The sequence below is a fragment of the Tachyglossus aculeatus genome, chromosome 1, assembly GCF_015852505.1.
Source record: "Tachyglossus aculeatus isolate mTacAcu1 chromosome 1, mTacAcu1.pri, whole genome shotgun sequence".
NCBI lineage: Eukaryota > Metazoa > Chordata > Mammalia > Monotremata > Tachyglossidae > Tachyglossus > Tachyglossus aculeatus.
The window spans coordinates 156,056,387-156,539,849 of NC_052066.1; the positions used below are offsets into that span (position 1 = coordinate 156,056,387).

General features: G+C 45.5%; 3 protein-coding genes and 4 non-coding genes across 9 annotated transcripts; 4 read left to right on the forward strand and 3 right to left on the reverse strand.

Annotated features, from left to right (window-relative positions):
- Positions 1 to 10,142: 10,142 nt before the first annotated feature.
- TRNAS-AGA lies at positions 10,143 to 10,225 on the reverse strand. Its single transcript has one exon. It is a non-coding gene; the product is annotated as a tRNA-Ser (tRNA).
- A 36,622-nt stretch (positions 10,226 to 46,847) lies between these two features.
- On the forward strand, positions 46,848 to 324,214 carry ITPK1 (inositol-tetrakisphosphate 1-kinase). Its single transcript, XM_038748822.1, has 11 exons — positions 46,848 to 46,882; positions 47,389 to 47,553; positions 112,162 to 112,186; positions 181,554 to 181,679; positions 210,501 to 210,618; positions 276,877 to 276,975; positions 278,802 to 278,842; positions 289,623 to 289,788; positions 295,442 to 295,509; positions 302,653 to 302,815; positions 317,857 to 324,214. Exons 2-11 carry the CDS (start codon positions 47,459 to 47,461, stop codon positions 318,177 to 318,179), a joined length of 1,224 nt encoding a protein of 407 aa, XP_038604750.1. The 5' UTR covers positions 46,848 to 46,882; positions 47,389 to 47,458; the 3' UTR covers positions 318,180 to 324,214.
- TRNAL-CAG lies at positions 153,540 to 153,622 on the forward strand. Its single transcript has one exon. It is a non-coding gene; the product is annotated as a tRNA-Leu (tRNA).
- LOC119938468 lies at positions 214,246 to 214,384 on the forward strand. The gene has a single exon (XR_005454440.1). It is a non-coding gene; the product is annotated as a small nucleolar RNA SNORA7 (small nucleolar RNA).
- On the forward strand, positions 268,459 to 268,596 carry LOC119934908. Its single transcript, XR_005453035.1, has one exon. It is a non-coding gene; the product is annotated as a small nucleolar RNA SNORA7 (small nucleolar RNA).
- Positions 324,215 to 325,587: 1,373 nt separating the features above from the next.
- CHGA (chromogranin A) lies at positions 325,588 to 339,876 on the reverse strand. 3 transcript variants are annotated; one of them, XM_038749848.1, is made up of 8 exons: positions 339,661 to 339,876; positions 338,100 to 338,146; positions 333,045 to 333,138; positions 332,665 to 332,733; positions 330,163 to 330,258; positions 328,356 to 328,928; positions 327,225 to 327,655; positions 325,588 to 326,077 (listed from the first exon to the last, which is right to left on the reverse strand). In XM_038749848.1, the coding sequence occupies exons 1-8, from the start codon at positions 339,731 to 339,733 to the stop codon at positions 325,994 to 325,996; spliced, it is 1,467 nt and encodes a 488-aa protein (XP_038605776.1). In that variant the 5' UTR covers positions 339,734 to 339,876; the 3' UTR covers positions 325,588 to 325,993. The 3 variants fall into 3 exon arrangements, with proteins under 3 accessions (XP_038605776.1, XP_038605775.1, XP_038605777.1); XM_038749847.1 differs by having other exon boundaries at positions 328,356 to 328,931; XM_038749849.1 differs by having other exon boundaries at positions 328,407 to 328,931; positions 339,661 to 339,875.
- Positions 339,877 to 423,351: 83,475 nt separating this feature from the next.
- On the reverse strand, positions 423,352 to 455,490 carry GOLGA5 (golgin A5). Its single transcript, XM_038748220.1, has 13 exons — positions 455,406 to 455,490; positions 448,601 to 449,176; positions 443,326 to 443,550; positions 441,041 to 441,260; positions 439,415 to 439,538; positions 437,690 to 437,893; positions 437,209 to 437,379; positions 435,366 to 435,494; positions 431,030 to 431,128; positions 429,805 to 430,030; positions 427,131 to 427,236; positions 424,716 to 424,779; positions 423,352 to 424,022 (listed from the first exon to the last, which is right to left on the reverse strand). Exons 2-13 carry the CDS (start codon positions 449,148 to 449,150, stop codon positions 423,942 to 423,944), a joined length of 2,199 nt encoding a protein of 732 aa, XP_038604148.1. The 5' UTR covers positions 449,151 to 449,176; positions 455,406 to 455,490; the 3' UTR covers positions 423,352 to 423,941.
- Between the last annotated feature and the right edge of the window lie 27,973 nt (positions 455,491 to 483,463).

Genomic DNA, 483,463 nt, shown 5'->3' on the forward strand with positions numbered 1-483,463 from the left:
ATATATTTGTATATATGTTTGTACATATTTATTACTCTATTTATTTATTTATTTATTTTACTTGTACATATCTATCCTATTTATTTTATTTTGTTAGTATGTTTGGTTTTGTTCTCTGTCTCCCCCTTTTGGACTGTGAGCCCACTGTTGGGTAGGGACTGTCTCTATTTTATTTGTACATATATTTGTATATATGTTTGTACATATTTATTACTCTATTTATTTATTTAGTTTATTTGTACATATCTATTCTATTTATTTTATTTTGTCAGTATGTTTGGTTTTGTTCTCTGTCTCACGCTTTTAGACTGTGAGCCCACGGTTGGGTAGGGACTGTCTCTATCTGTTGCCAGTTTGTACTTCCCAAGCGCTTAGTCCAGTGCTCGGCACACAGTAAGCGCTCAATAAATACGATTGATTAATTGATATCTATTCTATTTATTTTATTTTGTTAGTCCGTTTGGTTTTGTTCTCTGTCTCCCCCTTTTAGACTGTGAGCCCGCTGTTGGGCAGGGACCGTCTCTATATGTTGCCAATTTGTACTTCCCAAGCGCTTAGTACGGTGCTCTGCACACAGTAAGCACTCAATAAATACGATTGATTAATTGATATCTATTCTATTTATTTTATTTTGTTAGCGTGTTTGGTTTTGTTCTCTGTCTCCCCCTTTTAGACTGTGAGCCCGCTGTTGGGTAGGGACTGTCTCTATCTGTTGCCAATTTGTACTTCCCAAGCGCATAGTACAGTGCTCGGCACACAGTAAGCGCTCAATAAATACAATTGATTAATTGATGTCTATTCTATTTATTTTATTTTGTTAGCATGTTTGGTTTTGTTCTCTGTCTCCCCCTTCTAGACTGTGAGCCCGCTGTTGGGTAGGGACCGTCTCTAGATGTTGCCAATTTGTACTTCCCAAGCGCTTAGTCCAGTGCTCGGCACACAGTAAGCGCTCAATAAATACGATTGATTAATTGATATCTATTCTATTTATTTTATTTTGTTAGTATGTTTGGTTTTGTTCTCTGTCTCCCCCTTTTAGACTGGGAGCCCACTGTTGGGTAGGGACCGTCTCTATATGTTGCCAATTGGTACTTCCCAAGCGCTTAGTCCGGTGCTCTGCACATAGTAAGCGCTCAATAAATACGATGGATGATGATGATGATGATGGACTAAGCGCTTGGGAAGGACAAGTCGGCAACATACAGAGACGGTCCCTACCCAACAGTGGGCTCACAGTCTAAAAGGGGGTGACAGAGAGCAAAACATATTAATAAAATAAATAGAATAAATATGTGCAAGTAAAATAAATAGAGTAATAAATATGTACAAACATTCATTCATTCAATTGTATTTATTGAGCACTTACTGTGTGCGGAGCACTGGACTAAGCGCTTGGGAAGGACAAGTCGGCAAAATAGAGAGACGGTCCCTACCCAACAGCGGGCTCACCGTCTAGAAGGGGGAGACGGAGAACAAAACATATTAATAAAATAAATAGAGTAAATATGTCCAAGTAAAATAAATAGAGTAATATGTACAAACATTCATTCATTCAATTGTATTTATTGAGCGCTTACTGTGTGAGGAGCACTGGACTGAGCGCTTGGGAAGTACAAGTCGGCAACATCTGGAGACGGTCCCGACAGCGGGCTCACAGTCTAGAAGGGGGAGGCAGACAACGGAACATATAAACCAAATGAAATAGAATAAATATGTACAAGTAAAATAAATAGAGTAATAAATATGTACAAACATTCATTCCATCGTATTTATTCATTCAATCGTAGGAGGCCTTCCCAGACTGAGCCCCTTCCTTCCTCTCCCCCTCATCCCTCTCTCCATCCCCCCCCGTCTTGCCTCCTTCCCTTCCCCACAGCACCCGTATATACGTATATATGTTTGTACATATTGATTACTCTATTTATTTTACTTGTACATATCTATTCTATTTATTTTATTTTGTTAGTATATTTGGTTTTGTTGTCTGTCTCCCCCTTCTAGACTGTGAGCCCACTGTTGGGTAGGGACTGTCTCTCTATGTTGCCAACTTGTCCTTCCCAAGCACTTGGGCCAGTGCTCCACACACAGTAAGCGCTCAATAAATACGATTGATTGATTGATTGATTGATTGAGCGCTTACTGTGTGCGGAGCACTGGACTACGCGCTTGGGAAGGACAAGTCGGCAGCATCTAGAGACGGTCTCTACCCAACAGCGGGCTCACAGTCTAGAAGGGGGAGGCAGAGAACAGAACATATAAACCAAATAAAATAAATAGAATAAATATGTACAAGTAAAATAAATAAATAGGGTAATAAATCTGTACATACATATATACAGGTGCTGTGGGGAGGGGAAGGAAGGAAGGCGGGGGGGAGATGGGGAGGGGGAGAGGAAGGAGTTCGGATGGAGAGGAAAGGGTGGAGTTTAGTGATGTTTAGGTCCTTCTGACTCATTCATTCAATCGTATTTATTGAGCCCTTACTGTGTGCGGAGCACTGGACTAAGCGCTTGGGAAGTACAAGTTGGCAACATATAGAGACGGTCCCTACCCAACAGCGGGCTCACAGTCTGCACACAGTAAGCGCTCATTAAATACGATTGATTGATTAATTGATTGATTGATAGAACGGGGAGACAGACAACAAAACATATAAACCAAATAAAATAAATAGAATTAATATGTACAAAGTAATAAATATGTACAAACATTCATTCATTCATTCAATCGTATTTATTGAGTGCTTACTGTGTGCGGAGCACTGGACTAAGTGCTTGGGAAGTCCAAGTCGGCAGCATCTAGAGACGGTCCCTACCCAACAGCGGGCTCACAGTCTAGAAGGGGGAGACAGACAGCAAAACATATAAACCAAATAAAATAGAATAAATATGTACAAGTAAAATAAATAAATAAATAGAGTAATAAATCTGTACAAACATATATACAGGTGCTGTGGGGAGGGAAAGGAGGTAAGGCGGGGAGGAATGGGGAGGGGGAGGAGGGGGAGAGGAAGGGGTTCAGATGGGAAGGGTGGATTTTAGTGATGTTTAGGTCCTTCAAAGCATTCATTCAATCGTATTTATTGAGCACTTACTGTGTGCAGAGCACTGTACTAAGTCGTATTTATTGAGCGCTTACTGTGTGCAGGGCACTGGACTAAGAGCTTGAATAACAATGATGGCATTTATTAAGTGCTTACTGTGTATAAAGCACTGCTTTAAGCACTGGGGTAGATACAAGGTAATCAAGTTGTCCCACGTGGGGCTCACAGAGCACACGCTTGAATTCATTCATTCATTCAATCGTATTTAGTGAGCTCTTAGTGTGTGCAGAGCACTGTACTAAGCGCTTGGGAAGTCCAAGTTGGCAACATATAGAGACAGTCCCTGCCCAACAGCGGGCTCACAGTCTAGAAGGGGGTGATGAGAGGATGGGAACGATTTTAGGTGGATTTTAGTGATATTTAGGCCCTTCTGACATTCATTCATTCATTCAATCGTATTTATTGAGCGCTTACTGGGTGCGGAGCACTGGACTAAACGCTTGGGAAGTACAAGTTGGCAACATCTAGAGCCGGTCCCTACCCAACAGCGGGTTCACGGTCTAGAAGGGGGTGATGAGAGGATGGGAAGGAAGGGAAAAGAAGGAAAGGAAAGGATAGGAAGGAAGGAAAAGCAGGGAAGGAAAGGACAGGAAGGAAGGAAAAGCAGGGAAGGAAAGGAAGGGAAAGCAGGGAAGGAAAGGATGGGAAAGAAGGGAAGGGAAAGGAAGGAAAGAAAAGGAAGGGAAGGCTGGTAAGGAAAGGATGGGAAGGAAGGAAAAGCAGGGAAGGAAGGGAAGGAAAGGAAGAACGGGCTGGCAGGCAGGAGGGGAAGGGTCGGGGTTGTTGGTGGCGGTTGGGAGGGGGCCGAGCAAATAATAATGATGACATTTATTAAGTGCTTACTATGTGCAAAGCACTGTTGTAAGTACTGGGGTAGATACAAGGTAATCAAGTTGTCCCACGTGGGGCTCACAGAGCATGTTTGAATAATAATGATGGCATTTATTAAGTGCTTACTATGTGCAAAGCACGGTTCTAAGCACTGGGGTAGATACAAGGTAATCAAGTTGTCTCACGTGGGGCTCACAGATTGAATCCCCATTTTGCAGATGAGGTAACTGAGGCCCAGAGAAGTGAAGTGGCCTGCCCAAAGACACTCAGCTGACAAGTGGCGGAGTCGGGATTTGAACCCATGACCTCTGACTCCAAAGCCCGGGCTCTTTCCACTGAGCCAGGCTGCTCCTGTCCCCGCCGCCGCCGCCACCTGCTAGCGTTAGGCTTGGGCCTCGGCCCGACTGTGTGGCCCCGGCCCTCCCCTTCATTCATTCAATCGTATTTATTGAGCGCTTACTGTGTGCAGAGCACTGTACTAAGCGCTTGGGAAGTACAAGTTGGCAACATATAGAGACGGTCCCTACCCAACAGTGGGCTCGCAGTCTAGAAGGGCTCACAGTCTCGTCACCTACACAACCAGAGGGGCTCAGTAATAATGATAATAATAATGCTGATGACATTTACTAAGCGCTTACTATGTGCAAATCACTGTTCTAAGCGCTGGGGAGGTTACAGGGTGATCAGGTTGTCCCACGGGGGGCTCACAGTCTTAATCCCCATTTTACAGATGAGGGAATGGAGGCACAGAGAAGTTAAGTGACTTGCCCAAAGTCACACAGCTGACAATTGGTGGAGTCGGGATTTGAACCCATGACCTCTGACTCCAAAGCCCGGGCTCTTTCCACTGAGCCACGCTGCTTCTCTAGCAACAGCCCGGGCTTGCGAGTCACAGGTCATGGGTTCCAATCCCGCCTCCGCCTCGTCATCTGAATGACTTTGGGCAAGTCACTTCACTCCTCTGGGCCCCAGTGACCTCATCTGGAAAATGGGGATTAAAAGTGTGAGCCCCACGGCAGGCAACCTGATCACCCTGGATCTACCCCAGGGCATAGAACAGTGCTTGCCACATAGAAAGCGCTTAACAAATGCCGTCATTATTATTATTATTATTATTATTATTATTATTATTATTATTATTATTATTATTACTATTATTATTACTCAGATCGTCAGCCCCTTATGGGACAGACCCTATTTGGGAGTAAATCAGCACAAGGTTAGAACAGTACTTTGCACATAGTAAGCACTTAACAAATACTGTCATTATTATTATTATTATTATTATTATTATTATTATTATTATTATTATTATTACTCAGATCGTCAGCCCCTTAAGGGACAGACCCTATTTAGGTATAAATCAGCATAAGGTTAGAACAGTACATTGCACATAGTAAGCACTTAAAAAATACCGTCATTATTATTATTATTATTGTTATTATTATTACTCAGATCATCAGCCCCTGAAGGGACAGACCCTATTTGGGTATAAATGAGCTTAAGGTTAGAACAGTACTTTGCACTTAGTAAGCGCTTAACAAATACTGTCATCATTATTATAATAATAATTATTATTATTATTCCTCAGATCGTCAGCCCCTTATGGGACAGACCCTATTTGGGTGTAAATCAGCACAAGGTTGAAGGCAGCACAGCCTAGTGGATAGAGCAGCGTGGCTTAATGGAAAGAGCACAGGCTGCGGAGTCACAGGTCATGGGTTCAAATCCAGACTCCACCAATTGTCAGCTGTGTGACTTTGGGCAAGTCACTTAACTTCTCTGCACCTCAGTTACCTGATCTGTAAAATGGGGATTAAGGCTGCGAGCCCCCCGTGGGACAACCTGATCACCTTGTAACCTCCCCAGCGCTTAGAACAGTGCTTTGCACATAGCACTGTTCTCAGCACAAAGCTCACTGCGGGCAGGGAATGTGTCTGTTTATTGTTATAGCATACTCTTCCCACACAGTATAGTGCACTGAACAAAGTAAGTGCTCCATAAATACAACTGACTGACAAAACGAGTAGTAATTGTAATTGTTAAGCACTGACTGTGTGCTAGACACCATAACTAGGCGCTGGGGTAGATACAAGCTAGTCAGGTTGGACACAGTCCCCGTCCCGCATGGGACTCACAGTTTTAATCTAGATTGTAAATTCGTTATGGGCAGGGAAAGTGTCTGCTAATTCTGTTGTACTATAATACTCTTTCAAGAGCTTAGTACAGTGCTCTGCACATAGTAAGTGCTCAGTAAGTGCCACTGATTGATTGATTGATTAATCCCCATTCTACATATGAGGTAACTGAAGTTATTATCAAGTGCCGTCGAGTCGTTTCCAATTCATAGCGACTCTATGGATATATTTTCTCTCGAACGTCCTGTCCTCTGCCATAATCCACAACCTTTGTAATGGGTCTTCCATTATCATTGTTATAATAATGATGACAATGATGATATTGTTATGGTCTCCAGCCATCTAGCTGCCGTTCTGCCTCTTCCACGTTTTCCCCGGACTTTTCCTAGCACTAGTGTCTTCTCCAGGGAATTAGCCCTCCTGATGATGTGTCCAAAATAGGCTAATCTAAGTCAGTCATTTGGCCTTCCAAAGACCATTTTGGTTTAATTTGCTCCAAAATCCATTTGTTTGTTTTTCAGGCAGTCCACTGTATTCACAAAAGCCTTCTCCAACACCACATTTCAAAAGAATCCATGCTCTTTCTACCCTGTTTTTTCACTACCCAGCTTTCGGATCCTTACATCGTCACTGGAAACACCATAGAATTGACAATTTGTATTTTTGTGGCAACTGTTACACCAGCACATTTTGTGACTTTTTCCAAGCTCTTCTTAGCAGGTCTTCCTAACATTAATCTTTGGCGTATTTCTTGACTACTAATTCCTTTATCGATCCTAGGAGAGAAAAATTGTCACCTATTTCAGTCTTCTGTCCATCTACTACAAATGTGTTAAAACTTCCAGTTGTCATGATCTTTGTTTTCTTGACATTCAAATGTAGGCCCATCTACTTGCTCTGTTCCTTAACTTTTAATACTAAGCCCTTCAAGTCTCCTGCACTTTCCGCTGGTAGGGTAATATCAACGTAACGAAGGTTGTTTATATTCTTTCCTCCAATCTTTACGCCCCATTCTTCTTCATCCAGTCCGGCTTCTCTCATTAAGTGTTTGGTATAAAGGATGAAGAGATAAGGCGATAATTCACATCCTTTCTAATGGGAAACCAATCTGTTTCTCCATATTCCATTCTTATTGTAGCCTCCTGTCCGGCACACAGGTTCCGTATTAATGCAATCCCATGGGCCGCCATGGCCCTTTTCCTTAATGTGCTCCAGAGTTTCTCGTGATCCAGGCATTCAAAGGCCTTACTATAATCAATAAAGTACATGCTGACTTCCTTTAGATATTCTCATGTCCTTTCAATTTTCCAACAGGCATCAGCAATAATATCTCGCGTCCCTCGTCCTTTCCGAAATCCTGCTTGAACATCGGCAATTCGCTTTCCAGGTAGGTCTCCGTTCGATGCTTTATAACTTTTAGCAGTACAAGTTAAGTGACTTGACTGAGGTCACACAGTAGACAAGAGGCAGAGTCAGGATTAGAACCCATGTCCTTCCGACTCCCAGGCCTGTGCTCCATCCCCTAGGGCACAGTGCTTCTCAAGTGTTGGGAGAGTACAAAAACATGGTAAGCAAAAGTATTTACTGAGCACCTACTTTGTGTAAAGCACTGTACCAAGCATCTGGGAGAGTATAATAGAGTTAGAGGACACAATTCCTGCCTTCAAGGAATTCAAAGTCTGGTAGGGGAGACAGGCTCTAAGAGAAATTACAAATGGCAGAAAGTAATACACCATAAAAATATGTAGACTATATATATATATACACCTCTATATATATGTAGATATATAGAGGCATATATATGTATAGTCTACATATATATACATATAGTATATATACATATACTCTATATGTATACATATATATATATATATACACCTCTCTATATATGTAGATATATAGAGGTATATATATGCATATGTATACATATAGATGTATAGATATGTGTGTGTATAAACCCCCATTTATTATTTATTTATTATTTATTTATTTTACTTGTACATATCTATTCTATTTATTTTATTTTGTTAGTATGTTTGGTTTTGTTCTCTGTCTCCCCCTTTTAGACTGTGAGCCCACTATTGGGTAGAGACTGTCTCTATATGTTGCCAACTTGTACTTCCCAAGCGCTTAGTACAGTGCTCTGCACACAGTAAGCGCTCAATGAATACGATTGATTGTGTATATAGACTACATGTATATGTACATATATATGTGTGTATATATTTATATAGAGACTATAAAGTCCTGGAGGGTGTGAGTACCAGCATCCTTAGGTGGCATGGAAGTTCTGAAGACACAGTAGCAGGGATATAAAGTTGAAGATTAGAGGTTAATAGGGGAAGGCCTCCTGGACATGTGACTTCAGGAGGACTTGGACTGTAAGCTCGTTGAAAGCAGGGGACATGTCTACCAACTCTGTTGTCTTGTACTCCCCCAAGTGCTTAGTACAGTACTGTGTATACAGTAAGCACTCAATCATCAGTGGCATTTATTGAACACATTATGTGCAAAGCACTTACTATGTGCACAGCACTGTACTAAGCACTTGCACTGTACTAAGTGCTCAAGAAATGTCGATGGTGGTGATGGGGGAGAGCAGTAAGTGGTCTGTTGGGTTGTCAAACAGGAGGGAGTTCCAGGCAGTAGGGCAGGGGTGTGGTGGGGAGGTGGGGAGCAAGATCTCGGTTTGGGGGAGAGAGGAGTTAGTAGGTCAATTTGAGAAAGCCAAAGTCTGCAAGCTAAATGGTAGTGGGAGAAGAGGTGGAGGCCGAGGGCATAGTTCTCCACCGCTGTCACCAACGGTTCTCAAGAGAAGTAGGGGAGAGAAAGCTGATCGAAAGCCTTGAAGCCGAGGGTCAGGAGTTTCTACTTCATATATAGCGGAATAGGCAACCACTGGGGGAGTTGGAAGACATAAAAGACACAGTTCCTTACCCTCAAGAAGTTTTCAATCTAACCTGGGAGGGAGACATAAACTAAGTGGCAGAGAGGAGGAAAAAGGATGGAAAAAGGTGGATAGGTAAATAAATAAGCCCTTATATTGTTGAATACACAAATCGTTATGTACAAAATGGCTCTGGGGTCTGAGAAGTGCTAATTTAGAAACGTTTGGGGGCCGTACAATTTTCCCCAGTGATTATGAAACCAACGGTAATCCATCTCTGTAAAGTGCCCTATGGTTTCCGACTTCCCGACGGATGAATCGAATCACATAAAATGTACTTCATTTTCATGTTGATATTAATAATAATAATGATAATGATAGTAATTCTGTTTTTTTTAAATACTTACTGTGTGCCAGACACTGAACTAAGCACTGGGGTGGAAACAAGCAAATCGGTTCTGTCCCGCGTGGGGCTCACAGTCTCAATCTCCATTTTACAGATGAGGAAACTGAGGCCCAGAGAAGTGAAATGACTTGCCCATAGTCACACAGCAGACTAGTGGCGGAGCTGACCCCCGACCATCTGACACCCAGGCCCATGCTCTATCCATTACACCATGATATCTTCAATAATAACATGTTACTGATCTATATTCCATTTATGGTCAGTGATGATATCCAGGTCATTTCCTACCGTTTTTCCCTAGAACACGTTTGGGTTTGTTTTTTGTCTCTCTGTGTACACTCCCCGCTATTGCATGTCAAACTGATTTTTCAGGAACTAGGACTGTAGGCTCGTTTTGGGCAGGGAATGCATCTGCTAATTCTGTTATACTGTACCATCTGGAGGGCTTAATACAGTGCTCTGCACATAGTAAGCACTCGATAAATACCACTGATTGCTTGACTGATTGCTATGTCTAAATTATCCAGATCGCTTTGGATTTTACTCCTGTCTTCCACAATGGTAACAATCTCATTCAATTTACTGTTAATTTCAAGAGAGCACATTCTCTATTCCTTCACCCAGGTCTTCGAAAAAGACATATTCATTCAATCGTATTTATTGAGCGCTTACTGTGTACAGAGCACTGTACTAAGCGCATGGGAAGTACCAGTTGGCAACATATAGAGACGGTCCCTACCCAACAGTGGGCTCACAGTCTAGAAGAAAAAAGAGACACGTAGTCGGCAGGATACGAACCTGCGTGGGGAAACCCCAATGGATTTCTAGTCCATCGCCTTAACCACTCGGCCACGACATATCCAAAATCTGTCGGGTTCTAGATGAATCCTGAGAGTTACTTCATCCATCCATCCATCCATCCATCCATCCATCCATCCATCCATCCATCCCATCCATCCATCCATCCATCCATCCATCCATCCATCTCATCCATCCCATCCATCCATCCATCCCATCCATCCCATCCATCCACACATTCATCCATTCATTTAATCAGATGTATTGCATATCTGCTGTTCCCTGAGGATGATAATTCAGACACGTTTCTGGCCTGCTGAGGGCTCGCAGACTAAAAATCAATGGGAGGTGAGGCTGGCAGGGGTTACATAAGGAAAGGCTGAAATGATGAATACAGTAAAATAAGTAAACAAAGACAACAAGAAAAAACTATTAGAGCTGCAATGAAGTCTCCCATTGGGAACAAAGGACAAGTCTTGATCTTAAAACTTCAAGACCAAGAACCTGCATGAGGAATTGATAAGAGTAGAGATAGTGCTTTGCGCAATGCCACTCTCACACCCTTGTCAGTCAGGGGACACAAAGTGCACTGAGAAATTAGAATGGCAGGGGGACCACAAATTGCAAAGTACATGTAGATGTTCCATGTGCATGGCCAGTTTACGGCCAAAGGGCAGGATGGGACCTCCAGGGGGGCATGGAAGTGGGAGGGTAGGAGTGGCATCTCATCTAGCTACAGCGCTCTGGCGGAGAAGGAGCCATTGAGGCAGCGAGGCTGTGGCTGTGTCTGCCGTTGTTTTAAATGGAAAGATCAGCATCTTGGTGTTCAGGACAGCCCAGAGGAGCCCCATTCCTTAGAGCATAAGGGAGAATGGATTGGCTTCTCACCACGATGCTGTCTCAGATCGAAGCTCTGATTCTATTCGGTAGCACGACTGAAGAGTTTCAGAACTAAGGCTCGGTGCTTTTTTTTTTCTTTAAATGGTATTTGTTAAGCGCTTACTATATGCCAGACACTGTCTGGGTAGAGACAAGCTGATCAGGTTGGACACAGTCCCTGTCCCACAGTCTTAATCCCCAGTTTACAGATGAGGTAACTGAGTCACAGAGAAGTGAAGTCACTTGCCCGAGGTCATACAGAAGACAAGTGGCCAAGCCGGGATTAGAACCCAGGTCCTTCTGTCTCCCAGGCCCGTTCGTGCCACTAGTTCATGCCACTTCTCGGTTTGTGGTTGTGAATGTGGGTGCCTCATTGACCTTTTCAGTCACATAAACAGCCATGGGGGAATTTCACCATCTTCTATGGCTACAAACAATAACTCTACCCATGGATCAGACTCAAATCCTGCTGTCAGGACTATACACTGACAATGTAGAATGAGCTGGATATTTCAGTGCAATCCATAATAGATGTGTTGCCCATACCAGGCTACTAAGATCCCCTTGCTCTTTTTCCCTAGTATTACTATTAACTGTCATTCCCCATCCAGCGTCTGTGTGGTTTGTCTCTTCACTGAGACCCAAGAGTTGAATAAGCTTAATAGACGGTAACACTGTGTTCTCCTGAGGGGGTTGAAGGGCTCTCCGATCAGCAAGGATTGCCAGTGCTCCAGTTCAGCAGGGAGTTGACCTAGACGGGGTTCAGTGAGATTCATTTACCACCCAGCAGAGAACCATGTTTCTGGAAGTTGTACTTGTACAACTTGTACTTCCCAAGCGCTTAGTACAGTGCTCTGCACACAGTAAGCGCTCAATAAGTACGATTGATGATGATGATGATGGAAGTTGCAGGCGTCAGAAATCATGAGGTCATCTAGTGACATCAAGCCCCCCACATGGCAGCCCCAGGCCTGCGATCAACTCAGAACCATGTCCCTTCCCTAGCTCCATCAAATATCCTCTTTCAAGCTGTTCATCTCCTTGGGGGACAGAGGTAAACTGAACTTGCTTTTGTAATGAACAGTGGCCAATGATTTCAATTGTCATCAGTCAATCAATCATATTTATTGAGCACTTGCAGTGGGCAGAGCACTATACTAAGCGCTTGGACAAGTACAATATAACAGACACAAGGAGCATAGAGTCTACAGGGGAGACAGGCATTAATGTAAATAAATAAATTCTGGATAGGTACATAAGTGCTTTGGGGCTGAGGGTGGGGTGTGAGTAGGGGGTTACCCCCTTATAATCCAATACAGGATTTGGTAGAATTCTTATCTAGCTTCTGACTCGATTCTTAAGCCTAAATGTGGGGTGAATTAAAAAGGCAGGGAGTGAGGGAAGAGAAAGTAAAGGTAGAAGATGTACGTGAAGTTAGAGGCTCTCAAGTAGATAGAGACAATCTACGTTTTGGTTCCCGGTCACTGGAATCTGCTACATTTTTAAGTCGAGGTTTGAGACAAAATGTTCGTTAGCTTGCGAGCCCCTCCCTTTTCAGAGATGTATGATGATATGATTTGGGAAGATTTTCTTAGGCAGGTCAGTCTTCGACTGGCATTGTATGTGCACTTTGTTCACAGGTGTGGGAACCGTTGGATGAGGCCAGGGACGGGTTTTATTTTGGATACCGCCTCCCTCACTGCACCCTCCCCCCGCCCCCGTACGGGAGAAAACAGGGGCTAGTTGGACGTTAGTAAAATTTGCAGAAAGTAGAGATTTTCCTACGGGCCAAATCCCTTTCTTTTAAATAGCAGAAATTCAATCTGTACTACACTGATGAGGCACCTCACCAAGGAAACTGATGGGATTCGATGAATAGGCATCTAACGATGATAGGCTTTTCAATCAGAACGTGGGGTGCTTCCAATAGATGGCAGCCAGTACTCAGCACATGTTGCAGGATGCCCGCACATCCTAAAATAGGTTGAAAACCATAATCTCTTCCTGGACTCTGCACATTAGGTCAAGGATACGTTGAAAGCAATGATTTCTCTTGAAAGTGGCTAGACTTTCAAGTAGAAGACGTTTTCTCCCCGCTCAAAGTTTGGAAAGTTTCTCAAGTGTGTTCACGAAGAATAGTTTCCTGGAAATATTTATTACTGCCATTTCAGAGCATTTCAGAGTATTCGGCGTAATTCTTATTTTCAGGAATTCTGATTTTACAGTTAGAATCGAATGTCCTAACTAAATACACTATACACTACAGGTTTTTTGTATTAAATGATATATATTGATGTCCTATGATTATATGGAATGATGTGGAAGCAGCATGGCCGAGTGGAGAGAGCATGGGCCTAGGAGACAGACAACCTGGGTTCAAATCCTGACTCTGCCACTTGCCTGCTGTGTGATCTTGGGCCAGTCACATAACATCTCTAGGCCTCAGTTTCCTCAACTGTAAAATGGGGTTTTAATACTTGTACTCCGCCCTACTTAGACTGTGAGCCTTATGTAGGACAGGGACTGTGTCTGACCTGATTAACTTGTATCTACCCCAGTGCTCAAGCGCTTAGTACAGTGCTCTGCACATAGTAAGCGCTCAATAAATACGATTGATTGATTGCTCAGAACAGTGCTTGACCCATAGTAAGCACTTAACGAATGCCATTATTATTATAGGTCAATATCTATAGGGGGGCAATGTGATCTAGTAGAAATAACATTGCGCTGAGAGTCAGAAGAACTGCGTTCTGATCCTAGCTCTGTCACTGGCCTGCTGGATCACCTTGGGCCAACCGCAAACTCTCTGTGCCTCAGTTTCCTCATCTACAATATGGGGATAAGATTCTTGCGTTCCCTCCCTTAGGTTGTTGATCTCCACCAGGGAAAGGGACTGATTTCCAATCATATCATCTTGTATCTACCTCAGACCGAGAGAAGCAGCGTGACTTAGTGGAAAGAGCACGGGCTTGGGAGTTTGTGGGTTCTAATCCCGGCTCCACCGTTTGTCAGCTGTGTGACCTTGGGCAAGTCACTTCACTTCTCTGTGCCTAAGTTACCTCATCTGTAAAATGGGGATGAAGACTGTGAGCCCTTCGTGGGACAACCTGATTGCCTTGTACCTCCTTCAGTGCTTAGAACAGTGCTCGGCACATAGTAAGCGCTTAACAAATACCAACATTATTTTAGAAAAGCAGCGTGGCTCAGTGGAAAGAGCACAGGCTTGGGAGTCAGAGGTCACGGGTTCTAATCCCGGCTCCACCACTTGTCAGCTGTGTGACTTTCGGCAAGTCACTTCACTTCTCTGTGCCTCAGTTACCTCATCTGGAAAATGGGGATTAAGACTGTGAGCCCCATGTGGGACAACCTGATTACCTTGTATCTCCCCCAGCGCTTAGAACAGTGCCTGGCACATAGTAAGCGTTTAACAAATGGCAAAATTATTATAAATTATTATTATCAATAAATACTACAATAAACTAACTCAATCCACCAATGAGTATTTAATGCATGCACAGCACTATACTAAGCACTTGGGAGAGTCCAATACAGCAGAGTTGGTAGACACGCTCCCAGTCCACCGTGAACTTAAAGTCTAGAGGGGACAGGAGTTAAAATGGACAGATTGATGGAGTCATCCTAAAGTCCCCAAGGCTGATGGAGCCAGATGTCCTGAAATTAATCTGCTATGAATTTCCTTGTTTTCTCCCATCGCCTGAAATGCTGAAGGAGATGGACTTGTCTGCTGTGTGACCTTGGGCAAGTCACTTCACTTCTCTGGGCCTCAGTTGCCTCATCTGTAGAATCGGGATTGAGTCTTTGAGCCCCATGAGCTGTTGGATTTTCCAGCATGATTTGCTTGTATCCACCCCAGCGCTTGGTTCCATGCCTGGCACATAGGAATCACTTACAAATACCACAATCATTTTTATTATTTAAACTGTAAGCTTGTTGTGGACAGGGAATTTGTCTTTATTGGTATATTGTACTCTCCCAAGGGCTTAGTACAGTGCTTTGCACACAGTAAGCACTCAATAAAAACAATTGAATGAATGAACGAACACTTTAGGTGCTGTAGAGAATACTTCATCTAAGACCCTCTGGTTATACATGAACATCATTCCTTTGGGGGTGAATTTATTCATTCATTCAATCATATTTATTGATCATGAGACGCAGCATGGCTCAGTGGAAAGAGCCCGGGCTTGGGAGTCAGAGGTCATGGGTTCTAATCTCAGCTCCGCCACCTGTCTACTGTGTGACCTTGGGCAAGTCATTTCACTTCTCCGTGCCTCAGATACCTCATATGTAAAATGGGGATTAAGACTGTGAGTCCCACGTGGGGCAACCTGATTACCTTGTATCTACTCCAGCACTTAGAACAGTGCTTGGCACAGAGTAAGCGCTTAACAAATACTATTATTATTATTATTATTATTATTATTCTTGAGCACTTACTGAATGCAGAGCACTGTACTAAGCGTTTGGAAGAATACAAAGTAACAATAAGCAGACACATTCCCTGCCTACAATAAGCTTACAGTATAGAGGGGGAAAAAGACATTAATATAAATAAATAAAATAACATATATGTACATAAGTTCTGTGGGGCTGGGAGGGGAGATGAATAAAGGGAGCAAGTAAAGGTGATTCTTGTTTCTTGATCGTCTCTGCTGGACTATATATTAGCTGATTTTGTTTGCCCTTTTGGGTGGGGTGGAGGGCCCAGGGAAATTCTAGAAATCCAGGCCTAAAAGTTTCTAGTTGTTGTTGTTGTTGTTGTGGTCTTATGCTATCGAGTTAGCTACTGAAAATTCCTTACTGAGATTCAGTGAAAGGTGTTGGGAGATGTATTTATCAATTTGGTCATTCTAGGTCAATTCTACTGTAGGGATTCTTCCTTCCATTTCCTTTTTTTCAGCACTACAGCTCCCTAACCCCGGCGGTAAAGATTTGCCTGTTGCACTTGAAAGTGTCATTTAACTAGTTGCGGCACCAGTTGTTGCCACCAAACCTGACAGGGGTTATTGGGATTTTCTATGGAGGCCTAAGTTGCAAGAAAAAAACAAATCTAGTTATGGATTTATTATAGCAAAACCATGCACGGGATGGACAATGCTGTCCCTTGAGAGAGTGAACTAAAGGAAGCATTGTATTCTTATATCTTAAAATCTGCTCCCACGCCCTTCTCTTCCCCCAAACCAGCAGATTCTGGATCTGGGGATTGCGTTCCCCACCACTTGTCGCTACTGACTCAGAGTCGCTGGGCCACCATGGGATGGGTTGCCCTGTAGAGCTCTGCGAAGTCTTTTTGCCGCCGAGGCTGCTGAATCCTGCAGGGTTTTCTGGTCAAGCTAAAACCAATGCCCAACCAGGCTTGCCAGCTGCTACCATCTCCCTGGGAACTGGCAGGACTCCCCACTCACTTAATTCTCTTCTCGTCCTACATTCCTACGTCTGTTCTCATTCTACAGTGGCAAGGGGTGCGTGCTAGCTGGTTTTAATTTTTTTTAGTACCCGTTAAGTCAGTCAGCCAGTTGTATTTATTGAGTGCTTCCTGTTTGTGGAGCACTGTACTAAGCGCTTGGGAGAGAACAGTAGAGAAGCAGCCTGGGGCAATGGATAAAGCACAGGCCTGGGAATCAGGAGGTCGTGAGTTCTAATCCTGGCTCTGCCACTTGTCCTCTGTGTGACCTTGGGCAAGTCACCTCACTTCTTTGTGCCCCAGTTCCCTCATCTGTAAAATGGGGATCGAGACTATGAGCCCCATGTGGGACAGGGACTGTGTCCAACCCGATTTGCTTGTATCCACCCCAGCGCTTAGTACAGTGCCTGGCACTGTATATATATACAGTGCACCTGGCACCTGTATATATGTATATATCACTTGTATATATGTATATATGTTTGTACATATTTATTACTCTATTTATTTATTTATTTATTTATTTTACTTGTACATATCTATTCTATTTATTTTATTTTGTTAGTATGTTTGGTTTTGTCTCCCCCTTTTAGACTGTGAGCCCACTGTTGGGTAGGGACTGTCTCTATATGTTGCCAATTTGTACTTCCCAAGCGCTTAGTACAGTGCTCTGCACACAGTAAGCGCTCAATAAATACGATTGACGATGATGATGGCACACAGTAAGCGCTTAACAAATATCACTGTTATTATTATTATCATTGGAAACATTCCCTGCCCACAGTGAGCTTACAGTCTAGAGAGGGAGACAGACGTTAGTGTAAATAAATAAATTACAAATATGTCCATAAGTGCTGTGGACGACTTACTACGTCAGACATTGTACTAAGCACTAGACTAGACACATGGTAATCGCATTGCAAGTCCGTGTCCCACATGGGGCTGACAGTCTAAGTAGGAAGGAGTAGGATTTGGTCACCATTTTACAGGTTAGGTAACTGAGACAGAGAAAGTTAAGTGGCTTGCCCGAGGTCACCCAGCAGACAAGTGGCAGAGCCTGAATTAGAACTCAGGTCCTCTGACTCCGAGGCCCATGGCCTATCCACTAGGCCACACTGTTACTCTGTCCCAGGAGAGATGAAGCCAAAGACCATTCTCTTCTCCCCGTTCCCCTCATCAGTCACCCTTAGAACTTACATGTTTAGATCTACCCTTCCTCAGCACTTGTTTGTAAATCCACTGTACACTCAATTACTTATTCTGATTACCCTATTTGTAAATATCTTTTCATCTGAATACCCCCAGCTTGTTGTGGGCAGGGAACATGTATGCTATCTCTGTTGTATGGTACTCTCCCTGGCAGTGCTCTGCACATAATAAGCGATCAATAAATACCACTGATCGATAGAGTAGAAGCTCCTCATGGGCAGGGATTGGGTCTTGTGTTTCTGTTATACTTTCCCAAGTGCCCAGGAATTGGAGGTGGCAGAGGTGGCATCTACCATGAGGGCAGGAGGAAGGCCAGTGTGATGATGGTGCAAATAGCCGCTCAGAGAGAATCCTGGGGTGAAGGTGGGATGCTCCCTTCCCCCTCCCACTCACTAGGTTTCATTCATTCAGTCAATCATATTTATTGAGCACTTACTGTGTGCAGAGCACTGTACTAAATTCTTGGGAAGTACAAATCAGCAACATATAGAGACGGTCCCTACCCAACAACGGGCTCACAGTCTAGAAGGGGGAGACAGACAACAAAACAAGTAGACAGGTGTCAATACCATCATAATAAATAGAAGTATAGCTATATACTCGTCATTGATAAAATAAATTGAGTAATAAATATGTACAAATAAAATAGAGTAATTAATATGTACAAATATATACAACTGCTGTTGGGAGGGGAAGAGGGTAGGGCAGAGGGAGGGGGGTTATGTGGAGGGGAGGAGGAGAGGAAAAAGGAGGGGGTTCTCTGTCTGGGAAGGCTTTTGAAGGGAGGAAGAGAGCTAGTTCGGTGGATGTGTGGAGGAAGGGCATTCCAGGCCAGAGGTAGGACGTGGGCTGGGGGTCGATGGCAGGACAGGCGAGAACGAGGCACGGTGAGGGATTAGCGGCAGAGGAGTGGAGGGTGCGGGCTGGGCTGGAGAAGGAGAGAAGGGAGGTGAGGTAGGAGGGGGCGAGGTGATGGACAGCCTTGAAGCTGAGAGTAAGGAGTTTTTGCTTGATTCGAAGGTTGATAGGCAACCACTGGAGATCTTTGAGGAGTAAGGAGTGAATTGCAGGGGCTGGGTTATAGTAGAAAAGGTTTAAGGGACAAGTCTTTCTGTCCATCAATCAATAGATGGTATTTATTGAGCAGTCAGTCAATCGTATTTATTGAGAACTTTCGATGAGCAGAGCACTGTACTAAGCGTTTGGGAGAGTACAATACAACAATAAACAGACACATTCCCTGCCCACAGCGAGCTTACAGTAATGCACTGCTGTGTACATGACTCTTGGCTCTCATGTCTCATGTTTCATCCTATCCCTTCTGGACTACTGCATCAGCCTTCTCTCTGATCTCCCATCCTCGTGTCTCTCCCCACTTCAATCCATACTTCATGCTGCTGCCCAGATTGTCTTTATCCAGAAACGCTCTGGTCATGTTACTCCCCTCCTCAAAAATCTCCAGTGGCTACCAATCAATCTGCGCATCAGGCAGAAACACCTCACCCTCGGCTTCAAGGCTGTCCATCCCCTCGCCCCCTCCTACCTCACCTCCCTTCTCTCCTTCTACAGCCCACCCCGCACCCTCCGCTCCTCTGTCGCTAACCTCCTCACCGTGCCTCATTCTCGCCTGTCCCGCCATCGACCCCCGGCCCACATCCTCCCCCTGTCCTGGAATGCCCTCCCTCTGCCCATCCACCAAGCTAGCTCTCTTCCTCCCTTCAAGGCCCTACTGAGAGCTCACCTCCTCCAGGAGGCCTTCCCAGACTGAGCCCCTTCCTTCCTCTCTCCCTCATCCCCCTCTGCATCCCCCCATCTTACCTCCTTCCCTTCCCCACAGCACCTGTATATATGTATATATGTTTGTACATATTTGTTACTCTATTTATTTATTTATTTTACTTGTACATATCTATTCTATTTATTTTATTTTGTTAGTATGTTTGGTTTTGTTCTCTGTCTCCCCCTTTTAGACTGTGAGCCCACTGTTGGGTAGGGACTGTCTCTATATGTTGCCAACTTGTACTTCCCAAGTGCTTAGTACAGTGCTCTGCACACAGTAAGCGCTCAATAAATACGATTGATGATGATGATGATGTCAGCAGTCATCATGCAACTCACCACCTGGTCCATAGTGTCGGCAAAACATTTTGCACCGTCCATTTTACGGAATAATTTCCACTTCTGTGTAAACTCTACATTTAGAGCGGAGGAGCAAGATTCAGAGAGAGACTAGAGAACTTTCCCAAGGTCATGCTGAAATTTAAACAGAGGATAAGGGCATGTCCCCGGGTTGGGCAAAATATACACATCAAAACCTTTCCTCTGAGGGATATTTGCAAATACAACACTTGTTTGAAAACCCTCTACGTGGAAGGGCAAAACATAAATAAGGGCTAGAGGCCAGTAAGAAGGAATAAGGGCCTGTCTTAGCAAGATCAATCAAGGACAAACATTTAGTTCTAAAAATATAACACCCGCACTAGTTTCTTTCCATCCTTAATGAAAATCACTGGGCCGTGTTCGGATAGAGAATGGTAGCACTGTTGGAATGAAAGGAAAGACCGATAAGAAGAGAACCCCACAAAGTACTTTCAGGGACATCTGTGTACCCTTGAAACTGAAGAGAGCTGTGCATTTCTGAACACACTCAAGGTTTAATACATACCATAAACTAATTCAAGGTTTAAACCAAGTATGTTTGATTTTGTTCTCTGTCTCCCCCTTTTAGACTGTGAGCCCACTGTTGGGTAGGGACTGTCTCTGTATGTTGCCAACTTGTACTTCCCAAGTGCTTAGTACAGTGCTCTGCACACAGTAAGCGCTCAATAAATACGATTGACTGATTGATTGATTAAATGACATGGTTTACGGCATGGCTAGTGGAAAGAGCCCAGGCCTGGGAATCAGTGGATCTGGCTTCTAATTCTGGCTCTGTCATTTGCCTACTGTGTGTCCTTTGACAAGTCACTTTAGCTCCCTCAATTTCTTCATCTGTAAAACGGGTTTTAAATGTTGTTCTCCCTCCCTCTTAGACTGTGAGTCCCATGTGGGACAGGGACTGTGTGTGACCTGATTAACTTTCATTCTTTCTGTCAATCGCATTTATTGAGCGCTTACTCAATAAAAACTTGTAGCTCAAAACTTGTAGCTACCTCAGAGTTTAGAACAGTGCTTAGACACATAGTAAGTGCTCAGCTAAAACCATAATGAGGACTTTGAAAGACTGAGATTGAGCCTCATACTTTGAAGGCTGTGAGAGTCTGGGTAAACGGAGCAAAGATCCCATCAATTAAAACACTGTTTTTGTTATCGGTAATGGTGGTGGTGATGGGGGTGTGTGTGTGTTTGGATGTGCATTTAACATCTTTGGTATTCCACAAAGCTAAACCTACATGCCCTTCAAAACACTGAAAGTTGGGAAGTTCATTTAGTCCTAGAAGTTGAAAGCTGTGTTTGCCAGTGCCCTAATTTCACTGAGGAGAAGCAAGGTACTGGGAGACCTCTTCAAGCCTGAGAGGCAGAAGGCTGACATTCCAGTTCTTCCTCTTCCAGTGATTTTCTGTTGCCCAGAGAGAGCAGAGACTATAGTTAATGGCGACTAGTGAACAAAAAGCTTAAAATATGAACACGATGCCCTCCTTCTCACCGAGAAATGGAGGATTAACCACTAGAGGGAAGCTAGTTTTAAGGCATACTGGAGCAAGACCGATCCTCCCCTGGGGGACATCATTTAGTGTTTTGATAGCGGACCAGCTCTAGCTAAAACTGGACTTGTCTTGCTTGGGGCAAGCATCATTTTAGAGAGTTTTTTTTATGGTAGGTGTTAAGCCCATCCCGTGAATCAACCACTGTTCTAAGCGCTGGGGTAGGTGCAGGTTAATTAGGTCGGATGGTCCCTGCCCCACACGGGCCTGAGTAGGAGGGAGATCAGGTAAAGCAGTCCCATTTTGCGCAGAGAAGTTAAGTGACTTGCCCAAGATCACACAGCAGGCAAGTGGTAGAGCAGGAATTGGCACCCAGATCTTCTGGCTCCCAGGCCCATGCTCTATAATAATACTAATAATAATAATAGTATTAATTAAGCACTTACGATGTGCAAAGCACTGTTCTAAGCACTGGGGAGGATACAAGGTTATCAGGTTGTCCCAGGGGGGGCTCACAGTCTTAATCCCCATTTTACAGATGAGGGAACTGAGTCCCAGAGAAGTTAACTGACTTGCCCAAAGTCACACAGCTGACAGTTGGCAGAGCCGGGATTTGAACCCATGACCTCTGACTCCAGTGGTTACCAATCAATCTGCGCATCAGGCAGAAACTCCTCACCCTGGGCTTCAAGGCTGTCCATCCCCTCGCCCCCTCCTACCTCACCTCCCTTCTCTCCTTCTCCAGCCCAGCCCGCACCCTCCGCTCCTCTGCCGCTAACCTCCTCACCGTACCTCGTTCTCGCCTGTCCCGCCATCGACCCCCGGCCCACGTCATCCGCCGGGCCTGGAATGCCCTCCCTCTGCCCCTCCGCCAAGCTAGCTCTCTTCCTCCCTTCAAGGCCCTGCTGAGAGCTCACCTCCTCCAGGAGGCCTTCCCAGACTGAGCCCCTTCCTTCCTCTCCTCCTCGTCCCCCTCTCCATCCCCCCCATCTTACCTCCTTCCCTTCCCCACAGGACCTGTATATGTGTATATATGTTTGTACATATTTATCACTCTATTTATTTATTTATTTATTTTACTTGTACATATCTATCCTATTTATTTTATTTTGTTAGTATGTTTGGTTTTGTTCTCTGTCTCCCCCTTTTAGACTGTGAGCCCACGGTTGGGTAGGGGCTGCCTCTATATGTTGCCAATTTGTACTTCCCAAGCGCTTAGTACAGTGCTCTGCACATAGTAAGTGCTCAATAAATACGATTGATGATGATGATGATGATGATGATGATGATGATGACTCCAAAGCCCGTGCTCTTTCCACTGAGCCACGCTGCTCTATCCACTAAGCCGCACTGCTTTCCCCCGACAGTCAGTTTCCCCTCAGAATCTGAATGCAGGAAGCTTATCACTAGGGAGCCACCTAACATTAGTGGTGATTGGGCAGTGTAGACCAAGACCCCAACATTAGCAGAATAACACACCACTAGTCGAAACCTCTTAGCTCATCCCTAGATCAGTCAATCAACCAATCATATATATTGAGCATTTACCACGTGCGAGTACTGTACTAAGTGCTCGGGATAGTACAATAGAACAGAGGCAGTAGGCACATTCATTCTTTCATCATCATCATCGTCATCATCATCAATTGTATTTATTGAGCACTTACTATGTGCAGAGCACTGTACTAAGTGCTTGGGAAGTACAAATTGGCAACATATAGAGACAGTCCCTACCCAACAGTGGGCTCACAGTCTAAAAGGGGGAGACAGAGAACAAAACCAAACATACTAACAAAATAAAATAAATAGAATAGATATGTACAAATAAAATAAATAAATAAATAAATAGAGTAATAAATATGTACAAACATATATACAGTTGCTGTGGGGAAGGGAAGGAGGTAAGATGTGGGGGATGGAGGGGGGACGAGGGGGAGAGAAAGGAAGGAATTCATTCATTCAATCGTATTTATTGAGTGCTTACTGTGTGCAGAGCACTGTACTAAGCGCTTGGGAAGTACAAGTTGGCAACATATAGAGACGGTCCCTACCCAACAATGGGCTCACAGTCTAGAAGGGGGAGACAGACAACAAAACAAAACATGTAGACAGGTATCAAAGTCATCAGAACAAATATAATTAAAGCTAAATGCACATCATTAATAAAATAAATAGAATAGTAAATATGTACAAGTAAAATAAATACAGTAATGAATCTGTACAAAGATATATACAGGTGCTGTGGGGAGGGAAAGGAGGTAGGGCTGGGGAGATCGGGAGGAGGAGAGGAAAAAGGCTCAATCTGGGAAGGCCTCCTGGAGGAGGTGAGCTCTCAGTAGGGCTTTGAAGGGAGGAAGAGAGCTAGCTTGGCGGATGTGTGGAGGGAGGGAATTCCAGGCCAGGGGGAGGATGTGGGCTGGGGCAAGCTTACCGTAAAGAGGGGAAGAAAGACATTAGTATTAATAAATTATGGATATGTACTTAAGTGCGATGGGACTGAGGGAGGGGTGAATAAAGGGGGCAGATCCAAGTGCAAGGGTGAGGCAGAAGGGAGAGGGAGAAGAGGAAATAAGGGCTTAGGCAGGGAAGGCCTCTTAGAGGAGATGTGCCTTCAATAAGGCTTTGAAGGTGGGACGAGTATATGTGACCAGGGAGGGAGTTCCAGGCCAGAGGCAGGATGTGGGCAAGAGGTCAAAGCGAGACAGACGAGATCAAAGCACGGTGAGCAGGCAGGCGCTAGAGGAGCTAAGTGTGCAGGCTGGGCTGTAGTAGGAAAGCAGCGAGGTGAGGAAGGAGGGGGTGAGGCGATCGACTGCTTCAAAACCGACGGTAAGGAGTTTCTGTTTGATGTGGAGGTGAATGAGCAACCACTAACGCTTCTTGAGTAGTGGGGAAAAATGGGTTCCTGATAGCCTGATATCACCACATTGGCCTGATGGACAGAGAACCCTCTGAGTTTTGCCATTCAGAGCTCCCTCCTTCCCAACTCTGCTGAGACTCCGGATGAGCTTACATAGTTCCTGAAGTCTAGGGAGGCTGGACTTACAGCCCTCTAGACTGTAAGCTCGTTGTGGGCGGGGAATGTGTCTATTATATTGCCTAAGCATCTGCACACAGTAAGAGCTCAATAAATGTGATTGACCGACTGACTGGAAGAGGGGATTGAGGGTCTACATCATGGGTTAGTTATTTATCCTCTGAGCCAGTCAGAGGGCCTACCCCTCACATGGTATGGCTTAATTGTTCGGCCAATTATTAGGCCAATCAGAGGGCCTCACTCCGGAAAGGCATTGGTTCATGATCACAGCTCAATCAATCGATCGTATTTAGAGAAGCAGCATGGCATCGTGGATAGAGCACAGGCCAGGGAGATGGAAGGACATGGGTTCTAATCCTGAACCCGCCACTTGTCTGCTGTGTGACCTTGGGCAAGTCACGTCCCTTCTCTGGGCCTCGGTTACCTCATCTGTAAAATGGGGATGGAGACTGTGAGCCCCAGGTGGGACGGGGACTGTGTCCAACCCAATTGTCTTGTATCCACCCCAGCACTTAGTATAGTGCCTGGCACATAGTGAGCATGTAACAGATACTAGTTATTATTATTAATTGAGCACTTACTGTGTGCATACCCTCCTCCCCCTTTCCATCCCCCCACCTTACCTCCTTCCCTTCCCCGCAGCACCTGTATATATGTATATATGTTTGTGAATATTTATTACTCTATGTATTTATTTATTTTACTTGTACGTATCTATTCTATTTATTTTATTTTGTTAGCATGTTTGGTTTGGTTCTCTGTCTCCCCCTTCTAGACTGTGAGCCCACTATTGGGTAGGGACAGTCTCTATATGTTGCCAACTTGTAGTTCCCAAGCACTTAGTACAGTGCTCTGCACACAGTAAGCGCTCAATAAATACAGTTGATTGATTGATTGATTGCAGAGCACTATACTAAGCATTTGGGAGAGTACAATATAGTAGAGTCGGATGGCACAATCCCCACCCATAAGGAGCTCACAGTCGACAGATCTTAGGCGAATCAGAGGAATGATCCAGCGATCTCTCCCTGTCTCCATGAACCAGCCTAGTATTTTCCCATTTTGGAGGACTGCACTGAAACCCTTAGGACTGGTTGTCACAACTGCTTCCATAAGCTGGCTAGTGATTTGGGTCATTTTAGCTTCATCACTCATTCATTCATTCAATCGTATTTATTGAGCACTCACCGTGTGCAAAGCACTGTACGACGCGCTTGGGAGAGTACAGTACAGCAGCAAACAGACACAGTGCCTGCCCACAACGAGCTCACAGTCTAGAGACGAGCTCACAGTCTAGTTCCAACAAGTGGCGATCCATGAACCCTTCACCTGAAGACAAGCCTGCCCTGGAAATCACCAGCCATGTTCCTGCACGTCTTCGACGATAAGTCTCAGGCTATAAGGCCTGAGAAAATAGGGCCTGCCAACTGTTGAAATACCCACATAGGCCCGAGCAGTAAGCAACCACTAATGCTCAGAACAAAGCCCTATTTTAGACTCTCGTATCTATAATTGCAACAGAAGTCGTATTAACAGTAATAACGTTTCCTGAGCATCTACTGTGTGTGATGCATTATGGAAGGTACTTATTATTATCATTATTATTATTATTATTAAGTGCCGTCGAGTCGTTTCCTATTCATAGAGACTCCAAGGATATACTTTCTCCAGAACGTCCGGGCCTCTGCCATAATCCGCAACCTTTCTAATGGTTCTTCTGTTATCATTGCTATGGTCTCTATCCCTCTAGCTGCTGGTCTGCCTCTTCCATGTTTTCCCTGGACTCTTCCTAACATTAGTGTCTTCTCCAGAGAATCAGTCCTCCTGATTATGCGGCTAAAATATGCTAATCTAAGTCGAGTTATTTGGCCTTCCAAAGACCGTTTTGGTTTAACTTGCTCTAAAATCCATTCGTTTGTCTTTCAGGAAGTCCGTGGTATTCACCAAAGCCTTCTCTAACACCACATTTCAAAAGAACTGATGTTCGTTCCATCCTGTTTTGTCACTGTCCAGCTTTCGGATCCATACATGGTCTCTGGAAATACCATAGAGGTGACAATTTGTATTTGGAGGGGGACAAATCAATCAATCAATCAATTATATTTATTGAGCACTTACTGTGTGCAAAGCCCTGGACTCAGTGATTGGGAAAGTACAATATAACAGTTGCTAGACTTCGCACACAGTAAGCACTCTATAAATACAATTGATTTATCGATTAGACACGTTCCCTGCTCACCGTTAGCTTACAATCTACAGGAGGAGACAGACATCAGTATATATAAATTGTGGCAATGTACATAAGTGCTGTGGGACTGAGGGAGGGGTGAATAAAGGGTGCAAATCCAGGCACAAGGGTGGTGCAGAGGGAGTGGGCACATAGTAAGCGCTCAGTAAATACGATTGATGAAGAAATGAGGGCTTAGTCGGAAAAGGCCTCTTGGAGGAGATTTGCTTTTAATAAGGTTTTGAAGGTGGGGAAAGTGATCTTCTGTCGGGTGTGAAGAGGGAGGGTATTCCAGGACAGAGGCAGGATGTGGGCAAGAGGTCAGTGGTGAGGAGGGCAAGATCAAGGTACGGTGAGTAGGTTGGCATAGAAGAGCAGCAAAGTGTGTGGGCTGGGGTGCAGTAGGAAATCTGGGAAGTAAGGTAGGAGGGGGACACGAAGACAAATTTCCTACCCTCTGGGAGCTTTCAGTCATGTCGAACATTCTGCTGCATTGTACTCTCCAAGCGCTTAGTGCAGTGCTCTGCCCACAGTAAGCTCTCAATAAATACCACTGATTGATAATTTAATAATAATAATGGCATTTATTAAGCACTTACTATGTGCAGAGCACTGTACTAAGCGCTGGTTATTTTTTATTATAATGTGATTTCCGCCCGATAGTCACGGCCTGGCCCCAAATCTAGAGAGTAAATCTGAACCCTCAGCAGCCACAGCAGGATCATGGAAACAGAGGTCTGCCTTCAGGACAGGCTGAGGGGTTGGATCTGAAGACTCTTGGAACTAAGGACTCTGTTTGGAGCAGTGAAGAGTGGGAGGAACACCTCTCCAATTACTTCTTGCCACAGTCATTACCTTGGCTTGCTTAATGTGTAATTTACTCTTGTTTCTAACTTCACTCTCATTGTCTCTGTATCTGTGTTTTGCCACTGAGATAGTGTGGGAGACAATACCTCCCAGGCTTTGCCTCCACATACCATTACTTCTACTATTACTCATTCATTCAGTCGTATTTATCGAGCGCTTACTGTGTGCAGAGCAGTGTACTAAGCACTTGGGAAGTACAAGTTGGCATTCATTCATTCATTCATTCAATTGTATTTATTGAGCACTTACTGTGTGCAGAGCACTGTACTAAGCGCTTGGGAAGTACAAGTTGGCAACATATAGAGACGGTCCCTACCCAAGAGTGGGCTCACAGTCTAGAAACATACAGTCTAGAACATATAGAGATGGTCCCTACCCAACAGCGGGTACTATTACTACTTCTAATAGTAATAATAGTAATAGTAGTGAGAATAGTGAATAGTGAAATATATGGTGAATAGTGAGATATATAGTGAATAGTGAATAGTGAGAATAGAGAATAGTCTTTTAGACTGTGAGCCCACTGTTGGGTAGGGACTGTCTCTATATGTTGCCAATTTGTACTTCCCAAGCGCTTAGTACAGTGCTCTGCACATAGTAAGCGCTCAATAAATGCGATTGATGATGATGATGAATAGTGAGTAGTGAGTAGTGAGTAATAGTGAGAAGCAGCGTGGCTTAGTGGCAAGAGCCCAGGCTCTGGAGTCAGAGGTCATGGGTTCGAATCCCGACTCGGCCACTTGTCAGCTGTGTTACTTTGGGCAAGTCACTTAACTTCTCTGGGCCTCAGTTCCCTCATCTGTAAACTGGGGATGAAGACTGTGAGCCCCCCGTGGGACAACCTGATCACCTCGTAACCCCCCCAGCACTTAGAACAGTGCTTTGCACATAGTAAGCGTTTAATAAATGCTATTATTATTATTATTACTACTACTAGGGAAGCAGCATGGACTAGAGGCAAGAGCACAGGCTTGAGAGTCAGAGGATGCGGGTTCTAATGCCAGCTCTGCCACTTGTCTGCCGTGTGACCTTGGGTAAGTCACTTAATTTTTCTGTGCCTCAGTTACCTCATCTGTAAAATGAGGATGAAGCCTGTGAGCCCCACGTGGGACAACATGATGCCCAGGCCCGTGCTCTATCCACTAGGCCATGTTGCTTCCCAGAGCCTTCCCTCTGGGACAGGTTCCCTCATGCTGATCTGCGTGCAGGATCCGGAGGCCATTTGAGGCAGAGGCACAACAGAGGGCTATTAGAAACCCACGCAGCAGGGAGCCGCTTTCATGTCCAGGCTCACCTTCCAAAGGGAGAAACTTTGGTTGGGATCTCAAGAGATTCCACTCTCCCACTGCTGCCGACAGAAAAGACAACATTCGCAGGGAATGTGTCTATTTGTTGTTATATTGTACTCTCCCAACAGCTTAGTACAGTGCTCTGCAGACAGTAAGCGCTCAATAAATGTGACTGAATGAATGCGAGTGCAGTCGAGCTGTCTGCTGTAGCTATATGCACTTAATGGAGGAAGGACCACTTTCCTATTTGCAAATGGCCTGGTGTCCAGCCACACTTACTTTGCCTCTGAAGCTTCATTTTTTTTCTTTAAATGTTTACAATGGCCCAGGCACTGTGCTAAGAGCTGGGGTAGATAAAAGCTAATCTGGTTGGATACTGTTCATGGCCCATGTGGGGCTCACAGTCTTATTCCCCCTTTTATAGAAAAGGAAACTGAGGTGCAGAAAGTGAAGTGACTTGCCCAAGGTCACATACAGCAGACTAATGATAATAATAATAGCAATAAAAATAATAGTGGTATTTGTTATGGATAGAGATCAGAACAGTGATAACGGAAGAACCATTAGAAAGGCTACGGATTATGGCAGAAGACAGGACGTTCTGGAGAAAATGTATCCATAGAGTCTCTATGAATTGGAAATGACCCGGTGGTACTTGATAATAATAATAATAATAATAATTTGTTATGTGCTTACTATGATCCAGGCACTGTTCTAAGTGCTGAGGTAGATACTAGGTAATCAAGATGGACACAGTCCCTGCCCCCCATAGCGCTCACTGTCTTCATCCCCACTGTACAGATAAGGGAACTGAGGGGCAGAGAAGTGAAGTGACTTGCCCAAGCTCACACAGCAGACAGGCCGGGATTAGAACCCAGGAACTTCTGACTCCCACGCCCACGGCCTATCCACTAGGCCACACGGAGTTGTCTTCATGGACGTTCAACTTCAAATAAAGGAAGTGCAGGCATTTTCCTCCCCTAAATAGATTTCACTCGCCTCTCAGGAAAGCTGAAATGGCACAGAAACCATTATGTAAAGGAGCAGGGAAGGCCCTGTCCTTTCCACTCTGCTCCAGCCCTTTAAGGAAAGTGACCCGAAGCCTGTCAGCAGACCCCACCTGTGTGGCTGGAGGAGGGGAGGTCAGGAGCGGCAGACCCTCAATCTGGGGACATAGCAGGGGGCTGCGGGGACCCTACTCAATCAATCAATCAATCAATCAGTCGTATTTATTGAGCGCTTACTGTGTGCTGAGCACTGTACTAGCACTTGGGAAGTACAAGTTGGCAACATATAGAGACAGTCCCTACCCAACAGTGGGCTCACAGTCTAAAAGACTGTCATCGCTGGGTTCACAGTCATCACAGTCATCGCTGGGTTCAAATAGCCATCGAAGTCTTTGGGGAAGAGGACTTGAAAACAATCTAAGAAACAAATTGGTTGGAGCTGGAAAGAACCAGCCCCACTCTGGCTCCCGGAGGACTGTCAGGCCGGGCCCTCTGGGCCTTCCCTCAGAAAGTGTTTTACCTTGGGGCTTGAATTAGTGAGTGAAGGGAGACAATAGTGAGAATAATTTTCAAATGAATTTACGGATTCCCACATTTGCCTTATCATTCTCAACAGGGACACATTTTCTACGGTCAGACAGTGTGTTTTCCTTCCTCTCATATTGTCTTTAAACCTCACTCCTTGTGCAGTAGTTTTACGGCTCAAACCCAATTGATGAAACATAGCCTCATATAACATCAGGAAAGCCAGTGGATGTGAAGCCATTACTCTGGACCTTGAATAAAAAGGAGAAATTCTTCTTCTCTAAACCACAGCTCCTTACTGACTTTTGTTGGCATTTTGCATATTGTTTATTTTCCTTGACCCTTATGCTGGTTTAATGTTGTAGTGTTTCATCGCTCCAAATCTGTCTGTCTCATCTTGCCCCCCAGCACCCTCCGCCGATATTCATAGATTTCGAGCCCCTCAAGGGATGGGGTCTGTGTCTAATTCAATCAATCGATCAATCAATCGTATTTATTGAGCGCTTACTGTGTGCAGAGCACTGTACTAAGCGCTTGGGAAGTACAAGTTGGCAACATATAGAGACAGTCCCTACCCAACAGTGGGCTCACAGTCTAGAAGGGGGAGACAGAGAACAAAACCAAACATATTAACAAAATAAAATAAATAGAATAGATATGTACAAGTTAAATAAATAAATAGAGTAATAAATATGTACAAACATATATACATATATACAGGTGCTGTGGGGAAGGGAAGGAGGTAAGATGTTTGTGTATATAACAAAAGGTCTCCAAGACCTCAAGGGGGCTAATGCACAGGAGGTGGTTCTCCATCGAGCAAATGTCTCCTTCTCCTGCTCCTACATCTTCTCTGCAGGCCCTGAAGAGCTTAGCCAGAACATGAGCAGCACAGTTTTGCCATGAAGCTGCTGTCTCCATTTTTAACCCCATACATCCTCTTGTCAGGCCTTCAACACCTTAGGTAGAGAAACAATAGGAGGCGACTGCATCCAGAAAACGCCTTTTTCAACATAAATGGTTCTCTTGTCAGGCCTAGAAGACCTTAGGTAAAGAAAACCAGGGGGAAGATTGTTTGCATGATGCCAGTTTCTCCTTCTTTCACCTCAAATATTCTCTAGGACCAGCTCTTCAGTTCCTCAAGTGGAGTAATGAACAGGAGGTGTTTCTGCAGGAAGCAAACCCCACCTTCCTCCCCTCAAATATACTCTTTTCAGGCCCTGAAGACCTTAGGGAGGAGAAATAAAAGCAGATTTGGGGGGCATGAAACACATTATCTCCCACCTGTATACTCTTTCCCAGCACTTAGTGCAGTGCACACAGTAAGTGCTTAGTGAATATTATTATGGCTACAAGTGGCCTCTTACTGGCAATGAGCCTCATCGCTTGGGCTGCATTTTTGACCAAGAGAGGGAAGCTCTCACACTCTCTATACTGTGAGCTTGTTTTGGGCAGGGAACGTTTCTGCTAATTCTATCGTATTGTTCTCGCCAAGTAGTGCTCTGCACATAGTAAGTGCTCAATAAATCCCATTGATTGATTAATCTACACAATTTGTCTGGTAGTTTCCGTCTAGGAGAGCTGGGCTGATTTCGGAAAACAGTCCAGAATTCGCTTTCCTTGCAGCAGATGATTAGCCTGAATTCAGGATCCCAGGGGCGTGTTGAGCCGAGCAAACAACTGAGATTTTGGTTTCTGAGTTTTGTTTTGTTTCTGTTTTGAGAGTTGAGTTTTTTTTCTGCAAAAAGTTCATTACGTGAAGCAGAAAAGCGAAGAGTAGCTGCAAATATGAGAAAAGCCCAACCGATGGTGAACTGTTAAAAATGAAATGCCACCCAAAACCAAAGCCTAACAACCTCAACGATCAACATTCTCTTTTGGGAATTCCCGCAGTGAATCCCAGAGAACCTTAGGGAAATACTAATTGCATATTCCTGTAACTGTTTCTGATTGGCGAAGTATGAAAAATAATACCAAGGTGCAAAATTCTATAGGTTCTGATTTCTCTTAGATGTTCCCAACTATCAGATTCTATTAATTCTATTCTAATTCTATTAATGGAAACAAGAGCATCTTAATAGGAGGAGCCATATCTCTGGTGGAGACTTACCTAGAATTTAGTAGGAAAGAGGGAAAACGGAGAGAAAACCAGGGGAGGTAGGGCCTGAATTAAGTGTACAAAAAAGACAATAACATTCACAAATTATCTTAACTCCCACTCTTTCTCCCCAGCTTCCCTCTTGGTCTGACCTGTGAATGCCCATTCCTCTCTTATTTCTTTTAGGATAATAATAATAATAATAATAATAATAATATTTGTTAGGTGTTTACTATATGCCAAGCCCTAAGCACTGGGGTTAAGACAATATAAAGAATCAATCAGTTGTATTTATTGAGCACTTACTATGTGCAAAACACTGTACTAAGCACTTGGGAGAGTACAATACAACATATTTAGCAGACACGTTCCCTGCCCATAAAAATCTTTCAGTCTAGAGGGGGAGACAGACATTGGGAACAGTCCCTGTCCCACATGGGATAAACAACAGAAGGAGGAGAGGGAAAAGGCTATGGAATTCACATTTTATAGAGGCACAGAGAAGTTAAGGACCTTGGTTCTAATCGCAGCTCTGCCACTTGTCTGCTGTGTGCCCTTGGGCAAATCACTGCACTTCTCTGAGCCTCAGTTCCCTCATCTGCAAAATGGGGATTAAGACTATGAGCCTTATGTGGGACAGCAGCTGTGTCCAATCCAATTACCTTGTATCTATCCCAGTGCTTAGTACAGTGCCTGGCACATAGTAAGTGCTTAACAAATACCAAATTATTATTATTCGACTTGCCCAAGGTCACACAGAGGCCAAGTGGTATAGTCAGAATTAGAACTCAGGTCCTCTCATACCCAGGCCTGTGCTCTTTCCAGTAGGCCATACTGCTTCCAATGCTTTGGAAGGAAAAATTTTAAAATTGTAAGTTGGATAGTATGTTCCTCTAGGGCAGGAATTGTGTCTACTAACTCTAGTCCACTTACCCAAGAGCTTAGTACAGTGGTCTGCACACGGCTGGAGCTCAGTCAATACCACTGGTTGACTGTGTGGAAAAAAGAACCGGGCACATTGTTGTGGGCAGGGATTGCCACTGTTTATTGTTGCACTGTGCTTTCCCAAGCATTTAGTACAGAGCTCTGCACAAAGTAAATGCTTAATAAATACGACTGAATGAATGAATGAATAGGAAGGAGGAGACCACACGTCCTGCCTGAGCTGCTCTCTCGCTGCTGCTGCCACTCTCCTGTTGCGTGGCCCCTGGATGGGCAGGGTTGCATGCATTGCCCATTTGGCTCCACTCTGGATGCCCTCTCCCATGGACAGATGGTCACTTTGCCCAGCCCCGTGCTTCTGAGCTTACGGCTGTCACAGTGCTCCTACTATTCTGCTGTCCACATCTGCTCCCGTGGGCCTGTGTTTTACTGGCACCGTGGCCCGTCCTCCCGGCGGGGCTGGGGACAACCACCCGAGACCCGTCGCTCATGCGTGTGCTACGAGCCCAGGCCCAGAGTGGCATTCTACCAACTGGCATTGGCACCTCAACCCTGGCTGCCCGGTCACCGCTGGACCCTGAACACTTGGGAGGCGGCCAACTCCCAGAGCCACCGCACATTCTGGGTGGATCTCAAACAGGTGGTGACCTTCGTGAGGGGAAGTGATGGGGCATCGCGCCGGGCATCGGACCGAGAGACGGGTCCAGCCTGGGCCGGCCGGGTGCCAGGACATAAGTCAGAGAGTTACCGGCAGCTGTTCCGGGCCCTGTCACTGCCTGGGCTAAACTTGGACGTGTCCCTTCTGCCCACCTGCTTACCCGCTCGTCCACAAACAGACGTTACCCTGGACCTGGGGCAGGTGGGATGAGAACACCAGGGCATTCCGTCGGCCCTTCCGTACCAGACATCGGTTCGACCACAGTGGCAGGAAGGGTGGGGAGACACCACCCACAAATAAGTCAGCAATCGTCGGTGCGGAGAGTTTTGTGATGCCCTTTCACATAAATAAGACTGCCTTGCATTAATAAATCATCAGGGTAAGTAATTAATGGAAAAGGCAGACTTACATTCTCCTGAACATTGGTAGCACAGCAGAATGTCTGCGATGAAATATTTTCAGACACCAAGCTTTCTTTTTAAGAGCCCTGAACACTTCCCCTAATAAGCTGAGGAAGCCAACATCATATTTTGCTGTCACCATTTTTTTTTTGGGGGGGGGGGTTCATTTCCCACCTACATCTTCCTATTGCACCAGTTAATTGCAGCAGCCCTGAAATATCACCATGACCAACAGAGTGGTCCAGAGAGGGAAGAGAGAGTAAACTGATGAGTAATTCGGGGCTGGAGAACTTTCCAGGTTTCACTGCGGACCGGGGGAGCTCCGACTGCAGTCTCTTCTCTAGTGCCTTTTTGGTCAGGGAGAGAGAGAATATAAGAAAGTACTACAGTCCAAACTGGCTGTGCTGAAGGAGCCATTTACTTTCTGGAGAAAAGGCCTTTGTCTTTGGATCTGCTGAACACTGAAGGGAGGGGGAAGGGGTGCCAGTTCAGAGTCCGAAAGGTTTAGTCATTCCAGGAGAGGGGCCTCACTGACCGGGAGTCAGGCCTTTTGGATTATATCGTTGCCACTGATTTAAAAACCTTCAGCAAAGCGAGCTTCCCTTCCTGACCCTCGATTTCCATAGATGAAAACAGGTTTAGACACTATTCCAGAGTGGGGTCTGTTTCAGGGAGTGCGGTTGCAATAATGATGGTATTTGTTAAGCGCTATGTGCCAGGCACCATACTAAGCGCTGGGGTGGAGACAAGCAAATTGAGTTGGACACAGCCCCTGCCCCATATGGGGCTTACAGTCTTAATCCCCATTTTACAGATGAGGTAACTGAGGCACAGAGAAGCAAAGTGACCTGCCCAAAGTCACAGCAGACGAGTGGTGGAGCCGGGATTAAACCCTTCAAGAAGGCTTTGAAGGAGGGGAAAGGGTGGATTTGAGGAGGGAGGGCATTCCAGGACAGAGGCAGGATGTGGCGAGAGTTGGGTAGGCGAGATTGAGGCACAGTGAGAAGGTTGGCATTAGAGTGAGGAGTGAAGTGTGTGAGCTGGGTTGTAGTAGGAGAGTAGCCAGGTGAGGTAGCGTGGCTCAATGGAAAGAGCACGGGCTTTGGAGTCAGAGATCATGGGTTCAAATCCCAACCCTTCCAGTTGTCAGCTGACTTTGGGCAAGTCACTTAACTTCTCTGTGCCCCAGTTACCTCATCTGTAAAATGGGGATTAAGACTGTGAGCCCCACGTGGGACAAACTGATCACATTGTAACCTCACCAGCGCTTAGAACAGTGCATTGCACATAGTAAGCACTTAACAAATACCATTATTATTATTAGGTACAAGGGGGCAAGGTGATTGAGTGCTTTAAAGCTAATGTTGAGGAGTTTTTTTTGATGCAGAGGTGGATGGGCAACCACTGGAGTTTTTTGAGGAGTGGGGAAACATGTCCTTACTTGTACATATCTATTCTATTTATTTTATTTTGTTAATATGTTTTGTTTTGTCCTCTGTCTCCCCTTTCTAGGCTGTGAGCCCACTGTTGGGTAGGGACCGTCTCTATATGTTGCCAACTTGTACTTCCCAAGGGCTTAGTACAGTGCTCTGCACACAGTAAGTGCTCAATAAATACAATTGATTGATTGAACGGCTTTGTAGGTAAGTGATCCGGGCAACAGAGTGAAGTATGGACTAGACCTGGATTCTAGTCCCAGTCCTCCAAGTAGTGGATTGCCTCTTGGGGAAGGTAATCTCCTTGGTGAAGGTGTCCAACCCAAGAACCATCTGGGGCAGGAGGCAAGTGGCCAGGCTCTGCAGGAATTCTGAAGAAATACAATTGCTGGCCAAAGACCAAAGCAGTTATGCAACCTCAGCCCCATCTATGCCCCCACCCTGAGGCCCCACTTTTGCTGTAAATCGGTCTTGTTCAGAAAAGTCCCTGCCTGTAAGTTTGCTGTGGACAGAGACTATGCCTGCAGCGTGACTCAGTGAAGAGAGCACGGGCTTTGGAGTCAGAGGTCATGGGTTCAAATCCCGCTCCGCCAATTGTCAGCTGTGTGACTTTGGGCAAGTCACTTAACTTCTCTGTGCCTCAGTTACCTCATCTGTAAAACGGGGATTAAGACTGTGAGCCCTCCGTGGGACAACCTGATCTCCTTGTAACCTCCCCAGCACTTGAAACGGTGCTTTGCACAAAGTAAGTGCTTAATAAATGATGCCATCATTATATTGTTATGGTGGACTCTCCCAAGTGCTCAGTACGGTGCGCTGGACCCAGTAGGTGCTCAGTAAATATGATTGGCTGATTGATTGATTTGCAGCATACCCCACCCTACCCCCCTACCAGGTTGGCCAACTGCTGAGAATCCACAACGTTAGGCTTAAAAGTTATTGACTTTCTAACTTCTGCCCTGACTAATCAAAATCAGCAGACGGAAGGTGGCCCCGGGAGGGAGGTAGAGTGGGGGCAGCTGTACACATGGGAGCGGTCTTCCGGTTTGCATCTCATCACCTGCCACTTCACAGGAGGAGGCGACGACGAAGAGGCGGTGGCTGTGGCCTTGACAACCCCAGGATTGCTCCCACCATTGTCTCTGTGGGGCAGTCACATTTGGGGGTTGTACACACACGACTGATTCAAGTCCATTTTTACGGACCGCCTGTGAACTGACGGTAAGTTGGCATACCCGCCACCAACGGTCGTCACTTTCCGTGCCTCAGCGGGAGCACGACTGACAGAGATGAGGGAGGATGAACGGTGCCGTGCCAATCACTAGTGCTAGAATCCAAGAATCCATGCCTTCTCACAGTTCTTGAAGTTCACAGTTCACGAAGCCCCGGGATTGAGGATTGTCCCTGGAGACCCCATCATCATGCTAAACGCTGTCAGATTAGAGATGTTCCTACCCTTCTGGACTAACAATCAAAATGGGGGTACACAGACACAGAGTAATAGCTCACCTCCTCCAAGAGGCCTTCCCAGACTGAGCCCCCTTTTTCCTCTCCTCCTCCCCATCCCCTCCCCGCCCTACCTCCTTCCCCTTCCCACAGCACCTGTATATATGTTCGTATAGATTTATTACTCTATTTTACTTGTACATATTTACTATCCTATTTATTTTGTTAATGATGTGCATTTAGCTTTAATTCTATTTGTTCTGATGACTTGTCCCCTCCCCGCCTGACCTCCTTCCCCTCCCCACAGCACCTGTATATATGTTTGTACAGATTTATTACTCTATTTATTTTACTTGTACATATTTACTATCCTATTTATTTTGTTAATGATGTGCATTTAGCTTTATCTGTATTTGTTCTGATGACTTGACACCTGTCCGCATGTTTTGTTGTCTGTCTCCCCCTTCTAGACTGTGAGCCCATTGTTGGGTAGGGACCATTTCTATATGTCTCCAACTTGTACTTCCCAAGCACTTAGTACAGTGCTCTGCACACAGTAAGCTCTCAATAAATACGAATGAATGAATAATAGAGCAGTTTGGCCTAGCGGAAAGGGTACAGGCTGGGAGTCAGGGCTCCTGTGTTCTAAATCCAGCTTTCACTTGCCTTCTGTGCGGCCTCGGTCAAGTTGATTAACTCCTCAGTGCCACAGTTACCTCATCCATAAAATGAGGATGATGTTCTTGTTCTTCCCCTTAGACTGTGAGCCTCGTGTGGGAGAGAGGGGTGCCTGACCTGATTATCTTGTATCTACCCCAGTGCTTCGTTCAGTGCTCAGCACAAAGGAAGTGCTTAACAAATACCACAATTATCATTTAGTAGAAAACCAAATAACAGTAAAAGATAAAACCAACAATTCTAAAGAATAACACAAAACCACAATGGCTAAACATAGTTCTTGGAGGGAGGAATCCTCACACTCTTCACAGCTCCAGGGACCCCAGAGTTCTCAGCATAGAGGGGCTGAGGGCCACCTGGATCTCTTGGTAGTGCCCACCAAGCCTGGCCATCCAGTCTTACGCTGTTTTGTCCTCTGTCTAGTCTTGGCCTGGCGCTGGACATTTTTGTTAGACATTTTTCACCACTTATTCAATTTGTATAGTCAACTATCTATCTGGATTATTCTTTAAATAATAATAATAATGGCATTTATTAAGCACTTACTATGTGCAAAGCACTGTTCTAAGCGCTGGGGAGGTTACAAGGTAATCAGTTTGTCCCACGGGGGGATCACAGTCTTCATCCCCATTTTACAGATGAGGCAAACTGAGGCCCAGAGAAGTGAAGTGACTTGCCCAAAGTCACACAGCTGACAATCGGCGGAGCTGGGATTTGAACCCATGACCTCTGACTCCAAAGCCCGGGCTCTTTCCACTGAGCCACGCTGACCACGCTGCTTCTCCAATATTCTTAAATATTTTTATGATTGTCTCACCCCCTGGAATGTATGGTCCTTGGGGGCAAGCAATATGTCCCTTGCTTGATTTATACTTCCCAAGGTCTTAACAGAGTAGAAACTTGACAAGTGCTATTCCTGCCATCAATTAATCAATCAGTGGTATTGACTGAGTGCTTCCTGTGTGCAGAGCACTGAACTGAGTACTTGGAAAAGTATGGTACAATAATAACAATCATAATAATGGCATTTATTAAGTGCTTACTATGTGCAAAGCACTGTTCTAAGCACTGGGGAGGTTGCAGGGTGATCGGGTTGTCCCACGGGGGGCTCACAGTCTTCATTCCCATTTTACAGATGAGGTAATTGAGGCCCAGAGAGTGACTCGTCCAAAGTCACACAGCTGACAAGGGGCAGAGCCGGGATTCGAACCCATGACCTCTGACTCCAAAGCCCGGGTTCTTTCTACTGAGCCACGCTGCTTCTCTAATACTCCAGTACTCTAATACCAACTCCAATAGAGTTGGTAAGACAATCCCTGCCCACAAGGAGCTTACTACTACTACTACTACTACTATTACTTGTGCTACAGCTATCAACTTGGTTCCGGCTGCCAACTCCTGTTTCTTCTAACTGGCATCCGTGTTTACCGTGTTTACGGGGAACTGGGAGGAGAACGGGAAGCTGCAGGGCCTAATGGAAAAAGCGTGGGCTTGAGAGTCTGAGGACCTGGGTTCCAACTCCAGGTCTGCCGCTTGTCTGCTGTGTGACCTTGGACAAGTCACTTAACTTTTCTGTGCCTCAATTACCTCATCTGCAAAATGGAGATTAAATCCTCTTCCCTCCAATTTAGACTGTAAGCTCCATGGGGGACAGGGACTGTGTCCAATCCGATTAGCTTGTATCTACTGTAGTGCTGAGAACAGGGCTTGACACAGAGTAAGCGCTTAACAAACACATTAAATATTTTTAAAAAAGAAGAGAATGGCTCTGGTTCAAGGGAGAGACCGGGGATTTCTACAAAGGTTCTTTTAGACCAGATCTAAGTGGATTTCTTAGCCTGAACTATCTGGTTAGAAACCTAGGTAGCTCAAAGGCCTCAGCTAATCCAAAACTCCACTTAACTCTGTGTTCTGTAGACTTGGTCTTATAAGGCCAAGTAGCTTGGGAAACTTCAGAGCCAAGACCTCAAGGAAACTAGATTAAGGCAAAAAGAAATAAGGCTGCAGGAAAATTCATTTTCTTTTGAATGAAACTGCAGCTTAGAAAGTACAATAAAAAAAGGTTGGTAGACATATTCTCTGACCGCAGTGAGCTTACAGGTTAGGGAGGGGGAAAAAGACAGAAATATAAATAATCATCATCATCATCAATCGTATATATTGAGCGCTTACTGTGTGCAGATTACTGTACTAAGCGCTTGGGAAGTACAAGTTGGCAACATATAGAGACAGTCCCTCCCCAACAGTGGGCTCACAGTCTAAAATAAGAAAGTTTCAGTTATGTACATAAGTGATGTGGGACTGATCGGGCGAGGGTGTATATCAAGTGCCCAAAGGATACAGATCCAAGTGCGTAGATGACAGTTTTGGTGTTTTGGGGGGTTTTTTTTTCAGCAAAATCTGCTTGAGGGCAACTGGACATTCCAGATCTCCAAAGAGAAAACAAACCTTTACCCAGTTAAAGTGAACATAAAAACTTTTACCCAATCAGGTAAACAGACTTTTAAGGGTCAGGCAGAGATTTGCTAATCTGACGTTATGATTGTTCAATCCCTTAGCATAAAATAAGACTTCACCGTTCTTCTCTCAGGAAGGTAGACTCTCCAGTCAGGACAGTAAAGGAATGCATCTCCGAAGGCGGCACTGACCCTCTATCTGCCAACAGAGATCGGGTGTGTATGTGTTCACGAGACTTCAAAGGTTGGAAAGAATTCCCGTATCCCCGAATGCAAATTTAATCAACAATAGGAGAAATGGACGGTGACTCTGAGTGCCGCTAAATCCATCTCAAAGGCAACTGGGAACGCAATGCAGAACCGGACTCTGAAGACAAAGCCATTCTGTCCCAAATTGCACGTGAAATCCTGTTTTCATGAAAAACATCAGAGCACCTGGGTTGGGTTATGTTGAGTTATGGCAGGTGTCCCCATTTAAGAAAAACCCTCCCATCTTCAATCCAGTTAGTCGGTTAAACAGTAAGCTTTGGCTCATCGAGCTAGTGCTCACGTGTTTCAGAAGCATTCGTTCATTTCATTCATTCATTCAATTGTATTTATTAAGCTCTTACTGTGGGCGCATCACTGTACTAAGCGCTTGGAAAGTACAATTCGGCAACAGACAGAGACAATCCCTACCCAGCAATGGGCTCACAGTCTAGAAGGGGGAGGCAGGCAACGAAACAAAACAAGTAGACAGGCATCAAATCTTACACATAGTATCGGGCACTCGGTAAACACCATTGGTTGATTAATTGATGGTAGGAACAGCACTTGTCAAGTTTCTGCTCTATTATGAGCGTGGGAAGTATAAAGCAATAAAAAAATACACTCTTGCACACATCCACACAAACACACCACACAATCCCCCAACCCCCCACCTTCAGAATGCTCTCGGCTCCTCTTCTCTGGGGGTTGAGACCCTACAGCCCATGGCAGACTTTGGGATTCTTCCAAAACGGTCAGTAGCGACTTTTTATTTATGAACAGAGAGGGTGGGAAGTCACAGAGAGGTCCTGGGCTGGGAGACCGAGGTAAATGGCAACTCTTAATATAGTAAGTAAACGACCAAACAAAAGGCTTTGAGAAAGACCAAAATACATTCCTCAGCTGGGAAGTCAGGCTCTGTGACCCAAGGGCCAAAGGAAACTGATGACTTACAGGAGAACTTTCTCAGCCACTGGCAGCAGAACTTATTTCATTTTGGGAAGAGATCGCCTCCAAAGTAAACCATTTTAAGTAGGGCATTGAGACAGCAAATCACTAGATTTTCCACTCTGTCTGTGACAAGGAATCCCTGAATTGGCAGAGAAGGGGCATTATTGCAACCTGACTATCTTGTATCTATTTCCCCCTCTAGACTGTACACTCCATACGGGCAGGGAATGTTGACCAATTCAACATTGTACCAACTCAACATTATACAAGTTACAGTGTACTCTCTCAAGTGCTTAGTTCAGTGCTCTGCCCAAAGTAAATTCTCAATCAGTTTGACTGATCTACTCCAGGTCTTAGTGCAGTGCTTGGCACAGAGAAAGTACTTAGGTAACACTATTATGAGTAATATTACTATTATCTTATACATATTTACTATTCTATTTATTTTGTTAATGATGTGCATCTAGCTTTATTTCTATTTATTCTGATGACTTGACACCTGTCCACATGCTTTGTTTTGTTGTCTTTCTCCCCCTTCTAGACTGTGAGCCCGTTGTTGGGTAGGGACCGTCTCTATATGTTGCTGACTTGTACTTCCCAAACGCTTAGTACAGTGCTCTGCACACAGTAAGCGCTCAATAAATACGATTGAATGAATGAATGAATATTATCATTATTGTGTAAGGAGAGGGGCAGGCTAGCAGATGGACTCCTGGGGGTTCTTTCTCACTTTGCTACTGCCCTACTGTGCAAGGAGAGGTAAATCCATCTTCCTCTCTGGCTGTTTCCCGGACTGCAGAATGGGGGCTCTACTTCAGGTGCCCAGTGAAACAGTATGGCCTAATGTAAAGGACACGGATCAGTCAATCAATCGATTGTATTTACCGAACACTTACTGTGGGCTATGAAGCGGTAGGCGATTGAGGGCTTTAAAGCCGACTATAGGGAGTTTTTGTTTGATGCGGAGGTGGATGGGCAACCACACTCCCTCCCCCACCAAATCGGTCAGACCTTGCTCTCCCCTTCTGAGAACTCACCTCCTCCAGGAGGCCTTCCCAGACTGAGCCCCTTCCTTCCTCTCCCCCTCGCCCCCCTCTCCATCCCCCCATCTTACCTCCTTCCCTTCCCCACAGCACCTGTATATATGTATATATGTTTGTACATATTTATTACTCTATTTATTTCACTTGTACATATCTATTCCATTTATTTTATTTTGTTAGTATGTTTGGTTTTGTTCTCCGTCTCCCCCTTTTAAACCGTGAGCCCACTGTTGGGTAAGGACTGTCTCTATATGTTGCCAACTTGTACTTCCCAAGCGCTTAGTACAGTGCTCTGCACACAGTAAGCGCTCAATAAATACGATTGATTGATTGATTGATTCTGCAAGCCCTCCTAAAATCCCAACTCCTCCAACAAGCCTTCCCCGGTTAATCTCCCTCACCCCGAGTCATCTCACCTCCAAGGCCAATTCTTGCGCTTAGGTACGCGTGCAGATATTTATCAAATTGTTCATTCCATTATTTATTTCATTTCATCCTGGTATATTCGCCCTACTCCCTATTTGATCCTCATTCTTCCCACTGCTTCCTCTGTCTGTAAAGATTTTGTACACGCGCCAGTCTCTCCTTGTATATCGTGAGCTCCCGTGGGCAGGGATCGTGACCACGATACCCTCCTCGTGTCCTTCCCCTCACCTGGAAGTCCCTCCCCTTCGTAGCTGCCAGAATACAGCTATGTCAATCCTCAAATCCTATTTTAAATCTCATCTCCTCCAGGAGGTCTTCCCTAATGAATTCCTCCTCACTCCTACACTAGCACTTTGTGCCCAGAGTTTTCCGTAGCTCTTTGATACATACCCTATTACTTAAGCACTTATTCACCTTTTTATCCATTTTCTTTCTCCCTCCCATCTGTTCATTATTTTAGTTTGTCTCCCCAGCTGAATACTCAGTGCTTCGAGGGAGGGATCTTATCCACCGACTCCATTGTACGTTCCCAAATGCTCAATACAGTGCTCTGGCTACAGAAGGTGCTCAACAAATATTGCTGATTGATTGATGAAAAATGTGTTTAAAAAAATGATGCCCTCTGAGAACAGATAATACTCTTACTTATCCACTTCCTTCTCCACTACACCCCAGCTCACACTCTCTGTTACTCTCTGGCTTTCTAGCTCAGCCCTCCTAATGTGCCCGGTTCTCATCTCTGAGCCCATTGTTGGGTGGGAATTGTCTCTGTTGCTGAACTGTACTTTCCAAGCGCTTAGTGCAGTGCTCTGCACACAGTAAGTGCTCAATAAATATGATTGAATGAAAGAATGAATGGCCTAGTGGAAAGAGCGCGAGCCTGAGAGTCAGAAGGCTGTGGATTCTAATCCCAGGTCGACCACTTGTCTGCTGGGTGACCTTGGGCAAGCCACTTCACTTCTCTAGGCTCAGTTACCTCATCAGTAAAATGGGGATGAAGACTGTGAGACCCACGTGGAACAACCTGATTACCTTGTAGCTACCCCAGCGCTTAGAACAGTGCCTGGCACATAGTAAGAACTTAGCTAATGCCATTATTATCACTGTTATGAATAACAACAAGAATAATAAATACAGTTGACTGAATGAATGAATGAATGAGCTAAACTCAGCCTTAATAGGCTGGGATGAAAAACAGAGGGAAAGGAAAAGACGGTTCCGGCCGGGTCTGGGCTCGGTCCATCCCCCCCACACTCCTGAGCAGGTCCAGAGCTGGGGAGGGAGGGTGGGGGGAGTCTTTCTAATAGCTGTTATTTGTTTATCTATCTATTTATGTATTTATCTATTTACCTATCTATCTACACATCTATTTATCTATCCATACATCTGTCTATTTATTTATCTATTTACTTATCTATCCATATATCTATTTATCCATAGATCTATTTATTTATGTATTTACTTATCCATCCATAGGTTCATTCATTCCTTCAATCATATTTATTGAGCGTGTACTGTGTGTACTAAGCGCTTGGGAACTACAAGTCAGAAGTGAGCCCCCTTATTCCTATCCCCCTCACCATCCTCCCTGCCCTACCTCCTTCCCCTCCCCACAGCACCTGTATATATGTTTGTACAGATTTATTACTCTATTTTACTTGTACATATTTACTATTTTCTATTTATTTTATTTTGCTAATATGTTTTGTTTTGTTGTCTGTCTCCCCCTTCTAGACTGTGAGCCCGCTGTTGGTTAGGGACCGTCTCTATATGTTGCCAACTTGTACTTCCCAAGCGCTTAGTCCAGTGCTCTGCACACAGTAAGTGCTCAATAAATATAATTGAATGAATGAATATAGAGATGGTCCCTACCCAACAATGGGCAGATCTATTTATTTATCAATTCATAGATCTATTTATTTATCTATCTATTTATTTACCTATCCATTCCATTTATTGATTTAACTATTTATTTATTTACATTAATGTCTCTCTCCCCCTCTACACTAGGAGCTCCTTGAGGGCAGGGGATATGTTTGATGTGATATTGTCCTCGCCCAAGCGCTGACTTGGACACAGTAGATGCTCCATAAATACGATTAATACTACTACTGCTGCTGCTAGTACTACTACTACTATTTATTCATTCATTCAATCGTATTTATTGAGTGCTTACTGTGTGCAGAGCACTGCACTAAGCGCTTAGGAAGTCCAAATTGGCAACAGATAGAGACGGGCCCTGCCCAACAACGGGCTCACAGTCTAGAAGGGGGAGACAGACAACAAAACAAAACAAGTAGACAGGCATCAATACCATCAGAATAAATAGAAGTATGGCTATATACACATTCTAGCTACTACTATTACTACTACTACTACTACTACTACTACTACTACTACTAAAGGGGACTGGAATAATAATAATAATAATAGAAGACAGAAGAAGATAGAGGAAGAAAGAAGGAAGAAGAACAAGAGCAAGAAGAATGAAAAGAAGGAAGAAGAAGGAAGAACAAAAGGAAGAAGAGGAAGAGGAAGAAGAAAAAGGAAGAAGGAAGAAGAAAGGAGAAAAAGGAAGAAGAAAGAGGAAGAAAGAAGGAAGAAGAACAAGAGGAAGAAGAGGAAGGAAGAAGAAAGAAGAAAAAGGAAGAAGAAAGAAGGCAGAACAAGAGGAAGAAGAAAAAGAAGGAAGAAAGGAGGAAGAAGAAAGGGGAAGAAAGAAGAAAAAAGAAGAAAGAAGAGGAAGAAAGAAGGAAGAAGAGGAAGAGAAAGAGGAAGAAGAAGAAGGAAGAAAGAGGAAGAAAGAAGGAAGAACAAAAGGAAGAAGAAAGAGGAAGAAAGGAAGAAGAGGAAGAAGAAAGAAGAAAAAGAAGGAAGAAAGAAGGAAGAACAAAAGGAAGAAGAGGAAGAGGAGGAGGAAGAAGAAAGAAGAAAAGGAAGAAGGAAGAAGAAGGAAGAGGAAGAAAGAAGGAAGAAGAACAAGAGGAAGAAGAGGAAGAAGAAAAAGGAGGGAGAAGAGGAAGAAGAAAAAGAAGGAAGAAAGAAGGAAGAAGCAAGAAAGAGGAAGAAGGAAGAGGTAGAAGAAAGGAGAAAAAGAAGGAAGAAGAAAGAGGAAGAAGAAGGAAGAGAAAGAAGAAAGAGGAAGAAAGGAAGAAGAGGAAGAAGAAAAGAAAAAGGAAGAAAGAGGAAGAAAGAAGGAAGAACAAAAGGAGGAAGAGGAAGAAGAAGAACGAAGAAAAGGAAGAGGAAGAAAGAAGGAAGAAGAGGAAGAAGAAAAATGAGGAAGAAGAGGAAGAAGAAAAAGAAGGAAGAAAGAAGGAAGAAAGAGGAGGAAGGAAGAGATAGAAGAAGAAAAAGGAAGAAGAAAGAAGAAAGAGGAAGAGGGAAGAAGAATAAAAAGAAGGAAGAACAAGAGGAAGAAGAAAACGAAGGAAGAAAGAAGAAGGAAGAGGAAGGAAGAGGAAAGAAGAAAAAGAAAGAAGGAAGAGGAAGAAGAGAGAAGAAAAAGAAGGAAGAAAGAAGACGACGACGATGAGTCAAAGGGACGGGGTCCCTTTAAGAGTCCGTCGGCGTGCGGCCGCCCCCTGGCGGCCATCCCCGGGCCGGCTCCGTCCGTCCCCGGCCTGCGCCGCCGGTGTCAATCTGGCCGTGCCCGCCGACCCCCGCACCGCCCACACCGCCTCCTCCGCCTCCTCCTCCGCCTCCGCCTCCTCCTCCGCCTCCTCCTCCGCCTCCTCCGCCTCCCTCCGCCCCGCCCCCGAGACACGGAGGACCGGCGGCGGCAGGCGGCGGCGGGCGGCGCAGCCCCGGCCAGCGCCGCGCCTGGAGGGTGTGTCTCCTCCCCCGCCGGGGGCCGGGACGGGACGGGAAGGGAAGGGAAGGGAGAGGACCGGGAGCAGGAGGAGGAAGTGGCAGCGAGGCTCCCGGTGGGCGGGCGGGCGGGGACCCCCGGGAGAGGGGCTCCCACCTGGCTCGCCCGGGCGGCGGGGAGCGAGGCTGCCGCTGCAGCAGCAGCAGGAGGAGGAAGAGGGAGAGAGGGAAAACCGGGGGGCGGGCCCTTCCTCCCTTCGCTCGGGCCACCGTCCAAGGAGGGAAAACCTTGCTCCCGCCCGCCCTTCCCCTCCTCCCCTCCCCCAGCGTCGCCTTCTCCCCCGGGGGAGGCCCGGCCCAACCGCCCGCCCTTGCTTCCAAGTTGGGGAGCCCTCCCCGGTTCCAGCGGCCGCCCTCCGAGCCACCCGGCCCGTTTTGCCAAGCCCCCGGCGCACGTTGGAAGGGCGAAGGGGCACGGGAAACCAGCTGCCTTTTTTTCCTCCCCTTCCAAACACGCCCCTCCAGGAGCAGGTCCCTCCGAGGCCCGGGACTTGGGCCTTTGGGAAGCGCGAGATTCCCACCCGGGAGGAGGAAGATGCAGACCTTCCTGAAGGGGAAAAGGGTGGGTTACTGGCTGAGCGAGAAGAAGATCAAGAAACTGAATTTCCAGGCCTTCGCCGAGCTGTGCAGGTAAGGAACGCAGCCCGCACGTGGGATCCCTTACTTGCATCCCATTCAATCGTATTTATCGAGCGCTTACGGTGTGCGGGGCACTGTACTAAGCGCTTGGGAAGGACAAGTTGGCAACGTAGACGGTCCTTACCCGACGGTGGGCTCACGGTCTAGAGAAGCAGCGTGGCTCGGTGGAAAGAGCACGGGCTTTGGAGGCAGAGGGCACGGGTTCAGATTCCGGCTCCATCACTTGTCAGCTGTGTGACTTCAGTCTTTCAGACGTATTTATCGAGCGCTTACTGTGTGCGGGGCACTGTACTAAGCGCTTGGGAAGGACAAGTTGGCAACGTAGACGGTCCTTACCCGACGGTGGGCTCACGGTCTAGAGAAGCAGCGTGGCTCGGTGGAAAGAGCACGGGCTTTGGAGGCAGAGGGCACGGGTTCGGATTCCGGCTCCATCACTTGTCAGCTGTGTGACTTTGGCAAGTCACTTCATTCATTCAGTCGTATTTATTGAGAGCTTACTGTGTGCAGAGCACTGTACTGAGCGCTTGGGAAGTACAAGTTGGCAACTTAGAGAGGCGGTCCCTACCCAACAGTGGGCTCACAGTCTAGAAGGCCGCACGGGCCCGGGCTCAGGGTGGGGTCGCTCCCTGTTGCAGGAGCCGGGGACATGGACTCAGGGACCAACCAAGCACTGGAGAGGTCGGAGGGACAGAGGGGCTGCAGCCCCCTCCCCGCCACTCTGAGGCCTGGGGCGAGGGGTTTAGGGCAGCCCCCCATTCCAATACCTAAAGTGAGACCCTCCTCCATTCCTCTTGGCCCTTGTCTTTACCGGGGCTCCCTTCGCCCCATCCCAAGTACAGTGTGCAGAGTTAACCCCAGTCCCCCAGACCTTCAACCTTCAAAGGGAGCGGGGGGTGTTAGGGCCGGGACATCCCCTCCCTTCATTGGGCATGGGGGGCTAACCTGCCTGACATAATGGGCCCTGACGCTCAGTTCCCTCATCTGTAAAATGGGGATTAAGACTGTGAGCCCCCCATGGGACAACCTGATCACCTCGTAACCTCCCCAGTGCTTAGAACAGTGATTTGCACATACTGCTTAGTAAATGTCATCGTCATTATTATTATTTTCCCCCTGGCACCAGTGAACCTTGTCCTCCGGGTCTGCACCTGGAGATCAGTAATCAATAGCAGTAGTCTCTTGTGAACGCAGGATCTGTCCAAACATAACATCGCAAAAACAAAACAAAAAACTCCGCTGTCCTCCCTGTAATTGCTGCTGGAGAAACGGGTACTTAGGCAGTCAGGGGAGATGGGTTTGGAGGACACGGCCTCTCTAGATGGAGCGACCGGTGAACGGGAACAGCCAGAAGACTGAACCCACCAGCGAGGTTCACGTGGGCCTTTTCCGGAGATCCGGCGGGAATGCCGACCAACTGGGCAAAGACCCCGGCCAGTCGTCGGCATCTGTCGTCTGATCGACAGTCGTCGGCATCTATCGTCTGATCGACAGCCGTCGGCATCTAAAGGCTGATCGACTTGAAGTGAGGGCTTGGGTCTCTTCCCCAGCCCAGGTATACAGATTGGGGACCGAGTCAGAGAGAAAAGTTAATAACCTGGTGTGGAAAGCCCTTTGAAATAGTTATTAAACTATTAAACGTAATATTATGATTATTTTAAAGTCGGGGCCGCAGACATCCTCACTCCTGCCACGTTAGAATCTCACTCCGTCCTGCGACGGCCTCTCTTCGGTGGTCATTGTGGTCGATTTGAATTCGCCTCCCTCCTCTCGGACGAGTTCCGTCTCCTAGTCGGCAGGCCGAGGGCTTGATTTTGACGGTCCCCGCCCGGCTACTCATGCCACCAAACCCGGGCTTTAGAAGCAAAGCTGAAGTCCTTCTGTTTCTCATCTCTCGACACGGCCCTGGCAGCCAGGCCCCGATGTGATGCCGCAGACTAATGAAAGACTCACCTTGTCTAAAATATCCCCATGGCCGGTGGCTGCGGGGCGTATCTCTGCTTCACGGACCTGCCGCGTTTTTATCGGCCTCTCCTTCTTCTTCGTCTCAGTTTGTCCCGAAAGAGAAGGCTTTCCATCCTCAGAAGGAATATGCAGCTCTTCACCGAGATCCAGAAAGTGACTCAACAAGATTGCCTTTCAGAGGGCTTTGAATGGGCTTAATTTTCTTGCTGCCTTTAAAAGATAGCAAGGCGCTTGGGTATTACACCCCAGGTCCATTTTTTTAAAGCATCCTTTTCTCAGTAATTCTAATAGGAACCTCTGGGGTGTAACCAGCACCTTGAAATATTCTCAACTGAGGCTGTGTCTTTTTAGGAAGTTACAAGATCTGTGAAATCTTTCTAAATCCCGTGGACCGCTTTCATTTTTCTGCCTCTGGACAGGGAGCGTCCGCCGTCTTGCAGTTCAACTCCCCACCCTCTTTGTTTCTGGTTATTAGGTTTCCTTAGGTAATCATTCAGCAGTCGGACTCCTCTAGAGCTCAAGCTCACTGAGGGCGGCGGGGATCGTGGCTACCAACTCTGTTGTTCTGTACTCTCCCAGGCGCTTAGTACGGTGGAGGAGCAGCATGACTCAGTGGAAAGAGCCCGGGTTTGGGAGTCAGAGGTCATGGGTTTGAATGCCGATTCCGCCACATATCTGCTGTGTGACCTGGGTCTCTGGGCCTCAGTGACCTCATCTGTAAAATGGGGATGAAGACTGTGAGCCCCACGGGGGACAACCTGATCACCTTGTCTCCCCCCAGCGCTTAGAACGGTGCTTCGCCCGTAGTAAGCGCTTAACAAATGCTATGTATTATTATTATTATTACGGTGCTCTGCACACAAGCGCTCAGTAAATGCCATTGATCGATTGGAGTGAAGTGATCTTAAGTAGGTTTTTTTTTTAATGGCGTTTGCTAAGTGCTTGCCATGGCTCAGGCACCGTAAGAAGCGCTGGGGTAGATACAAGATATCAGGTTGGACGCAGTCCTTGTCCCACCTGGGGCTCGCAGTCTTAATCCCCATTTTACAGATGAGGTCACTGAGGCACAGAGAAGTCAAGTGACTTGCCCAAGGTCACAGGGTAGATCAGTGGCAGAGCCGGGAGTAGAATAGCCTTTACCTGTATGGCAGTCAGCTGCCCGTTCTGTTCGGTGCTGGACTTGTAGAGGTACAATTTTAGGTGTTTTTCCTCTTCCAGGCCAAATGTGACTCATTCTTTTCAAGTGTGAAGCCTTCTGGGCCAGTTTTGGCAAGCAAGTGATACCTAATGTTTAGGATCTTACTGTTTTAGTCAATTAGGGTTCCCGGGACACCGACTGCAATATTAGCAGTAGACAGAAAAGCACAGGGAAATGAAATGAAAAATGAACCGCTTCAGTTCTCCCACCTTCCTAACGGCCAGAATGCTTACTTCCTAAAGCATTTCCAGAAGGAAGAGAACATTTTAATTGTAGCAGCTGGAACGGACCTTTTCTTTTGGACTGCGAAGCAATCTAACGTTTTCAAAATCGTTTCCCTGGATTTCTTTACAGCTCCACGAGGGAGCGCCTTGTGGGAAATGTGTGCGTACTTTTATACCAAATGCTTACCAAATGAAATTGCACAACTATTTTGAAAATTTGGGTTTATGCAAAATTATGGTTTAGTTACAGTGCACCAAGCTGTTAGGTTTTATTTTATTTTTTTTATTTGTTTTTGATCAACACTGGCACCTCTCTCCGCACAGTTGTTGAGTAGAGTTCCATCTGTAGCTATTAAAAGTGAGTTTCATAGGGTGCTTGTGATAGGGGAGAAACCCCTAAGAGCTTTGCGCATTGACCGATTTGTGATTCTGCTAGGAATACTTGGGAGACTACTCTGTGTAAGTACAGTGCGTGCGGCACTGGGATATTAAATTTTTTAAAATTTTTATATATAAAATGTAGGCGGCTTATACAAAAAGTCACGCTCAATGCTTACGAACAATTGATACTGAAGCCCCTGGAACCCTGCTCTTTTTAACCAAGTTTTTCGTGATATCAATTTGTCCCCTATAGCGTGCAGTTTGAGCTGCTGTTCTGTGCAGTCATCAGATTTTTCTCGCAACGGCCGCACCTGAATTCGACTCCAGTTTAAAGAATATTCTACTCAGGGAGTTCAGTGATTGCTAGTGGGTTTTGAAGCCAATTTATGGGGCCTGTTACTGATATTACAGTAGAATTTTTTTCCGTTGTTTTTTTTTTCTTTTTTTGTAACTCTAGAACATCCTTTCAGTGTGTCTGTTCAGTCCAAACAATTCTATTAATTTGGTCAAAGGAGCAAAGAGCGGACTCTAGTAGATCAGCTCTTGCCCATGTATTTTAAACAGGATTTTGCCTTTGGGCTGGTGATTATTAAGTGTCTCTGCCAGACACTTAGCATTTTCAAATGTGGGATTCTCCATTGTTTGTTCTCTCTGTTTGGACGCTTGCCCTTGTATACTCTGTATTCCTGAGTTGAGGATAGTTCTTTTGTGCTAAAAAGGGAAAACAGAGCTCTTGTGAATCACATCATTCCTCTCCACTTCTGCTTCTCTCTGGCCTCGGCTGCTTAACGGGGGACACGGAAGGAGAGCCGACCGAGAGCTTCGGCCTGCAGAAGCCACGGACAGACGGACGGATCTCCACTTGCTCCCAGCATCTCCATTGGAGACTGGGACTGATTTTTTTCTTGCGGTTGAAACCGTGAGTTTTCACCACTTTTCCTCCACCGTTCGGTCTCGGGATCGCGACAGTGAAGCTGATTGTAGTGTCCTCCTGAGGGGCGACAGGTTTGCCCGTGCAAATGTGACCAATGGAGTTCCTCAGGAAAATAAATTCCTGTCACCGTTCAGTCCCATAGACGTCAGCTGCAAAATGAGCACAGTGTACAGTCACTCGAGAGTCCCATAATATGGACTTTTTAAGGTTGGTGTTTAGTTCATTAAGGTCGCTTCAGAGTTCAGTTACTTTCAAGATCAATAGGATTTATTGAGCACGTGCTGAGCACAGAGCACTGTATTGAGCGTGAGGAAGATTACATTAGAATTACTCGACATAATCCCTACCCTCAAGGAGCTTACAGTTACGCCTATGGGGAAGAAAGAGTATAAAGAATAGTGAGTGTAATCAAGTATAAAGATGTGTACAGAAATGCGATGGGGCGTGTGAGTGGGAAGTGCTGAGGTGACCCCAAAGTCCTGAAGTGGCAGTTGGAGGGGGAAATAGGGTGGGAAGATTAGATATGAGTCAGGGAAGGCTTCCTGGAGATGTGATTTCAGATGGGGGTTGAAGATGGGGAGAACAGTGGTCTGCTGGGTGTGAAGGGGGAGGGATTTCCAGGCAGGAGAGAGGTTGGTGGCAAGACAGATGAGAACGAAGAAAACAGTATGGCCTAGTGGAAAGAGCTCAGACCTCGGAGGCAGAGGATTTGCTTAACAAATTCCACAATAATAATAATAATTATTATTATCTGGGGCGAGTCACTTAACTTCCCTGAGCCTCATTCCCTCGTCTGTAAAATGGGGTTTAAATTGTACCCTCTCCTACTTAGACTTTGAGCCCCGTGTGGACAGGGACTGTATCTTGCATCTACAGCAGTGCTTAGTACAGTGGTTGGCACAAAGTAAGCGCCTAACAAGTCTCAAAAAAACAGAGGCACATTGAGTAGGTTACCTTGAGAGGAATTAAGAGTTCAAGCGCGGGTATGTTAGAAGGTGAGAGTGGATAGAGGGGGAGATTGCTGGCGAGTGAATGACTTAAAGCTAGTGGTCAGGGGTTTGTGCTTGCTTCTGGCAGAGAGGAATGGGCAAGCACTGGAGGCTTTTGAGAAGTGAGGAGATGTGTGCAGAACGACGTTTTTAAAAAGTCAACTGGGCAATCCTGTGGTGCCTTCTCCCTGTCCTTCAGTTGATCCCAGATTACAAGAAGACAAGCATTAAAAAAAAAATGAAGATTACTTGTATGCTTGGAGCGCTTAGAACAGTGCTTTGCACATAGTAAGCGTTTAATAAATGCCATAATCATCATCAAGTCGCTTTTAGGTTAAGCCAAAAATGCTGTCAAGTCTAGAATAGGGATAAGAGCAGAGAGTTCAATTTCCCAACAGTAACCGTGAGGCATACAGAGAATCCTGTGAAATCCTGGGGGGGGCACGGATGGGAATTGCTAGTGAAAAAAGTACTTTTTTTTATGGAGTAGGGATTACAGTAACTCATTCTGTATTTTTCTTCTTCCATGTTTATCCCTGAAAGCCTGGAATTCTTGATTGTTGGCAAAGCAGTGCTGCTCCCGCTGCTGGCTGGGCCTGCTGTTTTCAGGGCTGCTGTCTCCTCTCCTCCCCATCCCCCTCTTCTTTTTGGTGGTTAACAGCATATCAAACAGATTCCCCCACCCCCAAGTACTTTACAGTTAGTTTTGTTAGGCCCTTTCTGCCTCCAGGTGAAAACTAAGTAAATTTTACAAGAATGAAGGTTGCATTCTGTATGACTTGCTTTATATCAATTTTGTTTTTCAGGAGTAGCCATTTGAAAAACTGACATACTGTCTTCTAAGTCTGCGTTTTGCCTATTGGCAATTTCAGTGAAATTAGGAAAAGATACCTGCTTCCAGAAAATACGGCTTCAAACCTTTGGGATCTGTATTTGTCCTAAGGCTTGTAAAAGCACTTATTCCACCTCCCCTCCCAATGCTCTTTGCCAGTTTGGTGGTTGAATTCTATTTCATTGACCTGTTTTTTAACAGTTTTTGTGAGCCGGTATTACCCCTTCTAATCTGGCTCTCACAGACTCGTTTGTGTTCTCAACAGAGCAACTGCTCTTTTGTGCCTGGGAAACTCATCTCCACCAAAAGTGGTAGATTTTAAACTGTTAGTCAGATTATTATTGCCAGGGCCGACTATCCCGGTCAGGCCTGAATGTGGTTTCTCTGTTTTGAATTTTATCCACTACCCACTCTCTGCTCCCACCTCTCCCTCAGTGACTGCTCTTGAGGCTCACACCTGAGATCCTCTATGGAGATTTAAGAATCATTCTAATTTGAGTGCTGGATTAATCAGTTTCCTTACGCAGTGAGCCAAAAAAAAATATGGCACGGTTTCCAGGGGTTCTTATTTCTCTTGGTACCTGATCTTATTCAGCAGAAACTTCTGAGGTTATCAGTGTGTCCGGCATCAGGAGACTATATCCCGTCTACTTGGTTTCTATTAATCTAGCATTAATCTGCATGGAATTTTAGTTTTTATTTGTCTCACAAGGACCAGCAAGGTAGAAAGCATTTTTTGCTTACACATTCTCTCTCTCTCTCTCTCTCTCTCCCCACCCCGTCCCACCCCTTGGGCAGTTAATGATACTGGTCAGGAAGGATTTGGGGGAACACAAAGCAGTTTCTGGAGACCCAGTAGGTAGTGGCAAGGCAGAGCATGGGGGACTTGGATTTTTGACCTCAGCATCCCACCAGCCTGAGTTACAAAGTTGGTCTTTAAACTCTCACCTTCTGATACTTTTTCTGCCTTTTTTTTTCTCTTTCCTGATAGTGATTCCACTCTCAGAAGGCCTCGCAGCATGCCCTCATTCAGTTTGTTAAAGCCCTCGTGACAACCCCTTCTGCACAGGTTCACAGTAGTCAATCAGTGGAATTTATTGAGCATTTACTGTATGTAACTCACCTGTGCTGGGCAGCAGCAGCATGGGAGAGAGTCGAGGGCGGAGACTCACATTGACTGCAAGGAAGGAGGCAACAGTAAACCACTTCTGTATTTTGACCCAGCAAACTCTCTAGATGCCCTACCAGAATGATTTTAGATGGAGGTGGGATGTTCTGGGAGAGATGTGTCCATGATGTCGCTATGGGTCGGAGAAGACGACGGCATAAGACAAGAGCATGTACTAAGTGCCTAGGAGAGTATAGTACCACAGAGGTAGAGAAGCAGCTTGGCCTAGTGGAAGAGCACAGGCCTGGTAGACAGAAGGACCTGGGCTTGAATCCCGGCTCCCCCACTTGTCTGCTGGGTGACCTTGGGCAAGTCACTTCACTCCTCGGTGCCTTAGTTACCAATTCTGCAAAATGGGGATTAAGACTGTGAGCCCTGTGTGGGACAGGGACTGTGTCTAACCAGATCATCTTGTTTCTAACCCAGCGCTTAGCACAGCCTTTGGCACATAGTAAGCACTAAATAAATTCCATAGTTATCAATTATTATTATTAGCGGTGGTAGGCACGTTCCCTACCCACAACAAGCTTACAGTTGAGGGACTTTCCGAACATGCAGCGTTATTGAAAGAGCTGTTCTGCTTGGCAGGAGGTTTTGGGAACTTCACCCCCAACACTTGGACAGACAGGCATTTTCCACTAGCCAGGACTTGAAGTCTGTAGCCTCAAGGAAAGTTAGAGGTCACAGGAGGATTGGGGTGGCAGTTGACCCGAGGAATCGGTTCCAAAATCATTGGTCCCAACCTTTGGAAAGACTCGGACCACCTTGCAGTGGATTGGCCATCGTAATTCAAGAGTGGTTTCGGTTCCACTTAGGGAACAAACCATTTCTTCTTTGTAAGTAAATGTTTTGGTTTGGACCGTTAGGGTGCATCCAGATAAAACATTTGTTTGTTTCCTAAGTTCAGCAGCAGTTCCTTAGCATTCGTGGCCATTTACTATTCCAACAAAATCACTGTGTGCCGAAATGAAATTTATTTTGGAAAATCCTTGCTCAGAGCTATAGCCAAAAGGTTTCACTTCTCTGAGTCCCTATAAGGTTGTACAATGTCGACGATGTTTACGTTTTTGACCAAGTATCAGTGTTCAGAAAGGGGGGCGTACGTGCTCTGGGGCTTCCTGATTTCCTAGACCCTTCCTCTAGACTGTAAGCTCACTGTGGGCTAGGAACGTGTTTGCCAACTCTGTTACATTGTCCTTGCCTAAGCGCTTAATACAGTCATTCATTCATTCAATTGTATTTATTGAGCGCTTACTGTGTGCAGAGCACTGTACTAAGCACTTGGGAAGAACAAATTGGCAACATATAGAGATGGTCCCTACTGGAGACCTTTAGAACCACTCCATCATCTGAAACTCCATGCATGGTGGCTTCCCAGGTTCTGATCATCACCCTTGCCCTGAGCCTGGACCGCTAGGAGTGTGAGGATCTGTTTATATATATATATATATATATATATATATATATATATATATATATATATATATATATATATATATATATATTTGTATATGTGTATATTTGTGTGTATATATATATATATATATTTGTATATGTGTGTGGGGGGCGTATGTGTGCATGTGTGTGTGTCTGCAAGGAGATACGATTGTGCATGAGTATACTTAGGGAACTATAGGCAGATAGAGAATGAATCAATAAAATTGTGATTTGCTTGTAGAAACAGTGGTGTGCTTCTTGACTCTGTTAGGCTAGTGTAATTGATCCTGGGTAAATCTGTGCCGGCCGTAAGATCCAAATCCCAGATTGACCTCTTGAAGTACTTGTCACAAATATACTTCCAAATCTTGAAACATTATATTAAAACAAACTAAAAAGCTTATTCTTTACAAGCCAAAAATGGGTTTAGAGCTAATTAAAAGGCTAAAACATCTTCATGGCTTGGAAAATGTGTAACATTTTTAAGTTGGCAAATCTAAAATACCAGGTACATTGAAAATAATACTATGAATAACCTAAACATTAATTTACTGCTTTAAAACGTCATGGGGTGCTTATACTGACTCTGCAGCCATGAACTACTCAATAAATACAACTGATTTATCATTTGATGGGGTGTTAAAACCCAGGACCCCCTTCCCCTGGGATATTTCCAGAGAGAAGTGCTAAGCCTCCCACTTAGATCAGCCAACACATGGAAAGCACCAAGGTTCCCTTCTGAGAGTTGATTTTAGTATGTGATACCACGGGGAAGACTCAAAACTTGGACCACTTATTAATCATCATCATCATCAATCATCATCAGTCGTATTTATTGAGCACTTACTATGTGCAGAGCACTGTACTAAGCGCTTGGGAAGTACAAATTGGCAACACATAGAGACAGTCCCTACGCAACAGTGGGCTCACAGTCTAAAAGGGGGAGACAGAGAACAAAACCAAACATACTAACAAAATAAAATAAATAGAATAGATATGTACAAGTAAAATAAATAAATAAATAAATAGAGTAATAAATATGTACAAACATATATACATATGTACAGGTGCTGTGGGGAAGGGAAGGAGGTAAGATGGGGGGGATGGAGAGGGGGACGAGGGGGAGAGGAGGGAAGGGGCTCAGTCTGGGAAGGCCTCCTGGAGGAGGTCATGCCATGACTTTTAATGCCAAGACTTTTCCCAGCACTTGGTATTGGTGCCTTTTTTCTTCCCTCTCCTAAATTTTTATTTGAAGGTATGATAGCTTTGTCCTTCAGAAGCCCAGGGCCATCCCTTTCAGATTTCCCAGGGAGGACATTGCAGGAGAGCTGGTTTATTAAAACGGGAACCTTAGGAACCTGACATGACATCTCTTTCCGGAAGCCTTCCCTGTCCAATTACTCATCTCCCCACTGTCCCCTGCTATTTTGCCTCTCTAGTGCCTTGCCAGTGCACATAATCTCATCCCCTAAGCACTTAGGTTTTCCCATCCATCCCACAAACCCTTAGGAACAGGCTTTATTCTCGGTTGATTCCCTTACCTGGAATTTATGTTAAGGAGTATCTCCCCTGTTAGACTGTAAGGCCCTTGACGACAGGGATCAGGTCTTCCAGCTGTATCGTACTCACCTGAGCCCTTTTTTAGTACAACGCTCTACACAAAGTAAACACTCCCTCATTACCGTTGATTGACTGCTCCGAGGCCACTGAAAGTTGAACCACGTGCCCGTTAGCTTTCCACACTCCAGTTCAGCAGCATCATTGCTTCTCGCCTCTTATGCTATTCCTGAGCTCAGGTCAAGGGTGGCTCACTTCATATTGTCCTTTTTGGGTCGGGGGTGGGAGGTAGGGCTGATCGGCTAGCCGCAGAGAAAAAAACGTAAATTAGGTTGCAAGTTTGTGCCCTGCAATCGGGAGTTTTTGGGGGTGCCACTAGCCAGACATACCTCATACGCCTCACGAGTCAAAAATGAAAATAGAAGCAGCGTGGCCTAGTGAGAAAGCATGGGCCTGGGACCCAGAAGACCTAGGTTCTAATAATAATAATAGTAATGGCATTTGTTAAGTGCTGACTATGTGTGAAACACTGTTCTAAGCGCCGGGGGGATACAAGGTGATCAGGTTGTACCCCGTGGGGCTCACAGTCTTAATCCCCATTTTACAGATGAGATAACTGAGGCACAGAGAAGTGAAGTGACTTGCCCAAAGTCATACAGCTGACAAGTGGCGGAGTCGGTATTAGAACCCATGACCTCTGACTCCCAAGCCCGGGCTCTTTTCACCGAACCATGCTGCTTCTAGGCCTCAGTAGTGGTGGTTGTCTGCTAAGCTAGCTCTCTTTCTCCCTTCAAAGCCCTACTGAGAGCTCACCTCATTCATTCAATCATATTTATTGAGCGCTTACTGTGTGCAGAACACTGTACTAAGCGCTTGGGAAGTACAAGTTGGCAACATATAGAGACGGTCCCTACCCAACGGTGGGCTCACAGCCTAGAAGGCCTCCTCCAGGAGGCCTTCCCAAACTGAGCCCCCTTTTTCCTCTCCGCCTCCCCATCTTCCCCACCCTACCTCCTTCCCCTCCCCACAGCACCTGTATATATGTTTGTACAGTTTTATTACTCTATTTATTTTACTTGTACATATTTACTATTCTGTTTATTTTGTTAATGATGTGCATCTAGCTTTATCTCTGTTTATTCTGATGACTTGACACCTGTCCACATGTTTTATTTTGTTGTCTGTCTCCCCCTTCTAGACTGTGAGCCTGTTGTTGGGTAGGGACTGTGCCTATATGCTGCCAACTTGTACTTCCCAAGCTCTTAGTACAGTGCTCTGCACACAGTAAGCACTCAATAAATACGATTGAATGAATGAATGAATGGTTGTAGTGCCTCTCCTTCAGAAAATGGTTTAAATACCGTAAGAAGGACTGTAGAGGGAGGAGAGACATAGCTGCGGTTTGGGGCTTCCTTGCTGGAGGGAGTGGGTTCTGTCTGGCCTTTTCTTCTCCTTTGGGAGTCACCAAGTGGTGACAGTTAAGTGGGTTGCTGGATCAGCTGTTCCTTGGCCCGTCCCAGGAGGGGGGGGACTGTGGTGGTGACAGCATTTCAGCCTGAACGGAAAAGAGGCGGGGTGGGGGCGAAGAGTCATTTGAGGGTTCGCCCCAGTGGTGCGGCTTTCGTTTTTAAGGCTCGTTTTTTTGGTGTCTCACTCATGCAGTTGGTAGTGGAAATTGCAACAGCGCAACTCTGTTTCCGTTAAGTTTCCTGTCTGCTGTGCTCCGGGAAGGCAGGGGCTGGGTGGGACGGGGGGCAAGGGGTTGTCCTCCCCACACGTGATCCGGGGTGTGGGGCTTCCCCCCTCCCCCCCTTCACAAAGTAAGGATCTGTGGGTCAGAGTCATACTCAGATTAAGGACACCGTTCCTCCAGTGTCCTCGGTGTTTCGTAAATAAAGAGAGGACGGAAGCCTAGGCCGAAATTCATTTCATTCTTGTGTGATATGGCACACATTTTATGCAACCCACTGGGACCTTTGGCCCAATCTCTGACAGTGCTTTGCACATAGTAAGCGCTTAACAAATGCCATCATTATTCTCTAAAAATGGAGGTGTCCCCTCCCCGAGCACTTGCACACACAGTGTTACGCTGGGTTGCTTCCTCTTACCTGTCATGTTCTTGATGCCTCTCACCCTCATTTGATGTAAATTCCTTGAAAGCAGGGATTGTGTCTATCAACTCTCCCCGGTGTTTAAAGCAGTGCCCTGCAGAGAATAAGTGCCCAGTAGATACTGTTGATTTACATAGGGATTTGCTGAACCACACAGTCAGCTCATTTTCTTCTTGTGCTCACCTTTGCTCGGCAGTTATTGAAAAGTAGCATGACCTAGTGGAAAGAGCATGGGCTTGGGAGTCAGGGGTTCTAATCCTGGTTCTGCTGCTTGCCTGCAGCGTGACCTTGGGCAAGTCACTTCACTTCTCTTGTGCCTTAATTTCCTTATCTTTAAAATGGGGAGTCACTACCTGTTCTCATTCCTACTTAAGACTGTGAGCTCCATGTTGGTCGGGGACCGTGTCCAACCTAATTAACTTGCACCTACCCCCATGCTGATTACTGTGCTTGGTATGGGGTAAGCTCTTAATAAATACCACAATTATTATTATTTGATTGGATTGTATGAAATGAAGCTGAGCCAAGCTGAACAGTTCCTGGGTGAAGTCCGTTGTGCTTAAACTGAGAAGCAACACGGGGTGGTGGATAGAGCACAGGCCTGAGAGTCAGAAGGTCTCGAGTTCTAATCCCAGCTCCACCACTTCTCTGCTGTGTGACCTTGGGCAAGTCCTTTCACTTGTCTGTGCCTCAGGTACCTCATCTGTAAAATGGGGATTGAGACTGTGAGCCCCACGTGGGGCAGGGACTGTGTCCAACCTAATTTGCTTGTATCCACCCCAGCGCTTAGTGCAGTGCCTGGCACATAGTAAATGCTCAACAAATACCACAGTTTTTATTATTATTAATAATAATAATAATAAACTGTCCTAGTATATATACTGGTGGACATTATACAACAATTCTTGAATGGTGTTCAGATAGATATGAAGGAAGTCATTAAAATTTCTTCTATTGTTTTCAAATATGTATTTAAATTGTGCTCTTATAAAATGAGAACAATCTCTGCATTACTGTCCTTAAATATTCATCACAATGCTTTTATAAATTTGGAAACATCTGACATCCCAAAGACTTAACCCCCTCATTCCTATTGATTCAAGGAGTTCGGCTTCAGCACCATAGTGTTTATAGACCATGGTGTTTTCCTTGAGAGCAGTGTGGCCGAGGAGAAAGAGCACAGCCTTGGAAGTCAGAGGACCTGGGTTCTAATTCTGGCTCTGCCACTTTTCTCCTGTGTGGCCTTGGGCAAGCCACTACCTTCTCTGTGCCTCAGTTTCCCCATCTGCAAAATGGGGATTTAATACCTGTTCTCCCGCCTACTTAGGCTGTGAGCCCCATGTGGGACTTGATTGTCTTGTATGTACCCCAGCCGTTAGTGCAGACCTTGGCATGTAATATGTGTTTAACAAATACTGCTATTATTATTATCATCATCATCATCAATAAAAACACCACCATAGAGTTGTTTGAGATTGAAAGCTCCCCAAAGGCAGGGATTGTGCTCACTAATGCACTGTCCCAAGCCTCTTAGTACAGTTTCTGTACTATTCTGTACTATTTCTGTACTGAAATAGTGCTCAATAAATACTTTCAATGGGATTTGAATTGTAGTTTGGACAGAAACGGCATTGAAAATCTGCAGTGTTGCTAAAGTAGCTGTGAAGTCGCATGCTGTGAAGGGCTTTAGTAGCTGGCCTCCCCGCCAGCTTCCCTTATAAAAAGCCCAAAGGTTGTTGCTTCTGTATCCCTGAGCCCTCTTTACATTTCACAAGAAATTGTTGAACTTCTTGCTACCCTCCAGGTTGTCAGCCAGTTTTCTCTGCAAACATATGCATTTAGCGATGGATGTGCTTAGGGAGATCAAGTGCACGGGGTGGAAATTGGGGACGCGTCTCTGATCTCCCCCTTTTAGACTGTGAGCCCACTGTTGGGTAGGGACTGTCTCTATATGTTGCCAACTTGTACTTCCCAAGCGCTTAGTACAGTGCTCTGCACACAGTAAGCGCTCAATAAATACGATTGATGATGATGATGATGATGATGATCTGATACCCGATAGCAGCTCTGGCGCTGGGGAGGGCCACACTAGACGTTCTTTAGGTGCTGAGGCTCTACTGTACTTGTGGGGTGGCCCCTGGGGATGTTGGGCATTACGGTGTCACATGTGCAGGCGTGGTCCTCTGGCCTGAAATCTCAGAAACGGAGTGGAAGGAGGCACAGAGCGGGATCAGAGGGCTAATCAATCAATCAATCAATCGTATTTATTGAGCGCTTACTGGTCAGCTGGCGGGGAGCTGTGTCGGTTGGTTCGGGGCTTCAGGGCTCGAAAGCAGAAGGTACAGTTGTAAGTAACTGCACCTACACCCTATAGGAAGCAGCATGGCCTAGTGGATAGAGCATGGGCCGGAAGTCAGGAGGACCTGGGTTCTAATTCCGGCTCCTCCACTTCTCTATCCTGTGACCTTGGGCAAGTCACCTCACTTCTCCGGGCCTCAGTTACCAGTTCTGTAAAATGGGGATTAAGACTGTGAGTCCCATGCGGAACAGGGACTGTGTCCAACCTGATCTGGTTGTATCTACCCCAGAACTCAGTACAGTGCCTGGCACATAGAAAGCGATTAACAGGTCTCATAAAAAAGAAAAGTAACACAGAACGTTGGGAAGAAACGATCCCGGCCCCACATTTTTGACAGTGTGATGCATTAGTTTATGTTCATTGCAGCTCTTTGTTCATTAACTCATCAATCAATAAATCATGTTTATTGAGCACTTTGTGCAGAGCACTGTACTAAGCGCTTGGGCGAGTACAATAGAACAGAGTTGGTAGGATAATGATAGTAATTGTGGTGTCGGTTAAGTTCCCACTGTGTGCCAAGCACTATATTAAGCACTGGGGTAGGTATAACATAATGAAGTCGGACAAGGTCTCTGACCCTCATAGGACTCTCGGGGAAAAATGAGGGAGAGCCTATTTTTGCACTGAATCCCCCTGTAGACCGTAAATTTGTCGTGGGCGGGGAATGTGTCTGTTAATTGTTGTGTTGCAGTCTGCCAAGGGCTTAGTACAGTGCACTGCACACATTAAGCACTCAACAAATACGATCAGTTGATTGATTATGTGACTTGTCCAGAGTCCTCTAGTGGGCCAGTGACAGAACCAGGATTATTCGTTCACTCATTCAGTCGTATTTATTGAGCACTTACTGTGTGCGGAGCACTGTACTAAGCGCTTGGAAAGTACAATTCAGCAACAGAGACAATCCCAGACACCATCATATATACAAGTAGATACAAGATTCATTCATTCAGCTGTATTTATTGAGCGCTTACTGTGTGCAGAGCACTGTACTAAGCGCTTGCCTTCTCTCTGATCTCCCATCCTCGTGTCTCTCCCCACTTCAATCCATACTTCACGCTGCTGCCCGGATTGTCTTTGTCCAGAAACGCTCTGGGCATGGTACTCCCCTCCTCAAAAATCTCCAGTGGCTACCAATCAATCTGCGCATCAGGCAGAAACTCCTCACCCTCAGCTTCAAGGCTGTCCATCACCTCGCCCCCTCCTACCTCACCTCCCTTCTCTCCTTCTCCAGCCCAGCCCGCACCCTCCGCTCCTCTGCCGCTAATCTCCTCACCGTACCTCGTTCTCGCCTGTCCCGCCGTCGACCCCCGGCCCACGTCATCCCCCTGGCCTGGAATGCCCTCCCTCTGCCCATCCGCCAAGCTAGCTCTCTTCCTCCCTTCAAGGCGCTACTGAGAGCTCACCTCCTCCAGGAGGCCTTCCCAGACTGAGCCCCTTCCTTCCTCTCCCCCTCGTCCCCCTCTCCATCCCCCCGCCGTCTTACCTCCTTCCCTTCCCCATAGGACCTGTATATATGTATATATGTTTGTACATATTTATTACTTTTAGACTGTGAGCCCACTGTTGGGTAGGGACTGTCTCTGTGTGTTGCCAACTTGTACTTCCCAAGCGCTTAGTACAGTGCTCTGCACACAGTAAGTGCTCAATAAATACGATTGATTGATTGATTATTTATTTATTTATTTTGCTTGTACATATCTATTCTATTTATTTTATTTTGTTAATATGTTTGGTTTTGTTCTCTGTCTCCCCCTTCTAGACTGTGAGCCCACTGTTGGGTAGGGACTGTCTCTATATGTTGCCAACTTGGACTTCCCAAGTGCTTAGTACAGTGCTCCGCACACAGTAAGCGCTCAATAAATACGATTGATTGAAAGTACAAATCAGCAACATATAGAGACGGTCCCTACCCAACAACGGGCTCACAGTCTAAAAGATAATCAGGTTGGACAAAGTCCATGTCCCACATGGGGCTCACCCTTTTAATCCCTATTTTTACAAATGAGGTAACTGAAGCACAGAGAAGTAAAGTGACTTGCCCAAGGTCACCCAGCAGGCAAGCAGCAGAGCCAGGTTTAGAACCCAGATCCTCTGGCTCCCAGGCCCAGTGCTCTTTCCACTAGGCTATGTTGCTTCTATTGCTTGTCTGTGATTTTCATTAAGACAAGAAGAAAAGAAGGCGGCTCTTCTTTGATTTTATTCATTCATTCATTCAATCACATTGAGTGCTTACTGTGTGCAGAGCACTCTACTAAGCACTTGGAAAATACAGTTTTAAAAAGGAGGAAACTTACAGGTCTGAAGGTCTGCTGCTGCTCTTAAGTTTAGAGCTTCATTTTAGTCTCTTGATCTTACACTTTTCATGCTTTTTAGACTGTGAGCCCACTGTTGGGTAGGGACTGTCTCTATATGTTGCCAATTTGTACTTCCCAAGCGCTTAGTACAGTGCTCTGCACATAGTAAGCGCTCAATAAATACAATTGATGATGATGATGCTTGCTTGCTTGCCTGTCCATTGCTTCCGCGGTGCCTTGCCAAAGCATCAAAAGATGGTAAAGGATCTAATCCACTTCTCCAATGGCAGAGTTGAACCTACAGCTCCTGAACCTCTGCCTTCTCCCCAAAAGTCTGGGTTTTTCTGTGTTTGTACTTGGGAGGTGCCTCTCTGCCCTGGTTTTCTTTTGTTTTTTTTTTAATCATCCTTCCCTTTAGGATATGTGCAAAGCCTTCTTAGTGCCTGTGTGAATTTTGTCCAACGCAACCAACATCATTTGGAGAGGAACTCTTGGGCGTTTCACTTTTCATTTTGGTTTCCCATCATAATGGTGGGTTAGTAAACTCTATTTTGCAATACTTTTAGAATGCGTGCAGTCTCTGGTCTGTGTTCTCTTTAATAATTATTAGTAATAATAATAATTCTGGTATTAAGCGCTTACTATGTCACAGGCACTGTACTAAGCGCTGGGGTGAATACAAGCAAACTGGGTTGGACACAGTCCTTGTCCCACATAGGACTCAGTTTCAATTCCCGTTTTATAGATGAGGTAACTGAGGCACAGAGAAGCCAAGTGATTTACCCAAGGTCACACAGCAAACAAGCGGCCGAGACAGGAGAAGAACCCACTTCCAGGCCCGTGCTCTATCCACTATTCTCAAGAAGCAGTGTGGCTCAATGGAAAGAGCCTAGGCTTTGGAGTCAGAGGTCATGGGTTCAAATCCTGGCTCTGCCAATTGTCGGCTGTGTGACATTGGGCAACTCAGTTCACTTCTCCAGGCCTCAGTTCCCTCATCTGTAAAATGGGGATGAACCCTGTGAGCTCCGTGTGGGACAACCTGACTATCTTGTACCCCCCCCAGCACTTAGAACAGTGCTTTGCACATAGTAAGTGCTTAGTAAATGCCATTATTAATTAATTAATTAATTTCCCACGCTGCAGACTGCCTGGTGATTCTGGGGGCTTTCTGAAGGAGCATACAGTGAAAACTTGGTGGTGATAGCAAGGGTGTCCAGGATTTTCTGTCAAATTGGCTACTGTGACATCTTATTGACTTTGAGACTTATTGAATCCAGTACCCAAGGCAGAAATCATGGCTCCATTGTATTAGCCAGAAAACCATTTGAATATCAGTCTTGATTTCATTTTTTTTTAATCTGTAATTTGTCAGGTGTTTATTGAGACTTGCTATCCCAGTTTAGTTAGGCTCTGAGAGCTTGCATGGCTGACCCAGATCCTCCATCTGCCAGAGGAATTAACCCGATCGAAGAGGAGTGCTCAACTAATTAAATCCTCACTGTCTTTTCTTTGGCAGTTGTAGGTAGGGATGGAGAGGCAGCAGAGGGGCGGAAGAAATCTCATTCTCACGTCTCTTTCATTCAACCCACGTATTTAATTGATCACCAGATCCTGCCGGTTCTAACTTCACAACATTGCTTCAAAATCCTTCCTTTCCTCTCTGTCCAGATTTCTACTGTGTTGATCCAAGCGCCTACCCTGTCCCGCCTTGATTGCCGTATCAACCTCCTTGCTGTCCTCCCTGCCTCCTGTCTCCCCCCACTCCATTCCATACTTCACTCGGCAGCCTGGGTTATTTATCTATAGATATGTTCAGGACATGTTTCCCCACTCCTCAAGAACCTCCAGTGGTTGCCCATATACCTCCCCATTTAACAGAAGCTCCTTACCACCCGCTTTCAAGTCCTCAATCGCCTTGGCCCTTCCTAACATTCCTTGCTACTCTCCTACTACAAAGTAGCCCACACACTTCGGTCCTTTAAAGCCAGCCTCCTCACCGTGCCTCGATCTCATTTATCTCGCCGCCGCTGCCATCCTGCATGTGTCCCTTTTATTTCGGACAGACCACCACTCTTCACCACTTTCAAAACTTTGTGAAGATCACACCTCCAAGAGGCCTTCCCTAACTGAGCCCTCATTTCCCCTTTTCTTTCTCGTCTGTGTTGCTCCTTGCACTTGGATTTGTACCCTTTATTCACTCCACCCTCAGCACCGCATCACCTATGTACATATCTGTAGTTTATTTGAATTTCTGTCTCCCTTTTGAAACTGTAAGCTCCTTGTGGTCAGGGAACATGTCTGCCAAACTCTATTGTATTGTGCTCTCCCAAGTGCTTAGTGCAGTTCTGTGCACACAGTAAGTGTTCAATAATTTTGATTGATTGGTTGAATTCTCCTAGTTTTCGATGTGTATTTGAGTTGGATCCTGATAAGTGTGCCTGTGTGCTCTGTTGGGGTTTAAGATTAGGGACATTAATATTAAGGTGCAAAATTCATTTAAATTCCATTACAGCTTGCTAAGCCAAGAGAAGCAACATTGCACAGACCTAGAAGTCAGAAAGACCTAGATTCTAGTTCTGGCCCTGCCAGTTATCTGCTGTATTACCTTGGGCAAGTCACTTCACTTCTCTGTGCTTCAGTTACTTCATCTGTTAAATGGGAATTAAGACCGTGAGGCCCATGGAAGACATTAGCTGTGACCGATTAACTTGTATTTACGCCAGTGTTTAGTACAGTGCCCCGCACAGTCAGCATTTAACAAATACCATAAAAAGAAGGCCAGCATTATTCACTTCTCAAACCTGCAAAGGGATGTTTTTAGCAGCGTATAGGACAGCAGTATCCTGTAGGAGACAATTAGTAATTTTTTGTAAAGGAGAGTGTCTTAGTGGATGTTTCCCTGTAGTGACGTCTTTTTTTATTTCCATAAGGTCCTTTTCCTTCCTTTGTAGAAAAGGAAAAAAAAATCATCTGGTTGTAAATAGCTTTCACCCCGGGAGAGTTTCGGGGAATTGAATTGTTTACTCAGAATGTATGATGTTGGCGTTGACTGCCTCCACCAGCCCCCGAAAGCCCAGACACATCCCAGCAGACATACCTCCAGAAAATGATCTCTGTATCTTTTGGGAAGTTCAAGTGGCAGGCTTTGCGCAGCCCTCTGCTTAGAGTTGCAGTTCAAGGTGGAATTCTTTGTCCCTAGGCATTTGAGAGTTCCCCGTTGCAGGCTGAATCTTTGCTTCCCTGAATTGTATTTGACAAACATGTGAAGCTCGGTTCTAGTGTAATTGATGGCTGGCTTGAAATTTTGCAGCGTGGGCTTCTTGCGGCCTTGGTGTCTAGAATCATTCTCTCCAGGGTCATGTGAGGGGAGTCAGGTGGTATCGATGATTCATTGAACACTGATTTTCGAAAAATAGCTTCCTTAAGGTTTTCTTGAGTAGCGCCAACCTGAGAACTTTGATTTCTGTAGGTATGGGCTAAATTCAGTCCTTTGAATCCAGGTTTCAGTTGGGACGTTGAGATTTTGAGAACATCTTCGGTAGGAGAAAAGTGGAGTTGGAGCCCAGAAGAGAGATTGGGCAGCTTGGCCTTGGGCTCTGGTAATCTGTAAGCAAAGTCGGGCAGAGGATTTTTCCAACTCAAATCCTCCTTTGGGCAAATGAAGGCAAATGGTGATGTGCCACTCTGGTGTGTTGTGACCACAAATGTAGAAATATTTCCTCTTTCCAATTTGGCCTAATAAATATTCCCAATATCTGAGCATAGGTAGATGGCCAGGTGTGATCCCTAAAGTTAATCTTTAGATTGCTTGGTTAACTAACAATAGCACATTTTATTAATTCATTGGTAATTAATAATAGAGCAGTGCCTGGCCCACTGTTGTCTGTTTTAAGATCGTGAATTCCAGGTTGTAGGTAATATGGGCCCCTTCCCTGTACAAGGCCCAACACAATATCGTTTGTGTAAGTGTTTAATAAATGCTTTTTAATTTATTCAGTCATATTTATTGAGCACTTACTGTGTGCAGAGCACTGTACTGAGCAGCAGAGACAATCCCTACCCAACAACGGGCTCACAGATGACATGTAATAGCCCCCAGTGCTTGGGTGCTGTACTGAGCTTGTTTAGGGCATGATCCTGGTTTTTAGATTGTCCTTTTGGGGTTTTTTACTCTTTCCCTATGATTTCCTCCCTGCTACATATATTACTGTGTAGTGCACAATAGCTGATCATTTTTTAGCTTCTATTGGCTAGCTTAGCAGTTCAAATTATGTTCTCATTGCAAAAAGCGAGTGGCTCTCCCTGAATGCCCCTGGCTGACTTTTTTGTCTAGATAGTCCAGAAAAGGCTGACCGATTAGAATGAAGGGCTGGTGATGTTATAGAGAGGAAACAAGCCTCATTGCAACATTGAATGCTTTCTTTAGATGAGCTACCTAAAGCCGAGGGTGGGGGTGGGGGTGGGGGTGGGGAGGCTGTGTGTGTGTGTGTGTGTGTGTGTGTGTGTGAGAGAGAGAGAGAGAGAGAGAGAGAGAGAGAGAGAGAGAGAGAGAGAGAGAAATGGGGGAGATGGAGGAAGAGGGGGAGGGAGAGAAGGGAGAAAAGAGAGAAGGGGAGAGAGAGGAGAGGGAAAGGGAGGGAGAGAAGGGGAAGAGAGAGAGAGAGATTGAGCCTAGAAAGTGGGCAGGAAAAGCCCATTGCCTGGATCCCAAGCTCCATGCACACATCCCTCTAGTATGGTCCTGGGAACTGATTTTTCAGGGTCATTTGTCCCCTTCCCCTGCCCTTTCTTGGGGTTCCTCAGGCCCTCCACCATCCCAGATTCATTTATTCATTCATTCATTCATATTGAGCGCCTACTGTGTGCAGAGCACTGTACTAAGCACTTGGAAAGTACAATCTGGCAACAAATAGAGACAATCCCTACCCAACAATGGGCTCACAGTCTAGGTAGGGGGAGAAAGATCAATCAATCAATCAATCAATCGTATTTATTGAGCGCTTACTGTGTGCAGAGCACTGTACTAAGCGCTTGGGAAGTACAAGTTGGCAACATATAGAGACAGTCCCTACCCAACAGTGGGCTCACAGTCTAGAAGGGGGAGACAGAGAACAAAACCAAACGTATTAACAAAATAAAATAAATAGAATAGATATGTACAAGTAAAATATAGTAATACATATGTACAAACATATATACATATATACAGGTGCTGTGGGAAAGGGAAGGAGGTAAGACGGTGGGGATGGAGAAGGGACGAGGGGGAGAGGAAGGAGGGGGCTCAGTCTGGGAAGGCCTCCTGGAGGAGGTGAGCTCTCAGAAGGGCCTTGAAGGGAGGAAGAGAGCTAGCTTGGCGGATGTGGGGAGGGAGGGCATTCCAGGCCAGGGGGTGACGTGGGCCGGGGGTCGACAGCGGGACAGGCAACAACGAGGCACAGTGAGGAGATTAGCGGCAGAGGAGCGGAGGGTGTGGGCTGGGCTGGAGAAGGAGAGAAGGGAGGTAAGGTAGGAAGGGGCGAGGTGATGGAGAGCCTTGAAGCTGAGGGTGAGGAGTTTCTGCCTGATGATAACAAAACACAACAAGTAGATAGACATCAACAGCCATGCTGCTCCGTCTGGGGGACTACAGTTCGACCGGGTGGGTAGACAGGCACCCTGCTCTTCTCACAGCTTCACCTGAGGTCTTCATCTCAGGTACAGCACCAGTGAAGACCTTCTGTTCTCTTACCCGTTTGGGGGCTCATTTGGCTGGGTGACCTGGAGGGCAGGTTGAGGGGCAACAGGTGAGACCATGGTGGGTTTGGACAGGTCTCCTGGGCCAGCAGCCTTTCGAGGTCCTTCCCACTCTCCCACCCAGAGCTAATATCAAAGCGTGTTTGTTTTCCCATTCTCCCGCAAATTAAGACCTTCCTCTGGAGAGTGCTCAAAGCCATCCTGTGGAGAGTGTGAAACAGAAGGGAGTATTCACAAAGACCCCATGATGGATAGCTCAGAAAAGAGGGTACTGGATGGTAAGAGCTTATGCAGTGCTGCAGTACTGGGCATCTCTGACAGTGATGGCTGTGGCAGAACTATTTTTAGGGGCTGTGAAAAATTAACCATATTAATACATTGCTAGTTAATGGTAGTCAGTAGTCTCGATGTGACGTCTGGGCTTTATGGGAAGACAGCGTAGCTTCCCTCCCCCTCTGTGATTTTCAGTTGAAAATAGTACACTTGTCCAAACACTGAAATCCTGTGCTAAATGTCGTATAATTGCATGGATTTGTAGTATTAAATTCTGCTCCTGTTTAGTCACGAATTTATATTGGGTTGGTCTTCTGAGCACTGCAGAACCACAATCAGGGGTTCGGAGAGGGAAATGATCTTGTACCCTAGGCTTTAGCTTCTCCACCCACTGGTCACCAGATTGCTCTGAATCCTATCTCAGAGTTGGGAATCTGGCCTGGCTGAGCAGGGGCTAAAGTAGTAACAGTATTTATAAAGCGCTTCCTGGGTGCCGAGCACCGTGCTAAGCACCGGGGAAGTATACAGAGGTGGGAATTGGGCACTCTCTCTGGCTCTCAGGGGGCTCTCAGTCTAAGAAAGGAGGCAGTAGACGCTGCTTCAATGCTGAGGAATTGGGAGTCGGGTCCACACATTCCCAGAATCGTCTTCCAACTTATTTCATGGACAGCAGCTGTCGCGATCCCTGGGTTACAGTTGGAGGGCCAGACGTGTCAGGAAACGAAGAATCCTGGCAAAGGTTCTGTGGTGAACCTGAGGCAGAGATGGGCTGTCCAGCTCTCTGATCTTTCCATCGGGCCTCCTGCCTGCCTGACTCCTGGTTTCACATGAAACACCATAAATCCAGCTTATTATTCAAAAGGTTGGCTAAACTGGTTGTGCATATTTGTTCTGACTTGCCATCCTCACTGTTGTCCATTTCACTGCTGTTCATTCATTCATTCAATTGTATTTATTGAGCGCTTACTGTGTGCAGAGCACTGTACTAAGCGCTTGGGAAGTACAAGTTGGCAACATATAGAGACGGTCCCTACCCAACAGTGGGCTCACAGTCTAGAAGGGGGAGACAGAACAAAACAAAACATATTAACAAAATAAAATAAATAGAATAAGTATGTACAAATAAAATAAATGTATAGAGTAATAAATACATACAGACATATATACATATACAGGTGCTGTGGGGAGGGGAAGGAGGGGGAGAGGAAAGAGGGGGCTCAGTCTGGAAAGGCCTCCTGGAGGAGGTGAGCTCTCAGTAGGGCCTTGAAGGGAGGAAGAGAGCTAGCTTGGCGGATGGGCAGAGGGAGGGCATTCCGGGCCCGGGGGATGACGTGGGCCGGGGGTCGATGGCGGGACAGGCGAGAACGAGGTACGGTGAGGAGATTAGCGGCGGAGGAGCGGAGGGTGCGGGCTGGGCTGGAGAAGGAGAGAAGGGAGGTGAGGTAGGAGGGGGCGAGGTGATGGGCAGCCTTGAAGCCCAGGGTGAGGAGTTTCTGCCTGATGCGCAGATTGATTGGTAGCCACTGGAGATTTTTGAGGAGGGGAGTAACATGCCCAGAGCGTTTCTGCACAAAGATGATCCAGGCAGCTGCGTGAAGTATGGATTGAAGTGGAGAGAGACAGGAGGATGGGAGATCGGAGAGGAGGCTGATGCAGTAATACAGATGGGATAGGATGAGAGCTTGAACGAGCAGGGTAGCGGTTTGGATGGAGTGGAAAGGGCTGATCTTGGCAATGTTGCAGAGGTGAGACCGGTAGGTTTTGGTGACGGATTGGATGTGAGGGGTGAATGAGAGAGCGGAGTCGAGCATGACACCAAGGTTGCGGGCTTGTGAGATGGGAAGGATGGTAGTGCCGTCAACAGTGATGGGAAAGTCAGGGAGAGGGCAGGGTTTGGGAGGGAAGACAAGGAGTTCAGTCTTGGACATGTTGAGTTTTAGGTGGCGGGCAGACATCCAGAAGGAGATGTCCTGAAGGCAGGAGGAGATGCGAGCCTGGAGGGAGGGAGAGAGAGTAGGGGCAGAGATGTAGATTTGGGTGTCATCAGCGTAGAGATGATAGTTGAAACCGTGGGAGCGAATGAGGTCACCAAGGGAGTGAGTGTAGATCGAGAACAGAAGGGGACCAAGAACTGACCCTTGAGGAACCCCCTCAGTAAGGGGATGGGAGGGGGAGGAGGAGCCTGCAGAAGAGACTGAGAATGAATGGTAGTTTGTCTTCCCCCTTCCAGACTGTGGCCAGAGGCTTTAACAAGGAGGAAAATGAACTCTCCCAGGTTTCAGCTTTACTTATCCGTGGTCTCTGTGTCAGCATTCTGCTGACTGCAAGATTTAATTTACCTGGGCCACCACCAGCTTCTTCGTTTTTTCTCCTGTCCTTTTCCAAACCCAGCTGCTCAGTTCTTTCTCTTGGAATCATTTCTCCGGGCCCCACCAGTGTAAAGATGCAGGAGGGGTAAACCCTGCCCATAATCCACAACTACCGGAAGGGAGAATGTATGATCAAGTGAGAAGCAGCATGGCCTAGTGGAAAAGTACGGGTCTAGCGGTCAGAGGATCTGAGTTCTAATCTAGGCCCTTCCAACTGCTTGCTGCATGACCTTGGGCAAGTCACATAACTTCCCTGTGCCTCAGTTCTCCAGTTCTCCCTCCTACTTAGACTGTGAACCCATGTGGGACAGGGACTGTGTCCAACCTAATTAACTTGTATGTACCCCAGCCCTCAGAACAGTGTTTGACACATACTAAGTGCTTCACAAATACCAGAAAAAAAAGGAAAGTTACAGGTTTAAATCCAAACAGGACTGGGTCTCACTGAATAGCTGGCTTATTAGAGTGCTTCCGTCTTCCTCACCCTTTCGTGCTTTCACAGATCCTCCTCAGTGATGTGAGGCCTGCTAAGGCATGTCACGCTAAAACCAGCAGCAGGGTTCCTTGGAAGCCTTTCGGAGTCTCTGGATGCCATCTTCTACTTCCAGCAGTTCGTGGGTGTGCCCTTGCCAGCTTCCAGGCCTCTGGGATGCTCCTGCTGGCAATGGCTGGGCCAAGGGCCCTGTCAGCTGCTGGGTTCATTCATACATTCTCATTCTGTTGTATTTATTGAGCGCTTACTGTGTGCAGAGCACTGTACCAAGCTCTTGGGAAGTACAAGTTTGCAACATATAGAGATGGTCCCTACCCAACATTGGGCTCACAGTCTAGAAGAAAATCAATCAATGGTATTTATTGAATGCTTCCTATGTGCAGAGCACCGTACTAAGAGCTTGGGAGAGTACATTACAGCAGAATTAGCAGACTAATCCCTGACCATAATCAGCTTACAGTCTGTGGTTGTACTGTATTTTCCCAAGCGTTTAGTACAGTGCTCTGCAAACAGTAAGCGCTCAAATACGATTGACCAACTGATTAGAGGCGGGGAAAAGCCACAGGGAGGCAAAGTATTGGCTGCTTTTCAGCCCCCTCACCTTCGGGACTTCCCTCCCATGGGTTTGTTTGGAGTTTTCATCCCAGTTCTTGCTGACTGTCATTGGAGTGCTCAGAGTGTTCTGGGCTCTGTCTGGTACATTTAGCTGACCGGACCTCTCTCGCCTCTTGGAAAGCGGTGTTCTTCATAGGTGTGTTTGCATTCCCGTTGGTGGGTATTTGGCAAATGTCAGTGTAAACGCCTTTCAGGTGCACTCACCCACATGGGTAACGGCCTTTCGGCTGTCATTCTGTGGTATATATTGAGTGCTTACTGTGTGCAGAGCACTTTACTAAGCACTTGGGAGAGTACGATATAACAAGAGTTGTTAGACATGTTCCTTGCCCACAACGAGCTTACAGTCTAGAGAGGGAGACAGATGTTAATGTAAATTAATACATTACAGATATGTGCACGTAAGGACTGTGGGGCTGAGGGAGGGTAAAAAAATGGGGGCCAAATCCAGGTACAAATTGAAGCTACATCCCCTCCTGGCCTGGGCCTCTGACCCCATCCTTTCTGATCTTATAAAGACATTGGCACCCACTCTTCCCTTCCTGACCTCCCCTTTCACCCTCTCACCCTCTGATGGCTCCTTCCCTCTGCCTTCAAACATGCCCAGGTCTCCCCATCTTAAAAAAAGGCACCTCATCTGCATCCGTTTGCACCACCCCCTCTCCCTCCTATTCTTGTCCATACTCCATGGATGGTCTGTGTACATCTATTGCTTCTGCTTCCTCTCCTCCAAATGCCTTTCTTGACCTCTACCATCTGGTTTCCATACACTTCTCTCCACCGAGACCAATGACCTCCATCTTGCTAAATTAGACTAATCCTCTGTGCCCTCTCTGCCGCCTTTGACCACTTCATTCTCCTGGAAACACTGTCTAACTTGGGTGTTCCTGACACGGTCCTTGTTCTCCTCTCACCTTATTGGCTAATCCATCTTGGTCTCTTTTTCTGGCTCTTCCTTTTTTTCCTTTGCCTCCCACTCCCTAACCTTGGGTGTCCCTCAAGGCTCTGTTCTGGGTCCCCTTTTCTTCTCAGTTTACACTCGCTTCCCTTGGGAAACCCATCCACTCCCAGGGCTTTAAATACTATCACTTTATGGATTACTCCCAAATCTACACCACGAGCCCTGTCCCTTCTTCTCTGCGACCGTACAATTCCTTCTGCCTCTAGGCCGTCTCTACCTGGATGTCCTGCCAACCCCTCAAACTATACATATCCAAAACTGAGCTCCTCATCCTCCCTCCTAAACCTTTGACAACACCATCATCTTCCCGCCTCTCAAGCCTGTAACCTTGGCATCATATCTCGATCTCATCTGTCCCACTCCCGAACCCTCGCCCACATTCTCCCTGGGGCCTGGACCTCCCTCCCCCATAATTTCCTACAGTTTGCCGCTCTCCCCACCTCCAGACCTTCCTAAAATCACATCCCCTACAAGAAGCGTTCCCAGCCCTTTATTTCCCCTCTCCCCTCTGCGTCAGCTATGCACTTGGCTGTGTATCCCTTAAAGACTTTGCTACCTACCCCAGCACTTATATAGTCTTATTCTCCTCTCTTTCCCCTCTCCCTAATCTATTTTAATGTCGTCCCCCCCCCAACACCATAGACTCTAAGTTCCTTGTGGGCTGGAATCGCGGCTTCTGACTCTGTTGTATTGTACTTTCCCAAGTTCTTAGTACAGTGCTCAGCACACATTTAAGCACTCAATAAATGCCTTTTATTGATTGATTCCACCCACACAGCATTTTTAGAATCTGCCCCTTCCCATCTGTCCATCCAAATGGCCACTTTGCCGGTTCAGGAATTTGTCATATCCCCGCTTAACTATGACATCAGCCTCCTTGCTGGCCTCCCAGGTTCCAGTCTATCTTCTCCCTGTCCGTGCTTCACTCTGCTCCCGTGGATCATTTTTCTAAGGCATCTCTTCGCCCACATCACCGAAAACCTCCAATGGTTGCCCTTTCCCGTCCGCTTCAAGCAGAAGCTACTGACCCGTGGCTTTATAGGACTCAGTCAGACCCTTTCCCTCTGGTCTTCTCCCTCTGCACCCCAGCCTGCAGTCTTCATTCTTTTCAAACAAACCCTCTCGTTCTGCTTTGTTCTCATCTTTCCTACTGCTGACATTTTGCTTACGTCCTCCCTCCCTTCTGAAACACCCTCCTCTGTCCTGTCTGACAGACCTCTGCTTTCCCCATCTTCAAAGGCCTTTGTAAAAATCGCAGCTCCTCCAAGAGGCATTTCCAATTAATCGCTCATTTTCTCCCACCTCGTATCCCCTAACTGCCATTTCAGCCCTTGTGCCGCACCTAAGCAGTTTTCTTAAAGCACCAGAGCACTTAAGTACTTGGCTTTCTACTGTATTGCTTCTTCCTACTTATAATTTATTTCACTGTCTGTCTCCCCCTGCTCATTTGTAAGCTCCTTGAGGGCTGGGATAATACCTATTAATTTTATCGTTCTCTCCCAAGTGCGTAGTGCAGTGCTTTGTACACAGTAGATGCTCAAAGACAATTATGTACTCGGAATAGAAACAGTTTTATGTACCAGTGTAGAAAAGGCAATAAAAACGATCTTTAGCTGTGCTTTTACCCCTTTATGCTGCAGTCCGTTGTGTTCAGAGTTGCCCCTGATGGTGATTGCTTTCCAAAGTCCTGATGTGCCTGAAAAGACTGAGGTGAGATCACTGGTCTTTTCCGTGTCTTCCCCATTCTTTGCCCAACTTGATCATCCTTTGCGGGGCTCCTCCCCATCTAATTCAGTGTGGCGTAAGTGCACAGAGCACAGACCTGGGTTATAATCCTGGTTCCACCACTTGTTGGCTGTGTGAACTTGGGTAAGTCACTTCTGTACACCTCAGTTACCTCATCCGTAAAATGAGGATTAAGACAGTGAGCCCTATGTGGGACAGGGACTTTGTCTAACCCGATTATCTTGTATCTATCCCAGCTCTTAGTACAGTTCCTGGTACCTAGTAAGCACTTTACAAATACTATAACTGTTGTTATCATTATTATTATTAATAATTCTCCTGTAACATGGGGGTGGAGGTTGTGTTCTAGAGAAACTCCATTTGTAGGACCCCGTGTTTTCCATCATACACATATGTATTAATGGTTTCATCTGTCTCTGCGGTCCAGGCTGCTCTGTTCCTCAGAGGTCATGGGTTCTAATCCTGCCTCCGCCACTTGTCTGCTGTGTGATCTTGGGCAAGCCACTTCACTTCTCTGTGCCTCAGTTACTTCATCTGTAAAATGGGGATTGAGACTGTGAGCCCCACGTGAGATGGACTGTGTCCAACCCTATTTGCTTGTATCCACCCCAGCACTTAGTACAGTGTCAGGCACATAGTAAGCACTTAACAAATACCATAATAATAATAATTATTATTCATTCATTAAATTGTATTTATTGAGCACTTACTGTGTGCAGAGCACTGTACTAAGCACTTGGGAAGTACAAATCAGCAACATATAGAGACGATCCCTACCCAACAATGGGATCACAGTCTTATTATTATTTTTACTCAGGTTTTTGGCTGAGAGTTTCCTGATCACCTAACAACAAACAGGCATTCTGGCGTAACTGAGTATATTGTCAATTTGTGGTACTTGCTGGTGTTTTCAATTTTGTTTGCGGGCATCTTGGCCTCCTAGCCATCCTTACTCACAAGGAGCCACCAAGCTGTTCTGCCAAATGGTGTCTCCCCCAAAATCAGGCTTAGAGGCAGAGGTAGCTGGGGAACAGCTGGCCATCCTCTGGAAAAGAGAGCTAAACAGTGTTTTTCCAGGATGTAGTTAAATGTAATAATAATAATAATTTAATTATGGCGCTTAAGTGCTTACTTTGTGCCAGGCACTGTACTAAGCATTGGGGTGAATACAAGCAAATCCGTTTGGACACAGTCCATGTCCCACATGGGGCACACAATCTCAATCCCCATTTTAAGGATGAGGTAATTGAGGCACTATAAAGTTAAGTGACTTGCCCAAAGTCACACAACAGACAAGTGGCAGAGCCAGGATTAGATCCCAAGACTTTTTGACTCCCAGGACTGTGCTGTATCCACTATGCCATGCCGCTGTATTTTTTATGTGCTTACTATGTGTATCAAACACTGTTCTAATCGCTGGGATAGATACAAGTTAATCAGGGCAGACAACAGTCCCTTTCCCCCATGGGGCTCCTAGCCTAAGTCGGAAGAGAACAGGTATTGAACCTCCATTTTACAGTTGAGGAAACTGAGTCATGGAGCGATTAAGTGACTTACCCAAGGTTACAGAGCCAGCAGAGCCAGGATTAGAACACAGGTCCTCTGACTCGCAGGCCTGTGCTCTTTCCATTAGGTCACGCTGCTTTAACAGTCAGTAACTCCTTTGTAATGGAGAACTTGCAATTAAGGACAGAATGACCTCCTCCTAGTAAAGCAGATACTTTAGTGGTTACCGAAGGGGCATGGACCGTGCCACCTGATGTGTTGTTACCCACTCCCGGGGCCAACCAGCCCATCTTCTGAAGGGCAGTGGATGACCCACACTCCCAAATATTCAGTCAGGAAACTCTCAAGACGTTTTCAAGAACTAGGATAGTAAGACTGTAGATTATTGTTCCTTTTTATTTCTTCTCACTGACCCATTCTCGCCAACCGTATCTTTTATGTCTTTTATGTCTGGCAGGGAAGCCAGAGAAACTGAGGAAGGTTGAGAGCCATTGTCAGGAGCTCTAGGGGAATCCTGAAGGAAGTAGTCCTCGGTTACACCGGTGAAGAGGCATGTAGCCTATATCCGCCTTTCATTACCTTCCGAGTTGAGAAATCAGAGGCAGCTTGGTCCGGAGCCAGCAATGGCCTGGAAACCATTGATGGAAAGCAGTGGTCTGGAGTCAGGATTCCTCAATCCTTCTCCACACAGCATTGTGACCTTGGGCAAGTCATGTAACCTCCCCAAGCCTCAGTCTCCTCATCTCTAAAATGGGAATAATTCCTCTCACGGGTGTTGAGAGGATAAAATGAAGTCACTGGTATGAAAACACTTTGGAAACATGGAAGTCAATCAGTAGTGTTTATTGAACATGTACTGTATGTAGAGCACTGTACGTTTTCCGGACAAGTAAACAGTAGTGTGTGCCCAAGACTTTTTTTTGTTAATGGCACCTAAAGAATGTATGAGAGGATTTACATGTGTGTCTAACTATCCTTTGTATTTGAGGATGACACCGCAGCCATTAATAATTTTGGTATTTGTTAAGCACTTACTCTATGCCAAATATTGTACTAAGCACCAGGGTAGATATAACATAGGTTTGGACAGAGTCAAATTCTGTACTTGTGGCAAGTGGGGAAATTGGAGGGCATCTGAAAGTAATGTCAATCAGTGGTGTTTATTGAGCGCTTACTGTGCGCAGACCACTGTGTTAAATGTTTGGGAGTTAAGTGGATACGTTCCCTGCCCACAGTGAACTTCCAGTCTAGAGAAGAGAAACAGTGAAACCACTGAACCAATAGCTTGTGGTTTTCTTGCGGTTTCAGTCTATTAAGGATTCAAGTACCATCTCTATATGTAGATGATACCCAAATCCACATCTCCAGCCCTGACCTCTCTCCTTCCCTGCAGTCTCGCATTTCCCCTCCTGCCTTCAGGACATCTGTTCCTAGATGTTGAGCCGACTTCTCAGACTAATCATATCTCAAACGGAACTCTTTATTTTCCAACCCAAATCCTGCCCTCCCTGTGTCTTTCCCATCACTGTAGACAGTACCACTATCCTCCCTATCTCACAAGCCTGTAACCTTGGTGGTGTCCTCCACTTGTCTCTGTCATTCCACCCACATATTCAGTCTCCAAATCCTGTCGGTTCGATGTTCACAACATTGCTAAAATCTGCCCTTTCCTCTCATCCAAACTGCTACCCCACTGATTCATTCATTCATTTAATCATATTTATTGAGCGCTTACTGTGTGCAGAGCACTGTACTAAGCACTGATCCAAGCACTTATCCTATCCTGCCTTGACTACTGCATCTGCCTCCTTGCTGACCTCCCAGCCTCCTGTCTCTCCCCGCTCCAGTCCATTCTTCACCCTGTTGCACGGATCATTTTTTGACAAAAACGTTCAGACCATATCTCCCCACTCCTCAAGAACCTCCAATGTCTGCCCATCCATCTGTGCATCAGGAGATTCCCTACCATTGGCTTTAAAACACTCAATCAGCTCTCCCCATCCTATCTCATCTCACCGATCTCACTCAGCCCGCACACTCTGCTTCTCTAATGTCAGCTTACTCACTCTACTCCGATCTTGTCTGTCTCGCTACTGACCCCATTTGCACCTCCTCCCTCTAGCCTGGAACTCCGTCCCCATCCACATACGCCAGACCACCGCTCTGTCCACCATCAAAACATTACCAAGGCCACATCTCCTTCAAGAGGCCTTTCCTGATGAAGCCCTCTTTTCCCCGGCTCACTCTCCCTTGTGTGTTGCCTCTGCACTTGGATCTGTAACCTTGGTGCATTTGATATTCACTCCACCCCAACCCCACGGCACTTACGTACACATCTTTTAATCATATATTATAAATTATTTATATTAATGTCTGCCACCTCCGCTAGACTGTAAGCTCGTTATGGGCAGGGAATGTGTCTGTTAATTCTGCAGCATTGTACTCTCCCCAGAGCTTAGTACAGGTTTCAGCACATAGTAAGCGCTCAATAAGTACCATAGATCGACAGATTAGTGGTGCCAATCTGGAAAAGGAATTCAGCATCCAGGAAGCATGGATGAAGCTAAATAAGTTAGTCAAACCAGAAGGTGGATTTTTATGAATATTTGGAGGGCATGGAGGGAATGCTGCTAGTATTCAAGGGCTTTCTTACAAATACAGGAAAAAGATTAATCTCTGCTTTTAAATGAGGGTTTCACTGCCCTGATGTAATGCTGGTTTACCGTTTCTAATCAGAAGAGGAGGGGAAATGACCCAAAAATCTCAAAAATCTTAGCTCTTGTCTAAGACTTTTTTTTAAAGTTGTAGTTCATTAAGATACACTCAAAAAAACTGCCTGGAGTGGGGAGGAATGTGAGACTCCCACCAAGAACTGTGTTCAGCCACTTTGTTTAACAATGCTATATTGCATTGCTGTGTGTAATTTATTGTTATGTATTTCACTGTTATTGTTCTGTGTATTTGTTTACCCCCATGTAGATTATGAGGCCCCATGGGACAGAGACCAAGTCTAATCTGTTTACCTTGTAATTACTCCAGCAAAGTGCCTAATAAATACCATTAATACTAATAAATACCCTTACAGCTAACCGTGACATTGAATACCCATGAGTCACCTGTATTGAAGGGAGCACTTCCTTTGTTGATCACGTGTAGTTGAACCAGATGAAGCTGTACTTTTATAAAGATTGCCCTATGGTTTTTGTTTATAGGACTTCTTTCTTTTTAAAAAACAGCAGTTGGGCACTGAGTGCCATGATTTAAGGGCAGTGGATTCCTCAGATTTCCAGGATGTCAAGTGTTGTTTCAGGGCTTAGGGAATGGAACGGGGTCTAAGAATAGCGTGGCGCTTAGAACAGTGCTTTGCACATAGTAAGCACTTAACAAATACCATCATTATTTTTATTATGGTGATCGGTGATGATGGGTTAGTTTTTACATCGGAGGTGGCCTTTGGAACCTATGCATGAGATATTCCTGCAGCTGCTCTTTGAGCCGTGCTGTGTCTCTTCACCCAACTCCCTGGGGAAGGGGGCGAGGGGGGCAGGAAGCGGAGAGCATTTCCTTTTGTGTGGGAGTGGAAACCAACCGCCTTTCTTGGCTAAATCAAGGCACCGGCCCTGTCATTTCTTGCAACTCCAGTTTAACTGGAGGACCTGCTGTTACGAGTGGGGAGTAGTGGAATGGTGTGAACAGATGGTGCCGTTTGCTGCAAGTCTGCTGGTGCTTGATTTTTAATAGGGTGCATAGTTTTGCTGGGCTGACTGGCATCCTCGAAGACTGCCTTACCACCTGCTTTGGCTGAAGCTGGGCATGGAAATCACTGGTGTGATATCTGGGTTTGGAAGATATGTAGTAATAATATTGGTATTTGTTAAGCTCTTACTACGTGTCAAACACTGTTCTACTTGCTGGGGTAGATAAAAGTTAATCAGGGTGGACACTGTCCCAATCCCGCATGGGGCTCACAGTCTTAATCCTCATTTTACAGATGAGGGAACTGAGGCACAGAGAAGTGAAGTGACTTGTCCAAGGTCACACAGCAGACAAGTGGTGGAGCCAGAATTAGAACCCATGACCTGATTCCCAGGCCCATGCTCTATCCACAAGGCCACACTGCTTCTCACTAATAATAATAATAATTGTGATATTTGTTAAGCACTTACTATGTGCCAAGCACTGTTCTAAGTGCTGGGATAAATACCAGGTAATCATCATCATCAATCGTAATCAGGTTGGATACAGTTCCTGTCCCACATGGGGTTCACAGTCTTAATCCCCATTTTATAGATGAGGTAACTGAGGCACAGAAGAGTTAAGTGACTTGCCCAAGGGCACCTAGCAGATATGTGGCAGAGCCAGGATTAGGACCCACATCCTCAGTCTCCCAGACCGGTGTTCTTTCCACCAGGCCATGCTGCACTAATGAGCAGTGTTCCTTGGAAAGCAGTAAACTACTTAAAAATATGGTATTTAAGTGCTTACTATGTGCCAGGCACTAGACTTAATGCTAGGGTTGGTACAAGATACATAGGGCTCAGTCTTAATCCCCTTTTACAGGTGAGGTAACTGAGGCCCAGAGAAGTTAAGTGACCCGTCTGAAGTCACACAGCAGGCAATCTGGAGGAGCTGGGATTAGAACCGAAGCGACTCCGATTCTCAGGCCTGTGCCCTTTCCACCAGGCCACTTCACTACTCAAGCTGCTTTGAACCCTAACATAGGAGGCAAATAGTCTCTCAGTAGTATGAAATGCAGCATAAAATGGGGTTTGTTAGTAAGGCCTGCTTTGATAGATTGTTTAAAATAATGATCTATCTGAGGAAGAGGTAGTAAAGCCAATACAGATATTTGCTAGGTGTGATCCCCATGATGTACTAATCCTGGAGGATATCTCCGGGAATTAGAATGTTGATCCTTGTGGTGGGAGGAAGACTTATGGGTTTGTAAGAGGCCTTTATTTTAATCTAACATTCAGAAGAATTCAGATTTCTCTGGCAGATTAACATAGCCTTTAAAAAGACTTTCTCATTTTGTGCACTTTGCATGCCTTTTTGCCTTCCTATACAGTCAAAAGGTGTTGCCGACTTGTACTTCTCAAGCGCTTAGTACAGTGCTGTGCACACAGTAAGCGCTCAGTAAATACGATTGAATGAATGAATGAATGAATTTATTACGCCCCCAAATCCCAAACAGCCTTGGGCCTGTACTCTGGTAGGAAGTAAATACATCCAGTTTGGCCACACTGTGGGTTTTCCCTCTGCCATTTGCATAAAATGTGACAGCAGAGTTAGGGAGCGGTCTTTCTGTTATGGGTGTCTGTCTCGTTAGAAGGCCTTGTGGTGTTAGAAGAAACAGTTGGACACATCAGTGCCTCCTCAGGCAGCAGCCTGGCAGGCGAAGTTCTGGCTTTACTTTGTGAGGATGGGGTGAGGAGGAGGCAGGGACCTGGAGGGAGATGAGGGTTGTGAGAGGAAAGGCTTTGAAGAGTGACTAAAAAGGAAAGCCTCCGTTTTGGAAACTCTCAGGTCTTGTCAGAGACCTGGGGCAAGCAAGCGTGGTGTGGTGGAGGAGCCCCAGAAGGCTGTGGGTTCTAATTCCAGCTCTGCCACTTGTCTGCTGGGTGACCTTGGACAAATCACTTCACTTCTCTGTGCCTCAGTTAGCTCATCTGTAAAATGGGGATTGAGAGTGTGAGCCCGATGTGGGGCAGGGACTGCATCAAACCCGATTTGCTCATACAGTGCTTAATACAATGCCTGGCTCACAGTAAGTGCTGAACTTATTATTATAAGTGTGGAAGTCCAGCTGAGAAATATTGGGCGGAGAGAGGGGTTGACTCCACTCCCCCCCACCCCATTGAGTGGGCATTTACGTGGCACAAAACCTCAAACTCTCCTTTAATATGGAGTTTTCAGTCTTGTAGAGCCCTGTATTGAGGAAAAACCTGCATTGAAGAATTCACCCCATGCACAGTTCTTGCACACACTATTTCTTTCGCCACCATATCACACTGGTCCTCTAGACTGTAAGCTTGATACGGGCAGAGAACATTTCTGCTAATTCTGTTGAATTGAACTCTCCTAAGCGCTTAGTTCAGTGCTCTCTGCACATAGCAAGTACTCAGTCAATACCATTGATTAATTGATTGGTGGTTGAAAGAGGGCAAAGGAGGACAACCATTGTAAAGATGCTGGACCTGTGGAAAAAAAAGCTTGGGCCTCTGAGGTCGGTGACCTGGGCTCTAATCCTGGCTCCGCCACTGGCCAACTCTGAATTGGAAAAGTCACTTAGCTTCTTTGGGCCTTGGTTTCCTCATCTGTAAAATGGAGATAAGGTACCCGATCTCCTTTAATCCTGAAGTGGGGAGCCCTGTGTGGGACAGAGACAGTTTCCAATCTGATTATTTTCTATCCTTGTCTGCTGTGTGACCTTGGGCCAGTCGCTTCACTTCTTTGGGCCTCAATTACGTCATCTGTAAAAGGGGATTAAGATTGTGAGCCCCATGTGGGACAGGGACTTTAAAGCACTATATCACCTGGCTAGCTCCTACCTCACATTGCCACTGTCCAACTACAACCCAACCCTCACACTTTGCTCTTTTAATGCTAAACTTCTCATTGTGCCTCAGTCTTATATAGAGAAGCAGCGTGGCTCAGTGGAAAAGAGCACGGGCTTTGGAGTCTGAGGTCATGGGTTCAAACCCCGGCTCCACCAATTGTCAGCTGTGTGACTTTGGGCAAGTCACTTAACTTCTCTGGGCCTCAGTTCCCTGATCTGTAAAATGGGGATTAAGACTGTGAGCCCCCTGAAGGACAACCTGATCACCTTGTAACCTCTCCAACGCTTAGAACAGTGCTTTGCACATAGTAAGCGCTTAATAAATGCCATCATTATTCAGCGCTTAGAACAGTGCTTTGCACATAGTAAGCGCTTAATAAATGCTATCATTATTATTATTATTATTGTCATCTATCTGGCTGCCAACTCCTCGCCCACATCCTGCCTCTGGCCTGGAATGCCCTCCCTCTTCAGATCTGACAGACAATTACTCTCCCCCCTTTCAAAGCCTTATTGAGGTCACATCTCCTCCAAGAGGCCTTCCCTGACCAAGACCCCTTTTGTCTTCTCCCACTCCCTTCAGCATTGTCCTGACTTGCTCCCTTTGTTTATCTCCCCTGCCCCCAGCCCCAGAGCACTTACTACATATCTGTAATTTATTTATTTATGTCAATGTCTGTCTGTTTCCCTTTAGATTGTAAGCTCATGTGGTCAGGGAGTGTGTCTGTTTATTGTTGTATTGTACTCTCCCAAGCGCTTAGTACGGTGCTCAGTGCATAGTAAGCACTCAATAAATACAATTGAATGAATGAATGAATGAATAAAGGGACTGTGTCCAACCTGATTACATGGTATCTACTCCAGCGCTTGGAGCAGTGCCTGGCACATAGTAAGTGCTTAATCAGTCCCATCAATAACAACTACACTATGGTAACCATCACCTTCCCTCCCGCCCACGAGGGTCCATGCTTAGGTGGTGGTTCGGGGTGGTTCGGGGAGCAGAGCTGCTCTCACGGGCTCCTGGAATCCCGCATCACCGTGAGACTTATCGCCTGGGCTTATCTATTTGTTTGTGTTGCGTTGTAATGTTTCGTCGCTCCTGTCATGTCTGTCTCCAATCCCTCCTCCCCAGTTATACTTTTAGAATGGGAGCCCCACATGTGTATTTTCTCCCAGTGCTTAATACAGTGCCCTGCACACAATAAGCATGTAGTAAACACTACTTCTACTGCTACTTATACTCTACTATTTCCCCTACCTGTGATTTGTTTTAATGTCTGCATCCACTGGAGGCTGTATGCTTCTTGTGGGCAAGGATCATGTCTGCCGACTCCCAGATGCACAGTACCAGTGCTCTAGTGCAGTACTCTGCTCACAGTTAGCACTCATTAAATCCTAATCGATCGATTGGAGTGTGCTCAAAGGAGTGTACATTCTAGCATCAGGGGAAGGGACCAGTTGTGTATTTGGTTGCCTTTTTGAAGGGGCTCTTTAGCTAAAGACCCATCAGAATGATAATGGGCGCTCAAGAATTGAATTTGTGTATTCTACTGGCAGAGTTTAGGAGTTTATAGTGCAGGAATTATGTAGCAATGTTCTCCAGATGCCATTAGCAGTTCAGTCCAAATATTTATAACCATGTAAGAGAAAAGGCAGAAGGCTCTTAACATCAGTTCAGTATGGGCAATTTTAAAACTAAGACTGAGGGCTTGAGAGAAAAAAAAATTAGGAAAATAGAAGACTGATTTTAGTGCAGCTGGACATTAAAAACCCCATTCTCTGATGGTTAAATTGTTTCTCACGGAAGTGAATAAAGCAGGGACCGGAGGCCCATGTCATTTTTGCTGTGAGAGTTAAATATTCATTAGACTCATTCTCTAATCACACTACATGGAACACTTAAAAAATAATTTCCACGTTTCAAAAGCTCATTTTATGGAACATCCCCCCCCCCCCTCATAATTGCATGTAATTAACCAGATGATTTTAATCTGGATTGTTCTCCTTTCCGCCCCGCCCCCCCCCCCCCCCCCACCTTTCCTCTCCATTCTTCCCAGTCATCTGAATAGGCCATCCATTGTCTCTTGCTTCCCACTTGCCTTCTCTCTCCAAAAGCTGCATTCCTGACCTGTGTGGGAAGAAGATGGATAAAAGTAATGGGTACTTAACCCTCCCCATCAAATTCAGGGGGCTGATCTACCCAATCAATCAATGGTATTTATTGACAGCTTACTGTGTGCAGAGCACTGAGTCTTAGCTCTTGGGAGAGTACAGTTCAACAGAATTAACAGACACATTCCTTGCCCATAATGAGCTTACAGTCTAGAGGGAGAGGCAGTAATTTGAATAAATAAGTAACTTATATAATTTACAGATACGTAAGTGCTGTGGGATTAGTTCATTAGCGCAAGAGTGTGTGGGAAGGAAGCCTCTTTTTGGGGGGAGCCCTGCTTTCCAGGTCCCCAATGTACCATTAACTTATTAATGTCAGTCAGTCAATGGTACTTATTGAGTGCTTACTCTGTGCAGAGCACTGTACTAAGCGCTTGGGAGAATACAGCACGACAGAGCTGGTAGACACGTTCCCTGACCACAGTGAGCCAATTTTCTGAGCAGTTGTAATAGAAAGTCTTCCTTAGTTTATCATGGTGAAATGGAGATCCAGTAAAAACTTGCCCTTGGATGGGCAATGAGCCTAAAGTCACAGTCTGCAACCCAACCCGCACTCTTTGGCTAGCCTGCCTTTTAGCAAGCAAAGCTGCTTTTCAGTACCAAAGAGATATAGAGGTTCTTTCTTCATAGAATTAGAAGTACAATATTGCTTGGGCCTGCCTGAATGCTTTATTGGATCACATTCTCTTGGCATTGATTAGTTGTATTCAAGACTGGTTCCTAAGTTGCATTTGGCTGTGTCATGATGTATTTCATTCTTGGGAGAGATTTATCAAGACAAAGGGTCGGTGGTCATGATATTGTGAGTGCTGAGCTGAGGAGGACGAAGAGGAGGGATGATGTTGGGGAGATGCCCAGTGAGGCAGTGAGTCTGTGGTATTCCGGGGCCATGGTGGATTTATACCCTCCCATTCTAGGGAATGGAATGAGTCTCCTTTGGTCCCTTGGAACTGACCCAGTGATTTTGTACTTTTCACCCATAAATCCAAGAGGAAGGCAGACCCTTGGACAACCAAGAGTTTATGCAAGTCTGATTTGTGGAAATCTCTCAGCATGAAGTCATCTGTTTTCCTTCCAGTAGGGTTACCCAAAAGCCTGTTTTTCTTCTTCTGTATAACCCGCATGTGAGCAAAACCAGGGAAACTTGAAGCCAGATTTCCAGGCTTACTTTTCCTGGCCCTGGTGGGTACTACTAGACCAGTAGGCTTGTATTCCTGGGGCTGTTCATGGAATTTAAAAAAAAACACACACACACACACACACACAAAAAAAAAAAAACCCTTTGGGATATTCTGTACCACGGGACTTTTTAAGTTGGTACTGGATTTCTTACAGTCTTGATCTCCTTGGCCCTACCACATCTCTTTGAATTTCTTAGGGAACATTACTTGCGGGTCAGGGAGTGCTTTTCTCACGGTTAGTGGTAGATCCCTCTGACAAATCATTGGAAATTTCATCCTGAATGACTAAGAAATGCCAAGTGCAAAAATTTGAAGTTTAGTCATCAGCAAAGTCCCTGACAAACTGGATCAGCCCCTTCAGGCTAGGTTTAGAATTTGCTCTTAGATTTAAATTTAGTGTTTAGGGGCAGGAGTTTTGGTTAGGTTGAGGATTAGGGATGTAGTTGTAACGTTGCGTTGATTCTTGTCAAAGCTGTTGATTTGTGATTGTGTTTGGATTTTTTGGTCACTGATTAATGCTTGATATTTTCAAACTGTTTTCGTGATATCTCTTCTTAGAAGGAATTGGGAAGCAGAGTGGTCTTGTGGAAAGAGCACAGGCTTGGGAGTCAGAAGACCTGGGTTCTAATCCTCCACCACTTGTCCGCTGTGTGGCTTTTGGCAAGTCCCTTACCTTCTCTTTGCCTCTGTTACCTCAGCTGTAAAATGGGCTCTGACTTATCCTGTGCACCTCATGTGGGACAGAGACTGTATGCAATCTGGTTGTCTCGTATCTATCCCAGTGCTTAGTACAGTGGCTGGCACATAGTTAACAAACACTACAAAAAAATTCAGTCTTACAGATGAGTACAGGTCTATCTAGGATAAAGATAATTTAGTTGGGCCTAATAAATCATATTGAGAGAAATAAAAGGCCTTTAATTAAAAATGGGCTGGACCCTGATCGCAGACACCAACACAGCTCCTTTCTGGGTTTCTGGTGTTCACTGCTCTCAGATTAGGCTACTGATAAAAATGGGATGGACTGGAAGGTTTTTTTTGTCAGTTGCGAAATTGAAGAAAAACCTAGTGTACCCACTCAACTACATTGAAAAATCTGGTTGTTTTCAAAAAATAAGTGGAAATACATTTTGAAATTCTGAGCATGAGGGACTGTTGTGATGAGTGTGTCATTTCTGTAGTTCGTTGAATGTTTGATCAAAGTCAAAGCTGGATTTTGTTTCCATACTGAAATATCAGTTCTACCATCACAACGTCATTAAAATCTGCCCTTTCCGTTCCATCTAAACTGCTACTATGCTGATCCAAGCACTTATCCTATCCCACTTTGACTACTGCATCAGTCTCCTTGCTGACCTCCCAACCTCCTGTCTCTTCCCACCTCAGTCCATACTTCATTTTTCTGCCTGGATTCACTCTAAAACAGTGTTCAATCTAGGTTTCCCCACTCCTCAAGAACCTCCAGTGGTTGTCTATCCATCTTAGTATCAAGCAGAAACTCCTTACCGTACATATTAAAGCATTCAAATCCCCTTGCCCCATCCTATCTTACCTCACTGATTTCCTGCTGCAACCCAGCATGCTCACTTCTCTCCTCTACCGTCAGCCTACTCACTGAACCTTGATCTCACTCTCGCCACCAACCCCTTGTGCCTCTGACCTGAAATTCTTTATATCTGTCAAGCCATCACTCTCCCCACCTTCAAAGCCGTATTAAAATCACATCTCCAAGAGGCCTTCCCCAACTAAGCCCTCATATCTCCTACTCCTTCTCCCTTCTGCATCACCGTTGCACTTGGATTTGTACCCTTTGTTCACCCTACCCTCATCCCCACAGTCCTTATGTACATATCTGTCGTTTGTTGTAATGCCTATCTCTCTGTCTAGATTTCAAGTTCCTTGTGGGAAGGGAACATGCCTACCAACTCTAATACTGTATTCTTCCTAGTGCTTAATACACTGCTTTGCACACAGTAAGCGCTCAATAAATTTGGTTGGCAGAGAACTTTTTAAAGGAAAAAGGGCAACAGTTCAGTATTTAAAGAAGAATACACTCAAAACCCAGTCAAAAATCTCACTGGTATTGTATCCTCAGTTAGGCAGATTGAGTGTTGATTAGCTGAGTCACTGAAGTTCCACCTTCCCAGAACAGGAGTCTTCCTACCTTGTTCAAACTTGAGGAAATTCCGGGTGAGCTGACTCACAGGCGAAGCTCTGAAAGGGAGACGATGCCATTTTGTGAATGTGTTCGTTCGCACACTCATCCCACAATGACAATACGTCGGTAATGCAGTATAGTGTATGAAGGAGGTTATAATCTGTAAATGTAGTTAGCAGCCAAATGGTTTTCTATTTTTGGTCATTTGAAGGGGTGGGGTGAGCAACTCTGAAAGGTTTTTGAAAGAGACGTGGTAGTAGCCAGTTTACCTGGTTTCTTCCTTGTACAGTCCAAACAATTCAAATATTTGTACTAGATTTAAAAGTGACACAGCAGACAGAAACAAAACCCCCACGAAAATTCAACGTAAAATGGACCACAAGTCATCTGTAGGGAGAACTCTCATTTTCCTACAACATCCCTATGAGGGAAAGATAACGGTTGTTATTGTTTTACAGGTGAAAACATAGAGTCCCTGAGAAGTTAAGTGATTTGCCATACAGCAGGCCTGTGGGAAAGCTGGTTTTTTGAAAACAAATACAGCCACTGGCAGCCCTGACTACTCCCAGAGGTGAAGTAGGAGTCAAGGACAAAAACTTTACCTTTCCAGAGATCACTCATGCACCCATGGGTTCTCACTGACAATAGTTCCGTAATACATCTATGTTATATTTCCAGCGTGGGTAACAAAAATGACTTAGAGGGATGGGCAATGAGTTTTGTGAAGTTAAAGGAATCCGGGTCGGTTAGCTTAGAGAAAAATGATGGTTTTTATGAGGAGGACACTGGTCAATTATTCTCTACGTCCTCTGAAGCCCTAACTGAAAGAACTGGGCATAAGTGGGTTAGAATGTAAGTTTCTTGTCAGCAGGGAACATGTTTTGGATCTGTTTTACTTTCCCAAGTGCTTAGTGCCCAGTGGGACCTGACTGAATTTCATTGCAACTTCTTTGATTGAAAAAGAAGCAAAATGGTCATGATTGTTAGAGATAAAACACAGGCACAGGGTGGTTGTGGCTTCTCCATCTCTGGAGATCACTGAAGAAAGGTTGGGCAACCCTCTGTCTAGACTGGTTTAGTGTTTCACCAGCCCAGGTAAAACTGGTCATCCTCAGGTCAGGTCATTACCCCAGTCCCTGGTGGGACCACCCCAAAACCATCCCAGATAGATGAGAATTCAGCCAGAGACAGGATTCCGTAGCCTCTCTCACGACTTGTACTGCTATTGAATGCCATCCCTCAGATCAATCAATCAACTAATGGTATTTATTGAGCACTTACTATATGCAGAGCACTGTACTAAGCGCTTGCAAGAGTACAATATAATAGACTTAGCAGACACGTCCCCTGACCATAACAAGCTTACAGTCTAGAGGTGGAGATGGGCATTAATATGAACTAATAAGTAGTTTATGCTCTTTAATTTAAAGATATATACATAAGTGCTGTGGGGTTGGGGATGAGGTGCTGTGGGGTTGGGGATGAGGCAAAGACCAGATGTCCAAAGATCACAGATCGAAGTACATAGACGACACAGGAGGGAGATTTACCTTATTTCCAACAGTTTTGACCTCAGCGGAAGTAGATAACTGGTGTTAAAGGTTACCTCATCCCTCTCCTTTCAACCTCCTTTTACTAAGGGGCGTTCATCAGCAATGTTGCCAATTTGGGGTTTCACCTCGTCCACCTAGCCTTTGATAAGACATTCCTTGAGAGGGTTAACAAAGTCAAGAATAAGTCGGATAAACCATCGCTAAAAAAGAAAAAAAAAGAATCAAGAGCTGACTGTTGTTTGTAAGCTTCTTGGGGACAGGAACATGTTAGTTTCTCATGTCGTAAGCTCCCAAGGGTATAGTACAGTGCTCTGCGCTCAGTAGTGCTCAGTTATATACTAAAGAGTAACCTAAGATCGTAGTACCTTACGTGTAAACTCCTAAAAGATATGCACTGTGTAATATGAATGTTCTGCATGGGACTGAACAGACAAGAAGAAGTGAGAAGAGATTGCCTCTCTTGGACATTGGAAGGGATTGGGGAGTGAGGGGGTTCAGTAAAATTACAGCTCTATTTAAGGATTTTTTTATTTTGAGACATTTAAGGAGCCTTCATCTCCTGCCAAAAGAGTATCAGAGTGGTCTCCCCAGCATAGAATTCCAGACGGTCTTTTCTAGAGGTTTTTGTCTTCCGGCTGTCTGAGGCCTGATATAGAATGCTTTAGGCAGAACTCCCACTTGGATCCAGCGAGACTGATGTGAAAAGCTTCCGGCTTGTAAAGTGATATTCTTAGGCTAAGTGTCTTTTGGAGATAGCCAGAGAGGGGAACAGAGACCGGTGCCCCGTGAGTCTCCTATCACCTAGAGCATCTCCTTAGTTGGCTCTCGTTTCAGGCTAGGGTAACCCGCTATTAGACGCTCGAGTAAGGTTTTGTCTTCTGTCGCCAAACCACAAGATGTTGCATTGATTCTCATATGTTTTTGTTCTATGTGACAATCAGGCATCTGTTATCTATTCTGTGAATGCAGCAAGGTTGTTGGTTGGTTATCAAAAACCCTTGAACTAGTCATATCCTGCAGCAAAAGGGCTGGCACTTTCCAGGGTCTTCCAGACTCTCCTCCCTTGTGCCAGTTCCCTTTCTGTCCCTCTCCTAACCCCAACTTTGGCTGCTACTTCTCGCTCTCCCTTCTTCCCATTCCATCAGCTGCCGTTGCCCATTTCATTTGGTGGGTGGCGTTCTTTCATTTGTGTATATATAATACATAATGCATTCATGTTATATTATCATAATTAATAATTATTATAGAATATTTGTTAAGCGCTTTCTACGTGTGAGGCACTGTACTAAGCACTGGGGTAAATACAAGGTAATCGGGTTGAACATAGTCCTTGTCCCACGTGAGGCTCACAGTTTCAATCCCCATTTTACAGATGAGGTAACTGAGACAGAGAAGTAAAGTGACTTGCCCAGGGTCACATAGTAAGTAAATGGTGGAGCCGGTATTAGAACCAATGGCCTTCTGACCACTTAATACAGTGCTGTGCACACAGTAAATGCTCAGTAAATATGATCGATTGAGCATATGCAGTCTCTCTCTCTCTCTCTCTCTCTCTCTCTCTCTCTCTCTCTCTCTCTCTCTCTCTCTCTCTCTCTCTCTCTCTCTCTATCTGTCCATCTCTCTCTCTCTCTAAGCCCCAAAGCTCATTTCTCAAGAAAGGCCTTTTTAAGTGAATGGTGGTTTCTAGCAACGTCTTCAATAAGTCAGTCTTGGAGGTGAGAAGGCACTTGATATTCACTCCACGCTCAGCTCCTTAGCACTTATATACAGATCCCTACTTTATATTAATGTCTGCCTCCCCCTCTAGACTGTGAGTTCCTTGTGGGCAGGGAACATGTCTACCAACTGTGTTGTATTGTACTGTCCCTAGGTCTTAGCAACACAGTAAGCGCTCAGTAAATGGCATAGGTTGATTTTACTTCAATTTTCTCCTCTTCCTGCCCTGCATATCCACCAAAGGTCACAGGCAAATTGCCGGTTTCTACCTCAGCCCACTCAGATCCTGAGTGTAAATCTGTTCACTGCTGAGAATCCCCAGATCCAGAAGCTTGAACCCGAAGTCTCAGTTTTCAGTTTCAGGAATGTTGGTGCCTTTGTGCAGTGTTTTCTGGACTCTCCCATCACATTGCAAGAATCTGTAGGGCCACCTCTGCACAATGCCATCACCTCACGTTGCTCATGGCGTAATGTGATGACTGCATTACCTCACGTGGCATATGAGGTTATTGGATTATGCCGGGGCCCTCGTCCTCTTCCTCCTACTCCTTCCTCTCCTGGGATTTTTTTTTTTTGTAATGGTGTTTGTTAAACACTATGTGTCAGGCAGTGTTCTCAGCACTGGGGTACATGCAAGTTAATCAGGCTAGATACAGCCCCTGTCACTCTGTGTGGAAAGAGCACAGGCTTTGGAGTCAGTGGTCCTGTGTTCATATCTCGGCTCTGCCAGTTGTCAGCTGTGTGACTTTGGGCAAGTCACTTAAATTCTTTGTGCCACAGTTCCCTCATCTGTAAATCGGGGATTGACTGTGAGCCCCCCGTGGTACAACCTGATCACCTTGTAAGCTCCCCAGCGCTTAGAACAGTGCTTTGCACATAGTAAGCGCTTAATAAATGCCATCATTATTGTTATTAGGAGGGAGGAGGTATTGAATCCCCACTTTTTTTTTACAGTTGAGGAAACTGAGGCACAGAGAAGTTAAGTGATGTGCACAAGGACTTGCCAGGAAATACCTCTTGGTCTCAGCCTCCTGGCTCCTGCTCCCCTCGGCCTGGACTAGCGGGCAGTGGCCGCTTATATGCTATTGGTTGGCACTGCCCCCTTCTGTGATCTGCCTTGGGCCTGTGGGGATCCACCACTGGCACCTCATGGGCCCTAATGTCCTCTGCCTCCTGGCCTCCCTCAAGTGGGTTGCCTGGCTCTGGGCCATCAATCACTGCCCTTCCTCCACAACTTTGCTACTGCCCAGATCTTCAGCTTGATGGGATTGTACTCTCCGGGTAAGCTACTGCTGGCCTCGGAGCCCAGGGGAGGGGAGGGGATGGAGAGCCGAAGGAGGAGAATTGGTTGCCCTCTGGCTCCCTGGCTCTTAGATAAGTAAATAAAGAAAAAAACCTTTGGGCAAAAAGTCCTTTTGGCATTTTTATAATGGGGAACAGTTGGGGAAGGAATGTTTGTAGGGAAGGTGGAGTTGATCACTGGAGAACTGTAACCTCCCTAGGATGACAACCTTACGTGCCCATTATCCGATGGTGGTGGGGATCCTGATCGCCAGTCTGTGCCAGTGTTATCTCTTGCTGGCCCTAGCGTTGGGCATGTCTGGCCACCATCTTGGGAAGGTCTTGTTCAACTGCCACTTGGAAGGGTCTAGAGGTGTACTGCCACCCTTGTCTACATCGTTTGCCTCAGTTAATTGTGAAACTGGCCTGGTGGAGGGAGGTCTGTAGCTGATCCGGTCAGTCCTCTGGTCCATCAGGGGTCTGGACCCCCTCTAGACTGTAAGCTTGTCGGGGCAGGTAATGTGTCTGTTTATTGTTATCTTGTACTCTCCCAAGTACGTCGTACAGTGCTGTACACACACTCAGTGCTCAGTAAATACAATGGAATGAATGAATGAATGAAAGAAAAAATACATGAGCTCAGATCCTGCTGAAAAAATTTCCGCCTGCTGAGGGTTCTGCAGCCTGCAGTGGAAACTCTGATCCATTCCATCTTAAATAAATACACTGAAGAGCATAGAAACCAGATCAGCGTGCTCTTGTTACCATGTTTTCAGTACTGTTGTATGTTCTGCTTTGTCAGTTTAGTTTAGTAATAATAATTCTAATTGTGGTAGCAAGTACTTAATAATAATAATGATGGCATTTGTTAAATGCTTACTATGTGCAAAACACTGTTCTAAGTGCCAGGGAGGTTACAGGGTGATCAAGTTGTCCCATAGGGGCCTCACAGTTTTAATCCCCATTTTACAGATGAGGTAATGGAGGCACAAAGTGAAGTGACTTGCCCAAAGTCACACATTATGTGCCATGCATGGCCTAGTGGAAAAACCACTGGCCTGGGATTCAGGGGACCTGGGTTCTAATCCCAGTTCCACCACTACAATCAATCAGTGGTATTTATTGAGCACTTACTATGTGTAGGTAACTGTACTAAGTGCTTGGGAGAGTGCAACATAGCAAAATATAACAGACACATTCCCTGCCCACAGTGAGCAGGGGGAGACAGACAGAATAAATAATAAATTATGAGTAGGTACATAAGTGCTGTGGGGCTGGGTTGCGGGTAGCAAATAAAGGGAGCAAGTCAAGGTGACTCAGAAGGGAGTGGGAAAATAGGAAATGAGGGTTTAGTCAGGGAAGGCCTCTTGGAGGAGATGTGCCTTTAATAAGGCTTTGAGGGGAGAGTAATTGCCCGTTGGATACGAAAAGGGAAGGGGTTTCAGGCCAGAGGCAGAATGTGGGTGAGAGGTTGGTGACAAGATAGACTAGATCTAGGTACAGTGAGTAAGCTTGCATTAGAGTAGTGAAGCATGCTGGCTGGGTTGTAGTAGGAAAGTAGTGTGGTAGGAGGGGGCAAAGTGAGTGTTTTTAAGCCGTTAGTGAGGAGTTTCTGTTGGATGCAGAGATGGATGGACAACCACTGGAGGTTCTTGAGGTGTGGGGAAACATGGACTCTCTTCCTCCCTTCAAGGCCCTACTGAGAGCTCACCTCCTCCAGGAGGCCTTCCCAGACTGAGCCCCCTCCTTCCTCTCCCCCTCCTCCTCCTCTCCATCCCCCCCATCTTACCTCCTTCCCTTCCCCACAGCACCTGCATATATGTATATATGGTTGTACATATTTATTACTCTATTTATTTTACTTGTACATATCTATCCTATTTATTTTATTTTGTTAGTATGTTTGGTTTTGTTCTCTGTCTCCCCCTTTTAGACTGTGAGCCCACTGTTGGGTAGGGACTGTCTCTATATGTTGCCAATTTGTACTTCCCAAGCGCTTAGTACAGTGCTCTGCACATAGTAAGTGCTCAATAAATACGATTGATGGTGATGATGATCATTTTTGTAGAAAAATGGATCTGGGCAGCAGAGAGAAAAGTATGAATATGGGGAGAGACAGGAAGCGGGGAGGTCAGCAAGAAGGCTGATATGGAACTCAAAGCAGATTCCTTGTCTCCTGCCTCCTTTACCTTGGGCAAGTCACTTAACTTCTCTGTGCCTCAGGTACCTCACCTGTAAAATGGGGATTAGGACTATGAGCCCTGTGTGGGTCAGGGACTGTGTCCCACCTGATAAACTTTTATTCATTCACTCAATTGTATTTATTGAGCGTTTATTGTGTGCAGAGCACTGTACTGCGTGCTTGGAAAGTACAGTTCAGCAATAAACAGTTCCTGCCCACAGTGGGCTTTTACCTACTCAAGCGCTTAGTACAATGCCTGGCATATAGTAAGTGCTTAACAAATATCATAAAAAAATTCTGGGGTAGATACAAGATAATCAGGTCCCATATGGTGCTCACATTCTAAGTAGGAGGAAGAACACAAAAGCAATGAAGAGAGCCCAGGCCTGAGAATTAGAGGACCTGGGTTCTAATTCTGGCTCTGCCACTTGTTTGCTGTCTGATCTTGGGCAAGTCACTGAACTTCTCTGTACCTCAGTTTTCTCAACTGTAAAATGGGGATTAAATATCCATTCTCCCTCCTACTTAGACTGCGAGCCCCATGCGCGACAGAGACCGTGCCCACCTTGTACCTACCTCAGGACGTAGAACAGTGCGTGTCACGTAGTAAGGGCTTAACAGATACCATAAAAAAAAACAAAAATAAGTATTGAATCCCCATTTTGCAGATGAGTGAACTGAGGCACAGAGAAATTAAATGACTTGTCCAAGGTCACACAGCAGGTAGGTGGCAGAGCTGGGATTAACTGCTCAGGTCCAACCCAACCTAGGTTCCCTCCTCCTTCCTTTTCTTTTTAAACCATCTCCTATTGTGAAGCTCATTGTGGGCAGGGTACGTGTCCATCAACTCCATTCATTCATTCATTCATTCATTCATTCATTCATTCATTCATATTTATTGAGGATTTACCGTGTGCAGAGCACTGTACTAAGCTCTTGGGAAGTACAGCTCGGCAACATATAGAAATGGTCCCTACCCACCAACGGGCTCACAGTCATACTGCACTCTCCCTAGCGCCCAGTACAGTGCTTTCCTTAACTTTTTGCAAAGCCCATGGGCTTTGTAAATATTTTTTAACAGACTTAAACCAGTTTTTATAACTATTTCCTAAATCAGACCATCTCTACTGAGCCAACAGCAAAGTAAGAGATGAACGTTTATTCAAGCATTTATCCTATCCCTCCTTGATGACTGTATCAGCCTTCTTGCTGACCTCCCTGCCTCCTGTCTGTACTCACTCCAGTCCATACTCAATCCTGCTGCCTGGATCGTTTTTCTGCAAAAACATTCAGGCCATGTTTCCCCGCGCCTCAAGAAACTCCAGTGGTTGCCTACACCTCCACATCAAATAGAAACTCCTCACCAGTGGCTTTAAAGCACTCAAGCACTTGCCCTCACCCTCACCTCGCTACTCTCCTACTTCAACCCAGCCTCTTTTCTCCTCTAAAGCTAACCTTCTCACTGTACCTCGATGTCATCTATCTTGCCGCCAACCTCTCGCCCGTGCCCACCCTCTGGCCTAGAACACCCTCCCTCCTAATATCCGACAGACAATTACACTTTCCCCGGTTCAAAGCCTTATTGAAGGCACAACTCCATGAGGCCTTCCCTAAACCCTCTTTCCTCTTCCCGCTTCCTTCTGCATCACCCTGACTTGCTCCCTTTATTCTTCCTCCTTCCCAGCCCCAGGGCACTTATGTACATATCTGTAATGTATTTATATTAATGTCTGTCTCCCCCTCTAGACTATAAGCCCACTGTGGGCAGGGAATGTGTCTGTTTATTGTTACATTGTACTCTTCCAAGTGCTTAGTACAGTGCTTAGTGAAGTATTCCAGATTTACCTTTACTGCTGCAGTTTCTCCAGAGAAAGTCTCCTCATATGGTTCTCCTACTCCAGACATGAACATAATAATAATAATAATAATGATGATGGTATTAAGTGCTTACTATGTGCAAAGCACTGTTCTAAACGCTGGGGAGGTTACAAGGTAATCAGGTTGTCCCACGGGGGGCTCACAGTTTTAATCCCCATTTTACAGACGAGGTCACTGAGGCCCAGAGAAGTTAAGTGACTTGCCCAAAGTCACACAGCTGAGATTTGGCAGAGCCAGGATTTGAACCCATGACCTGTGACTCCAAAGCCCGTGCTCTTTCCACTGAGCCACGCTGCTTCTCAACATCAGGGCTCCTTTCTCAAAGTTCTTTGTAGCACTGATGCATCTTTACTTTCTTCTGCTTCCTCCTACCTTTATTGTAGTGCTTTTTCTCCCCCGTTAGATTGCAAATTCCCTGAGGACTGGGATCGTGGCTATCAACTCTGTTCTGCTCTCCTAGGTGCTTAGTACAGTGCTCTGCAGAGAATAAGTGCTCAGTAAAGACTGTTGATTGTTTGAAACATGGGCACAGGAGTTTTCCAAAAGCTGTCAGCTTGCTTCCTGTGGTTCTCTGGGCTGGTCACTCATTGAGAAGCAGCATGACCTTGTGGAAAGAGCAAGGACCTGAGGTCTAGTCCCGCTACTTGCCTGCTGTGTGGCATGGGGCAAATAACTCCGCCGTGCCTCTGTTTCCTCATCTGTAAAGTGAGGATTCTACAGAGAAGCAGCATGGCTCAGTGGAAAGAGCACGGGCTTTGGAGTCAGAGGTCATGGGTTCAAATCCTGGCTCCGCCACCTCCGCTGTGTGACCTTGGGCAAGTCACTTAACTTCTCTGAGCCTCAGTTACCTCATCTGTAAAATGGGGATTAAGACTGTGAGCCCCATGTGGGACAACCTGATCTCTTTGTATACCCCCAAGCGCTTAGAACAGTGCTTTGCACATAGTAAGCTCTTAACAAATGCCAACATTATTATTACTGTTCTCCCTCATATTTAGACTGTGGGCCTCATATGGGACACCTGATTCTCTCATATCTCTCCCACAGTTTAGGGCGACGCTTGGCACACAGGCAAGCACTTAACACATACCACAGACACCATGACTCAGTGGATATTTGAAGCCAGAAAGTACAGAATCAATCAATCAATCGTATTTATTGAGTGCTTACTATGTGCAGAGCACTGTACTAAGCGCTTGGGAAGTACAAATTGGCAACACATAGAGACAGTCCCTACCCAACAGTGGGCTCACAGTCTAAAAGGGGGAGACAGAGAACAGAACCAAACATACCAACAAAATAAAATAAATGATAAATGATACAGAATGATACAGTGTCGGGAGCAAACAAGCAGAAGATGCAAGGGAGCGACTTGTTGCCTCCTAGCTTAGAAGGCTGGCAGCTGACTGCTTGATAGGGAGCGTGTCGATCTTGGCAGAGTCCACTTACTTAGATTGTGAGCCCCATGTGGGACAGGGACTGGAGGTTGATTCATTCCTTAATTCACTCATTCCATCGTACTTACTGAGCACCTGTTGTGTGCAGAGCACTGTACTGAGTGCTTGGAGCTAGCCGGCAGCATGGCCTAGTGGCAAGAGCATGGACTTGGGAGTCAAAGGATGTGGGCTCTAATCCAGTCTCTGCCACTAGTGTGCTGTGTGACCTTGGTCAAGTCACTGCACTTCTCTGTGCCTCAGTTCCCTCATCTGTAAAATGGGGGTTAAAACTGTGAGTCCCAAGAGGGACAACCTGATTACCTTGTATGTACCCCAGTTCTTAGAACAGTGCTTGGCACATAGTAAGCGCTTAACAAATACCATAATTATTATTATTATAAAAAATTATAAATTACAGACACATTCCCTGGTCATAATGAGCTTATAGTGTAGAGGCTTAAGGTCATCAAAACTCCATCAGTCTGTTCATTTTCACTCCTGTCCCCTCTAGACTGTAGACTTGTTGTAGGCAGGGAATGTATCTGTTATACTGTTGTGTCGTACTCTTCCAGGCCCATAGTAGAGTTCTCCTGCATGCAGTAAAGCATTCAATAAGTACCATTGATTGTTTGGATAACTCGCGGTTCATATGCAACACCAGGCCATCCCGTTGTGGTCTTTTGACTTGCTTTCTGACTAGATGAACATTATGGGGAAAATCCTATTTCTTTCTTTTCCCTTTTTCATTTGATGTCAGTTTTACTTTTGATTTCTTTCTTGGCCATCAGACGGACCTGAGTTCTAATGCCGGCTCCTCCACCTGTCTGCTGTGTGACCTAGGGCAAGACGCTTCCTTTCTCTGTGCCTCAGTTACCTCATCTGTAAAATGGTGATTAAAACTGTGGGCCTTATGTGGGACAAAGACAATGTCGAACCCGATTATCTTGTATCTACCCCTGCACTTAGAACAGTGCCTCGCACATAGTAGCTGCTTAACAAATAGACTGTAATAATAATAATAATAATAATAATAATAGTGATAATAATGATGGTATTCGTTAAGCGATTACTATGTGCCAAGCACTGTTTTAAGTGCTGGGGTGATCAGGTTGTCCCACGTGGGGCTCACAGTCTTAATCCCCATTTTACAGATGAGGTTACTGAGGCACAGAGAAGTTAAGTGACTGGCCCAAAGTTACACGGCTGATACGTGGCAGAGCCGGGATTAGACCCCACGACCTCTAATTCCCAAGCCCGGGCTCTTGCCACTAAGCCACACTGCTTCTGCAAGCTCGTTGTTGGCAGGGAATGTGTCTATCACTATATTGTACTCTCCCAAACACTTAATACAGTGCTTTGCACACAGTAAGGGCTCAATTAATACGATTGCATGAATTAACAAATATCACAATTATTATTATTACTATTATTAAGGAAATTCTGCCCATCCCCTGCCTCTCAAAAATTGCATCTTTCATTCAGTCTTGGATGGGCCACCAGCTCCCTCTTGTTTTTCTCTCCCTGGTTCTCCCTCTCTACACCCCTTAACTCAGTCAATGGTATTTACTGAGTGCTTTCTGGGTGCAGAGCACTGTACTAAGCACTTTAGTACTCTAATAGTTTAGGTGCCAGCTTCCAGAGTTCTCTGGGGCCTATGGCAGTGACAGTGGGACTATTTCAGGTTTCCACTTCTAACTTCCCTATCCTGCTTCCTCCTCTCCTACCCAGAGAAGCAGTGTGGCGTAGTGGAAAAAACACAGGCATAAGAACTGGGTTCTAAGCCCAGCTCTGCCACTTGGCTTGCTGTGTGACCTTGGGCAGGTCACTTAATTTCTCTCTGCCTCAGTTTCTTCAACTGTAAAATGGGGATTCAGTACTTAGTCTGTGAACCTCATGTGCAACAGGGACTGTGTCTGATCTAATCTGATTAACCTGTATCTACCCCAGCACATAGAACAGTGCTCAACACATAGTAAGCACGTAACAAATATAAGCCTGTCTCTCTCTCCCTCTCTTTTTTACCAAAAATGAGCTCATTGGTAGTCCAGCATTGCAGCCCCAGCATATTTTTTTGCTCCTGGGTGTGAGAGGGAGTGGAAGTTCATTCCTTTCTTCCCTACCTTTTTCATTTGATTTCATTTCATTTGATTTCATTTCATTTCATTGATTTCATTTCATTTTCATTTGATTTCATTTCATCCTTCCCGTCTCACAAGCCCGCAACCTTGGTGTCATCCTCGACTCCGCTCTCTCATTCACCCCTCACATCCAAGCCGTCACCAAAACCTGCCGGTCTCAGCTCCGCAACATTGCCAAGATCCGCCCTTTCCTCTCCATCCAAACCGCTACCCTGCTCATTCAAGCTCTCATCCTATCCCGTCTGGACTACTGCACTAGCCTTCTCTCTGATCTCCCATCCTTGTGTCTCTCTCCCCTTCAATCCATACTTCATGCTGCTGCCTGGATTATCTTTGTCCAGAAACGCTCTGGACATATTACTCCCCTCCTCAAAAACCTCCAATGGCTACCGATCAATCTGCGCATCAGGCAGAAACTCCTCACCCTGGGCTTCAAGGCTGTCCATCCCCTCGCCCCCTCCTACCTCACCTCCCTTCTCTCCTTCTACAGCCCAGTCCACACCCTCCGCTCCTCCACCACTAATCTCCTCACTGTACCTCGCTCTCGCCTGTCCCGCCGTCGACCCCCGGCCCACGTCATCCCCCGGGCCTGGAATGCCCTCCCTCTGCCCATCCGCCAAGCTAGCTCTCTTCCTCCCTTCAAGGCCCTACTGAGAGCTCACCTCCTCCAGGAGGCCTTCCCAGACTGAGCCCCTTCTTTCCTCTCCCCCTCGTCCCCCTCTCCATCCCCCCGTCTTACCTCCTTCCCTTCCCCACAGCACCTGTATATATGTATATATGGTTGTACATATTTATTACTCTATTTATTTATTTATTTATTTATTTATTTTACTTGTACATTTCTATCCTACTTATTTTATTTTGTTGGTATGTTTGGTTCTGTTCTCTGTCTCCCCCCTTTTAGACTGTGAGCCCACTGTTGGGTAGGGACTGTCTCTATGTGATGCCAATTTGTACTTCCCAAGCGCTTAGTACAGTGCTCTGCACATAGTAAGCGCTCAATAAATACGATTGATTGATTGATTGATTGATAATATAATAGTCACGGTATTTAAGTGCTTATCATGGGCCAAGCACTGAACTAAGCATTGAGGTAGATGCGAGATCATCAGGTCACCCTCATGGGGCTCCCAGTTGCAATTGCCTGCTGTAACCTATAGATTGCTCTCAGTAGATGGATCTTGGATGTGAAATTTGTCAGTTACTTAAAATCGTTCAAATTATTTGGCGGCTGAGCGATTTATCACTTCCGATTGCGCATTTTATGTCATGAAGTCACTTTTTAGTCATTGGGTGCAGTTCTCTGTCCTTTGTCATTCACGTGTAGAAATGCAAGTTTCAAGTATCTGCTTTTCGGCTTGGAAATCTTTAGGTGCCGCCTCTGTTAGAGTCCGGTAACAGCTGTGTTGTGAGAAATCCGTGCATTCTCTTCCAGCTGAAAGAAGAGCGGCTCTTTCCTGTCTTAAGTAATAGTGAGCGGGCAGCTTGAAATAGTACAGTGCAGCAGCCTCATCTTTAGGCCAAGAGGTGGACCAAACTTTCCCATCCCCTACTGGTATTCAAGGCAGGAGCTGCCTCCATTTCTAAGTCCACTGTTGCCTCGGGTTTGTTGCCTGCGATGCTGTTTATTCCTAGCTGGCCTCTTGGCACGCCTGGCTCTCCTGGCATTTTTTTTTTTTTTGGCTATATCTGCATCCTTGGAAAATGACCATTAAATGGATCTGGCTCAGTGCTCGAGTGTGACTCAGATCTCTTTGAAATATCATCCTCCAATCACGCTGGGCTGGGGAAGGGGAATGCCCAGGCTCTGTGCGGGGGACAAAAGCCCCCTCGGTGAGTCAGAAATAGAGCTGAATCATTCGTCTTTGCTCTTCTGACACCCAGGAGTGTTGGAAGTGGGTTCTATTTTGGTTTTCATTCTGTTATCCAGTGACCTCATTTGTTAAAAAAAAAAAAAAGAAAAGAAAAAAGTCCATCCCAATTGCTCAGCAAGTCCCTGTGCTACTGGACAATTCAGTTTGGTTGAAGATGCTGTCAGTTGATCTGTTGTATTTATTAAGTGCTTAGTTCGTGCAGAGCACTGTACTAAGTGCTTGGGAACTATGGCATAACAATAAACAAGAGTTGTTGTTTTTAATGCCCTTTGTTAAACACTTATTATGGGCCAGGCACTGTTCTGAGCGTTGGAGTTGATACAAGGTAATCAGGTTGACACGGTTCCTTTCCCGCAGGAGGCTCACAGTTTTAATCCCCATTTTGTAGATGAGGTAACTGAGGCACTGAGAAATGAAGCGACTTGACCAAGGTCACACAGCAGATAAGTGCTTGAGCCAGGGTTAGAACCCAGCTCCTCCTGACTCCCAGGACTGTGCTCTGTCTACTAGGCCACACTGCTTCTCCAGAGTCGAGAGACACATTCCCTGCCCACAACAAGCTTACAGTCTAGAGGGATCTCAGAGAGATGGACATGACCAGTGTAGTCAGGCCCCATCTCATGGGCCAAGGCTACGGACAAGCACTTGAAGCTTTGATTCCTGACTTGTTAAGTATCGAGAGAGCCACCAGCCTCATGATCTTAATCAATCGATCAGTCGTATTTATTGAGCGCTTACTGTGTGCAGAGCACTGTGCTAAGTGCTTGGGAAGTACAAGTCGGCAACACATAGAGACAGTCCCTACCCAACAGCGGGCTCACAGTCTAGAAATCTTAAGGAATCTCTTGGGTAAATCCTCATTCACTCTTCTTAAGACTGAGAAGCAGTGTGGTTTAGTGGGAAGAGCATGGTCCTGGGAGTCAGAGGACCTGGGCTCTAATCCCCCCGCTCCCCGCCTTGTCTGTTTTGTGACCTTGGACGAGTCACTTACCTTCTCTGTGCCTCAGTTGCCTCATCTGCAAAATGGGGATTAAGACTTCGAGCCCCATGTGGGACACGGACTATGTGCAACCTGAGCACCTTGTATCTACCCCAGCGCTTAGTACGGTGCCTGGGACATGGTAAGCTCTTAACAAACATCATTTAAAAAAAAAAACAAAATAAAACACACAGGGAAGTGTGACTTCCTTTTCCAGCTCTAATCAACATCATTTAGGGTGGGGTATGCTTGCTGTGTGGGAATGTTTTTATTGGGCCCCCCAAAAGTATTGCTTACCATGAGGTACTGGTAGCTGAATGTGCCTGGATCTGAAATTGACAGAATCTGGCATTCTTAAATAGTTGTGATCCCTATAGTGGATAGAGCGTGGGCTTGGGAATCAGAAGGACCTGGATTCTAATCCCCGCTCCACCATTTGTCTGCTGTGTGGCCTTGGGTAAGTCACTTAATTTCTCTATACCTGTTACCTGATCTGTGAAATGGTTCTTAAGACTGTGAGCCCCATGTGGGACAGGCACTGTGTCCAACCTGATTATCTTGTATCTACCACAGTGCTCAGAGGAGAGCGTGGCCCAAATAAAGAGCTAAAAAAAGTACTATTAAAAAAAAATCAGTGGCATTTATTGAGAACTTCCTGTGTGCAAAGTGTTGTACTAAGTGCCTGAGAGAGTGCAGTACAATAGCTAAACAGAATCTTTGCCCTCAAGAAGCTGTCTAGTGGAGAAACAGATTGGGTTAACCTGAGCCATTCGTAAGGCAGAGCAAGTGTTGGACTAGTTTGACCTCACATTCCCCCCACCCAGGGCCCTGGTGTGTGGATCCTTTAGATTGTAGATAAACGGATGAAGCACAAATCCCTTAATAAGGAAGAGGAAATGGGCTCAAACTCAACCATCCCGACTCTGTCAATTGTCAGTTTTGTGACTTTGGGCAAGTCACTTAACTTCTCTGTGCCTCAGTTCCCTCATCTGTAAAATGGGGATTTGGACTGTGAGCCCCCAGTGGGACAACCTGATTTCCTTACAACCTCCCCAGCACTTAGAACAGTGCTTTGCACATAGTAAGCGCTTAATAAATGCCGTCATCATTATTATTATTATCTCCACCAGAGAGATACACACTCTGTAATCTTTTCTTCTAAAACCCTCAGCAGCATCACTCTCAGTAGCTTTATCCAAAACCCTCAAAGCATTAAGGCTCTCTTGGGCTCGGGATGCTGGGACAGGGCACCATACAAAGTGTCCATAATCCTCTAGGACCAAAGAGCGAAAACATTATTGGTATGTGGTGATTATGGTATTTGTCAAACACTGTTCTGACTGCTGGGAAAGAACCAAGCTAATCAGGTCTGACTCAATCTCCGTCCATCACGGAGCTCACTGTCTAAGCTATGTGCACTGCTGAATGATCCAAACCCAAGAGAATGCAGTGTAGAGGCACCTGGCTTTTAATACGGTGACGATATATTTTTCTGGAAGCCTTTCATTTCCTTACACCAGAAATAGACCTATATTTGTCTTCCATGTTAGATTTTAAGTATGGGATCCTGAGGCACTCTGTAGAAAAGACCAGGGATTAATGTATTCAGTTGCACACCCAGTCGTGAGTGTTAAACTGTTTTTTTAAGGGCTCGGAACTTTTCATTTCTACCCAGGAATTTCAAACAGAACAGGGTTGTTAACTTTGTTGGTCTTCTCCAATGTGAAGTGGTAAAACAAGCTTTAACAGGCTCTCATTTTTTACTTCAGAGTTAATGATGTGGAGAGAACTACTTATATGTTATCATGTCTCTGGATGGTACCTCCTACATTCTGTTGAAAAGGGAGATGAATGAGTAGCTTTTTTGGTGAGGGAGGGGAAGTGAACTGGGAAATTTTAAGTAGCTTGGGTTTTTACTCGTAGGCTTGTTGGAATGACAGCAAGTCACCCAACTGCATTGCTATACAGTTGTTTATATATTTGTACACTTTGTGATTTCTAAAAATCCTTATGCACTTAGTCAAACTATAGGAGAATGCTATTTTTCAAGCTGGAAGGAACTGAAAGTTCATGGGATAATTAAAAACTTAGCTAATAAAGAATGACCACGCTTGATTTCTTTGGAAGATAAAAGGTACATGCTGTGAGCTGTTACTAAGGATACTAAAATGTTAGTCTTAAAACTGCTCATAAATTTGATATCAGGTCTGAATGACTAGACTCAAGCACGTACACTGCTTCCCTTTTTTTGGATGTGATTTTTTTGGACTTCATCCCAAAACCAGGTCATCTGAGGTTTGCAGGGTACGGTTGTTGATCCAGCTCCATTTAATCAGTCGATCGATCAATCAGTGGTATTTATTGAGCTCTTGCTATCTTACTATGTGCAGAGCACTGAACTAAGCTCTTGGGAGAGTACAGTGCAACAGAATTAGGGGGCATGTTTCCTGTCCATAACGAGCTTTCAATCTAGAGAGGGAGACAGACATTAATTCAGAGAGGAAAACCAATCTTATATGGGAGATTATGGGTAATACAATTCCATGAAATATATTTTGATTGGCATCATTCCTCTGTATTTGTGGCATACATCTCTCAATTCTGTTTTAATGAGAAAATCAGGGCTAGTTGGTGCTTCGAGAAGTTTAAACCCAACAGTAGACCTGTATGTCTTCATTTCCCTTCTTCATCACCTAGGTGTTTCCAGACATTTGAGAAACACTTGTTTCCCTTTAAAAAAATAAAATATGAAAACATGAATATAGCCTCTCAAAGGATGAAATGGTTACATTCAATTTAGGTATGAATTGGAGGTTTTTTGGTGTTCTGTGGTATTGTTTATATGTCTTATGTCTCGGTATTGCTTGATGAAGTGTTAATACAGGAGATAAGGTTTCCTGCCTTTTTGGCAGAAGAAATGGTTAAAAAAATTGAATTCGTTTATGCCTAACCTGAATTTGCATGAGTGAAAAGTCCTATCAATCAATCAGTTGCATTTATTGAGAGATTACTATGTGCAGACTACTGTAGTAGACACTTGGGAGGGTACAAAATAACGGAATTGGTCTACAAGTTCCCTGCCCACAATGAGCTTAGAGTCCTGGGAACCAAAAATGGAGAAAGTAACAAACACATTGAACCCCACTTTTTATGGTTTCCTAGTCTTTCTGAGAAAACAGAAGAGTAGTGGGTAATTGCATATTTTGTGGCCCACCTCTAACTACTAGGTCATTCATCAACTAAGCAAGAATAGCTGCATTTTCGGTTATGAATGTCAAAGCAGCAGACTGTACAGTACTCTTAAGAAAAGTAGTTACCTGTCTACAAGATTTCAAAGAAGCACTTCTTCCTGAGTGTGTGGTCTGTCTAATGGCTTTTGCTTATCTGAACAAAGGTCAGGAAGTTCATTATTATTTCTTTAAAATAGTTCACTTTCTCAGTACAGAATTTACAGGTTTAAACTATAGGTAAGAAGTCCGCAGATCAATGAGGAGGCCCGGAGTCTCTAATCACTTCCACAGCACCCTATTGTCTGAACGTGTTAAATGGTTTTGTTTCGTTTTTTTACATATTAACACCCTAATGGTTTGCCAGTTCTAATCTGATTGCTGAAGAAGAAATTGACTTCATTTACTGCGTTGTTCCAGTGCTCAGAAAAACCTTGTAGTTGGATACAAAACTAACAGTCTTTGTAGTGGTGTTATTTTTTTGGAGGTGATAGAGTGAAGGTTTTGAATATTTTTTAAAGCAACACACCTCATCCCCAGGTGCAGTAAAATCAATGAGTTCTACCACAGCTGAGGTGAAGATGGGTGAAGATTGGGTTATCCGGAAACTGCATCTCCTCTTAATTCTTCAATCAATCGTATTTATTGAGCACTTACTGTGTGCAGAGCACTGTACTAAGCGCTTGGGAAGTACAAGTTGGCAACATATAGAGACAGTCCCTACCCAACAGTGGGCTCACAGTCTAGAAGGGGGAGACAGAGAACAAAATCAAACATATTAACCAAATAAAATAGAATAGATATGTACAAGTAAAATAAATAAATAAATAAATAGAGTAATAAATATGTACAAACATATATACATATATACAGGTGCTGTGGGAAAGGGAATGAGGTAGGACGGGGGGACGGAGGGGGGGCAAAGGGGAGAGGAAGGAGGGGGCTCAGTCCGGGAGGGCCTCCTGGAGGAGGTGAGCTCTCAGTAGGGCCTTGAAGGGAGGAAGAGAGCTAGCTTGGCGGATGTGCAGAGCGAGGGCATTCCAGGCCAGGGGGATGACGTGGGCTGGGGATCGATGGCGGGACAGGTGAGAACGAGGCACAGTGAGGAGGTTAGCGGCAGAGGAGCGGAGGGTGCGGGCTGGGCTGGAGAAGGAGAGAAGGGAAGTGAGGTAGGAGGGGGTGAGGTGATGGACAGCCTTGAAGCCCAGGGTGAGGAGTTTCTGCCTGATGCGTAGGTTGATTGGTAGCCACTGGAGATTTTTGAGGAGGGGAGTAACATGCCCAGAGCGTTTCTGGACAAAGACAATCTGGGCAGGGGCATGAAGTATGAATTGAAGTGGGGAGAGACAAGAGGATGGGAGATCAGAGAGGAGGCTGATGCAGTAGTCCAGACGGGATAGGATGAGAGCTTGAACGAGTAGGGTAGCGGTTTGGATGAAGTGGAAAGGGTGGATCTTGGCAATGTTGCGGAGCTGCGACCAGCAGGTTTTGGTGATGGCTTGGATGTGAGGGGTGAATGAGAGAGCGGAGTCGAGGATGACACCAAGGTTGCGGGCTTGTGAGATGGGAAGGATGGTAGGTCCGTCAACAGTGATGGGAAAGTCAGGGAGAGGGCAGGGTTTGGGAGGGAAGACAAGGAGTTCAGTCTTGGACATGTTGAGTTTTAGGAGGCAGGCAGACATCCAGAAGGAGATGTCCGGAAGGCAGGAGGAGATGCGAGCCTGGAGGGAGGGGGAGAGAGCAGGGGCAGAGATGTAGATTTGTAGATGTAGATTTCTTCAAGGCCTTTAGAGAGACCTAGCAGAGAAGTAAAAGTAAAATCTCTTTAGCCCACATGCAGCCTTACCAGTTTCCAGAGGACTGGTTATAGTGTTCGCCATCAGTTGTCCAACAAAGAACAATTGTAGTGTATGTGTAGTATTTTTGTATTTTATCAGAATTCTTCTTGCGCATTCCAAATTCTCTTAGATCGGGTCTGATTTTTTCTAAGCCACAGCTGTGGGCTACATCAAATGGCTGTCCTGAGAGGATTCAAAGGAACATGTTTCCTGAAAAGTGACCAGAAAAACTTCGGTGGGCTGGGAGGGGGGAGAGTGGTCTTGTGAAAATTTATTTTTTGGCGAAGAGATGATTATTAAATATTTTTCTTGAAATTGGGAAACCTCACCACTTCAGGATAATAGGTGGATTCTTTTGACCTCCCTGTGGTTTTCTACAAAACTGTCCAATCCAGGTCTCCTCATTCCTCAGGAACCTCCAGTCCTTGCCCATCTACCTCTTTATCAAAGAGAAACTCCTTACCTTCTGGCTTTAAAGCACCCAATCACCTTGCCCCCTTCTGTCTTACCTCATCATCATTATCAGCATTGGTATTTGAGTGCTCATTATGTGCAGAGCACCATACTAAGCATTTAGGACAGTACAGTACACCAGAGTTGGTAGACAGATTCTATGCCCACAAGGAGTTTACAGTCTAGAGGGGGAGAACCTTGCAGATTTCCCATTACCAGCGAGTATGCCCACTTTGCTCTTCTAATGCCAATCGACTCACTGTACCTCAATCTCCTCTATCTCACCACCCATCCCTCACCCAGGGCCTACTGCTGGCCTGGGACTCTGTTTTCCTTCATATCCGACAGATGATCACTGTCCCTGCCTTCAAAGTCATATTAAAAACACGTCTCCAAGAGGCCTTCCCTGACTAAATCCTCATTTCCTTCATTCCCTCACCCTTCTGTATCACCCTTGCAGATAGATTTGCATCTTTTATGTGCTCTGCACATAGGTTGTATGTGTCATTAACTGATTTTTTCACCTCATCTTCAGCCCCACAGCACTTATGCACATAATTATAATTTATTTATATAATTGTCTGTTTCCCCCCTCTAGACCATGAACTCCTTGTGGGCAGGGAATGTGTCTACCAACTCTGTTATATTTTACTCTCCCAAGAGCTCAATAAATAAGATAGATTGGTTGATTGCAAATATTTGTGATTGTTGATGCATATGGAGTGGAAGTGCTTTTTGCACATTGTAGGTGTGAAATATGTTTTTTAAAAATAGACAAACTCCAGCAAGAATACCATGATAATGCTTCTCTCTTTTTTTTTCTTAACAGGAAAAGAGGAATCGAAGTGGTTCAGGTAAGCAAAGGTCATATTAGAGCTGCTTTCCATCTGAAAAGCCTCTCTTTTCTTTCTGTCTTGGGAATTGCTCCATTTCTGTTGTGGTGGCGGGTGGATGCAACATTCCATTTGTTTCCTGCTTTTTTTACACCTACTTATTCCCATATTATGATTAAAGGTGAAGCAACAGAAAATAGCCCATTAAAACACATTTGGGAATTGGTCTCTTCATTTTTGAGTGATAACTGACCAGCTGCTGCCTCTGATGGCAAGATGTCTGTGATAGGGGAGATAGTAATAATAATAATGATGGTATTTAAGCGCTTACTATGTGCCAAGCACTGTTCTGTGCACTGGGGTAGATATAAGGTTATCAGGTTGTCCCTTGTGGGGCTCACAGTCTTCATCCCCATTTTATAGATGAGGTAACTGAGGCACAAGGAAGTTAAGTGACTTGCCCAAAGTCACACAGCTGACAAGTGGAGGAACCGGGATTAGAACCCGTGACCTCTGACTCCCAAACCCATGCTCTTTCCACTAAGCCAAGCTGAGATGACAAGTGGAATGATGTGTAGCACACTGTGTTGAAGAATTAGAAGAAGTTTGTTGTGGAAGTTGCAAGTCAGCAAGAAAGTAACTCTTGAGTAGTGTCAGCCAGATTACCTCTTATACGTTGATGTGTTCATGGAAAGTGAATTGTTTCTGTAATGAATACTGCTTTGTCACATTTTTTTATCTGTAGCGCCATGTTCCTCATCAATGCCCAGCCTGTTGCCTACTTACACTGCTGCTGGCATCCCCAAAGCAGACTCTCCGGACTGTGGGTTAGCCAGCTTCTTGCTTATGTCCTTTCATCCCCTTCTGCTTGCCTTTGGAAATTTCAGTGATCATTAGCCACCACTTTGGGAAAATACATTTTGGGGTCCGTCCATGTATTTACTGTCGTGTTAGCATCTCTTCTTCATCAGCCTGGATCATCCAGACTACCCTGGGTGGGATATTGATTTGGTCTGGCATTTTAGCCACTTTTTTGAAAATGATGCAAAAATAGGGCACAGGTGGTTTTTGCTGTATGTGGTAAGCCTGAGAGATGGCGTGGCTTAGTGGAGAGAGCACAGTCCTGGGAGTCAGAAGGACCTGGGTTCTAATTCCAGCTCTGCCAATTAATTGCTGAGTAACCTTGGGCAAGTCACTTAACTTCTGTGCCTCAATTTCCACAACTGTAAAATGGGTATACCTATTCTCCCTCCTACTCTTTGAGCCGCATCCGGGGCAGAGACTGTGTCTGACCTAATTAACTTGTTCCTACCCCAGTGCTTAGAAGAGTGTTTGACATACAGCGCTAAACAAATACCATAAAACCATTTTCTTTGACACTGATCTTTTCTGATGCTAGACTGTGAGCCCACTGTTGGGTAGGGACTGTCTCTATATGTTGCCAACTTGTACTTCCCAAGCGCTTAGTACAGTGCTCTGCACACAGTAAGCGCTCCATAAATATGATTGATTGATTGATTGCTACCTTTGTGGCATGTGAGGTTGGACATACCTTAGGCAGACAGAGTAGTTACTGTTTCAAAAAGATTGTCATTTTAAGGGAAAGGCAACAGGACTTCCTTTGGGGCCTAGTTTTGTTCGTATTGTCTTGTCTTGTCTTACGTTGCCAAGTCGTCTCTGATCTGTAGTGACGCCATGGACACTTCTCCCCGGAACACCCCACCTCCCACTATTCTGTTAGTTTATCCATAGAATTTTCTTCGTAAAAATATGGAAGTGGTTTAACATTGCCTCCTACCATGCAGTAAACTTGAGTCTCCATCCTTGACTCTCTTCTGTGCCACTGCTGCCCAGCACAGGTGAGTTTTGACTTGTAGCAGATTGCCTTCCACTCACTAGCCACTGCCCAAGCAAGGAATGGAATGAATATGCCTCTGCTTGACTCTTCCTCCCATAGCCGAGACTGGAAGAGTGATTCTCCCTCCCATAGCTGAGACTGGAAGAGTGCAGGAAACTCTACAGGTGTGACCCGGAAAGGGAATTAGTTCACATTATTGGCCAAAAAAGGATGAAAAAAGGCCTGTCCCCTAGAGGCCACATGACTAGTAAGCGCTCAATAGATACCATTGATTGATTAATCTTAGATTAAAAGCCAGGACATCAACCCAAGAGGTTATGAAGACTGAACTCCTTGTCTTCCCTCCCAAACCCTGCCCTCTCCCTGACCTTCCCATCACTGTTGACAGCACTACCATCCTTCCCGTCTCACAAGCCTGCAACCTTGGTGTCGTCCTCGACTCCGCTCTCTCATTCACCCCTCACATCCAAGCCGTCACCAAAACCTGCCGGTCTCACCTCTGCAGCATTGCCAAGATCCACCCTTTCCTCTCCATCCAAACCGCTACCCTGCTCGTTCAAGCTCTCATCCTATCCTGTCTGGACTACTGCATCAGCCTCCTCTCCGATCTCCCATCTTCCTGTCTCTCCCCACTCCAATCCATACTTCACGCTGCTGCCCGGGTTGTCTTTGTCCAGAAATGCTCTGGGCATGTTACTTCCCACCTCAAAAATCTCCAGTGGCTACCAATCAACCTATGCATCAGGCAAAAACTCCTCACCCCCGGCTTCAAGGCTGTCCATCACCTCGCCCCCTCCTACCTCACCTCCCTTCTCTCCTTCTACAGCCCAGCCCGCACCCTCCGCTCCTCTGCCGCTAATCTCACCTCACCGTGCCTCGTTCTCGCCTGTCCCGCCGTCCACCCCCAGCCCATGTCCTCCCCCTGGCCTGGAATGCCCTCCCTCTGCCCATCCACCAAGCTAGCTCTCTTCCTCCCTTCAAGGCCCTACTGAGAGCTCACCTCCTCCAGGAGGCCTTCCCAGACTGAGCCTCCTCCTTCTTCTCCCCCTCCTCCCCCTCTCCATCCCTCCCACCTTACCTCCTTCCCTTCCCCACAGCACCTGTATATATGTATATATGTTTATATGTATTTATTACTCTGTTTATTTATTTACTTTACTTGTACATTTTTATTCCACTTATTTTAGTTTGTTAATATGTTTTGTTTTGTTCTCTGTCTCCCAATTCTAGACTGTGAGCCCACTGTTGGGTAGGGACCATCACTATATGTTGCCAACTTGTACTTCCCAAGCGCTTAGTACAGTGCTCTGCACATAGTAAGCGCTCAATAAATACGATTGAATGAATGAATGAATGGTTTACATGGTTTGTTGTTTTTTTTAAGTGTTCTAAAATGGAAGAGGAGTCACATTCTGAAATGCAGTATGAAAGAAAGAGGCACCAGTATTGCTCCAAAAAATTCTGGCGGCAAGGGAGTATTCACATAGCTGCTGAAGAAAATGTTTTTCTGATCAGTGAAGAAACAGGCTAATGGCTCTCTGGGGGTTTGTGTTTCTTTGCTCCTGTTCGTTTCCTGCTAGTGTAGGTTCCTTGAGGGCAGGATACGAGTATCTTGCTTCTGTTATTCTTTGCTAAGTGCTTAGTACAGTATGCTGCTCCTAGTTGGACACTCAATCAACAGCCTTCTGTTACTGCTACTGTTTCAACAGATAAAGGGTTTGCTCACCACAGGCCTTATTAACTGCTTGCAAAATGCCTTTTTCCTCCTTGCTGAAAGCACACCCAGGCATTAAGCTCAGGCCTTCTTACAGCTGGGGGAAAAATCAGAGAACTTTCTGTTTGGGGTTAAAAAAAAATCCCCTTTCTAATATCATCATCATCAATCATATTTATTGAGCGCTTACTGTGTGCAGAGCACTGTACTAAGCACTTGGGAAGTACAAATTGGCAACATATAGAGACAGTCCCTACCCAACAGTGGGCTCACAGTCTAAAAGGGGGAGACAAAACCAAACATACTAACAAAATAAAATAAATAGAATAGATATGTACAAGTAAAATAAATAAATAAATAGAGTAATAAATATGTACAAACGTATATACATATATACAGGCGGCAAGGGAGACCATTGGTGTTTTGATATGAGGTTTTATCACTTAATTTTTTTCCTTCTACCTAAGCCCTGAAAAAGCATTGCTTCGGTTAATATGTTCTGAACATCAACCATCCTGGATCTGCCACCTGTCTGACGTGTGACCTTGGGAAAGTCACTTAACCTCTTTGTGTGCTGCGGATTCCTCCTTTGTAAAGTGGAAATTCAATACCTTATTTCCCTTCTGTTTAGACTTCGAGCCCAGGATGGGACAGGGATGTGTCTGACTTGATTATCGTATATTTACCCCAGCAATTAGTACGGTGCTTGGCACAAAGTAAGCATTTAACAAATACCACAATTAATACTTTTATTATTATGAGAAGATTAGCCCACTGGTGAGCTAAGATGACTTTGGTAAAACTGTTAGACAAAGTTTATGTTGCCAAAGTATTATTTCCTTGTAGTAAACAAGTCCCTCTTCAGGGTCTAGGAGCAGGTTCTGTTGCCAAGAATTTTAAAGGCAACCAGCTCATTTTCTCTTCAACAGACAAGCAACTTCAAAGACTCCTATATCTTTGAGAGAAAAATATTCAGACCCTTATATCCATATTCCTGTTTACACAAAATCTAAAATGGAAGCACTAACTTATGGAGGTATTTGTCATCATACCAGGAGTAGGGATTTTTAATTTTAATGGCAATTTGGAATCTGACAACCTTGAGTTGGAGTTAGAGAGATGGTGGGCTGTTGAAGAACTAAGCTGATGCATTGCTTGTTTTTTATGTTAGTTTATTTGTAAAAGTCACTTAGCAAGTGATTGTTTTTAAATTATGATATCTGCCCTGGGTTGTAGAATGTATCAAACTAAAGAAGTCATTTCCTCTTTTAATAATAATAATAATAATAATAATAATAATGGCATTTAAGTGCTTACTATGTGCCAAGCACTGTTCTAAAGTTTAATATATAACCAATTTAATTTTTGTAATTGAGAAGCAGCATGGTCTAGTGGATAGAGCACAGGCCTGGGATTCATTAGAGCCTGGAATCTAGTCCCATTTCTGCCACTTCTGTGGACTTCAGTTACCTCATCTGTAAACTGGGGATTAAGACAGTGAGCCCCATGCGAGACATGTACTGTGGCCAACTTGATTACCTCATATGTACCCCAGGACTAGTACAGTGCCTGCCACATAGTAAGTGCTTAACAAATGCCACAAAAGAAATAATTGGCTAAGGAGGACTGTAATCAGAATGTAATGATAATTGTGGTACTTAAGTTCTTATTTACTGTGTGCCAAGTCCTGAACTAAGTGCTGGGATAGATACAAGCTAATCAGGTTGGACACAGTCCCTGTCCCACATGGGGCTCTCAATTTAAGTAGGAAGGCAAAATCCCCATTTTACAGATGAGGAGACTGAGGCTCAGAGAAGTGAAGTGACTTGCCCAAGGTTGCACAGCGGGCAGGTGGTGGGTTGGGATCAGAGCCCAGGTCCTCCGACTCCCAGGCCTGTGTTTTTTCTATTCGGCCACGCGGCTTCCATTAACAGAATAAACCAAAACTGGACTCTTTCTCCCTTTGCGAGCTCAAAACGAAACCCACCAAGTTGTCTCTGTAAATGGTCTCCTGGCATCCACAAGTGTGTTTGGAGAATTTGAAATTTCAGAGCTGTGAGTGAGCCTCGTTTTCTGTATTGGAAACCAGGTGACTTGGCTGACTTGCGTAGAAGGTTGCCATTATTTTAGCGATGAAGGGCAGTCAGACGACACTGGTTTCCTGCTTCCGTGGGGAGAACCAATAATAAGGGAGAAGAATGCTGGTCCAGTTTTGGCTTTTCAGTCAGAGACGTGCTGACTGCTGAGATTATGAGCTTTCCCCCAAAGCGTCCGTCATCGTCTGATGTCTTTGCACTTTTCCCAGAAATCAATCTCCTGCTCCCAATAGTAGCATCCACTTTGGGAGACCCGATGGGGGAGGAACATTTCTGTAGAGGTTTTAAATGCAGCGTGTGAACACCACCAGGCAGTAGTATATTACTGCAGAAGATGACGTGAGGTGATTATACACACGTGATTGGAAACGGAATCGCAGTGCACTCTTGCTAGTTTTCGAATGGGCCAAACACTCTTTAGAGATCACCGATATAGTCTTCTGTTGTAAATGACAATAATTACAAGAAGCAGCATGGTCGAGTGGAAAGAGCATGCGCCTGGGAATCAGAGGATGTAAGTTCTAATCCTGGCTCTGCCACATGTCTGCTGTGTGACCTTGGGAAAGTAACTGCACTTCTCAGGGCTTCAGTTACCTCATCTGTAAAATGGGAATTAAGAGTGTGAGCCTCATGTGGGACAGGGACTGTGTCCAACCTAATTACTTTGTGTATGCCCCAGTGCTTAGAATAGTGCTTGGCACATAGTAATCACTTATCAAATGCTATTATTATTATCATTATTATTGTCATTACTACTACTACTAATAGTAACATTTGCTAAACACTTAACAAGTGCTATTATTATCATTACTACTGCTAATAATAGTAGTAATATTTGCTAAATGCTATTATTATTATCATTACTACTACTAATAATAATGGTAATACTTGCTAAACACTTAACAAATGCTATTATTATTATCATTACTACTAGTGTGGCTCAGTGGAAAGAGCCCGGGCTTTGGAGTCAGAGGTCATGGGTTCAAATCCCGGCTCCTCCAATTGCCAGCTGTGTGACTTTGGGCAAGTCACTTCACTTCTCTGGGCCTCAGTTCCCTCATCTGTAAAATGGGGATTAAGACTGTGAGCCCCCCGTGGGACAAACTGATCGCCGTGTAACCTCCCTGGCGCTTAGAACAGTGCTTTGCACATAGTAAGCGCTTAATAAATGCTATCATTATTATTACTACTACTAATAATAGTAATACTTGCTAAACACATAACAAATGCTATTGTTATTCTCATTACTACTACTAATAATAGCAATATTTGCCAAGCACTTACTAGCACACTAGACCAAGTGCTCAAGCAGATACAAGAAAATCGTGACACACACAATCCTTGCTCTGCTTTGGGGTACCCAATCTAAGGGGGAGAATGTGAAGTCTTTAATATCCATTTTAAGAGTGAGGAAATTGAGGTATAGAGAAATTAAGTGACTTGCCCAAGGTCACACAGCAGGCAAGTGGTGGAACTGAAAGTTAGGACCCAGGTCATCTTACTCCCAGTCCTATGCTCTTTCCACTAGGTCATGTTGCCTTATTGTTATTATAGTATCTGTAGAGCTCTGCACACAGTAAGCGCTCAATAAATACGATTGAATGAATGAATAAAGCACTCACTGTACGTCAAGCACTCTTCTAAGCTCTGGGGTAGATACAAGATAATGAGGTCATACACAGTCTCTGTCCCACGTGGGGCTCACAATCCGAGTAGGAGGGAGGACAGATATTGAATCCCCAATATACAGACGAGAAAACTGAGTCACACAGAGGATAGGTGACTTGTGCAAGGTCACACAACAGACAAGTGGCAAAGCTGGGAATAGAATCCCGATCCTCTGACTTTTAAGATCTTTTTTTTATGGTGTTTGTTGAGCGCTTACTATGTGCAAGGTACTATACTAAACCCTGGGGTAGATGCAGGCTAATCAGGTTGGACACAATCCGTGTTCCACGTGGGGCTTACAGCCTTTAATCCCCATTTTACAGATGAGGTAACTGAGGCACAGAGAAATGAAGTGATTTCTCCAAGGTCACATGGCAGACAAGTGGCAGAGCTGGGATGAGAACCCAGGTCCTTTTGACTCTCTGGCCCGTGCACTGTCCAGTAAGGCACACTGCTTCTCATAAGCCACATTACTTCTTAATAAAAGGAAAGCAGGGATGTAATCAGTGTCTAAATATTAATCCCTTTCTTTTTTTTTTTATGATGTTTGTTAAGCATTTCCTAGCTGCCAGGAGCTGTTCTAAGCGCTGGGTTAGATGCAAGGTAATCAGATTGGACCCAGTCCATGTCTCACATCTCATTTTCCAGATGAGGTAACTGATGCGCAGAGAAGTGAAATGACTTGCCTGAGGTCACCCAGCAGACAAGTGGCAGAGCCAGGACTAGATTCCAGGTCCTTTTGACACTCAGTCCCGTGATCTATCCATTAGACCACGATGCTTCCAACAATACCACACTTTCTAAATAATGACCATAAAAAGCATAGGAACGTAGCATAGGAAGGACCTCAAGAGGTTGTCTAGCCCCAACTCCAGGCAGGGCAACAACATCCGGAGGTCCCAGGTAGTAGTAAGACTGTAAACTCATTGTGGGCAGGGAACACATCTGCTAATTCTGTTGTATTGTACCCTTTCAAGTGCTTAGTACGGTGTTCTGCAAATAGTAAGCTCTCAGTAGATACCACAGATTGATTTATTAAGTGGTTTCCTATCAAGGTACTAGTAGAATCATCTACTATCGAGGGGCTCGCCCCTCAACTGTCTCACCCTCTAGGAGTATCGGTGGTATGTGGGCACAGGGCTGGAGACAGACACATTGGGAACAGTGACAAATGAGGACAGATATGCAAGACACAGACTAAAAACCAAAGTTAGCAGGGAACAGAGGCTAGCAGAGCAAAGCTTCTCCCCGCTGCCCCAGATACAAAGGGGAAGGAGTTCTGGGCAGGAGGGAGGGTGGGAGCAAGAGGTTTGATGGCTATGGAGGTGAGAGTGAGGCACAACACGTTCAACATGTATTTCTGCCTCCTGGAGAAATTGAGTTCTGAAAATGGGCCTCTGAAGAGGAATAATAATATTAATAACAATTAGGACATTTAAGCGCTTACTATTGTCCAGGCACTGTACTAAGCGCTGGGGTGGATACAAGCAAATTGGGTTGGACACAGTCCCTGTCATCATCATCATCATGAATTGTATTTATTGAGCGCTTACTATGTGCAGAGCACTGTACTAAGCACCTGGGAAGTACAAATTGGCAACATATAGAGCCCCACATGGGGCTCACAGTCTCAATCCCCATTTTACAGATGAGGGAACTGAGGCCCAGAGAAGTGAAGTGACTTGCCCAAGCTCACACAGCAGATAAGTGGCAGAGTCCAGGTTAGAACTTATGACCTTCTGACTCTGTCCCGTGCTCCAGCCATGCTCATAGGAGGGATGAGATGCAGGGGGGCTCAGAGCAGGGGTTGACCATTTAGCTAAACACTAAGTTGTTCTTAGTACAGTGCTTTGCACACGTTAGGCGCTCAGTAAGTACAGTCAAATGAATGAGTGAATGAATGAATTCCCAAAGCGTGCTTTCACTCTTTGTTCATGATAAAATGTTGTTGGGCTCTTAAGGAGCATCTCCCAACAATGCAGGTCTATTTGGGGAAAATGCAATTGGAAGATATGGTATGCATGCACCGTGAATACTGGAGCGCAAGTTTCCTCAAGGCAGGTTTCCCTCCGTGTTATCGGAGAACTGAGTGCATCTTAGCTAATTCTCTTTGCTCCAGCATCCTCATGGATGTGGAATCGTGAGCCTGGATTTATGGGAATGTGGGGAAGATGAATTATAGTCTAGCCTACACATCCCTGAGAAAACCCCTCTAGAAGCTCTTGATACGTACAGCATGACTCCAGATCTCACCAAAGCCCATACGGCAGTAAGAGCCGTAAGGCTAGGTTTACCAGGCATCTCTTTCCCCATTCTGGGCGAGGAATGCCAGTGAGCGGCCTTGAGACTCTGGAGTCGTGAGCACAATTGAAAGAGGGAAGGGGAAAAACTCAGTCGTGGACACCCCTCTCGCTTTTACCGTACCTGAGCTCCTGGCCAAATTTCTGCAGATCCATGACTGGACCACCTTATCAGCTTGTGATCCCAACAGTGGTTGGGATCCAAGGCCCTGAATGAAACAGCTGATTTTTGCAGCATGCCAGGTGCTAGAAAATTGTACGGAATTATATCGACACCAAGACAAGCAGTCTGCTGAGCTAATCGGAGCCCTTTGCAGCCGTACATACAAAATGCCGAGGCAAGCTGGCCTGCCCACATGTTCCCTGATCTTGGGCAGGGGGTGGGGGTTGGAGGAGGCTGGAGGAGGCCTGTGGGCAAGGTTCAGTCTCGAATGGCCAAAAGTAAAACAGCTCACCAAAGACTGAATGAGTTCTGTGGAAAATGATGTCCCTTGGACATTTTTGTTCTGGGTATCAGCTTAGCAGTGGTCTGGAATTGTAAAATGAAGAGACCCTGGGGAAGAAAGATCTCAGTGGTAAACATCCTCTCACTTCCATTGTGGTGACCTCTCTTTGATTAATATGTTGCATATTTTCAAGGGTCAGCTTGATTCGATGGAAAAAGGCAATTGAAAATGCCTGGTCTTTCCAAACAACTATAAATCTGCCATTATAAGCTTGTTGTGAACAGGGAATGTGTCTACCAACTTTGTTGTATTGTGCTCTCCTAAGCACTTAGTACAGTGCTTTGCACACAATAGCACTCAGTAAATATGATTGATTATCCCCTAATGAAAAATGGAATTAGTAAAAATACTTTTCAGTTAATAGTTACATGCCCCCAGTTCCTCTATGACTCCCATTTTTACTCTTTAGGAATTCCTGTTTGAGGATTAAGCAATGTTCTGACCTTGTGTGTTTGTCTGGATAAAACACAGTATGGTGTTGGAAGGAACAATTGTGAATATGTGCACAGTGTAACTTAAGATGTGAGCATTGTTATACCAAAAAGTCACTTCACGTCTTGGTGCCTCAGTTATCTCATCTCTCAAATGGGGGTAATACTGTGAGCCCTATGTGGCACAGAAACTGTGTCCAACCCAATCACCTTGTATCTACCCCAATTATTAGTACAGTGTCTGGCACATAGTCAGCGCTTAACAAATACCACAATTTATTATTATTATTATTATTATTATTATTTAATGCAGTGCTTGTAAATAATAATGATGGTATTTGTTAAGCTCCAAGCGCTGAGCCCATTCTTTGGTAGAGACTGTCTCTATATGTTGCTGACTTGTACTTCCCAAGCACTTAGTACAGTGCTCTGCACACAGTAAGCACTCGATAAATACGATTGAATGAATACAAGATAATCAGGTCCTACACAGGCCCTGTCCCACATGAGGCTCACAGTCAAAGTGGTGGGGAGAACAGATATTGAATCCCCCACTTTAAAGATGAAGGAATAGAGGCACAGAGAAGTCATATAACTTACCTAACATCACACAGAGGCAAGTGGTGGAGTCAGGATTGGAACTCATGTTCTCTGACTTCTGGGCTGTGCTTTTTCCAATAGGCTGTGCTGCTTTCCTGCATTGTAGAGGAATGGAGTGTGTTTTTTGCCTTTTGATAGGTATTTTATTACCTTGTGGGGTGATTTTTGGTGAGGTTTTTTGTATACGTACATGTGGTTTTTGGTTGGCGAGGAATGGAAGTCATTGCACTTGTACAAGTTTTTTGGTTGTTTTTGACTTGCAGTGGAACTTGGAATGATGAATGGTATTTTTGAATGTGGAGTTGCTGATTGTAGTAGTTTCAGTGGGTTAGCCTAGTTTTTCCTTCTTTCATATGGTCTGAAAATATACACAAGTGAAAGCCTTTCATTTTGAGGAGCATGCAGTTTCCAAGCTGTTCAGTAGGCTAGATGCAGTAAAGAAAAATTAAATTACTGTATCTTGAACATGAGTTAAAGGGCCAGTGACAGTAGTTTCCACTTGTTATTGCTGGGGAACTGTTGTTTTCTTGAGATGTTGAGGTTTATTTTTGTATGTAGTAGTAAGACTGAGCAGAATATTACACCAAAAGGACACACACAGAGAGAAAGAAGCATTTAATGTGCGGATCTGAGATCCATTTCAGAAACCAATGGGTTAAATAGTTCCAAAGCAAACAACGTTGCAGTATTTAAAATTGATCCTCCAGTACTTGAAAAATAACGTGTGTTCATTTCCCTGCCAGCGTCCTTTTGAAACACTTGTTCTCTTGACTATTAAATACAGCTTTGATTCATACAAACAATTCTGAAACCTGAATTTGACAAAACAGTTGAGCACCAGCAACCCAAAATTCCACTTTCAAGTTATTATTTACAGGGAGGGGCATTGATAGATTTACCTAATAATAATAATTGTGGTATTTATTAAAGATTTACTATGTGCCAAACATTATGCACCAAGAGCTAGGGTCAGTGCAAGGTTATTCACTCAATCATTTATTGAGCGCTTACTGTGTGCAGAGCACTGTATTAAGCGCTTGGGAAGTACAAGTCAGCAACATATAGAGACCGTCCCTACCCAACAACGGGTTGGACACGGTCCCTTTCCCACATGGAGTTCACTGTCAAGTTCTCTACGGAAGGATTATTTTCGGTGTGTTCAGAGTCTGTTTGAAAGATATATGGCTCCATCTCAGAGGATGCGGTCAGTTTTATTTTGGTTCCAAGATATGAAGTTTTAGTCTCTAAGCCATGGTACTTAGTTACGGCAGAGAAAAGCAGAGAGAGAACCAATAGAAATCATTTCCTGAATTGCAGCAACAAGGAGAGGAATCATGGTCTGGTGGATCTCGGATTGTGAATGCAGAATCAACTCTTTCCTTGGCCCTGGACCTGTTAGAACAACTCCAGCTTACCTATTCATCATAAATGAAACCCCTTTACAAAGCGCTGTGACATTTTCACATTAAACAATAGCGAAACCATGTAGATAACTTTAAAAAATATCGGCCCAGAATATATTTTTAAATCTGGTTGCCCTGTCCTGAGGCCACCTAGTTTAAACTGCCTAAAAAGGGAAATAAATAACAACAATTTTTTTTTTTACTCCAAGTATTTTAAGCTTTGCAACTGTGAAAAAAGCATATTTGGAAAACTAAATCCAAAGACGAGGTTGAACTGAAAAAACGAAAGTGCACTCGCTGAGTTTCACTTTTCTAGAGAGAGCTGTAGCAGATAGAGTCTGAAGTTATGGGTAATTAGCTTGCCCAACACGTGGTATCTAGTAACTAACCATTTCAGTGGGTAGGAATTCAACTCCCCATCTGCTTATGTTCATCAGTCTTTGCAAAGAAAATCGGTAGTTTTTTTTTTTGTTCAACCTTAGGATACAAAGTTCTATTTTCTCCTTGAATACAGGCATCAAAGGAGAAAGCCAAGGTCAAGGTTCCTCTCTGGCTTTGTTTCAGCCTCCAGAAAGAATTTTTTGCCCTTGGTTATTACATAATTTGAGATGTGCTTATGGAAGGGTAAGGTAGCAGTAGTAATAATAATTATAATTATGGTATTTGTGAAGCTCTTACTATGTGCCAAACACTGTTCTGAGCGCTCAGGCGGATACAGAGTAATCAGGTTGGACACAATCCTGTCCCACATGGAGCTCACACTCTTAATCCCTGTTTTACAGATGAGGCACAGAGAATTGAAACGACTTGCCTGATCACACAGCAGACATGATGGGAGAGAAACCCTAGTTTCAGGAACAAATAGGGCAACGTGGTCTTTCTTCTCCTGATCTAAATCTAAAAATTAAGAGGATAACACAAAGGAAACATTAAATCCTCTAGACTGTAAGCTCACTGTGAGGAGGGTTTAAAAAAGAAATCTATTTTTCAACCAAGGCAGAACAAGGGCAATTCTTTCAAATTCAACATGGGGAAGAGAAGGGATAGGCAGACCTGTTATATTGTTTTGTTATATTGTACTCTCCCAAGTGTTCCTTACAGGCTAAGACAGTGGAGGGAGTCTGATTCTTTAAATATTCCATGTGGAAGATGTATTAAGTTCACTATTGAGACAGAAGGCCACTCCCACCGCCCCCTGCATTTGACTTAGGGGTACCTGAAGGATGTGGACTGGCAAATCCTATTTTGGACTGGTAAATCCTATTTTACATGGGAGAAGCAGGGCAGATATCAAGCTGGTACAACTCTGCCTTAGTTCCCCATTCTCTCCACCTTCCACCAACTTCTACTGCAGTTCTCCCGTATGGTCAGGAGGATGAAACCCAGAAGCTGGACCTGCAATACACATTAATCAATCAATCCATCCATCAGTCAATCGTATTTATTGAGCCCTCCAAACAATAGAGTTGGTAGACACATTCCCTGCCCACAATGAGCATACAGTTTAGAGAATTAACTTGTATACAATTAATTTGTATCCCAACTCTGTCATTTTTCTGCTGTGTGGCCTTGGGGCTAGTCACTTCACTTCTCCTGGCCTCAGTTACCTCATCTGTAAAATGGGGATTGAGATTGTGAGCCCCACATGGGACAGGGACTGTGTCCAACCCGATTTGCTGTATCCACCACAGCGCTTAGTTCAGTGCCTGGCCCCTAGTAAGCACTTAACAAAAAGTATTATTATTGTTATCACATCAATCAATTGTATTAATTGACAACTTACTCTGTGCAGAGCACTGTCCTAAGCACTTGGGAGAGTGCAGTACATCAAAACAATATAACAGGTCTGCCCATCCCTTCTCTACTCCATATTCTGTGTTCTCAATGTTGAATTTGTGAATGTTGGGAAAACACTTGTTCTGCTTTGGTTGAAAAATACATTTCTTTTTTAAACCCTCCCCACAATGAGCTTACAATCTAGAGGATTTAATGATTCCTTTGTGTTATCACAGCCTCAGACCTCTTAATTTTTAAATTTAGATCAGGAGAAGAAAGACCACGTTGACCTATTTGTTCCTGAAACTAGGGTTTCTCTCCCATCGTTGGGTTGGGAACTTTGTAACGCCTTTTAAAGGCATTATGTTCAGAAAAACTAATTTTCTTCTCTAGTGTTAAGATTTGTCCAATGTGGCATTGGTCTTGGAAATTAAACAAGGATAGGATTCTTGGCATACTTATCTACTGGGGATGGTTTTCATACTTCTTGTTGCTATTTTGTTAGGTGTTGATCTTAGTTAAGAAGTCTTGCTGGCTATAGTCAAACTATAGCTCTACATGGCAACCTGCACCACGCCCTTTTGCTCTCACAACTTCTTCCTCTCCAACCTGCTCCCCAACCAGCACGGCCTCACAGATAGAGCATGGGCCTCGGCGTCAGGAGATCCTGAGTTCTAATCCTTGCTCTGCCACTTGTCTGCTTTGTGACCCTGGGCAAGTCACTTAACTTCTCTGTGCCTGAGTTACCTCATCTGTAAAATGGGGATTCAGACTGTGAGCCCCATGAGGGATAGGGACCATGTCCAACCTGATTACCTTGTATCTACCACAGCGCTTAGGACAGTGCCTGGCACCTAGTAAGCACATAACAATAAGCACATAACAAATGCCACAATTATAATAATAATAGTGATGGGATTTATTAAGCACTTACTATTTGCAAAGCACTGTTCTAAGCGCTGGGAGGTTACAGGGTGATCAGGTTGCCCCACAGGGGGCTCACAGTCTTAATCCCCATTTTACAGATGAGGTAACTGAGGCACAGAGAAGTTAAGTGACTTGCCCAAAGTCACACAGATGACAATTGGCGGAGCCGGGGTTTGAACCCATGACCTCTGACTCCAAAGCCCGGGCTCTTTCCACTGAGCCACGCTGCTTCTCGCTATCGTTATTGTTATTCTCTGCAGTTGAAAGGAGGCTGGATGGAAGGCCCAGAGTCTTAGAAAATCTCAAGGAGCTGACTCTGGGGGCTGGCCCAGTTTGGGGCAGGAGCAAATATTGATGTGAGCAAAGAGCTGTCTGCCAGGCTCTGGGGCCTGCACTGTCCTCAGCACCCCAAACAACTACCCGTTTTATCTCACTCGTAGGACCAGCCCGGAAAGAGGAGCTGGGTCACTGGTTAGCTCGTGCTTTTTCTTTCTTTAAAAATAAAGAAGTAAAATAAAACCAGCTCCTGGTTGGTTGCATGCACTAATTCGCAATTCGTAACACCTGGCAATTTGCAACAATTAGTCCCCTAGTTCCATAATTACAGATTCCAGAGTACAACTAGAGCCATCTTGAGTGAGGAACCGGCAGGAGAAGCAGTGTGGCCTAATGGTTAGATCACCTCTGTTCTAATCCCAGCTCCACCCCTTGTCTGCTATGTGACCTTGGGCAAGTCACTTCTCTGTGCCTCAGCTACCTCACCTGTAAGATGGGGACTCAGACTGTGAGCCCAGTGTGGGACATGGACCATGTCCAATCTGATTAGCTTGTCTCTATCCCAGCCCTTAATGTAGTACCTGACACATAGTAAGTGCTTAACAAATACCATTTTAAAAAAAGCCGAAAGGCTCAGCAAAGCGGATATGTTCCCACCTCATCCCCCCTGTTTCCCGCCTCGAAACACATCTACTACAGTTTAAATTTCTTGACAATTTAAGTCTTCCCATCCCTTCTCTTTCCCAAATCCTCTCCTCTCTGTTGAATTTGTGCATGTGGGGAAAAAGACTAGTGCTGCTTTGGTTGAAAAATACATTTTTTTTTCTTTAAACCTCTCACATGATTATGTCCAGTCAGGAAGCTAGTGCCTCTCTAAAATACTTGCAGTTTCCTGCTGTTTTCACTATGTTTGAACCGAGTGACTTCCTACAACTTTTTTTTCTGCTCCCTTTTCCCTTTCTCCCTCCGTCTCCTTGTTTTGTCACAATCTAAAATGATCATCTTGGTCTTAGGAAATTTTCTGACATTTAAGAGGTGAAAGGGAGACGAGGGCTATTCTCGATCTAAGCTAATTTTGGTGCCACAGACCTTTTCACAATAGATGGATTTCCAAGATGACTGTTGATCCAAGTATTTTTCTTTTTAAACTTTTATATAGTCGCTGTTAAAACCCTACCCTATAAGGATAAGCCAAACTCTTGGATGCCCAAGGTTTTCCACTCCGGCCCAGGAATTTGGCACCGGGTCTTAGGGCCAGTGTAAGTCTCACAGAAATGAGCTGAGTCTGGGATCCCCACGCAGTGCGGAAGGGCAGGGCCGCTGGCTTTAGGGTCTGATTTGAAGGATTTCCTTACATTTGCACTGGATATGCATCCTCATCGCATCTCCCCTAGAGCTCGAAGGGCTAACATGACTTAGTCGAGGCCTGGAGATGATCTTGACATCAAAGGTTGTAGCTGCCACCTCTCTTCACTGTTTGGGCTGCACGAAAATGAGATGTGTACGGTCTTTTGAGCAATCTTGGAAACCTTTGGAAGCAGCACGTTCTAGTGAACATAGCATAGCTTAGTGGGCAGAGAATGGCCCTGGGAGTCAGAGGACCTGGTTCTAATCCTGGATCTGCCACTTATCTGTTGTGCGACCTTGGGCAAGTCATGTAACTTCTCTGGACCTCAGTTATCTCGTTTGTAAAGTGAGGATTAAGAACATGAACCCTATGTGGGACATGGACCGTGTCCAAGCTGATTATCTAGTATCTAGCCCAGAGCATAGTACAGTGCCTGGCACATAGTGAGTGCTTAACAAGAACCATTAATAACATTAAAAAAAAATCTAGATGGATTTTGGTTTTCATCTCTCATTCTGGCGAGAAATTGCATGTTGTAAATGGGCGGGTTGAGACCTTTTGAGGGCTGATATACATTTTAATTCTGGTCAGTGGTGATGATTTTGGACCATCTTTGATGATGTACTTTTCCTGGGGACTCCTCCATCTTGGGATTCAGGTGATGGTGGAGCACATCTGAGGGTCTCTGTATTAACCGGAGTATGTTAGGAAGACTGGAGCCTGACCCCAGTGCCAGAGGAACTGAGTAAATTTAGGGCAAGGTTTGGGGAAGACCCCTTCTGACTTCTGGGGGCTTGGGGTCACTCTGGTCATCTGGTTTTGCCCAGGACAAGACCAGTCAGGGCATCTGATCTCCCCTCTTGCCCAGATCTGGATTTGCCATTACGTTCGGATTGAGCCCTGCAGCCAGCCTCAGGGCTGCTCCAGGATCGGACTGGATCCCCAGGGTTGCATCGTGGCAAGATTCCCGAGGGTCAGAAGCTGGCCTTACTGAGGGTTGTGCCGGGCTGGGCTGTCGCAGCTCCCGCCTTCAGAGGAGAAGTATGGCTAGAGGATAGCATGCAGGCCTGGGAGTAAGAAGGTCATGGGTTCTAATCCCCACTCCACCGCTTGTCTGCTGTGTGGCCTTGGGCAAGCGACTTCACTTCTCTGTGCCTCAGTTACCTCATCTGTAAAATGGGGATTGAGACTGTGAGCCCCAGGGGCGGGGACTGTGTCCAACTGGATTTGCTTGTATCCACCCCAGCGCTTAATACAGTGCCTGGCACATAGTAAGCACTTATCAAATACCAGAATTACTATTATTATTCACACTCCCTAGCAACAGGTGTTGCCACCCAGGAGATTCTCAGGTTTATCCTGATCATCCAAGATTGTCATGGGTGACTCAAAGTGGGCCATGCATCACTGGGTTCACCCTCCCTCCAAAGTTTCAAGTACATTTTCCCGCTTTCCCTCTAAGCACCTTGTGGGTAAGGAACATGTCCACCAACCATTTTATATTGTACACTTCCACGCACCTAGTAGTGGTACTTGTCAAGCATTTACAAAGTGTCAAGCACTATTCTAAGCACCAAGGTAAATACAGGTTACTCAGGTTGGACACAGTCCCTGTTCCATGTGGAGCTCACACTCTTAATCCCCATTTTACAGATGAGTCAAGCTGAGGCACAGAGAAGTGAAGTGACTTGCCCAAGATCACATAGCAGATATGTGGTGGATCTGGGATTGATTACTTATCCAGAAAGGTGCTTATGCCCCACTTCTTTCTGTCTAGGTCTGTCCCCATGATGCATTTGCAAATCACTGCTGAAGGACTCTGAGAGGCCCGATTCTGAGCCTTTTGTCGGCTACTGCCGGTACATACCCGTGGTTTGGGAGAAAAAGGTATTCAGGAAATGTCGAACTTAAGCTGACACGTGGAGATGAAAACAAAACTAAAGACCACGTACTCTTCATTCTTTGGGCTCCCTTTTCCTGTTTTGGGGGGGTCCTTGGAAAAGTACTGTTGAATATCCCCAGCAAACAACCCCAGCCTCCAAAGGCCGGAATATTTGGGACAAGTTTCAGTTATTCTCATCAGATGAAATGAGATCCAGTTTAAATATGCCAACTTTGCATTTTCCAAATAAACAAAAAAACCTCCTGTGCTTTCTATCAGGTAAGGTGCATTTTGGGCTTGAATTTATTCACTTTCCAAAATCCAGCCATGCAAGGAGACAGTTTCTGAGTAATGGCAGATTATCATGGAATAATGTCAGGATGTCATAAGTAATGGTGGTTTGTGTGGGGTCAGTTACATGTTGAATTTTACCCTACCTCAGGAGGCTAACCTCTGAAGCCAATCAGTGGTATATATTCAGTGCTTACTGAGTGCAGGGCACTATTCTAAGCCCTTGGGGGAAATACAGTGTAATAGAGTAGGTGTAGCCAATTCTTCCCCACAAGGAGATTTACAGAACTAGATGGGGACATTGACATTACAATACATTACAGATGGATATGTACCTATAAGTGCTTTGGGGCTAGGGGAGAGGTGAATATCAAGTCGTTAAGAGGCACAGACATAAGTGGCTAGGTGATACCAGATTGAGGGCTTAGGTAATAATCATAATTGTGGTATTTAAGTGCTTACTATGTGCAAAGCCCTGTTTTAAACCCTGGAGTAGATGCAAGGTAAGCCGGTTGGGCATAGTCCCTGTCCCACATGGGACTCTCAATCTTGATCCTCATTTTACAGATGAAGTAACTGAGGCACAGAGAAGTTAAGCAGACACGTGGCAGAGACGGAATAGCCCCGGATCCGGCAGGGAGGGGAGAAAATTCTGGCCTGTTGGAAAGAAGTGACTTGTCTACGATCATATCTCCCAGATGGCGATTAGTGGTCTTGGCTTCGGAGCCCTGACGAATGGCCCTGTGAATCCACTCCTTAAAGACCATAAAACATTAATGAGGAGGGCTTTCTCCCCTGCACAATACTAGCAGTGAGTTGAGAATGCTTGGGTGGATGGATGCTTCTTCCAAGAAGCAGAAGGTGGTTCTTTGGTCTGTCTCCCATACTGACCATCAGAGTGGTTGACCCAAGACCTTAATTAATTAATTAATTAATTCAATCAATAGTATTTATTGAGTGCTTACTGTGTGCAGAGCACTGTACTAAGTGCTTGGAAAGTGCAGTTCAGCAACGGGATGCCCACAACAGGCTCACAGTCTAGAAGGGGCGAGGCAGACATCAAAACAAGTAAACAGGCATCGATAGCATCAGTGTAAATACATAGAATTATAGAGGTATATGCATATCAAAGCAAGTAAGCAGGCATTAATATAAATAAACAGAATTATAGATATGCACATATATACACAAGGGCTGTGTGGTGGGGAGAGGTGGTAGAGCAAAGGTAGCGAGTCGGGGCGATCCTCCTCCCCTCTATATGCAAAGTTCTACTTCATGGAGCAGCTATTCCCTCCCCGAGTCCTGACATATATACATGTGTCTATAGATCTATATATAAAAATACCTGTTACAGGTTCCCCTAATGATGAAGCAATATTTCAGACTCCCTGCTGCGATCATGAGAAAGTGAGCTAAATGCGTATTGTAGGTAAAAGTTTGAAGGTTCACATCAAGTTAGTGGAAATGGCCTGAGAGTCAGGGGACCTGGGTTCTAATCCTGGCTCTGTTACTTGCCTGCTCTGTGACCTTGAGCAAGTCACTTAACTTTCTTTGCCTCAGTGGCCTCATCTTTAAAATGGGGAGTGAACACTTGTTCTCCCTCCCCGTTAGACTGTGAACCCCTCATTCATTCAATCATATTTATTGAGCGCTTACTGTGTGCAGAGCACTGTACTAAGCGCTTCATAGGATAGGGACTGTGTCTGACCTGATATCATGTATCTATCCTAGTGCTTAGTAGAGTGCTTGGTACATAATGCTTAATAAATACCACAACTGTCCTTGTTATTAATAACGGTCCTTCCACTAACAACTTAATTGTAAGAACGACATAGAGTTATTTACTTGAAAGTCAGGAGAGCTAATCTGAAGTCTCCTCTAGATATTTCCTCACTTTTTAATTAATCAGTGGTACTTACTAAGTATTCACTGTGTGCAGAGCACTGTCCTATACACTTGGGAGTGTACGAGAGAGTTTGTAGATGCGATCCCGGCCCTCAAGAGCCTTATGATCTAGTGAGGAATTTACAGTCTTCAAACTATCAGTATAAATACATAGAATTATAGATATTTATATGTATCAAAACAAGTAAGCAGGCATTAATATAAATAAATAGAATTATAGATATGTACATGTATACACAAGGGCTGTGGGGCGGGGAGGGGTGGTAGAGCAAAGCTAATTCCCAGATGGCTTATTTGTGAGCAGAAGGCTGACACCGTCAGCAGGTTAGCCGGTCAGATGCCATCCCTGTCCCTCGTGGAGCTTACTATGTAAGTGAGAGGGAGAAGAGTTTTTTTTCTTATGATATTTGTTAAGCACATACTATGTACCAAGCACTGTACTAAGTGCTAGGGTAAATGCAAGCTATTCAGGTTGGACACAGTCCATGGCCCACACTCTTAATCCCCATTTTACAGATGAGGTAACTGAAGCCCAGAGAAGTTCAGGGCCCTGCTGAGAGCTCACCTTCTCCAGGAGGCCTTCCCAGACTGAGCCCCCTCCTTCGTCTCCCCCTCCCCCCCTCCCCCCCGCCTTACCTCCTTCCCCTCCCCACAGCACCTGTATATATGTATATATGTTTGTATGTATTTATTACTCTATTTTATTTGTACATATTTATTCTATTCATTTTATTTTGTTAATATGTTTTGTTTTGTTCTCTGTCTCCCCCTTCTAGACTGTGAGCCCACTGTTTGGGTAGGGACTGTCTCTATATGTTGCCAACTTGTACTTCCCGAGCGCCTAGTACAGTGCTCTGCACACAGTAAGCGCTCAATAAATATGATTGAATGAATGAATGAATGAATGAATGAATGAAGTTAAGTGACTTGCCCATAGTGGTAAAGCTAGGATTAGAACCCAGGATCTCCGACTCCCAGACTTTCCACAAGGCCACGTTGCCTCTATACTATGAAAAACTGCTTTGGGCATCCTCTTTGATTAAAAGCCCACCAAGGAAGCAGCATTTCTCTTTTTCTGTGGTTGGAGGGGTTAGACATTAGGTCAGCATGCAGCAGGTTTAAAAAGGGCTGATTCACAGTTAAGCAGTTTTCAGTAGGTGGATTTCTGAACCTGGTCTTTTCTTGCCCTTGTGAATTCTAATTTCTTATAAATACTCCGCAAACTGATGTAGTACATCTTTATTTATTGAATTTGTCATGACTGTTTATGAATTGTGTTGAGAACTTTGTGTGTTTGTGGTGCATTGCCATGGTAATATCTGCCGGGCTGGGCTTGAGTCACTAGTGGGAGAGCAAGTCGTGATGAAATAGAAAGGTTTGAAAAAAAAAGCCAATGTGAAAACAAGAACTGTGGCTTGCTAATAAGTGATATTTTTGAGGTATATATATATATATATATATATATATATATATATATATATGTATATCTGTATATATATACATATATACATCTGCATATGTTTACTTTTTTGTGGTCTGAGAACTACGTTTCATTAGTAACACAGTCTACCTCTTCTTCAAAGGGACTCAGTAAGTGCTCAATAAATAATAATTATGGTATTTGTTATGCACTTACTATGTGCCAGGCACTGTACTAAGCGCTGGATACGATTGACTGCATGACTGACATATCACTCAAACCTGAACTGTGAAGTCACTTTCAGATCATTCAATTCATTCATTCAATCGTATTTATTGAGCGCTTACTGTGTGCAGAGCGCTGTACTAAGCGCTTGATCATGGTCTCTGGCTCTCACTGGGCACCCTGAGACAGACACAGTGTCTGATCTAATCACCTCCCATCTACCCCACTACTTAGCATAGTGCCTGGCATAGAGTAAGCATTTAATGAGAAGCAGCATGGCCTAATAAAGAAAGGATTTAGGTTCTAATCCCGGGCCCCCCACTTGTCCGCTCAGTGATCTTGGACAAGCCACTTCACTTCTCTGGGCCTCAGTTACCTCATCTGTAAAATAGGGATTAAGAATGAGTCCCATGTGGGACAAGAACTGTATCCTGCCCAATTTGCTTGTATTTACCCCAGCGCTTAGTTTAGAGCCTGGTACAAAGAAAGCACACAGCAAATGCCACTGAAAGAAAAGTAACCATTAAATGTGAGAAGGAGGGCTTGGATTTCCCATAAAAGCCTTTGTGGCTGGATCCAGTTCCAAAGACAGAGTTGAATGGGATGTTGTTGGGGCTCTCCCTGGCTTTGATCGCAGGCACAAGTTGTTCCCTGTACAGTGATTTAAGGGGCTGCCATTTAGGGAAGCAGCATGGCCTAGTGGAAAGAGCACAGGCTTAGGAGTCAGGAGGTCTGGATTCTAGTTCCAGCTTTGCCTGCTGAGTGAACTTGGGCAAGTCAATTAACTTCTCTTTGCATCAGTTTCATTATGTATAAAATGGGAATTAAACACCTGGTCTCCTTTCCCCTTATCCTGTGAACCTCATGTGGTTCAGGACCTGTGTCTGATCTAATTATCCTGCATTTTCTAAGCACTGTGAGCTATAGGACTGGACTCATTAAATGCTCAACAAATACTGTTATTATCATTATTATAATGATGATGATGATGCAGGCATAGATAGACAGATGTTGGTGCCTGACTCCATCCCTACCAGGGTAGGGAAGAAAAGAACCAGTCTGAGAATCACTATCACAGAGAATATCATCATCATCTTCATCAGTGGTATCTTTTGAAATACTGAGTGCTTACTATGGGCAGAGCACTAAGAGAGTACAATACAGCAGAGTCAATAGACATGTTTCCTGCCCATAATGAGGTTACAATCTAGAGGGGGAGGCACTCATTAATATAAATGGGTAACATAATATATCACTTAGAAAGCAGTGTGGCCTAGTGGAAGGAGCTCAGGCTTGGGATTCAGAGGGCCAGGGTTCTGATCCCTGCTTTGTCAATTGCTTGCTGGATGACCTTGGGTAAGTCACTTAGCTTCTCTGTGCCTCAGTTTCCTCAACTGTAAAATGGGGATTCAGACTGTGAGCCCCATGTGGCTCACGTGGCTTCCAACGTGATCAACCTGCCTCTACCCAGCCGCTCAGAACAGTGCTTGATACATAGTAAGCGCATAACAGACACCACAACAATAATAATAATAATAACGGTGAGAGGGGACCTGAAGGCGGATCCCATTTGCGACCTGCTAGGGGAAACAGGAATCAGATACTGAAACATTCAGTATTGAATTTCCCTGTCCCCGGAGGTCCCATGGGGAGCTATAACACTTAAGCTGGGAATTCTAGAAATGCAATTTTAATCTTGTTGATTTCTGTTTGGTGGAGAATGAACCCCTGAAAGGAACTCTATTTGAGATGCACTGTGTAACTTAAACATTTTGCTTTGAGGCAAGATCTCTTGGGTAACACCATCCCTAAGGGCTCAAGATGACATTTGGGGATAACTGATTTATCTTCCTTTCCTAAGTGCACAAATAGAAATGGGAAGAATCCAGTTGCCTCTTGGGATTGGCTCATGTGTGCCTGGATAGATTGGGACAGAAAGGAGGAAGCCGGGCTTTACGGGAACTGTTCCCATTTAGAATCAGAGCAAAGGGCCAAATCGGCAGGCAAAAATCTGGTCTGGTTTTCCCGAGAACCCTGACGTGTTCCTCTTTCCTTGTTCTTCCTGTAAAAACTGGAAGACCAGTCAGTGGGATTTATTGAGTGCATACAATGTGCAAAACACTTGGGAGAGTACAGTATACTGTGGTAGACACGTTCCCTGCCCAGATGTTAAAATAAATTACGCACAGGTGTTTAAGTGCTGTGGGACTGAGGGTAGAGTGATTAAAGGGTACAGATTCATTCATTTTTGTATTTATTGAGCACTTACTGTGTGCAGAGCACTGTACTAAGCGCTTGGGAAGTACAAGTTGGCAACATATAGAGACGGTCCCTACCCAACAATGGGCTCACAGTCTGAGTGAGGGTGATGAAGAAGGAGTAGGGGAGATGAGGACTTAGGTGGGGAAGGCCTCTTGGAGGAGATGTAATTTCAATACGGCTTTAAAAAGTGGAGAGAGGTGGTCTGTTGGATATGAAGGAGAAGGAGTTCCGGGCCAGAGTCAGGTGAGGAGTTTCTGGTGAGATAGATGAGATTAAAGTACAGTGAGTCAGTTGGCATTGGTGCCCCAAAGTGTACATGCTTTGTTGTCATGTTATCATAAGTATAGAAATATCATTTATGATCTAATCGCTGCTCCACAGAGTCTCCCAACCGAAGTGAGGGGAGGACACAGAATGATACAAATAGAGTCCAATAAAAAATAAGGCTAAAATTCAGCGAAACAAAATACCATCAGTGAAATGTGAAAGAGGTAAAACTTCCTGGGAAGGGACAGTTTTCCTGTACCTTAAATTTCTAGCCACTGAGCCCTTGGAGTTCAGTCAACACAACCCATCCAGCATGCCAAAGTTGTACAATTGGTTAATCAATTAATGGTATTGGTTGAGCACTTATTGGGTGCAGAACACTGAACTAAGTGCTTGGGAGAGTATTCATTCAGCTGTATTTATTGAGCGCTTACTGTGTGCAGAGCACTGTACTAAGCAGTACAGTGAGAAGCAGCATGGCTCAGTGGAAAGAGCACGGGCTTGGGTGTCAGAGGTCATGGGTTCTAATTCCGGCTCCACCACTTGTCAGCTGTGTGACTTTGAGCAAGTCACTTAGCTTTTCTGGGCCTCAGTTCCCTCATCTGTAAAATGGGGATTAAGACTGTGAGCCCCACGTGGGACAACCCGATCACCTTGTATCCTCCCCAGCGCTTAGAACAGTGCTCTGCATGTAGTAAGTGCTTAACAAATGCCATTATTATTATTATTATTATTGTTATTATTATTATTATTACTACTAAGTGCTTGGGATAGTACAATGTAACAATAAGCAGACATATTACCTGCCCACAACGAGCTAACAGTCTAGAGAGGGAGACAATCGTGGCATAATAGTAGATAGAGGATGGGCCCGCGAGTCAGAAGGTCAAGGGCTCTAATTCTGGCCTGCCATTTGTCTGCTGTGTGACCGTGGGCAACTCATTTTACATCTTTGTGCCTCTTACATTATCTGTAAAATGGGGATTGAGACTGTGAGCCCCACGTGGGACACTGTGTCCAACACTATTTCCTTTCTTCACCCTAGCGCTTAATACAGTTCCTGGCACATATAAAGTGCTTAACAAACACCATTGTTGTTGTTATTATTATTATTATCATTATTATTATTAATAATAATAGTAGTAGTAATAATTCATTCAACCGTATTTATTAAGCACTTACTGTGTGCAGAGCACTGTACTAAGTGCTTGGGAATTATTAATATAACAGAGTACAATGTTATTTAACAATATAACAGAGTTAGTATATAATCTCCCTGTCCACAGTGAGTATAGCTTGGCTTAGTGGAAAGAGCCTGGGCTTTGGAGTCAGTGGTCGTGGGTTCTAATCCCTTCTGCCACTTGTCAGCTATGTGACTTTGGGCAAGTCACTTAACTTCCCTGGGTCTCAGTTCCCTTATCTCTAAAATGGGGATGAAGTCTTTGAGCCCTTCTTGGGACACCCTGATGATCTTGTATCTACCCCAGCGCTTAGAACAGTGCTTTGCACATAGTAAGTGCTTAGCAAATGCCATCATTAATATTATTCTTATTATAGGGGAGTATCCCCACCCCTGCCTCTTAAAAAGGTTGGGACTTGGCCCACGGCTTGGGGCGGAAACACCAAAATATGTTCTAAAAGAGGCCCACTTCAGCCCAGTCCAGTGCCGCCTTCTGAACCATCTTTAATATGGTATAGCGAAGTTCACAGTGGTTACTATATCAATCAATCAATCAATCGTATTTATTGAGCACTTACTGTGTGCAGAGCACTGTACTAAGTGCTTGGGAAGTCCCAAGTTGGCAACATATAGAGACAGTCCCTACCCAACAGTGGGCTCACAGTCTAGAAGGGGGAGACAGAGAACAAAACCAAACATACGAACAAAATAAAATAAATAGAATAGATATGTACAAGTAAAATAGAGTAATAAATATGTACAAACATATATACACATATACAGGTGCTGTGGGGAAGGGACGGAGGTAAGGCGGCGGGGATGACGAGGGGGAGAGGAAGGTAGGGGCTCAGTCTGGGAAGGCAAGGGAATAATAATAATAATAATGGCACCTATTAAGCGCCTACTATGCGCAAAGCACTGCTCCAAGCGCTGGGGGATACAAGGTAATCAGGTTGTCCCATGGGGGGCTCACAGAGAATCAATCAATCAATCGTATCCACTGAGCGCTTACTGTGTGCAGAGCACTGCACCAAGCACTTGGGAAGTACAAGTTGTGATCCACCATTTGGGCAGTTCACAAGCATACGTTGAGTGCTCCCCAGGAGCTGAGCAAAAAGTCCTTGTCCTAATTATGTTATGTCTGTAATTAATCCATCAGTGGTATTCGTTGAGCACTTACTGTATGCCAAGCACTGTACTAAGCACTTGGGAGAGTACAAAATAACAGAGTTGGTAAACCCATTCCCTGCCCATAACGAGCTTACAGTCTAGAGACTGTAATCACGTGAGTGAATTGAGGTGGGCAGGATGGGCTCATGGGTTGTGTCAGCTGTATTTATTGAGTGCTTAATGTGCAGAGCACTGTACTAAAGAGCTTGGGAGAGTACAGTACAAAAATATACAGGTGCATTCCCTGCCCACAACGAGCTTTCAGTCTGTTGGGCTAATCAAGGAATGCTCCCTAGAGTAGGTGGCCCAGAACTGGAATCTCTGCACCAGAGGGAAGGATGGATGTGATAGCAGCAGCTCATTACATATGCTACAAGCCGTCCTTGAAGTGCGACCTGTTTATACTAATAATTTTGGTATTTGCCAGACACCATACAAAGCTCTGCGGTGGATTCAAGGAAATCAGGTTGGACGCAATAATCCGTGCCCCACTTGGGACTCACGGTCTTAATTCCCATTTTACAGATGAGGTAACTGAGGCCCAGAGAAGTTAAATGACTTGTCCAGAGTCACACAGCAGACAAGTGGCAGAGCTGGATTTAGAGCACAGATCCTTCCGACTCCCAGAGCCAGGCTATATCCAGTAGACCACGCTGCGGCTCTCAAAAAGCTTCAGATACTTCCTCGAGTACCATGCTGCTTTGTCTCCGAGGAGAAAATTGTGCCCTGATGCCCTGAGCTTTGGAGATGACGGGAGACTCATTCATTTCCATCAGAGAAATGCCATCAATGCAGCTTCATTTTGATTCTTTTTCTCCTCCGGTGCACCCTCCTGTCTCCACTTATTTTGGGAGTACTAGTCTCCCCGTTATTGCGCTTGATCTCTTTGATCTCCCTTCTTTTACTGCTCCACAGCCAGTTAATTCTGTTGCAATAAAACCTGGACACGGGATGACCCCAGACATTGCTGCCTCTTATACTAAACACAAATGACTTTTAAATGATGTTGAGAAAACATTCTGAACATCAGTTTTAAAATACATTGCTAGGGAGTAGGCCCCCTGGGGATTGTAATTATGGCTTGCACTGTTGGGGAGTTAGCCAGCTAGAAATTAAAAGCACTGGTTTTTAAACTGATCAGCCGTTTGCTGTCTGCTTTTAGAAGAATTATTGATATCTTGAGGAGTCAGAGGGATAGAACAGACTTCGGGGCTCATGAAGTCACATTGAAATCTGCACCTGTTTTGTTCAGTTTTGAAAGTTCAGGCACGGCAACCTTCATCAAAAGTGCAGTGCAAAATTGAATATTTTGGCGAGTATGGTGGTGACCACAGTAACCACGTTGAGAAATATCTCGGCAGCCCTTGACATCACCGGTCAGTCTGTGACAGTGTTTATTTTAAGAAATAAATGAGATGTTTCTTCCTTTTTCTTTTACAAATATGTCTCAACTCTAAAGGGGTTTGCTTTTGTAACTTAGTACTTTCAAGCTTGATTACTTAAGTGCTTTCAAACTTGGTTCACTGCTCAACAAAAAGATGTGAGCAAAACTTGCGAAAATAATAACAGAAAATGTGGAAATTACTGATCTTTAGATGAACTTTCTAAATGTTAATTGCAGTAGAAGCACTTAAAAAGATCCTTTTAAACAGTTGTTTGGATGTCATGGATGTGCCTTTTGGATTGATGCATTTGTGTCCTGAAAACACATTAGTTGCTAGAGCACCTTCTATTTCTGGGGGTTTTGGAAACACCATTATGACCGTAAAATTTTTTTTGCTTCTTAAGGCTTGCAGTGTCTACCAACTCTGTTTACTCTACCAAGTGCCCAGTACACTGCTTTGCACACAGTTGATGCTCAGTAAACCACATTGAGCACTTACTGTGTGTAGAGCATTATACTAAGTGCTTGGGAGAGTACATTGTAACAATATAACAGATACATTCCCTGCCCACAAACGAGCTTACAGTCTAGGTAAATATGATTGATTGATTTCTTATGCTGAAGTGGAGTTGCGTTCTTGTTCTAAAGGAAATACATTGATTGATCATGTCTAGACTGTGAGCTTATTGTGGGCAGGGACCATATCTGCCAACTCTGTGATATTGTACTCTCCCAGGTGCTTAGGACAGGGCTGTGCACACAGTAAGCACTCAGTAAATATGATTGATCCATCTTCAGGATGATCCGGACTGTGGGTGTTTTTCATGCAGCCCTTGGACTGAGTGAGGCCCAGTTGACAGAGTGAGTTCTGCCTGAGAGTTTTAGCAAAATGTAATTTTATTTAGCTAGCACACACAGTAGGGGCTTGTTGGAATTGAGATAGGCCCCCAACTGCTTGCACCCCACAGTTCTTGAGGATAATTCAGCCCATTAAATACCTGTGTTCTCACTGACTGGATCAACATCCATCAGACTTGTAACTGTCCACTTCTGCGTTAATAAAGTTAATTAGATTTTTTTAAAAAACCTTTTTTTTTTACTACTGCTTTAGAGTCCATATGTTCATATAGCTATCAGGCTATATTTCACTGGGGTTATTAGTAGAAAATTCACATGGTATCCCCACGCCTCAAGAACTTCCAGTGGTTGCCCATCCACCTCCACATCGCACAAAAACTCCTTACATTTGGCTTTAAAGCACTCAACCACCTTGCCCCTTCCTATCTCACCTCGCTACTCTCCTACTATAAGCCAGCCCGTACACTTTACTCCTCTAACGCCAACCGATCTTGTCTATCTCACCACCAATCTCTTGCCCACATACTGCATCTGGCCCTTCCTTTTCATATCTGACAGACAGTTAGTCTCACCCCCTTCAAATCCTTGTTGAAGGCACACTTCCTTCAAGAGGCCTTCCCTAAGTCCTCTTTTCCTTTCCTTCCACTCCCTTCTGCGTTCACCCTGACTTGCTCCCTTTATTCATCCTCCTCCCAGCTCCACAGCACGTACTTAACATGTCCTGAATTTATTTATATTAATGTCTGCCTCTCCCTCTAGACTCTAAGCTCATTGTGGGCAGGGAATGGGTCTGTTATATTGTTGTGTTCTACTCTCCTAAATGCATAGTACAGAGCTCTGCAAACAGTAAGTGCTCAATATATACGATTGACTGACTGATGTGGTCTGCACAGGGGACCCACTGTTGAAAACACTTGGATGCTGTCACCCGTCTGCCTTCTGCAGTTTACGCTCTCTGCCATTCTGTAATATGCACTCTCCACCCGCTCCATTTTTCTCCTCCTTTCCCCCATCCCTTTGCCCCTTTCTACCCCCATCCCCAAGGCTGGGCTTTGACCCTCTGCTCCCCTCAAAATGTCTAAGTGGCCACAGGCCAAAATACTTACACTAATTGCCCAGTCTTCATTTAGTTTAGTTTACAGGATTTCCCCCTTCTTGATGCCCAGTTTGGGAGCATATATCTTCATCTTAAAAACATACATATCGCTGTAGTAGGTGTTTGAAAATCAGTCTGAAAGAATTTAATCAAGATCCATTGAAGCAGCGCCGCCTAGCCGACAAAGCCCAGGCCTGGGAGTGAGAGGACCTGGGTTCTAATCCTGGCTCTGCTACTTGTCTGCTGTTGGGCAGATCATTTCACCTCTCTGTACCTCAGTTATCTCATTTGTAAAGTGGGGATTAAGACTGTGGAACATGGACTGTGTCCAACCTGATTAACTTGTTTGTATCCCAGTGCTCAGTGCAATGCCTGGCACGTAGTAAGTGCTCAATCAATCAATCAATCAATCGTATTTATTGAGCGCTTACTTTGTGCAGAGCACTGTACTAAGCACTTGGGAAGTACAAGTTGGCAACATATAGAGACAGTCCCTACCCAACAGTGGGCTACCATTAAATAAAATAAGTCCTACAGTGCAGAGAACTGAAGCATGCCTTGATCATTGCCCTGTGCAAGCGCACAACTGTTTCTGTGGATGCCACGTTGGGGATGGGCACACGGTTGAAATAACTTTCCCTAATTTAGCCCTTCAGGTGCTTAAAGATAGCCCTGTTAGTGGTGGTAGTCGTAACGTTATGTCCTAGGATCTAGTATTTGGAGGAGAGAATGTTCTAATTTGTTGGTCTAAATTAAAATGAAAGATGGGCAAATTACTTCCACTTCCTTTGGTGGAAGTTTTTTTTTTTTTTTTTTGTGTGTGTGTGTGTGTGTACACCCATGCATGTGTGTTAAAAATGCTTGTGTTTTTCCAAATTAATCATTTGGTGGTATTTATCGAGAGCTATTGTGTGCAGCACACTGAACTAAGTGCTTGGAAGAGTCTAGACACAGGATCCCTGCCAATCTCCCCTTTCCCTTCCCATCTGACACTGCTGTTAGTGTTAATTTAGAATCTGTGGGATTATGTTAAAACCGATTGTGTTCTGTACCTCTGGCCTCATTGTCAACTATGACTTCACTTTGTATTAAGCCAAATAAGAAACCTGATTGTGAAGGCAGTGGGTAGGCCCAACACAGATATCTGCAGTAATGATTCAAGCTACCAAAGCCAAGTGATCTAATAAATATGAGCTCGTTGTGGGGCAGGGAACTTGTCTACTGGCTCCATTTTATTGTACTCTCCCAAGTGCATAATACAGTGCTCTGCACACAGTAAGTACTCAATAAGTATCATTGATTGATGAATTGATCAAGTTTGCTCTGATATGAAAAGTTGCTCCCTTTTTTGCTTTATTCTTTGCTGGGGTCATGGCCCTTGGAAAGCTTATTTGGTTTTCTGTATATTAGACATATAAGCAAGACATGCAAATATTAACCACATGCTTTGTGGCTGTGGGTGGATGTTGCTTGGAATGCTCACAGTTGAAAAGTATTTAGGAAATTCACATGAAAGTAACTTTGCACTAATTGGAGAGTGCCATATTTTTTAACAATGCTGAATGTTTAATAGGTATCATTTAGCAGGGCTTGAGGTTGAAAAATGAAGGAAAGGAGGCATTTTTTAATGGTATTTGTTAAGCGCTTACTATGTGCCAGGCACTGTTCTAAGTGTTGGGGTAGATACATGCTAATCAAGTTGGACACAGACCCTGTCCCACATGGGAATCAGTCTTTACCCCTATTTTACAGATGAAGTAACTGAGGCACAGAGAAATTAAATGACTTACCCAAAGTCACACAGCAGACAAGTGGCAGAGCCAGGATTAGAACCCAGCTCCACTGACTCCCAAGCCTGAGTTCTATCCACTAGGCCAAGCTGCATTGAATAGGTTTTCTTATTTTTCACTTGACAAGTGAAAGGGAAAGATCAACTAGTAGTAGCAGCAGCATTTATTGAGGATCCACTTGGGGTGGTGCACTGTACTAGGTGAATCAGGGAAATGGTAGTACCCACTTTGTCCTGGGTTGAAGTGAAAAGAGTGGAGTGTGTCTTTGATGAGCTCATGACATCAAATGTGTGCTTTTCTACTTAAAATTACTTGACAAGTGCTTTAACGTGTATTTGGACCCATTTCGAAAAAAGAGCTCGGACTTGTTGGGCACACCTGCATCCTTTATTTGTAGAGAATGCTTACCTGGATGTGACAGATTAAAGCTTTCCCCGATTAATTTCCCAGTACCCTGAGCCATATCATCCCTTCAGTCAGTTCTGGCACTTATGAATTTATTTACACCCTCCTTAGTACTCACTTGTGTATATCCACTTGATTTATTTATTTTATTTATTTATGTTTTTTATGTTCATCTTCCCAATTAGATTGTAAACTCTTTATGGGCGGAGAATGTAGCACTTGGTTATTCTCTCCTTCCCAAGCACCTAGAACAATCAGTCAATCGTATTTATTGAGCACTTACTGTGTGCAGAGCACTGTACTGAGCACTTGGGAGTGTGCACTATAACAGGCACATTCCCTGCCACAGTGAGCTTACAGTCTAGTGGGGGGAGACAGACATTAATATAAATACATAAATTACAGCGATGTACATAAGTACTGTGGCACTGCGGGGGCGGGGGGGATGAATAAAGAGAGCAAGTCAGGGTGATGCATAAGGGAGTGGAAGAAAAGGAAAAGAGAGCTTAATTAGGGAAGGGCTCTTGGAGAAGATATGCCTTCAAAAAGACTTTGAAGTGGAGGGAGAGTAATTGTCTGTCAGATATGAAGAGGGAGAGTGTTCCAGGCCAGAGGCAGGACGTGGGTGAGAGGTTGGTGGTGAGATAGTCTGTGGCTCGGATCAGCGGCAGTCCCTTTCTCACGTGGGGTTCGAAGCCTAAGGGATTGGGAACACCAGTGATTTCATCTCTGTTCTAAAGATGAGGAAACTGAGGCACAGAAAAGGTAAGGTCGTTGCCCAAAGTCACACAGCAAGCAAGTGGCGGCACCCGGTTTAGAATCCCGGTTGCATGACTCCTGGTCCTCTGCTATCTCCATTAGGCCATCCCGCTTCTCATGCTGCTTGTATCCCAACTGAAATTTTCTACCATTTGGACAGAGTGACCACTAGACTGACCCACAGGTTCAAAGAAAAAAAGCTGAGATGACTCTAATAGCTCTTTCGACATGACTGTTGCCACCCTAGATGTGTATTTTGACTAGTTGATAGGAGAAATTCCCAGATGGGCAGCTACAGAGCTTGAGGCAAGAACTGGTCTCATCTGTAAATGGAGGGTTTTGCCACCTGCCTTGTACACAAAGGGATAGTGCAAAGACAATTAATGTGACATGGAAATGGCCAAGTTATTACTGATATGCAGGGGAGAATTATGATGAGGGTGCTCCTTCAGTAAATGTCTACCCCAAAAGGTATTTGCAGGATGATTTCATCAGTCAACCAATCAGTCGTATTTATTGAATACCTACTATGTGCAGAGCACTGTACCAAGTGTTTGGGAGAGTCTAATATAACAACTTAGCAGACACGGTCCCTGCACACAGTGAGCTTAGAGTCTAGACTTCATCACTTGCTGTATGCAGAACACTGTACTAAGTGATTGGGAGAGTACCATACAACAGAGGTGGAAGACAAGTTCCCTGCCCACAAGGGGATTACAGTCTAGAGGGAGAAGACTGCTGTTAAATTATGGCTGTGCACATAAGGGGCTGAGGGTAGGGTGATTAGCAAGTGCTTAAAAGGTACAGATTCAAGTGCATAGGCGGTGCAGAAGGGAGAGATACCTCCTCATTGTACCCCGTTCTTGCCTGTCCCGCCATCGACCCCCAGCCCATGTCCTCCCCCTGGCCTGGAATGCCCTCCCTCCCCACATCTGCCAAGGTAGCTCTCTTCCTCCCTTCAAAGCCCTACTGAGAGCTCACCTTCTCCAGGCAGCCTTCCCAGACTGAGCCCCCTTTTTCCTCTCCTCCTCCCCATCCCCCCGCCCTACCTCCTTCCCCTCCGCACTGCACCTTTCTATATGTTTGTACAGATTTATTACTCTATTTTATTTGTACATATTTACTATTCTATTTATTTTGTTAAGGATGTGCATCTAGCTTTACTTCTGTTTATTCTGATGATGATGGCATTTGTTAAGAGCTTACTATGTGCAAAGCACTGTTCTAAGCGCTGGGGAGGATACAATTTGATCAGGTTGTTCCATGTGGGGCTTACAATCTCAATCCTCATTTTCCAGATGAGGTAAACGAGGCCCAGAGAATCAATCAATCGTAATTATTGAGCGCTTACTGTGTGCAGAGCACTGTACTAAGTGCTTGGGAAGTACAAGTCAGCAACACATAGAGACAGTCCCTACCCAACAGTGTGCTCACAGTTTAGAAGGGGGGAGACAGAGAACAAAACCAAACATACTAACAAAATAAAATAAATAGAATAGATATGTACAAGTAAGATAAATAAATAAATAAATAGAGTAATAAATATGTACAAACATATATACATATATACAGGTGCTGTGGGGAAGGGAAGGAGGAAAGATGGGGGAGATGGAGGCGGGGCGAGGGGGAGAGGAAGGAAGGGGCTCAGTCTGGAAAGGCCTCCTGGAGGAGGTGAGCTCTCAGTAGGGCCTTGAAGGGAGAAAGAGAGCTAGCTTGGCGGATGGGCAGAGGGAGGGAATTCCAGGCCAGAGGGAGGACTTGGGCAGGGGGTCGATGGTGGGACAGGCGAGAACGAGGCACGGTGAGGAGATTAGCGGCAGAGGAGCGGAGGGTGCGGGCTGGGCTGTAGAAGGAGAGAAGGGAGGTGAGGTAGGAGGGGGCGAGGTGATGGACAGCCTTGAAGCCGAGGGTGAGGAGTTTCTGCCTGATACGCAGATTGATTGGTAGCCACTGGAGATTTTTGAGGAGGGGAGTAACATGCCCAGAGCGTTTCTGGACAAAGACAATCCGGGCAGCAGCATGAAGTATGGATTGAAGTGGGGAGAGACACGAGGATGGGAGATCAGAGAGAAGGCTGATGCAATAGTCCAGACGGGATAGGATGAGAGCTTGAACGAGCAGGGTAGCGGTTTGGATGGAGAGGAAAGGGCAGATCTTGGCAATGTTGTGGAGATGAGAATAATAATAATAATAATAATGATGGTGGCATTTGTTAAGCGCTTACTATGTGCAAAGCACTGTTCTAAGTGCTGGGGAGGCTACGAGTTGATCAGGTTGTCCCACGGGGGCTCACGGTTAATCCCCACTTTCCAGATGAGGTAACTGAGGCCCAGAGAATAATAACAATAATAATAATAATAATAATAATGATGGTATTTGTTAAGCACTTACTATGTGCAAAGCACTGTTCTAAGCTTTGGGGAGGATACAAGATGATCAGGTTGTTCCATGTGGGGCTTACAATCTTAATCCCCATTTTCCAGGTGAGGGAACTGAGGCCCAGAGAAGTGAAGTGACTTGCCCAAAGTCACACAGCTGACAATTGGCAGAGCGGGGATTTGAACCCATGACCACTGACTCCAGAGCCCAGGCTCTTTCCACTGAACCATGCCGCTTTTTCCCTGGCACTCTCCCTAGCCCTCAACTTCTTTCTGCCGCTGTTTCTGTTTCTGATGACTTGACACCTGTCTACATGTTTTGTTGTCTGTCTCCCCCTTCTAGACTGTGAGCCCGTTGTTGGGTAGGGACCACCTCTATATGTTTAAGCACTTAGTACAGTGCTCTGCACACAGTAAGCACTCAGTAAATACGATTGAATGAATATGTTGCCAACTTGTACTTCCCAAGCGCTTAGTACAGTGCTCTGCATGCAATAAGTGTTCAATAAATACGATTGAATGAATGAAAAGGAAAGTCTCTTGGAGGAGACTTGATTTGGGGAGGGTTTTAAGGGTGGGAAGAGTGGTGATGTGTTGTCTATGAAGGGGGAGGGAGTTACAGGCCAGAGAGAGGAGGTGGGCAAGGGATAGATGGTGAGATAGATGAGATGGAGATACTTTGAGTAGGTTGGTGTTAGAAGACTGAAGTGAGCGTGCTGGGTTTTAGTAGGAAATCAACAAGGCAAGTTGATTCAGTGCTTTAAAAGCTATGGTAAGGAGTTTCTGTTTGAGGCAAACATGGATGGGCAACTGTTGGAAGGTTTTGAGGAGTGGAGAGGTGTGAACTGAATGCTTTTTTAGAAAAATGATCTGAGTAGTAGAGTGAAATAAGGACTGGAATAGAGAGACAGGAGGCGGGGGTCAGTGAAGAGGCTGCCGCAGTAGTCAAGGAAAGGGGGAATTTAGCAGTGGCGTTTGGTAGAACTGACAGGATTTGGTGATGGATTTAATAAGTGGGTTGAATGAGAGAGGTGTGTCAAGGATAATGCCAAGTTTAAAAGCTTAGGAGACGGGGAGAATAGTGATAGGAAAAACAGGAGGAGGACATGGTTCGGGTGGGAAGATGAGGCATTCTCTTTTGGACATGTTAAGTTTGATTAAGTGTGAGGTGTCTGCGGGACATCTAAATACAGATGTCCTGAAGGCAGGAGGAAATGTGAGATAACAGAGAAAGAGAGCGGTCAGGGGTAGAGAGTTGGGTGTATAGATTTGGGAATCCAAAGAGGTGGTAGATCAAGTCGTGAGAGTGAATGAGTTCTCCGAGGGAGTGGGTAGGGATGGAGAATAGGATCAATCAGTCTGTCAGTCGTATTTATTGAGTCCTTACTGTGTGCGAAGTGCTGTATTTAGCACTTGGGAGAGTACTATATAATCATCATCATCAATCGTATTTATTGAGTGCTTACTGTGTGCAGAGCACTGTACTAAGCGCTTGGGAAGTACAAGTTGGCAACATATAGAGACAGTCCCTACCCAACAGTGGGCTCACAGTCTGAGACTTGGTAGACACATTCCCTGCCTACAGGGGACCTAGAACTGAGCCATGAGGGAGTCCCCCAACTGTCAGAGGGTGGGAAGCCAAGGAGGAGGCTGCAAAAGAGACTGAGAACCTGTCTACACCTGTCTACATGATTTGTTTTGTTGTCTGTCTCCCCCTTCTAGACTGTGAGCCCATTGTTGGGTAGGGACCATCTCTATATGTTGCCGACTTGTACTTCCCAAGCGCTTAGTACAGTACTCTGCACACAGTAAGCACTCAATAAATACGATTGAATGAATGAGAAGGCCCAGTCATAGAGGTAGGAGGAGACCCAGGAGAGGACATTGTCAGTGAATCCCAGGTTAAGCAACGTTTTTGGAGGAGGAGGTAACCCACACTGTTGAAGGCAACAGGGAAATCAAACACTGGAAACCAAGGAAGCAGGAAAGGCTTATGAAAAGAACATATCCCTCTATTCTGAATGTCATTTATCCCCCTACCTAATAATAATAATAATTGTGGTATTTGTTAACTGCTTACTATTTGCCACTATTCTAACTGCTGGGGTGGATACAATCAAATCACGTTGGACACAGTCCCTGCTCCCCATGGGGCTCACAGTCATCATCAATCGTATTTATTGAGCGCTTACTATGTGCAGAGCACTGTACTAAGCGCTTGGGAAGTACAAATTGGCAACATATAGAGACAGTCCCTACCCAACAGTGGGTAGTAGTCCTCAGAGTGACTCCTCCTTCTCGTAGCCCACTCATTTATTTCAGCAGCAGATCTTTCCTTTTGTCAGTAAATGTTTCCAAGAAGAAACTATTTCCTTCATTCATTATGGGAAAATACCTGTTTCTGGTGGGCCAGTCTCGATAGCTGGATGCTTCAATTAGGTGGCCACAACTCCAGGTCCAACCCATGATCTGTCCAGCTGGTCAGAGACTCTGTAGACTTCCTAGCCTAATTGATAGAAAAATTGGCAAAATCCACTGTTCTTGGGCAGAGGTCTGTATGAGCTGGGTCCCTGACTTATGAGTGCCGATCCAGTCAGTCATATTTATTGTGCGCTTAATGTGTGCAGAGCCTGTACTAAGAACTTGGGAGGCTACAATATAGTGGTCCCGATTGGACTGTTCAGGGGAAGTCATTCAGGTTAGACTGGACTTCAAGCCTTTCTGTCCTTCAGCCATGCCACACTGCGAGGGGGAGGCAGCAAGGAAGCACAGTGCATATTTAAATGTTCTTCTGTGATTTGGCCTTATCTCCTGCAGAGCCAGAACAAAGAAGAAAATTTAACTGCTGCCAGAGCAAGGCCACAGCACTGTTTGCTCAGCCAGAGCTGCCCAGCAGGCATTTAAAGAGGCCGAGGCCCCTCTGAGGGAGTCCCATAATAATGTGCATTTTTAAAAAAAACTCAGTTAGTGGAGGTCATGTGAGCCAGATTCTCAGTTTTGTTTAGCCTTTTTTTTTTTTTTGTGGTATTTGTTCCTTCCTTCCTTCATTCAATTGTATTTATTGAGCACTTACTGTGTGCAGAGCACTGTACTAGGCACTTGGGAAAGTACAGTTGTGGTATTTGTTAAGCACTTTCTATGTGTCAGGCACTGTACTAAGTATGGGGGTGGATACAAGCAAATTGGGTTGGCACAGTATATGTCCCACCTGGGGCTCACAGTCCTAATTCTCATCTTACAGATGAGGTAACTGAGGCCCAGAGAAGTTATTTGACTTGCCCGAGGTCACACAGCAGACAAGTGAGAAAGGCAGGATTAGAACCCAGGCCCTCTGACTCCCAGGCCTGTGCTCTGTCCACTAAGCAACAGTGCTTCTCTCTCTTGGTTTTATGGTATTTGTTAAGCACTTACTACGTAGTAGGCACTCTACTAAGCACTGGCATAGGTACAGGTAAATCAGATTGGACATAGTCCGTGTCTCCCTTGGGGCACACAATCCTAATCCCCAATTTACAGATGAGACCCAGAGAAGTTAAGTGACTTGTCCAAGGTCAGCACAGCAGCACACAGCAGACAGTGGCAGAGTCAGGATTAGAACCCAGGTTCTTCTGACTCCCAAGCCTTTGCTTTGTCCACTAGGCCATGCTGCTTCCCTGTTGAGCTTGGGCTGAGATTGCTGGGCATAGAAGGTAAAATTCAGCCTGGTTTGAGCTTTCTTCTCAAACCCCAAATATTTTTTATAAAATAATAATATAAATAATATATTTTTTATTTAAAAAAAGCCCAGAATTGCCTCACACCTGTCTGGGTGCATTCTGAGAGTTGATGAGACAATGGCCTATCCCTGCAGAGGACCACATCTTTCCATATCATATAGGAGGACCATATCATTCAGAGAAGCAGCGTGGCTCAGTGGAAAGAGCATGGGCTTGGGAATCAGAGGTCATGGGTTCTAATAATAATAATAATAATAATAGTAATAATAATAATAATAATGGCATTTTTAAGTGCTTACTATGTGCAAAGCACCAGTTCTGCCACTTATCATCTGTGTGACTTTGGGCAAGTCACTTCACTTCTCTGTGCCTCAGTTACCTCATCTGTAAAATGGGGATTAAGACTGTGAGTCCCACGTGGGGCAATCTGATCACCTTGTATCCCCCCAGTGCTTAGAACAGTGCTTTGCACATAGGAAGTGCTTAACAAATACCGTTATTATTATTATATCTTTTATTTTCTGCCACAGTCTCTCACAGCACCCTCTCCAAAGCTTTGAACCAAGTAGCTGCTTTGTAAATTCCTCTAATTCTGGGTCCATCACAGGCCTGGCCAGCTTCCTATCAGAAGGGAGAGTTGAGCAACAACAGTGCCCAATAATTAGTGTATAACCCCTACTTTAGAGTACATTTCCTGTGTTATTATTGGGAGGAAATCCCCTTTCTTCCTTTTCATCCCCCAACCCTCAGGCGGGAAACAGCCTTTGAGTCTCCTCTTAGCGAGTTAATTCACTATTGATTGAACTACCATCTTTAGAGAGGTAGTAAACCAATTTGTAATAAAGAAATGTCAGTAGGTACAAATGCAACAGAGGACAGAGAGAGAGAGAGCCCCTTGGTCTGGCCTTAAGAATTCCAAAGTCCTAATGGGTTGCCTGTGGGCTTGTAGAGAACTGGGGGTGGGGGGCACAGGCCTCAGCCCAGACAGTAGAGCTTTAGCAGGGGTTGACATCATGAGTCTGAAATGCGTTTTGGAAATCACTCTATTGTAAGAGGGTCCAGGTTGTTTATTGCCGGCATCTTCCGCTCAGGGTTTTAAACAGAGTTCAGGCGGAACAAAGTTCCTTTAACCAGGGCTTAAATCAAATACTCGGTTGTCTAGTTGGCTTCTGCTGTCTAGCCGGAGTTGGGCCCTGCCCCTACCGTCCCCCCAGCTTCCTGGCCTCCTTCACAATGGTGAACAGGCCCCAGCTGTACCAGCCCTGGACCTCTGCCAAGCCCCAAATCTCGGCCTTTCTTGCTGTGAAAGGACTCTAGGAGTGTATGTGTGTGTGTGTTTGTGGAGGGGATGTCAAGGGATGGGTAAAAACTCTTCGGAAGGGGTTTCTCATTTCTTTCCCCTCACTTTAGACAACACCACCATTCTTCCTGTCGCACAAGCCCATTACCTTGGCGTTATTCTTGCCTCCCCCCACTTGTATGAGTCAGGATGGCCTAGCGGTCTAAGGCGCTGCATTCAGGTCACAGTCTCCCCTGGAGGCGTGGGTTTGAATCCCACTTCTGACAGTTCCAGCGCTTAGAACAGTGCTTTGCACATAGTAAGCGCTTAATAAATGCCATCATTATTATTATTCAGCCCACATATTCAATCTGTCACTAAATCCTGTCAGTTCGACCTTTACTATGTTGCTAGAATCCATCCTTTCCTCTCCATCCAAACTGCTACCATATTAATCCGAGCATTTATCCTAATCTGCCTTGATTACTTTATCAGCCTCCTTGCTGACCTCCCTACCTCCTGTTTCTGCCCACTGCAATCCATACTTAACTCTACTGCCTGGATCATTTTTCTACAAAAACATTCAGTCCACGTTTCCCCACTCCTCAGGAACCTCCATTGGTTGTTCATCCACCTCTGCATCAAACAGAAACTCATTACCATTGGTTTTAAAGCACTCAGTCACTTTGCCTCCTCTTACCTCACCTCACTACTCTCCTACTACAACCCAGCCCGCAAACTTCGCTCTTTTATTGCCAACGTACTCACCATGCGTCAGTCTCATCGATCTTGCTGCCAACCTCTTGCCCCAGTCCTGTCTGAACAGGAATGTCCTTCCTTTTCATATCTGACAGACAGCCACTCTTTCCACCTTCAAGGCTTTACTGGAGGCACCCCTCCTCCACGAGGCCTTCCTTTACTGAGCTCTCCTATCCTCTCTCCCAGTCCCTTCTGTGTCACTCTGACTTGATCCCTTTATTCACCTTCCTCCCCAAAGGGCTTTTTTACATATCTATTATTTATATATATTAATGTCTGTATACCCCTGCAGACTACAACCTCCTTGTGAGTTGGGAATGGATCCGTTATATTATTGTGTTGTACTCTCCCAAGCGCTGAACACAATGCCCTGCACGCAGTAAGTGCCTCCATAAATGAGGTTGATTGATTGTTTTCCCATCCCCTTTTAGTCCACCTACCCACGTTCAGCGTGGGTTCGGCAAAGCCCGATTTTCATTTGCCTACTCAGCATTCTTCTCTTTGCCAGTCAACTCAGAGGTCACTTGCCTGGTTGGGATTGAGTTTGTCAGTCCGGCTTCAGGAAAAGATACCTTGTCAAAATTTGACATTTCCTAAATTTGATGCAAAAGGATTGCGAAGCATTATATATTGTCATCTCATGGCTTCTCTCAGCATTGATTTTGATTTAGTTTTCAGATCATAGGCAAGTAACGTAATTTTCCAAGATAAAGGAGTACCAAGATTGCATAGGTAATTGAAAACCACAGAAAACTTCCAGACAATCCCAAGACCTTTTAGACATTAATTTCAACTTAAACCAGCTGAGCCTTCTACCAGATCCACTTATGAAGTAGCAGAATTGATTTACATTTCTCCTCCTGACTTTGCATCTGCTCTCTTGGGTGGAAGTCTTGATGAACAGAGAAGTAGCCCCTAAAGACTACTAGCTAGCCAAATGGAAAAACTACAAAGGACCCGAGTAGCTCTGACTGGCTCCTGCTTAGAGGATGGGCCGAAGGGCTTTTTAATCACACGAAAAAACACTTATCATTGGGAGAAGGGGTGCAGGAGGAAGTGGGAAGAAGAAAGCATAAATGAAGGAAGATCTAAGAGTTGAAATAGAGTATTGCTTCCTCATGTACATGTCAAGCAGAAGACTTGATCCTAAGCCCTGGAACTTTACAGCCCAGCCATTATAGGAGGCTAGGCATTTGCAATCATTTAGGCAGTTGCATTATTCATATGCTGCCATATATAATTGATTACAGTTCACCTTTGCAATTATTTCCAACACAGAGCTGTTTTTACCACAGCTTTTTAAGAAACAGCAGATAAAAACTGGCTTGTTGGGGTTATTCCCCACAGGGACTGTGGTTTGGAATCTGTTTAACTGCAAAGGACACACTAGCATTTCAGCACATTTTGATTTATGCAACTCTTCAATCTTTTCATTTCTTTAAGTGCTGCAAGCTATATTAGAATAGTTTTCATTATCAGTAGTAGGAACAAATGGAATTTTGTCATATAAATTTGGATGAAGGTGCTCCTGTCCCTCCCTCCCCCCCCAAAACCTAAGTTCCAAGTTGTACCCTTTGAACTTAGGTTGGATCATAGCCAGATTTGGACCACAGCCACATCAGTATCAAACCACTGCTCGTATTCTCTCCACAGATGCTACTAGTGTCAATGTCTGTCCATCTTGATACTGTCTTCCCATTGGCATATCTTGGCCCAGTGGTCACCCCTCTTAATAACATAAGTTTTATGTGCTTTTCCTCCGAGTGCTTTAGTCCTTATTAAGGAAAACCCTGGTCTCCTACCTGGAGAATCTAACTGGAAGCCCTTGTTAACATAGCATTCAATCAATTACCAGTATTTATTGAGCACTTACAGTTTTCAGATCACTGTGAGAGAGAACAGTACAACCGAATTGGGAGATAGGTTCCCTCCCCCAAGAAGGGCTTACTTACCATTTAGTGGGTGATGCAGACATTAAAATAAATTATAGATATGTACGTAAGTGCTGTGGGGCCTCATGAGGATAGTGTGAATATCAAGTGCTTAAAAGGTACAGATCCAAGTCTTCACACAGTAAGTTCTCAATAAATATGACTAACTGATTGATTTTTTGATTGGTTGGAGAAATGAGGGATTAATCAGAGGAAGCCTCTTGGAGAAGTGTAAGCTCCTCGTGGACAGAGAACTGATCTGCTAACTTGATATTGTACTCTCCCAAATGCTTAGCTCACTGCTCTGTGCATAGTAAGTGCTCGATAAATACCATTGTCATGTTGTATTCTCCCAGGGGCTTAGTAAAATGCTCTGCCCCAGTAAGTGCTCAATAAATACAATTGAATTGACATTGATGTGATTTTAGTAGGGCTTTAAACTGAGGAAACTTTAGGTTTGTCTGGTATCAAAGGGAGGGAGTTCTAGGTCAGCAGCAGGTGGTGGTGCTGGGTTGTATTAGGATACATGCCCATGCCCATCACCCCCGCCAGCTCTTCCGTACATTCAACTCCCTTCTCAGGCCCCCGGTTCCTCCCCCTCCTCCTTCCCTCACCCCCAACGATCTGGCCTCCTACTTCATTAACAAAATTAAATCCATCAGGTCCGACCTCCCCAAAGTCTCTTCCCCCCTTTCTCCAACCTCCCGGCTCTCAACACTCTCTGCTACTCTCCCATCCTTCCCAGCGGTATCCTCAGAGGAACTGTCCTCCCTCCTCTCAAGTGCTACTCCGGCCACCTGTGCTTCTGACCCCATTCCCTCTCATCTTATGAAATCTCTCGCTCCATCCCTTCTCCCCTCCTTAACTTCCATCTTCAACCGCTCACTCTCCACTGGTTCCTTCCCCTCTGCCTTCAAACATGCCCATGTCTCTCCCATCCTAAAAAAACCCACCTCACCTTCTAGTTATCGTCCCATATCCCTCCTACCATTCCTTTCCAAACTCCTTGAACGAGTTGTCTACACGCGCTGCCTAGAATTCCTCAACAACAACAACTCTCTCCTCGACCCCCTCCAGTCTGGCTTCCGTCCCCTTCATTCCACGGAAACTGCGCTCTCAAAGGTCACCAATGACCTCCTGCTTGCCAAATCCAACGGCTCATACTCTGTCCTAATCCTCCTCGACCTCTCAGCTGCCTTTGACACTGTGGACCACCCCCTTCTCCTCAACACGTTATCTGACCTTGGCTTCACAGACTCCGTCCTCTCCTGGTTCTCCTCTTATCTCTCCGGTCGTTCTTTCTCAGTCTCTTTTGCAGGCTCCTCCTCCCCCTCCCATCCTCTTACTGTGGGGGTTCCCCAAGGTTCAGTGCTTGGTCCCCTTCTGTTCTCAATCTACACTCACTCCCTTGGTGACCTCATTCGCTCCCACGGCTTCAACTATCACCTCTACGCTGATGACACCCAGATCTACATCTCTGCCCCTGCTCTCTCCCCCTCCCTCCAGGCTCGCATCTCCTCCTGCCTTCAGGACATCTCCATCTGGATGTCCGCCCGCCACCTAAAGCTCAACATGTCGAAGACTGAGCTCCTTGTCTTCCCTCCCAAACCTTGTCCTCTCCCTGACTTTCCCATCTCTGTTGACGGCACTACCATCCTTCCCGTCTCACAAGCCCGCAACCTTGGTGTCATCCTCGACTCCGCTCTCTCATTCACCCCTCACATCCAAGCCGTCACCAAAACCTGCCGGTCTCAGCTCCGCAACATTGCCAAGATCCGCCCTTTCCTCTCCATCCAAACCGCTACCCTGCTAATTCAAGCTCTCATCCTATCCCGTCTGGACTACTGCACTAGCCTTCTCTCTGATCTCCCATCCTCGTGTCTCTCTCCACTTCAATCCATACTTCATGCTGCTGCCCGGATTATCTTTGTCCAGAAACGCTCTGGACATATTACTCCCCTCCTCAAAAACCTCCAATGGCTACCGATCAATCTGCGCATCAGGCAGAAACTCCTCACCCTGGGCTTCAAAGCTGTCCATCACCTCGCCCCCTCCTACCTCACCTCCCTTCTCTCCTTCTACTGCCCAGCCCGCACCCTCCGCTCCTCCACCACTAATCTCCTCACTGTACCTCGCTCTCGCCTGTCCCGCCATCGACCCCCGGCCCACGTCATCCCCCGGGCCTGGAATGCCCTCCCTCTGCCCATCCGCCAAGCTAGCTCTCTTCCTCCCTTCAAGGCCCTGCTGAGAGCTCACCTCCTCCAGGAGGCCTTCCCAGACTGAGCCCCTTCTTTCCTCTCCCCCTCGTCTCCCTCTCCATCCCCCCGTCTTACCTCCTTCCCTTCCTCACAGCACCTGTATATATGTATATATGGTTGTACATATGTATTACTCTATTTACTTATTTATTTATTTATTTTACTTGTACATTTCTATCCTACTTATTTTATTTTGTTGGTATGTTTGGTTCAGTTCTCTGTCTCCCCCTTGTAGACTGTGAGCCCACTGTTGGGTAGGGACTGTCTCTATGTGATGCCAATTTGTACTTCCCAAGCGCTTAGTACAGTGCTCTGCACATAGTAAGCGCTCAATAAATACGATTGATTGATTGATTGATATTGGTGAGATAAGGTAGGAGAGGGAGAGCTGTTTGAGTACTTTAAAGCCATTGGTATGGAGTTTGTGTTTGATACCGAAGTGGATGGGCAACCATTTGAGGTATATGGTGGTCCTTCATAATTTGAAGAAGATGCCACACTGATAGTGAAATTCACCTGAGAGTGTGTTTGGCTGAAAAAGCCAATTTGGGTTCCACAGCCCAGGCCACATTAGGCACCCAAAAGTCCTGTCCATTTTGTCTTGTGCTTGATGATGTTCGTAGCTTCTGGCCCAGTTTTCTCTTTTGCTTTCTTGTCTCTTCTTCCTTACAAAGAGCCACTCCTTTCTTGATAACAGACACCAAGCTTGTTTGCCCTCAGCAATTGACTCCCAGTTTTCAGCAGAAATGCATAATTGTCTGAGGTTTTGTTTATCATGTTCTTAAAATGTTTCCTCTAGCCTGCAGGAGACTAATACATCAAACCTAGACTCCTCAAAGTCACTTTTTCAACCCTAAAGCTTGTTCCACCAAGTGAGATAAGCCCAGTACATTTTTGTATAGTGCTTTTATTTCCAAAGTCCTCTCACATTACCTAGCTTACTTTTGCCCTTGCAGCCAAACCATGAGGTTGATAGAAAAGCAGGTATTATTATCTCCATTTTGGAGAAGAAAGAACTGAGATACAAAGAGTTAAGTGGCTTGCCTAAGGTCACCCAGCAGGCTGATGGCAGAACTTGGATCTGATCCCGGCTCCGCCATCTTCCCCTCCCCCAGGAATAATGGGACTCCTATTCGAGAGTGGAAGTCCACTTCCAACGACTAGCTTAAATGAACCAAGATTGGGGGGGTCCCAGTAGCCCAGAACAGTGTCGTGTATCTGGCATTCAGCGAGAGTTTGGCGACAGAGTATTGGCCGATCTGAATGAGGAGCTTTGAGTTCTCGTTGGCAGCATTTCCCTGAACGATGGCCCTCGGGGTTCACTGACTTTGAAGAGGGAACTGAGAGCTCGTGTTTCATCTCTGTTCGAAAAGAACAGATCGAGCCCGCAACAGTGTGGGTGGTCCCTCAGTTAATTCTGCCTCACAGGAGGCTGAGGCACTTTTGGAGGCAAACTAGGGAAGGACACATCCCTTTCTTGAACAACCCTCAAGTTTGCCGTGAGTTCCCTTGAGGCCATTCCTGGCCACACAGTTCTTGGAGTCAGGAGACTCAGGTTCTGGACACAGCAGTGCAAGCGGCCTGCTGGGTGACCTTGGGCAAGTCACTGAATCGCTCTGTGCCTCAGTTACCTTTTCTGTACAACAGGGATGAGCTACCTGCTCTCCCTCCCATTTAGATTGTGAGCCACATATGGGACAGAGACTGATTATCTTGTATCTGCCCCATCCTGAGCCCACAGTAAGCGCTTATTAAAGGCCATTTTTAAAGAATAGGTTGAAATAGGAAGAAAGATTTTTTTCTTTCATGGGTACAAGAAATAATTGTAAAGCCCTTGCTTAAGAAATGGATCTTGCAACGTACTGTTTTTGATTAAAAAACCCCAGAAGGGTTGATACTTCTCAATAGTAGAAGTAATGATATTTATTGACTGCCTGCTGTAATAATAATAATAGTAATTGTGCCAACTAAATGCTGGGGTGGGTATAAGCAAATCAGGTCGGACACAGTCCCTGTCCCACATGGAGCTCCCAATCTCAATCCTCATTATACACATGAGGTAACTGAGGCACAGAGAAGTGAAGCAACTTGAAGGCACAAAACAGACAAGTGACAGAAGAGTACTAAGCATTGGGGTGAGTAAAACATAAGTTAATTCAGACCCTAATCACCCTTATTTCTGCAGCATAAATGTCTTTGGGTGTGTACTCTTTAAGGTCTTAGATACTCACCCCAGTGAGTATCCTTGTACTCTACTATTTCCCTTATCAGTAATTTTTTTTGATATCTGTCTCCCCCTATAGACAGTAAGCCCTTTGTGAACAGAGATAATGTCTGCCAACTCTATTGTACTGTACTTTCCCAAATATTTAGTCTAGTGCTCAGCGCAGAGTCATCACTCCTTAAATGCCATTGATTGATTGTCCCAGTCTCTAGCCCACAGACAGCTCACAGTCTCCGTGGTGGTGGGCAAACATTTAGAAAAGAGAAATAAATGACAAATGAGGTACAGACAGCAGGAATATTTAGAAAGCAAGAATCTAAAGCAAGGGGAATATAAAGATAAAGGAAGAACCATAAAGTCCTTGAGGGGGCGGTGACCGTACTGATGATACCCACTCCAGGAACAACCCTTGGTTTCACACCGGTGCTATTTCCAGCATTTACCTTGGGCAGAGCAGGTCCCCCAAATTGCTGGCTTTGGCTCCTGGCCCATCTGCAAAAATCAGGAAAGAGTTCCAGAAGTCAACTAGACCAGCCCCCTGCCTCCAGGCAGAACCTCACTTAAACCATCATCATCAGTGGTATTTATTGAGCACTTACTGTGTGCAGTGTGAGCTCCAAGCCCTGTTTCATTTGCTGTTTTCTTGCATGGTCCTTCTTGCCCCAAACTGACAAACTGGTCTTTCTCTAGAAGTAGGCCATTCCTCCTGTTTATGACTTAATCACTTCTTTTTAAAAACGAACACTTGAACTCCCCTCAAGTGCAGGACCATACCAAACTAGCCAGGATTCTTTGCAGGACTCCCTTTAGAAGTTTGAAATTCAAATTATTCAGATTTTCACATGGAGAAGCAGCATGGCCTAGTGGATAGAACCTGGGAGTCAGAAGGACTGACGTTCTAATCCTGGCTCCACCACTTGTCTGCCGTGTGACCTTAGGCAAGTCACTTCACTTCTCTGTGCCTCAGTTACCTCATCTGTAAAATGAGGATTAAGAGTGTGAGCCCCACGTGAGACATGGACTGTGTCCAACCTGGTTGTCTTGTATCTATCCTAGCCCTAAATACAGTGCATGACAAATACTAAGGACTTATCAGATACCATTAAAAAAAAAAGACTCCTTGGACATTTAGCTGCCTAGTGAGGTAGTTGGCCAGCTTCATCTTCTAAGGACTTGGCGTGGTCTCGAGTACCCAGAAAATATATGACACCATTCCTCTTGCCTGGGGCACGTTTCAGAAAAGCCAGGGTTTACACCTTTGGAGTGTATGCACTTAGTTCTGCCATAACATGGGATTTGCTTTACTGACTAATCCTACTTTAAGGAAAACTTGTGTAATAGTTTCAGACCAATGGTGGAGCTCATTGCTAAACGTCCGTTCCTTAATTCCCTAGCGGTGCCCTGATAAATAGGAATAATACCCATTATTGAAGAATGGGGTTCACTCTCATTGGGGAGATGAAACAAATCTAATTACAGTTGTCGTTAATATACATCGGAATGGGCAGGGGAGAAAGGGGGTCTTAGGATAGATATTTAAGGGTAAACCTTGTGTGTCAGTGACATTCCGATTCTGGTTGCATGAGCTAATGTAGGGCCTTTTCAATCGGAGGTACTTCACATCTTACCAGGTGTGAGATCAAGTTTAGGGAAAGTGATTTCCTGAGGGAGAATGAAGGTAATCTACTTATTTCCTTTACAAGACTGTCTGGTCTCTAAATGGTTATTTATTATGTTTGCGGGTGCTCCTTTTATGTGTTGTTCAGACCTGTCCAGACTCATTCTGGAGTACCTAACTGCTGTGGGGGTTGGTGAGGCAATAAGTAGGGAGAGTGAAGTCACGGAAGGCATCCTGGAGAAGATATGATTTTAGTAAGGCTTTGAAAATGGGGGGAGAGTCATTCATTCAATCATATTTGTTGAGCTCTTACTGTGGGCAGAGCACAGTACTAAGCACTTAATAATGCTGGTATTTGTTTAAGCGCTTACTATGTGCCAAACACTGTTCTAAGCGCTGGGGTAGATACAAGGTAATCAGGTTGTCCCATGTACGGCTCACAGCCTTCATCCCCATTTTACAGATGAGGGAACTGAGGCACAGAGAAGTTAAGTGACTTGCCCAAGATCACACAGCTGACAGGAGAAGCAGCGTGGCTCAGTGGAAAGAGCCCGGGCTTTGGAGTCAGAGGTCATGGGTTCGAATCCCGGCTCCACCACAAGTCTGCTGTGACCTTGGGCAAGTCACTTAACTTCTCTGAGCCTCAGTTACCTCATCTGTAAAAATGGGGATTAAGACTGTGAGCCCCACGTGGGACAACTTGATCACACTGTATCCCCCCAGCGCTTAGAACAGTGCTTTGCACATAGTAAGCGCTTAACAAATGCCATCATTATTATTATTATAAGTGGTGAAGCCGGAATTAGAACCCACGACCTCTGACTCCCAAGCCCAGGATCTTTGAAGGGGGAATTCCAGGCCACAGACATCCTGGACTACGTGACTGTCATGTTCTATCCAGACTCCACATTTCAATAGTAATAATCAATCAAATGGCATTTATTGAGCACTTACTATGTACAGAGTACTGTTCTAAGTGCTTAGGAGAGTAGAATACAAGAGAATTAGCAGATACATTCCCTGCCTGTAAAAAAACCACACACACGTTAAATTAGAACTTTTCTGCTGCCAGTTCAGACCCGTTCAGAACTGGCAGCAGCAAAGTGCTAATTTAATGTGTGTGTGGTTTTTTTAAAACCAAGGACTTTGCCTGGTGAAACTACCCAGAAAGCAGGAAAAGTAGGAGGGTTGCTGGGGCAATTCAGGGAAAAATACAACAGGAAATGGGTCATAGGTGGAGGAGAAGTAGACTGATTGTCCTGTTTGCTAATTACTCTGATTTAGGTGTAAAAACCTTAACAAAAACTCCAGGAGGGATCCTGATTCCAAGTTAGGGTGTTTAAGGGTGTTGTTAATTAAGGGCATTGTTACTTACTCTTCCACATGCTTTTATCTCAGACTTAATCCTAGGAAATGAGCCAAGTAGGGTAATGGAGGTTAAACCTGGGGAGCATCTTGACCCCCTGAAGCTCGTGGTTCAGATAGGATCAGGCTAATTGTTTTGGCCAAACCTTAGATGAAGAGGTCCTGGAATTGGAAATCCCCTTTCTCTTGTATTAAGCGTCCATGAGTTGTGGGAACTCATGTCAAGTACCAACAAAACATTAAGTTCAGCGTCAGTCAGTGACATTTAGAGAAGCAGCATGGCCTAATGGAAAGAGCTTGTGCCTGAGTGTCAGAGGACCTGAGTTCTAATCCCAGCTCTGCTGATTGTCTGCTGTGTGAATGTGGGTAAGTAACTTAATTTCTCTGGGCCTTAGTTCCCTCATCTGCAAAATGAGGATTCAAAACCTGTTCTCCCTTCTACTTAGACTGTGAGCCCCATGGGGGACCTGATTATCTCATATCTACCTTAGTACAGTGCTTGGCACATAGTAAGCACCTAGCAAAGACCACAATTATTATTATTTATTGAGTGCTTACTATGTGCAGAGCCTTGTACTAAACACTTGAAATACGTTCTCTGCCTGCGAGGAGTTTGCAGCTTAGAGGAGGAGACAGACATTAATATAAATAAATGAATTATGGATATGTGCATAAGTGCTGTGGGGCAAGATAAAATATTTCCCCTGAAGGAAAAGTTGTAAGTACACAAGTTTGACAGGTTTTTGTCTACTAATTGTGGTATTTAAGTGCTTACTATGTTCCAGGCACTCTGCTAAGCACTGGGGTAATCAATCAATCACATTTATTGATTTGCTTGGCTACAAGCAAATTGGGTAGGATACAGTCCCTGTCCCACATGGGGCTCACAGTCTTAATCCCCATTTTACAGGTGAGGAAACTGAGGCAAAGAGAATTGAAGTGACTTGCCCAAGGTCACGCAGCAGACAAGCGTCAGAACCAGGATTAGAACGCAGGTCCTTCTGACTTTATTCCAGACCTGTGCTCTATCCACCAGACCACGCTGCTTCTCTAAGCCATGCTGCTTCTCTGTTCTGGGTTCATTGTTCTAGGCACCTGACAGTCCCCCTGAAGAAAGGAAACTTGGAAACTTGGAAAATTGAATGGCTGCCCAAGGAGAGTCAGTCAATCAATAGTATTTTTTGACTGCAGAGCTCTGTACTAAGTGGTTGGGAGAGTACAAAGAGAAACTGCTCAGGCTCATTGGATTCAGAATCTGGGAGAACAGAAAAAAGAAAATTTCACCTGAGGGGTAAGCCTGCATGGCCTCCTGGAAAGAGCATGAGCCTGTTGGTCAGGGGACCTGGGTTCTAATCCCAGCTCTGCCACTTGTCTATTCTGTGACCTTGGACAAGTCACTTAACTTCTCTATGCCTCTCTTACCACCTATGTAAAATGGGGATTAATTAATCAATCACATTTATTTAGTGCTTACTGTTTTCAAAACACTGTACTAAACACTTGGGAGAATACAGTTTAAAAGAGTTGATAGACGTAGTCCATGCCCACAACGCGCTTACAGTCTATGAACCCTATGTGGGAAAGGGACTGTACAAAATAAAAGGAGAATAGGGCTGATAAATTCATAAATGTATATGCATATGCAAGGGAAGCACCACTGCTTAGTGTAAAATACTCAGACCTATGTGTCAGAGAATCTGGGTTGTATTCCTGGCTCCACCATTTACCTGCTGTGAAACTAGGGCAAATCACTTAACTTGTCTGTGTTTGTTTCCTCATCTGTAAAATGGGGACTCAGTGCCTGTTCTCCCTCCTACGTAGACTGTTTCCATCCTGATTAACTTGTATCCACTCCAGTCCTTAGAACAGTGCTTGAACAGTGTTAAGTACTTAAAATTTAAATAATAATAATTGTAATAATAATGTATTTGTGGAGTAAGGAGGGTGGAAGATCAGAGGATTGGAATCATCTTAGTTTCATTTGTTTTGTTTTATGATATTTGTTAAGCGCTTGCTGTGTGACAAACACTGTTCTAAGCAATGGGGTAGTTTCATTCATTCAATCGTATTTATTGAGCGCTTACTGTACTAAATGCTTGGAAAGTACAATCCGGGAACAAAAACAAACCCACCCTACCCAATAACGGGCTCACGGTCTAGAAGGGGGAGACAGACAACAAAATAAAACAAGTAGACACAAGTTTCTCATGGTGGATTTAACCTGAGGAAGAAACAGCACTGAATCCACATTTTACAGTTGAGGAAACTGAGGCACAGAAAACTTAAGCTGACTTGCCCAAGGTCACACAGCAAGCACTTGGCAGAGCTGGAATTAGAACCCTGGTCCCCTGACTCTCAGGCCTGTACTGTTTTCACTAGGCCACACTGCTTCTTAGCTGGATGTACTGTTGAAAGCACAATAGGCAGACATAGTTCCTGCCCTTTACCAGGTTACAATCTGAGAGACATGTAGAGAGTAGTAGTTGATGTCACGCACACTTGATGATGTCACTGATGAAGTTCCCCTGTGGGTGCAGGTGTGGCTCACAACCCCAGCCACACGATACACACACAAAGCCCGCTCCCCTCTCCCCCCGGGTTGTGTTGTGTTGTCGATAATCCCTGGTTCTGGTTTTCCTTTTTGCCTTGTGGTCCTCTCGAAGCCTCCGCTCAAAGAGATAGACCCCTTTCACTGATTCAGTGTGTTCTGCCTGCCAGTCTGCCTGTCACAATTGAAGTTTGTGAGACAACACTCGTACAGACAAACTTAAAAGGACTGAGAGATACCGATGCCTGTATAAACACCAAAAAAAGTCCATGAGCTAAGTGCTTAGATTGAGTACAAGTAACTGGATGAGTGCATTTTGTGAGGTGTTGAGTGAAGAGAGAGTCATTGGAGATGCGTGTTTAGACAGGAGGAGCTATGGGAAGATTGCTTCTTCTTGCAGCAAGTCATGGTAGGCCTCGTGAAGATAAAGAAATGCAGCTGGTGGAGCATGAAGGGAGAGAACACATATCATCATCAGTTTTCATTGAGCACCTTCTTTGGGCCGAGTACCAAACTAGACCTTTGGGAATATAAATAGAAGTAAAATTGTAAAATTCCACTCTCCCACCACACCCTCCTCACCTGCCTTTTCTCCCGCACATCCCATCCCCCACAATACTGTCCTATTCCCCAACAGGTATGTCCAATCTGTCAGTGGACTGCTCAGCTTTCCAAAGCCATCATGCCCCATTTGGTCTCCATTCTCAACCTATCTTTTTGTGACACAAATCCTCGCCTCCAACTCTTCCCTATCTAATGAACTCAATCCTCTGCTCCCTGTCCCTCCATCGATCTTGTGCCATCCACCATCTAGGCCTGGATCCACCTCCACTACACGTTTCCTCCGCTATTGTGCTTGAGGCCCAGAGTGCTGCCGGCATTAATGGAGACATCAAGCCAACCTTGCGCATCTCAAACTCATCCTCACCTACTGTAACTCTACTTTCTCTCTCCTGCCCAGAAACAGAACTTCTCCATTCTTATTGCCCATTGCCCACATGAGCTGTTTCAGACTTTTAACTCCCTCTTCAAATCCACTGTCCCCCACCCCCCATCTCTTGCCCCTACTGACTGTGCCACCTATTCCATTGATAAAATTGAAACCATCAGGTGCGATCTCCCTATAATTTCCCCTGCTCCTTTCCAGTCCCTTTCTCCTCCCGCTCCTTCTTTACTTCTCCCATGTCACAGCAGTATTTTGAGAGGTGTCCCACTTCTTAAAATCTACTCCTTCCATTTGCACCTCCAAAACCATCCCACTGCACCCTATTAAAAACACTTGCCCCCTGCCTGACCACCATCTTCAGTGGCTCACTCTTGAATGGCCACTGCATTCAAACATGCCCATGCATCCTCTGTCCTAAAAAATCCTTCCCGTAACCTCACTACACACTCTAGTTATTACCTAGCCTCCCTTCTACCATCCTCTCCAAACTCCTTCAGTGAGTTGTACCCCTATCTCTACTTCCTTGTCTCCATTTCTATCTTTAACTCCCTTCAGTCTGGCTTTCACCCGCTCAGCTCCACAGAAACTGCTCTCTATAAGGTCATCGATGACTTTTTTTTCTTGCCTTATCAATGGCCTCTACTCCATCTCAATTAGCCTCCACTCCCTCTTAATTTTCCTCTATCTCTTCGCTACCTTTGACACAGTTGACCTAGCCCTTTTCCTGGAAACACTAGGAGCTTCCTAGGAGTGGAAACACTGACCCTGTCCTGACCTAGTTCCCGTCTTATCTGTCTGCTCCTTCTCAGTGTATTTCTCTGGCTACTGCTTCTCTACCTCTTCTCCCCATCCCCCAGTTGTGGAAGTCCCTCAGGGCTCAGTTCTGGGTCCCCTTCAATTCCCTATCTACACCCACTCCTTGAAGAACTCAATCACTTCCATGGCTTCAGCTGCTCGTTCCACAGGGATTATTCCCAAATCAACTCTAGCCCTTGTCTTTCTCCTTCTCTCAGTCTTGCATTTCCTCCTGCCTTCAGGACATCTCTCTTTAGATGTCCTGTCAACTTCTCACTCTTACCACAGTGTAATGAAACTCCTCATCTTCCCACCCAAACCCTGTCCTCTCTCTGACTTTCCCCTCAATGTAGACAGCCCCACACCTAACCTGTCTCATGAGCCGTAACTTCGTATTCTGTCACCAAGTCCCATCGATTCTACCTTAACATATCTAGAATCCACCCCTTCCTCTCCATCCAGACTGCTACCATGCTGATCCAAGCACTTATATCCCACCTTGGCTACTACATCAGCTTCTTCAATGACTTCCCTGCCTCCAGTTTCTCCGCTTTCCAGTCCATACTCCACTCTGCTGCCCGGATAATTTAAATAAAAAATAACATGCAGTTCCGTATCTCCCCTCTCCTAAAAAGCCTTCAGTGGTTTCCCAGCCATCTCTCCATCTTACGGAAGCTCCTTACCATCAGCTTTAAGATACTCAATTAGCTAGCTCTCCCTCCCTTCTACTGTACCTTGATGCTAGCCCACTCACTGTACTTCAGTCTTGTCCATCTCACCACCGACCCCTTGGCCACATCCTCCCGGAACTCCTACCCTCTTCATATCCAACAGATGGCCATTCTGCCCATCTTCGAAGCTCCACTAAAATCATATCTCCTCCAAGAGGCCTTCACTAAGCCCTCATGAGCCCTATTCACCTCCCTTCTGCATTACTGGGAAGCAGCATGGTGGAAAGAGCACGGGCTTGGGAGTCAGAGGTTGTGGGTTCGAAACCCGACTCTGCCACTTGTCAGCTGTGTGACTTTGGGCAAGTCACTTAACTTCTCTGTGCCTCAGTTAGTTCATCTGTAAAATGGGGACTAAGACTGTGAGCCCCCCATGAGACAACCTGATAACCTTGTATCTACCCCAGTGCTTAGAACAGTGCTTGGCACATAGTAAGCACTTAACAAATACCATTATTATTATTAAACACTGACACCCCACCTCCAGCCCCAAAGCACTTATGTACATATCCTTCTTATACCTTTCCATTTCCCCTATCTGTAATGTATTTGAATGGCTAACTCCCACTCTAGACTGTAAGCTCCTTTTGGGAAGGTAACATGTCTACTCACTCTGTCGTACTTTCCTAAGTGCTTAGTACAGTGCTCTGCACATAGTAAGCACATAAAGAAGCAGCGTGTCCTAGTGGGTAGAGCACAGGCCTGGGAGACAGAATGACCTGAGTTCTAATACTGACTTTGCCATTTGTCTGCTAGTGTCTCAGCACTAGTGAGGCACAGAAAGAAAGTGAGTTTGGAAGGAGCAGAAAAGATGGGCTGGGGAGCAACTGGTGCAGAGAACCGATATAGGGATATGTAAGAGAGAGACAAAATTGGTGGCGAAGCCAGTATTCAGGACTTTCTGCTTGATGCTGTCCCCAACCTTTTTCACTGAGTGATTAGTTTGGGGAACCAGGACAGAAGTGGAGGTGGGGGTTGCATGCATGGATGACATTTCTGGGTGAGGGTTGTAGTGGGAATTGGTGGCCATTTAGCCCAATGTGGAGCTTTCCAGGGCAAGGTCAGGTTAGGGAGGTCAACTTCTGTGCTGTTGAAGGGATGGTAGTCCAACGACTAGCTGTTGTTTGAGGGTTCTGCTTTTAATCACTGTCCCTAGAGACATAGGGAAATGCCACTGTGATTAATTGTTCTCCAGCCCCCCCACCCCCCCCGGCCTCCCAACGCACCCTCACGGAAACTGAATTGTAGTTGGGAATTAGGGCACTTGCTGTGTCTTCTGGAACTCTCAACTGGACTGGTGATTGTATTGCTAGAACTCCCCTCCCCTCTAACTTCCTCAGTCTTGCTTCAGGGAAGCCTATATTCTCATTTCTGCTTAAGGGAAGATTCTTTACTGGGAGATTTAAATAAGTAGTTTCCAGGTTCATCTTTAGGATTGGAGTATTTGTGACTAGGCTGAGGTCAGAGAAATACCCAAGACCTTTCAGGCCCCAGGAATTGTCTAGGGTGATGTTCTGTCCTGTACAAAGGCACCTTGCAGTGGTGGGATGCCTTTCATTGAAATGAATTTCATTAATTTCCCGTAGGCACATCTGCTGGACTTTGAGTCCCCGTAGGGTGCAGGAGCAACTGGGCATCATCATAATAATAATAGTATTTGTTAAGTGCTTACTATGTGCCAGGGACTTTACTAAGCGCCGGGGTGGATACAAGCAAATCATGTTGGAACACAGTCCCTGTCCCATATAGGGCTCAGTCTCAGTCCCCATTTTACAGATGTGGTAACTGAGGCACAGAGAAGTGAAGTGACTTGCTTAAGGCCAACCAGCAGACAATTGGTGAATCTGGCATTAGAATCCATGACCTTCCGACTCCTAGGCCCGTGCTCTATCCACTATGCCATGCTGCTTCTCGCCTAGTGGGTAGAGCACAGGCCTAGGTGTCGGAAGGACCTAGGCTCTAATCCAGGTTTACCGTTTGTTTGCTGTGAGATTTTGGGCAAGTCACTTAACTTCTGTGCCTAATTGACCTCATATCTAAAATGAGGATGAAGACCGTGAGCCCCACGTGGGACATGGACTGTGTCCAATCTGATGAGCTTGGCTCTACCCCAGTGCTTAGTACAGTGCCTGGCACATAGTGTTTAAAGATTACCATAAAAAAGTGTGAGGCAGGCTTTGGCTTTGCATTTTACGTGTAACCAATGCTGCCCTGTCTTGGAGAAATGCTAGGAGCTGGTTTGCCCAAGTGGAAAGGCAGCAGTTTCAACTGGAAGGCAGGCAGCAGCTTCAAGTTGAATCCTCTTGGGAGAGTCCCGTTAACTTGGTCTGTGGGAACTGCTTTGAGCTGATCCCTGGGAGTTGTAAGAGCATTTTTTTTCTATTTTAACAATCTTTGCATTTGGTCAGGTGACGGAATATCAGGGAGGCTGCACCGTACTTCCTCTGCTCCATTGTAAGTCCCTTCATTTCTAGGCCTCATTAAAGTCGAGTGAGACCCTCTGTGTCCTCAACCCAGAGAAAGAGTAGGCTGTTAGAACTGGGGAGCAGTGGAAATGGGAACAGTACTTCTTTCTGGAGTCTTCAGCCCCTTAAAAGATCTTTGCAGGCTTTGTAAGAATTTGGCTTGAAAGTTTTCGTAAAAGCGGGTGTACAAAAGATTGCAGTATATTTCCCCTTGAATGCTTGGCTACCAGTGGGAATGAGCTGCCAGTTAATTACTGTTCTGTGGAATGGCCTTGTTGCAAAATACATTTACTTATTAAAAAACTCCAAAAAATCGGAGGGGTGTGGTTACAGACAAATGGGATTTAATTGCATGATCTTTGGGAAGCAACATGGTTACTTGAAGGAGTACAGGCCTACGAGTCAGAGGACCTGGATTCTAATCCCAGTTTGGCCACTTGTCTGCTATGTGACTTCGGGCAAGTCACTTAACTTCCCTGGGCCTCAGTTACCTCAGCTGTAAAATGGGGATTAAGACTGTGAGCCCTGTGTTGAACAGGGATTGCGCCCAACCCGATTAGCTTGTGTCTACCCCGGTGCTTAGTACAGTGCTTGGCACACAGTTAGTGCTTAACAAATACAATTAAAAAATGAAACAGCACCTTGTATCAGTACTCTGTGTTCAGCACCCCCAGAAGAGAGAGCCCCTCTTTTCAACTTTTCACTTGACAGCAGGGGATGGTGTGGCTTGTGTACCCCCCGTATCTGCCTCTATTCGACTGGGGCCACTGCCACAAATTAATTTTCTCTTTCTGCCACTCCTGACTCATGTTCCAATAATAGTTAATAGCAGGGAACATGTCTGTCAACTCTGTTGTACTCTCCCAAACGCTTAGTAGAGTGTTCTGCATACAGGAAGTGTTCAATAAATACCACTGATAACTGAGTGATTGCATTGAATAGCATTGTTGGCTTTGCGTAGGACACTTCTGACTGTGTAAAGATAGAATTTGGCAGATTTTAGTGGACCCGTTCTCGGGGTTGAAGATGACTGAAGTGCAGTTTCCCTCAAAAGGTAAAACCCTATCTCCAATCCCCCAAAGCAGTGGTGTATTCTTGACTGTGAGCCCGTTGTTGGGTAGGGACCGTCTCTATATGTTGCCAACGTGTACTTCCCAAGCGCTTAGTCCAGTGCTCTGCACACAGTAAGTGCTAAATAAATACGATTGAATGAATGAATGACAGAGTCAGTTTAATCTAATCTAAAACTTGATTTACAGTTTTGGGGCATTTGGGGGTTTCTTGGTAAGCAACGATTCAAGGTGCAGTTCTTTCATTGGGGAAGCATGTGGCTGATAAGGAGGAGGAATTACAAGTTCTTTGAAATAAGTAATGCTTGTGATCAATCATTCAGTCGATCAGTGGTATTTATCAAGCGATTACTATGTGCAGAGCACTGTACTAATCACTTGGGCGAGTATGGTACAACAGAATTAGCAGGCACGTTCCCTGCCTGTAACAAGCTTAGATTCTAGAGGGAGAGACAGGTACTTGAATAAATAACTAATAATATATTATTTTTGAAATACATGACTACTGTGAAGTTAGAGGGTGGGGGGCAAATATCAACTGTCCAAAGGTCACAGATCCAAGTGCGTAGGTAACACAGAAGGGAGAGTGAGCCAGGGAAAAGAGGGCTTAATTGAAGAAGACTTCTTGGAAAAGATGTGACCTTAGTAATGCTTTGAAGGGCGGGGAGAGTGGTGGTCTGATGTATATGGAGGGGGATGGAATTCCAGGCTAGAGGGATGACTTGGGAAAGGGGTCGGCGGTGAGATAGAGGAGATGGGGGCACAGGGAGTAAGATGGTGATAGAGGAGTGGAGCGTGTGGGCTGGGCTGCAGTAGGAAGATCGGTGCGGTGTGGACATAGGGGCTAGCTGACTGCATGCTGTAAAGCCGATCAAATCAGAAACATGCAAGAATGGAAAGCCTGGGTCCCAGGAGGCAGAGAAGCACTTAGCAGAGAAGTGTCCATCTGTTGAGCTAAAGACTTGTCTGCTCTTCTGGCCCAGAGTGGCTTCCAGGACAGTGCAGAGATGTTCTCTCCCTCACCCCTGTCCCTGTCCCTTTCTCTCCTTTTCCCTGTCTCTCTCCCCTGACTTTTCTACTAATGACCACTGAAATAGGGTGGGGGTGGGGTTAACTTACCCAGAATCCCCGTGATGGAAGCTGGAACAGTACTACTGCTTTGTGGATTGTAAAGACATAGCCTTGCTTTGTCTGCTCTGATTAGGCCGACTTTTCACATCCGATGGCTAGGGTCAGCGGCTGAGTGCCACGGATGAGCTGCAGTCCCGTGACTTCAGATCCAAAAACCTCGAAGAAACCTGTGCCAGTGGTAGTGCCTTGCGTGTAGAGTCACTGGCCCCTTCTCGTCTCTGCCATTTGTTCCTCTGGGGCACAGAGCGTAGTGAGCAGGTAGGCAGGCAAAGGTGCAGCACCTTGGGAAATGCGTGGGAAGGTCTTCTATGTGCAGGGCTCATTGACAGCTAAATAATAATAATTGTTGAATTTGTTAAGCGATTACTATGTGCCAAGCACTGTACTAAGCGCTGCTGTAGATACAAGCTAATCAGTTTGGACACAGTCCCTGGCCCACATAAGGCTCATAGGCTTAATCCCCATTTTACAGATGAGGTAACTGAGGCCCAGAGAAGTTAAGTGACTTGCCTAAGGTCACAAAGCAGACAAGTGGCAGAGCTGGGATTAGAATCCAGGTCCTTCTAACTCCCAGGCCCATGCTTTATCCACTAGACCACGTTGCCAAAAAACAGAGAGATCGCCTAATAGACCCTCAGCCACAAACAGGGCTTCCAACAGGGAAGCCAGGAGAACACGTGATGGAGAGCTAGTGGGAGGTTGGGACAGCACCACTGGCTATGTAATCAACTTCACAACCCCACTGTGAATGGGCATTGCCAACTCCTCAGGGTTTAACTTGGAGACATAAGGTGGGGAGGTTTGGGTAAGGCAAGGTATTAAGCCCAGGTGGCTAATCGAAGCTGGCCTGTTAATATGTGTTTCCTACAGTGAGAAACAGGTCCAGGAAAAACAGGCCGCTACAAAGAACGCTACAAAATCCAATTGGCCAAGAAAGCATCCCAATCTGGTCTTTGTTGAGTACACTTCTAGTGCAGAGTGGAAGTATGGACTGATGGATTGAGCACAGGCCCGGGAGTCAGAAGAACCTGGGTTCTAATCCCGGCTCTGCCACCATAATAATAATAATAATGATCGCATTTATTAAGCACTTAATATGTGCAAAGCACTGTTCTAAGCGCTGGGGAGGTTACAAGGTGATCAGGTTTCTCATGTGGGGCTCACAATCTTAATCCCCATTTTACAGATGCGGTTACTGAGGCACAGAGAAGTGAAGTCACTTGCCCAAACTCACACAGCTGACAAGCGGCGGAGGCAGAATTTGAACCCATGACCTCTGACTCCCAAGCCCGGGCTCTTTCCACTGAGCCACGCTGCATCTGCTCTATGATCTTGAGCAAGACTGTCAACTTCTCTGCGCCTCGGTTATGTAATCTGTAAAATGGGGATTAAGACTGGGGGACCGCAGCTGTCCAACCTGTTGACCTTTTATCTACCGCAGCGCTTGGAACAGTACAATAATAATAATTATATTGATAATATCTCAGCCTCTAGATCCTCCTTAGACGTCTACTCATAGAAATCACGCTGAATCTTATCTTTGGTCTGCACAGATGAAGTGGAAGCTTGTTACCTAAGATGGGAAAGTTAGTTTTGAAGGCATTCACAACATTCTTGCCCCATAAAGTTCAGAGAGCTGAAATTGCCTGAAGGGGAGAATGGGAGATGAAGCAAGAGGGGAGAGAGGGGTACAGCTTAACATCTGGATTAGATTTTCGCATCTGAGTTAATACTGCTGTTTCTAGGTCACTGAAGTCTTAATTGCAAAAATATCTAGTCTGAGAATGCTATATAATCAATCAATCAGTGGTGTATATTTATAATGATGGCATTTTATTAAGTGCTTACTATGTGCAAAGCACTGTTCTAAGCGCTGGGGAGGTTACAGCGTGATCATGTTGTCCCACGGGGGGCTCACAGTCTTAATCCCCATTTTACAGATGAGGTAACTGAGGCACAGAGAAGTTAAGTGACTTGCCTAAAGTCACACAGCTGACAAGTGGTGGAGCCAGGATTTGAACCCCTGACCTCTGACTCCAAAGCCCGTGCTCTTTCCACTGGGCCACGCTGCTTCCCCAATATTTAGCACTTACTATGTGCAGAGCCCTGTACTGAGCACATGGGAGAGTTTAATACGGCAGAATTCGTGAACACGTGATGTTGGGCAAGTCACTACTTCCTTTGGGCCTCAGTTACCTCATTTGTGAAATGGGCATGGAGACTGTGAGCCCTACAGAGGACAAGAACTGTGTCCAACCTGATTTGCTTGTATCCCCGCCAGTGCTTAGTACAGTGCCCGGCACATAGTATAAGCTCAACGAATACCATAATTATTATTAATATTATTACCCTGTGTGCCATACTCAGGCTGAGCCTATACATTCCATTCAGGGGAAGTGTCATTCAATGCGGAGAACATTGAACTAGTACCAATCAATCCATATTTATTGAGCACTTACAGTGTGCATACACTATAATAAACAGTAAGGAGAGTACAATCTAACCGAGTTGGTAGACAAGTTCCTTGCCCACAAGGAGCTGACAGTGTAGCAGAGGAATGTAGTGTAGAGGTTGTAAACTCCAAAAACAAGTGATAAAAGTTAGGAAAATTTATTTTGGAAAATTTCAGGTATGCATATGTCATAAAATATTTCATATTTTGTAAACACCCACACACACACACACACACACCACACACACCCCCTCGATCATTTTTTGGTGAATAAATGCAGCATTAGTGTCAGTGTGATGAGAGCAGTAGAAAATCGCCATGCTCTGTATGTTATTCTGAAGGAGGAGTCCAAAATTCTCATGAGGCACCAGGCCTTCTTTCATTGTCTTGCTCCTTTTTGATTCGAAAGGTCCTTCCTTGTCCCCATGTAGGATTCCCCCTTCTTTTGGATCCTGACATTCGCAAACTAAATGTCAGGTTGGATTTAAAGCAGAACACCATTCTGGGTTTGCTGATTTGTTTAGAATTCACAGACACCGGGGACCAAAATGTTCGAACAGCAAGAAAATGAATCCATTTTCCCAAAGGAACATTTTAAAAGGAGATGAAGGTAATTTGGAAAGGGCAAAATGGGGACAGCCAAACTGGACTGCAGGTATCTCTCCCCCTTCTAGACTGTGAGCCCACTCTTAGGTAGGGACCGTCTCTATATGTTGCCAACTTGTACTTCCCAAGCGCTTAGTACAGTGCTCTGCACACAGTAAGCGCTCAATAGATGCGATTGAATGAATGAATGAATGAAAAGGAGGAAATGACTGTGGGTCACACCATAAATTGGATTTTTTTTTCCTTCAATCAATCAATCGTATTTATTGAGCGCTTACTATGTGCAGAGCACTGTACTAAGAGCTTGGGAAGTACAAATTGGCAACACATAGAGACAGTCCCTAACCAACAGTGGGCTCACAGTCTAAAAGAAAGCTTTGAGAACAAAATCCATTTTTTTATGGTATTCGTTAAGTGCTTACTACATGCTAGGCAATGCACTGAGGGCTGTAGTAGATATATAGTTGGGAACAGTCCGTGTCCCACATGGGGTCAACATTCTTAATCCCCACAGATGAGGTCACTGAGGCAAAGAGAGGTTAAGTAATTTGCCCAAGGTCACACAGCAGACAAGTGGCGGAGCCGGGATTAGAACCCAGGTCTTTCTGACTCTTAGACCCCTACTCTATCCTCTAGGCCACACCGCTTCTCTCATTGATCTGAAACAATTCCCAGATGCAGTGTATTGCATTTTTGACTCCTGAAGTATCCATTTCAACCATTCTTGTTCACAAAACAGGAATCTCTTGTTCACAACTGTCTTTATGGTCCTGGTGTTCTGTTGAGCAAGAGGGTCCAACCTTTGCCCTTTGAAGCCATGGGGACTGTTACTGTAGCATTTGGAAATCTGGGCATTTTATTCATTCACCAGACAAGGTTCAAGGTTGTTGATTGGTGTTCTCGGTTTAAAATAAGAGTCTTTAGATGGAAATTGATAATTAAGTAGCAGTGGAATTCTACAGAAATCGTATTTAATGTCTTTTTTTAATGCAGTCATTCTGACATGGCTTAGAAAGATGTCAATGTAGCGATTGATTCCATTCCCATGTCAGAGTTTGAAGGGAAGCCTTAGAGGGATGGCATTACTAAAATGATTCCCCAGCTTAGTGGAGCTGGAATTTCTAATTGGTGATACAGTATTTTCATATGACTAACGTTCATGTGGCTCCACCACTTCTCTGTTGGGTGACGTTGGGCAAGTCGCTGAACTTTTCTGTGTCTGTGACCTCATCTGTAAAATGAGGATTAAGACTGTGAGTTCCATGTGAGAAATGGACTGTGTCCAACCTGATTAGCTTGTATCTACCCTACTGCTTAGTACAGTGCCTGGCACATAATGAGCATTTAAATAGTATTTTTAAAAAATGCAAACCTGACTGTGCCGTAGTATATTTCCCTTCACCCTTTTCTAATTAACATGAGACTTAAGGCTCCACACTAGAATTCCTTAAACTAGCCATGTCCAGCACAAGGCAAAGAAGAGATGGAAGACAGGGCCCTCTTGAAGATGTTTTGCTAATTGTTCAGTGGTTCTGTCTCTTGGAGGTTCTGCTGTTACCCTCCCTTGTTTAATGGAGCATTTCCAGAGTGAGCTATGTAAATGGAGCAGAGAGACATTTTGGAGACGAGATCATAGGAGGGTGAGACTTGCAGCTGACAGCTACAATGAACTGGCTAAGCAGAGGACTCCAAAAACGTCCAACAGGGACCATGATGACCGATTAGTGTTCCAAGTTGCTATTCTCGGGAGAGGGTTTTATTGCATTTAAAATGCTTGGAAAATATACAAAGGAAGGTGGAATGCTTCCAAATCAGCAATGTTTACCTTCCACAGATCAGAAGAGAACATGAAGAACTTATTTTCCAAACAACCTGCGGTTGTCAGGTCTACGCACTGTGAGACAGCATGACAGATTTGAGTGGTGAAAACGGCCCTTGCTCTCCCCCCTTTTCTTACTTGGGGCTAAACACTAAACCCTGCTTATTTTAGCCCTGCACTGAGTGGCCAAACCAATTCAAGGGGGTGCAAAGGTGTCCCCCTCCCCCCACCACTCCCTCCTGGGCTCCACGTGGTCAGTGAAGGGCAGCAAGGTTGACCCTGGAGATGTCCTCAATAAGAATCTTTTTTTTTTTTCAATGGTATTTGTTAAGCACTTATTATGTGCCTGGCACTGTAGAGTGCTATGGTAGTTGTCAGGTAATTAGGACGGACACAGACCATGCCCCACATAGGACTCACATCTTAAGCCCCATTTTACAGATGAGGGAACTGAGGCACAGAGAACTTAAGTTACTTGCCCAAGGTCACACAGCAGACAAGTGATGGAGCCAGGATTAGAATCCCTGTCCTTCTGATTCCCAGGTCTGTGCTCTATCCACTAGGCCATGCTGCTTCTGTAATGATTCACTTCGTCCTCCAGAAACACATTTCCCAATGCCGTGCAGATGATCGGATTCCCACTTGCAGCCTCCCTCTGTCTCCTGCAGAGTATTCTTTTCTGTTGTTTGGCAATCACTTGCTATATGACCAGTGCTTGGATCAGTGTGGTGGCAGTTTGGGTGGAGAGGAAAGGGTGGATTTTAGAGATATTGTGAAGGTAGAACCAAGAGGATTTGGTGACAGATCGAATATGTGGGTTGAATGAGAGAGATGAGTTGAGGATAGTGCTAGGGTTACAGCTTTATGAGATGGAGGATGGTGGTGGTGTCTACAGGGATGCAAAGGTCAAGGGGAGGACAGGGTCTGGGTGGGAGCCTGAGGAGTTCTATTCTGGGCATGTTAAGAGGTGTCGGCAGGACATTCAAGTAGAGAAGCTGTTCCTTTTGCTGTTCCATTCCATCTTCTCCCTCCCGACTTGATGTTGGTTTGGACTCCTCAAATCTTCAATATAACCTGTAAAGATGGGCCCATCAAAAGACTAACTGATAGTGGACTAATAGTGTTGTTATTTAATGTTGATGCTGGTGGTTCCTTCTACTTGGGGATTACAGACACTTTACGTGGTACAGCGCTCTGCGCAATGTAGACACTCAGTACTGTCGACTGATATAAACAATTCAGAAGGCATTTGAATTTCAAAAGTGTAGGATCATAGATTGAGAAGCGGCATGGCCTAGTGGATAGAACACAGACCTGGGAGCCAGAAGGACCTGGGTGTTAATCTCAGCTTCATCACTTTTCTGCTGTGTGACCATTGGCAAGTCACTTAACTTCTCTGTGCCTCAGTTCCCTTATCTCTAAAATAGGGATTAAGACTGTAAGGTCCATGTGGGATATGGGCCATGTCCAACCAGATTATCTTGTATTAACCCCAGTGCTTAGTACAGTTCCTGGCACATAGTAAATGCTTAACAAATACTATTTAAAAAAGCTACTTGGCCAGACCAGTTGTTGATGGTACGAGGAGAGCCGTAGAAAGAGCTGCAACTAAGAAGGGCTCTAGATATTTTGACCCAATTTTTTAGCGTCCTGAATTGAATGGACTCTCATAAACCAGAGTCCACCTGTTCCCTAAAGGCTCAAAACCGGGGAGGAGCCTGGGATTTTGATTTCCAAGTTTAAGAGTGTTCTCTGTGCCTGGATGAAGTTACTAGAGTAAGTTTCCTGTCTTGGCTATTTTTTGGATAAGGGATGTGGGCCTGTCCATTTTCTGTATTAATACTACAAGGATGTTGCTTACTAATCAGAACTCCTACTCATATGGGAGAGTTTATCCATTTAATGTTTTTTAGCAACAGAAACCTGAGGAGATTACTGGCTGGGGGAGGCTTCGGAAAGAGAGGGAGGATTGGGTGGAGAGTGGGGAAGCGGGGATGAACTTGCTCATCATTTGATGGGGCTGGTATTAACCAAATATTAACACAGTTGTCTTCGCGTAACAGTGGTAAATGTTGGGCTGAGGCATTAGTTGCTATTTGGTGAACTGCTCAAGTGATGATATGTTACTGAGAGTCTTTGGGACCAAATCTGGTGATTCAGAGGTGGAAGAAGAGGAAAAGTTCCTGAATCAGTCACTTAAATAAAATGGCACATTTAAAATTCCCAAATTGACGAAGAGGAAAACCTGGCCACGTAAGACAGTGGTGATTGGGCTCAGAACAAAGCCTGACTCGCTGTTGATGAGAGGCCTGAGGGGGATCAAAATTCTGGAGCCCAGCCAGAACTGAGGACCCCTCCCCAGCCTGAAACTCTACTACAATCTGGTCTAACTTTGAAGACAAAGCTCCTCAGTAGACTGAAAACTTCTCGATGGCCAAGAACATGCATGGTCTACTGTTGTACTCTTCCAGGTGCCTAATACAGTGCCGTCCATGCAGCTGATGCTCAAATAATACTGTTAATTGGTCTAGCATGTATGTGGCTTGATTCTTTGAGCTGTCAAAGCTCATGTATAACAGCTAGAGTGTAAGCTCCTTGTGGGCAGAGAACCTGTCACTTTTTTGCTTTGTACTTCCCAACTGCTTTTACTACAGTGGGCCCTCCATTCATTCATTCAGTCGTATTTATTGAGCACTTACTGTGTGCAGAGCACTGTACTAAGTGCTTGGTCAGGTACTTAATTGCGGTATTTGTTATGTGCTTACTGTACCGTGCTAAGCGCTGTGGTAAGCGCTGGGATAGAAGGTAATCAGATCCCACGTGAGGCTCACAGAGTAAAGTCCGTCAGTCAGAGGGAGAACAGGTATCGAATTCCAGTCGAGGGAACTGAGGCCCAGAGAAGTTAAATGACTTTCCCAAGCTCACATAGCAGACGAGTGGTGGAGCCAGAATTAGAACACAGGCCCTCTGGCTCCCAGGCCTCTGCTCTTTCCATTAAGCCACGCTGCTATATCAATCAAAGAATGGTACTTTTTGAGCACTTACTATGTGCAGAGCACTATACTAAGTGCTTGGGAGAGTACAATACAACAGAAATAGCAGACACATTCCCTGCCCATAACAAGCTTACAGTCTAGAGATGAGCCTATATACTATTATATTTCTACAATACCAGTATATTTGCTGGGAAATGTCGGTTATCCTGGGAGCAATTACTGCCCTCAAGCCTATGAAGGCCCAGAATAGAGGTACAAGCTCTCCCCAAGACCCGTCCCCGTCATTGAATCCTTTGACCCAACACAACTTGGGCAGGGCTCAGTGGTGTCTTTGGAAGCTGCCCGTACGTGCTGATGGGGACAGAAAGATTTGTGTGTCACTCGAGTTCTAATACCTTCTTAGAATCGTATAAAAATGGTTTAGCTCATTGAAGGGTTGGGGAAAGATGTTTTGCAAACTTTAATTCACCTAATTCCCTTTCTCTCTCTCACTCTTTCTTTCTCCAGCTCAACCTTAGCAAACCAATTGAGGAGCAGGGTCCACTGGATGTGATCATACACAAACTGACAGATATCATCCTGGAAGCAGACCAAAATGACAGCCAGTCCCTGGAGCTGGTTCACAGATTCCAAGTGAGTAACTTTGCCTTGGAGACATTGAGAATGTGGTATAATGGAAAAGGGAGTTAACGAAGCCCTCAGAATACCCTTTCTATCCATTCACAACTATAAAAGCTCTAAAATGTGTATTTTTAATAACAGTGGAGCCCTGTTATACTGCCAACTGAGAAGCAGTAGGGCCTAGTGAGTAGAACACAAGCCTGGGAGTCAGAAGGACCTGAGTTCTAATCCCAGCTCTGCCACTTGGCTGCTCTGTAACCTTGGGTAAGTCACTTCACTTCTCTGTGCCTCAATTTCCTCACTTGTAAAATGGAGACCAAGCCTGTGAGCCCATGTGGGAAATTGGCTGTATCCAACTTTATTTGTGCATACTCAGCGGTTAGCTTAGTACAGTGCCTGGCACATAGTTAAGTGCTCAACAAACACCATTAAAAAGCCGCCCCAAAACTGAGCATGACCCAGTGGGAAGGGGGGAAATGTTAATTGAGCATTTGTGCTGTTGACAAAAGGGGACTCAGATGAAGGGGAGAGACAAAGGAGAGAACTGAGAGAGACCAATGAAGGCAGAAAAGAGAACAAAAGTGAAGTAGAGAAAAAGACTGAGAGCAGTGCATATGATAGATGAAGAGCAGAGAAAACCCAGCTCTTGTATTCCCTGAAAATTTTTCGAAGTGGGTTCTTGCTAGTAGAGACAGTCTGTTTTTCACTTTCTGGAAAGAAAACCAGGTGTTTACTGTGATTTTCCAGTTCTCTCCCCTCCCTTAATCTTTTCCAGTGATTTTCTGGCCTCAGCCAGGAAATAGACATTCAACCCCCTCTGCCCAAAGTAGTAATAGTAGTAATAGTAATGATATTTTATCAGGCATCTTCTGATTGCAGTGCACTGTACTAAGCTCTTGGTAAAGAAAGTCAGAAGCAGTGAAACACCTTTGTTGGCATTCTCAGGCCACACCTTCAAAGGTCATGGACCGCAAGGGCCCTCCATTCTAAGCCTTGAAAGTTGTCCTGGTTGTTATTGCAGTGAGTATGTGGGAACCGGTAGTGTTTGCTCCCCTAGCTTTGACTCTCCTGCCTCCCGGGGACTACGTACTGAGCCACTTCAGGCCCTCCAAGCCCCAGGGCATCAGATGAAGACATCTGCCAGGGAATTAAGGAGAAACTCAATACATGCCATATGCCATTCCTACTGAAATATTCTGAAATTTAGCTGAGTATATCTGCCTCTACAGTTCCTCCATAGTCTTACCACCTAACCTCCAGTGTTCACATGAATATTGAAGCGAAGGGAGATCTGGTGCCTTCGTATCTCGAAGTAAATTTGATTCATTCCTGGTCCATTCTGGGCCAGGCCTAGTGTCCTGGGACCAAACTGGATCCCTGCCCAACTCTCCCCCTCTAGACTTTAAGCTCCTTGTGGGCAGGAACTGTGTCTGTCTGTTGTTATGTTCTACTACCCCAAGTGCATAGTACAGTGCCCTGTGTACCGTAAGCATTCAATAAATACGACTGACTGACTGACTCCTATTTAGCCCTGGAGCTGTCCCTGGGGTCCCCAAGACCAAAACCTTGATCCCTCCTCCCCCGACCCTGCTTCAGACCTGTCTTTAACAGGTCTTAAAACAGGGTCAGAGGCATTGGGCCATAGTTACCTGACCAAGCCTGCCAAGCTGTAAGCTTCATATCGTCCTGCCATAAAAACCTAGGCTATGAAGTAATTTAAGTTGGGAGTATGAGTATGTCCTGTCTTAGCTGAACTCCCATGGGTTCCTCCAGAGGGGACTGACCTCAAACTGCTATGGTCATTTTCTAGCAGCGTACCCCAATTTCCTCTCTTTGGTGTCAAACTGAAGCAGAACTAAAGAGCAGATTTTTAAGTTGCTTTATGTGTCTGTCCTTGGGGTGCACCCACAGGGAATGGCAGTGCCCAGCTCTCTCATGCCCTAGATCCCTGTGTGGGTGATCAGAGATTCGGTGCTGTCCATCCACTAACAGCCCCGGTGGCTTGGTCTCAAACACTGAGCAAGACCCAGAAGGAAGCGGCTTGGCAGCTGGACATACCAGCCCATGGCATAACTGCTCACACCAAAGGGCCCTCTGTGAGTGAGTCCAGCCCTACATCTGGTTCAGCCCTCTTTCATCGACTAGGTTCCAGCCCCTGTTTGAAAGAGGGGACGGTAAGCTCTTCCCTGTAAGCTCACTGTGAGCAGGGAATGTATGGTAATAATAATGGTGGTATTTGTTCAGTATTTACTGTGTGTCAAGCATTGTTCTAAGCGCTGGGGTAGATATAAGCTAATCAGGTTTGACACAGTTCCTGTCTCATGTGGGGCTAACAGTCTTAATCCCCAGGTACATATGAGGTAACTGAGGCACAGAGAAGTGAAGTGATTTGCCCAAGGTCACACAACAGACAAGTGGCAAAGCCGGGATTGGAACCCAGAGCCTTCTGACTCCTAGGCCTGTGTTCTATCCACTTGGCCACGGTGCTTCTCTTAATGTATCTACCAACTCTGTTGCATCATAGTCTACCAAGTACTCAGTACAGTGCTGTGCATACAGTAAGCGCTCAATAAATACCATTGATTAACTGGTTGATTGGGACAGCGGCAGGTGGGGGACGTTCAGAACCTGTGCTAAACCTGCTTCTGCTCAGCTGCCCAGAATTGGTAGACCGGACCCTGCTTCAATCAGGGCTTTAAACAACCTTGGCCTGAGTTTTAGCTGGACTTACACCTTCAGTATCCACACTGACGGCATGTTCCTCGTGTCTTCTTAGATGATTTCTCTGCTCTGGGGAAAAATATAACCAAGTCCTAGTGGATAGAGCACATGCTTGGGAGTCAGAAAGACCCGGGTTCTAATCCTAGCTCTACCACTTGTCTGCTGTGACCTTGGGCAAGTCACTTCACTTCTGTGCATAAGTTCCCTTATTTGTTGAATGGCCATTAAGACCGTGAGTCCCACGTGGGACAAGGACTATGTCCAACCTGATTAGCTTGTATCAACCCCAGAACTTAGTGCAGGGCCTGGCACCTAGTAAGTGCTTGATAAATACCATAAAAATAGTCCTTTGAGAGGTGTGTGGAGAGGACACAAACAGCAGTTAGCATACCGGTGGTCTTCAGTAAACTTCAGTGTTTTGAAGGAGCCTCCCTTGAATTATCTTAATCCTCGGTCGAGAGCGTCAAGTGCAACATTGCAGTCACATAGCAAGTCTGGTTGACTTTTCTCCCCGACATGACTAATGTTCACCTTTCTGGCCTGATCAGTGATTATACATTTTTGGTAAGTTATATATTGAAATGCTCATTTCTGGTATCATTTGTACCTTTGCTCTTGCTTCCTGGCTGTATGTGTTGCAATTTGTTACTTGCCACCCCATTAGATAGTAGGCACCTGAAGGGTAAGAACCAAGTATTTTCCCACTATTGTGTGTTTTCTTTGTACATTTTTCACGAGGTAGTGGTGGCTTAGTAAATGATATCGACAATGAGGTGATTTTCTTACTAATTCTTGGGGTTATTTTTCTGCTGCATTGTTTGCATTACTTTTCTTCTACCAGTCCTTGCTTTGAACTTTATTGTGGAACAAGAAGCAACTAGGGTTTTCATCTCTGTGAAAGGAAGACCCATGAAACCACCCCGTATACCTGTCCCCTACCCTTCATTTTACTAGCCATAAGCTTTGGAGGCAGTAACCTTGTTATTCCTAGTGGCCTGGTAGATGTGAGTTCATTCTGGCTGGCCCCTCTGTAGTTTGACTGCTCTCCCAAGTCCCTGTAGGAAAAAAAAAAATAGCCTGGCTTTTATGTCTTAGCTGAAGAATTGAGTAATTCAGTTGAGTGTTTCTTTCCCTCAAGAGAAAGTATGTGTTGTTCTCGGGCTTTTGAGTAGTCGCTTTGTGCTAAGTTCTATTCGAGATACAAAACACATTAAAAGAACCAACACAAAAAATCCAATTTAAAAATAAGGCAGGCCATAACTGGAATTTCACTTTTAATGCTCATTCAGATGCTACATCAATTTTGGAGGGGAGGCCAGTGACAGAGCTTGGAATACATCAGAGAAACACAATGGCATTACTAGTGAGACCACCAATTAAGGTGCTTAAAGCGATTGGATGCTGCTTGTCCTTCTTACAGTCTTAATTTTAGTTAACCTACCTTGGACCTGAATTTATCCAAACCCTAGCAGACCTGTTAGAATTTTAGGGCTGCACACCTTCCTTGAAGTGCCAGTCTCTGGGTTTACCCTACCCTATGAAAATATTTCCTTTTCTTCAAGGGGATCAAGCTTCAGTGGCTGCTTCCCATTGTCCTGCTGTTGAGTTTGGTGACAGCAGTTCTGTTTTTCCCCCGTCCACATGCTTCACGATCCTCAAAATTTCAGTATGGTCCCCTCTCAGCCTTCAGTTTTTCAAGTTAAGAGAGTCCTAATTGTTTCTGGCTCCCATTCCAGTGCTTTTTCCCAGAAACAGCCTGAAAGAGGAGTAACTTCTGCTTCTCCTCCCTGACTTTCATTCTCTTCCTCCTTCCCCTCTCTCCTCCCCCTCTTCCTCTTTCCTCTTCTCCTCCCCCTTTTCCTCCTCCTCCTCCCCTTCTTTAAAAATAATTAATCCTCCTGCTTCATCATACCTTCCTTCCCCAGATTGTGAAATCTCACAGATTGCTCCCTATCTGTCTCCTACCTCCTGTTTTTCCAAACCTGCCTATTTTGAGTGTAGGAAATACTAAATAGAAGTGACTTCCAGCAAGAGACTTTGGAGATTAGTTTGCTGGGAAGCCAGTGTGTGACTGATTGGATTTCCTCTGTGCTCCTCTGCAGTTTATTCATAGACTGCAGAGCTGATTAGAGACCTTGAGAGATTTGCGGTCTTTCTCCCCCGGCCCCACCCTTTGACTCTAACAGGTGAAGGACTAATCCTCACAGATGAGGTGAGGTGTCTCAGTTACCTCATCTATAAAATGGGGATTAAGACTGTGAGCCCCCAGTGGGACAACCTGATCACCTTGTAACCTCCCCAGTGCTTAGAACAGTGCTTTGCACATAGTAACCGCTTAATAAATGGCATTATTATTATTATTATTAATCCTTCAGGACTTGGTGGTGACCATTCTTTCCTTAAAGATCTCCAGGGAAGGTCCCTCCATAGTCTGCTCCATTGTTTAATCATCCTGATAATCAAGAGGTTCTTTTGTGTCCAACTGCAGTCTCCCATATATTCAGTTTAAAGCTATTTCTCCTCATTGATTCCCTAGAGGGCATGGAGAAGCACAGTCAACTTCCTCTGAATTAAAACACTTCACGTACCTGAACACAGTCAAGTCACTCCTTTGTCATCTCTTCCTCTATCAATCATTCAATTGTACTTATTGAGCTCTTACTGTACACAGAGCTCCGTACTAAGCATTTTGAGAGAGAACAATATAACGGAGTGGGTAGACACACTCCTTGCTCAAAACAAGCTTTCCTCATAGAGTCTGAGTTCCATTTCTACTTCTGGTGCAGGGAGATGGTAGACACCTCGGCTCTGTTTCTAAGACAGGAATAAGATGCCGGGGAGTTATAAACAGCCACCTTCCTTGATTTGTTTACAAGTAATGTCGCCAATAGCCAAGGGAGGATGGCTAAATACCTTCTGGGTGTCTTTTCCCATTAGATGATTTTTTTTGTGAGCCTTACTTTATTGAGAATTCCAGTAGTTCACCAAATAGTCAGTGAGGCCTAGTTGGCGTCCACTGAAACAGTCTTGGTGAGAAAACGGAGACTGTGCTGTGCACAGTCCTGGGGAAGATGGAGATCTGGTCTAATGGCTCACTGCCCCTTGGGCTATATAGTAATAGAGGCAATATTTATGAAGTGATTTCTGTGTGCTAAGCACTGAGAAGCATTACATGAGTGAGAATTAGACACAGTCCTTGGGCCTCGGGCCTTACAGTCGAAGAATAAAGGGGGAAAGAGAATTGGCCATGAACACATAAGGAAAAGATGAAATAATAAGAATTCTTAATCAACATAAAAGATGGAAAGGCAGGGGTAAATACGAAATAAAAGCCTCAGGATGCTGGGGCTACCAACATATCTATCAAGTCTGTTATATTCTACTCTCCAATGTGCTTAATACAGTGCTCTGCACACAGTAAGCACTCAATTAATGTGATTGATTGATCGATAGGGACCAGGAGATCAGAGTTTCAGGTGTCTCGCAGGTTGGGATAGAGACCCTGGAATAATGCTCCTGGGGAGCAGATGAAGGAAAAAAATGTTCAGAAGATGAGAGACGAACAGCTTCAGCTGAGTTCGTGTCCTTTGGGCTACTGCAATACCTTAGGTATCTGTGGACTGATATATTCCCCTGCCTTTCCATCCTATTAGCTGCAGCAGCTGCCGCCACCACTGAAAAACAGGTCTTAGTTCAGATGTATGCCAGATATTCCTGAGGAAATCTGATACTTAACCTGATGGAAAGCCAGGCCCCTTGCTGTCCATTTCTGATTTCAAGATTTAGACTTGGGAGAATAATGAAGCTGTTTTTTGTAAAACATGTATAGTTTTGCAGAAGCAGTCAAGTCCGGGAGATTGAGAGGAGTTTCCTTAAGAGTTTCAACAAAAAACAGGACCTAGGGATTCTTGAAGAAAAAGTTTTAATGTTTTATGTTGAAGTAATTAAAATAACTAACGATTCATTATTTACCCTAAGAGAAAATATGCCTTCTCTAAAAGCATCATCTAAGATGGTGAGGTGAAAAAAAGACCACTGGAATGTTCTTGAAGCCTGTTGCTACTCCCTTATTTGAAACAGAACTCAAATTGTGCTCCAGTCCAAAATAGTCAGCCCCTTGTTTCCTAGGATTAAGAGGCACTCCTGGATTAACTGCATTCTGGTTGTACAAGTAAGGGAATATGAATTAATCCTAAAAGTGATGGGGCAGGGTAGCCCATTTTGAGGACTTGGGAGTCCATTATGGATAGAAACCTCTTGGTTGGGTCAGAGCTGAAATTGTTGTGGCTTTCAGCTCATCCCGACTCACTCGTTCTCTTGCTGCCCAAGTTATATGTTAAAGCTATAGCTGTTGCCGACAGTGACCCTGGGTTTCCAGACCCTAGACGATTTCTTTTTTCGGTCATAGGACTCATTAGTCTGTAGGTCTGCCTATTCCGAAGTTCACTGTAATACCTTGGCCTCCTTGGATGAGAAGTGCTCTAAAATGTGTCTGAGTTACTGGGACTGGGGGGATGGTAGTAATCAACATGGAAAACTCCAGAGAATTATCTTATTTAAAGATCTTAAGGTTTGGCCTCTGGAAGAATTTCTTGAAAGTGTGGTTTGTTAGACATCGAAACAGGTTTTTGTGGGAAGATCTGGAATTGCCATCAAGACTGTCTTGTAGAATTGTTTGTCTGGGAAGGTTTGGAGTTGGTCCTGCCTGAAGGTAGGACTTGAGAAGCAGCATGACCTAGTGGATAGAGCACAGACCTGGGTGTCAGAAGGACATAGGTTCTAATCTTGGCTCCGTCGCTTGCATGCTGTGTGACCTTGGACAAGTCACTTCACTTCTGTGCTTCAATTACCTCATCTGTAAAATGGGGATTAATGTGAACCCTATGTGGGGTAGGGACTGTGTCCAACCTGATTAACTTGCATCTACCCCACCGCTTAGTACAATACCTGGCACATAGTGAGCACTTAACAAATGCCATTACAAAAAAAAAATAAGGGCAGGGGGATGGATAAGTTGATCTCAACTTGTCTCCCTTGGCATATCACCCTGATTTTGACACACACACACACACACACACACACACACACACACACACACTTGTCCATCAATATCATGTAATGTCTGAGCATCTAAAGTCTTCTCGGAATGAATGTTGCAGCTCGTTCTGAAGCCGGGAAAATAGGACACAACCCTAGATGAGCCATTGACTTGAAGAGTTGTGGTCGATTAGTCGAAAAGACATTAGATGGCACGTGTATGCTCTTCAGTGGATCCTGGACAACAGTTCTCATGTTGCTGTAAAGGTCTTTCAGCTGAAATTAGATCTCCTCAAAATGTTTCCTCACAGAATCGTTAAATAAGAGCTGACACCTGGCAGCAGGCATTTGAAAGCCAAGGGCATCCTTTGTTTCCAGTAACCAGTCTGTTCACTATATTTACAAGTGGAATTCCAGGAATGCCAACAAGTTGCTGTGGGCACCTAATGTAGCCTTCTCTTAGCTTTTAAGGTGCTAAATTGGTCAGCAAGCAGATCCGATATCACTTGGTATGTAGTCACTTGTACTGTGTGTGAAAAATGCACATCCCCCACACCTTTAACTGTGGGACAGATATACAAATTAGTTTGTAAGCAGATGAAGCAGATTTATTCTGTACTCTCCCAAATGTTTAGTAATAATAATGATGGCATTTGCTAAGCGCTTACTATGTGTGAAGCACTGTTCTAAGCCCTTGGGGGGATACAAGGTGATCAGGTTGTCCCATGTGGGGCTCACAGTCTTCATCCCCATTTTACAGATGAGGTAATTGAGGCTCAGAGAAGTGAAGTGGCTTGCCCAAGGTCACACAGCGGACATGTGGCAGAGTCAGGATTAGAACCCATGACCACTTGTATATGTTTGAACAGATTTATTACTCTATTTAGTTTACTTGTACATATTTACTATTCTACTTATTTTGTTAATGATGTGCATATACCTATAATTGTGTTTGTTCTGAAGATTTTGACACCTGTCTTCATGTTTTGTTTTGTTGTCTGTCTCCCCATTCAAGACTGTGAGCCCGTTGTTGGGTAGGGACTGTCTCTATATGTTGCCAACTTGTACTTCCCAAGTGCTTAGTGCAGTGCTCTGCACACAGTAAGCACTCAATAAATACAATTGAATGAATGAATAAATGACCTCTGATTCCCAAGCCTGGGCTCTTTCCACTGAGCCACGCTGCTTCTCTTTGTACAATACTCTGCACACAGTAAGCGCTCAATAAATGTGATTGATCGATCAAACACCATTCATTTTAACCTACCCTGACATGTCCATTCTTAGTTATAAAAATGCTCCTGCTTCAGATTCTAAATTGAATATCATTGTAATCATCATCAAAAATGACTCAAGCATCTTTTGTTCATTGTCCAAAATGGAGGTTTTCAAGGAAAAATTCAATTACAGATAGTCCCTAGACTGTAAGCTCGTTGTGGGCAGGGATTGTATCTACCACTTCTTTTGAATTGTATTTTCCCAAGTGCTTAGTACAGATTCTGCACACAGTAAGTGCTCAATAAATAATAATAATAATAATGATGATGGCATTTATTAAGTGCTTGCTGTGTGCAAAGCACTCTTCTAAGCACTGGGGAGGATACAAGGTAATCAGGTTGTCCCATAGGGAGCTCACAGTCTTAACCCCCATTTTACAGATGAGGTAACTGAGGCCCAGAGAAGTGAAGTGACTTGCCCAAAGTCACACAGCTGACAGTTGGTGGAGTCGGGATTTGAACCCATGACCTCTGACTCCAAAGCCCGTGCTCTTTCCACTGAGCCACACTGTTTCTCTGATGATGATAGTCCTAGCGTGTAGGGAATTAACAATCTAGTGGGGGAAAACGAACATGGAGAAATCAAACATTAAAGATAACCTGTCAACATTTAAACCAGTGCTGATTGCTCAGGGATTCCACTCAGTAATCAATTAATGGTATTTATGAGTACTAGCTGTGTGCAGAGCACAATACTAAGTGCTTGGGGGAGTACAGTACAACAAATTTAGCAGACACGTTCCCTGCCCATAATGATTTTGTAGTCTACAATTTACAACCTATACTACTTTCTCTTTCTCTCCCTCTGCCACCCATAATGCAGTAAACAATGCACCTCACCAACAGCTCTCAATGTAGCCTCATAAAGAGGATGAAGGGCAGTGTGGTTAAACAGCAGTGAAAGGGCCTTAAATTAGCAAGAGGAAAGCAATGTGTTGGCTAATCCAGACTGGATAATCCATGCTTAATCAATTAATCAGTGGTAATTATTGAGCACTTACTGTGTGCAGAGCACTGGACCAAGTGCTTGGGAGAGTACAATACAACCTAAATAATTTGAGATGATGTTCTAAAAGTCAGCTGAAAAGAAACCGAGTCTAAGGGCAACCCAGAGATTGACCTGAGCCGAGCATAGAGATAGGGATGATGCTGAGTGACAATGGGGAATCATGGGCCCCTAATTGAGGGGCCTAAATGACCTCTCCCCACCTGTCTGACCACAGAGCCTGTCTGTAGCCATCACAGCTATGTTTCAAGTTCAGGCCCACGATCTTGTCATCTGACGAAAAAGTGTTGACCAGCATCCGCAGTCTTTGGTCCTGCCCTTGCAGATCTCCCTCGTGATTCCACACCCCACCCGTCCCGCCCCAAAAGTCTCTTGGCCCAGGGAATGGGACCGCAGTCTGTGGGATTTGATACCCAAAGTGTGAGCTTGAGTCAGCTGGTTTGGTTTTGGTTTCGAAGAGTTAAGCCTAAACTCTTTAATGGCTGGGAGCAGAAAGGGCCTTAAGTGGAGTGGACAGTTGTTCACTGTCCATCAGTGAGCGATGATCAACTCTCCTGGAGTTCCCCTTAATGTTCTTGAATTTCAGGATATACTGCACTATTATCCTCAAGTCTTCTGTATAAAGCAGACACATCTGGCCCAAGATTGTAATTGGAGTGATTCATGTCGTTTTCATTGGGGAATATAAAAAGTGTGCCGTTTCAGAGGAAAGGGGCCCTGCTTATTAATGTCCAATGTCACCCACTGCCCCTGGCATGACAACTCATAGGAGCCATGAAGAAAGCCACCAGGCCTTGTGAAAGGCTCAGTGGCAAAGGGATAAATATAGCTGAGTACAATATGCCTTCTGTTGTCAGCCTGCGGCTTGGATAATGGCAATGAATTGAGCTTTTCTTAGGGCTGAGACAAGTCATATTCCAGTACCATTAACTTATTTTGTAGGTTTGTCTGTTGGCTTGTAACGGAAGCCCAGAGTACCCAATTGTCTCTGTGGCTCACTTATGAGTTATAAAACAAAATTCTGTTTTTTTTTGTTCTGGGGTTTAGTGGAAACCAAAACAACTATTCTTTGTCCTATCAGTGTACCACTGCAACTGAACTAATGCCACGTATTTTTTGCCAGGAAGTAACCCTGCCGCAAAATACTCAACTTGCTGTCAACTTCCTTGCAAAAGCAGGCCATGGTCTTGGGAACTTGGCTGCCAGGTGACGCAGCAGAATGGACAGTGGGGAGTGGGGTGGAATTCTAGCTTAGGTCCTTGCCCAAATCTAGGTGAAATGATAATAATAATTAGTAATTGTGGTATTTGTTAAGCATGTACTATGTTCCAGGCACTGAACTAAGCGCTGGGGTGGATACAAGTAAATTGGGCTGGACATAGTCTCTGTCCCACATGAGGTTCACAGTCGTAATCCCCATTTGACAGGGGAAGTAACTGAGGCACAGAGAAGTGAAGTGACTTGCCCAGTGTCACTCATCAGACAAGTGGTGGAGCTGGGATTAGAACCCAGGTCCTTCTGACTCCCAGGACTGTGCTCTGTCCACTAGGCTGTGGTGACTGTTTGCTTGGTCCAGTTGGTTCCCTTGTTAGGGATCCCTGCTCCCTCTCATTTTCCACCAGCTATGAGGAAGCAGCTCAGAGAAATCCCTCCCTTGGGTAGGCCGCTAATAGTGTCAAAGCAGAACGTTGGCCTTCATGGACCGCAGGGGACTCAGTGTTCATCAGAGTCCCAGATAGACTCTGGGCAGGACTTCGCTTTTAACTGTGATCTGGGCTGTAGGGGCAATTGATGCCTTGTTGGTGCAGTGAGATTTCCCTCCTGTTTCTCACCTCTCAGGTGACTGGGCAGAAGCCACCGCAGGCCTATTGAAGTGCCAGTAAATGTTCTTAGAAGGAATAGTTCAAGCCCACTAAAATAGGGAATTTAAATCCACTGTGGCAGGTTTGGTGAGAACCATAACTCAAGAGGCCTAATTAAATGCCAGTAAGTGTTCTTAGAAGGAATAGTTGAAACCCACTAAAGCAGGAAATTCAAATCCATTGTGGCAGGTTTGTTGAGACACCATAACCCCAGTGCTTGATTAAATTTGGGCCTTGAGATAAAGGACTGAGTTATTCTATATATAATCTCTATGTCTCTAGGCTATAAGCTCCTTGTGAGCAGGGAATGTGCCTACCAATTCTGCTGTTTTGTACTTTCCAAAAAAATGTTCAGTAAATCCCATCGATTGATAAATTGGGCATTTCATAAATATTCCTGATAATAAATAGAGAAGGACCAGATAGATCCTGGAAGGAAACCTTGTCCCCGTGTAGTCCCCTGCTCTGCAGAGGTGAGCGGTTCATTCTGGGTAGAAGAACGTTAATGATTCCCTTCCTGGTAATCAAAGGCCTGGGTGTGGGTGAACTGCTAGACTCCATCATCACATGATAGATAGCCCTGTCATCTCTGCTCAGATGCCAAATCACTAGGGTCTTAGCAAAGAAGTCAAGAAGACAAAACAACCCTTGGCTCTGCTAACACCTAAAGCTGCCTTCCCAGATCTTGGGGAGTAGCAGCTCCTGTCTGCCTGTATTGCAGAAGCACGAGTACAGTGTCAGGTTTATTAACACCCAGGGTGAAAGATGATCTGCTCCTGTTTTTGTTGTCCCTGTGCAATTGCCCCTGGATGAACTTGTATCCATAGTAATATGGAACTGAAATTCACAGGGGGAAGTGGGAGTTTCAGCTGGCAGGAATAAATGCCAATATTTATTTTTAAGAGGAACAATTCAAGCCTATTCAATTAGGAAAGAGATTTAAACTCTCAGAAAAGCAGTGTGGCTCAGTGGAAAGAGCCCGGGCTTTGGAGTCAGAGGTCATGGGTTCAAAACCCGGCTCCACCACTTATCAGCTGTGTGACTTCGGGCAAGTCACTTAACTTCTCTGGGCCTCAGTTACCTCATCTGTAAAATGGGCATGAAGACTGTGAGCCCCCTGTGGGATAACCTGATCACCTTGTTAACCTACCCAGCGCTTAGAACAGTGCTTTGCACATAGTAAGCGCTTAGTAAATGCTATCATTATTAAACTCACTGTGGCAGGTCTGTTGAGACATTTCAATTCACTATATATTCATTCATTCATTCAATCGTATTTGTTGAGTGCTTACTGCGTGCAGAGCACTGTACTAAGTGCTTGAGAAAGACAGGTTGGCAACATATAGAGACGGTCCCTACCCAACAGCGGGCTCACAGTCTAGAAGGGGGAGACAGACAACAAAACAAAACATGTGGACAGGTGTCAGGTCATCAGAATAAATAGAAATAAAGCTAGATGCACATCATTAACTAAATAAATAGGATAGTAAATACGTACAAGTAAAATAGAGTAATAAATCTGTACAAACATATATACAGGTGCTGTGGGGAGGGGAAGGAGGTAGGGCCAGGGGGATGGGGAGGAGGAGGAGAGGAAAAAGGGGGCGCAGTCTGGGAAGGCCTCCTGGAGGAGGTAAGCTCTCAATAGGGCTTTGAAGGGAGGAAGAGAGCTGTCTTGGTGGATATGCGGAGGGAGGGCATTCCAGGCCAGGGGGAGGACGTGGGCCGGGGGTCAATGGCGGGATGGGCGAGAACAAGGTACAGTGAGGAGGTTAGTGGCAGCAGAGGAGTGGAGGGAGATGGGAGGTGAGGTAAGAGGGGGCGAGGTGATGGAGAGCCTTGAAGCCAAGAGTGAGGAGTTTTTACTTGATGCATAGGTTGACTGGTAGCCACTGGAGATTTTTGAGGAGAGGAGTAACATATCCAGAGAATTTCTGCACAGAGATGATCCAGGAAACAGCATGAAGTATGAATCAGTGGAAGGGTTCATGATGCAGCCTCCCTTCTCCCTGGCCAGCGGGCAGGAGCAGCCCTGGTCCAGGGTGTCGTGGTTCATCCCAGAGTTGTGGCTGAGCTCGTGGGCCAGGGTGACTGCTGTGCCCACCGGGTGGTCAGAATGGTCCATGACGATGCCCCTGGACTGCTCCATGGTGCACATGCTGAGGAGGGGGGCCATTCCCATGGGTTTCCAGTGGTCGATTAGATGTAGGCCTTAAGATCAGGGACTAGGTTACTCTATAAATCCAGTATATCTCCCAGGATAAAGGAGACATTCCCTAAGTATTGAGGTATAAATAAAGGGCCAATCAGAACATGGGGATAGTACAGTGAGCTGTATTTTTCTTGATGGTGGAAAACTCAAAATTTCTACGGAGATGTTTGGTGAAGTCCCACATTCCCTTGGCACTTGGTTACAGGAAAAATCCAGCATTTGGGATCTTGTTTTGCATAAATGAGGCTATAATAATATTGATGGTATTTGTTAAGCGCTTACTATGTGCCAAGCACTGTTTTAAGTACTGAAATAGATACAAAGTAGTCAGTTTGTCCCACGTGGGGCTCACAGTCTTAATCCTAAGTGTAAACACGTCATCTTCTGTCTGAACACAATGTCTAGGCACACCTTGCAGCTCTGGAAACGTTTGGTATCTTGTTGGTTCAGTAGCATTTCTCGTCTCCTACCACCAAGGTGGTAATTAAACAGAATCCCTTCAGAACTGCAGTGAGGAGTTGCACTGGGTAAACAGATCAGTCAATCAAAATTTCATCAAGCACCCACCTGCAAATGCCATCATAGGGAAGCTCATCCAAAAGAAGCTTGTCGGCCCTGATCCAGACAAAAAGAGAGGGGTGGCTCTTTAGTTTCCAATTGAAAGGAGTGAAATTATCTTAAAGTGGGGAGAGGGAGAGGAAAGTCAGTCAGTCAATTTTATTTATTGAGCACTTACTGTGTGCAAAGCACTGTACTAAGTGTTTGGAAGCATACAATATAACAGACACATTCCCTGATCTTGAGCAAACAGTCTGAAGGGGTGATGGACATTAATATAAATAAATAAATTGCAAATATGTACTTAAGTGCCGTAGGCTTGGGCAGGGATTGAATAAAGAGAGTAAGTCAGGGTGACACGAAAAGGAGTGGAAGAAAAGGAAAAACGGGCTTAGTCAGGGAAGGAGTTTTGGAGGAGATGTGTCTTCAATAAGGCTTTGAAGTGGGGCCGAATAATTGTGTATTGGCTATGAAGAGGGGGGGCATTCCAGGCCAGAGGCAGGACCTGGACGAAAGGTGTGCGGCAAGATAGAAGAGATGGAGGTACAATGAGAAGGTTAGTATTAGAGGAGCAAAGTATGTGAGCTGGGTTGTAGTAGGAAAGTAGTGAGGTGAGGTAGGAGGGGGAAAAATGATTGAGTGCTTTAAAGTCAATGATGAGGAGTGTTTTTTGGATGCAGAGGTGGATGGGCAACCACGGAGGTTCTTGAGGAGTGGGGAAACATGGACTGAGTGTTTTTTTTAGAAAAGTGATCCGGGCAACAGAGTGAAGTATGGACTGGAGTGGGGAGAGACAGGAGGCAGGGAGGTCAGCAAGGAGGCTGATACAGCAATCAAGGGGGAAAAGGACAAGTGATTGGATTAACATGACAGCAGTTTGTATGGAGAGGAAAGGGCAGATTTTAGCAATATTGTGAAGGTCGAACTGACAGGATTTATTGATGGCTTGAATGAGAGAGAGAATTCAAGGATAATGCCAAGGTTACAGGCTTATCAAACAGGAAGGATGGTGGTACTGTGTACAGTTTTGGGAGAGTCAGGGAAAGGACAGGGTTTGGGTGGAAAGATAAGGGGTTCTGTTTTAGACATGTTAAGTGTGAGGTGACGGGAGGACATCCAAGTAAAGATGTCTTGAAGACAGGAGGAAATGCGGGACTGCAGAGAGGGAGAGAGATCAGGGCTGGAGGTGTAGATTTGGGTATCAGCCACATGTGGTAGTTGAAGCAATGTGAGCACACGAGTTCTCCAAGGAGTGGGTGTAAATGGAAGGGGACCCAGAACTGAACCTTGAGGGATCCCCACAGTTAGGGGTGGGAGACCGAGGAGAAGCCTGTGAAAGACTGAGAATAAGCGGCCAGAGAGGTAAGAGGAGAACCAGGAGTTAACAGTGTCAGTGAAGCCAAAGAGGGTGTCCGACAATGTCTAAAGCTGCTGAGAGGTCAAAGGGGAGTAGGATAGAGTAGAAACCATTGGATTTGGCAAGGAGATCATTTGTTATCTTTGAGAGGGCAGTTTATGTGGAGTGAGGGGGACAGAAGCCAGATTGGGAGGGGGTCAAGGAGAGAATTGGAGGAGAGAAACTTGAGACAGCGGCTATAGAGTTTGGAGAGGAATGGTAAGTGAGAAATGGGGCAATAACCGGAGGGAGCCATGGGGTCAAGTAAGGATTTTTTTAGGATGGGGAGGCACGGACATGTTTGAAAGCAGTGGGGAAGAAGTCATTGGATAACAAACAGTTGAAGGATGGCGGTCATGGTTGGGAGAATGGAGGCAAGCGTTTTCATAAAGTGAAAGGATAAGGTTGGTTGCACAGGTGGAGGGGGTGGATTTTGAGAGAAGGCAGGAAATTTCCTTGAGAGACTGCTGGGAAGGATTGGAGAGTTGAAGAAGGGGCAGGAGAAGGGAGGGACTGGAAAGGAGCAGGGGAGATTTTAGGGAGATTCATGCATTCATTCAGTCATATTTATTGAGTGCTTACTGTGTGCCAAGCCCTGTACTAAGCGCTTGGAAAGTACAGTTCAGCAATAAAGAGAGACGATCCCTGCCCACAACAGGTTTAGAGTGTAGAAGAGATCACGCCTGGTAGTTTCAATTTTCTCAATAAAGTACTTGGCCAGGATATTAGGAGCAAGACATGGGGGAGGCCAGGGGGATGGGGGTTTGAGGAGGGAGTAAAACATCTGAAATAATTGGCGAGGGCAATGGGCATGGGTGTCAATAAGGAAAGGGGAAGTCCTTCAGTTCTTCTTTGTTCATAGTCCTGGAGGGTCAAAATTCAATGGGTCTGTAACATTTGTGAGCCTAATTTCCCTATCGTTACAGTCAAATTCAGGGTCAGGGAGCATTTACATTGGGCTGCTGGGAAATGCTGACACAGTCACCTCGATTCTCCCAGTGGAAGACCCCTTGCTCCTCGTCTACCTCCAGCCAAAGGGAAATGGGGTCTTTTGAATTCTTTCTTTGGCCCTCTAGCTTTATCTCTTGCTGGTTGTCTGTTTGAATACTTGTCTTGGCAAAAGAAGGACAGTAAGAGCCAGATGTGCGAGTCATCTACACTCATTGCCTTGAATTGCTGTCCTCCAGCTTTCTTCTGGACCCCCTCCAATCTGTCTTCCATCCCCTCCACTCCACTGAAACCACCCTCCCAAAGGTCACCAATGACCTCCTTCTTGCCAAATCCAGTGGCTCCTACTCTATCCTAATCCTCCTTGATCTCTCAGCTGCCTTTGACACTGTCTACCACCCCCTTCTCCTCAACACATTATCCAACCTTGGCTTCACTGACTCCGTCCTCTCCTGGTCCTCCTCTTATCTCTCTGTCCTTCATTCTCAGTCTCCTTAGCAGGCTTCTCCTCCCCCTCCCATCCCCTAAGTGTAGGGATTCCTCAAGGGTCAGTTCTGTTTTCCTTTTATACTCACTCGCTTGGTGAGCTTATTTGCTCCCATGGCTTTAGCTATCACCTGCATGTGGATGATATCCAAATCTCTATCTCCTCCCTTGTTCTCTCTCCCTCCCTCCAGGCTTGCATCTCTCCTGCCTTCAGGGCATCTCCACCTGGATGTGCTCCCGCCACCTAAAACTCAACATGTCCAAGACTGAGTTCCTTATCTTCTTCCCTCCCAAGCCCTGTCCTCTCCCTGACTTTCCCATCACTGTGGATGGCCCTTACCATCCTTCCCGTTTCACAAGCCCGCAATCTTGGTGTCATCCTTGATTCTGCTCTCTTATTCACCCCATATATCCAATCCATCACCAAAACCTGCCGGTCTCACCTTCACAACATCGCCAAAATCCATCCATTCCTCTCCATCCAAACTGCTACCATGTTAGTACAATCAGTCATCCTATCCTGACTGAATAACTGCATCAGCATCCTTTCTGACCTCCCCACTTCAGCCTATACTTCACTCTGCTGTCCGGATTACCTTTCTACAGCAACCTTCTAGGCATGTCACCCGCCTCCTCAAAAATCTTCAGTGGTTGCCTATCAGTCACCGTATCAAGCAAAAACTTCTCACTAGTGGCTTCAGAGCTCTCCATCACCTTGCCCCCTCTTACCTCACTTCCCTTCTCTCCTTCTCCATCCCAGCCCGCACACTCCACTCCTTTAGTGCTAAACTTCTCACTGTGCCTCTTTCTCTCGTCTATCCTGCTGTCGACCCCTAGGCTACGTCCTGGCTCTGGCCTGGAATGCCCTCACTCCTCAAATTTGCCAAGCAATCACACTTCTCCCCTCAAAGCCCTACTGAAGTCTCACCTTCTCTGGGTGGCCTTCCCAGACTAAGCCACCTTTTTTCTCAGCTCCCCTTCCCCATCCCCCCAGCTTGCTCACTTTGCTTTGTCCCCCTCCCCCCTCACAGCACTTGTGTATATATGTACATATTTATAATTCTATTTATTTATATTAATGATGTGTGTACATCTAAAATTCTAGTAGTTGATATTGATGCTACTGATGCCTGTTTACTTGTTTTGATGTCTGTCTCCCCGCTTCTGGAGTGTGAGGCCACTGTGGGCAGGGATTGTCTCTGTACTAAGTGCTTAGTACAGTGCCCTGCAAACAGTAAGCGCTCAATAAATATGAATGAATGAAAAAAGGCTTTGTTGGGGGGTCGGAGAGGGTGGGATTTGACTCTGCTCTTCTCATTCTTAATGATGAAAATGTTATGTTCATGTTTTCTTTCTCTGTCTCTCTTTCTCTCTCTCTCCTTTGTTTCTCTCAAGCACTTACACCTCATTCTTCAGGAGAGTACCACCCCCACTCTCATTCACTGAACATCCAAACCACCGTGAGGCTGAGGATTTAAGGGAAATACCGTGTGAAGTGGCGAAATGAATGATACATTCTTTTCTTTCAGACACAACAACATTTTGGTTTCCATCAAAGATACGAAACAAACTACTCTGTGGGAAAAGCACAAGAACAAGTCATTGCCTCAGCCTCTGAAACCTCTCAGAAAGATTTGATCAGTGAGCGGATTGTCCTGCTATAGGGGATTTCCATCGGAAAGATGGCTGATGGTCTCAGTGCAATGGGATGTGCAGATCACTTCAGAGCTGCTCTGGAAAGCCTTCTCTTCCTTTCTGTCTTGAAATTCCCCTTGCTTCCAGTTGAGTGAGTCGCATGACCCAGAGCCTTGAGAAATCTCAGGCCCTGAGTCTGGACAGAGAACCAGCCACTCAGGACCCCTGTTCTTTGTGAATTTAGCAGATTCGGAAATGCAAAGGAAAACAACCCTTCAAGCTGAATGGTTGCCCCAGGGTGAAAAGTTTAAAGGGGTTTGGTTTTTTTTTTGTGGGGAAGACTTACTGTCTCTCCCACATTTAGTTGGAACTCTTGGAAATAGCAGAGGAAAATAAATCTGGTGAAGTCAGAATTGAGATCCCACGAACTCAAAAGTTTAAAGAGTGGGGAAGATTTGGCACATGCCTATTCAGTGACAATGAATTTGTCATTAATGATCATACTTATCCAGTGGGTGTGTGCGTCTTGTGATGTCCCCTGCTTGCAACATCTTTTTCTTAGCAAAAGATTTCAAGTGTCCAAGTTCAAGCTAGGTAAGAGCTATAAAAATTTGGATGAAGAAACTACCTTCACCATCATCAACGGTATTATTGAGTGCTTACTATGTGCAGAGCACTGTACTAAGTACTTTAGGAGAGTACAGTACAACAAAGTTGGTGGACTTAGTCCCTGCCCACAACGAACTTTCAGACTAGAGTGGGAGACAGACATTAAGATAAGTCATTTATAGTATATAATTTATATATACGTATCTAAATGCATAGATGATGCAAAAGGGAGAGGGAGCCGGGGAAAAGAGGGCATAAGCGAGGAAGGCCTCATAGATGAGATGACCTCAAACCACTTAAAATACTATAAACTAGTATTTATTCCCTTGATCCCCTTGACTCCATAGCTCATGGGCTGGTGTTTCCCATTAGAATGTACCCAAGGGGCCCTTGTACAAGAATGAAGTGGGAAGATCCCATGTGTAAAGGCTTACAGTTTGCACATGCTTAAAGCAACTGTCCAGACCCAACTATTCTCCAACAGCTTGTTTTATGATTCTTACCACTCAGTCATCATTTCTCTTCCATGTTCCTTCCCATTCATCCTTTTGAAATGTTCCTGGCCTGCACCACAGTTAATATGGGCGACATACCAAGCCGATGGAATGTGCCAAAGACCCCCAGTTAGGACAACAGCAACTGGTGTGGGTTTTAGGTAGTCCAATACTAGAGGAATTGGGGGTAAGGGTGCCTGGACCAGCAGTCAAAGCCGATTCTATCCGCAACTCTCTCTGTGAGGTCAGAGACACATCAGATTCATCATCATCATCAATCGTATTTATTGAGCGCTTACTATGTTCAGAGCACTTGGGAAGTACAAATTGGCAATATATAGAGACAGTCCCTACCCAACAGTGGGCTCACAGTCTAAAAGGGGGAATCTAAAAGATTCAGACAGGAGCAGACATCTGGAGCTATATTAGAATCCGTCGTCTCCCTTGAAGAGGATTAATTCCACTCTGCCTGTGTCCAGGATTAGGCTCTTTCAGACCACTTCCCATTTAAGGGTATGAGTGGGAAAGAGTGAGTGGGAAGGCTGGGGAAAGAGAGCTTCCAAGAAGGTCCTTCTGGCTTTGGGTTCAAGGTGAGGTGTAGCCAGTCACCATGATGAGCCATTTTTTGGTGAGGTGTAGCCAGTCACCATGATGAGCCATTTTGGGGGTGACGTTATTTCAGAGAGGAATCCTCCTGAAGCATCTGCTGTTGCTGCTTGGGAAGCCAGTGCCTGCTTTATTGCTGTTTCTTGGCAGCCTGTTCTTGTTTGCTTTTTGTCGTTGCTTAATCTTGCAGATTGTCTGCAGGGGAGAGAGTGGGAGTACCTCTGGGAAGAGAGCACTGGGAATAGGTTAATTGATGGCTGCCTTGGAGGAATACATTTTTTCTGACTGGAACTATGGGAACAGACTTTGTTACAGTGCGGGCACTGGGCTTGAAGGTGGGGAACAGGAGACTGGGCTTTAAGATGCTTTATAACCTTCTTCTGCCCGACCTTTCTGCCAGCTGGGAATGAAAATCCTGATGATCTCCTCTGAAGACTTTGTAGTGATTTCTCAGGCGATGATGGCCTACGGCTACTTCCCGGTAGTGGATAGCTGTTGTGATTTAACAATAATAATAATAATAATGGTATTTGTTAAGTTCTTACCTTGTGTCAAGCACTGTTCTAACCCTGAAGTAGATACACAGAAATCAGGTTGTCCCACCTGGGGATCACAGTCGTAATTCCATTTTACAGATGAGGTAACTGAGGCAAAGAGAAGTTAAGTAACTTGCCCAAAGTCACACAGTTGATAAGTGGCAGAGCCGGGATTAGAACCCATGGCCTCTGACTCCCAAGCCCATGCTTTTTCCACTAAGTCTTGCTGCTTCTCTACCAATCAATTTGTCAATCAATCTTGTCTTATGCTTTTGAGTAGTCTCCGACCCGTAGCGACACCATGGACACATCTCTTCTAGAACTCCCCACCTCCATCTGTAATTGTTCTGGTAGTGTATCCACAGAGTTTTCTTGGTAAAACTACAGACGTGGTTTACCATTGCCTCCTTCCACTCAGTAAACTTGAGTCTCCAGCATCAATCAATCAGTGGTACTTAATTGAGCACTTACTGTGTGCAGAGCACTGTACTAAGCTCATGGAAAAGTAATAATGATAATTGTGGCATTTATTAACTGCTTAATACGTACCAAGCACTTTACTAAGCGCTGGGGTAGATACAAGATAATGAGGTCCTACTTCAGGCCCACAGTTTAATGGGGAGGGAGAACAGGTAGTGAATCCCTGTTTTGCAGCTGAGGGGACTGAGGCCCAGGGAAATGAAGTGATCCTGGCTCCACCACTGGTCTGCTGTGTGGCCTTGGACAAATCATTTCACTTCTCTGGGCCTCAGTTACCTCATCTGTAAAATGGGGATTGAAACTGTGGGACAGGAACTGTGTCCTAACTATTTGCTTGTATCCACCCCAGTGCTAGTATGGTACTTGGCACATAGTAAGTGCTTAACAAATATCATCATCATCATCACTTGTAGCACGGCAGGTATTAGAACCCAGATTGTCTGAATCCCAGACCTGTGCTCTTTTCACTAGAGTTGGTAGGCACATTCCCTACCCACAATGAATTTACAATGTAGAGGTTTATCCAGTTTATTGATCAGTCAATCAATGGTATATATTGAACACTGACTATGTATGGAGCACCATACCAAGTGCTTGGGAGAGTACAATACAGCGGAATTACAGTTTAGAGGGAGCTTGTCCAGCCATGATCTTCTTTCTTGTCCAGGCCTTCTCTTCTGTTGAGCCAGGTGAGCTCCCTGACCCCTCTTTGGACTTAGGGCGATTGAACCCCGACATTCCCAGAAACAGCTCCCCAGACTAATTCCTAGAATGTCCATTGCTGCTCTATAAAGCCCCTCCCTTTGCTCATAGATACTTGGGCCCTGCTTGGGACTGTCCTTGGTGGAATAGAATGAAGACACCGACCTCCCCCTGCCCCCTGGCAGTTTTGTAGAGATTGTGTACAGGTGAAAACCCTTAGGCAGAAGGAAGTTCTTTTTTAAAATGTCAGGGACCACACGGATTTAATTACAACTTTTGAATTGTTTGGATGTGAACGATGACCTTCGTGGCCTTGAGCATATTCCCTGTGGCAGTTGAGCCCTTATATAGAAGTGGGGCAAAGGCAGTGGAATAAAATCTAGTCAGTCCCGATAACCCCAGGTAAAAATCAAGAGAAACCAGGCTTTCCTTTGTCAAATCCAGAGAACAGTACTTAGAAAAGTGAAGGTAGTTCTCCATGACAATGTGTTTACAGTTTGCTATAGAGACCCTCTGGTTCTTTTCTTCTGAGTGATGATAAAATACCACCCAGCTCAATCCCCATTAAGCAATTTGTTGGTAATTCTAAGAGATGTATTTAAAAATGTATGAAACCTTTGATACAATAAATGTACTGAAAAGTGGGTGGGAAGGGGAATCCACCTGGAGAGATGGGGCCCCTGTGAAAGTTCATTTTTCCTATGTTCCTCCAGTACTCTCCTGGAATGGATTGCACAATCAAATCTAGTTGAGAAGCCTTTATTTTCTGTCAAAAGCTTGCTAGGGCCTGTCTAAGATGATGTTTCTTCTTCCTTTCCTTGCATTCTTCCCTCTACATGGGCCTGTGGAACATTCTCTCCACCCTTTCCCCTTCTGCCTCTCAAAATTTAGGGTAGAATCACCCCTTAATGATGGATTTCTGCCCCTTTTGCTCATTTACAGCTAATACCAGTCTCTACCCTAATGCTCTATCTATTGCTCTTAAATATTTTTTTGTGGTATTTATTAAATGTTTACTATGCTAGGCATTGTACTAAGCCCTCGGGTAGATACAAGGTTGTCAGGTTGGACTCAGTCCCTGTCCCGCATGTGGCTCACAGTCTTAATCCCCATTTTACAGATGAGGAAATGGAGGCAAAGGGAAGTGAAGTGACTTGCCCAAGTTGCAGAGTAGACAAGTGGCAGAGCTGGGATTAAAACCCAGGTTCAGAATTGGGCTCGCTTGAACAACTTCCCTCTCCCTTAGTTATTTTGAAAACTGGGAGGAGGGACATGACTTTTATTTGTATGTAAACCATTTGAGAAATAGAATGTAGAATAAAGACTGCTCCTCAAGTCACCTCCTGCCAGAGGAAACAAGATTTTTCCCTAGGAAATGGGAATCTGGCTTGATAGTATGGCAGAAAGGGCCACTATCTGTTAGAACAGAGGCTGCCTGTTTTTCTCCCCTGTTTTAAATTCCTCTTGTAGCTGAATGCTTTCTAAAGTTTGTTGTATTGTGTTTCCCATGAAGAGGGTGACAGGGCAACGGGACAGGATTGTGAGATGGCCCAACGTCAGAGAGCTGCCGCTAATACCACCGTTTGAGAACATTACACAGGCTACTTGGGTTTGGAATTTTGAAATTGTGTTTCCTCACAGACACCATATTCTTATTCCTGCAGTCTGTTTCCATGACTGCGGATTAACTCAAAATTCAGTAGTCAGTGGTCAGTGCAGGGCAGGGAATGTGACTGCTAACTTTGTTGCATCGTACTTTCCCAAGCACGTAATATGGTGCTCTGCACTTCTAGACTGTGAGCCCATTGTTGGGTAGGGACCGTCTCTATATGTTGCCAACTTGTACTTCCCAAGCGCTTAGTACAGTGCTCCTCACACAGTAAGCACTCAATAAATACGATTGAATGAATGAATGAATGCACATAATAAATGCTTAGTACATAATATTGATTGATGGATTGATTGACCAGAATAACCATAGTAATTAAAGCATTAAAATGTGTGCCTATGGTGGCAGAAGGGCCTTTATTTGCATGGATGTGAAAGAAGAAAGAGCTGTATGATTCATGGAGGCAAGTGGGGAGATGAGATGACCTTGTAGGCTCTAGGGTGTAAGCGTGTTGTGAGCAGGAAACATGTCTACTAACTCTGTTGTATTGTACTTTCCCAAGCACGTAGTACAGTGCTCTGCACATAGTAAGGGATCAATAAATGTAATTGATTGATTGATTGACCAGCTCAGACCAACTGCTGTGGCCTTTGTTGTGCTGGAATTCCTGGTGTGGAGCTAACAGGGGCTGACGGAGATGGGAATTTTGCCCTGCTCGTGGCTAAGGCAGCAGCTTCACTTCCACTACTGTTTCCTGCTCCCTAGTGACTGTCGGATCTTCTGCCTCCACTGGCTTTCATGCTGGACCTTTCCTCCAGCCAGTGTCAGTGACCATGGCAACAATTAATAACATTTGCTGAGAGCCTAGAGTGCAGAGCACTGTCCTAAACACATGGAAGAATACAGTATAATTAGCAAATATGGTCTCTGACCTCAAGAAGCTTTCAGTCTAGCAGGGGAGGGGAACACAAAATAGTTTATTGATAGGAGGGAAAAGACAATGGAAAGATGGATATGAAGATGTAAATTGACAATAATTGTGGTATTTGCAAGCTGTAAATTGTAGACTGTCAGCTCCTCTCTAGACTACAAGCTCTTTGTGGGCAGGGAATATGTTTATTGTTGTATTTACTCTCCCAAGCGCTTAATACAGTGCTCTGCATACAGTAAGAGCTCAATAAATGAGATTGAATGAATTTGTTAAGCATTCACTAAATGCCAAGATGTGGACACAAGAAAATCGGGTTGGACACATCCCTGGCCTACATGGGTCTCACAGTCTCAATGCCCATTTTACAGATGAAGTAACAGAGAAGTGAAGTGACTTGCTTAAAGTCACACAGCATACGAGTGGCGGAGCTGGGATTAGAACCCAGGTCCTGCTGACTCCCTGGCATGTGCTCTATTCACTAGACCATGCTGCGCTGCTGCAGTTATTTCCATCAATCCATCAGTCATATTTACTGAGCACTTAACTGTGTACAAAGCACTGTAATAAGTGCTTGGGAGAGTACAGTATAACAGAGTTGGTAGATAACATTCCTTGCTCATAATGATTCACCTATCACCTCCTGTTTCTCTGTTCCACTCTGCACTAAGGATGTCTGTTTGAATGTGTCGGTCAGTTTGCGTGAGATAGTGGTGTGTATGTTTGTGTGTGTGTGTGTCTCAGTGATGTGGGGGGCTGTGTGTCTGAATGAGGGTGTGTGTGTGTGTGGTTGCAGCAGTTCTTTGTTTTGGGGGAGGGAAGTAGAGACTGTTGACCAGTCCCATTTCCCACCAAGAAGTGGCTCACCTCGCTCTTAACAAGAGTCCAAATTGGAGTTAGGGCTAAAGTCCAAGAAAGAGAAGGGGATCACATCCCCCCTCAGAGTCATTTTCATCTCATTCCAGTCATCCAGGGCCTGAAGCAAGTTGGAGGAGACTGCACTAGGTTCTTAAGATGCAGCCCAATTTATTGTAATTTATTTATATTGATGTATGTATCCACCTGTAGACTGTAAGCTCATTGTGGGCAGGGAATGTGTCTGTTTATTGTTATACTGTATTCTCCCAAGAGCTTAGTACGGTGCTGTGCACACAGTAAGCACTCAATAAATGCAGTGGATTGACTGAGTGACTGGTAACACTTGCATTTTTAGAGAGGCATGTGAAGTTTTGAAAACCACTTGCTGTGTACTCAGGATGTCCCTCAGTACAATGGTTTGCATGCAGTAGGTGCTTAATAAATATTTTTCTCTAATAACTTTAAGTCCGAGATGACCCCCGAGGTGCTGGCGTTTGTGGAGCAGGGCCAGTCATCTAGTTGTTTTTCAGTTGTCTTGCTTCCAGCTGATGTGTCCCCTGTCCAGTTGTTATATGGGACTGGATACTTTTATTTCTGTTATTTTTGGCACCCAGTTTCCGACCACCCGAACTCCTACAGCCGAGTTTTGCTGCTCTGACTTTGCACTAAACTACACGGTGACCTGATCCAGAAACTCAAAGACTTTAAAGTGGGAGGTTCATTGGAGGGTCAGAGATCCCTCAGAGAAACCCTGTAGGATTGCACAAAATGATACCCATAATGCCATCATTCATTCATTTAGTCGTATTTTTTGAGCACTTACTATGTACAGAGCACTTGTACTAAGCGCTTGGGAGAGTACAATATAACAGACACATTCCCTGCCCACAACGAGCTTACAGCCTAGAGACATGACTATAAATAAATAAATTACAGATATGTACATAACTGCTGTGGGGCTGGGAGGGAGGGAAGAATAAAGGGAGAAAGTCAGAGCAATGAAGAAGGGAGTGGGAGAAGAGGAAAAGAGGGCTTAGTCAGGGAAGACCTCTTGGAGGAGAAGAGCCATTTCAATAAGGCTTTGAAGCTGGGGGGAGAGTGATTGCCGGATTTGAGGAAGGAGGGCATTCCAGGCCTGAGGGAGGATGTGGGCGAGGGATTGGTGGTGAGAAAGACGAGAACAAGGTACAGTGAGAAGGTTAGCATTAGAGGAGCAAAGTGTGCTGGCTAAATTGTAGCAGGAGAGTAGTGAGGTGAGGTAGGAGGAGGCAAGGGGCAAGGTGATCCATTCCTGTTGTGGGCCAGCATAATGCATGTGACATCTTGGGGCATTTACTTGTCCAATATTGGAGAGGGCCAGCAGTGGCCCCTGTAGATTTGTGTGTCCTTTGTTCGCATGGTATCTCCCTGACTCAGCAGAGCAACAGTAGTCTATGAACAGGACAGTGTGCAGGCTTGCTGGTTGTGTTCTGTGTAGCTCTTCAGAGTACCACGGCTACTGATTATTCTCTTCAGTCAAGTCTTCGGTCTTTGAATTGTATCCTTCAGACCCCCTCCACCCCTGCTGAAGCCCAGACAAGAGTTTGACTAGTACTCACTTCTCTTGAAAGATACTTCATTTTCAATCTCTGGTATCCATTGAGTACTTTCTAAGTGGTAGAGACTGTACTAAGCACTCAGGAGAGTACAACAGAAGCAAGATCCACATACTCTGCCTTTTAGGAGCTCCAGTGGCTGCCCACCCACCTCCGTGTCAAACAGAAACTCCATAGCATTATCTTTAAAGCACTCGATCTGCCTTACCCCACCTATCTCTTCCTATAGCCCAGCCCGCCCACTTCGCTCTTCTAGTGTCAACTTGGTCACTGTACCCTGATCTAGTCTACTTTGCCGCTGACCCCTTTCCCAAGCCTTCCCTCTGGTCTGGAACTCCCTCCCCTTCCATATACAGCAGACTCCCAGTCTCCCCACCTTCAAAGCCATATTAAGTTCACATCTCCTCCAAGAGGTCTTCCCCGATTAAACCTTCTTTTTCCCAACTCCCTCTCCCATCTGTGTAGCCTATGTACTTTTATCTGTAACCTTCGAGAACTTGATACTAACCCCACCCTCAGCAGGACAGCACTTATGTACATATCCATAATTAATTAATTTATATTACTGTCTGTCCCCGTCTAAACCGGATCTCATTTTGGGCAGGCAGTGTGTGTCTACCAACTCTGTTGTATCACTCTCCCAAACGCTTAGTACAGTGCTCTTCACACGGAAAGTGCTCAATATATTCCATTGATTGATTATTTCGTGGGAATCAATCAATGGTCTTTATTGGTATTTCTTTGTGTAGAGCATTATACTAAGCCCTTGGGATAGAACAGTGTAATAGAATTAGTAGATATCATGTTCACTGCCCATAACAAGCTTACAGTCTATATGGGGAGACAGACATTAAGAAAAATAAATAAATAAATAATTGATAATATGTAATTGAAAATATGTACATAAGTGTGATAGGGTTGGGGGTGGGGCGCATATCAAGTAACCAAAGGCCACAGATTCAACTGCCTAGACAACGCAAATGGGAGAGTGAGCCAGGGAAAAGAGGGCTTAATTGGGGAAGGCATCTTAAAGGAGATGTTATCTTGTGTCTTAGGAAGACACAGAATATGTATTTACAAACCATAGGAATATGAGGAAGAAGAAGGATTTAGCAGTAAGTAGTACAAATGTATTAAGATGTGGTTACTTCTTTGGACTCTAAGACTATGACTTTTTTTGTGCTGGGTTCCAGATAATAATGTTGTCCTCTGTAAAAAAAAATAATAATAATAAATCTCAACAACATGTTTAAAAAGCAACTCTTCTGTCTATTTCAGGAATATATTGATGCCCACCCCGAAACCATCATTCTGGATCCCCTTCCTGCCATCAGGACCTTACTGGATCGATCCAAATCCTATGAACTTATACGAAAAATTGAGGCCTGCATGAAAGGTATGCGGACAACTCTTATCTTCTGAACAAGGAGATTTTCCTTCGCCTCCCCTCTTTATGAATATTTTCCACATAAGATTGTCTAAGGAAATACAGCTGGCTCACACTGTTGGGGTTATCTTGTGAGAAATCTGATTTTTCTTGAGCACTAATACTTTGAAACAAGATGATAAAAATTAAATGGAAGACGTCTTTCCTCTGCAGGGAACATGTTCTCAGGAAAGGAATTAATCTCTGTGTAGTCAAACAAATTTAAGTAATGAAAGCAGTAAATGGTTTTATGTGCCCGAATTCTAAGTCTTTTGATTATAGAAAAAATGTTTTTTATTCATGTTTGGCACAGAAGTAGTGTATAAAGGAGAGGTCAGAGGAATCTAGATAGTGAACATTTATAGTAGGATAATAGGATAAATTATGTAACTGGGTGAAAGGAAAACAAAGTCAGGAGGAAATCAGGATGCTTATAATCAAGCGTATTAGGACATGTTGGTAGAGTATTTTGTTCCCAGTGATTCTGAACTGTGCCTTCATAAGGCAGCCTGCTAATTCTTCGGACCTCCCTGTTTTAATTAAAGATTTAAGGGTTGTTTAATTTTGATGGCCTTGGTCAGTGTTCAAATTTGAATTGTGTCGCAGAGCTATAAGATGGAGCCTTGTCGTAGTGGCATTTTAAGTTGGGGATAAATTTCTCATTTGTTCACTGGAGGGTCTTGGCTGAACCTCTGGGCCTTCAGAGAGCTCTGGTCTTTTTTTTTTTTAAGTGGTATTTGTTAGTACAGGCACTGGACTAAGAACTAGGGGAGATGCAAGATAATCAGGATGGACACAGTTCCTTTCCCACAGAGAGCTCGCAGTCTTAAAGGCCCTAAGACTAGAGCTTGTACTGCAGCTGGGAAAAATGCACAAACGTCCCTGCTGGGATCCAGAAGGGTGTGGGTGGGCAAGCATATGAAGAGGAGCGAGTTTTGAGCAGGCTGCCTCTTAGCTGGGCAGTGGTTTGCAGCAAAACCCAAAAGGCAGTAGGGATATGGACAGGGAAGAATGGGGATATATGCAGGGGTGCGAGGGGTCACTGGGGGCTACTCTGTCCCCTCCCCCTCTCTTGCCCCTGAATATACTCCTGGCCAGCTGGGAGGCAATGGGTTGGTTTTGTATGCTCTGTGCACAATTGGGAAGAGCCCCAGATGTGAACAAGTCTGGGCACATCCTGCTTAATGCCATCTTGGGAAGAGGACTGGCTTGTGATTTTTTAAAATTTTCTTTTAATTTTTTTTAGCCTCTAATGGTTGTTTAGCACACAGAAGCTTTGGCTACCATAGATCTCAAACCTTTTCATGCCATTTTATTGAGGGATTCCTTAAATAAGTCCCTGCCCCACATTCTGCCCAACCCTTTCCTTCCCTTCCCTCCCCCCATATCTCACTGTTAGTGTCCCTCTTGGCTTCCCAGCAGATCTCCCAGGCCCGGAGGAAGGAAGTTTGTGGGGGAGGATCCAGGAGGCGGAGGTGGCCAGCTCACCCCATTCGTAGAGATGAGTGTGCCAGCCCCTACCTGGCAACTGTCCTGGGTCTCTGGCTCCAGTGGCCTTGACTCCATGGGGTCCTAGCTTCCAGTCTATGGATTTGTTGGCCTTAACAATATGAAGAGAATATCCAGAAACCTTTTTTTGTTGGCTCAAGGGATTATTGGCCCCTGTTCAAAGAGCAGAAGGTCTTGATCTTCTTCTTCCTGACAGCTGGGTCTGGGAAGACTTGCTGATTTGTTCCGTTAACTTACCCAGGCTTGCTGTGGCAGAAAGTGGGCAACAGGTTTATTCAGAGCAGAACGTGAAGTGTGACACTTCACTAGACAGTAGGTCCCAGAATGGACCAGGAACCAATCAAACTTGCCTCCAGATATGAAGGCAGCAGGTCTCTTGGCTTAATAGTAGGTAGGTCTGGTCTAAAGGCAAGCAGCGTGGCTTAGTGGAAAGAGCCCAGGCTTGGGAGTCAGAGGCTGTGGGTTCTAATCCAGGCTCCGCCACTTATCAGCTGTGTGACTTTGGTCAAGCCACTTAACTTCTCTGTCCTCAGTTACCTCATCCGTAAAAAGGGGATTAAGTCTGTGAGCCCCACATGGGACAACCTGATTACCTTGTATCTACCCCAGAGCTTAGAACAGTGCTTGGCACACAGTAAGTGCTTAACAAATACCATTATTATTCTTCTAGACTGTGTGCCCGTTGTTGGACAGGGATTGTCTCTTTCCGTTGCCAAATTGTACTTTCCAAGTGCTTAGTACAGTGCTCTGCACACAGGAAGTGCCCAATAAATACGATTGAATGAAAGGGCAAAAGACCAGATCAGATGACATCTAGCAATGGCTTCCACACTCGAGTTGTCGGTAGTTTGCTGTTTCATTTCAGGGTGGGAGATTTTGTGACGGTATCAAATCACAACAACTGGTTAAAGCTATTTAATTTCATTGTCTCAAGCATATGTGGGAGACTAGCCTTTCACTGATTTGTTTTCATTTCTACTTTGGATCACTGGATGGATTCTGATTCCAGTGGGCTTCTGGTAAATAGTGAAAAGTAGACTGCTTGTTTTTGATAGGCCACTTGGCCCTCACCTAGATGGGTGAGATTAAAAAGCTTTCGAGATGAATTGATGCAGATAGTGGGCCAACCTTGAATGATTGATTGTCTAGTTAAGTACAATACTGTGTTCTCCCAGTGAGTGCTCATACATAATTGTTGATAAACTGAAATATAACACTGAATTGATTTTAGTCCAACAGGAAATGTTCCAAGGGTTTGCTGTGCATTCACCTAATATTCTCATTATCATGCTTGTCACTAGGCACTTAGATTTTTCTTTTTTGAGAAGAAAGGTCAGAAGTCATGAGTTCTTGGATCACTTTCCTGTTTCATGAGGGTTGTTGAAGGGATTACTCATTTAGAGTATCAAGTCGACTCTCTTATTCTCTCCCAAGCACCTAGTACAGTGCTTGGCACATGGTGAGTGTTCAGTAAATACAATTGATTGATTGATTGAGGCACTCACTTGAACTTACTCTTGAACCGTTTGTAAGAGCCAAGAAGCTTGTCCTTTATGTTGGCAGGCTGGAGGTAGGGGTAAATTCCTGGTCTGTCACAACCCATTTGGTCCATTTTCAATGCATGGGTTCTGTCTGTCTTCCATCACTACCTATTTCCGTGTGGCAGCAGTGGGAAAAGAGAGACAAGCAGGCCCTTGCCTTGGTGGCAGCAGGGGTGAAAATGTTTCAGTAAAGGAAGAATCTGTTTTCCGTGGGACTGAGGGAATGTACTTTGCAGCCAAACTCCCAGGTCTTTGGCTCAACCTTTAGTAGTAGTTGTAATAGTATTTAGTAAATGTTGACTGAAAGCAGAGCACTGCATTAAGCACTGGAAAGAATAGTATTTATTGAGCATTTACTGTGTGCAGAGTGTTGTATTAAACGCTAAGAAGAGTACAGTGTAACAGAATTGGTAAATGTGATCCCTGTCCCACAGGGAAATTACAGTCAACTAAGGGAGATAGATGTTTAAGTAGATTAAGGATAGGGGAAGTAGTAGAGAGTATAATAATATTTGCTTAAGTATTCATTCAGTGGTATTTATTGAGCCCCCTCTCAGGACCGCATCTGGAGAGTTTCCAGTACTCTTACCAGTCTCAGCTACGGGAGGGAGAGTCGAGCAGAGGCATACCCATTCCATTCCTAGCTTGGGCAGTGGCTAGCCAGTGGAAGGCAATCTTCCACAAGTCAAATTCACCTGTGTTGGGAAGCAGCTCGAGGGCAGAGATTCAAGGTTACTGCACAGAAGAAGTCAGTGGTATACCACTTCCATATTTTTATCAAGCAGAAACTCTTCAACCTCGGCTTCAAGGCTGTCCATCACCTCGCCCCCTCCTACCTCACCTCCCTTCTCTCCTTCTCCAGCCCAGCCCGCACCCTCCGCTCCTCCGCCGCTAATCTCCTCACCGTACCTCGTTCTTGCCTGTCCCGCCATCGACCCCCGGCCCACGTCATCCCCCGGGCCTGGAATGCCCTCCCTCTGCCCATCCGCCAAGCTAGCTCTCTTCCTCCCTTCAGGGCCCTACTGAGAGCTCACCTCCTCCAGGAGGCCTTCCCAGACTGAACCCCTTCCTTCCTCTCTCCCTCGTCCCCCTTTCTATCCCCCCATCTTACCTCCTTCCCTTCCCCACAGCACCTGTGTATATATATATATATATATATATATATATATATATATATATGTTTGTACGTATTTATTACTCTATTTATTTATTTTACTTGTACATATCTATTCTATTTATTTTATTTTGTTAGTATGTTTGGTTTTGTTCTCTGTATCCCCCTTCTAGACTGTGAGCCCACTGTTGGGTAGGGACTGTCTCTATATGTTGCCACCTTGTACTTCCCAAGCGCTTAGTACAGTGCTCTGCACCCAGTAAGCACTCAGTAAATACAATTGATTGATTGATTGATTGATTACCAAGAAACTCTATGGCTAAACAACAGAACAGTTGCAGATGGAGGTGGGGCGTTCTGGGAGAGGTGTGTCCATGGCTCTCGCTAAGGGTCATAGATGACTCAACAGCATAAGATAAGACATTTATTGAGCACTTACTGTGTGCAGAGCACTGAACTAAGTCCTTGGGAGAGTACATTGCAGCAGAGTTGGTAGACATGTTCCCTGACCACAATGAGTATACAGTGTAGAGTGGGAGACAGACTTTAGTATAAATTGTGGATATGTACATAAGTGCCGTGGGGATAGTATGAGTGTCAAAGTTATTAAGGGGTACATAGTCAAGTGCATAGTCAGTGTGTGGAGGGGTGGATGGGGAAATAAGGAGCTTAGTCTGTAATGGCGTCTTTTTTAATGATATTTGTTAAGTGCTGTTCTAAGTGCTGGGCAAGATACAAATTATTAGATGGAACACAGTTCATGTTCCACATGGGGTCCACAGTCTAAGAATTGAATCCTCATTTTACAGTTGAGGAAACTGAGGAACAAAGAATATGACTTGCCCAAGATCATACAAAGGGCTAGTGGCAGAGCCGGGATTAGAACCCTAGCCTTCTTGGACATGTTGTTTTAGGAGGGAGGGTTGTGAAGGTGGGGAGAGTGGTGGACTGTCATGTATGAAGCGGGAGGGAGTTCCTGGCCTGAGGGAGACTGTAGGCAACGGTTCCGCAGTGAGATAGACAAGAGGTAACAGTGATGGTAAGGAGTTTCTGTTTGATGCGGAGGCGGATGGACACCCATCGGAGATTTTTGAAGATTGGGGAAATGTGAACTGAGCAGCTTTTCAGGAAAATGATCCAAGCAGCAGAGTGAAATGTGGATTGGAGAAGGGAGAGACAAGAGGCAGGGAATTCAGCAAGTATTAGACACAGTCCCTGTCCTGGTCCCTATTGCTCGATGGGCTCACAATCTAAGAAAGTCCTTCCAAGCTTCGGTTGGGCTTTGGGAGCTCTCCCCTGGAAGTTGTGCTTTAAAGGATCCTTATTGTGTACCTTTGCAGGGAAAAAATTGGGAAACAGACCTTCTGTATCTCTCAAAGGGGGCAATGTCGGTCTCATCTGTTCTTCAATGTAGGAATCCCTTTTATGGTGCCGGAAACCCACTTTAAAAAGCTGTAATTACATATCGATGCCAGGAAAATAGTAGGAAAGCCTAGTATATTATATCAAAGGATCAGTCTGTTTCCACCTTGGGTTTGTATATATATATATCTACATATAAACACAGAGCCCAATTGTAAAACCATTTAAAGTGCTTGAGAGCCTTGCATTCTGTGTGTGAAATTACAGTACTGTCTTGGTATAGCAAACCTTCGCTCTTTCTTCCACCTCCTCTGCTATTCCTGGCGGTCTTAAATATACATTGTAAACTACTCAAATTATGCTTTAAATTCCATTATACAATTTAAAGCAACCCAAGTGACACAGTTTTTGTGGCTTTGCTGGATGGTCTTCTGGCATTGTTATTATCCTACGCAAGGCTAAGTCAGTTCCCTGTTTTTCTCTATTCCAGGACCATGAGGTGGGTGTGGGGAGTGGAAGTGAGGCGGGTCTCCTTTCATGCAAACTAAGGAAATGTCCCTGTGCAAGATTGCCTGTTTCTTAGCAGACCGGGAAGGAGAGTTCCATGGAAAAGCAGACTAATAAAGACTTTCTCTGTAGAGGATGGAGGGAAGTAACAGGATAGACTGTGAGGTCATTGTGGGCAGTAAATGTATCTACCAACTCTGTTATAGTGTGCTCTCCCAAGTGCGTAGTACAGTGCTCTGAACTCAGTAAGCGCTCAATAAATGTGATTGATCGATGAGCTCTAGAAAAGAAGACTGTGTGGACTAGTGGATAGTGGGAGTCCAAAGGACCTGGGTTCCGATCCCAGCTCTGCCACTTGTCTGCTGTGTGACTTTGGGCAAGTCACCTCACTTCTCTGTTACCTGAGTTACCGCATCTGTAAAGTGGGGATTAAGACTGCAAGCCCCATGTGGGGCAGGGACTGTGTCCAGCCCAATCACCTTGTATCTACCCCAGCTCTTAGTACGGTGCCTGGCATATAGTAAGCGCTTTAACAAATACCAGAATTATTATGCAGGCATATGATAATGAGTGCTCATCAAAGATCTGAGGAGTCAACAGGTGTTAACTGAGTGTCCAAGGGTATCTATTTAGTGCACTGTGCTGGGCACTTGGATGACAGAGTGAAGCCTACCTTCCAGGAGTGTATGATCTAATTGAGGAGACACGTGGCAGGGGTGGTTGGGGATAAATGAGAAAATTGATGTGCAGGCACATTGAAAAAATAAAAACTGCTTTACCAAACCAAGATACTATTATTAATCATCATACATCTAATTGATGGAATAGTCTCAGGGCCATGGAGTGGCTGCAGAAAGTCCAGTAGCTCCAAGTCTGGGGGAAGAGAGAGGAGGAGGAGGAGGAGGAGCAAAGTCAATTTAACATTCGGCCCCTGTCTAGAAATAGCTAATAGGGGGTACTTAATTCCCAGCAGTTACTGGGAAGTTAAGCTCTTTCTCATCCTTCCCAGTTTTTTTTTTTAATTGAGAGGCTCTAGGTTCTTTAGGACCCCACCAGATATTCCTTTGAAGAAATTTCTAAATTGCCAGAGAAAAGGTAAACCCAGCACAGTTTTTTCACCCCTTCCCTGGTCTGAGATAAGAATTCTTTACTGGTCTGAAACAAGAATTCTTTATTCTCATGTCTGTCCCGAAAATAATTCGGATGACCCACCCCAAACTCCGGCTTGTGTTCCTCCCTATGGAATGTAAGCTCCTTGTAGGCAGGGACAGTGCCTGCCAACTCTATTATATTGTACTATTCCAAGTGCTGAGTACAATGCTCTGAATACAGTAAGCACTCAGTAACAGCAATTGATTGATTGATCCTACACCTTCTCTGTTAAAGAGCTCTGACCCATGTTTGGGGTGCAGGTAAGCCCCTCAGGAGTATGGTGTCCCCAAGGCATTACTGTGTGGTTCCCAGACCCCAAAAGTATGGGCTTCTCCTTACCCACTGGCTCAGTGACTGACTGGACCTTAAGTATGAACCCAGATTTGAGTTTCTCCTTACAGTTGGTTGCAGTAAGCAACCAACTATCTGCTTGTAAAAGATCCTAAGTAGTGCCATTATTGGGTTAGATTGGCTCTCTCTGAACTAGTAATCTGTCTCTAACGTGGGACACAGTATCAATCCATCCATCAGTAGTATTTGAGTGCTTACCCTGCAGAGCACTGTAATAAGCATTTAGGAGAGTACAGTTCAACAGGAATGGTGGACACATTCCCTGCCCACAAGGGGCTTCCAGTCTCTCCCTCCACACATCTGTCAAGCTAGCTCTCTTTCTCCCTTCGAAGCCCTACTGAGAGCTCACCTCCTCCAGGAGGCCTTCCCAGACTAAGCCCCCTTTTTCCTCTCCTCCTCCCCATCCCCCCCCCCCAGCCCTACCTCATTCCCCTCCTCACAGCACTTCTGTATATATTTGTACAGAATTATTACTCTATTTATTTTACTTGTAACGTACTTACTATTATATTTATTTTGTTAATGATGTACATATAGCTTTAATTGTATTTGTTCTATTTTGACACCCATCTGTTTTGTTTTGTTGTCTGTCACCCCCCTTCTAGACTGTGAGCCCGTTGTTGGGTAGCAACCGTTTCTATATGTTGCCGACTTGTACTTCCCAAGTGCTTAGTCCAGTGCTCTGCACACAGTAAGTGCTCAATAAATATGATTGAATGAATGAATATTAAAATAAATTTTAAATAGGAGAAATGGCAGAGTATAGTGTAAATCAATCACTCGGTGGTATTCGAGTGCTTAGCACGGGCTTGGGAAAATGCCGTACAGCAGAGTTGGTAGACATATTCCCTGCTCACAAGGGCCTTACAGTCCAGAGGGGGAGACAGACATTAATACAAGTAAATACATGGCAGATATGTAAATAAATGCAGTGGGGCTGAGTGTGGGGTGAATATCAAGGACACAAAGGGTACTGATCCAAGTGTGCAGATGGTGCAAAAAAGAGAGGGAGTTGTGAAAAGGAGGGCTTAATCAGGGAGGGCATCTGACCATAATAAGGCTCTGAAGGTGGGGAGAGTGGAGGTCTGGCGTATTTGGGGGCTGAGGGTGGGTTGAGTATCAAAGTGCTTAATTGGTTCACACCCAAGAACATAGGCCGTTCTGTAGGGCAGGCAAATAGGGTGAGGATCGTTGGAAAGACTGTGTTGGCTTCATGTGATGCTTTACCCTCCTAAATAGCCCATCCTAACGGTGAGTGGCAGGCAATCTGCTACAAGTCAAAACTCACCCGTGCTGGACAGCAGTGGCATGGGAGAGAGCCAAGGGTGGAGACTCAAGTTTACTACGCTGAAGGAGGCAATGGTAAACCACTTCATATTTTTACCAGGAAAACTCTTTGGATACACTACCAGATGATTGCAGATGGAGGTGGGGCATTCTCGGAGAGATTTGTCCTTGGCATTGCTATGGTTTGGAGGTGACTCGATAGCAAAAGACAAGAACGGTTAGGACTGAACCATCTGACATCCCTGACTTTCCCTGTAGTAATCCCTCAAAGACCACTCGCCTGTGAATTTGTCCAAATCGTCTTTGAATCTACCAGTATTTTTGGCCTGCACAGTTTCCTGTGGTGTTGGATTCCATATGTTCACCACCTGCTGTATGAAGAACGGTTTCCTTTAATTAGCTACCACCTTCAAGCTTTCTGGGGTTGGAGGATTAAGTGAACAGCAATTCTGTGTTTGCTCCGGCCATATCCACCATGATTTTTAGAGACTTCAGTCATGTTCTCTCTAGGTCTTTGTCTTTCCCAACTGATAAGTCCTAAAGTTTTTCCATCTATTCTTAACCAGAAGCTTCTCCACTTTCTCGATTCCCGTGGTTGCCCTTCGTTCTGTTCTTTTCCAGCTCTGTTATGCCCTTCTTAAAGTATGGCCCTGTGACCTGTACACAGTATTACAGATTTGGGCTTACCATGGTTTTCTGGTGTGGCAGAATTATGCCTTTTGTTATGTTTTCTCTTGTCCGTTCAGGCCAAACACAGGAAAGGTCTGGAGGGGAAAAATAAGGAAGCCTCCCCTGGATTTGACTCATCAGGCAGAAAGGCAGCAGCTCAGAGAATCCTCAGGCACGCCTGAACGTATTTCGGTGCAGCAATGACAGGTGTGGCTTCGGTCTGGGAAGTCAGTGCGGAGTTTAGGCATACCTCTTTTGGGGGCATGGAGTGCTGTGGATTATCTTTCTGCCTTGTGAGCCCGTTTGGAGCCAGGTTTAAGAAAGGTCTTTTCCTAGACCAGCCCTTGGGACTTGGTGTTTATGCTGAAGAAAAATCACCCAAGTATTTTTGTCATCCTATTCCGATCTGACACATATCTGTCTCAAGAAATAGATTTTTTTTTCCCACAGCCTCCTAAAATGGTTCTATAGCCATGGCAAAGAACAAGCTTAATTAAGGTGGTGGCTTAGTGCTTAAGCTTCTGTGGAATGTGTTTATCTGTTGGATTTTCTTACCGGAAAGTAGTTTCCCCTCAATACGGTATTGATATATTTAGCTCTTCTGACCTCATGAATTTTTCTCTTGTAACAAACATTTTCTCTCTTGGTTGGAGTGAGGCCTTCCGGGAGAGTTTCCCCATGGGCGAAGGGGGAGATGGCATTAGTAGCAGGCCTGGCAAAGCTGACAAAGATGCTTCTTGCTCTGCTTGGGTTCCCAGCTGTGAATCTGGAGAGGAACCCAGGGTCATCGTGATCTTGGAGGGAAGAGAGGCAGGAAGAGCAGAAGGAAGTCAGCACTGCAGTTCAGAAGCAGTGTGGCCTAGTGAATGGAGCATGGTCCTGAGATTCAGAAGGACCTAGGTTCTAATCCCAGCTCCACCACTTGTCTGCTTTGTGACCTTGGACAAGTCACTTGACTTCCCTGTGCCTTACTTACCTCATCTGTAAAATGGATATTAAGACTGGGAGCCCTATGTGGGACAGGGACTGTGTCTGATTATATTGTATGTACCCCAGAGCATAAGACAGTGCCTGGTACATAAAAAGCACTTAACAAATACCATCTGTGTGTATGATCACACCCTGTGAGCATGTAGAAGTGTAACAATAATAATAATAATAATAGTATTTGTTGATCACTATGTGCCAAGCACTGTTCTAAGTGTTGGGGTAGATATAGGGTAATAATGATAATAATAATAATAATAATAATAATAATAATAATAATAATAATAATAGTGGCATGTATTAAGCACTTACTATGTGCAAAGCACTGTTCTAAGCACTGTGGAGTTTACAAGGTGATCGGGTTGTCCCACATGGGGTTCACAGTCTTAATCCCCATTTTACAGATGAGGGAACTGAGGCACAGAGAAGTTAAGTGACTTGCCCAAAGTCACACAGCTGACGAGGCAGAGCCGGGATTTGAACTGAAGACCTCTGACTCCAAAGCCCGTGCTCTTTCCACTGAGGCATGCTGCATCTCAGTGTACAGTTCAGGGACAACAAAACTAGGTAGAAAGAAAGAGGTGCAGGTTCTGTAGAAGCACCCAGCTGCTGACCATACTACTGAGGGAAGCCCTTAAGCCTGGAGTACAGCTATCACTTTGCCTGGCTTGCTGAAGGAAGAGTAATGAACCCAGCCCTCTCTCTGACCCAGGGAGGAGTGGATTGTTGAAGTCAGTGGTGATCATTTCTGTGGATCTAAAGAAGGTGGATGGAGAATGCACCAACTCATTCATTCATTCAGTCGTATTAATTGAGTGCTTACTGTGTGCAGATTGGATTCTTAGCTTTCCTGAGATCCTTAGCACTTCCTGATATTATCTGTAAACATGAACCCATCAAATCCCTCATGAGCCTTCTAGTTATCCCTTTCAACTTTTAATAACAATAATAATAATAATTGTGGTATTTGTTAAGTGCTTATTTCAACAGCGTAGTTCAGTGGAAAGAGCCTGGGCTTTGGAGTCAGAGGTCATGGGTTCAAATCCCCACTCTGCCACTTGTCAGCTGTGTGACTTTGGGCAAGTCAGTTCACTTCTCTGTGCCTCAGTTACCTCATCTGTAAAATGGGGGTTAAGACTGTGAGCCCCCTGTGGGACAACCTGATCGCCTTGTAACCTCTCCATCAGTTAGAACAGTGCTTTGTACATAATAAGTGCTTAATAAATGCCATTATTATTGTTATTATTATTATTATTATTATTATTACTATGTGCCGGGCACTGCACTAAGCACTGGGGTGGATAGAAGCAAACCAGGTAGGACACAGTCTTAGGCTCCAAATCTTAATCCCCATTTTCAAGATGAGGTAACTGAGTCACAGAGAAGTGAAGTGACTTGCCCAAGGCCACACAGCAGACAAGTGGCGGAGCTGGCATTTAGAACCCGTGGCCTTCCGATTCCCAGACCCAGAGTCTATCCACTACACTGTGCTTTTTCTCCCCAGTGGTAATCAAGCCCGGGCTTGAATTCCTGCCTCCAGGAGATGTGATTGTTTTCGAATGAGATCAGGATTCTAGACAGTCCAGGAGGTACTGGAGGAATGAAAAACCTTTCAAGTATATTTTGTCCTTCTAATGCCCTGATGAGTCTGTTCAGTTCAGCAAGGGGTCCCAAGACTTGAGGGGTGTGTCCCATAATAAAAGCTCACCTATCCTAATATGGCAATGAGCAATAAATGGATAAATCATAAATAACTACTGATGAATGTTGTAGATGTCAACTGAAAACAAATGGATCTTGGGTCTGTATACATCGGGATGTTGAAAATGGCAGTGAGCAATAAATGGATAAATCATGAATAACTGCTGATGAATGTTGTAGATGTCAACTGAAAACAAATGGATCCTGGGTCTGTATACATTGGAATGTTGTATTATTCATTGCTGCTTGATGACAAGTGGATGTCGGCCATGTGTGGTCGGCCATGACATATTCCACCTATTAAATCACCCTCCTCAATATAATCTGGGGACCCCAGTTCCTCCCATTCTCTCCTGCTGACTCTCTGTGAAGGAAGCATTCAGGGGGGCTACAAGGCCAGGGTCCTCTGGAAAGTGCTTTAGGTTGCTGAGTTTTAGCTGGCAAGAAATCCCCATGTAACCGATAGAGGTTCTAGAGACATTCAAGGAGCTGCGGAGATGACACTCACTAAGCAGAAGTGCCTAGCTGCCTGTTACACCTCCCTTCCTTCCCTCAGACCTTTTCCCCCATTCATACTGTGTGCAAGTACAGTACTACTGACCTCTCCCCTGCTTTCCAGAGTTCAGGCTGCCCTTTGTTTGCCCCCAATCTTTTGAAATCCCTGTGGTTTTTCTCCAGGTTCTCCCCCCTGCACCCTCATTGTTCTCTTATCATTTGAAGCTGAAGGATCTCTCTGACTAACAGCTGCTGCTGCCCATTAATTGTAGAGAAGAGTTAATATTTTCCCAGACTTCACCTCCCACCTGCCTCACCCTTCTGCAGTTTCCCTTTTCTTCTCTCTGTGCCAGTGCTGGAATGCCCTCCCTCTTCTTATCCCACAGATTCTTATCCCACTCTCCCCCACTGCAAAGCCTTATTAAGGGCACATCTCCTTCAAGAGGCCGTCCCTGTCTAAGCCCTCTTTTCCTTTTCTTCAACTCCTTTATGGGTCACCCTGACTTGCTGTCTTTATTCATCCCTCCTCCCAGCCACACAGCACTTATGTACATATCCATAATTTATTGATTATTATTATGGTCTGTCTCACCCTCTGGACTCACTGTGGGCAGGGAATGTGTCTGTTATATTGTACTCTCCCAAGCACTTAATACGGTACTCTGCACAAAGTAAGCGCTCAATAAATACAGTTGACTGAGAGAGGAAGGAGAGGAATTTAACAAATTCTAGCCACCTTTTACTGGGGCTGCTTTCCTTGGAAAAACCATTTCCTTCAAACTCTCTGTCCCACCCTGTCTCTCTAGAAACGTGAGGTGTCTACCACAAAATACTTCCTTGGGGAATGAGCATGAGACAGCATTCATTTATACATTCAGTTGTATTAATTGAGTGCTTACTGTGTGCAAAGCACTGTACTAAGCGTTTGGGAGAGCATAGTGTAACAACAAGTAGACGCGTTCCTGCCCACAATGAGCTCAGCAGTCCTTTTCTCCTGCTGAAAGAGAGGTGGTTTGTGACAGGCCATTTAAAAAAAAAATTAAATAGAAGAGCATGTCACTACAATAAGGGATTCTACCAGAAAGTTCAAGACTTTTGTTTCCTAAGAAGACGTAGACAGCAAGTTACATGTTAATTCTGGGTTGGATTGTAGTTTAGACATGGGAGGCCAATGGGAGGCCTGTAGAGATGATTACGACCCATCCAGATTGGAGACGCAGCGTGGTCTAGCAGAAATTGGAGAACCTGGGTTCTAATCCTACCCCTGCCAGTTGCTTGCTGTGTGATCTTGGACAAGTCACTCAACTTCTCTATGCCTCAGTTTCCTCAACTGTGAAATGGGAATTAGGTACCTGTTCTCCCTTCTACTTAGACTGTGAGCCCTGTGTGGGACAGGGACTGTGACCAACCTGATAAAGTTGTATCTGCCTCAGCTCTTAGAACAGGGCTGGACACATAGTAAGCACCCAACAAATACCATAGTAATAATCCAGAGAATTTGTTTCATGGGTCCCATGACTCCCCTATTCAGCAGCCCCTTGCAACCAGCGAATCTTTTCCCCACTATTTCCTGTCAAATGTGCTGCCATCTCATCCAAGAAATCTGCTGTCCTGGCTTAGGCAGAGCTTCCCTCCAATACCAAGTGGCAGTTCCAAACAGCAGATTATGAAAAGAGTGTAAGAATCTCGAAAGCTAAGATCGGCTCTTTACAGCATTTGGAAATTTTCCAAATACCTAGTACAGAACTCAATGCATAGCAGAGAATCAGTAAATTCTGTCGATAAGGACTCAAAAGGAACATACTCCATCCCAGTCCTCCTCAACCTCAGTTTTGTTCATCACTGGGGGCTGCCTCCTTCTTGAAACATTATCGTAGGCTTACTGACACTGTCCTCTCCTGGTTCTCCTCCCTTCTTTGGCCACTCCTTTTCCCTGCCTCCCACCTTCTCAAGGCTCAGTGCCGGGTCCCCTTTTATTCTCCCATTACACTTACTCCCTTGGAGAACTCATTCGCTCCCAAGACTTCAACTGTGATGTTTCCCTGGATGATTACCAAATCCCCCTTTCCAGGCCTGACCTTTCTCCTCCTCGGCAGTCTTGCGTCTCTACTTGAGCGTCCCACTAGCATCTCAAACTAAACATGTCCAGAATGGACTTCCTCATCTTGCCACCCAAACCCTGCCCCCTCCCTTCCGTCCCATCACTGTAGCATTGCCCATAACCTTAGCATTGTCTTCAACTCATGTCTCTCATTCACCCCACATATTCAATTCATTGCCAGATCACATCGGTTCAACCTTAGACAGCATTGCTGAAACCCACCCTTTCCTCTCCCCAAACTGTTATTATGGTTTTCCAGACACATATTGCATCCTGCCTTGACTTCTGCATCAGTTCCCTCACTGACCTCCCTGCCTCCTATTTCTCCCCAGTCCAGTCCATGCTTCATTCAGCTGCTTGGATCATTTTTCTGGAAAGAACATTCACTTCATAGCTCTCCACTCCTCAGAACCTTCCAGTGGTTGCCCATCCGCCTCAACATCAAACAGAAACTCTTTACCATTGACTTTAAAGCACGCAGTCAGCTTTCTTCTTTCTACCTTACCTCACTGATTTCCTCGTCTAACACCAGTCAGCTCACTGTTCCTCAAATCTTGTCTGTCTCACTGCTGACCCCTTGATCGTGTTCTTCCCTCTGACCTGGAGCTCCCTCCTCCTTCATAGTCAACAGACCATCATTCTCCCCACCTGCAAAGCCTTATTTAAATCACATCTCCTCCAAGGGGTCTGTCCCAAGTAGGCCCTCATTTCCCCTATTCCCTCTCCCTTCTTCATAATAATAATGATGGCATTTATTAAGCGCTTACTATGTGCAAAGCACTGTTCTAATCACTGGGGAGGTTACAAGGTGACCAGGTTGTCCCACGGGGGGCTCACAGTCTTCATCCCCATTTTACTGATGAGGGAACTGAGGCACAGAGAAGTTAAGTAACTTGCCCAAAGTCACACAGCTGACAATTGGTGGAGCAGGATTTGAACCCATGACCTCTGACTCCAGAGCCCATGCTCTTTTCCACTGAGCCACACTGCTGCTCTGTGCACTTATGCACCTTCTTCATCACCTGTGCACTTGGATCTTTCCCCTTTAAGCACTTCAATCAGTCAATCAATCACACTTATTGAGCACTTACTCTTTGTAGAACGCTATACTAAGCTCTTTGGAGGGTACAATATAACGAGTCAGTTGGACATGTTCCGTGCCCACAAAGAGCTTACAGTCTAGGGAGTAATCACTTGATAATCACCACACCCTCATCCCCACAGTACATAGCTTAAGTTATTTTAATGTTTCTTTTCCCCCTAGACCGTAAGCTCCGTAGGGGCAGAGAACATGTCTACCAACCCTAGTATCGTACTCTCCCAAGCGCTTAGTCGTGTGCTCTGCACATAGTAAGTGCTCTATAAATACCACCGATTGATTGCCTGATGCAGCCCTCCAGCCTCTAGAAATTGTCCCGAATTCTATAGTCTATTCCTTTCTATCAGATATAAAAGAACTTGAACCTAGAGTCTTTTGTCTAATAGCACAAAAATAAATGCCTGTTAGTAAAAACTAACGTAAAGTGTGATTTTTTTCCCATTTAAAATATCTTTACAGTGAGTCTTGCAGGATAAATAGCTCATCAGTTAATACATGAATGAAGTGGTGTACCTTCATGGCAATCAAATTCTGAATTTCACAACAAAATTGCTAGCAAGAACATGGATGTTGAGTAAACCATTTCAAGTTCCTAAAGACAGTTTAAAAATCTTTGTAACTCGCTCTCCCTTAGGGAAACACAAGGGAATATTGTTCTAATGTGAGCGCAAAGTGTTGTCTTGCTGGTTCAGTGGCTGACAGATCTTCTTGGGTGAAGTTTTGACTGGAACCAATTCCTGAAAATCTCCAGGAATTCCAACAGGAACAGTATGGGAAATCTGGAATTCAGGTATGAGCTGGGTTGGTTAAAAAATTGGAACTACTGATCTGTGATCTGAGGTTTCCGATGAAGAATTGGATAACTTCCACGGGCAGACATTCAGATCAGTATCAGCATTATTGATTGAGTGGTTTTGTGGTGTGCAGAGCACTGTACCTGGTACCTGAGAGAGTAGACAGAAATCGACAAATTTGCTGTTGTTAAAAGTGAAGAGACTAGACATTAATGAAAAATATAAGTGAATGAGTGGGTGTATAATTCAAGAGATAAGTAGAAGGAGTTTATGGGATGGCTTGACTGAGGTAATAGAAGGATTAATACAGGAATCAGTCAGTAGTATTTGAGTGCCTCCTGTGTGTAAAAGCACTGTTCTAAATGCTTGGCAGAGTCCATTCAAATAAGCAGACGCTATCGCCAGCCTCCAGGATCCAAGTTTAGCAGAATGTCTCCTGGAAGATGTGGTCCAGGATGGTTTCTCCGATTCATAAAAGAGAAGATAAGAGAAGCAGCGTGGCTCAGTGGAAAGAGCCCGGGCTTGGGAGTCAGAGGTCATGGGTTCTAATCCCTGCTCCGGCACTTGCCAGCTGTGTGACTTTGGGCAAGTCACTTAACTTCTCTATGCCTCAGTTACTTCATCTGTAAAATGGGGATTAAGACTATGAGCCCCATGTGGGACAACCTCATTACCTTGTATCCCCCCAGTGCTTAGAACAGTGCTTGGCACATAGTAAACGCTTAATAAATGCCATCATTATTTTTATTTTTATTATACATGTCCAGGAAGCCTAGCAGGCTCTTCAGAGATGGCCAGCTCCTCTCAGAAATGTGCTTTGTGTGCAATACTCCAGGCTGAGCCAGTTCAGCCTCACAGCTATCCAAGTTCCAGGCTGACTTTCTGGTTGGCTTTGTGGTCTGGGCCTGTGATTTTGCAGTGGTATATTTGCCCTCTGTTGTGGCTGGTGCAGACATGTGCTCAGTAAATGCAACTGAAGATTAGTTGTTTTCCTCCTTCCTGTGCCAGGTCTAAACCGTGCCCTCCCCATCTTTCCATCACTGTAGACTATACCACTGTCCTGTCTGTCTCACAAACCCGTAACCTTGATGTTGTCCTCCACTCATCTTTCTCATACAAATTTTATGTTCAGTCCGTCATCAAAATCCTGTCAGTTCTACCTTCACAGTATCTCTAAAGTCTGCCCTTTGCTCTCCATCCAAACTGCTACTATGTTGATTTAAGCACCTTTTTATGGTACTTGTTTAGTGCTATGTATCAAGCACAGTTCTAAGTGCTGGGGTAGATACAAGTTTAACAGATTGGACATATTCCTTGTCCCATGTGGGGCTCATAGTCTCAGTAGCGGGGAGTAGGGTTTCATCCCCATTTTACAGTTAAGGAAACTGAGGCACAGACAACAATAATAATGATGACATTTATTAAGTGCTTACTATGTGCAAAGCACTGTTCTAAGCACTGGGAAGGTTACAAGGTGATCAGGTTGTCCTGTGGGGGGTCTCACAGTCCTAATCCCCATTTTACAGATGAGGTAACTGAGGCCCAGAGAAGTTAAGTGACTTGCCCAAAGTCACACAGCTGACAGGTGGCGGAGCCGGGTTTTGAACCTCTGACTCCAAAGCCTGTGCTTTTTCCACTGAGCCACGCTGCTTCTCATCAAGTTAAGTGATTGCCCAAGGCCCATACAGCAAGCAGTTGATAGAGCTGGGATTAAAACCCAGGGCTTCTTACTTCCAGGCCCATGCTCTTTCCACTAGGCCATACTGCTTCCCTTCTCTTATCCTATTTTATGACAATAATAATAATTATTATTATTAAGCACTTACTATGTGCAAAGCACTGTTCTAAGCGCTGGGGAGGTTACAAGGTGATCAGGTTGCCCCACAGGGGGCTCACAGTCTTAATCCCCATTTTCCAGATGAGGGAACTGAGGCACAGAGAAGATAAGTGACTTGCCCAAAGTCACACAGCTGACAAGTGGCGGAGCCAGGATTTGAACCCATGACCTCTGACTCCAAAGCCCGGGCTCTTTCCACTGAGCCACGCTGCTTCTCACCTTGACTACTGCACCTGCCTCCTTTCTCTCCCCACTCCAGTCCGTACTTCACTCTTCTGCACAGATCATCTTCCTGAAAATAATTCAGTCCATGTCTCCCTACTCCTCAGAAACCTCCAGTGGCTGCCCATCCACTTCCACATCAAATAGAAACTCTTTACCATCAGCTTTAAAGCACTCAATCAGGTTGCCCCCTCTTCCTTCACCTTAATGATCTTCTGCTACACCCCAGCCTGCACACTCCACTCTTCTAGCTTTATCACTGTGCCACGGTCGCATCTGTCTCACCGCTGACCCCTTTCCTACATCCTCCCTCTAACCTGGAATTCCCGCCCCCTCCATATATACCAGACCACAATTCCCCCCCACCCCGTCTTCAAAGCCTTATTAAAGTCACATCTCCCACAAGAGGCCTTCTTCCCTGAATAAGCCCTCTTTTCCCCAGCCCCCTCTCCCTTCTGCGTCGTCTGTGGCCTTTGGAGTTTTGGTATTCTCCCCACCCTCATCCCCACAGTAATTATGTACATATCTATAAATTACACGTTAAGATGATTTATTTACATTATTGTCTCTCTCCTCCTCTAGATTTCTGCTTGTTGTGGTCAGGGAATGTGTCTACCGAGCCTGATGTAGTCTCCCAAATGCTTAGTACAGTGCTACGCATAGAGTAAGCACTTCATAAATGGGATTGATTGGCATAGGGCACAGTCTAAAACTGGCATTTTAGACTGTGAGCCCACTGTTGGGTAGGGACTGTCTCTATATGTTGCCAACTTATACTTCCCAAGCGCTTAGTACAGTGCTCTGCATACAGTAAGCACTCAATAAATACGATTGATTGATTGATTGATAGGGGGCATCACGAGAGCATTGGTGGTTCCAGGATCACTCATTCGAGAGCAGATGCTGGAAGTATCTGGCAGAAGAACCCTGGTTTCCTTCTGCTTTCTGAGGCCGACAGACAAAGCTACTGTTTTCTGGCCCCAGGGGGTGGGGGGGTGGGGCGGGAGGGCGTGTTCAGCGATGTATGGGAAACACACTGGCCTCACCGGCCCTCTGTTTTCAGAGAATAATGATGGGGGTCAGCCTCGTGTGTGAACTTTTTCTTTTTTGATGGTCGTTTCTCAACCGTGGGGGCTGGGGTTTGTTTTCGTATGGACAATGAGCATGTGAAATAACACAGGGGGAGCCCAGCCCCGCCAAGCTTGAGACGGAGCCAGAAACCAAAACACGAAGCAGAGGGGCAAACCCGTGCGTGCGTCAGCCCCTTGTGCTCCATCAAAAGCAGATCTGTTATCTTTTCGCTCCATCTCGTGTCCTGTTGTTCCCGCCTCAGCTGCTCAGAGGGCATGTGCGGTGGCCCAGGTGGTGGGAGCCCCCGGGGGCGGTTAAAGCAGCTTGGATGCGCGGGGTTCGGAGGGGGATACAGTGCCAACGCTGGGCTGGAGCAGTGTGCCCCTTGGGATCCTTTCTCTTAGAAAACCCCGGCTTCAGCCCGGGCCCACCCTGCCTCTCTGCCCCCTCCCCTACATGTTCACAGTGGGAGCAAAATGGGATTTTGTTGCTGGGGATATCCCTCGAGGAGTGCAACTTTGAGGGCCTAGGACTTGGTTTTGAAATTACCCGGTCGGCTAGCAAGCACACTAAATTCAGGTACACTCAGGGTCAAGACTTATAACTGGAGAGAATCAACATTATTGATCCGGTGGATATTGGAACAGGTGAGAGGAAGGCTGTGATCTTAAATCAAACTTGAAAACAAAGTATGGCCTTGATCGTGGCAGGGCTGGTGAGGTTGTGGAATCTCAGCGTGGCTTAGTGGAAAGAGCCCGGGCTTAGAAGTCAGAGGTCGTGGGTTCTAATCCCGACTCTGCCACTTGTCAGCTGTGTGATTTTGAGCAAGTCACTTAACTTCTTTGTGCCTCAGTTACCTCATCTGTAAAATGGGGGTGAAGACTGTGAGCCCCACATGGGACAACCTGATGACCTTGTACGTACCCCAGCGCTTAGAACAGAGCTTGGCACATAGTAAGCGCTTAAGATACCATCATCATCATCACCATCCCAAACTTTCTCTTTCTCCCTCTTGGGCTTTCATTCTCTGTCCCTCTTTTTTTCTGTCTCGGTCTCTCTCATTTCCGACTTTCCACCCCATCATCCAGACATCCATCCAGGATGGCTTGAGGCAGATGATCTTGCGATCCCTTCCATCTCTCGATGAGAAGGATCTAGAACCTTACATGGAAAACAGTCTCCCAAGAAAACCGATGTACTGAAAACTGGAAATCCAGTAATCTCTCCTTAGCGTGGCGGGGTGCCTCCTCCTCAGAAACCAGTTGGCAAAATACCATCCCTGGAGCAGGTTCTTTGTTCGGGGCTCAGAAGTGCCCAGTCAACCCCACAGACAGGTGGTGTGTGGGCCCGGGAAGCAGAGCCGAAAACCCACCAGGAGGCAGATGTACCGACAGATGGCCTGATGCAAACAGCCCTCTCGGCCCTCTCCCCCGCTGACTTATTGTCATGACTTAAGCGGTTGGAGCACCTTTTGGAAATTTGGGAAGGCCGCGGTTATTTTATATGATTTCAAATGAAGCTTTAGTCATTGCCCCCATCCTGTGGCTTAAATGATAATAATAACAGCTGCATTTGTTAAGTGTCTACTATGTGCCAAGCACTGTACTAAGCGCTGGGGTGGATACAAGCAAATTGGGTTGGACACAGCGCCTGTCCCAAAGGAGCTCACAGTCTCAATCCCCATTTTACAGATGAGGTAACTGAGGCACAGAGAAGTGAAGGGACCTGCCCAAGGTCACACAGCAGACGAGTGGCAGAGACGGAATCAGGTACCAGGAAGAAACCAGTTCCTGTTGTCCACCCTGTAGATATTTAAGAGATTTTTTGAGCCCGTGCTCTGCACAGAGTAGGTACTCAATAAGTTCTATACATATTATCGATTGATTACAGTGGACTGCACTATACTGAGCACTTTGGGGAGTACAGCAGTTAGAAAACAAGATCTGTGACCTCAAGCCCCTTACAGTCTGGTGGGGGCAATAGCAAGAAAATGTATTATAACTAGGAGGAATACTTGAGATTTCTAAAAGCATAACTGAGATTTTGGAATGGGAAAAAGGTAGACACTTCATTTTATCATCACCTACTTCAGCAGTGACAGCTATTACTATTTACCTCTTGATCCCTCGGTTGGCTTCTTCGATTAGACTGCTGCAAACTTTCCTGTAGAGCGAACAGCTTCCCTTCCAACAGTTCTTGGAAACCCAGCCTGAATGGTGGCAGAGGATTGGAACCCAGTATGTTTGGAGAAACAATATTGACTGGTAGTAAAAGCAGGGGTGTGTGGGAAGGGTGAGTTCTGGTTCTTGTGTGGCGGCAGATGGACCCTGTGAGGGCTTTGTGAAGGAGCTCTGCAAAGGCTTAGAGAGAGAGAGAGAGAGACACACACACACACACACACACCTGCACACACACCCACACACCCACCCTCATCCCTCCCTCCCTCCCCCTGTCCCCCCTAAAGTCAGAAGACAGACCAGCTGAGAACCAGACCATATGGAGCATGTCTCTTCAAAAGGGATTGGAAGTGTTACCACCCTCCAAGGGACAGGGAGGTACCTTATTCATTCTCTCTCAGTGCTTAGTACAGTGCGGTGCACACAGTAAACCCATAATAGATGCTATTACTAGTGTGGCTCAGTGGAAACAGCCTGGGCTTTGGAGTCAGAGATCATGGGTTCAAATCCCGGCTCCGCCAACTGTCAGCTGTGTGACTTTGGGCAGTACTTTGGGCAAGATGTCTAGACTGTGAGCCCGTTGTTGGGTAGGGACCGTCTCTATATGTTGCCAACTTTTACTTCCCAAGCACTTAGTACAGTGCTCTGCACGCAGTAAGCGCTCAATAAATACGACTGAATGAATGAAAGTCACTTAACTTCTCTGGGCCTTAGTTACCTCATCTGTAAAAAATGGGGATTAAACCTGTGAGCCCCACGTGGGACAACCTGATTCACCTTTTAACCTCCCCAGCACTTAGAGCAGTGCTTTGCACATAGTAAGCTCTTAACAAATACCATCATTATTATTACCACCAAACCAGAAGTGAGGTAATCCAGGGCCATGCCGTTCCCACAAGCTAACTCCCGCTGCAGCCACTGAAGCGAGGGAGTTTTTGGCCTCAGTGGCCCAGGAGGGAAAGCCTGAGCTGGGTCCCGGGTTTCCAACACGAGCAGCTCTCTTCTAGGTCTGATTCTCACTATCAAGAGGACTCGTCCAAGGCAGGGGGCTGGATAGCGTGGTCAATCCAGAGCTATTACATGTCTGTCTAGGTAACCTGAAAGACAAGGGTCTGATTCAGTCACTGTAGCTGTTCCTCATCCCAACCGACTCAGCTGAGAGTTGTTTTACTGTGCAGTCTTTTGGGAAATTTTCTTAGTTTTGAGGTGACAAATGATCTCTGTGGGAACTGTGTGTCTTCAGGGGCTGTGCCATGTTCTGCCTTTGAAGAGCTAGGTGGGTGGTGGAAGGTGCAATTTTTACTGAAAGGTAAATTCCTGAGTGAACAGGCAGGTTGAAACTGAGCTTGGCCTGAGCAAACTGTGAAGTGTTTATCTGGTTTCGAATGAGGAAGTGGAGGGGAAAGGGAAAGACTTTGATCACAAAGAGAGTAAATGAAGTGAAAGAATTGGAGTTATATGATATCAAAATTGATTTTTTTTGTAGGATTTACTTAGTGTTGAGTCAAGCATAAGGACAGAGAAGGGTAGCAACAGTCATGGTGCTCCTCAAAAATACTCAGCAGTCGACTCTGATTTTCTGTTTGGCTTTTTGTTGCGAAACCTTAAGCTTGTTTTTTCCACTAGTTAGTTATAGAATTCACTTAGTGCCTACTATGTGCCGAGCACTGAACTAAGTGCTGAGGCCACTAAAAAGCAATAACTCCAACATGATCCTTATTCCGAGGGACTCTCAATCTAGGCGAGGGAGGAGAGATACTTAGAAAATATAAATAAATTATGGCAAAACACAGATAACAGGAACATTCCATCGATTGTAGATAAACCCGAAGGGTCCTCGGGAAGGGGCAGTCCTGATCCTGCTGATCTCCCCAGTTGCAGGCACAATCCGTGGTTCTAGGCCACCGCAGCCCTGCGGACTCTGAACATATGAATTTCTTAAAAACAAAACACAAAAAAATCTGCCACATTCTTCTACACTGTAAGAAACTGAACTCAACAGCCATTCATTGAAACGCAAGAAGTGGGTGACTGGTCGATTTAGTTTGAGTACTGACTGGTCAGTTTTGTTTGTGGAATTAATTGAGTGCATGGAAATGAGTAGTGTGTGGAATGATAGCCTATCCTGACAGCCTTTGTCCCACTCTCCACCCTACTGTAGGGATGCTAGCTGTGGAAGCCAGAGTGGAAATCCCTGGTGAATCAGAATCTGTTGGATTGCATGGGCCTCAACATGAGGCCTTATTCTTGGCTGTCAGTTAAGGCTGTGTCCAGTTTTTCTAAACCACTTCCGTCCTAAACACCAGCTCCCAGCAGATTCCAAGCCTAGTCCTGGGAAAGTCAAACAAAGCAGTGTTCCCTCAAAAGGACTCAAACAAAACTGATCCTAGGGCTTCTGTAGCTTAGCCAGAGCAAAAGAATCCGATGCTTTCACTTCTGAATTTCAGTCTTCATTGCTAGCAATCCTCAACTCAGCTGCCTCTTGTAATCTCCTTCTGATGTATCTCCTGTCCTTGCTTTTCTGGTCGAGGAAATCTAGGTTTGAAATTGGATGGGGCTCTGAGTAGGGTGGTTTTAGAGCTCCTCTCTATGTCTGTTTTCTCTAGTCTAAATTAGAGACACGTTTAGAGATGAGATTGAGTTGACTACAGGCATCTATGCCCTCGCCGGTCCTCCTGACTCCAACCTCCTCCCCCTTTGGTCTGTATTCCCACTGCTTCACGTTTTATCTTGCAGCATCACTCTGAATCACAATACCTTCCCACTCCTCAGAAACCTCCAGTGGCCACACATTTCTCACCGCATCGAGCAGAAATTCCCTGACATTGGCTTGAAGGTTTTCCACTGACTCTCCATCTTACATATCAGTTTCTTCACTCAGGATTGTCCATTAGGTACTCTTTGCTCCTCCCAGGATCACCTTCTAACCATACCTGGCCCTTGATGTTTTCTGCCTCCACCGCTTGCTCACATTCCCTGGATCCTGAAACTGTCTCCCTGCACCTCCAAGTCTCCTAGATCATCACTCTCCCTACCATCAAACCTCCTAAATTCACACCTCACCTGATCAATTCGTAACACCTCAGTCAGTACCCACCCTTCACACTTGTGTATTTCGTTCCTATTCCCCAATGCTCGTGTATAGGTCTATTTTTATGTTGCTACACATTTTATTTATGTATTGATTTGAATATTATTTGTTAAACTGTTTGTTCTTCTATGTTTGTATTGCTTCCTGCTTTTTCCTTGTTTGTCCTCCTAGTTTCTCCCTCTGTAAATATTTTTTGTCTGTCTTCCCTCTTAAATTGTAAGCTTCTTAAGGGCAGGAAATGTCTTTCTTACTTTTGTTGTTGTTTCCCAAGCACTTAGTATAATACGTATCATTCAGTAGATGCTCAGTAAATTGACCATTGATTGATTCATGTAACATGGGGAGCAATTTCTCCTCCCAGTCTTCTCTCTCCTTTAAGGATCTGTATCAGTCAATCAATTGTATTTATTAAGCACTCACTGTGTGCAGAGCACTGTAATACTTGCGTGGGAGAATACAATGTAAGAGTAAGTGCACAGTTCAGTACCCACAAGAAGCTTTCAGTCTAGATGGGGAGACAGACATTACGAATATGTACATAAGCGACCAACCCAACCCCAGTGCTTAGAACTGTGCCTGGGACATAGTAAGCACTTAACAAATACCATAATTATTATTATTAAGTGCTCTGGGGCTGAAGGTGGGGTGAATAAAGGGTACAAATCCAAGTACATAGGTGATACAGAAGGGAGGGGGATTAGAGGAGATGAGGGTTTAGGTTGGGAAGGCCTCTTGGAAAGGTGATTTTAATAAGGCTTTGAAGGTGGGGAGAGTTGTGGTCTGTCATCTATGAAGTGGGAGAGCATTTCTGGCCAGAGGCAGGATGAGGGTGAGGAATCAACAGTGAGATAGATGAGAGTGAGGTATAGTGAGTAGGTCGGTGTCAGAGTGAAGTGAGTATTCTGGGTTGTAGTAGGAAATCAGGGAAGTAAGATAGGAGAGAGCAAGTGGTTGAGTGCTTTGAAGCCAATGATAAGGAGTTTCTGTTTGCAGAGGTGGGCAGGCAGCTACTGGAGGTTCTTGAGGAGTGGGGAAACTGCTGACTGCTTAGAAAAAGGATCTGAACTGGAGATGCTTCCCTGATTTTAAAACAAGCATTCTGTTTCTATTATTTTTCCTCCAATCTATCATTCTCATCAGAAGAATGAAACAGCGAAGTCATTTTGTGTGAGGCTATAACCCCATTGTGGGCAGGATACATGTGTACCAACTCTGTTGTATTGTACTCTCTCTAGCACTTAGTATGGTGCTCTGCATAAAGTAAGCCTTCAATAAATACCATTGATTGATTGAGGCTCTGTTTTTCATGAGCCCACTGTTGGGTAGGGACTGTCTCTATATGTTGCCAATTTGTACTTCCCAAGCGCTTAGTACAGTGCTCTGCACATAGTAAGCGCTCAATAAATACGATTGATGATGATGATGATGTTGCTTTCTAATAGCTTAGCCTCTCCCCCAACATGCTGGGAAATCTTCATTTCAAGTCTGACTGTGCTGTTGCATGTGAAAAGTGAGCCCAAATTTTACTCCTTAACTGTTAAGATTTGCAGACTGGAACTATGTGGCATGACTGTGAACGATTAGAGATTTCAGAACAACCTAGTGTGGTATATAGGGCATACAAGTACAGAATAATAAAGAGGAGATGGAAGACTGGATTTTGCAGCAGCCCTACCTAGAGGGTTCCTCATTATGCTTCGCTACTTAGATAGAAGCACTTTCTGCAGTTTCATTGATTTTTTTTTTTTTTTTTTTTTTTTACACACAGGCCATCCTTCTTCTGCCCTGTTAAACAGGGAGAGAGATTTTGTAAGTGGATTGTAAATTAGGAGTTCGGTGACCAACTTGAAAGCTATATAACCCCCATTAAACTTCTCCCCATTCTGCTCCTGAAGGTGTCTCCCTTCACCCTCACTCTCCATCAGATAACCTAGGGAAGTTGATGTGGACATTCAAATTTGATCAGGTCACAATCTACCGAATGAGCCTCCTGGAGGATCTCCCTCCCTCCAGTTTCTCCCTCTCCGGTCCATAATTCACTCTGCTGCCCAAGTCATTTTTTCTAAAACATCGTTCTGCACACACCTCCCTAGTCCTCAAAAACCTCCAATGGTTGCCGATCCCTTTTCGCCTAAAGCCGAAACTGCTGATCAGTGGCTTTCAGAAACTGTCAGCTCTCACTACTACGTGTCCAACCCTTTTTACCCATTACCCCTCAGCTACCATGCTACAGTTCTCCCAAGCTAACCTAATCACTGTGCCCCCGTCTCATCTCTCCTGCCTCCAATCTGTTGCTCACCACCTACTCCCTGGCATGCCCTCTCATTCCTCCTCTAGACTTTGAGCTCGTTGTGGGCAGGGAATGTGTCTGTTTTTTGTTATTATTGTACTCTGGGAAGTGGGAAGCAGCGTGGCTTAGTGGAAGGAGCCCGGGCTTGGGAGTCAGAGGTCATGGGCTCTAATCCCAGCTCCGCCACTTGTCAGCTGTGTGACTTTGGGCAAGTCGCTTAACTTCTCTAGGCCTCAGTTACCTCATCTGAAAAATGGGGATGAAGACTGTGAGCCCCACGTGGGACAACCTGACTACCTTGTATCTAGCTAGCGCTTAGAACAGTGCTTGGCACTTAGTAAGCGCTTAACAAATACCATTATTACTCTCCCAAGTGCTTAGTACAATGCTTCAATCATCAATTGTATTTATTGAGCACCTACTGTGTGTAAAGCACTGTACTAACTGCATCCTTGTCTGATAGACCACTGATGAGAGTCAGTGTGATTGTCACTAGATGTCCAAAATGTGCAGTGTTTGATTTCATGCCTTTGATAAGTGACCCTAGGAAGGGATGAGGTAACAATTCCTGCATCTTTCCAAAATGTTACTGCTAAAGGGAATGTCTTGTTCAAAAAGATGTTTGTATCTCAGTATGTTTGTATCCTTTATTCTGGAGAGAGTTTTTTCTTATGTGCAGACTTGTAGATTTGGTTCAGAAAACACTTTGGCCCTGCAGTCATTTTCATAAAGCCAGAATTTTCATCGATTCCCCACATTTCCTGTGTCACTTTAGGTCCACTTTGGCCTCTTCACTTCCTCCTTCTGCTCCTTTTATCAGTCAATCAGTGGTATTTATTGAGTACTTCCTATGCGCAGAACACTGTACTAAGGGCTTGTGAGAGTACCGTGCAACAGACTTGGTAGGTATGTTCCCTGCCCTCAAGGAATTTTAGTCTAGAGGCTATGGCTGTAAACTAGACCCTTAGCTCATTATAGGCAGGGAATGTTCTGCTAATTTTGTTGTATCATACTCTCCCAAGTGCTTAGAACAGTGCTCTGTAAATTGTAAGTGGTCAATAATATCATTGATTGATTGATTATGGCTATCACCAGGCTATGGGTTTTTACTGCAGCAAGCATCCCGGCTATCCTCCCCCAACACGAATTTCCTAACAAACCCAAACTAGAAAGAGACCCAGAGTTAGCTGCACTTCTCTCATGCCTCTGGATCTTTGTGGTCTTACCCTACCTCCATCTTCAAGGTCAGAATCAATCAATTATATTATTTGAGCACTTACTGTGTGCAGAGCACTAAAGTAAGCACTTGGGAGAGTACAGCACAACATGACAGACATATTCCCTGCCCACAACGAGCCTACAGTCTAGAGGGGGAGACAGATATTAATATAAATAAAATACAGATATGTACATAAGTGCTGTGGAGCTGGGCCAGGGGTGAGCTGGGGGAGGTGAATAAAAGTAGCCATTCAGGGTGACACAGAAAGGAGTGGGAAAGAGGAAATGAGGGATTAGATGCAGGTTTCACTGGGAGGAGATGCTTATATACCATTAAATTTTATAAACCTAAGCCTCTTGCTTTCTGTCTTCCTTCTGACCTCATGGGGGATCCTTGAATTTATGAGTTGAGAAGTTGGTTGATAGGGAGATAGCTAACATTCTACATTTTTTTTTAATGGAGCTAGTCAGTGAGTTACAAATTCCAGACTTCCCGATGTGCATAATCAATCAGTGGTATTTACTGAGTACTTACTATATGCAGAGCACTGTACTAAACACTTGGGAGAGTAAAACTGAGAAGCAGCCTGGCCTAGTGGATAGAGCATGAGCTTGGGAGTCAGAAGGACCTGGGTTCTAATCCTGGCTCCACCACTTCTCTGGGCCTCAGTTACATCATCTGTAAAATTGGGATTAAGACTGTGAGCGCCATGTGGGACATGGACTGTGTCCAACCTGATTAAGTTGTATCTACCAAAGAGCTTAGTACAGTGCCTGGCCAATAGCACGTGCCTAATGCAATTTAATAAATAAAAATGATGGGAAAGGCAATTAATTAGAAGGTCGAGTCCCTTCTTGGCTAAATATTTTCAGCAAAGTCCAAACAGGTTTTAGGTAAATGTGGGCAGAAGACTGACCAGTAGTAGTAGAAGTATTAAATACCTATTTTGTACAAAGCACTGTTCTAAGGGCTGGAAAAAATATATGGATGTCTGACTTCAAAGTCTGTGCACTGTCCTGTAGGCCACACTGCTTCCCTGGACTCCTCCCAGAAGTTTCTCTCCTACGCATGTCATTCACGGGGATGATTCCCAGCCCTAGGAGCAAGGTGGGAAGAAGCATGCTTTCCCAACGTTAAAAACTTTGGAACAGTTGTGACGGTTGGACTAGGGACAGCCCTGCTTTGTGCAGTGAGCAACCTAGAAACGGCTCCTTCTTTCCATAACCTGCTGCGTCTTCTCTTGGTGTTGTTGATGATGATTTATTGTCTTTTCTATAGTTATCCCATTGTTTCTTTCCTTGTGAATCTGTTTCCCCACCCCTTCCTTTTTTAGATTATGAGCACCAGGGGAGCCAGATTCCTGGTCCATGGATGCATCTGTGTGCTTTTTCCCCAGTCTGTAGAACAGCGCCCAGCACAAAAGTAAGGCCTTACCAAGTGCCTTAAATAACCTTAGTGTACATCTCCGTTCACGTCAGTTTTAGTGATGTTGGAGATTGGCAAGCCGGGCCTGGTACCCAAGCCTAGCAGCATGGTTTATTGCAAGCTTTGTAGCCTGGGAGATGATTCCCAAGAGTTTGAGAGGAATAGGGTTACCAAATGTTATGGCTTTAGTGATCGCTTATTTAAAGGTCTAGGGGAGTGGATTTTTAAGCCGGTAACCTTTTTAAATCTGTTCCTGCTGTTCAAACCCTAACTGGTTTGTGGCTTGTTCAGGGTCATCGTCCTTCGTAATGTTAAACTCCTATACACCCGCCTCCTTCCCACCAACAGGAAATCCCTCCAAGTGTGGAACCAAAGTGCCTGCCTAAAAAAGAGTCTCTACTTAAACTCCTGTGTTTATGCTGTGTCAGGTGCCTCCAAGCCGCCCCGTCTCACAGCTGGTGTTGGGAGAGCAGAGTCCCTGGACTTGGTTCATTGCCATTAGTTATCTCAGTATTGTGATCGCCAACAGCAACCTGAACCCTAGAATTTTTAATTTAGGCTTGCAGGTGAAATTCAGAAAGCAAAATATCTGATTCTTGCCCTTTGGTTTTGTGCTAATCCTATGGTTGGCATTCAGATTATCGGCTCCGAATTAGAGGGCACTCTTGCTAGTCTGTCAACAGTGTTATTTCTATAATTTGTTTTTTTTAAAGATCCTTCAAATCGTCTGCATATGTGAGTCCATCTCGTCTATCTCGCTGCCCAGTTCTCACCCACGACCTTGCCTCTAGCCTGGAATGCCCTCCTTTTTTATATCCGCTAGACAATTACTCTCCCCACACCTTCAAAGCCTTATTGAAGGCACATCTCCTCCAAGAGGCCTTCCCTGACAAAGCCCTCATTTCCTCTTTTCCCACTCCCTTCTGTGTCACCCCAACTTGTTCCTTTTATTCGCCACCCCAGCTCCACGGCCCTTATGGTTCATTCCTATAATTTAATTATTTATATTAATGTCTTCCTTCCCCTTGCAAGATCGTTGTGGGCAGGGAATGTGCCTGTCATTATGTTGTATTGTACTCTCCCGAGCGCTTAGCACATTGTCCTGCACACAGTAAGTGCTCAATAAATAGGACTGATTGATTGATTGATTGAAGTTTCCTCCTTTTGCTTTCGGCGTCCTGGCTTTTTCGAGTGTTTTCAGACCCGGAACAATGTGGGGTCAGGCCTTGAGAATCATGGCTGGCATGGACCCAAGAGCCTGGACTGGCAACTGGGAGCAAAGGTCACGTCCAAGGATCTCGGGACACTGGTCCCCCCAGAAATACGAGGAGTAGGGGCAAGCATGAAGTCAGGAGCAGGCTGAGCCTCAAGTCTTGGCCCCAGAGGAGGAGTTGGCCCACCCACTGGCATGTTGACATGTGGAGCCCTTCCTGAAGCGGGGAGGTAGAGCGGAGACAGGCCGGAGAAGAGGATTAGTTCTTAAGCCTTGTAACTTCACAGTTGATTTTAATTCTGTGTCTGCATTCGCAAGCAAGGTGCTGTACCAGGCCAAATGTGCTCAATTATCAGGAGAGGATGATGACTCTCCCACAGAGTCTAGAAAGAGCATTGAATGGGGTTCAGGAGGGAGAAGGAGGCATCCGGGATTTTCCTCGTGTCGGGGTCAAGTTGTCCCTGGCTTCCGGGATCATGAAAATTGAACCTGTTCTTCTTTTCTTTCTAAGTAGCATTTGTTAAGCGCTTACTATGTGCCAGGCACCATTCTAGGCGCTGGGGTGGATACAAGCAAATCGGGTTGGACGCAGTCCCCGTCTCACATGGGGCTCACAGTCTCAATCCCCATTTTATAGATGAGGTAACCGAGGCCCAGACAAGTAAAGTGACTTGCCCAAGGTCACACAGCACACAAGTGGTGGAGCCAGGATTAGAACCCACGTTCTCTGACTCCCAAGCCCGTGCTCTTGCCTCTAGGCCATGCTGATTGAATGATTGAAAGGAGCTTGGTGTGCCCATGTCAGGGTCCTCCCCCTTGAAGTAGATGCGGAGAGTGCACAGATTGAGTCAACAGAAGCCAGGAGAAAGAAGGGATCCAGGTGGTTAGTGGATGGAAAGAGAGCGAGCTGGCACTTAATAGTCCAAGACATGTTAAAGGCTTGGGTGGCCCAGGTGATGAAAGGGGATTGAAGTTGGGGTGCTGACATGGCACGGAGTTGGTAGTAGTAGCGTGGAAGCAGCGTGGCTCAGTGGAAAGAGTACGTGTGTGTGTGACCTTGGGCAAGTCACTTAACTTCTCTGAGCCTCAATTACCTCATCTGTAAAATGGGGATTAAGACTGTGAGCCCCACATGGGACAACCTGATCACCTTGTATCCCCCCCAACACTTAGAACAGTGCTTCACACATAGTAAGCACTTAACAAATGGCATTATTATTATTATTATTATTATTATTATTATTAGACATAATGCTTATTACTCCCTTTTCTATGGGAGTTGTTAAGTGCTTACTGTGGGCCCTACTGAGAGCTCACCTCCTCCAGGAGGCCTTCCCAGACTGAGCCCCCTCCTTCCTCTCCGCCTCTTCCCCCTCCCCATCCCCCCGCCTTTCCTCATTCCCCTCCCCACAGCACCTGTATATATGTATATATTTTTGCACGTATGTATTACTCTATTTTATTTGTACATATTTATTCTATTTATTTTATTTTGTTAATATGTTCTGTTTTGTTGTCTGTCTCCACCTTCTAGACTGTGAGCCCGCTGTTGGGTAGGGACCGTCTCTATATGTTGCCAACTTGTACTTCCCAAGCGCTTAGTACAGTGCTCTGCACACAAGAAGTGCTCAATAAATACGATTGAATGAATGAATGAACATGGGCCAAGCGCTCTTACTAAGCTCTGGGGTAGATACAAGCTAACCAGGTTGGACACAGTCCCTGTCCCACATGGGGCTCACAGTCTTAGTTCGCATTTCTCAGATGAGGGAACTGAGGCCCAGAGAAGTGAAGTGACTTGCCCAGGGTCACACAGAAGACAAGTGACAAGTGGTGCTTTTCTGAGAAACGAAGGAAGAGTCCGAGAGCATTGTGGGGCAGCTTTCCTCCCCAGCCTGGCACGCACGGAACATGCTGGGAGCTGTTGGTGAATGTGCAGGTTCAATCAATCAATCAATCAATCATATTTATTGAGCGCTTACTGTGTGCAGAGCACTGTACTAAGCGCTTGGGAAGTACAAGTTGGTAACATATAGAGATAGTCCCTACCCAACAGTGGGCTCACAGTCTAAAAGAGTGGGCTCACAGTCTAAAAGGTTCAGCCCAAAGGCTGCCATGATGTATCAGAGGAAGGGCATCAGGCCTTAACACATGCATGGGAGGAAGGCGTTGTAGATGGGCAAAAGGGTGGATCGAAATGTTTAAAATTGCAATGAGATGTATCAATGGAATAGTTCAGTGAGATGTCGTTTTTGTTTTCAAGTTTTTTTAATGGTATTTAAGTGCTTACTAAGATCTTGTGTTAAAGGAGTGAGGGCATAATCAATCAATTGTATTTACTGAGTGCTTTCTTTGGGCAGAGCACTGTTCTGAGTGCTTGGGAGAGTACAATAAAGCAGAATTAGCAGTTCCCTGCCTGTGAGATGTGCATGTTTCAGGGCCCTGAACAATAATCGTAGCAATCGTTTTTGTTAAGGGCTCACTGTGTTCCAAGAACTGTACTCATTCCTGGAATAAATAACAAGATAATCAGGTTGGACACAATCGCTGTCCCATGTGGGACTCATAATCTCAGGGGGTGGCAGGACAGGTATTGAAACCCCATTTTATAGTGAAGGAAACTGAGGCCCAGAGGAGGTAAGTGATTTATCCGTGGACACACAGCAGGCTTGTGGCTGAGCCAGGGTTAGAACCCCGGTCTTCTGTCTCCCAGGCCCGTGCTCTTTCCCCTAAGCCATGTTGCTTCCTTAAAATGCAGCTTGGGCTGCCGCTTCACTTGAGATGTGGACCCGAACTGAAATATGCCCTAAAGCCAGGCTGTAAGGGGAGTCATAAGCCAGACCCTTCCTGGAGTTTTGCAGGATGGGTAGTCCTATCCTCCCCAGTCTAGTTCTGGGCTTGGTGAACACAGAAGGAATTCAGGGGGGCATGACAATTACTAGAGGTCTGGCGGGTGAAAACTTCAAAGGCAAAGCCAAAAGCAGAAGGCATGATTTAGTTCAGAGAGGTCAGATGCAATGGAAACAGCCTTCAGGGGCCAGGGAGCTGTTTTCCATTCCTACCCAGAACAGCACAGAGGAATGGCGTAACAGGAAGGATAAAGGTTAGACTCAAGAGAATATTTTTTAAGGACGAGGGGATCTAAGCGAGATGGGGAACTGTCCTTCTTTTGAAGCCTTTCGAAATCAGATGGGCTAGATGCCCACTCATGGGGTGTACAGATGGAGTGTTCTGCACACAGTAAGCACTCAGTAAATGCGATCGATTGATTGATTGATTGATTGAGTGACTGACCTGGAAGCAGAGAGCTGGGCCAGATGACTTTGTAAACTCTCTTCTTCTGTGATTCTACACAGGATCAATGAATGATACTTATCGATTGTTTACCTTGTGCACAGCAATTAATCGTATTTATTGAGTGCTTACTGTGTGTACAGCACTATACTGAGTGCTTGGGGCAGTAGAAGACGATAGAGCTGTAGCTATGTTCCCTGCCCATAAGTAGCTCGTAGTGTAGAAGGGGAGACAGATGTGTATATAAGTGCTGGGAAGCAGAAGATTGTCTAGGGGTGATCTTGCCTTAAGACAGATGATCGGAGTAATTTAGAAACTGCGTAACCATTGTGGTTTCAAAAATTTCATCTGATGCACACTTGCCTCCTCTGAGTACAAACCTTCCTCTCACAAAAGAGCAGTGTGGCTTAGTGGAAAGATCATGGTCCTGGGCGTAAGAGGACCTGGGTTCTAAACGCGGCTCTGTGACTCGTCTGCCGTGGACCCTTGGGAAAGTCAATTAACTAATCTGGATCTTAGTTCCCTCATCTTCAAAATGGGGATTCAGTGCCTGTTCTCCCTCCCATTTAGACTGTGAGCACCATGTGGGACCTGATTGTCTTGCTTCTACCGCAGCACTTCGTATACTTCTTGCCGTATAGTAAGCGCTTAACAAATACCACAGTTATTGATATCATCATTATTTCCACAGACCCCTGCCCTCTCCTCTATTCCCAGCCCTTCACTCACTGAGAAATACTGAGCAGAAGCAGGGGCCGGAAAACAAAGAAGATCCTCTGTGCCTCAGAGGCTCAGGCACACTCAGTGCCTGCTCTCGGGTGGCATCAGCGCTAATGGTGGCATACCCTACCGCACTTAGAAAGCTCCCTGTGCCCCCAGCAACCTTGGCAACAAGAAGCAGCACGGGCTAGAGGATAGAGCACGGGCCCGAGAGTCAGAAAGACCTGCGTTCTAATCCCGGCTTCACACTTGCCTGCTGTGTGACCTTGGACAAGTCACTTAACTTCTCTGTGCCTTGGTCACCTCATCTTTAAAATGGGGATAATGACTGTGAGCCCCATGTGGGCCTTGGGCCATGTCCAACCTGATCAGTTTGTATCTACCCCAGCACTTAGAACTGTGCCTGGCACATAGCACTTAATAAATACCATTTAGAAAAACAAACACCCTGTAATTCATTCATTCATTCAGTCGTATTTATTGAGCGCTTACTGTGTGCAGAGCACTGTACTAAGCACTTGGGAAGTACAAGTTGGCAACATATAGAGACGGTACCTACCCAACAGCGGGCTCACAGTCTAGAAGGGGGAGACAGACAACAAAACAAAACATATTAACAAAATAAAATAAATAGAATAAATATGTACAAGTAAAATAAATGAATAGCGTAATAAATATGCACAAACATATATACATATATACAGGTGCTGTGGGGAGGGGAAGGAGGTAAGGCAGGGGGGATGGGGAGGGAGTGAAGGGGGAGAGGAAGGAGGGGGCTCAGTCTGGGAATTAACTTGTATCTACCCCAGAACGTAGAACAGTGTTTGGTACATAGTAAGGGCTTAACAAGTACAATTATTATTGTAATATTACTACTCTCCTCCATGGTAAACACGCAGAAGCCATTCTCACAGGAAGACAGGCCTAAGAATAAGAAGCCGCGGGGTCTAGTTGTAAGAACTCGAGCCCAGGATTCAGAGGACCTGGGTTCTGACCCTTTCTCTACCACTTGTCCGCCGTGTGATACTGGGCAAGTCACCTACGTTCGCTATGCCTCAGTCACCTTATCCGTAAAATGGGGATCAAACAGAAACTCCTTACCGTTGGTTTTAACGCTCTCCCTCAACTCGCCCTATCCTACCTCACCTCACTGATTTCCTACTCCAACCCAGTCTGCACGCTTCGCTCTTCTAGTGCTACCTCGCTCACTGCCTCAATCTCGTCTAGCTCGCTGCCAACCCCTTTCCCATATCCTCCCTCAGGGCTGGAATTCCTCTCCGCTCCATCTACACCAGACAGCTACTCTCCCCACCTTCCAAAGTCCGTCTCCTCGAAGAGACCTTCCCCAATTGAGCCCTCTTTTCCCCAGCTTGCTCTCCATTCTGCGACATCTCTGCACTTGGACCTGTGAAGAATGTGCGCCCAAGATCCTACCTGGAGGTGAAATAGGACCAATGTCTGCTGCAGGGGGAGGGGAAATAGGGCCAGTATTTGGTTGAGGAGGATGGAGGAGAATTGAGGGGAGGGAATAGGGTCGGTGTCTGGTGTGGTCCAGGATTATGAGCCCATTATTGTTAGTAATTATTATTATTATGGTATTTGTTAAGCGCTTCCTATGTGCAAGGCACTATACTAACTGGATTGGATACAAGCAAAGAGGGTTGGACACAGTCCCTGTCCCGCATAGGGCTCACGGTCCCAACTCCCATTTTACATATGAGGTAACTGAGGCACAGAGAAGTGAAGTGATAATAATGATGGCATTTATTAAGCACTTATTATGTGCAAAGCAGTGTTCTAAGCCCTGACCTAGGTGATTTATCAAGGTTCCTTTCAAATCAGAGAACCTGAGGTGTCCAGGCAACTACACCTGTGAAAATCGGATTGATAGAAGTCACAGGGAATACTGGAAATTGCTCCTGGGAGTTCACACCCCTCATTTTTCCTCATTTCTCTGCTGCTTTTTAAACCAGAAGTAACCCCAACTCTGGCATGCCCCACACCCGAGTCACTACTACTGACTCCACTCAGTTCTCTTGTAGAAAGAAGGAAGCATTGGGTAATTGGGCAAGAAATTTGGCCTCTTTTAAACTTTGCTAAAGAGGCAGGACAAATAAAACTTAGAAAGTCGTTTTGATGGCTAAGTTCAAACTCCCGTGAAGAGGTGTGAAGCCCATCTACAATGTTATGCTGTTCCTATCTTAATGGCCACCACATTTTTATGATGAGCTACTATAGTGTTAGGCTAGAATGAGACTTTTATAATTCGCTGTCAGGAGAAGTTTCTAACTTGGTATTTATTTGCTGACTCGATTGAATTTTTTAAAAAAGTTTATTGTGGTTTTCTTGGAAGCCCTGTTTCCATGGCTGTCAGCGATCCAGCAACGTTTGTTGAGTGCTTGCTCTGTATGGTGTCCTATTAGACTTTCAGATTTCAAAGCTTTGCCTCTAATCAGTTGAGTATTTATTGAGCACCTGCTGTATGCAGAGCACTGTCCTAAGCACTGGGGAGAGTACGATAGAGATAAAAGAAATGATCCTTGCCCATAAGAGGTGCTTCCCTGTTTTCCTCACCAGCTTCCTCATCCTCATTGTATACATCAAAAAAATCAGTTTCAACATATTCTTGGCTGTTTCTGTGGAGGAAGAACTGACACAGCAGGCAGTGTGAAATTATTATGTGACATACTTCTTGTATTTCAGTGTGTTTCAGGGAACCTGCTGTGCATCATAAAATGGGCTAAAATTTAAGGGCCCTGGTGTACTAAAGCCACTGGGGTTCAGAAAAGGAAGTAAAACATTTGCCAGAAATGAGGTTCAGCCTAACACGAAGAATCTGTTTTAAGTCAAAGACCATAAATAAGAGATTCCTGGAGCCCCATTCTGACATGATCCTAACTAAAACTTTCTTGACTTGTTTCTTTCTCCCTTATTCTTAGTCTCTCACTCCCCACCTCCCCCCACACTCCCTCTGACATGGGTCTCATCCCACCAGCTTACAAAAGCAGTCTCCATCTAAGATGTTTCAAGTTAAGACGAAGACCACTTACGTTTGGAAAGTGAGGGCCCGTTCCACTGACCTCCTTTATGGTACTAAATCTGGGGTTGGAGCCAGTGGTAGAGGGGACATATGGGAAACAGTTTTAAAGAATTGAATAAACCACAATGGGGAGTGGAAGGGGGAAAGATTAAAAAGCACAGGATAGTAGAATAGTTGAAGCCAGGGGGAAGGGGAAGAGTTGCTAGATCTCCAGGTGGAAGTCGACAGGCCGGGTTCCTTCTTAATAATTGTGGTATTTGTTAAGTACTTACTATGTGCCAACCACTGTTCTAAGCCTTGGGGTAGATACAAGGTAATCAGGCTGGACATAGTCCCTGTCCCACAATGGGGCTCACAGTCTTGATCCACATTTTACAGATGAAGTAACTGAGGCCAAGAGAAGTGAAGTGACTTGCCCAAGGTCACACAGCGGGCATGCGGCAGAGCCAGGATTAGAACCCATGTCCTCTGACTCCTAGGCCTGTGCTCTTTCCACTATATCTTGATGCTTCTCACATCATCTACGCTATAGTGGAACCCTATTCAAAAATAATAACTCAGTGACTCAGAAAACAATTCTGGGTAGTTTTGATCAAATATTGAATTCAGCTCTGGTTCAGGAACCACTCCTCTTTTTTTATAGCATTGTTTCTATGACAAAGTTGACTGCAAATTGAAAAATCTCAATTTGACACAGTTTTCAGAAACTAGCTATGCCGTGAGTCTGAGGGCTTCTTTAATTAGACGGTTCTTTGAGGCTGAGAGAAGAGCATCAGTGGATATTCATTTATAATGAGCAGCAGAGAAATGAGGAAAAATTGAAGAGAGTGACTCCCCAGGAGCAACTGCCCATATTTCCAGGATCTTTCTGCCATCCAGTTTTCATTCATCCGGTAGGGGAACAAATGTTAGTCTTGATTATTTTTCCCCCTACAAAGCTCTGGTCATTCCCATTTTGAGCATATGAGTATATAGACAAAGTACAGTAGTTCTCTTTTTTTGCCAACTATATTAATGTTCGTAGTATGATGAGGCATTCTTAGGTAAAAGGGAGCATTTTATGAAGTCTCTGATAAAACTTCTGATTGCCTATGAAGGTGATCTGATGGAAGTTTAGGGCCAGTGACTTTCCTAGAGTAAAGAATGAGAATTCTTCCCTCTTTTCTTTGTGCTTGAAAGTGAACTCTTTTGTATTGGAACAGGAAGAGGAAGATCATTCGTTCATAAATATGTTTTCCTTTTCTGTCATTGAACAACTTAGTGACAGGATGCATCCAGTTCTGCCTCGGTGCATGTTTTCCCTACCCGTTCCTTGTGGGGAGTTGGAATGAGTGAGTACGACGGTGCGAGTTTTGGAAGAATGTGACCCTTATGCTATTGAGAACTGGATGTACGAGAAACACAAAGCAGTAAATGAATCCATAAGGGTCACCTTGGATTTGTGGTAATGGTTCGGTCTGAAATAAACAGGAGGTCTGAACCTAGAGGAGGAACAGGATAATCATTCTTGGGTTCATTAGTTGAAGGAGGAAACTGTTTCCTTGACTGAATCTTAAACTAATCATGTGGCTTTCTCCGTTGGACGATTTTCCACGAAAGAATGCTTGAGGCCAATGCAAACAATGGCAGGGTGTTCTTTCGTGTGTTCGTCCCTCTTGAATATCACTTGGCTCACCGGCATGGACGTATGTTCCAGTGCTGCTGAATGCTTTGCACATGTCATACTTCCTATCGAGCATCCCAGGGAGCACCAGAAACTCAAACAGTGCCACTGACCAGGCTACTGGGCCCTTTCCAGACTTGGAAGAGTATTTACATTGATTTCCAAGGCTTAATTAAAGATGGACCAGGCCATAGAATTCCCTTGGGCAGAGAAGCATCGCGGCCTAGAGAATAGAGCACGGGCCTGGTAATCAGAAGGACCTGGGTTCTAATCCTGGCTCCATCACTTGTCTGCTTTGTGACCTTGGGCAAGCCACCTCACTTCTCTGTGCCTTAGTTATCTGTAAAATGATGATTAAGAATGGGACATGGACAGTGGCCAACCAGATTATCGTTTGTCCAACCCAGGGCTTAGTACAGTGCCCGGCACATAGTAAGCGCTTAACAAATACCATTTAAAAAAAAAAAAAACTACACACAAAAAACTCGGAAACCATCAGTTTCAGAGGAATTTGCTTTTTAATGAGCGCTTCAAAAGTATGGCGCCTAACTGCATTAACATTTCATCGAGGCAGAATAAGCAGCGTCTGCCATTTCGACTGCAGCTCCCCCGGCATGCTCTGGAGTTATTTTCTAGCCTTGGGTTTTTAAGGCAAGAAGTGATGAGCTGAGTGCAGAAAAGCTGTTCTAGGATGGGGACAGTGGCCGGAAGAGGAAGAAGAAGAACTTGGTGGTCAGGGGTGGGTTGTGAGATGGGTGGGATTACAGCTTTCTAAAGAGCATCACTTCCTCCTCAATCTCCCCATTGGTTCTTGCATAAAAGTGGGCCTGGGATTCAGAAGGACCTGGGTTCTAATCCCAGCTCTTCTACTTGCCTGTTGTGGGACCTTGGGCAAGTCACTTCACTTCTCTGGGCTTCAGTTACCTCATTTGTAAAATGGGGATTAAGACTGTGAGCTTCATGTGGGACAGGGACTGTGCCCAACCTGATTACGTTGTATCTACCATGGTGCTCAGAACAGTGCCTGATGTATAGTAAGCACTTAACAAATACCACAAAACAAAACAGAACTCCTGAGCAGCATCCAGGCTGTCCTTCAGCTGGCTCCCTCTTGGCTTCCTGCTCTTTTCTCTGGTTACACCCCATCTGGTATTTTTCGCTCCTTCCAAGCAAATCCACCAACTGTCCCAGACTCGACTCTCTCAGCTCCAGTTCTTTCTAATAATCACTTTCTCTCTGCCTCAAATGCTCTAGCCCACTTAGTTTCCCCAAACCGCAACTCAACCCTCCATCAGAGCCCCCCTAAAATGTTACCTCCTTCTGCAGCCATTTCCCAATTAATCCTGCCTTAGCTTTTTAGGCATACCATGCCCTCAATTCCCCTGTACTGTTAGTACTTACCTGTTGTTACTGGTGTTGGTCTGCAACACCCTCTCTCATACTCTTCCTGGACTAAGCCCTCCTTTCCTCTTCTCCCACTCCTTTCTACATCACCCTAACTTGCTCCCTTTATTTACCCCCCCCCCCCAGCCCCACAGTACTTACATTCATATCTGTCAATTTATATACTTATATTAATGTCTGTCTCCCCTTCCAGACTGTAAGCTCATTCTGGGCAGGGAATGTCATTCGTATTGTTGTATTATACTCTCCCAAGCAGTTAGTAGAGTGCTCTGCACATGGTAAGTGCTCAATAAATATGATTTACTGACTGACTGTTTTACCTAGGGTATAGGGGTATAGTCATCAATTTATGTCAGCTCATCTTCCCCAATAGGTGTAATTTGGGCAGAGTTTGTGTTTTCTATTTCTATGTATTTCCTAAGCCCCAAATATAGTGCCATAAGTACAGTTAGGAGCTCAGTGCATGCTGTTGATCAGTCATCGCTGATGATAGCGATACTTTGCTCCCTGCACCTGTCCACCCTCCCTCCCACCCTGCTCCCCACAGCCCCCACTCTTACACCTCTCCCCCTTTGGTAAACAATTCAGTGTCAAACAAAAAAAATCACAAATTTCTTTATTACATTAAAATATTAAAGTATTTGTCATTTCAAATGCAGTTCAGGGCTGGACTTGACTTCATCTTGTCTCTTCTGGTTGTTGATGGAGTCAGTCCTTCAGGTCTCATTTATAATCCTGTTAACCTGTTGGATGCTGGGTTTGGGTCACTCTTGAAGCAGGAGAATGAATAATACCCTAAGAGTGTAGTGAAAATGATGATTGTGGGATTCAGTGGTCTTCCATCCTGTCAGACAAGGGAGGGAGTGTGGCAGCTACCAATTCTGTTGTATCGTACTCTCCCAAGCGCTTAATACAGTGCTCTGCACACAGTAAGTGCTCAGTAAATACCATTGATTAAGTAGTTGATTGATAACGTAGAGGAAGGCAATTCCTTCTCTCTCTACTGCTGGTGTTCATATGCCTTGATTCTTCCCTTCCCTGCCCTGCTGTCCTTTCTCCAGTCGCAGAACCAAAACAGGGCTGTGGGGATGGGGAAGACGGGAAGCAGTAGGGTAGGGTCCCTGGAGATGAGGAAACACACTAAACTATGACTCCCTGAATAGGAGACGAGATCCCAAAGGAAGCAGTTTCTCTTTTCCCCTTTTTCTACCTCTCTTCTTGCTTTGTGGCTGACTAGAAACAGGGATCCAGAAAACTGGTGCCTGAGATCTGGCTGCAGTTTAGCCAGCTTCTCTTCCTTCCGAGTGTTCAGTATTCTCACCAGGAAATGAAGTTTGCCTGTTTAGAATACTGGACTCAGGTGGGAAAAATCTTGGAGATTGGAATTCCAAAGACCATTGACCCTGTTGCTGTGTGTATAGAATGCCATTTTGCGTGCCCTAGTCAAACCACCATGAGGCTAGGGGAAATTGGAAGGAATGCCTCAGCTGCCTAAGTCTTTGCTATGAAAATTCAACTTTCTCCAGAGTTCCTCTGCCCTGAGGGCAACTCTGGTGGGAGTTTCTGGTAATGTAGCTTCTAAATTTGGGAGGGAATTTAGTCTCCAAAGTTTCAGTTCACATAGGTGGCATTGTGCCTGGAAGGATGAGTTCTCCTGGCCCCAGCTTCTCTGTACCAGCAATTTCAGCCATTCCCACCTACTTGGACTGGAAGCCCAAAGTGGGACAGGGACTGGGTCCAACCTCATTAACTTGTATCTATCCCAGCACTGAGAACTGTGCTTGGCACATAGTGAGCGCTTAACCAATACCATCAATATTACGTTCCATCTCCAAAGTCATCATAGAGTTGGCAGGGATCACCCACCTGGGATTCCTCCATGGGGCTCTACCTAGAGCAGAGCCATTTCTGTAGTAGCTGCAAGTCACCAGGTAGGTCCCTTAAACTCAAAGAAGGCTTTGAGGTTAACGAGGCTAATTTCCGTGTTCTAAAATAACCAGAATGAATAATAATAATGGCATTTGTTAAGTGCTAACTTTGTGCAAAGCACTGTTATAAGTACTGAAGCTTTTGCTAGCAAAAGCATAGTGAGAAAGAAGGACCGAGGCCTTGGTGGTTCACAAGAAGGGCAGTGAGGTTCCCAAAGGCAAGGCACTGGAGGGCTCTCGTTGTCCTCACTTCTCTGTGCGTCAGTTCCCTCATCTGTAAAATGGGGATTGAGACTGTGAGCCCCACAGGGGACAGGGACTGTATCCAACCCAATTTGCTTGTATACACCCCAGCACTTAGTACAGTACCTGGCACATGATGATGATGATGATGATGATAATGGCATTTATTAAGCATTTACTATGTGCAAGGCACTGTTCTAAGCGCTGGGGGTATACAAGGTGATCAAGTTGTCCCACAGAGAGCTCACAGTCTTCATCCCCACTTTACAGATGAGGGAACTGAGGCCCAGAGAAGTTAAGTGACTTGCCCAAAGTCACACAGCTGACAAGTGGCAGAGCCACATAGTAAGTGTTTAACAAATACCATATTATAATTATTATTGTTCCCACCACGGCTGCTCCACCAGCTCATGTGCAAAATGGAGATTTAATCCCCGTTATCCCTCCTACTTAGACTGTGAGCCCCATGTGGGACCTGATGATCTTGTATCTACCCCAGCGCTTAGTACAATGCTTGGCACATAGTAAATGCTGTACAAAAGACCCCAGAATACCGCAAGTATCATTTTGTGGCAACAGCACCAGACTGCACCTACTTCTCTCCATCCCGCCGGGCTGGAGGAAGTCAAAACAAGATGGAGCCTCCTGGATGGAGCAGAGGAGAGCCGGGGCTGGGCCCTGGGAAGCTGCATGGAGATCCAGTAGAGGAGGACAACGAGGACCCTAGGAGCCATGATTCTTGGGGGTCGGGGGAGCTCGCCAGTGGCCATCTGGTGGAGAGAGGTGTCCACCACCTCTCTTCAAGCACTCAACATCAAACAGAAACTCCTTCCCATAGGCTTTAAATCACTCGATCACCTTGCCCCTTCCGACTTCACCTCACTGCTCTCTCATTACAGCCCAGCCCACGCTCTTCTCTCCTCTAATGCCAACCAACTCACCCTACCGCAATCTCGCCCATCTCTCCGCCTACCTCTCGCCCAAGTCCTGTCTCTGGCCTCGAATGCCCTCCCTCTTAATCTCTAACAGAAATTCACTCTCTCCACCAGCAAAGCCTCACTAAAATCACATCTTTTCCAAAAGGCCTTCCCCTCATTTCCTCATCTCCCACTGCCTTCTGTGTCACCCTTGTATTTGGATTTGCACCCTTTGTTCACCTGTCCCTCAGCCTCACAGCCTCTCTTAAGTACATATCCTCAAGTTATTTTTATTCAGGTGGGTTTGTTGTGGGCAGGGAAGGTGTCTACCAACTCTGTTGTATTGTACTCTCCCAGGGGCTTAGTACACAGTGCTCTGCACACAGTAATAATAATAATGATGATAATAATAATGAAGGTATTTAAGTGCTTACTATGTGCAAAGCACTGTTCTAAGCACTGGGGGGGATACAAGGTGATCAGGTTGTCCCACGTGGGGCTCACATTCTTAATCCCCATTTTACAGATGAGGTAACTGAGGCACAGAGTAGTTAAGTGACTTGCCCAAAGTCACATAGCTGACAAGTGGAGGAGCCGGGATTAGAACCCATGACCTCTGACTCCCAAACCCGGGCTCTTTCCATTGAGCCACGCTGCTTCTCTAAGCACCCAGTAAGTAGATTGCTTGCTTACCAGCTGGCTGGCTAGCATCAATTAATGGTATTTATTGAGAGTGTTTTGTGTGCAGATTGATGGATTATGTCAATATATTTACCTTGGTAATTTATTTTTGTATCTGTCTCCTGTCCCTCGAGTCACCTTTCTCCCCTCCCTTCCTTCCCCTCCCTCCTTCCTTCTCCTTCCTTACTTCCTTCTCTCTTTTTGTCTCCTCACCATTTGTCCCGTTTCCACTGCATAATTTGCTCTTTGCCTATAAATTGCTAAAATATTTCATTTTGATTCCTAGTCATAATACCAGTATTTATTCAGCAATTACTCTATGCAGAGCACTGTGCTGAACACTGGGGAAAAGTACACAGGCGAGAGACATCTGCAGCAGGTTTGGCAGCAGACTCGGTAGGAAAGTTGAGATACTATAAATACGAAACAGTGTAAGATAACGACATAAAAGTACAGAATCAGTGAATGAGTGGTATGTATTGAGCACTTACTGTGTGCAGAGTACTGGGAGTGTTTTGGAGAGTACAGTGCAGCAGAGTTGGTAGACGTGTTCCCTGCCCACAAGGAGCTTACAGTGTAGAGGACTCCAACAATTCCAGTGGTAAAGAGGAAATGTAAGGTCCTTGTCAAATTTGTAGAGGCTGCACCCTGCCACAGCTTAAATCCCTGTGGCCTGGCATATGCAGGGCATGCTGCGGACAGGATGCCACCATGGGAAGGTGGCAGGGATTCCCAGGAATGCTCAGCCATCTGGTGGAGAGACAGTTGCACGAGAAAGTTGCAGTCTCCCCTTCCCTAGTGACTGGGGCCGGCCAAGAGAAGGGTTGTGGCTTAAGTGGCTAGAACTCGGGCCTGGGAGTTAGAAGGATCTGAGTTGTGTGACCTCGGGTAACTTCTGTGGGCTTCAGTCATCTCATCTGTACAATGGGCATTCAGAGTGTAAGTCCCTTGTGGGACAGGGACTGTGTCCAACCTGATTAGCTTATATTCATTCATTCATTCAATCGTATTTATTGAGCGCTTACTATGTGCAGAGCACTTTACTAAGTGCTTGGGAAGTACAAGTCGGCAACATATAGAGACAACCCCTACCCAACAATGGGCTAACAGTCTAGAAGGGGGAGACAGACAACAAAACGAAACATGTAGACAGGTCTGAATTGTACTTTCCAAGCACTTAGTACAGTGCTCTGCAGGCAGTAAGCGCTTAATAAATATGATTGAATGAATGAATATCTACCCCAGTGCTTAGAACAGTGCTTGACACATAAGCAGTTAACAAGTACCATAATTATTAATTATTATTATTATTATTGTTTTTAAGGGTAAGAAATTCTCACCTGTGGGCTCTTTCCCAGAAGTTAGTGCAGTGCTATTTCTACTACTATTACTACTACTCAGTCAGTTTGACACAGTTGATTTGCCCGGCAACTCTCAGGCTGAGCGTGCTCAACCTCTTTCCCCTTTCCCTTGCTCATCCACTCCCTCCCCTCCCCAAATTCTGGGTGAGGTTCAGGTGCGAAGGGCATAATTGGCCCTCACTGTATTGGTTCATGGGTTTGATTAGGTGAGGTGATCAGCCTCTATGTCCTGCCAGTTCCACCTCAGTGATATTTTATGCATCTGTTCCTTCCTCCTTCCATTTACAACTGTGCCCAGGCACAAGCCCTAATCACCAGCTGGTTGGCTGGCGTCAATTAATGGTATTTATTGAGAGTGTTTTGTATGAAGAGCCCTGTACTAAGTGCTTGGGAGCATATATTCATTCAGTCGAATTTATTGAGCTCTTACTGTGTGCAGAGCACTGTACTAAGCTCTTGGGAGGGTACAATATAGCAGACACATCCCCTGCCCACAACGAGTTTACAGTCTAGAAGGGTTTGATGCAATAGAGATCAATCAATCAATCAGTCGTATTTATTGAGCGCTTACTGTGCGCAGAGCACTGTACTTAGCGCTTGGGAAGTACAAGGTGGCAACATATAGACAGTCCCTACCCAACAGTGGGCTCACAGTCTAAGAGATGATCTAAAGTTGGTGAGATCCCTGCCCACAAGGAGTTTCCACTCTAGAGGGGTTGGAATACTGTGATAGCCTCCTTTCTGCTTCAAGCTTTCCTCCTTCTGCTGGGTATAGCTTCTTTCCAAAATGCTGATTTTGAACAATCCTCCAGTGGCTGCAGATTGCTTTTCACATAAAACAAAAACTCCTGACAGTTGGTCTCTTTTTTTTTAAAAAAAAAAAGGTATTAAGCGCTTACTATGTGATGATAATGACACTTGTTAAGCACTTAATATGTGCCAAGCTTTGTACTAAGCACTGGGGTTGATACAAGCAAATCAGGTTGGACACAGTCCTTGTCCCACGTGGAGCTCACAGTCTCAATCCCCATTTTACAGATGAGGTAACTGAGGCACAGAGAAATGAAATGACTTTTCCCAAGGACAGATAGCAGATATGGGGCAGAACTGGGATGAAAATTTTCCCTTAAGCCACTCTGCTTCATTGGCTGGCTCTCTTTTACCCACTTGCCCTCTTCTGCAGCTGTTCTCCAGCTGATGATTTTCTCTCCTTCCCACAAATTTCCTCACCTCCCACTCCCCATCTCACCGTGGTCACACACCTTTCTTGCTTGCCACCTTTCCCCTTGCTCAGCATGCCTTTGCCTTTCAGTTTTGCTCAACCCTTCCCCTTGTTTTGTTCAGTGCCCTTCTAGAAAAGCCACCTCTTTAGGAAGCCTTCCCTGATCAATCCCCCACCCTTCAGGTCAGGCTACCGCTCCAGCTACCTCAGTACCCCTCAGTATTAGACTCTCAAATTTGTTCCTTTGTGTTTTGCTCCATTTTCAAGGTCTCTTACTAGTCCATTTTCATCAAATTTATGTCTGTCCAATCCTCCCCATTGGATGGTAAGCACCATGAGGAGGGTTTGCAACACTTGAGGACATATCCTTGATTTCTTTGCCCCCCTCTAGACTGTAAGCTGATTGTGGGCAGGGAACGTTTCTACCCATCTCTGTTACAGTGTTTTCCCAAGTGCTTAGTATAGTGCTCTGCATACAGTAAGCACTCGGTAAATACAAGGAGTCCGTAGGGGAGAAGCAGTGTGACCTAGTGGATAGAGCATAGGCCTGGGAGTTGGAAGGACTGGGTTCTAATCCCAGTTTTGCCATGTGTCTGCTGTGTGACCTTGGGCAAGTCACTTTGCTTCTCTGTGCCTCAGTTCCCTCATCTGTAAAATGGGGATTAAGGCTGTGAACCCCATGTGGGACAAAGGACTGTGTCCAACTATGGAATGTGTTTCCCAACTCTGTTGTATTGTAATCTCCCAAGAGTTTAGCACTGTGTTCTGCACACAGTAAGTGGTCAATTATTATGATTGATTAGCTTGTATCTGCCCCAGTGCTTAGTACAGTGCCTGGCACATAGGAAATGCTTAAACTAATACCATAAAAAATGAACTTAGAATTTAGAGGAATATCATGGTATAGTCGATAGAGCACGGACCTGGGAATCAGAAGATCATGGGTTCTCATCCTAGGTCTGCCATTTGTCTGCTTTGTGACCTTGTGCAAGTCACTTCACTTCTCTTGGCCTCAGTTATCTCATCTGTAAAATGGGGATTGAGACTGTGAGCCCATGTGGGACAAGGAGTGTGTCCAACCCAATTTACTTGTGTCCACCCCAGCACTTAGTACAGTGCCTGGCACCTAGTAAATGCTTAGCAAATGCCACTATTATCATTATTATTATTATTAGAGCTTACAGTCTTAACCAAATCACTTTCTCTGTATGGCCTTTGATTGTCAGGGAAGCCAAGTCACTTTCTCTGTGTGACATGGAGGGACTGGAGGTGGAAGAAAGAGAAAGAGCTCCAGGAAGTCCAGCTGGAGAAGGGGGGTGGGGGACAGTTTGAAGGTCCTCTCCCAGCCATTGTTAAACACAGCCTTTCCTCCAAAGGTGAGAGAGAAGAGGTCAGGGCTACTCAAGGGCCCAAGAGTAACTGGGAAAAGTAAATCAGAACAGATGGGGGTCAGGTCACCCTAGCAGCCAAAAAAATAATGAGCCAGAGTTTAGAGGTAGTTACATGCTCTTGCTTCCTCCCACTCCTTTGAGGCCCTTGCACAATACCAGTCATTTCCTGCTAGTCTGGAACGGATCTATATTTGCATTTCAGAAAAGCTTTGGAAAGGACAATAGAAGTTGCTGAAATAAATGAAAGTGGCTTTTGAAGTGGTTTTATTGATTAGTGAGCAAAGCTCCTTGTGGGCAGGAAATGAATCTGTTTATTGTTATAGCATACTCTCCCAAGCCTTAGTACAGTGGTTTGCACACAGTACGTGCTCCCCATTGAATGAACGCCTCATCCTGAGAGTTTTGGGGGAAATAAAGTCACTTGGGTGAAATCTGAAATGAAACTCAAGTTTAAAATAGTCCCTTTGGAGGATCTAGGAAGCCTTGCCTTTCTGCTATTTTTGCATCCCAGTTCGATCAATCAATCATATTTGAGTGTGTACTATGTGCAGAGCACTATACAAGCAGTTGGGAAAGTACAGTATGATAATATGAGAAACATTCCCTGTCCACAACAAGTTTACAGTCTAGACTTACAGTTCATAGAGAAGCAACGTAGCATAGTGGAAAGAGGACAGTCCTGGGAGTCCAGGGACCTGGGTTTTAATTCCAGCTCCATCTCCTGTCTGCTGCATGACCTTGGGCAAGTCACTCCACTGTTATGTCTCAGTTTCTTCACTTGCAAAATGGGGATTCACTACCATTTCTTCCTCCTACTTTGACTGTGAACCTCATTGTGTGACCTGATTATCTTGTATTTACCCCCGTGCTTATTATAGTACTTGGTACATAGTAAGTGACTAACAGATATAATTATTATTATTCTTGATAGTAATAATAGTAAAACAAATACCCCTCACGCATCGCTCTTTTGACGGGCCCTTGAAGCATTGGACGATGAGGAAACTGTCTTCCCAAGTGTTCTTTGTAATTGGTGCCTAAAATGATCTACCCAAATAGATAATTTTAATAATAATATTAATGATGATGATGATGGCATTTATTAAGTGCTTACTATGTGCAAAGCACTGTTCTAAGTGCTGGGGAAGTTACAAGGAGATCAGCTTGTCCCACGGGGGGCTCACAGTCTTAATCCCCATTTTACAGATGAGGGAACTGAGGCCCAGAGAAGTTAAAGTGACTTGCCCAAAGCCACACAGCTGACAGTTGGCAGAGCTGGGATTTGAACCCATGACCTCTGACTCCAAAGCCTGTGCTCTTTTCACTGAGCCACACTGCTTCTCTAGCCTAAAATAATCTACTTTACAGAATAAAGCAAATTTCAGCAGGATTAAAGGTCATCTCAGACAAGGCTGTTTGGGATCAACTTGGCCTAGTGGATAGAGCACAGGCCTGGGAATCAGAAGGACCTGGGTTCCAATTCCGGCTCCACCGCTTGTCTGCTATGTGACCTTGGGCAAATCACTTCACTTCCCTGTGCCTCAGTTACCTCATCTATAAAATGGGGTTTAAGATAGTGAGCCCCATCTGGGACAGAGACTGTTTCCAACCTAATTAGATTATATTTACCCCAGTGCTTAGAACCGTGCTAGACACATAGTCAGTGCTTTAACAAATACCATCATCATGATCATCATCCAAGTAAACATAGGAGGCCAGCTTTCCTCTTGGCCGGGGTAGGATCAGAGAGTCAGTTAGGCACAGTCAAATGGGCGCAGTCTGATACTCAGTCACACTTAATAAATTGTTTCTGCTGTTGATATTGTCCCCAAAGGTGCCTTGTCCACTGACAACACTGTAATAGTTTCTTAGAGGGATGTGGTGGAGGGAGAGAAAAAATAGGAAGCACAGAGGAATGAAGGGGAAGGAGGAAGTATGAAGCAACTGAATGCTCCAAACCCCATGACCAGGATTTTACCTATTGTCACACTAGTCTCAAAACTTCTAGACTGAGTCTGGCAAATCATAGCTCTCCCACATGCTAGTTAATGTTTTTGTTTGTCTCTCCTGTTAGAGAGTAAGCTCCTTGTGGACAGGGAAGATGTCACTTCCTTGTTATGTCCTGCCCAATATGTTGCTTCCCAAGCACCTTATACAGTGCACCACACTAAATGGGTGCTCAATAAATACTTCTGCTACCACTGAATTTTTGTGATCAGCTAAACTGAATATTCAGTTTAGTGTGTTCCTGGACTTTTAAAAATTCCATTCCTATTTCAAAACCCAAGAATAAGTGGCACTGGTCATACCACAGCTGACTGCCAGAAGGAGAAGAAGGATGTGGAAGACTTGAATGGGTAATGATTTTCAGAATAATAATTATGGCATTTGTTAAGTGCTTACTATGGGCCAAGCACTGTTCTAAGTGCTGGGTAGATATAAATCAGGTTGTCCCACGTGAGTTCACGCTTTTAATCCCCATTTTACAGATGAGGTAACTGAGGCACAGAGAAGTTAAATGACATGCCCCAGGTCACACAGAAGACAAGTGGCGGAGGCGGGATTAAAACCCACTTCCTCTGACTCCCAAGTCTGTGCTCTTTCCACTAAACCACGCTGCTTCACTGAAGGGTGTGACTTTCAAAAAAGCTGCTTCACTGAAGGGTGTGACTTTCAAAAAAGCAACACTGTGAGCTGGTAATCCATCAATCAATCAATGATATGTATTTATTTTTATGGTACTCGTTAAGCGCTTACAATGTGCCAGCATTGTTCTGAGCGCTGAGATAGATACAGGGTAATTGGGTTGGACACAGTCCCTGTCCCACAAGGGGCACACAGTCTTAATCCCCATTTTACAGATGAGGTAACTGAGGCACAGTTAAGTGATTTACCCATAGTCACATAGCAGACAAATGGCAGAGCCGGAACTAGAACCCAGGTCCTTCTAACTCCCAGGCCCATTGTCTATACACTAGTCCACAGTGCTTATTGAGCATTTACTGTGAGCAAAGTATAGTGCTAAACTTTTGGGAGAGTATAATAGAGCTGGCAGGCATGATCCTCAAGGAGTTTACAGTCTTGTGGAATTTAATCCCAGCGGGAAGCTGTGTGGCCTAGTGAATTAATTAGAGCTTGTACCTGGAAGTCAGAAAGATAAGAGTTCTAATTCTGACTCTGCCAATTGTCCGCTGTGTGACCTTGGGCAAGTCACTTAACTTCTCTGTGCCTCAGTTACCTCATCTGTAAAACGACTGTAAGACTGTGAGCCCCATGTGGGTTATTGGTTGTATCCAGCCTGATTAGCGTGTATCTACCCTAGTCCTTAAAACAGGGCCTGGTATGTAGTAAGTGCTTAACATATACCATTTTAAAAAATTAAAAAAAACTTAGCATAACATAAGCAATGTCATTCAAAGTGTGACCACTGATCTGGAAGCAGTGAATGTTGGTGGATGGTAAAATTACCTTGGGTAATGTAGTCTAAAGAGAGAAATCAGGATGTGTTTTCTTGGCCCACTGAAAACCTATGTGGGATTGGATTTTGTAGCTCCTCTAACTCTGCTCCAGATTCACTCATCTTCTAAAATGTCAGAGACTCACCCATAACTGTGGAGTTTTTTAATGCCAAACACTCTGTAAAGCACTGGAGTAGATACAGCATAACCAGATTGGACATAGTCCTTGTCCTAAGGGGAGCTCACAGTCTAACGGGGTGGGGGGATAGATATTTCACCCCCATTTAAAGAGGAGGAAACTGAGGCTCAGAGAAGTTAAGTGATTTGCCCAAGGTTTCACAACAGTCAAGAGGCAGAGCTAGGACTAAAACCCAGGTCTTCTGACTCTAACCCTTGCTGTTTTTTTTATCATATTTGTTAAGTGCTTACTCTGTGACAAGCACTTGGGTAGATTCCAGCTAATTGGGTTGGGCACAGTCCACAACCCACATGGGACTCAGAGACTTACTCCCCATTTTTCAGATGAGGTAACTGAGGCACAGAGTAGCAAAGTGATGTTCCCCAAGTCTAAGTTAGAAGCAGCGTGGCTCAGTGGAAAGAGCCCGGGTTTGGGAGTCAGAGGTCATGGGTTCGAATCCCGGGTCCTCCACCCGGGAGGGTGTCTGCTGTGTGACCTTGGGCAAGTCACTTAACTTCTCTGCGCCTCAGTTACCTCATCTGTAAAATGGGGATTAAGACTGTGTGCCCCACGTGGGACAACCTGATCACCTTGCATCCCCCCCAACGCTTAGAACAGTGCTTTGCACATAGTAAGTGCTTAACAAATGCCATCATTATTGTTACTATTATTATACCAAACAAATGGCAGAGCGGGTATTAGAAGCCACCTCCTTCTGAGTCCCAGGCCTGTGTTTTAGCCACTAGGCCACTTTGCTTTTGACTCTGTCTTTTTCATGGGGAAAAGGGTGGCTTATAGTTCTATACCCACAGCCCTATCAGCATTTGAAAATAGGAGGGAGGCTCCCGCTGGGAGAGGCACACTGAGTTGTACAGTGCTCTGCAGACAGTAAGTGTTCAATAAATTTGATTGATTGAATGAATTAAATAATAATGATGGCATTTAAGTGCTTACTATTCATTCATTCATTCAATCATATTTATTGAGCGCTTACTGTGTGCAGAGCACTGTACTAAGTGCTTGGAAAGTACAATTCTGCAACAGATAGAGACAATCAGTGCTGGAGCAAGGATGGGACTTGCACTGCTCAGCCATCCTGGGCATCCCACAAACTAAGGTGCTCAAATATAATGTTTAATTTTCATTTGGATTAAGCACTAACTATGTGCCAACCACTGGGCTAGATACAAGATAATCAGGTCCCACATGGGAGTCTCAATGTAAATAGGAAGGCAAAGAAGTATTGAATCCTCATTTTGCAGACGAGGAAACTGAGGTCAGAGAAGTTAAGTGACTTGCCCAAGGTCACACAGCAGACACCATTAGAACCCATGTCCTTCTGACTCCCAAATCTGTGTTCTTTCCATTAGGCCACAGTGCTTCCCCTCAGGGTTGAAGCGCTGGGGCACAGCTGCATTAAAATAGAACAAAACAGCAAATTCAGTTGGCTTCTTCCTCCTTTCCTGTGCCTGCTCTTATAGCAGAACAATATAAATACATTGACTGACTGGCTGCCTGAATAGGGACACTTCCTGCCATAACAAACCATGAAACCCCTAGAGAATAGGGTTTGTCAACCCAGGAAAGTGGAGTTGAACTATAGTTTACTGAAAAGCAACAATTAAAGTCAATGTGCAGCAGTTAAGCCACAGAAATGCCATATCCTTGGCTTCCTCTGGAAGGATTACTGCATTTTTCTCAATGGTATTTGTTAAGCACTTACTGTGTGCCAAGCACTGTTCTAAGCACTGGGGTTGATACAAGATCATTCATTCATTCAGTTGTATTTACTGGGTGCTTACTGGGTACAGAGTACTGTACTAAGCTCATGGGAAAGTGCAATACAAAAATAAATGGACACATTCCCTGCCTACAGTGAGCTTACAGTCTAGAATGGGGAGACAGACAGCAATATAAATAAATAAATTACAGGTTTGTGCATAAGTGGTGTGGGCTGGGACAGAGGAAGAGCAAAGAGAGCAAGTCAGGAAGATGCAGAAGGGAGTGGGAGAATAGGAAACGGGCCTGGGGTGTGGGGGGCCTAGTCTGGGAAGGCTTCTTGTGACTTTAATAAGGCTTTGAAGCAGGGGGGATTGTCTGTCGGATTCGAGGAGGGAGGGCATTGCAGGCCAGAGGCAGGATGTGGGGCAGGTGTCAGCGGTAAGACGGGCAAGACTGAGGCACAGTGAGGAGGTTAGCATTAGATGAGCTAAGTGTGCGGGCTGGATTGTAGAAGGAAAGTAGCGAGGCGAGGTATGGCGGGGGCAAGGTGGTGGAGTGCTTTAAAGCCAATATTCAGGAGTTTTTGTTTGGTGCAGAGGTGGATGGGCAACCACTGGAGACTTTTTAAGGAGCGCGGTGATATGTCCTGAATGTTTTTGTAGAAAAATGATCCAGGCAGCAGAGTGAAGTATGGACTGGAGTGGAGAGAGACAGGAGGCTGTGGGGAGGTCAGCAAGGAGGCTGATGCAGTAATCCAGGTGGGATAGGATGAGTGAATGTATTAACATGGTAGCAGTTTGGATGGAAAGGAAAGTGCAGATAATCAGAATCTGATAAGATAATCAGGTTCGATACATTGTCCGTCCCACACGGGGCTCACGGACTAAGTAGGAGAGAGTAGGATTTAATCCCCGGCTTATAGATGAGAAGTGACTTGACAGAAAAGTGAGGTGACTTCCCCAAGGCCACACAGCAGACAAGCGGCGGAGTCGGGATTAGAACCCGGGTCTTTCTGATTCATTCATTCAGTCGTATTTATTGAGTGCTTACTGTGTGCTGTACTAAGTGCTTGGGAAGTACAAGTCATAATGACATTTATTAAGTGCTTACTATGTGCAAAGCACTGCTCTAAGCACTGGCGAGGTTACAAGATGATCAGGTTGTCCCATGTGGAGCTCACACTCTTAATTCCCATTTTACAGATGAGGTAACTGAGGCACAGAGAAGTTAAGTGACTTGCCCAAAGTCACACAGCTGACAATTGGCAGAGCCAGAATTTGAACCCATGACCTCTGACTCCAAAGCCCGTGCTCTTTCCACTGAGCCACACTGCTTCTCTGATTCCCAGGCCTATGATCTATCCACTAGGCCACACTGGCTCACTGACCCACCATTCATTCATTCAATCGTATTTCATCATCAGTGCTATTTATTGAGCGCATACTGCGTGCAGAGCACTGTACTAAGCATTTATATATAATAATGGTATTTGTTAAGTGCTTACTATGTCCCAAGCACTGTTCTAAGAACTGGGGTAGCTACAAGGTAATCAGGTTGTCCCACGTGGGACTCACAGTCTTAATCCCCATTTTACAAATGAGGTAACTGAGGCACAGAGAAGTGAAGTGACTCTCCCAAAGTCACACAGCTGACAAGTGACGGAGCTGGGATTTGAACCCATGGCCTCTGACTCTCAAGCTCGGGCTCTTTCCACTAAGCCACGCTGCTGCACCAACAGCACCCCTAAAGCACAGACAGAAACAGAGCTGGTAATTTCTAACTCTCAGTCAAAACTGCAGTCAGTGGGCCACAGTTTCATAGGTTCACATCAAGAGCAGGGGCTTGTGTTTCATTCATTGTCGTATTTATTGAGCATTTGCTGTGTGCAGAGTACTGTACTAAGCGCTTGGGAAGTACAAGTTGGCAACATATAGAGACAGTCCCTACCCAACAATGGGCCTTCAGCTCAGTCCCCACCCACTCCGGGGTCCTGGGAGCAGCTTTGGTCATCCAAGGACGGCTGAGAGCCAGACATCCCCACTCCACTAATCCCCTCTCTGGGCCCCCAGTTCACATGGTGCCTTGCTTTTACAACCCTGGACCAGAATCAATCCATCCTATTTATTGAGCGTTTACTCTGTACAGAGTGAAAAGTTTGGGAGCCAATGGGCTAGAGTTCATTTCGTCTGACATGGGACTTCTTTTGGGCAAGTCACTTCACGCCTCTGGGCCTCAGTTACCTCATCTGCACAATGGAGATTCAGATTGAGCCCCATGTGGATGGGGATTGTGTCCAGCCCAATTTGCTTGATCCACTCCAGCACTTAGTATGGTGCCTGAACCATAGTAAGCACTTAGCTAATACCATAATTAAAAACATTGTGGTAGGAGGGACTGGAACAGGGCTTGTTCACAAAGAGTGTTTCATTATTAAACAAATAAAATGGGGCCAAGGAGAATGAAGGCAGATCCTAAAGGAAAACATCTGCCATGACTGCAGCTTTTTTCTGCGAAATAAACCGTGGGAACCCTGAGGTTCCTTTAGACCCAGGGGCAAAGCACTGCCCTGGGGGTCTGGAGAATATGAACTCACTGTGTGACTTTGACCAAGGTCTTTACCCTCTATGGGCCTCAGTTCCCTCATATGCAAGAAAGGATCGATGATCCTTGTTTCTCTTCCCCAGTCCCTCTTCTTCGGGAAAAATACGTAAGTGGTTTCCCATTGTCTTCCTCCGAGCCGTAGACTTGAATGTCCGCCTTCGACTCTCTCCCGTGCCACTGCTGCCCAGTACAGGTGAGTTTTGACTTGTAACAGATTGCCTTCCACTTCCTAGCTACTGCCCAAGCTAGTAATGAAATGGGTATGCCTCTACATGACTGGAAACTGTCCTGGTGCGATCCTGAGAAGAGCCAAGCTCCTTAAACTCTATGATACTCCCCCCATTCTCAGTCCCTCCACAGTTCCGTATGAGGCCTTATAATCTGCAGTTTCTCTCTCTCTAATTGATTTTACTGTCTGCCTCTTCCAATAGATTGTAAGCTCCCTGAGAGGAGGAATCATGTCTAACAACTCTGTTAATATTGCACTCTCCCAAGTACTTAGTCCAGTGCTCTGAACACAGTAAATGTTCAATAAATACCATTGATTAATCGATCCTTGGATTACTTCTGGCATAGGCCAGTTTACGCAACCATTTGGGGACTCCTTCGCTATTTTCAATCTGGATTTCCACTCCTTCACCAGGCAGGCCCAGCACACTCTGTCCCCCAACTCCCCAGCTCCTCCACCCTTTACTTCTAAACTGAAGCTTCCTCTTGTGCCCAGTCTTCTGGTCCTGCACCACTAAGGGATGGGCCTGGGACCCTTAGTTTACAGCCTCTCAGGGTCACACCTGGAGAATTTCCAGTAGTCTACCAGTCTCGACTGTGGGAGGGAGAGTCAAGCACAGGCATACCCATTCCATTCCTAGCTTGGCCAGTGGCTAGCAAGCGGAAGGCAATCTGCTACAAGTCAAAACTCACTTTGACTTGGGCAGCAGCGGCATGGAAGGGAGTCGAAGGCAGAGACTCAAGTTTACTGGATGGAAGGAGGCAATGGTAAACCACTTCTGTATTTTTACCAAGATAACTCTATGGATACACTACCAGAACGATTGCAGATGGAGGTGGGGAGTTCTGGGAGAGATGTGTCTGTGGTGTCACTGTGCATCGGAGACAACCCAACAGCTTAAGACAAGACTAAGCAATCCCCCCCTTCATCCTGAGAACCCATCCACCGAACAGCCGGTGTTCTTTTGTGCCTAATGGAAAGAGCACAGTCTTGGGAGTCAAAAGGGCATGGGTTCTAATCCCGGCCCTGCCACTTGTCTTGCTTGGTGACCTTGGTCACTTCACTTCTCTGTGCCTCGGTTTCCTCATCTGTAATATGGGAATTGAATCCTGCTCCCTCCTAGTCAGACTGTGAGCGCTATGTGGGACAGGGTCTGTGTCCAACGTGATTCGCTTGTACATACCTTAGTGCTTAATACAGTGCTTGGCACATAGTAAGTGCTTAATAAATGCCATTAAAAAACAGCCTACAGAACTGCAGTCTTTGTGGAGACACAAAGGGAGGAGCCATGAAATCTCTGATTGGAGGGAGCCTGGGGAATGTAAGGACTGAGATCAGAAATCTGGCTGGATGGTGGCAGAAGTGGGGATAGAAGGGCGGATGGCCCCAGGTAAGGGGAAAGAGAGGGAGCCTCCCAGAGTGGAGCTTTGGTTTGGGTGATGATGATGATAATAATAATAATGGTATATTATGGCCAAGCACCGTTCCAAGCACTGGGGTAGATACATGGTAATCAGTTTGTCCCATGAGCTGCTCTCAGTCTTAATCCCCACTTCACAGATGAGGTAACTGAGAAAAAGAGAAGTTAAGGAGTGTGCCCAAGGTCACACAGCAGACAAATGGTAGAGCCGGGATTAGAATCCACGTCCTCTGACTCCCAAGCCCGTACTTTTTCCAGTAAGCCAGAGGAGTACCCGGAGCGGTGAAGGAGAGAGAGCCTGCAAGAGTTTTGATGATGATGATGATGATGGTATTTGTTAAGCGCTTATTGTGTACTAAGCACTGTTCTAAGTGCTGGGGTAAATATACGGTAATCATGTTGGACACAGTCCCTGTACTACATGGGGCTCTGTCTGAAAATCCCCATTTTACAGATGAGGTAACTGAGGCCCAGAGAAGTGGAGTGACTTGACCAGGGTCTCACAGTAGACAAGTGGCAGAAGCAGTATTAGAACCTAGGTCCTGCTGACTCCCAGGGCCGTGCTCTATCCATTAGGCCATGCTACTTCCCCACAGTTTTGAACTTCCAGGAGCTGAAGTGCTTTCTAAGAGTTTCTTTAAGACTCCCAGCCAGAAGTAAAAACAATAAACAAGCTTCAGTGACTTCTTTCAGGCCCAAGGAAATAGGTGCCTTTCTTATGATGGCTTAGGGAAATGGATTTGGAGGAAATAAGACTGGCTGGTGAGTTTCCTAAAGTCAGTTTTCAAGACTCGTTATCAGTAAATGGTTGATGTCAGGATTGTGGGGGTTTATTTGCAGGCAGCATGATCTCAGTGGCCACGGGCAGTGTTCTCATCGATGCTACAACCCACAGCAGCTGCGATCCCAGCTGTCCAGCCTTTCTCTGGCTCCCCAGTCTCCAAGAATAAAGAGCAGATGCCTTTGTGTGGGTGGTTGTAAAATTTCCCAAACTTGGAAAAAAATGAACCCTCAGGCACCTGCAAAACTTTCCCTAGCCATCCAGTGGGTATTGTTTTGGGGGAGGCAAATTAAATTTTCTAGCAAGAACATTGAGTCTCTCTTACATCGTTTGGAGACTTCAAGCTTAATGCTCCATGCTGCATAACGTTCAGGAGCTCTGTCGGACTCTTTTACAAAATGCCATTCTTCCCTCCATGCTTGGGAGGTGAGAATCAGGCATAGCAGGGGACAGGTCTATCATCTCTGTAGTACTGTACTCTTGCAAGACAGTAAGCACTTAATAAATACCATTGATGATGATGAGAGAAGGTAAAGTCTCTGATATACCTCTCACTAAGCCTCTCCCTCCACGTGGACTGCCCTCTCCTATCCCTCCAAAAGCCTTCTAAGTAGCAGCTTATTAGAAATTATTTTATTTGCTCACTTGTGTATTTTGTCCCTTGGGTCTTTCATCTAGCGTATACTTGGCCATTTGTTTCCATCTCCTGCTCTCCTTCAGTCAATAATCAGTGGTATATATCAAGCACTTATTGTGTACAGAGTACTGTACTAAGAGCTTGAGAGAGTACAGTACAATAGAATTAGCAGTCATATTCCTTACCCGTAAGGAGCTTCCTTGCATGTCTTCTGTGTCTACTGAGTATTCCAAAGCAGTAGGGCCTGGTGGAAAGAGCATGGCCTGTGAATCAAAGGATCTGGTTCTAGTCCCAGCTCTGCCGCTTGTCTGCTCTGTAACCTTAGGCAAATCATTAAACTTTTCTGCATCTCAATTCCCTCATCTGTAAAATGGGGATGAGTGTGTCCAACCTGATTATCTGGTGTCTACCCCAGTACTTAATACAGTGCCTAGCATATAGTAAGTGTTTAACAAACACCGTAAAATACAAAAAGGCACCTAAGCCAATCTATAAATAATATTTATTGACCATTTACTATGTGCAGAGCATTGTCTTAAGCACTTGGAAGGGTCTAGTAAAATTAAAAGATTTGATCTCTGCCCTCAAGGAAAGTACAGTCTAGTTCGGGAGACAGATGCTAAAGTACATTGTAGATAATTGGGTGCAAGAATTAACATTTAAGTAAGATATGTACATGACTCCTCCGGGAGGTTGAGAATGCTTCAGTAGCATAGATTGGGAGATTAGAAATACTCAGGAAAGGCTTTCTGGAGGAGGTGTAATTTCCAAAGAGCTTTGAGGATGGGCAGAATGGCAGAATATTAGATAGGAAGGGAGGAGTGAGCAAGCAAGAGGGGATGGCAGGAAACAAGAACAAGGGAAGAAAATAGGTTACCTTGAAAGGAACAAAGAAGGCGAGTCAGGGTGCAGTGGTAGAGTGGATGAGTAGAGGGTGAAAGCTAATTTGATGCCTTAAAGCCAAGTAGAGGCTAGGCCGAAAGCTCCTTATAGGCAGGGAATATGCCTACCAGTTCTGTTATGGTGTACTTTCCCAAGCCATTAGTAAAGTGCTGTTCACACAGTAAGCACCACTGATTGACTGAAGTAGTGGAGAGCCCTGACCAGAAGGCTGTCTTAGAGATATGATCCAGGCAGCAGAAGAAAGTGTAATCTGTAGAGGAGAGAGACTGGAGGTAGGGAGATCTCTGAGGAGACTGATAAAGTCATGTAACATAAGCCTGGAATGGCGTAGTGGCCGTTTGGTTTGAAAGGAAGGGTGAATACTGGAAATGTTGTGAAGGAACAGCCGATGGGACAGTTTAAAAGAGAGGGAGGAATCAAGGAAATGCCACGGTAGCGGGCCTCAGAGGTGGGGAGGGCAGTGGTGGGGTGAAGCATGATTGGAAAATTTTAGGTGGAGGAGAGAATTTAGGAGAAAAGATGAGGAGATCAGTTTGAGACATATTGTCTTTGTGGTACCAGGGGGGAGTTTATAGAAAGATTATTCTGGAAGCATGAGGACATGAAAGATTGCAAAGGAGAGAGGTTAATTAATCGATTAACCATTTTTATTGAGCACTTACTGTGCGCAGAGCACTGTACTAAATGTTTGGGAGAGTGCAATATAAAAGAGTTGGTTAAGGCTAGGCAGGGAATGTATCTACCAACTCTGTTATATTCTTATTTTGTACTCTCCCAAGTGCTTAGTTCAGTGCCCCGCACACAGTAAGTGCTCAATAAATATGATTGATTGACTAGCAAGGTAGATTCAGGAAGCATCTGTGTAGTGATGGTAGTTAAAGCCAGGGGAGAAGACGAGCTCCCCAAGAAAGTGAGTGTAAAATGGGGAAGGGGACCCAGAAGAGTGCCTGTTGGGAGGATGATGGAGATGGGAGGCAAAGGAGAAGCCAGTGAAAAGGGTAAAGAAGGATTGGTCATAGTGGTAGGAGGAGAATCAGGAGAGGACTGTGTCAGAAAAACCAAGTTTAGATAATGTCTCCAGGAGAAAGTGTCACTGAATGTTTTTGTAGAAAGATGATCTGGGCAGCGGAGTGAAGTATGGATTGAAGTGGGGAGAGACAGGAGGTTAGGAGGTCAGGAAGGAGGCTGATGCAGTAATCTGGACGGGATGAGTGAGTGTGCCACATGGGTTTCACAGTTTTAATTCTCATTTTACAGATGGGGTAACTGAGGCCCAGAAAAGTGAAGTAATGTGTCTGTCACACAGCAGACAAGTGGCAGAGCCAATATTAGAACCCATGTCCTTCTGACTCCCAGAAGCGGAGTGAAATATGTGGGCTGGGTTGTAGTGGGAGAAAAGCAAGGATAGATAGGAGAAAGAGAGCTGATTGTGTGTCTTGAAGCCAGTAGTGAGGATTTTTTGCTTAATGAGGAGTTGGATAGACAATGATTGGAGATTTTTGAGGATTTGGGGTGGCGGCACAGAATGATCTATTAAAGAAAGTGAAGAGGAGCAGATATTTCCTTGAATGCTTCCTGCCATTCACAAGTGAAAAAATCTAAAACAAGAGGAAATCTGAAGACAGAACCCGTTCTTCATTTCCCCTTGAAGCGGCTGGCTGAAAAATGAGGTGAGGCTGAGGGAATGGAAGTTGTTTTCCCCTTGCACACTCTGGCCCCAAAGGCCCTCATATGTCAACTGGGAATGAAATCGATCACTGGATAACTCCCATGGCACTGTGACTGGGTAGGCTGGGTAGACTGGGTAGGCTGTGTAGACATGTGTGTCTACACAATACTCATATAAGAGACAAAACAGAGTGTCACTTTTCCATGCTGATCAACTGTAATAGCAAACTTGTCATCAGAAAAATCACCCTATTCATTTATTCATGTTGCTTGTGGGGGGTTTTTGTTTGGTTTTTTTAATAGCTTACTATGTGTCAAGCACTGTTCTAAGCACTGGGGTAGTTACAATGTAATCAGGCCATACAGGGCTCACAGGCTAAGTAGGAGGGAGAGCAGATGTTGAGTCCCCATTTTGAAGTTCCAGAAACTGAGGCACAGAGAAGTTAAGTGACTTACCCTAGGTCTCACAGCTAGCAGACAAGGGTTAGAACCTAGGCCCTCTGGCTCACAGGCCTGTGCTTTATCCATTAGGCCACACTGCCTACTCACCTTCTCTGGCCCTCTTTGAACCCACTAAACAGGTGGGACCGATGAAGTCTAAAAATAGCAAATAACCCTCTCCCCCCTCCCCTACCCCCCCAAAACAAAACCCAGCTCCAGTGGAATATGAGAAGCAGTGTGGCCTAGTGAATAGAGCATGGGCCTGGAAGTTAGAAGGACCTGGATTCTAATCCCAGCTCTGCCACTTGCCTGTGCAATCTTGGACAAGTCATTTCACTTCTCTGTGCCTCAGTTACCTCATCTGTAAAATGGGGATTAAGATGGTGAACCCCATGTGGGACATGGGCTGTACAACCTGATTAGCTTCTATCTACCACAGTGTTCAGTACAGTATCTGGCACATTGTAAAGGCTTAGCAAATACCATAAAAAAAGAAAATAAGTATGATGCCTTGGAAAAATGGGAATTGATGTTGCTGAGCATTTTAGAGAGAATCCTTAAAGCTGTATTACCTCAGATAGTAGAGAAACCGAGCAAACCTGGCATCTGAAGCGGTGAAGTATTTGTTTACTAGGTTTGAAGGGGGAGGCCAGCAATGGTGGCTCTGGTCCTTTAATGCTTCTATAACCAGAGAGCAGGAATGCAGGCAGTCCTTGGACTTCCATCACAGTTGTTTCCTGTGAAGCTGTGTGTTGAGTCAAAATGTTGCAAGAATGCTGATCTGAAACACACTGGGAGCCAGTTCTCCTGACTTATGTTTTCCAGCTAAGGATGAAAAATGATGGGGGATTGTGGGGCACTTTGGATTCAGGGAGAACTTGGGGTGGAGCTTTGAAGAAGTAGAGAGGAAGGGAAGGAGGCAAAAGGAAGAGGAAGTAAAAGGTCCAACAGGAGGAGCATTCATTCATCGGATCAAATTTATTGAGTGCTTACCGTGTGCAGAGCACTGTACTAAGTGCTTGGGAGAGTACAATGCAACAATGAACAGACACATTCCCTGCCCACAATGAGCTTACAGTCTAGAGTCTTACAGCTCCTTCTCCCCTGCCCCCACCTCCGGCTGTCCTTGGGTCCCAGGGTCAGGCATAAGGGGCTCCCCTCGCCCCTGCCCACATCCCCCCGCCATGATCCAGGGTGGCCTGTGGAACCGCTGAGCCTCCGTGCAGCTGCAGCCCCACAGTTCTGACTCACTCTTGCCCAGCCCCTGTGCCCACCACATGTCATAGTCTTGCCCCAGCCACAGCCACAGCAGGGACCAGGAAGATTGGGACCCCCATGGCACAGGCATCAATCCTCCCCCAGGCCCTATTTAAGCCCAGAAACCCCTGTCCCCACTTGCTCCGCAAGGACCTCAGCTCGTGCCACAGCCCCCACAGCCTCTGCCAGGAGCCCAGCCCAGCTGGCAGGGCTAGGAGGTGGCAGAGCAGGCCAGGGCCGTCTTAACTGTCCAGAAGCCATCACCTTCCAAGTGCCAACCCACTGTGGGCCGTGGGTGTATCCCATGATCCCTTCTTGCCTGAGCGCATATTAAGAATAATAATTATAATAGTAATAATAATCAATCAATCGTATTTATTGAGTGCTTACTGTCTGCAGAGCACTGTACTAAGTGCTTGGGAAGTACAAGTTGGCAACATATAGAGACAGTCCCTACCCAACAGTGGGCTCACAGTCTAGAAGATAATAGTGATAATTATGGTACTTATTAAGCGCTTACTATGTGCCAAGCACTGTTCTGAGCACTGGAGTAGATGCAAATTAATCATTTTGGCCACAGTCCAAGCCCCACTTAGGGCTCACAGTCTTAATCCCCGTTTTTACAGATGAGGGAACTGAGGCACAGAGAAGTGAAGTGACTTGCCCAAGGTCACACAGCAGACATGTGGGATTAGAACCCAGGTCCTTCTGACTGCCGGGCCCATGTTCTATCCACTACGTCACGCTGCTTCTCAGCATGGAGAATCGTCTAGTGGTTGGGACGCAGATGGTAATGCCTTGGCACTGAAGATGGGCAGGCCTGTGCCTCTTGAGAGTCAAACCAACATCTCAGTGTACGAATAGTTCCCTCTAAACCTCGTGATCTCCCATTTTGAATCCTCTACCCTCTGTGACCTTACCCAACCCCTCTTCATTCCCTCTTCCCCCACACGTCCTCTTTGAGTGTGACTGAATTCTATCCCGCTACTCGCTGAATTGAAGAAACAGTTTCGAGCTGTGATATGTAATATCCTACGGATGAAAACAAGCCTAAGTATACCTTGACTTTGCTTATTACTTGGCTCCCCTTCCTTAAAGTAAATAAACCTGGTTATTATCTTTGTTTAAAATGCTGGCTTCCCAACCAGCCAAGTTTTTAAAAGCTTTCTTGAAGCGGTGTGGGAGGAATATCGCTTTCTGTTATTTTGTTGAGTTTGTTTCTGGAGTGGTGGGCGGGTGACCCTTTACTAAGAAATAAGGTAACTAAACCCAGGGTGAGCAGTGAAATGGCATAAGGAAAATGAAATGATGTAGAGGCAGAGGAGAGGCCTCCAGTGGGGGCGTGCTTTGGAATTGGCTATGAATGGTATTCTGGAAAGAGCGGAAATCTAATTGAAAGCCCAGAAATGTTTTCATTATAATTCTTCTGACCACCTGGTGTTTTTCCCTGTGGTGGGTGTGAGGGGAGAGGTGAGGAATAGGGAAAGAAGAAAACTGAGGCCCAGATCGGCTCTCAAATGGGGCCCTGAATTTCTCAAGTTCCCACATTAGCCTTGACTTGAACTTTAACCCTGTGGTCTTGGTCTTCTGACATAGGGAGGTTGGGTGAGGGTGTGCTATGGGGGGATGAGAGAGCCCAAGGAAGCAGGAGGGAAAGAATTAAAGGCCAGGGGGGGATCTGCCCTGAAATCACAAGCACCCCCATACCTCACTTTTTGGCTCTGGCAACTGTTTCCAATGAAATTGCCGAGTGCTGTCAAGAAACTAGAGAAACAGCACAGGTAATGAAAGGAGCCAAAGGCAGTGACTGACCGGATCAGCCTTCTAAAGCCTCTTTCCTCCCGTTCACTTCCAGATGAGAGGATTTGTTCCCCGCCCTTCATGGAACTCACGAGCCTGTGCGGAGAGGACACTCTGCAGCTCCTGGAGAAGAACGGCCTGGCCTTCCCATTCAGTATGTGAACGGGCTGCTTGTTTGTCAGAATGTTCCTCCGGGAAAGACAGGGGCTGCTACGATTGTTCCGTGACCACGTCTGTGGCCGGCCTTGTGACAGCATGGTCTCATGAGTGTGGACGGAAAGGCGTGCCTGGCTGCCTCCCTTCCAGAGCTGGCCACGTGTGTGAGCCCACCTTTTAGACTGTGAGCCCACTGTTGGGTAGGGACTGTCTCTATATGTTGGCAACTTGTACTTCCCAAGCGCTTAGTACAGTGCTCTGCACACAGTAAGCGATCAATAAATATGATTGATTGATTGATTGATTGGCACACCTCCTGGGGTTGAGCAGCAACCGAGTTCTCTGAATTTTTCTGTCTCGTATTTCCTCAGGTGGCTTTGAACCAGCCATTGCCATCTGATTCATATCAGATCAATGGCCAGTGGGGCCAGGCTAAGGTTTTGGTCCCACTGAAACAGTCACCCGTCTTGTGTAGCCTGAAGAAATTTTTAGTCCTTCTGCTCAGAAAGCTTGGCTGTGTTTTGTGACAAAGTATCACTTGGGAATAAGCGGACTCAACTCTGCTCACCCAGATGCTGGTGATTTTGAGGGTCGCTACGACTTCCTCCCCATCATTTCAAGGTTCTTGCGTTTTTTGCGGAGGAGCGGATATTTTCCTTTCATTCATTCTTTCAGTCGTATTTATTGAGCGCTGAGTGCAGAGCACTGTATTAAGCACTTGGAAGAGTACAGTATAACAATAAACAGACACATTCCCTGCCCACAACGAGCTTACAGTCTAGAGGGAGAGACAGACTTTAATATACATAAATAAATTGCAGATATGTGCCTAAGTGCTGTGGGGCTGGAAGGGGGATGAATAAAGGGAGCAAGTCAGGGCAATGCAGAAGGGAGTGGGAGAAGAGGAAAGATTCCTATGGAACCCTGTTCGCCCAGTATTCTGTGTCTTCCATCCCCTACCTAGTTTATGGTACCTGTTTGAAGCCCAGGTGGAGGCTTGCACCCACCTTCAGAGAGATAAGGGAGGTGGGTGGGTGGGGAGAGGTCGAGGGCCAGAGAAGAAGTGTTGAGGGGAAGTGAACAGGACTGACTTTGGGTAGAATCAGTGCTGAAAGTTTTAAAAAAAATTTGAATAAGAGTGTCAGTGGCCTCTGCCGTTACCCCTTTGGGGTCGAGGTTAGAAGTGGCAAACTGGAACCTGGGGCAGTCGCCAGCCTCCCACTGAAGGAGCATCGGGCTCACAGCCCAGGGCCTTGGGGTGGAGTAAAGTGGGAGGGATGGAGCTGCAGCTGTTAGCAATCAACAGTGAGGATGGAGGGAGGGGGGGTGGGATGGGCAGCACCCCCTCTCCCTGGCCCGGCCCCATGTGGGCAGAGATGCTACCCCCCAGTGCCACCGCAGGACACCCGCTTTGGGACTCCGTTTCATGGTGCACTTTCACTGCTTGCTTCCAGCACTGAATCGGGGGAAACTTGGGCCCCTCTGAACTCTCCCCTACTCACTAGTGGGGTATTAGTCCCCGATCCCCAGGAACGATGAATCCCCTTATCCTGTGGAAATTCGCAGGTGTCTATGGTGTTTGGCATTCTCCTTCCAGCGTGTTCTGGGGCTTGACGTAATCCAAAATTTCACTGGGAATCTTGGCAGGCTTCCCCCTTGGGGCCCAATTGCTGTATATTTTGGGTGGACTCTAGTTCGACTTTCTGAGTTGTCTGTTAATTAAGCTGCAGTAAGCACTCAATAAATATGATTAAATGAATGAATGAATCACCTGAAAAGTCTTAACAGCATTTAATAATTCTTTTTTATTTCCCCTTCAAATAGTTTGCAAAACCCGAGTGGCTCACGGCACCAACTCTCATGAGGTGAGTGAAAAATCTAACCCTGCCTGTTATCACTTCCACACTTAGCACCTTGTCACCTTATTTAGGTCACTGTGAAATAGTGCCATATTTATTTGATGAACCGCTTCTGTTTTTCGTATAATTTTTGTAACCTACAGATTTTTGGGGGGTCCGATCTGAATTAAGCCTAGCAATAAGGGGAATTGGAGAAAAAAGAGAAGAAAAAAAGTAGGGAAAAGGAAGAAAAAGGAAAGACTTTCTAAGGAGTCTCTTAAATTCCTCTTTCCCAATGCTGTATACAGTAGACACTCAAGTGAATTAACTCCCCCTTCTCTGCCTACTCTAGTCTGTACTTCTCAGTGAAGGAATTACCTTCCCTTTCTAATCCTTGTCTTCTTCCTTTCCCCAGCTTTCCAGCTACCAATGCTTACAAACTTGTGGTGCAAAAAGTAATTTTTTATTTCCTCCTCAAAAACACGGGTGAAAAATTATGCAGTAGCGGCAATTACGTGAGTAATGTCCAGTAGTAGAGAAAGAGTGGACTGGCTACTTCCAGTTCCACGGCTATTAATGCGTTGACCCCCAAATGCCCCTTTCCTCATTAGTGTTCATTCATTTATTCATTCAGTCATATTTATTGAGGGCTTACTGTGTGCAAAGCACTGTACTAAGCGCTGGGGAGAGGATATTATAACAATAGACACATTCGCTGCCCACAATGAACTTAAAGTCTAGAGTTCTGCCACCAACCCCAAGATATTGTTAACCTCAGGTTCGTGGACACATTGGGCTCAGGGATTTGCTAACCCGCCCACTGCCTTCTCAGCCTTACCACTTCCTCAAGACCCTGAACTGAGGCTTCTGTGTTCCTTTTCCTGTTAGGGAAAGAAAAAGACATTCAGTAGGCTATTAGCAAGGCTAGCTCTTACCAGCTGTTAGGCGTCAGTTCCTCTCCCCTTGTTCACTGACCAACCGTCTGAAGATGACTCCCGAGATAAGTCAGTGCTCCCACTTTGAGGTGTTCCAGAGGCTGGCTTTCAGTTTCAACAGCTCTCACCAAGATCTTTTTGGGTAGCTTTAGAGGGAACTGGGAGACTTCCAAAAGCCTGAAACAAGGCATCTGTCCCTAAAATGGTTATCAAAAAAAATCCACTGGGTTAAAACTTTCACCGCAGCTCTCATTGAGCTCATAATTTCTGCAGAAATGGAGCTCGTGGTTCCATGATAGATTCATTTAAGAGATTGCTTGGCAGATGCAGGCCACTTCTGCTGTTCATAGGCCACCGGTTAGAGCTGGGTGGAGTCTCTTGGTTTCATGATTTCAGAGCATCCGGCTGTCCTCGTCCCTGATGCTGATTTGAAGGTTCCTTCCGCCATGCTCTGTCCCGAGATGGCCGCAAACTCTTTCTAACAGGGAGAGTCAGGGACAGGCTGGTTTTCAACAGAGAAAGTAGATGGTGAGTGCGGGGCCACCTCTTGGCCCCGGCTGGTTCTGATTGGACTCTCTCTGTTTTCCCTCCTGGGCTTGTTGTGTCCACTAGCTGCTTCAGTTGCCCAGAGTGGCTCCAACAAGTTCAGAGAGGATGATAGGGGCTCTCCGTCAGAGGACCTGGGTTCTAATCCTCGCTCTGTCACTTATCTGCCCTTTGCTTTTGGGCAAGTCACTTCATTTCTCCAGGCCTCATTACATCATCTGTAAAATGGGGATTAAGACCGTGAGCACCATGTGGGACATGGACCGTGTCCGACCTGATTATCTTGTATCTACCCCAGCGCTTAGTACAGTGCCTGGCACACAGCAAGTGCTTAAGAAATACCATTAAATAAGTAAATACAATACTCACCAGTTTGTTCCAACTGCACTCCGGGTACACGGTACTTTGCAGTGTGGGAAGACCCACCTGAAGTCCGATAGGATTCCCCAAGAAGACACTGTGCTGTTGGTCTTGTTTTGGAGCAGGGGTCTGAAGCACAAAAGAGATAGGAGAGTTTCTCAGACATGGGGCAGTCAGGCCTTATCTTCTCCCTCTTCCTCTTCAAAGCTTGGTTCCCTCCCATGAACCTCCCTGCCTCCAGGTATTGTTGGCAGGGAACATGAACAACTTTCCTCCTACATAACACTTTCCTTCTGCCTCTGCCACTGCTGCTGGCCACTTCATTGCCAGCCAGAGAGGCCCAAGGCAGGTAGAATCGTCCCCTAGCCCAGAAACCTCACCCAGTGGGATCCCCAAGCCCCGGGGACCTCAGCTCCTCAAGAATAATTCTGTCCCTGTCTAAAACCCATGGCTTGAGTGTGCTATCAATCAATCAGTCATATTTATTGAGCACTGTGTAATTTATTGAACAGTATAACAGTTCATAGACCCATTCCATGCCCACAACGAGCCTAAAGTCTAGAGGGTGAAATGGACATTGATATAAATAAATAGATAAATTACGGATATGTCCATGAGGGCTGTGGTGCTGAGGGTGGGGTGATTAAGGGTGCAAATCCAATTTCGAGGTCTAAATCCAGAGCCTGTAGCCAGAACTTCCTCTGTTTCCAACATCCTCAAGTGTCTGTGTCTTTGATGGGTTTTCTAGGAATGCCTGCTGATTGTGAGTTTTCTTGGGAACCCAATGTCATCAAAAATGTGTCTGTCCATTTAGCCAGATACCTTGGTCTGGTTTTTCCAAAAACCAGTGCTCTCACTCCAGTGTAATGAGGTAGGTGGCATGGAGGCCAGGAGTAAGTATGGTCTAAGGGATCATTTGTTGGCTTGGCACTCAGGAGAGCTGGCATTGTTTAAGCTCCCTGGCTTATCTGCCAGGAGGGATAGTAAGAAATAGAGCAGGCATGAAGGACTCACAAAAGCCTATCTACAGGGCTGCACAACAACTCTCTTAAACTGATGACCAAACCTTAGCCATATTGACTGATTTTTCTGGTAGCGTCCGCAGTCTCCTCTCCTCCACCACCCTTCTGCACAATTCCCAAGAGGACTGAGAATGTTACAGTTGTTGTTGGGGTAACATCTTAAAAGCCCTTTGAGATCCTTGCCAAAAGAGTACACTAAAAGATATAAAAGGTGTAATGGAGTAATCGTGATCATCATTAGTAGCAGGAGTCATAATAATAAATACCATGTGGCATCTAATGAGACAATTGTATGTGTAATTGCTTGCTGTGGATTATGCCCCGAGGCACAAAACAGTTACCAACACCAAAATCCTCTGTTCCAGGGTAGTAAATGGATTAGCACTGTGCTTTAAATATAAACCTGATATCATCATCATCATCATCAATCGTATTTATTGAGTGCTTACTATGTGCAGAGCACTGTACTAAGCGCTTGGGAAGTACAAATTGGCAACATATAGAGACAGTCCCTACCCAACAGTGGGCTCACAGTCTAAAAGGGGGAGACAGAGAACAAAACCAAACATACTAACAAAATAAAATAAATAGGATAGATATGTACAAGTAAAATAAATAAATAAATAGAGTAATAAATATGTACAACCATATATACATATATACAGGTGCTGTGGGGAAGGGAAGGAGGTAAGATGGGGGGGATGCAGAGGGGGACGAGGGGGAGAGGAAGGAAGGGGCTCAGTCTGGGAAGGCCTTCTGGAGGAGGTGAGCTCTCAGCAGGGCCTTGAAGGGAGGAAGAGAGCTAGCTTGGCGGATGGGCAGAGGGAGGGCATTCCAGGCCCGGGGGATGACGTGGGCCGGGGGTCGATGGCGGGACGGGCGAGAACGAGGTACGGTGAGGAGATTAGCAGCGGAGGGTGCGGGCTGGGCTATAGAAGGAGAGAAGGGAGGTGAGGTAGGAGGGGGCGAGGTGATGGACAGCCTTGAAGCCCAGGGTGAGGAGTTTCTGCCTGATGCGCAGATTGATTGGTAGCCACTGGAGGTTTTACTATCTACTGATCTATTTATTTATATCAATGTCCGTTTCACCCTCTAGACTTTAGGCTCATTGTGATATCTACTGAGAAACAGCTACTTGCAAGCTGAATTTTTTTAATGGTATTTGTTAAAAGCTTACTAGGTGCCAGGCACTGTACTAAGCCCTGGAGTAGATACAAGAGCAGGAGTGGAACTAAGCCAGAGCTGTGCTTGAAACACTAACCAATTCTGATCAACAGGCCAGGCATTCTCCTGAGGCCCCTTCCTTGGGTGGGTAATCTCCAGGGGGTGGCCACTGAAAAGGCTAGTTTTCCATCGGACCCAAAGCCACCTCTTCGCTTCTCGATTCCAGGCAAGATGTCGATGCCTAACTGGATTTGGTGTGGTGAATTTATCCATTTTCTTGTCACTCAGTCCCAGGCTAGCTGTGTATATAAAGAAAAGATGGATGGAGGGGTCCTAGCATTCTTAGAAAGTGCAAAGCGTTTTCTTTGAAAATAAAGAAACAGGTAGAACTACTCATAAAATGCAGATTTCAGTGACCTCATTCTGGCAGCATCCAAGAGAGAGTTCATTGGTGTGCCGTAAATTGGATTTCAGCCCTTCCAGATACCCTGGGTAGGGATGGTAGCAGCTTGAAGGAGCTAACCAGTTCCCCAATAATAATAGTAATAATGGTGGAATTTTTAAGCAGTTTCTGTATGTCAAGCCTGCCCAGTTCCTTCTGCATCACCCTGATTTGCCCCCTTCAGGCACCCCTCCCTCAACCCCATAGCACTTATGTCCATATCTGTAATTTATTTATTCATATTAATGTCTGTCTCCCCTTCTAGACTATGAGCTCATTGTGGGCAGGGAGTGTGTCTACCAACTCTGTTAAATTGTACCCTCCCAAGTGCTTAGTTCAGTGCTCTGCACACAGTAAGTGTTCAATAGATATGATTGATTGATTGATTGAAACACTCTACTAAGTGCAGGGGTAGATAAAAGATAATCGGGACCCACATGGGGCCCACAGCCCAAGTAGGAGGAAGAATAGGGATTGAATCCCCAGTTTGCTGATGAGGGAACTGAGGCACAGAGAAGTGAAGTGACTTGTCCAAGGTCACACGCAGATAAGTGGCAAAGTTGGGTTAAGAATCCAGGTCATCAGACTCCCAAGCCCATGCCCTTCCTACTGGACCACGCAGCTTCTCTGATACTGAAGATGTTAAACTGTGCAATCCATGGAGTGCAGAAAATGATCAACCACCCACATTTGGTAGACTCGCTTCAGCATTTCACAGCTTGTCCTGACCTTGTTCCTTACAGAGGGGAACCCTAATTATCTGGATGGCTGAGTCATCCTGATCCCTTTTGTTTCTCTTAGGACAGGCAGTTCTGAGACTTGCTGGAAAATCCCCTCGGGCTCTCAGAAGCTGCCTCAGAATGGATTTGGTGCTTGCAGCACATAGCAGGATTGATTTATCCAGCCGAGGACTTTTCTTCAGATCCTCACCTGGTCTCTTTTTCCACTGCTGAGCCAATCTGGGCTGCTTTTTGCAAGCACCCAATCCCCAGATAAACTCTCCTAACACCTCTATGGAGGAACTGTAGGTTGTTGGGTTTAACTCAGCCCCTCCAGCATTCGAACCCATTTAAGTACGTGGCTGGATAATTTGGATTATCTATTGTCCAAATTACTCCCAAACGGTTGCTATAAGCCAGGCCCTACTGTACTTTCATCTTATTAATAATAATAATGGCAGTAATTTTTGGTAGGTAACAAATGCTTATTCACCAGTAAGTTCTAGCAACAGCTCGCACTAGTCTATGTTACTAGCAGGCATTTTCACTTGATATAATGTATATTTATCTTTGTTTATGGGACATTTTAAACTTTTAGATTTTATTTTTGGTTTTACACCTCATATTATTTGTACTGGCCAGTGGCTGTTTCTTTAGAACTAGTTCCATATTGTTTTGAGTTGCTGCTGGAATTCTCGCTCTTGGTTATCTCTCTGCTTCATTTAAAGCCATTTTTAAAGGGCAGTTCACCTTTTGCTGCTTATGGGTGATCTGAGAATCAACTGAAACTGAAAATTCCAAATGCTCTCAAATTATTTTTAAGACGTCTGTCCCTGTGATTCACCTAAACTCTTTATCATTGCAGAAGCCATTAAGGTGGTTTTTATTCTTTTCCAGTAATATGCACGATTGCTTTGGTTATGTGATACTGGCGTATATGTATGTTCCTTCTAAACTGTGAGCCTGTTGTTGGGTAGGGACCATCTCTATATGTTGCCGATTTGTACTTCCCAAGCGCTTAGTACAGTGCTCTGCACACAGTATATGCATATATGTTTGTACATATTTATTACTCTATTTATTTATTTATTTTACTTTACATATCTATTCTATTTATTTTATTTTGTTAGTATGTTTGGTTTTGTTCTCTGTCTCCCCCTTTTAGACTGTGAGCCCACTGTTGGGTAGGGACTGTCTCTATATGTTGCCAATTTGTACTTCCCAAGCGCTTAGTACAGTGCTCTGCACACAGTATATGTATATATGTTTGTACATATTTATTACTCTATTTATTTATTTATTTATTTATTTTACTTGTACATATCTATTCTATTTATTTTATTTTGTTAGTATGTTTGGTTTTGTTCTCTGTCTCCCGTTTTTAGACTGTGAGCCCACTGTTGGGTAGGGACTGTCTCTATATGTTGCCAATTTGTACTTCCCAAGCGCTTAGTCCAGTGCTCTGCACATAGTAAGCGCTCAATAAATACGATTGATGATGATGATGATGATAATAAATACAATTGATATTAAGTGCTTACTATGTGCCAAGCACTTTTCTAAGCTCTGGGGGGATACAAGGTCATCAGCTTGTCCCATGGGGGGGCTCACAGTCTTCATCCCCATTTTACAGATGAGGTAACTGAGGCACAGAGAGGTTAAGTGACATGCCCAAAGTCACACAGCTGACAGTGGGCAGAGCCGGGATTAGAGCCCATGACCTCTGACTCCCAAGCCCGGGCTCTTTCCTCTGAGCCACGGTGCTTCTCTGAGAGGGAATAGTGCTTTCCTAGTGGAAGAGTGGAAAGGTAACCAAGACCCAGGCCTAGAAAATAATATAAAGTCAAATAGAGGGGAGGGAGATGGGCTGATGGCTAGGATTATGTTTTAATGCCTTTGATCTTGGGTTCTAAGTGGCTCACTTAATTGCCAGAAGTGTGAGGCAAGTGTTTGGGTGATAACATTAGCAGCAGCACATAATGTCCCCTCTCCAGCTTTAATGAGCAATTGCCAGCCAATGCCTCTGAGGCCCAATTACAGGCTGCCACTGTCCTGCTCTGTGACTTGCGGGGAAGAAGCTACTTAACCTCAACCAGAGATTCCATTTACCTTTCCTGAGACGGCAGAGCTCTGGATCCCGTGATGGGTGCAGCTGAGATGGATGGCCTCAGAGTCACTGTCAGACCTGTCGCCGGTGGCCAGAGCTGGCATTCATTCATTCATTCAGTCGTATTTATTGAGCGCTTCCTGTGTGCAGAACAGCCCCTGCCCTCCGCTGGCCCCTGTGCCTCTGCCAGTAGGAACAGTGGTGCCTTGTCTGTACCCGTTTATTGCCATATCGTACTCTCAGTGTGGCTTAGTAGATAGAGCGCAGGTTTGTGAGCCGCCAGGACCTGGGTTCTAATTCCGGCTCTGCCTCACGTCTGCTGTGTGACTTTGGGCAAGTCACTTCACTTCTCTGTGCCTCAGTTACCTCACCTGTAAAATGAGAATAAGAGTATGAGCCCCATGTGGGGCAGAGACTGAATCTGACCTGATTAACTACCCCAGGGTTCAGTAAGGTGCTTGGCACATAGTAAGCACTTTATAAGTATTATTATTACTATTATTATCCCGAGCACTTAGTACAGTACTATGCACACAGTAAGTGCTCAATAAATACAATTGAGTGAATGAATGACTGAGAAAGGCCTGCCCGGAGTGGAGTTCTCTCAAGATTCGGATTTTGTGTCACCCTGAGAGTTTCCAGACATTTTTTAGATTAATCTCTCTTGTTCTGCTGCTTGCCTTCTTTGCACGATCCCATGCCCCGATGGGTCATTTTGGACACTTTTACAGGACTTGGCCCCTGCCTTCCTGTTTCCTTTCTACCCCACGCCCTGTGATTTAAAACGCAAGCCCAGATGACTCTGAGGTTCAGGGCCACATGCTACTTAAAGTCAGGGTAGCAGGGGACTCATAAGTGCTCCAATTTTCATTTTAGTGTGGAAAAAACAGAGCGGTTTTGGTGGGATACCCAGCGTCCAGGACTGCTGACCACATGGAATACACAATGTACTAGAGATCTTTTAATGTGCAGGGAAGTGCATGTTTTCCATAACGCTTGATGGGAGAAGCAGCAAAACCTAATGGAGAGAGCCAGGAGCTGTGAGTCAGGAGACCTGAATCCTGTAGAGAAGCAGTGTTGCTCAGTGGAAAGAGCCCGGGCTTTGGAGTCAGGGGTCATGGGTTCGAATCTCGGCTCTGCCAATTGTCAGCTGTGTGACTTTGGGGAAGTCACTTCACTTCTCTGGACCTCAGTTCCCTCATCTGTAAAATGGGGGTTAAGACTGTGAGCCCCCCGTGGGACAAACTGATCTCCTTGTAGTCTCCCCAGCACTTAGTACAGTGCTTTGCACATAGTAAGCGCTTAATAAATGCCATCATTATTATTATTATTATTATTATTATTAGTTGGGAAGCAACATGGCCTAGTGGCAAGAGCATGGGCTGGGGAATCAAAGAATGTGGGTTCTAATCCCGGCTCCGCCACTTGTCTGCTCTGTGATCTTGAGGAAATCACTCAACTTCTCTGTGCTTCAGTTACCTCAACTGCAAAATGGGGATTAAAACTGTGAGCCCCATGTGGAACAGGGACTCTGTCCAACCTGATTACCTTGTATTTACCCCAGTGCTTAGAGCAGTGTGTGGCACATAGTAAGCACTTAATAAATACCATAATTATAATTGATATTGTTATTATTAGTCCTGTCTCTGCCTCAGTCGACCTTGGAGTTAATTAACAGAAGCAGCATGGCTCAGTGGAAAGAGCACGGGCTTTGGAGTCAGAGGTAATGGGTTCGAATCTCAGCTCTGCCACATGTTTGCTGTGTGACCTTGGGCAAGTCACTTAACTTCTCTGAGCCTCAGTTCCCTCATCTGTAAAATGGGCATGAAGACTGTGAGCCCCACGTGGGACAACCTGATCACCTTGTATCCCCCCACCCCCCGGCGCTTAGAACAGTGCTTTGCACATAGTAAGCGCTTAACAAATGCCATCGTTATTATTATTATGCTATTAATTACAACATTCGTCTGTGCTGCAGTTTCTTTATCTGTAAAATGGGGGTGATTTTGCCTTGCTCCCTCCTGCCACATAGAACTTTGGTTGAGAATGTAGGAAATAATGAGTGAACCGCTTGATATGGACTATCCACTACGCCATCCTGCTTCTCTAGTAGCAGCAACAGAATGACTAGGCATGATCTCTGCTATGGAAGAGCTTAAAATTTCAGTCGGGAGACAACAGGATAATAAATGACAGGAAAAGTAGTACAGTATGAAAATATGTTCAGAAGTATTACGTGGGAGGGAGGGCCAGAGAGGAGGGAAGAGTACCAAGTGCTTAGATCAGTCAATCCATGAATTGTATTTAATGAGCACTTTACTGTGGGCAGAACACTTAGTGCTTGGAAGAGTACAAAGTAACAGACTTGGTAGATACATTCTCTGTCATGAAAATGCAGGAGTGGCAATTAGGAGGAGTGTAGAGTGCGATATTAGGATTAATCAGGAAGGGCTTTCCAGAAGAGGTGTGATTTCAGAAGGGCCTTGGTCGGCCGGGTGTGAAGGGGGTGGGAGTCCCAGGCTGAAGGGTAGGCGTGGGCTAAAGGTGAGAACAAGGCACTGTGAGTGGGTCAGCATGAGAAGAACAGAATGTGCAACCTGGGGAGAAGTTAGAGAGGAGCAGGGTGAAGTAGTTGGGAGAGAGCTGATGGAGTGCCTTAGCGCCCAGAAATGCTCTGGGCATGTCACCCCCCTCCTCAAAAATCTCCAGTGGTTGCCTATCAACCTTCGCATGAAGCAAAAACTCCTCACTATTGGCTTCAAAGCTCTCCACCTACCTCACCTCCCTTCTCTCCTTCTACAGCCCAGCCCGCACACTCCAGTCCTCTGCCGCTAACCTCCTCACCGTGTCTCGTTCTCTCCTGGCCCACCATCGACTCCTGGCCAACGGCCTACTTCTGGCCTGGAATGCCCTCCCCCTCCTCACATCTGCCGAACTAGCTCTCTCCCCCCCTTCAAAGCCCTACTGAGAGCCCACCTCCTCCAGGAAGCCTTCCCAGACTGAGCCCCCTGTTCCTCTGCTCCTCCTCCTCATCGCCCCTACTCCCTTCCCCTGCTCTACCCCCTTCCCCGCCCCACAGCACTTGTGTATATTTGTACATATTTATTATTCTATTTATTTTACTAATGATGTGTATATATCTATAATTCTGTTTATTTTGATGGTATTGATGCCTGTCTACTTGTTTTGCTTTGTTGTCTGTCTCCCCCTTATAGACTGTGAGCCCATTGTTGGGTAGCTACTATATCTGTTGCCTAATTGTACTGTCCAAGCACTTAGTACAGTGCTCTGCACACAGTAAGTGCTCAATAAATGAATGAATGAATGAAACCTATTTATCAGACATTTAAGTGGGAGGAATTTAGCTGCAAGATGCTAGATGCCTACAGGTCAGTTTAAATAATTCCAGGAGAAGGGTCATCGCTGCTTACACCAACAGGCAACAGGTTATGACTACAGAGGCCTGTCGTCCACAAGGCTGATTGGGTCATTTGATTTTCTGTTGTTTCTAGATGGCCATCATTTTCAACCAGGAGGGCCTGGGTGCCATCAAGCCTCCCTGCGTGATTCAGAGCTTCATCAACCACAATGCCGTCCTGTATAAGGTGTTTGTGGTAGGAGAGTCCTACACCGTAGTGCAAAGGCCGTCATTAAAGAACTTCTCTGCGGGAACATCAGGTAACCAGATGCACCAAATCCAGACTTGTGCCTTGAAAAGCGCTTATGTGGAATGGGCTTTTAAGTGATCAGGGTAACTGAAACCACCTGTCGATGAGACACATTTTCTTCTCTGTCTTTTTTTGGGGAAGAGGAGAAGGATTTGAAGATAGAAAGCACCTGTTCTACAGTATGTTTATGCTGGGTTCCTGGAGTCCTTGTGTCTGTGAAATCTACCAAGTCTGACCAGTTGGAAGTTATCTTTTGTGTCACTGTGCATAAGGAAAGTTTCCTTAGCCAGCATTTTAAATACCTATGGTACATTTGTCATATTTCTGAGTTGGATACATTTAAAAAATAATACCCCTGGATTCTTTCATTTTGGAACTTCCTGTTGCTAACTTTACCATGCTCAGTTGCTTTTAAATGACATGCAAGTGTGTGCTCAGATGCCCCTCAGCTGTTCATCTCTTAGGTAATTCTTGCCAGAAGTGGAGTTTACCATGCATGATGTCTCTACAATGTGAAAGAACATTCCCCTTCTGCATTTAATATACCATATTTCACGTGGCTTTAGGGTTTGGAGCCTTTTAAGTCCTGCATTCTCTTTCCTTAGAGTGGTGGTTTCAGGCCTCTTTCTCAACTCCTTCGTCCTGCGTTCGCCACAAAGTGCTACCAAATTTGTTCCATAAAAGTTGCCTAGCTATCCTTTGCTTTCAAAGACAATGCTGTGGAAGTCTGCCTCACCCATTTTTTTATGGTATTTTTTAAGCACTTACTATGTGCCAGGCGCTGTACTAAACACTGGGGTAGAGGCAAGCTGATCAGGTTGGACACAGTCCGTGTCCTACATGGGACTCACAGTATTAATCCCCATTTTACAAATGAGGTAACTGAGGCATAGGGAAGTGAAGTGACTTGCCCAAAGTCACACAGCGGATAAGGGGTAGAGCCAGGATTAGAACCCAGACTCTCTGACTCCTGGGCCTGTGCTCTATCCAGTAGACCACACTGCTTCTGTATTTATTAAATAGAAGCTCATCCGAGCAGCTGGTCTCTTCTGTCCCCATAACCAGTGCTTGAACTAGAACTTTATAAATCCTGATATGGAGCCAGATAAGCACATTTCCTACCCAGAGTTTGGAGCTGCAGGTGAACCAGCAGCCAGAATCACCTGGGCCCAATTTATGACCCTGCTCAAGCTTGTCTCCCAAGATGCTGCCCCCCAGGCAGTTTTGCTTTATTTTTTGGTCTTTGTTAAGTGCTTACTCTGTGCCGGGCACTGTACTAAGCGCTAGGGTGAATACGAGATAATGGGGTTGGACACAGTTTCTGTCCCACTTAGGGCTCACAGTCTTAAGCCCCATTTTATAGGTGAGGCAACTGAGGCACAGAGAAGTGAACTGACTTGCCCAAAAACACACAGCAGACAGTTGGCAGAACAGGGATTAGAACCCAAGTCCTCTGACTCTTCAGGCCTGTGTTCTATCCACTGGGCCACGCTGCTTCTCACTTGTTGTATGAGGCTCTGAGATGGGTCTGGAGAGCGTTCTTTCATATCCCTGCCCATTTCCACCATGATCCATGTGTCTGGTTATGTGGCTGCTTAAGTGTCTACCCATAGTTATTAGTGTTAGAAAGCAGTTCCTCAGAAATTAAGTATAAGGTAAGGGTGATGTTATTAAAAGCCATTAGAACCCTAAATGCCTCATTTTCTAAATGTGCAAATGTTGGTAGCATCCAATTCCTCCTCCCTGGATTGTCCATCTCCCTCCAGTCTGCCAAGCCCCTCGCTTTCTTCAAAGCCTCCTGACATTGCTTCCAGAAGGTGTCCGATTAATCCCCCACCTGCCAGGTCATGCCATCCCATCAGCCGCTTCAGCACCCGTGCCAATTACCGGTTCTCTTGCATTTATCATTCATATCTGTTTTCTTATGCTCAGCCAAGATGTATACCTCTGTTTGTGTCCACTGTCTCCCCCATTTGACTGTAAACTACTTGAGGACAGGGATTATGACTTTTCTGACTTCTGAGTTCCCTAGGCACCTAGTAATGGGCTCTGTCCATAGCAGCTATCAGGGAATATATATATATATATATATATATGTCAGTAAATGTAGTTATATATGTCAGTAAATATCATTGATAGTGATCACTCCCAACAAATATTTGAGTGTCTATTGTGTGTTTGTTCCTGTACTAGGAGGCAGCCAAGCATGGGGGGGGGAGAGAGAGAGAGAGAGAGAGTGTGTGTGTGTGTTTGTGTGTGTGTGGAGAAGCAGCATGGCTCAGTGGAAAGAGCACGGGTTCTGGAGTCAGAGGTCATGGGTTCAAATCCCGGCTCCGCCAGTTGTCAGCTGTGTGACTTTGGGCAAGTCACTTAACTTCTCTGGGCCTCAGTTACCTCATCTGTAAAATGGGGATTAAGACTGTAAGCTCCCCCTGGAACAACCTGATCACCTTGTAACCTCCCTGGCACTTAGAACAGTGCTTTGCACATAGTAAGCACTTAATAAATGCTATTATTATTATTATTATTATTATGTATGTGCTCTCTCTCTCTCTCCCTCCCCCCCTCCCTCTCTCTCTCTCCATCTCTCCCTCCCCCCCTCCCTCTCTCTCTCCCTCTCTCTCTCTCCCTCTCTCTCTCTCCCTCTTTCTCTCTCCCTCTCCCCCCCAGCCCAAAGTGGAATCTTATGTATTCAGAAGCAGAGGTGGATATTGGGTCCGTCCCAGATAGAAGATGAGTTCTTTTAGAGAGTGATGGTGCCTCAGTTATCCTAGGTGAAGCTTTATCACCTTTATCATGTTTCCCCTGACACACGGGTTGATTCATAAAAGCAGAAATAAAGCCCATGTCCTCCACCCACCTCAGCAAGGCAACATGATGTAGGGGAGAGCATCAGAGTTCGAGTCATGAGATCTCCCTGAATTTCTGGCTCCCACCATTAGCACGTTGAGTGACCGTGAGCAAGATCCTTGACTTCTCTGTGCCTCGGTTTTCTTATTCAAAAACTTAAGGTTTGGGGTTCCCTTTTCCACACATCCTCCTGGGAGAATTGTGAGGAGCAATTCGATAATGTTGGAAAAAAGGACTTGTGGCTTTTCCGGGCCGATTCCATTCAAATGGTGGCTCTTTTATTATTGAAATGGCTATCAGCTGTTCTCAAGGAAAGCCATGGTAAAAATGGGGGTCCTAATGTTGGCTGCACTGCTACTTTTGCACTGGACAATTGGGCAAGCGGTCTGGGGTGGCACCAGTGGGTTGTGCTGATGATGTTAGAAGCTCCAGAAAAGCAAATTATCATTTTGACAGGCATCAGAAGGCTGAGTTCAAACTTTCAGGTGGCTTTGCTGATTGAAAGGACCTTTTCTCACACCATTTTTCTCCCAAGCTTCTCACCTTGGGGTATCTGTGCAGGTGATTGGGACAGAGTCTAATGTTTCAGCCCAACACCCCTCTCTTAGGACTGCAAAGCAGCCGCAGTCTGGCTCTGTGCCCTCCCCTGGGAGTTCCAGGAAATTAATTAACCAGGTCTGCCGGGCAGGGGGCTATTCAAGAGATCAGACGTTAGCAGTGCTGACTTTGGAGCACCAATTGCAGGGGAAGAGCCAGGGCTGAGATTCAAGGGCTCCAGATGCCTCAGACCATTTCCCCCAGGCCTCCTCATGGCATGGCCCTGCCCTGCTCCGAGCCATCCGGTCCGGGAAGGCTCACCTTGCACAACTCCTCGGCTTTAGCGCCAATTCTCGCCTTCTCCTCGGGTGATGAGGGAAAGATGGGAACTATTCCTCCACCTCCTTTGTGGATTTGACTGCTCCTCTGTCTAGGAAGCCTCCACCCCCAGTTGGCCCCCGGGTTCTGCGGAGTTCTGTCACTTCTCTCCCCGCACCCAAATGCCCTGCCACTTTGCCACCAAACAAACCTCTGGTTTTTTTGTTTAATAGTATTTGGTAATCGCTTACTTTGTGGCAGGCATTGTACTAAGTGCTGGGGGAGATACAGGCCAGGTTGGACACAGCGTGGCTCACTGGGAAGAGCATGGGCTTTGGAGTCAGAGCTCATGGGTTCAAATCCCGGCTCCGCCAGTTGTCAGCTGTGTGACTTTGGGCAAGTCACTTAACTTCTCTGTGCCTGTTACCTCAACTGTAAAATGGGGGTTAAGACTGTGAGCCCCACGTGGGACAACCTGATCACCTCGTAGCCTCCCCAGCACTTAGAGCAGTGCATTGCACATAGTAAGCGCTTAATAAATGCCATCATCATCATTATTATTATTATATGGAGCTTTGCAGTCAGTCAGTGACATTTATTGAGCTTTTACTCTGTTCAGAGCACTGTACCTGGTAAGTGCTTGGTAGAGTACAATATAAACAATAAACAGATATGTTCCAGACCCACAAAGAGTTTACAATTGAGAGGAGTCTTAACCCCCATTTTACAGATGAGGTAACCTGAGGTACAGAGAAGCGAAGTGCCTTTATAATAATGGCATTTATTAAGTGCTTACTATGTGCAAAGCACTGTTCTAAGCACTGGGGAGATACAAGGTGATCAGGTCACACAGCAGACAATGGCAGAGCTGCTTCTAACTCCCAGGCCTGTGCTCTATCGACTAGGCCACATTGCCTCCCTTCCACAGAGATGTGTTGCAGGCTGATGTCTCCTTCAGCCACCCAAGGAGATGGGGCATCTCCCTCCAGGGCTCCTGCCCTGGGTCACTGGCCAATGAAGCCAGATGGCGGGGGAGTGCTGAAAGATGTTTGTGTGTCTGTAGAGCTTCATTTTTCCGAATTAGCCAAAGAGGCATCTGCCCACATTAAATTTGGATTTGCACTGGGTTAGAATACTAATCCCGCAAAGGGGCCGGGACACTCTGCTAGTTGAGGAAAAGATTGGGTTCACCTGCCCAAAAAAAGTTTGGCCTGAATCCCAAATGGACCCCTAGGAATGGTTTTCCCCAGCCCAAGGGAAAAGAAGTGCTTGGTGGGATTTCTAAGCTGGCAGGAAGGAAAGCCAGAAAATCAATGCAGGCATGCTTGCATGTGTATAAGAACACAAACACCGAATGACAGTCCCATATTGTGTTTCCTAAAAGACTAAGGAATAAAAGGCCCCAAATAGGGAAACATCCTTCGAGCATTCGGTGTAGCCTGCCAGTCTTTTGGGCCAGCTCTTTAGTGGGTCTTGGTTACGTGGGAAGAAAATGCTGTAAATGAGATGGTTATTAGGCAGAATTTTGAGGTGCATTGAGTTTCCGGCAGCTTTGTACGGTTTTTTGGATAGGTGGCCAATTACTTTGTTCAAACCCCTCGGAGGGCAAGGAGAATGAGGGTTGCTAATTAGGTGGCAGTTTGCCTGGATGGTATTGCCCTCTAGCGTTGCCTAACCAATGTGGCTTACTTAGCCCGAAAAGTTAGAGATGATGGAGGGATAGTAAGAAGGCTCGACAGAAGTTAGATCAAAGCAAGCATGCCATAAATTTGTGGATTCGTGAAAGATAGTTTAGGCCTTAGGGCAGCCACTGGTGTCAGTGACAAGATTCCCGGGCAAGGTGGGCCATTGTTCTGACCCGGGATGCATGCCTTATGTTCACACTTGATTCATGTTCAGAGTCAATTTCCAAAACAGACTGTGCTCGCTTAACTCCACCTTTTCTTTTCCCATTTCAGACAGAGAATCAATATTTTTCAACAGCCATAATGTGTCAAAGCCAGAGTCGTCTTCAGTCTTGACAGCAGTAAGTACCACCTGCAATCTTTTCCCCTTAGCGTGGAGTTTTTTGTAAGTGTGAATATTTCTCAGCTTATTGGCATTCCTGGCTACATCCCGATTATCGCCGATGGGATGCAGACTAAAGATCTGCATCTTTATTGCATTCTGCACTGGGGGAGCAGTTCCTAATTAGACTGGCCTTTATGATTTGCTTTAGGTTTTCTGCCTAAAAAGCTTTTAGAACAACCCTCGCTGGGCTATGTCAGCACTCCAAACAAGCATTCCCCTGAAGGAATTCCTTCTGCCCTGGGAAGGAATACAAACCGCTTATGTTATTTCTACCAGACAACACTGAGTTATTTTCCCAGCAATGAGTCAGATGGGAACTGCTTTCTGATCTGGTTTCCCTTTAGGAGTGGGCTTTTTTTTTCCTGTCTGAATTACCCTTTCTTTCCTTAGTGAATAATCTATTCTTTCCTTTAGCCAGACTAGATTCTAGGGCAAGTTATCAAAACCTGTTTCATCTCTACAGGATCATATTTTTCCTTGTTCTCCACTAGCCCTCCAGGCAGCCAGTTAGCCAGTTGCAACTGGGACTATGAACCTTTGTCTGTTTCCTCAACTCCGCCCTGCCCCACCCCCTCCTCCCAGGAGCCTATGGCTGGTGACAGCACTTGAGCTTCCCATGGAAGATGGGCCCTGCCTCTGAACCTTGGTCCTGTGAAGTCTGCTGATAATGGTCCTATTAACAAAGAGGCTCAAACTACAGCCGAAAATGAGAGAAATGGAGCTTCCTAGGATTGGAAGGGACTAGAGGCATCTTCTGGTCCATCCCCCCTGTCTTTATGCAGGGTGATTCTCAGTCAGCACAAGCCAATGAGAAGCAATCTTGTTTTGTAAAGACACTCAGGGAAAGAGTAGCCAAGCTCCTTTCTAATAATAATAGTAGTAATAATAATGGCATTTGTTAAGCGCTTACTATGTGCAAAGCACTGTTCTAAGCACTGGGGAGGATACAAGGTGATCAGATTGTCCCACGTGGGGCTCACAATCTTAATCCCCATTTTACAGATGAGGTAACTGAGGCACAGAGAAGTTAAGTGACTTCCATATTAAAAAGTCACCATATCTAAATCGTTGACACTGGGATTTTAACCCCATTTCCTTAAGCTCCATCTCAGGGTAGGTGGAGAACAACTAGTCGGGCTCTCCCTAGGCTTCTAGACCATTAGTAGATTAGCCCTCAACCTTCTCAAGGCAAAATAATTATATTCCCCTTTGACTTTCTTAATGGTTCTTAGTGGTCAACCTGTAATCATCTTCCTGGCTGTCCTTTGAATCATCTCTCAATTTCCCATGTCCCTCAGTCAACTGATTAGTGGTATTTATTGAATGCTTATTGTGTGCAAAGCATTGCACTAAGCGCTTGGGGAAGTTCAGTGTAACAGTATTCATAGACACATTCCCTGTCCACAAGGAGCTTACATTCTAGAGTGGGAGACAGACATGAAAATAAATTATGGATATGTACATAAGTGCTGTGGGGCTGAGGGAGGGATGGACATGCCCGCCACCTAAAGCTCAACATGTCGAAGACTGAGCTCCTTGTCTTCCCTCCCAAACCTTGTCCTCTCCCTGACTTTCCCATCTCTGTTGACGGCACTACCATCCTTCCCGTCTCACAAGCCCGCAACCTTGGTGTCATCCTCGACTCCGCTCTCTCATTCACCCCTCACATCCAAGCCGTCACCAAAACCTGCCGGTCTCAGCTCCGCAACATTGCCAAGATCCGCCCTTTCCTCTCCATCCAAACTGCTACCCTGCTCATTCAAGCTCTCATCCTATCCCGTCTGGACTACTGTACCAGCCTTCTCTCTGATCTCCCATCCTCGTGTCTCTCTCCACTTCAATCCATACTTCATGCTGCTGCCCGGATTATCTTTGTCCAGAAACGCTCTGGGCATATTACTCCCCTCCTCAAAAATCTCCAGTGGCTACCAATCAATCTGCGCATCAGGCAGAAACTCCTCACCCTGGGCTTCAAGGCTGTCCATCACCTCGCCCCCTCCTACCTCACCTCCCTTCTCTCCTTCTACTGCCCAGCCCGCAACCTCCGCTCCTCCACCGCTAATCTCCTCACTGTACCTCGTTCGCGCCTGTCCCGCCGTCGACCCCCGGCCCACGTCATCCCCCGGGCCTGGAATGCCCTCCCTCTGCCCCTCCGCCAAGCTAGCTCTCTTCCTCCCTTCAAGGCCCTGCTGAGAGCTCACCTCCTCCAGGAGGCCTTCCCAGACTGAGCCCCTTCCCTCCTCTCCCCCTCGTCCCCCCTCCATCCCCCCATCTTACCTCCTTCCCTTCCCCACAGCACCTGTATATATGTGTATATGGTTGTACATATTTATTACTCTGTTTATTTATTTATTTATTTTACTTGTACATTTCTATCCTATTTATTTTATTTTGTTGGTATGTTTGGTTCTGTTCTCTGTCTCCCCCTTTTAGACTGTGAGCCCACTGTTGGGTAGGGACTGTCTCTATGTGTTGCCAATTTGTACTTCCCAAGCGCTTAGTACAGTGCTCTGCACATAGTAAGCGCTCAATAAATACGATTGATTGATTGATTGATTGATGAAGTGCTTAAAGGGCACAGAGCCAAGTGCATAGCGATGTGGAAGGGAGAAGGAGTAGGGGAAATGAGAGCTTCATCTGGGAAGGCCTCGTGGAGGAGTTGTGATTTTAGTAAGGCTTTGAAGGAGGGGAGAGTGGTGGTCTGTCATATATGAAGGAGGAGGGAGTTGCAGACCACAGGGAGGACATGGGCAAGAGGTTGGTGGTGAGATGAGATCAAGGTAAATTGGCATTAGAGGAGCAAAGTGTTTGGGCTGGGTTATAGGGGGAAATCAGCAAGGTAAGGTAGGAGAGGGCAAGCTAATTGACTGCCGTAAAGCCCATTGGAGTTTCTTTTTGATGTGGAGATGGATGGGCAACCACTGGAGATTCTTGAGGAGTGAAGAGATGTAGACAATGTTTTTTCTAAGAAAAATGATCTGGGCAACCGAGCGAAGCATGGACTAGAGTGGGGAGAGACAGGAGGCCTGGAGGTCTGCAGGGAGACTGATGCAGTAGTCAAGGCGGGATAAGGTGAGTGCTTGGATCAGCGTCGGAGCAGTTTGGATGGAGAGGAAAGGGCCAATTTTTAGGATTTGGTAACAGATTGACTCTGTGGGTTGAGTGAGAGAGCTGAGTCAAGGATAAAGCCAAGGTTTAAGTCTTGTGGGATAGGGAGGAGAGTAGTGTTCTCTACAGCAATGGGAAAGACAGGGTTAGGGTGGGAAAATGAGGAATTCTTTGTTGGACATGTTAAGTTTGAAGTGTCAGCAGGATATCCAAATAGAGATCCAAATAGAGATGGCAGGAGGAAATGCAAGATTTGCAGAAAAGGAGAGAGGTCAGATTGGAGATGTAGACTTGGGAGTCATCCACATATGTGGTAGTTGAAGCTGGGAGTAGACAGGGAGCATGTCTGCCAACTCTATTGTATTGTACTCTCCCAAGTGCTTTTTTTTAATGGAATTTGTTAAGCATTTACCTGTGCCAGATACTGTACTAAGTGTTGGGGTAGACACAAGCTAATCAAGTTGGACTGAATCCATGTCCCCACGTGGGCCTCACAGTCTTAAACCCCATTTTACAGATGAGGTAACAGAGGCACAGAGAAGTGATTTGCCCAAAATCACACATCAGACAAGTGGCCGAGCTGAAATTAGAACCCAGGTCCTCTGACTCTTAGGCCTATGCTCTTTCCTCTAGGCCACATTGAACTGTACTCTTGCAAGCACTTAGTATAGTCCTCTGCCCAGAGTAAGTGTTCAATAAATGCAGATTGATTATGTGGCCTAGGATTGTCCCCAGTGTTCTCAAGTAAAGGTTAGATCATCACTGAGTGCAATGGAAAGCTGACTTTGTGGCTTACATATAGTATAGTAATAGTATTTATTGAAGCACTTTCTATGTGCAGAGCACTGTCTTACCCTAGTTCTTCCATGTGATGCATTTGCCCTATACATGTGGGTCAGATACGGTGGGGTAATCATGAAACTCTTTCTGACATTGCTTATGAATGCGGTTGCAATGGCAGAAGAAACAGTTTGGCATGTGTATATAGACGCAGCCAAGGCATCCATACAGTAAGGTGACCTTTCCTTAACTCCAGGTTCATCAGGAGCACATCCCTCCAGTTTTTTTTTTTTGGTGTTGTTTTTTTTTTTAAATCGTGTCGCATTGCTGACTAGCTTTGAATTTGCTTTCCTCCAGCACCCCTATTTTCCATAGTGACTCGGCCAGTTTTAGCCTGTTGAATTTCCATTTGGTTTATTTCTGGCCCCTAGTTTTTGCAGTCTATTTATGATTTGTCAACAGAGCACAGAGTTAGGCTGAAACCCTGAGTTGTGAGCATGATCTGTTCGGTTTTTTTCTTTAAAATTTTTTTAAAAGCTATTACCACTTCTGAATTGGCCAGCTATTCTGAGATCCAGCATAGTTACCCACAATGCTTAAACTAAGAAAGAGAAATACAATTAACTGGTACCATTTTCCAGAGAGGCAGCTGTAAAGCTTAACAGCAGCAAATACTCGGATGAACAAGTTGAGTTTACGAAATTAAAGTTGATCCAGGTCAACAAGATTCACCTTTCATCAGGGTATATCACTCCGCTTGCTCTTAATGATAATATTTATGGTACTTGTTAAAGCGCTTACTATGTGCCAAGTACTGGTCTAAGCACTGGGGTAGATACAAGTTAATCAGGTTGGACGCAGTCCCTGTCCCAGATGGGGCTCACACTTTTATCCCCATTTTACAGAGGTGGTAACTGAGGCACAGAGAGGATAAGTGCCCAGTGTCACACAGCAGACATGTGGCAGAGGCGGCAATAGAACCCAGGTCCTTCTGACTCCCCAGGCCCGTGCTCTATCCACTAAGCCATGCTGCTTCTAATAGTTATCTAATGTTAGTCATTAAGCACTTACTCTGTGCCAAGCACTGTACTAAAGGATGGAGTAGATACAAGATAATCAGGTTGGATACGGTCTTTGTCCTATCTGGGGCTAACAGTGTAAGCAGGAGGGAGAACAGGTATTGAATCCCCATTTTACAGATGAGGAAACTGAAGCAAAGAGAAGTTACTTTCCCAGAGTCACCCAGCCCAGGAAGTGGAGAAGTCAGGATTAGAATCCAGTCCTCTGACTCTAAGGTCCATGCTCTTTCCACTAGGTCATGTTCTTGTTGCCCAAATACTGCTGACAGGGAGATGGGGTGGTCACCAAGGGGGGTGTTCCCTACAAATCCCCCCTTTTTTAGTCAATTCTATGCCCAAGTAATCCCTCATGGGTGGTCCCTGGCTAATTAAGCAGATGCTACCAACTTTCCTGTACAGCGGACCAGATTGCACTTCATTCAGCCACATTTATTGAGCGCCTACTGTTCATTCATTCATTCAATCGTATTTATTGAGCGCTTACTGTGTGCAGAGCACTGTACTAAGTGCTTGGGAAGTACAAGTTGGCAACATATAGAGACAGTACCTACCCAACAGCGGGCTCACAGTTTAGAAGGCTCACAGTCTAGCAGTGTGCAGAGCACTATCCTAAGCGCCCAAGAGACCATAATATAACAATAAATAGACATATTCTGTGCCCACAGTGAGCCTACAGTCATGCCCACGATGAATTAGCTGCCAGTTGTGAGTGCACCCTTATGACCAGCTTACATGCTCCTAAACAGGTTTTTATTGTGGCAAAGAGGTGGCTTCCCCTTCCTTCTTCCCCTTCTCCCCCATGAGCACTTTTCCTGCCAGATCCTGATCAGGAGTAATGTAGGCTGATGGGGTGAGCATTTTCTAATGACCCTGATTCAGTGAAGTTCTCTGTTTTTGCTCCTGGGTTGGGCATTTATATTAGGACAGTATGCATGCCTCAGAGAGGATTTGTGAAGATTAATTAGCTGAAGTGTGGAAAGTGCTAGTATGCCTTACAAGGGGTTACAGTGCCTTATAAATCTGATACGTAAGTGGTGACCAAGCCTCTGAGTTTTCTGTTTAAGGCCAAACTTCTGAGGTCCAGCTAGGCTGACTGAGAAATGAGAGTTTGACCTTCACATTGGCAAGATTGGCCTAAAAGAAGAGCTGACCGAACCATCAAGTATGATGAAATGCGGCATATGGGCGGCTTAGGGGGTGGCTGGCACGTGTCTCACATTTAAAGAAAAAAAGAAGATTTTTGTCTGGCATTTGAGAAAGTCATTGAGAAGTGGAGATTTAACATGGCAGGGTAAGGACCAGAAATTTGATTCAAGTCCCTTGAAGGCTTTGGTCATCAGTAGAGCTGTTTAATTGTTCCTGTCCCAGTGGCTCCTATAGACTGTTGATAATAATTGGGGTAGTTGTTAAGCACTGTATTAGACACTAGGATAGATCCAAGATCCCAAGGTCAGACATAGTCCCTGTCCCCCATGTGCCTCACATTCTCAGTAGGAGGGAGAACAGCATGAGATGGAGCATGGCCTAGTCCCTTGGGCAAGTCACTTCACTTCTCTGTGCCTCAGTTACCTCATCTGTAAAATGAGCATTAAGACTGCAACCCCCAGCGCTTAGAACAGTGTGTGTCACATAGTAAGCCACTCAGCATTCACAGGTTTTGAATCCCCATTTTACAGATGAGGAGATTGAGGAACAGAGCAGTTAAGTGACTTGCCCATGGTCACACAGCAGGCAAGTGGCAGAGCTGGGTTTCGAACTCAGGTCCTCTGACACCCAGACCCATGTTCTTTCCACTAGGCTACCCTGCTCCCCCTAACAGCTGATCTGTCACTGGGGCCCCTGTCATTGGATGGTGAATCACAGATACTTCTCTGCGGGATCTTGTGGCAGTCAAGGTTTTTTTTTCTGTCCTCCTTTCATTTGTGAATATTCCCTCTGCCACAGAGCCAGTTGAAGGGAAGATTGAGGACGAGCAATGGAGGTGGCTCTCTATAAGATGTGGAGGACTTTTAAGAATTCAACTCTCCCTCCCAGGAACCTTCGGAGGTGTAGCTAAAGGGGGAATCTCCGTATTGTGCTGTAGCGCAAGTGTGAGCCCCTTCTCAGGAGCTTTGTGTTCCTTGTTTTTGTAGCTGGACAAAATAGAAGGGGTGTTTGAGAGACCCTGCGACGATGTCATCCAGAAGATCTCCAAGGCCCTGCGGCAGGCATTAGGGGTGTCACTGTTTGGGATCGACATCATCATCAACAATCAGACAGGGCAGCACGCCGTCATCGATGTCAATGCTTTCCCAGGTAAGGAAGGCCCCGTGTTCGTTCGCATCAACATCCACAGATCAATCCATCTAGACTGTAAACTCGGTTTGGGCGGGGATAGGGTTTGCTAATTCTGTTGGATTGTACTGTCCCAAGTGCTGAGTATATGTAGTAAGCTCTCAGTAAAGGCTATTGATTGATCAGGTGGTCACATTTCTCGAGCGCCTGCTGATGACAAAGTACTATGCTACTTCGGGAGAGTACACCTGGATGGATCTTATATATGCATATATTTAAATTATGGTACTTGTTAAGCACTTTTTTTGTGTCAGTGTAAGCTCTGGTTAGATTCAAGCTAATCAGGTTGGGCACAATCTCTGTCCCACACAGGGCTCACAGTCTACTCTCCAATGGATAACGTGCATAGGGTTCAGGGTTCCCAGGGGAGCATGGAGCAAGGCATCTGCTTGGAGAATCCTGAAGCGTTTTCATGTTAAGGTGACGAATGTGAGCCTGAACTTGGGAATGTGTAGGGAGCTGGATGAACCCCAAAGCAATGTCCGTTTTTCCCAGAAACTACAGCTGCTGTTTAGGTCTCTACAAAGTGAAAATTACCCCTGGCCCATCTCATGCTCCGTATTGAACCCAGCATCCCCTGCCATCCATCAGAGTTTCCTTGCACTCCCCGAGGACTGGAGGCAACGCATGGTCTGACAGAAAGAACATAGGGCTGGGGGTCTGGAGTCCTGGCTTCTAGTCTCAGTACCCCCACTGGCCTGCTGTACGACCTTGGGCAAGTCACTCAATCGTTCTGTTCCTAAGTTTCCCCACCCTTATTAAGGGAGATAATCTCTCTCTCTCCCCACTTCATCGGACCGCTACCCTGCTCGTTCAAGCTCTCATCCTATCCCATCTGGATTACTGTATCAGCCTCCTCTCCAATCTCCCATCCTCGTGTCTCTCCCCACTTCAATCCATACTTCACACCGCTGCCCAGATTGTCTTTGTCCAGAAACGCTCTGGGCATGTTACTCCCCACCTCAAAAATCTCCAGTGGCTACCAATCAACCTACGCATCAGGCAGAAACTCCTCACCCTGGGCTTCAAGGCTGTCCATCACCTCGTCCCCTCCTACCTCACCTTCCTTCTCTCCTTCTCCAGCCCAGCCTGCACCCTCCACTCCCCTGCTGCTAATCTCCTTACTGTGTCTCGTTCTCACCTGTCCCGCCGTCGACCCCCGGCCCACATCATCCCCCTGGCCTGGAATGCCCTCCCTCCACACATCTGCCAAGCTAGCTCCCTTCCTCCCTTCAAGACCCTACTGAGAGCTCACCTCCTCCAGGAGGCCTTCCCAGACTGAGCCCCCTCCTCTCTCTCGCCCTCCTCCCCCTCCCCATCCCCCCTGCCTTACCTCCTTCCCTTCCCCACAGCACCTGTATATATGTATACATGTATATATGTTTGTACGAATTTATTACTCTATTTTATTTGTACATATTTATTCTATTTATTTTATTTTGTTAATATGTTTTGTTTTGTTCTCTGTCTCCCCCTTCTAGACTGTGAGCCTGCTGTTGGGTAGGTACCGTCTCTATATGTTGCCAACTTGTACTTCCCAAGCGCTTAGTACAGTGCTCTGCACACAGTAAGCACTCAATAAATACGATTGAATGAATGAATGAAAAGATGAAAATATGATCACTCATGTAACTGGAGTACCTTTCTTTTCCTTTAAAATTCCCAGAGGAAAACCCCATAAACTTCGTATTTTGTATTATTGTTTTTATTCATTCAGTCAGTGCTCGTATTTATCGAGCACTTACTGTGTGCAGAGCACTGTACTAAGCACTTGGGAAGTACAAATTGGCAACGTATAGAGATGGTCCCTACCCAACAACGGGCTCACAGTCTAGCAGGGGGAGACAGACAGGAAAAGACAAAACAAGTAGACAGGTATCGATACCAACAGAATAAATAGAATTATAGCTAATATACACATCATTATATGTTGCCAACTTGTACTTCCCCAGCGCTTAGTACAGTGCTTTGCACACAGTAAGTGCTCAATAGATACGATTGATTGATTGATCATTAATGAAATAAATAGAGTAATAAATATGTACAAATATACACAAGTGCTGTGGGAAGGGGGATGGTCAGAGGGAGGGAGGGGGGGATTTATGTGGATATCAGTTTTCAAAGAAGACACCTTGCTGTGAAGTTTGCCTGTGAGGACTTAGTACAACCCAATAATTTTGTATCTACTCCCGCGCTTAGCCCAGTGTGTGGCACATAGTAAGCACCTAACAAATACCACAGTCATCACTGTCATCGTGTGAGGGTACTTGGAGAAATAAAAGCACTCTACGTAGTCTGATGAACAAAGAATTGCAGGCCCGAGGCGATCCGATAACAGGGTCCGATCTGAGGCAGCCCACAGGGTTCCGCAGTGTGGCTTTGGTTTGCCCAGTGCTTTGGTTAAGTGTTTACTTCTCAAACCTCTCTGGTGCCAAGGGGCTTTAACGTAGACATAAATTTGTTATGGTCAACGTGGCTGAGGACTCTCTCATCCCCGGATAGGCCCTGAGGGGGAGATCAGCATTGTTCATAGGACCACCGTGTATTTTGCTGGGTATCGTTTCCGATGTAATGTCAAATAGTGAAATTTCAAGGAGTTTCAGAGGGTTTCATACCGTGGCTACCGTATTTGTATTCTCCACCATGCCTGCTTTGGTTCGGGGCTGTCACCGGAGGGTATGACTGTCCTCAGCCGTGTCTTAGCCCCCAGGGCCCCATCTGAGCAGCTCTCTGCATTCAAAGTCAGTGTATGGGCCGTTGGACAAATAAAACAGCATCCCGCTGTCCCCGACAGCTTGTACTTTCAGGAGAAGGGCTTTGAGTGCATACAGTTTGGCTAATTGCCAACATGACAAAGCATTGGCTTTGAGATAGGGCTTTTGTTGGCTTATTTCAGGGTGGGGGGTTTGATGTGGTTTTGTTCGTTAAACAATTATTTGCTGTAACACAAAATCCCAGGCATCCTGGAACTGAACCCAGGAGTCCCAGAAAAGGCTCCTTGTCCCCGGAACAGAAAGACAGAACAAGCGACTTTTATTTTGCTCCATGGGAACCTGAAAGTTCATGCAGGGGAGGCTCTCTGTCTCTCTGCAGCTTCCTGGTATCGCACTGTGAAATGCCAGATTTCCAGGCCCTTTGCTAAACGTGGCTATTTGTTTAAGGGCCAGTGACCCAACCTCAACGCTGACCGGGGCCTGTGTGAGACAGTGCTGTGTTAGTACAGTGCTCTGCGCACAGTAAGTGCTCAATAGATATGATTGATTGATTGATTGAGACGGGTCAACTCCCGGCCACCTCCTCCACTGCCCTCTGCCCAGCGCATCCAGGTGTCAGTCTGAGTCAACCTGCCCCCTTAGTCCCGTGAGTTGGGGGGGTTTGAGTCCAGAATGTATTCAGATTTGCGGGAGTTAGATTACATATGAGTCAGTGTTATTTTCAAAATCAGCCTTACCCAGTTATGTGAATAAGCATTTACTAGTGACTAGCATTCATTCATTCATTCATTCAATCATATTTATTGAGCGCTTACTGTGTGAAGAGCACTGTCCTAAGCGCTTGGGAAGTACAAGTTGGCATACGCTTGTGAAGTGATGCACAGGAAGAGTGAAAGTTGGGCTGGGCCAATATTAAATATAAAACTCCAATCTGGTTATGTTGGAGCAGAGGGAGAGCTTTATCAGATTTGGGTGGACTAGTAATAATAGCAGTAATAATAATTGTAATGATAATAAAAATAGTGGTACATATTAAGCTCTTACTGTGTGCCAAGCACTGTACTAAGCATGGGGGAAAATAAATGATAATATGAGAAGTAGCATGGCTTCGTGGATAGAGCATGGGCCTGGGAATCAGAGAACTTGGGTTCTAATCCCAGTTCCTCCACTTGTCTGCTGTGGGATCTTGGGATCTTAACTTCTTTGTCCCTCAGTTATCTCATCTGTAAAATGGGGATTGAGACTTGAGCCCCATGCAGAACAGGGACTGCGTCCAAACTGATTAGTTTGTATCTTTGCCAGCACTTAATACAGCACCTGGCGCACAGTATGCACTCAAGGAATACCTGTTAAAAAAAAAAGATAATTACTTCAGACACAATCCCTGGCACACTTGGAACTCCTGCATTTCTCCCACTCCCTACTCTTGCCACTTAAATGTCACCTAACCTCTTGGGTGGTAACGTTCCCCGACCCCCCCTGCCATCCGTAACACTTTTTTTCTCTGCACATAGTAAACGCTCAATAAATACGATTGATTGATTGATTTTCATTATTATTAGCATTATACTAAGCACTTTCTATGTACCAAGCACCTTACTAAGCTCTGTGTTAGATATCTACCCTATCCCACAAGGTACTCAAAATCAGAGTGGGAGGGAAAACAGGTGTTTTTCCCCATTTGGCAGGTTAAGAAATAAAGACACAGAGAAGCTGTGACTTCCCCAAGGTCACACAGCAGGCAAGTATTTCAAAGTTGAAGTACGACGGATCTGTGGAGCCATCCGACCAGATCCCAAGTTTAGAACATTCTGAGAAGCTCCAGGAGAGAAACTGGGGTATCATTGGTCAAATGAGGAGGGGTGGAGTGTCTCTTCATTGCTGCTCATCAGAATCGGTCCTTCATCGCAGTGGGATATTCTTCGGGGCCCAGGACACTTGAGTCCCTGAGGACCTCCGCTGTGCCAACAGAGCTGCAGCGAATCAGGCCCTGGTAGGAGAAGAGTCTCTCAGCTGGGCTCTGCAGGGATAGCTCTGAATTTTCTTTTTCTTTCTTTTCACATATGGTCAGATTTATAGATGGCCAGTAGACCCAAGTGGATGAGAAACAGCTCAGAGGTAGGGTCAGACCTCTTAATCAAATCCTCATGTTCCATTACAGTTTAACTGTGATAATTCTGCCGTTGTTCACTCAAGGACATTGTTTTGGAACGATGCACGAAGTTCACAACCCACACTGCTTCTCAGAAAAGAGGGGCTGTAAACATCTGAGACCAAGAACCGGGGACAAATTTCCTGCCAGTCTGTTTACAGGGAATGAATAAGGTCCGAGAGACACACATGCATGCACACTCTCACACACACACACACACACACACACACACACACACACACACACACACACACAAGCACACACAGCCCATGCGCATGGTAGTTTTTTTTTTCTTTGGTTTGACTGTTCCCCTTGCACTATAGGTTGTGTATCACATCTGTGGAACAGGAGAACAGGCCCTGCAAGCTCTGGAAAATCTGAGTCCCGATAAAAATGAATAATGAATGGAGCAAAAAGCCCGGTGTACTCTCCCGTTGTTGAGGTCATCCATCTGATAGGGAGCGTGCGTTTCTCGAGATTGAAGAACTAGAGCTTTGTGTCATCTTCATTTTCTCTTGACATGTTTTCAGGAATGTCTTACTCTGTCAGAACTGGCAGCTCTTGCTCTTAAGTCTGTCAGCACGGCAGTCTGAGTTCTGGGAGCAAAAAGCCACCGTGTGGCCCGGGCTCCCAAAGTTCATGTTGTGGGTTGCGTTTGGACCCGCCTGACGAGTTGTGCGTCATGTTTTAGGGCATTGGAAAGGTCACCCTTTTCTGGTGGCACACTGGGGACAGCCCAGACTCACGGTGACCCACTGGGGGCTCATCTGTAGCCAATTTTATCTTCCTCCTCCGGCAACCCCTTGAGCAAGTCACCCCGTTTGTCTGGTCTTTAGTTTCCTTGGATGGAAAACATGGCTGCTGAGTTGTGATTCACATTTTGCATTGCTCTTTAAGTAACCTACCTTGTGAACTTGTTTTGGGTTTTCATTCCTGGGTTTAGAAAGTCCTATAGGGAAGCAGCATGGCCTAGTGGAAAGCGTACAGGCCTAGGAATCAGAGGACGTGGATTCTAATCCCCACTCCTCCATGAGTCTGCTGTGTGATTTGGGGCAATTCACATAACTTCTCTGTACCTCAGTTTCCTCATCTGTAAAATGAGGATTAAATCCTACTCCCCTCTACTTAGTCTTTGAGTCCCATGGTGGGACAGGGACTGTGTCCAATCTGAATTTCTTTTTTTGTTGTTGTTTTTGTTTATTTTTTATTATACGTACTTGCTACGTGCTTACTATGTGCTTAGCACTGTACTAAGCACAAGGGTAGATACAAGTTAATCAAGTTGGACACAGTCCCTGCCCCACATAGGGCTCACAGTCTTAATTTCCATTTTAAAATGAGGCAACTGAGGCCCAGAGAAGTGAAGTGACTTGCCTAAGATCACAGAGCAGGTGAACTGGTGGAGCTGGCATGAGAACCCAGGTCCTTCTGATTCCCAGGCCCTTGCTCTCTCCACTAGGCCATGCTGCTTATATCTTGTATCTGCTATATATTTGGCACCTAAGTACTTAACAATACCAGAATTATTATCATTATTATTGTTATCAGTATCATTATTGTTATTCTTTAGTTTTGAGGCACTTTCTGACTATGGCATTTATTGAGCACTTACAATGTGCAGACCACTGTACTAAGCACTTGGGAGAGTACAGTCCAACAGAGCCCTGTCTTCAGGAGGTGGAACAAGTGAGCCTATTGTTCCTGCTGTGCTGATTCTTGAAAGTTGGAGCCCTCTTGGGGTTTTCTGTTGCAAAAGGTTTTCTCCCTGGGCTGGGCAGGGCCTGGAGCAAAGTACTTGTTCTCTCCCCCGTACCCCCACCCCGTCCCATCCCTGATGGTTAATTCTCCGCCGGCCCCCAGCCTCCCTGAGCCAGCCAGCCAGGGATCTTGTTGGGAGAGAGATGAGCGATGAACCGTGCAGGAGCTAAGGGATCTCGGGAGGGCCCTGGCCTCCATCTGCTCTTGTTAGCCGCCGCCACCGTCTCACACCTCTGCCTGCCTGTCGGCTCCTTGGCCAGGGCCTCGCCAGGGAAGTGCTTGGCTTCTCCGGATTGATCCAGCAGAGGCTCCTGTAGGCAGGTGGAAGTCAGCCTCTGTTTGTGGTGGGAAACAGGGCCCGTGTTGCTGGGAAGACCTCGCAGAAAGGGAAAGGAGAGGCTATTCCGGGTAAGGGCAGAAACGTCCATTGTGTCCGTACTGTCAACAAATTCCTCCTCTTCCCTTCCTTGCAGCGGACAAAGATTCCCAGTGTAAGGGAAGCAGCATGGCCTAGTGGAAAGATCAAAAGCCTGAGAGTCACAGGACTTAGCTTCTAATCCCAGCTCTCCCAATTGCCAATTGCCAATTCAGCGCTTAGAACAGTGCTTTGCACATAGTAAGCGCTTAATAAATGCTATTATTATTATTATTATTAATTGTGAAACCTTGGGCAAGACACTTAACTTCTCTGTGCCTCAGTTTCTTCCACTGTAAAATGGGGATTAAATCCTACACCGTACTATATAGACAGTGCTTGACAAATACCACAAAAAAAAACAAGTGGCCATTGGGCTTCGTTTTGTCCAGGAGAGGTTTAGAAGGCATGAGCGAGGAGGCGATGGCCCACACTGACAGATGGAAATGAGACAGGAGCAGCAGGAATCTGTCCAGACCAATCAGTCAATCAATCAATCGTATTTATTGAGCGCTTACTGTGTGCAGAGCACTGTACTAAGCTCTTGGGAAGTACAAGTTGACAACATATAGAGACAGTCCCTACCCAACAGTGGGCTCACAGTGAAGGACGTGATAAGGGGCAGTAAAAGAGGACTGGAGGGGCCAACATGGAAGGTCTTTTGTGATCTCCCAACCTCCTGTCTCTCCCCACTTCAGTTTATACTTCACTCTGTTGCCTGGATTATCTTTCTACAGAAACGTTCTGGGCATGTTACCCCCCCCCCCCCCCCCCCCCCCACCAATAAAAACCTCCAGTGGTTGCCTATCAACTTCCATATCAAGCAAAAACTCCTCACTATTGGCTTCAAAGCTCTCCATCACCTTGCCCTCTCCTACCTCACCTCCCTTCTCTCCTTCTACTGCCCAGCCTGCACACTCCGCCGCTATCCTCGTCACTTCGCCTCGTTCTCGCCTGTCCCACCCGTCGACCCCTGGCCCACATCCTACCTCTGGCCTGGAATGCGCTGTGTCCTCAAATTTGCCAATCGCACTGCCCCAGGCTTACTTCCTCCAGGAGGCCTTCCCAGACTAAGCCCCTCTTTTCCTCAGCTCCACCTCCCCTCCGCCCTGACTCACTCCCTTTGCTCTACCCCCTGCTCCACAGCACTTGTGTATATATGTACATATCTATAATTCTATTTATATTAACACCTGCTTACTTGATGTATATATATATATAATTCTATTTATATTGATGATATTGATATCTGTTTGCTTGTTTTGATGTCTGTCTGCACCCTTCTACACTGTGACCCCATTGTGGGCAGGGATTGTCTCTCTCTGTTGCTGAATTGTACTTTCCATGCGTTTAGTACAGTGCCCTGCATGTAGTAGGCACTCAGTAAATACTAATGAATGAATGAATGCCTTCCCAAGGAACTGAGCAACTCAGGTCTCCAGGGGGCAGGTGCCTCTTCAGATGTTGTGAGGTTTCCTCCAAGCCCAGGGTTGTTATGACCTCTTCTCCTATAGCTGTCAGTTCAATCAGTCAATCATTCAATCAAATTTACTGATCGCTTACTATGTGCAGGGACTTTTAGACTGTGAGCCCACTGTTGGGCAGGGACCGTCTCTATATGTTGCCAACTTGTACTTCCCAAGCGCTTAGTACAGTGCTCTGCACACAGTAAGCGCTCAATAAATACAATTGATTGATTGATTGATTGATTGCAGGGCACTGTACTAAGCACTTGGGAGAGTTCAACATAACAATATAACTGACACATTCCCAGCCCCTATGAGAGGGCCTAATCCCCGATTTTCCTATTGCCACACACCTTCCTAGAGTTTTTTTTTTTGTTTTGTTTTCAATGTCAATTGCATCAACTGAATGTATGGAATTCTGTACTGGGCATTTGGGGAGCTTAAAGTAGAAGTAACAAGCCCAGTCCCTCCCTTGAGGAGTGTACAGTCGACTCGGAGAGATGGTAGGTGTAAATTGAGGAATACGTAATGGTTTAGATGGAGGGAGGGAATATAAACATTAAATGTGAACAAATAAGGTTATAAATGCATATATGCTACAGCCATAGGGAAGCAACATGACCCAGTGGAAAGAGCCTGAGCCTGGGAATCAGGAAACCTGGGTTCTCATCCTGGCTACACTACTGGCCTGCTGTGTGAGCTTGGGCAAGTCATTTTAACTGCTTTGTGTCTCCATTTCCTCATCTGTGAAATGGGAATAAAATACCTGTTCTCACTCCCTCTTAGATTGTGATTCCGTGTGTATCCAATCTGCTTTAATGTTGCCTACCCCCAGAGCTTAGCACAGTACTTAGCACATAGTAGGTGCTTAATAAATTTTGTTATTATTAAGTGATTGGTGGGATGGCACTGTAAACTCACTGTGGGCAGGGAATGTGCCTGTTAACTCAAGTATATTATATTTTCCCAAGCATTTAGTACAGTGTTCTATATCTAGTAAGTGCTCAGTAAATAACACTGATTGATTGGTTGATTAATGGCACAATCGGGAAGCAGCGTGACTCAGTGGAAAGAGCCCCGGCTTTGGAGTCAGAGGTCATGGGTTCAAATCCCGGCTCTGCCACTTGTCAGCTGTGTGACTTTGGGCAAGCCGCTGCACTTCTCTGGGCCTCAGGTACCTCATCTGTAAAATGGGGATTAAGACTGTGAGCCCCACATGGGACAGCCCCATCACCTTGTAAACTCCCCAGCGCTTAGAACAGTGCTTTGCACATAGTAAGTGCTTAATAAATGCCATCATTATTATTATAATTGGGAAGGTCGGGGATTAATCAGGGAGCGCCTCCCGGAAGAAGTGACTTTCCTTGCTTTTTTGGGGTATCAGAGGGTCTGTCCCAGGGGGAATCATTCGGACCTGAGGTGGATAAACAATGCCGGAGGAAGAGGGATGATTTGGTTGTGTTGGACGAAAGAAATGATGTTACGAGGTGCCAGCAATCCAAGCAAGGGTTTGGGAATGAAAGAGAAAGAGGAAAATCCCACATGGGAAAGCTCCCCTGCCTAACCTTCAGGGAGAAGAATCTAAAAGTCTCACCCTGAATGTCTGCCACCTCTTGATGTCTGTGGTCATTCTGATGACTTTTCACTCACTCTACATCCTAGCATACTGGAAAAAAAGTCTTGCCCACCAATCTCTAGATTAACAGATGGCTGCTCTTTACAAGGAATTTTACCCTCTGGATCATTTTAAATCTGCAGTTGAGATTTTTTTTCCCTTACATATATTTGCAGTGTTTTCCTCACTGCCTTTTTAAAATAGCTACAGTGTGGCATCATATTTCTTGGCTTAACCTGTGGGCTTTGATTAGGTGGCTTGGGGTCTGCAGCCTCTCCCACCCCTCAACCCCCCTCCCCTGCCTTCCTCGCTGAGTTTAGGTGGTAAAAGATACCTTACCTCTAAATATCTGCTACTGGTCTCGGCTAGAAAAATCTAAGATTCCTGTGGTGCATTCTGTTCCAAGATGGGTTTCTGAAACCCATCTCTGACCATGTTTAAGATCCTGTCCCTGGTAAGCGTTCAGAACTTCCTTGGAAGGTGAGGAGGCACTGCTCTGTAATCCTGCCAGAATGTCCTTGTTTTCCCTGACAATGCCCCAGGACAACGGAGGTCACCGCATCTTTGTACGTTAAAGCTGTCACCAGGGAAACAGCATATTCCAGGGTGTTTATGGAACAGCGAGTACATTTAAAGCTAATCCCGGAGACCTGAGTAGCTAAGAGGCTGGACCACTTCACTTAGCCTTCATTGACTTGTATTCAGTGTGGCCTAATGGGTAGACCATGGGCCTGGGAGTTAGAAGGACCTGATTTCTAATCCCAGCTCTGCCACTTATCTGCTCTGTGACCCTGGGCAAGTCCTTTCACTTCTCTAGACTGGAAGCTCATTATGGACAAAGAACGTGTCTGATACTTCTGTTGTATTATACCGTCCCAAGTGCTAAAGTACCAGTGCTCCGCACGTAGTAAGCACTCAGTAAATATGATTGATTGTATGGGTAGATACAAGTTAATAAGGTTGGACACAGTCCACGTCCCACAGCGCTTAGTACAGTGTGTGGCAAATAGTAAGCGCTTAACAAATGTCATAAAAGAAAATAAACAGATGGGAATGCTAAGTCCCTCGAGCCTGGAGAATTCACCCTGCCAAGTGGACTGCTGTGCTCAGAAGTGGCCGGGCCCAGCCAGTCGTGTGTTAAAAGGAGCAGCGTGAAGCAGCACTGCTTAGTGGTTAGAGCACGGACCTAAGAGTCAGAAGGACCTGGGTTTTAATCCCGGCTTCGCCCTTTGTCTGCCGTGTGTCCTTGGGCAAGTCAGTTCTCTGTAGCTCAGTTACCTCTTCTGTAAAATGGGGATTAAGACAGTGAACCCCATGTGGGACCTGGACCATGTCCAACCTGATTACTTTGTATCTATCCCAGTGCTTAGAACAGTGCCTGGCATATGGTAAGCACTTAGCAAATACCCTAAAAAATGGCTAGTACCTTACACTTCAATATCTGTATGAGTCTTCTCACTTTCTCACCTTTTTTAGAGTCCTGGCCACAACTGTACTGTAAGCTAGCATTGCAAATGCATACCTGATGCTTACAGGTGCAGAGCATCTAGTAAAATATTGGAACTGAACACCCAGGGAAGGTGTGCGGAGAGCTTGAAAAAGGTCGGCGACCATCTGTCTTTCATGGATTTGCTATCTCCCTTTCAGGTTACACGTATTCTGCTTTTTACCCCGACCCCACCACCGGCTAGGAAAAATGTCAGCTAGGCAGATTTGAAAACCTTTTGGCCCCAGAAGTCATCAGTACAACAGAACGGTAAAACGTGGAATTGGATTGGTATGATTTCTCTCTTAGTTGGCAACTTGGGTACTTTTCATGACAGCCAGAGAGCTCTCAGTAAATACCACCGTTACTCTAGCAGTGGTTGAATCGGCTTGTGTCTGGCTCTGAGCCTTGAAACGGTGACTCTGAAAGTTTGGTTCTGTGGCAGTGCTCCGTGGCATTCTGTTTGAGAGGCACCTCTGCCTTGAAGGTAGGGTTCGTGTGTCTCCAGAGACCTCTTCCTCTAATCCCGCTTCCGCTACGTGTCTGCTGTGTGACCTCGGTCAAGTCACTTCACTTCTCTGTGCCTCAGTTACCTCATCTGTAAAATGGGGATTGAGACTGTGAGCGCCATGTGGGACGGGGACTGTATCCAATCTGATTAACTTGTATCTCTCCCAGTGCTTAGTACAGCACTTGGCACATAGGAAGCGCTTAACAAGTACCGTCATTAATATTATTATTCCTCTCTTGTACTCTCCCAAGGGCATAGTGCCACTTAGCACCTTGTAGACAGAAGTGTAATTACCACTGATTGATTTGATTGTTGTGAAAAATTTCAAATCCTGCATCAAGAGACCTGAGATAGCTCTTGGAAATGGTGAAAATAAATCAGGAAGTGCACTGAAATCCGTTATTTCCTTGAGAGACTAGAATGTCTGGCTTCGGTGTGAATGTAACTTCTGTTTTAGTGTCTGCTCCCTGATGCCAAATGAGCCCCAACAGACTGTGGGCCTGATCCCCTAGAAGTTCTTTATGACCTCCTTTTAAGAACACTATAACTTCCAAACCCCAGTGGGTAAAAGCTTTAACCTCTTTTCCCCCCCACCTACCCTGGCCAGGTTCTTTTCCAAAGCCGTTCAAACATATTTTACAATCATTCTCATCCAATTTCTTTTCTGGAGCCATTTCTCATAGTCAGCAGGATCCAAGTTAGGAAACAGACATGAATGGAAAGTCCACAGATTGCCTTCTGTGCAGAGGATAAACCTGTTCAGATGTTCCTGTGAGCACATTCCCTGGGGTGAGCGCAAAGATGCTAGCAGTGGGCCTAGGACAGCTGGTTTTTGTTGCTTTTTTTTTCAGGGAGACAGAGTTTGAAGTGCTGAGCCTCTCCGTTTGTCATTGGGAGGGGAAGTCTGTTAATAACACCAACTGGCTTCACATCTTAGTCTGGGAAGTTCAAGTGATTTAATTAACATGTCATTTATTTGTTGCTCTTATTCCTTTTTACATTTGTTGAGGTTTTTTCTTGGTAAAGCAAGGCACTGTATAAGGGCTGGAGAAAAGTGCAAGGAGATGAATTTAGACATGGCCCCTGACCACAATCTTAAGAAGGTGAGGGAAACTGGGAGCAGGGTCCAAAGGAAAGTGATAGTAATGAACCAAAAGCAGTTCATTAATAAATGAGTACTTCAAGAAAAATAATGAGTGGTAGGTGATTAATGTTGAAGGGGCAGCTTTCAGGCCCCACACCAAGGTTTTCAGGCCACACACCACTCCGTCAGGGCTGTCCTAGCAACTGTCCCAGGGTCTGAGCAGTCCGAACAGGTATGCCACAGCTACATCTTCTGCTGGTCCACACAAGCGAAATAATAATGATTCATATTTATTGAGTACTTACTGTGTGCAGCGCACTGTACTAAGCGTTTGGGAGAGTAAAATATAACAGATTTGGTAGACACGTTCTCTGCCCATGATGAGCTTACGATCTAGAGATAATAAGCCCTCAGCCTAGTGGGAATGTGTGTCAGCCCTTTCTGGACTCTGTTCTTGCTCAAGTATAAACTCGGCAGAAGTGAGAGAGAAGTACTAAGTGCTTGGGAGAGAACAATGTAACAGAAACATTCCATTCCTACAGTGAGCTTACAGTCTAGAGGGGGAGACAGGCGTTAATATAAATAAAGTTACAAATATGTACATAAGTGCTATGGGACTGGGAGGGGGGATAGTCTTTTAGACTGTGAGCCCACTGTTGGGTAGGGACTGTCTCTATATGTTGCCAACTTGTACTTCCCAAGCGCTTAGTACAGTGCCCTGCACACAGTAAGCGCTCAATAAATATAATTGATTGATAAATATGGGAGTAAGTTGAGGCGACGCAGAAAGGAGTGGGAGGAGAGGGAAGGAGGGAAGGCCCCTTGGAGGAGATGTGCCTTCAGTAAGGCTTTGAAGTGGGAGAATGTTATTGTCTGTCAGATATGAGAAGGGGAAGGCATTCCAGGCCAGAGGCCATACGTGGGTGAGAGGTCGGTGGCGAAATAGACGAGATTAAGGTACAGTGAGCAGGTTAGCGTTAGAGGAATGAAGTGTGCAGATTGGGTTGTTATAGGAGAGTAGCAAGGTGAGGTAGGAGGGGGCAAGCTGATTGAGTGCTTTGAAGCCAGTGGTTAGGAGTTTCTGTTTGTTGCAGAGGTGGATGGGCAACCACTGGAGGTACTTGAGTGGGGAAACATGGACTGAACATTTTTGTAGAAAAATGATCCGGGCAACAGAGCGAAGAATGGATTGAAGTTGGGAAAGACAGGAGCAAGGGAAGTCAGCAAAGAGGCTTATGGAGTAATTAAAGCTGGATAGCTGGATAGGACAAGTGCTTGGATTGACATGATAGCAGTAGTCATTCATTCAACTGTATTTATTGATCACTTCCTGTGTGCAGAATACTGTACTAAGCTCTTGGGAGAGTAAAATACAACAATAAACGGACAGATTCCCTGCCCACAACAAGCTTACAGTCTAGAGGGTGGGGAGACAGACATTAATATAAATAAAGTACAAATATGTGCATCAGTGCTGTGGGGCTGGAAGTGGGGAAGAATAAAGGGAGCAAGTCAGGGTGACACAGAAGAAAGTGGGAGAAGAGGAAAGGGGAACTTAGTCAGGGAAGGCCTCTTGGAGGAGATGTGCCTTCATTAGGGACCATCCAGCATGGACCAGGCCAGGCCTCGGGTTTGTGTCTTTGAGAGGAAGGCTGTAGCCCCAACAGGTCTTTCTGCTCATCACTCTTAGTACTCCGGGGTGAAAGGGTGGTGCCCCGCCCTGGGGAATCTGACAGCTCGTCTGTGTCAGAGGGCAGAGGGTTCGACGGACTGAGTTAAATGATGTCTTTTCCTTTCTAAGGCTACGAGGGCGTGACTGAGTTCTTCACCGACCTCCTGAACCATATAGCGTCTGTCCTGCAGGGCCAGGTGCCAGAGCCGACCTCCCGGAACCACAGCAACCTCCTGGCTGACCCGTCCGGCGGCCTGGCGGGCGATCGGACATGCGGCCCCGGCCCGGGGTGCTGTGGCCTGATGGGAAAAGACTCCTCCTGGATTGTGGAGAGCGAGACCAATGGCTCGGTGAAGCTGCAGCACCAGAGACTTGGCTACAACGCGGCCGTGTCCCCCAGCTTCCAGCAGCACTGCGTGGCCACTCTGGCCACAAAGGCGTCCTCTCAATAGCCAGCCGGCGCCAAAGACCAAGGGCAGGCAAGGCGGGGCGGGGGGTGCTCAATCACAATAACCAAGCGAATGACCCGTCACAGTACTCCGGCTAAAAGATTTCCATTGATTTTTTTTTTTCTTTTTTTAACCAGAATAACTGATGAAATGATCTTTAGGCTGAAAAGGAAAGGAAGACAATGCCCAGACATAGTGATCCGACCCCAAGAAAAGGGATGCATTTCCTCAGATTCCAGTTTCAGATCTCTTAACGAGTTTACACACGCTTGTGTTTTTAACACTAGACCCTAATGTGGGACGGTTGGTCTTTGCTTTCCGTGATTTACTTGGCTGTTGTTGCTGCGATCGATGTTTGTTGGGGTTTTTTTCTTCTTTGTAAATTACAAGTAACTCCCATGTGAAAGCCGGAAGGTGTTGAGGCGGGGGCGGTGTGTGAATATGATGATTCAGAGGGGAGGATTCAACTCCTCAAAATTCTTCCCTTTTCCTCCCCGCTGATTCTTCTCCCTCACCTTCCATCTTTGTTCTTCCATCTTCTCTCATCCCCTACCTGACCTTAGAAAAGGTCTGGAATTCTCCAGGTTCTTGTAAATAAGGCCCAGGATATTTGAATTGGAGAAGATGGAGAAAGTGGGCACCTGCCCTGCTGAAACAGGATCCAGAATGGACATTCAGCCCCTAAATAGCCCCTAGGTTCTAGTGCCAGTCATTCTTTCTCTACCTGTTGCCCCGGGCAGCTGGAGCTTGGGTATCTGCCCCGGGAGCTGCCCGTCAGTCGTTGGGGAATGGAAGTGCCAGTTTAAGCCCAAAGAGCTTGGCTTTCACGATTGTCATTGAGTCATTAGTCGTGTGGGACTGTTGGACTGACGGGCTGGGCTCCGGCCGCAACTCCAGGTTATGTAAACCAGGACTGTCTTGGGGGGACTTGGATTTGACATGATTGTGGGAGAAAGCTACTGTCCTCTGCTGAAGGAGATTATTTGTTTTAGTAAGCCAAGCTACACATTGACTGTTCCCACCAAGGGGATTGCCCACGTTCATTTGAAAAGCCCCGAACAGTCCGGCGAGACCGAGCAGAGAAGAGAACGTAATGAAGTCAAACGAAGCCGGTAAGTTGCTTCTCAGTGGGGCAAGCCCTCCCTTCTCCAGTCCACCTCTAGCCTCTACCACCTCATGGATCACCAGCCCGGCCATCACGAAATGAGTCAGGTGCGAAACACGGTACCATTCTAGCTGCAGGGGTGCTTCCTCCAGACGGTGCAGCCCAGAGGCGGAGAGAAGCTGTGCTTCTCAAAATGCTTGGGATTGCTCATCTCCCCGACCACCTGTGGGAGCCCAAGCTCGAATCCCCTTCTTAAATCCTCTTTCCAGTCTCCTCTGGGACAGACCAGAACGAAAATCTGTGTTTGAGGAGAGTGCAAACTCTTTCCAAAGTTGGGAGAGATGGACACTTTCCTGAAATCTGGTTTTGTGTTGTGGCTTTTCCCTTTGGAACCAAAGCGCCCCACCTCAAAGCTGAAAGGAAACCCTCCGGACCTCTCTGTTTCATGTGCAATGAAGAGACCATCACTAAGAATTTACCATTGTATACTCTTTACGGTACGAACAGGGAACTGACATGGGAGAGACGCATCCTTTGGACTTGATGGGAGGGGCGAGCGGTCACCTCTGGGAAGTGGAGAAGGGAATGGGAAAGAAGACTGAATCAGGTGGAAAATATCAAGCGGTTTAGGGGCCCAAGAGCTTTGACACTGACAACATTTACAAGGCTGCATGTCAGATTCAGTGCTGTTTCTGCTTCTACCTTTTGAGTCTGAGTGGATGAATCCAACGCCCTGGGAGAGCTGGCTTAGCCTTTTTTTGCACTGCTCTGTTTTTTTCAAAATAAACTACTGAAATAGAACTGCATCGTACACTTGTTTACAAAAAAAAAATTGCTAAAGTGTGTTTTGTAATGCTCTAAAGTCTTAATTTTTTTTTTTTTAAAAAAAAGCTTTACCTTTTTAATATAAAATCCAGATCCTGGCTTTAACTAGAAAGCAGGTGGAATTTGTTCATGTCTCCCCTGAGTGGGGTCATTTCTCTATTTTAATCTAATATAATTTATTTTTACTTATCTGATGTTTCACACTTCACCCTTGGACACTGATATCCAGTAACTCTTTGTAGACGACAGCATTTTAATGGGACTTAGTCGATGTGATGCGGCTATATGGTAATTGCTTCTGCTTGCTGGAAAAAATAATTGGTAATGGAATTTCATGTCCCTTGTGATTTAAGGAAAAGCCTAGAAGTGGAGAAAATTTGAGGAGAGGGAATCAGTCAGTTTTCCAGAGGACCATTGAAGTTTCCATCCTAGTTTAGATAAGTCTATTCTAAAAGATTTCATAATTAAGTTGCTTTATTCCTTTCTTTCTTTCTTTGGGCTAGGGGTAGAGTGGATAGAATTTAATGATTTTTTTGATAATGGTGTTTCTGTTAAGAAAGGAGTGTATTTATTCTGAGAGTCCGCTTGCCTTTGTATGCTAGCTTTTGTTCCCTGCCTTGGTGTCCTTGGTCCAGGCATTTGGGCTTCTCCAGGTTGGGCAACAGGGCCCCAAAGTTCATCCCAGTGGGGTTTTCTGGGTAGGGGAAAGAAGACTCATTGCTGCCAACACTTGAGAGGCTGCCTGTGGGAGGTAGACAGCGGATCCTGGCAGTTGCACATTCGCCATCCACTGAAATAAAGCTGGTCTTTGTGAGGCTGGAACCCAGAAGTAGATTTTCCTCCTTCTGCCCAGGTTTCCACAGTAAGCAACGGTTCTACCTCTTAGGTGGCAACAGCTTGCGACGGGTTTCGGACATGTACCTTGTTAGCAAGCCAAGGTCAGCGGCAGCGCTTGTCTGGCAAAGGAAGGGGGTCTGCTTGACATCAGTGGCCTGGATGGGCAGCCCGGAGCTGTGACAAGAAGCTGGAGGCAGAGGTTAGTCGGGGTCTTTCCTCATTCACGTGTTGCTGTACTCGTAGTTCTCACGGAACCGCATCACGCCAGGGGTGAACCCTAGTGCCCTGCGGCACTGCCAGGCCTCGGAGTGACTTGGAATGCTCTATTTTCTGTTCTCTGCTCTCTGAATTACACGTGACCCTATTTTCAAATCCTGTGTTGGGGCAAGAGCTCTGTCCGTCTGGCCGGCAAGTTAGATTGCAGAGAAGATCCAAGGTGAACTGGCAGGTAAGAAAGCAGTTGAGTCCCAGGGGCCCACCAGCCTTCATTCCCAGGGCATGGGTGGCCAAGTTGCAGGCACAAATTTTTTTTATTGGGGCCGAACCGCCCAAGCCCCACAAATTAAGGTGGGAGAGGTCACGGTCCAGGTTGAGGTATTAGGGGTCTCGGAGTAGATTGAAATTTGCCATCAAGTTTGGCGGAGGGTTACTCAGTGACGCAGCCTCTGGTTAGTGTTCTTGGAGGAGGAATTGGGTTTCGGCCTTCAGATGATCACGAAGGAGACGTTTCTAGCGGGTCAGTCTAGGCGCAGTAGAGCCTGGTAATGGTTCTAGATGAAAACCAGCTCGTGACGTGGGTGAAATGATGGGTTTTCTGCTCAAAACGGGATTGGTGTAACGCTAGTCCGTGTGGCCTTAGGAAAGCCTGCTGAAAATGGGCTCTCTTGGGTTTTGCTACATTGCAGCCTGAAAAATAAAAAATAATGCCTGTCCCATCCCCTCTAACATCCTCAGACCTTCCTCGATCTCTTGGTTCCCCAAATCCTTGCCCAACAGTAATGTGACACAGGCTGGCAGTTTTCAGGCTGACTGACAAATGTAGCTTTCACTTGAGTGCTAAAAATCTATATTTTTTTAATGAATAGTCTATAACATATACATATATAACACAGTAGCTGTAATAACCTAGAAATACCCCACCTTCTTGTCTCCCATTTTTCTTCATTGGTGTCGCTTTTTTGGCTGTAAGGATGCTTTGCGGAGTCATCGCGTGAAAATCAGTAGTGGCGTCCAATAGTATTTTAATTTGAAGTCTGAGAAACAATTTCTGAGATGTAAAGAATGAAAGCCTGGCCCCTTTCAGACACACAATCTTTTCTGTTAGCTTGCTGATTTTTCTCTTGTTTAAATGGCATCTTGACCACCTTTGACCCCGAGAGCCTGGTGAATCCACTCCCCAGAAACAGTCCAGTCCCTTCCTTGCTTCCTTCCGTTCTCATTCCCTGGGCCAAGCTCCTGTTTTAAGCATGGTATTCAGAGAGCTTCCTCAATTGTTAAAAACCCTGCTCCCTCCCCTAGCAGGTCGAGGGTGGGCTGAAGTTCATCACAAGCCCCATGAGTCTCCCTTCTGGCAGTCCTTTGGGTTGCCAAAAGCCTGGACTGACCGAGGGCTCTTTTGTGTCCCTCAGCCATGACTCCCAGGGTGTCTGGAACAGTCCCTGGAGGTAGGATCAGTTCCAGCTTCCCCAGAGATGCTTTCTGCAGGCCCTGGGCCTGGCTGGGTAGAGGACTGTCCCTTCTGGTCAGATGCTTGGCTAGAAAGTGGACTGGAGTCATTCTTGTCCTTCTACTTCTCTTCCTTCTCCTCCCCCTCCTCCCATAAGGGGAGTGCTGGGCCAAACCCATCTTGGCCTGACTCCAAAGGATTTAGGTTGTTCCAGGCCTATCTTACGACTGAAGGGAGAAAAAAAAACAAGCCGTGGCTTCCAGCTCCAACATGGGTATTTTCTGTTCCCGTGGATGGAAAGCTTCTTGTGGACAGGAAATCGCATCTACCAACTCTGTTGTTCTCCATAAGATGGAAAGGGCTCATCACATAACTTCCACCAGGCCCAGCGTTTCTGTGTCTTCCGGGGCACAGTGGCCTCCGCTAGCATTTCCCAGTCCGATTAAGAATCTCGCATTCTCCTGGCAGGGTTGGCTCATGGTTCTTCCGCAAGGCAGCTATGTCTTTCCCAAAGTGCCCACCCTGAAAGGCACGTGGGGTCAGGGCTGACCCGGGGGGCTGCCTGCAGTGCCTCGTTACCCCCTTGTCGGCTCAGTGTTCCAGTGGAACCTGTGATCTGGATCTTGTGCCACAGAGGCTTTGAGAGCTCATGAGGTCCCGGAGAACAGAACAGTTACAGAGCCGAATGTCTGGAGAGAAACGGTGTCTTAGCCACGTTATTGAAGAGAAAGCAGGTTTCCTTTTGGTGGGGTGCAAGAGCCGAAGAGGCTTTTAACTTTCTTACCATCCCCTCTCTGATTTTTGAACCTGTAGTTCTCGGTTCCAAATTACTCAATAGTTCTTTTCGAAAAGCTTAGGTGTGCTCTTCCTTCCTGATGCTGGCAGCCACTCCAGCAGGGCTTTCTTGTCTCTTGGGCAAAAAGAAGGTTGGATGCAGGTAATCTTGGGAAGAGATTGGGTGCATGTTGTTTTGGGGGTTTTTTTTTTCATTCTATTTTCTCTCCTTGGAGTTTAGCCCTTCTCTCCCCTCTATCCCTTGGTCTTCATGGGTTTGGTAGGCAGTGATAGTTCCCAGAGCCAAACTCTTCCCCCACTTACAGATCCTTCTTGGGTAGTGTCACCATGATGTTTGCGATTGCAGAATACAGCTTTAGAGTGTTAACAAGTGTGTTTCGTGATAACGTAACTTGCTTCGATTCTGTTTGCAGGTGACCTTTACCAAAATTCCAAGCTGTTTTGTACTTTGTGTATATAATATATATAATATATATATTTATATATATCTAGGAAATATATATATAATATATATAAGGATCATGGCTTACTGTAAAAAACCCAAACTCTGTTACTTGGCTCTTTTAGTTTATTGCATGACTTTGTCCATGTGATGATGATAATGATGACGGTGGTACATTTTAGGCCATTTGTTTCAGCGGCCAGTGATCCTGTTCTCTCTGTTTGCCAGTCAGCTGTGAGAGGCACTGTTTTGGTTTTAACAGTATGGTGAAATTCAGTAAGAATTGTATTGTTGTTTTCTGTAATTGTTTTGGAGACAGAACTGTCCCTTGGAGACACACGAAGAAATAAATGCCTTACATCAACCACCCTTGATTGCATTTCCTTAGGCTGCATGTGTGATTTTCACCAAAAGATGTAGAAGCATAATAATAATAATAAGTGTAGCATTTGTTAAGCACTTACTATGTGCCAGGCACTGTACTAAGCGCAGGGGTGGATTTGAGCAGATTGGATTGGACACAGTCCCTGTCCCGTATGGGGCTCACACTCTTAATCCCCATTTTACAGATGAGATAACAGAGGCAAAGAGAAGTGAAGTAACTTGCCCAAGGTCACAGCAGACAAGTCGTGGAGCAGGAATTAGAACCCATGACCTTCTGACTCCCAGGACCATGCTCTATCCACTATGCCATGCTGCTTTGTGGAGTCTCTTAAGGGCCCTCACCATTCCTCTGCCCCATCCTTAAAGTGTGAAGGTGAGTGTCTTTCACAGCAAATTAAACACAGTCTCTCCCTGGTAGGGGTGATGAGTTAACCTTTTCAATTCTCTAGACCGTAAACTTCTTGTGAGCAGGGAATGTGTCCATTGTATTGTACTCTCCTAAGCACTTAGTACAGTGCTCTGCATGCAGTAAGAGCTCTCTCTCTCTATATATATATATATGATTGATTGAAATCAGTACCAGAAGCCATTGGGCACCTCTTGGGCCACCTTCAAGATCTCACTCAAATCTTCAGTCTAAGGAACCAAGAGTTCAGTCCTGAAGAAAGTGAAGCAATTTGACTGCTGGAACCTCCACTCCTGGCTGGAAGGTAAACTAGGAACTACCTGCCTCCAGCGATCACCGAAGCCAGTGGCCCTGTAGCTGAAGAAAGGAGCAAAGCCGCCTGCCAATGACTTCCTCCATCATCTCCACCCTCCAGGTAGCCACGGGAAAAATGGTGTTTTTTTGAAGCTTGTCAGGCTTCAAAATTTGTTGGTGTTGATGTTCTGATCTCTTACACACCTCAAGCAGTGCCTGAGACTGCTGCCGAGGGATTAGAGGTTTGGGAGGGAGAAATTTGAGTTCTGTTTCTTCTGCTGGCTCTGGGCTAGTTAAGTGCACCTTTGCGCTTTTGCTTCATGAGAGACTGGTGACCATCTTTGAGGAAGTAGGATAGGCCACCGAGTGACTAACACCTCAAGGAGGCGGAGTGGTTATTACAAGGAAAAGGAATGAGCTCCTCACTTTCTGCGAACTGAACAGTGCTTGGCACATAGTAAGCACTTAACAAGTACCATCATTATCATCATCGATGGGGGGGCTTTTCCCCCTCCAATTTCAGGCCTTGGATGCTTGTACCTGCCAAACCCCGCCCCCGGCCAGCGCCAGCCCTAGGAGGAAAAACAGAGTGTAGAAGGAAGGAAAGGAGCCCAGAGGTGGTTTATTTTTCTTTAGATAAATTTTATATAGAATATATTAGTCAAGAATTCTTAGCTTTATTCATCAAAAGATAACAAGTTATTGCAGTTTTCAGTGAATCTAACAGTATAAGTGAAACGTTCTAGAAAGTCCTGTCGTTATCTTTAAAAACCAAAAAAGAAAAAGAAACCAAACCCCAACACACAAAATGCAGGCGGGGAGAGGAGCCCGGGACACAATCCAAGGCCCCCAGGCAGCCAGCATGATCTGGCCCTGCCCACAATCGAGGAAGAAGCAGATGAAGTGTGCAGCTCTAAGAGCGAGCGAAGCCCCTGGGGTTTCAGATACCCCGGCTTCCTACGGGAAACACCTCTGCTCCAGCGTTATCGCAGTCGAGAAGTGAGAAAGCAGTGTAAGAGGAGGAGTGTATACTGGGACTCGGTGTGGTCTTGGGCCCGCAGGCTCAGCCCCGCCGCAGTTGGTGGAGCTTGTGGGCAACTTTCTCCAACTGGGCCTCAATCGCGGCCAGGCTTTCCAGCTCTTGATCCTGATGGAAGGGAAAAGGAGCCTGAAATAAGAGTGGAAGCACACACACAACAAACCTCCCCACCCCGACCACCCAAGCCAGCCTTTGACCAGGGCAGTCGTGGGATTCTACAATTGAAACAAAAAAGTTAATCTTGCACAGTCCCCTGCCTCTGTGACTCTTCCACTGGCTTTAGTGCATCTCAAGGCCCTACTGAGAGCTCACCTCCTCCAGGAGGCCTTCCCAGACTGAGCCCCCTCTTTCCTCTCCCGCTCCTCCCCCTCCCCATCCCCCCCACCTTACCTCCTTCCCCTCCCCACAGCACTTGTATATATGTTTGTACGTATTTATTACTCTATTTTATTTGTGCATGTTCATTCTATTTATTTTGTTAATGTTTTGTTCTCTGTCTCCCCCTTCTAGACTGTGAGCCCACTGTTGGGTAGGGACCGTCTCTATATGTTGCCAACTTGTACTTCCCAAGTGCTTAGTACAGTGCTCTGCACACAGTAAGCGCTCAATAAATACAAATGAATGAATGAATGAATGAATCTCCCCACCCCCACCCCCCGCGACCCCTTCTTGCCCCTCCAGGAAAAAGGCTGACTGACCTTTCTGCCAGATAGGGATTGGAGGAAAGGGGCTTTGAATGTGCAAAGGCATTGTGGGCAGGGAACCTGTCTACCAAATCTGTTACATTGTACTCTTCCCAGCACTTAGTACAGTTCTCTATGCACAGTAAGTGCTCAATAAATATGGTTGATTGGTAAAGTCAGCATTTTCTGACTGGCTCCCCCCTGTTGGAGCAGCTCAGGGGGACATTTGAACTTGAGGAACTCTGGGTGACATGTGTTCCCCAGAATTGTTCAGGCACAGTCCTTACTACCCTGTGGGGTCAGACAATGCCACATGGCAGTTGGGGGGATGGAGGGTACCATGCCTTCTCCTTCCCTCTGATTCTCTTGTAGGGAGTGAGGCCAACAGACTAACCCCATCTCTTCCTCAGAGCCACCCACCCCGATGTTCCGGGCCTGGTTCAGGCCGTGTCTGAGGGTGGGAAAGGCCAACCTGATAGCAGCACCTCCCTAACCCTCCCAAAGTGCCTGGAGAACTACGTGTGTGCTCCGGAGATTGCCCCCTCACCCCCAGTCTCCCAGCCAACACCCACCTCTGTCCTTCTGTTTGCACTTCCTTCTTCATCTCTCTTGTCTTCAGGGAGCGGGAGCCCGGCCTCCAGGCCTTCCTCCTTGGAGTGGTGCTTCTTCGGCCTCCCGGCCTCTCCGAAGTCATATTTGTGGGTTTTGAAGGAGAGTTTCATGGACCGATCTGGCTCCTCTTCACTGTCTTCTTCCTCTGCCCTTTTCTTAGCCATCAGCTGCTTTGCCAGCTCGTCCATCTTGTTCCACCTCTTGGCATCTCTCCATTCCCTAGAAGCCTCACTCCCCGGTTCCTGGTTCCTGCTCCCCCTTGAAGGAAAGAGATTGTCAGCTGCCATGTCTCCCACCTCGGGCTGACGGCGTTCCACTTTTCCTTCCTGGGATTTATCTTCTTCTTCGCTACTCTTCTCTTCTCTACCCAAATCCGAAGCCTCATGGAGACCTGAAGCATCGTGGGAGGAAAACAAAGAAAAGAATTTCAGCCCGGTGGGGGAAAATGTGTGGGTGACACCTTTTTTGTAATGTGGGCATCTTGGAGATCACTCTCATTTCTTAGGTAACGGTTGTTTGGGGCCAGCTTTCTGCTCTGTGGCCTACCCCAGTGGCTCATGTTGAAACCATACCTTGCTTGTTGGTGATGTCACCAAAGTTGAGTGCCTGGGAGGAACACTGGATAAAGGTTTGGGTGGTTGTTATTATTATTATTGTTGTTAAATAATAATAATAATAGTGGTATTTGTGAAGAATTTACTGTATGCCAAGCACTGGGGTTAATAAGATACAATCAAATCAAACACGGTCCCTCATCCACACAGTACTCACAGCTGGGTTCCGGGCAGGGATTGAAGTAATCGCCAACATAGGCCTTTTGATTTGGTCCCAGGGGGATGCTAATTATTACAGTGCTTAGTACAGTGTCTGGCACATAAGAGCTTAACAAATACCGTAATTATTATTATTATTATTATTCCTGTTGTCCTGGTTCTCCCAAAGCTGACTGTAGGGAATTAATAGACTTTTCCCCTTACTTTAGGCTATCTTGGGACATCATCAGTATTGGGGGCACTGGCCATCTTTTGAAACACATGAAGATTAGATGAAAATTGATACAGATGCAGGCAAGCATGTATTCCCAGATTTACTTGGGGTGGGGGCAGGGGGAGACAAGATTTCCAAAGGAATCATATACGCACTGTCCTCCCTTTGAATCTTCTCATTCTCTTCAAGGGTTGTGCTGGACGTGACTGCCCCTTTAAGAACTTCTTCAGAGATTTCTTTATCTCCAGCCTGTTTCTTCTGAGCTAGCTCTTCTAGCTCTCTGCTCTCCTCCAGGTCATTTTGGGGATTGATTCCCTTCTCCCTTTCCTCCTCCTCATCGTCTTCAAGCTCCTGGCCCTTTTGGGTGGCTCCCAGCTGGTGATCCTTCCCTCCTTCTCCGGGCTCCTGCTCAGGCCTCTCTGCTGGCTCAAGATCATCTTTAATGTGGTTGTCTGAGGCTTGACGTCTCTCGACCTCTGGATCCTCCGTGATCTCATTGCTCTCCAGCTCTCCCTCCTCATCATCTTCCTCCTCCTCCTCCTCAGGACCGGCTCCCTGGGGCCAGAGCTGTTTTCCCTCTACACCGTTCTTCTCAGCCTCCTCAAAGGAATCTCTCGGGCTCATCTCTGCTGTGGCCGCTTCGTCGGGAACCTCAGCAGGGCTTTCCGTGGATGGTTCTGCTGGATGGAGAGGACAAAATTAACCCCACTGCAAGTCTGTGTTTCTCTCTGAAAGGCAAGGCAGTCTAGTTGCCTGGAGGGGCATCTGCCCACCCACTCCAACCTCCCACCCCAATATGCAAGTCTCTGCGAGTGACTTGAATGACCAAATTGAAATTGATTCCCCTGTTTTCAGTTGAGGCACTGGATTTTCACAAGGTATAAATATGTTCATCCACCAAGAAGATGGTACGAGACCACAAGAAATTTTTATAAACGCTCCATCCAGTTTACCAGAGCAAAAAAAAAATGCACATCATCATAATCTAGCAGTTCAATAGTTGAACTCAGAGATGGACCTAGATGCTAGCAGGCCTGCATGTCACCTAGTCTCTGTGTGACCTTTGGGCAAGTGACCTGACTTCTCTGGGCCTCAGTTTATTTTTCTGTAGAATAGAGGCATTATTAAATAGGAGGCCATCTACACCTGACAGGCTGTCTACATCTGACCACCCTCTTTCATCTCCTCCCTCCACCCACATACTAATTAGCCTGTGTTTTCAAACCAAGCCATAACCAAGGCTTGCCCGTAGGCTAACAGGTTGAAATAGCCATTTGGCCTAAATTCATGAGAGGCAGGCAAGGGAGGCAGCTAACCTTGGGGCAGTTCAAAGGACCTGCTTCCTTCTGCCCAAGTTGGAGGCGAGGCTCAGTAGAACAAGGACCCAGGAGGGGAGCACTGGAGCAGAAGAGTGAGGGGACAGCAAAACACTCTACATTTGAGGGTTTGGGAGCACTCCCATATGACACCATTCTGAATGCCATGAGAGGGGCCGGAATATTTTTCCCCGCCTCAGAAGTGGCCAAATATGTAAATCCCCTGCTGGCTAGAAGATTCTGGCCCTGCCTCCTGGCCTAGAAAAAAGGAAAGACCAGAGCGAAGACGGGCATTTTGAATCCAATTCAACTCTGCCCACTTTTCCTGTCCAAGGCATCCTCGTCGACCCAGGGATCAGCCTAATTAGCAAACTGTGCCACTGAACGTAGTACTGATTTCAGAAAAGATGGTGGAGTTTAAGACCTGCTCCTTGCAGGTCATGCGGACTTATGACAGTCTAACCTGGAGGTTCCCCACTTCCCTCCACCCAGCCTTCCCAAGGAAGAGCCCAGACAAGGAGGATCAGTGAATAGGAGAGCTGTATTAGCCAGATCTGTGCTGTGGCACGGCTTGGGAGGCTAGTCTCACCCTTACCCGGACTAGTTGCCCCGTTCTGGCCCTCGAGGACTTCGGAAAGTTCTTCTTCAAAATCGCTGTTTTTCTTTTGCTGCTGCTTCCTCTCGTTGGCACCTGGTTAGGCAGGGGTGAGGGGGCAAGACAAAGATTTGAGCTCTGGGTCTGGAAGTTCTTTACTTCGAGCGGTGAATCACGTGCCCCAGAAAATCTGACATACAGAGAAACAGATACCCCACCAACAACACACTGTCAAATTTGGAGAATGCCAATAAAATCGGGACAAAAAAAATATTTAGGTTTAGTTCGGGAGATGAGTTTGAAGTGGAGAACTGCAGCCCTACTCCTGCCAAGAAAGCTCTGCAGAAGAAGCTTCACTCTGTTTACAAAGTCCCAGCAAGATCATCTTCCACCACAAAGTCATTCAATCAATCATATTTATCAAGCACTTACTGTGTACAGAGCACTGTACTAAGCACTTGTGAGAGTACAGTATAACAGTCATTCCCAGAGAATGAGGAGCAGAAGACAGAAAGGCTTGCTATGTATTGAACTATGTACGTCGGAGCAATCGATGAAGAGACCCAGGGCCCTCCTCATTCAAAAAAGTTTTTTTTTCCCCCTTCACCCACTTACTTTGCTACCTCTCCCCTCCCTCAATTTCCCTGGGAATATCCAGATTCTTACTGAGGCATGTCTTTCTTGTCTCCTCTCTATTACTCTACATGGTGATGAGGGAGGAGCAAGCGGCCCCACTAGGCCTGAAGTGAATAACTTTAAGTTCATAAATGAGAACAGTAGCCCAGCTAGAAGAAAGTGCAAGAGAAGGAACCTCTTCAAAAGGAGCAACACTGCCAGAAAACCACCCAAACTCTTCAGAGGAGACAGCATACAGTACATCTAAGTGGTTCGAAATACATAGCAGAAGTGAGGGCATGCTCCTGCCTTCAAGGAGGAGATGTTCTCTGCCTTCAATCAGGAGACCGTGTAAATGAGAAGGCCAGCAGACACAAATTGCAAACACACAAATAGGCTGAAAAATAGAGGTATAGAAGAAAATGATGAAAGTCAGAGTAGGCAGCTTCAATTAATAATGTTGTTGGGCAGGAAACGTGTCTTACCAATTTTGTGGTATTGCACTGTCCCAAGTGCTTAGCACAGTGCTCTGCACACAGTAAGTGCTCAATAAATAGCATTAATTGATTGATCAACTGATGGGATGAAATCCGGGGAGGTTAGCTGATGGTCTTTGGAAGTGGCATATAAGGATGGCCCTTAGGCGGGGTAGGGCTTGTCTCTATCAGTTGCTGAATTGTACTTCCCAAGTGCTTAGTACAGTGCTGTGCACACAGTGAGTGCTCAATAAATATGATTTAATGAATGAATGAGTGTGGTGGATCTGAGGGGAACATTGTTATTAACAATTGTATTTGCTAAGTGCCCCACTTTTCACCTCTGCCTCCCTTAGGGGACAGCAGTCACAGAAGCAAGAGATTGCTGGCCACCTAAAGCAGGGCTGGACAGTCAATCGGAAAATTTACCAAGGTCATGTCAGATCTCAATTAAGGCTACTAGTTTAAACAATATTCCCTCACTTTTTCTTGTATCACAGTTTCCCTCTTCCCTGCCTTGAATGTGGAATATTTATGGATTGTGTTCTTCCTGCAGAAAGTGCTCAGCCTGAACAATCATAGGAGCATTTTGTAAATGATCAAATGCCCCTCTACATGTGTGTAGAAGGAGCCACAAAATCAGTGATACATGTGAGCCAATTGCTCTACGGCAGACAGCTTTTTTCCTCTTACCCTACCTGTGGTGTTTTGCGGGGCAGGTATTACAGTGCTCTGCATATAGTAAATGCTCAGTAGATAGTACTCATTGATTAAGAGCAGGGTTTGTGGTTGATGTTATATATGTGAAGCTGAAGGTGCATTGACTTAGAAGATAGTCCAGAGCAGTGCAACAGGAAGAGCCTAGGTTTAGGGAGGCAGAGGTTAGTGGCTCTAATGAGTGGGTGGGTGAAAGAGAGAGGGAGAGAGAGAGAGATGGGGGGGCACCCTCCTTGTTCCCCCTCCCCTGTCTTCTTATCACTTTAAGAGCTCCCTCCCCTCTCATTCTGTCTCACATCATGTTGGGAAAAGAGAGACACACACACATCCCTCCCCTGTCTTCCTGTCCCTTGCTTTTCTCACCTCTTCTCTCTTTGTCCTCTCTGACAAGGGGCAAATAACAGTTTGCTTAATGAATGCTAATATGACTAGGAGGGTGTTTGGGGGAGGGGGAGGGTTGCTGGGGCAGCCCTCCTCCAGGCTCTCTTGTCTTGGAGGGGCCTGAAATGGGGGCCCGGTTGAGGATAGGAGGGTGAGGAGAGCAGGACTGGGGTAGGTTATCAGTGTAGGTCACCTGTCCAAACATCCAGGTGCCTTCCCCAAGAGCACAGCCCACACCGCTGGGACAGACCTCACCAAACCGGAGGAGAAGACTTTTTTTTTTAAGTATTGATGAGAAATTGCCACACCATACCTTGTAATGCAAGTTCTTGAAGCTCTCTAAGCAAATTTTGATGACGGAGGATCGAAATTATCCTTTCATCTGCAACAAAGCAGTACTGTTATGGAAGACTGCCAGGAGGGAGATTTCCATCCCGATTTGCAATCCTTCTCTCTCACCCAAACAGCCAAACCCCTGAATTTCTTTTTGAAGTACATACCAGAGAGCCCAAGCAACAGTACTAAAATGAGATTTAGAGTTTCCCTTCCCCGCACCCCGACGGATCTTCAGAGATTCCCTGAAGGGCAGCTCGACCGCAGAGGTTTTCAACAAGCAAACGGGCTACAGGGTTAGGTTCCCTGAAGGGGAAATTGGACTGTCCTTCCAAAAGCCAGGTGCCTGCCTGTGCTTACCTCCTCGAAGTGTTTCCAAGCACTCAGGACTGATGGGCAGAGGGCTGGGCTTGGACAGGGTGTCAGAAATGACCTCCACGATACATTTCATCACCTGGGAAGATGCAAAGGGGTAATGTGAGCTTTCCAAGGAGAACCTGTTCCTCAAGGGGAGCTGGGGGAAGGAGGAGCAGAGACCAGGGACATATTTTGGTGTCAGCCAGGTTTTCCAGCCCAGTACACTCCTGCTCCCCACGTCGAGGCAAAAAGCTGGATTCCCTCATGGGCCTATTGGGAATCACAGTATTGTGGCAGTCAGATAAATCCCAAGATATCCTGGCTCCACCACTTGTCACTATGTGACCTTGGGCAAGTCACTTAACGTCTCTGTGCATCTGTTACCTCAACTGTAAAATGGGGAATAAGACTATGAACCCCATGTGGGCTGCTGTGTGACCTTGGGTAAGTCAGTTCTCTGTGCTTCAATAACCTCATCTGTAAAATGGGGATTAAGACTGTGAACCCCATGTGAGCTGCTCTGTGACCTTGGGTAAGTCACTTCTCTGTGCTTCAGTTACCTCATCTGTAAAATGGGGATTAAGATTGTGAACCCCATGTGGGCTGCTCTGTGACCTTGGGTAAGTCACTTCTCTGTGCTTCAGTTACCTCATCTGTAAAATGAGGATTAAGATTGTGAACCCCATGTGGGCAGCAGTGTGACCTTGGGTAAATCACAACTTCTCTGTGCTTCAGTTACCTCAACTGTAAAATGGGGATTAAGATTGTGAACCCCATGTGGGACATGGACTGTGTGCAACCTAATTAGCCTGTATCCAGCCAAACGCTTAGTACAGTGCCTGACACATAGTTTGAGCTTAAAAAAAACATAAAAAAAGAAGTGACATGGCAAGGCTCCAGACTGTCAGGGTGGAGTGGGTCCCGAGCAGGCTGAGGTGAGGGGTGGTCCATTGAACGACTAAGCATTCCCAGACCTCGTTGCTAGGAAAAAGCCGGACCCATGAGACGTTTGTCATTAACCACAAGGCTAGTGTTGCTCTTGGTGCCCTGGAAGGAGCTGCACCAGACTTCAGAGCCAACTGGTAAAAGACTACAAAGGAACTGGCTGGGGCTGGTGGCCTCCTTGCTTCCTCGGGTAGCAGGTGGATTCCCCATCTAATTAAGCCGTTCAGAAACACCACAGCGTTATTAATGAAGCTCATTAACTTGGCTACTGAAGAGAATTTCAAAATACCCATGAAATGCTGCAATGGAGGGTTTTCACCTGGGGAAGCAGGGCTCGGCTGTAGGTTAGACACACAGTAATGAAGGTGTTATTGCTAAAACAAACAAAACGTTTTCCATGGAAAAACCTTTGCTTTCTTTCCATCTCCTGAAGTTCTGCAGATTTAAGAAAGGCAAAGCCTAGCCACCTGGTGTGTGTGACCATGGACAACTCAACCTCTCCACCTCAGTTTTACTGTCTGGAAGTTGGGGATAATAACCCCCAAACCCTTCAGAGATAGGGTGAGGTCAAAACAAGATCAAGGAGGTCTTAGAACTCTCCAAAAAGGGTGCCAAATTCAAAGGAATATTAACTTGAATGTTTGAATTTGGGATAAATACCAAAGCATCACACAGATTCCACACCTTGCTTCTCCAGGGAAACTGACTTCAAATTCAAAGGAATATTAACTTAAATGTTTGAATTTGGGATAAATACCAAAGCATCACACAGATTCCACACCTTTCTTCTCAAGGGAAACTGACTTCTTAACACACTTGAAATTGGATCTTCCCCCAGCATGAAATACAGCTGCTTCTGGAAGGGATCCCAGCTATAACTTAACACCTCCAAAGCAACCTGCCAGATCAGTTCCGGGTCAGCAGTATCCACTGGGGAAGTGAATAGCGTGCAGTTATCATCACCCCTCATGCTGGTCTGCTGACACTGAAACCACATTTCACCTCTGCCGGGTCTAATGAGTTGGGAGAGGAAAGGAATTGCCTGGAATCCCTGAGCTGGGACCTCAAGACTCCTGTCAAATAAAGCTTTGGAAGCAGGAGAGAAGAGTGGAAAAATACTTGATTGTGGGCTGTAGAGCAGCACATTACGATTTAAAGGGAACAGAGAGGGCAGGGTGAGGCCAGCAAACCTGCATTTCACCCTGGGAGAGACCCCGTGGTCAGAGGGGACCCCACAACTGCTCATCCTGGGGTAGGGAATAACTCAGCGAGGGAGGAAAAAATTTCCATACTCAGTAGCTGAGAGTGTCTGACCGCACCGCATAATAATAATAATTATTTGTTAAGCACTTACTAAGTGCAAAGCACTGTTTTAAGCCCTGAGGTAGTTACAAGGTAATCAGGTTGGACACAGTCCCTGTTCCACATGGAGCTCACAGTCTTAATCCCCATTTTACAGATGAGGTAACTGAGGTACAGAGAAATGAAGTGACTTGTCCAAGGTCACACAGCAAACTTGTGGCAGAGTCGGGATTAGAACCCATGTCCTCCCAGGGCCATGTTCCTTCCACTAGGTTAGTGATAAGAGTAGGCAAGTGAGTTGGGAAACAAGTCTAGGAAAGGCTGTCCAGGCGGTGCTGTGCCTTTCTTCCACTCCAAAAGAGGGGTGGCATCAGCCCCCAAACTGTACCCAGGGAACAGTTCACAGCCCTAAAGTATCATCCCTTCACCCCGCGAGTAAGGGAAGGGGATGGGGCACCCGTTCTGCCTCAGCACCAGGGTTCCAACCGGCTCCACCATCTCTCCAGATGGATGTTTGAACCACCGGTTAATTCACGAGGGCATGAGCAGCAGAACGAGCTGTTCCAATGCTGCCTTGAGCACAGTCTGCAGAACTGAAAAAAAAACAACCGAACCAAAAAATGTAGAAGAAAAAAAAACAAAAAAAGTCCACTGCAGAGCCAGCGCTGCACCAAGCAACGCCAGAGGCTGAGTGTCCCTGCCAACTCCATGCAGGCTCTGCTAGGGCAATAAGGAGGAACAGCTGGTGGCAATTCGCTGAAAGAGCTCTGAGACTCTTCCCAGGACCAGGGGTGAAGGAGGCGGGGGAATTACTCCTTACGGGCAGAGAGGGATGGACATGTGCTGGATGCAGAGAAGAGGAGCTTCTCTGGGCTTCTGGAGGAGAATGGCTGAATCTGGAGTCTGGGTCAGGGCTTAGAGTCATCATTGACTCTAAGCCCTGTGTTGCCAATTTGTACAATTTGCCAATTTGTGTTGCCAATTTGTACTTCCCAAGCGCTTAGTACAGTGCTCTGCACATAGTAAGCGCTCAATAAATACGATTGATTGATTGATTGATTGACTGTAAGCTCGTTGTGGGCAGGGATCGTGTCTACCAACTCTGTTGTATTGTACGGTCCCCTGGGTACAGTATGTATCATTGATTGATTGACAATGATGCCGATTTCCAGCAAGGAATTATTTCAAGGAACTGAGAGAAAGAACTCAGAGAGGCTGCAGTGGGAGGGAAAGAGGAGCGTAAAGACCAAGGCAAAACAGGAGGTCCAGCTGCAGAATTGAGAGCAAGGATTGGGACAAGATTTCTATATCAAGAACAAAGCCCAGTAAGACAGACTGGGAAAGTTCCTGTCAGGAATGGAGAGTACCAGCTCAGGGTCAATCCAGACTTGATTTAGGAGGCCAGGCCAGGCACATGTCAATAATAATAATAATAATGATGGCATTTATTAAGCACTGACTATGTGCAGAGCACTGTTCTAAGCGCTGGGGAGGTTACAAGGTGATCAGGTTGTCCCACGGGGGGCTCACAGTCTTAATCCCCATTTTACAGGTGAGGTAACTAAGGCACAGAGAAGTGAAGTGACTTGCCCAAAGTCACACAGCTGACAAATGGTGGAGCGGGATTCGAACCCATGACCTCAGACTCCAAAGCCCGGTCTCTTTCCTCTGAGCCACATTGCTTCTCTAAAAATAATAATCAGTAAAGTAAACCCAGCGGTATTTTGGCAACAGCCAGTCTGTCCTGTGACAGACCCCACGCAAGCACACATATGTGCCCATTCGCGCACGCGTGCACACACATACACACACATCACAGCAGATGGGTGGTTTTTCTGAATTTGCCCCTAATGAACTCTCTGTGGGAGAGGCCCAAATGTCTTTCAAGCTGCCTTTTCTGGGAAACTGATTGCACCTGAACTCAGGACTCTTTGTAACTCACATGTTTCTGCTCTCTATAAATCACATAATGTTCATCAACATCATCAGTGTTGGCGGTTTGGGCCCTCAGCATGCTGAGCCTGAGGTTGAGCCCTTAAAAAGGACTGAAGCAGGGCTGTTTGCAGGCAATATGACAAACACGAATCAATCAATTGTATTTATTGAGTGCTGACTGAAGACTGTGAGCCCCATGTGGGACAACCTGATCACCTTGTATCCCCCCCAGTACTTAGAACAGTGCTTCACACTTAGTAAGTGCTTAACAAATGTCATCATCATCATTATCATTATTATTACTGGGTGTGGAGCACTGTACTAAACGCTTGGAAGAATACGACATTACAGAGTTGGTAGACACATTCCCTGCCCACGTAGTTTTCACTTCACCGGGCAACTACTGACCTAATCCACAATAATGCCAGAGAAATCCCAATCAAAGGGGGAATGATGAACTCACAGAGGACACACACATTCTCCTCTTGTAGGCAGGCCACTAGCCCTGACAGCATCTTGAAATCAGATTGTTTTGATGACTCTGTTACTTGCCCGCCTCTGTAACTGCTAAATAGGGAAGCTGTGTTTAACTTGCCCTTTCTTGATTTTTTAATCATTCTCTTCCCATTTCTACTGCAGTGAGTGGTCTGTACTTTGGAGCCTTCCTAGATTTTCCTTCAAATGACCAAGAGCAGTGCCTCTGTGTACACGCCTACACACACACTGGTTTTGGAATGAGCTCTGCATTCACTTAGAACAGTACTTCAGTGCTTAGAACACTGCTTGGCACATAGTAAGCACTTAACATATATCATCATTATTATTATCTAGATTCACCCCACTGTAATCCCTTCACCCAGTCCCTCCATGTCTTACCTTTGTGTCCCCTGTATTCACTGGGTCGCTCACTGGGAGTGCAATGGCTGGAAAGGAAAGGAGGGAGTCATTTTTGGTATGACCCCAGGAGCCCAGCAGCACACTGAACCAGAAAACTTGGGTCCTGAGCGAGCACAGCCCCAGTTCCCCCCAAGTCCCCAGCCCCAGTTGTCCCACGGCTTGCCCCAGTTGTCCCACGGCTTGCCCCACCCTGCTCTTATTCACCCTCCACTCCTGAGACAAGGGGCCAGAGGGATTTTCCCAGCTGTAAATAACTCAACAGTTTCTGTCCCCCAGTTCTCAGCGGTGGGAGCACCCAGGGGTCAGTGACTGGAAACTCCCCGGGCACTGGTTGGACACCGGACAGTTAAAGCACTGGCCCCTTGGGAACAACCAGGCAGGGCGAGAGAAGTCCACAGTCACCCACCAGCTGCAGTTTCCTGGGAGAGAGGAGCACAAAAGGGAGAGAGGAGCAGGAAGAGGAGAGAGAGGAGCTGAAAGGGGAGAGGGGAGCGAGAAGAGGAGAGAGGAGCAGGATGGGGAGAGAGGGGATAGGGAGAGAAGGGCGATAGTGAGACTAGAAACCTGGGTGGGAAGAGGGGCGGGGGGAGAAGAGTGTGAACTGTGGATCAGTCAGGGCTTGGTAGGGAGGTAGAAAAAGCAGGCCGAGTGGGATGGAGTTGAAAAAGGGCAGGAGTTGGGGAAGAGGGGCAGGAATAGGAGAGGACCTGGAAGAGGAGAGGGGAGCAGGAAAAGGAGAGGGGAGCAGGAAGGGGAGAGAGGAGTAAGAAGAGAGAGGAGCAGGAAGGGGAGAAAGAAGAGAGAAGAGCAGGAAGAGGAGAGAGGAGCTAGAAGGGGAGAGAGGAACTGGAAGGGGAGAGAGGAGCTGGAAGGGGAGAGAGAGGAGCAGGAAAGGGAGAGGAGCTGGAAGGGGAGAGAGGAGCAAGAAGAGAGAGGAGCAAGAAGAGAGAGAGGAGCAGGAAGAGGAAAGAGGAGCTGGAAGGTGAGAGGAGCAGGAAAGGGAGAGAGGAGCACAAAAGGGACAGAGGAGCAGGAAGAGGAGAGAGGGGAGCTGAAAGGTGAGAGGAGCAGGAAAGGGAGAGAGGAGCAGGAAGAGGAGAGAGAGGAGCTGAAAGGGGAGAGGGGAGCGAGAAGAGGAGAGAGGAGCAGGATGGGGAGAGAGGGGATAGGGAGAGAAGGGCGATAGTGAGACTAGAAACCTGGGTGGGAAGAGGGGCGGGGGGGGGGGGGGAAGAGCGTGAACTGTGGATCAGTCAGACGGCCTTAACTCCGGGGTAGCCCCCCGTCTTCCCCCTTGTCGTCGCGCCCTTCAATCCCTGCTTGACCTTGGCGGCGGGAGCGGGCTGCCCCGGAGAGCCCAGCGGGGACCGGGCCCCGGCCCGCCGCTGTCCTCGGTGCTGAAAGGCTGCGCGCTGCCGGGGCGTGGGGGGGGGGGTGGGGGGGGGGGGAGGGACCGGGCCCGCTCCGGCCCGGGGCTGGACGGAGGGCCGGACTCCAGGCCCTCTGCCCCCGGACCCGACCGGTCCGGCCCCCGCCTTACCTTGCAGGGCCCCGAGCAGCAGGGCCAGGGCGAAGAAGGAGAAGAAGGAGAAGGAGGAGGAGGAGGACGGCATGGCCGGGCCGGGCTGTAAGGGGAGGGACGCGTCCTTCTCCTAGCGCTCTGCCTAGGGGCCCACGGCCGGCTGTACTAGCCACCGGAGCCTGGGGGCCGTCCTGGGGGGGGGGGGTCCAGACCCCGACCCGAGGAGGAGGACGAGGAGGGGAGGGGGACAAGAGGACGACGACGAGGAGGAGAAGAGGAGGAGGGGGAGGAGGAGGAGGAGGAGAGCTCGCACCCCGCTATATAGCTGCCCAGGCCCCTCGGAAATGATGTCAGGAGCCAGGCCCCCGCCCCCCTGCTCCCTCCTTCTTCACCAGGCTCGGGGGAGGGGGAAGGGGGGTTGGCCCCGCATCTCTCTGCTCGTCCCCGCCGCCTCCCGCAGCCCCGACAGGCCGGGGGGAGGGGGACACCGGGGGCAGGTTGGGCCCGGACAGATATCAGGGAGGAGGGGGTTTGGGAGGCCGAAATGGACAGGCACAGGGGGTAGGTTGGGCCTGGACAGACAATAATAATAATAATGGCATTTATTAAGCTCTTACTATGTGCAAGGCACTGTTCTAAGCGCTGGGGAGGTTACAAGGTGATCAGGTTGTCCCACGGGGGGGCTCACAGTCTTAATCCCCATTTTACAGATGAGGGAACTGAGGCCCAGAGAAGTCAAGCGACTTGCCCAAAGTCACCCAGCTGACAATTGGCGGAGCCAGGATTTGAACTCCTAACCTCTGACTCCAAAGCCCAGGCTCTTTCCACTGAGCCACGCTGCTTCCCCGATATAAGGGTATAAGGGAGGAGGGAGTCCAGGAGGCGGGGGTGGGGGGACATAGGGAGTAGGGGGACACGGGGGAAAGGTTAGGCCTGGACAGATGATATAAGGGAGGAAGGAGTCCGGGAGGCCAAAGTGGGGGGGACGACACAGAGGGGTAGAGGGACACAGGGGAAAGGTTAGGCCTGGACAGATGATATAAGGGAGGAGGGGGTTTGGGAGGCCGAAATGGGCCGAAACGCTCTGGGCATGTTACTCCCCTCCTCAAAAATCTCCAGTGGCTACCAATCAATCTGCGCATCAGGCAGAAACTCCTCACCCTCAGCTTCAAGGCTCTCCATCACCTCGCCCCCTCCTACCTCACCTCCCTTCTTTCCTTCTCCAGCTCAGCCCGCACCCTCTGCTCCTCTGCCACTAACCTCTTCACCGTGCCTCGTTCTCGCCTGTCCTGCCGTCGACCCCCGGCCCACGTCATCCCCCGGGCCTGGAATGCCCTCCCTCCGCACAACCGCCAAGCTAGCTCTCTTCCTCCCTTCAAAACCCTACTGAGAGCTCACCTCCTCCAGGAGGCCTTCCCAGACTGAGCCCCCTCCTTCCTCTCTCCCTCCTCCTGCCTTACCTCCTTCCCCTCCCTACAGCACCTGTATATATGTATGTTTGTACGTATTTATTACTCTATTATTTCTTTTACTTGTACATATTTATTCTATTTATTTTATTTTGTTAATATGTTTTGTTTTGTTGTCTGTCTCCCCCTTCTAGACTGCGAGCCCGCTGTTGGGTAGGGACCATCTCTATATGTTGCCAACTTGTACTTCCCAAGCACTTAGTACAGTGCTCTGCACACAGTAAGCGCTCAATAAATACGATTGAATGAATGAATTTGGGAATGTCCAGCAAAAGAAACAAGAACTGGGAAAGCAATGGCCTGGTCCATAGCAAATCCCCTTATTGCTCTGGAGATCTGGTGCAGGTGCTGATGTGCTCTGCCACTGGGGCTGTGGGTTGAGCCAATTAACTTGTAAATGAGGAAAAAATTGCTCTTCCTCCCACCCCCAACTGCCGGGGTGTAAAATGAATGAAATCGGCATGACAGAAATCATCCCCTGCCTCAGAGGCATGAGGAGTTGTCAGTGAGGCCGAATGAGCCGTTTTGGACTGATCTGGGTACTCTGCCTTTGCCAGTAAAACAAACAGGCCCCTCTGACTGTAGGGTAGGGAGTCTACTTCTCTGCATTTGTTTGAGATTGGGGAAAAACGTCCCAGCTTCTCGCTTTACCAAGCCTTGCCTGAGGTCAGTCCAGTGCTAGGTGGGCATGGCTACAGACGGGCTAAAGCACAATCAATCAATCAATCAATCACTTGCATGTATTGAGCACTTTTTGTATGCAGAGGACTAGGCTAAACTCTTGGGAGAGTACAGTATAACAGATTTGGCAGACGTACCCTGTCCACGAGGAACTTACAGTGTAGAGCCTATAACCACAGCCTGGGCAGGGTCAGCAAGAGAGAGCCAAGGCTCGGTCCCAGACACATTGCTGGCTGCTTACCACCCCCGGCCTAGAGGCTTCACTGCCACGTTTGTATCTGTTGCTGCTTCCTTTTCCTTCACTTCATGCCAGATGCTCATTTGCCCTGGTCCTCCAGCTGTTAATTGATGCCAACGATGCCCTTACCCCATGCCAAGTGATGCTTTCAGGCTTCTGAAGGCTGGGTGGTCTCCTTTGATCCGGGAAAAGTGCCACCAGGATACAAGTTCCCATAGCAAGGGGAGTCAGAAATGGGGCCTGTGGGATTGATGTCAGGATCATATCCAAAAGACCTTCGCTTTCCGCAACTTTGAAATTACATCTCCTCCAGGAAGCACTCCCTGATTGATCTCTCATCTCCCCATCCTATTTCCTCCTCTGCTGTCACTCCAGCACTCCCATATCTCCTAAACATTTAGGCATTAATCCCTTCACCCCCACAACACTTATATACACGTTTTAAAACTCTGTTGCTTCCTCCTACCTGTGATTTTTTTAGGGTCTGTCATTCCTACTAGACTGTAAGATCTTTGAGGGAAAGGATCTTAAGAACAATAATAATGATAATTATGGCATTTAAGCATTATGATTAATAATGATAATGCTTACTGTGTACCAAGCACTGTTCTAAATGCTCGGATATATACAAGGTCATCATGTCGGACACAGTTCCTTTAACACGTAGGACTTACAGGGTTTGTTGTTGTTGTTGATATCTTTTACGGTATTTGTTAAGATCTTATTGTGTGCCAGGCACTGTACTAAGAACTGGAGTAAATATAAATTAATCAGGTTGGACACAGTCCCTGTTCCCACTCTGAGTTCACAGTCTTAATGCCCATTTTACAGATGCGGTAACAGTCTCAGAGGAGTGAAATGACTGACCCGAGGTCACACAGCAGACAAGTGGCAGAGCTGGGATTAGAACCCAGGTCCTTTTGACTCCCAGGCAGTGCCTGGTACAGAGTAAGCACTCAACAAATATCAATATTATTTTTATTATGCTCTACCCACTAAGCCATGCTGCTTCTCACAGTCTAGGTAAGCCCTTACTGTTTACCACGCACTGCGCTAAGTGCTGGGGTAGATAAGCAAGGCAATCAAGTCAGACCCAATCGTGACTATTAACTCTATTATACTCTCCCAAACACTTAGTACAGTGCTCTGCACACAGTAAATACTATTGATTGATTGATTGATCCGTGCACATACAGTCCTGATCCTGACTCCCTCTCACCGAGTGCATTCAGGAAGCTTTTTCAAATCCATTTCCCACAACATGAATGCTGGTATCGGCTCTCTGGCCGATTTAAAATCTGTTTCCTCCTCTAGACTTTCAGCCCCTTGTGGGCAGGGATCCTGTCCAACAACTCTATTGAATTATGTCTAACAAAACTCCCTGCCAAACCGTGGGAGACTTAGATAAAAGCACATCCCAAAACAGCAAAGTGCAGTGGCACCGAAAAGTTCCCTTCTGTGGGGCCCACTGAGCCACAAAGGGTGAAATGTCAGGAGGGCAACATTGCACAGCTCCTCCAAACAGCCTTCCGTGCCTTTATCATTGACCAAGTAGTGGGCCATGTAGATCCCTAGTTTATCAATGAGATTTATTTTGTTTGTGTGCAGGGCACTGTACTAAGTGTTTGGGAGAGTACAGTGCAACTGAGTTGGTAGGCACATTCCCTGCCCACAAAGAGCTTGCAGTCTACAGTCTGGTCTGATTCACTTTGATATTTCCTAGGTCCTTATGTGCCTTGATTCTTCCCCTTAGTACTCCTTTCAACTACTTTGGCATGGCCTAGTGGCAAGAGCCCGGGGTTGGGAGTCAGAGGTCGTGAGTTCTAATCCCGCCTAAGCCACTTGACTGCTGTGTGACCTTGGGCAAGTCACTTAACTTCTCTGGGCCTCAGTTACCTCATCCGTAAAATGGGGATTGAGACTGTGAGCCCCACACGGGGCAACCTGATCACTTTGCATCTACCCCAGCACTTAGAACAGTGCTTGGCACATAGTAACCGCTTAATACCATAATTATTATTATTACTTGTTTCCCTTCTGCTGGATGGAAGCTGTCCTGCAAGACTTCCCCACAACTCCAACCCTGCACCATTCCAGCCCATAACCCTCCAGACCCAAGGGCATTAGCAGCCTCCAGCTTCTCCAGCTCTGCATCCCCAGTAGCTCCAGTGGATGAATATTACCAAATTCCTCATCTACCTGAGCTCTCCCTTGGACGGAAAGGCTCCACTTAGGAAACTGGCAGTGATGGATTCTCCTGGAGGGAAAGGCAGGTGAGTCTCAGGGCTGAGGCATCAGGACTGCCATTTGTGCAGAGGAACTGATTATACAGCACAGCTCCTCTCATTCTGAAGAGCAGCAGTGGAAAATGCCAACGGAAACACAGTCTTCAGGCTGTGAAGGGGACAGAGACAGTTGAAGGGGGAACTCAGGCTCACCAATCAATGATATTTATTGAGCACTTACTATGTGCAGAACGCTAGCCGATGGAAGGCAGCTAGCAAATGAGGGCAGGGCCTGAGGCCTGGTCTGGCAGCGTCACTGGCAACAGTTGTCTACTGGCCGGTTTTTCCGAAGGAAGAGGGGCACAACCTAATGGAAAAGATGACAGGACTGAGAAGCAGGATATCTGAGACTGGTCTCTAGCTCTGGCACTTGTCTGTGGTGTAGACAGACAAGCCTCTCAACCTTTCTGTGCCTGTTTCCTTACCTGGAAAACAAGGATAAGATTACTTCCTCTCCCTGTTGCTAGAATTTTGAACTTCATGTGCAACAGGGACAGTATTCAATCTGTCTTACTATCTTGTATCCAGCTCAGAACAAGAGCAGCATGGCCTAATGGGAAGAGCGCGGGCCTGCAAGTCAGAGGACCTGGGTTTTAATTCCAGCTCTGCCACCTGTACTTAACTTCTCCATGCCTCAATTTCCTCAACTGTACATGGGGATTAAATATCTGTTCTCCCTCCTTCTTACACTGAGATCCTGAAGTGTGACAGCGACTGTGTTCAACATGATCAACTTGTACTCGAGAAGGAGCATGGTGTAGTGGATAGAGCAAGGGCAGGGGTGTCAGAAGGTCATAAATTCTAATCCCGGCTCTGCCACTTGTCTGCTGTATAACCTTGGGTAAGTCACTTCACTTCTCCGTGCCTCAGTCACCTCATTTGTAAAATGGGGATTGAGACTGTGAGCCACATGTGGGACAGGGACTGTGTCCAACCTGATTACCTTGTATCTACCCCAGTACTTAGTACAGCACCTGGCAAATAGTAAGCAATTAAATAACATAATTATTAGTATTGTTATCTAACCCAGCACTTGGTCAATCGTATTTACTGAGTGCTTACTGAGTACAGATCACTGTATTAGGTGCTTGGGAGAGTACAATATAGCAATATAGCAAGGTTACAGTCTGAGGGGGGAGACTTAGAATAGTGCTTGACACATAGAAACCACTTAAATACCATGATAATAAGAACAGTTACCTAGCAGAGTTCTGCCCGGAGTAAGTGCTTGATAGATATTATAATTATCCTTACTACCTACTTCCCACCTTGATTTCCACTGGATTCTCAGAAAAAAGATGGCTCATTCTCAGTCTCTTTTGCAGGCTCCTCCTCTGCCTCCCACTCTCTAACTGTGGGTGTCCCTCAAGGTTCAGTTCTGGGGCCCCTGTTACTCTCTGTCTACACCCATTCCCTTGGAGAACTCATTTACTCAAATGGCTTCAACTACCAACTCTGGGTGGGTGATTGCCAAATCTACATCATCAGCCCTGATCTCTCTCTCTCTCTCTCTCTGCAGTCTCGCATTTCCTCCTGCCTTCAGTGCATCTCTACGTGGATGTCCTCCCGTCACCTCGAATTTGTGTCTAAAACCAAACTTCTTATCTTCCCGTCCAAACCCTGTCCTCTCCCTGACTTTCCCATCCCTGAAGACAGCACAACCATCCTTCCTGTGTCACAAGCCTCCTGTCCCTTCCCCACTCCAATCCATAATTCACTCTGCTGCCCAGATTATTTTTCTACAGAAATGTTCAGAACATGTTTCCCTACTACTCAAGAATCTCCAGTGGGTGCCCATCCACCTTTGCAACTAACAAAAACTCCTCACCATTGATTTTAAAGCACTCAATTATCTTGCCCCTTCCTACCTCACTACTCTCCTACTAAATCCCAGCCCGTGCATTTTGCTCATCTAATGCTAACCTTCTCACTGTACCTCGATCTCACCTTTCTCACCATCAACCTCTCATTCATGTCCTGCTTCTGTCCCAGGATGCCTTCCCTCTTCATATCTGACAGACATTTACTCTCACCCCCTTCAAAGCCTTACTGAAACCACATCTCCTCCAAGAGGCCTTCTCTAAACCCTCCTATCCCCTTCTCCCACTCCCTTCTGCATCACCCTGTCTTGCTCCCTTCATCCATCAACCCCTCCCAGCCCCACAGCACTAACATATGCATCAGTAATTTATTTATTTATAGTAATGTCTCTCTCCCCCTCTAGGTTTTAAGCTCATTGTGGGCAGAGAATGTGTTTATTGTTGTACTGTACTCTCCTGAGCACTTAGTAGAGTGCTTCGCACACAGAAAGTGCTCAATAAATCGATTGAATGAATGAGTGGCTGCAGCAATCGTGGACCTGATGCCCTCACTGATGCCATTGACAACCACAGCTGGGACCGGATGATCCCTGGCAGACCTGGCCCCAGGGCAGGCTGATTCCAGATGATGCCAAGGGAACATGGCAGCTGTGGATTGCACCATGGAAGGAGAATCATCATCAGCAATCGTATTTATTGAGCACTTACTGTGTGCAGAGCACACAGAGGAGAATGATGTGAGGCCAGTGCAAACATACCCCTTTACCTGCCTTATGATCAGACCCAGCAGCAGCAGCAACATTTACCAACCTGTAAGGTCCCTGAGGAAGAGACCATGTGATTTTCAAGGTGATTCATTCGGTTTCATTAGTTTCCCCTCCAATCTTTTCTGTAAACATCCCCGGCTGCTTTTAATTAAGTTTCTTGATAGCAATGTTTATTTTAATCTAATAAAATGACTTACAGTCCGCCTCAATTACTGGTGATTCAGGGTTTAGAAACAGACAACAGTTTGGTCACCTGGATTCATTAGCTCTCTTCTCAGGAAACCATTGGGTTACAGAGGCTGCAAGAACTTCAGATTCAGTGACCGTGTGGGGCAGGGGGAGACCAAGGGAGTCCCTCATCAGCAGATTGCTATCGTTGAATGCCCACTCCCTCCTGGAGGGACAGCTCCCAGCCTCTTGTTGACAATCTCCCGAGATAAGGGAGGCCCTGCAGACTTTATCACTTTCTATGGGGGCTTGGGGGTTGAGACTGCCATGGTTTGGGAGGGACAGAGGTGGGGGTCGTCATTTGGTCTCCTTTGGATTAAAACTGCATCAGAGCAGGAACAGTTTCCCGAGGGTCAGAGGGTGAGAGCTAGAGGGAGGAGTGGGAGAGGAAGCCGGGGCTTGCTAACTCCAGGGCTACTGGGATTCAGTCCTGGAGGTAGATGGAGCATGTGCAGAGGGAGCCAACTAAACTGCCCATGCGCATGCTCCGATCCTGAATCCAGAAGTCCAGGGGGTTCAGAGCAGCCCCTCCCACATTCCTCAAGATTTGGGATCAAAAGAGGGCTCTGTTCTAACAGGCCCATTCATTCATTCATTCATTCAATCGTATTTATTGAGCGCTTACTGTGTGCAGAGCACTGTACTAGAGCCCAAGGCCAGAGCAAAGCTACTGAGCTGCGGGGACCAAACTCTCTCCTGTGCTCCTAATTGGGGTTCTGATGCGCCTTAGGCTCTCAGCCCTGGCACCCTCTGCACTTTCTTTTCCATTCTCCAACTACAGCTCCTGAGTATATGTCCCGGGACCTCCTATATTTAGAAGTTTTATAAAGACTTCGCACCTCTTTGGCTCAAGCCAACAGGTGGAGCATTCACAAGGTGAGAAGTCTTTCTTGCTGTCTATAAGTGTGATTTAGAGTCTTAAATAAATTTAAAGCGTCACTGCACTGCTGGTTGCTGCTTGGTGTGAGGCTGGAGACACTCCATGGCTCCATCAGGCCCAAGTCTGCCCTTCTGCTCTCTCCCAGCTCAGGGACAAAGGATCTGGTACAACCTGCAAGGCCCCAAACTCCCCGAGGAGGAGCCAAGAAGTAAACAGGAGACGGGGTCTGCTCTCAGCTCGGGCCCCAGAGACACAGGGAGGAGGAAGGAGAAGAGAGGAGATGATTAATAAAAATAATAATGATGGCATTTGTTAAGCGCTTAGTATGTGCCGAGCACTGTTCTTGGCAAAGTGATTGATAATTGAGCCCCACCTCCACCCCCAGATTTTGGCGGGGTGGGGAGGTGAAGAGTCCAAGGCATCCAGAGAGACCTGGGCCCCTTAGAGGCCTCCTGAGATTCCCCTGAACCCTGCAGGGTTCTGACTTGGCCCAGCCCATGTGGACTCTGACTCTAGCTGAGCCTGGACTCCAGGGTCCCTAAACCTGAATGAACCCCCAGACAGCCTTGCCCCTGAAACCCCAGGGATCCCCTATGCTGCCACTGATTCCAGAGATGCTTGGAAAGCAGCCTGGCTTAGTGGAAAGGGCACAGAACCGGGAGTCAGGAGACCTAGGTTCTAGACCTGGTTTGTCCTCTTGTTTGCTGGGTGACCTTGGGGGAGCCACTTCTCTGTGCCTCAAATGCCTCATCTGTAGAATGGAGATTAAATCCCTGTTCTCTCTCCCTCTCAGAACTGTTCCATTTGGGACAGAAACTGTGTCTGATATGATTACCTTGTTTCTGCCTCAGGGCTTAGCACATAGTAAGTGCTTATTAAATACTAATACTACATTAGTATTATTATTATGGTTATTATCATTGTTATTATTATGCTGCTCCGGGGCTGTTAACTTCCTGTTGCTGGTCTAGACTGCAGCTGGGCTCGCACTGGGAAGCCAACACTTGTGGCTCCCTTGGGAAGGAGGACTGCTCGTCCTTGTCATCATCAATCATCATCAATCGTATTTATTGAGCACTTACTGTGTGCAGAGCACTGTACTAAGCGCTTGGAAACACCTTCATCGGACTCAGTCTGAGGTCTGGGAATGGCTCTTTGAGGGTCTTGCCTCCGAGAAGCCATTACCCAGGTCAGTCTGGACTACTCACACTGAGCTATTTCTCACCCCATGGGCCCCATGGTGAGAATCGGAGGCTGGTTCCACATGAGACCGAAGCCTCTGAGCTCGACTCAGTTTTTCATGAACCATGCCACTACTGAGTCCGGCCAATTGTCCATCTAGCCCGGTGTTCTTTCTCCAATGAAGGCACCAGTGAGCACTAAGCAGAACCATGAGATGTTTGCCGACATCCATCAGTCAATCAGTCAGTGAATATACTCAGCACTTACCATGAGCAGAGCACTGTACTAAGCACTTGGGAAAGCACAATACAATAGAGTTGGTAGATACAGTCCCTATCCACAAGGTGCTCACAGTCTAATGTCTAGGGATGTGCCACCAACTTTCCCCAAGTTTCCGTTTAATAATTACAGGCCTTTTGTCCTCAAATTGATCCAAACCCATCAGTTGTCTGTAGGAATGAATTTTCTGGACTTACCATTGGCTGTCTGAACTACGTCCTCTGGTTCCACTGTCCATCCTAGAAGATGGAGAATCCTTGCCACAAAACACATCTCCCACCAAAGGCCTGGGGACTGAAGTCTTCTCTTCTGTAGCAGCCGGGGAGGACAGGCCCCAGACAGGCTGCGGGCAGACATAGCCTTTGAGCATTAAAGGTACCGCATTGTCCACCGGCCTCTCCCTTGCAAGTCTCAGGTGTGTCTCCTGCAGAGCGAGGATTTCTCTGGGAGTTTGGTGAAGGCATCTTCATAAGCTGTGGAAGATATCAATCAATCAACCCATGATACTTATTGAAAACCTATTGAGTGCTAAGCACTGTATAAAGCCCTTAGGAGCGTACGGCAGTAGTGAGACACATGTACCTGGCCCTCAGTTTACAATTGAATGAATTCCAACCTACCATCCTGCTGGACTCTTTCCTGAGGGGCTGCAGGAAGTTGTGAGGGGGGCCTTCAGAGGATGACAGAAGGTTTTGGTCAGCATTTTGTGGAAGGGACAAGGGGTGGGCAGGCTGCCGACATATGGCCGAGGGTGACCAGATTTGAATATTTACGTTAATGCTTTTGGGGCCCACCAAAATTGGCTTGGGCACTCAAAGGGCAGCTTTGGGTTTTCTAAATGGAAAAGTGACTGTATCAGGAAGCAATAAGTGCTCTCATGTCTCTGACCAGCCTTTAAACAGTCCTGGATGATGTCAAGAAATGCCAGCCACTCAGCAGAGAATGTTTCTGGTCCATCCCACCAGGTCACAAACAAAAGGATAGTCCATCTTGCTCACCAATCTTCAGAACCCTGCCACAACTGCTATCTTTGGGGGATTTGCACCACAATCTGATTTATGAAGCACGACAACCTTCCTCCCCAACCCCCAGCCTTCCAAACCTTTTCTCTCCCTCGCTTCCTTAAGTGTTTTCTAGCTTAGCTGAGCCTGGCGCATCTTAACCGGGCATCGGAGGGGAGGGCGGAGGGGAAGGGTGGAGAGTGGAAGGATGGCTCCCATTTTGCAAGACAACCCTGTGGAAGCAGGGAGGGGCTGAGAAAGGGGAGTCAAAATTGCTCTCGAGGTTGGTAGAGTTGGGTTCAGCAGGGAGGATGATAACAGTTAGAGCCGTTGAAGGGTCTGAAATTATTTACTTGGTAGACCATTGATTCTTTTATTTGGCCACAAGACACGGCTCTCTGGAACCAGTCACCCCTTCCTAAGGAATCAGCAGTATTTATCAAGCACTTACCATGTGTAGAACACTGTACTAAGTGCTTGGGAGTATGCAATAGAGGAAGTAGTTACAATCCTTCCCTTACAATTTATCCAGAGAAATGGACATTAATAGAAAACAGAGGAAACTGTCCAACCAGAAGAGTCGTCAGACAGAAAGAAGGCCTGAAACAAGACTGAGAGTCTCTCCTTCACATCATGATCAACATTATCATCGATGGTATTTACTGAGCACTTATTATTATTATAACTTCGAACTTTTCTAAACAACTGGGATGATGGTACTTTTCTTACCTCCTGAGGCTGGAAGTTATTAACCCAAAGACTTTAAGAGCAAGGTTCTTGGAGGATGAAGAGGGCATGTGTCTTGATAAAAATAAGTGTTTCATAATCTTTCCAGGAAAAACAACACAGATTTAAAACCAAAACAAATGGAGAAAGAATTCCATCCATTTCACCTCTTTGGGCAGTTCTCTATGCCTTTTTCTCCAGTGGTGAGAGTGTTGTCCCTCATTAGACCAATTTCCAGATTTTCCCTAAATCTTCCTGGCCCCCTTCTCCATCCTTCTTCACCAGGACCACTCCAAGAGCCCAGGATTCAGCACTGGGCTGGAGGTGGCAGCAGGCCACAGGGCAGGACTGGACCCTGAGACTCTGGTTGGGGCAGACTGGAAGTTGCCATGTGTAGGTGGCCGAACAGCCTCTCCCGGCACCATCAGAGGCAAGTTGCCTTTCCCGCTCCTCAGGACCCCTCAAGACTCTGGTCCGGGAGACTTTCTAGCCCAATGTTGGAAAGAGTTCAAGCGCTGCCCAAAAACATTTGCCTACAGAGGCAGCTTCAAAAGCTTCTCCCCTGTCAAGATAAAGATGAGCGAGGGAATGCGTCCTCTAATTCTGTTGTATTGTACTCTCCCAAGCTCTTAGTATAGTGCTTGCCACATAGTGAGCACTCTGTAAATATCACTGATTGATTGAATCCACAGATGAACACATTATATTTTGGTGTGCTCTGCTAGATTGTGAGCTCCTTGAGGGGAGGGATCAGGTCCACCTACTCTATTGTATTCTCCCAAGCACTTAGTACAGTGCTTTGCACATAGTAGGTGCTTAATAAGTAGTAAGTGCTTAATAAATACTATTGATGGATTGAGTGGGTGACGAGATAGACACTAATAATAATAATAATGATGATGGCATTTATTAAGCGCTTACTATGTACAAAGCACTGTTCTAAGCACTGTCAAGGAGAGAGATTGATGAGAAGTGAAGACGGGGGTGTAAAAACCTCATTCGAGCAGACACTGACAAAACCAGGGCTGTGTTACACAAATCCAGGACTTGGTTGGGGAGAGCAGTGTAAGGGTGCGATGAGGAAGGGGAAGGGGGCGGGAGGTTCCCGAGACCCGCCACCAGAATCCTTTTGTTCTTCTAGCTGGGGATGCCAGTTCCCTGGTCTCCGTGAGGAGGGAAGGTTGCCATGGTTGTGATGGAGCCCCATCTCCCCGAGAAAGCCTTCCCAGATTAATATCGCCCACCTCACTCTCCTTAACCAAGTGAGCTGCCGGGGCATGGACTGCCAGGCTTGGGCCCTAACAGGGTGTGACCAGGAGATCAGAGATGGATGCCTCTCCCCTGCTTCCTCAGATTCCAGGTGAAAAGTCTAGCCCCTTTCTGGAGTCCACACTCCCGGTTCCAAGCACAGCACTTCTCCAAAACAATTTGTGTAGCTGTGTTTGCAACTGCTGTGACATTTGGGTAGCCCCACCTTTCTGCAATTAGGTTAATAAAAAAAAAAAGGCCCAGCAGAAACCTGTGAAATAATCACAGCATTTTAAAATAAACTTGTTTTGTCTCTCTCTTTCGCTGTCTATTCGTGACTCAGTTTTGCCTCCTCCAGTCTCTGTAAATGGCTCCGCCTGTCGCTCTGTGGCCGTGAGAGGCTCCTGAGGCAGCTATTTTAGAACAGCAGTGTTAGGGCCACTGTCTAGAAGTGAAGTTATTTTCCCAAGGTCGCAGAGCAGACAAGGGGCAGAGTCAGGATTAGAACCCATGACTTTATGACTCCCAGGCCTGTGCTCTATTCCCTATGCCATGATGCTTCTCTGTGATGCTTCTTTGTGGATGACCGCCCCACTAAGCCAAAGTGTCCCCTGTGCCTGGAGGACAGTTGACCAACTCTCCTTTCTGACTCAGCTGCACCTGCAAAGAGCAACTTGAACTACAAAGAAAAGTGCAAAAATGAAGTCAGGCATGAGGCCCAGTGGATCTGTGTCAAGACTGTGGCTTTGGCTTTCCTGGCCTATGTCTTTGGATCTGTACCCTTTAAGTACTTGATTTTCATCTCCCAGCACTTATGTAGTAATAATAATAATAACAATAGTGGTATTTGTTAAGCGCTTACTATGAGCCAAGCACTGTTCTAAGCACTGGGGTAGATACAGGGTAATCAGGTTGCCCAGGCGGGGCTCACATTTTTAATCCCCATTTTACAAATGGGCAACTGAAGCACACAGGAGTTAAGTGACTTGCCCAAGGTTATCCAGCAAGTCATACAGTGGTGGAGTCAGAATTAGAACCCACGTCCTCTGACTCCCAAGCCCGTGCTCTTTCCACTAAGCCATGCCGCTTCTCCCTGAAGTTTATTTTAATGTCCGTCTCTTCCTCTAGACTGTAAGCTCTTCCTCTGTTATACTCTCCCAAGCGCTTAGTACAGTGCTCTGCACATGGTAAGCACTTAATAAATACCTTTGATTGATTACCCTCCCAGCCCCAGAACAGTTGAACCCACAACGAGGCCAATCCCATTAGCCCTGCCTTCTTGAGGCTTTGTCAGGGGATGAACTTCTGTAGGGGCAGCAAGGACTAGCAGCCCTACCAAATGACCAAATTGCCATTCTGACTTTTGACCCCAAGCATTTCATTCGGGGACCTCATAGGGGTTCACTTAACAGGTCCATACTTCACTTTGCTGCTAGAATCATTCGCTAAAAAAAAATTGTTTTGTGCACATCCTCACATTCCTCAAGAACCTCCAATGGTTGCCCCTCCACTTCTACAGAAGCTTCCAACTATCACCTTAATGTTTTAGACTGTGAGTCCCCAGTGACAGGGACCGTGTCTATTTCCCACCTATGTATTATTTCCCAGATTATTACAATTCTTTGCACACAGAAAGGATGTAATAAATGTGATTTCTTGTACTACAAAGCTCTCAATCAGCTCTCTCCTTTCTATGCACCCTCGATTCTCTTCCACTACAGCCAGCCCAGATACTTTGCTCCTCTAATGTCAATCCACTCACTGTACCTTGATCTCATCCCTCTCACCATCAGTCCCTTGCTCATGACTGGTCTCATGCCTGGAACTCCTTCGCCCTTCATATTCAACAGATCATCACTCACACCATCTTCACAACCCTATTAAAATCACATCTTCTCCAGAAGGCCTTCCCTGATAAAATTCTCGTCTCCCCACTCTTTTCTAATAACAGTAATAGCAATATTAATCATGATAATGGTATTTGTTAAGGACTCGTGGCTTAGTGGAGAGAGCACAGGTTTAGGAGTAAGAGGACATGGGTTCTAATCCCAGCTCTGCCACTTGTCTGCTGTGTGACCTTGAGCAAGTTACTTCACTTCTCTGTGCCTGTTACCTCATCTGTAAAATGGGAATTAAGACTGTGAGCCCCACGTGGGACAACCTGATAACCTTGTATCTATCCCAGGGTTTAGAACAGTGCTTGGCACATAGTAAGCGCTTTGCAAATACTATCATTATAATTATCATCAAGTCCCACATGGGACTCACAGTCTGAGTAGCTAACCGTACTAAGTGCTTGGGAGAGTACACTGCAACTGAGTTGGTGGACACGTTTCCTGCCTACAGTGAGGAAACATCTACTACCAAGCCAAGCCAAGGCTGAGCAGGTGCAAATCCAGGACTTAGAGGTCAGATACGGGAGTGGGTATGAGCAGAAGTGGGAGAGGCTTTCTTGGTATCTGCCCTTCAGGGCCCTTTGTGCTTCCCCTAGGGAAACCCCCCCGAGAAGGAGGCCTAGAGAATCCAGCCAGGGTTGAGAATTGCCTTGGATGCCTCAGAAGGGGTCATTTTGTTTGGATTCCTTCAGGCCAGTGTGATTCTCAGATTTTGAGACACCAAAATGTAGTGGCAGTCAGTCTATCATATTTACTGAGCTCTTACTGTGTGCTGAACACTGTACTAAGCTCTTGGAAGAGTACAATATAACAATATAACAGTCCCTCCCACAATGATCTTACAGTCTAGAGAGGGAGACAGACATTAATATAAATAAATAAATTACAGATATTTACATAAGAATTGTGGGGTTGGGTGTGGGGATGAATGCAGGGAGTAAGTCAGGGTGATGCAGAAGGGAGTTGAAGAAAAGGAAAAGTGGACTTAGTCAAGGGAAGCCTCTTGGAGATCTGATTTCAGTATGGCCTTGAAGGTGAGAAGAGTGATCCAATTCAGCCCTGGGATCCTGGATCCTGCCAGCACTCATGCCCTCTGCACAGAGACTGGCCTCCTCTGGTCTTTCTCATCCCTGTAGCCCGGCTCTCTGCTTCAACCATTTCACCTGGCCTGGCCCTGGGCACGCTCCTTTCATCTGAGGTTTTGGACTGGTATGTGTTGGGAAAAGCCATCTGGGAAAAGAGAAGGATGATGGCAAAAAGAAGTGGGCCCAGTGGGTAGAGCATGGGCCTAGAATCAGAAAGACCTGGGTTCTAGCCTCAGCTCCACCACCTGCCTACAATGTGACCTTGGACAAGTCACTTCACTTCTCTCTGCCTCATCTGTAAAATGGGGATTAAGAGTGTGAGCCCTATGTCGGACATGGACTGTGTCCAGCTTGATTATTTTATATCTACCCCAGAGTTTAGTACAGTTCCTGGCACATGGTAAGTGCTTAACAAATACCCTAAAAATAGTTGAAGGAAGGGTCTGAAAACGCAAGCAGGCAAATCTCTCATTTGCAAAGACCCTGGGTGTGCCCTTCTGCCACTGAGATAAGCCCATCGACAAAGTGGAGCAGAACCCTCCAGGGCTGTGCGGGGGTGAAAGAGAAAGTCCATCTGGGTTTGGAGTGAGGGTGATCCTCGACCGGCCCTGGGAACCAGCCAGTGAGCAGCACCCTTCTTAGGACTCAGCAGGCTTTTCTCCAGCTCCCTGCATACATTGTTATAGTGTACTCTACCAAGTGCCCTGTACACAGTAAACGCTTAATGAATACCATCAACTGACTTTCTGGCAGTTCCCAAAAGAACAGACAACTCCCAGCCCTGCAACAGGCAGGCCCAGGCGATTATTTTGGAGGTAAGAAGGGGACTCCAATATTCTGGAAGGAAGCCCTCTCAGCCGCTCAGCCAGGAGAGAGAGCGGAGCTGTCAACCCTTCTCCAAAACTCGTTGGCTTTTTTTTTAATGTTTTTTTGTTAAGTGTTTACTATGTGTCAGGCACCGTGCAAAGCCCTGGGGTAGATACAGGCTAAACAGGTTGGACGTGGTCCATGTCCCACATGGGGCTCACAGACTTAATCCCCATTTTACAGATGAGGTAACTGAGGCGAAAAAAAAAACCTTTAGTGACTTGTCCAAAGGCAGATGGCTGACAAGTGGCAGTGCTGGGATTAGAACCCAGGTCCTCCTGACTCTCAGGCCTGTGCTCTATCCAGTAGACCATGCTGTTTCTCTGTTCTCCTGCCTATTTTGACTGTGAGTCCCAAGTGGCACAGTTCTAAACACTGGGGTAGATACAAGGTAATCAGATCAGATGTACCCCAAGTGGCACAGGGGGTACATCTGATCTGATTACCTTGTATCTACCCCAGTGTTTAGAACAGTGCTTGACACATACTAAGTGCTTAACCAGTATTAGTAATCATAATGTAACATGCAGCTTCCAGATCCCTGTCAGCCCCCAGAACTAGGCCTGAAGTGGCTTTTCCCCACATTACCCAATTGCCCAACAGCTAATAGTGAGCTTGGGGGACACTGGGGCTTCTCAAAGGAATGTACTGGAAAGGAACCACCCTTCCCTCTGTGAAGGAGATCAGTTTAAGGGAGAACTTTCTTGAGAGATGCCTTGTTTAAGGTCTGGAGGGCATAAATAGTCAAATAGATGGGCTGGAGGAGGGTGACTGGCATCCTGAAGTTCCACCTGTGGCTCCAGACTCCAGATGAGACTAAAGGGATTAAGCCAGGTCGCTCTCAAATCCAAATAGAGCCCGTTGTGGGCAGGGATTGTCTCTCTGTTGCTGTACTTTCCAAGTGCTTAGTACAGTGCTCTGCACACAGTAAGTGCTCAATAAATACAGTTGAATGAACAGAAAAACCAAGGTGAATAGACACATCATCACCCTGAGCTAAAAGTGCAGAGCTTTTCTGGTAACACAAAGACACAGTGTGTCCCACCAGCCACGTTGATTGCCTTTGAGAGGGGCCTGCAGATCATCTAAATTGCAGTAGATGTGCTATAGGTAAGGACTGCTCCACAAGGGAGCCATAATGTCCTGTTGTGTGACAGGCACAAAACACAATTACCTAATGAAGCAGTTATCTTTTACTGAGAAATACATTTGTTGGCCATGTCACTCCCGCACTCTGAGGAAGGAGGTGCTTCCAAGTTTCAAGAGTGCTCTTGGTAGAAGTGGCAGCTGTTGTGGTTTCTGGTTAGTGGTGTTCAGGCTATCCTGAGACCCCACCATGAACCCTGGACCAAGGGTTCCAGGAAAAATGGCAACTCATCTCCTACTTGGTGGCAGCCCGATTCTTGCCCGCCCCACCGCTCTAACCCAGAACACACCAAAGGCTGCAGAAACAGTGCTCTCCATGAGCCCGGAGTTAGGGAATGGGGCTGGAGGTCCATATCCTTGTTTGAACACTTCGGCTAAACTCTGCCTGGCTACCACTCCAATATGAGGAGCCCACAATTTTTCACCAAATCCTGGCCAAGAGAAGGAGCAGGCTGAATTGGGGATTCTCTGGGAAAGGAGTTTGGGAAAATTAGGAAACCTGGGACTTGGGGTCCATCCAGTCAACACATAAGCTAGGAGCATATAGCACTTCGATCAATCTATCCATCAATGGTATTGAGTGATTAATGTGTGCAAAACACTGTATTAAGCTCTTGGGAGACTACCATACAGCAGAACTGGTAGGCACAATCTTTGCCCTAAAAAGAGATTACAGTCTAGTTGGGGTGCCAGATGTTGAAATGAATTACAAAAAAGGGATGCAGACTATGTACATAAGTGCCATGGAGGGTGGGAACAGGGAGGGCAAAGTTATTATCCAAGTGTCTAAGTTGGTACAGCTATATATCTATAATTTATTTGTTTCTTTCTTTATGTAGTTTAATGTCTGTCTCCCCCTCTAGACCGTGAGCTTGTTGTGGGCTGGGAATGTGTATGTTTGTTGTTGTATTGTACTCTCCCAAGCGCTCAGTAAAGTGTTTTGCACACAGTAAGCACTCAACAAATATGATTGAATGAATGAATACAGACTCCAGTGTATGGGCAAAGCAGAAGAGATAAAGAATAGGGTGGGAAGAGTTCCTTGTGGTCAGGGGTCAGGGATTGCATCTATCAACTCTATTGGATTGTTCTTTCCCAAGCGCATAGTACAGTGCTCTGCACACAGTAAGCGCACAATAAATATCATAGATTGATTGAATGATTGATAAGTTAGGGAAGACTTCTTGGAGGAAATATGATTTAGTAGGGCTCTGGAGATGGGGAGAGTGGTAGATCAAAGCACAGTACTATCAAAGTAGCCAGGAGGAATATCCAGGCAGTAGCAATTTCTACAGTAACCAGATTCTTGACTTACCACCCACTTCACTTTCAACGTCTTTGAAAGCATGTACTAGAGCTAGAAAAGAGCAGCCAAGGTGATCAGAGGGATGGCAAAGCTTCTGCATGAGGAGAGCCTGAAAAGGTCAAGACTTCATAGTCTTAGGAATCCCAGGCAGAGAGGAGACAGGATTAAAGCTTACAAAATCATGAAGGGATGAAAGGGGTAAACATGGATTCACCAAGCCCCACCCAATTAGGATGAGAGGTACCCAATCAAATCTGAAGGCGATAAGTTTAAATTAAATAAAAGCAAACACTTCTTCACACAGAACAAATCTGTTACCCTAGGAAGCTGTGTATGCAGAGCATATCAGTAGGTTCAAGAGGAGTTTGGATCAATTCACGAAATAATAATTATTATGATATTTGTTAAGTGCTTACCATGCACCAGGCACTGTACTTAGTGCTGGGTTAGATACAAGGAAATTGGGTTGGTCACAGGCCCTGCATGGGGCTTATAGTCTCAATCCCCATTTTACAGATGAGGTAACCGAGGCACAGAGAAGTAGAGATACCTGCCCAAGGTCATACAGCAGACAAGTGGCAAAACCAGAATTAAAACCCATGACTTCCTGACTCCAGGGCCCATGCTCTATCAACTATGCCATCCTGCTTCTCTAGGAAGTCCTTAATGGATTACTAGAATGAGAAACTGGGGACCAGAATGACTAGGGTCAAAAGGAGAGTTTGCCCTCGCCAAGGTAAAATTGTGTCCACAATCTAGAACTAAACAGGCATACAGAAAAAAGCATAAAATGAAATAAATCTCAGCAATCAAAGACAGTAGTTGTTTAAGGAGTTGTACAGGAGAGAGGAAGTGGATGCGAGGGTGGAGGATAGCATTCTCTCCTTGAGGTTAAACTGAAAGAATTAGGGTTCTACCCTGGAAAGACACAGGCCGGAAAGAGACGAGATTAAAGCTGACAAAAGCCTTCTGAAAGGTGTGGGGAAGGAGAACATGGAATTGCTCTTCAAGAGGTCTGTCACGGCCAATGTAAGGGGACACCCATTAAAGCTTGAGGATGGTAAGTTCAAAACCAACAGATGGAAAATCTTCCTCCCCCAAAAGGTATTGAGCAGATGGAAATTGTCCTGTCAGGAAGTTGGACAGGGTAAAAATAGCAATAGCTTCGAGAGTCCTGACTATGCACCACTTTTCTGCTGTGCGACCTTGGGCAAGTCACTCAATTTTTCTGTGCCTCAGTTACCTCATCTGTTAAATGGGGATTAAGACTATGAGCCCCATGTGGGACAGGGACTGTGTCCAACTTGATTATCTTGTAAGGGAAGCAGTGTTGTCTAGTGGAAAGAGCCCCAGAGCTGGAAGTCAGAGGACCTAGGCTCTAATCCTGGGTTGACCGCTTTTCTGCTGTGTGGCCTTGGGCAAATCACTTCCCTTCTCTGTACATCAGTTCCCTCATTTGCAAAATGGGAATTCATTCATTCATTTCATTCAATCATATTTATTGAGTGCTTATTGTGTGCAGAGCACCGTACTAAGTGCTTGGGAAATACAAATCAGGTATTAGGATTCAATACCTGTTCTCCCTTCTACTTACACAGTAAGCACCATGGGGAACCTGATTATCTTGTCTCTTTTCCAGCACTTAGTACAGTATTTGACATACAGTAAACGCATAACAAATACTACAATTATTGTCATTATTATTATTATTTCTACCCCAAAGCTTATTACAGTGTCTGGCTCATACTAAGCACTTAACAAATATCATTTTTAAAAAAACCCAAGAAGGGGCCGGATACATTCATAAACAATAAATACTGGATGGATTATTAGGAGAGAGATTTGTGGATCTCTCAGGGAGACATCAGAGGTATTTGAAGGATCAAGAAGTGTTTAAATAGGTTTTTGGATGAGGTAGAGCCTTGACTGGGGGGGAGGGGAGATTTAAAGGTGTTAGAAGGTTCATCTGAAACCGAATGGTTGGTTATCAAGGAGACCATCATCACTGTCTCTCCAAGCCTCCTTTGGTACCTCTTTCAGATTCAGAATGTTGGGCTGGATGGGCATTGGGTCTGACTAAGGTCTCTGTGATGTTTCTCCTATTGTCATGCTCTTCCTGAAAGCAGTTGAGAATAAACTAGATGCATATAATAATAAAGCAGATGGTCTTTTTTAAGCACTTACTATGCGCCAAGCACTGTTTGAAGTGCTAGAATAGATACAAGGTAAGCAGGTTGTCCCACGTGAGGCTCCCAGTCTTAATCCCCATTTTACAGATGAAGTAACTGAGGCACAGAGAAGGTAAGTGGCTTGCCCAAGGTCACACAGCAGGCGAGTGGTGGAGGCAGGATTAAAACCCATGTCTTCTGACTCCCAAGCCCATGCTCTTTCCACTAAGCCACACTGCTTCTCATCCCTCAGAGTAAACCTTTGATGACATCATGCTTTTCACTTGGAGAGTTAAAACCTCTGAGGCCCCTACATTTTTCTGAATGATCCAGATCAATCTATCAGTAATATTTACTGAGCACCTACTGTTTACACAAGAGACCATGGTAAGTGCTGGGAAGGTCCAATAGAGTTTGGAGATATGATTCCTGCCCTTATGGACCTTACAGTCAAATAGGGGAGACAGATACAAAATAAATCACAGTTAAGAGGAAGAAGAGGATGGAAAGATGAATATGTAGACAAGCAGCATGACCTAGTGGAAAGAGTATAGGCCTGCGAGTCAGAGGACCTGGGTTCTAATCCCAGCTCTGCCAAATGCTTGCTGTGAGACCTTGGGCAAGTCACTTAACTTTTCTGTTCTTCAGTTCTCCTGTTCTTCCTCCTACCTAGACTATAAGTCCCATGTGGGACAGGGACTGTGTCCAACCTAATTCACTTGCATCTACATAGCCAGCATTTAACAAATACCATTTTTTTAAAAAAGGTAAGTGCATAAATAGTAATGTAGGTAAGTCAGTATGTACAGAAGGGTTATGATTGGTTGAGAAACTGTGAGTTTAGATGGAGTCCGAAAGTAGTGAGATGGTAATTGAGAGGATATGTCCTGGGAAGAAGAAAAATTAAATCAGGGAAGGTCTTCTGGAGGAGGTGGGAATCTCAGAAGGACTTAGAGAAGGGGAGAATTGTGGTCTGACAGATTTTGAAGGAGGAAGGAGTTCCAGACCTGAGTTAATAAGAATAACAATACTACTACTAATAATAATGACTATTATTATCATTGCTATTATTATTGAGCACGGGGGTAGATAAAAGATAATCAGTTCAGGCAGAAATCCTTGACTCATAAGGTGCTCACAGTCTAATTAGAAGGGAGGATCAGTGTTGAATTCCCATTTTATAGATGAGGAGACTTAAGCCCAGAAAAGTTAAGTGATTTGCCCGAGGTCACATAGTAGGAAAGATGTGACCAAGGGATCGAAGACTGTAGAGCTAAGAATGAAGCCCTTTAAACAGATTAGCTAGAGAGAAGAGAAGCAGCGTGGCTCAGTGGAAAGAGCACGGGCTTTGGAGTCAGAAGTCATGGGTTCAAATTCCAGCTCCGCCAACTGTCAGCTGTGTGACTTTGGGCAAGTCACTTAACTTCTCTGTGCCTCAGTTCCCTCATCTGTAAAATGGGGATTAAAACTGTGAGTCCCCGTGGGACAACCTAATCACCTTGTAACCTCTCCAGTGCTTAGAACAGTGCTTTGCACATTTTAAGCGCTTAACAAATACCATTATTATTATTAAGAGAAGAGTGTGCGCTGGAGTGTTGTGGGAGAAGAAAGTATAGAAATAAGAGAGAGAGAGCTGATGGAGTGGCTTAAAGCCAATGGACATGAGTTTATACTTGGGGTAAAGAGGAATGGCTAACCATGAAGGTTTTGAGAAATGGAGAGATGTGTGTAAAATGTTTCGGAAAAAAAGGTGCAGGAAGCCTGGCGAAGAAGGACCAGAGAGGAGACAGGCTGGAGATAGGGTTATTGCTGAGGAAGCTTTTATGGTTGTTTATTCCAGATATAAAGGAACACATCTGGGAAATACTGTGGAAGAGAAACAGGCAGTCTTTAGTGAGAGACTAAATGTGAATGTTGAAAAAGAGGAAGGAGTCAAGGGTAATTCCAACCTTGTCAACTGCAGAGACAGCCAGGATGGTAGAGTTATCAACTGTGATGGAAAAATTAGATGGTGGAGTGAATTTGAGAGGCAAGATGAGCAATTCAGTTTTAGATATATTGAGTTTAATTTTCTGGTGGGATATTAATTGTGAAATGTCCTGGAGACAAGAAGAAATGTGAGATTGCAGAAAAGGAGAGGGAACAGGGTTAGGGAAGTAGTGTGGCCTAGTGGAAAGAACACAGGCTTGGAAGTAAGAGGATTTGGGTTTCACTCCTGGCTCCACCACTTGTCTGCTTCATGACTCCATTCAAGTCATTAAACTGTGTGGACTGTGTCCAACTTGATTAATCCCAGTGTTTTGACACACAATAAGTGCTTAACAAATACCAATAAAAAAACCCAACAAAAACTTCTCTGTGCTTCAGTTCCCTCAACTACAAAATGGGGATTCAATACCTGTCCTCCCTCCTACTTTGTGGGCCCTAATTATGTTGTCTCTAAATAATAATTACGGTATTTGTTAAGTGATTACTATGTGCCATGCATTGTATTAAGGGCTGGGGTGGATACAAGCAGATTGGGTTGGACACAGTCCCTTTCACATGTGAGGCTCACAGTCATAATCCCTATTTTACAGATGAGGTAAATGAGGCACAGAAAAATGAAGCAACTTGCCCAAGGTTGCACAGCAGACAGGTGGCGGAACTGGGATTAGAACCCAGGTCCTGCTGACTCCCAGCAGGACCACTAAGCCATGCTGCTGCTCTACCTCAGAACTCAGTAGAGTCTTTGGCATGTAGTAAGCATGTAACAAATACTATGATTATTATTATTATTATTAATATAGATAGATTTGGGAGTCACCTGCATCAAGGTGGTAGCCACCGAACTCCCCAAGGAGTAAGTGCAAAGTGAGAAGATGAAGGGAGTCAGCACAGCATTGGGAGAGTCAGCCACAGACAGGGGGGTGAGAAGTGGAGAGACTGAGAATGGGAAGCCAGAGAAGTAAGAGACAAGAAGACGGGGAAACTAAATTTAGAAGGAAAAGCAACAAACGGCGTTTTTGAAACGTTTCATTTCTGCTTCCACTGAAGCGAACCATCTGTTGGAAGAATCAGAAAACAAATGCATAACGGAGGAGAATCAGCCAGCAGCTGCCAACACGTTTACTCTTAAACCTCCCCTGCACACTGTCTAGTCTCATCCTTAATTAATCAAACACATTCCCTGGTGTGATTGCACTAATTAGTGCCCCCATCACTACCAAGGGGGAGCATTACATTAATTCCGTTGATTCACCATTACCAAATCAAACACCAGTTTAACATTCCACCTAATGAGAAGCAGCATAGCCTAGTGGATAGAGCACAGGACTGGAAGTCAGAAGGACCTAGGCTCTAATCCTGGCTTCACTGCTTGTCTGCTGTGTGACCTTGGATAAATCACTTCTCTTCTCAGTTCCCTCATCTGTAAAATGGGGGTTATGACTCAGCCCTACATGGGACATGCACTGTAGCCAACTTGTTAGCTTGTGTCTATCCCAGTGCTTAGTACAGTCCCTGGCACATACTAAGCACTTAACAAATACCATTTAAAAAACCCAGCTTGTTCACCTGCCCTCAATGAAGCCAGCTAACTCATTTTGGATTAAGAGCTGAAAAGACTAAGTTCCTTAGCCCCAAGTCCTCTCTCCATGCAGTGACAGTAGATTTGGGCTGGCACTGTGTTCAAAGATAAGTGCAAGCTGTGAAATCATTAGCGTAAGCAAGTTGGTTTTGAGTGGATTATGATCAACATCAGGAAGGATAATGCAGTAGCAGCTGGAGCAGAGCTTTCCTATCCTCAGCACAGCCTGGACACCGATGGCCTCACAGCAGGAGGTTTTTGGTTCATGCACTGGGATTCCAAAGCCCGTGTTCCCGTAATTAACCAAAGGATTGACGAGATTCCCTCCTGGTTCGCAAAGTGCTCAATAAATGCAACTGATTTATTATTCTCCCAAGCGCTTACTACAGTGCTCTGCACACAGTAAGCACTCAATAAATATCATTGATTGATTGATGGTTCTCCAAGCCCCAAGTGATTCTCCAGGAAGGCCCCGCAGCAGAGACCCAAGAGAAGACACTAACTGACAGTTCTCCACAGAGTTTGTGGGCCTCATGTTTCACACCCCAAAATGACAGCCACTGCTAACTGACGGCTCCTTCCCCTCTGCCTACATATCCCTTATCCTAAAAAGAGAATAACTTTCTCTGGATCCCAATACTCCAACCAGCTCTGACCCCTTCCTGTCCAAACTCCTCAAACTCCTTTCTTGACCCTCTACAATCCAGTGTCTGCCCTCTTCACTCCACTGAGACTGCTCTTTCTCTCCAAGGTCACCAGTGACCTCCTTTTTCTATAGTTGATCTATAGAGTTGGAAGACACTTTCCTTGCCCACAACAAGGTTGTCCGGATCCTCAATCATCATCATCAATCGTATTTATTGAGCGCTTACTGTGTGCAGAGCACTGTACTAAGCGCTTGGGAAGTACAAATTGGCAACATATAGAGACAGTCCCTACCCAACAGTGGGCTCACAGTCTAAAAGGGGGAGACAGAACCAAACATACTACAATGCCACCTCTCCGTCGCCTTTGTGACCCTGGCCCATTTCCTTCTGCTTATCTCATCTTTCCCACTGCCAACTCCTTGCTCACAGCCTCCTCCTTGGGCTGGAAATCCCTCCCCTTTCAAATCTCACTTTATACTCACTCCCATGACTTCAGCTATGACCCCACTGTGGGTGATTCCCAATTCTATCTCTCTCGCTCCTACTCCTCACCTCCTCCACAATTTCATGTTTCCTCCTGTCTCCAGGATAACTCCAAGTGACTGTCCTTCCAGCACTTTCGGTTCAATATAAACCAAGCTCCTCATTTTCTTTCCCAAAACCTCTCCTCCACCTAACTTTCCTGGGATAATTGACAGTACCATCCTCCTCCTTGTTCCTGAGGCCCACAACCATGCATTATCTTTGACCTTGACTTCTCCCTTTCTTTCCACCCTCATCTTCAATCTATCATCAAATCCTGTGTTCCACAACTGTTCTTGTGAGCTCCTTGTGGGTGAGGAATGCGCCTACCCACTCTGTTATATTGGACTCTCTCAAACACGTAGTACAGTGCTCTGCACACAGTAAAAGATCAATAAATACCATTGATTTATTGATTGCTACCAGTATCCAGTCTGTTCTCTATACCCAAACAGCCAATCTGCTGGGCTGGCTCTAGGATGTATGCTCCTTATCAATAAAAAATGTTTATAATTATGGTATTTGTTAAGCGCTTGCTATGTGTCAAGCACTGTTCTAAGCACTGGGGTAGATACAAGGTAATCAGGTTGTCCCACGTGGGGCTCACAGTCTTAATCCCCATTTTACAGAAGAGGTAACTGTTATAGAGAAGTTAAGCAGCTTGCCCTAGATCACACAGCAGACAAGTGGCAGAATCAGGATTAGAATCCACATCCTCTGACTCCCCAGGCCATGCTCTTCCTACCAAGTCTATTGTGCTATACTCTTCCAAGCACTTCGTACAGTTCTCACCTCACAATGAGCACTCAATAAATACCAATTATTAACTGGTACTTATCCTTTCTTAACTACATATCCTTTCTTAACTACATCACCCTCCTCCGAGATCTTCCTACTTTGAATCTCTCCCATCTCTAGTTCATGCTTCATTACGCTTCCCAAGTCTTTTTTCTAAAATGTTCTTCTGCTTCTAAAAAATCTCAAATAGTGACCCATTCCTCTCTGCATTAAGCAGGAGCTCTGGACAAGTAGGCCTGAGGCACTCAATCAGTTCGTTCCCTCCTCCTTGTCCACTCTTTTCCCACTACCCCCCAGCTCACACCCTTTATTCCTCTCAACCTAATGCTCACTGGGCCTTGTTCTCATCTTTCCCACTGCTGGCCTCTTGCTCACATCATCCCCCTTGGGCTGGAAATCCCTCCCCTTTCAAAACTGACAGACCACAGCTCTGCCCATTTTCAAAGCCCTTCTGAAATCACATCTCCAAGAGGTCATCCCCGATTAGACTGTGACCCATTGTTAGGTAGGAACCGTCTCTTTATGTTGCCAACTTGTACTTCCCAAGCACTTAGTACAGTGCTCTGCACACAGTAAGTGCTCAATAAATACAATTGAATGATTATCTCCCCTGCTTATACCCCACTCCTGCTTCTCTCGCACTTCAGTGCCCCCTAAGCACAACCTTCCTCACTTTTGCGCATCTTACACACTCTTTCACTTAAACATTAACTCATGCACGGAACACTTTTTCTTTCTTCTTGTCTTCACTTTAGTATCTGTTTGCCCCACTAAATATTAAAATCCTTGAGGGCAGGGATCATGTCTAGTAATTCGGTTGTACTCTCCCAAGTGCTTAGTACAGTACTCTGCACATAGCAGTGCACAATTAATACTACTGATAGTAAATATCAGAGGTACCTTGCTTATATTGCAGCGATGATTCCAGGGCAGTAAAATGCAACATGGAGAGGCTTAGATTCTGTTGCCTTAACAGAAACTAGTCAGACTCTGGAAACATGTGGTGGACACAGATGTAAAGAAGATGAATCCCTCTGGATAACAGTATTAGTATTCTGATGCCGCTTTGCCGAGGCAAGTCTGGAAATCCCTTTTTCCCTGGGGGGTTCATCAGCCCAGCCTTCATTCATTTTCTGCTGGGATTGCAGGCCAAGGGTGGGTAAATGTATGGAAATCAAATCCAGTTGTCACAGTAGTTAGAGGATTCAATTCTAAGCCCTTCTGGCCAAGTTAACAGCATCACCTAGTATAAAGAAAACAGGACTGGGAGTCACAAGACCTGGGTTTGAATCACAGTCTCACCACTTGCCTGCTGAGGAACCTTGGGCAAGTCACTTCATTTTTCTGGGTTTCATTTTCCTCATCTGTAAAAAGCTAATTAAATACCTGTCCTCCCTTCCCCTTAAGACTGTGAGCCCCAGGTGGGACCCAGAGTGGGTCTGGATTGATTGCATTATGTCTATGCCAGTGCTTGGCACAGAGTAAAAGTTTAACAAATACCACGATTATTCTTATTAGCTAGATATATCAGTGCCCCAATTTCTAATCTTAATCTACAATCCCACATTTCCTGCTGCTTCTAGGACACATAAACTTGGAGGTCCCGCCAACACCTCAAGCGCAACAACTCCCAAACAGAACTTCTTTTCGTCTCTCGCAAAATCTCTTTCCTCCTAGTCTTTGTTGAGTCCACCACTGTTCTGCCTGTCCCAGAAGGCTGTAACCTTGGTGTCAGCTTTGAATCCCACTATCTTTCAGCCCTCGCATCAAGCCAAATGCTAAGCTTTGTTTATTCTTCTCCCATAGCATCTCCTAGAACTGCCCCTTTCTTTTAAAAAAAAATGGTATTTGTTAAGCACTTACGATGTGCCAGGCACTGTTCTAGGTGCTGGGGACAGTACAAGGTAATCACGTTTCACACAGTCTTAATCCCCATTTTATGGATGAGGTAACAGGCACAGAGGAGTGACTTACCCAAGGCTACACAGCGGACAAATGGCAGAGCCAGGACTAGAACCCAGGTCCTTTTGACTCCCCAGCCTGTTCCATCCCCAACTTTTCCTTCGAATCTCTAACTTTCCTTCTAATGACCCATCATGGCCTTGGGTCAATGAATACATCCCAACCTCCTGGTGCTTTCAGCCTGCACAACTTCTGACGATAACTCGGGACACTCCGTGCTTAACTATATGTGATGTGTTTTCACCTACCACCTGCAAGCTTCAGTGGTTACTTTGGGTTTTTGTACCATCTTGCATGATTTTGTGGAGTCTAAGCATGTCCCCTCAGTCTTCATCTTTCCAGGTTGAATCAACCAATCAATGGTATGGACCTGGGGCCTAATCCCAGCTTGGCCATATGTTTTCTGTGTGAATTTGAGCAAGTCACTTCACTGGGCCTCAGTTACCACCTATATAAAATGGGGATTAAGAGTGTGAGCCCCATGTGGGACAGGGACTGTGTCCAAACTGATTAACTTGTATCTACCCCAGCACTTAGAACAGTGCCTGGCACACACTAAGCCCCATAATTATTATTACTGAATACATACTGTGTGCATAGCACTGTACTAAATGCTTGGGAAAGTACAATACCACAGAGCCCACAAGGAGCTTACAGTCTAGAGGAAGAATCTTAATCTTTTCTGTCTCCCCTCTTTGAAAAGTTGCTCTACCCTATTAATGATCTTTGTTGCCCTTGGCTAGCTTCATGATGTCTGGTCAGGAGTGCAGAAATCGGGAATGTGTTTAGGATCCCAGCGTGGGTATGAAACTTGCCTTTTGTTTGTTCTCTCTCCCCTTCCTGATGATAGCAGCCCTGCATCTCTGCACCGATCATGTTCTACAGTGTAGCCACACAAATGATAAATCTGTGAACCTCACCCCAAGCATGGTGAATTTCAAGAATTTACAAAAAAGGCAACTATTATTTGTGCAACATAGAAGAGCTCATCAGCTTTCACACCCAACTCCCAAACCTTGTCAGAAGTCAATAAGGTCATTAAATTGTTTGAGGCCCGTGGCTATTTGCTCTGCATCCATCTCCATTTCTCCCAACCCCAGAGGCTGATTCAGAACTGGCCCGATTCTTTTTTGAGTCTGTCTCCCCTGCTAGATTATAAACTCCTCAAGGCCAAATATCTTGTCTACTCACTTGATTGTATTAACTGTTATATTACTATCATCCCCATCAACATCATTTATTAAGCAGTTACTGTGAGCTGAGCACTGTACTAGGACCCCACAATTGGAGAAGCAGCATGGCATAGTGGATAATAATGGCATTTATTAAGCGCTTACTATGTGTAAAGCACTGTTCTAAGCACTGGGGAGGTTACAAGGTGATCAGGTTGTCCCACGGGGGGCTCACAGTCAATCCCCATTTTACAGATGCGGTAACTGAGGCACAGAGAAGTTAAGCGACTTGCCCAAAGTCACACAGCTGACAATTGGTGGAGCAGGATAGAGCACCGGCCTGTGATCTTGTGGGTTCTAATCCTGGCTCTGCTACTGTCTGCTGTAGAACCTTGGACAAGTCCCTTCACTTCTCTGTGCCTCAGTCACCTGAGCTGTAAAATGGGGATTGAGACTGAGCCCACGTGGGATAGGGACTGTGTCCAACCTGATTTGCTTGTATCCACCCCAGCACTTAGTACAGTGCCTGGCATATAGTAAGCAGAGAAGCAGCGTGGCTCAGTGGAAAGAGCCCGGGCTTGGGAGTCAGAGGTCATGGGTTGAAACCCCGGCTCCGCCAACTGTCAGTTGTGTGACTTCATGAAAGTCACTTAACTTCTCTGTGCCTAAGTTACCTCATCTGTAAAATGGGGGTGAAGACTATGAGCCCCCTGTGGGGCAACCTGATCACCTTGTAACCTCCCCAGCACTTAGAACAGTGCTTTGCACATAGTAAGCGCTTAATAAATGCCATTATTATTATTATTATTTAACAAATACCACAGTTATTGTTCTTATTCTTATCTCTCTGATAAAAGCAACATTGGAGACCAAGCACTATTTCGTGCATCACTTAGGGCTGCAGTTCTAGCCTAATCAACAAGGCAATCAATCAATCCATCAATTGCATTTATTGAGTGCTTCCCATATGCAGAGCACTGTACTAAGCACCTAGAAGAATATATAACAATATAACAGAGCTGATAGATGCATTCCCTGCCCACACAAGCTTACAGTCTAGAGAGGAGCTTACAGTCTAGACAGGCATGTGGTTCATTCTGTGAGCCAAAGGGCAGATTTTAGAGCTGACTGGAAACAAAGATCCCAGTTGCTTAGCTTAGCCTCTCCTCATCTGCTGTCTCCCCCCAGATCAGTTATAGTCTCTCTGTTCTTCACTTTTCCCAACCAACCAGGTAAACATGCATCGTTTCCTCTTTTGAGCAACATATCCTGGGATCCTCAGGGCAGGATCGGACTATCAACCAATCAATGGTATTTACCGAGTGCTTACTGTATGCAGAGCCAGTCGGTCAGTCAGTCAATCGCATTTACTGAGTGCTTACTGTGTGCAGAGCACTCTACTAAACACTTGGGAGAGTAGAATATAGCAATGAACAGAAATATTCCTTGCCCTCAGTGAGCTTACAGTTAAGAGGGGTAACAGATATTAATATAAATGAATAAACTACAAGTACATACAAAAGTGCTATTGGGCTGGGGCGGGAGGGATGAATAAAGGGACCAAATCAGGGTGAAACAGAAGGGGGTGAGAGAAGAGGAAAGGAGGGCTCTGTCAGGGAAGGCCTCTTGGAGGAGATGTGAATGCTTGGATTACCCCAGAGAGCAAGAAGACATTCCCCTGGTGGGCTGCTGCGAGTAGCCTGCCATTTTCTGTGGGAACAGGGGCAGTTTGGTAGGAATGCTGAAGGCTGCTGAACTGCAGCTTGGCCACTACACTACCACCCCAGTCAGTCCATCCTGGGAGCTTGTCTTCTCTTTGGCTTAGCATTGTGAGTAATTGCCCAACTGCCTGGTGAGATGGTCCAGCCTTTCCCATCAGGTTTCAGTTGAGACAGGGGGTGGAGAGGGAGGGAAGGAGGGAGAAGACACACATTCAGGCCTTTTGAAGTGGAATTTTGATTAATTCAGCCAGACTGCCGGAAACCTCCCTTCTGAATACAAAGACTGTTGAGTCAACCCCCATAGCCCATCCTTCTCTGTTGAACACCCTAATGATACAGTTTCTAAGAAACTTGGGTTACCTGGTCACCAAACAATATTTGGAGTAAAGGACTCTGACTCCTTTAAAAATAAAACAGAATGAATTATTTCTCTCTTTTGCAAAGTCCTTGTTCTCAGGATGACTAAGAGCCACAGATTTTCCATCCGAAAAGCAAACACTTTTTTGAGTCGCAGATGCAGAGGAACACTCTGTTGCCTGCTATTTTTATGTTCTGCTCTCCAAAGGCCATACAGTTTTCTGCACATTTTATAAAAAGAAATGTATTCTCAGCAGAAGGATGCCAGCCTTCCTCCCTCTGGAGCTAGGGCATGGTCCCAGAAATGCTCATATCATATTAGCTATGGGTGAGGAACAGGCTTGCTGAGGTAGCCCAGGGCTCTGGCCAGTGAAGAGATGAGGGAGGCCCCTTAACTCCTGAACAGACCTGATTCACAAGTTCAGATGCAAGGAAAATGCCCGCAGTGAAATGACCTTGTCTCAGCAGGGAACTGCGTTCAATCAAGCAATGCAGGTACGGGGGGGCTGAAGGGGCGATGGGGGTCAGGGGCAGAAAACAGCATCACAGACCAATTTTCCAATACAGCATTTTCCACCCACAGGGAAATTATTTTGACTATAATTTGAAGAAAAAACAACACACACAAAAAAAACCTAGTAAAAACTTTTCTGAGGTGGGAGCCTCCATATACAGAGCACGAGCTGAGAAAACAGAGTGAGGTTATAGGGATAATAATAATTTTGATATTCCTTAAGTGCTTACTATGTACCAGGCACTGTACTAACAATAATAATGGTATTTGTTAAGCACTTACTATGTGTCAAACACTGTTCTATGTGCTAGGGTAGTTACAAGCTAATTAGGTTTGTGTCAAATGCTATTCTCAGTGCTAGTGTAGATACAAGCTAATCCAGTTCATAGTGGGCAGGGAAGTTGCTGTGATTATACTTTCCCAAGTGCTTAGTATGGTGTTCTGCACATAGTAAGCGCTCAATTAATTCCACTGATTAAGACAGTTCATGAAATTTCTGTTTGCTGCCTGATTTCTTCTGAAGTTGGACATGGGGCCCATACTAAACTGCATGGCTGCTCTTCTTATTATTATGGTATTTATTAAGTGCTTACTATTTGTCAAGGACTGTTCTGAGCACTGGGGTAGATACAAATTAATCAAGTTGGACACAATCCCTGTCCCACATGGGACTCATAGTCTAAAGGGGAGAGAGAACATGTATTTAGTCCCCATTTTACAGATGAGGGAACTGCAACACACGAAGTGAAATGACTTGTCCAAGGCCATATAGCAGGCGAGTGGCAGAGTTGGCATCAGAATCCAGGCCCTTTACTTCTTACACCTTTTCTCACCTTTGGACTCCACTGGCCCACTTCTGGGATGGAGGGCAGATTCTCTTCGACCTTGGCTTGGCTAATGCCTTTTACAATGAGAAAATGAGAAATGGGGTGAACAGAGGGGTCAGGCAGATTGATGACCCCGGATTTCTTTGAGTTATGAAAGGGGGAAAAGGTGTGGAGAGAGTTTCCATTCCTAGGAAGTCAGGACAGTGCTTTGTCCCCCAGGTCCAGTTTCTTCCCTCCCGTATCCTTCAGAAATGCCAAAATCCTGAGGGCAGCAGACCCAGGACTGAGTGACATTGACACAGATAAGGTGGGGTTGTGAAGGCCACGTAAGCAAAACGGCACCCGCATCTGGAGAAGGAGGAGCTGGTTTATTTGAACTCAGCTCGCTCCACCTATTGCTCTTTACAGGTGACCTGGAAGTTTCAACCCTGCGAGCGGCGAGGGGAACATTCTGTTTGCTGGAGAAATGGCAGAGATTTCTCCCTCCCTCCACCCCCTGTTAGGACATCAGAAAGAGCCAAATGCTAAATTAAGGGACTGGATTTTCAGGGGGGGAAAGCTTGGGTGTTGGTGGGATTCCACTCTCTGAGGAGCCAGAGGAACAAGGTGACATTCCCTCCTCCGTGGGGTTCGTACAGCTGCAATGGGAGAATCTGTGCCATGAATTAGGAAACAAAACTCATCAGGCTAGAGCTGCTTCCTTATCAGTCTCCCCTTCCTGGGCCACCTGACTTGGAGGTCTCTTTGAAACGAGGTGGGATTCCACCATCCAGGGGCTCGGCTCTTGGCTTCAAGGACGACGGTCCTCGGAGGTGGTGATGGAAATGTAAGAAACTGGAAATACCCCGGGTTAGTCTTGAAAACTGATCCTTTGTTTGCTCCCATCCAACAAGACCCAGCAAATTTTAGGTGAGGAGAGAAATTAAGGCTTTAGTCATCAACTGGGTGATGTTTATTAGGCAGTCAGAGCCTGAGGGTCACGGGCTCAGCTCCTCTCTCAGGAGATAGTTGCCGCTATTTTGTCCCCCCTTATAGACTGTGAGCCCACTATTGGGTAGGGACTGTCTCTATGTGTTGCCAACTTGTACTTCCCAAGCGCTTAGTACAGTGCTCTGCACACAGTAAGTGCTCAATAAATACGATTGATGATGATGATGATGTGTGTTCCCTTCCATTAATATCTGATAAATGATCACTTTAGGAAGATCACTCACTTTTTCAGGCTACAATCAATATCCTGAAGTTCCATCAGTCTGTCATCAATTCTGGTGAAGTGGTCAGTATGTGAAAAGCATTCTGTAGTGCTGATGATATAACTACCATATTGCTCAGAAACCAAGATACAGCTTTAGTGTCATTTCTAGCCCTAAAAACAAGAGCTCATCTTCAAATAGCCATCTAAGCCACTGTTCTCAGCCTACAGAGGTCAACTTCCTTCCCTCCTCCGTCTTCTTTCTCCTCTTCTCACTTCACATATAGTGTGGGAAAAGGAGACAGAGTCTTGGACATAAAGTACTGTGTAAAGTGCACAAATAAGGTTCTTTTTAAGCTCTTCTCGGCCTTGCTCCAATTGAGTTCCTCCAATTGAGACTCTGTTAATGATTTTATACAGTGTTTTCATTTCCAAAACGCTTTCACATTACCCCAGGCATTTGTAGCCTCATAGCATCCCTATCAGATAAGGAAGGGGTGGTATTATTATTGCCATTCTGCAGATGGGGTAACTGAGGTACAGAGAAGTCGAGTGAATTTTTCAAAGTCACATGGCAGACAAGTGGCAGAACATGGATTAAAAACCCGTTCTCCAACTCCCAGCCCCATTCTCATTCAACTGCATTGCCTCCTCTTACTATGACTAAGCAAAGTTCTGATTAGAAATGGGCTTCAACTCATTACCACACCTTTCCCCTCTTCCCACCTGTAATATTCTTCTCCCTCATCCTCACCACCTACATCCCTCCCTTCCTGCCTTTAGTGGCCTCCTTCTAAAATGCCACTTCCTCCAGGAGACCTTCCCTGATAATCTCTCCACCTTCCTGTGCCTGCCTCCTCTTCAACCAGCTCTGTATTCATGCAGCTATCTGTTTCTTTGTTAGTGATTTATTCCCACCTCTATCACTTGTATCCATCTTCTACTCTTTTATATCATTACAATAATTATGGTGTCTGCTAAACACTGACTAAATGCCAAGCACTATGTATGCCATGTCCTGCTGTGCATACAGGGTAAATCAAGTCAGACAGAGTCTCTGTCCAACATGGAGCTAACAAATTAAGTAGGAGGGAGGACAGGTATGAATCCCCATTTTAAAGATGACAAAATGGAAGCACAGAGAAGTTAAATGACTTACCCAAGGTTGCTCAGTAGATCAATGGCAGAGCCAGGACTAAAACCCAGGTCCCGATTCCCAAAGCCCATGCTCTTTTTATTAGATAAATTTTTGTCTTCTCATTGCCCCGACAAGAGTGTCAATCTTAGTGGGAGTCTACTTGCATCCTGAATCTTTGTCGCTAGCACAACACTAAACGAGGCAAGCCCAGTTCCCCTGGAACAGTCAAACGTGTTTCCAATTCTCAGTTCTCTGAGCCAGCCTGGATCCTCTGCCTATCCTTCCCTCTTTCAGTCCCTTCCTCAATTACTGGTAATGAAATGTCAATGTCAGCTGCTTCCACTCATAAATCTAGTTGAGCAACAAACCTTGAAGCTGCTTAAGGAAGGTGTGGTGTTGATGGATCCAAATGAAAAGAAGCAAATCGAGACTGTGAGCTCTTTGTGGGCAGGGAATGTGTCTATTTTTATATTTTACTCTCCCAAGCACTTAGTACGGTGTTTTGCACATGGCAGGCACTCAATACGATTGAATGAATGAATGAGTCCCCTGATGAAAATTAGGAGGTATCTGGAGTGCAGGACATCCATTTAGCAATGTAGCATCGATTCCATTTCATTGTGTGAAATCCTGGCTTCAGCCCTCCCACGAGGTCAGTGGAAGTTTTCCTTGAACAGTGGCAGAAGCCATGGTGGGTGAAAAGGAAACCGAAGTGGGGTGGAAGAATGCATCCTGGAAAACCCACCCAGAGGCTCTCCCACCCATCAGGTTGCTTGTTACTTAATGCAACGTCTTAATGGCTGGTGCTCTTGGAGCAGATCATTTCTATGTCCCTGACACAGGAAGAAACAACCAGTCATTCTCTGGAAGGGGCAGCGGAATCGATGAGGCTCTGGGCAAAAGGGTCCTCCAAGACCACTTGTAGGCTAAACTTCGATATCCCATAAATCAATGGGACCTTTTCCATTCTGCCTTCCATTTGCCCTGCCCTCTGGCTTCAGCAAGAACGAAGAGTGGCCTAGTAGGAAAGCAGCATGACCTAGTGGAAAGAGCACAGGCCTGGGTGTCAGAGGACCTGGATTCTAATTCTGGCTCTGCCACTTGCCTCCTGTGTGACCTTGGGCGCGTCACTTAAGTTCTCTGTGCCTTAACACATGGAGGGCTAAAGAACTCCAGGGAGACTTCAGAGAGGACAACACAGTCACCTCCTTCAAGGGGAAAGCTGACTGTGGCAACTTACCCTTCATTTTATCCTGTGCTTCTTACCTTGATTCAGGCCTTGAGGTTTGTTTTGTTTTGTCTCGGGACAGAATCTTCCTGCTTCGGTGTTAATTCATACTTACTTTATACAGGTCTGTTTGATTCTCAAACTGCAACCCCACTAGGAAATAATGGACACGTCAGTGTCTCTGTTGCATGAACCAGTGGGTTTGCATACATGAACTTTGCTATTCCACTAGGGACAGGCTGAACCATATTTGAGGGCCTGAGGCTCAGTGTCTTTCCACAAGATTTTACCTAGACTGCCTTGTAAACTCTTAGGACCCTGGTTTTAATGTTTGTAACAGTCTTCAGATCCTGAAGAGTTCAGATCCTGTTAACAAGCTCTTTCCTGCCTTTCCCTTGAAGCCTGACTCTCAATCTGATTTAGCAAAAAAAGTGTCCACTGGGGTGACTCCATCAGACCCATTGGCTGAAAGACAAAAGGAACGGCGAAGGAGGGGAATCACTTGGAGCAGGAGGATGCAGTGATTTTGCACAAGCTCACCGGGTCCGGGTCAGTTCAGGCCTGTCTCTCTTCCCCAGTCCCCAATCCCTCTGGTTTTTCCCAACTTCGCCAGGACAGCGGAGGCCTGTGAGGTCTGGGCCCTCCCTGGGAACACACAGTTCCAGAGCAAACATGAGGCAGGTGCCAAGATAAATGACAGTGTCTGGGAGAAATTGAATTCCTGCTGAATTGTCTCTGCTCTTGTAGGGTTTTTACTGTCCTTTGAGGCGGAGAGTTGGAAAAATAATTGGGTCTGAGTTCGAAGGCTTCAGTTGGGTTCAATTGCAGATTTTCGATCCAGAGCAGTCTGGGAACTTGTCATGTTGTTGGGAAAAGGGGAACTTTCGGTGGGTGTAATAGGGATGGGGGGCCAGGGAGAGAAGATCTTGGGACACTTATGGGACCATTTCAGCCATGTTGCTCTGCAGACATAAATACTAAGGTGAAAAGTTTTCCTTGAACTACCCAGATGTTCTTCTAATTAAGTCACTGCATAGAGAGATGTGATGAGTAAACAAAATGAGCATTAATTAAATCTGAGCGATTTCTCATCTTCTGAACATCCCTGAAATGAACTGACCAAGTGTGATGTCTCACAGGCACTCAGATGACTTTCAGAAGCCTGCCACTGACCACGACACAGTGATGGCTGGCTCTCTGAGGGCTCCCGTGGCATCATCAAATAGCAGCAGTATGGGTTAGGGTCCCCTGGGTCTCAAAAACTGTTGATTGGAAGATGTTTTCGGAAGTACTCTACAGTGCCACGGGCCCATCGGAGCCGGGTCTGCATCCTGGCTCTTGGTCGCTAAGACGTACAGCTAAAACTCAGAGAGCTCTCCAGTTCCTGTTGAGTTGTGTATTCCTAAGTAGGAGGCTGTTTGTTTACCTTCATGTGATCTTCAGGCCCTTACAGTCTTGCTCTCCCTATTATGAATAACATCCAGTCTCTGGATAACTTCCAGAATTCCACCAAACAGGCCACTTAGTAAACCTCAGGCCCTAGGCTTGTCAAGGCTTGGAGAAGTTGGAGACAGCTACTTCTGCAATTGTGCTCTGCAGTTAGGGTTTGCCTTGTAAAGAAATATAAGATTTACTCTCCTATCAGTAGTATTTGCTGAGGGCCATCTCTGCACAGAGCTTTATACTAAGTGCTTGGGACAGGACAACAGAATTAGTGGACATTATCTGATAAATCATTAATACCATTTAATGAGAGCCTAACGTGTGCAGAATGCAGTACTAAGTGCTTGGAAGAGCACAGTAAAGTTAACAGACAAAATACCTGCCCTCCAGAGGCTTACAATCTAGAAGGGAAGACAGATGCTAAAATAAAGTATGCTAAAATGATTACGGTAGGGGGAAGCAACAGAGTTTAAACATTAGCACAATGCTCTGCATACAGTAAGTCCTCAATAAATGTCATTGGTTGATTCCTATGTATATAAATGCTAGCAGCCCAGAAGGAGAAAGGTGGGTTGAGTTCCCAAGTGCTTTAGGTGACAAGGAAATGCTCAAGTGGTAGTGTGAGGGGGATATAGGATGGGAAGAGGAGAGATTAATCAGAGAAGGCTTCCTGGAGATATGCCTTCATGATGACAATGAGGCCAAGAGAGCAGTGATCTGCCAGATGTGAAGAGGGTGGAGGTTCTAGGGAGAAGGGAAGGTGTGAGAAAGGGGTGGGTGGTGGGAGAGACGATAATGAAGCAGTGAGTCCGTTGGTGTGAAATTAGGAAAGTGTGCTCTCTGAGGGGAAGCAGGAGAGGAGTGAGAATAGATATGGGAGCAGAGAACTGATTCAGGGCCTTAAAGCCAATGGTGTTCCCCTCGTCCCCCTCTCCATCCCCCCATCTTACCTCCTTCCCTTCCCCACAGCACCTGTATATATGTATATATGGTTGTACATATTCATTACTCTATTTATTTATTTATTTATTTATTTTACTTGTACATTTCTATCCTATTTATTTTATTTTGTTGGTATGTTTGGTTCTGTTCTCTGTCTCCCCCTTTTAGACTGTGAGCCCACTGTTGGGTAGGGACTGTCTCTATGTGTTGCCAATTTGTACTTCCCAAGCGCTTAGTACAGTGCTCTGCACATAGTAAGCACTCAATAAATACAATTGATTGATTGATTGATTGATTGTTCCTGGTCCTCTCCACATCAAGTAGGAGTGGGGAAATGGGAGAGAAACAATCCCTGCCCTGTGGCTTAGTGGAAAGAGCACGGGCCTGGCTGTCAGAGGACCTGAGTTCTAATCCCGACTCTTCCAGTTGTCTCCTGTGTGACTTTGGGCAAATCGCTTAACTTCTCCATGTCTCAGTTGACATCTCTAAAACACGGATTGAATACCTGGTCTCCCTCCTCTATGGACTGTGAGCCCCATGTGGGACAGGGACTGTATTCCACAGCAACACAGAACACAAGTGCTATAAGCAGCATGTCCTAGTGGCAACAGCACGGGCTTGGGAGTCAGAAGACATGGGCTCTAATCCCTAGTCTGCCACTTGTCTACTGCGTGACCTTGGGCAAGTCACTTAACCTCTCTGTGCCTCAGTTACTCCATCTGTAAAATGGGATCAAGACTGTGAGCCCCACATGGGACAACCCGATTACCATGTGTTTACCCCAGTGCTTTGAACAGTGCTTGGCACCTACTAAGTGCTTAACAAATGCCTTAAATATTGTTATTATTATTATTATTATTATTATAAGATGAGAGGGTGTCTGAGTATTCAAGGGTTCCATTTGATTTCAAAACCATTCATTTCATTCATTCAATTGTATTTACTGAGCACTTACTATGTGCAGAGCACTGTACTAAGCCCTTGGGAAGTGCAAATCAGCAACATATAGAAACAGCCCCTACCCTACAACTGACTCACAGTCTAGAAGTTTCTAGTAAGTTTCTAGTTAGAAAACAGTCTTACTCTTCTCTGCTTCCTTTGACATTTCCTTCTGGATTGATCGTTTCTGTGGCACATTGAGGACAATATCGGCAGGGTTTTCCAGCAGGATCATTTGGGTCCACACCCCCACCTTATTACAACAGCCTCCACATTAACCTCTGCCTCCCCCTCTAGACTGTAAGCTCATTATGGGCAGAGAACATGTCTGCTAATTCTGTTCTATTATAAGCACCTCCATCCCTACTATTTAGTATAGTGCTCTGCACATAGTAAGCACTCCATACCACTGATTACTTGATTGATCAACAGCTGAAAGCTTTCTAACTCTTAGGACAGTGACCACACTGTTTCCTCCCACTGGCTAGTATAGTGCTCTGCACATAGTAAGCACTCCATAAATACCAGTGATTACTTGATTGATCAACAGCTGAAAGCTTTCTAACTCTTAGGACAGTGACCACACTCTTTCCTCCCACTGGCCATTCCCTACTAGGTGTTCAATAAACCCTGTTGATGTTGCATCCTCTTTTCATTATCCTAAAGAATTTTGCACCACGAGAGAAGGAACTAATTTTCATCTCCCCACACCCGTTCTGCAGTGCCCTCCGAGCTAGCCCATTGGACTCTGATGCGTGGCCCCTCCCTGAATGTAATACATGGATTTCCATCTTTTCTGGAGGAAAAGCACCAACAAATGCCCCAAATCAGCACCCAGGAAAGGATGCAGGACAAAGACCTGGGCAGGGAAAAAGCTAAGTAGGCGGAGGAATTTTTTTTTTTTTTGAAGAGCTCAAACTGTACCGAGGCCTACTTCCACTCTCTGCCACCAACATTATTGAGAATTTTGAATTTCCCCTTCCTGCCCACCCTGGTCCCTTGGACTCAAGAATCTATAATTCTGGGATTTTTTATGGAAAACGAAAGCTCTGGCTGTGGGAATACAGACTCCCTCCCTCACCCTTTGTCCCTAACAAAAAGCAGCTGGCAGAAGGCCGCCACCAGCTGCAGTTGGCTAGTCTAGCTAGGGACAGCACAGCCTAGAGAAAACATGGGCTTCAAGACGTCGATTTTGAAATGCCTCACGAGAAGCCCTGGGCTCATTAGCCCTGACTTAGCCAGGTGCGGTACTCTCGAGGAGGAAGATGGGCCAGTTGCCTGGATACCGCTCGGGCCGTGGGGACAGACCGGCTGAAAACCAATCCCTCCTCAGCAGCCTGTTCCTGGGGCGGCGGGTGCTGACAGACCCGGGCCCCATTAGGAGCAGGGCTCCTCAACCAGCGCAGTTGGGCTTGCCCTGTGCATCCTGAAGGGAGAGAGACAGCTGGGGCCTCCTGGCCCTGACCTTCTCCCACCTTCCAAGTCAGCGAGCCCATTGTTGGGTAGGGACCGTCTCTATATGTTGCCAACTTGTACTTCCCAAGCGCTTAGTACAGTGCTCTGCACACAGTAAGCGCTCAATAAGTACGATTGAATGAATGAATGAATGGGGGGAGGGAGTACAGTAGAAGCAGCATGGTCTAGTGGCAAGAGCACAGGCCTGAGAGTCAGAAGGACCTGGGTTTAATCCCAGCTCTGCCACATGTCTTCTGTATGACCTTGGGCAAGTCACTTCACTTCTCTGTCTCTGAGTTACCTCATCTATAAAATGGAGATTAAGAGTGGGAGCTCCTTGTGGGCAGGGACTGTGTCCAATCCGATTAGCTTGTATCTACCCCAGTGCTTAGTACAGTGCTTGGCACACACTAAGCGCTTAGCAAGTACCATGATTATCGTTAGGTATTATTATTAATATTACTGGGGGGCAGAGAAGAGGGATGAGGCCCCTGGTGGTTGCGGCTCGCTGCTGGGATAGAAGACTTGGGCACAGGGTGTTTCAGCTGGAGGGTCCAGCCACTGTCCCTGGACCCACCTCTGGGCAAACCATCCGGGGAGATAATAATAATAATTAATAATAATTGTGGTATTTGTTAAGTGCCTAGTATGTGCCAGGCACTGTTCTAATTGCTGGAATGAGAGGATCCCAAGCAATTGGGAGAGACCTCTTGATGTGCAGGGGCAGTGGTGGGGAGGGTGCCTCTAGATTTCCCCCAACTCCTGGTCATCCCATCCAGCATAATGGGAGCAAAGCTTGGGCCCAGTGCAAAAGCAGGAAAGGCAGAAGAGTACAACAAACCATGTAGTTTGGGCCTATCTGGGGTCTTAAATTGCTGAGAGAGTTGAGAGTTACCCTTTCTGGTGGTGGCAAACTTACTTTTACCGGTGACTTTTAAAACCACATTTATTCTAGACTGCTTACTCCCACTCAATCTCTCCAGATCTCCATCAATGGCTATGCCATCTTCTCACACCTTAGTACAGTGCTTTTTAGGCTAATCCAAGCATTTATCCTATCCCTCCTTGATTACTGCATCAGCCACCTTCCTGACCTCCCTGCCTCCTGTCTCTCCCCTCTCCAGTCCATACTTTGCTGCCCAGATCATTTTTCTAAAAAACTTCAGTCCATGGTTTCCCCACTCCTCAGGAGCCTCCAGGGGTTACCCATCCACCTCTGCATCAAATAGAAACTCCTTATCACTGGCTTTAAAGCACTCACCCAGCTCACCCTCTTCTCTTACCTAGCCGATATCCCACTGCAGCCCAGCCCAAACACTTTGCTCCTCTACGGCCAGCTTGCTCACTGTGCCCCAATCTCATCTACCTCACCCCGGACCCCTTTCCCACATCCTCTCCCTAGTCCTTCCATGTATTCCAGACCACCATTCTCCCCACATTCAAAGCCTTATTAAGGACACATCTTCTCCAAGAGGCCTTCCCCGATTAACTCCTCTTTCCCCCCAAATCCCTCTCCCTTCCACATCATCTATACACCTGGATCTATACCCTTTAAGCACTTGATATTCAACCCACTCTCAACTCCACAGCACTTTTGGACATTTCCTTAATTCATTTATTTATATTAATATCTATCTGCCCCCTCTAGACATTGAACTCATTGTGGGCAGGGAACGTGCATACCAACTCTGTTGTATTCTCCCAAGTGCTCAGTACAGCGCTCTGCATACAGTAAGTACTCACTAAAGCAATTAATAATTGTAATACTAACTATGGTATTTGTTGAGTGCTTACAACAATAATAATAATAATCATAATACTGGTATTTGTTAATTGCTGCACGGGGCCGGAAAGGTTCTGCTCATTACTTTTGTTGTGTTTTTCTTGCTTGGTATTTGTTAAGCACTTACTATGTGTCAAACATTGTTGTAAGTGCTGGGGTAGGTACAAATTAATTAGGTTGGCTACAGACTCTATCCCACATGGAACTCACAGTCTAAGTAGGAGGGAGAACAGGTTTAAGCCCCATTTTACAGTTAAGAAACTGAGATAGAGAAGTGACTTGCCCAGTGTCACATAGCAAGCAATTGACCTAGCTAGGATTAGAACCCAGGTCCTTCTGATTCTCAAGCCTATGCTCTTTCCACTAGGCCACAATGCTCATTGTAGGGAGGGAACATGTCTACCAACTCCATTATGTTGTAATCTCCCAAGCACTTAGTACAGTACTGTGCACACATTAAGCACTAATAAATACCACTGATTGATTCCTTTACAAACCTACGCTGAGTGACAGGAGTTGGCATGCTCTCCTGGAGAAACTCAAGATCCCAGCCTCAAGCCCGGGCCCAGCCCAGAGAGGTGACTGCCACCACCTTCTCCTCCTCTTCCTCCAGCCCTCTTGGGAGCTCAAGTTGTCTTGGACTCAGGGTGGACTCCAAGCCTCAGACTCTCCCGGGTCAGGCCACACTGCTGGCCCTCACAGGAGGCTTCCACCCATAGGAAGCTCAGGCCAGAGGGGCAGAGTGGTGCAGTCAGCTAAGCCACAAGCTCTGAGTCTGTCTTCTGCTCAAGTTAAAAATGTTTGCAGAGCTGGCTAGGTGCTAGGTTAAGGGTCGTATCACTAGCCCCATCCCAGACCCTGACCTATGTCTCCCAGAAAACCATTTGATTGGCAGCATTTTGGGTTTACCCAGCCTCCCCAGCCCAAGAACCTCACCCCACTAGCAGCCGGGAGAGTCTCAAGGCAAGTTGGCAGCAACAATCCGTCGGACAGATCTCCCATCAGCTGCAGGGAGGCAAGCTCCCTGGTCAGAGGGACCCTCATCCTGCCCTGTTTGCTTGTTTGTTTTATGGTATTTGTTAAGCACTTACTATGTGCCGAGCACTGTACTAAGCCCTCTGGTAGTTACAAGCTAATCAAGTTTGACACAGTCCTTGTCCTACCTGGGGCTCACAGGCTTAATCCCCATTTTACAGATGAAGACCCTGAGGCACAGTGAAATGAAGTGACTTGCCCAAGATCGCACATGTGGACAAGTGGCAGAGTCGGGATTAGAATACCCTGGCTTCTGGGAGTTGGGATTAGAACTCCTTCTGACTCCCGGGCCTGTGCTCTATGGAGAGTGGCTGGCTGGTGTCATCTGTGTTCAAAATCCCCCCTCAGCTGCAGGGAGAATCAGCCTTCAAACATTTGTGACATTTCCTTCCAATGGTCGTTAACCAGGTGGAGAATGCAGGTCCTCCCAACTTCTCCCCCCTAAGCTTTTTTCCTTCTTCACTACACTCAAAAATTCACCTCCTCCAGGAAGCTTTCCTGGACTAAGCCTATCTAACTCCAGTCCTGGAACCACTCTAGAGATCCTCCCCAGCTTACGTTGGCTGTGTATCTGTGCCTGTGTCTGGAAAGAGCCATCTGTGCTGTTCAGAAAATTATCTATCCATCAGGTTTTTCCAGAGTGTCACCTAGTGGAAAGAACATGGGCCTAAGAGTCAAAGGATCTGGATTCTAATCCCGGGTCCACCACTTGTCTGCCATGTGAGCCCGTTGTTGGGTAGGGACCGTCTCCATATGTTGCCAACTTGTACTTCCCAAGTGCTTAGTACAGTGCTCTGCACACAGTAAGCGCTCAATAAATATGATTGAATGAATGAGTGAATGTGACCTTGGGCAAGTCACTTAACTTCTGTGCCTTAGTTACCACATCTGTAAAATGGGGATTAAGAATGTGAGCCCCATGTGGGATATTGACTGTGTCCAACCTGATTAGATAGTATCTACCCCAGCACTTAGTAAAGTGCCTGGCACATAGTAAGTGCTTAACAAGTATCATAAAAAAAGACGACTTGTGCACTGCACTCTAGCAATCGTTGATATTCATTGATTCTTTGATATAGTTCTATTGCGCTTTTAGCAGGGGGCTCTTTCTCCTGTTCTCCCTCCTCAAGTGGGACCTGAAGAACTTTTATCTACCCCAACACTTAGAACAATGCTTGACACAAAGCGCTTAACAAATACCATAATCATTTGAATGATTATTTATTTACGTAGACATTGAGCCCCACATGGGGCAGGTATTGTGTCCTACCTGATTATCTTGGATCCACTCCAGTGCTTAGTACAGTGCTTGACATATAGTAAGTGCTTAAGAAATGCCACAATTACTGTTGCCGAACTGTACTTTCCAAGCACTTGGTACAATGCTCTGCACACAGTAAGCGTGCAATAAATATGATTGAATGAATTATTCCCCGTTCCTTGGGGATGGGAGCTGCTTGGGTAGGGTCTGTGACTTGCTTTACTCCGCAATACCTACAGGGCCTCGGATGTGCCAGGCACACAGCGAGACCTCACTCAGTAGTGGTGTTGCCTGACTGACTGTAATGGAGTCAGATGCCATTTCCTCGGGTGATTTGAGAATGCTGGCACAGAACCTCAGAATCAAGTGACTGGAAATCGAAGTCTGAGCCCCTTTGGAAGTTGAAATTTTCCACCAATCCCTAGGGAACCAGGGTGAGATTTCGGGGAGGGAGAGGGAGATAAAGAGGGAAAGGGAGAGGGAGCTGTAGCAGCTAAAGAAAAAGAAAGGAAACAACCTACACAGAAGGAAAATTGTGTCATTCACTTATCTCTGATTTCTGTGATCTTTGTTCTGTTGTTTTAGGAAGGAGAGGGAAGGGTGTCTCTGGCTGCCAGGGAGCCAAGTCGGAAGGGCGGGCAGATTCCAGAGCTTAGAACAGTGCTTCGCACATAGTAAGCGCTTAAATACCATCATTATTATTATTATTATTATTAACTGATGGTTCTCCTGTCTTTCTGTCCCAGCCCTCAACTCTTTCCCTGGAAAAACTTCATTCCATTTGTGGCCTTCAATTTTCCTCCATGGAGTGAGAGTAATTACACGTACTCCTGTTCCGGGCTACCTGTGGATGGCTTTGAGATCCCTGAATGAAAGCTGCACCAGCTTGTTCATGCACTCGCAGGGAACACTGGCACCATCACCACATTGGTCTGCTTGACCCTCTGCATTTGAACCCTTACCAGGGTGGTGAGAGAAACTCCTAGAGGGCAGGATTGTACCTACCAACTCCTCTAACATAGAAGCAGCTTGGTCTTATGGATAGAGTATGGGTCCGGGAATCCAAAGGTCCTGGATTCTAATGCTGGCTCTGCCACTTGTCTGCTGTGTGACATTGGGCAAGTCGCTTAACTTCTCTGGGCCTCAGTGACCTCATCTATAAAATAGGCAGTAAGACCATGAGGCCCACGGGTGACGTGGACTATGTCCAACCTAATTATCATGTTTCTATCTCAGCGCTTAGTACAGTGCTTAACACATAGTCAACGCTTAACAAATATCATTGAGGAAAGAAAATACTGTACTCTCCCAAGCGCTTGGTGCAGTGCTCTGCCAGGGTAAACACTCAATAAATACCACTGATTGAGCAGCAGCTGTCAACTAGGTAGAGCTGGGCCCATGAGAGAAACTGGTTTTATGGGAAAAAGCAACCCTGTCTGCCAGCCCCCAACCTAACACATTTTGCTGACGGGAGATTTGTGACCAGCTGACAGGCTCAGGGGAACCGGTAGCAGAACAGTGCCGGGCACATAACAAGCACTTAAATACCATAAAAAAAAATTGGGGGATGCCAGGCCGTGGAAGACAAATTAGATCTACAGAAATTTCTCAGGCCTCTAGAACAGTGCTCTTCATACTGTAGGTACTCAGTCAAATGCCTTTGACTGGTCATCAAGGCCCTTAAATCATACCAATCTCTGACTTTCCCTGCTGAGTCCAGGAGGTTTGCAATCCTTTGTACTAAGTTCCTAAATTCCACTTTTCCTAAGTCCCACTTTTTGGGCTGCGTCTGAATGAGCCAAGTGAATACTCTTCCTCTACATAAACCAATTCAAATACCAAGGGTTCTGCAACAAGCCCTGACCTACCCGTCTCAGGCAGGCTGATAGAGGGGGCATATAGACAGAGGAATGAGAGAGGATACAACCCTTTTTTTCCTCTCCACTGCCTGCTAAACACCAGCTGGTCAGTCAGCCAGCCAGTCAACTGCATTTAGAAAAGCAGCATGACCTGGTGGTAAGAGCATGGACTTGAGAGTCAGAGGTTGTGGGTTCTAATCCTGCCTCCACTACTTGCCTGCTGTGGGCAAGTCACTTAACTTCTCTGTGCCTCAGTTACCTCATCTGTAAAATGGGGATTAAGACTGTGAGCCTCAGGTGGGACAGGACTTTGTCCACCTTGATTGCCTTGTATCTACCCCAGTGCTTAGAACAGTGCTTGGCACATAGAAAGGGCTTAACAATTACCATAATAATTATTATTATTATTTATTGAGAGCTTACTGTGTGCAGCGCACTGCACTAAGCGCTTGGGAGAATCAATCAATCATATTTATTGAGTGCTTACTGTGTGCACAGCACTGTACTAAGCACTTGGGAAGTACAAGTTGGCAACATATAGAGATGGTCCCTACCCAACAGCGGGCTCACAGTCTAGAAGGGGGAGACAGAGAACAAAACAAAACATATTAACAAAATAAAATAAATAGAATAGATATGTACAAGTAAAATAAATAGAGTAATAAATACGTACAAACATATATACATATATACGGGTGCTGTGGGGAAGGGAAGGAGGTAAGGCGGGAGGATGGAAAAGGGGAGGAGGGGGAGAGGAAGGAGGGGGCTCAGTCTGGGAAGGCCTCCTGGAGGAGGTGAGCTCTCAGTAGGGCCTTGAAAGGAGGAAGAGAGCTAGCTTGGCAGATGTGTGGAGGGAGGGCATTCCAGGCCAAGGGGAGGACGTGGGCAGGGGGTCGACAGCAGGACAGGCAAGAGTGAGGCATGGTGAGGAGATTAGCGGCAGAGGAGCGGAGGGTGCAGGCTGGGCTGTAGAATGAGAGAAGGGAGGTGAGGTAGGAGGGGGCGAGGTGATGGACAGCCTTGAAGACAAGGGTGAGGAGTTTCTGCCTGATGCCTAGGTTGATTGGTAGCCACTGGAGATTTTTGAGGAGGGGAGTAACATGCCTAGAGTGTTTCTGGACAACGACAATCTGGCAGTGGCATGAAGTATAGATTGAAGTGGGGAGAGACAAGAGGATGGGAGATTGGAGAGGAGGCTGATACAGTAGTCCAGATGGGATAGGATGAGAGCTTGAATGAGCAGGGTAGCGGTTTGGATGGAGACAAAAGGCCGGATCTTGGCAATGTTGCGGAGGTGAGACCGGCAGGTTTTGGTGACGGCTTGGATGTGAGGGGTGAACGAGAGAGCGGAGTTGAGGATGACACCAAGTTTGCGGGCTTGTGAGACGGGAAGGATGGTAGGTCCGTCAACAGTTATGGGAAAGTCAGGGAGAGGGCAGGGTTTGGGAGGGAAGACAAGGAGTTCAGTCTTGGACATGTTGAGTTTTAGGTGGCAGGCAGACATCCAGATGGAGATATCCTGAAGGCAGGAGGGGATGCGAACCTGGAGGGAGGGGGAGAGAGCAGGGGCAGAGATGTAGATCTGGGTGTCATCAGCGTAGAGATGATAGTTGAAGCCGTGGGAGCGAATGAGGTCACCAAGGGAGTGAGTGTAGATCGAGAACAGAAGGGGACCAAGAACTGAACCTTGAGGAACCTCCACAGTAAGGGGATGGGATATAACAGACACATTCCCTGACCACAACGAACTTACAATCTAGAGGGGGAGACAGACATTAATATAAATAAATTACAGATAAGTATATTAGTGCTGTTGGGCATGGAGGGGAGATGAATAAAGGGAGCAAGTCAGGGTGATGCAGAAGGGATTGGGAGAAGGGGAAAGGAGGGCTTAGTCAGGGAAGGCCTCTTGGCGGATATGTGCCTTCAATAAGGCTTTGAAGCAAGGGGAGAGGAATCGTCTGTCGGATATGAGGAGGGAGGGCATTCCAGGCCAGAGGCAGGACATGGGTGAGAGATCAGCAGTGAGATAGGTGAGATCAGTCCCAAAAAGTTGTACATAAGCCAGGTCTGTGTCAAGACTTGTTAGTTACATTGACCCTCCGCTTGCAGTACCTTATGCCCCAGTTGACCAGGAGATCAGTAGCATCCCTCAGTTTCCCCAATGAGCATGTGCTGGGAAAGGCCAGAAGAACCATCCTCTAGCCGGGTCATCACCTCTCCTCCCCTCTTAACCCTCTTGTAGGCTCCCTTCTATCAGGAAGCTCGTTATGGGCAGGTAACGTTGTATTGTACCCTCCCCAGCATTAATAAACTGCTCTGCACATAGTAAGGGCTCAATAAATACCACTGATTGCCGGTCTCAGCTGGAGCTCCAAGGGAGAAGGAGCAGGCAGAGGCCAAAGCTTTTCAATATCAGTGTCTGGGCAAAAACGGCAGGGGAATTAGAGAAAGATAAGACCGGGGAGTGGGCAGTCCACAGAGAGCCACGGGGCCAAAAGTCACCTTCTGGGGCCTTTTCAGCCTGGACAGGAAACTCAGGTCAGAGACCTGGGATGAGCAAGCCTGGGATTCCAGTTCACAAAGATGTTGACTCCCGTCCCCCCCGGTGGGATGAATGCCTAGGGGCAGACCTCCTTCACGGGACCATCTCACAACCTCTCGGAGAGAGGAATTCCGAAGATCTCTCTCAGGGAAATAGAAGGGCTGCCTAGATTTACTTAGGTGGTGAACCCCATGTAGGACAGGGACTGTGCTCAGCCTGATGCATGACTGATCAGTGTGGCCTAGTAGAAAGAGCATGGGCCCGGGGGTCAGAAGACCTGGGTTCTAATCCTGGCTCTGCCACTTACCTGCTGAGTCACATAACTTCTCTGGGCTTCAGTTCCCTTACATGCAAAATGGGGATTCAATACCTATTCTCCCTCCTACTTAGATGGTGAGCCCCATGCGGAACTTGGTTATCTTGTATCTAGCCCAGAGCTTAGTACAGTGTTTGCCACATAATAAGCACTTAAATCAATCAATCAATCGTATTTATTGAGCACTTACTATGTGCAGAGCACTGTACTAAGCGCTTGGGAAGTACAAATTGGCAACATATAGAGACAGTCCCTACCCAACAGTGGGCTCACAGTCTAAAAGGGGGAGACAGAGAACAAAACCAAACATACTAACAAAATAAAATAAATAGAATAGATATGTAAATGCCATAATTATTGTTGGAGAAGCAATGTGACCTAGGGGAAATATCACGGGCCTAGGAGTCGGAAGACCTGGGTTCTAATCCCAATTCTTCCATGCACCTGCTGCGTGATCTTGGGCAATTCACTCATTTCCTTTGTACCTCAGTTTCCTCATGTGCAAAATGGGGATTCAATACCTGTCCTGTTCTCCTTCCTACTTATACTAAAACCATGTGGGACTTGATTATCTTGTATCTACTCCAGAGCTTAGTAGGGTGCCTAGCACATAGTAAGCATTGAAATGCCATTAAAAAAAAAAAGGAACCCAGGCTGGGGGAATGAGAGAGAGGCCAATTGGTGCTATGTAAACCTTGACCCCTAGAATTCCTTCATGCAGGTTCTCAATCTCCAAGTCTTTGTGACTAAAGTGAGTCTTTTTGACTATTAGGAGAGACTCTGTCGGCAGCAGTAATACCACCACCACTTGGAAGAAGTTTAGACTGTAAAGAATTCTTCCTGAAGACACGGAACATGTTTTTAATGTGTCCCAAGGGGCAGGATGAGAGCCTGGCAGGAGAGCCCAGGTATGAAGAGCCATTTTGTGACCGTCTCAGCTCCAAGGTCAGCCATTACATCTAATTAACATTATTGGAGGGGACAGAAGGGAGGAGAGACATGAAGGGGTCAACACTCCAGCCTACAGGAGACATCACTGAGCTGAGAGTTCATTTAAAGTAAACGCTCTGCTTGGATAGATTTGGCTCAGACAAATAAATCTCGCGCAGGAGCAAAAAAAAAAACTTCCTTTGCCACAGAATTTGTTATACCAAGTATAGCTGGAAAAAAAAAAACCTCCCGCAAGAAAATCACATTCTGTCCTGAAATGCTTAAGGCCAAGGGGGAACTTGCCAGCAGCAGCCTCGACAACGGAGCCAAAAAGAAGCAAAGCGGCTGCCTTCTGTGGTGTGCGCTAGGACTCAAATGAAATTTCATATTAATGTCTGTCTCCCCCTCTAGACTGTAAGCTCATTACAGACAGGGAACGTGTCTGCTAATTCTCTTGTACTCTCTGAAGTACTTAGAACAGTGCTCTGCACATAGTAAGTGCTCGATAAATGCCACTGATTGATTTTCAAAAACGTGCTTATGCAGGATTTTAATCTCTACCAAGGGGACCTATGGGAAGGAATTGATGTATTTTATTTCTCTGTTGCCTCGGCTCTTCTGACCAAAGCTACCATTTTATTATGAAAAATATAGTCAAGGATCTATTGACTATCTCTCCTCCCATCCCAAAAATCAGGACTCCAGAGCTGCTACTCCTCCAAGAAGCTTTCCCTCTTTTCTCCCACCTACAGCCCAGTCATAACCACCACCCCAACTCAATCTTTTAAATAACAATTGTGGTATTTGTTAAATGCTTACTCTGTGCCAGGCACTGTACAGTATTTGCTTGCTGGGGTGGATACAAGCAAATCGAGCTGGACACAGTCCCTGTCCCTGGGGCTCACAGTCTCAATCCTCATTTTGCAGATGAGGTCACTGAGGCTCAGAGAAGTGAAGTGACTTGTCCAAGGTCACACAGCTGACGAGTGGTGGAGTCGAGATGAGAACCCATAACCTTCTCACTCCCGGGCCCAGGCTCTATCCACTATGCCAGGCTGCTTCTGTATCACACACTTATGTTGACTGCCTTTCCAGTTCTTAGAGTAGGAACTCACTGAGGGCAAATACTGAATCAGTGCTTTACACAATGTGCTCCTTGAGCTTCAGTGGGAAGCCCCCTGTGTATGTTCAGTTAGTTCTTGCTGATGGGCTAATCAGGGGAGAACAGAGAAGCAGCAAGTCCTAATGGAAAGAGAGTCTGGGAGTCAGAGTTCATGGCTTCTAATTCCGACTTTACCATTTGTCTGCTGTGTGACCTTGGATAAGTCACTAAACTACTCTGGGCCAGTTATCTCATCTGTAAAATGGAAGTTCAATCCTCCTCCCTCCTACTTAGGCTGCAAACCTCATGTGGGGCAGAGATTGTGTCCAACCTGTTTAACTTGTACCCCCGGAGTTTAGAACAGCGCTTGGCATGTAGTAAGCGATTAACAAGTCCCATAATTATTACTATTAGAGTAACATGGGGTGGAGCGAGGCTGGTTAAGGAATAAGGCCCCTATGGATTCTAATCTCCAGGGTGAATTACAAACCCCAATGCCAGATGGGGAAACGGGAGCAGTCAGGCCTATTACTTGAGGCACTTCCACGTGAGGGAAGAAGGAGAAATGTAGCTGAAGGCCATTTTCTAAATAATTTTTCAAAATGCCACCTGTAACCTCATACAAGCTGTAGCGGTTCTCAGTATTTTGAAGTGGAAAATGAGAGTGGACATTCTGGGAGGGAACTGAAGTAAGAAAACTCTGGGAGGATGGCTGTGGGCTGTGACAGGCCTAAGGACAGGGAATCAGGAGGCCACCTGAGCTGCTGGTATGCCCTCATCCCCAGTCTGGATGGAGGTCCTAGAGGTCACCATCCCCCGATTCCACTAAAAATGACTAGCTTAGGCTGTGCTTGGTCAGTCAGTCGTATTTATTCAGCATTCACTGTGTGCCGAGCACTGTACTAAACACCTGGGTGAGTACAATGTAACAATATTGCAGACAGATTCCTTGCTCACAACAAACTTACACTCTAGAGGGGAATACAGACATTAATATAAATAAATTGCAAATAGGTACATAAGTCCTGCGGGGCTGGGAGAGGGGATGAATAAAGGGAACAAGTCAGGGTAACTTGCATACTAATCTGTTTTGTATGGAATATAAGGTCCCTTAGCTCCTGTTTCTAAACTTGCTGACCATCATGGAAAAGAATGTTAGTTTTACGTTTTTGTGATGTTAAAAGCAGTCTGCCATCAGACATACTGGTAGTGTGAACTCTTTGGGGACAGGAAGCTGGCATGTTGCCACCATGGGATAACCTCCACTGCTGAGCTCTATTATGGAAACAATCTCCTGATTAAAACTGAGACAACACCACTGCTTCACTCAACTTTAATGAAGGCGGGGTGGTTAACCATGCTCTTTGCAATCTCCGGTATTGAGGGAGTGACCTCCAGTAAAGATCTGGCATGTCCTCTTTCTTTGTCCTTTGTCTGTTTTAGCTCTCTCTCTTACTCCCCCTGCCCCACTCCAGTCCATCTTCATCCATTATTCCAAAATAAACTCCACAGGGAACAAGATTTTTCTGCCCTCTGGGTCTTGGTGAGCTGCTTGTAACATAAGTGGATGGTAAAATTTGGTCCTTTAGAAACTTATTCAGGTTTCTGTGGAAAATGTTCCTCTGCCCTCTGGATGCTGCTGACATCTGCTTTAATGCAGAAAGTATCAATTTCATCTTCCTGCTAGTCCTTAATCACCTTCATTTCCCTCCAGCAGCCCACATTTCAGAAACCACTTCCCTGATATCCCAGAGTCCTTTGTGAAATGCAATTTCACAAATAGAGTCACAAAATAATTATTATTTATTATAATAATTGTGGTATTTGTTAAACACTTACTATGTGTCAGCTACACATGGGGCATAACAGGCCTTGATTATCTTGTATCTACCTGAGCACTTAGTACAGTGCCTGGCACAAGTTTTGAAATCAGAGGACCTGGGTTCTAGTTCCGGCTCTGCTACTTACCTGCCTTGTGAACTTGGGCAAGTCACTTCACTTCTCTGTGCCTCAATATGAGGGAGAAATGGCATTGAACCCCCATTTTACAGATAAGGGAACTGAAGCCCAGAGAAGTAAAATGGGGATTAAGACCGTGAGCCCCATGTGGGACAGGGACTGTCTAGAGCTTTGTCTTGGACTTTGGATTTAAGACTGTTTTTGTCTCTGTTTCTATCGTTATGAGTCTCCTATGTCTCTCTCTGGGCCGGGTCACTCTTTTCTCCCAGGATCTATCTTTCTGTATGTGTCTCTGAATCTCTGTTGCTTTACCTCTCCCCAAAGCATATCTGTTATTCTTCCACCTTAAAAAAGTAGAAAATGAAGTTATATTTTTATTCTCTGAGACCCCTACCTTTCCCTTTTACCACCAGGCTTGCTGGATTCTGAATTTTGTATTTATATCATTCTATCTTTCCTATTGTATCTTTCACCAAATCTTTCCCTACCTCATCCTTAGATGGTGAGCCCTCCATGGCCAGGGACCATCTATCTCATCTGTGTATATTTTTCCTCAGTGCTTAGTTCAGTGCTCTGCACACAGTGCTCTGAAGAAATACCGCGATTACTAATAAAACCTATGAGTAGTTCTAAAACTACCCCTGCTATCATCTCAGGCCTTCCATCCAGGAGCCAAAAATAACTTCACAGGTCATCGATGCAGACCGGAGCACCCAGGATTCTGGCTTGGCTTTCTCCCCCAACCCCTGCCAACACCCGGGGTAACTAAAGTGGATTCATTCAATCATATTTATTGAGTGCTTCTGTGTGCAAAGCACTGTACTAAGCACTTAGCACAGTACAGCGCATAGGACCCTGGGCAAACCAGACCTCAGAGCTCACAAACTAGTAGCCAGGATCCCTTGAATGGCTCAGAACTGACCTTGGGCCAGGAATCAACTGGAGCTGGGCTACACCCCCAAGGGCTGGGTGCCGATGGACAAGAATGGGATAACACTGGCCTGGATCTCAGAGGCAGAAATGGGGATGACTTGTTGATGGGCTCACTGTTTCCAGCTCTCGACTAATGTGGGATCCTGCCAGCTCTTCCCCGTGAATGCATATTGCCACAGGCCATGGAAATGAAAAATAAGCAAGCAGAGATTTCTGGAGAGAGCTAGCAGAGAGCAATGACCCTGGGGAAGGCAGTACTGAATGGTGGGTGCAGTGTGGAGCAGGGGGCAGATTGGCAGAACCATGAGGCCCCGATCCTGAATATTTCCCATCAGGACACTTGGTTTCATGGCCTCCAACCTAAGCTCCTGCTCACTTGTTGCCTGGCAACCACGGTCAGGAAATCCATGCTGTTTCCAGGGTTTGGGGGGCAGTGGGCGGGGGAGCAACCTATTTCCTTCAGTCAAAGCACCTGGTAAGCCCCAAGGTTAAGGGCTTTGGCAGGCAAGAGTAGAATGTGCATTAAAGAAGCAAAATCAGCAGCAGCAGCAGTGGCAAGGGCCCACCCACATCTGCGGCTGGCCCAAAGCTGCTTTGGGGCGGGGGTAATAATAATTGTGGTATTTGTTAAGCACTTACTATGTGCCAAGCGCTGTTCTAAGCACTGAGGTAGATACAAGGTAAGCAGGTTGTCCCCATTGGGGCTCACAGTCTGGGATGGGGAAGGGTCAGGTCTCTGTGGTTTTGAAGGAAGGGAGATTGTGGCAATGGATCTCAGTTTACACAGTGCTCTGTGAAGCAGCGTGGCCTAATGGAACAAGCACGGGTCTGGAAGACAGAGGACCTGGATTCTAATCCTAGTACCACCACCACTTGCCAGTTGTGTGACCTTGGGCAAGTCACAACTTCTCTGCGCCTCAGTTTTTTCATCTTTAAAATGGGGATTCAATATCTGTTCTCTCTCCTTCTTGGATTGTGAACCCCAGGTGACATAGGGACTGTATCAACTGAATTTCTTGTATTTACCCCAGTGTTTAGGACACAGTAAGTGCATAACAAATACCATTATCATTAGCATCTTTATTATGATAAAATCCTGTGGCTTTGCAGTGGTGTCATTGCCAGTGCTGGTCTATAGCAAAGCTGACAGGGGTTTGAAAAACATGTACAGACTTCCTTTTCCTTAACAGTGCTAATCAGCTCGGGCTTTTTAGACTTGTAAGCAGAAGGAATTTGGTTACTAGGAGGTCACAGTTTCTGTCCAAATTGTTGCAGAAAGATTGTGTTGACCATGAAACTGCATGACCCCAGCAATTGCCCCAAGTTTTAAAAGTGTGTTCTATAAGACAATGTCTAAAAATATGAAACAAGATTAGGTGCTGCTTATTATTCGATAACTACAAGAATTGAGGCAGAGGAGTAGAACAAACCCTGCTAAAAGTGAGTTGAATCAGAGAGTGCTTCCCAGAAGGGATGGATGGGTCTTGAACTACAATTTCCTGGAGGGGAAGGAAGACCGGGGGAGGTAGGGGAGGGTTGTGTTCCATGCAGAAGAGACTACTTGGGCAACAGCTAAGAGTGGACAATTCAGGTTCATATTCAAAGGGGCAGGAAGAGGACAAGCATGGCCAGAACAGGAGGCAGAGAGGCAAGAGAAGTGCCAGAAATAATCAGTCCCCCTAAACCACCTTCAACCTGACTCTCCTTGGTGGTGATTTTGGAAAAGCAGCATGACCTAATGAAACAATCATGGGGCTGGGAGTCAGGAGACTTGGGTTCTAATCATGACTCTGCCACTTGACCTTGGGCAAATCAACCAATTGTATTTCCTGAGAGCTTACTGTGTGCAGAGCACCAAGTGCTTGGGAGGGTCCAACACAATAATATAACAGACAAATTCCTTCCCACAACAAGCGAAAGTCTACAGGACAAGTTTACAGTCTAGTCAGCTCACTGCACTTCTCTGTGCAAAATGAAGAGAAGATTCCCTGCTCTCCCTCTAGCTTAGACCATGAGCCCTATGTGGGAGATGGAATGTGTCCAACTTGATTATTTTGTATCTACCCCAGCACGTAATACAATGTTTGACACATTTAATGCCACTACTATTTTTCCAAATAATTCTACAGTTTCTAGTCTCTTAAAGTACTTCTCTTCAAAATAGTTTCCCTCTTGCCTTCCCACTCCAATGAAGGAGATGGTTAGTTGCCCGAACCAGTTTAACTAGATTTTCACTGAGGATCTCTGGTTCGTGTTTGGTTCTCATTCAGACACCAGGAATGGGAACCATTAAAGACTAATGAGCTTGTGTCCATTAATGGACCTTAGACTATCCTTTCAAACAATGTGCCTCCACCTTTCTAGAAAGCCACTCTTAGGGATTGGGCAGTCAGTCACTGAATCTGAGTCGATGGATTCTTCCTGCTACTTCGTCATCGGGGTATGAAGCACACAGTTTCTGATGCTGCCAGATAACTGTGGTTTTAGTTAAGCACTTACCAGGAGCCAAGCGCTGTACTAAGTGCTGGGGTAGGTAAGCTAATCAATCAGGTCCCATAAGGGGCTCACAGTCTAGGAAGGAGGAAGAACAGGCACTGAATCCCCATTTTCCCAATAAGGGAACTGAGACACAGAGAAGTTAAGTGTCTTGCCCAAGGTCACACAGCAGGCAAGTGGTAGCGCCAGAATTAGAACCCAGGTCCTCTGATGAAGGTTTACCCTATTAGCAAAGTCAGTTCTGACTCTCCAGCTCCCTGAGAGAGCAGCCAGTGATGCTGCTTTAGAGGAAGCTCCATTTCTAATTTCCTGTTTGATCCAGGTCAAGTCAGCTAACTTCTGTACCTCAATCAGTGGTGTTTACTGAGCATTAATTGTGAAAAGTGCAATTCAATAGAGTTGGTAGACAAGATCCTAGAAGCTTACAGTCTATACCATCATTATCCTCTTCTATTACACAGGAATAATAATCCTTGCTCAACAACTCTTTCCTAGGGGCATTGCGAGGATAAAGAACCTAAAAATATGAGGCACTACAAGCTCCTGGGGAAAAAAAATTGCCATATAAATTCAAGGTACCATATTATTAATATTCCTTGAAAGTTATTTGAGCTTCTTAGAAATAGGATATGATATAATTAGAAATAGGTCCATACACAATAATTATCACTTTTAAAAAGTACACTACTCTACAGATAACTGGATCCATATGAAACAGTCTTCCAGAGAAGCTACTAGCTGAAATGCACTTGAATGAGGCTTTTTATAATACTGCTAGTATTACTCCCAGAATCAGTATAAATCTGTCATACACTCTCCTCGAAGATGTCAGCTCTTGGAGTGTTTCTGAGGAAAATGGAAGGTCATACATCAGCCAGCAGCTTTATGAGAACTAAATCTTGTGCAGAAGACTAACGTTCTGTGCCTGCAAGATAAGGCGATAAATATCCCAGCTCTGAGGCAAAAATGAAAGAAAGCATGTTTTTTCTGCCTCCATTTGTTCCTAGACCAGGCTAGCAGTACTGAAATGTACAATTTATGGATGAATTGAAAATGTTTTTAGAAAACCTAAATCCTAAACAATCCCCAAAATATCCCAATCCAACTTGGTTGCCTAGACAGGTGGCTCCTCCTCTAACATCATTATTCTCCCCTTCTAGACTTTAAGCTCATTGTGGGCAGGGAATATGTCTGTTATATAGCACTCTCTGAAGTGCTTAGTACAGTGCTCTGCGCACAGTAAACTCTCAACAAATGCAATTCATTGATTGATTACCATCACCAATAGTGTTTACTGAGACCCTTATCCGTGCAGAACATCTTAGCACTATGGGGACATGGAGGACGTTAAGAGGCTTGATTCCTGCCCTTGAGGTGCTTACAGTCCAAGGGGAAAACAAACACACCCATGTGAACACAACAGTGACAAACCTGCCAGGAAACAACAAATCCACCAAGAACCCTGCCACGTTCTATTAGCTATAGCTAATAGACCAGGCTACTTCCCCATGCTTTTGTTTTTGTGGCTCCAAATAGCTGTTGCTGTTCACATCCTCCCTAGAACTCGTTCAAGACATCTCATTGAGAAACAGCATGACCTAGTGGATAGAGCATGACCCTGGGAGTCAGAAGGACCTGAGTTTTAATCCCGGCTCTGCTACTTGACTGCTGTGTGACCTTGGGCAAGTCATTTGATTTCTCTGTGCTTCAGTTATGGCACCTGCAAAATGGGGATTAAGACTGGGAGTCTCATGTAGGGCAGGAATGGTGTCCAACCTGACTAGTTTGTACCTACCCCCAGCACTTAGTACTATGCCTGGCACATAATAGCTTTTAAATACCACAGCTATTATAATTATCATTGCAAACCCAACCCCAGGTGCTCAGTTGGGCTGCCCTGTCATCTAGAAACTTTGGACGCTATGGAAGTTGTTTTTCCAAACCTAAAGCGGATATTCACCAAGACAGACAGATCGATCTGACATCAGTATTCCCAGATCTCTCCCATCTGAGCTGGTGCCTACTGCCCAGAAAATCCCACCCATTTCCCCCCAACACACCTAGCTCAGCACAGGAATATCACCTCCTTGCCTCGCTCATAAGCTCCCCTATTCATAAGAAGTTTGAGGTTTGAGTTTGTGGGCTCATGAGGACTGAATGAACTTTTCCTTTGTATCTATCCCAGTATATTGCTTAAATAGCAACCCCTCCAGGAAGCCATCTCTGACTGCTTTCTCAATTCTCCACTTATTTTCCCCCCCTCCTATATGCTTGAAGCTTTTCCCTAGAAGCACTTCGGTTCTCACCCCCATTTCCACCCCTCAGCACTTACTTATGTATCTTTATACTCAATAAATACCACTGACTGATTGCTCAGCACATAGGAAGTACTTAATAATATAATCAAGCTAGACCATTTAATTTGGTGGGGAGGGCAGGGAGAAAAACAGGACAGCCCCAATCTAGGCCTGGATCCAAAGACACCACCTCCTTGGATGGAGCTGAAAGGGCAGGACTCCTCCAGACTCCAAATTTCCAGTGGATTCACAGAGGCAGCTGCTTGAAACATTGCATGAAGCAATGAGGAAATCCAGCCGGCAGGTTGATAATTGGTTCGGCCCCCCGACAGAGCCGGAGAGGCAGCCTGACAGAAAGAAATGCTGTCGATTCTGTCCAAACATACAGCTATCAGTCTCGGGGAGGGTTCTTGGACTCCTGCTTTTTTCCAACCATCTTTGGTCATTCTGGGCTGTGGGGTGTCAGTGGCAGGGACTAATAGAACTCTCCCATCTCTACTAAAGAAGGCACCGTCAGTGCTGTGTGAGGACCCAGAGAGCAAACCCAAACAGTGTGACCTAGCAGAAAGAGCACAGGTCTGGAAGACAGGGGATCTGGGTTCTAATCCTAACTCTACCACCTGCCTGCCATGTGGGTAAATCACAACTCCTTAGTACCTCAGTTTTTTCAACGGTCAAATGGAAATCCATCATCTGATCTCTCTCAGACTGTGAGTCCTACATGGGACAGGGGTTGTGTCCTACCTGATTATCTCATATCTACCCTAATGCTTAGCTGAGGGCTTTAACACTGCAATTATTTCTATTACCAGCAGCAGCTGGAGTGGCTCCAACCACCAGTGGTATTTGAGGACTTACTCTGTGCAGAGCCCTGTACTATGTGCTTGGAAAGAGTGTAATACAATAAAGTTGGTAAACACAATTCCTGCCTTTAAGAAGTTTACAGCTGGGGAGGCAGACATGTAAATCATCATCATCATCATCAATTGTATTTATTGAGCACTTACTATGTGCAGAGCACTGTACTAAGCGCTTGGGAAGTGCAAATTGGCAACATATAGAGACAGTCCCTACCCAACAGTGGGCTCACAGTCTAAAAGTAAATAAGTTACAGATGGAGGCAACAGTGTGTCAGAATATGTACATAAGTGCTGTGGGGTGAGAATCAATGTGCTTTAGGGGTACAGATCCAAGTGCACAGGTGATCCAGAAAGGAGGGAGAATAGGGTGGGAATATGAGAGGTTAGTTCAGGAAGGCTTCCTGAAAGAGATATGATTTTGGTAGGGCTTTGAAGATGGGAGGGAAAGCAGCTTCCTTCTTCCCAGGTGTGCTGTTTCCAACTCGAGTCAGTCTTGTTGGCCTTCTTAGTGCTAACCCCTAAAATCATATGGAGGCCTACATACTGACAAGAGAGGCAGGGCAAGAGAGCATTTTTGAAGCCCCCCTGAGAAGCAGTGTGGCTTAGTGGATAGACCATGGGGCTGGGAGTCAGAAGGACCTGGGTTCTAATTCCAGCTCTGCCACATATCTGCTGTGTAACCATGGGCAAGTCACTTAAGTTTTCTGGGCCTCAGTTACCTCATCTGTAAAAGGGGGATTAAGACTGTGAGCCCCACAGTGAGTACTATGTCCAATCTGATTAACTTGCATCTATCCCAGTGCTTAGAATAGTGCCTGGCACATAGTAAGCACTTAACAAGTATCATAGTAATTATTATTATTTATTTATTTCTGTCTCTGGTCAGGTGGAGGACAATGGCCCCCAAGGATGACCAGGTCTCCTGTTCCTTCTCTGGTACAGGTAAAAAGGGATCTGGCTGCTTTTTGAGTTTCATTTGTGGCTTTTGGAATCAAGTGCAAAATTGGAAAAGTTGCATCACTGTGCAGGCAGGCCTTAGAGAGCTATGAATAAGGTGCTCTGCCAAGGCTGGGTCGGGGAAGGTAGATAGGTTCCAAAAGTCACTTTGTCCTTGAAAAATGTATCCAGCCTGAAGAAAGAGCATACATTGGCTCTCCCTGCCACCACCAACCTTGGTTTCCTAGATCACCAGGATAAGAAGACACAAACAACATGGGTTGCCAAGGAAACACTACACAAGGGAAGAGAGGAGAGACTGAACTGGACCACTTTTGGCGACCATCTTGGGGTAATCCAAGCCTGGGCCCAGCTGTCTCCTCAGTTCCCCATTCAACAGCTGGACAAACATCACAAAGGTTTGACTTTACTCAAAAAGCCAGACAAGCTGTCCACGGGATGCTCTTTTTAATTAAATTCATGGGAAAATTAACATCGGGGCTCTTCAATAAACAATGGTGCTATCACTGACTCTGCAGAATGATCAAACGTCATAAGATTCATCAGCCCACACACTACCGTTTCCATTGTTACTGAAAGGAGGAAGCTCTGACTTTCAGTTGAGAGAGGGTGAGGCTGAGGAGGGGGAAGAGAAACCAAAGCTGTTCCTCACCCAGGACCCATTTGGGCTAAGGACAATTCTAAGGGGGAAAAATTAATCAATCATATTTGAGTGCTTAGTGCTTACTACATGAAGGGCTCTGTATTTATCACACGGGAAAGTACAGTACAGAGTTGGTTGACACATTCCCCACTCAGGAGTTTACAGTTTAGAAGAGGAGATGGACCTTAACATAAATAAATAAATTACAGTTATATACCTAAGTGCTGTAGAGAGGGGTGAATAAAGGGTGCAAATACAACTGCAAGAGTGATGCAGAAGTGAGTGGGGGAAGAGAAAATGAGAGCTTAGTTGGAGAAGACCTCTTGGAGATTTTGAAGGTGGGGAGAGCGGTAATCTGTTGGATATGAAGAGGGAAGGCATTCCAGGACAGAGGCAGGCCATGCATGGGTGAGGGGTTAGCGGTGAGCTGGACAAGATTGAGTTACAGGTTTACATTAGAGGAGCGAAATTTGTGGCCAGGACTTTAGGAGGAAAGCAGTGAGGTAAGGGAGAAGGGGCAAGCTGCTTTTATGCTTCAAAGTTGATGAGAAGAAATTTCTTCACTGTAGGTTCTTGAGTGCAGAAACATTGACTGAATGCTTTTGTAGAAAAATGATCATGGCAGCAGAGTGCAGTATGGACTAGAGTGGAGAGAGAGAGAGAAGGCAGGGAGGTCGGCGAGGAGACCGATGCAGTAATCAAGGCAGCATAGGATAAGTGTTTGGATTAACATGGTAGTAGTTTGGATGGAGAGGAAAGAGTGTATTTTAGCCATGTTGTGAAGGCTGAAGTGACTGAATTTGGTGACAGATTGAATATGTGGGTTGAAGGAGAGAGATGAGTCAAGGATAATGGCAAGGATACGGGCCTGTGAGACAGAGAGGATGGGGAGGACAGGGTTGGGTGGGAAAGGAAAGGAGTTCTGTTTTCTGAAATTTCTGATTTTGGTTAAGCATTTGGGCTGATTCCTTTTTGGTCTGGGCCTGCGGTCCTGGAATTCATTTCATACCTGGGCTCAATGAACAGCAAGAGTGCATTCATTCAATCATATTTATTAAGCCCTTATGGTGTGCAAAGCACTGTATTAAGTGCTTAGGGGAGAAAAGAGAGTTGCTGACTGCCTGCTCTGGTCCTCATCACAGAGAGCCAAGCTCCACCATGGGCCTTCCCCTTTTAGAGTGGGAGTGCCATGTGAGATGGGGATTGTGTGCATCTGAATATCAGGTATCCACCCCAGCACTTAGTACAGTGCTTGGCACATATCCAATCAATGAATGCTATTTACTGGGCGCTATGTGCAGAGCGCTCTCCTAAGCTCTTGGGAGAGCACAACACAAAAGGGTTGGGAGACATGTTCCCTGCCTTCAGTGAGCTTACAGTCTAGAGGTGGAGATGGGAATTATTATGAATACATAATTTATAATATATAATTTTAAAGTATGTATATAAATGCTGTGGGATTGAAAGTGGGGTGAATATCGAATGTCCAAAAGTCACAGATCCAAGTGCAAGTAAGAACATAGTAAGTGCTTAAATTCCACTAATTATTACCACCACTCTCTCTCTCAAGGAAGATTCTATTTAGGCGTAGGGGATGGATCTGAGAGGTGGGCATTTTGCTTGTGGAATCCTTGAGAAAAACCCTGAAAAAATCCACTGGGGCAGAAAGGTGGGAGGAAGGGGGCCGGTCCATTTTTGGTTCCTAAAGAGTCCTGGAGAACAGTCAACTCTCCCCTCTCAAGGTGGATCTCAGGTAGAGGTTCCCCAGTACCTGGTCGGTTGTGGGGGGCTGGGCAGGGAGAGGGTCTCTCCTGAATAACTTTCCCTAAACAATCCTAAAGGACTGGGATGAAGGGATGCTGGGGAAAAGCCTGTTGTCAAGTGATCCAGCCTCCCAGCTCAGGGACCTCGGGGTGCTGTCTGTTTCACACCAAGTAGACTCGGCCTGGACTCAGCCAGCGCTCTGCTCGATATGCCCCATTATGGGTTCTCAGGAGAGCCACAGACAGGACTTGCAACACCCAGATTTGGAGAAAAAATGGCGAGGGGAAATTCTGGGATAGGGCCCACTGGCGCTCTGCGAATCCCACTGCCTTTCCCAGCAGCCTCGAGCAGTCCTTCAGGACCACATGCTGGACATGTTCCATGCTTAAACAGGGCCTGATGTCTCAGGACTTCAGAACCAAGGCCTGGATCTTTAGCCCAGCCCCTTGTTCGGGGCGGGCAGGTGGAAAACAGGGTGGCCATCTGTCTGGTTTTACACCGGACAGTCTGGCTTTCAGCTGATCTGTCTCCTGTCCAGGACTGATACGAAACCAGATACCTGACCTAGTGGAAAGAACACCAGACAGAGTCAGGAAATCTGGGTTCTATTCCTGCCTCTGCTACTTGCCCGCTGTCTGACCTTGGGCGAATCATTTAACTTGTCTGTGCCTTAGTTTCCTCATCTGAAAAATGGGCTTAAAATACCCGTTCTCCCTCTTAGGCTAAGTCCCATGTATACTGGGAGCTGCATCCTTTCTGGTTATCTTGCATCTACTCCAGTACTAAGCACATAGTAAGTGCTTTTAAGATATCTTATTAGATTGTTTTAAGACATGGTTATTAGAAGCAGGATGGTGCAGTGGATAGAACAAGAGCCTGGGAGTCAGAAGGTCATGGGTTCTAATCCTGAATCCACCACTTGCCTGCTGTGTGACCCTGGGCAAGTCACTTCACTTCTCTGGGCCTCAGTTACCTCATCTGTTTAAAAAAAAAAGGGGGGGGGGGATGAAGAGTGTGAGCCCAGTGTGGGACAGGGACTGTTTCCAACCTGATTAACTTGTATCTACCCCAGAGCTTCAAACAGTGCTGGCACATAGTAAGTGCTTAACAAGTACCACTATTTATTATCACTAATAAACAGGCAGCCTCTCTCCAATTCAGCTCCTGTCACCAAAGCCCATGGCTCAGACACAACAGCTCTATAAGCCAAAGAGGGAGCCGGAAGCTAACCAACTTCCATGGGCCCAGGCAAAGTCCGTTAACAGCACTTGCGGCCACTGCTAGGCAACGGTGTTACTGTGAGAGAAAGAAGCCTTAGTGTCAGAAGAGACAGGCCATCTGGGCTTGGGCAAAGTTTGACTCCGTCTCTAACCTCCATTAGCCTTTATATTAAAGGAAACAGTCTGTGCCGAGCAGCCAGCTATCAAGATCAAAGTCAAAATAAACGAACAAACAGCGGCAGTGAGTATCGCAGGCACCTAAATTTCCTGTCAGGGCTTGCACAAAGGTCTGGATTGACTCAGTTCCTGATGTATTGATAAATGTATTTTTTTCCACAAAGGAAAAGTCTTATTGTGTTTGCTCTCACTCAGAAGGAAAAACATATGCCCCCACACGTATTCTAGGATGGTTTTTTTTCTACTCTTTTTCCTCTCTGCTTAAGAGGTGGATTTTTCAATTCTTTTTAATGAAAAGAAGATAAGAGACAATTACAGGTAGTTCCCAGACTGTTTGCTGGGGCAGTATGCAAGTGACGTTTGAAAGGCCATTAATTTCCTGGGGCGATCCCTGGTTTGACTGCTGACAAGCAAGACATATATTTATATGCTCTCTGCCTGGAGCAGAGAGCTAGGAAAATGCTAGGACATTGGGTCTAGATCGACAAGCCAGATAACCTGGGCATGTACTTTACAGGCAGAGATATATACAAGGTGGCCAAAGGACAGTTCTCTGGAGGCCTGTCCCTGGTCTGATTCTGATGTGATATGGGACGCTTTAACATTTGGTTTTTTATTTTGAGTTTCTGGCCTCCTCATCTGAGGCTCCTGGCACCAGGTTCCATGGCTCAGATGCTGGGCCAGGCTTCCCGAGGACCTGAGAGGGCAGCCTGAAGGCTCCGGAGCAACAGGGACATTGGAGTAATCAGGAGGATCACTCCAGACTCGAGTGTGAGTCAAGCTGTCTGCTGCAAAATGGCAGTCGTGGGACAACATCACTTCACGGTGTTTACAGATATAGTAGTAATCATAATTGCGGTATTTGCACTAAGCACCAGGTTGAATACAAGCAGATCGAGTCAGACGCAGTCCCTGTCCCATGTGGTGCTCGCAATCTGAACCCCTATTTTACAGATGAGGTAACTGAGGACCAGAGAAGTGAAGTGACGTGACTTGCCCAAGGTCACACAGCAGACAAGAGGTGGATACAGGATTAGAACCCGTGACCTTCTGACTCCCTGGCACACGAGACACCATGAGAGTCTCAATCTGGTCATTTCAGAGGCTTGTAGCTAGCCACCCTTGGTTGTTGGGGGTCTAGCGAATGAAACCAGACATCCAGATTTTTTTATCTGAAGGCTCAGTTTTCCAGTGGTTTGTCATAGTCTGAGTGAGACTGAGGTCCCAAGTGCCTTGATGTCTACTGTCTCAGTTTTAAGCACCCACACTCCCTTCGCCTTGACTCCTGCCTCAGAATCCCACAGGTTTGAAGTGGTGTCCTTGCGCACAGATCCCTGAGAGGGGAGCGCAATAGCTCTGGAGGAGTAATAATAATAATGGTATTTGTTCAGCTCTTACTATATGCCGAACACTATTCTAAGCGCTGAGGTAAATATAAGATTATCAGGTTGGCCCATGTGGGGCTCACAGTCTTAATCCCCATTTTACAGGTGAGGTTACTGAGGCACAGAAAAGTGATTTGCCAGCTAACAAGTGGCAGAGCCAGGATTAGAACCGAGGCCCTTTGCCTCCCAGCCCTGTGCTGTATCCAACAGGCCATGCTGCTTCTCAGTGGTATTTGTTGAGCACTCCCTGTGTGCACAGCAGAGGACTAAGCACTTGTGCGTAATACCATATTTGTTATACTAAAGAGAAATTGGTGAAGGGTTTGTGATGTTTGTAGCTCCTCAAATACCCTTCCTCAGCTGCTTCCCTTGACAGCGACAGAAGTGTCATGATTTAGAGCTGGAAAGCAGTGTGGTCTAGTGGATAGCACACAGGTCTGAGAGGCAGAAGAACTTGGGTTCTAATTCCAACGCCACCACTTGTCTGCAGAGTGACCTCGGCCAAGCCACGTAATTTATCTAGGCTTCAGTGACCTCGTCTGCAAAATGGGAATTAAGAATGTGAGCCCCATGTGGGACATAGACTGTGTCCAACCTGATTAACTTCTATCTACCCCAGCGCCTAGAACAGTGCCAGCACATAGTCAGGACTTGATAAATACCATAAAAAAAAGCCAAACTCCCCCCAGATATATTTACTATATTTACCAGAGGCCTCCAAGGTAACAGACAATAACTTAGTGATCGCTCAATTGTGGAAGATCAAAGGACGGATCACCTATCAAAATCCTCTTTCTCTCTAACTTCTTTAAATGCTACATTATTTTCACCTCACATGGTATTTAATTCTGTTTTATGTATCTATTTCCTATGAAGCCTACCTATTTAGATTGTGTGTCTCCAGAGAGATAGGAACCATCTTTTAGACTGTGAGCCCACCTTTTAGACTGTGAGCCCACTGTTGGGTAGGGACTGTATCTATATGTTGCCAAATTGTACTTCCCAAGCACTTAGTACAGTGCTCTGCACACAGTAAGCGCTCAATAAATACGATTGATGATGATCCCTAATTCTCACCTTTCCCAGAACTCAGTACAGTCTTCTGTCACACAGTACCAGTCCCCATTCATTCAGGAAAGGTAAGAATCTCTCAGTGAATAATAATAATGGTATTTGTTAAGCACTTACTACGTGCCAGGCACTTTACTAAGCACTGGGATGGATACAAGCAAATTGGGTTGGACATAGTCCTTGTCCCATGTAGGGCTCACTGTCTCAATCCCCACTTTACAGATGAGATAACTGAGGCACAGAGCAGTGAAGTGACTTGCCCAAGGTCTCCCAGCAGACAAGTAGCAACATGGCTCAGTGAATAGAGCACGGGCTTTGGAGTCAGAGGTCATGGGTTCAAATCCCAGCTCTGCCAGTTGTCAGCTGTGTAACTTTCGGCAAGTCACTTAACTTCTCTGTGCCTCAGTTCCCTCATTTGTAAAATGGGGATTAAGACTGTGAGCCCCCCTTGGGACAACGTGATCACCTTGTAACCTCCCCAGTGCTTAGAACAGTGCTTTGCACATAAGCGCTTAATAAATGCCATTATTATTATTATTATTATTATTAAGTAGCAGAGCGGGGATTAGAACCCATGACCTTCTCCCAGGCCCGTACTCTACCCACTATGCCAGGAAAGAGAAGCAGCATGGCATAGTGAATAGAGCACAGCCCTGGGAGTCAGAAGGTTATGCATTTTAATCCCGGCTCTGCCACTTGTTTGCTGTATGACCTTGGGCAAATCACTGAGTCTTCTCTGCACCTCAGTTCCCTCATCTGTAAAGTGGGGTTTGAGCCCCACATGGGACAGGAACTGTGTCCAACTCGATTTTCTTGCATCTTCCCCAGCACTTAGTAAAGTGCCTGGCACATAGTAAGTGCTTAAATACCATCGTTATCATTATTATTTATTATTAAATGTCATGGGACAGAAGTCTTGGGGAAACCAATCCTACCACATCATCCCCAGGGACAAGTCCAATCCCGTCTGGACTACTGCATCAGCCTTCTCTCTGATCTCCCATCCTCGTGTCTCTCCCCACTTCAATCCATACCTCATGCTGCTGCCCGGATTATCTTTGTCCAGAAACGCTCTGGGCATATTACTCCCCTCCTCGAAAATCTCCAGTGGCTACCAATCAATCTGCGCATCAGACAGAAACTCCTCACCCTGGGCTTCAAGGCTGTCCATCACCTTGCCCCCTTCTACCTCACCTCGCTTCTCTCCTTCTATAGCCCAGCCCGCACCCTCCGCTCCTCTGCTGCTAATCTCCTCACCATACCTCGTTCTCGCCTGTCCCGCCATCGACCCCCGGCCCATGTCATCGCCCGGGGCCTGGAATGCCCTCCCTATGCATATCCACCAAGCTAGCTCTCTTCCTCCCTTCAAGGCCCTACTGAGAGCTCACCTCCTCCAGGAGGCCTTCCCAGACTGAGCCACTTCCCTCCTCTCCCCCTCGTCCCCCTCTCCATCCCCCTCATCTTACCTCCTTCCCTTCCCCACAGCACCTGTATATATGTATATATGTTTGTACATATTTATTACTCTATTTTACTTGTACATATCTATTCTATTTATTTTATTTTGTTAGTATGTTTGGTTTTGTTCTCTGTCTCCCCCTTTTAGACTGTGAGCCCACTGTTGGGCAGGGACTGTCTCTATATGTTGCCAATTTGTACTTCCCAAGCGCTTAGTACAGTGCTCTGCACACAGTAAGCGCTCAATAAATACGATTGATGATGATGATTCCAACCCTGGGTGGGGAAACAAGCCCTGGGGATTGACCCATTGCAATTGGAGCCTTGGCCACTTGCCTTCAGGCATCAATCAGCCTGAGAGATTCTTCAGCCTTCCTCTCTCAGTTCCCCACTGACATCTAGAGCTGTCCACCTCCTGAGTTACATTATCTCTCCCAATTAGGAAATTGGCTTATCTTTTGGATAGTATTGGAACTGTTTCCTATGAGACCGCACTGCCAGCAGACGTCTACAACTATGAGCTCCCCAGGGGTACAATTCAGCCAGTACTCATGTCTGCAACAGATGGTTGGGATTTTATTAAAGATTTCTATTTATTAATGTCAGGCACTAATTTGTCTTCAATGGACTAAACCCTAAGCATAGGGTTTGCTTAATTAATAATTGATTATTTTTAAGCAGCAACCACCACAAAATATGTTTTTTCACATGTTGTTGGGGGTATTTCACACAAATACAGTTTCAACATAAGGAAATAAATCCTGTGGAATAGCTAATCAATGTTTCAAGGTGGTAAAAAGTAACTTTTGGCCATCCATTCAGCGTCACTTAAATTTCAAGGAAAGCCACTGTCAGATGGCAAGGGGTACATACTAGGGCAAGGAAATTCTGCCCTTCTATTCCATTCCAACTGGCAGAGAAACTGGAAATGATCTGGAAAAAGGAATGAGATGGGCCTGATAGAATAATCTACCAGTGGTATGTATTGGGCATTTAGTTCAATATTGTGGAGGCGGGTAGACCCAATCACTGCCCACAAGGAGCTTACAGTCTAGAGCGGGTGGAGACAGTCTTTGAAAGCAGCTTGGCCTAGTGGAAAGAGCACAGGCCTGGGAGTCAGAAGGACCTGGGTTCTAATTCTGACTCCCCCACTTATCTGCTGGATGACCTTGGGTAATTTAAGTCACTTCACTTCTCAGTACCTCAGTTCCCTCATCTGTAAAATGGGGATTGAGACTGGGAGCCTCATGTGGGACATGGACTGTGTCCAACCTGATTGGCCTATATCTCCCCCAGCACTTAGTACAGTTCCTGGCACAAAGTAAATAATAATAATAATGGCATTTGTTAAGTGCTTACTATGTGCAAAGCACTGTTCTAAGTGCTGGGGGGATACAAGTTGATCAGGTTGTCCCGCGTGGGGCTCACAGTCATCCTCCCCATTTTACAGATGAGGTAACTGAGGCTCTGAGAAGTTAAGTGACTTGCCCAATGTCACACAGCAGACATGTGACGGAGCCGGGATTCGAACCCATGACCTCTGACTCCAAAGCCCGGGCTCTTTCCATGGAGCCATGCTGCTTCTCTTAACAAATCAATGCTTGACAAATCAATCAGTGGTATTTACTGAGTGCTTACTATAAACAGAGCCCAGTCCTAAGTGCTTGGGAGAGTACAACAGAATTAGCATACCTTACAATCACAATAAAAATAAAATTTAAACAAATTACAGATAGGGGAAATGGTTAAGTTAAAGACTTTAATGGCTAATCCGATTGCTACCCACTTCTATGAGACCTCTGAACATCCAGTAGGTTATAAAACTGTGGCAGCCAGATTTCCGAAGAAGCCAGGAAAATGTTAATGAAAGCTCCCTAGTCTTGACCCCCTCTACTCATACATACACCCATAGAGTTTCTGTTCTCACAGATCCTTCTATTACTGGAACATAAAGGATTTCCAAATCCCTCTCCACCTTTGATTTCTCTCTCTTCTGAAGTCCTGGATTTTCCACTGCTTTCACAAAATCTCTAACTGAATGCCCTGCTACTGCAGAAATTATGGCAAGAGCAAGATTTCTCATCTTTTCCCCCATCATCTGGGACAGTTAATGATCCTGTCTATGTCTCCAAAGTCTCATTTCAACAATGTTTGATGTTCTCAAAGCAGGGTCCAAGTCCAGCTGCCTCGCCTTTACTTGTACATATCTATTCTATTTATTTTATTTTGTTAGTATGTTTGGTTTTGTTCTCTGTCTCCCCCTTTTAGACTGTGAGCCCACTGTTGGGTAGGGACTGTCTCTATATGTTGCCAACTTGTACTTCCCAAGCGCTTAGTACAGTGCTCTGCACACAGTAAGTGCTCAATAAATATGATTGATGATGATGATGATGATAGCCTGCTAACCTCACCCATTTCCATCCTTTTCTCTCTGTATTTACTGATAAGTTTCTTAGCCCTGATCTTTCCACACATGGCCTAATGTAACTTCTTCCTTGCTGGCCTACCAACCTCTCTCCATTCTAAAACCATTTTGACCATTGCCACTAAGATCACCCATCACATCTCTGTCTCCACATCCCTAAAGTGACTTTTGGATGAAAGTCTATTGAATAGCAGAAAATGCATTTATTAAGCACTTACTATGTGCCAAACACTATCCTGGGGTAGATACAAGATAATCAGCCCCCACGCGGAGCTCATAATCTAAGTAGGAAGGAGAACGGGTATTGAATCCCCATTTTGCAAATAAGACCCAAGGCACAGAGGAGTGAAGTGACTTTCCCTAGGTCACACAGCAGACAGGTGGCAGAGCAGGAATTAGGACCCAGGTCAGCTGACCTCCAGGACTGTGCTCTTTCCACTAGGCCAACCAGCATGTTGCATTTATCCATTTTGCCTTTTCTATTAGATCACAAGCTCCACGTGGAAGCTCCCTTTAAAGGGTATTCCGAATACGATACCTCCCTTTGGGTACACAATACTTATTGATAACACTAATTTTAATTTGTTGAACAGGAGACCAGGATAAATCTTGGGATTAGAAGAACTGAATCCATGTCATTCAATGTGGTCATCTCACCTGAATCTCAAGGATGGAGAACCTACAATTTCTCTACAAGACAGTAATAATTTAGAATTAATTTCCCCAAGTTTCTCCTCACACTCTAGTAACTTCTCCTCATCTTTCTCCCCTTCCTCTGTTGTCTCTCAAACGGTCTACTCCCTACTCTCCAAATCTTCCTCTCCTACCTGCACCCCTCCAGCCTTTCCCCTCCCACTTCCTAAGAGCATTTGTCCCCACTACTCTTCTTTCAGGCTCTTGCTTTAGCAACTCCTTCCCCTCTGCCTTCAAATATACCCAAATCTCCTCCAGACTTAAAAAAAAAAGCCCTATCACTATCCCATAGGTCCCTCCAGTTACTACCCTAACTCCCTGCTCCCATTCAGAGTGGAGAGAGAACAGGCCTGGGAGTCAAAAGGTCATGGGTTCTAATTCCAGGTCCACCACTTGTTTGCTGTGTGACCTGGACAAGTCATTTCACTGCTCCATGCCTCAGTTACCTCATCTATAAAATGGGGATTGAGACTGTGAGCCCTACGTGGGACAAGGACTGTGTCCAACTCAATTTTCTTGTATCCACCCAAGAGCTTAGTACAGTGCCTGGCACAGAATAATAATGATGATAATAATAATAATGGCATTTATTAAGCACTTACTATGTGCAAAGCACTGTTCTAAGCACTGGAGAGGTTACAAGGTGATCAAGTTGTTCCACGGGGGGCTCACAGTCTTAATCCCCATTTTACAGATGAGAGAACTGAGGCACAGAGAAGTTAAGTGACTTGCCCAAAGTCACCCAGCTGACAAGTGGCAGAGCAGGAATGGATCTTCTATATCTACTGTCTTCACTTCTCTACCAAATCTCTCTACAGTAGGCTTTCGACCTCTTCCCACTTTAAGGTCAATGCCTTTCTTGTAACCAAAACCAAAGGGCACTAACTCTGGTCTGTCTGATTTTTCTACTGCCTTTGACATGGTGGACCATTTCCTCCTCTTCAAAACTATTTCAGACCTCAATTTTGCTGACACTATACTTCATTCTCCTCCCTCTCTGACAGCTTCCCATCAGTTCCTTTCACTGGCTACTCTTAGACCATTTCTCATTTCTTGACTGCCAGTGTCCTGCAACTTTCTGTCTGTGTTCCCTTCTCTTCTTGCTCTACACCCAAACTCCATAGGGGCTCGTTTGCTCACACGGCTTCAGTTACCACTTCTACTCAGACAATGCCCCTTTAGAGAAGCAGGCCTAGGATCCCAGCTCCACCACTTGTCTTTTGTGTTATCTTGAGAATGCCACCTCACTTCTCTGCGCCTCAGTGACCTCATCTGTAAAATGTGGTTTGACATTGTGAGCCCCATGTGGGACAGGGACTGTGTCTAACTTGATTGACTTGTATCTACCTCAGCGCTTAAAACAGTGCCTAGCACATAGTAAGCACTTAATACCTTAAAAAAAAAAAAACCCACAATGCTCTGATCGCTAACCTGTAGTCTCACATCTCTTCATGGCTCCAGGACATCTCCACCTGGATGTCCCCAGCATCTCAAACTTAATATGCATAAAACCCAAACTATTCATTCTTCCTAAAATCTACTCCCTTTAACTTCTCTATCCCAGTCAATGGAACACATAGCACATAATCCAGAGAATTTCACAGCCTCAGCACACTCCTTGACTCACTGTTTTTCCACACTCACATTCAATCTATTGCCAAATCCTTCCCTTTCTGCCCATCCAGATCCACTCCTTGATTTCTGTTCAAGCTCTGGTCATATCATGGCTAGACTATACCAGCCTTCTAGCTGTTCTCCCTGCCTCCAGTCTATACTAGTTGCTACTGCATGAGTCATCTTCCTTGAACATCACTCGGCTCACATCACTCCTCGAAGTCCTCTGATGCTTTCCTCCTATTTCCCTCTGTCACGCAAAAACTCCTCACAAATGACTTCAAGGCTCTCTGTCAATTCACTCCATCTTACAGATCTGCTGTCTACACCTACTACCCCATAATCTGCTTTATTCTTCTGGAGCTAACCTAACTGTACCTCACTCGACTCTTCTACCTCTGTCCCCCCTTGGGGGAACTCCCTCTTCTCCCACATCCATCAAACCGCAGCCCTTCTTATGTTCAATGTCCTCTTGGAAGCCCACCTTTTCCGACATGCCTTCCTAAACTGATTCCCAGCATTCCAAGGGATATAAACCCATTAGCCATCTTTAGCACTCAAATACTTATGCCTATCCCCAACACTTATGCATATGTGGTTTGTCAACTGTACATTGAATTCCTGACTGATTACTTAATTTCCAAACAAATTTAAATCTGCTTCCTTTATTAGAGTGTAAGGTTCTTATGGGCAAGGAATGTATCACTTGCTTGATTTGTACTTCCCAAGCACTCAGTAGAATATGCTTCACCCAGTAGGGGTTCAGTAAATGCTACTACTGGAAGAGATATCTGCTTTTTACATAATATACAGAATTACAACCTTCCCCAAAGAAAGGAGTTAATTGGTAATGAACTGATCTCAAATGGCAAAGAATGCCTGCAATTTTTGTTTTCTACAATAAATTTGTGGTAAAATCTTGGTTAAAAGCAGGACATTGCTACACTGAGCATTCCTTAGAAGGAACAAAGTTTCTAGACTAAAGAGATTTGTGTAAAACAACACTTCACGAATTATTTACCAGAAACTCCTTTTCTTTTACACACACAAAAATAAAATCAGAGAGTGAATCTTTTTTACGTAGTCCAGAAAGTAAGGTCTTGCTTCTCCACATCCATTCTCTATCCCTTGAGATGCCCTGGGTCACATATGGGAAAAACAAAGGCAACCAGTCATCCTGACTGGAGTCTTCCTTTTAGAGAGAACACAGAGTTTCAGGTTAGTTTGGTCACAAATTTGCACCATCTGCCCCTATTTTGTTAGTACTCCAACCACAGAGTTGAGCGGTAATGTTCTCCAAGTTCATTCCATAAATAAGATAGACTTAGTTTCATCTCCTCCTGGCCTGTCTGAAAAGAACCAAACTATCATGGCCATCCTCCTTGAAGAGAGCCATTTGGATGTGTTTGTTTAGAAAAGGATGGAATCAAGACCATAATAGGAAGGGTTGGAAGAAAGGAGGATTTAAAAATAGGAAGCTATTAATAAAACATCCCAAATCACTCCGTATAAAACTAAAGTTACACCAGAAATACACTCCCATTTAAATACAGAAATACTGTATGGGCCGTTCCTGATTGCTTCTTAAATAGCTGGAGGTCAGACTTTCAGCTCTCCATTATGTCAAACACAGTTGTGTGCTATCAGGGCTGGCTGCAACCTGAGGTGACATCATGACAGTAGAGACAAAATCTTCCAGGTCCTTTGAACTGCTACCATGAGGGGTCTTTTTGGCCTTGCAGGAGGTGGCTTATGCCAAGTCTGGGCCACCGGGCCAGCCCTGGGTTGTGCCAGGGTTATCTGGGGACAAGAGCAGTGCTGTTGAACCTGAGGGCACTTCTGTTTTGAACTAGAAGGTGGCATTGCTCTCTCCTCCCCCTCCACCCCGTCCACCCCACCAGGTGACTGCCCTGGTTGGGACCAGACTTCCTGCCTATACCCTGGTCATCTCTGGGCCAGGAGACTGTGGACACTCCCTGGGGGCAGGCCTCTCTCCTGACCCTGCACTTGTCTTTCTCCCTCACACTTCCTCCAGTCATGTGCATTACCAATCTAATAAGACGTCAGGGGCAATATACAAATTATCAGCTTAAATCATGCTGCTGCTGATTATCTGTAAATACATAAATCATTCAAACCCTAGTCTTCTGACTGTTTGCCAAGATACTGCTTTAAAAATGACCATATTTTGTGGCTGCATATTTTGTTTGGCATCTGTAGAAGGCAATTCTCAGCTTTGCCCTAAGGTCGATTTTGTACCCCCCCAGCAAAAACAAACAGATCTAATGCCTACGGTAAAACAACACCTGTTTCTCCTGGCTGGTAAGTGATTGTTTTTAGTTGTGTAGAGCTTTCCCATGGAGTGAAAAAGCAGCCTGAGTTGTTCCTAAGTGGCTGGTACTTTCTGGAAGAACCAATCTTTTTGCCTAGAGGTCCTTCCCTTGGCAGGTTGAAATGACTGAGCACCCAAATCATAAGCAAAAAAATAAGTCCTTGAGGAAAGGTGAAAAAATAGGGACTGTTCAGCCAAGAAAACAGAAGCCTGGGGATAAAGTGACTCAAGAAAATGAAGGGATTTTATGGAAAAGAAACTGACTCTGTGTGCTCCATGTCCACTGAGTAAGAGAAAATGGGCTTAAAATGATATGAGTTATGTAAAAAGGCAAGCTACAACAAAACAAGACACAAGGATAGCAGGGATTAGTCTACAGTTACTCAGATATAAGTCACAAGGAGGCAAAGCTGCAGGAGCACTTTCAAAAGATAAAAGGGATTATTGGGGACCTTTACCAGTTTATATCAAATGAACACCTGACCCCAGAATGCTGTTTAAATACTTAAAAAACTGTCAATACAGGCTGCGGAGATTGTCTGCACTGCAATTAGAGACCTTTGTGGGCCTTGGTGGTCTACTGGGAAGAGCACAGGCGTAGGAGTCAGAGCATCTGAGTTCTAAGTCTGGCTCCTCCACTCGTCTGCTGTGTGACTTGGGTAAGTCATTTCACTTCTCTGGGCCTCAGTGACCTCATCTGTAGAATGGGGATTAAGATTGTGAGTCCTATGGGACTGCTTCCAACCCAATTATCTTGTATCTACCCCAGTATTTAAGTACAGCGGCTGGCACATAATAAGAGCTTAACAAATAACAAAAAAATTCATGTTTGACCAGATTTCTGTGACCTGACCTGAAAACCCCATGCAGTAAAGTCACACCATTAAAGTAAATCCTGTTTCTAAGGAACATAAATCATTCCTTAGGATCTTATGCCATGTTCTGCCAAGGTTTCCTACACCCTAGGCATCTTTCCCAACACTTACTACAGTGCTCTGCACACAGTAAGCCCTTAATAAATGCTATCACTACTCAGGCTGATTTTGTACAGCTGATTGTGCATTTGCTCTTCTGCAACAAGATTTACTCCTCATCCCAGACTCTGATCTGAACGTGAGCAGTAAATAATAAATGGGTGTATGCCAATTGCTGATGGAGCCAGAGAAACTGCAGGTCCAAGTGCAGTTAGTCCTTCAGGCAGTAAGCACCCTGTTCCTACCCTAAAAACTGGAATAACAACAAACGTGAAATTTTCAACAAGCCCTCTCTGCCTTGAGTTTGCTATTTACCTCACCTCAAATACTGCACACACAAGTTTAGAATGAACAATGCAACCGATTAACCACTAATGATTATCCCTGTGGCCAGAACTGCTTTGTCCCTAGACCAAACAAAAATCCTTTCCCTGCCACTTCTTTGACTGTCCAATTTCAAACAAGTTTTTGTTGCCCATCCATTTCCCTATCACCTTTTCCAGAGCTCACAGCCTCTGACTGGCAAAAGAAAGTTCAGGCAGTCAAATTTCCCTCTAAAACAGATTCTTACTTACTTTGAGGTTGATTAAAAAGTCTTTGTTTTCCTGTACAGTCTCCTCTTCTCTCATGGTGGGCAAAAGTTGTTCTGGCCGGAAACACCAATCTCTTCAGAAATGGCTTGGTTCCTAGTGGGTTACTAGAGAGAAAACTAAAGTTGTTCAGTGCTTCATCCTGACTGGCGGGTGTCCTTTGGTACCATTGTTGCCTCAGTTCCCTCATCTGTAAAATGGGAATTAAGACTGAGCCCCATGTGGGACAGGGTCTTTCTGCAGCTTGTATCTACCCCAGGGCTTAGAACAGTGCCTGACACATAATAAGCGCTTAACAAATACCATAATTATTATTATTACTTATGGTCTTATGTCCTCCCCGGGTAGAAACTAGATGCTGCCAGAAGCCCAGGTTCTCAATATTTCCTTTAGGAAACTGGAGTTAACTTCTTTAGGGATCTCAGCCAGTTCTTGAGTTAAACAATAGCTGGAATCCTGAGGGTCAGGAATATCTCTGAGTTGTGCCAAATAACTAAGAAGAGAATGCGAAGCAAGAAAGTCTCTACAGCTTCTGAAAGGCCCCTGACTGCAACTAGACTCACCCACCTTCCAACACCCAGGTGAGTCCTATCATAACTAGCCCAAACGCTACAGCTGAGGGATTTAGGTTGCCATGTGACCTGGGGCAAAGCCTCCTGAAAAGGCTAAGATCTACCTTCACCCACCTGTTGACTTAATGTAGTTTAGGAAAAAAAAAAAGACATCCCTCATCAACAGACCAATTAGCAGCCCAACTTGGGTGCCAGCATCATAAATTACTAGTCATAAAGTTGGGGCTTGAAAATAAAGTCTAGGCTACTTGTGGAGTTGATATCTCTCAGCAGTTAGTAGTAATGGAAGGGCAATGAGGAGCCTGAACACATGATCTCAGAACTCAGGCCTAGTAGAAAGAGCACTATCCTGGGAGTCAAAGGACCTGGATTCTAATCCAGACCCCTACTTAACCTGCTGGGTGTACTTGGCCAAGTCACTTAACTTCTCTGCACCTCAGCTTCAACTATAGAATGAGAATTTTCACTTAGTCTCCCTCCTGCTTAGACTGTGAGCCTCATGTAGGACAGGGACTAGGTCAGATACAACTGTACTATAACTAGAAGCAGTGCATAAAGTTCTCTGTGGGCAGGGAACATATCTACCAAATCTATTATACTATATTCTCTCTACCAGATAGTACAGTGCTCTGCACAGAGTCCTCTGGCCTGGAACTCCCTCCCTCTTCATATCTGACAGAGGGTCACTTTCCCCACCTTCAAAGCTGTATTAAAAGTGTAACATCCAAGAGGCCTTCCCTGGCTGAGCCCTTATTTCCTCTTCTTCCACTCCCTATGTCACCCTTGCATTTGGATTTACACCTTTTATTCATCCCCGCCTCAGTCCCACATCATTTATGTACATCCATAATTTATTTTAATGTTTGTTTCTCCCTCTAGGCTATAAACTCCTTGCGAGCAGGAAATGGTCTGCCAACTCTCCCAAATGTTTAATATAGAGCTCTGCACATAGTAAGCACTCAATAACTACCACTGGTTGATTGATTGTGGCCTATTGGAAAGAACACAGGCCTCGGAGTTAGAGGACTCGACCACTTACCTGCTGTGTGACTGTGGGGCAAGTCATTTAACTTTCCTGGGCCTTAGTTTCCTCATTTGTGAAATAGGGCTCAATACCCATTCTCCCTCCCACTTAGACTGTGAGCCCCTTGTGGCACAGAGACTGTGTCCAACCTGTTTATTTTGTATTTACCCCAGTGCTTGGCACAAAGTGCTTAACAAACCCAATTATTATTTTATACAAAACAACTTGCAGAATGAATCCAGGTGCCTCATGAATGTTCAGTTAAATCTGTGGGAATGGAAGTAAAAATTCTGGCAACTCAGCTAGGTCACATTGCAATTGTGTCAAACGTGGACATTTTATCAGAGAAGTTCAAGGCAGGGGTAGATTCTACACATCCAAAAAATAAAGTGTTGGTATGACTAGAGGACAATTTTGAAACTGAGATCCAATGAAAGATTTCAAAGGTGCAGGAACATAAGTCCAGGAAATACTCTGTCAAACTACATTCAAGAGCCAAGAATGTGTAAAGACAGAACACTTAGGATTTACAACTGCCCTGACAAAAGCCAGGAGGACCCGGGAATAAGTTTGGAAACATTAAAAACTGTGACTGAGCACATGATGTTTTTCCATGGAAAATGTTTATCCATTTTCCAGAAATGATTTTAAATGATCTGAAAAATCACAATCTTTGAACAAAAGAATTCACATTCCATTCCACTTAATAGTGATATCTGTTAAGCACCTACTATGTTCCAAGCACTCTACTAGGCACCGGGGTAGCTACAAGATAATCGGGTCGAACACAGTCCTTGTCCCTTATGGGGCTCGATGAAAGATAAGAGCTAGTGAATTCCCATTTTACAGACAAGGAAACTGAGGCCCAGAGAAGTTGAGTGACTTGCCCAAGATCACAAGCAGGCAAGTGGCAGAAGTAGGATCAGAACTTAGGTTATCCAACTCCCAGGCTTAGACTCTTTCCACTAGGACAGGCTGCTTCCTTATCTTTCTGTACTTATCTTTAATATTCTTATTGCTTCTTCTTATCTGAAATTTATTTTATTGCCCGTCTCCCCGCTTACAATGCTCCCATTTACGAATTCTACTGCAATCCAAGTACTTAGTGCTGCACAGAATAGACATACAATAATACTGTTTGACTGACAATACAGTGCTCTTCACCCAGTAAGCGCTCAGTAAATACGTTAGATTGGCCTTATGATAGTATTCTGAATACTGATTTGTAGACAAGAGAAAATGAACACATTGTTACGCAAACTATAGTGACTCCAAAGATAAAAGAAAATGGTACTTAAGTAAACGTTTTACTATATCAGCCGCCTCTTTGGTCTCTCTCCAGCCTCTTCCCCTCTCCGATCTACACTACATGCTGCTAGATGGATTGTGTTCTTGAATTCTACTGGATTGTACTTTCCCAAGGACTTAGTTCAGTGCTCTGCACATAGTAAATTGCTCAATAAATACTGCTGATTGATTGAAGTGTCGCTCAAGGCATGGCTCTCCTTTCCTCAAAAAACATCACTGGCTTCCCAATCCCGGCCAGCATCAAGTAAAAACTACTAACAATCGGCTTTTGGCTAGCCCCATCTTACGTAACGGTGATTCATACCTGTTCTCCCTTTTACTTAGACTGTGAGCCCTCTGAAGGATCTGATTATCTTATATCTATGCCAGTGCTCAGTACAGTGCTTACTGTACCCAACCCCAGAACACTAATGTACAGATCTTTAAATTAGGCCTTATCATATTAATGTCTCCCCCTCCAGACTGTAAGCTCATTATAGTTATGCTAATTCGGTTGTATTGTACTGTCCCAAGTGCTTAGTACAGTGCTCTGCACATAGTAAGCATTAAATACCACTGATTGGCACAGAGTAGGAGCTTAACAAATACTGCAATCATCATATCTGTTTGTCCACTGACTCCCTAGCTCATTCTTATCATTCCTCCCAAGTCAACCTTCCCTCCACTCTCTCATCTCCATCCTCTCACTCACACTTTTCCCACATTCTGTAACTCCCTCCCTGCCCAAATGGAACAGATCATAACCCTCCCTGTATTCAAACCCTTCCTAAAAAAATCTCACCTCCTTTCCCAAATTAACTCCCAATGCCCAGTCATCTCAGTCTACCAATCAATCAATCGTATTTATTGAGTGCTTACTGTGTGCAGAGCACTGTACTAAGCGCTTGGGAAGTACAAGTTGGCAACATATAGAGACGGTCCCTACCCAACAGTGGGCTCACAGTCTAGAAGGGGGAGACAGAGAACAAAACCAAACATATTAACAAAATAAAATAAATAGGATATGTACAAGTAAAATAGAGTAATAAATACGTACAAACATATATACATATATACAGGTGCTGGGGGGAAGGGAAGGAGGTAAGGCGGGGGAAATGGAGAGGGGGACGAGGGGGAGAGGAAGGAGGGGGCTCAGTCTGGGAAGGCCTCCTGGAGGAGGTGAGCTCTCAGTAGGGCCTTGAAGGGAGGAAAAGAACTAGTTTGGCGGATGGGCAGAGGGCATTCCAGGCCAGGGGGATGACGTGGGCCGGGGGTCGACAGTGGGACAGGTGAGAATGAGGCATGATGAGGAGTAATCTAGTGGAGGGTGTGGGTTGGGCTGTAGAAGGAGAGAAGGGAGGTGAGGTAGGAGGGGGCGAGGTGATGGACAGCCTTGAAGCCAAGGGTGAGGAGTTTCTGCCTGACACGTAGGTTGAGTGGTAGCCACCGGAGATTTTTGAGGAGGGGAGTAACATGCCCAGAGCGTTTCTGGACAAAGACAATCTGGGAAGCAGCGTGAAGTATGGATTGAAGTGGGGAGAGACAAGAGGATGGGAGATCGGAGAGGTGGCTGATACAGTAGTCCAGACGGGATAGGATGAGAACTTGAATGAGCAGGGTAGCGGTTTGGATGGAGAGGAAAGGGCAGATCTTGGCAATGTTGTGGAGCTGAGACCGGCAGGTTTTGGTCACGGCTTGGATGTGAGGGGTGAACGAGAGAGCGGAGTCGAGGATGACACCAAGGTTGCAGGCTTGTGAGACGGGAAGGATGGTAGTGCCGTCAACAGTGATGGGAAAGTCAGGTAGAGGGCAGGGTTTGGGAGGGAAGACAAGGAGTTCAGTCTTGGACATGTTGAGTTTTAGGTGGCGGGCAGACATCTAGGTGGAGATGTCCTGAAGGCAGGAGGAGATGAGAGCCTGGAGGGAGGGGGAGAGAGCAGGAGCAGAGATGTAGATTTGGGTGTCATCAGTGTAGAGATGATAGTTGAAGCCGTGGGAGCGAATGAGGTTACCAAGGGAGTGAGTGTAGATCTAGAACAGAAGGGGACCAAGAACTGAACCTTGAGGAACTCCCAACCAACCAGCTGTAGTATTGATTTATACTTATCCCCAGCACTTGTTTTTTTATGTTTATTGAATTGTCCTTGCAATGACATCTTTATTTTACTGGTAAATATTTTTTTTTTCTCTGTCACCCCTTTTAAATTGTAAATTCCTTGAAGGCAGGGGACTTGTCTCTTCTTTTGTTGACTTTTTCCCAGAGCTTGAAAAGGGGCACTGCTTAATAGACAATACCACCATCACTACTAAAATTGCATCTGTACAAATCCTGTTTCCATCTGAGTGTTTAATATGCAGAAGTTCTTATTTTTGCTAAAATGGGCAGCTCTAATAATTACTTTGCCCCTTAGGAACATCTAATTTTATTTGGCTGAAATGACCAAATGAATATTCAAGAAAAAGGCAGACTAGATTTTATTCCCATAAAGTATTTATGAAAAGATGTTGCCCCAGGCAATCATCAGGCCTATAACATGTGAAAGACAAATCCATATTTACAACGTTAAAAGCATATAAGTGCAAAAGCCGACTATATAACCAAAACTTTTATTTATATATATTTATATATATATATATTTATATATATCTAAATACAATTAGTTTCCCTGATTATAGCCCATAGTCCACAGTCAGTGTAATCTAAATTACAGTTTGCACTGAATACAACTGGGATCCGAAATTATCCCTGTATTCCTAGGCAGAGGAAAAATCTTTACATATATACTGGACCATTAGACTCATGGAAAGCAAAGAAGGCTAAGCTTATCTTAGTAAGGCTTGTTTTAGGAAACTTGCTAACAAATTAGAGGAGGAAGCTGGATAGCAGAGTACCTGTCCAATAATTTAGAAGTTACACCATATTGACAGAATAGGTATGATGTGCACCTATCTCAGGTATTCCTGGCAGGACTGAGGACCGTGTATTTGAAACCCTGGGGGAGGAAAGAACTGCCAATCATTTTAACACTTTGGTTCAGTCTTCATTTCCCAGTTGGATGGTCATGGTGCATTTCGGGTGTATAGGTGAGTAGAACAATCATGACCCAAAGGTGAAGCAAAGCCTAAAGAAAGAAAAACAGTACGTAAGCTAAAATCAGGATTAAATTCTGGAGAATTTAATGAATCTTCAGCTTCCTTTCCTAACTTCAAAGAAAATAAAACTTCTTCCCTCTGGTGGCTCACAAAGACATTTCCTTTTTATTTCTTTACTTTGAAAAAAGCTGCCGGTGTTGTAAAGTGTGAAATATAAACAATGTGTAGGATTCAACCCAATGAGATTTGGGTTTTCACATGTACTTTTAAAATAATTACTGGTCAATTATTTTCCAGGTAAGTGAAGATTAAAACAGATTTTCACTAATCAATATTTTTGAGGGGAAGAAAATTTGTCTTATATAATACAGTTTCCTAACCCTACTGTACTCTCCCAAGTACTTACTTCAGTGCTCTGAATACAGTAGGTGCTCAATAAATACAACTGTGATTCATGAGACCCTTAAAATAAAGGACACTTAAACTGCCCAGAATAATGGAAAATTTGATCAAAAAAAGTGTGGGAGTTTTTCTAACTCCAAAAATCAGATCTTCCTGAAATAATCATATGGTTTACTCTATAAGTAAAAGCTTAACTGCCAAAACCTTATTTTAAGTTATCTTTCATGCTTAACAGACAGGATTCCAGAAGAAGTCTTTGATCTACTATCTGGTTCTTAGTTCCTGGAGGTGATTTATTTTTCAAACAGTGGTTTACTTACCATATATATAAGGACAAACACCCTGGCTATGGGATATCTTCGGAGAAAAATTCCCAGACGAATGCTGTGGAGGTAGAGATACAGTTAAAAAAGTGTTTCGACTCAAAGATAAAATTCCTCAAACAGGCACTTCTCTGTACTATTTACTACAAGGTATCAGATACATTTAGTTCACAAATGCAGGAGACAATCTTATTTATTGAGCACTTATTGTGTACAAAGCACTGTATTATTACTATCATTGTGCTATTTGTTAAGGGCTTACTATGTGCCAAGCATTGTTCTAGGAGTTGGGGGAGATACGAGGTTATCAGTTTGAACATAGTCCCTGTCCCACATGGGGCTCACAGTCTAGACAGGACAGAGTTGAATGTAATCCCCATTTTTACAAATGAGGAAACTGAGGCACGGAGAAGTTAAGTGACTTGCCCAAGGTCACAAAGCTGACAAGTGGCAGAGCCTGGATTAGAACTCAGGTCCTCAGATTCCCAGACCTGTGTTCTTTCCACTACACCATGCTGCTTCACAAACTAAGCACTTGGGAGAGTACATAACAGAGTTGGAAGACACATTCCCTGCCCACAGTGAGCTTGCATTCTAGATGGAGAGACTAACATTAATACAAATTACAGATATGTAAATAAGTGCTATGGGGCTGAGGGTGGGGTGATTAAGGGTGGAAGTCCAAGGATGACACAGAGGGACAGAGAGTAGAGGGAATGACAGCTTCCAAAAGTAGGTTAGAAAATGTCCACGGAATCATGTAAAAAAGTCACAGGTGAGTACAGAAACATGTTTTCTGAAAAAGGTATTTAAACTCTGGCTGCTTAACGCAATGTACATTTTAGCAGGGTTCTAGACCATTCGCTTAACCCCATATATACTGAACGAACATATAATGAATAGTCATAGCATCCTAGTTCCAAAACAACAGGATAAAAGGGCTAATATTTTGTGCCAAAAATAACATGGAAATGTTTCCAATGCCACATCCCTTTTCAGAATTTTTGAAAACATGAATATTAGCAGCTACCGACTCCACAGTTAAATGGTGACCACTGAAACAAAATTGTCCTCTTCTGAAGAGGATCAACAAATTTCATTAATACATAAAAACTATTTGACAGCACTTAATAACATGGCAAGTATTCTTATTTATAATTTTTTTAATTATGCTAAAATGGCTACTTTCATTCACAGAAGTTTCTACTTGAATTACTCAAATTATATCATCGCTACACAAATCTATCAATTAATCAGTTATATCTACTAAGCGATTACTGTGTGCGGTACATTATACTAAGCAATTGGGAGAGTACAGTGTAACAGAGTTGCTAGACATGTACCCTGCCCATAATCTTACAGCCTAGAGAGGGAGACAGACTTTAAAATAGACTAGGAATATTCATTCATTCAATCGCATTTATTGAGCGCTTACTGTGTGCAGAGCACTGTACTAAGCACTTGGAAAGTACAATTTGGTAACATACAGAGACAGTCCCTACCCAACAATGGGCTCACAGTCTAGAAGGAGGAGACAGACAGCAAAACAAAACAAGAATATGGACAAAAGAATATGGACATAAGTGCTGAGGGGCTGAGGGTAGGGGGAATAAAGGGTACAAATCCAAATGGCAAAGGCATCCCAAAAAGGAGAGGGAGTTAGGGAAATGAGGGCTTAGCTGGGGAAGGCCTCCTGGAGGAGATGGGATTTTACTAAAGTTTTGAAGGTGGGGAGACTGGAAGTCTGTCGGATACGAATGGGGAGGGAGTTCCAAACCAGAGCGAGGATGGAGATGAGAGGGTTGGCAGTGAGATAGATGAGATCGAGGTACAGTAAGTAGGTTGGCATTAGAAGAGTTATGTGAGCATGCTGGGTTACGACAGGAAATCAGCCAGGTAAAATGGGCAGAGGGAAGTGTGACTGAGGACTTTAAAGCCAATGGTAAGGAGCTTCTGTTTCATGTGAAGGTGGATGGGCAACCACTGGAGGTTTGTGAGGAGTGGGGAAACAGACTGAAGAGTTCTGTAGTAAGATGATCCAGACGGCAGAGCGAGGTATGGACTGGAATGGGGAAAGACAGGAGGCAAGGAGGCCGATGCAGTAACCAAGGTGGGACAGGATGCGTGCTTGGATCAATGAGGAAGTAGTCTGGATGGAAAGGAAAGGGTGGATTTCAGCCTTTCCTATGGATTCAGTGACAGACTGAATATGCAGGTTGAATGAAAGCGATGACCTGGGGACCCGGCCCGTGAGACAGGGAGGATGATGGTGCTGTCTACAGTGATAGGAAAGTCAGGAGGAGGACCGGTTTTGCATGGGAAGACGAGGAGTTCTGTTTTGGGCATGTTAAGTTTGAGTGTCAGTTAACACAATTCCACCCCAGATGTTTATTTTTTTCCAGAACCTCTTACCTGAATTGATCTATGGAACTGGCAGCTTTCCTGACTCTCCCATACATGCCTACCATGGTAGCTTCTGTTTCACTAAAGAGCACGGGAACATTTCTCATGCGAGCACCTAGTTAAATAACATCAAAGACAGCTACATGAACAACTGACAAATATGTATTAACAACATGTTAGGCTTGGGAAGAAGCTCAAGGCCAAAGCACTGATAAACCAGTCATCATTCTGTGTTCCTCTGGAAGGTTATACTTGAGGAAATGTTTATGTCAGGGACCGTATCACTTTATATCAGCTGTATTTCTGACAACCATGATGCATTTACTGAATTGTACAGTAAATGTACAGAGCACAGGCTTGGGAAATGGATAGAGCACAGGCTTGGGAGCCAGAAAGTCATGGGTTCTAATCCTGGCTCTGCCACCTGTCTGCTGTGTGATCTTGGGTAAGTCACTTCACTTCTGTGGGCCTCAGTTAACTCATCTGTAAAATGGGGATTGAGACTGTCAGTCCCGATTTGCTTGTATCCACCCCAGTGCTTAGTATAGTGCCTGGCACATAGTAAAAGCTTAACACATACTATTATTATTAGTATAAATATCTGAATTGTTTTATTTTTCACTCATTAGCATCCAGTCACTAAAAGAGGCATCATTTCTCTAAAATCTGTGAATGAAGTTTTTGAACACTGAACTATATCCAGAGGTGTGACTGTGTAATTTCCCATTACACCTTTATTCTTATGGCAGCAACTGTTTTGAAAACATGGGTGCTCAGGACTGCCACAGCTTTTTCATCAGTCAATCAATGGCATTTATTGAGCACTTACTATGTGCAGAACACTTGGGAAAGCACAATACAACAGAGTTGGCAGTCACATTCCCTGCCCACAACAATTTACAGCCCAGATGGGGAGACAGCCATGCATATAAATAATTTATAATCTATAATTTAAAGATATGTACATAAGTGCTGGAGGGTTGAGGGTGGTTCCAGGTGCATAGATGACACAGAAAGGAGAGGGAGCCAGGGGAAGGCGCCTTGGAGAAGATGTGACCGTAACAATGCTTTGAAGGTGGGAAGAGTGGTAATCTGGCAAGTGTGGAGCGGGAGGGAGTTCCAGGCTAGAGGGAGGATGTGGGAAAGGGGTCAGCGGAGAAACAGATGAGACTGGGGCACAGTGAGTAAGCTGGAGCTAGAGGAGCAAAGTGTGCAAGCTGAGCTGGTGCTAATTGCAAGGATTTAAAATGTGGTATTTTAAGAAATGCCATATCAGGCCAGATTACTAATCCATTAAAGCGTTCTTGAAGGAATAGCTTGGTGGTTGCTTTCCTTGACCTCAACTTCATGTTTAAGGAATACGCCTAGCAACCCTAACTTTCCTCCATCACTGAATTTATCCAAATCCTTCTTGAACCGATTGTTCTATTTTTTTTTACCTCTGCACAATTTCTGGGGTACTAAATTCCACAGCAAAAAGATTCTGGACATTTATTGTAGATTTCCATCTAAACCAAGTGATCCCAAAAGAACTACTATAACTCTGAAGCTACATAGAGTTAATTCCTCCACATTTTCTGCTTAATGGTTTTCTTTTTCAAAACAATTCTATGGGCTCATTTCCCACTCACCACATTATGTTCCCCAAATGACAGATACCTATCCTATTTTTAAAATGTTTTAAGGAAGAAGACTTTACAACATTCCAAGATTTCACCAATGCTGTTAGTTTTCCCTTCAATCTAAACAAAATCTCTTTTATTGCAATTTAAACTCACCTTTCTCTTGTTTTAACTTTTTTGGAGATGGAGTCACTGTCCTCCTTCATACATTTTAAAATCACCCCTCACACCTTTTTCCCCCAATGTAAATCATCCTCCTTCTTTAACCTTCTCTGTCTTATACTCCATTCTTTTGCCTCTACCTCCCCGCCAAATCTACGTTCCTCTAATGCCCCAAACTAAACAGAAAATTCTAACTATCTTTGCAAGATGGAAGATTTTATGGGTTACGGTATTAGATGCTGATATGTTTGGCCCAGGATTCTGCTTCCTTTCCCTACAGCAGTCTTCACTGCTGACACACGGTCAGTCCACAGGTTTGATGCCCCTAAACCTTCCCCACCATGCTCCTACGGGCAGCATACTTCTAATTTATTAAAGAACAGTTTAGCTGTCCATTGTAGCGTTCTGCTTGCACATATCCCTTCCAAACCAATCGATCAATGGTATATATTGAGCGCTTTCTTTTAATGGCATGTTAAGTGCTTGCTATGTGCCACGCACCATGCTAAGCGCTGGGGTAGACACAAGCTAATCAGGTTGGACACAGTCCCTGTCCCACATGGGACCCACGGTCTTAATCCCCATTGTACAGATGAGGTAACTGAGGCCCAGAGAAGTGAAGTGACTAGCCCAAGGCCACACAGCAGACAGGTGGCAGAGCCAGGATTAGAACTCATGACCTTCTGACCCCCGGCCCGTGCTCTATCCATTAAGCCACACGGCTCTATCCACTACGCCAGGCATGGCGAAAAGGCCTTTCTGTGACTATTTCTCCCGAGTGTGGCTTTAGTTGGAAAGGCTGGAAAGAGAAGCTATGCACTGGGTATTCTGGATTCAGAAAATATGGGGTCCCAGCAAGCCAATTTGGAGCAAACCTTCCGTATTCTGTTCCTATTTACCTTCGCCACTGTCAACTCCAGGCATGTTAATAGAAGATCCATTACTGAGACTACCAGGGATGGCCTTCATCTGTTGTTCGAGGCGCTCCAGCTGATAGACGAGAGAGTTCTTCTCTGTGCTGAGATTCTCTAACATGGTCTGTTTCTGGATCAGCGTTTCAGTTAGCTGATGAAGTCGGTTTTCTAGTTCTGACTGGCTGCTGTTGCTCAGGGTTTTGTTGGTGAGCTGGAAGTTTAAAAAAAAAAAAAAAGGACCTTGACTGTTTCACTCGGTTCACAGCATTACACCATGAGACCATTTCATACTGCACAAATCGCACAGCTCAACTCCCACTAGTCAACAAATTAATTCTGTCTTTAATTTCCTTGCAGCAAATGGAGGTCTTACAGGAAGAAAGTTCGGTTTCAGAGAGAACACAGATCGGTTTTGAGTTCGCTGCTCGATAAAGGTGTCTCTCAAATAAGTACAAAACACTAATTATCCCTCCCTTGAGGACATACAAAGGGAGTAAAATAAATGAAAGCAGCACTCGCTCCTACTAGCCCAGCGTAAGACATTACTCACCCTGGAGGGTGTTATTGCAAAGTATCAAATGTCTGCATTTAATTTTAGGTGGCATTGTCTCATGTTTCCCTATGAACGGACAGAGGTTTCCCTGTCCTTGTTGTGTGAAGAACCCTTATCAGAAATTATATCCAGAGGCAGAATCAGTTTGGAGGTTACTCTGGTACCTGTGTGTATCTTGTTCCTCTGTTTTACCTTCAGGAGAGGGCAGTCAAGGGGAAGGAAGGATATGAAGTGCAATGCGAAACAGTCAAAAACTGTTTTTTTTAGAGCAACCCCTTTAAAGGTTTAGTGGGAAGCGAGACAGATTAATGGGGAAAATGAGGCTATTTTTTGAAAAAATATTGCTAGATTTCATTTTTTCTTAGCTTTCTTGCTGGAAGACAAGGACTCTTCATCTTAGTTTGGGCCTTAAGGAATATCAGGAAGGATCCAAATGTTCTGGATTTGTGGATTTCTTAACATCTTAACGAAGGGATTTTGAATCCTTCATAATACACCATAGATCCCAACTACGTAAAATAATCTATTTTCTCTCCCTGCTGAAGACATCACAAAAAGAAGCCATGTTTTCTGTTCTCCAGAGAGGGATGAACTACAAAAAGATCATTTTTAACACTATCTTCTTTGCATAGAATGCTAACCACTGAATAGTGGTACCTGGTTCCTGAGCTTCTGAATTTCTTCCTCTCGGTCTTTGATCCTGCTTTGCAGTGTATTCTTTGTCCGATAAAGCTCTTCCTCTGTGAAATGGAACTCCTGTAAAGAAAATTACAATAATCAGGTGTTGGTAGAGTGAAAAAATAATCTGAAAGGAATGACTTTTCTCTTTTGTTTGGGAGTGGTATTAATTACATTCCAGCATCCAGTACACAGTTTTCCAACATATGGGAACTTAGTAAATTCATTCATTCAATCATATTTATTGAGCGCTTACTGGGTACAAAGTACAGTACTAAGCACTTAGTAAATACTTATTAAATACTCTGTAAATCCTTCCTGGCAATTAACAGAGGTTAACACCAAACAATAAGAGAAAATGTATTTGCCTATATTAAGCAATATCCAAATGTTTAAGAAATTTTGGTAGCATGAGAGGAAATGAAGTTACTAGCCTGGACCCTCTGAGTTTCCTTCTCACTAAGCCTGTCTAGGGCCATCAAAATTGCTTTTTTCCCAGTCCCCAATGTGACATCAAAAAACAAGTTCATCATACACCTGTTTTGCTTCACTGCACATGTGTTTGCCTTCTTACTGAATAACCTGGGTTTATCACGAAAAATCCCTGCATTTGATTATGAGAACACAGTTTATGCCTGAAGTCAAATGTACCATGCTCACCCGCAAAGACAAAGAATGGCACTCTGGAACAGAGATAAAAATGATAAATGAGTAAAGTTGTGCTTCAAAAGCAGTGCATTTTAAAATGTATTTGGGGGATGGTGAGGGGGAAGGGGAGAGCAAAAGAAAGAGAATGATTAAAGGAGATGTAACCAAAAAAAAAAAGAATTAAGGAAAAGACTGTCTTTCAAACTTTCTCTCCCACTGGCCTCCCATACATTAATTTGCATGATTGGCATATTTGCCTACTTTAATATAGATCAGAGGCACCCTAAAGGGCTGGTTAATCCCCAGATTAAACACTATAGCTACAAAACATAGTAAGTGAACATACAGCCTGTGGGGCCATTCAGTGCCACTTTTCACTTCCTAAATGTTCTGCTGACGATAAATATGGCCCCTGTCTTCAAAGGACACTGGTAACAGGATACAGTATACCATCTGCTGTGATAAAACTAAAAGTTATCTGTCCATTCATCAAGAACAGGCCTAGAATATTTGCTTTAATCAGTTGTTACCAGCCTGAACTAATTAAAATGCAATTTCTGAAAGAACACGTAATCCCACAAACTGAACTGGTTGCATAGCTAATAATCTTTCCTATTGCTCTCTTTTTCCAGATTCTTTTTCACCTGGAAAACACCTAGTTGACTTAATAAACCATCTGTAAAATACATGAATGACCATCTTCCCATGAACATGCAGAAAGTTCCAGTAAAATAATCGATTTCCCTGGGAATGAAACTGTCGTCTCAAAGATAATGACTCTCAAATGCAGAGGAAAAAAATCTTCAAAGGCCCTGAAAAGCATTCTTTCATCTGTAACTCCAATTTTCTGAAAATACATAAAATAATTTACATCATTATACCACTTGTCTGCTGTGTGAGTGGATAACCACCTCCTGGATGGAGAGAATCATTTGAACAAATGCCAAAACTTGTTTGGAAAACTAAGCTGGAAGTACAATCTAATTGCTTTAAATGTGGAAATCCTGAATTATATTAGCACATTAAAGTACCATAATTTGATTAGCTTGGAGAGCTGAAATTTGGTAAACAACGAAGTGCCAGTTTTTAATGTCTGACATTTGACTACGTGCTCAGCGTAAAAGCAACTGAGGTTCCTCTTTTATTTGAATAGCTAAATACTGAAACTACCAAACCACCTTGTTAGCAACGAATGCCTTTTCTCATTAATAGATGGAAAATATAAGTGCTTAATAATAATAATAATAATGATAATGGCATTTGTTAAGTGCTTACTATGAGCACTGGGATGGATACAAGCAAATTGGGTTGGACACAGTCCCTGTCCCACATGGGGCTCACATTCTCAATCCCCACTTTACAGATGAGGTAACTGAGGCCCAGGGAAGTGATTTGCCCAAAGTCACACAGCAGACAAGTGGTGGAGCCAGGATTAGAACCCATGACCTTCAGACTCCCAGGCCTGTGTACTATCCACTATGCCATGCTGCTTCCCTGCTTAAGCATGACACAGAATTTTCTGTCCATCATCTTTTTTTTTAAAAGGCATTTGTTAACGCTTTATATGTTCCAGGAACTGTACCTAAGTGCTGGGGTAGATACAAGCTAATCAGCACTGTGCTCCCTCTAGAATGTAAGCTCGTTGTGATCAGGCAATGTGTCTGTTATATTATACTTTCCCAAGCGCTTAGTACAGTGCTCTACACGCAGTAAGTGCTTAGATCCAATTGACTGACTGCTCAGGGCTGGGGGTACCTGTCTGGCCCCAGCTGCTGCGGCTGCCACCACCAGGAACTGCTTCAGGCAGCAAGGGTGATAAGCAACCATTTGGATGTTCACAGTCAGTGGATTAGTGGTTCTGGACAACATGTTTTTGAGGAGAAATTATCCAGGCAGCAGAATGAAGCAGGGACTGGAGCGGGGAGACAGGAGGTCAGCAAGGAGGGATAGGATAAGGGGCACTATAAGATAACATTTAAAAGACATGTTTCAGCGATTCTGCAGTCTTCTGTCACCATTTTGCATTTAGGCAACCACCTCTAAGTGCACTGTCCATGGGTCAGCGGTAGTGAAACTGAGAAGTGCCGAACTCGAGTCGGAGACGGACATCTCCTCTGTTAATGGGACAGGGCCGGGGCACGGTGGCACTAGAGTTCTGGGGACCTTGTCAAATGTACCCCCGGAGAAACACTCCAAGTTGAAGGATGCCAATGGGCTTCTGCATGATGTCACGCTTTGGTGTGCGTGCAAGGAACGACATGCTGATAGCCAATGGAACAGGGAGAGGTTGAAAATCTCTCCCTGCCTCAGGCAGCTGAATTACTGAAGCCAGGATTGGTTGCCAATCCACCTCCAGAAGATTGCCTCCCAATGGGATGGAATAAGGGCGAAGTGATGAGGGCACTTATGCATGCAGTTGCCACCTGGAGAGAAATCATCTGCTCCAGCTAAACATTAAAAAAAAAAGGGGGGGGGGGGGCTGAAGGAGTCCCTCCGAAATCCCACAGGACAGGTGGATGCGGGCACCCCTAGGCTCAAGAATTAATCTGCTACAGTCCCTACTCCAACATGTCTTAAACTAAAACTTGGGGACAATCAGCCCAACTCTCTCACGGCTTAAAGGTACTCCCTACAAGTTAAGTACTTTGGAGAGAGCAAGAAGTATTTCTGACATCATCCCCCACTAGACGGCAAGCCCGTTGTGGGCAGAGAATGTGTCTACCAACTCTGTTACACTGAACCCTCCCCAAATGTACTAAAGTGCTCTGCACACAGTAAGCACTCAATAAATACCACAGATTGATTGATTCGGGGGGCTGCTTAGTTCCCTGCAGCAGAGTCTGCACAGCGTATACAGCAATGCACTTGGCTCCACAATACTGTGATATTCCATTTCCCAAGATGCCCCAGCTTAATGCTAGGGAGGCATTTTAGAATTTAGAAGAACTGAATTCAATAAAATTTGGTTTGTTTTATGCTATTGCTGTCCCTTCCAGAAAGATAAATATTCCTTTACTCTAGCACCACTCTCGCGCTACAACGACAATGTTAGTGCCTAGGGAAATATTTACAAATCTTGGTCTGGAGCAATTCATTTGTTTTTCTTTTGGCTGTGTTTAACAAATACTAGCAAAATTCTGCGACTTACATTACCAGCAAAATGTTGAGACTCTACCCACATCATTATTTCTGTACTGACTCAATGAGCACCGACTTGAATTAAACTCCACAGTGCCACACTCTTATGATTCAAACATCTCCTTTTATTTATGTTGATATTGTTTTAACTGAGATATGGGCATTCATTTCACATTTAGGATATTCTCTACAATCAAAATCTTCCCGGAGCTTTCATTTATGGCTATAATATTCTGCCAGTCAAGTCTGCGACCCCAAATTGAAGTGGGGAAGGTTAAAATGTACCGAGAGCTATATTTTAGTTTAATAATGATCTACCAGTTACGCTCTTGGAAAGCTGAGGTTATGCTAGAGCAGCAAAATGAATGGAAAAACAGAGTGCAGTGGCTTCGTCATACGCCTAAGCTCTTCTCTTGTCTTAGGAACACAAAGGGATGTCAATACATCAGGAAGCAACTAGTGGTTCATTACAAGGGCTTCTCAATTAGCCACTAGGTCTCGGCCGTCTGAAACAAGAGAAAATCCTTACCTGCTTCTGTCGCTCCAACTCTGCCTCTAGCTCTTGCTTGCTTGTTTTTTGCCCAGCTATTTGCTCGTGGAGTTCTCGAAGTTGTTCTCTTGACGATTCAGCTTCGCTCACAAGCTGGGATTCCACATCCTAAAAATAACAAATGTGGTTTCCAGACGACTTTTGTCGCTGGAACTGTAAACGACGATTCAGTTGATTTGTTCACCTGTTTTATCCGAGTGACTCGGTATTGCTTTCTGCTTTATCCTTATTCTTACTGCTTTCACTCTGTAAATTTTTTGGTCTACTTCCCTCTTTAACTGTATGCTCACTGAGATCAGAGAACCTGTGCCTTGCTACTGTTGTACTCTCCCCAAGCCCTTAATATAGCACCTAACACTCAGTAGGTGCCATTTTCAATAGAGAATAGCAGCTCCAGGTTCTCCTTCCCCTCCTTTTTCAGGGGAAACAGGAAGGGGTTAGAAGTGGTAACCTAAGTCACTAAGAGCCAGGAACAGTTCACGAGACATGAAGTGGCAACTATAGTGTAGCACGTTTGGTAAGGTGTTGTCTAGTGGAAGCAGCACATGTCTGGGCACCAGGCAGCTGGATTCTTCTAATTCAACTAAGCACTTGGGCATTCACCTCCTGCCCTCAATATAGTACTTACCTGCATAGCTTTACACTATGTCGCTTCCTCCTGTCTCCCCTGATAGACTGACAGCTTCTTGTGGGTAGGGATTGTGTCTGCAAATTCTATTTTGCTCTCCCAAGAGCGTGGTTCAGTATCCTGCACACAAGAAGTGTTCAACTGGCTGACTGAGTGTAGTCCCAGCTGTGCCACCAGACTGCTATGTGACCTCGGCAAAGTCTTGCAATTTCTCTGGGCCTCTATTTCCTAATCTTCAAAATGGGAATGATAAAGAGATACTGTGAAGGTACAGTGAGATTGCCGATGTGAGAGCACTTGAAAAATAAGTGTTAAACAGAGTCTATTATTATGGCAACTCCTATACTTTCATTCATTCATACTTATTGAGCACTTACTGTGTGCAGAGCGCTGTACTAAGTGCTTGGGAGAATACAATATTATAATTGAAAGATACGTTCCCTGTCCACAACGAGCTTACAGTTTAGAAGGGGAGATAAACTTTAATACAAATAAATTACAAAACTACAGAAGTGCTGTGGGCCTGGGAGCGGGGATGAACAAAGGGAGCAAGTCAGGGTGATGTAGAAAGGAGAGGGAGAAGGGGAAAGGAGGGCTTAGTCATGGAAGGCCTCCTGGAGATATGCCTTCAATAAGGCTATGAAGAGGGGGAAGACTAATTGTCTGTCTGATATGAGGAGGGAGGGCATTCCAGGACAGAGGCAGGATGTGGGCGAGTGGCTGGCCACCAGATAGGCAAGATCTTCTACTACTACAACTACTACTATAAAATAAATAAAATCGACATTCATCATCACTGTGAGACAGGAAGCAGTGTGGCCTAGGGATAACGACAATAATAACAATTATAATAATAATAATTGTTAAGCGCTCACCATGTGTCAAGCACTGTTCTAAGCACTGGGGTAGATGCAAGATCATCGGGTCACTGTCCCACATGGGGCTGTCGCTCTTAATCCTCATTTTACAGATGAGGTACCTGAGGCCCAGAGAAATGTAGTGACTTGGGCAAGTCACTTCTCTGGGCTACCATTCCATCACTGCAAAATGGGGAGTCAATAACTGTTCTCCCTCCTACTTAGACAGAGAGTCCCATTTGGGACCTGATTATCTTGCAACTACCCCAGTGCTCAGTACAGTGCTTGGCATAGTAAGCGCATAACAAATACCAAAATTATCACAAGTAAAACTCACCTGCACTTCTGTCCTCAGCTGCTGAATCTGTCCCAGCAACTTCTGTATTTCCTCCCTTTGAAGCTCCTTCTCATGTCGCAGTTCTTCCAGCTCCAAGTTACTGGCTGTACTGTTATCCAGATCTTCAAAACCAGAGCCTTCTTTCAGGCTACTTATCAGTTTTTCTTTGGACTGATAAGGAAAAAAGCTGTTTCATTAGAATGACAGGATAAAGATTTCAAAGCAGAATTCATATGACCAAAACACGCTAAAAAATTTTCAAATGCTGCTATCAAACTCTACGTATAGACTCATCTCACTCTGAAACAATTCCAATCATATCTTCTAGAGTGATACACAGATGCTGTTTTGAACTTAGTCCACATGTATAATTAGAGAATCCCCCAGGGAAAGCCCTCTACATTAAAAAAAAAAAAAATGAACTGCTTCATTGTGCTCTTTTTGTTTCAAACAGTTAAAGTACTAGGACTCCAGTGCTTACTTGGAGAATGCGGGTCGCTTTTTGCTTGTAGTCAATCAGTTCTTGCTTGGATGACTCCATGTTGGACTTGGCTACTTTCACTTGCTGCTGCAGATCATCTGCTCTCCTCTTCTCCTCCACGTATTTTCTTTCTGCGAGAGTAACCGCTTCTGCCAAGTTCTGACGTTCCACTTCCATCTTACTAAGGCGAGCTGCAAACTCGCTCTATCAAATAAATACTCATGGTATAATTAATACATCCGATTTTGCCTGTTTTCACCACGTCTTCTGGCTAGAAAGTTAAGGACTCGGGAAACCTCTATGCCGTTTGGATACTGGTCACGGTGTCGGCAGAAACGGCTGGCATGCATGTATGCGGTATTGGACTCCACAATAGTGGTCTGCGCATCCTAAGCGCTCGAGCTCGTGGGCAGGAAGGTGTCTGTTGTTGTACTGTACTCTCCCAAGTGCTCAGTACAGTGTTTTGCACACAGTAAGCGCTCAATAAATATGATTGAATGAATTAATTAATAAATACCATTGATGGCGATGATGAAGTACTACAGCGGGAGTTTTCACAGAACATGAGAAGCAGCATGGTCTGCTGGAAAGACCATGGACCAGGGAGTGGGAGGACCTGGGTTCTAATACCGGCTCTGCCAATGGCTCACTTCACTTCTCTGTGTCTCAGTTCTCCTGATCTAACTCCAATTTAGACTGGGAGTCTGGTGAAACGGGGACTGTGTCCAAACTAATTGATTTGTTTATACCACCAGTGCTTACATGCAGTAAATGCTTAACAAATACCACAACCCTCCCACCCCACCAAAACCAACCACAATCCTCATGATTTTAAGAGAACTGGGGAGACAGTATCATCACTCTACCCTTGGATTCAGTTTCTCGTGCTGCGGTTAGTCATTTCCATGGGACTCCCTACCACAGTACTTAGTAGATCGCACAACGGCTGGAAAAGCAGAGGAAAACTTCTTCCTCGTTTCTTTCACAAAGGATGGAGGGGCTAGAGAAAAGTGAGTCTCGAAGATTCTTAAGAAGTCCGGCCTTGATACAGTTGGGTAGGCAAGTAAAGGTATGGAGTTGGCATTGGCTCCCCCCGAAAAATACAGTCTTTCCTCATAGAATGCTTATTGTTTACCTTGGTTTCCCATTATTTAGCAAGGCACTAACAAATTATGCTTTAGGGAGCTTTTAGGTAAACGGTCTAATAGCATCTTGACAAAGAGGATGCCATCATGCATTTTTAGATTCAAAAGCGTCCCTGTCTTTTTGAGAAGACGCCAGGCCTGCACGGCAATGAATCCATGATGGAAACAATAAAAGTAATGATTTCTCTGACTTGAAAATCCTAGCCTGAAGCGGTAAAGGCAAAGTACACAACTGCTTCATCCAAGCTTCTGAGGAGTATTACTAAAAGGCTACCAATAAACTGAATTAGATCTCTCAAATCACCCATGTGGAAGATCAAAAAAAAACCCAGGATAAATTAGCTCCATTAACTGGGTGCCGTGACCCATACCATTAGATGAATGAAGAAAAATTCCAGCGGAGAAGTCAGTGGTGGTGGCTTACGTCGGGCCACGGATCAATACTGCTTTCTGAAATGCTGCCTGGAACAGGTTAGTGAATGGAATTTCAGAAGAGGTAAAAAGTATTGTAATGGAATTTCACCCTGAAATGAGCTCACTCTCTCCTCTCCACAGTGCTGCTGGGGCTTTCCAGTCTAACCTGCATCTTTTGGTAACTGTCCTGCTCCCGCTTCAGAGTGGAGTCAGCCTCGTGGAGCCTCTCCTGCAGAGTCTGCAGAGCTTGATTTTGCAGGCTACTTCCTTCGTTGTGATCTTGCATGATTCTGAAAGAACACATAAACCTCACTCACAACAAATTCAAGCATCTGCTCAGTTATACACCTTTTAAGACAACTTATTCTACCCCAAACGAAGTGGCTTAAATGGGTTATAATACTGTCCTCGTTTTAATTCACTCTATGTTTACACAGCAAAAGACGAGCATTGCACACTCTGAATAGGTTTTTCTTTGTCATGAAGTAAAAACAGATCAGAAAAAGCTTCAGCCCAAACGTTTTAAATTACCCAAATTCTACTTCTCATCAGCATTCATGACGATGCTTCGCAAGTTACAAGTGATTTATCCAGTGGCCTCCACAAGGCTCAGTACTGACTTTGGTGAACAACAGTAATACCGGTTTCTTCCCTTGCTAACCTCGGGATTAAGATCATTCAGTTTCCCAGAAACTGAGCATTTAGCAGTTATGATTATGTTCTGGGTGGAATGTCCACTGTGTAAAGAACTACAGATACAGTGGTGGCGAAACACAATGCCAGCCCATTGCTGGAGGAAGCAAGTGACAAGCACAGACAACTTGAAATGACAGAAAGGGTTATCCGTGGCTTTGGAAAACTATCATCATCATCATCATCAATGGTATGTATTGAATGCCCTCCCTCTTCATATCTGACAGATGATCACTCTCCCCACCTTCAAAACCTTATTAAAAGCACATCTCCTCCAAGGGGCCTTCCACAACTAAGCCCTCATTTCCTCTTTTCCCATTCCCTTCCGTGTAGACCTTGCACTTCGATTTGCACCCTTTATTCATCCCACCCTCAGCCCCAACACATTTATGTAAATATCCCAAATTTATTTATAGTTAATGTCTATATCTCCTTCTAGACTGTAAGCTCACAGTGGGCAGGGAATGTGTCTATAACTCTTGTTATGCACACAGTAACCGCTCCATATGTACAACTGATTGATTACCGGGTGCCCAGCATTGTACTAAGTGCTAGGGAGAGTATAATTCAACACAGATTGGTAGACATGTTCCCTGCTCACAATGGCTACTGAAAACCAAATACCATAGCAACCAAAATGGCACAGTTGGAAAGACAGTGGTTGCGAAAGGAAATCTAAAATATTCCATTATCCTTTCATTGAAGACTTGCTAATCAAGCACTTCAGTGGGCTCTAAACATGTTAGAAATCCCCCAATATCCGGTATTTTCCGAAGAGAAAACATCCTATGTAAAGACAGGTAAAAGGTAGCTATCTAGCAATCGCTGCTTTTGGAAAGACAGTCCTCTAGACTGTAAGTTGCTGTGGGCAGGAGACATGCCTACTAACTCAGTTATACTGTACTTTCCCCAGAACTTAGTACAGTGCTCTGCCACACAGTAAGCACGACAGACTGATGGATAAATTTTTGCTCTGTTTTCCCACTACTGTGTAACTGATCTATTGTCATTCTATTGCGGGGAGAGGGAGAGAGGGAGAGGGGGAGAGGGAGAGAGAGATTGATTGTGTGTGTGTGTGTGTGTGTGTGTGTTTATGTACCGGGATTTTTCACTCTGCAAGGTTTCCAAGGCTTCAGTGCGGCTACGCAGTAACTGATCGGCTTCTTGCAGCCTCACTTTCAACACCGCCAGCTGGGAATCCTTCGCCGCCAGCCCTTCATTCAGGTCATCCACCTGGGCCCGGAGTTCTCGTACTACCCGATCGCTCGCTGAATGATCCAGGTTCCACTTTTCAACTCTGGCTCGGGCCTTCGTTAGCTCTACGATAGAAACATTAGGTAAAGGAAGCCAAACATTTCTTCCAAATGGAAAAAAAAAACCTCATTAATTTCTTTTCTTTTCTATCTACTTAAAATACGTTTGTTGCCAAGTTGAGTGGTCAGGGATCAATGCCAAATTTGGGTGATACTCCCCACACTTGTATTCCCACTCCAGTCTCTCTCTTTCCTAGATCCCAAAGGCAGACAGGTGGAGTTATGACCTCTTCCCCAAGCACCTGACCATCACATTCCCAAGAAGTCAAGTTTGCTGCATAGGTACAAAATGCCTGACAGTCAGCAGTGAGAAATAGGTACCTTCAAAACCATATCAAAAAATAGGGAAAAGAAAATATTTTAAATCTCATTTAAAAAACAAAGCAAACCCTCCAATTCCCAAAATACCCACCCACAATCACAGAAAAAGGCCTTCTTTAGAATGACTCTATCTAGAAATTTGATTATAAAATTAAACAAGAGTGCCAAGGCAGTGTTCCAATTACATCAGCATTTCCGCAATTCTCCACTGTTTACAGGTGATGCAACACGGCAGTAAAATTTTCCTTTAAGTACTTAGGCAAATTATACCAAGGGTCAGTTGGAGACACTGTTGTCTGGTGGATGAAATAGTGTCAGTTCAACCTAAATCAGCCTTGAAGCTATTTGAAAGCTACTAGATTGCCAGAATATTAGTTGATTTGCCCTCTCAACCAGAGTCATAAAATGGAAAGGGTTTTCAAGAAGGCACCTGGCCCAATTGTACAGTTCTTGGCTCCTCACTCCCTGCCCTTTTTCTATAACCTTCCCCAACTCTACTCATGCTCAAGCTCATGGGCCTGGGAATCAAACGGCTCTAATCCCATCTCCGCCACGTGTCTGCTGTGTGGCCTTGGGTAAGTCACTTCCCTTCTCTGTGCCTCAGTTTCCTCATCTGCCAAATGGGGATCAAGACAGTGGGCCCCAGGTGGGAAAGGGACTGTGTTCAACCTCAGCATTTAGTACAGTGCCTGGCACACAGCAAGCACGCAACAGACCCCACAATTATTCTTCTTATTACTTAGACTTGTGATTCCTTCTAATCATCCCCAGTCTGAGCTGTGAGACTTTCTCCTAGTACAGTGTCTTCTTTTGCTCAGTCTCTCAAACCACATCCACAGACCCATTCATTCACACCCGCATTATCCCCACTTGATAATCACCCACATCAAGACCACACACACTCCCACCCCCACCATTCAAAAGGGCTAAGGAGAAAAAGATGCTGTGAGCAGCGCTGGTTTTTGATACAACTGGTAGTTGCAAGACAACTGCAGAAATTATACTCAAATTTTCCCAACTTAGGGAGTAATTTTTCACTTGTTAATTAACAAAAGGGCAAGGGCTGAGGGCTCACATATATTAAAACCAGGCATCAAAGCAAGAAATGCCTAGAAACCGGAAACACTTTTTCCCCTCTAAGACCGGCGTGTTTGGTTAAAATAGGAGGAATGCACTGAAATAGGGGGTTTGATGGTTTATCAGTAGTATGTGGAACTTTACTTTCAATTAACTCACACTTCATTCTATCATTCACAATTTTCTACTTTAGTCTTGCTTTTATTCCCAGAGCGGGCAGTAATTTCAAATGGATGCATAATAAAAAAAAGCATGGTTTTTCTTACATTTTGCTACTTACCACGGGGGAGGAGCGAACAGATACCTATATTCTTTATCTGCACAGTTTCGAACCCTTTTTTAATCTTGCTTAATCATAATTTGGGTCACTAAAAAACTCCCAGCTACGGTAGTTCTTTACTGTTGTGGACACTTTAACCGACCAGAAGATCGATTTAACCGGCAAAGCGGATGTTAAGAGTTAGCCGGGAAGAGTCTTCTTATTTATCTAGATTCTGTGGTTATGCTCATGAGGAAATCTTCTACATCAAACAAATCACATTCCAAATTTTAATTCGGGGCTCCTTCGGCTACAGACAGGGCATGAAATGATGTTTTAGTTTCTTGTTTGCTTTAACCACTTAAACCCAGTTTAAATGATTGACTCCCTAAAATAACTGAAAGCAGTCTTCACCTTCTTGGGTTTCCTTGGACCTCTGAATGACGGCCGCCATTTCTTGATTTAAAGACTGAACCTCACTCCTCAGGAGTTGATTCTCCAGACGAAGATTGGACAGCTCATGAGATTTCCCGTCCCCCTTCGCTGTAAGGCTGTGATTGGCAGCTCCACCCACTGATGCATCTTCCTTGGAAGCATCAGCTTGGGCTCCTAGTCCAGAATCTGAACTGTCAGGGGTATCTGTTAAAACAAAAACAACAAAACTCAAGAAGAGAGAGGCGCTAATAAGTCGAGGATAATTATTTAGATTCTCTCATTAAAACTGGAAAATTCAACTTTCACTGTCAGCTCGTTGTGGGCAGGGAATGTGTCCATTTACTTACGCATTTTACTGTCCCAAGCGCTTAGGACCAAAAGACAAGGTTCTGTCAACAACCTAAATAGTTACTGACACCCACAGGGCTTTTTCATCATCATCATCATCATCAATCGTATTTATTGAGCGCTTACTGTGTGCAGAGCACTGTACTAAGCGCTTGGGAAGTACAAGTTGGCAACATATAGAGACAGTCCCTACCCAACAGTGGGCTCAGAGGCAGGGGTGATAAACCATGATAATACTAAAGCAGTTACAAAGTCATAAAAAGAGCACCAAAGCATTAAGGCTATCTCTAACTTAACTTGTACTTCCCAAGCACTTAGTACAGTGCTCTGCACACAGTAAGCGCTCAATAAATACGATTGATGATGATGATCTGAAGGCAAACGGGCTTAGCTTACAGGACTAGAAGATTTCACAGGATGGCCGGATCTCAAAACAAGAGGGCTTTGTATATGGCCTTATGGTATTTACCATATGGCTATTAGTCTTGGCCTCTGCCTCCTTATACTCCATCTTTTAATGATGATGATGGCATTTGTTAAGCGCTTACTATGTGCAAAGCATTGTTCTAAGCACTGGGGGAGGTTACAAGGTGATCAAGTTGTCCCACAGGGGGCTCACAGTTTTAATCCCCATTTCACAGATGAGGTAACTGAGGCCCAGAGAAGTGAAGTGACTTGCCCAAAGTCACACAGCTGACAGTTGATTAATGCTAATTAATTAATTAATTAATGCTAATTTCAGACCACAGGGGAGTGGGAGCTCTCTGGCTTCTACTTGTAAAGCTGATATACCAACATCAAGGACAAGAGCTCTCCCGGTCTGCTGGGACAGAGTATAAAGCACTAGCCTAATTAAATGGAAACAAAACAAAAATAAGTTTTAACCTATGCTATAGTCTTAGTCCTTCTATTTCTCCCTAACTGATGGTGATGCCGAAAACTCTATCACTTGTGCAAGACCTGCTTGAGTCTGACTGAATACTATCTACCATTAACTTTTTGGAGCACAAATTTTGGGAGAAAGGGAATTCTATATTTCTACTAGAACCTACTGTAATAAGGAATTGAAAAATGAACCAGTCAAGTCACAGATTTTATGGGACATTTATGATGCATAAGGCTTCAAATTACTATTGGTAGTCGCACATACCCTATAAAATAGTAATACCAAATAGAAGCAGGTTCATTATCTGTTGCCACTTAACCATATCCGAACAATGCAGAACCAACTATACTTGTTTCTGTTAGTAAGTGTGCCTTTCATATGCTATCACAAACCATGTTCATTTTCCACTTCACACATGTGAAGCTTTCACCAACACTCAACACCTCAAAATTCTAGTTATGGATTTTGGGTCAATCTAGCTGTGCACACCCTCAGAAGTTCGTGAAATTTAGACAAAGGAATCAAAACTCTGGAGTCCTCTTTCTAACTCATATATCATAAAGCCCACTTAGCCTCGTGGCCTCCTGGAAAAAGCACAGGCTTGGGAGTCAGAGGATCTGGGTACTAACTCCATCGCTTGCCTGCTGTGAGATCTTGGACAAGTCACTTAACTTCACCTCAGTTTCCTCATCCAAAAAGCACGACTTAAGTACCTGTTCTGCACACAGTAAGCGCTAAATAAATGCGACTGAATGAATGTTCTCCCTCCTCCCTAGACTGTGAGCCCCATGAGGAACAGGGACTGCATCCAACCTGATTAATATGTTATCGACACTAATGCTTATTAGTAGCAGCAGTAATAATAGTAATTGTGGTATTTGTTAAATGCTTATTATGCAGTGAGGTGGATACAAGATAATCAGGTCCTATAAGGGGCTTCACAGTTCAGGTAGAAGGGAGAACAGGTACAGAATCCCCATTTTGCAAATGAGGGAACTGAGGCACTGACAAGTTCCATGACTTGCCCGGGGTCACACAGAAGATAAGTGCCAACTCCTGGGCCTGAGACCTTTCCGCTAGGACACGCTGCTTCTCTAAACTTAGTACAGAGATTGACACATAGTAAGCATTTAAATACCACTATTCTTTTTATTGTTAACGGGACATAATTTGAGCCCAAATCCATAACTGGACAGTTACCCCTGGATGATCAAGCATCGTGCTGAACCAAAATAACTTGGATGATTTTAAATTCTGGGTTACAGAAAGCCCTTTCTTTTTCGTACTGCCCCTCACAACAATGCTCAGTGTTTTACACTTGCGTGGGTTGATGGGGAAACACACACGCACCCCCCAAAATAAAATAGAATCTTTGCCCTTGGTCTTAATTTTACCTGGGAAAGGGAAAAAAAGTGAAAACCTTGAAAGAAGTTAGATGACTTTCAAGCAGGTTTGACACACTAGTCCTTAAGACAAGCCAGATTCATTGTTCATGTGAACGGCAGATTTCACTCACTGATTATTCTAAATATCCAAGTCCCTTTTGCTTTTTCTAAAGACATTCATAAGCACCATTCTCTCACTTTTAATTCTACAGGGAATCTCTATATTGTGCCTATCCCCAGAATACAATGCTTGTACAATTTTCAGGTGCCAGACCCCTAATAGGGGAGCCACTTCACCATCGGTCACCATGTGTGACCTTGGGCAAGTCACTTAACCTCTCTTCATATCTGTTCTCCCTCCCTCCTTAAACTGTAAGGCCTATGCGGGATGGGGACTGTATGATCTGATTGATCTTGAATCTACCCCAGCACTTAGCACATAAAATACTTAAATATCCCAAATATTAGGACTATACTTAGTTTTACTCAGGTGTGAAAGGAACACCCCGCACAATAACAACGGGACTAGGAACTGGAACCTCCCCCAAAATGATACTGAGCCACAACAGCCTCCAAATCCTGCCCGTTGGCTTACACCAAAACTTCCCTCTAAATTGTAAACTCATTATGGGCAGGAAATTGGTCTGCCAATTCTGCTGCATCGTACTCTCCCAAGCGCTTAGTACAGGGCTCTGTAATCGCTCAATCAACTCCATTTATCAAGCGCTTACTGCATGCAGAGCACTGTACTGCAGTGGCTAGCCATGAGAGGCTAGCCACGGCTCAGTGGAAAGAGCACGGGCTTTGGAGTCAGAGGTCATGGGTTCGAATCCCAGCCCCACCACGTCAGCGGTGTGACCTTGGGCAAGTCATTTAACTTCCCTGAGCCTCAGTTACCTCATCTGTAAAATGGGGATTAAGACTGTGAGCCCCACATGGGACAACTTTATCACCTTCTATTCCCCCCGCCAGCGCTTAGAACAGTGCTTAGCACATAGTAAGTGCTTAACAAATGCCATCATTATCATTATTATTACTGAGCACTTGGGAAAGTACAATACCACAGAATTGGTAGACATCCCCTGCACACAATGGCCTTACAGCCTTGAGGGGGGGAGAGAGATGTATTAACATAAATACATCACATATATGTATATATATGTACGTAAGTGCTGTAGTATGCACTCAAAAAATACCATTGACTGACTGATTGAAAGCTATCCCCTTTACTTGCATTTTGTTATTTCTCATGTTGAAACCCTGGCATCATAAAGTGCTAAAAATGATCTTCCGTAGCCTGTCTCAATATCAGTGACAAAAAGAATAAATCGAGGTAGACCATTTAAAATAAAACTGCACAATTATTGTAAACACACATTAAAAGTGAGAACCTCCCTACATTCCATTTTGGTCGATGAAGTAAAACATTTCTGAAAAGTACTGCCCGGTTGCAAAGATGCTGAGCAAACTGTTCTATTTTAGGTAACGTTGAAATTATTTATTTATATTAATGTCTGCCAACCCCTCTAGAGTGTAAGATCAATGTGGTTAGCGAAGTGCCTACCAACTATACTGTACTATACTGTCCCAGGCGCTTAAATACAATGCTCTGCAAACAGTAAGCACTCAATAACTACCACTGATTGATTACAAAGCCTCACAGCCTAAATTTGTTAAAATAAAGAATACGGAGCACTGCATTAAAGTCTTGCTTATAAGGTGCACACTGTTACTTGATCCTGGGCCAGGCAATATTTTAATACTTCTGTGGCGAGGCATTCCAAGGACCCAGGGGACGAAGCCCTCTTTTCCTCTTCTCCCAGCCCCTTTTGCGTCGCCCTGACTTGCTCCCTTTATTCATCCCCCTTCACAACCCCGCAACATTTATGTACACAGCTGTCATTTTTTATTTATAGCAAAAATAAAGTACAGTCTCCCCCTCTAGACTGTAAGCTCATTGTGTCTGTTTATTGTTATACTGTACTCTCCCAAGTTCTTCATACAGTGAGAAGTAGCGTGGCAAACTGGATAAGCGCTTAGTACAGTGCTCTGCACACAGTAAGCGCTCAATAAATACGATCGATTGATAGAGCACAAGCCTGGGTGCCAGAAGGTCATGGTTTCTAATCTCGGCTCTGCCATTTGTCTGTTGTGTGGCCCTTTCATTCATATTTATTGAGCACTTACTTTGTGCAGAGCACTGTACTAAGCGCTTGGGAAGTACGGGCAAGTCGCTTCACTTCTCTACGACTCAGTTCCCTCATCTGTAAAACGGGGATTGAGACTGTGAGCTCCACACGCGACAGTGACTGTACCCAGCCCCATTTGCTTGTGTCCATCCCAGTGTCTGGCACATAGTAAGTACTAAAATACCGTAATTATTATGACTATTATTATTACAGTGCTCTCCACACAGTAAGTGCTCAATAAATATACAGTGCTAAGCTCTTAGCACAGTGCTCTGCACATAGTAAGCGCTCAATACGATTGATGATAAATATGACTGACTGAAGTAGATGCCAGTGGATCCAAAATAACCACTGCATTTTCTTTAGTACACCATATTTTCCTCTTTTATTTGCACCTTCCTTTAAAGCCTACTGGTATTTCAACATGCAGAATGCAGAATAACTACCATGGCCTGGGTTTCCGGAGGAGGTTTCTTCGGTCGCCTTGATGCTCTGTGCCCCGGGAGTAACAGAACCGACGCTGGATGTCCGAGAATGACCCTGAAAAGCAACCGCCCTGTCTCTTTCTCTTTTAGTTTCCGCCCTGCCGTTCGGCTCCTTCTCGGAACTGTTGAGAAAATCGAACAGCTGCTCATCATCGGGTTCCGACTTTTTCCTTCGCACGAACTGGGCGGAGGGCCTGGGCGTGGGCGGGTTTTCTATGGGGTGGGACTCCTCCCCGGCTGTCCTGGAGCCCACTTTCACGTTTGCCGCTCCAGCGAGGACGGACGCGTTCTGATATTTAACGTGCTCGGCCGCCGCGGAGACGTAGGCGGCTTTGGCTGCAGTCTTGTAGGCCAGTTCGGGGCTTTGCTGGTGCAGTTGGGGATAGTCGGCGTCTGCGCTGTATGTGGCGCGGCCCGCGCTCTCTTTCTTACTGAGAGCAGACGCGGCCCCTTGGTCTACCCGGTTCAGAAGGTCCTCCGCCTTTCCGGCAAGATCAGCTAACCAGGACATTACGGAGGTTTGCTTAAAAATGACTTCTACGAGGAACATAAAAGGAAAAAAAAAGAAGAAGAAAGGCCACAGAGTTACCAATCGTATTCCTGGTAGTGATGTCTGAGATTTTTTAAAAAATATCTCCATCCCACTAACAAAAATTGTTTGTCTGTGCATATTTTTTACTCATTTATTTATTTATTTTATTTGTACATGTCTATTTTATTTTGTTAGTATGTTTGGTTTTGTTCTCTGTCTCCCCCTTTTAGACTGTGAGCCCACTGTGGGGTAGGGACCGTCTCTATATGTTGCCAATTTGTACTTCCCAAGCGCTTAGTACAGTGCTCTGCTCATAGTAAGCGCTCAATAAATACGACTGATGATGAAAAATGGCTATTAAGGTTATCATTCGTTAACGTTCACCTTAATACGCCAGACCTGTGTAACTTCTATACTTTGATGCATACTTTTGATTATTTAAAGAGACCCATAAATATATACACACACACACACACGTTTATATGCGCAATTAAGCTTTTATTAACACCGGAGAAGCAGGATGACACAGTGGAAAAAGCACAGGCTTGGGAGTCAGAGGTCGTGGGTTCTAATCCCAGCTCCGCCACTTGTCTGCTGTGTGACTTTGGGCAAGTTAGGGTAGGGACTGTCTCTATATGTTGTCAATTTGTACTTCCCAAGAGCTTAGTACAGTGCCCTGCACATAGCAAGCGCTCAACAAATATGATTGATTGATTGATTTTCTGTGCCTCAGTTACCTCATCTGTAAAATGGGGATTAAGACTGTGAGCCCCACGTGGGACAACCTGATTACCCTAGCGCTTAGGACCCGGCTTGGTACGTAGTACGTGCTTAACAAATACCGTCATCATCACTGCAAGACGTGACAGGTGATTCGTCTTACTAGAAATAGAAGTGATGGAACCAGAATAAAAGCCAAGTTGCTAAACTTCCAGTTTCAGTGCTTTGCCCTATAATAGCTACTATACCCTATAAATGTCACAATTGCACGTTATACCAGAAGTCATCGAGTTGGCAACTGGTAAGATCTGAGAAACACTAAGAGGGTTGGGTCTGTTCCCAGTTATAAAAAAAGAACCTTTCAGAAGGTCCTCGTGCGGTTTTCATTTCCTGCAGCTCCTGGGGGTTTGTGCATTGCAGGTCGCCTGAGGCCAGCAGGTGATGAGGTTGAAGAAGAACGGGCCAGAGGAGCCAGTTCAGGTGCAGCCGCCTTAACTAAGGTTTGTTTTTGGTATTTGTTGGGCACTTACTATGTGCCAGGCACCGTACTAAGCACTGGGACGAATACAAGGTAATTAGCTTGGACACAGTCCATGTCCCACGTGGGGCTCACAGTCTTAATCCCCGCTTTACAGACGCGGAAACTGAGGCGCGGAGAAGTGAGGTGGCTTGCCCAAGGTCACAGGGCAGATAAGTGGCAGAGGTAGGATTAGAACCCAGGACCTTCTGACTCCCGGGCGTGGGCTCTAACCACGAGGCAGAGCTGCTCACCGCCAGCGAAGGGAAGAAACTAAGTAATGAGAGAAGGGCTTAGGGGTTCTAATCCCGGCTCCGACACGTGTCTGCTGTAGGGCCTTGGTCAAGTCACTTTACTACTCTATGCCTCATTTATCTCACCTGTAAAATGGGGATTGAGACTGCGGGCCTCAGGAGGGAAAGGGACTGTGTCCAACACGATTTGCTTGGATCCAGCACTCTCCCCTCTCTCCTTCCCCTTCTCTCCCCTCCTCTTTCATTCATTCAATCGTATTTACTGAGTGCTGACTGTATGTAGAGCAGTGTACTAAGCGCTTGGGAAGTACAAGTCGGCAACAGATCGAGACAGTCCCTACCCAACGACGGGCTTACAGTCTAGAAGGGGGAGGCAGACGACAAAACAAAACATGTACAGGTGTCAAAACCATGAGAATAAATTGAATTATAGCTATATGTACGTCATTACCAAAATAGAATAGTAAATATGTGCAAAAGTAAAATAAACTAAAGTACAAGCGCTGTGGGGAGGGGAAGGAGGTCAATCGTATTTATTGAGCGCTTCCTGTGTGCAGAGCACTGTACTAAGCACCTGGAAAGTACAATTCGGCAACAAAGAGGGACAACCCCTGCTCAATGACGGACTCACAGTCTCAAAGCATATGTATATATGTTTGTACATATTTATTACTCTATTTATTTTACCTGTACCTATCTATTCTATTTATTTTACTTTGTTAGTATGTTTGGTTTTGTTCTCTGTCTCCCCCTTTTAGACTGTGAGCCTGCTGTTGGGTAGGGACTGTCTCTACATGTTGCCAACTTGTACTTCCCAAGCGCTTAGTACAGTGCTCTGCACACAGTAAGCGCTCAATAAATACGATTGATTGATTGATTGATTAAAGCAGGGGGGAACAGACATCAAAACAAGTAGACAGGCCCAACAGCATCAACGCGAACAGAATTATAGATATATATATACCCATCATCAGTAAAACAAATAGAATAATAACTATGTCCATATACATCATTAATAAAGGAAACAACAGCGCGGCTCAGTGAAAAGAACATGGATTTGGGAGTCAGAGGTCGGGGGTTCTAATCCCGGCTCCACCACCTGTCAGCTGCGTGACTTTGGGCAAGTCACTTCGCTTCCCCGGGCCTCAGTTCCCTCATCTGTAAAATGGGGGTGAAGACTGTGAGCCCCACGTGGGACAACCTGGTGACCTTGTATCCCCCCCCCAGCGCTTAGACCAGTGCTCTGCACATAGTAAGCGCTTAACAAATGCCATCATTATTATTATTATTATTTTGCACATAGTAAGCGCTTAAACAAATGCCATCATTATTATTATTATTATTATTCTCTGGGCCTCAGTTCCCTCATCTATAAAATGGGGATGAAGAATATGAGCCCCAGGTAGGACAACCTGATCACCCTATATCCCCCCACAGCAATTAGAACAGTGCTTTGCACATAGTATGCACTTAACAAATGACATTATTATTATTATTTTTAATCTCTGGGTCTCAGTTCCCTCATCTGTGAATCGGGGATGAAGACTGCGAGCCCCACGTAGGACAATCTGATCACCTTGTACCTCCCCAGCGCTTAGAACAGCACTTTGCACAAAGTGCTTAACAAATGCCATCATCATTATTATTATTATTATTCTCTGGGCCTCAGTTCCCTCATCTGTAAAATGGGGATGAAGATTGGGAGCCCCACGTTGGACAACCTGATCACCTTGTATCCCCCCAGCGCTTAGAACAGTGCTGGGCACATAGTAAGCGCTTAACAAATGCCATCTATATTATCATTACAACAGCGTGGCTAAGTGGAAAGAGCCCAGGCTTTGGAGTCAGAGGTCATGGGTTCAAATCCGAGCTCTGCCACTTGTCAGCTGTGTGACTTTGGGCACGTCATTTAACTTCTCTGTGCCTCAGTTACTTCATCTGAAAAATGGGGATTAAGTCTGTGAGCCCCACGAGGGACAACTTAATTACCTTGTCTCTACCCCAGCGCTTAGAACAGTGCTTTGCACATAGTACGTGCTTAATAAATGCCATCATCATTATTATTCCCCCACCTCCCCACCCCCCTGCCTTACTTCCTTCCCCTCCCCACAGCACCTGTATATATGTTTGTACAGATTTATTACTCTATTTATTTTACTTGTACATATTTACTCTTCTATTTATATTACTTTGTTAATATGTTTTTTTGTCTGTCTTCCCCTTCTAGACTGCGAGCCCGCTCTCTATATGTTGCCAACTTATACTTCCCAAGCGCTTAGTACAGTGCTCTGCACACAGTAAGCGCTCAATAAATACGACTGAATGAATGAATGAATGTACAAACATATATACAGGATGAGGTCACTAAAGCCCAGAGAATAATAATAACAATGGTATTTATTAAGCGCTTACTATGTGCAAAGCACTGTTCTAAGTGCTGGGGAGGTTACAATCAATCAATCGTATTTATTGAGTGCTTACTGTGTGCAGAGCACAGTACTAAGCGCTTGGGAAGTCCAAGCTGACAACATACAGAGACGGTCCCTACCCAACAGTGGGCTCACAGTCTAGAAGGGGGAGATAGAGAACAAAACCAAACATATTAACCAAATAAAATAAATAGAATAAATATGTACAAACATATACACAGGATGAGGTCACTAAGGCCCAGAGAATAATAATAACAGTGGTATTAAGCGCTCGCTTACTATGTGCAAAGCACTGTTCTAAGCGCTGGGGAGGTTACAAGGTGATGAGGTTACCTCCTTCCCCTCCCCACAGCACCTGTACATATGTATATATGTTTGTACGTACTTATTACTCTCTTTACTTATTTTATTTGTACATATCTATTCTATTTATTTTACTTTGTTAATATGTTTGGTTTTGTTCTCTGTCTCCCCCTTCTAGACTGTGAGCCTGCTGTTGGGTAGGGGCCGTCTCTATATGTTGCCAACTTGGACTTCCCAAGCGCTTAGTACAGTGCTCTGCACACAGTAAGTGCTCAATAAATACGGTTGAAGGAATGAATGAATGAATGAAATACGACTGAATGAATGAAAGTGTGGGGGGCCCTGCGCTCTGCACACAGTAAGCGCTCAATAAATACTGTTAAAGGAGTGAATGAATGAATGAATGAAGTACGACTGAATGAATGAAAGTGTGGGGGGGCCCTGCGCTCTGCACACTGTAAGCGCTCAATAAATATGGTTGAAGGAATGAATGAATGAATGAAAGGGGGGGGGGCTGCGCTCTGCACACAGTAAGCGCTCAATAAATACTGTTAAAGGAGTGAATGAATGAATGAAATACGACTGACTGACTGAATGAAAGTGTGGGGGGGGGGCCCTGCGCTCTGCACACAGTAAGCGCTCAATAAATACTGTTAAAGGAGTGAATGAATGAATGAATGAAGTACGACTGAATGAATGAAAGTGTGGGGGGGGCCCTGCGCTCTGCACACTGTAAGCGCTCAATAAATATGGTTGAAGGAATGAATGAATGAATGAAAGTGGGGGGGGGGCTGCGCTGTGCACACAGTAAGCGCTCAATAAATACGGTTGAAGGAATGAATGAATGAATGAAGTACGACTGAATGAATGAATGAATGAATGAAAGGGGGGGGGGCCCTGCGCTCTCCACACAGTAAGCACTCAATAAATACTGTTGGAGTGAATGAATGAATGAAATACGACTGAATGAATGAATGAATGGGTGGGGGGCCCTGTGCTCCGCACACAGTAAGCGCTCAATAAATACGGTTGAAGGAGTGAATGAATGAATGAAATACGACTGAATGAATGAATGAATGAAAGAAAGTGTGGGGGGCCCCTGCGCTCCGGACACAGTAAGCGCTCAATAAATACGGTTGAAGGAATGAATGAATGAAAGAAAGTGTGGGGGGGCCCTGCGCCCTGCACACAGTAAGCGCTCAATAAATACGGTTGAAGGCGTGAATGAATGAATGAAATACGACTGAATGAATTAATGAATGTGGGGGGGGGGCCTGCGGTCTGCACACAGTAAACGCTCAGTAAATACGGTTGAAGGAGTGAATGAATGAATGAAATACGACTGAATGAATGAACGAATGAAGGGGGGGGGCCTGCACTCTGCACACAGTAAGCGCTCAAAAAATGCAGTTGAATGAATGAAATACGACTGGATGAATGAACGAATGAAAGTGTGGGGGGCCCTGCGCTCCGCACACAGTAAGCGCTCAATAAGTACGGTCGAAGAAATGAATGAATGAAATACGACTGGATGAATGAATGAATGTGTGGGGGGCCCTGCGCTCCGCACACAGTAAGCGCTCAATAAATACGGTTGAAGGAATGAATGAATGAATGAAATACGGCTGAATGAATGAATGAAGGAAAGTGTGGGGGGCCCTGCGCTCTGCACACAGTAAGCGCTCAATAAATACTGTTAAAGGAGTGAATGAATGAATGACATACGACTGAATGAATGAATGAATGAATGAAAGGGGGGGGGGGGGGGCCTGCGCTCTGCACACAGTAAGCGCTCAATAAATACGGTTGAATGAATGAAATACGACTGAATGAATGAATGAATGAAAGTGTGGGGGGGGGCCTGCGCTCTGCACACACTAAGCGCCCAATAAGTACGATTGAAGGAGTGAATGAATGAATGAAGTACGACTGAATGAATGAATGACTGAATGAAAGTGTGGGGGGCCCTGCGCTGCGCTCCCCTCCCCTCCCCCCCCGGCCGACGCCTTACCTGGTGGTTGCGGGGGCCGGATCCGGTCGGGGCCGGTCGGGGCCGGTCAGACGAGGGGTGGGGGCAGGGGTGTCTCCCCCGTCCCCCCGGGCCGCTGAGGGTCCGGCGGTGGGGGCGGGGCGGGCGGGGGCTTCCGGCAGACGTGGACGGGCGGCCGGAGGACCCCACAACACGCTGCCCGGGACGGCGCCTGAGACTCCGGCGACGAGGAACTCCCAAACCCGCACGGCCCGGGGCGGGCGGCCGGACGGACTGACGGGGGGAGAGAGAGAGAGGGAGAGAGAGGGCGTCCGGGTGAACAAGCGGGCAGAAGGGCAGGCCGCCAAGGGTGCACACGGGCAGGCGGGCAGGTAGGAGGGCAGGCGGGGGCCTTCGGAGGGGGTGTGCCCAGTAGTGCACGTGACCCGGCGCGCGGGGCCGTCCCCCCTCACGTGACCCAGGCTTCGGCCCCGCCCCCACGTGACCCGGCGCGCGGGGCCGTCGCCCCACGTGACCCGGGCTTCGGCCCTCTCCCCCCACGTGACCCGGCGCGCGGGGCCGTCCCCCCACGTGACCCGGGCTTCGGCCCGCCCCCTCCCCCACGTGATCCGGCGTGCGGGGCCGGCCTGCGCCACCTCCGCCCCGCCTCCCATCGCCCGCTGGGCGGGGCGGGAATTCATTCATTCATTCATTCATTCATTCATTCATTCGTTCGTTCATTCATTCGTACGTTCGTTCGTTTGTTCATTCATTCATTCGTTCGTTCGTTTGTTCATTCATTCGTTCGTTCGTTCGTTTGTTCATTCATTCGTTCGTTCGTTCATTCATTCATTCATTCGTTCGTGTGTTCGTTCATTCGTTCGTTCATTCATTCATTCGTTTGTTCTGTGATCCCGCTGTTGGGTAGGGACCGTCTCTATATGTTGCCAACTTGGACTTCCCAAGCGCTTAATACAGTGCTCTGCACACAGTAAGCGCTCAATGAATACGATTAATTGATTGATTCAATCATTCATTCATTCGTTCGTTCGTTTCTTCATTCATTCGTTCATTCATTCATTCGTTCGTTCCTACGTTCGTTAGTTCATTCGTTGATTCGTTCGTTCGTTCATTCGTTCATTCATATGAATGAATGAATTCAACATATTTATTACTCTATTTATTTATTTATTTATTTATTTTACTTGTACATTTCTATCCTACTTATTTTATTTTGTTGGTATGTTTGGTTCTGTTCTCTGTCTCCCCCTTTTAGACTGTGAGCCCACTGTTGGGTAGGGACTGTCTCTATGTGATGCCAATTTGTACTTCCCAAGCGCTTAGTACAGTGCTCTGCACATAGTAAGCGCTCAATAAATACGATTGATTGATTGATTGATTGATTCATTCATTCATTCATTCAATCGTACTTATTGAGCGCTTACTGGGTGCAGAGCACTGGACTAAGAGCTTAAGAAGTCCAAGTCGGCCACATAGTGAGATGGTCCCTACCCACCAACGGGCTCTCGCAGCCCTTCCCTCCATCCTATATAGCACCTGTATATCATCATCATCATCATCATCAATCGTATTTATTGAGCGCTTACTATGTGCAGAGCACTGTACTAAGCACTTAGGAAGTACAAATTGACAACATAGAGAGACAGTCCCTACCCAACAGTGGGCTCACAGTCTAGAAGGGGGAGACGGAGAACAAAACCAAACAGACCAACAAAATAAAATAAATAGGATAGATATGTACAAGTAAAATAAATAAATAAATAGAGTAATAAATATGTACAAACATATATACATATATACAGGTGCTGTGGGGAAGGGAAGGAGGTAAGATGGGGGGGACGGAGAGGGGGACCAGGGGGAGAGGAAGGAAGGGGCTCAGTCTGGGAGGGCCTCCTGGAGGAGGTGAGCTCTCAGCAGAGCCTTGAAGGGCCCTGTATATATGTGTATATATACTTGTATATATGTATGTATGTTTTTACATATTTATTACTCTATTTATTTGTTTATTTTACTTGTACGAATCCATTCTATCTTATTTTGTTAGTATGTTTGGTTTTGTTCTCTGTCTCCCCCTTCGAGACTGTGAGCCCGCTGTTGGGTAGGGACCGTCTCTATATGTTGCCAACTTGTACTTCCCAAGCGCTTAGTACAGTGCTCTGCACACAGTAAGCCCTCAATAAATACAATTGATTGATTGATTGCCAACTTGTACTTCCCAAGCACTCAGTACAGCGCTTTGCACACAGTAAGTGCTCAATAAATATGATTACTTGTACATATTTATTCTACTTATTTTATTTTGTTAATATGTTTTGTTTTGTTCCCTGTCTCCCACTTCTAGACTGTGAGCACACTGTTGGGTAGGGACCGTCTCTATATGTTGCTCTATATGTTGCCAACTTGTACTTCCCAAGCACTCAGTACAGCGCTCTGCACACAGTAAGCGCTCAATAAATATGATTACTTGTACATATTTATTCTACTTATTTTATTTTGTTAATATGTTTTCTTTTGTTCTCTGTCTCCCCCTTCTAGACTGTGAGCCCATTGTTGGGTAGGGACCGTCTCTATATGTTGCCAACTTGTACTTCCCAAGTGCTTAGTCCAGTGCTCTGCACACAGTAAGCGCTCAATAAATACGAATGAATGAATGAATGAATGAATGAATGAGCATTTCCAGTGGCCACCACAGAAAAGAAGCAGCCTGGCTCAGTGGCAAGAACCCAGGCTTGGGAGTCAGAGGTCATGGGTTCGAATCCCAGCACCACCACTTGTCAGCTAGGTGACTTTGGAGTCACTTACACTTCTCTAGGCCTCAGTTCCCTCATCTGTAAAATGGGGATTAAAAGTGTGAGCCCCCCATGGGACAACCTGATTACCCTGTACCCAGTGTTTAGAACAGTGGTTGGCACATAGTAAACGCTTAACAAATACCATCATGATCATCATTCTCCATGCCTCAGTTCCCTCATCTGTACAATGGGGATGAAGACTGTGCACCCCACGTGGGGCAGGCTGATTACCATGTAATAATAATGATGGCATTTATTAAGCGCTTACTGTGTGCAAAGCACTGTTCTAAGCGCTGGGGTAGATACAAGGTAATCAAGTTGTCCCACGTGGGGCTCACAGAATTAATCCCCATTTTCCAGATGAGGTAACTGAGGCACAGAGAAGTTAAGTGACTTGCCCAAAGTCACACAGCTGACAAGTGGTGGAGCCGGGATTTGAACCCATGACCTCTGACTCCAAAGCCTGGGCTCTTTCCACTGAGCCACGCTGCTTCTCATGTACCTACCCCAGTGCTTACAACAGTGCTTGACGCGTAGTAAGCACGTAACAAATACCATCATGATCATCGTTCTCTGTGCCTTAGTTCCCTCATCCGTAAAATGGGGATTAAGACTGTGAGCCCCACATGGGACAACTTGATTACCTTGTATCTACCCCAGTGCGTAGAACACTGCTTGGCACATAGTAAGCGCTTAAATACCATCATGATCATTCTCCATGCCTCATTTACCTCATCTGTAAAGTGGGTTTTAAGACTGTGAGCCCCACGTGGGACAACCTGGTTACCATGTACTACCCCAGCACTTAGAACAGTGCTTGGAACATAGTTAAGCACTTAACAAATACCATTATTATTATTATTATTATTATTATTATTATTATTCCCAAACAAGAACGCGGCTTGGTGCAGCTCAACTTGGAGAAGAGCCCGTCCAGAGAATTTGCCACTTTCCAGCCGGTGCCAACCGCTAATCTAATCTAATAATAATGATGGCATTTGTTAAGCGCTTACTATGTGCTGAGCTCTGTTCTAAGCCCTGGGGTAAATACAAAGTAATCAGATTGTCCCATGTGGGGCTCACAGTCTTAATCCCCATTTTAGAGGCGAGGTAACTGAGGCACAGAGAAGTCAAGTGACTTGCCCAAAGTCACACAGCGGACAAGTGGCGGAGCAGGGATTAGAACCCACGACCTCTGACTCCCAAGCCATCCTAGCTCTGACCCTTGTCTGGTGTGAGACATTGGACAAGTCACTTAGAAGCAGCATGGCTTAGTGGCCCTGCTGAGAGCTCACCTCCTCCAGGAAGCCTTCCAAGACTGAGCCCCTTCCTTCCTCTTCCCCTCGTCCCCCTCTCCATCCCCCCCATCTTACCTCCTTCCCTTCCCCACAGCACCTGTATATATGTATATATGTTTGTACATATTTTTTTACTCTATTTTATTTGTACATATCTATTCTATTTATTTTATTTTGTTAGTATGTTTGGTTTTGTTCTGTCTCCCCCTTTTAGACTGTGAGCCCACTGTTGGGTAGGGACTGTCTCTATATGTTGCCAATTTGTACTTCCCAAGCGCTTAGTACAGTGCTCTGCACATAGTAAGCGCTCAATAAATATGATTGATGATGATGATGATGGAAAGAGCCTCAGCTTGGGAGTCAGAGGACGTGGGTTCTAATCCCTGCTCTGCCACTTGTCTGCTGTGTGCCCTTGGGCCAACCACTTGACTTCTCTGTGCCGCAGCTACCCTATCTGTAAAATGGGGATTAAGACTGTGAGCCCCATGTGGGACAACCTGATTACCTTGTATCTACCCCAGTGCCTAGAACAGTGCTTGGTGCATAGTAAGCACTTATCAAATACCATTATTGTTATTATTATTATTATTCTCTAGACTGTTTCCTTTAGACTGTAAGATGGTTTTGGACAGGGAAAATATCTACCAACTCTGTTATATTGTACTCTCCCAAGTGTTTAGTACAGTGCTGTGCACCCAGTAAGCACTCAATAAATACGATCGATCGACTGATTCTCTGTGTCTCAGTTCCCTTCATCCGTAAAAAGTGGATTGACTGTGAGCCCCATGTGGGACATGGACTGTGTCTGAACTAATTAAGCTATCTTAGTACTTAGTATGGTGCCTGGCACATAGTAAGCACTTTCATTCACTCGATCGTATTTCTTTCCACTGAGCCATGCATTCATTCATTCACTCAATCAATCAATCGTATTTATTGAGCACTTAGTGTGTGCAGAGCACTGTACTAAGCACTTGGGAAGTACAAGTTGGCAACATATAGAGACGGTCCCTACCCAACAGTGGGCTCACAGTCTAGAAGGGGGAGACAGACAACAAAACGAAACATGTGGACAAGGTGTCAAGTCATCAGAATAAATAGAAGTAAAGCTAGATGCCCGTCATTAACAAAATAAATAGAATGGTAAATAGGTACGAGTAAAATAAATAGAGTAATAAATCTGTACGAACATATATACAGGTGCTGTGGGGAGGGGAAGGAGGTAGGGCGGGGGGGGATGGGGAGGGGGGGGAGGAAAAAGCGGGCTCAGCACTTAAAAATACCAAAACAAAGCACACACACACACACAAAAAAAAAAAAAAACACAAATAAAGATGCTCCATCTCCACAACTTCCTTCCTGTTAGTGGGAAGACAATCTCATACGTGTTGGCTTGACTGGGGGAGGATTCTGGAGCAGATTTAGGTGGTTCTGTCCTTCCAAGAGAAGCTGCTTCCCAAATTCATGTGGTTCTGAGTAGCACCTGGTCCATTAGTTCTGTATTTGCCTAATACACATCGACTCACTTGATGATACCTGAGACGATGGGTCCGTTATCATCTTAATGTAATCGTCTCCCCTGGACAAAAGAGGGCACTCAATACTTTGAATTTAAGAAGATGGTGTGCTATTATCAAGAAAATGAGTGTCATGTCATATTCATCAATCAGTGGTCTGCACTGGGGTACCTACAGCGTGCAGAGCACCTACCCAAACCCTCCCCGTGTCTTTCCCATTAATCAATCGTATTTATTGAGCGCTTACTGTGTGCAGAGCCCTGTACTAAGCGCTTAATAATAATGGCATTTATTAAGCGCTTCCTGTGTGCCAAGCACTGTTCTAAGCACTGGGGAGGTTACAAGGTGATCAGGTTGTCCCCCGGGGGGCTCACAATCTTAATCCCCATTTTACAGATGAGGGAACTGAGGCATAGAGAAGTTAAGTGACTTGCCCAAAGTCACACAGCTGACAGTTGGCAGAGTCGGGATTTGAACCCACGACCTCTGACTCCAAAGCCCGGGGTCTTTCCACTGAGCCACGCTGCTTCTCAAGACTCTCATTACTCAAGACAACACCACTAATCCTCCCTAACAATCAATCAATCACATCTATTGAGCACTTACTGTGTGCAGAGCAGTGTATTAAGCACCTGGGAGAGAACGATTGTACTTTCCAAGCGCTTAGTACAGTACTCTGCACACAGTAAGTGCTCAATATATACGACTGAATGAATGAACAGTATAAGAGATTTGCTAGGGAGGGACATGTCTACCAACTCTCCTATATATATAGAGAGAGAGAGAAGCAGCGAGGCTCAGTGGAAAGAGCCCGGTCTTTAGAGTCAGAGGTCATGGGTTCAAATCCCCACTCACTCACTCAAATCGTATTTATTGAGCGCTTACTGTGGGCAGAGCACTGTACTAAGCGCTTGGGAAGTACAAGTTGGCAACATCTAGAGACGGTCCCTGCCCAACAGTGGGCTCACAGTCTAGAAGGGGGAGACAGAGAACACTCCACCAATTGTCAGCTGTGTGACTTTGGGCAAGTCACTTAACTTCTCTGGGCCTCAGTTCCCTCGTCTAGTAAAATGGGGATTAAGACTGTGAGCCCTCAGTGGGAAAACTTGATCACCTTGTAGCCTCCCCAGCGCTTAGAACAGTGCTTTGCACATAGTAATCGCTTAATAAATGCCATTATTATTATTATTATTATTATTATTATTATTATGTCAAACTCTCCCAAACAGTACACTGGTCTGCACACAGTAAGTGCTCAATAAGTGTGATTGATTGATTGAATATAAAGATAACAATAATAATCGTGGCATTTATTAAGCACTTACTATGTGCCAGGCACTGTAGTGAGCACTGGGGTGGATACAAGCAAATCGTGTTGGACACAGTCCCTGTCCTACATGGGGCTCACAGTTTCAATCTCCATTTTACAGATGAGGGAACCGAGGCAAAGAGAAGCGAAGTGCCTTGCCCAAGGTCACACAGCAGACAAGTGGCGGAGCCGGGATTAGAACCCATGTTCTTTTGACTCATTCCCGGGCTCTATCCACTAGGCCAAATATAGACATAAGTGCCATGGTCCTGAGGGTGGGGTGAATAAAGGGTATAAATCCAAGTGCAATGGTGACTCAGAAGGAGGAGGGTGTAGGGGAAATGAGGGCTTAGTTGAGAAAGGCCTCTCAGAGGAGATATGGTTTTAGTAAGGTTTTGAAGGTGGGGAAGTTGTAATCTGTCACAAATACCATCATGATCATCGTTCTCTGTGCCTTAGTTCCCTCATCTGTAAAATGGGGATTAAGACTGTGAGCCCCACATGGGACAACTTGATTACCTTGTATCTACCCCAGTGCGTAGAACAGTGCTTGGCACATAGTAAGCACTTAAATACCATCATGATCATTCTCCATGCCTCATTTACCTCATCTGTAAAATGGGTTTTAAGACCGTGAGCCCCATGTGGGGCAACCTGATTACCTTGTACTACTACCCATCACTTAGAACAGTGCTTGGAACATAGCTAAGCACTTAACAAATACCATTATTATTATTGTTATTATTATTATTCCCAGACAAGAATGCGGCTTGGTGCAGCTCAACTTGGAGGAGAGCCTGTCCAGGCCAGAAGGAGGAGGTAGGCAAGGGGTCAGCAGTGAGATAGACTGAGCCCCCTCCTTCCCTTTCCCCTCCTCCCCCTCCCCATCTCCCCGCCTTATCTCCTTCCCCTCCCCACAGCACCTGTATATATGTTTGTACAGATTTATTACTCTATTTTACTTGTACATATTTATTCTATTTATTTTATTTTGTTAATGTGTTTTCTTTTGTTGTCTGTCTCCCCCTTCTCATGATGATGATGATGATGGCATTTGTTAAGCGCTTACTACGTGCAAAGCACTGTTCTAAGCGCTGGAGAGGGTATAAGGCGATCAGGTTGTCCCCCGTGGGGCTCACAGTCTTCATCCCCATTTTACAGATGAGGTAACTGAGGCACAGAGAAGTAAAGTGACTCGCCCAAAGTCACACAGCTGACGAGTGGCGGAGCCAGGATTTGAACCCATGACCTCTGACTCCTAAGCCCGGGCTCTTTCCACTGAGCCACGCTGGGACTGTATATGTTGACAACTTGTACTTCCCAAGCGCTTAGTACAGTGCACGGCACACAGTAAGCGCTCAATAAATATGATTGAATGAATGAATGAATGAATGAATAGCTGAGACTGAGGTTCAATGTGTAGGTTGGCAACCTCCCCCGTGTTTCCCATCACTATAGACAAAACAACTATCCTCCCTGTCTCACGAGCCTGTAAGCTTAACATTATCCTCGACTCATCTCTCTCATTCAACCCACATATTAAATCTGTCCTCAAATCCTGTCAGTTCTACCCTCACAACATTGCTAAAATCCACCTTTTGCCTACCAACTATTACTGATCAAATCCTGCCTTGACTACTGCATCAACCTCCTCACTGATTCCCTGCCTCCTACCTCTCGCCACCCCACACTTCACTCTGTTGTCTGGATCATTTTTTCTTATAAAAAGATCCATCCCATGTTTCCCCCCCTCCTCAGGAACCTCCAGAGTTTGCCTGTCCATCAGCGGAAACTTCTTACCATCGGCTTTAAAGTACTCATTCACCTTGCCCATTCCTACCTTACCTCACTGACTTTCTTCTACAGCTCTGTCTACACACTTCACATCTCTAATTCCCATTTACTCACTGAGCCTCAATCTCACCTTACCTTGCTGTCAACCTCTTGCCCACATCCTCCTTCTTTCCTGGAACTCCTACCCATTCTCTATATGCCAGACCACTACTCTCCCCACCTTTAAAGTCTTATTAAAATCACATTTCTTCCTAGATACCTTCTGTACTTAAGCCATCTTTTCCTCTACTCCCTTTCTTCTGCATCATCTTTTCACTTGAATTCATTCAGTCGTATTTATTGAGCGCTTGCTGTGTGCAGAGACCGTACTAAGCGCTTGGAAAGTACAGTTCAGCAACAAATAGACACAATCCCTACCCAACAACGGGCTCACAGTCTAGAAGATCTGTACCTTTTATGCACTTGATAGTCACACTCAACCCCACAGCACTTATGTATATATCCATAATGTATTTATTTGTTTTAAAATATGTCACCACCTCTAGATTGTGAGCCTCTTGTGGGCAGGATATGGGTCTACAAGCTTTATTGTATTGTAGTTTCCAAAGTGCATAGTACAGTGGTCTTTGCCCAGTAAGTGTTCAGTCAATACCCCCTACACTGGCTGAGCCACTCGCCTGAGACTAGGGATGGAGGTGGCTACAGTCGGTCCACTGCTTCAGATAATAGTAATAATAATAATTGTGGAATTAGTTAAGCGCTTACTACGTACAACGCACTGTACTAAGCCCTGAGGTAAATTGGGTTGGAAGCAGTCTCTGTCCCACATGGGGCTCATTTTATACCCATTTTGTAGATGAGGTAACTGGACCAAGGTCACACAGCAGACCTTGAGGTCCCAGAGAAGTGAAGTGACTTGCCCACAGTCACCCAGCAGGCAAGTGATAGAGCTTGAATTGGAGCCCAGGTTCTCTGATTCCCAGGCCCGTGCTTTTTCCACTAGACAAAGCTGCTTCTCTAGAGGTAGGCAAGTGAAACGATTGCCTCAGGGTGCACGGAGGTGGAGGTGGGGATGGAAGGATGAGGGAGGTGGGGGCAGTCAAAGGGTGACATGGGGTAATTTACCTAAGGATCTGGGAGCCAGGGTGGGAAAGGGGTTGAGAAGCAGAAATGTCTTTATTTCACCAGACTGCTCTCCTACAGGCTCTGAGGGACATCATGCCTCAGCAGCCAGTGAGTGTTGGAAGCAAAGCGGTGTGCCCTCCTGGAAAGAGGACAGGCTTGGTGGTCAGAGGACCTGAGATCTAATCCGGCCTCCACCACTTGACTGTGGTGTGATCTTAGGCAAATCACATCACTTCTCTGAGCCTCAGTTTCCTCAATAGCAAAATAGGGATTCAATATCTGTCCTCCCTTCCTGTCCATGTGGGACAGGGACTGTATCTGGCCACATAAACTTGTAGCCGATTAACTTGTATCCTCTAGGCTGTGAGTTTATTGTGGGCAGGAAACGTGTCTCTTTCTTGTTGTATTGTACTCTCCCGAATGCTTACCAGAGTGCTCTTACTACAGTACTCAATAATACAGTTGACTGACTGATTATCTAACCAGTGCTCAAAACAGCGCCTGTCACGTGGTACGCATTTAACAAATACCATTAAAAAAAAGTAAAGGAATTTCCGTAAATTGCTCAATCAGTGGGACTGACAGTGGCCCGCCAGGATTTTCCAGTCCTAGAGATTTGGGGCCAGGGACAAGCTGTCACTTCCCCAGGGTTTCTCCAGGGTATGGGCCACTAATTCCCCTGGGATGCAACAGAGAAAGTACAACTGAATTTACAAGTGGCATTATTGTATGTCATTGGCAACAGTATAATCTCCCTTGCATTTGGCCAGCAAACTCTGTCCTTAGGGTTGAGTGCAGACACTTCAGTGTTCAAAAACTTGCTGGCAGCAAAATGTTTCCTGCTAGGCCCAGTAAAGCACATGAGTAAAGAACCTGAGGAGATTATGACCTCTCTACTTTTGGAATGGTTTTGAGGTTGTTCTTCCCAAATTCTGAGCAATGTAGAATGAATAAATACAATGTAACGGAGTCGGAAGAAACTAACCCTGCCCACAGGGAGCTTACATCTCATATTTCATTCATTCATTCAATTGTATTTATTGAGCACTTACTGTGTACAGAGAGCACTGTACTAAGTGCTTGGGAAGTACAAGTTGGCAACATATAGAGACGGTCCCTACCCAACAGCGGGCTCACAGTATTTATCCAATGCCTCACTTAATAAATGCCATTCACTCATTCATTCTTTTGATCGTATTTATTGAGCACTTACTGTTTGCAAAGCACTGTACTAAGTGCTTGGGAGAGTACAAAATAACAAACACACACATTCCCTGCCCACAACAAGCTCACAGTCTAGAGGGGGAAGTTAGTTACCATCAGTAACTACTGTACAGTTATTCTCTATGTCCACTTAGGGCCAAACAAGAGGTCACCAAAGGAGAGATTGTGAGCTTGTTATGGACAGGGAATGTATCTGTTTGTTATTGTATTGTACTCTCCCAAGCACTCAGTACAGTTCTCTATACACAGTAAGCACTCAATAAATACGATTGAATGAATGAGAGATTGGGTTGGACAGAAAAGGAAGAACATTTGATTTTTAGAGGGACAGAATATTGGAATGGACTATCAAAGGAGCCTGTAGAACTTTGTTTTTGGACAGTTTAAGAAAAACAGTAGACAATCATGTAGGATACTTTCTTTACCTGAAGTCAATCAGTTTGGACACAACACCAAATGATGGACAGACAGGAGGAATTAGTGAGGGACTGGATAGGAGAGAAAACCTGGTAGGGCTTGCCACTCTCCCAGCCCCATCCCCTCTGCTCTGTCTGCCCCAGGGCCTGTGGGCGGAGGGATTAGAACCTCAAAATTGTCCCAAAACAAGTGTAGACTGTAAGCTCATTTTAGGCAGGGGGTGTGCCCGTTTACTGTGATATTGTACTCTCCCAAGCGCTTAATACAGTGTTCTTGGCACACAGTAAGCCCTCAATAAATACAACTGAATGAATAAATGAAAGGTGCACGGCCAACATACACACTGCAAAACCATATGAATCAAACCGAGTTTCCAGATAATCACCTCTTTCAGAAGCCCTAGGAGGGTTATTACTGACTGCAGGAACCCATGAAAAAGTACAGACTCTGATCACAAGACTTTTGACGTCTTTGAGCCAGGTTTTGCTTCCTGTTTTGATTCTTCGGCACTATGGACTTCACCCCAGAGCTTTAGGGGAACAAACACATGAAAAAGCAATACTCTTAGCACACAGTAATTATCCTTGCTATTTAGTATTCACTTTATCAGGCTCCCTTCACCGAATGACCTGCCAGGTGCTTCACAGAATAAAGACCGTGGGCAGTGTTCTTCTAGGTCAGACCGATGGTCAATCCAGTTGAGTGTTCTGCTTCGTGAGGTGGAACCATAGAAAGCATAGAGAAACAGTGTGATGATCAACCGCCTTGACATCAATCCTCAGGATAATCAAATCCCCCCAAACTTTTACCTCTGATAACCCGTTATGGCCCCATAAACCTCTCTTATCTTCAATCATGTCCCCTCTCATTTCTCATCTTTACAAACTGAAGTAGCGTGAGAAGTAGCATGGCCTATTGGAAGGAATATAAGATGGGGAGCCAGGACACTTGGATTCTAATCCCAGCTCTGCTTCTTGCCTGCAGGGTGACTTGAGCAAATCACTTAGTTGCTCTGTTCCTTTGTTTCCTCATTTATAAAATGGGCATTAAATGCTGTTCTGCCTCCTACTTAGACTGTGAGCCCTATGTAGGATAGGGTCTGTGTCTGACCTGATTGTTTTGTAACTACCCTAGCACTCAGCACAGTGCTTGGTGCATAGGGTTTAGCAAATACCAAAATTATCATCACTGAAGAGTCCTAATCTTTCCTGCTTATTCTCATTTAGATATTGCTCTGTTCCCCTCATTATTGTAGTTCCCTTTCTCTCTACTCTCCAAACATGTTGATTGAGCCATGCAGCATCCTGGGCATATATCCATGCCAGACTTTGAAAACCTCATTGATAGCATTTCCACTTTTCAAGGCTGGTGTTGACATCAGAAGCCCCCACACACTGTCAGTGGAAATAATTTCGGGTTTAAGATGGCATTTTATGTCCTGACAGGTACACTATTATGCTGCCTCTTCCTTGAAACCTGACCTTTCATTTTCATTCCTGGGGTTGGCCCGAAGGGTGGCTGAGATGTTTTTTTTGTCTCGGATGGCGGGAGATTGCAAGGACACAAGGAAAGCAAGGGCCTTGAGAGTTAACCTCTCCAGCCAGGCAAGTTAATCACCCTCCTCTGAGGAGGAGAGTAAATATGAATGATTTTGCCTTCAGTTGCTGAGATTAACTGTTGGCTCTGCAGAGGTCAAAATGTTCCTAATAATGGTATTTGGAAAGCCCTTACTTCATGTCAGGCACCGTACTAAGCACTGGGGTAGATAGAAGCTAATCAAGTTGGACACAGTCCCTGTCCCACATGGGCTTACAGTCTTATACCCCATTATATAGATGAGATACCTGAGGAACAGAGAAGTTAAGTGACTTGCCCAGAGTCATACAGCAGAAAAGTAGTGGAGCGAGGATTAGAACCCGGGTCCTTCTGACTCCAGGGCCTGTGATAGGCCTCTAGGCCACGCTGTTTCTGGGAAGATTTAGTGGATTAAGTGGAGGTGGAGGAAATAATGATAATAATAATAATAATAGTTAATAAATGCTAAACATGTGCCAAGCACTGTACTAGTAAGTGCTGGAGTAGATACAAAATATGCATTTTGAACCCGGTCCCTATCCCACATGGAGCTCACAGTCTAAGGAGAGTGGGAACAACTACTTAGCGTGCATGCTCTGCATGCGTAAGAGTTCAGCAAATACAACTGATCGATTGAGAACTGGTAGGGATCCCCATTTTACAGATGAGGACGTTTAGGCACCGAGAAGTTAAGTGATTTTCCCCAGGTCACCCAGCAGGTAAGTGGCAGAGCTAAGAATAGAACCTTGATCTCCCACCTCCCAAGCCTGTCCTCTTTCCACTGGGCCCCTCAGGGAAGGGAGAGAAATGAGAAACTCATTTTCCTTCTGCTTCAGAGCCATAGTAGCGTCAGCTATCAAAAGGCCAGAAAAGAATACAAACACTAGCAGGAGACCCACACTGTGGCCCACCGTTGGAAGTGCTTAATTCATAAGCAGTCAACAGATGTAATTGCTGTAGTTGAGCCATAAACAGGACAGTCGTATCTCCTACAGACTAGATCAGGGGAGAAGTTTCTAGCAAATGAAGCTTTCTTAGACTAAACAAATGAGTCAAACAGTCCAGGAAAGACTGAAAAACAGATTGGACAGATATGAAATAACCTTCAACTCCCGTCCAGGAATGACAAGGCTCCTGTCATTACTTTTGTCCTTATTTCAAAATGCGCAGCATGACCGGAAGGAGCAGAAATCCAAGTGCCTCTTGTGTGCACCTGTGTAAGATCCTTTAGAGCCGGAAAGTGGGCCGGGTAAATAAAGGCACCTTGAAGCCAATGAGCCAGGGGTGTGGGCAACTTAGGGAAGTGTGAGAGACCTGCCAGGTAACAGTGGTGATGTTCAGGGTGCACTTGGTTGGTTCTACCCTCCGCCCGCGGAACCCAACCTCCGCCTTCCCCAGCGCCTGGGGTGGTATCGGGGCAGGAGGCAGGTGTTATTCATTCATTCAGTCATTCCATCATATTTACTGAGCATTTACTGTGTGCAAGGCACTGTACTAAGCACTTGGGAGAGTACAATATAACAACGAACAGACACATTCCTGCCTACAATGAGCTCACAGTCTAGAGGGGGAGACGGGCATTGATATAAATAAATAAATAAATATTCATTCATTCAATCGTATTTATTGAGCACTTACTGTGTGCAGAGCACTGTACTAAGTGCTTGGAAAGTAAAAGTTGGCAACATATAGAGACCGTCCCTACCCAACAACAGGCTCATGGTCTAGAAGGGGGAGACAGACAGCAAAACAAAACATGTGGACAGGTGTCAAGTCATCAGAATAAATAGAAATAAAGCTAGATGCACATCATTAACAAAATAAATAGAATAGTAAATATGTACAAGTAAAATAAATAGAGAAATAAATCTGTACAAATGTATATATAGGTGCTGTGGGGAGGGGAAGGAGGTAGGGCGGGGGGAATGGGGAGGAGGAGAGGAAAAAGGGGGCTCAGTCTGGGAAGACCTCCTGGAGGAGGTGAGCTCTCAGTAGGGCTTTGAAGGGAGGAATAGAACTAGCCTGGTGGATGTACAGATAGATAAATGAATGAATTGCAGATATATACACAGATATATACATACTTGTCGTGGGGATGACAGGGAAGATGAATGAAAGAGCAAGTGAGAGAGGCACAGAAGGGAGTGGGAGAAGAGGAGAGGAGGGCTTAGTCAGGGAAGGCTTCTTGGAGGAGATGTGCTTTCAATAAGATTTTGAAGTGAGGGAGAACAATTGTCTGTCTGACATGAGGAGGGAGGGCGTTCCAGGCTAGAGGTAGGATGTGGCCGAGAGGTTAGCGGGGAGATAAACAAGCTCGAGGTACAGTGAGAAGGTTAGGATTAGAGGAACGAAGTGTGTGGGGTGGGTTGTAGGAGGAGAGTAGTGAGGCGAAGTAGAAGGGGGTAAGGTGATTAAGTGTTTTAAAGCCAATGGTGAGGAGTTTTTGTTTGATGGGGAGGTGGATGGGCAACCACTGGAGTTTCTTGAGGAGAAGGGAAACATGGTCTGAATGTTTTTTGAAGGAAAATGATTCTGGCAGCAGAATGGAGTATGGGCTGGAGTGCAGAGAGTGTGGACTGGAGTGTGGTGAATGGAATGTCGGTAGTGCTGGGTGTCATATTAGAGATACTTCCTGAGCTCTTTGGGCCATTTTTTTCTGCCTTGTGTCTCCCTTGTGTCTTCCCAGCTGGGCTGCACCGGCTGCGGTCCTGGGCAGGGTAAGCTTCTTGTGGGCAGGGAATGCGTCTGGTTATTGTTATACCGTACTCTCCTAAGTGCTTAGTACAGTGCTTTGCACACAGTAGGCACTCAATAAATATGATTGAATGAATGAATAAAGGGACATGCCTCCACTCCTTCCTCAGGGACCCTTCCCCAGGGACCCTTGTAACCCGGCAAGAGAGAATCCAGAGAGACAAGGCCAAATGCTGAAAGGGGGTCGGAGTGAAAATCTGGTGGGAGTCAGAGGCAAAGAGGGGACAGGCGGGGTCCTGGGTCATTCCTGTCTGCCTCTTCTCCTCTTCCCCAGTGTCCCATGGGGTAGCCACGCTATAGCATCCTGCTCACTGTACGTGTTGGAGGAGAGCAATAGAGTTCTGGGCTCAGCACTGTCAAATCAATCAATCAATCAATCAATCATTTGTATTTATTGAGCACTTACTGTGTGCAGAGAATTGTACTAAGCACTTGGGAGAATACAATATTACAATAAGCAGACACATTACCTACCCACAATGAGCTTGTACTAAACTCTTGGGAGAGTACAGCACAGCAATAGAACAGACACATTCCATGCCCACAACGAGCTTACAGTCTAAAGAGGCAAAACATGATGGGGAAGAAAGGGAAAGGGGTGGGCATATTTCTTGAGAGCCTTTTTTTTGGTTATATATCACTCTGGAAGGAGAATGGAGGAGGAGATGCTCAAGGGATTTAAAGGCAGGTCTTCTGCTCTTTAACCTTTTTGGGTCCCTCAAGTGACAGGGCTCCCCCGCAAGCCCTGCCACCACCACCACCACACTGGGCTGGTTGCCCTGGGCTCTGTACCTTCCTACAGACTGCTCTGCCTCTCAGTTGAGCTGCTTGACCTTGCCTGTGACCTTTGCAGGACTACCTGAAAGGCCAGATAGTCCAAGTTCAGATAAATATTGTTATCAATTGATCAATCGATCAACCAATCAATCGATCATGTTTATTGAGCGCTTACTGTGGGCATCACTGTCAAGGATATTTACTGAGCGCTTACTGTGGGCACAGCACTGTACTAAGTGCTTGGGAGAGTACAATTATACAGAGTCAGCAGACTCGGTCTCTGTACTAGGTGCTTGGGAGAGTGCAATATAACAGAGTTGGTTAGACATGTTCCCTGCCCACAAGGAGCTTACAGTCTAGAGGGAGAGAACAATCTAGACTTCGTTTCATGATCTGCCCCTTCATTTTGCATTTCTCTTCAGCTCCAAATGCTGTGCTCTCTATAAAATAGCAGCTTAATACATGGTTTTAGATGACAAGGTTCACACCAGGGGTAATTGTTAAGAATTCCCACTTCCTTACTAACTGAGAAGTAGGGACCTTTGTTGCATTCATTGCTCAGCAAGTAACTCAGTCAGCAGATTCTGTTTTTGGCTTAGTAAGCATTTCTTAGATAACTCTGACTTTATTAGTCTAAAAATAAAAGCAGATGCACCTCTTTTTTTTGAGCATGTGACAAGTTGAAGGGGTGATGTGTCTGGTGACTAACCTTTTCCCTTCCACTTATCAGAATCAGACCAGCCAATGAAAATGCTTCTCCAGAAGCTTTGCCAGAGATTCTTAATCATTTACTCTCCTGGAATTTCTTGGCATCTGCTTTCTTCATTTTTCTGTGGGCTAACTGTGACCCCAAAAGCCTGGTATCTAATCACTGGCTTTTGTGGTTCGCCAGCCCATTTCTGATTCTTCCTTCATCTGAATCACTAATATTTCCTGAACGCCCACAGTGCACAGAAAATAATAATGGAATCGTCACAGGTGCACTGGCCCAAATTAAATGTTCTTGCTGGCCCCGAGTCATATAAGCCAATGTATTTCTAAATCTCATTTTTAAATGGAAACAAAAATAGTCTCAGGTGCAGAGAGATGAAGGATGAATCAGAGGACTGAAACCATTCCAGATCTATATTTCTATTTTGACAGGAGCATGCCCAGAGCTGAAAGGAACAATCGATCAATCGAGAGTATCAATTGAGCACCAACTCTATTCAGAACACTGCCCTAAGCACTAGGGAGACTATACTACAACTAGTAAACATGATTCCTACCTTCAAGCAGCTTACAGTCTAGCAGGAGAGACAGACCCTAAAATAAATTACAGATAGAAGGGAGTAATAGAGTGTATAGGTATGTACCTAGGTGCTTCAGAGTTGTGTGTGAGTTATGAGGACTTAAATGTTGTGTTGATATGGAAGGGTTGAAATGACAGTTGGGGGATGTAAGATGAGGACTGAGAGCTTCATTATCAATAGATCAGTCAATGGTATTTATTGAGTGGCTACTATGTGCAGAGCACTATACTAAGTGCTTGGGAGAGTACAATACAAACAGAATAAGTGACACATTCCCTGCCTATAATGAGCTTAGAGTCAAGAGGGGGAGAGAGACATTAATATGAATAAATAATTTATAGACATGTACATAAGTGCTGTATGGAAGGCCTCCTAAAGAAGATGTGATTTTAAAGTAACTTTGAAGATGAGAAGCTGCCAGATGTGAAGAGGGAGTGTTTTTCAGGCAGAAGGAAGACTTGAGCAAGAGGCTGGTGGCGAGAGAGACAAGAATGAGGTACAGTGAGTAGGTTGGCATGAGAGCCAGAGAGTGGGAGCTGAGGAGAAGCAGGTGAAGAGGGTGGATACGTAAGAAGGAGCGGGACCTGGTGGAAGACCCTGAAAGCAATGATCAGGAGTTTCTGCTTGGCACAAAGAAGCCCAGTGACCATTGGAGATTTTGCAGGAGTGGGAAGGCGTGGGCAGAGCACTGGTGATGGCTAGTGGGCCTGGCACAGGGCTGGCAGGGATGGGATCAGCCCTAGCCTCTCCTTTGGCCGGGCCCACAATAACCGCTGTGATGAAATAATTTACATTTGGGAACAGCCATTCTGGGACTTCTTCCTCTAGGGAACCAAGATCCACATTACAGTGTGGGAGTCCCAGGAGTGGATCTAGCAGAGGTGAGATCATCATGATGAAGGAATAGTGACGGAGCCCTGGTAATAATCAATCAATCAATCAATCGTGTTTATTGAGTGCTTACTGTGTGCAGAGCACTGTACTAAGTTCTTGGGAAGTACAAGTTGGCAACATGTAGAGGCGGTCCCTACCCAACAGTGGGCTCACAGTCTGGAAGGGGGAGACAGAGAACAAAACAAAACATGTTAACAAAGTAAAATAAAGAGAATAGATATGTACAAATAAAATAAATAGAGTAATAAATATGTACAAACATATATACATATATACAGGTGCTGTGGGGAAGGGAAGGAGGTAAGGAGGGGGGAATGGAGAGGGGGAGGAGGGGGAGAGGAAGGAGGGGGCTCAGTCTTGGAAGGCCTCCTGGAGGAGGTGAGCTCTCAGTAGGGCTTTGAAGGGAGGAAGAGAGCTAGCTTGGCGGATGTGTGGAGGGAGGGCATTCCAGGCCAGGGGGATGGGCCAGCGGTCAACAGCAGGACAGGCGAGAAGGAGGCACGGTGAGGAGATTAGCGGCAGAGGAGCGGAGGGTGCGGGCTGGGCTGTAGAAGGAGAGAAGGGAGGTGAGGTAGGAGGGGGCGAGGTGATGGACAACCTTGAAGCCCAGGGTGAGGAGTTTCTGCCTGATGCGTAGGTTGATTGGTAGCCACTGGAGATTTTTGAGGAGGGGAGTAACATGCCCAGAGCGTTTCTGGACAAAGACAATCCGGGCAGCGGCGTGAAGTATGGATTGAAGCAGGGAGAGACAAGAGGATGGGAGATCGGAGAGATGGCTGATACAGTAGTCCAGACAGGATAGGATGAGAGCTTGAACGAGCAGGATAGCGGTTTGGATGGAGAGGAAAGGGCAGATCTAGGCAATGTTGCGGAGCTGAGACCGGCAGGTTTTGGTGACGGCTTGGATGTGAGGGGTGAACGAGAGAGCGGAGTCGAGGATGACACCAAGTTTGGGGGCTTGTGAGACAGGAAGGATGGTAGTGCTGTCAACAGTGATGGGAGAGTCAGGGAGAGGGCAGGGTTTGGGAGGGAAGACAAGGAGTTCAGTCTTGGACATGTTGAGTTTTAGGTGGCGGGCAGACATCCAGATGGAGATGTCCTGAAGGTAGGAGGAGATGCGAGCCTGGAGGGAGGGGGAGAGAGCAGGGGCAGAGATGCAGATTTGGGTGTCATCAGCGTAGAGATGATAGTTGAAGCCGTGGGAGCGAATGAGGTCACCAAGGGAGTGAGTGTAGATTGAGAACAGCAGGGGACCAAGAACTGAACCTTGGGGAACCCCCACAGTAAGGGGATGGGAAGGGGAGGAGGAGCCTGCAAAAGAGACTGAGAATGAATGACCGGAGAGATAAGAGGAGAACCAGGAGAGGACGGAGTCTGTGAAGCCAAGGTTGGATAGCGTGTTGCGGAGAAGGGGGTGGTCCACAGTGTCAAAGGCAGCTGAGAGGTCGAGGAGGATTAGGACAGAGCAGGGTTAGGATAAGCAAGGTTTTCCTTAGTTCTTTGCTTGTTAGTTAAGTGAGCCACGGCAATGAGCTTTGGGAGCCAGAGAAAGGAGCCTCCCTTGGGTTGAGGTTAACTAGGGGAACTCAGGGTTAGCTGGTACAGGGGCTGAGACACATAAGGATGAGTGACTTCTGAGGGGTAGGGGCAGATAGGGAAAACTGAAGCTGGATCTGATCTCTTTGTCTCCTCAATGGTCATTCCACTGCCGTTTTCATTTTACGCCCTCTGAGGAACTAAGTAATCCCCGCTTCTCTGTTCCAGTGTCCTCTCTGGGGACTCTCAGTTCCTTTTTTATCCAAGTGCCTCTCTATCAGCTGAAGAAAAACAAAAAGAGCCTATCTTTTGTAATCAGATTATTTACAAAGATGCCAGTAGTTGTGATCTGCAGTGGCTTTTTGCCACAGGCCTACTATCTACCACAGCATTGGGTCTCATCCGGCATATATTTCACAGCACAGAGATGGGAAGCTATTCTGGGCAACAGAGCCTGGCATTAGGCCCTTCATCTTGAAGGATTCTCTCAGGGTCATTCTAGATTGGGGTGGGAAATGTAGGCTTGCACATAGTGAGGGAAGGCTTATTTTGGGAGTTAGTGCATGGCCTAGTGGATAGGGCACAGGACTGGGAGTCAGAAGGTCTTGGGTTCTAATCCTGGCTCTGCCACTTTTCTGCTGTGTGACCTTGGGCAAGTCACTTAACTTCTTTGTGCCTCAGTTCCCTCATCTGTAAAAAGGGGATTAATACTGTGAGCTCTATGTGAGACAGGGACTATGTCCAACCTAATTATCTTGTAACTAACCCAGGGCTTAGAACAGTGTCTGGCACATAGTAAGTGCTTTAGAAGTACCATTATTATTATTGCTATTATTATTATCACTATCAGGTGACACGCCCCTTCTCTGGCCCCGAGGTGTTTTTGGTTTTGGTGGGGACTGGCAGAGCTATCGCAGGCTTTCTGTCCATTCCTAATACTTTGGAGCTAATCAACCATAATTAACCCCTGCCATTTCCCCTAACTTTCAGAGGTAGTTGGAAACACACACACAACTCCTAATGAGTCATACGCCAGGCATATTTCCATCTTGCACAGTGTAGGGAAATCGATGAAGCCTTTTGAGCTAAGTGGAAACAGAAGTCTCTGGCTTGCAGGGCTCCAGACCATGGTGTCAGATACCAAGAATGGGAGGGGTTGGCCTCAAGATTACAGAGACTCCTGACTGCAGAACCTTGGGCAACTGTTTGCCGTTTTACATTTGTGAGTCAATCCATCACTGCCCTGTCATCACTATCAATTCAGCTGGGTAGGGGAATTTTTCTGCTTAAAAGCAAGTTTACAGAAAGCAGCGAGGCTTAGCAGAAAGACTGCGAGGCCTGAGAGTTACAGTATGGCTCAGGGGAAAGAGCACAGACTTGGGAGTCAGAGATCATGGGTTCTAATCCCTGCTCTGCCACTTGTCAGCTGTGTGACTTCGGGCAAGTCACTTAACTTCTCTGTGCCGCAGTTACCTCATCTGTAAAATGGGGATTAGACTGTGAGCCTCACGTGGGACGACCTGATCACCTTGTATCTCCCCTAGTGCTTAGAACAGTGCTTAGCACATGGTAAGTGCTTAACAAATATTACCATTATTATTATTATTAATAATCTAATCCTGGCTTTGCCACTTACCTGCTGTATAACCTTAGGCAAGTCTCAACTTCTCTATGCCTCAGTTTCCTTATTTTAAAAATGGGGGTAAAATGCATTTCTTTTTTTTTTTAATTTTGGAAGCAGCATGACCTATTGGAAAGAGCACGGGCCTGGGAGTAAGATAACCTGGGTTCTAAATCTAGACCCATTCATTCGATCGAATTTATTGAGCACCTACTATGTGCAGATCATTTACTAAGTGCTTGAGAGAGTACCATACAACAATAAGCAGACACAATCCCTGCCCACAAATAAGCTTACAGTCTAGATGGGGAGACAGTCCTTAATATAAATAAATTACAGATCTGTACAGATTTGCTATGGGGCTGAGAGGGGGAGGAATAAAACAAGCAAGTCAGGGTGCTGCAGAAGGGAGTGGGAGAAGAGGAAAGGAGGGCTTAGTAAGGAAAGGCTTCTTGGAGGATTTATGTCTTCAGTAAGGCTTTGAAGTGGGGGAGAGTATTTGTCCGTTTGCTCTGTGACCTTGGGAAAGTCACTTAGCTTTTCTGTGACTCACTTTCCTCAACTACAAATGGGAATTCAATATCTGTTCTCCCTCCCCATTAGACTGTGAGCCCCAGGAAGGACAGGGACTGTGTCTGATTTGATTATCTTGTATCTACAAAGTGTTAAGCACCTAGTAAGCACTTAACAAATATCATAATCATAATAATACTTGTTATTATCATTATTATTACTTAGGTGCCCCTAGAGAATAACAGGAGGTAAAAGGGTAATAGCTATGAAGGGAAAGCTCATGCCTAATGAGGTCAGAGAAGTCTACGTCTGGAGGGGTCCACAAGTCATATAATCCATTCCCCTGCCTGTCCATTTGCTGAATCTAGTAGGTCCTAACTTTACATCATCTCTAGAATCTGCACCTCCATCTCCCTTCCTAGAGAAGCAGCGTGGCTCAGTGGAAAGAGCACGGGCTTTGGAGTCAGAGGTCATGGGTTCAAATCTCAGCTCTGCCAATTGCCAGCTGTGTGACTTTGGGCAAGTCTTATAAGTTCTCTGTGCCTCAGTGACCTCATCTGTAAAATGGGGATGAAGACTGTGAGCCCCATGTGGGACAACCTGATTGCCTTGTATCTACCCCAGAGCTTAGAACAGTGCTCGGCACATAGTAAGTGTTTAATAAATGCTATCATTATTATTATTATTATCCCTACTGCTATTCTGCTGTTTCAAGCACTAATCATATCCCACCTTAACTACTTTGATTGCTGACCTCCCTGCCTTTTGTCTTTCCCCTCTCCAGTCCATACTTCATTCTGTTGAAAAACTTTTCAATCTCCCCACTCCTCAGGAACCTCCAGTGTTTGCCCACCCACTTCCACATCAAACAGAAACTCCTTTCCATCGCCTTTAAGGCACTGAACCAGTTCTCCCCCTCTTACCTTACCTCACCGATCCATGACTACAAATCAACCTGCAAACTTAGCTCTTCTATCCCCCACTCTACTCACTGCACCCCAATTTCATCCGTCTCACCACCAACCCCTAGCTCATGTCCTCCCTCTGGCCTGGATCTCCCTCTTCCTTCTCCAGTGGCTACCAATCAACCTATGCATCAGGCAGAAACTCCTCACCCTCGGCTTCAAGGCTGTCCATCACCTCGCCCCCTCCTACCTCACCTCCCTTCTCTCCTTCTACAGCCCAGCCCGCACCCTCTGCTCCTCTGCCGCTAATCTCCTCACCGTGCGTCGTTCTCGCCTGTCCCACCGTCGACCCCCTGCCCACGTCCTCCCCCTGGCCTGGAATGCCCTCCCTCTGCACATCCACCAAGCTAGCTCTCTTCCTCCCTTCAAGGCCCTACTGAAAGCTCACCTCCTCCAGGAGGCCTTCCCAGACTGAGCCCCCTCCTTCCTCTCCCCCTCCCTCCATCCTCCCACCTTACGTCCTTCCCCTCCCCACAGAACTTGTATATATGTATATATGTTTGTACATATTTATTACTCTATTTATTTATTTTATTTGTACATATTTATTCTATTTATTTTATTTTGTTGATATGTTTTGTTTCGTTGTCTTTCTCCCCCTTCTAGACTGTGAGCCTGCTGTTGGGTAGGGACCATCTCTATATGTTGCCAACTTGTACTTCCCAAGCGCTTAGTACAGTGCTCTGCACACAGTAAGCACTCAATAAATATGATTGAATGAATGAATGAATGAATATCTGACAGACAGCTACCTTCGAAGCCACCTTAAAATCACATCTCCTCCAGGTGGCCTTTCCTGACTAAGCCTTATCTCCCCTATTGGCTTTCCCTTCTTTGTCGCCTATGCTCTAAGATCTATACCTATTAAACGCTTGATAGTCACACCACCCCCCACTCCCACAGCACTTTTGTATCTATTTTTATATTTTTCCATTTCCCTATCTAAAATTCATTTTAAAATTTGTCTCCTCCTCTAGACAGTAAACTCCTCATGGGTAGGATTGTACCTTCCACCTCTATTGTACTGTACCCTCCCAACCACTTTATACAGTCTCTGCAGTCAATCAAACATTGGCATTTTTTGAGCCCTTATTAGGCACAGAACACTGTACTAAGAGCTTGAGAGAGTACAGTGTGAAAGAGGAGGTATAGGCAATCCCAGCCTACATGGAGTTTGCAGACTAGAGAGAGAGATAGACTTTAAAATAAATTACAGATGGATAGGTTTATGAACGCTTTGGGAGGTGTGAATATTGTAATCAGTAATCACTCAGCAAATACCATTGATTGATTGACTACCACTTTCCTTAAAATCTCTTTAAGAAAACTCCAAAAAGTCCCTTGGAAATGCGTGTCTGTATACTCCAATCCTTAGAGACTGAAAACCCCCCTGATGTTTTATCTAAATCCTTGTTTCTACAAGACGATTTCTTCTCTTCTTTATGGTACTTTTTAAGCACTTACTATGTGCCAGGCACTGTAGTAGGCTCTGGGGTAGATACAAGCTAATCACCTTGCACGCAGTCCATGTCCCACATGAGGCTCACCATCTTAATCCCCATATTACAGATGAGGTAACTGAGGACCAGAGAAGTGGAGTGACTTGCCCAAGGTCACACAGCAGACAAGGGGAAAAGTTGGGATCAGAACTCAGGTCCTTTTGACTCCCAGTCCCGTGTTCTATCCACTACACCAAGCTGCCCACCCTCTCTCATTGGATATGGAACAAACTATTGACTCCTCATTCAATCAATCAATCAATCGTATTTATTGAGCACTTACTGTGTGCAGAGCACTGTACTAAGCGCTTGGGAAGTACAAGTTGGCAATATATAGAGACAGTCCCTACCCAACAGTGGGCTCACAGTCTAAAAGGGGGAGACAGAGAATAAAACCAAACATACTAACAAAATAAAATAACTAGAATAGATATGTACAAGTAAAATAAATAAATAAATAGAGTAATAAATACGTACAAACATATATACATATATTCAAAGACCTTCATTTATTTTTCTCTTCTACCTGAGGAGGGTTGGCTCACTTCACTTTGCCCCCAGCCTCATTTCCTCCCATCTCCTGCCCTCACCGCTGTCATCCCGGCATCAATCTACCTCTGTCCTGGAACGCCCTCCCTCCTCATAACAGGCAGATAATTGCTCTCCCCGACTTCAAACCCTTATCAAAGGCACATCTCCTCCAAGAAGCCTTCCCTGACTGAGCCACTCCCTTCTGCACCACTCTTACTTGCTCCTTCATTCATCATCCCTCCCATCCCCACAGCACATATGTGTATATCTATTTATACATATTCATTCATTCATTCAATCATATTTATTAAGCGCTTACTGTGTGCAGAGCACTGTACTAAGCGCTTGGGAAGTACGAGTTGGCAACATATAGAGACGGTCCATATCTGTAATTTATTATTTATTTATTTATTTATCTATTTGTTTAAATTTAACGTCTGGCTTAGTGGAAAGAGCACGGGACTGGAAATCAGTGGATGTGGGTTCTAATCACAGCTCCTGCACTTCTCTCCTGTGGGGACCTTGGGCAAGCCACTTAACTTCCCTGTGTATCAGTTACCGCAGCTGTAAAATGGGGATTAAGACCCTGAGCCCCCCGTGGGACAACCTGATTACCTTGTATCTACCCCAGTGTTGAGAACAGTATCAATCAATCAATCATATTTATTGAGTGCTTACTATGTGCAGAGCACTGTACTAAGCACTTGGGAAGTCCAACTTGGCAACATATAGAGACAGTCCCTACCCAACAGTGGGCTTACAGTCTAAAAGTACTCGGCACATAGTAAGTGCCTAACAAATACCCGAATTATTATTATTATTTATTTATTCATATTACTGTCTGTCTCCCCTTCTAGACTGTGAGCTGGTTGTGGGTAGGGAATGCATCTGATGTTATATTGTACTCTCCCAAGCGCTTAGTACAGTGCTCTGCACACAGTAAATGCTCAATAAATACGATTGATGATGATTGCACCCAGCAAGCGCTCAATAAATCATGGCGTAGTGGATAGAAGCAGTGTGGCTCCGTGAAAGAGCACGAGCTTGGGAGTCAGGTCACGGATTCTACCCCCGGCTCTGCCGCTTGTCTGCTGTGTGACCTTGGGCAAGTCGCTTCACTTCACTGGGGTTCAGTTACCTCGTCTGTAAAATGGGGGTTGAGACTGTGAGCCCCACGTGGGACAACCTGATGACTTTGTAATAAAAATAATGATAATAATAACAGTATTTAAGCGCTTACTATGTGCCAAGCGCCGTTCTAAGCACTGAGGAGATACAAGGTAATCAGCTTCTAGACTGTGAGCCCACTGTCTTCTAGACTGTGAGCCCACTGTTGGGTAGGGACCGTCTCTATATGTTGCCAACTTGTACTTCCCAAGTGCTTAGTACAGTGCTCTGCACACAGTAAGCACTCAATAAATTCGACTGAATGAATGAATGAAAGGTTGTATCTCCCCCAGCGCTTAGAACAGTGCTTGGGAAGCAATGTGGCTCAGTGGAAAGAGCCTGAGCTTTGGAGTCAAAGGTCATAGGTTCAAATCCGGGCTCCGCCAATTGTCAGCTGTGTGACTTTGGGCAAGGCACTTAACTTCTCTGGGCCTCATTCATTCATTCATTCAATTGTATTTATTGAGCGCTTATTGACTGAGTGCCTTCCTTCCTCTCCCCTTCGTCCCCCTCTCCATCACCCCCATCTTACCTCCTTCCCCTCCCCACAGCACCTGTATATATGTTTGTTCATATTTATTACTCTATTTATTTATTTATTTATTTATTTATTTGTTTATTTATTTATTTATCTTACTTGTACATGTCTATTCTATTTATTTTATTTTGTTAGTATGTTTGGTTTTGTTCTCTGTCTCCCCCTTCTAGACTGTGAGCCCGCTGTTGGGTAGGGACCGTCTCTATGTGTTGCCGACTTGTACTTCCCAAGCGCTTAGTACCGTGCTCTGCACACAGTAAGCGCTCAATAAATACGATTGATTGATTGATTGATTATTGTGTGCAGAGCATGGTACTAAGCACTTGGGAAGTACGAGTCGGCAACATATAGAGACGGTCCCTACCCAACAGCGGGTTCGTAGTCTAGAAGGCCTCAGTGACCTCATCCGGAAAATGGGGATGAAGACTGTGAGACCCCGTGGGACAACCTGATCACCTTGTTACCTACCCAGCGCAGAGCACTGTACTAAGCGCTTGGGAAGTACAAGTCGGCAACATCTAGAGATGGTCCCTACCCAACAGCGGGCTCGCAGTCTAGAAGGCCTCAGTGACCTCATCCGGAAAATGGGGATGAAGACTGTGAGCCCCCCGTGGGACAACCTGATCACCTTGTTACCTCCCCAGCGCTTAGCTCATAGTAAGCGCTTAATAAATGCCGTCATGATTATTAGTAGTAAGCGCTTAACAAATACTTCCTAAGCGCTTAGTACAGTGCTCTGCACACAGTAAGTGCTCAATAAATACGATTGAATGAATGAATGAATCTGTCTCCCCCTTCTAGATTTCCCCTCCCAACAGCACCTGTATATATGTTTGTACATATTTATTACTCTATTTATTTTATTTGTACATATTTATTCTATTCATTTTATTTTGTTAATATGTTTTGTTGTCTGTCTCCCCCTTCTAGACTGTGAGCCC

What these genes read in the sequence shown, in the direction of transcription:
- CHGA (XM_038749847.1), bottom strand. Translation starts at nt 339,733, where the DNA reads ATGCCGTCCTCCTCCTCCTCCTTCTCCTTCTTCTCCTTCTTCGCCCTG. An exon ending in CTTGGAAACACTTCGAGGAG is followed by an intron (nt 332,734 to 333,044) that starts GTAAGCACAGGC and finishes GCTTTGTTGCAG; the next exon opens with ATGAAAGGATAATTTCGATC. An exon ending in TCAAGAACTTGCATTACAAG is followed by an intron (nt 330,259 to 332,664) that starts GTATGGTGTGGC and finishes CTGCCTAACCAG; the next exon opens with GTGCCAACGAGAGGAAGCAG.
- GOLGA5 (XM_038748220.1), bottom strand. Translation starts at nt 449,150, where the DNA reads ATGTCCTGGTTAGCTGATCTTGCCGGAAAGGCGGAGGACCTTCTGAAC. An exon ending in AGTTGGAGCGACAGAAGCAG is followed by an intron (nt 431,129 to 435,365) that starts GTAAGGATTTTC and finishes TTTTCTTTACAG; the next exon opens with GAGTTCCATTTCACAGAGGA. An exon ending in TGTTTGTCCTTATATATATG is followed by an intron (nt 424,023 to 424,715) that starts GTAAGTAAACCA and finishes TTCTTTCTTTAG; the next exon opens with GCTTTGCTTCACCTTTGGGT.
- ITPK1 (XM_038748822.1), top strand. Translation starts at nt 47,459, where the DNA reads ATGCAGACCTTCCTGAAGGGGAAAAGGGTGGGTTACTGGCTGAGCGAG. An exon ending in CGGCCTGGCCTTCCCATTCA is followed by an intron (nt 276,976 to 278,801) that starts GTATGTGAACGG and finishes CCCTTCAAATAG; the next exon opens with TTTGCAAAACCCGAGTGGCT. An exon ending in ACGGCACCAACTCTCATGAG is followed by an intron (nt 278,843 to 289,622) that starts GTGAGTGAAAAA and finishes TGTTGTTTCTAG; the next exon opens with ATGGCCATCATTTTCAACCA.